The sequence below is a fragment of the Pelodiscus sinensis genome, chromosome 19 (assembly GCF_049634645.1).
Source record: "Pelodiscus sinensis isolate JC-2024 chromosome 19, ASM4963464v1, whole genome shotgun sequence".
Classification (NCBI taxonomy): Eukaryota; Metazoa; Chordata; order Testudines; family Trionychidae; genus Pelodiscus; species Pelodiscus sinensis.
The window spans coordinates 30,945,073-31,406,300 of record NC_134729.1 but is presented as its reverse complement, the minus strand read 5'-3'; the positions used below and the strand labels follow the sequence as shown (position 1 = coordinate 31,406,300).

The following is a 461,228-nucleotide window of genomic DNA, read 5'->3' as shown; positions in this document are numbered from 1 at the left end:
TTTGCATGCTTTGTATTATTTTGGTTGTAACCTGCTGTGTTCTGTTTGCTTTTTCTTTAACCACTTAAATACACCTTTGGAGCTAACAAACTTATTTCTGGTGTGCGATATAACCCCATTTATATAATTTCTAACTGGAAAGAGGGGGCAGGAAGTTGGCATACTTTCCTCCACACACAGAGGCAAATTTCATATAATGTTAGGTTTGCACACCCAAGGCAGGTGAACACCTGGGGCTGGGGCAAGTCCCTTAAGATGAGTCTTCCTAGAGCTGATCTCAGTGTCTATACAAGGGGTGGGCAATAATTTTTGATAGGGGACGGGGGGGGCAACTCCAAGGTTTTGGAAAGTGGTCAAGAGCTGCACTCTTCCATGATATTAATGGAGGAAATGCAGAGTCTGTGAAGGAGGTTGGGTGCAAAAGAGAGACTGGGGTGCAGGAGGGAGACTGGAGTCTGGGAGGGAGTTTGAGTGAAGGAGGCAGTTGTGACTAGGGCAAGGGACTGGAGTGCAGGGGTTTGGGATGTAACCTAAGGTAGGAGGGTATTGTGATTGAGAGGGGGTATGGGTGTCAGAGAGGGACAGAGGGTGTGGGTATGTTGAGGGGGGGTGGGAAAGGGCTGGGGTGCCAGAAGTAGGCTGTGGCCAAGAGACTTACCTGCCAGCTGCCAAACTTAGCCTGTAGAGCTAAGGCTTGCAGAGTTTAAAACCTTTCCCAGACAGACTGCTTGCTTACCTGGCCATGTGCTTCATTGAATAACTAGAGAAGGGGCGTGGTTCTTTTTGGCTGTCTGTTATTCCAACAAGCAGCTCCCATTGGCTGGTTTCTGGCCAGAAACTGACCAGTGGGATTGTGTTGGGTGCAGAGCAGCTCCTGAAACTTCCCCCTCCCCTCCAGTTTTAAAACAGAAATGGAGCCCTGCAGACATGTGTCTGCACAGCACACAGGGCTGCGGGGCAAGTAGGGGAGCCTGCCTGGGGCTCCCTGCTGCCTCTGTAGGCCAGATCTGGTGGTTTCGTAAGCCGCATCCAGCCTGCGAGCTGCATCCAGCCTGTGGGCCGTATTTAGGGTTACCAGATGGTTTAACCAAAAATACCGAACGCCCCTCTTCCCCCCCAAAAAAAACACCAGGGAAAAAATTCTGTTGAGGGGGAAAAAAAAGGGGGAGAGAGGGAACCAAAGTTGTTGAGGAAAAAAAACCAAGGACCCCGAGAGTTACTAAGCAAAAAACAAAACGAAAAAAAAAAATATATATATATATATATATATAATATATATTTTTTAAAATAGCATGGCCCCTTTAACAAATGCTTTTGAGGCTTTTTAGCCCTAACAGGCTGCTGGTGGCCACTGGCCGCCCTCCACCATCTCGTCTTCCTGCTCCAGCCCAGACAGCTCCCCTGCGGAACCAGGTAAGCACCCGTTATTTTCGCCTTCTGGCCAGGAAAAAAATCAGAAAATACCAGACATTTTAGGTGTCCGGTATTTTCTGAATTTTTTTACCAGACAGGCGGCAAAAATACTGGATTGTCCGAACCTTAGCTGTACTTTGCCCAGACCTGGTCTATACATTTCTGCAGTTGGGTGTGGCCATGCCAGGGTGCTTGGCTGCTCCTTGAGAGTTTCTGTCCAGAGGCTCTTGGAGATAGTTTATTGCTCATCCTCCCTGGCAGTCACTTCTCCCCAGTTGGTCCCAATAGGCTTTCTCCACTGCATTTTCTATCAGGTTCTTACTGGTCATTATCTCCACCGTACCTCGGTGCAGCCATCTGTTCAAACATCTTTTCAGTCCTAAAACAGTCTTGGCACCATCCCTCAGTTGTGCAATCCTTTTAAAAATGTATCCCCCTAACACACTGGTGTCTGAAACCCGACCACTTCATGGGAGGGTGTGGAAGTGACAGCCAATTCAGCTCCAGCCATGGCATCCAGGTGGGCTAGAGGGGATACAGCCATATTGTTCCCATCCTGCCTATCAGCTGCTTATAGGGATGAGGGGCCCGGGGGCTGCGCGGAGCCTGGAGTGCAGGATGAGGGGGCCGTGGGCAGGAGGGGAGAGGGCTGCGCAGAGCCTGGTGTGCGGGATGAGGGGGCCGGGGGCAGGAGGGGAGAGGGCTGCGCAGAGCCTGGAGTGCGGGATGAGGAGGCCGGGGGCAGCAGGGGAGAGGGCTGCGCAGAGCCTGGAGTGCGGGATGAGGGGGCCGGGGGCAGCAGGGGAGAGGGCTGCGCAGAGCCTGGAGTGCGGGATGAGGGGGCAGCAGGGGAGAGGGCTGCGCGGAGCCTGGAGTGCGGGATGAGGGGGCCGGGGGCAGCAGGGGAGAGGGCTGCGCAGAGCCTGGAGTGCGGGATGAGGGGGCTGTGGGCAGGAGGGGAGAGGGCTGCGCAGAGCCTGGAATGCGGGATGAGGGGGCCGTGGGCAGGAGGGGAGAGGGCTGCGCAGAGCCTGGAGTGCGGGATGAGGGGGCCGTGGGCAGGAGGGGAGAGGGCTGCGCAGAGCCTGGAGTGCGGGATGAGGGGGCCGGGGGCAGGAGGGGAGAGGGCTGCACAGAGCCTGGAGTGCGGGATGAGGGGGCCGTGGGCAGCAGGGGAGAGGGCTGCGCGGAGCCTGGAGTGCGGGATGATTGGGCCGGGGGCAGGAGGGGAGAGGGCTGCGCGGAGCCTGGTGTGCGGGATGACGGGGCCGGGGGCAGGAGGGGAGAGGGCTGCGCGGAGCCTGGAGTGCGGGATGAGGGGGCCGGGGGCAGGAGGGGAGAGGGCTGCGCAGAGCCTGGAGTGCGGGATGAGGGGGCCGGGGGCAGGAGGGGAGAGGGCTGCGCGGAGCCTGGAGTGCGGGATGAGGGAGCCGTGGGCAGGAGGGGAGGGGGCTGCGCGGAGCCTTGTGTGCGGGATGAGGGGGCCGGGGGCAGGAGGGAAGAGGGCTGCGCGGAGCCTGGTGTGCGGGATGAGGGAGCCGGGGGCAGGAGGGGAGAGGGCTGCACGGAGCCTGGAGTGCGGGATGAGGGGGCAGGGGGCAGGAGGGGAGAGGGCTGCGCGGAGCCTGGAGTGCGGGATGAGGGGGCAGGAGGGGAGAGGGCTGCACAGAGCCTGGAGTGCGGGATGAGGGGGCCGTGGGCAGGAGGGGAGAGGGCTGCGCGGAGCCTGGTGTGCGGGATGAGGGGATCTGGGGCTGGTCTAGGTGACAGTGAGGGGCGGGGAGGGGATGCAGCGATTTCCAAGAAGGATATAGGCACGTGTGAGCAAGGGAAAAGAACATTGATGGGGGGGCTAAGGGGCCCCACAGCAAGCTGCTGTCCCCACGCGTGGCCTTCTGTCTGGTTAAAAAAAACCAGAGAATACCGGACATGTAAAATGTCTGATATTTTCTGTTTTCCTCGGACGGACGGACGGACGGTGGCTTCTTTATGAGGGCAGGGGGAGCGAGGTAATTTAAGGAGCAGCAACCTCTTTTCTCTTTCTCTTTTTTTTTTGCTCAACCAATTTTTCCCTGCCTGTTCAGGATTTTTTGTGAAGGTATCTGGCAGCCCTGCCTCTCAGAGTTGCAGGCTTCCACAGCTACAGCCCAGCTGGGAGTCAGGACAGGAGAACACGCCATAAGCAAACTCCTCACCTCCACCTCACCAACAACAGCACCCATACACACCCTCTTTCCCCAGCGACCTATGCCAACCATACGTCCTGAATTTTCTGGGAAAGTCTCGAATTTAAATACTGCGTCCCAGTGTCCCCATCAAGTAGCAAAATGTCCCAGAAAGCCCTGTTGGACAGATCACTACTTGAAGGGGACACCAGCTTGCAGGGGAGAAGTGACCAACAAATGGCTCCATGCCATTGCTCCTCGCACAGCACAGCAGCCTCCTCCCCACAACTCAGCCAGCAGAGCGTGTAGGGAGCTCCACTGGAACTTTGATGGTGGGCAGCTGGGCCAGCTTCCAGTGGCACGCGATTTCTGGCCACCACGCCACCCACACACACTGCCCCCATGGTACTGCCACTGCCTCACATGACCCCCAGCCTGGCTGCGTCGCCTCCTCCTCCAGACTGCTCATCCTGTGTTACAACATCCGCCACTGCGGGAGGGGTGGGGGGGAAGGAACGGGACGGGCGGGTCCAAGGCAAAACCTGGTAGAATCGCTCCCCGACCTCAAAAGAACATAAGAACGGCCATACTGGGTCAGACCAAAGGTCCATCTAGCCCAGTAGCCTGTCTACCGATAGTGGCCAGCACCAGGTGCCCCAGAGAGGGTGGACCGAAGACAATGATCAAGTGATTTGTTTCCTGCCATTCTTCTCCAGCCTCTGACAAACAGAGGCCAAGGACACTATTTTATCCCCTGGTTAATAGCCTTTTATGGACCTAACCTCCATGAAATTATCTAGCTTCTCTTTAAACTCTATTATAGTCCTAGCCTTCACAGCCTCCTCTGGCAAGGAGTTCCACAGGCTGACTACATGCTGCGTGAAGAAGAACTTTCTTTTATTCGTTTTAAACCTGCTACCCATTAATATATCATTTGGTGTCCTCTAGTTCTTCTATTTAGGGAACTAATAAATAACTTTTATTTATAGGCCCTCTCCACACCACTCATGATTTTATAGACCTCTATCGTATCCCCCACCCCCCCGTCTCCTCTTTTCTAAACTGAAAAGTCCCAGACCCTTTAACCTCTCCTCATATGGGACCCGTTCCAAACCCCTAATCATTTTAGTTGCCCTTTTCTGAACCCTTTCCAAGGACAAAATATCTTTTTTGAGGTGAGGAGACCACATCTGTACACAGTATTCAAGATGTGGGCGTACCATAGTTTTATACAGGGGCAGTAAGATATTCTGGGTCTTATTTTCTATCCCTTTCTTAATAATTCCTAGCATCCTATTTGCCTTTTTGACCGCCGCTGCACTCTGTGTGGAAGTTTTCAGAGACCTGTCCACGATAACTCCAAGATCTCTTTCCTGATTTGTCGTAGCTAAATTAGCCCCCATCATACTGTACGTATAGTTGGGGTTATTTTTCCCGATGTGCATTACTTTACACTTATCCACATTAAATTTCATTTGCCATTTTGTTGCCCAATCACTGAGTTTGGTGAGATCTTCTTGGAGTCCCTCACAGTCTGCTTCTGTCTTGACTGTCCTAAACAGTTTGGTATCATCTGCAAACTTTACTTCCTCACTGCTTACCCCTTTCTCCAGATCATTTATGAATAAGTTGAAAAGGATTGGTCCCAGGACTGACCCTTGGGGGACACCACTAGTTACCCCTCTCCAATCTGAACATTTACCATTTATTTCTACCCTTTGTTTCCTGTCTTTTAACCAGTTCTCAGTCCAAGAAAGGACCTTCCCTCTTATCCCATGGCCATGTAATTTACACAAGAGTCTTTGGTGAGGGACCTTGTCAAAAGGTTTCTGAAAATCCAAGTATACTATATCTACTGGATCCCCCTTGTCCGCATGTTTGTTAACCCCTTCAAAGAACTCAAGGGGTATGTCTACACTACCCCGCTAGTTTGAACTAGCGGGGTAATGTATGCATACCGAACGTGCAAATGAAGCCCGGGATTTGAATTTCCCGGGCTTCATTTGCATAAGCCAGCCGGCGCCATTTTTAAATGCCGGCTTGTTCGAACCCCGTGCCGCGTGTAGCCGCGCAGCACGGGGTTCGAACAAGCCGGCATTTAAAAATGGCGCCGGCCAGCTTATGCAAATGAAGCCCGGGAAATTCAAATCCCGGGCTTCATTTGCACGTTCGGTATGCATACATTACCCCGCTAGTTCGAACTAGCGGGGTAGTGTAGACATACCCTCACAGATTAGTAAGACAGGATTTCCCTTAACAGAAACCATGTTGACTTTAGTCCAATAAATTATGTTCTTCTACATGCTTCACAATTTTATTCTTTACTATTGTTTCGACTAATTTGCCCGGTACTGAAGTTAGACTTACCGGTCTGTAATTGCCAGGATCGCCTCTAGAGCCCTTTTTAAATATTGGTGTCACGTTGGCTACCTTCCAGTCATTAGGTACGGAAGCCGATTTAAAGGATAGGTTACAAACCACAGATAATAGCTCAGCAATTTCCCATTTTAGTTCTTTTAGAACCCTTGGATGAATGCCATCTGGTCCCGGAGATTTGTTAACATTAAATTTTTCTATTTGTTCCAAAACCTCCTCTAATGACACTTCAATCAGGGACAGTTCCTCAGATTCATCACTCACAAAGGACGGTGCAGATTCAGGAATCTCCCCAACGTCCTCAGCCGTGAAGACCGAAGCAAAGAAATCATTTAGTTTCTCCGCAATGGCTTTATCGTCCTTGATTGCTCCTTTTATAGCTCGATCATCTAGGGGACCCACAGGTTTTTTAGCAGGTTTCCTGCTTCTAATGTACTTAAAAAAACATTTTGTTATTTCTTTTTGAGTTTTTGGCTAGCTGTTCCTCAAAATCGTTTTTTGCTTTTCTTATTACATTTTTACACTTGATTTGACAGTGTTTATGTTCCTTTCTATTTATCTCACTAGGATTGGACTTCCACTTCTTAAAAGATATCTTTTTGTCACTCACTGCTTCTTTTACATGGTGGTTAAGCCACGGTGACTCTTTTTTAGGTCTCTTGCTATGTTTTTTAATTTGGGGTATACATTTAAGTTGGGCCTCTATTATGGTGTCTTTAAAAAGTTTCCATGCAGCTTTCAGGGATTTGGCTCTAGTCACTGTGCCTTTTAATTTCTGTTTAACTAACCTCCTCATTTTTGTGTAATTCCCCTTTTTTAAATTAAATGCCAGGATGTTGGACTGCTGAGGTGTTTTTCCCACCACAGGAATGTTGAATGTCATTATATTATGGTCACTATTCCCAAGCGGTCCGGTAACGGTTATATCCTGGACCTGATCCTGCGCTCCACTCAGGAGTAAATCGAGAATTGCCTCCCCCCTTGTGGGTTCCTGCACTAGCTGCTCCAAGAAGCAGTCATTTAAGCCGTTGAGAAATTTTATCTCTGCTTCTCTTCCTGAGGTGACATGTATCCAGTCAATATGGGGGTAATTAAAATCCCCCATTATTACAGAGTTCTCTATTGTGGTAGCCTCTCTAATCTCCCTCAGCATTTCAATGTTTTGGAGCTGTTGCCTGAGCCCTGGTAGGGGCCGTGCAGAGCTCCATGCACTGCTGCTCTCTCCCCCGCCACCCCACTAGCAACAAGCCTGGTCTGGTGGGGAAGGTCAGGGTTTCTTCACCCCACTCCATGCCCTCCAAGTGTGGAGCTGGTACTCCAGGCTTGTGCCTCCTGCCACCAGGATCTCTGCTGCATGGCGGGGCTGAGATCCCTCCCCTTTCCCACCCCACTGGGGGAGCAGCAGCACATTGTCCTGAGGCTTTCCCCACTGCAAGGGGGCATGAAACCACTTAAGCATCCCCGCCTCCATGTCCAGACCCATACACTCCAATCCCACTTACTCTCCTCCCCCCACCAAGACCCTGCACCCCTGCTTGATCCAACATCCTTCCTTGTGCCTGCACCCTCTCTCCTGGCCAGACATCCTGCCCCCAGCCTGCTTTTGCACCCTACCTCCCACCCAGAACCCACAACCTCTTCCCCTTGTGCACCCCATCTCCCACCCAGCTCCTAAGAACATAAGAACAGCCATACTGGGTCAGACCAAAAGTCCATCTAGCCCAGTATCCTGTCTGCCAACAGTGGCCAATAGCAAAAGCCACAGCGGGAGGGATCACAACAGGTAATCCTCACGTGATCCCTCCCCCGTCACTCACCTCCAGACAAACAGAGGCTAGGGACACCATTCTTATCCATCCTGGCTAATAGCCATTGATGGACCTTACCTCCATGAATCTATCTAGCTCTTTTTTGAACCCTGTTGAAGTTCTAGCCTTCACTGCCTCCTCTGGCAGGGAGTTCCACAGGTTGACTGCACTGAGTGAAGAAAAACTTCCTTGTGTTTGTTTTAAACCTACTGCCTATTAATTTCAACAATTTATTTATAAATGATCTACACAAAGGGGTAAACAGTGAGATGGCAAAATTTGCAGATGATACCAAACTGCTCAAGATAGTTAAGACCAAAGCAGACTGTAAAGAGCTTCATAAAGATCTAACCAAACCAAGTGACCGGGCAACAAAATGGAAAATAAAATTTAATGTTGATAAATGTAAAGTAATGCACATTGGAAAAATAATCCCAACTATTTTTTTTATTTATTTAAATATTTTTACCCCGCCTTTCTATTTAAAATATTCAAGGCGGCTTACAAGAACAAACAAACAAAAATACAAATATATATAAAAATTTAAAATATGAGACCTCAGAGGGACATAACCAGCTAAAAACGTATAGAGAGGAGGAACACACACATACAGATTCATACATTAATAAAAGCACGAGTAAAAAGGGTGGCTTTAGCCTGATGCCAAAACAACACTAGCGTTGGCGCCATGTGACTATCCCAAGGAAGAGAATTCCACAGCCTGGGAGCAAAGGCTGAGAAGGCCCTGCTCCGCGTAGATGTTAATCTTATCTCCTCAAGTGGGGGGACACGAAGCAAAGCCTCCTCCGCTGACCTCAATCCCCAGGCTGGTTCATATGGGAGAAGAGGGTCCTTCAGATGCCCGGGACCCAACTCATTTAAGGCTTTATGGGTCATAACTAAAACCTTAAATTGTGCCCGGAAACATACCATGTGATTCAGCAGGAACACACTGTTGCTCTTAGAAGTAATTAGAATATTGGTTGTATTGCAAAGAAAATATGATGAATGATTATAAATATATACTCATAGAATCTTTGCGCTGAAATAGATTGATACCTTTTGTATGGACAACTGTAAACCTTTTCCCATGTGTGAAATAACTGTAGTTCCTGGGGAGGGGGAGTGAATGAGTTTGGAATGGGACTGTTTGAAGAGAACACAGCTCAGTAATTGTTACATTGGGTAACAATGTCTGATCACAGCAGCATCACACACACACATGCAAAAGCCACACTCCACGCCAAATGCTCACACACAGGAATGCACACATACTCCCGTGCACACAGCCTTGCAGACATGCACAAACATAAATTAACAAATGTGTGTGCACACTTGCACACAGACACACAAGTAGACACATTTACAAATGTACATATGTATGTATGCGCACAGCCACATGTGCATGCAAATGCCTGCATGCCTGCACGAGCATGTATGTGAACACACACACAGATTCACATACGTTCGCGCACACACACACACACAGGCATGCACAAATGCACGCACACATATGCACAATGTGCATGCACACAGCTATGCACATGAGTGAATGGACACTTGCACACGTGCACCCACATACACACACACACACACACGGTGACATGCACTCATACATATGAACACACACATGCACACAAAGTAACAGTAGCATAGAAGGAAATAGCAACAATATCAAATTCAAAAGCCAAATATTAGATCAATTAGAAGAGAACTATTACAATGAGGTCCTAATCCATTATTGTGGCTCCCATGTGCTGCTGCACGACAAAGTATTTATTTCAATCCCAGTTTTGCAAACTCTCAGCATGCGTAACTTTATATATAGGGTTGCCAAATGGTTTAACAAAAATACCACCCCCCTCCCTTTAAAAAAAAGAGGGGGGGGGGGTTTCGGTTTTCTTAATTTTTTTACCGGATAGAAGGCGCAAATACGGGCTGTCCAGTTCAATACCAGACACCTGGCAACCCTATTTATATATGTTAGCAGCCTACTAACCTTGTGGGTCTATGCACATATGGAAAATTAAGTATTGCCAACTAGGAGATTTAAAAAAAACGGGGGGGGGGGGGGGAGGAATGACCTTTTTGAAAATAGAAAATTAAGTCATCAGTTTAAGGAACTTTTGTAGTTCATATTTTCAAGTTTCTCACTAACGCCAGAGGGTCTTTTCTCAGGAACCCATCCCATGCTCACAAGAGTCTGCAGCCCTCCCTCAATACTTACCTTGAGCCAATTGCTATTTGCTCTTACTCCATAGATCTCGGTCTCGTTTCTGTCTTCCTGGATGGTCTCAGTGTGGCTGCTCCTTTTGGTCTCTGCCACAGGCTGGCCATCCTCTCCTCTACCTCAGGTCTATAGGAATCAAAAAGAGAAAGCGAACACTTATAAGATCACAGGCGTGCAAAATGGACAGACACACACATCACCTGGATGCTGCGCCCTGGAGTCCAATGTTCCCTCTAAAATTTCCCATCCAGGAGCAGAGTGAGTTTTGCCTCGTGTGCAAAGATTGAGATCACGTGTGCTTGTTCGGATGCACCATGGCACCCAAGTGAACAAATATCTTGCTTATATTTTTTAAAACGTTCTGAAAGAAAGAATACTAAAACAAGCCATAATTAACAAGGGCCATGACTTTGACTTCATATAAAAACATTTAAATAGAAAGATAATTAATACTGCAATATTTTCCTCTATTTATAGCCCTCTCTCAGACCCTCCCATTGCTGGATCAGATGATCTCTCAGGATCCCTTATGGTAAAACTTGCCTCAGACCCTGTGCTGAGTTATTTATAAGAGACAAAAACAAAAGGAAAAACTATGTAGCTCTTTAAAGACTAACAAGATGGTTTAATAGGTGATGAGCTTTCGTGGGCCCAACCCACTTCCTCAGATCATATTCTGGAAGAGAATTGGCATGGCCATATATACCAAAGGAATACAATGAAAAAAGTGAACACATTATTAAACTGACAAATCAGATTTAGTACAAAAGGTGGGGTGAGGGAGAGAGAGGGACGGAATAGCTATTTATGAGTCAATGAATCAGGGGTGATAAGTGGGGAAGCTATCTTTTGTAATGGTTAAGGTAATTAGCATTTTTGTTAAGGGCCATTCGTAAAGTATCAAATTTAAGCATGAAAGAAAGTTCTGAAGTTTCCCTCTGTAATCTGGTGTTATAGTCTCTTTGAAGTAAGATGCATGTAGTACAGTCGTTAAGATAATGTCCAGATAGGTTGAAATGAAAAGCAACTGGTTTTTCCTTGTGAAGATGTCTGATGTGTGAGGATTAATTCTTTGGCAAAGTGTCTGAGAAGTCTGCCCAATATACACAGCGGAAGGACACTTTTGGCACATGATGGCATAAATTATATTTCTGGATGAACAGGAATATGTGTTCTTGATCATATAATTGACATGGTTAGGTCCAGTGATGGTGTCACCAGAGTAAATATGTGGACAAAGTTGGCACCGGGGTTTGTTGCAAGGGAAGGTACCAGGGTTGGTATTAGTGTAGTATGTCCTGTGGTGGTTGTTAAGAATCCTCCTAAGGTTAGGTGGTTGTCTATAGGATACTAAACAAAGATGCTAATTACCTTAACCATTACAAAGATAGCTTCCCCACTTATCACCCCTGATTCATTGACTCCCCCCGACCAGCCCCGCTCTCCCTGACCCCCTCCCAGCTGGCCAATTCTCCCCTGCTTCTCCTCCTGATCTCCCCTGGCCAGCCTCCCCCCTCTCCCGGCACGCCAGCCCTGCTTCCGCTGGACGGTTCCCCACCCTCATCTCACCCAACCAGCCCCACTCCCCCCAACCTCCTCCCAGCCAGCCGCTTCTCCCCCCATCCAGCCCTGCTTCCGGAGGCTGGTTCTCCCATCTTCCTCCTCCCCATCTCTCCCAGCCAGCTCTCCGCCCCCCATCCCCGGGGCCAGTCCTGCTTCCGTCATCCCCCCCCCGATCTCCTCCAGACAGCCCCGCTGCCCGCAACCCTGCTTCCCGGCGGCCGGTTTCTCCCACACACACCCCTCCTCCCAGTCCTCCCCGCTCCCTTCCCGGCAGCCACACTGAGGCCCGGTACCAGGCCGCGGCCCATAGTTTGGGAAACGCTGGACTAACAGATTTATTGGAACATAAGCTTTTCGTGACGCTGATGCAGCAAGTACACAGTTTTCAGCCTCAGCTATCTGGCTCTGAGGAACAAATCCAGCAGTTTCCCAGCTCTGTTCCTCCACCTATCGCCTCCTGGTGGTATCTCACATCACTGCAGGCATCAAGCAGGAACTTCATTTCTGGTTTCAGTCTCTGCCTCTTGTCCCATGACTCTAGCTCTCACCCTCACTGTTTGTGCTGAGCGATATTGATCACTGTCATTGTTCAAACCACACAAAACATCTCGGACAACGGGTTAGATGAAGAGTAAAATAAAGTGTAAAAAAGGACTATTCTGGCAAATGAGCATTTGTCTTATGAAATCTTCAGTACATCTGAGCTACATCCTAAACTGACATCAAAGTATGTGACCAAATAGCCTTCATGCAGAGAGAAAAAACCACAGTCCAGCCTGGGCTATAAAAGGTTTTCCCATTCATAAAGAGAAATCTCAGGGAGTCCTTTCAGACTCTAAAAAACAGGAAAATAAATGTGCCCAGTTTCTTCTGAAGTGGCTAAACTGGCTTCACTTCTTGCCTCATTATTCAATTGTATTGGATGCAAAGTTTTAATACCATGAAAAGAAAGAGGAGAGGAAAAAAGAGAAATATCTTCTCATCTATAAATGGCCTGGACTGAGCCCAGAAAAAGCTGGGAAGCAATTTTACCCAGAAATAGAAACAGGGCTGTAAGATTTGTAAAGTCACACTCTGCTTTGAGGTTCATTGGACACCCCGTTCCAGCTCAGTGACACTTTCTTCTCCAACCCCACAGAGTCTGACTTAGGATCACAGGCATCAGAACTGTGATTCCTAAGTATAGAGTGCCAGGGAGAGCCTTGGGAGGCAGAGAAGTAGAAAGGGTCAAGATAAAATTCTCCATTACTTGGATAGAGGCTGCTGTGTTGAGCGTGAAGGTGATGGGGGAAGGAGGAAATGCCTCAGATTCACCACAGTTGCCATGAAATAGCACTGAAACTAAAACACCACATTTTGCTCTCTCTGTTCCCCATTTATTTTAGCATCTAGATAATTCAGGCCATGGGGGTCACCCAGATGCCATGGATAGTCTCCGGGAGTTCTGGGTCATCACACATAGCTGCCTCTCCCCCAGCTCTAGGCTGCCAAGGGCAGTGGGAGATCCTCAGAGCTCCGAGCCACAGGTGGTGGGGGGCAGTATTCCCTCTAACATTTTCCATCCTTGGGTGGTTTTAAATTTCTTATGTGCACCACCTATATTGAGATTCTGTGTGGATGTGCAGCATGTCCCAGTACAAACAAAAAACCTAGGTATAAATATGTATTTTAAACAGTCCATAGGTACGGAAGAATATATTAAAACAAGAGACAATTAACAAGGCACAATGCTTAAGATGTTTAATATGAAATCAAATAAAGAAAATTAACACTACCCTTGGAGTACATGTATTATTGTCCTAACAACTCGAGCTAGTAAACACACCAACATGGGACAGACTGCAAATAACTATATAAATAAATCAAAGACATGGCCATTAAGCATAAAAAATATTCACAACTTTCAGATGCTAAACAAATATATGAGTCAACTAGAAATAGTCACGCTCTCCTGGAAAATATTAATACAATATTTACTGATATTGGAAAGAATAGTAAAAGGCGTTCTTCACTCAGGCTTATGCACTTTCACTAGGGAAAGTTTAGGATCCATACTACACAAATGAAATAGAAACCTATAAAAACTGATGAAAGTTCTTGTTTGAAACCTTCATTTTGTGTGTATCACTAACTCAAAGAGTAGAAGACCCAGAGCATTTGTCCAGAATCCAACTAACTGAAAGGCCAAACACATTAAACAGGAGCCATGGTAAAGTTCTTCCAGTTTTAACAATGTAACATGTAATAACTCCTAACACAGGGTTTTTAAAAAAAATCATTAAGATCAGAGTTTGCATTAATTTACAACACTACAAAAAATATGTTAAAAGAATCCTTTCTTTTCTGATGGTAATCCATTAACACCTATGTAAACTTTGTTTGAAATGTAATCATGCAAATGTCATGAGCTAGGCCTTTTGTTCCAGTATTCAAAAGCAGCCTAAAAGCTTTTAACACACCTGAAATTTTGGCACCACCCCATACAGCCTGTCCCAGGCCAGGAGAGTCCTGTCTGCAGCCCAGCTAGGGCTGTTGGGCTGAGACAGACAAGGTTTGACTCTTGCTATCTGCAGCCCAGATGGGAGTAAGTTAAGATACCCCAAACAAACTCCCCTATTTCCCCCATGCAATCTACCCCCACCCTCCATCAGCCCAGGAAGCTAGAGGAGATTGCTGAGTTTCCTCACAGGAAGCTGCAGGAAAACCCAGCTGCTATAATCAAACCTCTCAGCTGGGAGACTGCACCTGCAAACTCTCCTCCTGTCTCAGCCATGTACTTAGTCTTGCCCTTCTCCTTACATTTCCTTTCCTACCTGCAAGCTCATTGTCTGGAGCAGGGAGCGTCTGCTGTTGAGGGCATGTCCCTTCCCAGTCAGGAAGCTCTTAGGGCTGCCAGGTGTCGGTTTTGAACCAGACAGTCCGGTATTTGGGGGTTCTGTCCAGGAAACAAATTGAGAAAATACCGGACACATAAAATGTCGGGTATTTTCTAACTAGGTAAGTTTTAGTATTATTAGGAATATCAGTACGTAGCTGCGTACGGCCTGGCTGGTAGACGTGCTCATGTTGTGTGAGCATGTCTACCAGCCAGGCAGTCTGCAACTATGCGAGAGGGGGGGGGCAGGGCAGGAGAGAATCTCCAGAGCCGGACTCGCTCGTGCTTTGCCGGGACAGTGTGAGAGACGGGCAGAGCCCTGGGATCTGCGTGCGCCGGGGTCAGTCCCGCTCTCCGCCGGCCAATTCTGTCCCCCCGCTCCATCCCCCGGCCAGCCCCACTCCCCCCAACCCCCTCCCGGCCAGCCCTGCTTCCCGCCAACCAGTTCTCCCCCCCCCCACCCAATCTCCCCCAGCCAGCCCCGCTGCTCCTGACCCCCCCGCCAGCCCTGCTTCCCACCGTCCGGTTTCACACCCCCCCTCCCAGCCAGCCCAACTCCCCCACCAGCACTGCTTCCCGCCGGCTGGTTCCCGCACCACCTCCTCCCAGCCAGCCCCACTGCCCCCGACCTTCCCCCTCCTCCTCCCCCATCTGAGATCAAGTGTGTCCGGTATTTTTTGAAGCCACCTGGTAACCCTAGAAGCTCTCTGTGCCACAGCCCTAAGCCTCTGGGTGGGGCTCATTAAGCAGCTGCAAGCTCTCATGAAAACTTTCCCCAAATGTAAGGCATTTAAAGCAGGGGTCTCCAACTCACATCTAACTTAGGGCCAGTAGCAGTCCTCAAATCCTTCCCGAGACACGGACTCCACCCCCCCCACCCCGCATGCAATCCTAATCCTAAGTAGGCACCCTCCTCTGGCAGGGCTCTGAGAGCATCTCCACTCGCTCCCCAGCAGGTCCCCTGGCCCTACCTGCTCCATTTGGGTGATTTAAAATCCTCCAGGGACTGGTGCCACCACCACCAGCAGTGCAGCACGGCTAGAGGGGCTTCTGATGGCTAGCTCTGTGCTGTTACTGGCACATCCCTGTAGCCCAGGGGAGGGGTGTGCAAAGCCATCTCGGCCATAGAATGGTTTAGAGCAGCTGTCCCAGGCTGTGCTTTGGGGAGCCTGCCGTGGCCACCCCAACCATCCTATGTACAGAACATACTCAGGTTAGCCCGTGGGGTCCTGGGCAGGCTGGGACTGGTAGCAGGGGTTGGGGTCCAGCCCCCCCACATTTACTGTGGCAGACTTTTCTCTGCTTGGCCACCAACTTCCAGGCCAGCCCAGTTGCTCCACTTTATCACGGCTCTTGTCAACAAATTGAACATGGGGAGGCCCAACCTCTGCTGTTGCCTTGCTCCATGCCCCCTGGTAATCCACAAGGCCTTGTCCCTTAGGACAAGGGGAGAGGGTGTAGCAGTGGCAAGAAGAGGAGTGGGGGCAGAGCAGGGGCTGAGGCGGAGGGAAGGGTACAGACACAAACCCTCCAAGGTTGCAGGGGCTCACGTGCTGGCAGCCATGCAGGGGTTGGACTGTGGAACTGCTTGGGCTGTTGATGGCCCACAGGCCGTGAGTCTGAGACCTCTGATTTAAAGGGTCTCTCTCCTGCGTGCACTCTCTGATGACTAGTAAGGTGTGACTTCTGAATGAAGTTTTTCCCATAGTCCAAGCATTTATGGGGTCTCTCCCCCGTGTGGATTCTCTGATGATTAGTAAAATTTGTTCTGTCAATGAAACTTTTCCCACAATCGAGGCATTTATAGAGGTTATCATCTTTGTGGATTTTCTGATGCTTAATAAGGTGTGAGCGATGAATGAAATCTTTCCCACACTCAAAACATTTATAAGGTCTTTCTCCTGTATGAATTCTCTCATGTTTAGTAAGGGATGAATGTTCCAGAAAGCTTTTCCCACACTCCAGGCATTTATAGGGTATGTCTCCTGTGTGGATTCTCCCATGTTTAGTAAGGGATGAATGTTCCATAAAACTTTTCCCACACTCAAGGCATTTATAGGATTTTTCTCTCGTGTGGATTCTCCTATGTTTAGTAAGGGTGGAACGTTCCATAAAGGTTTTCCCACATTCAAGGCATTTATAGGGTCTTTCTCCTGTGTGGATTCTCCTGTGTTTAGTGAGGGATGAATGTTCCATAAAACTTTTTTCACATTCAAGGCATTTATAGGGTCTTTCTCCTGTATGGATTCTCCTATGTTGATTAAGAGATAAACTTCACATAAAACTTTTCCCACACTCAAGGCATTTATAGGGTCTCTCTCCTGTGTGGGTTCGCTGATGTGTAACAAGCTGTGATTTTTGAATAAAACTTTTCCCACACTCATGGCATATAAAGGGTCTGTCTCCTGTGTGCACTCGCTGGTGTATAATAAACTGTGACTTCTGAATGAAGCTTTTCCCACAATCCAAACATTTATGGGGTCTCTCCCCTGTGTGGATTCTTTTATGCTGAATAAGAGAGGAACTATCCATAAAACTTTTTCCACACTCAAGGCATTTATATGGTCTCTCTCCTGTGTGGATTCTCCTATGTTTAATAAGGTCTGACTTCTGACTGAATGTTTTCCCACAGTCCAAGCATTTATAGGGTTTCTCCCCAGTGTGAGTTCTCTCATGTCTAATAAGAGCTGATTGTGCACTGAAGACTTTTGCACACTCGAGGCATTTATGGCGTCGCTTTCCCATGTGCAGCCTCTGGTGTATAAGACGACATGGCTTCCTACTGAAGCTTTTTCCACAGTCAAGGCATTTGTAGGGTTTCTCTTGATTGGGACTTGTCTGCTGGATTGTAGCTTCCTTGGGTTCCTTGCATGCTCTGCCACGGTGAACAGATTCATCCAGTTCCTTTCTGGGATAATTTCCCTGCTGCATCTCTGATTTGTGCCGATCTACCCAGGCATTTCCCTGTTCCAAGCCTGGGGAAGAATCCACTTCAGCTCTTCTCAAAAATATCCCCTGTAGTTCCAATTTCCTAAGACCTTCCTGCCATTGATTCTCCTTCTTGTTCTCACTCACTGTCCTGTCACCTGCTGGGAGACAGAATCCAGGCAGAAGTCATTAAGTGTGCTAGCAGCAAAGAACAGAATGGGGAATCACAAAGGGTATGTCTACACTACCCCGCTAGTTCGAACTAGCGGGGTAATGTATGCATACCGAACTTGCTAATGAAGCCCGGGATTTGAATTTCCCGGGCTTCATTAGCATAAAGCCGGCGCCGCCATTTTTAAAAGCCGGCTAGTGCGAATCCCGTGCCGCGCGGCTACACGCGGCACAGGCTAGATAGTTCGAACTAGCTAGCCATTCCGAACTATCTGTACGCCTCGTGAAACGCCAGGGTAGATCGTGAAACGAGGCGTACAGATAGTTCGGAATGGCTAGCTAGCTCGAACTATCTAGCCTGTGCCGCGTGTAGCCGCGCGGCACGGGATTCGCACTAGCCGGCTTTTAAAAATGGCGGCACCGGCTTTATGCTAATGAAGCCCGGGAAATTCAAATCCCGGGCTTCATTAGCAAGTTCGGTATGCATACATTACCCCGCTAGTTCGAACTAGCGGGGTAGTGTAGACATACCCAAAGTTAGCTGTTTGCTGAAGATGGTACAGTGTAAGAATGCACTGTTGACTTTCAACAAGTTCTGGGACAGGTCCCAAGGCCAGCCGCCTGGTATGGGAGTGAAGGAGTGCTTGGGAAGATCACATAGCTATCTTTGCTGAATGTTTCCCTCCTGATAATGCTAATTATTTGGCCTGGGAAAATATGCAAAGTATTGGTCCTGGGATTGGTCCTGCCTTTGGCAGGGAGCTGGACTTGATGGCCTTCTGAGGTCTCTTCCAGCTCTATGGTTCTATGATTCTATGTATCAACAAGCTCATTACTGGATCTGGGAAAATATGCAATGTATCAACAATCTTCTTAGGTTCTCAAAACAACAGGTGTGATTACTGTAGATCCAACAGTATATAAAGTCCAGGAATATTCCTAACATTGGAACCACGATGTAGACCAAAGCCGCAGAAGGTGCTATGCACTGGCAACTGGGGTCCATCTTCTGTCCTTCTTCAGGGGGTTCCCAGCAGCAGAAGGGACGTAGGCATTGCATTTTATTCTGAGATCCGCTTAGGCTTAATAAGTATTGTATTTTATTCTAAGATTTGCTTCATTGTATTTTATTCTAATACTAAGCATTGTATTTTACCCTTATATTTGCTTAGTAATCTTTTTAAGCCTTCACCCAATTTGTGTGCTTATTGCCTCCGAATCCCTCAAAGGAAGAACCATTGCCTCTTGGCAATACATAGATGCACTGATGGCTATCCGAGTGTGCATACAGGCTGAACCAGTAGCTCTAAGGGGGGCGTGAACTGCCGCATTCATCTTAACAATGTTGACCAAAACCCAACAATTATAATTTATCAATTCTGAAAAATATATAATGGCCACATTAACAGAAACACGCAGCAAAGGTGCTTATCCCAAAGCCCTAAGCAACCTTTCACAGTTCCCCAGCTGTCCCTATCCAGCTCCCAAAACTTCACTCTGACAACTTCTGTGATACAATTAACCATTTTCAGCACACAATTTTGCAGCACATCAAAAATTACCCTGTCCTTGCATTTTTAAATTAGCTAAATTGAATACTAAATTAAATAACAAAAGGAAAGTTGTTCCAATTAAATTACTCATTTTTCCATATAATTCAGTAAAAGTAATCTCCAATTTTTCATATTTCTGAAGCCAAAACCAAGCATTCAGTCTGCTCCACTAGAACACCACAGATTCCAAGCCCAGACTCCTTGATATATATAATATATACTGCATGTCCCAGAGCACGCAGGGTCCTGCTCATAGCCTAACTCACCGCTGTCTTTTCAGAAAAATGATTTAAATACTGATTATGAAAAATTGTTTTCTCTCAGTTATTTTAAATAATGGCATGAGTTGTGCAGATCTCTTAATGGCTTTGCTCCTGGAGAATCTTACTGGAAATCAGCAGCTGCATTTCAGTGTACGTGCTAGCACTGAAAACTATTCTGGGAAATGGATCAACAATGCGACCTGATATTCTAGCAGATCAGAAAGCTCCCACACTCCCACCCCAGGTGAGTGGTACCCAAATGATTCTTCAACCTTCATCCTAAAGAACCGTCAGCATAAACTGATTGATTGCCCTAGCTGCAGGTTGAATGGAATTTATGCTTCGATTTACAGAAGAAATGAGGTCTGAGTGAAATCAATGTAGTAAGTAAGGGTATGTCTACACTAGCCCCCTAGTTCGATCTAGGGAGGCTAATGAGGGTGACCAAAATTGCAAATGAAGCGCGGGATTTAAATATTCCATGCTTCATTAGAAAGTTCCTGGCCGGTCGCCATTTTAGAAATTGACTAGCCCAAAGTAACTGCCCGCGTCTACACGCGGCAGTGAAACGGGATTCCTGCAAGGAGGTTTACCAGCTAATTTGATTTAGGGCTTTAATTTGGAATCCCGTTTCACTGCCGCGTGTAGACGCGGGCAGTTACTTTGGGCTAGTCAATTTCTAAAATGGCGACCGGCCGGGAACATGCTAATGAAGTGCAGGATATTTAAATCCCGCACTTCATTTGCAATTTCGGTCACCCTCATTAGCCTCCCTAGATTGAACTAGGAGGCTAGTGTAGACATACCCTAAGATAGTCTAGTTACAGATATTAAATCTATCAAATTTCAAGTTCTAGTATAAAACTTTATATTTACAACGTGCAAACAAAACAAACTATTGATAGCTCAACTCAAATTATTCTATCAATGAAGAAAACATCTAAGGTGATGGAAACCAATCTTCAAAACGGAAGACTCTATCATGGATAAGAAAGAATACACTAGGATATTTAAGGAGGGCTGTGGATTAAGATTGAATTTACTTTCAGATACTGTAAAAGATTCAAATTCTTGTCCAATGTATTTTTGTTTGTAATATCTTAAAGGGGTAACCTTAGAGGCAACTCCTAAGCAATTCCACTCAGGGTACATATCTACACTGCACAGCTATTTCGAAATAAACTATTCTGGAATAGTTATTCCGAAAAAGCTCATTTCAAAATAGCACGTCTGTACTGCAAGGAAGCCTCAAAATTAGTCCGAGGCAAGCTCCCCTAATGTAGACATGCTATCTTGATTTAGAGCATGAGGAGGGACTGGCGAGGAATAATTTAGAATGGCCCTGGTGAGGGGCTATTTTGAAATAGCAGCAGTGGAGCGTTTACATGCACCTTATTTCAAAATAGCTATTTCGGAATAGGCGTTATTCCTCATAGAATGGTTACAGATTTCAGAATAAGCCATCTATTATTCAAAATTATTTTGAAATAACAGAATGGCTGTGTAGACGCTCACATTGTTATTTTTGAAATAACATTAGTTATGTCAAAATAACAGTGCAGTGTAGACACACCTCACTCTTGAAAGATTTCTCTATCACTAGAAAAAGCTAAAGGATTGCTTTTAAAGTGAAGTGGTCAGATAAAGACTTCTATGTTAGCGTGCCAGATAGGATACTGTACTTAGCTTCTCAAGAATGTTAGACAGCAATCTCTTATTTGTAAGTTCCTTTAGGCCTGGCTCTCTCTTACCTACAGAAAATAGTTTACTCCAAAACTGACAGCATGTTGTTCTACATGTATTATCCATTACAGCTCAGAGCAGCTTAGGATGTAAATCAAAACAAGACTTTTAAAAAATATTTTATTGGCAAAAAAACCCCCCATTTCTGTTAAATTACAGAGGGAAACCCCGATGAGCTGTATCCTCTAAAGATTTAATTGCGATATATCAAGACTTTTCCAACTTGTAGTCCAGTGTCTTAAAATCTTTGTTTGGTCTTCTTTATTTCTCTCTTTCAGTCATGGACAGTAACTCCAAGCAAAATAATTCTGAAAGCAGATGGTAGTGACATACTGCAGACTCAAGATGCAGTTCTCATTTCTCTCTCTTTCACCAGGTTCAAATTCGAATGTGAAAAGTACTATTTACCAATAAATAAATAAATACATTAAATAAAAATCACTCGTGAGGCTTTTCATTTGTAGATCTAAAAACACTTCACTAAGGCTGAATAAACTAACAGCTGGAAGCCAAATGCAAAGACTATGAAACAATCACCGACTTCCAACACAGACACATTTTTGATAACTGGTCTTTTAAGAATTAATAGACACAAATCAGATATCTGAAAAGACAACACACAAAAACCCGTTGGGGAACACTTTAACCTCCCTGGACACTCATTAAGGGATCTACAAGTTGCTGTTTTGTTTCAGACCAATTCCACAAACCAAATACACAGGGAAGGATGGAACTCCACTTCATTCTCAAGTTTAACTCTCATGCAAATGGGATATTATGATATCAGATGGCTCTCACATTATCAACCAACCACACAAGTAAGAACCAATGGTTCTTGATGTCTGTGTAGAATCTGGTATTAGTACTCTTCCTTTCCAAGTGCAAACTAATGGTTCTTATCAGCCTCTTTTAACTATTTAGTCTTTAAGGTGCCAATAGACTATTTGTTGTTTTTAAGTTTTTCCTGTTACAGACTGGATTGTCTTTCCCTTTGAAACTTATCTACCCAATGAAATACAGGACTATGTAGCACTGTAAAGACTAACAAGATGGTTTATTAGATGATGAGCTTTCGTGGGCCAGACCCACTTCCTCAGATCAAATAGTGGAAGAAAATAGTCACAACCATATATACCAAAGGATACAATTTAAAAAAAATGAACACATATGAAAAGGACAAATCACATTTCAGAACAGAAGGGGGATGCAGGGAGGGGGGGGAAGGAAGGTAAATGTCTGTGAGTTAATGATATTAGAGGTGGGGAAAGGTAGATGTCTGTGAGCTAATGGTATTAGAGGTGATAATTGGGGAAGCTATCTTTGTAATGGGTAAGGTAGTTGGTGTCTTTGTTCAGCCCCCCCGCGGAGAGTGTCAAATTTTAGCATGAATGACAGTTCAGAGGATTCCCTTTCAAGTGCAGATTTGAAAGTCTTCTGGAGTAGGATGCATGTAATTAGGTCGTTGAGACAGTGTCCTTTCTGGTTGTTGCCATTTCATCATCTAATAAACCATCTTGTTAGTCTTTAAAGTGCTACATAGTCCTGTATTTTGTTTCTGCTACACCAGACTAACACGGCTACATTTCTATCACCCACTTCTTCAGATGAATGAAGTTAAGACACTGGAGTTAAGTGGGTTGTGCCCAGGAAATCTCATGATACCATTAACATTTTTTGTTATTCTCTAAGGTGCTGCAAGACTATTTGTTATTTTTTAAGTCTCTAGATTCTGTTTGTCAGGACTGGAAATGGGTGAGAGCAGTGAATCACTTGATAATTACCATTCTGTTCATTCCCTCTTGGACACCAGTTAGAAGATAGGAAACTGAGCTAGATGGACCCAGAATGGCTGTTCTCATGTTCTTAATACAAGATCGTTCTTATCCCAAAACCAGAAAATTAAATAGGTCCAGGCTAAGGATGACTGGATCTCTGTCACACCTACATTGAATTACCTTTCATAAATATTATTACTACTCAACATGCACTTCTAACATTCAACTATTTATGAAGTATCAATTATACATTTATCTCCAGATTAAGTTTCTGCCTTATCGTAATATGTGTTTCAAATTGTGCAGTTACTCAAAAAGACCAAAAAAACCTTAAAAAACAACCAATAGTCTGGTAGCACTTTAAAGACTAAGGGTATGTCTACACTACAGCGCTAATTCAAACTAACTTAGCTAATTCGAATTAGTGCAGCTAGACTTAAAAACTAGTTCGAATTAGCGTTTTGCTAATTCGAACTAGCATGTCCACACAGAGTGGACCCTGAACAGAGGTTAAGGATGGCCGGAAGCAGTGCCGGAAGGGCATCAGATGAGGACTTAGAGCGTGGAGCTGCTGCCCCAGGCTAGCTGAGGGCTGTGCTTAAAGGAACCTGACCCCCACCCCGGACAGACAGTACTCAGGGTTCCCCGCTTGCAAAGCAGTCCTGGCTTGGAGTGCCCTGAGTGCCCACACTCGGCACATCACAGCACTCGGCCATCAGCCCGGCTGCATTTGCCACAGGCTGCCATCCGGGGGGAAGGGGCAATCGGGGGGCTGCAGGAGAGCTTCCACCCCCAGAAGCCCGCAGAGCCAGCCCAGTCCTCCTCATCGGGGGCTCGTACCCCATTCCTCCCTCACCTCCTTCCACTTACCCTTCCCTAGCCCCCCTTCCTGATGTACAAAATAAAGAAAATGTGTGTTCAAAAATAGAATCTCTCTTTATTGAACAAAACTGGGGGAGACTGGGAAAAGGAGGTAGGAGAGGGGAAGAGAGAGGCTGGGAGAGGGGAGGGCAACTAACATGATCAGGGGTTGGGAACAGGTCCCAGATGAAGAGAGGCTACAGAGACTGGGACTGTTCAGCTTAGAAAAGAGGAGACGGAGGGGGGACAGGATAGAGGTCTCTAAAATCAGGAGTTGGGTGGAGAGGGTGCATTCAGAAAAGTTCTTCATGAGTTCCCATAAAGAAGGACTAGAGGACACCAAAGGAAAGGAATGGGTAGCAGGCTTGAAACTAGTAAGAGAAAGTTGTTCTTCACAAAGCAAATAGTTAACCTGCAGAACTCCTTGCTGCAGGAGGCTGTGAAGGCTACAACTAGAACAGAGTTGAAAGGGAAGTGAGATCAAGTCATGGAGGTTGGGTCCATGGAGTAGTCTTAGCCAGGGGGTAGGAATGGTGTCCCTGCCCAAAGTTTGTGGAAGGCTGGAGAGGGATGGCACGAGACAAATGGCTTGGTCACTGTCTTCGGTCCATCCCCTCCAGGGTTCCTAGGGTTGGCCGCTGTCAGCAGACAGGCTACTGGGCTAGATGGACCTTTGGTCTGACCCAGGACGGCCATTGTAAGCTCAGGGCTCAGGGTCGGGGGTCTCAGTGGACCCCCTTGATTTTCATGCACACCTGCTCCTGGGTGGCCAGGCTGGCAGCTCTCCTGCCCTAGACGGCCACTTTCCTGTGCCTAGTGCGGAGATCGTGGACGAGGTTCACGATGTCCGCACTAGCCCAGGAAGGTGCCCGCCTCTTGCGGTCCAGGGCAAGCTCCCGGGAGCCGCCAGCCTGGTCCCGGGAAGAGGGGGTGGGCTGGGGGACATCGGGTGGGTGGCTCTGTGCCGTGCCAGGTGCAGGGTCTGCTGGCTGGGTGCTGGCAGGCTTGCACCTGGCACAGACACCGTAGCCAGCCCGTGCCCCTTTAAGGGGTCCGGGGCCGGGCGGGGGGCATAGAGTTTCCCTGGTGTTGGCCAGAGTGGCCACCAGGGAAACCTGGGGAGGGCTAGCCTCCCACTAGTTCGAATTAAGGGTCTACACAGCCCTTAATTCGAACTAGCTAGTTCGAACTAGGCTTAATCCTCGTAAAATGAGGTTTACCTAGTTCGAACTAAGCGCTCCGTTAGTTCGAATTAAGTTTGAACTAATGGAGCGCTAGTGTAGCGCCTAGGAAAGTTAGTTCGAACTAACTTTGTAGTGTAGACATACCCTAACATGTCTATGATATCATGAGCTTTCGTAGACATAGCCCACTTCTTCAGATGACCGGAGTGTTGGAAGTCCAGAACCAAGAATAAATAAGGGGAGAGAGGGGGAAAGGACATTTTCCAAAGCCAAGATCTATCTATCTATCTATCTATCTATCTATCTATCTATCTATCTATCTATCTATCTATCTATCTATCTATCTATCTATCTAAAATTTTAGATGAGACAACCACATCTGCACACAGTATTCAAGATGTGGGTGTACCATGGATTTATATAGCAGGGTATGTCTTAGGGTATGTCTACACTACAAAGTTAGTTCGAACTAACGGACGTTAGTTCGAACTAACTTTCCTAGGTGCTACACTAGCGCTCCGTTAGTTCGAACTTAATTCGAACTAACGGAGCGCTTAGTTCGAACTAGGTAAACCTCATTTTACGAGGATTAAGCCTAGTTCGAACTAGCTAGTTCGAACTAAGGGCTGTGTAGCCCTTTAGTTCGAACTAGTGGGAGGCTAGCCCTTCCCAGGTTCCCCCTGGTGGCCTCTCTGGGCACAACCAGGAAAATTCTTCTCTCCCCCAGCCCCGGGCCCTTAAAGGGGTAGACTCTGGCCAGACGGCACTAGAGTCAGCCAGCCCTGCCAGGAGTCTCTGCCCCGAACCAGTGGCCCCACCATGAGCCAGGCAGCCAGTGCCAGTGACACGTCCCCTGCCCAGTCCCCCAGCACCCAGGGGCCAGCCAGGGGCCGTAGACGGCGCGCGGCCTCCTGGACTAGTGCGGAGGTCATGGACCTCATTGAGGTTTGGGGGCAGGCCCCCAATGTCCATGATCTCCGCACTAGGAGGAGGAACGCGGCCGTCTATGGGCGCATAGCAGCCGCCATGGCCAGCAGGGGACACAGGCGCACCCAGGAGCAGGTGCGCATTAAAATTAAAAAGCTGCGCCAGGCGTACGCCAGGGCAGGGGCTGCCACCTGCCCCTACTTCACTGCCCTCCACCAACTATTGGGGGGCAGGGCGGTCCGTGCCAGCCCGGGGGACATCGAGCCGGGACCAGAGGGCCCTGACCTGGGCACACCAGAAGGGTCACCGCCAGCAGTGTCGTCCAGGGAGACCGTACCAGGTAAGTAGTTTGAATTAAGTAGTTTGGGGGGGAAGTGGGAGGGAGACCAGGGACCGCGCGCGTGGGCCATGCCTTCCACGGATCACGCAGACACCTGTGCACGTGCGAGCACGTGCCATGCCACCCTTGGGCAGGTGGCTCCAGCTGCGTGACACCCAGGGGCCATTGCCCAATAGGCACATGCTTGTGCAAAGAGATGTGACATGCTCCCGACCCCGGGGCAGGACCCAGCAGGATGATTTCCCTTCACATGTCCCCTCTACACGGAGGCAGGGGACATCTCCCCTTCCCCCCCCCCCCGCCGCCCCGGCCACACTATACATGGCACAGGGACATGGGTGCGGTCTTGGGGCAGCTCCCAGTCCCGGGGAGAGCCAGACATCCTGACCATGGCCTCTGTACAAGCACAGCGGCTGTGACGGTACAGGACATGGTCACCCTCACGTTGCAGAGTTGGGGAGGGGGCTGGGCATCATCCCCTGCGTCCCCAGGGAGAACTGACCACTTCTCTTCTGTCTCTACAGCTGCACCAGCTGCTCGTGCCGGGCGCACCACCCCGCCCGGGACATGCTCCCGCACCCGCGGCCTGCTCCGGACTGCCAGCACGGAGCAGGAATACTGGGACCAGCACCTTGGGGCCCTGCAAGCCGTGCACCACACACTACGGTCATGGATGCGGGAAGACCTGCAGGTCCGCCACGAGCTGCTGGCTGAGCTCCGAGGGCTGAGCACCAACCTGCAGCTCCTTCTGCAGAGCATGGTGCCCCGTGCTGATCCTGCACCAGCTGTCCCCCCAACTGCTGTCCCTCCTCCCACTCCTGCTCCCCCTCCCACCTCTCCCTCCTCAACTCCCACAACCTCTTCCTCAATGTCCACACCCCCCACCTCAACCTCCGCACCCTCCACCCCATCCCCCCGGGGATGCCGAGGCCCCCTCCCTCGCCGTACTGGGAGGCGGTTGGCCCGGCGAAACCCCCACCCCTGATCCTTGAGTTTCCCCACCCCCTCCTTTCCCTTGCTTCCCCCTTTCAGCTCCCTCCTCCCAGTTTTCCCCCTCCCCTCTCTCAGCCTCTCTCTTCCCCTCTCCCACCTCCTTTTCCCAGTTTCCCCGAGTTTTGTTAAATAAACAGAGTTTCTATTTTTGAACACACGTGTCCTTTATTTTGTACATCAATAAGAAGGGGGGCTAGGGAAGGGTAAGTGGAAGGAGGTGAGGGAGGAATGGGGCATGAGCCACCGATGGGGAGGACTGGGCTGGCTCTGCAGGCTTCTGGGGGTGGAAGCTCTCCTGCAGCCCCCCAATTGCCCCCTCTCCTCAGATGGCAGCCTGCGGCAAGTGCAGCCAGTCTGATGGCCGAGTGCTGTGATGTGCCCAGTGTGGGTACTCTGGGCACTCCAAGCCAGGACTGGTTTGTAAGCGGGGCACCCCTTAGAACTGTCTGTCCAGGGTGGGGGTCGGGACCCTTTAAGCGCAGCCCTCAGCTAGCCTGAGACAGCATCTCCACGCTCTACGTCCTCCTCTGATGCCCTGCCGGCACTGCTTCCGGCCAGCCTTAAGCCCTGTTCAGAGTCCACTCAATGTGGACATGCTAGTTCGAATTAGCAAAACACTAATGGACCTAGTTTTTAGTTCTAGACGCGTTAGTTCGAATTAGCTTAGTTCGAATTAACTAATTCGAACTAAGTTAGTTCGAACTAGCGCTGTAGTGTAGACGTACCCTTAGGGTACGTCTACACTACAGTGTTATTTCAAAATAGCTTATTTCGAAATAACACATCTACACACAAGATGCATTTCGAAATAGCTTATTTTGAAATAGCGCATCCACACTGAGTGGACTCTGAATTGCATTTAAAGCTGGCCAGAACCAGTTCCAGCCATGCTTCAGGTCAGGACTTACTGTGTGAGGCTGCTACCTGAGGCTATCTGAGGTCTGTGCTTAAAGGGACCCGCTGCCCCCCCCCCTTTCCCGGACAGCCAGTTCTCAGGTTTCCCTGCTTGCTTGTCTACCTTGATGAGGGACAGCAAAACAGTTTGTCTCTGTGTGCTCTGGTTGCCCTCACTTGGGACACCACAGCACTCTGCAACATGGAGCCGGAGCTGCCCCTGGGCACTCTGGTACTTCTCATAGACGTGTTGCTACAAGCCTGGCTTCACTTTCTGCAGGCTGCCATCCAGGAGGTCCATCAGGGGGCTGTCAGTATCTAGGAGGCCCCGCAGGAGAGCTTCCAACCCTGAGGAGCACTTAGAGCCTCCCTGGTCTGCCCCACTGGGGGCTTGTGCCTTATTCCTCCCTCACATCCTTCCACTTACCCCTCCTAGCCCCCCTTCCTGATGTCAAATAAAATACACGTATTTTCATGAACACAAACTCTCTTTATTTAACAAAACTGGGGGGGAGGGAATGAAACTCTGGTGAGACTGGGGAAAAGAGGTGGGAGAGGAGAGAAGAGAGGGTGGGAGAGAGGAAGGAGAAACCTGGGAGGAAGGATATGGAAGGGGGAAGCAAGGGGAAGAAGAGAGAGGCTCAGGGCTCACGGTTGGGAGGTCTTGCCAGACCAACTTAATTTTTATGCAAACCTGCTCCTGGATTCACATGTGGCCTTTGGTGGCCAGGCTGGCAGCTATCCTGCCCTAGACAGCTGCATTCCTCCATCTAGTGCAGAGATCATGGATGTTGGAGGCATCCCCCCAAACCTGAATAAGATCCATGATCTCTACCCTGGACCAGGAAGGCACCCACCTTCTCTGGGCCCTGGCAGGCTCCTGGGAGCTGGCAGACTGCTCCTGGGGAGCGGTGGAGGGCTGGCTGCCAGTGGCTTGCTGGCTCATGTTTTGGGGCCACTGGGTCAGGGGCAGTGACTGCTGGCTCTGGGCTGGCAGGCTTGGAGCTGGCACAGGCACTGTGGCCAGAGTCAACCCCTTTAAGGACTACAAGGAGGGAGAGAAGTGTTCTTGGTTGAGGCTGGAGTGGGGCACCCTGGGAAGGCTGGAGGCCCCCTATTTTGAAATAAGTGTCTACACAGCACCTATTTGGTGTTATTCCTCATGGAATGAGGTTTACCAAATTCAAAATAAGAGCTCCACTATTTCAAATTTATTTCGAAATAGCGGTTTGGCTGTGTAGACGCTAGGAAAGTTATTTCGAAATAAGAGCTGTTATTTCAAAATAACTTTGCTGTGTAGACATACCCTTATTCTCTATCCCTTTCTTAATTATTCCTAACATTCTGTTTGCATTTTTGACAGCTGCTGTACATTGAGTAGATAATTTCAGAGTATTAGTCACAATGATGCCACTATCTCGCTAATCTGGTCCCCATCATATTATGCATATAGTTTGGATTATGTTTTTCAGTATGCATTTCTTTGCATTTATTAATATTAAAATTAATCTGTTTCAAAATTCTGTAATTTTAAAAGACTATTTCAATTGCAGTGTAGCCAACTCTTCCAATTCTATCATGAGTCTGTCACTATTTTGTAAATCCCATCTCCTAGAGTTATGAGATTATGTGAGATTGGTATGTGTATTTTAAAGCAAGTTTCTAGCACTCACAGGTGTGGAGCACAGTTGGAAAAGAACTCAAACCATTTTTTAAATCTTGTTAGTTGAGGGAGAGGAAAGTTGACTCTAGGTTTTTGAATGGTTAGGGTTTGAGATCATTCCCCTGACTGTCAGGCTGGAAAGTTTGGAATCTGCAGGTGCTTGTTAACGATGTGCTTGGAACGGGCCTCTGATAGCAAGGAAGGGGGATTTCCTGATGTTTAACAAGGCTGTTGTTACCTGAGGAAATCAGGTGCTCGTATTATCATGTGCTGAAAATCTTCCACAGAGAGTTTGCCATCATTGTCTTGATCAGCTTCATCAATCACCTTGTCACATACAAGACAAACCTCCTCGGGGGTAAGTTCATTTCGGGTCAGTTTGTTAACGGTTTTCTCCAAGTCTGATTTGCATATGTAATCATCGTTGTTAAAATCTGTCCAAGGAAACAGAGTTAAATTCAAAATTACAAAGCGCTGTCCTCCACATATCTCCCAGGCTTTTCATGGAGAAAAGCTGCGTGTGCCTCAATATCAAATCCCAATACTTCTGAATAATTGCCAAATAGAATTTTAGACTTTTAGGATACATCTAGATTACACGCTTTTGTCGACATGTTTTGTCAACAGATACTGTCAACAAAGCTTCTGTCGACAAAGAGCATCTAGACTACATCCAGTTCTGTCGACAAAGGAAGCCGCTTTGTCGACATGACAGTGTAGACGCAAAGGACAGTGTAGATGCAATAACACCTTCTGTCAACAGAACTCTGCCGACAAAAGGTGTTATTCCTCGTAGAATGAGGTTTACAGACATTGACAAAACTGCTAAGTTCTGTTGACGTGTTGACAGAACTCAGCGGCAGTGTAGTTTTGTTGACAAAAAGTAGGTATAGTTTTGCTGACAAAAGTCCACTTTTGTTGACAAGCCCTGTAGTCTAGACACACCCTTACACTCCTTGTAATTTTTAATTTGTATTTATAAAATTACTTAAAAGGCACCCACCCACAAGCTCTGCATACTCAATCATATAGATCCCAGATAGCAAATCAATATTAACGAACTGAAGGCATTATAACACAGTCAAAAGAACTGTTTGATTTTCTCCTCTCCCCCATGCTGAGTCACTTCCACTTCAGAGTGGAAGAGAATTTAAGAGAACTTTCTGTCCTGTTTGTGTTGCACAATAAGTTGTTCGGCTTTTGTTGTAAAGAAAAATCAACTGAAAACAATATTAAAAGAGAGACTAAATTATTTCTAATAACAGAGAGGTAACCGTGTTAGTCTGATCTTGGAGAAACAAAAAAAGCAGTCATGTAGCACTTTAAAGGCTAACAAGATAGTTTATTTGGTGATGAGCTTTCATGGGGCAGACCCGCTGATCTGAGGAAGTGGGTCTGCCCCACGAAAGCTCATCACCTAATAAACTATCTTGTTAGTCTTTAAAGAGCGACATGACTGCTTTTTTTGTTTTAAACTATTTCTGTTCTTAAACTTGCCCTCTGAGAAACTCTGCTATAAAACAAGGCTTTTCAAAGACCCCATTGGAGTTGAGGTACCTAATTTCACGAAGGCTGAGCATTTCAAAGCACCTAATAGCTTTTTTCTTAAATGCTGCTTCCTCTAATCATGAGGATGGGAGATGAAACAACTAATCTGATGGAAGCACTGTGAATTCTCCAGCAGATGTCACACTCTAATCAGCTGTATCTTTCAGTCCCAGTAAGGCCAGATCTGAGCAACTCAAGTGCTTAATTAAATACATTTTTAAAGGGGAAGGATATTCCAGGGCACAAAAGAATTGAATGGCAAGACAAAAATGGATATGTGGCAAAGGCTGTAGGACCTGTAAATTTACTATGGTAAGAAAAATGGAAGTCACATCTAGATATCTCTGCATCTGCTGAGATGGAAACACAGTATATGCACCAGGAGAATGAGAGCCAGCTACTTTAGACAGGAATCATGGAACAAATCAAAGTTGATCACCTTACTGAAGAGAGACGTCCCTGAGGTATTTGGCATAACAGCATTGGAAATGTTCTTGGTGGGTGTGAACTCCCAGAAGTAAGTAGGAAATAAGAGTAATGTGGTCTTCCACTCTGCCCCCTAACTCCAGACCCCCACAATGAGATATCTGGTCAAAGACATCATTGTTAAATGTTAATCAAACCTTACATTGATAGGTTAATGTGCTCTACTATGTGAGATGCATGGATGACCAGAAAGAGCATGTCTGAACATGCCAGGTAAGCCAGTCAGGGACCCAAACACCTGTTCGGTATGTAGCAAAGTAGTTGGCACTGGATAGCGAGTGCTAATGGTGGGTTTACCACAGAGTCGTCCCAGGATAGAATTTTTTTCATAAGAAAAAAGAAAAAGCTATAACTGCTCAGGCAAGGTACAGCTGGCTGAAGAATTTATAGAACCTATGTGTCCTCCTTAGCCTTGAGCTACAGTTAAATTTTTACCAGTATAACTATTTCAGTTAGAGCTGTGGAAACAAAACACACACACACTTATATATTAAATAGTACAAGTCTTAGGTTACGGATACGCTGCCCTGCAGTTCAGCCTATGGGGATATGAACAGCCATATACACCAAAGTTGTCCCCTGTAACTCTCCTGTGTGGAGGCTGTGGGCACAAATAACTAAGGGTATGTCTACATTACCCCTCTAGTTCGAACTAGGGAGGTAGTGTAGACATACCCAAGGTTCCTAGTAGCCCTGTTTGAAGAGGATTATGCTAGTGTGAACTAACAATATGCTAGTTCATGCCTGCAGCAGCCACACAAGGGAATTACAGAATAGCACTTTGATGCATATTGTTGCTATTCACAAGCATGTAGTCCAAACAGCTAGACAGAGTACACAAGTAACTAGCAGGGACAGACTTATACTGGTGACTTATACCATTATGGCAATTCCCCTTTATGGGAAAAAGCTATGCTGCTATAAGCACTTTTGTTTTGCTGTAACTGTGTCTCTGGAGAGACCAGGGGCTCGGGGAAGGGAATACATTTTAACTACACTGGTGTAGGTTGTTTAAAAGGGCCTGCATGGGAAAAGTGCTTTCAAACAGATTCTTGAAATGGAGGCTGTGCGTTACCATCATGGTCAGTATGTTTAAGAATATGTGGCAAAGGATATGTGGCAAAGTCTCTGGGTTTGGTTTTGAATCCTCCATCAACTGGGGACAGCTCGACAGATGTTTGAGGCTTGGTCTACATTAGGAAGGTATGTCAGTGTAACTACACTATGTTGCTCAATGGTATAGAAAATCCACACCCCCAATGACGTAGTTGTACCAACACCACCAGCATCACCCTGCTGTCGGCAGCACTACGCCGATAGGAAGTCTTCTCCTGTTGACATAGCTACCGCCTCCTGAGGAGGTGGAGCACTTATGTCAACAGGATATGCTCACTCATTAGTGTACATAGCATCCTCACTGAAGTGCCACAGCAGCGCGGTTGCATCACTGCAGAGCTGTAAGTGTAGATCTGTCCTAAGAGAGGCTGCGTTGATGAGGGCCATATACGTACCAAAGTACGTACACAGACCATGTATAGATGGCAGTTGGCAGTGCAAATCTTAAGTGCTTTTGCATCAAGAAACCTTGAGTCATGTACAGCACCAGGATTTCCTCCAAACTTTACTATGTAGGCCTATCTCACTCACCATAGATTTTAAAGGCATAATAAGCTTTGAGGTCTCTGGGAGCCATTTCACTCAGAACTGAAAACATGTCCAAAAAGTCATCTAAAGTCATGTTGCCATCTCCATCCTCTGAGAAAACCTCGGCAATCCGCTGACGGAATGGATTGTCCTGTGGAACAGGGATGCAGGATATAACAGGTCTGTCTTCACTATCATTTAGGTCAAAGCGCCTGATGGGCTCCATCATAGCCCAGCTATGTCCGGTTCTGCCCCCCTCTTCATTTTAACCCAGGTGTAGCAGACAAACACCCCTTTGCTCTATTACTCTTTTATGTACTACGGCTGACGTGGAGACCAGGAGGGCCAGCGTCAGCTTTCTCTGTCCTACATGGTGCTTCAAAATGTTTTCAAAGGCAACTACTGGACCTTTCCAGAAGGATGTTGGAATTGGAGAGCTATTCCCCAGGGAGCCAGGATTCAGATAGCTTTCAGCCTCCCGGTAATTAGTACAGGATGAATTATTTAGCAGAAATGGATGAAAGTGAAATGTGGCTCCCTATCTACCATCTGTGTTCCTTGGACTGTACCTTCAGCTCTGGCATGCTGCCAATGAGTTCATAGGGGAGCTTCACATCTGGTTTATCTATGTAGCTGAGTGGGACCAGCTGTGGGGCCAGGTCTCGGTATCGGTAAAACAGTCTGGAAAGGGAAAGAAAGGCTCATTTAGGGCTCTGTGTACGCTAATAAAATGTGTTTCTTTTCCATATTGCAATATGCTTCATGAAAGGAAGAAATGTAGTATTTAGTATACTTCTTGTGTAATATATTAACCAGACAACGTATTTTCAGTGTTACATAAAAAGGAGGGGGGACGTCTCTTTGAGAACAAGACAACAGTACTGTCGGAAACCGAATGACACAAGCCGTTTTCCAACTTTATTTAGTAGTTTCCCACAGCCTCAGTGATTCTTCCATTTCACTCCGCTAGCCTGACACTACTCTGACACTGCTCATTTTTACATGATTGAAGGCTGTTCCTTTCAGTAACACAGTTCTCAAAGGCTAACCCATCCACAACTCCATTCTAGAGAAAGTAAAACAATATAAAAGGGTATATCTAACTATATGAATTATTCGCACTCAGCCCCCATCTCTTTCCCACCTCCCCCGCCCAATATTTACTGACACCTTAGTGCTTTATTTACACTCACTGAAGATTTTAGTCTTAAGAGGCCAGAGTGTGCTTCCTCATACTCTCAAGGACATTCCACGGTCAGCCTAATTTTACCTTTTGACTCTGCTAGTCCTTTGACACTCTGAACCAGGTTCTCTTTTTTGGCTCCAGCCCTTTGGCTCCTGCCTGATTATGTATTATTTGTATTACCATAGCACCTGCACACCTCAGTCATGGACAAACAGGCACACTCTGTCCTCCAAACAATTTACAGTCTAAGTTGGCTGCCACCTCTCATGCAGCTGACTCATAAATGTTTTAGAGGCTTGTTAAGAAGTTGGTCAGAATAGCAAGAATCACATTGCCTGTCTAAGAATTGAAAATAGTCCGATGTTGCAGCTAACTGCCCTGTGAGACAGTGATCTACAAACATATTTGCAACACACTGAAATTTCAACTGTCTCTTCAGGAGTCTCATGTAGTGTGGTAACAGGATACTAAATTCAGCAAATTTATGGTATCTCTGTGGCTCTTATTCAACTGCCTTGCATGAGGACAGGTTTCACAGAGGGAGTTGTGTTAGTCTGTTTCAGCAAAAACAAGGAGTCCAATGACACTTTAAAGACTAACAATTTTATTATCTGACAAAATGAGTTGTAACTCAGAAAAGCTTATGCCATAATAAAATGAGCTCGGCTTACACTCTGCTTTCCTTAAGTGGATTCTAATGGGAAAGGAAGCTAGAAGTGTTCTGCACTGTTTTTCCCTGTACCTGCAGTGGCATCTCATTCTGGGTTCGTCTACACTGGCCCCTTTTCCGGAAGGGGCATGTTAATTTCACAGGTCGTAATAGGGAAATCCGCGGGGGATTTAAATATCCCCCGCGGCATTTAAATAAAAATGTTCGCCGCTTTTTTCCTGCTTTTAGAAAAGCCAGAAAAGAGCGTCTACGCTGGCCCCGATCCTCCGGAAAAAAAGCCCTTTTCCGGAGGATCTTATTCCTACTTCAAAGTTCCGGAATAAGGACTTATGCCCGAGCGGGAGCAGAATAGTTTTTCTGGAATAGCGGCTGATTTTGTACAGTAGAGTGTCGTTGCTTTTCCGGAAATTCAAGGGCCAGTGTAGACAGCTCGCAGCTTATTCCAGAAAAGTGGCTGATTTTCCGGAATAAGTGGCCCAGTGTAGACACAGCCAGCCATAGATTTGTAAGGACAGAAGGGACCAATGTGATGAAAATAAGTGATCTTCAAAAGATCTCAGGGGAATTAAGAATGGGGGGTTCAATAATGAAAGTATTTTAAGCCTACCTTACCTTTGAAATGAGCGTACCTCTTTCCCCTGCAAAAACATGCAGGCAAACCCACAGGAGCTAGAAATAGAGAGAACCTCCTGGACCATCTAGTCCACCCATTGGGGGGATTGTCCTCAACCCTGTTTCCTTAGATACCTTTTTTTCTCATCTTTAAGCTTTTAAAAAATGGGTTTGTTTTACCCTTCAAATATGGGGCTCCATCCTGCCTTTTGTTGCCCACCCAAACCTCCCACTGATTTTGTAGGGACTCAGAACGAAGAGAAGGGAAGAGCTATAAACTGACCCCTAAATATGTTTCTTTTCTTCTCAATGCAATTTACTTCCAGTGTCGCATTAGACTGAGGAGCTCATTCATACTGTCACCCATGAAAATGGTATCAAACAAGAAGACAGAATTTTCTAAAGGTTTCCTATCAATTATAAATGCCTTATTTGTGATATAATTATGGTCTTGGCCTCTATTAAATACATGAAAACACAACCAGGCTTAGTTTAATTTATTAATTTCATTTGCATTTTGTACTGTGGAGCACTGATAAACAGAGACCAAGATGGGCAGAGTAGGAGATCAGGGTCTGGTGGAGAAGGGCAGTCGTCTTATGAAATTGTCTCTGCACTCTACTCAGCAAAAGATTTGGCACACTGATGTTGTGCAAGATCAGCCTTAGAAAGGGGAAGGAAATGGAAATGTTTCTGCTGATTAATTTGCTACATGACAAATAGGAAACAAAAGCTGACTTCTACAATCAAGTCCGGTGGAACAGACTCTTATGGGCTGTGTCTAAACTACAAAACGAAAAAGGGATGTAAATTAGACACTTCAAAATCGCAAATGAAGCTAGGATTTAAATTTGCATAATGGTGGTTGCAGTTTTTTTCTAAATGGGGCTTTTCGAAAGAAAAACGGCTGTTTAGACGGGGATCTATCGAAAATAAAACCCTCAGAGGAATACAGGATCTTCTGAAAAAGGGTTTTATTTTCGATAGATGCCTGTCTAAACAGCTGTTTTTCTTTCGAAAAGCCCCATTTCGAAAAAAACCCATGGCCACCCTTATGCAAATGAAGCACGGGAAATTTAAATCCTGGCTTCATTTGCAATTTTGAAGTGTCTAATTTACATCCCTTTTTTGAGAAAAGGGATGTAGTTTAGACACAGGAGTGCCAACGCCTGCCAAAGTTCACTCGGTGATGCACTGGGAGACCAGGTTCCAGTTGCCAGTTAGGACTCTTGATCCCTCAGCCAGTGTGTTACAAATCTCTAAGCCAGGGGTGGGGAACCTTTTTTGGTCAGTGGCCACTGACCCACAGAAAAATCAGTTGTGAATCACACTCAAGTGAGAAGCAAAAAAAAAAAAAAACTTCCCACACACTCAACTCTGGATGCCGGGGCTTCGCTCATGCTTCAGCCTTGCAGGGGGGCACCAAAGCTTGGAGATTTGCCATGGGGCTGGAGCATGAGCACTGGCTTGCCTTGCTGGGGGGGAAGCCCCAAGCCTCACCATGGGCTGGATCAAAGCAATGCAGGACCCAGATCTGCCTCACAGTCTGTAGGTTCCCCACCTCTGCACTAAGCCTTTCCTCTTCAGCCTCTTGTGGCTAGATGACTAATGGTCAATGGCTTGGCCTAGATGTACTATTTACTTGGAAGAGGTTCCAAAATTTCTGGAAATGAGTGATTCAGGCTAACTTAGGCCTTGTGCTCTAATGAGGCACCAGGCTTCAAAATATCACCACAGCTTTTTACACATAAAGCTAGTGGGCAGCATCATGTTGTCTCAGCTAAAGTTTTTAGGCTACTTTGATCCGGCCATGTTTACTGTGGAATCATTTTTGTGAAATAATTTAATCTCTAATCTTGTTTCATGGGATTTGGGGCTTGTAAAAATGTCTCCGGAAAATATCATAAATGCAGATGCAAAAAGTGACACAAAACAATAGCTGCTCTGTGGACAGCACTGGATTGTCAAGGCAAAGGTAAAAAGTTTTTACTTTAGCTTTAGCTCTGTTTTCATGGGCAAACAAAATGAAGCCAACGTAAATCATGGAAAACAGCATGCTGCAGGGTCAAAGCATAATCATTTAAAAGCTAGAACAATCCTGCTTTGTAAAGAGAGTAAATAGAGGCATGAATAACATTTTTATATCTCAAATTTATATACATCTAAGAAATTATAGTTACCTTTAAGAAATTAAATTTTCATGGCACATAAATATTTCTGAACTTATAATATAAAGACAATAGAACAAGATAATACACTAGTCAGAAAGCATTTAATCAAATAGATGGTAGCAATAGTCTGTGTAGCACTTGTTATAAACCAGGTAGAGGGGAATGGGGCCTCCTAGCAGAGTATTAGATGTAACTTGTTATAGTGTTTTACATGGGAGTAGCTGGCATGTTAATAGAATTATAGATTTTTGGCTTAACTAACGACATTGAACATGATTTTTGTGCGTGTGTGTGTCTACTTCACTTATCGCAATAATGCCATATTAAATCCTATTTAAAACTTAATAAAAAGATTACTAAGATTACTAGATGAGTGGCCTTACTTTTTAATAATCTCCTTATAGTTTTACAGACAAAAAATATAGACGCACCTCAGAATTTCTTTCCTTGTAAAGAATGTGCAATCCTGTAAAATATGGAAAGATAGAAGATGTGATGGTGAGTTATTTTTGCTTTTTTATTTTAAACACTAGCCCAAATTCTTTTCTGTACAAGTGCACTAATTTCACTTGACTCATATTATGGATAAAGCTGGCCCAACCTTTATAAACTTTCTGTTCAACTATAGAGTCATGTTTGACAGTTTTTTCTCTCTTAAAAGAAGATAAAGGAATATTAAACAGCCATAAACCATTTACTCTAAAGACTTCAGATAGTATTTCATATTCCTGTTTAGCACCATGAAACTAAGTGCTGGAGACTGCTTTAAAACAACCTGCCATTTCCTGGCATTGTGTCTAACTTGTCTTTTATTTGTTCTTACCTGATACGCATCCAGCTGCTCTGGAGTGAAAATGGTTTGCTTATTGCCCATTTCTGTCTCTAAATCCTGATTCTTGTCCCATAACTCTTTCCCGTTACGTTACCTTTACAGGAAGGCTGAATATTGAGATATGAAAAGCTGCAACAATGAGGTTCAGACAGAGGAGGATCAGGTAACCAACCACCTTCCCTGCTCCATAGATTTCAGAATCATAATAGGAGCATTTCATCAAATCTTTAGTCTGAATACACAAGACTCTCATACAGCATCATTCATTTGCTTCCTGTGTGCTCTGCAGAGACTCATATTACAGCATTTCACAAACAACTAACACAATTTCTATCCCTTGTCTCTGTGCTACATAGGGGACAGTATGGATTTTAGTTTTATGCTTCCATCAATTAAATTCACATATACAAAAAGTCTTTCTTCCTTCAACATTCAGCAATTCACCTTAAAAAAGAATCACAGTAGGTATGGTCCTGAGTCCTTTTCTTAATGTTCATTGTAATACACATTCTACATCATATGTTAATACTGTGCTGTATTTTTCACTGTGTATAGCAATACTATATTTAAGCTCTTCCTCATTTTTTAACATCCATCCCATGCCAGCGTTGGCACTTAATGGAGAAATCATTCCTCTCTGTCGTGTGCTGCTGCTTCCAGAGCTATCCATATGATGGTTCAGGACAATCACCCAGGGCCCACACTTCGGGATGTCCCGCACTTCAGGGGACATACATACAGGTCTTGGGTGACGCCAGGGCTGATGGCAGCATGACTGTCCCTGCTCCACTCCACTTGCTCCTGGCATCACTCGAGAAGAGGCAGAATGGGGGCAGGGCAAGGGTGAGAAGAGGCAGAACAGAGGTGGAGAAGGGGTGGAAGTTTGGGGAAGGAGTCAAATGGGGCAGGGACAGAAAAGGGCAGGAAGAGGTGGATGCGGGCAAGGTCTGGGGTGGAGGATGGGGGGGGGGGGGTTGTCCTGAGCCCCATGCCCTGTTAGGGATGGCCTGGGCTGCTCCATAGTTTGGGGATTGACTATTCAGCCCTCCCTGCTAAGGTTTCTCTGATGCATGCTCATTTCTCATACCGGTTGGTTTCCACTTGACACCTTCACGTGTGAGTCTGTGTCAGCGTTTGCAGTACATGATCCAAAAATCACAGACTCACAGAACTGGACGGGACCATCTATCCCTGTCCACTGTACTCACAGCTGGACTAAGTATTAGCTAGACCAGCCCTGACAGATGTTTATCTAACCTGCTCTTGAAAATCCCCTGTGATGAAGAATTCATAACCTCCCTAGGCAATCTATTCCAGTGCTTAACCACTCTCAGTTAGGAAGTTTTTCTTAATGTCTAGCCTAAACCTCCCTTGCTGCCACAATTCTGAGTTTCCCCCTGGGTGAGGTGGCTGCAAACTTCACAGCCATAGGGGTACATGGCTATTGTTCCTCCACCTTAAGTAATTCCTCATCGCCAGGGCAGCGTAATGGTTCTCCATCACCATAGTAGGCAGGTTGGAAGTAGGCGTACAGCACTGTCTGCTGCTGGAAGTAACCAGCAGCCAGTGTCCTCCCTGTGATGGGCTAGGTCTACACTGCAGGTATTTGCCAGCAGAGAGTATGCTAATTAAGTGCACATTAGCATTTGTCCCACTGTCATTTGCATATCTCTGCCAATGCTTTTTGTGCAAGAGGTTTTTGAGACGTCTTCGCCAAAGGATCAATGCCCACAAAACAGATATTAGACAGGATCACAAAGAAAAAACAGTTTCTTGCCATTTCAACCAGAAAGGACACTGTCTCAACGACTTAATTACCTGCATCCTGCTTCAGAAGCCTTTTAAATATGCACTTGAAAGGGAATCCTCTGAACTGTCATTCATGCTAAAATTCGACACTCTACGTGGGGGGCTCAACAAAGACTCTAGCTATCTTACCCATTACAAAGATAGCCTCTCCAATTATCACCTCTAATACCATTAGCTCACAGACATTTACCTTCCCCTCCCCCTTCCACATCCCCCTTCTGTTCTGAAATTTGATTTGTCCTTTTCATATGTGTTCATTTTTTTTAATTGTATCCTTTGGTATGTATGGTTGTGACTATTTTCTTCCACTATTTGATCTGAGGAAGTGGGTCTGGCCCACGAAAGCTCATCATCTAATAAACCATCTTGTTAGTCTTTAAAGTGCTTATTTTCAAAGGCATCTATTTTTCTGTCTAATGTATGAGAAGATCTCCAGCTCTCACGGCCGTCTGTTAGCTCTGAGATTACATTTGAATTGAAATTTATTGGGTTTTTTTCTGGGACCCTATATCTTTGATTTCTATATGTTCCTGAATCTTCTGCAGTGTGACACTACACAGGATGAAAGAAGCCATGGATGCAAAGCTTCGAGAAGAACAGGTGGTATTCAGGCCCAAAAATAGATTGTATGCAGATTAGGGATGTAAATACCTGCTTTAAAAAGTTAAGAGGTTAAATAATATAATTTTAATGGTTTAACCGGTTAACCAGGGTCCAAACAGCAGGCGGGGGCTGCTCTGGCCAGCTGGGGTCCTGCGGCGTGGTGCTATGGGGCTGCTCCGGCCAACCAGGGTCCCACCATCTTTATATTATTAGTGCCTTTCAAAGTATTGTCAAACTTATGCATTCCACAGTCATGAGTCAGGCCACAAAAATCATGAGATTTCGAAAAAAATATACTCAGTTTGGGGTAGTTATTTTTTTCTTATTTGCCTTTGGTTTCTGACCTATTAGAGTCTGTTATATTTTTCCAGGCAACCATCAGGGCTAGAAACTTACTTAAAATGTTACTTCCTGACTCCAGCATCTGGAGCTTTAAGAAACACCAAAGGATTGTGAGATTTGCAACACGAGTGAGACGTGACAACTGTCCAGACCAAATGGAAGGATGGCGCTTGAGAAATATCTGCCTGGCCCTAAGGGACAAGCATAATGAGGCTAAGGATAGCCAGAGCTGCTAAACAATTTTGATGCTGGGACAGCACTGCATTGGCCAGGAGAAGACAAGTGATTCTGAACCAGAAGGAACGGGCCCTGCTCTTGTACATGCAAGAGTACATAGGGGAGGGCTGGGGGCAGTGGACTAGCCCGGTGCCATGGTTGTTGGTCAGTATCTGAGATTATGCTTGTAGCTCACCATGACTCAAAATCGTTTGTCAGGACTCGCATTAATTTCAATTGAAAGTACTGTTGCAAAAAATTTCGATTTTACACAATTATTGAAAGGCTACGGAGTGGCGGCCCGTCAATACTGGCGACCTAGGCGGTCACCTAGGGCACCAAGATAAATGGCCATTGAGGGCTTTGGAGGTGTGGGTGCCAATCACACGGTGATCGCGCGTTTCGCCTAGGACGCCTGTTGCTGGCAGCTCGTCTAGGGCCGCTCCTGAGGCTACAGAAGTATAAAAACCAGAAAAATTCAATTCATATAAATTCTTTTAATTCATGAGAAACTGGGCACACCGGAAGACACTAATGTTGTTCATTACAATGTATAGTTGCACCCAAATTGTTTATTAGTCTTTAAAGTGCTACATAGTCCTGTATTTTGTTTCAGTTACACCAGACTCACACGGCTACATTTCTATCCAAATTGTTGGTAATTGTGATTTGTTAAAATTAAATAAGTACACGAGTAGGGAATTGTTTTATTCACGAACTACACATTTTCTGTTTTCATTTTTTTTTTCAATTTTAAACAAAACAAAACCAAACCACTGCAAAGTGCAAACGTGTAAAAGCCAACAAAAAAAGCGGCCAAAAATGTTTTGCTTGGGGCGGCAAAAACCCTAGAGCCGGCTGGCGCTGGCTGTAGCAACCCCCCTCCACACACAGCCCTAGTTCCAGTCCTATGGGGCGGAGGGGGAGCCCCGGGGGAAGGAAGCGCAGCCCCTGCACCGCACGGCACCGGGACCGGCACCACCGGGGAGCAACACAACCCCCCCCCCCCCCGGCTCATCGCATGGGGGCGGGGCCAGGATCCCCACAACGCTGCCCGCGCTCTGTAGGGGGCGCCCGAGGCCGGCTCCCTGAAGCGGGGGCAGAGGGGGGGCTGCGCACCGTGCGCTGCGCACGAGGCTTAGAGCCCCGCCCCCACCCGCGCCTGTGGCCCCGCCCCGCCTCAGGAGGCCCCGCCCACGCGACCTGACCCAGAAGCGCTGTGAGCGCGGCCGGCGCGCGATGGCGGAGTACGAGAGCGTCCAGCGCGGGCAGCTGCGGCTGAAGGGTAGCGGGGCGGCCCCGGTGCTGGGGAAGCGGTGAGCGGTCCGGGGGCGGCGGTCCGGGGGTGGGGGCCCGGGAGGGCGGGGGCGGCGGCGGTCCGGGGGCGGCGGGGGCGGCCCCTGGCCCCTGGCGCCTCACGCCTCACGCCTCACCCCGCCCGCTCTGTGTTGCTCCAGGAAGAAGAAGGCGAAGGACAAAAGCAAGATCCGCGAGCAGATCGTGAGCAGCAAGAAGCAGGAGGAGGAGAAGAAGCGGGCGCTGGACAAGCGGACCCCGGCGCAGCTGGCCTATGAGAAGACGCAGGAGAAAAGAGTAGGAGGGGGGCAGCTCCTCGCGGGGGCGGGGCGGGGGGTCGCCGAGATGCGCTTTCCTAGGGTGCCCCAAGGCAAAGCCCCCCCCCCCCCCCGCGGAGGGTGGGCTGCGCGTGGTATGTTCCCGGCTGCCAAAGGAAGGTCTCACTGTGTCTGTTCCATTTTCAGCAAATGGAGAGGATCCTGAAGAAAGCCTCCAAAACTCATAAACAGAGAGTGGAGGTAAGGGGCTGTGTGTGTTGGCTTATTCCCTCCCGTCGCCATATGTCGCTTCCCTGAGTCTGAGTTCTGGATTCTTGCCCCTTTCTCTCAAGCAATTTGTTCGTTCCCTCTGAAGCACTTGAAATTGGCCATTGCTGAAGCACAATGCTGGGCGAAATTGACCATTGGGCTGACCCAGTCAGGCCATTTTTATCTGGTATTGGCAGACCAGATACGGTACCAATTGTATACAGGACTATCCTGTATTTTGTTTCAGCTACACCAGACTAACACGGCTACATTTCTATCACTGTACCAGTTGTACTACTGGTTTGATCTGGAATTGCAAAGTATAAACATAGTGAAAGAAATAGCAAGGTCAGGTATGTCCGTATTATAGCCTACTTTTTTTTTCCTCTTAGGATTTCAACAGACACTTGGATGCTCTGACTGAACATTATGACATTCCCAAAGTTAGCTGGACTAAATGAATGTTTTCTCTTCCCCAGTTCTGGATTCTGAGTAGGCTTTTTATTTAAAGGAAATAATTGTACAAATCTCTGCTCTCCAAGTTGGATATTTTATTAATGCTATATAAACATTTCTTTCTGGTACTTTTTCATCATTCATTGTTTGTTTAAAACTTATGTACACAGCTTAGCCTTCTTCTTGAACTATTAGTAAAGGCCCTGAGCCTCCACTCAGGTGCAAGGATCCATCTTTGCAGAGCTCTCTGCAGGATCAGGGCCAAAGATATTTCAGGTTTATTGGAGAAATGTATCTAGTGTATTGTTCTAATGTTAGCTGATAGCTACCCCTTCTCTTTTTTCCTTTGAAAAGGGGAGATCTTTGACACTGTCCTACATAATAAACTTCATTTATAAATTCAAAGGATTATGTTGGTGATTACTTCTAGCATTATTCTTAAATATTCCTTGTTGAATCCTAAAACTCTTCTTACACTGCTTTTAACTTGTCAAAATAATCATGGATCTGCTATTTCTGTGGTTGGATTACATAAACAAGGGGGGATGGTGGCACTTTGTGCAGTGGCAGTTATCAGCCTCACCCTGTTGAATTGATTTATATTTACAATTCTTTATGCCCTTATTGGAAGAACACTAAGTGCCATTCTTGATTAAAACAATAATTAATTATGACAATATTGGGAGCAATAGTTTAATTGTTAACATTAATCTTGGGAGTTAATAAATAGAATCATAGAGGTCCCTTCCAGTCCTACATTTCGTAGTCCACAACTTCAGTCTCCTGTGCTGTGGCAGGCAAGTAAACTTAGCCTATACCTGATAGATATTTGGCCTCACTGTTTTCAAAAACTTGCAATGGAGGGAATGCTTAACCTCCCTTGGAAGCCTGTCCCAGAATTTAACTACATGGTTAGATTTAATTAATAGCTAATCTAAATCTTTATTACTGCAGATTAAGTCCATTGCTCCTTATCCTACATTTAGTGGACACAGAGCAACTAATCATGATCCTTAAATTTGGACAGCCCTTAACAAATTTGAAGTGTGTTGTCCGGTCCCCTCTCAGTTTTTTCAAGATAAAATATGGTCATATTATTTTAACCTTTCCTCATAGGTTTGTATTCCTAAATCTTTTATCATTTGTGTTGTTATCCTCTGAACGTCCTCTTGTTTGTCCACATCTTTCCTAAATTGGAGGACACAATTGGACACAATACTCCAGCTGAGGCCTCACCATTACTGCACAGGGCTGCCAACAGGGGAGGGCAAAGGGGGAAGCTGCCCCAGTGCCCTTCAATTTAAAAGGGCCTAGGACTTAAAGCCACTACCACTGCTTCCGTGGCAGTGGCTGGAGCCCCAAACTCTTTAAGGCTATGTCTACACTGCCATTTTTGCTGGCAGTGAGTATGCAAATGAGGCATGAATTAGTATATTGTTGCACCTCATTTGCATAATTTATTCAAGGTGTTTTTGCACAAAGGGTTTTTGTGGGGAAAAAAAGTAGTGTGGATGTATTCTTTTTGCACAAAAACACCTTTTCCCACCATATCCTTATGCCCCAAAAAAATGAGGTTTACTTATCTGGCGGGAAAATGGGTTTTTGTGCGAAAAGAAAATGTCCATACTACTTTTTTTTCCCTCACAAAAACCCTTTGTGCAAAAACGCCTTGCATAAATTCTGCAAATGAGACACTGGAATGTGCTCATTTGCATACTCACTGCTGGCATAACCGGCAGTGTAGATGTTGCCTAAGTTGCTGACAGGAACTGCAGCTCCAGCAGCATGATGCCATTTGCAAATTTTATACTCCTACTCTCCACTCCATTCTCCAAGTCATTGATGAAAATATTGAATAGTACTGGATGCAGGACTGGCTCCTGTAAGGACCCCGCTAGGTATATTCTTCCACTTTGACAGCAAACCTTTGATAATTGTGCTTTGAGTGTGTTTTTTTCTCTCTCTCATAAACACTCCGTATACTATTTCCATTTAGCCTGTGTTTTCCTGGCTTGCTTATGACAATGTTATGTGGGGCCTGCCAGAGGCCTTTGTAAAACCAAGAGCTATCACATTTCCTGCTACCTCACATCTAATTGGCTATCAAATACTAGAATTGGAAGCAACCTTGAGAGGTCATTGAGTCCAGTCAAGTCCCCTGCACTTGTGGCAGGATCAAATACCTGCCTCTATACTGTTCCTGACAGTTTGTTTTACCTGCTCCTTTGGTACAGGTTTCATTTGTTAGCAGGTTGACACTAATGGATACAGTCCAGACCAAAGGGGGACAGAAATGCTCCATTGCAATATTTATTGGCCAAACTGGACAGTCTCTATGGAAAAGAATTAATAGACACAAATCAGATATCCAAAAAGGCAATACACAGAAACTTGTTGGAGAACACTTTAATCTTCCTGGACACTCATTAATGGATCTCCAAGTTGCCATTTTGTTTCAAATCAGTTCCACAAGCCAAATACACAGAGAAGGGTTGGAACTTAACTTCATTTACAAGTTTAATTCTTATGCCAAGAGTATGATCCAGGGATGTCAGATGGCTTGAACATTATCTTCCGCATCTTAATGACTTAACTAACCAACCAATGAAGAAGCTTCAGGGGATAGCCAAGTTAGTCTGTACAGGATAAACTTAAAAAACAACAAATGGTCTTAGCACTTTAGAGACTAACAAAACATGTAGACGGTATCATGAGCTTTCAGGGGCACAGCCCACTTCTTCAGATGGTCATTGTAGTAAGTTGAGGGGCAGTAACATGGAGTCAGCAGGCCTAAGGTCTGTAACATGAAAACAGCAACAGGCCTGCAATCTAGTGAGCAAGACTTTAGTTCAGTAACTTAGATACTGATAACTGTGTAATTGTGTAAGTTAGGTCACAGGGCTGCACCAAGAACAGACTGTAAACCAAAAGGGAGTAACGGAACATCTTAAGGAATGTCCTGGTACAAAAACTCCCTAAAAACTAATGCACATATCGACCTAGGTTCAGGACCAGGTCAGAATTGACAGCATGAAGGATAGTAAGTAAGCCCCCCTTCCGTAAGGTGAGGGGTGGTATCTAGGCAACAGAGTGGTAACCAGTACGTAAAGAAATGATGTAAGTTGTTTATACCTGTCTATAAAAGGACACCGCAGAGGGTGCTCTCCGGCTGAACTTGGGGGGAGGGGGCGCACTAGGCACCTGAACAGCAGGTGTCATTGCCTAAACTTACAGAGTGCACAGTAGCTTAACTTTGAATAACTGCGGTTAATATCTGATATATGGCAATAGGCCTGCCTGGTGTTGGTACCTTGTCAACGAGGGCCATAGTGCCCAGTGGTGTAACATTGTACTGATCTCTGTTACCAACTGGTAGGCTGCATCTAGACTGGCAATTTTTTCCGCAAAAGCAGCTGCTTTTGTGGAAAAACTTGCCAGCTGTCTACACTGGCTGCTTGAATTTGTGCAAGAACACTGACGATCTAATGTAAGATTGTCAGTGTTCTTGCGCGAATACTATGCTTCTCCCGTTAGGGAAAAATGTATTTGCACAAGAGGGCCAGTGTAGACAGCTAAAAAGTGTTTTGCGCAAAAAAACCCTGATGGCGAAAATGGCGATCGGGGCTTTCTTGCGCAAAACCGCGTCTAGATTGGCACGGACGCTTTTCTGCAAAAAGTGCTTTTGCGCAAAAGCGTCCGTGCCAATCTACACGCTCTTTTCTGCAAATGCTTTTAACAGAAAAACTTTTCCGTTAAAAGCATTTGCGGAAAATCGTGCCAGTCTAGACGTAGCCGTAGAGCTTTGCATTTGACAAATAAACCTGCTCGATTGATTTTAAACCTTGCCTGCATCTGTCGTTCCCTGGGCCTCTCAGAGATCTGTGTTGACCCAAGTGCACGGGGTCTAACGCTCTAGATAAAGGGAGTACCAATTGTTACGCACGCAGCCGAAAGTTTATCATCACCAACGCAGAAGAGGTCCTGTCAGGAGCGCGCCAGGACGACCCTGACCAGACGACCCTGACACTGACAGTCCAGACCACTGAAGGTACTGAGGTACGAAGACACAGAGGTACCACAGTCATCTGAAGAAGTGGGCTGTGCCTATGCAAGCTCATGATACCATCTACATGTTTTGTTAGCACTTTATAGACTAAGACTATTTGTTGTTTTTAAGTTCAACCAATGAAGGTGATGATGGTTTTTTATGTCTGTAGAATCTGGTGTTAGTCATCTTCCTTTCCAAGTACTGTACAAACTAATGGGTCTTATCAGCCTCTTGTAACTATTTAGTCTTTTAAGGTGCTATTACACTATTTGTTGTTTTTTTAGTTTTTCCTGTTACAGACTTAACTCCGCTATTCCTCTGAAGCTTATCTACTCACTGTCTCTTTTTTTCTTCCCTCTCATTTTTTTCCTTCTCTCCCTTCTTCCTTTATTTATTCTTGTATCTGGACTTCCAATACTCCTGTCATTGGAAGAAGTGGGTTGTGCCCTTGAAAGCTCATGATACCATCTACATGTTTTGTTAGTCTTTAAGATGCTATTAGACCGTTTGTTTATTTTTTTCAAAGGGGGACAGTTAGTGGCATCCAAAAGGCCAAATAAGGAGCAGAAGTGACCAAAAGCAGAGATGTGTGTGTGGGGGCAGAGATGTGTGTGTGTGTGTGTGTGTGTGTGTGTGTGTGTGTGTGTGTGTGTGTGTGTGTGTGGAGGCTTTATTGGGGCCACCCTTAAGATTTATGGGATCCTTCACACTACCATTAAAGTGAGGCTCCTATACCCGATGGCAGCTGGGTGTATGATTTTTTAGAGAGGTCATTTTCTAATCTTCAGTAACACTAATGAAAGCTAATAATAGGTCTGGCCGGCTTTTTCCGTGTTAATTAGATGCTCTCTGGAGGAAGCAGAGCCCCAGGACGGGGAGAAGAAGAGGCAGGTGGGTGGACATGAAGGGCCATGGGGTGACCCCATTTTTGGGGTGTCTTATGCAACTGCATATTCTGCACAGGGGTGAGGTCAGTGCATGCCACAAGAGGATGGGGGGAAGGGGCAGAAAAACCTGCTTCTGCCCCTAGCCTCTAAGACTCCCACAGGCCTAGGAACCAGGCCCAGGTCTGCAGGGCCATGTCCCTCCTGGGAAGAAGCCAGGCGCCAGCCTGTTCCTCCAGCTCTCTATGGGCCGCTCAGGCTAGCGCGCCGCTTTGCGTCCCCCCGGCGACGGGGACCATAGAGAGCGCGGGCCAGAAGGGCGGGGGTGCATCCGCTCCCTCAGTCGCTTCCGCCGCAGGGCGTGTTTCCGCGGGAAGGCCCCGCCCCCTTCGCTGGTGTCCCTCCGCCCTGCCAGAGGCCTCTTCCGCCCCTGCAGCTGGCCTAGCCGGTGGAGAGCGGCAGCCGGAGCGGCCGCGTTTCCGGCCAGGAGCGGGGCCGCAGCGGCGCCGAGCAGCCGGGGCGCGATGTCCGCCAGCGCCGTGTACGTGCTGGACCTGAAGGGCAAGGTGCGGAGCCGGGGCGGCCTGGCCTGGGGTTCCCGCGCTGGGCTCGGGCCCCTCCGCATCCCTAGGGGCCCGGCGGGAGGGCTCAGGCTCTGACACCCCCATGCTCCCTCCCCACCTCGCTCGGTGCGTCCCCCTCCCCCGCCTGGGGTGGGGACCCCGGTTCCTCCAGCCTGCCCTGGGGCCTCAGGCGTGCCGGGAGCCTGCCGAGAATGCTGCCTTGCTTCAGCCGGAAGCTTTGGGCTAGACTTTGTGCTGCTGATCAGCTGCAGTGGTGCAGGAAGTGCTGGTTTTGGTAGCTGGCTCCCTTCCTCCTCCCGCTCTCCCTTCTGGGGCCTTTTATCCTCTTCCTTCGTGAATAAAAACTCATGCAAGTGAAGTGGGTTTGATTTTGGGGTAAGTGAAATGGAGATCACCACTGCTTGTGGAAACTGAAGCTACAGAGACACTTTAGCTAACTTTCCATATTTCATCGTATTCCATTTTGGGGTAATTAGATTTGGGGTAATTTCCTCCAGGGTAGATTGTCAGAGACCCTGGAGGTTTTTCGCCTTCCTGTGTAGCATGGAGCACAGATCAGAGCTGGAGGATTCTCTGCATCTTGGGGTCTTCAAAGTATTTGAAGGCTTCAATATCTGAGACATAGGTGAAAGGATTATTCTAAGAGGTGTGGGTGAGATTCTGTGGCCTGCACTGTGCAGGGGGTCAGACTAGATGATCATAATGGTCCCTTCTGACCTTAAAGTCTATGAGATTCTGCATATTTAAGTACATTCTGAGGTTTTGTTCTATCATCTAAGTATATTCTGTTCCCAACATTGATATTAGGGATGTGAACGGGTAACTGGTTACCAGGTAAGCATCACACTTAGGCTACGTCTAGACTACACCTCTCTGTCGACAGAGAGATGTAGATTACGCATGTCAAAATTGCTAATGAAGCAGGCATTTAAATCTCCCGTGCTTCATTAGCATAAATATGGCTGCTGCTTTTTTTTTTTTAAAACTGAGCTTTTTCCAAAAAAAGGCAGTCTAGACGTGGATCTGTTGAAAATAAACCCGTTTTCGACAGATCCTGTAAACCTCATTTTTTGAGGAATACAGGATCTGTTGAAAAAGGGTTTATTTTCGACAGACCCTCATCTAGACGGAGCTTTTTTGAAAAAACGGCAATTTCGAGGGGGGGGGGGCGGGAGCGGTGGCCATATTTATACTAATCAAGCGCGTGTGATATTTAAATCCCTGCTTCATTAGCAGTTTCGATGTGCGTAATCTACATCTCTCTGTCAACAGAGAGGTGTAGTCTAGGCGTAGCCTTAATGGGTGATACTCTACTGGGTAATGGTTAACCATTACCTGGAAGAGGTCCGCTGGCTATTCCAACTCTGTGGGGCTGAAAGGGGGACTGTTGGCTCCCAGCCCTTGTGGGATTGTGGAGTGTGAGTTAGACTGTGTGCCCCCATTTAATCATTTACTTGTTAACTTAATGTTTAACTGGTTAACTAATTAAACATGATGTTCCATCCCTAATTGATACATGCTATTTAATAGCTGCTGAATGGATTCTAAAAGCTATGCTTAAGTTGCGAATGAAAGATTTCAATGTACAGTTTGTCATTCAGTTAGTGAAGAATTTTGGGGTTCCACTGCCTAAAAGTACTTCCCATGTGTCAGATGATAACTTCAGCATTTGTTTTTAAAACCTATTCAGATTTCTGTTGCATGTCTATTGCAGGTCCTCATCTGCCGGAATTACCGTGGAGATGTGGATATGTCTGAGGTGGAGCACTTCATGCCAATTCTTATGGAAAAAGAGGAGGAGGGAACACTTTCTCCCATTCTAGCTCATGGAGGAGTACGTTTTATGTGGATTAAACACAACAATTTATATCGTATCCTTTAAAGTGTCAAACTGTTAGTATGGTGAAACTGATGAACATGGTGGATTTTCAGAATTTGTACTTGAATGGAAGTAATAGGATAACAGGCTTACTGCTAAGAATTTTATTGATCAAGATTTACAAAGATGCAAAAAATATATAAATAGGAGTTTTTTCATGACATACCTTATTCCAGTAACGTGTATAAAAGTGTTAAAGTGCCAATTTAATATAAGTATTTCCTGAATTTTTAGTCCTCTGCCCCCAGGAGTTAAACCATCAAAAATAACATAAACCCCAGAATTTTCAATATCAAATGACTCTGGAAAGAGGAATGTCATTGCTGCTTCCTTAATATTTGGGCCAGCTGTAATAATATAGTAAATGCGTTTTGAAAATGTATTTAATTATAAGCATTTTTTAAAAAGTGTAACTTTAAACTCCAATTCCTGAACATACTTTTTCAGTTGTTGCTACTTCTAAGAAGAATGCTTGTGTCTCTCTGGTGTTTTCATTTCTTTACAAGGTGGTTCAGGTGAGTATGGAAGTGATATTTGTTCATATAACTAAACATATGTTTTATGTAGATATGGAAATCTTTTAATTATGTAGTGCTGTGCAGAAATGGCATATTTGGATTATAGGTGGTTATATAAAGATCTTTCAGTGTTCGTTTCTGATGTTTATTTTGTGCTGTACAGGACAAGGATACTGACAATCTTATAATAAACAGGCACAGAAAATGATACAACATGAAAGCTAGATTCAAATATTGTGAGCTTTGTGAGCATTGTTGAGGAAGCAGATTTTTAGGATGTATTTCATTAATACATGACTTGCTGAGCTGGACTAGGGAGCCTATATTGCAGTTTTGTGGCAGCATAGAGTTGAGAAAAGAAACTAACAACCTTTGTATTTTGGAGTGAAGGGAATCAAAGTTCTTTAAACAAGACTGTGTCTTAAATGTTGCATGTAAGTAGCTGTGTGCAGAGCCTTGAGAGTAGGGATGAGAATTTTAAACTCAGTGCTGTATGAAGATAAAAGTCTGGAGAGATTCTAGGGGGATATTGTGCTCAGGCTATTCTCCAAAGCACTAATTCTCAACCAGAGGTATGTATGCTCCTAGGGCCATGTCTACACTACACTGAAGATGGATGGGGTTCAATTTAGTGGATCTAGTGAAGAACCTGTAAATTGAACTCAGAGGGTGCCCCCATCAGCATCGGTACTCCTGCTCCTCATGAGGAGTAAGGGAAGCCAACAGGAGTATTTGCTCCTGTCAGCCTGCGACTGTGTGGACGGCACAGAAACTCAGTTTAAGATATGTCAACTCCAACTACATGAGTAATGTAATAGGAGTTGCGTATCTTAATTTGACCTTCTGCTGTAGTGTAGATCAGGCCTGGAGGTGCACAGAGCTCTTCTGGGAGGGTGGGATACACCAACTCCTCTAGATACTTGCCTAATTTTACAACAAGCTAAGTCAGTACAAACTAAAATTTCATACAATTAGTAGCTTCAGAGGGGCAGCCAAGTTAGTCTGTAACAGGAAAAACTTTAAAATGCTACTAGACTTTTTTTTAAGACTAATAAAACATTGCAGTACTACACACTGACATGTAAAAACAATATTTATATTTCAGTTAATTTTATAATTAATGGCTATTAGCCAGCATGGGTAAGGAATGGTGTCAGAAGGTGGAGATGGATGGTAGGAGAGAAATCGCTTGATCATTATCTGTTCGGTTTACTTCCTCTGGGACACCTGGCATTGGCCACTGTTGGCAGACAGGGTACTGGGCTGGTTGGACCTTTGGTCTGACCCAGTATAGCCATTATGTTCTTATAATTCTATGAGACAGTAAGCAATTTTTTAGTAAGTGTGTGCTGTTACACTTGTATTTTTATGTCTGATTTTGTAAACAAGTAGTTTTAAAGTGAGGTGAAACTTGGGGATGTGTGAGAAAAATCAGACTCCTGGAAGGGGTACATTAATCTGTACAAGTTGAAAGCCAGTGCCCTGAAGCATCTATTTCGGAAGAAAACTATTTCCTTTTCTTTGGTGACTTCTTTGCTGTGTGGCTTCTGGAAGGGGCTACTCTTCTAGGATAAGGCAAAGCTTGGCTGTACTTCATGGATGTTGTGTGGTACATTACAAACTCTGGGGTTAGCATGGGTTTTTTTTGTTTTTGTTTTCCTGGAAGGAATTTTTGTAGGCAGGCATATTCCACATACATCGTGGTTTCTTTTAATTTTTAGAGGTCACAACCCTAATTTGTCAAATAAAATAGTGGCTATGTTCATGTGTTTTTGTTGGTAGCCCCTGCAAGTTTAAAAAAAAAAAAAAAAGACGGGGGCGAGGGGGGGGGAGAAGGTGAGAAGTGTGGTGTCTGTTAAATGGACATTGGAGGAATGCACTACTGCTTGAGGGGGCAGGCTTTAAAAATGGGCATTTGACATCCAGTCTGGTCTGAGATGGGGCAGTGTGTTTTAGCCAGCGATTACGGATGTGTGTAAATATAAAGAACTACTTGAAAGAAGAGAAACCGAGACAAGGATTGTTAGATTTCCAATGCACAGGTTTTGAGGCTCGGCCCAGTGTTTATTTCAATAACTTGTGTTCTCTATAGAAATATCCCCAAACAAAAAATTGTTAAAGTAGTACTGGGGAGCAGGGAGTACATGTATGTGTGTGTTACACTCTTCGTGGCTTTTGTAGGCTGAGAATATTGCACGCATGGGGGCTCCTTGTAATCTTCCATTTTCTCCCACAAATCTCTGGGTGCCACCCTCCCATTCCCCTCTTTTTTTCAGAGGATCCCTGCAATTCCAGCCAGTCTCCTCCCCAAAAGGGTCTCCATGTGTCCCCTTCCATGTCCCCTTCCATACCAGGGTTCCCTCTTTCTCCCCCATACAATCAGCTTTGTGCATACCCCCATTTGCGTTTTCCTCATTTCCCTCTATAGGATGGACTCTGGCAGATCCTGGTATGGAGCACACAGTCTCCCCTCACACACGAATACATATAAACTCCAGGCATACTATGTGCCCCCACTCCTCCCTCCATGCATTTTAACATCCCCCATTTTCCCCTGTTGCAGGGGTTCCATGCTCCCTCCCTGTAGTAAGAACCCCCATTCTCTCCCCATGTTCTGTGTGAATACTCATTGCTACCTCCCTCCCCTATGCAAGGGGCTTTGTCTGCCTGCCTTTATCCTCCCCACTTCATACCAGGCAGGGTCCCCGCAATCTCCTCCCATCCACACTGGGGGTTCTGCCTGCCACATTCCCCCTTCACATAGTAGAGCTCCCCTCTTCTCTTCACATTCCAGTGGCAGTGTGCAATCTCCTCATACCTCGCATATCACTGTGTGTGGGGGGGGCGGAGAGGGGGAGTGTGGCCCATCAGCATGTTAAACTAGTGTAGTATAGAGTTTTGTAGCTGTGTTAGTCCTAGGGATGTTAGAGAAACCAGACTTTTATTGGAAAAATTTTGGTGACACACCAGCTTTTGAGCTTACATAGAGTTTTTCTTCTTACCAGCAGAAGCAGGTCCAATTTAAAAAAAATACTTCATCCACCTTGACTCTCCTAGGAGTATACACAGGAGTAGTATTGTGTGTGAAAGTATGAACGGTGCCATCAGTGAGTTCTTTGAGCTACAGACAAATGCGGAAGTGCTAAAGATCATTTTGAAATTGATTCGATGGGGTGATAAAACATTATTGTTACATTCAGTTCAATGGCATTTCTGTTTCCAATTATGGCTCTAAAATAAAGAAACTTGTTCTATTTGTGTAGTGGGAAGAAAATGAAATACTTGAAAGTCAGGAAACTTGGATTTTAAAGTTCAACAAGTTACCTTAATTCACTACTATAGGTCATCACATTTTTAATTTTCAGAAATGGAGGATTACAAGTTATGTGAATTAAACTTCACTGTTTTCTAATATTAACATTTCAGGTATTTTCTGAATATTTCAAAGAGTTGGAAGAAGAGAGCATTCGAGATAACTTTGTTATAATTTATGAATTGCTTGATGAGCTCATGGATTTTGGCTATCCTCAAACCACTGACAGTAAAATTTTACAAGAGTAAGTATCCGTGTACTTGCACTTAGATACCAGGTGACAGATGTTTTGAACACTTATGAGCATAAAGAAGTTAGTTTACATGACTTTAGAAACCGTCCTCTCTCCAGGTTATTACAACATGGGATCAATTTGTAGGTTTCCTTTTGTTTACCAGCCTGGATTAAAATCAATAGGATACTAATAACAGGTGTCCCAAAAGAGTCAGCTGAGGTCTGTCCATTAGGGAGAACTGCAAAGAATGGGACAGCCAGTCCCCCAGAGCTGGTGGTTTTCCTAGTACTTCAGTTTACTAAACTAGCACAAAACAGCCTCTCTGGTTATCCAGTGGAAACAACACATTCCCTTTATCCAGACTCAGGCTCCCACCTGGACACCCAAGTCAAATAAAGTTCTACCAATCCCAAAGGATCAGATGCATTATCTCTCAGCTCATTGAATGTTTCAGACCTTATCCCAAATACACGCTTATAGCCAAGTCTTAACTAAACTAAAATGTAATAAAAATAAGAGAATATTGGTTAAAAATCATACAGACATGAGTACAATTCTAAGAGTGGATTCCTAGCAAAGGTAAGCTTTGTGATTGCAAAGAGTTCTTGCGGAATTTAGTTCATAGGTTATAGTCCATTGCTCATCATCATATTCTGTGTGTGTACGAGTTTAGGACTGGGCTCTAAATCCTTATGGTTTAGGCTTTCCCTGCATGAAGTCTTAAACAGATATGAGAGAAAAAGGATCAGGACCCAAAGGGTTTTATATAGATTTCAAGAAGCCTCTTGACATTTCAGTTCTGAGTTAACAATAGGCTTTTGAGATAAACTTCTGTTTCCCAAAACATTAAGGTAAGTAAGATAAGGCAGTTTATCCTTTAAAGAGACATATAGACAATAAAATGAATCTTGGGTGAAATAATTTCCCCTTTGATCTCCTAATCAACAGGACCTGTCTGTTTACATGGTTACTTTTACCATCTTACAAGATACAAGCAAATATATACAATTAGTATCACTTCTAATTTCTAACAATACATGTCAGAATTCTAGCCTTAACTCTTTCTGGCCATATGTGATACTTGGCATAACATTTGTTGCAATTTTTATAACAGTTATATCAACAATGGTTTTTATGGTCGTATTATAGTTAGATGTCATCAAAAAGCTGTCAACCTTTTCCTGTCCTTGTTGATGGAATGGTACAATTTCCTATAAATACATGATCTGTCTTGACCTGGCAAAGAAATAGTATTTTCTAGGATTTAATTTGAATTAATATCAGACTTCTTTTGTTTGCTGATGACCTGTGACCTTAAGTGAATTACTAAAGGGTACAAAATGTAACTTTTGTATTTAAATAAGAAACTTATGTGATTCTGAAGGTACATCACTCAAGAAGGCCACAAACTGGAAACTGGAGCTCCACGCCCACCTGCCACTGTTACCAATGCTGTTTCCTGGCGGTCAGAAGGGATAAAGTATAGGAAAAATGAAGTGTTTCTGGATGTTATAGAATCTGTTAATCTCTTGGTGGGTTTGTATTTTACTTGTAGTTTATTTTGTTTTTTAATGAGAGTTGTAGTAATCAGTAAATATGCAAACACAAAATGGAAACAGAAATCAGTGTGAATAGCTTGATCTATAACGTTTTAGTATTTCATTTGAAACAATTTACATGTCTCCAAATGGAGTGATCAACAGTGATAGTACCTTATGTTGCTGTACACGCAGGTACATGAGTATGACTTATATAATAGACTTCAATAGATTTTTTCAGCCATCAGGGAGCTTCTTTTCCATTCTAAACTTGAAAAACATAGGGACTCTTTATATTCCTGCCTACCCCTCACTCTCTGAATAAAACAAACTCTCTTCTACTCTCATGGAATGACTCCAGTGTTATTTGTAGTCCTGTTGGTCCCAGGATATTAGAGACATGGTGTATTATCTTTTATTGGGCCAACCTTGGTTGGTGAATGAAACAAGCTTTTGAGCTACATAAAGTGTCTTTTCAGACTTGAAAAAGCTCTGTGTGTCACAGCTTGTCTTTTGAAAGTGCTATGCAGGTTTCCTTTTGAGTATCATGACTGACAGAGTGACTGCTTTATGAACAGTGTACACCCACAAGTGATAGGGTGTATTTGTCCTTTATCGTTTTACTGTGGGAGTTCATTTGAGAGGTGGTATGGTTTTTACCCAGATTGTTTGTTACTGGAGTACTTAGTGCATTGGATGAAGTATACCACATGTGCTAGGCATGTGTAGGATCCACGAACCTTGAAAGGTTCATTGTAGAAGGTGTTTGTTGTATCTCCACTGCTACAATGATCTGTAGGTTTTGCACCTGTTGTCCTGGCAGGATCTGGTGCCCCTTTAAGTAAGTGTGTTCTGGTCTTTGGCGACTTTACCTCTGACAGTGATCTTGGAGAGGTTAAAGGGTAGTTTGTTTCGGAATCCCTCCTTTCTGGCTTTCAGTCTGTTTCAAGATAAGGTCCCCATTGGGTATTGGTTGTATTGTTTCATGATCTCTCTTCCCCCTGCCCCACCCCCATATGGCTTCTGGTGAAGGATGGTAGATAACAACTAGGGGTGAGGTCCAAGGGGATTTTATTTCTGTATTGAGGCAGGTTTTCTCATGGTATTTGAGTGGCCCGTTCCATGATGTGATTTATTTCTCTGAAGGGGATTGTTATTATTTGGTGAATGCAGTTTTGTGTGTGTTAAGGTGGCGATTCAAGCGTCTATCTTTTTAGACCTGTGGTGGTATCAGTGTCTGGCTGAAGATAACCATTTTCTTGGGGTGGGTGGGGGTGTGTGTGTGTGAGAGAGAGAGAAACTGTTGGATCTACCACACCTACTTTAGATCCAGCAAGCACTTAAAGAAACAATTTCTCAATTAGTGTCTGTCTTGTAGGGTTGATGATAGGGTGATGATAGGGACACCCACAAGTGATAGGGTGTATTTGTCCTTTATTGTTTTACTGTGGGAGTTCATTTGAGAGGTTGTGTGGCTTTTACCCAGATAGTTGTTACTGGCACACTTAGTGCTATCATTTTAATACATACATGTTATCATTTTCAAATGTATTGTAACAATCTTATTACCTATTTGTTAGCAAACAAAACTTTATATATCCTCGATTAATAAACATGTTCACTAACACACGAGACCTTTCAGTGTAAATGTGCAAATTTATTGAAAATATTGTTTCCCAGGATTGACTGAGTTTTCAATATTGTTTATTTTGAGACCCTAATCTTGTGAAAACAAGGAAGTGTAAAATCATTGTACCTAGTTGTTAAAGATTGTTCCAATAGCTGAGGAGAATGACTTCACCTTTCTTTGCTCTTTAGGTTAGTGCCAACGGAAATGTATTGCGCAGTGAGATAGTTGGATCCATTAAAATGAGGGTCTTTCTCTCAGGAATGCCAGAGCTTCGCCTCGGTTTAAATGATAAAGTACTCTTCGATAATACAGGACGTGAGTATGTATATAGCATTTCTAAAAACATACAGGCATATTTCCTCGTTTCTTTGTCTTTAGGTCACCTTAAGGCAATGCAACACATCAGACAACAAGATTTATTTAGGATGGTGTGTCTTCTCATTTACTAGTTGAGGAGGTTGTATTGCTATATAAGAGTAAAGAGTAATTTTAGTGTTACAAATTAAATGATTTGCTATCAGACGGGAAGCACTCTTCGGGTGGATGTGAAGTGTAAAATATTAATGTATTATTGACCATGAAGACCTGATCTTCATTCAGTTAAGGAACTTTCCATTTCTAGCCTGAGTGGTATGCCAGTGATTTCCACTACATAGGCCTGGGGTGGGTAATAATTTTTGTTGGGGAGGCCACTCCAAGAATTTGGTAAGTGGTCAAGGGCTGCACTATTCCATTATATTAATGGAGGAGGTGCAGGGTCTAGGATAGAGGTTGGATGCAGAAGGGAACTTGAGGTAAGGGATTGGGATCTGGGAGAAAGTTTGGGTGAAGGAAGAAAGTTGTGACATGGGACAGGAGACTGGGATGCAAGAGGGTGTGCAGAATACAGGAGAGGGATATGGGTGCAAGAGAGGATTCTGACCTGGAGGAGAGTGTAGGGTCTGAGAGGGTTGTGACCTGGGGCAGGAGTTCACGGTATGTGTGTGCAGGAATGTGAGTAGTGACTGGGGATAAGGAATTGGGATGCAGCATCTGGGAGTGGGTTGTGACCTGGAGAAGGGATGTAGGAAGGGGAGCAGGACTGGGAAGTGGTTGTGACCAACAGTAGGAGATTGAGGTGTAAGGTCTGTGAGGGAATTGTTACCTGTTGTAAGAGGGAGTGCAGGATCTGGGAGGGGGTATGGGTGCAGGAGCAAGGATGCAAAGGGTTGGGGTTACATGGGGTAGAGGGGCAGAGGATTAGGGAAGGGAAGGACTGGGGTGCTAGAGGCAGGCTGTGGCAGGGAGGTGCTTATCTGGATTTCTCCTGGCCAGTAGCCCTGCCCAGTAGGTTCCTCAGCCAGGTAGGAGCCATATCCGTTGCTCTGAATGCTGCAAGATGAGGGGAGCAGTACATTGCGTGCTGCTGGCCCTCCAAATAGGCAGCTCTCATTGGCCAGAAACTGGCCAGTGGGAACTGCAAGATTGTGTGCAGTCTCTCCTTCACACCCAGCAGGCTTGCAGTGTTCAGAAAACTGCTCTCAGTAGCATGTGGGGTCAGAGCAGGCAGGGAGTTGGGCTCCTGCTATGTCCTTGGGTCATGTTTTGCCTGCCCCAATATAGGCTTATATCGCTGTGAATTTAAAGAATTGTCATTTATTTTAGCTCCAGTTACCCATGTTATATGCAAATTTGATGCCCCCTGTTATTGTTGAAAATTATTTACAATTAAGTTGTAATTTAAAGAAGAATGTTATAGAAGGAGCTATTCCCAGTGCAAAAATTAATCCCGGCCCTTAAGTTTGCAGTATTAATATTTTAGTGTTTTCTTATTTTTAATACAGGAGATTAAATGTGGGAATTGGCAGGTTGAGATATATGGAGATGTATATCCACAGTCTGTGAACTAAAGAGGAGGTCATGGGAGGGGAGTTGAGGAGGAAGTAAAATATTGGACAGCCTCTCTAACCGATTGCACACACATAGCAACTGTGACAGGTGCAGTCACAGAAGACCCCGGGGGATTGTTCCCCAGTGTGCTGATCATGCCACACTGCTTCCTGCCTCCTTGCTTTCTGGGGCTCCCCGCCACCTTGTCCTGCTGGGCCAGATCCTCTGGTCTCCTCCAGACAAGGCAGAGAGTTGAGGTAACTGCCCCCTGCAGAGCAGTGCAGACCCTGAACCACTTCAGCTCTGGGAGGACACAGTTGTAGGGGTCAGCACCCAGGAAACCAATCCCCAAAAGGAATCAACCCCCCAAATTAATCTGTCTTTCTCCGTGCAAGTTTTACACAGTGAAAGCTCATCAGGAAAGCACCCTTTATCAATGAAAGAGAGCTGCACAGTGGTTGCTTCTCCCAGCTAACAATTACTTACATTAGGCCTGATAGTAAACAAAAGTGTTTTATTAAATACAAACAGTAGGATTTAAAGGGTTGCAATTAAAAACAGATACAATTAAGTTGCTAAATTAAAATGAATAGAAAAGACATAGCTCGTTCTAATTCACTAAGAAACTTGTCACATGCAAATTTTTACCCTAAACAGCTGTTCTTAGTTCAGGTGGTATCTTCCAAGACCCAGATGATCTTTTATTCTGAAGTGGGTCTCCAGTTCTCTTTAAGGTTCTTTTTCCAGTTAAGAAGTGCCAGGCATTTTCCAAGGCCAGCAGAAGATAAAGGGCTGATAGATTCCCATTGTTTAAATAGACTTTCTCCCAGGGCAGGAAGTTTTTGTTTGGCATCTCCCCTCCCATGGAAAAACACCAAGTTCAAAATGGGTTCCAGTACCAGGTGCTATGGTCACATGTCTTTGTAGACCAGCGGTCTCCAATATTTTTAACCACAAGATCACTTTTTCCATTTAAGTGCAATGTGAGATCTACCTCAACCCAAATACCCTTGCCCCACTTCCTTCCTGCCCCTTCTTTGAGGCCCTGCCCCTGCTTCACCTCTTCTCTGAGGCTTCACCCTGCTCACTTCCTCCTCTTTCCTCCCCCATCCTCACTCATTTTCACCAGGCTGAGGTAGGGGGTTGGGATACAGGGTCTGGTCTTGGGCCAAGGAGTTTGGGAGGCACTCTAGGCTTAGCCCAGGTTAGAGGATTGGTGTCCAGGAGGGGTTTGGGTGCAGGGGGACTCACATCTGGGACAGTAGGTTGGTGTAGGTGTAGGTTCAGGGCAGAGATAGGGGTTCAGGAAGCAAGCTCTGGCTGGGCACTGAGATGGCTTCTGGTTGGTGGAGCAGTGAGGTTAAGGCAGGCTTACTCCTGCCCTGGCCCTGCACCACTCCTGAAATCAGTTGGCATGCACAGCAATGGCTCCATGGCGCCATTTGCTGCCCCTCATACTCAGGCACTGCTTCTACTGGCCACAGTTCCCCATTATTGATCAATGGGAGCTGCAAGAGCAGTGTCTGCAGGCAAGGACAGCATGTGGAGACTCCCTGCTCTGCCTTTCTCAGGGGCTGCAGGAACATGCCAGCCACTTCCAGGATTAACAATTACCGTAGGGATATTTACTCCAGTTAGGCATTTTAGAACTCGCTACTCAAATAATTACATTTAAGTGTAAGAGAGAAATGAAAATTATGAAATGCACAGACCAGTCAAAAACCAAAACTAACCCACTTTGCAAGCAGTAAAAGTAGTGGTATCCTCCTCCTTACCCCCTGCCCCAATGTATGTGTTGGTTCAGGAGATGGGGTGTGTGTGTGTGTGTGTGTGTGTGTGTGTGAGAGAATCACACACACACGCACACAGAGTATGTGGCAGTGACAGATTTGCATTGCCAGGCTCCCTCCATCCCCTGTGTGGAGATAGGGTTCAAAAGTGGGGGGAGGAGGGACACCCTGACATCAGTGCCTCACCTTCTCCCTCTCACACCTTGCACAGCAATCAGGAGGTGCCCGGGGGGCAGCTCCAAGGCAGAGGCAGGAGCAGCATGAGTGGGTGAAGGGGCAACTGAATTGCCAGCTCTTGACAGCTTCCTGGCCAAAGCAGTCAGGATGACTAGTCAGGGGCTCCAAGATCGACCAGTAGATCCCAATCTACTGGTTGGTGACCACTGTTCTAGCCTAACCACCTTCTGGATTTACAGGATAAACAAGGCTGTTCATAAGTTGTTGGGTTGATCACCAAGCCTTCTGGCACATCAGTAATAGCTCTTATTAGCACATTCAAAAGTATAAACTGGTTCATGCTTCATGTTTCTGACTTCACATAAAAGATTGATGCAAGCACAAAATAAGATATACAAGTCCACCAGATTATAGAAATAAAAAGGTTACTTGAGGTATGTTGTATAAAGCATCTTCGAGTTATGCATATTTATACTCTCAAGCCAATTTTCATAAAGCTGGGCGGGGGGAACCATCACAGCAACATCATCCTGTTTTGTGCACTTGTGAAATGTCAGGGGGAAATACCTCTTAAATTCTTGGGACATGTAAATGCTTTTCTTTCCCTTCAGACCAGAAGTCCAATACTGTATTTCCAGTGACAGTACTGAGCAAAGAGAACAGAATACCTTATTTAAGTTGGTCTGCTTCAATGGGCTACCTCCACTCTCTTTTCACTAAGGGCATGTCTACACAGCAGTGTTATTTCACACTAACCGGCATTATTCCACATTATGAGAAGTTATTTGGTCATATTGTCAAAATAATGGCAAGCTGGAGGACTTCTTACTCCGACTCCTGTAACCCTCATTTTATGAGGAGTAAGGGAAGTCAAAGGAAGAGTGCTTTTTCTCAGCTGTCCTGCTGTGTGGACAGCACCAAAAGCCGAAATAAGTTATTTTGACTTAAGCTGCACAATTGATGTAGCTGAAGTTGCATAACTTAATTCGGCTTTAGCTCTGCTGTGTAGATGTGCCCTAAGATTCCTAAATGTACTATAATGAATTAGATGTAGAATAGAACTATTATGGCGACCATGAGCAGCTGACCGCTCAATTGCTTTATAAAATGCAATGATTGCCTAAGACAGGGTGGGCAGATACCAGCCCACAGGCCAAATCCAGTGTATTGGGGCTAGCTCCCAGCAGGCCCTCATACTGCTCTGTTTACCTGTGCCTCCGCAGGTATGGGGAATCACAGCTCCCATTGGCCATGGATCGCCGTTCCTTTGGAGGTACAGGTTAATATAGCAGCAACAACCCATCAGGGGCTAACCTGGTGAACTGCCACTGTTTTATTGCCCACCCTTGGCCTGAGAGAGAGGTTTTTTGTTTTTTGGCTGTTCAAAAACTCCTCCTAAACAATAATAGCTAGGACCACCAAATTCACTATACAGCTTCCTCTTATCATAACTTAAAGCAACTTAAAGGTTTGGTTGTGCCAGAAAAATTTTATATGCTTAGAATGGGATTGCTTCTCAGAAAACCATACAGAAGAGAGAATCACCAGGCAAGTGAAAGGGGTTGGCTGGGGGAGCTGTCGCACCACCTCTCCCTGGTCCAGGGCTACACAAGCCTCCCACTCTCCGGATACCCTTTAGGAAAGGCGAGGGGTTTGAAGTATCCACCCCCAATTCACATGGGAGCATTGCTGGCTGTACTCCAGGGAGCAAGGGGAAAGTGCACCGTTTGTTGTATTCATCACTCTGGGGAGAGCAGGGGGCAGATGAACGTGGACTTGCCTCTGCCAGGGGACATATACCCCTTACCTGGCTGTACCCACTGGAGCTGCAGCAGCCATGGAGAGGAGTTTTTCACTAGGGATATAAGCGACTAGTCGCTTCCCTCTTCTTGCTGCCACTGTTAGAGGCAGCGAGGGGAGAAGCAGAAGCCAGTGCTGAGGGGAGCCAGCTTAAAAGCTGATTCCTCCCAGCACCTTCTCCAGGGTGCCACCATACCGCTTCTCCTCCACTGCCTCTATCACTAGCCTGTTACAGGGGCTGCTGGACTCAGCATGAGCTGGGACCAAGCAGTCTGGTTCCAGATGCTGCACTTCTGCATTTTGAATATAATAAGAGCCCAGCTTCTGAAGCTACCCCTGCTGCGGTTCTGCAGAGTGGTCCTATCGACTAATCATATTGTATCAACTATACGATTACCTAGGTAACTGCAATTTAACATCCTTACTTCTCACCTGGCTCCGACATGCTGCAGTGAGAGGGGACTGGATAGCCCTCTCTCCCCGGGACAGCCTGCATTCTGAACCTTTGGCATTGGAAAAGTTTCAGAAAAGGGCAACAAAAATGATTAGAAGTTTGCAACAGGTATGAAGAGAGATTAAAAAGACTGGGACTTTTCATCTTAGAAAAGAGGAGACTAAGAGGGGATATGTATGTTAGAGAGAGGTCTGTACAATCATGACTGGTGTGGAAAAAGTGAATAAGGAAAAGTTATATAAGAACTAGAGGTCACCAAATGAAATTAATAGGTAGCAGGTTGAAAACAAACAAAAGGAAGCTTTTCTTCACACAGTGCACAGACAACCTGTGGAACTCTTTGCCAGAGGATGTGGTGAAGACTAGAAGTTCAACAGGGTTCAAAAAAGAGCTAGATAGATTCATGGAGGTTAGGTCCATCAATGGCTATTAGGATGGGTAGGAATGGTATCCCTAGCCTCTGTCTGGAAATGGGTGACAGGAGAGGGATCATGTGAGGATTACCTGTTGTGATCCCTCCCTCTGGGGCATCTGGTATTGGCCACTGTCAGCAGACAGGATACTGGGCTAGATGGACCTATGGCCGTTCTTATGTTCTTAACCCCTCATCCTCATCCCAGAGCAATGATTTAAATGAAGCATGCACATTTTCATTTTAGTTCCAAAAAACAATAATTGAATTAAGGACCTGACCAATGCCGCGTAAATCTTCAAGCGTGCTATACAAATTGTGGTTTGTTTTCCTGATAGGTGGCAAAAGCAAATCAGTGGAACTAGAAGACGTAAAGTTTCACCAGTGTGTTCGTCTCTCTCGTTTTGAAAATGATAGGACAATTTCTTTCATCCCACCTGATGGAGAGTTTGAACTCATGTCATATCGTCTTAATACCCACGTAAGTTTGGCGCATATTTTGACCTAAAGTTAAACAAATTCATGGATGAAAATATCTTAAATTCTGGATAAAACTGTAAAAGCCTCCTGGACTTTTCTTATTTTTTTTGTGCTCTATATGAAAGTGTATAACATTTTTCTGACTAGTCAAAACTTACACGTGTTTGTTCTCCAACAGGTGAAACCACTAATCTGGATTGAGTCTGTGATTGAGAAACATTCCCACAGTCGCATAGAATATATGATCAAGGTCAGAGATCCAAAAATGGCCACTCTTAATTTCAGTCTCCTTCTACAAGGCAAACTACTGTATGTAAATAACAAAATGTGTGAAGTAGGATAGTTTTAAAGTATACATTTGCTTTCTGGAAAGCCACTCCTTTCATAAATATTTATCTAATTTTAAGTAATTCAAAACTTATTCAGCTAGTGCAGAGGATATGTTCTTTCCTGTAAGGCAGTTTGATTTTATATAAGACAAGTTTCTTAATAAAATAAGTCTAAATATGTTAATAGGATTGTAATGGATTATTTTAAATCTTTTGCATACTTCTGTTTGACAATTTATCCAGTTCTGGTTTCTGCATTATACTTTTGTGCATACATGTTCCATAAGACTTCTGACCGAAAGGATGTTTTTACAGTTTGCAGCTCTTTGAACCTGATCAAATAAGATTTTGTTAAAAGCTGCAGATTGCGTTGGTTGTGGAGAAGTGGGAAATTTTTTTTAAATCCTGCATTGCTTGCTTTCTCTAGGCAAAAAGTCAGTTCAAGCGGAGATCAACTGCCAATAATGTGGAGATTCACATCCCAGTGCCAAATGATGCAGATTCACCAAAATTTAAAACCACAGTGGGAAGTGTCAAATGGGTTCCAGAGAACAGTGAAATTGTCTGGTCCATTAAATCATTTCCGGTAAGCTATACTGGTGTGGTGGCATTCCCTATCAATGCTGCTGTTAAACTACTGTGGGTTTCATTATAAGTAAATCTTCTGTTTTAAGAATTGAGTCTAGAGTGAATTTTAGTATAAAATCTAGAATTTGACTGAAATTCACTCTACACTTGATTTAGTTCTTACTGTTGGATTACTAGTACCATTTGCCCACCCTCTCCCCTCATTGTAGGGTGGGCACTTGAGTCACCAAGTACTTAAGGTGGGGGTGGGCAATAACTTTTAATGATGGGTCACTCCAAGATTTTGGCAAGTGCTCAAGGGCCACATTTCTACTGAGGGGGTCTGGGACAGGTTGGGTGTAGAAGGGAGCTTGGGGTAGGAGACTGGCATGTTGGAGTGTGTGTGGAGTCTGAGAGGGAGTTTGGGTGAAGGAGGGGGTTGTGATATGGGGCAAAGGCTTGGGGTGCAGAGTCTAGGAGAGAGTATGGGTGTAGGAGAGGATTTTGGCCTGAGGGAGGGGCTCTAGGAGGGGGTGCAGGGTCTGGGAGGGAGTTGTGACCTGGGTGCAGAGGGTTTGGGTGATGGCTTGGGGATGGGGGTATGGATGCCAGAGGGGATTCTGGCCTTGGGGAAGGGTGTAGGTGAGGGTGCAGGGCCTGAAAGGGAGCTCTGAGCTGGGGGAAAAGGGTATAGAGAGTTTGGGTGGTGGGCTGAGGCAGGTAGTTGAGGAGGAGAAGAAAGAAAGCAGGGGTGCCAGAGGCAGGCTCTGGCTGGGAGGTGCTTACCTAGGCAGCTTCCAGTCAGCAGCCCTGCAGGAACCTGAAGACTGCAGTCAAAAGCTGCTCCATGGGTAGGGTGAAGGGAGGGAGGAGGCTTCATTGGCTGCCTCTGCCACCAGCAAAATCTCTCAGCTGCTATTGGCCAGAAACTGGACAGTGGGAGCTGAGAGATTTTGCTGAGGGGTGGGGCAGAGCACAAAGCCTCCCTCCTCGCTCCCAGAATAGAACAGCTGTATTTCAAGTGGCTGCCATTGCGCTGTACTTAGAGTCCCAGCGAGGGAGCTGCAGGCTGGATCTGGTGGCTTGGCAGGCCAGATGTGGCCCACTGGCAGCCTCTTGCCCACCCCGATGTAAGATAATCATATGAAACTGGAAAAGCAAACAGGAAATCTTACTGTTTTTTCTCATTAAGATATTAGTAACTTAGTGCTCAGTTTTAGCCTTTCAGAAAAGAGCTATGTGACTGTATCTTCATGTCTGAAGCACTTTGGTTTTTAAAGGATATTTTCTTGTACAATGATTTATTTTGCCTCTCTTTGGATAGGGTGGAAAAGAGTATCTGATGCGCGCTCACTTTGGTCTTCCAAGTGTTGAAGCTGAAGATAAAGAAGGCAAACCTCCTATCAGTGTCAAGTTTGAAATTCCATATTTCACCACTTCAGGAATACAGGTTAATAAGAGTAAAAATGTTAATTTTTGTGAAATGGAATCTTCGTTCATTTAGCTCTTTGAGTGTAACTGTGGTTTTATAAGTAGAGTCCTACGCAGATTTTGTATCTGTATCCACAAAAATGAGCCACAGATATGTGAATCCATATCTACAGATGCGGATATGAAGTGGATATCCATGAATTTGCAGGGCTTTATTTATAAGGTACAAAATGCAGCTTCGTCAGATGCATGTAGTGGAAATTTCCAGAGGCAGGTATAAATATGCAGGCTAGAGATGATGAGGTGGAGCCAATCAGGGAGGATGAGGCCCACTTCAAGAAGTGGGTCTCATCCTCCCTGATTGGCTCCACCTCGTCATCTCTAGCCTGATTCTGGCCTGCTTATTTATACCTGCCTCTGGAAATTTCCACTACATGCATCTGACGAAGTGGGTCTTTGCCCACGAAAGCTTATGCTCCAACACTTCGGTTAGTCTACAGGACTTCTCGCCGCTTTTGCAGATTCAGACTAACATGGCTATCCCTCTGCTAGAATGCAGCTTATCACTTTAAATTCAGCTATAGAGAAATATAGATCTGTTTGAACAATGTGTATGATCTTTTCAGTCGAAGTTTTTTTAAAAAAAAAACCCTTACAATAACTGTTTGAAGCCAGTCACAATTAACTTTCTCCTGTCTAATGGAGTGTACTCCATTTTTCTACTTCTAAGCCAAAATAGGTCTAAAATAGATACAGAAGGCAGCAACTAAAAGAGATCGAGTAATTTCTGAATCTAGCTCAGTTTTGGTTTTTTAATTATTTTCAGAAGTTTTACTGTTTATATTTAAACTGTAGGATTAGTATTTGTCCTGTTGGTGCTTTAAATATATTGAACTTCCAGAAACTGTACTTAAGTTGAGGATTCAGTGAACCTGTTCATCTTAAGATTTTATGCAAAACTTTTGTTATCTTTTGTAAAAACAGTAGAAATTATATTAGGAATATGGGAATGTTATTGCAAGATCAATCTAATGACCCATCCAGTCCCAATACCTTGTTTCAGACAATGGCTAGTTCTACATGCTTTAGGCAATGTGAAAGAAAATCCTCTATAATGGATAATTATGGAATAACCTATACTCAAGGGAAGTTTCTTCCCAACCATTTCTGAAACTGAATCATCTGGATTTGTTAACTTTAAAAATCTGTCTAACATAACTGGTTGCTTTTATTATCTTTAATCTTCTTACCTATCTTTTGTATATATTGAATAAAAATTGCTTTTCCAGTTAACTAATTTAAAGTCATTTTTTAAATTTAGTTTTATGTCCCCCTTGCTTTTGAGAGGGTAAAAAAGTTCTCTTACCCTCTCTGTTACTCCTTATTTTGTGTATCTCATTATTTTGTCTACACTCTGAATACTCTCTCTAAGTTTTTCATGCAAGCATTCCATTCTTTTAATTTTGTCCTCTGACTCCGAATACCTCCTATTTCTGCTGTATCGTTTTGAGATGTGACCAGAACTGTGCACATTAGTCCAGCTGAGCTACCAGTTATTTACAGGATGGCATGATACTTCTTCTTTTGTAACCCGTCACAACATTCTACTCTCTCTTTTGGTTCCTGCTGCTCATGGGACTGTTCATAATGGTTTTCAAGACTTTTTGTCTAAAACGCATGTGTATGCTGAAGTAGAAAAGTAATTTAATCTTTTCTTTTCAGGTCCGCTACTTAAAGATCATTGAGAAGAGTGGCTATCAGGCGCTGCCATGGGTTCGCTATATTACCCAGAATGGAGGTAAATTTCAGAGCTATGGACTGTGTACACTAAAGTTCCCCATGTAGTTTTTCCACTAATGCACTTTTTAAAAAATGTGCAGTTTTACTAGAAATTATATTAATAAAGGTATTTCTTCTTCACCTACCCTGCTGTTGCTGTTATGGAAATTCCACAATCATATTTTTACAGTTAAGTTTGGGTTTAGTATTTTGCACCAGAAGCAGAGATTTAACCCCTTTGGTATATACAATTTAAGAAAATACACAGTGTGGAGAAAAGACTGGCAATGTGACCTTTAGTCATGGAAGCTGTTAAGCATGTGGAAAGGTCCATTTGGGTGAACAGAAATTCCTATTAGCTGGAATGTTTAATTCTAATGTGGCAAAGTTTCCTTTAAATGGTTTTTGAGCATGTAAACAGATAGTATTCTTCTAGCATGGTCTTTTTACAAATCTCATTTTTACTTGAGTAATCTTTGCTTTAATTTGGTATTATTCTATATATTTCTGATCTGATATCGCTACTCTTATTTAATAAAAGGTGAATGAAGTTGACTGACTTTTCTGGATTTCTTTTTCTCTTGCAGATTATCAGCTCCGAACACAATAATACTTTTCCAATCAGAACAGATGACAAATCTTCAGGTCTAGAATATGTAGAAAACGTCATGGTAGTCAAGGCTGTGAACATTGTCTGCGGGGGTATTGTATCAGCAAAGTTGAAATGAGGAGGAGAAAGAATCTGGGTTTTTTTTGTATTATGTTCAACACTAAGTGTTTGGACCATTAGTGCAGGTTGTATGAATGTATGTCTTAGAGCACGTTATTTCCGGCTAAATACTGATCATATTAGGAGTAGCAGTTATTTTGAGAAGCCAGGATTGCCTTGCCAGTCTTACTTCAAAGTTTCAAGAGTCCATATTTTAAGAGTGTATATATCCTCTTTAAAATCATTGGAAGCTTATTTAAAAGCTAGGGAGGTTGTGTTGCAACTGAAGTGGCTATTAAGCATTCTTAGTTGTAAATAACACTGAGCCATTATTTTACATTGAAAACACCTGACACTTTTGAGGATTATTTCTTAGTTAAAACTGTTAGCTTGCAAAAGAATTCTTAAAGGCAGTGAGGAGTCAAGAATGGTTAGGTCCTATGTTCAAAAATAATTGTTTTTGTTGGCATAGTTAAGCTCATTTGATATCTGTCAAAACTTGAGATTTTTGGGGGGGGGGGGTTGTGTTTAAACATAAATTTGATTAAAAATACAGGTGCATTAACTACTGTATTAGCTTGAGGAGGAAGAGATGTCAAGAATAAATATGGTCTCTATGCAGTATCATGGTCAATGCTTGTTTGAATTATGGAGCCAAGAAGTAAAGCTGAGGAATCCAAACAAATTAAGAAAACTCAGTATCAACTATCCTATAACATTTGATTGACTTAGATATTTCTGCAAAATACATTTAAAAAGTAAACCTGAAACTTCCGATTAAACATTTAAAAGCCAAAATGGCTAAAACAAAGTTCAGCAAATGGAACATGTTTGTAAGTAGTACTTCAGGCACTTCCTGATGATCAATGGCTGTCATTAGAGGGGCTGGGCAACAGAAGATAATAAGAAATTACATATCTGCCATCCAGTTTAAATTTAGATATGGAAAAATTTAAATTTCAAGAATTTACATTTTCTTCAGATTCTACTTTTTTTGCCAACTTTCTGGCAGAATCTTACAGTTTCATACTTTAGAACTATGAAGATGCTGCAAAACTGAATAGCTATTATATAGTTTTTTCAATTTCAGAAAATGTTAAAGTGGTTATTTCAGTGTTTTCTTTAAAAAGGACTAAACACTTTTGTTCTAGTGTAAATTTATTTGCTTCTGCCAGATTTTAGCTTAACAGCCTTGAAGAGGGACTATCACTGTTCACAGCTGATGCAGTGAACGGAGTGGGTGTGCAAGTTTTCCCACCCCTATTCTGCCATTCTAAAGTGCTTCAACCCTGCCCCAGAGGGGAGAGAGGGTAGGTCACTGTGCCCATTTGTGATGTGTAGATATGTGGACTGTGTGTCTACACACATTATATACAAAATCCCCCTGAGCAGTTTAGCATTGATATTAGGAAGATTTGTTTCAGAAAAGACCAATTTGCCTAAAGATCATCACAGCATTGATATTAAAGCATCTAGAAGCACATCATGGTAGCTTGAGAATTGGAATGTTAAATGTAGGTGCAGGTATTTTTATAGAGTAGGGTTATTAGATTTTATTACTCACCAAAACGTTACAACAAGTTAAAGCCTCTTATTCAAGATTTTTATGTTACTACTTCCATTTTCGGTTGAAATTTTAATCTTGGAGACCAAACTGACCATTTTGCAAGTTTAATGTGAAGTGTTTAGCTAACCTGTTACAGAACCTGTCAGATACTGTCTTCAGTCTACATTGTTTATGCAGTCCTTTTATTTACGTGCTTGTTAAATGTGGCAGTTATAATTGCAGTTTTCCATGTTGAAGCTTGTACCTTACAAACCACAACAGTATTTTACGGACTCTTTGCAGCTGCTGAAGTTTGATTATGTTGCAGAGTGGCCAAAGGCAGCAAAGAATCTTTCTTGCAGCATTAACCTCCACTGTCATTCTTCCGTAGCTAAAGGGTCTGAAACTGCCTGTGGATCAAAAGTACCTCCAGGGAAGAGGATTGACTCTGAACTTGTGGAGCATGTTTTATAAATGCTGAAAGTATTAATTTTTAATATGCCTGATTTAATTATCATCCTGTGTGAGAGAATTGTCGACATTTTAAATGTTTGCAGTAGGCAAGTCAGTTAATTAAATGTGCATATTTATCAAACTGGACAATTACAATAGAAAGACCTTCACAGTTTTGTCATTACCAGATACTTCAAAAAAGACCAATTTAGTCCAACGGTTGCCCAAATGTTCTGTATTTACATACAGACAGAAATAAGAGCTAATAATACATTAGTTTCGTGTTGGTCTTTGTTTAGAGAGTATTTATCTATTCCTCTTCCTTTGGCTATTAAATTTGTTCTTTTATAATTTGCAGTGCTGTCTTCATTTTACATTGGTAACATATCGCCCCCCGGGCTGGCTTCTGTAACTTTACTTAATACACAGTGGCAGACTGCCAACTAGTTTTGTTCTGGACAGTTATTTTTTAAAAATATTTTGATATATATATATATATATATATATAATATAAGCAATCTAGATTTATATATTAATATTAATCTAGATTTTTAAGTCAGTGTGGTTTCATAAACACTCAAGTTAACCAGAATGTGCCAATTGCCATCACAAATATCTGGAAATTGTGCAGCATAAACTAGGAATTTGAGACAAACTTTCAGTGTTCTGCACTACAAGATTAAGTCAAATTCATTAAAAGGGTCAATTTTTTTAGCGCCTGATTTTGTAAAGTCCCAGGTGCGTGTGATCAGCGTGTGCATGAGATCAATGCAGTCCCTAGTCATGTGGCTGCCTTTGATTTTGACAGCAATGCACTGTAGGTAGCTACCCCACAGATCCTACTGCCCCTTTGCATTCTGAGTTAGGTTCCCAGTGCCTAATGGAACAAAAACATTGCTGTGGATGGTTCTGGGTACATGTTGTCAGCCTCCCATAACGTACTCTTCTCCCTTTCCCCTGCTTGAAAGCAATGGCTAACAATTTTTGTGCCCTTTTTCCCCTGGTTGTCTGTGCAGATGCCATAGCACAACAAGCATGGAGCCTGCTCAGTTTCAAACTGCTGTGGCAAGCATTGCAAACACCTTGTGCATTTATGCTGTGGTTAGCCTGGAGCTTAGCCAGGAGCTCCTGGCGTGAGGAAGAACGTGAGGAAGTCACGAACACATACATGTATGAAACACTTGAGTAGAGCAATTGGCGAATGCTGGCAGCAGTTGACCATGCTGACACAGTGGAATGCTGGTTCTGGTCCTGAGAGACAAGCACAGAGGGGTGGGACTGCAACGTTATGCAGCTATCAGATAATGAACAATGGCTGCAAATCTTGCATGCATAAGGCTAAATTTTGTAAATTGCTTGCTGCACTACAGGGAGGGGCAATACCAGAATGAGATCTGCTCTGATAGTTGAAAAGCAAGTGCCAATAGCCTTGTGGAAACTTGAAACGCCAGACTGCTATGGATCAGCTGAGAATCAGTTCGGAGTGGGTAACTCAATCCTAGGAAGCATAGTGATGCTGGGAAAAGTGCAGGACATAGTGGGTATCGTTGCCACAATGGAATTTCCTAATTGTGCTGGGGCGATAGAGGGACTGCAATGTGGCACCAGGCCACCTTGCCAAAAAGTACATGAACTATAAGGGGTACGTCTCAATGGTGTTGCAGGTGCTGGTGGATCACAAGAGCTGCCTCACCTACATAAACATGGAATGGTCGAGAAAGGTGCATGAGGCACACATCTTTAGGAACGCTAGTCCCTTCAGAAAGCTGCAAGATGGAACTTTCTTCCCAGACTGGATGTAGCCAGAGACAGACCCCTTCTCTCTCTCTTCTCCCCCCCCCCCCCCCCCAATCACATTCATCTTGCTTGCCCCTCTGAGGTGCTTGGAGCACACAGGACATAGAGAGCAATAAAATCAGCATAGTCTTTGATGCCTTGACAGAGGCCTCGATATGCTGGCTCATCTGACCCTGATAAGAGAGGGTGGCCAAGACAATAGATGGCCTAGAGGCTGTGAAAACTGCCCAGGCTGGCACCTATGTTGATACGATCAGACAACCGTCCCTGGGAGAGGAATCTCCTGCAGAGCAAAGAATGTCCAGTACTCCCAATTTAGTTATCTCTCTTACATGTGTAAATTAAGTTCACATCTCCCTTGTAAGAACTGGCATCACAAAGACGAACCAGCACCATTTGGCACCATAGATAAGAAAGAGAATACGTGACCCCACGGGTATAAAGATGGGTCCAGCAGCACATTTACTCTGAGCATCTATCTGCCATCTACCTGCTGGTCAGGTTAGGTAATTGCCTCCCGAGGTCCACATGGGGGTGCCCAGCCTCATATTTGTCTTGCCTGGGGAATTGAGTGACCGATCCTGGCCTGACACACTGAAATTGAGAGACACAAAAGGGGGGTAAAAATTGTACCTGTATGTGTCCTTTTGTTTTAGTGCATGCATAGACTAGAGCTCTTTAAAGATTAAGCTGTCACATGGTACCCTTACTTTCTATCTTTCTTTTTCCTTTGTAACCATTTTAAGACCTGTACTTGCTAGCAGTTAAGAAGTAGAACAATAGCCACTCTAACCATATGCTTTATAAGTTTTCCTTTAATAAACATATAACTGTTTAAGCTTTAACCTGGCGCCTCCTGTTGCTGTAACAGAACCAGACACAATTAAAAGAACTCTAGCCTGTCAAAGGGGTAGACACAGTGAGAGCTGGGTGTTTGGGCTCTGCCGCCTCCACAGGGAAGACCCTTGGGGCACCCCTCAGTCTCCCTAGGCTGCCCGCTGCGAAGGGACCTTGCATCCTAGCTCTCCCTGCAGACTCTTGGGACACCCGTCAGCCTTTCATAGGCTGCCTGCTGCAAAGGGACCCTGTCCTAGCAGTTGAAGACTAGGGTGTTTAATAGGGCTCATAGACCACACACTACCCCAGCCATCGGCTGACACTGGAAAATTACCATTGGAAATCTTAAAACACCAATAGTGCTCCTTGGAGACCCCTTACTCATGAAGTCGCATAGTCAGCCTGGAGCATAGTAAGGAGCAGTTCAACTACAGGTTGAGCAAGTGCAGAATGATGGTAGAATGTGCTTTTGGACATTTAAAGAGAAGATTTGACTAGGGAAAGCAACATTCCTATTGTGACTGCTTCTTGTGTGCTCCACAATATCTGTGAAAGGGGTGGGAGGGTCGAAGCAGATTGCCTAGCAGCTAATTATGAACAGCCAGATACCAGGGCAATAAAGCAAGCACATGGAAGGGCACGTCTATCAGTCACTTAAGGAGTTCTGATTGATTGCTCCCCAACAAGCCTCAAGATCTCATCCTGGATCTTGTGTTCATGGTACCTGAATGCTCTCCTCTCCTCCTCATGTGCCATTTGTATAATCTGCAATATCATGCTCTGTATATTTAATTGCTTCCTGTTGGTGTGGCAGATTGCATTTGCTCATTAAACATGTCTTCCTAAGTACATTTATTTTTGCCTTCTGTATTGTGATAGCAAAGTGTCGATGGATCGGGGTAGAGGACAAAAGACTCAGGCTAGGGCTACACTGTAGCCTTCTTCTGGAAAAGCTTATGCAAATGAAGCATGGAATGGAACAGTGCTGTGCTTCATCTGCATAATTAATTAGCAGCTGCTTTTGTGCAAGAGGCTTTTGCGCAAAAGGAGCTGTGTAGATGACTCCTCTTTGCGATTAAACCCCCTCTTGTGCAAGAGCTGTTCTTCCTCTTCCGCAAAAGCAGCTGTAATTAATGATGCAAATGAAGCATGGCGATATTCTATGCCACGCTTCATTTGCATAAGCTTTTCTGGAAGAAGGCTACAGTGTAGCTGTAGCCTCACTGTTGTACATGCTATAATGGAAAAAAAATGAAGGGTAGACTTTTAGAGATAACTGTAGAACACAGAAGCTAATCTGTTACTATGAAAGACAGTTGGTGTTACACAATAGACATGCTAAGTACAAGCAAAGTTGTGTGTTTAAGTCCCTGAACAGCAGCTATGAGACGGAGATCGCCATGGTGGAGCTGGATTCTGGTGGCAGGCATAAACAACAGGTTGAGGCTCTGTCTTTAGCTTTGAAACCATGTGCAACAGAGCGCCATACACCTATCTTGTAGGGCTGGAAGGGACCTTGAGAGGCCATTGAGTCCAGTCCTCTGCCCTCAGGACAGGACCAAGTACCATCCCTGACAGATACACCCCAGATCCCTAAATGGCCCCCCTCAAGGATTGAGCTCACAACCCTCTGCAAGGGGGGTGGAGCAAGCACGTGGGATTGCAGGGACTTGCTTCCCACTTACCGGGAGAGTGCAACTTTCTCTTCACACAGGGGCCTGCAGGAGGGATGGGGGAAGTGTGAGCTTGCAGGGGCTCATACAGCCAGCAAACCTGGGGTCGTGCTTTGTTAGGGATGAGCAGTTACAGACCTTTCTCTTCTTCATTCAGGCTGCCATGCACAGTATTTGTTTTCTTTGGTGAGGGAGTGGGGAGGGCTCAGCCGGGTGGCTCTCTGTCTCCCCACAACTAACACCCTTGGGCACACGCACCCAGCCCAGGAGCAGCCGCAGTACCAGCTCCTGGGGAAGAGCTGGGCCGGGGCCATGTAGGGACTGTCCAGCTGCTCCCGGGACAGGCTGTGTAGCAGGCCACTGCCAGAGCTGGAGCCAGGCTGTGGTGCGGCTGCTCCTGGGTTGGGTGCAGGCAGTCGGGGGTGTCAGGGTGAAGGAGTCACATTCTCACCCCCTGGGTGGAGAGTATCAGGCAGCACAAGGACAATGGAGGTGGGGGGGAGCACTGGCTGGTTTATCGGGTGTGGCCCGTGGCACTGAGCGGGGAGAATGAGGCTGAGCGCAGGCAGGGCCTCGCCGAGCGGAGCGAGGAGGCAGCCCAGCTCGACATGTTGGACACCGGCGTGTGCAGACAGCATGGCCAGAGCCGTGGCCCAAACTGCTGCCCTGCCTGCCCTCGTTCTGCCTGCTGCCACCCAACTGCTACCTCATACTGCCCCCGGCTGCCCCATGCCCCTGCCCAAGCACCCGCAAGGAGCTGCAGCCTCTGGCATCCCCCCCTTCGTCCATCTCTTTTCCGATCTCACCCCACACTGCACACCGGGTCAGTGCCCTCCCTGTTCCCACATGTTCCAGTCCGGCTCCTGGCTCAGGGCGCTAACAGCACTGAAGAGCGAGGAACTCGTGACTGAAACCTGAGCGCTCTTGCACTCGCTCTGTCAGGGACTGTGGTGGCCCCTTTTGGAGAAAGGCAAGGCAGGTGCTTGCGTGGGCTGGCCTCTACTGGCAGGCACAGCAATAAACAAGAGAAGCCCAAAAAATCAGGGTTTTGGGGGCCTGAATGAGTCTGAGTGGGAAAAGGCCTTTTATTGAATAATGTCCAACGAGGGGACCTGAATTTTCAAATCATTTGTACACACTTCATCTGTAACATGTTGCAGATTCTAAACAGAAAGTGAGAAAACGTAACAGTGCCGTGAAGGTTAGTTAACATGGGTGTGTTGGTGGTTTTGCTGCTTCTTACACTTCACTTTTGCATGCTGAAGAGATTTGATTAGCTCTATACTGCAAGAGAGAGCTGAGGTGGTGGGGAGAAAAGAGAAGTAAGGCAGCGTAAAGGAGCTGTCATTTGGCAATGAGAGGAGTTGTTTCTGTGCTCTGTGGTTAAACTATTTTAATTATTTTGAGGGGATTTTTTTTATACCTTTTATAGGTGTGAGTTAGTTTGTACCACACCTAGCACTTTAACTTCAGGTAGTTGAAGGCTTCTGTCAAATCCCCACACTCATCTGTAACTAACTAAGCCCGAATCCCTCAGCCCCTCCTCATAATCATATTTGTTGCCCTCCACTGGACTTTCTCCAGTGTGTCCACATCCTTTCTGTAATGGAGGGCCCAGAATTGGATGCAGTACAGCCAGTCCCCAAGTTGCGAACGGTCGACTTATGACTATTCACATTTACATCCAAAGCTGTCGTAAATGGCGGACCCCTGAGTTACGAAAGTGAGCCGCACTTATGAACAGCGTGGTCGCGTGTAATTCTATGGGGGGGCCGACTTACAAACAAACTGACTTATGGACCAATTGCTTGGTCCATAACTGGTTCGTAAGTTGGGGAGAGGCTGTATTCCAGATGTGGGCTCACCAGAGCCGAATAAAGGAGAATGAACACTTCTCTAGATCTGCTGGCAATGCTCCTCTTAATGCACCCCAACATGCTGTTAGCCTTTTTGGCTACAAGGGCGAACACTGTTGACTCATAGAATCATAGAGCTGGAAGAGACCTTAGAAGGCCATCAAGTCCAGCCCCCTGCTCTAGGCAGGACCAATCCCAATTAAATCAACCCAGCCAGGGCTTTGTCAAGCCTAGATTTAAACACCTCTAGGGCTGGAGACTCCACTACTTCCCTAGGTAACCCATTCCAGTGCTTCACTACCCTCCTAGGCTGCGTCTAGATTGGCAAGATTTTCCGGAAATGCTTTTAACAGAAAAGTTTTCCATTAAAACCATTTGCGGAAAAGCGTGTCTAGATTGGCACGGACGCTTTTCCGCAAAAAAGCCCCGATCGCCATTTTCGCGATCGGGGCTTATTTGCGGAAAACAAATCTGAGCTGCCTATACTGGCCCTTTTGCACAAAAGCTTTGCTCAAAAGGGACTTTTGCCTAAACGGGAGCAGAATAGTATTTCCTCAAGAAGCACTGATTTCTTAGAGTAGGAAGTCAGTGCTTTTGTGGAAATTCAAGCAGCCAGTGTAGACAGCTGGCAAGTTTTTCCAGAAAAGCGGCTGATTTTCCGGAAAAACTGGCCAGTCTAGACACAGCCCAAGTGAAATAGTTTTTCCTAATATCCAACCTGGACCCCTCCCACCGCAACTTGAGACAGTTGCTCCTTGTTCTGCCATCCATCACTACTGTGAACAGCCTCTCTCCATCCTCTTTGGAACCTCCCTTCAGATAGATGAAGGCTGCTATCAAATCCCCCCTCACTCTTCTCTTCTGCAGACTAAACAGACCCAACTCCCTCAGCCTCTCCTCATAGGTCATATGCTCCAGCCCCCTAATCATTTTGGTTGCCCTTTGCTGGACCCTCTCCAATGCATGCACATCCTTCCAGTAATTGGTGGCCCAGAACTGGACACAATACTCCAGATGTGGGCTCACTAGAGCCGAGTAAAGAGGAATAATCACATCTCTGGATCGGCTGGCAATGCTCCTCCTAATGCACCCTAATATGCCATTAGCCTTCTTGGCTACAAGGGCACACTGTTGACTCATGTCAAGTTTCTCTCATCCACTGTAACCCCCAGGTCCTTTTCTACAGAACTGCTACTTAGCCAGTTGGTCCCCAGCCTGTAACAATGCTTGGGATTCTTCTGTCCCAAGTGAAGGACTCTCTTAGGCTATGTCTAGACTGCAGGCTTCTTTCGAAAGAGGCTCTTTCGAAAGCATCTTTCGAAAGAGCCTCTTTCGAAAGATCGCGTCTAGACTGCAGGCGGATCTTTCGAAAGAGAAATCTGCTTTTTCGAAAGAGAGCACCCAGCGAGTCTGGATGCTCTCTTTCGAAGACGGCCTCTTTACATTGAAGAACGCCTTCTTTCGAAAGAGGAGCTTTCGAAAGAAGGCGTTCTTCCTCGTGAAATGAGGTTTACCGCCATCGAAAGAAAAGCCGCGTTCTTTCGAAATAATTTTGAAAGAGCGCGGCTTGAGTCTGGACGCAGGGGAAGTTTTTTCGGGAAAAGGCTACTTTTCCCGAAAAAACCCCTGAGTCTGGACACGGCCTATGTGTCATCTGCAAATTTGCTGAGGGTCCATCCCCTGATCTAGCTCTGCAATTCAGCTCTGGCAGGGCTAACGTGGCAAGTCCATCCCATCACAGATGCCTCCATTCCATGGGCAGTGCATCGCCTGCAACATTAGTTTCCAAAGATTTGTAATGGCTGATCTGTCTGCTACTTTATTTGATTAGTAACTGGGTCATTGTTGCTCAGGATGCTACTTCTTTGCCGTACTAAGGGTGTAATAAAGTAGTACTATATTCTTTGGCTACAGCTTGCTTTTTCTGGTGTGTCCATTAATCCACTGGCTTAGGCTGGGATAGAATTACTAGTAGCTTGCACATGACCAGTTATACCTGTGTGGTTCTGTACATGTGCCATTCACATGAGATCCTTGCATGTTCCAATGCCCTCTGTTCTCAGGGGCCTAAATTATTTAATTAAAAAAAAATCCTAACTGTTGATCTGGGAAGCATGGTGAGCTGGACCACCAATAGAGAATGCCATCTTGTGGCTTAGAAGAGTAGATCTATGTGTAGTTGAGGTAATTAAGGCCAGATGATTTTTCTGGTCAGCTTCATGACTGTTCAGAGCTGGAGAGTTCTGTACAATTTATAGGCAAGTTGTGTGTTAGTCTGTCAGCCTGACTTCTTGACTGTTCATTACTCACCCCAGCCTGTGCAATCTCTTTTATCAGATCATCTAACTCTACTAATTTTCTTCTATATTCAGCTCAAGCCTGGGACTCTGAACAGATCATTGCTTCATACTAGCTAGAATAATCATCAGGCTTTCTTGAATGTGTACTGCTTTGTGCCCACTTAGAAGCATTAACATTTAATAGATATGTGAATATGGCATGGTATTAATGAATAAACTTCTTCCATTCCATAGATCAGGATTTAAGATTTGAAGAACTATATATTTTAGAATTTGTCTGTTTGCTCAAGAACTCTTCTTAAGTTGAGTAAACTCTAGGACCACCAAATTCAGTACAAAGCTTTCTTTGTTCATAACTTAAAGTGAGGTCAGGGTTTGTTTGTGCCAGGAAAACAGGATGTGCATGGAATGGGATTGCTCCTCATGAAAGCAAACCAAAAAGAGACCAATCACCAAATCAAGTTCAGTCCTCAAAATTGACATAACGGAGTGAATGCTCAAAGAGACTGAACCAAGGTGAGCCAGAAAAATAGGATGAACAGGATTGCTTCTTAGTAAATCTTACAGAAAAGAAATTAAATGGAGAAATTTAGAATAGTGCCCTGTTTTGACACAACTGAATCAATGCTTAAGGTTTAAAAACTATTAAAAAATGCAATTGGAAACCAAATTGATTGTAACCCTTTTTTGGTAAAAACATAAAGAATGATGAGAGTTTATAGGGATGAAGAAAAAAGTACATTTGAGGGAATGCCCATTTTTAAAAAATTACTAAAAAAAATCCAGTGGAAAAATTGTAATCCCTTTTTTAACGAATTCTGAAAAAAATTAACTTCATAAAAAACACTGCATGTTTGAAAAATACAGTCATTGAAATAAAGCATGTGCATTTTTCTTTTATTTTAAAAATAAAACCCACTTAATTGACTTACAGACCTCAGCAATGCCAGTTAAACCTATTAGTTAAAAATATTTTTAAAAGCTTGCTCTGTACTTTTTGGAAACCGCTGAAGCCACATTTCACAATCCATGTGGTGAAGCTAATTGGTTTTCTAATCTATTTGAACAATCTTGAGACTTCCATTTTACAGAAATTATTACAAACTATGCTGAGCTCATTCTTCAACCTGGTTTCTAGACTCTTAGTTTAAAGTTCAAGATCCAGAAGCCTGGGGTGAGTTAAGAAAGAACTACAGAGTTGACTTCAAGTGAGTAGTAAACAGTGCTAACCATCCTATTTGATAGAGAGGCCTCATTGCTGTTAAGCTGGCAGTGTTCAGGGCTAAACTTACAGCCTTTGTACATGATATCTAAATTGTGTGTATCACTCACCCATCTGATATAACTATACTTTCTATACCTTTACCATTCACGGATGCACCTTACCATTGTCACTCTGGCTTTTCTTATACCTGACAATGGTAAAAACAATGAGCAGGACTGTGGTATCTCGGACACTAACAAATTTATTTGGTCATGAGCTTTGGTAGATAAAACCCACTTTATCAGATGAGTTGGAGCGGAAATTACAGAATCCAGGGTATATATAGCAGCAAAAGAAGTTACCTGTGAATTGTAGGACCAGTAACAAAGGGACAGCTGTGTTAGGCTAAATCTGCATAAACAACAGGAAGTCCTGTGGCACCTTATAGACTAACAGATTTATTGGAGCATAAGCTTTCATAGGACCAGTGTCAATGAAGTAGTCAGCATGGATGTGTCTCATTCACAGTATTTGATGTGGAGATGCAAATAACAAAAGTGGGGACATTGCCTTTATAATGCATCAAACAGTTGAGATCTTTATTTAAGCTAAGGATGTTAAGTATTGACTGACTAATCGACTATTCGATGCATTTTGCATTGACTATTCAATTAGTCCATAGATCAGCTCTGCCTCTGAAGTGTAGTAGCAGCCCTCCCAGGCTCCGTGCGGCACTGCTGCTTTCAAAAGGCGTAAGGAGCTTGATGCCGGGCTCTGATAGAGGCAGCAAGGGGGGGAAGCTGCTAGTCAATAGCCCATAAGAATTTGCTTATCAGTCGACTAGTCAACTACTCTTTCACATTCCTAATGTAAGCCAAAGTTGATGGTATTGACCTTGTAAATGAACTCCGGTTCAGCTGTCTCCCTTTGTAAGTGGGTGATAGAATTCTTTTGTAGAAGGATGGCTACTTTAAGTCCATTATTAAATGTCCAGGAAAGTTAACTATCCTCCTACATTTAAATGGACAGAAAGCAGCTGTAACCTGTGAGTGGGCTAGATTGCACTGCCCTTCTCCAGTGTCTAAAACAAAGAAAACCCCTCAACTCCCATAGAAAGTAACTGGAACAGTCTAAGGAATTTCAGCAAGGATTGCACCGTGTCAGCCTCCCTAACTTTAAGTACCAAAAGAAACTCAAAAAATCAATGTCATTAAATAATTTTATAAACTCTTATGAAGTCCTGTAGCTTTTTTTAAGAAAACCAAAAATAAGATTTGAATGGTTCAGTCCACACAAAACACAACAAGAAGAAACTGGGAAAGCCCAAAAGCTTCGATTTAGTTCACCGAAGTCCAGTTTGTGCCTCTGATCATCAAATCTGCACCATATGCTTAGTCTGATCCATCTCTCAACTTGTAGGTATCCTCAGTTAGGGTGTGTCTAAACTACATGCCTTCGTCGACGGAGGCCTGTAGATTAGTTTATTCGAAAAAGGGAAATGAAGCCGCGATTTAAATAATCGCGGCTTCATTTAAATTTACATGGCTGCCGCGCTGAGTGGACAAACAGCTGATCAGCTGTTTGTCGGCTCAGCGAGCTAGTTTGGACGCTCCCCTGCCGACATAAAAGCCCTTTATCGACCTCCCCGGTAAACCTCATCCTATGAGGCATAACGGGGAGGTCGATAAAGGGCTTTCAGGTTGGTGCGGGAGCGTCCAGACTAGCGCACTGAGCCGACAAACAGCTTATCAGCTGTTTGTCCGCTCAGCACGGCAGCCATGTACATTTAAATGAATCCGCAATTATTTAAATCGCAGCTTCATTTCCCTTTTTCGAATAAACTAATCTACAGGCCTCCGTCGACGGAGGCATGTAATTTAGACACACCCTTAGAGTCCAGGCAGCCTCTTCCTCTGCTGTGGATCGCTCCTAAACAGCCAGCTCACCGATTAACCAGTTAGTTAACTCACAAGTGAACAGACTTAAAGAAAACCCTGTTACAAGAAAATACACAAACTGAGAATAACACAATAGAAATTACTCTTTCCCCGTTACTACGTGTAAAGAGGAGCTGAAGAATCCCACTGGGAAAGTGAACTAAAAGTTTGGCTAAAATCAAAACAGCATTCGAAGCAGACAATCAGCACAGAAGTTAGTTGCCCCTCCCAGTTTCCCCTTGCTATAACTAACATTGCCCATGTGCTCTGGTAGAGGGTTAACATCATTACTACCTGCTGCAAAGTGCTTCAGAGTGAGGAACAACCATAGGCATGCACACGAGGTATGCCGAGTGTGCCCAGGCACAACCTAATGTCTCAAAGGGCCAGCTGGCGACTGCTGGAAGAGGAGGGGGATTTGTGACGGGGTGCCGCAGCCCCGCACTTTAAATTCCCCAGCGCCGTGCGCTGGCCATCTACACAACACTGTGGGGCTAAGGGAGTGCATGTGCAGCGTGCTCAAACGCCACATAACAGGTGACAGTGGAGATGCCTGGGCGTGGTGTGATGTCATGGCCCGGGACTTTAAAACTGCCCAGCGTTGCACCACACAGCCCAGCTCCAGGCCCGGCACGTGGTCTGGAACCCCGGAAGCAGCTGGGGCCAGGGCTGCGGGGACTTCTGGGGCCCGATCTCAGACTCCAGCCCTGCAAACTGGAAAGCAGAAGCCAAAGATAGGGGAGGGGAGGGGAGGGAAAGGGGGGAAATAGGAGGAAAGGGTGGGAGAGGAAGGGGCTTGTGCTGAGGGGAGGGGGGGAAGGAGGCAGATCAGAAGAAGAAAGGGGAAGGCACCAAGGGATAGGGTGGAGGAGAGAGACAAATGCCAGGGGGCCAAGTGGAAAAAATGTGGAAAAGGGCAGGAGGGGAGGTGTCGGGGGGGGGGGGGGGGGACAGGGTGATGCTGCTAGAGGGGGGAGGGGAAGGTGTTGGGAGAAGGCTTGAAAGAAGGGATGGGTATGAGGAAGACGGGGATGGAGAAAGGCATGTGTGAGGGCACAGGGGCATGAGGAGAATGGGGGCAGAGGGTGGTGAGGGGGTGGGCATCAGGGAAAAAGAGGGCAAAGGGGGCAGGGCAGTGAGAAGGGGGAGGCACCAGGAGGGTGCAGGTGCCAGGGGATTCTGGGAGTGAAGCAGAAGTTTGTATTTTTAAGTAATGTTTAGCTGTTAATTTAAAAAAAAAACAAGTTTAGTTAAGTTTTAATTTCTTTAGTTTGTTTGATTAATAAAAATAATGTCCTTTATGATGGAGTATTCAATAAATGTTCGCCTTTAAAAAAAATAAAAAATAAAATTCCCTGGGTGCACACCCTAATGAAATGTGCTGCGCACGCCTATGGGAACAACAGCCTGCTCTGCTCCAGGCTCAGCTTCTCCCAGCTCATACAGGGCACAAGGCCTTTGGAAAAAGCAGTAGCTGCCCCACCTGTTTGTTCATGGAGACTGAACCCCAAACTACCACATCCAGCTCCAGAAGCTTCTGGGTATGGAGTGTTAAGTCTGCCCAGCAACAGTAACACTCAACTCACTCCTGCTTCCCTCACAGCAGTCTCGTAAAGAGATAGCTCCCTATTAGGTGCATTGGTCACACAGACATCAGGTTACACACATGGGCTGTGTCTACACTGGGCCACTTATTCCGGAAAATCAGCCGCTTTTCCGGAATAAGCTGCGAGCTGTCTACACTGGCCCTTGAATTTCCGGAAAAGCAACGATGCTCTACTGTACAAAATCAGCCGCTATTCCGGAAAAACTATTCTGCTCCCACTCGGGCATAAGTCCTTATTCCGGAACACTGTTCCGGAAAAGGGCCAGTGTAGACAGCCCAGTAGTCTTTTCCGGAAAAAAGCCCTGATCGCAAAAATGGCGATCGGGGCTCTTTTCCGGAAAAGCGCGTCTACATTGGCCACAGACGCTTTTCCGGAAAAAGGGCTTTTCCGGAAAAGCAGCCTGCCAATGTAGACGCTCCTTTTCTGGAAAAACTGAAAACGGAATAGTATAGACACAGCCCTAGGGAAATGCTTCTGTAGGGTAGGGGTCTGCAACCTATGGCTCTCGAGCCAAATTCGGCTCAGAATGGAACCAAATATGATTCTTTTGTCATTCCCCAAAACAGGCACCTTTTTAAAGTAAAATGAAAAATTAATTCAAAATTTAAAAAATGCATAATTACGCATGTAGCTTGAATGCCTGCATGAACCTGAATTTGACCACTTATGATGTCAACGTCAAAGAACTGCAAAAAGCTGCAGCAGCAAAAGTCCCATTAAAGTCTGTGAGTACGTTTCATTTATGCTATTATTAATCATAATATTATTAACAATATTAAGTTGTATATTTTCAGTTATGCAAATGGGCTTTCATATACTAGCTCTTTGTTGACCACTTGTTCTGAATTTTGATGTAGTTTGGTTCATTGGTTTGAAAAGGTTGCTGACCTCACTGTAGGGGGAACATTTAAACCTCCCTGGACATTCAATAATGGATTTAAAAGTAGCCATTCTTCTACAAAAGAATTCTATCACCCACTTACAGAGAGCTGAACTGGAGCTCAGATATAAGTTCAATTCTATCAGCTTTGGCCTGAATAAAGCTCTTAATTGACTGGTGCTCTACAAAGGCAATTTCCCCACTTTCGATATTTACACCTCCACATCAAATGTGAATGAGACACATCCATGTTGACTGCTTCATTAACACTGGTCCTATAACTGACATGTAACTTCTTTAGCTGTTATGTATATACCCTGGATTCTGTAATTTCCGCTCCAACCCATCTGATGATGTTTTATCCACCAGCATTCTAAAAAAATGTGTTAGTCTCTAAGGTGCCACAAGCTTATTGCTTTTAGAGTTACAGACTAACACGGTTACCTCTCTTGAGACTGACAATGGGCGTATATCTCGTTGAATACTAGAGGGCAGCAAGAGCAAAGGAATAAATTTACCAATGTAAAATTATACAAAACCACATTGCCCACTAGGGGACTGTGCACACAGGGTATTAGATGGACGTAGTTACATACTTCCTCAAATATTATGCTCATGCAGTCGCAGGGGCTCTCTGAGAGCGTGGCCAAATGGAACTGATTGCAAGATCTGTATCTTTAGCTGGTGCCGCTGCAGTTTTCCATTAGTAATATAAAGTTTGCCTACACTTCAATGAAAAACCCCTCGGCTGGCACATGACAGCTCACTTGAGCTTGCCAAGGCTTAGTCTGGAGCCTGGGTGCAAGGAACCTGCATGCTCTGAGCAGCAGGGCGGGAAAGAACCCGTTGGCTTTTTATTAGACTGAAAATGTGGGCATTCATCTGGTAATAGTCTTCAGTCGGACAGCCTCTGTGGTGTAGTAATATGGGGAAATGTCCAGCTCCCCCTGATTTCTAAAAATTCAACCTTACTGTATTTTTAAAAGACTAATTGTTTACTCTGCAAATAGGCATTTCACATCTAGGTTAAAGCCACCCTCCCCCTCTACCCTCCTTCCCCTGTTAAACCATTCAGCAAAGCCCAACCCAGAAAATTGAGACCAATGGGAGTTTTGCTATTGACTAAAGATGATGCTTTCTTAGGAGCCTAGCTCTATGGGGACTGTTACCCCTCTTCCTTTGCAAAAGAGACATACTGAAGCTAAACTGGGGCTATGTCTACATTACAGAGTTTTGTCAGAAAAAAACAGCCGTTTTTCCAACAAAACTTGAGTTATGTCCACACTGCAATCACGTTCTTTTGAAAGAACAAAGGGGTTTTCCCAGCAGCGGTACTCCTCTTTCTATGTGGAAGAACACCTTTTCCGAAAGCTCTTTCAGAAAAAGGCCTGTGTGGATGGGGAGAAGGGTTTTCTTTCGAAAGAAGAGGCCTCCAGGAAATAAGACAGGTGCACTGATGGACACTCCGTCCAAAGTAATCACAACTCTATAGGTCCTGTCTCCTGGCATGTCCCAAAGTTGCAGGCACTCTGGACAAGCCTTGTGGCAGGAAGCTGGCCTGACCACAATGGCTCTCCCTGCCACAGGCCTGCTCACCCATGGTCCTCGCCCAGAACAATCCCAGGGGGACCCAAGAGGCAAGCACCCTCCTGGTCCAGAGCAAAGATCCTGTCCCTCCTCAAGCCATGGGGCGAGGAGGAGACATTGCAGGATCTCCACTCCAATCGGCGTAACGCCGATATCTTTGATCACATGGCTGAGTCCCTGGCGGAGCGCAGACACCCACCCCGTACCTTGGGACAGATCCGGAGTACGGTGAAAGAGCTCCTCAGGGATACATCAGGGCCAGAGAGCGCAGCTCGTGCTCAGGGGCAGGACCCCCACACCTGCCCCTACTACTAAGAGTCCACCAACTCTTGGGAGGTGGTGGACTCCGGCCTCGAAACCCCCATTGCCACCCGGCCGGAGGAGGAGGAGGCCCAGAGACAGCAGGAGGAGGTGGACAAGACGGACACCGTCACCCTGTCCCTGGAGCCGGTTCCTGTCAGCGAGGACATCTCCCAGGCCTCGTCTGACTCTGGGAAGGGATCTTCAGATAAGTGCTTTGAGTTTGTCTCACACACAGGGTGGGGAAGGCGGGCGTAGAGGGGGTGGGATGTGAGCATCACTCAGGCTGGATATCATGCTGCAGTCCGTGCACGTAAAGCCACATGCACGTGCAGGCAGCCCTTGAGCATGGGTGGGATCCCGCTGCCAGGCTCAGGAGAGGCCACACATGTCTGGCCCTGGGGGACAGGGGGCCCTCCCAGCACCTGCCACAGCTGGAAGCAGGCGAGCCACAAGGGTGCAGGCATGACCCCAGACACCCCGAGGAGTGCCGCATACAGCACACGGGCGAGGCTCCACCCGCTCTCGCAGGCAGCGCTGTAAGCCACAGTTGTGCGTGGACTCCAGGGAGGGCCAGGCTGCTCCTAGCTCCTCTGCCGCCCATGGGATCCCACTATGACTGGACACTTCCCTTGCCTGTTTTTCGGGGGTGGGGGAGGCAGAAAGCAGGCAGCATGGTCTTCTGGGCACCTCGGGGTCCCATGAGGCAGGGCCTGCTGTGCAGCCCACACAAGCCTTGCTCCTGGGACATTCCCCTCCTCTGGCCCGAGGATTGTTGGTCACTGCTCACAGAGGAGGTCACTGCCTCAGGGACAGTGTCAGTATGGATGATTGACCACCTCTCCCGCTTTGTGTTCTCCACAGTTGGACCAGTCGGGACTGAGGGGTGAGCCACAACACCCGAGCCAGCCACCAGAGCCCAGGGTACCCGAAAGCGCGCCAGGGTGCAGGAAGACCTCATGCGCCAGCACATCAGTGTGACATGCAGCAGACCCTGGCGTAGACGATCCGGGAGGACACAGAGTGGCGGAACCGTGCCTGGGACCAGCTCATGCAGCAGTGCGATAGCATGTGTGCCATCATGCGTGACATGATGGCACACCTGCCTCCTGTTGCTGCTCTTGCCCCCCCTGCTATGCCCATTCCCCCTCCACCAGCCCTCTAAGCAATGCCTCTGCTCCCTCCTCAAGCAATGCCCATGCTTCCTCCCCAAGTGAAGCCCCCCCAACCCTCCTTTCCCAAGGGTCCCCTTTTTCCAGGACTCCTTCCCCCCTCTCCTGTGCAGAGACTGCAGCCCAAAAGTGTCTGTCCTCCATGAGGAGGACCCCGACGGTGCACTTCCCTACGCCGAACTGGTTGCCCACCGCTGTTGGGGGTAGCCAACTTCCAGAGGGCAATGGCGACCCAATTCTCCAGGGGATGGCAGGTTGCAGGTGGGTGTTGTGTCTCCAGAGGGCAGGGGCGAGCCAGGCACACAGCTCTGAAAAGCTGGCCTTCTGCATGTGGAAGTTTTGAAGCCCTGCTGGTTATCCCACCACTCCGTGACCAGTTGGTCCCACCAGTCAAACCTGGTGTCAAGTCTCCAAAAATGCCTCTCCACTGTGGGGTGCGGTTGAAAGAGTGTAGCTCCTGCAACCATGGAGAGGGTCCCAAGAATGAACTCAGAGTCGAGCTCGTGAAGGACCAGGAAGGCAGCTGGCCCAAAGTGCTGCAGAAACTGATAAACAATGTGAAATCACCAGACGTACCCTCCCCAGGATCAGTGCCCGTCTGTGATGTGTTCTGGGAGGAGGGGATTGTCTCCAAGGTTATAAAAACGTATTGGTTCTCAACACATGCACATGCCTGCTGACCATTATCCTCCTTCTGCTCCTCCACCACACTGTCCTCCACTGCTGCCCTGATGAGTGTCTTGGGAGGATTCCACAGTCTGGCTTGGGAAGCTGTCAGGATTGAGTACAGCTGCTCATAGAAACAGCATGTTTTTGGCAATGCTACAGACCATCCATTTGTCTCCTTGATAGGTCTTTTGGTAGGACTGCCTCAGCTCCTTTATTTTTCACTTGGCATCACTGGGTGCCCCTGGCATATCCTGTCTCCTCCATGCCCGTTGCGATCTTCATAGACATCCGCATTTCATTTGCTGGTTCAGAGCTTGGAGAGGATCCTCTCCCCATGCGTCAATGAGTTCTCGGATCTCCTTCACACTCCATGCTGGTGCTCATCTGCACCCCTGGGAACTCTGAAGTGTGCTTACCATGCTATCCACATAGCAAATGAAATTCAAAGTTCCTGGGGCTTTTCCTGTTCACCTGGAGAACACAAGAGTCACAAGTCCGGGCCAGAGTGGTCACAGTAGGGCACTGTGAGATGCCTCCTGGAGGCCAAGAACATCAACTTTTGCAATGCTGAGTCCACACTACCATAAAGTCACCCATGCAATTTAGCATTATTCCTCATAAAAAGCAGGATTATCGAAATCAACTTTAGCAGCCCTTAAAGTTGACAGAATGGGCTTGATAATGTGGACAAGTTTAAAAAATTGACCTTATTGGCTAAATTCAACCCAAGCTCCCAGTGTGGACCGGTCTTAATAATTCCCAACGTTGTTTTCTTTTTTGACTGTCACTGCACATTGAGTTGATATTTTCAGAACACTACTCACTATTACTCCAAGATCTTTCTCTTGAGCGGTATCAGCTGATTTAGACCCCCATCATTGTATATGTAGAGCTGGGATTCTGTTTTCCAATATTCATTATTTTGCCTTTATCAATGTTGAATTTCATCTGCCATTTTGTAGCCCAGTCATGCTGTTTTATGAAGTCCTTTTGAAGCTCTTCACAGTCTGCTCTTGCCTTAACTATCTTGAGCATTTTTGTATAATCCACAAATTTCGCCCCTTTCTCCAGATCATTCATGACTATGCTGAATAGGATCAGTCCTAGTATAAATCCCTGAAATAGTGCCTTTGTGTTTGGGCCTGATTTTCCAACTCCTAAAGATCATACAGAAATGGGTATGGCCAAAGTGACACAACAAAATTGGTTAGCACAATGGAAATTAGTCTAAGGAGAGTTGGAAATGTTGGCCCTATACCATTTAGAGAGATGATAAGGGAGGATATGACAAGTATATAAAATAATGATTGGGGTAAAGGAAAATCAGCTGCTCCTGATTAACTTGTTTCAAAACATGAGCAATTGGGAGCATTCAATTAAATTGAAAGGCAGATAGTTTAAACCTGGTAAAAGGAAATACTTTATTTTATGCAAAGCATCATCTTTCTTCATTATTCAATTTAAGTAGTACTAGGATATGCCAGGGATGTTTCTGCCTTATTTGAAAGCTGCTCTGATGGTCCTTTTATTATTTGAGCAAAGTTCCTGTACATTCTGGCCGTTTCTGATTAGGCTGACCAATAGCAAGTGACTAGCTGCAGAGCAAGTGTTTATTTTCTTACTTGCTTAGTTATTAAAGCAAAAGCACCAAGACAGACGTGCTTCTAAATGTTGTGAACTTTACAATTGTTAAGGTTTCTGAGAGGTCGCAAGGGTCCCAGATAACATTAGCAACTAAATGCTCTGTGGTCCTTTGGTGCTATCAACAGGAAACATCTTTAACTGCACAGGAACTACAGCTTCGTAATTGGCCTGGTGCAAGAACATGACGGCATTTTCTCATCCTATCAGGAGTCAGATATTTTGGGAGCTGATATATAAAGCGCACAGCACACAGTGTCTTTTGAATATTGGGATGAGCTTAATGTGAGAAATTCAATGATGCCATGCTAGTTTATTAGTCACCGTGTGGGTTATTTTCTCATACACATTGTTTAGGCTGCTCTTTCCTCACAACTCAGACATATTTATGATATTTTTGTGGCTATGTATGTACGATTAGAGAGTCTGAACATTAAGAGGGAGCTTTTAGCAAATAATTCAAATACAGAAGTCCTTATCAAAATGCCCACTGACTTTAAAGGTCCAGAACTGAGCTTTCTACATACAAACCTCAGTAACTTTCTAGAATAGATTATAGAACTTTGTATGTTGGCGATGGACTCAGACACTGACACTGAAGAGAGTTACACTGTGATCTGTGCCTTCAAAGAAGCAGAGCCTGTGTTATGTGCAATTAGTGAAGAAAAAAGCTCAGTGCAAATACAACTCACTTTAAACCAAAGCAAATGTCTTTAGCTGGGGGGCTTCAGTGAACACAAGTTATAGTTTTAATGCTCTGCACAGATCCAAACCTTTTTCTGGCTATTGCATGCTTCCCTTTCACTATTTGCTAACATGTAATTGCCAAGGCTTCCTTTGCGGATTGGCTCAGTAGCAACTTCAGATACTAAATAAGAAAAAGAATTCAAACTAGCACTTAACTGGCTAAACCAACCTTAGCCCATCAGTCACTTCTGTCCATTCAAACAGGACCTTTCTTTGATGTACTCTAATCTCATAGTGAAGTTAAGTCATGTGGAAGGCCAGATCCAACCCAAAATGCTGGCAATGGATCCTGAAAGATGTGATATCCTTTCTTCTCTGAAGTAAACATCTGACAGCACTGAGATGTTAAAGTCATGGTTGCATAAAGACCAGAGAAAAATAGAACAAAATTAGAATAGCTGTCCTATAAAATGATGGAGCTAGTCTTACCAGCCCTTACTCAGGTGATTAAGCTGCTATTTATCTGTTTTTATACCATACCCAAAATTGTGAATCTGACCCTGAACTTTCATGTACGTAAGGATTGCTCTAGTCTGAATGGCTTCTCAGGCTCAATCCATGTTAAAGTGTTTGGATTCCTATGGCATTTATTACAGTGTATGAAATGAAGTGACAGATGTTTAGGAAATAAATGTACCAGATATGTTTTGAACTGCTGATGCTGTGTTTGGCTAGCAGCGTTGGTTGTGGTCTGTAAGACTAAGTGGCACGCCACCAGGCAGGCAAGAGCCTTGGTCTGATTTTTAAGCAAAACCACCATGTGAGCTCTTCACACAGTTTTTCTTTACTCAAAGATGAGGCCATCTGAATCCACCCTGAATGCAGGGTGCAAGAGCCCATGCTAATGGAAAGGCAAGTTGTCTGCCTAGCCAGCTTTGGCCCCAAAAGTTGTGGTCTTGATTTGGTGGGGACATAGCCAGGGTTCTACTGCTAGATCCTATGAGCTGTGTAAACGAACTGATTCTACCTTAAATTTTACAAGCTAAATTCAATCCAAACAAATTGAATTAGTGCATTGTATCAAGCACCCAAAAGTCAGACACAGCCAAGACCTGTGGTTATTTGCATCCATGTCAATCTGTAAATATGGACCATGGATATAAAGCAGATATCCTCAGATTTACAGGGCTTTCATTCTATTTCGTTCTTTTCAGTGGGTTAAGATGGTCACATTTTCCAGATGGAGTATTTTCAGGGTGCAAATCTGTTTTGCTTAAATATACTTCTGTGATTAAATCTCAGTTTCTCTCTGTCTCTCTCTCTCAACCCTAGATGCTGTTCAGTATAGCTGAGTTAAAGTTTTGAGAACAACATTAACATTTTGATCTTCTTGACTTAAGTGCTTGATTTCACAAATGAAATGGGGCATCAGTGTTAGAAATCTGTGTGCTGGCACATGCATGAAGGATGCCACGTAAAGATAAATTTGTTGTGTTTGTTGCAAAGAATAACTGTGTCTTGTCACATTTCACAACCCAAAGGGTTCACTCACTTCACTTTTTCCTTCTTGTTCTTGATTTCTGCCCCCTCCCCCTTTGTACTCACTTCTACAATTGACTTCCTGGGTAAATGGTTTAAAAATATTTTTGTAAAAACAACAATGCAAATTTTGAAAAGAAGGATTAAGCAAAACCCACAAAGTTCCCTCTTGGTAGTATCCCTGTAGTTGATATCCAAGGGTATGTATACACTACCACCCTAGTTTGAACTAGGGTGGTTAATTTAGACAACCAGAGTTGCAAATGAAGCCCAGGATTTAAATATTCCGGGTTTCATTTGCATCTTGCCGGGTGCCACCATTTTTAAATCTCCGGTAGTTCGGATTCCGTGCCTGCGGCTACACGCGGCACGGAGCAGGTAGTTGGAATTAGGCTTTCTATGGGGCGGGCACGGAGTCTGAACTACTGGGGATTTAAAAATGGCGGCGCCCGGCAAGATGCAAATGAAGCCCAGGATATTTAAATCCTGGGCTTCATTTGCAACTTCGATTGACTACATTAACCACCCTAGTTCGAACTAGGGTGGTAGTGTAGAAATACCCCTAAGGACTTGGGTTCACTGAGAAGCCCTCCACCTGCTTCATCCTCTCCCACCCACAAAAGGCACTAGATACTTTTCCTTCCTGCTTCCAACCTTTTGGAACCCACACCAGAGGTCTGGATCCCTTAGGATGAAAGTAAGTGAATCGGGTGAAGGAATAAAGTCTCAGAGGGGTAGCTGTGTTAGTCTGTTTCTGCAAAAACAAGAAGTCCTGTGGCACCTTAGGGGTACGTCTACACTACAGAAGAGCGAAGGTGCTGCTATCAATCGTCCAAGGGTTCAAATTAGTGGTCTAGTGAAGACAGCTAATTCAAAGTGAAAGGGGCACTCTGATCAACGCTGGTAACCCTACTTTCATGAGGAATAAGGGATGTCGAAGGAAGAATTTTCTTCCTTCAACTTCCTGCAGCGTAGACAGCACCAAAAGCCAAGTTAAGCTACTCTGACTTTAGCTACACAGTTAACATAGCTGAAGTTTCGTATCTTAATTCAACTTTGTCCCATAGTATAGACATACCCTTAAGGCTGCGTCTAGACTGGCAAGTTTTTCCGCAAAATCATCTGCTTTTGCGGAAAAACTTGCCAGCTGTCTACACTGGCTGCTTGAATTTCTGGAAAAGCACTGATGATCTCATGTAAAATCATCAGTGCTTTTCCGGAAATACTATGCTGTTCCCGTTCGGGCAAAAGTCTTTTTCCAAAAGACTTTTGCGCAAAAAGGCCAGTGTAGACAGCACAGTACTGTTTTCCACAAAAAAGCCCCGACCGTGAAAATGGCGATCGAGGCTTTTTTGTGGAAAACCGCGTCTAGATTGGCCACAGACGCTTTTCCGCAAACAGTGCTTTTGCGGAAAAGCATCCTGCCAATCTAGACGTGCTTTTCCGAAAATGCTTTTAATGGAAAAGTTTTCCATTAAAAGCATTTTCGGAAAATCATGCCAGTGTAGACATAGCCTTAGGCTATGGCTATACAGGCAGTCCCCGGGTTACATACAAGATAGGGACTGTAGGTTTGTTCTTAAGTTGAATTTGTATGTAAGTCGGAACTGGTACATATTGTAGGGGAAACTCTAGCCAAACATTTCTCCAGAGCTCAGTTTTATTCTCCCACACCTCACTTCCCTCAGTCCTTTATTCTCAAGCTGAGGTGTCTGCTGAGAAAAGCTGCTCCGCGTCTCCCTGATCTGCTGGGGGGGGGGGAGGGGCGCTAGCTTTGCGTCTCCCTGGTCTGCTGGGGGGAAGCAGCTAGTGCGGGGTTGCCTCACCCCGTTTGTAAGTAGGGATTCGATGTAAGTCGGATCCATGTAATCCGGGGACTGCCTGTACTGCTGTTTTTTGCAGAAGAGGATATACAAATTGCTCTCGCATTTGCATATCTTTTTCCGATTCTTTTTGCGAAAGAGGTTTTCCCAATAAAAAGCCCCATGTATATGGGGCCATTTGTTGGGAAAAAAACCCTCTTTCGCAAGAGTCCTTATTCCTGAAAAATCAAGGCTTACAGGATGTTGCAAAAGGGGGAGGGGGGGCCGACAAATGGCCCCATCTACCTGTTTTTTTTTTTTATCGGAAAAACCTCTTCCGCAAAAAGAATTGGAAGAAGATATGTAAATGCGAGTGTGATTTGCATATCCTCTTCCGCAAAAAAACGGCAGTGTAGCTGTAGCCTTAGTGACTAATAGACTTATCAGAGCATAAGCTTTTGTGGGTAAAACCCACTTTATCAGATGAATTGGAGTGGAGTTTATAGAGGTATGGTTATAGAACTATATAAGGACAACAAAAGAAAAAGGGCACTTGGGTAAATGAGGCTAACCAAGTCAGGGTGGAAATGACTTATTCACAGAGCTGATGTGGATATCAGGAGAGGGGAATGTGTTTGTTAACCAGTTAAGATCCTTATTGGTTCATTAACCAGTTAAGATCCTTATTCAATCCTAAATTAATAGTACTGATTTTGCAAATGAATTCCAATTCAGCTTCTCTCCCTTTGTAATTGGGTTTTGAAATTCTTTTGCAGAAGAATGGCTATAGGTCAGCAACACTTTTTAGATTTCAAAAGGGCTGACTTTGAGAAACTAGTGGAACTAGTTAGTTAATTCAACTGGACTCAAGAGCTAGGCATTTAAAACTTGCATCCCAAGCAAGGAGGAAAAGACTTGTAGGGAAGAGATCCAGTGGATAAATAACCAGGTTTTATGTCCCTCTGGGCTCTTGTATTTAAAATCTTTATATATATTTGTATTGTCTTTAAACATTTTTTGTAAGCCGCCTCGAATATTTTAAATAGAGAGGCAGGGTAAAATATTTAAATAAAATAAATAATAAATTTCAAAACAGATATTAGAAATAATGGATATCAGAACTGAGTCTACAAAGAATGGAAGAACGCATTTATCAGCAAAGAAAGCTATGCCTTGGAGGTAAAAATGTGTGGGGCTCAAAGGAGAATTGCCAAAAATCAAACTAAGTTAGACAAATAGAGACCAAGAAGAGCATTTAAATAAAAAGAGACAAAGAAGAGCATTACATAAAAATTAAGAAACTAGTTAAAAGGGTGAAATGCTTGCAAACTGCATGACAACTATTTAAAAGCACCATAATATAAGTTCAAATTAAATACTACAAGTTAAAAAAAGAACAGCAAGAAGGCAAAAAAAAAAAAATGCTACAGAGGCCAAAGAGGAGAATAAAAGTGGAAGTGTAAGGCAAAAAGGCATTCTTTTAAAAAGTGGAAGTTCAAATCACAAGACAGAAAGGAGCATAAATGCTGGCATGTCATGTGTAAAAGTATTGTAAGGCAGGCCAAGAAAGAATTTGAAGAGCAACTAGCTAAAGACACATAAACTAAGAGCAAAAAAACTATAAAGTACATAGACTCAGGAAGCCTGCCAAACCTCCAATAGAGTCACTGAGCTGATGACTGAGCTGCAAAAGCAGCACTCCAGGAAAACAATGTTGCAAAGCAACTAAATTAATTATTTGCATCAGTCTTCACTCAAGAGGATGTGAGGATGATTCCCACATTTGAGCTCTTTATAGGTAATAAATCCGAGGCACTGTCCTAGGTTGAGGTGTCAGTACAGGAGTGTACAGGTGCTCTTGGGGACTAAAACTAATGTCTGTGGCCATGTCTACACTAGTAGATTATTTTGAATTTACTAAGTTTGACTTCTGGGCACCCGATTTTACAAATTCAAAGTTCCGTGTCCTCGGCACAGGGAAGAATCAAAGGTGGTCCAAGGCAGGCTCCATTAATGTGGATGCGCTACCTCACACTCAGAGCTCCAGGAAGCAGTCTGGAGAGCTGCAGGAGGCCTCCCAGAGGCCAATTAGTTCGAATTAGTGGCACTGGAGTATCCACACATGTTATTTTAACTTACAAGTTTGAGAAGAGCATTACTCCTCGTGAAAAGCAGGACTACAGATTTTGAATTCTGTGGCCCCTTATTCTAGAATAATGGGCTTGGTAACATCGCTTACAAAATCAATCTGGGGGCTAATTTCATACTAAGGTCCTAGTGTTGGCCCGGCCTGTGTGTGTTTTGATCGATCACAGAATAACTCTGAACCCCCACCCTGCTGAAACCATAAAAAAGGCAAATGCAAGCCTCTTAGGCAATGTATTTGCTGTAGAGAGGGGAAAGTATTCATACCATTGTACAGGGAACAGTAAGACCTTTGCTTTGTACAACTCTCTTCACCCCATGCCCAAGAAAGACAAAGTCAAATGGAGCAGGGACACAGAAAGGCTAGTAGGAGACTAAAAGAGCTGGACTTTTTTTATTAAAAACAAGGCCCAGTGGAGCGCTGATCGCGCTCGAGCCATATTCCACGAAATGGAAGCACCACGGCTATTTAAACCAAAGGACAATGTTGGCATCAGAACAAATGGGAATAAACTGGCCATGAAAACATTTTGAAGGCTTCCAAGCACCAGAAGAGTGAGGGTTTAGAACAGCATTCTAAGTAGGAATCCTGGGGGCAAGTAACCTCACCCGGTTTAAAATGGAGCTTGATAAATTTGCAAACAAGATTATTTGATGAGGTTGCGGATGGTAGCAGAGCACTGGGCTCAGTGATGAAGGAGATCCCTTCCAGTCCCACGGTCTATATTCCTGGTAGGCGGGTGTCAGACTAGATGATCATACTGAGGCAATTCTCGTAACAATCTGTTCTCAGTGTTTCTTTTTCCTTCAGTGACCACTAGATTACATTATCTCCCCGAGATACAAGCAAACCGCCTAGAGATGCATCTGAAGCTTCCTGCTGGTGTCCTGGGGCAGTCACAGCCAGTGAAAGCAGAGCCGAGTTGAAAACTAGAAGTGAGCAAGCAATTCACAAAGAAGGATAGCGCCAGCTTTACTTCTCTCACCAAATCCTGGCCTACACTAAAGACTTATTCCAAAACAATCCCCAAGGCTGAATTCATAAGCAGCGCCTCCATGCTACCAAGCTGGTTATTTTGAAATAATGTTTAAAAATATTTACTTCTGAAGACTGAACGAGAATCAGAGAAGAAGAGGAATAATTGAGTATGACGCAGTTAAATAAGCTAAATCCTATTACTAAGCACTGGTTGGATCTGCTTGGCTCCACCCCACAAATGATAGAGCAAGGTGTGACTTATAGGCACTGAGGGGCGTCACTCACCTTTTGATGGTATCTCTAAAACTGGGGTGCTATTTTTACTTGGCTCAGAGAAACACGAGAGACCGAAGTCAGTAATTTAGTAAGGCTGCTTTGAGTCCATGAAAGAAGGGCAGAGACTTATTATTACCGTCATTGCTGTGTGGTTGAAAGTGAAGAGCTTGAGGGATCTTTTGTCCCATATGGGGAGGAGGCCACCTTGTTTTTTCCCCTAGTGCTCTTAACAAGAAACAAACAGCTGCTGTTGATTTTACATGTTAACCGATTCAGCCCTATATTGTGGCTAGAGCTAGGCTTGGTGGTGGGGCGCTCGCTGCACCCAAGACAATGCTGCACAAAGCAGAGCACAGGGAGCTCTGAACACTTACAGCAGCTTCTGGGTCTTGCTAGAGTCACATCTCAGAAACACCCAGAGCAGCGGTGCTATGGTGCCACTGTGGGCCAAGGCGAAGAGGGGCTCTGGAAAGCTTCGGCACTGAAAGGTGGAATTGCAGTAAAGCTCCACTTCCTATACACATGTAATGCAGTGTTAGAGCAGCAAGCCAGAGTCAATCCAAGGGAATTCACATTCATTCCCATACAGAGCCCTTAGGACACATTTCACCTTCGGAGTCGACGGGAACTAGTAAAGAGCTAATACCAACTACACTGGTGAGGCAGGACAAACCCAACATTTTTTTTTAGCAGTTTGCCATAAAAATACTTTGGGGCCAAAGAGATTATTTTTATTTTGGACACCATCATTCAAGAACGCTGCGCCACAAGTTTGGTCTGAAAAAAACCACACACGTTTTGACTCTTTTTATCTTGTATCAGCGGCGGAGAGCTATGTGTGGTTACAGTTTTTTCGGCTCCTCATTTCTGAGAAGAGAGGATCATATTTAATCATTGTGTCAGTTGGCACAAACACCATGTTTGTAGTGAAATGCTAAAAAAACAGCCCATTTATCTTTCCCTCAATCAAGATTCATTTGATACGGGCTCCTAACGTTAGAGTCTATCAGTAATGAAACCTGCGAAGCCTTCATCTACATAGCTTGTTTACTGTAATTTATTGTAAAGAATGAGGAGACGTATCATGCCTAATACAACAAGCACAACCGCTGTATTCTGAACACAAGTGGTGGTATTGGCCAAAGGGACAGCTGCTTCAGCTTTGGATTATTATTCATTGTCATATGAAGGAGGAGTAGCTGGAATGTGGAACATCAGACCTGCACAGTTGGCATGACAGCATGACTTCTATCATTTGTAGCAGTAGAGATGAGCTAGGTGTGGCAGTAAAACAAGACAGATAAGGCCAGAGGGACCACAAGTCTGGCCCACATAACACTGCTAGATCATGTCACCTAGTTTTTCCTGCATCTAGCTCCTAACTTCTAGTCAAGCTGCAGCATATCTTTTGTGTATGTGTGGTATTACAGGACATGTTCTTCAAAGAATCCTGGCTTACATGTGAATAAGGCTGTGTTGTATAACTGCCCTCTTGGTATTATTTTGTTTTTATTGTTTTTATTGTTTCATCATCATGATCTGGTGCCCCATCCTGCTAGGTGCTGCACAAACACATATATTGCTCGAGAATGCAGGGGAGTAATCAGGAAGGTGAAAGCACAATTGGAATTTCAGCTGGCAAGGGATGTGAAGGGTAGCGGGAAAGGTTTCTATAGACATGTTAGCCATGAGAGGGTGATCAGAGAGGGTGTGGGGCCCTTACTGGATGAGGGAGGTAACCTAGTGACAGATCATGTGGGAAAAGCTGAAGTACTCAATGCTTTTTTTGCCTCTGTCTTCACAGACACGGTCAGCTCCCAGACTAATGCACTAGGCAACAGTATGGGAAGAAGGTGGGCAGCTGTTGGTGGAGAAAGAACAGGTTAAGAACTATTTAGAAAAGCCGAACATACACAAATCCATGGGGCTGGATTTACTGCATCCAAGGGTACTAAGGGAGTTGGCAAATGTCATTGCAGAGCCTTTGGCCGTTATCTTCGAAAACTAGTGGAGATCGGGAGAGATCCTGGATGACTGGAAAAAGGCAAATGTAGTGCCCATTTTTAAAAAAGAGAAGAAGGACAATCCAGGGAACAACAGACTAGTCAGCCTTACCTCGGTCCCCAGAAAAATCATGGAGGGGATCATCAAGAAATCCATTTTGAAACATTTGGAAGAGGGGAATGTGATCAGGAATAGTCAACATGGATTCACCAAGGGCAAGTCATGCCAGACCAATCTCATTAGCTTCTATGATGAGGTAACTGGCTCTGTGGACATGGGGAAATTGGTGGATGTGATGTACCTTGACTTTAGCAAGGCTTTTGATACGGTCTCCCACAATATTCTTGCCATCAAGTTAAGGGAATATGGATTGGATAAATAGACTGTAAGCTGGATAGAAAGCTGGCAGATTGTCGGGCCAATGGCTCGACGTCAGGTTGGCAGTCGGTTTCTACCAGAGTGCCCCAAAGATCGGTTCTAGGACAGGTTTTGTTCAACATCTGTATTAATGACCTGGATGAGGGGATGAATTGCACTCTCAGCAAATTTGCGGATGACACTAAGCTAGGGGGAGATGTAGATACAATGGAGGGTAAGGATCCAGAGTAAACTGGAGGATTGGGCCAAAAGAAATTTCATGAGGTTCAACAAGGACTAGTACAGAGTCCTGCACTTGGGACAGAAGAATCCCAAGCGTTGTTACAGACTGGGGACCAACTGGTTAAGCAGCAGTTCAGCAGAAAAGGACCTGGGGATTACAGTACATGAGAAGCTGGATATGAGTCAACAGTGTGCCCTTGTAGCCAAGATGATGCAAGAGGATGCATTAGGAGAAGCACTGCCAGCAGATCTAGAGAAGCGATTATTCTCCTTTATTTGGCAAGTGAGACCACATCTGGAGTATTGTGTCCAGTTCTGGGGCCCCCACTACAGAAAGGATGTGGGTGCATTGGAGAAGGTCCAGCGGAGGGCAACCAAAATGATTAGGAGGCTGGAGCATATGACCTATGAGGAGAGGCTGAGGGATTTGGGCTTATTTAGTCTACAGAAGAGAAGAGTGAGGGGGGATTTGATAGCAGCCTGCAACTTCCTGAAGGGAGGTTCCAAAGAGGATGGAGAGAGATTGTTCTCTGGAATGACGGATGGCAGAACAAGGAGCAATGGTCTCTAGTTACAGTGTGGGAGGTCTAGGTTGGATATTAAGAAAAACTATTTCACTAGGAGGGGGGTGAAGCACTGGAATGGGTTAGCAGGGAGGTGGTGGAATCTCCATCCCTAGAGGTTTTGACAAATCCCTGGCTGGGATGATTGAGTTGGGATTGGTCCTGCTTTGGGCAGGGGACTGGACTCGATGACTCCTGAGGTCTCTTCCAGCCCTGGGGTTCTATGATTCTATGAAACACAGAACAAAAAGATGGCCCATAGCCCCAGTGAACACAATGTCCGTTTTTTGCTGCCTGCAAATGTTAGCAGCACCGCTTTTATATTTTCTTCCAGAACAATAATAAAGCTGTTGAACAGCACCCTTGGACTTCACTAGAAACATCCCCAATAGGTGAGGAGTCTTCATTTACAATTATTTTTCTGAGAGTTGCCCGTTAGCAGTGTTGTTTCCACAAGGGACACTTCTGAAAGCAGTTGAAACTGTCAGCTGCAGTACAGGCAGAAGGTTCTGAGTCAAGGAGAGCAAGGACACAGAGAAGCCGTGAGGCACAAATAGCCAGGTGTGTTGACTTAGATGACACTTTGAAACCACAAAATAACTTGCATTTGACATAAGTTTAATTTTTTCCACAGACAGGTATAGTTTGACGACTCTGCTCTCAGAATGTCAATGGGCGGTGGGGGTGGGGAGAGAAGATTAGCCTTGGGGACTAGCAACTTGGCACAGAAGCAAACTGTTGTGCAACCAAGAGGGAAGCTAGGAGATTAAGGGGATGGTTTTGTGAGAATGTTGCTGGTATCTCTATTGACTAGCGTAATAGATAGTAGCTGTTGATGTAGCCAAATGTCCACAATGCCAGATGTCAGTTCACAAAGCAAATAGCTATGGTTAGGCATAATTATTATTAATATTAGTTAGTTAATTACAGCCCCAAAGAGCTCTCACACACCTGCCAGTCTCTTTTTTCTCAATGTTTTCCACTGACGAATGAAATTGCAACTGATAATAAATTGAGAGGTGATGCAAATCCAATTAGGCTGAGACCAGAAAGGGGATATCACATCTGGAGAGCTAAGGCACGTGACAGAAAATAACATTGTATTCATCGTGGAACAATTAAGGTAAAACATTTTGGGAGCAATAATAGCAGCAAAACCAATAGATATTCAGTGGGATTGGAAAACCTGGAACACGGTAATTCTGGAATACCTATGTGTTGTAGCAGATAGCACATTAGATATGAATTTGTAATATAGTCTTCAGCTTCATACACAAACGTTTCATGTTATAGTGCAAAGTGATGGTCATTCTTCTCTAAAGATCTGTAGTGTAATCATACTGGAATAGTACATGCACTTCTGTTACTATATTACTGGAAAAATATTGACTAATCATAAGGATATCAGAGAAGAGCAACAGAAGTGATCGGGGCTGGAGAGATTGATTTATCGATGCAAGATAAATAACTAAATATCGATAAATGCATCTGACGAAGTGGGTCTTTGCCCACGAAAGCTTATGCTCCGACACTTTGGTTAGTCTATAAGGTGCCACAGGACTTCTCACTGCTTTTGCAGATTCAGACTAACACGGCTACCTCTCTAATACTAAATATCTATAGCTTGGCTAAGTGCTAGCGAATGTGATAGGACAATTATAACAATCTACAAATATATGAAGGGTGCAAACCCCAAGAAGAGCATGGTACTTGGTGGTCACTGGAAGCTGCTGGATGACATTTTCAAAGGGAACATAGCTGACTAGCAGAATACATATCCTGCGTATGAGATATTCTAATCTGAGCTCTAAAATCATCATCTGTGGAAAGTAGTGGACACTCCATCTTAGAGACTTTAACAAATAGACTGCACAAAATATTATCAACTGCAAAGTAGGGAACAATGCCGAATATACCGGAACATGGCTTGGGTGATTTACTAAAGGGATTTCAAACCGATTCTGATAAAAGAGACAAATTAAATTTTAGTTTTGGGGTACGGAGTATGTTTACAAAATTAGGGTCCTGTACTCCACTACTGTGTAAAACCAGAGGAGATTTGCACAAAGGATGTAAGCCTTATGTTGTAACCAATCTTTTACATTGTAACATTACTGTTACATGCAATAAAACACTTTTATTGTTTATCCTTGGACACTTTTAGGCTGTGTCCAGACTCACGGGTTTTTTCGAAAAAAGTAGCCTTTTTTTGAAAAAACTTCACCTGTGTCTAGACTGCAGCTGCGTTCTTTCGAAATTAGATCGAAAGAACGCGGCTTTTCTTTCGACGGCGGTAAACCTCATTTCACGAGGAAGAACGCCTTTTATCGAAAGTGCTCTTTTGAAAAAAGGCGTTCTTGAATGCCAACAGGGCTTTTTAGAAAGAGAGCATCCAGACTCACTCGCTGCTTTCTTTCGAAAAAGCGGCTTGCTTTTTCGAAAGTTCCGCTTGCAGTGTAGACGCTCTTTTACGAAAGAGGCTTTTTCGAAAGTATCTTTCGAAAAAGCCTCTTTTGAAAGAGGCTTGCAGTCTAGACATAGCCTTAGGATCAGCACTTCTTCTATCCTGGGAGTTACCAAATTTGTACATACAGCTGATGTAGTTGTGCAAATAATGAACATAAACACTCACACACATTGTTTTAAAATTTATCTCTTAGGCTACATCTAGACTGCAGGCTTCTTGCACAGGAAGCTTTTTGTGGATCCACACAGCAAGAGTACATCGGAAAAAGTGATGCACTTTTGCGTAAGAGAGTGTCCAGACTGCATGGACGCTCTCTTGCAAGAAAGCCCTGATTAACTGAATGGCCACCAGGGCACCTGTGCGTCTTTTGATAGGCTGCTTTTGCACAAAAAAACCCTGTTTCCTGTCCACAGACACCTAAAAGGAGTTATTCCTCATAGAAAGTGGAATACCTATACCACAAAAAAAAACCTCTGTTCTGTCGAGTCACTGTAAATTTTCTTGTGCAAAAACGTGCTTGAGGTATGGATGCTCTGCGAGTTTTTGCGCAAAAGCAGCTGTTTTTTCACAAAAACTCTGCAGTATAGACGTAGCCTTTAAGTACCATCATTAGTGTTAAGAATCAACATCCTAATAATGCTACCGTGAGATTCAGGCAGCAGCACGTAATATACAAACTTGGAAAGACAATCCTTGAATCAGTTGCTCCCAATATATGTTTTGAAAGTTACAGTTTAAAAAGTGAAGGTTTGCACTTTGCACACACTATTGTGATGGGGCCCAGATAAATACTTGTAAACAGCTGGATCCAGTTTTGGTGAGGTGCTTTAAACCACTGCTATAGATGGATGTTTGTGTCTCTAACTAATGGAAGGCCATGATACAATGGCTTTCTTTTGGAGTTGTTGAAGGTCTTTTGTGATTTTTAAGCACTTCCAGACCACATGCCACCTGAGCCAAACCCACTGTGACTTGGTACCTGTCTACCTGCAAAACCACTTCCTCTCTCTCTCTCTCTCTCGTGCCAGTGAAAGCAGCTGGCTTTATCTTTCTGAACTGGTTTGATACAAGGCAGTCTCATAGGAACCACATTACTTTCTTTATACAGAATTTATGAAGCCAATTAATTCTATATAACACAGGCTCCTTCCCTTCTCATAGACCTCTCCATCCTTAAAATTAAGAGATTTGTAGTCTACTGGAGAGAGAGCTCATGGTGACATTTGAATCCATGTCTTCTTCTTGCCTCTTACAGTAATCACATTTCATTTCTACAATATTTTTACAAATATGTAAACTTAGTTCATTTGTGGAATGCTCTGATGATCAAAGGAAGGCTAGAAATGCTAAGTGTTTCTATCAAGAATATTCAAGTGATATTTTTATTCTATACTGTCAGAATGAAACATGTATTGTGACCTCTGCATATGTTAAAATGGACGATAAATATAAAAACCTGAATATTCTGATGAGCATCCACCAGGAAACTGCAAAATTTAGAGCTTTATTAATATTAAACATACTGGCATTTCAGACACACTTTCAATTACATTGTTTTAATTGAATACCAGGATGTAGACGTGGAAAAGACTCACTTGTGCATTTAGTCCACAATGTGAAATACAGACATGTTTTTTTTCCTCTTCAAAATCTAAAAGTAGCAACCCCTTAATTTAACTGGCAGAGGTTGCATGACAGGTGCCCATAAAGTGAGCAGCCTAACTGGAACTTGCTCTGGTGCTTTGGCTTTCAGAGAAATGAAAACCCAAATATATATACAGATCTTGATGTTACTTAAGGTAGGCTTTGTCTGCGCTGCGGGCTTTTGCCGGCACAGAATATGCAAATGAAGTGCTGATTAGCATTTTATCATGCTTTATTTGCATAATCTATTCAAACTGTTTTTATGCAAAGGGTTTTTGCACAAAAACAAGCAGGGTGGACGTTTCCTTTTTGCACAAAAACCCTTTTTCGTGCAACATCCTTTATGCCTCTCCAGTTCAGATCTGGACTGTGAAAAGAATGTCTAGGAACCAGTACAATTATAACTCTTGCTGCATAAATCGAGCCAACATGAAAGTCATTTCTGCATCACAGACTTAAAGCTCAGAGCTCAGGAAAGGGCAGCAGGGTTTTCTTATAAAGAAAAATAAGATTTTTTAACGCACTCCTTGAAGTTTTTTCTGCAGGTGGCCTCAGTTTCAAAAACCACTTGAGTCCCTGACTACTGCGTGTGTGGCTTTCCACAGGCCCTTGAGGTTTACTGATCTACTGTTAAGCTACTGACAGTAATAACAACACTTTACAAGGAGCAAACACTGAGCATACTGACGTTTCAGAGGCATGCACAATGTACCTGATACCTTAAAACAGAGCTACTCAACTTTGGAAGCCCCAGGGGCCACAACTTAAGTGTGGTTGCATCTATATGTGCATCTATATGTAAATATATGCAAATAGCTTCTTTCACACTGATGGGCATGAATACAAAGATTAGGGCAAGGCTACACAACACGTAGGCCCCATTTAAGTCAGTTCTGCTGATATTAATACAATGCAATATTTACCTGATTTCCACCCATATGACAGCACTTTTAATGAGCAATGACAGTCCAGGAATTTAACTACTAAAATGCATCTCAACAGAAGACCATTATATTAACTACTTTTTTGCTTTGGCTCCCACCCACGGGCTGTGTTGAGCCCCGCGTAAACCCAAACCACACTGTGGGCCACAAACAAACGGGCGGCAGGCTGCATGCGGCCCGTTGGCTGCGTGTTGAGTAGCCCTCCCTTAAAATAGTGATTAAGGATTAAATAGTTAAACAGCAACGAACTGTAAGGGCATTTAGTTTCAGGCTTTGAGCCACTAGTTATTGGATCATAAATTAAATGCAGACTGCAATAGAAAGAATGTTATGAGAGCCAGAAAACAAACAAAAAAAGCTAAACAACCTGGTAAAAGAAGTGGTTAAGGCAAAAAGGCATCCTTTAAAAACTGGAAGTCAAATACTGTTGAGAGAAATAGAAAGGTGCATGAAACTCTGGCAACTTAAATACAAGTAGGCAGGCCAAAAAAGAATCTGAAGAGCAACTAGCATATGACTCAAAAAATAACAGAAAAAAAAAGTAGCTGGAAGCCTGCCAAACAGGCAGTGGGGCCATGGGTTAATGGAGGTGCTAAAGGAGCACGCGGAAAAGAAAAAGCAATTGAAGAGAAGCTAAACAAATTATTTGTGTTGCTCTTCACTGCAAGCGGATGCGAGGGAGATGCCCACACCTGAGCCATTCCTTTTAAGTGACAAATCTGAGGTGCTGTCCCAGCCTGAGGTGCCAATAGGGGAGGTTTTTGGAACCAATTGATCAATTACATATCAATAAGTCACCAAGACCAGTAGGGATTCACCTCAACATTCTGAAGGAACTTCAAATATGAAATCGCAGAACTACTGTGTTCTGTACCTATCACTTACATCAGATAACTGGAGGACAGCTAGCCCTGGTCTTCACTAGGGAGCTTTTTCTAAATAACCCCCCTTGTTTCAAAATACCAAGCGGAGCATCCACACCGCCAAGCGCGTTATTTTGAAACAACAGGCCGGTTATTATGAAATCTGTACTCCTGCTTTCCTCGGGGAATAACGCTTATTTCGAAAGAACGTTCCTGTGGATGCGCCGGTGCTGCTGTGGCCACACCTTCCAGCTCCACTGCTCCCCTTCTCCTGTGGAGCTTAAAACTCCAGGCTGCAGGAGAAGGGCTTGTGGCACGTGGTCGATGGAGCCAGGGCACACCCCAGTGCTCCCACGGATACCAACACCCTCGGCTGCCACTGGCCAGGGACACAGGAGAGCTCCGACCTGGACTGGTGCAGAGATCCTGGCTCTCATCAAGATCTGTGTGGGGGGACCAACCTCCAGGATCTCCACACTAGGAAGAGAAATGCCAGCATGTATGGTTGGAAGGCCACTAGCCTGGCCAACAAAGGCCACACCTGGACCCTTGACCAGGTCCAGATGAAAATAAAAGAGCTCCGGCAGGCCTACAATAAAGCCAGGGAGCAGAGCAGACGCTCCAGGGCAGCACCACACATGTGCCGCTACTACAGACAGCTCGATGCTATCCTAGAAGGGGAGGCCAGTCACTTTCCCTGTGGCCCCCATCATCATCAAGTCCAGCCAGGACACGCCTGGTGTCAGCCTCCATGAGGGCGGGGTTGCAGATGAGGAGGAGGAAGAGGAGAAGGAGGCCAGCCAGGTGACCATGCTGGCCAGCCAGGACCTGCTCCTCACCCTGGAGCTGGCCCCCCTCCCAGGATGTCTCCCAGGCTTTGGAAGAATCCGGGGAAGGCACTTTAGGAGAGTTCTCTAACTTTTCCTATCTACATGTGGGGCAGCAACGGGCTGCAAGGGGCTGCACGCTCCTCTCTGGGCCTGCTCAGCCTGGAGTGGCACAACAGCCTGTGCACACGGGTGCACCCAGAGCACCAGCCCCGAGCACTCAACCCCATGATGCTCTCACACAGGAACCTTCGGTCCTTCTCACAAGGTTCCTGTAGAGGCCTGTCTTCCTCTGGTGCCACTGCTGGTCGTCCCATTCCTGCAGGGTGATGCGGTCCCCCAGCCCGAGCTTGTCTCCCTCTGCCAGAAGCGGCGTTCCTCAGTGTCCAGGAGATTGAGGGGCATTTGCAGCAGCAGCAGCAGCAGCAGCAGCAGCGCCAGGACCTGGGTGATGAGGGCCTCAGGTCAGGGCTGGTCTTCGTCCTGCTGGAGCAGCATGTGGACCGTCTGAACGAACTATGCCACGAGGCGCAGCACGAGGCCTGTGAGCCTGGCACTGCTTTGCAGCAGCTCTGGCTCCATGTTGTAAGAGTGGTGGCACCTGCAAGGGCAACCAGAGCACCCGGCGTCCATTTTATTTCCCACGAGGGGGGAGACAGGAGAGGAGTGGCCCATGAGACACAGCCGTAGAGAGGAGCCCCTGACTGCATGCATCACAGATTGCCTGACCAAGCAGTCACAGGAAGTCTCCACCCTCCTGGTGCCCTCGAAGGTCTCTAAGGCAGGCTCCAGTCAGTGTGGACGTGCTATTTCAGTTTTGTTATTTCTGGAGTTCCTCAGGAGGTCACTGAGTCCAACCCCCCTGCTCAGAGCAGGACCAACCCCAATAAATCATCCCATCTTGGCCTTGAAAAAGCTCTAGGGATGGAGATTCCACCATCTCTCTAGGCAGCCCGTCCCAGAGCTTCCCCACCCTCCTGGGGAAATAGTTTTTCTTAATACCCAACCTAGACCTCCCCCACTGCAATTTGGGACCATTTCTCCTCGTTCTGTTCTCTGCCACATCGAGGGCCATCCCAAGCGGGGCACAGGGCCTGAGGGTCCCCCCTACAGGGGCCCAGGCACAGAATGCAACTCCCTGCACCGCAGGCCCTGTCCCAGCCTTCCCTATGTCCCATCCCTGCTCTGCCTCATCCTGCCCCCACCCCCAAGTAACACGGCTTGGGGGATCACCCCGCCCCAGATAATCCTGCAGGTCTTATCCATAGGACAGTTGGGGAAGCTGCTGTGGAGCCCCCAGAAAAGCGAGGCCTGGGGTGGCCACCCCGAATCATCCTATGGGTGGGACAGCTCTGGCCACCACTGAATAGCCTGGATCCTTTCTCTTTGGAACCTCCCTTCAGGCAGTTGAAGGCTGCTCTCAAACCCCCCTCTCTCTTCTCTTCTGCAGACTCAGTAAGCCCCAATCCCTCAGCAGGCCCATGGTGTCCAACACACTAGCTACATGGGGCTATTTGGCCAATTGAGTATGGCAAGTTAGCTTCAGAACTAGTTGGACGCCACAGCCTCAGCCTCTCCTCCTGTCATGTTCTCCAACCCCCTAGTCATTTTTGTTGCCCTCCACTGGCCTCTCTCTGATTAGTCCACATCCTTTCTGTAGTGGGAGCCCCAAAACTGGTGGCCGTACTCCAGATGTGTCCTCACCAGTGCCTAATAGAGGGGACTAATTACTTCTCTTGACCTGCTGGCAAGGTTCAATATGCTGTTAGCCTTCTTGGCAACAAGGGCACACTGTTGACTCAGGTTCTTGTCCACTATAATCCCAGGCCCTTTTTTGCAGAACTGCCACTTAGCCAGTCAGTCCCCAGCCTGTTGCCGTCCATGGGAGTCTTTTGTCCTAATTTCAGGCCTCTGCGCTTGTCCTTGTTGACCTTCATCAGATTTCTTTTGGTCCAATCCTCCAATGTGTCTAGATCACTCTGGACCCTATCCCTGCCCAACAACGTAGCTACCTCTCTCTCCGGCTTAGTGTCTTCTGCAACATTGCTGAGGGTGCAATCCATCCCATCTACAGATCATTAACGAAGATGTTAAACAAAAATAGCTCCAGCACTAACCCCTGGGGCACTCCACTTGGGGCTGCCAACTAGACATTGAGCCATTGATTAGTCCCCACCAAGCCTGACAAGTTAGCCAGCTTCCTCTCCACCTTGCAGTCCATTCATCCAATCCATACGTCTTTACTTGCTGGTGCAAATACTGTGGGAGACCATAGTGAAAGTTTTACGAAAGTCAAGGTATATCACATCCACCACCTCCCCCATAGCCACAGAGCCAATTACCTCTTCATTGAAGGTAATCAGGTTGCTCAGGCATGACTCAAACTGGTTTGAACAGAAGGCATGGTATGAGAGTCATACTTGGAAATGCTACTCTGTCATTGGCTTGCTGGGAACCTTCTGTCTTTTTGCAAAACACCACTGTATCTGCACAAAGGAACCCAGAGTAATGGTGAAGCCCTTGAAAATGTGAAAAAGTGTACATGCTGGGGACAGGTGCAAAAGAGTGTCAGGAACATACAGCTTCTAAGCTAATACCTGAAACTAGGCTCTGAACTGGGGATAGCAGCAAAGGCATAACAAACCTACATGGCTGGGTGGAAGGGGAAACTGAGGCACACTACCTCCTGACACTAGTGGCTAAATGCCAAGACACCTGCACTTTAAAAGGCATTGCTAGTGGCATTCTGGGAGCACTGCTTTACCCCAGAATAGTTTCAGACACCTGGGGGACAGGAACCCAGGACTTTGGCAAAACACTTGCAGATGACACTGGGTGGATGTGTAACCGAAGCCAAACAAAGATTTTAAGCATGCTGCCACTGTACGGGATAGTGTCCAATGCTCTAGCAGTGATCTCAGGAGGCAGGTGTCACAGGGTCCCCCCATGCTTTATGAAAATTGGCTTATGAATATGAATAACTTAAAGACACTTTAGGCAAAATGCGTCAATTGACATAATTTGTAAAAGTTAACATCTGCTGAATGTGTATATTCTATTTTTGTGCATGTATCATTCTTGTATATGAAATCAAAAATATAAAGTGTGGAGCTGTTTATAAAGCTAACTTGCTCACGAGGGCCATACTTGGAAACATAATGGCCTGGTACTCAAATCAATGACCTGTGAATAGTCTAGCTTTTCCTGTAAGCCTGGATTGTGGTTGGTCCTGCCAGGACATGTGGCCAGGCCATCTGATAGCCGGAATCAATTTTGTATCTTGTACTTTTCCACTCAAGGTGAGAAAAGTTTGAACTGAACACAAAGGGTGTGTCTACACTGGGCCACTTATTCCGGAGAATCAGCCGCTTTTCCGGAATAAGCCGCGAGCTGTCTACACTGGCCCTTGAATTTCCGGAAAAGCAACGATGCTGTACTGTACAAAATCAGCCGCTATTCCGGAAACCGTACGATGCTCCCGCTCGGGCATAAGTCCTTTTTCCGGAAAAGCTTTTCCGGAAAAGGGCCAGTGTAGACAGCTTTTCCGGAAAAGCAGAAGAAACGTAAAAAAGCGGTTTGGACGGCGGGAGACCCCGTAGAAGCCACGGACTTCCGCATTACCCGAGGGCTTAAAGAGCATGCACACTACTGGCCGCACGTGGCAGGAGGCCCCCAGAGACCTCCCTTCCCAGCTCTGCGACGTGGCAAGTGTGCTGCCCAGCCACCTCAGCGGAGGCATGGCAGCTCGAGGTGGTCAGCCACCGTCACCCAGGGCAGAGGAGGAAGCCCCCAGGGGCCGGAAGCGCAGGGCCCCATCCTGGACCCCCAGGGAGCTGGAGGCCCTCCTGGACCTGTGGGAGGAGGAGGAGGGTCTCCATGACCTCCAGTCCCGCCGCCAGAATGCTGAGCTGTACACCCGGATGGCCCGGAACCTTGCCCAGCAAGGGCACCCCAGCCGCAACTGCGAGCAGGTCCGCTCGAAGGTTAAGGAGTTGCGGCTGGGGTACGTGCGGGCCACGGAGGGGAGGGGAGCAGGGCCTGATGCCTGCCCCTATTTTGAGCGGCTGAACTCATTTTTGGGCAAGCCAGCCCCGCAAGGCCCAGCTGTCCCCGTTGACACCTGCCAGCACCCCCCGATCATTCGTCCCACCGAACCGGAGGAGGAAGATGAGAGCGGCGGCGCTTCGGGAGAGGAGGCCAGCGTTGCCACCCAGCAGGCCCCCTCCAGCAGCTCCTCTGTGGCCGGGGAGGAACCCACTGGTGAGTCTTTGAAGGTTACACTCCCAAAGGGCAGGGGGCTGAGGGCGGGGGGGAGCGAGACCCAAGTGTCCGGAGGGGGGAAGGGGAGAGCATGTCACTCAGGCCACGTGAGCTGCACGCTGCATAGCATGCGGCAGTTAGCAGCACGTGCAACCACGTGCAGCCTGGTGACTGAGCGGCAGGTGGCCGTGGCAGGCAGCTGCGGGCACGGCTGGGACCGTGCTTCTCACACACATTTCAGCGGGATCAGGGGGAAGGGTGGATGCCGGCTGGAACCGGCCAGGGCCCGAGGGACTCAGCCCAGAGCCTGCTGCTCCACCAAGGGGTGCAGCACAGGGAATGGCACACTGTCCCAGGCCTGGCTGTGAGGCACAGCCAGCTGCTCCTGGGATAAGTGCAGCGTCACAGTCCTGTGACCGTGGACCGCCACCGAGCCGCTCACCTGCTCCCAGTGCCTTGGCAGGTTCCCCGAGGGAAGTCCCCACTGCGGCCACGCCTGTCCCTGGGCTACCAGGCTTGCGGGAGGGATAGTGGGAGGGAGATGGGCCCCTGAGTTTTGCTGCAAGGATGGGACATCCCCCCACCCAGTCACCCTTTCTGGTTCTGACCAGGAGATATCGCACGCAATGGGATCTGAGAGCCCAGACCGCCACTGACAGGTGTGCTCCCAGGCACTGCGTGGGGATGCATCTCGCTCCCTGTCAAACACCAGTGATTAGCCCTAAGCTTTTCACAGTGTCCACCGGCAGGGAGTTCCACAGGTGAACGCAGCACAAGCACCCTCCTGCCCTGCACGGAGCCAGGATACAGACCGGTGCTTACAATACTGCAGGGAGGACCCTACTCCCAGGGGTGGTCCTTCTTGCCAACATACAACACCCCCCGGGAGCAGGAGGGGAACTGAGTGGGCCCAAGCCACAACTGTGCGGTCACCTGGGGCTCTGGGGTGGAGGGCATGGAGGTGTGGGGACAGTGGATGGCCTGCCTGACTGACCCGTCCTTTCTTCTCTTCCCTGCAGCGGGACCCAGCACCAGACCAGTGACTCCAGCAGCAGCGGCACCCCCAGCTGCCCAAGCCCGGAGGACCAGGCTCCGACACCGGGACCAGCTGCTTCGGCGTCATGTCACCGCGGTGGAGGGGATCCAGACCTCCATTGCGGAGCGTGTGCAGGGGGACCAGGAGTGGCGGCAGGAGGGATGGGCTGCGTTCCTGGAGGAATGCCGCGAGATGCGTGCCACAATGGGCACCCTGACGGCACATTTAATACATGCCATCCACTATGGCATGGCCGGACCGCATGCCCCCGCCATCCCTCCGGGAGCACAGCCCATGCCCCCTCCTATCCCTGCTCCTCTCCCTGCTCCTGCTCATGCTCATGCTCCTGACCCTGACCCTGACCGTGCTCATGCTCCTGACCCTGACCCTGCTCATGCTCCTGACCCTGACCCTGCTCATGCTCCTGCTCCTGACCCTGAAGACCGTGCTCCTACTCGTGCTCCTACTCGTGCTCCTACTCGTGGGCACCTCAGCGTGCAGGCTGCCCCAACGCGGTCTGCCCAGCGTGGGCAGGTCCGCCCCCAGAGGGGCGCTCGCAGGGGCCACCCGTCCCAGTAATTGCCCCCCCCTCCTTCTCGCAGTTAAAGGTCCCCCCCCTCCTTCTCGCAGTTAAAGCTCCCCCCCCTCCTTCTCGCAGTTAAAGCTCCCCCCCCCTCCTTTGTAAATAAAAAGTTCTGTTTTCATTTCAATCTTGTGTGGTTATTGTGTTCCTCTAGTAACTGTACAGAAATTATGTGAGATGCCAATTAGCCACTTCAATTTAAAGAGGGTTACAACTGTGGACAACAAATTCATGACTCTATCACCGGGGGGGGGGGGGGGGCTTTTTCAGTGGTCATTGGTTCGCGGCGCATAAAGAAATACTGAGACTTTTCAGTAAAGATGTAAACCAGAAACTATATTTACATAGCAACAAACAAGCAGAAAAAAATGGTTACAATATGCAGTACAGTACAGATTCAAAAACATAAGTTAGGCGCAGGGAGGACGATTGTGGTGTTGCTGGCCACCTCGATCCTTTGGTCCTTCCGGGCCTCAGGAGAGGAACAGCCAGGAGATCCCTCGACGGATGACCTTGGTGTTGCTGGCCACCTCGATCCTTTGGTCCTTCCGGGCCTCAGGAGAGGAACAGCCAGGAGATCCCTCGACGGATGACTGTGGTGTTGCTGGCCACCTCGATCCTTTGGTCCTTCCGGGCCTCAGGAGAGGAACAGCCAGGAGATCCCTCGACGGATGACTGTGGTGTTGCTGGCCACCTCGATCCTTTGGTCCTTCCGGGCCTCAGGAGAGGAACAGCCAGGAGATCCCTCGACGGATGACTGTGGTGTTGCTGGCCACCTCGATCCTTTGGTCCTTCCGGGCCTCAGGAGAGGAACAGCCAGGAGATCCCTCGACGGACGATGACGGTGTTGCTGGCCACCTCGATCCTTTGGTCCTTCTGGGCCTCAGGAGAGGAACAGCCAGGTGATCCCTCGACGGATGACTGTGGTGTTGCTGGCCATATCAGTCCTTTGGGCCTTCCGGGCCTCAGGAGAGGAACAGCCAGGAGATCCATTGAAGATGGCACTGATGTAAGCCTTCCACACAAGTCCCAAATCCTGTTGGCTGTTCCTCAGGACGGCGATGGTGGCCTAAACCCTAGCCTAACTTAAAAGAAAAACCCTAACTACACCCGACGCACCCGACGAACAGACTCGATGACGGCCGCGATGTGCTGTGACCCGACGCTTTACTATACTATGGGGGGGGGGAGGTAAGGGGAGGAGGTGGGGAAGGGGAGGAGCTGGGACGGAGTACTCTGGGGTGACCCAAGCGACCCTGCTACGGGGCTTGGGCAAACATGTCCACCAGGGCCTCTCTAATGCGCACCGCCTCCTGGCGCGCCTGGCAGATGGCAGCTGTGTCGGGCTGGTCCAAGGTCTGTGCCTCAGCTGCCACCCATGCAGGGAGGAAGGCCTCCCCACTGCGCTCCACAATATTGTGGAGCACGCAGCACGCGGCCAGCACTTCCGTTGCATTCTGCTCACCCATGTCGAGACGGGTGAGCAAACAACGGAAGCGGGCTTTTAACCGTCCAAACGCCAGCTCCACTGGGTTTCGGGCCCGGTTGAGGCGGTCGTTGAACCGGGCCCGGTTCTGGTCCAGCTGCCCCGTGTAGGGCCGCATGAGCCAGGGCATCAGGGGGTAGGCCGCATCCCCGACGATGCAGATGGGCATCGGCACATTCCCGACAGTCAAGTCCCGCCGGGGGAAGTAGGTGCCCGCCTCCAACCTCTGAAACAGTCCTGAGTTCCGGAGGATGCGGGCGTCGTGTGCCCGGCCGGACCAGCCGCCGTAGATGTCCAGGAAGCGACCCCGGTGATCCACGAGGGCTTGCAGGACGATGGAGCAGTACCCCTTTCTGTTCATAAAGTGGGCTGCTCGATGCTCCGGGGCCCGGATGGCGATGTGGGTGGCGTCCAGGGCTCCCCCGCAGTTGGGGAACCCGAGGGCAGCGAAGCCAGCCATGGTCTCATCGACGTCGCGCAGGCGGATGATTCTTGGCAGCAGGACGTCGTTGATGGCGTGGACGACCTGCAGAAGGGTGCAGAGAAACACAAGGGAACACATTACATACAGCCAGGGGTGAGTGTGCGCTCCCTTGGGTCCCCCCCTTGATTCCCTCTGTACACACACACACACACACACACACACACACCCAGGGCCCCCCTCGCCCCACGCCCCCCCCCCACCAGTGGGCAAGCGAGGGACGGTCGAAACCCCTGAGCGACCCAGCCTGGAGTCTTGGGTGTCCCTGGGCCTGGAGTGGAGCACCCTCCCCCCATCTCACTCCCCCTGGGACTTACCTGGATGATGATAACACCAACGGTGGATCTTCCCACCCCGAACTGGTGTGCCACCGAGCGGTAGCTGTCCGGTGTGGCCAGCTTCCACAGCGCGATGGCAACCCTCTTGTTGACGGGGATGGGTGCCCGCAGCTGGGTGGCGGTTCTCTGCAGCGCGGGGGTCAGCCAGGTGCACAGCATCAAAAAGGTCCGCTTTCTCATTCGGAAATTCCGGATCCACTGGTAGTCGTCCCATCGTCCAAGGACCACACGGTCCCATCAGTCGGTGCTCGTTTCCAAAGTCCAAATGGGCCGGTCTATCGTCGGGTGCTGATGCCACGCGGTTGCCAGGACCTCCCTGGTGAGGGAGTCCAAGGCAATCTCTGCCTCCTGGTACATGAACACCAGGGCACCAGCCTGCAGCATGAGCTCCAGGCACCTGTACAGGTCTAACAGGGGCCCGAGCAGGTACATGGCCACCCACGGCTCCATAGCAGACAGTGCAGAGCAGAAAAAATAAAATGCCAGGAAAAGCTGGTGGGGGGCCAAAGGGTGGTGTCCCCAAAACTCACAGGGCAACCACCGACCCTGTGAAGGGTGCCAGTCTCTGGCAGAGGTCACAAGGCACGGGAGCACGAGACAAACGGCTGCCCGGCGAGACCCCTTTAACCACGCGTCTGGACGGAGCTCCGGCCCCGCCCCCGGAAAGGTCTGGTGGCCTTTGCCCTTTTCAAAATGGTTCCGGGCTTTTTGCTTTTCCGGAAAAGTGCGCCGCCAATGTAGACGCGCTTTTCCGGAAAAGCGCATCGTTATCGCGGAATCTCCGTGGCCAATGTAGACGCTCCTTTTCCGGAAAAGCTGAAAACGGAATGTATTCCGTTTTAAGCATTTCCGGAAATTCATGCCAGTGTAGACGTAGCCAAAGAATTCCTGCCTTTGGCAAAGGGGTATAAAGGTGGGAAACAAAGCAATAGAGGCAGTTGCTAGATGACAGGAGACTCCCCTGTTACCATCCAAGCTGCCTGCTGGAAACATCTAACACTGAACAGGGTGAAGGGTTTGGCCCAAACTAGGAAAAAATTATTAGGGTAAAAATGTGCATATACTACACTAAATTAGTGTTTGTTTATTTTGGCTTAGTAACTCACTTTGCAAGTGAAACCAGACAGCTCAATCACATAAATCCTCCTTTTTATACTTAAAACACTTTTGTTTATTATCAAACCCAGTGTAAATAATTGTTACGGGGGGGGGGGGGGAGGGAGTAACCACTCTCTCATTGATAAAGAGGGCAAACTTATGAACTTTCTTGGTATAGAACTTCTGTCCAGAGTAAGATGGAGTTATTTGAGATTTTGGTCCCTTTTGAGGGTTCTGGATGATGTCAAGGACCTATAGCTGAGCCCTCTCAGAGCTGAGCTGGTTCAGTGTCTGTGTTGCTCTGCTGGGGGCTGTTACCCCAACTCTGGGCCTTGGCTGGGGGAGACCAGAGCTTCTGGCTCAGCAGGCCCAGGTGATGAGAAGCCCTAGAGGGCAGGTACACAGGCTCAATGGCATGATCAGCACACCGTGCGTCAGCTCCAAGGGGGACCTCTGTGATCCCACCTGTCACAACAAAACTCCCAGAAGATTTGAATGGGGATTTTTCACGGGCATAACTCAAAGCAACAGTTGGCACTTTTGCTGACCAGCTAATTATGCCAGGAAATGGTTCTGAAAAAGCAGGTGCACATTATGCTACATGCGAAGATTGAGCAGAAAAAATCAAAAAACGGCAAAAGCAAAAAGACATTTGCGTTACAATAGTAAACTCCAAGACATTAGCAAACTTTATGTCCATTAACAGTGGACAAAACAAACCCGACTTCTTTTTCCTTTTAACACAGCAGAGGGACGCCGTTTGCATTGGTAGGTTTGCAGTTTGTTTAAAGGCATATAGATTTAAAATGATACTGCATGTAGAAATAGCACAATAAACCTTGAAAAGCTAAAATAAAAAAGAATCTGTGTTTTAACTTAGTGTTGAGTATTTATACAGCTGGCACCATTTAGTCCGGCATGTATGAGTGAGTGCAAGTTTGTGGTTGCAGTTGTATATAAAAATATTGTAGCCTGCTCCTGCTTTAGGAACTAACCTTCAGCTCCCAATAGCTCTCTCTGTAATTCTTTTTCCAAATAAAAGGAAGAACTATTCCTGGCTCGTAATGGTGTATTTGTGTGGCTTCTTGAACTATCATGAAGGGAGTCTGGAATGTTAAAAATTACACATTCAATGCCAGTTCTTAACCCAGTGTAATTTGAGCTTTAAATGTTTTTTAAGTTTACATTTTGACTCTGTTATTGTACAACTTTTTAATTAAAATGTCACTGTGCCTCAGACCAGTAACAACGCTTGCTCAAAGACCCATTACCAACCAGGCTAGAACTCCGATAAATATAGTCGCGAGGGCTAAGCCCATCTGCTAAGAATATTATTTGGTTTTATTTGGCTGATTGCTATCGGTAGAAATGTAGACACACTATTTGATGTTGACTGGATTTCTACAGTGGAAGCACCATTTGTACTAACCACTGTTTGTCCATAACGTGGACTAAACTTGAATGGGATTTGACATAATCATCCCTGTCATGTTTGCCAGCACTTGAAATATCTGCTAATCTGTAGCGACACTGTATCCCAGATGGATATGGTACCATACCACTGTATGGTACCATATTGAAGACTGTTTCTAACTACGTGTTTTTACATTGTCACGCTCACCAGATCTCAGCTGACACATGTGGGTGCTATCAATAGAGGGGCGCGCACTTAGCAGTATTGCAGGCCAAGTTGACTGCACTCACCAATCCCTCTGTTCCTCTCTAAATCACTCCATAGGCCACACTCCCCTTCCTCCTCTGAGTCACAAATTCCCTTTAACCTCCCCAACTGGTGCCCAGCCAGATGTTCTGTGTTGCACCCCCATTCTCTGTGCTGCTCATACCAGGCTCTTCCATTCCCCAGGCCCTGCCACGGGTTCTTTGTGCCTCCATTCCTGTGTCTCCTTTCTGCCTGCCCTAGCAAGGGCTTTGCCCCCCATTCCCACCTGCCCCAGGGTCCCCAGTTCTCTCCCCTCCACCAGGCTCTGTGCCTGCCGTTTGCCCACTTTCCCTCCATGAAAGAGGCTCTGTCTGCTCACCATTCCCCCCTCAGTCAGGTCTATGGCCCAGGAAGCACCCCCCCCCCCCAGACACACACTTTTGTGCTGCTGGCTCTTCACCTCACTTGGGGAGCAGGGTTGCTCTCGGTCTTGTGCCTGACCAGGGAATTTTCAGGCTGCGCAGGCTCCTGCCTACAATGTGTTATTCTCAGCAAGCCAGGCTACCTGAACAGACAGCAGCTGCACTTTGCTGAAGAGCTGCAATGACCAGCAGAGGCATGTTCCCAAACGAGCATAAAGGCTTATGTGAGCCACCATAACAAAACAGTGCATGTTCTTCTACACATGCCTGCGCGCCCTGTCAGTCTTATGTGGCTTAAGGAGCCCAATGTCCTGCCACCCCTCTCCCGGAAAGGCCTGTCTGGTTGCTGCATCAGAAAGCAAGCCCTGTGTTATTGGAAACTCAAGCTATGTAGGCAGAAGTCCTTGCATTGACTGTTGGCTCTACCGACTTCAGTTTGAACCAATAGATGCAAATCTCAGCAGGAGGGGTGCGAGTGTCTGCGGAGGTTTTACAGCCTGAGTCAATTTGCCTAAACACCCACCTACCCACACAGGGTTTTTAGTTCCTGGAGGAGCTGTGGTCATGCCCCACTCTCCCCACCCCCCACCTTACAGACAGTCCTTGGCCCATAGTGACAATGTAGCTCTCTCAAAGCAGCAGCAGCAAATCCCCATATCTATTGCATCCCCATTTTCCAGTCTAGGGGCTTTATGTGTTCTCTCTTTCCTCATACTTGGGTCCCCCAATTCCCCCTGAGGTGTCTGTGTGTCCCGTCCAGTGTTCCCCCAGATCACAGCAGGCGCTCTGTGAACACACACACACACACACACACACACACTATTTCCCACCCTAATCCCTCTTGTTTTTGACTGGGAGATGACTCATTCAGGGCGTGAGGGGGTCTATATATTAAATGTGCTTGGCAGCTGAGCAGGGAGAGTGCTTTGTTAGATGTGAATAGGTGGTATCAACAGTTGCAGAGACCTGTGCTAATCAGATGGTGGGGCAGATTTCTTTAAATCCCCCCTGCCCATTGATCAGAGGCCTGGGCATGGCAAGAATAAAGGCCTGTGAGTCTTTTCAGCCTCATGCATTATTTAATCAGCTCCTCAAACTGATCAGTTACTTAGTGGTCTGATAGGTCTGATTTTGTTATAATTGCCTATTTATTTCTTCATTAGTTAATAGCCCTCACTTCATGTCTCCACAGCATTATTGCCTTCTCTCTTCTTTTTTCCTAACCCTTTTAAACTCTTTTCTCCCCTTCAAGCTACCCCACAGCTCCCACCAATTCCCCCTAGCGATGTTCTGCAAAGATGCTCTTTGGGCCACTGTTATATTGTTTGGAGTTCCACAGTTTAGAAGGAAATCGCTGGAAACACAGAGAGCTTAAGCAGTTGCAAGTGTCCATTTATTTCATAACACAGAACTAACTAGAACCAACCAAAACGGGCTGGGCTGACCCCCTAGTGAACTAACTCACAACAAGATCTATATCTACAACAACCCAGTACACAACAGCCACCATTGGTAGGGTTTGTACAGACACTTGACCTCTGTGAGCCTGGAGTAGGGTGACCAGATGTTCTGATTGTATAGAGTGCTGATATGCGGGGCTTTTTCTTGTTCAGGTGCCTTCTACCCCCTATCCCATTCCTGATTTTTCTTGCTATCTGGTCACCTTAACCTGGAGGAGCAGTAACCATGTCCACACCAGAGCAGATACAAGATGTTAAAATATGCCTTTCTTCCCAGTCTCAGACTGTGGTACCTGCCCCAGATTCTGAGGATTTGGAGTCTTAACAGGAAGATTTTTGGAAGATTGATGTAACATGCTGCAGAATAACAAGCTTCAAACTTGTGTAATGTAGTTATTAGAAAGTGCTCTGACTTTGTGGTGACTTGATGTGTTTAATCCACTATGAATCTCTTGATATGCCATGGGGTTCTTACCCATTTCACACCACAATTTATTTTTAGATACAAATTCTGTTTTGCAGTAAAAGTAAGTCAATTTTAAGTAAAATTAAGTCTGATTAGTTCCACATAATCAAGGCACAAACAGTTTCACTTTCTTTGAAGCTTTTTATCTCCCTGCAACTGGATTTGAATCTCTATTTCAACACCACAACCCTGTAGCCATAACCACAAGGCCACATAGTTCCAGGGCTGTTTTTGGAGGTGGTAGTGATGTGAGCTATTTTAGCAGCGGCACAGTATAATTCCAGTTTTATTTGAAGGAGGGTTACTTAGCTTTGGATGTTCTAAGGGAGCCCTGCCTCCAGGGTGTAGGGGGCAAACACTGACGCCATCAGCAAAATGCTTGAAGTGGCAGGCTACCCTCAAGGTCTAACATGAACCACTATGTGCAAATAACAGGCACTAACTATAGAGAACCTCTTGTCCTTTCTGCTGTTACCTAGCACCTGTCTACAGCAGAAGATGGGCCATGACACAGAAAGCCCTGGGGTAGGGAGTCACTTTCTCATTACACTGAACACCAAATAGCAGAAAACCAAGTTGCTTTTGCTCTGCTCTTCTTCCGTGAGATAAATGCAATTCAATTAATTTTTTTAAACTCCTCAACATGGCCTGCAATTTCTGATGATGTTTTGTATCCCCATTTGAAATTGAAAGACCAGATGCTACCATTACACACCCAACTCTCAGCTTTATACTTGCCAGCTTCCATCTGTGCCCACAACTAATGGCAAAATTTCACTTGCGATATTAGAGGCCATTTGTCAAAAACTAAGCCCTTCATTTACAAATTCTGCTGCTCACTCCTTTGTCTCTGGACGTGTCAAGTGAAAAGATGCCATATCTCTGATGTTGCCATGGCTCAAATGTCAGATCCAGTGTGGCAAAGGCCCAAAACAAGTGACACACACAAACATTATTATTCATGCTGGAAATATAAACATGGGATTTGTCTAGGAACTAACTCCTGTAATTTCAATGACACTTTAGTGACACCAGAGCTTTGCAACAATAAAAGTGAAGGAACATGAAATCTGTGAGGGTATGTCTACACTACAATGTTAGTTCGAACTAACGGACGTTAGTTCGAACTAACATTCATAGGCGCTACACTAGCGCTCCGCTAGTTCGAATTTGAATCGAACTAGCGGAGCGCTTAGTTCGAACTAGGAAAACCGCATTTTACGAGGATTAAGCCCAGTTCGAACTAGCTAGTTCGAATTAAGGGGTGTGTAGCCCCTTAATTAGAACTAGTGGGAGGCTAGCCCTCCCCAGGTTTCCCTGGTGGCCACTCTGGCCAACACCAGGGAAACTCTATGCCCCCCGCCCGGCCCCGAACCCCTTAAAGGGGCACGGGATGGCTATGGTTCCCGTGCCAGGTGCAAGCCTGCCAGCACCCAGCCAGCAGACCCTGCACCTGGCATGGTACAGAGCCACCCACCCGATGTCCCCCAGCCCAGCGCCTCTTCCCAGGACCAGGCTGGCAGCTCCTGGGAGCTTGCCCTGGACTGCAAGAGGCGGGCACCTTCCTGGGCTAGTGCGGACATCGTGGACCTCGTCCACGATCTCTGCACTAGGCACAGGAAAGTGGCCGGCTAGGGCAGGAGAGCTGCCAGCCTGGCCACCCAGGAGCAGGTGTGCATGAAAATCAAGGGGGTCCACTGAGACCCCCGACCCTGAGCCCTGAGCTTACAATGGCCGTCCTGGGTCAGACCAAAGGTCCATCTAGCCCAGTAGCCTGTCTGCCGACAGCGGCCAACCCTAGGGACCCTGGAGGGGATGGACCGAAGACAGTGACTCTTGGGCCATTTGTCTTGTGCCATCCCTCTCCAGCCTTCCACAAACTTTGGGCAGGGACACCACTCCTACCCCCTGGCTAAGACTACTCCATGGACCCAACCTCCATGGCTTGATCTCACTTCTCTTTAAACTCTGTTCTAGTTGTAGCCTTCACAGCCTCCTGCAGCAAGGAGTTCCACAGGTTAACTATTTGCTTTGAGAAGAACAACTTTCTCTTACTAGTTTCAAGCCTGCTACCCATTCCTTTCCTTTGGTGTCCTCTAGTCCTTCTTTATGGGAACTCATGAAGAACTTTTCTGAATGCACCCTCTCCACCCAACCCCTGCTTTTAGAGACCTCTATCCTGTTCCCCCCTCCGTCTCCTCTTTTCTAAGCTGACCAGTCTCAGTCTCTGTAGCCTCTCTTCATCTGGGACCTGTTCCCAACCCCTGATCATGTTAGTTGCCCTCCCCTCTCCCAGCCTTTCTCTTCCCCTCTTCCACCTCCTTTTCCCAGTCTCCCCCAGTTTTGTTCAATAAAGACAGAGTCAATGTTGGAAGAAACGTTATCTTTATTTTGTACATCAATAAGAACGGGGGCTAGGGAAGGGTAAGTGGAAGGAGGTGAGGGAGGAATGGGGTACGAGCCCCCGATGGGGAGGACTGGGCTGGCTCTGCGGGCTTCTGTGGGTGGAAGCTCTCCTGCAGCCCCCCGATTGCCCCCTCTCCCCAGATGGCAGCCTGCGGCAAGTGCAGCCGGGCTGATGGCCGAGTGGTGTGATGTGCCCAGTGTGGGTACTCCGGGCAATCCAAGCCAGGACTGGTTTTCAAGCGGGGCACCCCTGAGAACTGTCTGTCCGGGGTGGGGGTCGGGACCCTTTAAGCGCAGCCCTCGGCTAGCCTGAGACAGCATCTCCACGCTCTAAGTCCTCCTCTGATGCCCTGCCAGCACTGCTTCCAGCCATCCTTAAGCCCTGTTCAGAGTCCACTCAATGTGGACTTGCTAGTTCGAATTAGCAAAACGCTAATTCGAACTAGTTTTTAGTTCTAGACGCGTTAGTTCGAACTAGCGCTGTAGTGTAGACATACCCTGAGGGACATAGGTAATTCTAGGACTAAAATGAGCTATGTCCCCCAAAATCAGGATAATCCGAGAGATATTGTTACTCGGATCTCTGCCCAGAGTCCCTCTTCACCCCCTGAACTCCTGCACCTCCTCCCACCTCAGTCCCTGGTCTGAGCCCTTTTAAGGACCCAAGCAACAACTCGTCTACTATATATTTTATAGAGTGTGTCTGTTTTTCTGTTTGATCAAGAACTCCTCCTGAATGGTAAGAGCTTGGATCACCAAATTCAGCATACAGCTTCCTCTGATTGTACCTTAAAGCAAGGTCAGGCTTTGGTTGTGCCAGGAAAACTGGATGTGCCTGGAATGGAATTACTTCTCATAAAACCATACAGAACAGAGACAGAATCATCAAAGCAAGTGCAATCCTCAGAGTGGACACAATGGAGCAAATGTTGAAAAAGACTGAACCAAGATGAGCTAGAAAAATGGGCTGGACCTGGAATAGGATTGCTTTCCAATCATCCTTACAGAAAACAAATAAAGAGAGAAATTTGGAGTAGTGTTCTGTTTTTGTACTACTAGACAATGCCTTGTAAATCTGCTAGTATATTATAAGTGGAGTTTATTCACCATGGCTACGTCTAGACTGGCATGATTTTCCGGAAAAGCTTTTAACAGAAAAGTTTTCCATTAAAAGCATTTTCGGAAAAGAGCGTCTAGATTGGTATGGATGCTTTTCCGCAAAAGCACTTTTTGCGGAAAAGCATCCGTGGCCAATCTAGACACGCTTTTGCACAAAAAGTCCCCAAACGCCATTTTCACGATCGGGGCTTTTTTGCGCAAAACAAATCTCAGCTGTCTACACTGGCCCTTTTGCGCAAAAGTTTTGTGCTAAAGGGACTTTTGCCTGAATGGGAGCAGCATAGTATTTCCGCAAGAAGCACTGATTTCAGACAGTAGGAAGTCAGTGCTTTTGCGGAAATTCAAGCAGCCAATGTAGACAGCTGGCAAGTTTTTCCAGAAAAGCAGCTGATGATTAGACACAGCCCATGATAAATACTTATGGGAAATATTTCCCTATGTAGCACAATGATGAGGAGTTTAGAAATGCATCCGAAGCAATGAAAGTGGTGCTAGCATTTGATCTTTCCTCTTCATCTATTACTATTAAAACACATTTTTAAGAAGCTCCTCATGCATAATATTTGGGCATCTTTTTACATAATTTTGATTCAATGCAAAAAAGAATTAATCAACTGAGGAACCATACACTCAACAATAGTCTCCTTTTCCCATACCTGCCGCACCAAACCAACTCTCCTACAGACACCAGAGATGAGGAAATACCAACAGATTCCCAAACATGCAGCTAGCTGCCATTCTAACACAGAGCTATAGCTTCCATCCAAGATAAGTGGCCAAGCTCTGACTCAGAGATGTCTTAGGAGCACACTTCATCTGCAGATGTCCTGTTCCCAGAGTGTGCAAACCCTACCCTTGGGAATGGCAACTGAAACATTCCTGCCAGAAAGGCCAGGTGGTGAGAGCTGACAACCTCCAGCAGGAGCTGTTCTAGTTAGGGCTCTAACCAGAACCCAGGATAAGCTGGTAGTCAGTGCAGAGCAGAGAACACAGGCTTTCGCTGACCTGGCCTGCTCACTAGGAAAGCGGACACTTTTCTGCAGCAGGGCTGGCCTTACCATGAGGCAAATTGAGGTGGCTGCCTCAGGTGCCAGACTGTGGGGGTCACCACTAGGACCCAGAGTGTAGAAAATCGTGTCTGCTGCTGGTGCAGATGTATTCTCGCTGCTCTAGATGCACAGAGATGGTGGCGTGCTGTGCTGAAGGAAGGAGGGCAGAATTGAGACCTTTCAAAGTTTTGACCCAAGTGAGGTGGCATGGGGCAACCTCAGGTGCCAAAATGTTGTGGGCCAGCCCTGTTCTGCAGCGATGGAAGCAGCCGTGTAACATACGGGGACAAGAACAGAACTAGAGAAGGGCAAAGAGCATCAAAAATATTTTTAATAAATGAAAAACGTCTCAGCTCAAATGTTTTGGGTGATCATCAAAAAATTCCAACAAATTATCATCATATTATCTCACTCATAGAGCAGGCTTCATTTTACTGTTGAATTAACAATATCCGGCAAACGACTCATTAGGACAAAGTAGTATTTGCATATTCTTTAAGGTCATGCCTAGTCTGGGTCTTTAATTCATTTGATTATTATTTTTTTAGAAACACAATTCTCATTTGGATGCAAGTACAAACATGTCAATGAGAAAAGAGTTACCGTTGGGTATAAAATGGGTGGACATAGCCATTTAATACAGCCACCCCATCTCTGACTTGACATAACTTAGGGCATCAGAAGCTCTAAGTCCAGTTGTGGTCATTATTGCTGCTATTTATTAGTTATATTATGGTAGTGCCCAGAGACTAGCTCGGCATAGGCACTTCACTTCTTTACTGACGAAGTCCCAACGGTCCTCAGTTCTGACCATCAGTAAAGACTAAAGTTGCTGTTGTATTTTAAGAAGAATGTGAGAAGAAAAAAAACTCACACATTTCCCTGACACCCGTCTTTGTAAAATATCAAAATATTTTTCCATACTGTGAAATTGCTATAAATAATGTTTTAAATGATTAAAAAGGTAAAGGCAGAAAAAGGGGCTATTTATATAGGAGCACATTGTGTTGTTTCAGTTTAATTTGTGTCTGAGCTAGGAGCCTCATACGTTAGCTGGAGGGAATCCAGAGCTTTCAAAGGTTTTCTGTCAGGACTTGAAAAGTTGCCAGTTTTTTTTAATGGAGCCGAGCAGTCTCAGGCCTGTTGTTTTCAGCGATTTTGTGAGCCAGGGCCGCATGTTAGCAGGAAACAGAGCCAAATGGGCTTCCTGAACGTCTGAGAGAGGAAACACTGTAATAAGCATGGAGGCTGTGGTTAAAAATAACTCTGGTATATAAAGGCTGAAGAGAATCCCCTCTCTCAGTCATACTCACAGCGGCCTCTTGGCTGGCTGCTTCAAGCTGATTTCATGCGAGTGAGATATTTGGACATCTAACTGGAGCAGGTGGTTTTTAAGCAAACGGAGACAGAAAACAGTTCTATGGAGAACTGAAGCCCAAGAATTCGGAGTATCGGGCATTTAATAGTTTACATGTTGCCAGAAAGCTTTGGTTTCAAAACCTTTGCATGTAAACATAGGAGAACGCTGTGTGTAGAACTCTTAAACCCCAACGTTTGCATAGAACTAAAACCTGGGAAAGTGACACTATTGTTTTTCTGTCACCTGAAATTTAAAAAAGAGAAGAGCAGCCTGAATCACACCCTCTGTCCCCTCTGAAAGTGGACCCAAAGCCTGTAAGTGCTAGATCATCACAACTAACCTTACAGTTGTTGCTTTGGTTTGAATTAGAGCTTTTGCCTTCTCTTTCACTTTGAGGAACCTACTGGGATATACAACCCTATGTGCAATGGATATGCATATTCTGCTGCATAGCATTAGTGCATTAACACACAGAGCACTTATGCGTTTTTCAATGCATTTATTTCGTGTACAACTCCATCCTCCTTTTCTTTTTTGGCGGGGATGATTTTTCTGCATTCTGGGTAGCAAATGAAAGTAGGGGTTGCTCTACTGTAACAAGATACAAGCCTGTTGCCTTCCAGTGGGCTCCAGTCTGAAAACCTCTTTTGTAACCCCCCATGATGCCATAACTGGCAAAAACAGTCATCCCAGACTCATAACATTAATTCTTATTATTGCAAGCATTTATTTGGCATGGTAGTACATTTCAAAAGTTATTCAAATGATCTTAAAAGCTGCTTTATATCAGACTGCCTCTTTAAAATGGATGTAATCCTTTCAGAGATTTCAACAGAATTGTCTAGAAGACCTGGCATTTATTTACACTTAGGCTGTGTCTAGACTGGCAAGTTTTTCCATGAAATCAGCTGCTTTTGCGGAAAAACTTGCCAGCTGTCTACACTGGCCGCTTGAATTTCCACAAGAACACTGACTTCCTACTCTCTGAAATCAGTGCTTCTTGCGGAAATACTATGCTGCTCCCGTTCGGCCACAAGTCCCTTTTGCGCAAAGCTTTTGCGCAAAAGGGCCAGTGTAGACAGCTGAGATTTGTTTTGCGCAAAAAAGCTCTGATCGCGAAAATGGTATTTGGGGACTTTTTGCGCAAAAGCGCGTCTAGATTGGCACGGACACTTTTCCGCAAAAAGTGCTTTTGCAGAAAAGCGTCTGTGCCAATCTAGACACTCTTTTCCACAAATGCTTTTAACGGAAAACGTTTCTATTAAAAGCATTTGTGGAAAATCATGCCAGTCTAGATGTAGCCTTATTGCACAGAAAATTGGCCTCATCCACTGAAGTAGATGCTTTGCTTCTTGTGATTATCTGACCAGAGCACTTTGGAGTATATTTTCAAGGCTATCTAAAGAAGGGAAGAAGATGGTTCTGCTCCTGAACAGAGAGTGCGTTCTACAAATTTCTAAGTGGTATTTTTCATCCCAAGCTTAACCAGGAATGTATTTGCTCTAAAAGAGAGGCAAAAATAATTTGAACAAAATGACACACACAAAAATGGAGACCAGTGATCTGAAAGAAGCCTGTCCCTAAATATGCCATTGCATTTCCAAAAGTTTGTGTAATACTGTAATTATTTGTGTTAATGGAGAAATCTGTACAGTTTTGGATGTTTTAATTATCTAAGTCTGAACAGAACTTCAGGTTCCCGGAAGACAAATGAGATCAGCTACTCTGCATGCAAAGTATAATCTACAGTGCAAAGATCCCTGTCTTCCTCTCCCTGGTTAACTCACCAGACTCTGATTCATACTTCCATGTATTCAAATGGAGAAAGTCATTCCAGTCAGCAACAGGTTATTCCAAATCACAGTGTCAGTTAGTGAAACTCTTTCTTCAAGATTTCCCATTACTCAGCTCCAGATACACAGGCCATATGACTAATAAATACTACAGGTGCCATACAAAGATGATATTTTCTAAACGAAAACTAAACATACACTCATAGCTATATATAAGAACATAAGAATGGCCACACTGGGTAGACCAAAGGTCCATCTAGCCCAATGTCCTGTCTTCTGACAGTCACCAATGCTAGGCACCCACAGAGGGAGTGAACAGAACAGGGAATCATGAAATGATCCTGCCCCTGTCATCCATTCCCAGCCTCTGACAAACAGAGGCTAGGGACATCATTCCTACCCATCCTAACTATTGACTATTGAAGGACCTAGCCTCCATGACCTGGCCTCCACTGGCAAGGAGTTCCGCAGATGGACTATGCACTGGGCTTGTTTAGTTTGGAAAAAAGAAGATTAAGGGGGGACATGATAGCGGGTTTCAAATATCTAAAAGGGTGTCACAAGGAGGAAGGAGAAAATTTGTTCCTCTTGGTTTCTGAGGACAGGACAAGGAGTAATGGGCTTAAAGTGCAGCAAGGGAGGTTTAGATTGGACATTAGGAAAAAATTCCTAACTGTCAGGGTGGTCAAATATTGGAATAAATTGCCAAGGGAGGTGGTGGAATCTCCCTCTCTGGAGATATTTAAGAACAGGTTAGATAGACATCTGTCAGGGATGGTGTAGATGGAGCTTGGTCCTGCCTTGAGGGCGGGGGGCTGGACTCGATGACCTCTCGAGGTCCCTTCCAGTCCTGTGATTCTATGATATGTGTACTTCCTTTTCTTTGTTTTAACTCTCTGCCTATTAATTTCATTTAGTGACCCCTAGTTCTTACGTTATGGGAACAAGTAAATAACTTTTCCTTATTCACTGTCTTCACACCCGTCATGATTTTATTGACCTCTATCATAACCCACCTTGGTCTCCTCTTTTCTAAGCTAAAAAGTCCCAGTCTTTTTTATTTCTGTTCATATGGCAGCTGTTCCAAACCCTTATATATTTTCCCTTATGAACTCCATCTCTGTATTACTGATTAATACACTTGCAGCTATCTATTTAACTAAACATGTAAAACTGCAAAGACTTCTGGACCATAATGAAAAGCATCTTCACCTCCAAGCATATTTCCAGCAGTGGCTAAGTCTCTGCCCCCCATAAGTTTGAAATGTTAAACTTCATGCTGACAAAATGGTCTACTAAAATAATTAGCCATGCTTCTATGAGGGCTTTGTCTGTATCAGATCTCACAAGCTAAGCAGTCTTGAGCCTACACTGGGGCTGTAGAGATTATTTTATTTGTAATTTTTGTTTATGTGCTATATTAGTCGGGGTTATCCTTTCCAGTGCTCAATACACCCAGCTTACACTTATTCTTTGGGTTGCACAGCTGATATCAGGGAAAATGAACATTAGCTTTGATACCTGTTCATCATTATTTATTGCCCCAAATGGCCAACAAAAGACACTGTTGTTTTCCTTCTCACATTGTCTCCCCACAGGTATTCTGTAGCTGTTCTCACAATTCAGATAAGCAGAATCAGTGACCACAAAAGTTTGGGCAGCAGTTGTTTTGTTAAGGTAACAGGATTAGTTGGGTTCATTTCCGGTGAAGATTTGAATGATTCTGACATTTGTGAATCTGATATCTTTCCCTCAAAGTTTCTAGCATCTCTCCAGAGTAATGGAACTGCTTACCTCAGAGCTCAGCTTGGGAATCACAGCTTTCCAACTGAGTTCACCATGCCACACAGATATGTTCAGTCACATCCTCCCTGGTGGCTCTGGTGGGTGTCCTGTTCCCACATCTCAAGATGTGACCCATCCTCTTGTCATTCTGATCTGATTCCTCCCAGGTCCACTTTGATTCCATCCCTCAAGCTGCGTGCCATGCATGCTTCCAAAGACAGCAGTTTGGGAGGGATGTCTTTTTAAAAATCAGATTAATTCAGACACAACATCTGGGCCAGTATTTGTGCAGAACCCAGCATAATGTAGCCCCAGTCTGACGTATATTAACTGTAACATTCATCTTTATAAAGAATAATACCTTTGTGAATTAAATGACAAGTACTTTCTTCCTCACTTTACTATCGATCCCATAGGTGCCTCTAGCCATCACATCACTGTACTTCTGAATGTTTAACAAATTGCAGATCTCAAAAAGAAGCACTTGGCAGTGTTTAAAAGTCACTCATTGGAATCTGTTCTGTGTTATTTCAAAGACACAAGTCCCTGCTTTGTGGTATTTGAGTGGAAGGTGCTCTGCAGACTTTTTGAAGCTAGGTCCCCTCCCTTTGTCTGTAAGTTCAATAAAATTAAATAATTGTCAGAAGTGGGTTATTAATCCTTAGTTGACAGCTAAAAGGAAAACATGAAATGCAGGCTAAGCATTATGCTAAAATATATGCTAGCAAATGATGACAGGAACCAAACTGCATATCTAAGCAAAACAGGTAACTAATAAACAGGCATTAAGTATTTTGGGGCTGAAATCTTCCTCAATGGCTCTATGAACAGATTGGTCAGAAATACATTAAAGACTGCAGCCACAGCTGCCTGCTTTCCCAAACCAAAATCATAAGAACTCAAGTCACTTGAAAAAATATTAGTTCTGAATATATCAAATGCAGATTATTCAGAATACAAACTAATTTCCTTTCATGCAAACTTCCATAATAAAGGATTTGATTCTCTCATCATTAGTCAGATTCATAAACTACTTGAACAGTCAAATCACATTTTTCATACATATTTCTGGGCAACTTATGACTTTTTTACACTTAGAACTATTTTGGAAATGTAGCCTCTAGATTTGCCCTCTAGAATCATAGAATACCAGAACTGGAAGGGACCTCAAGAAGTCATCAAGTCCAGTCCCCTGCCCTCATGACAGGACCAAGCACCACCTAGACCATCCCTGAGAGATGTCTGTCTAACCTGCTCTTAAATTTATCTCCAGCAATGGAGATTACACAACCTCCCTAGGAAATTTATTCCAGTGTTTAACCACCCTAACAGGAAGTTTTCCCTAATGTCCAACCTAAACTTCCCTTGTTGCAGTTTAAGCCCATTGCTTCTTGTCCTATCCTCAGAGGCCAAGGAGAACAATTTTTCTTCCTCCTCCTTGTGTCACCCTTTTAGATACCTAAAAAATGCTATCATGTTTTTTTATGATCAGTCATAAAGAGATCAGTCATCTCGGCTATGTCTAGACTGCAAGCCTCTTTTGAAAGAGGCTTTTTCGAAAGATACTTTCGAAAAAGCTTCTTTCGAAAAAAAGAGCATCTGGACTGCAATCTCTTCTTTCGAAAAAGTGAGCCGCTTTTTCGAAAGAGAGCACCCAGGCAGTCTGAAATGAGGAGTACCGCCATCGAAAGAAAAGCCGTGTTCTTTCGATTAATTTTGAAAGAACGTCGCTGTAGTCTAGACGCAGGTGAAGTTTTTTCGAAAAAAGCCTACTTTTTTCTAAAAAACCCTGCAGTCTAGACACAGCCCTCCTTACCAAACCAAACAAGCCCAATTCTTTCAGTCTTCCTTCATAGGTCATGTTCCCTAGACCTTTAATCATTCTTGTTGCTCTTCTCTGGACCTTCTCCAATTTCTCAACATCTTTCTTGAAATGCAGTGCCCAGAACTGGACACAATACTCCAACTGAGGCCTACCCAGTGCAGAGTAGAGCAGAAGAACAACTTCTCATGTTTTGTTCACAACACTCTTATTAATAAATCCCAGTATCATATTTGCTTTTTTGCAACAGCATTAGACTGTTGACTCATATTTAGCTTGTGGTCCACTATGACCCCTAGATCCTTTTCTGCAGTACTCCTTCCTATCTGTCGGACTGGGGCTACATTATGCTGGGTTCTGCACAAATACTGGTCCAGATGTTGTGTCTGAATTAATGTGATTTTTAAAAAGACAGTAACTTCCCATTCTGTATGTGTGAAATGGATTGTTCCTTTCTCAGTAGAGCACTTTGCATTTGTCCTTATTAAACTTCATCCTATTGACCTCAGACCATTTCCCCAGTTTGTCCAGATCATTTTGAATTATGACCCGTCCTCCAGAGCAGTTGCAACCCCTCCCAGCTTTGTATCATCTGCAAACTTAATAAGCGTCCTCTCAGTGATCCTAATGGGTCTATAATGACTGTCACTAGTGGCTGTCTGACGGATGTTTGTGGGACTTTGTGAAATGAGTTAGTAGGAGCTCAGAGGAGCCGACAGACACGCCGGGCCCCTGGTGAGTTGGAGGGTGGGAGGGCTGGCTCTGTACTCCCGGAAGGTACGGGGCCAAGGACAGCTGGCCGAAGCACTGCCGGGAGCACACTGCGCAGCACCCCTGCTTCCCAGGCATCTCTAAGGGCCTCCTGGAGTGCACCACATGGTTCTCCAGCATCAGCGATTTAAAGGGATTGGGGCTTCGGGCCTCTTTGAATCATTGGGCCTCAAGGCAGTTGCCTGCCCTCCCCTGTCATCGGCCCTGCGGGTGTCTCAGTGGATGGCACAGAAAAATACCATCAGAAATGACGAAAAAAGTAGCACTTTTAATAATACATTTGAACTTCCTAATACGGGAATGCCCATAGTACAGAGAAGGAAGCTGGGGGAATGGCAGCACAGAGATGCCCTTCTCCGGAGGCTTTTCCCTGCTGCTTCCACAGCAGTGAGGAGCAGTGCCTGGGAGCAGCCTGTGGCACAGAGCCAGGGCAACCCATCCCCCTCACACCTCACATCCAGACCCCACGATGCCCTCCCTGGTCCAGCAAAATCTTAAATCCGGAATACCCAGTTTCCCAGGGCTGGCAGAGTAAACACGTTCAAGTGTGCTGCAGAAAAGGCAACATTTTCAATACTTGTTTCTGTTCTGTATTTGGGGATGCCAGATGATGTATTCAGACTGTACAGTTCAGATGCTATAATTTAAGAGGATGTTAAACAGCAGCAGTTAAAATTGGACATTTTTAAATCAGTTGGTCTAGACAATTTGCATTCAAGAGTTTTAAACAACTTTGTCGAAGAACTCTCTGGACCATTAATGCTGATTTTTGGTAAGTCTTGAAACATTGGGGAAGAGTTCCAGAGGTGTGGAAGAAAGTATGTGTTTAAAGAGATAAACAGGATGAGCCAGGTAATTATAAGTCAGTCAGCTGACCATCAATCCTGGGTAAAACAATGGAATAGCTGACACAGGACTCAGTAAAGACCAGACCATTTGTTGTTTTTTAAAGAATTAAAGAGAGTAATATGATTAATGCCAACCAACATGGATTTAAGGAAAATAGATTTTGTGAAATTAAACTTGATTTTTAAAATAAAATTACAGATCTGGTTGATAAAAAAAATCACGTTGATGCAATTTACTCAGACTTCTGTAAGGCATTCAACTCAGTACCACATATATTTAAGAAACAAGAATGATACAAAATCAACATGGCACATAAATGAATTCAAAACTGGCTAGCTCAGGGGTGGGCAAGAGGCGGCTGAGATTGAGACCGCGGTTAAGGAGGAACTGGTAAATTGGCACAAACAAAGAAGAGGGGTTTCGAGTTGGGCCATGCACCTAGGAACAGAGAATCTAGGCCACACATACAAAATAGGGGACTCCATCCTGGGAATTAGTGACACGGAAACAGATTTGGAGTCATGATGGATAACCAGCAGAACATGAGCTCCCAATGCCATGCTGTAGCTAAAAGGGCCAATGCATTCCTTGTATACACAAAATGGGAATATCAGGTAGCAATAAGGAGATTATCTTACCTTTGTATTTGGCATTGATCCAATTGCTACTGAAATGTTGTGTCCAGTGTGCACATTTCAAGAAAGATGTTGAAAAACTGAAAAGAGTTCAGAGAAAACTTACAAGACTGATTAAAGATTTTGAAACATGCCTTATAGAGAATGACTCGCAGAGCTCAATCAATTTAGTTTGTCAAAGAAAAGCTTAAGGAGTGATTTGATCATAGTGTGTAAGTACCGACACCTGGAACAAAGATCTGATAAGAGAGGACACGTTAATCTAAAAGACAAATGTATGACAAGATCCAGCGGTTGGAAGCTGAAGCAAGAAAAATTCTGATTAGAAATAAGGTGCAAATTTTCAATAGTGAGGGTAATTAACCATGGCGACAGCTTACAGAGGGATGTGGTGGTCTCTTCATCACTGTAAATCTTTTACTCAAGATTGAAAGTTTTTTAAAAGATATGCTTAGTTGAGTGGCAACTATTAGACTTCAAGAAGCAATTAATTAATCGAAGATTTATGGACTGTGTTGTGCATGCGGTCGTGCTGGGTGAGCACAGCAGTCCAAAACCCTGCCCAAAGCAGGGCCAACCCCAACTAAATCATCCCAGAAAGGCTTTGTCAAGCCGAAACTTAAAAACCTCTAAGGATGGAGATTCCACCACCTCTCTAGGGAACCCATTCCAGTTCTTCGCCACCCTCCTAGTAAAATCGTTTTTTTCCCTAATATCCAACCTTGACCTTCCCCACTGCAACTTGAGACCATTGCTCCTTGTTCTGCCGTCTGCCACCACTGAGAACAGCCTCTCTCCAGCCTCTTTAGAACCCCCTTCAGGAAGTTGTAGGGTCCTAGCAAATCCCCCCTCACTCTTCTCTTCTGTAGACTAAATTAGCCCAAATCTTTCAGCATTTCCTCATAGGTCATATACTCCAGCCCCTTATAAGTAATTTGGTCCAGGGAGCTATTCATAGAACCATAGAATCCTAGGGCTGGAAGAGACCTCAGAAGGTCATCAAGTCCAGCCCCCTGCCCAAAGCAGGACCAACCCCAACTAAATCAACCCAGCCTGGGCTTTGTCAAGCCAAGACTTAAAAACCTCTAGAGATGGAGACTCCACTACTTCCCTAGGGAACCCATTCCAGTGCTTCACCACTCTCCTAGTGAAATAGTTTTTCCTAATATCCAACCTAGACCTCCCCCACTGTAACTTGAGACCATTGCTCCTTGTTCTGCCATCTGTCACCACTGAGAACAGCCTCTCTCCATCCTCTTTTGCACCTCCCGTCAGGTAGTTGAAGGCTGCTACCAAATCCCCCTTCACTCTTCTCTTCTGTAGACTAAATAAGCCCAGATCCCTCAGCCTCTCCTCATAGGTCATGTGCTCCAGCCCCCTAATCATTTTGGTTGCCCTCCACTGGACCTTCTAAAATAGGTCCACATCCTTTCTATAGTGGGGGGCCCAGAACTGGATGCAATACTCCAGATGTGGCCTCACCAGAGCTAAATAAAGGGGAATAATAACTTATTTGGATCTGCTGGCAGTGCTCCTCCTAATGCACCCTAATATGCCATTAGCCTTCTTGGCTACAAGGGCACACTGTTGACTCAGATCCAGCTTCTCATCCACTGTAACCCCCAGGTCCTTTTCTGCAGAATTGCTACTTAGCCATTCAGTCCCCAGCCTGTAATGATGCTTGGGATTCTTCCATCCCAAGTGCAGGACTTGTCCTTGTTGAACCTTATCAGATTTCTTTTGGCCTGATCCTCTAATCTGTCTAGGTCACTCTAGACCCTATCCCTGCCCTCTAACGTATCTACCTCTCCCCCAAGCTTAGTGTTGCCCTGCACTGGACTCTCTCCAATGTGTGCACATCCTTTCTGTAATGAGGGGCCCAGAATTGGATGCAATACTCCAGAGGCAATCTCATCAGTGCTGAATAAAGGGAAATAATCTCTTCCCTAGGCCTGCTGTCAGTGTTCCCACTCATGCAACCCAGTATGCCGTTAGCTTTCTTGGTTACAAGGGCATGCTGTTGACTCATAACCAGCTTCCCATGTTTTTGCATATTTTAAAAAAATTATATACCTAGCTAGCAACCTAAGTTCTAGTCAGAGTTGGTAGAAAAAGATAATGAAAGAAAGAAACCACCAAACCCATAAGAGAGAATGGCTTGATTAAAAAAAGCTAGAGAAACTGAGGAAGCATTAGTGAGGTGTGTAAGTAATTGTCAGCATGGTTTCAGATTCACAGTGGTATCTTAAAGGGAAAAGGTATAAGATTGTAACAGTGGAAACGGAACAAAAGGAAAGATGGGAGTATATGTTAATTTAGTACTCAGCCAATCAGAGCCAACAATCCCAACCAATGGATCTGAAGAGGGTGAATCATTTCACTCTTAAAAATTTCAGAAGCAGAAATAGAAAAAGCTATTAAGCAGCTAAAAATGGCAAAGTGCCCTGTCAAGATAAACTTTTTGCTGATATGCTTGAAAGGTGGGAGGATGTGGTTGTACATGAAATACATACACTTTGCAATATCGTTTGGGAGAAAGAACTCTGCCCAAAGGATTGGAAAAAAGGTGTGATTTGTAAACTACCAAGAAAAGCAACCGACTGAGCTCACTGTCGAGGAACATTACTTTCAGTATCTGGAAGTGTTCTGCACTGTACTTTTGAACAGAATCAAATTGGTCACTGACAAAAAAAATCACATAATGAGCAAGCACGTTTAGACTAAAAGATCATGTTTAGATCACACCATTACAAATGATTGAGAAAGGGTTTGCCTACCTGACAAAATTAGTCTGGAATGTCAATAGAGCTCACCAAAGCTTTTGACTGCATTCACAGAGTGGTGCTATGAAAGATCTTGAGGCAAAATGGGCTTCCTAGAAAGATAGTGTCACGAGTCAATAGGTTGTATGAAGGTTCAAAAGAGAAAAAATGGAGAGACCAATTGGCTTGATAGCATCACTTGAGTGTAGCAGAGTAACTTCTTATCGCTCCTTTTTCTGCATTGTGATAGATTGCATTATGCAAAAAGCAACATCAAATGAAGATACAGGTGTAATGTGAAATAAAGGAAATTTTCAAGATCTTAACTTCTCAGATTACATTGAACACAAATTATGATACCATGAAAAAGACCACTATCAATGTCAAACACGAGGCTGCCAAAGTAGGATTAACAATCAGTCAAAACTAAAGTTATGAAGATTGAGAGGAGTCAGCAATGATGGTTATATATCTAGGAAATACAATCAGTGTTGATGGACAACTCCATAAGTAGCAAAAGAAAGAATTGGGAAGGCAAATGGAGGGGTTTTGTTTAAGACTACCAAATATTTGAAAAAGTCAGGAGATTCACACAAGAACTAGGGATGTAACCAGTTATCACCAGTAAGGGTGATGCATACCAGTAACTGGTTAACTGGTGGCCCAGAAGGGCTGGAGTAACCCCCCACCCATGGGATCTTGGTTAAGCAGTTAACTGGTTAAACAACATTTAACTGATTAACTAGTTAATCAGGATTTTACATCCCTAACAAGAGCCAAGACCTTACACGTTTTACTGTGATGCCCACATTAGAATATTCTTCTGAAACTTGGCAAATGTTATAAGCTAACAACAGGAACCTAATCACACATTCTTGGAGAGAATATGCTGTGTTGACTGGTGGGATAAAGTAACTAATGCCTATGTGTTAAAAGAACTGGTCAACAGATGGCAGAGAAAGTGATTTGAGAAAGAAGGCTGAAATAGTATGAGCATGTTGTACAAATGTCAGAAAGTTCCCTTGTGCAAGCCCTTGAGTTGATACCGTTTGGTGGAAGACGGAAAAGGGAAGACCAACTCTCATGGAAGCAAACTACAATGAAGTAAGAAACATGGGATCTGACAGACAAAAGGAGAAAAACTGGGTTGCATCATATCACAAGGCATGACAGTTTCTCATAATACCACCTACCAATTTGTACTGCATAGCTAATGTAGTCTCTGCACATCTTTCACAATAGCATCTCAGCACCATGTTAACTTACCTACATAATATGTATCAAATATATGATGCCCAATAGACCCCAAAAAATCTACTCTGTTGGCTGTTTTAGCAAGGTCTGATTACACATGGAAGATCAAATTCATTTGATGTTATTTCACTGAAATCAGTGGAATTACACTAGAGATTAATTTGGCTGAAAGACAAGAGGTGTCCCTCTGGGTCTGGGAAGGAAGTTTACGGTCATTTCCTTGATAGAGAAAAGAATTTAGTCTTAGCATGGCTGGTCTCACACCTTCCATGAGCACTAATTCAAGTATGCAATTCAAAGCTACATTTTCTAACAGATTATGAACACAAAGGAATTACTCTGCAATTGTTTGGTATGTAGCTGAAGTAGAGCTATGTTAATACGGTACCTACCTTTCCTGCTTACACAATATGTAACATTCAAGATATATTGCTGGTGCCATAGTTGTGAGCAGAATAATGGTTAATAAGTTAACAGGCCTGATCCCGATCTCAGCCCAAATCATTCCATGGAATGCCAAGCTGAGGCCTTTCATGAACTGTCCAGTGAGAAAGGAGCACTCAATAGAATTCAGTGCTGACTTAAAAGGTTGGATAGACAAGGCTTGTCCTGCTGCAGACTCAGGTGCAATCGCCAACAGATGCAGTTGCAGCCTTTCTGTGGTGCTGTATTCCTTTTACACAGCAGTAGGTTTGACCCGTTCATTAAAGTTTAGGGTCTTAATTACAATCTGTTAAAAAGCTGGTAACAGGTTCCCTTCGACATAAGAAAGCCAACATAAACCAGCAATTAGTAATATAAAAATCAAGTTTGCCAACATAATACGCAATTTTTTGAAACTGGAGTATCTTGTGTCCTGTTCTAGCTGAAGGCTTCCCAAATCTCATCCATTAGTATGTTGTTCACAGCAGATTAAAGAATACATTTTGTAATAATTTCCTTCTAATCTCAGAGACACTGCTTTTACAAATTACTGTAACCTCAGTGGCATTATTCGAAAATTACTTGGGTGTAAATTAAATCAGTGTAATCTGTTTTGGGATATTTATTAAAAAGACTTGTACAGGTGAAAAATCAAACAGTATTAGCACAATGATAATGAAGAAGAGGAAGATTGTGGCAAATTATTGCAAGGGTTGCAAGTAACTAGTAACTCACAAAATAAATAAACTCTTCACATTCAGCGCATGGAGTTTACTGATTTCTTTACTGAACAGCTCTATAGAGGACAAAGAGAAACTGGAGGCAGAGAACCTATTATTTCATGTATTTGGCTTTCATCTTCAATATTCACTCAATGTTTCCTTTATTCAAAGAAGTAAACACAATATACTTTAGGTGACACAGAGTGACTATGGGGTTACATACTCATGTGTGTCCAGCACATAATGGAAAACAGAATCTAACTAGACCTTTACAGTTCAATTTACACTTACAGTTGTGTACCCTAGAAACAAAATATTTTTGTAGCAGTTGCTGAAATCACAAGAATATAAACTGCCACAGACACTAAGCATGTTAGCCAGGGAACATACACATTCATTCAGAATTCAACTCAGGACATTTTCTTGGCTGACTCATATCACCATACATACATTGTGTGCACTTACAAATAGTTTATGAGAGGAAAAGAGTTTACATTGAAAGATTACACAAGTGTGACATTTCATTGCAGTGAGTCACACATCTTTGTGTACTTGGTTACCATGCTAAGTGCATTGATTCTAGTGCATTCACAGCAGATCGACTGCTCCTCCCAGCCATTTTGTAAACTTGTAAATTCAGATGTGAGGCTATAAATTATTCAACTGAGAATACAGTCAGGGTAAATCACCACTCTTCTTTTTTGAGAATTGCCCCTGTGGTTCCCTGTTCTTGGACCACTGACAAGCAGCAGTGACCCTCAGCGTGAGGGTGTTGGTTAAAGATGACTGTGAGGTGCCAAGGTGAAGACCAAACCGTATGTGATGCTGTCAAACTACAGAAGTTAGTGGAATTATTTGATTTCATTTCGTCACTAGGGAATGTTGACTTTGGCAACCTTGCTAGTCAGGTTAAAAAAGACTCCTCAATGCTACGCATTCATCTGGGTGAGAGGCGGCACGGGCGATCTTCCAGCAACAGCCAGTCCAACCTGGGTGCCCAGCAAACAATTGAATACAAGACAGGCCGATGCGCTGCTGGGAGCCCGCTGTGCCCCAGTGGGAATGAACGTGCGGTTAGTGGCTTGAAGCTCAGGGAATTCATGGGGCCGGCGGCTACATTCCCAACCCTGGGGACGAGCCCCCCAGCGGGAGACACTGCTAGCTGGGGACGGGTCACGCCTGGTGCCCTTCGCCTCCTTGTCCCTGTCACGGGGCCTGACTAAGAAACTCAGAAACCAGGGACAAGTGCGTCCAGGGCAGGGTGAGCAAAGGGCACAGCTGAGTAGAGTGTCCCAGGGGAACCTGTAACTACCCCTGCACGCACGAAACACCCCCCTGCGCCTGGCCCACGGGGACCCCTGCTCCCCTCCCCCCCACTGCCCCTCCCCCGTCGGAAGCCCTGACCCACGGGGAGCCCTAAACCACCATCACCCCACTGCTCCCATGGAAAACCAGGACTCTCCCCAACCCGGCCACCCAGGAATACCTGAACTCCCCCCCCCCCACGCTCCTGTCCCCCGGCAGCCTTGGACCCCCCCACTCCTGCCCGGGGTGTCCCCGGCCGGCGGCTCCCCTTGCTCCGGCGCCCCCGGGGGGACGGGACTGAACTGGGGCCCCTCGGAGCCGGGACACGGGCGCGCTCGGGTGCCCGGCCGGGAAGGGCCCCGGGGCGCTCGGCGGCGGCCCCGGCGGGGGGAGCCAGGGCCCGGGAGCCCCGCGCTCCGCCCCGCGCAGGCTGGAGCCGCCGCTGCCGCTGCCTCCTTTTATAGCGCGGCTAAATTTAGGCTGCGCCCGGCTCGCTCCCTCCCGCCCCGTCCGGGACGCGTTTCCTCCGCTCCTGCAATTGGCTTGCGGGCTCGGCCGGCCCGGGCTATAAGGCAGGGCGGGCCCGGAGCCGCCAGCCTACAGCCCCGGAGCAGCGCAGCGAGCCGAGCATGGCGCTGAGCGACACTGCCCTGCCCTCCTTCGCCACCTTCGCCAGCCCCTGCCGGGAGAAAACTTTCCACGGTGTGAGTGTCGCCGCGCGCCGGCCAGCTGGGCACGTTCCCGGGGGGGGACCCGGGGGCGCCCCCTACTCCTGCCAAGGGACAGGGGGTGTTCGCAGGGGGCTGTGCCGGGCTGCCCGTGCCTCGCGGGGCACGCACCCTGGGGTCCCAGCCTTGGCTGAGTGGCGGAGCCAAGCCCAGCCCGGAGCAGGGGGGCTGGCGCTGCCCATTGGGGGGAGACCTGGGCCCTCTTCCCCCGAGCGCTAATCTCTGCTTTGCTTTCTCAGAGGTGGAAGTGTGACCCCGGGGACAAGCCCCCTGCCAGCAGCTGCACCATGCCAGAGCTGAGGCCGGGACTGGGCAGCAAAGAGGATGAAGATCTCAACAACGTTTTGGATTTTATCCTTTCCATGGGCAATGACAACTTTAGCCAGAGCTCACCTAGTGGGGACTATCCCTCGGCACAGACGGAACCCAGCAGCTTCTACCAGACAAATCCATCATCTGGATGCTACAATTCCCTGGAACAGAGCAATCCCCCACCCTACAACTCCAGCCTCATGCCAGAGATGATCAGGTCGGAGATGGACTCAAACTTCTGCCTCCCCAACAGTGTCCAGGGTCGATTCTTTGTGACGTCCAGCTTCGGGAGCCCACACTTTGTGGACCACATTAAGCCAGAACCTGACATGGACAGTTATGGGCCTGTCATGGGCCTCGTCCCTCAGACGTGTCCTAAGATCAAGCAAGAAGGCAGTGCAACCTGCATGATGGGCTATGAGCACCCTAGGATGGCCAGCTCACCCCAGATCCCTGGCACAGAGACACCCCCTCTGAGCCCTGATGACCTAATGGTGACTGACTGCCAAGCACAGATGATTTGCCCCTCATCAATGTCATTCCAGCAGAACTATCACCCTGCCACAGGCTTCCACCATCACCAGACCCACTTCCAGTACCAGAGTGCCTCTCAGTTTGGCTTGTTTGAGAACAGCCTGCCCTTGCAACCCTCAGCTCCAAGAGGCATGCTAACGCCTCCTTCCTCTCCCTTGGAGTTGATAGATTCCAAGCCCAAAAGAGGGCGACGATCCTGGCCCAGGAAGAGGACAGCCACACACACATGCACCTATGCAGGCTGTGGGAAAACCTATACCAAGAGCTCGCATTTGAAGGCCCACCTTAGAACACACACAGGTAAATACAGCACAGTGCTTGGCTATGTGGGGCATCCATGGGGTTTGCCATGTCTGGGTACTAAGAAACCCGCTGCTGCAGAATTAGATCTAGGAGTAGATTATAACCTGAATTGTGTGAGAAGCTCATTAACCGTACAAAGTCTGTAAGATGCATGCCCAGCAACGGTCTGAGAGGTTAATAACCCTGTTGTGTCTGGGAGCTTTCTGCATGTGTTTTTGCTAAAAATTTTCCACCCTTACCAAAGCGATACTTCCAACAATGGCCTGCCAATCACCCCAAAACAAGAGCAAACCCGCACAACCCTCCTCCAAGCAGAGAACTTCCTCTGCGCAGAGAAGGGAGAAGCATTGCTACTGCAATTTCTCCTGAGAGGCACTTTGATGCTACAGGGCTGGGCACCAATAGCAGATACTAAGAGAAATGTTAGGAATTCCCTGAGACCCAGTGAGGCTGCATACAACCCTTCTAGTGTTAGAGAGCTGCCTTTATGTGGGAGGAATTCACTGAGTCATGGTCTGTCTGATTTTTCCAACAGGTGAGAAACCTTATCACTGTAACTGGGAAGGCTGCGGCTGGAAGTTTGCTCGCTCTGATGAACTGACACGTCACTATCGCAAGCACACTGGCCACCGGCCCTTCCAGTGCCATCTCTGTGACAGGGCTTTCTCTAGGTCAGACCACCTGGCTCTGCATATGAAAAGGCACATGTAGCTATAGAGACTGTACTGCACAAGAGACATTATTTAACTGGTCAGGCGCAGAATCATTCAGAAAGCTGTAGCTGGTACTACTTAGAGGAAAGAAAGCTCTAGCCATGGATGCTAAAGAAGAATTTGACTCAAGGAGGTTTAGCCTGTCATCTCCTGAAGAGACTTTAAAGGAACTGTATCAGTGTCACTGGCTGCTCCACTCAGGAGATTGTGGTTTATTTATAGAGCTTCTGTGAAGGGTAAACTCGACAAGACTCCATACAGATTGTATAGAAGCTGTAAATACTGTAGCTCTGATTGTAATTGCCTAAGACATAAGCTTTATAAGACAATGTTTGTATGGAAACTGCCTGAAGTCAACCCTAGATGGGATTAAATGAATGTTACTGTTGATGTTATTTTAGATTTCAGTTCCAGGCATGGCTAAGAGAAACACTCTGTTAGACGATTTGTTTCATTGGTGCAATAATATTCTTGTTTGCCATGATCTACACTAGAAGTACAGGGCTTGATGTCTTGTAAAAAAACCCCAAAACCTCTTTTACTGATTTTTTTTATATATTGTAAATAATTTAATACATTGAAAAATATTGTAATGTATTATGTAAATAAGACAAATAGGCATTTTGCCTATTTCTGTTTTTATACAAAAGTAGCATTTTTTTAATGTTTGAAAACATTTCTCCCTTTTTAATAAAATAAATGTTTAAGTGATGTGATCACACTTTACACCCTCATGTGAGAGCCTGTCATTATCCTTCCCAACAGCTGGATCAACAGCCTCCTGGAAATGTTTTAAACAACAAAATATAGAAGGACATTTAAAAAATAGCAAGTTGCTTCCAAAAACAGGGCAAAATTAGGTGTAAAACTCATGCTCAGTTATATTTGAACTATATAAAATTCAGTGTTATACCACACAGGGAAGTGTTTCACATTCAAAATGTAATTCCTAAAAATGATTGTTAGGTTCAAAAGTAAGCAACACTGTAATTTGTCTCATTTCTAGTTTATGCTGGACTATTTTAATAGTATCCTTAATGTTTTCCAGATGTAGTCACAGTTTTGCCAGCAGTGTGTGGTTTTTACTATAAATTTAAACACTACACTTTTGTAATTATGGGGGCTTATTTTAAGGCATCCTTGTATATAAATTATCCTTGCTTTCAAGAACTTAGTGCAAAAATCTGTAGAACAGTAGGCAAAAGTTTAAACATTTTTCATTTAACATGAAAATGTTTTCATTTTAACACAGTTTGGCTAATGTTTCTTTTTAATACATTGTGAAGATGTGCAATGACTACATTATAAAGACGCACAGATTAAGTCTTCTAAAGACATTTTTGATTGGAGGTAGAAAGTCTAGTCAAAAGACCCAATTTCTGTTAACTAATTTCAAACAGAGTATTTCCGTTGTATCAGTGCAAAGTGGGAGTCAGTCCACTGAAACCATTAGGAGTTAGTTTAGCCCTCAAGTGCTGTTTTAAAAAAAAGAAATCAGATCCTGACCCAAATTTTATGTTTATGCACCACTTAGTGTGAAATCCCAGCTCTAAAAAGTAAAAATGAAGGATATCAACTATAATTTTTGACTATTAGAATAAAATTGTAACATGTATTAATTAGTCTAGTATTAGGGGGGAAAATTCCTAAAATGTATACACACAGAAATTTTAGTATAAACAACAGGGTTGAGGGTTTTTTTCTGACTTTACAAGATATACTGCACATGAATGAAATCAACAGAAATGTATTTAAAGTCATTGCAAACAAATATAGTTATTCTTCTGTGAAAGCAAAGTCTGGATTTATTCATGTAGAACAGATGTATTTTGGGCTTCTGATCAGTGACATGGAAGAATGAGTTCCACATTTCACTTTTACAGCTCTTTCAAAGTGAAATTCGAGTTAAAGTTACTTGTTTGCCAGAAACAATTGCTCAATATAATTCCAGAAAGTGCAGATGACTTAAGGATGTTCTAAAATTATCACACCATCATTGCAATAGTTCTAGGTATTTCCTCCTCTTTCCTCATAGGCTAAGATTTCATATCTGAGAGCGTCTGTTGGCATTTATTACGTCCTGAACATAATTTTACAATCAAATCTTAAACTAATCGTTCCCTATTGAACTGTATACTTAAAGAATTTCCCTTTTTAGAATGTTCTCATATATGTTGCAACATAACTAGTTCCTAAGCTACTCCCTTTGTCTCTACCTACTTACAATTTTTGTGCTTTCTTTTATTTCTCATCTTGAACTTGGGACAGCCTCCCAAACAACATTCATAGGGGGTGAAACCCACCCTTTTACAGAAGTGGTACAAGAAGCCTTGTTCTACACATGTAGATTCTGTGCAGGGCCTGAGAAGCAATATCAGCGGCTCCCTCTGACCAAGTTGCTTGTGTACTATGGCTATGCCTACTGTTACTGTTTATGGAGAGAAGCACTGCTCTCTTCCGGCTGTGGATTTCCCATCTCACTAGCCCTCTTTCAGTTCTACCCACATACCTCGTTGCGAGTCCCTGGAGAGCTCTATGCCATGGCATATGTGGAAAGGGGTTCAATATAGCCACGAAGAAGCCATCTGATATGCTATTTAAAAGTGAAGTGTTCAAAATGTTTTGAGTTTTCGTTTTGCTGTAAGCAAATGTTAAAGTGTACAAAGCCGTCCTGCAGCATACACACGCCTCTGCAAAGTAGGAGCCAACTAAACAGTAACAAAGCCCGGTGGACACTATTTTGAACTGACAGTTGCCATCAGTGTTCCCCGTAAGCTGAGCACTTGGGCAGCCAGGAGAGATTAAAATGCCACTCAGCTGATTAGCAGAGCTGGTGGTGCACAGCTGCACATGCCTTGATGCATAAAAAATGTATTCTGCACAAGGAGGGAAGAAATTAGAGAGAACACTGGTTGCCAACTGTGACAGTTTCTGAGTGTTCTTTACTGAAGGTCCCTGTGTCTCAAGATATTCCCTCAATAGAGAGCAGTGTTACTTTTACTCCCTTCAACTTTATGTTAAGACTAACAGACAATCCTTACATGATAGCAAAGTTTTAAATGGGTGCATCCATGGAGGTGCATTTAGTAGTCGTGTCTACTAAAAGAGAGCACAGCAATTGTGTTCTTTGCCCTATGAGTCATTTGAGCCACCAAGTCTTTCTTCAGTTATTTTAGCACGAATGCACCTTACACCATCCCTATAACAGCATAGTCATGTCCTATTTCTTCAAGTAATGTTCTTGGTCATGAGTACTACTGGATTCCAAGGGTCCTGGCTGGATGGGGGGAGGAGGGGAAGACCCCCTGCTGCTAACAATGCAGGAGAGAGTTAATTCTTCTCCCACAGCCCCACCACATGCCAATGTCGGCATTCACCTACTTTAACATAAGTATAAATACATAAATAAAAATCCGTCTGTGTCAAACCTGCTAAGAGGAAACGAAGTCCGTTGTAAACAAGATTTTCACACGCACTTTTAAAAGATACCACAATGATGAGTGCACTATAAATGCAAGAAAGATCAATAGATTAGATAAAGCATGCTTAGAAACAAACAGATCCAGCACAATGTCCCAAGTCAAAGTTCGTTGTTAGCATTTCTGAATGAGACATTTTCCAGTGCAGTTACTGTTATATAGTTCAGTTTCAGCCCGCAATGTTTTCAACTTGAGTGAAACAGTCTCCTCTCACCTGTTAACAGGCATTTCTGAAGTTAAAACTGCATGCTGTGAGCTCAGAATTGAGCAAATACTGTCCTAGCCTCAAAGTCTGTTGCTGCTGAAACAACAAGAGCAAAACCTGTGTCCTGCCAGCCAGAGAAGCCATTACTGCAGCCCTCCAATCCTTCCAGCACTAAAGTGAAAACAATTATCCCAGAGGGAAAACAATTTAAAATCAAGATTCCAAAGGCTAGAGTAGAAACCTGAAAAGATGCTCTTCCAGCTTGTGCTGAAGGAATCTGGAGAAGTTTTTGCATCCTAAAACAAAGGAGAGTTTCTAACAATCATGAAACTTTGGGGCACTTATTCAGACTTTAGCTAACCCCAATGTAATTAAGGGGTTATTAGTAATTGTATATTCTTCCTTACTTTTAGTAATTTACAAACTGGATGTAAAAATTTGTCCCAGACTGAAATTCGATCTCTAGCCATAATCAGCACCAAAAAAAAGTTTTCAAATTTAAAATAAAATAAGTGGTACATTTTGTGGTTGCCACAACTATTTTGTGCACCAATTACATGCAACAAGGAGGCATTTCTTAAATAATGTTGTCTAAGACAGAGTCCCTGACTTGTAAAATTTACAGCACCATGATAGTAACTTGGAAGGGAGGGGGGCATTTGCCAAGTGTGTCTAATCTAAAGCCTATTAAAGCTAATGAAAATACTCCCTCTGACTTAAGGGAGCTTGGATCAAGCCCTAAATTAGCATCTCAGCTGGGCTTCTGCTGCAGCCCTTCAAGTTCCCAGCTTCCTTTGAGGCAGTGGATCTCTGCCTTTTCTATATCAGGGTCTCCACTTTACATCTACCATTTCCATTTAGCGATATGGGAAGGTAACGGTGGCTGCAGCCCCCTCCATGAAAGTCTCTGCATTAGGAATCATAGAATCCTAGGGCTGAAAGAGACCTCAGGAAGACATTGAGTCCAAAGCCTGCCCAAAGCTGGACCAACCTCAACTAAATCATCCCAGCCAGGGCTTTGTCAAGCCTGGACTAAAAAACCTCCAGGGATGGAGATTCCACCACCTCCATAGGGAACCCATCCCAGTGCTTCCCCACCCTCCTAGGCTACGTCTATACTGGCATTATTTAGCGCAAATACTCTGTAACGCAAGAGTTTTTGTGTTAGAGTATTTGCGCAAGAGAGCGTCTACACTGGCATGTGCCTTTGCGCAAGAGATGTGCTTTTGCGCAAAAGCATCCATGCCAGTGTAGATGCTCTCTTGCGCAAGAAAGCTCCGATGGCCATTTTAGCCATCAGGTTTTCTTGCACAAGAAATTAATGTTGCCTGTCTACACTGGTCTCTTGCGCAAGAGGGCTTATCCCTGAGCAGAAGCGTCAGAGTATTTGCGCAAGAAGCACTGATTTCACACATTAGAATGTCAGTGTTCTTGCCCAAGTACTTGTGGCCATTGTAGACAGGTGGCAAGATTTTGCGCAAATGTGACTGCATTTGCGCAAAATCTTGCCAATGTAGACACAGCCCATGTGAAATAGTTTTTCCTAATATCCAACCTAAAAACCCCACTGCAACTTGAGACCACTCCAGTTGGAGATACCCTTTTTTCATAAGCCCTGAAAAGGAGGATGCAGCTTAGAAATAAATTGGACACAATTTAAAATGTATCTCCATAGGTCTAAAGGCTACTGGCTCAACCTGGCAAGGAGTGGACTTTCCACAAATTCCCATGATCTTCTTATCCAAAACAACCAACTCCCTGACAGGTGCTCCTACCAAAAGTTGTCCCCCTGCGTATGTGTGGGGGAGGGCATCCATATTGCCTTCTTCCTCATCCTGTGGTGTCTTTAGGGAATGGTGGCAGGCCCATTCCCAGCAAATCTTTCCCCCATTTTATTCTTCAGAAGACATGACAGGCTTGTTTGTTTACTTCAATCTATCACCAGGACAGGTCTTAAGAGCTTCTCCCCTTTCTTTCTCTTTTAGATATTCCCCATATGCCCTTGCACATGTGGCTTTCTTGCTCAGAGCTTCAGCATGGGTAACAGTAATCCACATACTCAGGACTAATGACCCCTCCCCCATAACAGGGCACTAACCACTGGAATCTGAATGAAATGAAACGTCTTCACAGCCCTCCCATATCACACGTTGATTGCTGTTTGTAGACCCTTTTGCCATAGCAGTGATGCTAACTTTGGACATGTGGCCCTTCTCACCCACCCTTCTTCCTTGTATCCATGCACTGCTTTATCCCATGGCACCAAGAATCCTTCTGCATATATTTCCCTTGAGCTGTGTCTATATTGGTGTGATCTCACGCCAAAGCGGCCGCTTTTGCGCAAAAACATGCTGCCTATCTACACTGTCGGGAAGTTCTTGCGCAAGAACACTGACGTTCTAATGTATGAAATCAGGGCTTCTTGCACAAGAACTATGATGCTCCCGCTCAGGAATAAACCCTCTTGCACAACTGTTCTTGTGCAAGAGGCCAGTGTAGACAGGCAACATGAATTTCTTGTACAAGAAAGCCCTATGGCTAAAATGGCCATCGGAGCTTTCTTGTGCGAGAGAGCGTCTACACTGGCATGGATGCTCTTGCGCAAAAGCACATCCCTTGCGCAAAGGCACATGCCAGTGTAGACGCTCTCTTGCGCAAACACTTTAATGCAAGAACTCTTGCGTTAAAAGAGTATTTGCGCAAGATCATGCCAATGTAGACATAGCCTTGATGAATAGGTCAGATGAAATGGGCTGGCCCCAACTCACTCGTTACAACATTTTCATAGAAGGGGTTGTATTTCTAGCGACTGTTCCCTGCATGCTCTCATTGCACTGTATCTGCTGTTCTCTGGTCTTCCCAGAGATTCTGGGACAGGGGCGTAGCTGAGGCATGGAGGAAAGGGAGCAGGAGCAGACATCCCTCCCATCTATGCTGAGCAATAACCCTTAATAGCAGGAGGAAAATACATGGGACACTGCCTTGGCCTTCACCAGGCCCGTGAGCACCAAGGACTGGTGTTTCACATCTAACCACCCCCGTGGCCTTCAGCCTGATACAATCCTCGGAGAATTCTGTATTTTTATTCTGTCTCCAACTGTAACAAACGCAGAAGTCCCACAGATTAAGAACAGTACTACAAAGGAGTAAATACACTTCCTGGTTTCTCCACTAGGGCTATGCTATACAAAATTGGGACGGTGGTAAAAAAAAAAAGGGCTTCTGACAGCCTCTCCTGGGTGGTATGCAATAATGTTGGCCAAAGGTGTGTCGCGTGCCTGACGATGGATTTGTCTGCTCACAGCATCCTCAGTTTGAAGTGCAGAGAGGTTGGGGGCGGAGATTTATCCTAAAAAAACATGCAGCAGGAAACAGGTTTGATTTAATCTCTTGTGGTCTGAGTTTCAGCCACAGTAATTTGCTCTAACAGTATTTTATGTTGCGTGTCCAGCTTTGCAGAAAAAAGACGGAGTGTTCATTTACAGCATCTCTCCACCTGCTGTGGCATTGGGGCCAGTTGAGGCTTTAGGCAGTCTACAGATTTGTTTACCATTGATTTTTGGTGCCTATTGCTTATCTTATAAATTAAAAAAGTGCTCAGGAACTCGCACACCCGAAGCCTTTCACTCGTCTGCTCTGGTAACTACCCTCCCAATCCCTCATATTATATTTGACCAAAAGAGACTTTTACACAGAAAGCTAGTGGCACAGACACGTTCTGCAGTTAATTAAAGTTGTGAGCATCCCTTGAATCAGCATCCCCTTCCATTGTGAGAATTTGGAGGTTGCTTATTGGCAGCTCAAAATAAAGTGATTGGATATTAATTTAATAGTGTACTTATCTAACACGGCATAAAAAGTATACAAATATTACAACTTTCTGGTCCGACAATTCCCTTCCCACCTCCCTCAGCAGGCTGCATTGTAAAGGGAAGGAAGAGATGGTGCAGAAAAAGCAAAGTTTTATTTCATTGTGAGGCTTTCACTGCAGCCTAGTTCAGTGACCCACTTCAGAGTCAAGATGACTGCCTAGAGCTTCTTCCTTCAATAGCTAGTTTTTGTCATGGTTCCCCCAGGAAACTAATCCTATAGCTCTGTTGGAAAAACTTTTGGCTGTGTCTCTTCATGCCCTTTCAGACATTTTCCCATTTACTCTCCTTTGCAATCTTTCAGCTGAAGAAGTCCCAGCAGTTGTGCAGTGTGGGGTATTTGGCTTAGTAAGACTAGCTGTAGCTCCCTATGCTCTCTCTCTCTCCCCCTACTTCTAGCCAAGAGGTCACCAACCAGTTGATCGGGATCTACGGGTCGATCTTGGAGCCTCTGACAGGTGACCCTGACTGGTTTGGTCAAGGGGCTATCAAGTGCCAGCACTTCAGCTTCCCCTCCCCCTACTGCTGTGCATCTCCTGCCCTTTGCCTTGGAGCTGCCCCTCCCCCTCGCAGCCTCCTGCTTCCTGTGCAGAGCAGGAGAGGTAGAGGAGGAGCACTGATGTCAAGGTGCCCCCTCCCACTCTGTATCCTTTCTCCACAGAGAAATGCCATCCCAGAACCTGCATCTAGAACCCCCTCTGCTACCCCAACCCCTGCCCCAAGCTCAGCTCAGATTCCCGCTCACACTCCAAATCCCTTACTCCACGACCAGCGCCTGCATCCCAACCCTCAGCTCCAGACTGATGAAAGTGAGGGAGGATGGGCAAGAGAGGGAGGATGGAGTGAGCAGGAGTGGGGCCTTGCAGGAGGGGGAGCAAGGGTATTTATATTTGAGGTAGATATTGGATTGCACTTAAATTCAGTAAGTGATCTTGTGCTCAAAAAGGTTGTAGATCACTGTTCTAGCCTAAGGCCTGGTCTACACTAATATAGGTCAAACTTAGCCACTTTAGGTCAATTTTCTAAACAATGAGTCACACATCACCCAGCCTGTTACATCTAGGGTTACCAGGTAGACCCGCCAAAAAAACGGACACACTTGATCATGGGCGGGGGAGGACTGGCCAGGAGGGGGGCCAGGCTGGCCGGGAGGGGAGCAGGATGGGAAGCAGAGCTGTCGGAGGCGGGGGTAGGGGCTGGGAGCCACTCCCCCCACCTGGCTTCTGCTCACAACCAGAGGCTCCCAACTGGGAGGTGAGGCCACGATTAGCGCAGGGAACCTCTGGTTGTGTGCAGAAGCCGGGCAGAGGGAGTGGCTGGGAGTCCCCCGGCTTTTGCACACGACCAGAGGCTCCTAGCGCCAATTGTAGCCTTGCCTCTTAGTCACTCCTCCACCCCCGCCAGGGTTCTGTCTGGCACCCAGCCGGGAATTCAGAAAATACCAGACATTGCACATGTTTGGTATTTTCTGAATTTTTCTACTGGACAGAAGGAGACTGAGCAATCCATCTGCCGTCCGGACCTGGAATCTTGAGAGGTTTGCTGCTTACCGGGAGCTCACATTCAGGATGTGACTGAGAGGCTTACCAAATTGATCAAACCTTTGGATCGCTACCCCTTCCTGCTTCTCCACATGGGAACTAACAATACAGCCAAGAATGACCTTGAGTGGGTTACTACGGATTATGTAACGCTGGGAAGAAGGATCCAAGAATTCGGAGTGCAAGTGGTGTTCTCGTCCATCCTCCCCATTGAAGGGAAGAGATCGTCGAATTAAGGATGTAAATGCGTGGTAGCGCAGGTGGTGTCGCAGAAAGGGCTTTGGTTTCTTCAACCATGGGACTCTGTTCCGGGCACAAGGATTGTTAGGAAGAGATGGGATCCACCAAACGAAGAGATGAGGGAGCATCTTCGCGGGCAGGCTTGCAAACCTAGTGAGGAGGGCTTTAAACTAGGTTCGTCGGGGGATGGTAACCAAAACCCTGAGAGGAGTGGGGAAGTCGGATACCGGGAAGAAATGCAGAGAGGAACGAGCAAAATAGGAGGACCCCTGATACGAATGGAGAAGATAGGGAGATCAACTGGTTACCTGAGGTGTTTGTACACTAATGCGAGAAGCTTGGGCAACAAACAGGAAGAACTGGAGGCCCTGGCCCAGTCCAAGAAGTATGATTTAATCGGGATAACAAAGACTTGGTGGGATGGCTCGCATGACTGGAGCACTGTCATGGAAGGGTATAGACTGTTCAGGAAGAACAGGGAGGCGAGGAAAGGAGGAGGAGTTGCACTATATGTAAGACAGCACTATGATTGCTCTGAACTCCAATATAAAGAGGGAGAAAAGCCTGTTGAGAGTCTATGGGTTAAGTTTAAAGGAGCAAACAACAGCAGTGATGTTGTGGTTGGTGTCTGCTACAGGCCACTGAATCAGGTGGTTGAGGTAGATGAGGCTTTCTTCGGACAACTGAGAGAAGCTTCCAGATCCCAGGCCCTGGTTCTCGTGGGGGACTTTAATCACCTTGACATCTGTTGGGAAACCAATATGGCAGTACACAGGCAATCCAGGAAGTTTTTGGAGAATGTTGGGGATAACTTCTTGACACAAGTGCTGAAGGATCCGACCAGGGGCTGTACGCAGCTTGACCTTCTGCTCACAAACAGGGAGGAACTGATAGGGGAAGTAGAGGTGGGTGACAACCTGGGAAGCAGTGATCGTGAGATGGTAGATTTCAGGATCCTGACCAAAGGAAGAAAAGAGATTTAGTAAAATACACACCTTGGACTTCAAAAAAGCAGATTTTGACTCCCTCAGAGACCTGATAGGCAGAATCCCCTGGGATGCTAACATGAAGGGGAAAGAGGTCCAGGACACCTGGCAGTATTTTAAAGAAGCCTTATTGAAGGCACAGAAAGAAACCACCCTGACGCGTAGCAAGAGAGGCAAACATGGTAGGAGACCTGATTGGTTTACAGGGGAAATCCTTGGTGAACTTAAGCACAAAAAGGAAGTTTACAAAAAGTGGATACTTGGACAAATGACCAGGGAGGGGTTTAAATGAATAGCTCGAGAATGCCGGGGGGTTATCAGGAAGGTGAAAGCGCAAATGGAATTGCGACTGGCTAAGGATGAGAAGGATAACAAGAAAGGTTTCTACAGGCATGTTAACAAGAAGAAAGTGACCAGAGAGGGTGTGCGGCCCCTACTGGATGAAGGAGGTAACCTAGTGACAGATGATGTGGGGAAAGCTGAAGTACTCAATGCTTTCTTTGCCTCTGTATTCACGGACAAGGTGGGCTCCCGGTCTAATGTGCTAAGTGACACAAGATGGGATGAAGATGGACAGCCCTTGGTGGGTAAAGAACAGGTTAGGAACTATTTAGAAAAGCTAAACATACACAAATCCATGGGTCTGGACGTAATGCATCTGAGGGTACTGAGGGAGTTGGCAAATGTCATTGAGGAGCCTTTGGCCATTATCTTTGAAAAGTCGTGGAGGTCGGGAGAAATCCCGGATGATTGGAAAAGGGCAAATGTAGTGCCCATCTTCAAAAAAGGGAAGAAGGATGGATCCAGGGAACTATAGGCCGGTCAGTCTTACCTTGGTCCCTGAAAAAATCATAGAAGGGATCCTTAAGGAATCCATTTTGAGGCACTTGGAAGAGAGGAAAGTGATTAGGAATAGTCAGCATGGATTCACAAAGGGAAAGTCGTGCCTGACCAATCTGATTAGCTTCTCTGATGAGGTAACTGGCTCTGTGGATATGGGGAAGTCAGTGGATGTGATATACCTTGACTTTAGAAAGGCTTTTGATACGGACTCCCACAATATTCTTGCCAGCAAGATAAGGGAATGTGGAGTGGATAAATGAACGGTAAGATGGATAGAAAGCTGGCTAGAAGGTCGGGCCCAGCGGGTAGTGATCAATGGCTCGATGTCAGGATGGTGGTCAGTTTCTAGCGGAATGCCCCAAGTTTTGGTTCTAGGACCGATTTTGTTCAATATCTTTATTAATGATCTGGATGAGGGGATTGATTGCACCCTCATCAAGTTTGCGGATGATACTAAGCTAGGGGGAGAGGTAGATACACTTGAGGGCAGAGATAAGGTGTAGAGTGACTTAGACAAATTGGAGGATTGGGCCACAAGAAATCTGATGAGGTTTAACAAGGACAAGTGCAGAGTCCTGCACTTGGGACGGAAGAATCCCAAGCATTGTTACAGGCTGGGGACCAACCAACTAAGTAGTAGTTCTGCAGAAAAGGACCTGGGGGTTACAGTGGATGAGAAGCTGGATATGAGTCAACAGTGTGCCCTTGTAGCCAAGAAGGCTAATGGCATATTAGGCTGCATTAGGAAGAGCATTGCCAGAAGATCCAGAGATGTCATTCCCTTTTATTCGGCTCTGGTGAGGCCACATCTGGAGTATTGTGTCCAGTTCTGAGCCCCCACTACAAAAAGGATGTGGATGCACTGGAGAGGGTCCAGTGGAGGGCAACCAAAATGATTAGAGGGCTGGAGCATATGACCTACGAGGAGAGGCTGAGGGAGTTGGGTTTGTTTAGTCTGCAGAAGAGAAGAGTGAGGGGGGATTTGATAGTAGCCTTCAACTTCCTGAAGGGAGGTTCCAAAGAGGATGGAGAGAGGCTGTTCTCAGTAGTGACAGATGGCAGAACAAAGAGCAATGGTGTCAAGTTGTGGTGGGAGGGGTCCAGGTTGGATATTAGGAAAAACTATTTCACTAGGAGGGTAGTGAAGCACTGGAATGGGTTCCCTAGGGAAGTAGTGGAGTATCCATCCCTAGAGGTGTTTAAGTCTCGGCTTGACAAAGCCCTGGCCAGGTTGATTTAGTTGGGATTGGTCCTGCCTAGAGCAGGGGGCTGGACTTGATGGCCTTCTGAGGTCTCTTTCAGCTCTATGGGTACGTCTACACTTCAAGCCTCTGGCGACAGAGGTAAGTAGATTAGGCTACCAGGCATAGGAAAATGAAGCGGTGATTTAAATAATCGCCGCTTCATTTAAATTTACATGGCTGCCGCGCTGAGCCAATCAGCTGTTTGTCGGCTCAGCGCGGTAGTCTGGACGCTCCGTGGTCGACATCAAAGACATTTGTTGACCTCCAGGTATGCCTCCTGGGAGGTCGACAAATGCCTTTGATGTCGACCACGGAGCGTCCAGACTACCGCGCTGAGCTGACAAACAGCTGATTGGCTCAGCGCGGCAGCCATGTAAATTTAAATGAAGCGGTGATTATTTAAATCACCGCTTCATTTTCCTATGCCTGGTAGTCTAGACGTACCCTATGGTTCTTTGATTCTATACCAGACTATCCAGTAGAAAACCAGACACCTGGCAACCCTAGTTACATCAACTTTAAGGGCTGTTACAGTAGATTTCAGTACTCCTGCTTTACACAAGGAGTAACGGTAAATTCAACCTTGCATTATGGACTTTAGGGTAGACGCAGCACTGTGAAAGCTGATGTTCTTGGCGTCTAGGAGATGTCCCACAATGCCCCCATGTGACGGCTCTGGCCAGCACTTTCAACTCTGCTGCTCTCCAGTGTGCAGGAAATGGCCCAGGAAAGGTTGAATTTAATTTCCTGTTTGGCTAGCATGGCAAGCAGACCTCAGAGCAAGCAGCACTCCTCAGCAACACACCTGACCATGAAAAATGCCCAGGGTTACAAAAGAGCTCCAGCATGGAGTGTGCAGGAAATCCTGAACCTGATTGCTATGTGGGGAGAGGGATCTGTTCAGGCAGAACTACAAAGCAGCAAAAGAAAAGCTGATGCCTATGCCAAGATTGGCCAAGGCTTGGAGGAGAAGGATATGCAAGCAATGCTAGCAATGCTGCATGAAAATAAAGGAACGCAGGCACCAGAAGACAAAGGCGGCAAATGGATGGACTGAATCACTGCTGCAAAAATGCTGCGTCTATGAGCAGCTGCATGGGATTCTAGGGGTGCCCCCAGTACTCCCTCACAGTCGGTGGATTCTCCCAAGAGAACCTTCAGCCAGCCCCAGGCAATGGCAGGGAGGACAATGTGGATGAGGAAGAGGAGAGGAGCAGAGTGGTCAGCAGGTGAGTGGAACATCTGATCTTACCAACAGCCAGGACCTTTTTTTTTAAGCTTTGGAGTTAATCCCCTCCTGCCGACATATTGCTGCTGGACTTTGCTGAGGGGAGGGGAAAGGGCACTTCTAGTGAGTTCACATTTTTAATCATTCTACAAGTGGGTTAAGGCAATTTGATGTGATCTGTGGCATCCATTCTGCCTACACAGTGGGGGCTCCCCTAGAACAGTTACCGTGTCTGAAGACAGAGCAGGAATCCTCCCTGCACACATCTCCATAAAGCTCTCATAGAGGTACCGTTGCATGCTTCTCACCAGGTTTCTGGGGAGGCCTGCCTTATTCCGCTCTCCAGAATAGGGCACCTTCCTATGCCACGTCAGCAGTGAGTGATCTGGCATTATTGCATCACAAGGTCCAGGTTTCTGGCCACATTCAGTCAGCATCCACTCCCCCATCATTCTGTGTGGTTCAGAGAAGACTGATATTGCACATGGCAACCTGGAAGCTCTGTAACGGACGCCATTGGGACCGCGCACCTCCGTTTGTTCATCCACAACAAGGCCTGGTTTGCAGAGTGCGTGAGCCCCTGCCCTGCCGCAGCCCCTGCAAGCTCCTCGACGTTTGTATGAACCTCTCCTGCTGCCATACCTGACCCCTCCCTCTCCTGCAGGCTCCTTGGTGTCCATGTGGACCCTTGTCCTACTGCCACACCTGGACCCCTCCTGCTTGCAGGCTCCTGTGGGAAGGGTAAGTTGCATTCTCCCAGAAAATAGGCGGTGCTGAACACACAGTCATGTTAGCCCCGGCCCTGCAACCATGCACCTCTTTTGCAAACAAAGACACTGGCCTAGCTGCAGGAGCTGCTATTTGCAAGCACCATATCACACATGCTTTCAAAGTTGAAACAAAAGAGCAAGCCCCAACCTGTTCCTTATCATGCCTGCCACTAAAATGAGTCCAGATGCTCCCTTAAGACCTCTGACAGTTGAGAAATGAGGGACAATAGCTTTGTGGAAGCTTGCAATGCCTACCATTTAGCTGGCAATCAAATCAGAATGAGTAAAGATACCATGGGGGCTGCTGCGAACCAAATAGCAAGACCTTGGTGTTGCTTGTTTTTCAGAGCACACAAAAGATATCAAACAGAACTTTTAGTATAATTTAACAGAGATTTAGCAATTCATTAATGGCAATGGAAATTTTACCCAATTGCTTCCCTAGCAGGATTTGCTCCACAAAGCCCAAGAGCAACTGCAGAGTCTTGCTAATCAATTGATTTGCCTCCCCGTTCTTCCTGTTGATGGATGAAAATAAGTCTTGTGCTTTGTGCAGGACACCAATATGAAGTATGCAGGAATAAGAGATCACTTCTCTATCCATTGGAAAAAGGCAGTCAGGACTTTCCATGGTATCTCAAAAAGCAGATGTGCCATATTCCCCTCAACTATGCACCTGTACCTTGACAGTGATGGCTGCTGTACTAATGCCTAAGAGCCATGAGAGAGAACATAGTTCGTGTGGAGGCTCTGTATTTAAATATTCCATCATTGATGTCATTCAGGGGATTGAGGTTCATAATATTTACATGTAACTAGAGCATGTTTAATTGATCTACTTTTTACATGGCTTATTTATTTAATAGGATAAGGCAAAATATGCAAAAATATCTCACCTTAACTGAAATCAGTGGGAACCTCAGCCACTTACTTAGGCTCTTAACTTTGGCCTCCTAAAGGAAAAGGTTGGCTGCAACATTGTAGCTCATTATTTGTTTTCATACTAAAGGGTTTACCTTAAGCTAAAATTTATTTTAAAAGTTCATCACAAATAGCAATATCAGGACAACTCCCCTATCTTTTATCTACCTGCTTCAGCTGTCATTTGTTTGCAAATTAAAACAAGGCATTCTTTGGCTTGACCATAAATCCAATATGTGTAGAGATTGCTGCTGAAGACATTTATCTTTCTAGTGGATTTATGCTTTGATACAGTATCCCTTTAAGTGGACTTCACTGAGTGATCTTGTAATGTTCTTACATTTCAAAGTAGTCCTACAGTGCTTGACCCATCAGGAAACATCTGGAAGAGTAGACTGAGCACCCCACCAGACATTACATTTACCAAGAACCTGTTTTGCCTTGGAGGTTTTCCACAAATTATTTTAGCACCTATGCCTAATGCTTGTTTAAATTACAAGTTATTTTTCATAAGACTGTATTTTAACACACAACCCTCAAAACAAAGGAAGAAGAATATTCTTGCTGCTGAATAGCTTCGGAAGGGCAGCAAATCATTGTTTATTGATCTACAATAGAACCTCAGAGTTACGAATGCCTCAGGAATGGAGACTGGTTGTACCTGTACAATGTTTCTAATTCTGAACAAGATAATATGGCTGTTCTTTATAAAGTTTACAACTGAACACAGACTTAATACTGCTTTGAAACTTTACTGTGCAGAAGAAAAATGCATTTAATCACCTGATTTTAAAGGAAGCAAGCATAGAAACAGTCTTCTTACCTTGTCAATTAAAAAAAATCTTTATTATAGTAGTTTACATTTACCCTGATACTGTGCAGCAATTGCTTTTTTGGGGTAAAGGGATTTTCTAGCCTGATTTGTCTGGTCTTTTCATAACGCTGGTTTTGGTATTGTATCTATAAAAAAAAAAGAAAAGAAGTCAAAGCATTCCTAGAATCACCAAGTCTCTTGTTCCCTGAACAGATTAAACTGAAGCAGGGTGCAGAAACCCCTCCTAAGAGTCAAGGGATTATTCCTTGACTTCTGCAAAGCTTTTGATACGGTCTCCCACAATATTCTTGCCAGCAAGTTAAGGAAATATGGATTGGATAAATGGACTGTAAGGTGGATAGAAAGCTGGCTAGATTGTCGGGCCCAACGGGTAGTGATCAATGGCTCGATGTCTGGTTGGCAGTCAATTTCAAGCGGAGTGCCCCAACGATCGGTTCTAGGGCTGGTTTTATTCAACATCTTCATTAATGACCTGGATTAGAGGATTGATTGCACCCTCAGCAAGTTTGCAGATGACTCTAAGCTAGGGGGAGAGGTAGATACGTTGGAGGGCAGGGATAGGGTCCAGAGCAGTGGTTCCCAATTTTTTCCAGATAGGGGCCCATTTTGACAATTCAGGAATACTTGGTGACACAGGGCAATTCAAAAAATGCTTGAATGATTCCTTAAGAGCCACCTGGGAAGACACCTGGTGACCCTTTTGAAATGTAATGGCGACCCATATTTGGGTCCCGACCCATAGTTTGGGATACCCTGGTCCAGAGTGACCTAGACAGTTTAGAGGGCTGGGCCAAAAGAAATCTGATGAGGTTCAACAAGGACAAGTGTAGAGTCCTGCACTTGGGATGGAAGAATCCCAAACATCGTTACAGGATGGGGACCGAATGGCTAGGCAGCAGTTCAGCAGAAAAGGAGCTGGGGATTACAGCGGATGAGAAGCTGGATATGAGTCAACAGTGCGCCCTTGTAGCCAAGAAGGCTAATGGCATATTACGGTGCATTAGATTTCCAGCAGATCTAGCAAAGTGATTATTCCCCTTTATTCAGCACTAGTGAGGCCATATCTGGAATATTGCCACCAATTCTGGGCCCCCCACTATAGAAAGGACGTGGATGCATTGGAGAGGGTCCAGTGGAGGGCAACCAAAAAGATTAGGGGGCTGGAGCACTTGACCTATGAGGAGAGGCTGAGGGATTTGGGCTTATTTAGTCTACAGAAAAGAAGAGAGGGGAGATTTGATAGTTTCCTGAAGGGAGATTCCAAAGAGGATGGAGAGAGGCTGTTCTCAGTAGTGACAGATGGCAGAAGAAGGAAAAATGGTCTCAAGATACAGTGTGGGAGGTCTAGCTTGGATATTAGGAAAAACTATTTTATTAAGAAGATGCTGAAGCACTGAACTGGGTTACCTAGAGAGGTGGTGGAATCTCCATTTTTAAATCCCGGCTTTACAAAGCCTTTCTTGGATGATTTAGCTGGGGTTGGTCCTGCTTTGGACAGGGGTTTGGACTCAATGACCTCCTGAGGTCTCTTCCAGCCCTACGAGTCTATGAAATTGACACAATCCTGGTTTCAATAAAATTAGCAAGTAGTGTCTGGCAGAAATAATGAGGCAGAATCAAACAGATTAATCCTTTTTCAGGCCATTGGTCAAACACACCTCAGTGTAAGAGGCTGTCTGCAATGCTCTGAGAATTCCTTCCTGTGTTAAATCCCTGAAGGTTTAACATTCTGGGACATAGGCTGTTTCTGTAGAAGGTGTGGTAATGAGGTCTTGTGACTTGAGAATACATGCCAACTGTGGTTGGTGGAGAGAGGACAATAGGCTGGACAGGCCAACAATCAGAAAAAATACACAACCTACAAATGTAATTCTAAACAAGAGTCACAAAACTGACACAAAGATAGTGAAATCAGGGACGCAGAACTCAAAAAAAGTAACTTTACATTTATTATATTAAACAATGTTTCTCTTATTGTATTAATAAACACATAGCATAGGTTAAAATTAAAACACCTTTTTCCAATTTGCTATATGATATTTAAAGGATAAATATAACTACAGTAATGTACATATTTGGATGGACTAATGAATTTCTGGTAAACACTGCAGTTTCCACTTTATGTTTTCACCTTTTTAGCCATCAGATTAAACAAAGTCATAGTAAGATGGACATTAAGGAACATAGCACTATCATTATATTAATAGAAAATGGAAGCATTTATACTAAGTTTACCTTTTAAAGTTATTTAGCTTTAAAGGGAAAAGCAAAAGTTGAAAAAATTAAAATTTAATTTTAAATGACAAGCATGTATAACAATTCATCCTTTTATTTATAAATCTTTCAAGTAAAAAGAACCATGAAATAACAATTGCTAAGACAAATGTCAACAATTATTAAAAGTTAACTTGTTTATTCTAAAAAGCCTTAATGTTTCCACCATGTTCAAAGCAGAATTTGTGACAAAATTTTCTTAACTCAGAAAATGTAAATGAATTGAATTGTGACTAGAATGTCTGCAGAAAAAATGTAAATACTAGGTCTTAAATATTTAACTGTTACTATTTGTAATGTAATTGATTGTGGAACAGGTAAATGTATTTATAATTACACAATCTATTAGCAGAGATCAAAACAAAATATCTATTTGACAGAACTTATTTTAGAAGAGTGGAATTAAATAGAATTCATTTTCTGAGAATCAGCAATAAAGTAGAAAATAGGAATGATCATTACACATGGGAAAACAATGATTTCTAATGTTTAAACCAACATTCCATAAGTGCTGAAACTTCAAGACAAATATGAAGAAATATTAAAATAATAAAATGGTGACCTCAAAAAGATTGCAAGAAGAACCTTAGAAAAAATACTGTCTAATTGCAAAGCAGAAGTGATGACAAGGTGATTTATCTGGAGTGCCTAATAGGATTTCACAGACCAGAACAAAAAGTGCCATACCTTAATAGATACAGCTTGGAATTTCCTTATATCTAAGAACCCACTATATAAAATAAAATGTATTACTGAACACTTTCCCCACTTAAATAATTAGGCCAGAGGTTCCATAAGGAAAACTTTGTTGATCATATGAAATCTCATACACCACCACCACTACAGAGGTACCACTACATCTCTTTGTATTATCTGTTCTTGTGGTAGAATGGTTGGCAAGTCCTACAAGAATATTTTGTAAAAGCCTCGTTTCAAATAGATAAAATCTTTTTCCATTTCAGTCTGAAATGCCATTTAGTGGTGTTGTGTGGTAATCAATCAGTGAGTGACTGCAGTTTAGTATGTACCTCTGCATTTATGAATACACATACTAATCTAGAAACTTTTGTGATTGTTTCACAAACCGTAGTCTAATGATTTCTCCCTGTAGAAAACAGAATCATGTTAATTCTTTTATCAAAGACAAAAATGAAATGCACAATCACTTCTCCTAAGACAAAATCTTAGATGAGAGCTCTCAAACAAAAGACAGTTCAGACTCAGAGAAGAGTGACTGTGCAACCAAAACGACAGTCAAGAGAATGAGAAAAAGGCACATTCTACTATATTTCTACTTAATGTCCAAATATGAAGCTATGTGAAAGATTCTTTAATTCATCAATAAAATATTCACCACCACTACCACAACCAGGAGGCAAAGCTTGGTCTAATGCTGAGAGAAGGGAATGAGATGTCTCCAAAACACAGACATTCAGAGACAACAAGTGCAAGTGGACACAGGTGATAATATCCCTGTCAACTGCTACCTTTGGCAGATTGTATTAATCTTTGACAGACAAACCCCTCAGGTTTCTCTGACATCTGGTAAAACTCACACAGCGTCTCATGCCAATCACAGTATTATTTTACTAAATGATTGGAAGAAGTAAGTTAAATTTTTCTTTGCACAGACTTTGTAATTCTAAGCACAATGGTCTAATTTTCCATTTTTATACACAAAATGCACATATCCATATAGACATATATACACATTTTATATATAGAATATATATAATAATATACTATATATTTATTGCATATACATTTTATAGATCACCTATGATAATATACTAAATATAGTTTTTGTGAATGTATACACACTGTCTGTTATATAATTTATTGTATATTTACATACAAATGTATCTTATTTTTGTGTGTGCATGTGCTGATATTCCCAAACTGAAGTGAATAGCTTATGGTTATGATTTCAATGATTGGTGGAAGAAGGAAAGAATAATGGGTTCAGATAAATGTTTGCTTTAGGAGAAAAAGTGGAGTGATTTCAATAAAAAAAAAGTTGCCTCCAGGCTAGGGAAGTAAGACGATGCCTGCTTTCTACAAGGAAAAACTGTTAGATATTACAGAAAGAAATCAAAGGGAATTTTCCTAGATTTCAGCCTTCTAAAATGTATCTCTTCTCTTTCAAAGTTAAAACCATCTCAGAACAACTTAGGGTTATTGTATGTTTGCAACTGTAAATGGATTAACTACATATTTTCTTGGATTACTGTTTTATTAACTTGCCCGGCCTTTTGCTACTGATCTATCCTCTATATTTGGTGGCACAAGGCTATACCTTACATAAAGTTTATATTTGGGTCTAACACTAAATTTATATATATGATCAATTCACTTTTCTGACCTCAGACTGTGTCCCCTAAACATTAACTATCACAGAACTAAGGGAAACAAAGTGGGTGAGGTAATCTCACTGCATATCTCAAAAGTATCGCAATTCTATTAGAAGATTTCAGATTTGATAAAGTGGCTGAAAATATTTCTATGGAAAATTAATTTTCTGATGAATCTGGCTCTTTAGCTCATCCACAGGTCTCATTTATGCGTGGTGACCCAGAAGCAGAATTCCTTTATAAATTGGTTTAAAGATACTGTTTAATTTGAGCAGAAGAGAACAAATTATGTCACTCCCTTCACCCCAATTTTCCACACAAAGACCCAAGCTTGAACACTATCTTGTAACTTTCACTCCTCAGGCTTGGTGTATTCCAGGAGTGATGCTTTTATTCCCGGGACTGCAGAGGAGGAGAGTGCACCTCCTAATGATAGGTAATGGAACAGCACTGCCAATTTGCAGAAGGTGGCTTGACCTTGCAGTCAGAGGTGAGTGCAGTTGATACCATATATTGAAGGAGAGATGAAAGAGGAAATTACTATAAAGCAGCATTCACAATACAAATTAAATCTATTAATTATAAAGGGAGCTAATGCAGCTGCAAATCAAAGGAATGACACCCCTCCCCCAATCTGTGTTCACACTATACTTCACAAGGGGACTTAGATATTGCAGTTACTTAGAAACAGTATGTGAGATTTTTCAGCTGCATGAGGAATGAAAAATCCTATAAAATAGAAACAGTTACTGAATATGAAAAAAATCTAAAAGCTTTATATGCACAGATACAGGTTATTTAATTTCATCCTGCATCCCAGTAGATTTTTTTTTCAATTTGGAAGAGAGTGATATATATGAGTGGCACCAAGATAAATGCAAGATATCCATGTACACAAGACAGAAAAAACAGAAGAGTAAATAAAACAACCAAACTGCAACAACAGCTCCATGAAAGAACAAGAGTCAACTATCTCTCTGAAGCAACGTGACTGTAGTATAAGGTGGACAGAGAAAAGGCACAGAGCTGTTTCTCATTTCATCTGTTTGTATAGTTAGGATGGCATGTATAGCACTGCCATGTACAGTATATTCTACATTTATCCCACTTTAATGGTAAAATCTTTGTATTAATGTTAGCTACAAGTAGATCTAATTTGCTTTCATGAGTTTGGCATGTTGTAAACTAAAGGAAAAGAGCGTGCTTTGAAATTTTAGAAATCAGACTTTATAAGTTACATCTTGCCCGCAGTTAGGTAATGCACTCTAGTGTGCTTTAGAAATCACACCTCCGTAATGTGAGGCATAATAATTGGTCCATGTAAATCTGGCTAGTACAGCACTGGTTCAAAGAGCACTACATCAATGCTCTAATACACTGCTCTAACACAGTACCTTTTGAATCAGTACTGTGTTAATTCACACTAGGGTTCTATGTAGATCAACTAATGCATAACACATTAGCGTGATTTAGAAATCACACCCATACAGAGTGCATTATACTACCATGTATACAAGCCCATAGTCTCTCTCTCTAATATATTTTACAGAAAAACAGTTATGTTTGGAAGGGACCACATAAGTCATCAAGTACTCCAAATACGGCAGGATTATTTCCTACAGTGTTCATGACAGCCTATTACATCAAATACAGAACAAGACATATGCTTCCGTGTTGTTCAGATTTAGGGGTATCTTCTTTCATGATATGAATTTAAAAGTCCATTTGTAACAACATTAAATAGGAGTTACACACACATTCAGGATCAGCTCCTCCACAGAATGTCTTCTTGAGATGATAGGCGTCAGTTTAGTCAAATATATTCGGTCTGAAGACCTTAAAATGGATGTTCTCAATATGGAATCAGTTTTCAATGCAAATGCAATATTGTCCTGAGACATCCTATGTTTAATTGCAATTTCAGGTCTGAAAACTAGTCATCAGAAAAAAATAAAATCCTTACTCCGATTCTTATTTCTGTGTAAGGAAAGCATCTAGAACGAGGCAATTATATTGTAGGGATTGTTTTGTCTGGAAAAATAAGCACTAACATCATTGTAAAAGGAAAAATAAAAACAGAACACACACATACAAAAGTGTAAAACACACATTGCAGAAGATGAAGGAATACCATGCTACCCAGAGAATGTTTTACAAGCTGAGGGGCACACTTTCAGGAATTCAGAATATTAACATGGCAATATGCACATGTAGAGAATTGGCAGTGCAAATACAGGTATCACAAAAACATTTTGAAAATTTGGCCCTAGATGCCTATTCTATTTACAAACAAAACCAGAGCACAATACAAAGACAAATGAAGTGCTGAGATCCCTGTAACTTACCAAAAAAGGCAGTTTTTATAAATGAATAATTCACAGCAAAAATACTCTAAGTACTCATTTTATATCTGTGATGAGTAAAGTACATGTTTCATTACCTCTATAAATACATGTCACATCCCCGCTGAATTCTGGAAGTCTGTAAAGAAGCTGGACATACTGGCCTAATGAGTGCTATCAGTAGATAGGCTGAAAAAATCTGCTCTACAAATATTGCTGTAACTTTTGCATGAATATCCTATTATTCTATCTAACTTGCAAATGAAATCCATGTGAATTTAGTCTAGACTACAATGGTATAACTTTAAATAAAGGGCAGTGAGATTAATCATAATATTTAAAAATAAAACCACACACTTAAGTACTTCCGAGGTAGAGATTGTACCATAGTCAACTGAATAATACAAATAATAGCCCTATATTCTGCCTGTTGGAGCAAATAAAGGGAAAATATTGTTGCAGGGAAGATTACAATATGTAAAAAAAAGCCTCAAACACTATCATTCCTGTCTTCATGCTTGTTCATGGAATTAATCTATTTTCATCTCAAGATTTAGAACTGAGTCATCATTTGTCTAATTTACTATATCAAGATTACTCCTTTAATACCATGTACAAATATTAAAATTTTTATGCAAATAATCATGTTTAAATAAGAAAAAGCTATTAATTCCCATAAGCTCTGAATTCAAAATATCATTGACTCTACTTGAATTGTATCTGTAAGCGTCTAATAGATAAATAATCAGAGTTCATTCATAGCATACGCTACATCTCACAGAAGAAAAGGAAACATCTAAGAAAGAATTTGTCCTCAAATCTTTGAGCTAGGCAGTTTTATGGTCATTGGCCTACTATGAGTAATTAAACAAATGTAACAAAAAGAACTGAAAGCTAACTGATAAATTTATAAACATTTTAAAAGTGTCATTTTCTATAATTTTATTATTCATACTGCAGCCTCAAAGCAATGACATTGGAATTTAGGCAATAAAGCCAGATTCACACATTGCAGCTTATTGTATGCAACATGGTCTGCATTATAAAGAAACTTTGCTTTCAGTATGTTAGGGTCATACATTAAATTTCTTACAAGCAGTTAACATTTTTCAAGGAAGTATAATACAATTTTTACAGTATGTTTCCTGTGCATTATGTACTTGAAAAGCCATGGAGAATCCAGTTTTTATATAACCAGCCAGTCGTCTTATACTTTGACTACAATTACTTCACAACAAAAACAAGAATTTTACAAAACCTTCTTTAAAGGGTTTGACTTTAATTGGGTGGAGCCCAAAGACTTATATTTAAGAGTTTGGCATATCAGCCTTACTGAGTGCAATAGCCAATTCAAGGTCTTCCTGTTCTTGTCTTCGCAACCGAGCCAGCCTTTCCTGCTCTGCTTTCTCACTCTCTCGCTTTGCCCATGCCAGTTGCTGCTCCTCATTTCCAAACTAAAAATAAAAAAGGAAACTTGATTAATAAACAAGAGAAATATACACAGAGACAGCAGAAATACTAAGCAACATGCAGTAGATCTAAATCATTAAGAAATGAGCATCAAGTAACAAGACATATAAGTCTATCACCTTATTGGTTGAAACCAGAAATAAACCAACTGGTTTCCCTACTCCATTCACTGATCTTTTTACTTAACACCTTCTTCTTCCCACCCTTGGCATAAACTTTTCAGGTTGATGATGTCCTGCCTTCATCCAGGTCCCAAGTGCATACAAGTGGCCTGAAGATGTGGGGATAGAAAGGAACTCTACATTAATGGGCAAAATTACTTGGAAGAGTTTGGGGGTTTAGCAACCTACATCCATACTAAAGATGCATAATGATGTTAGCCTCAAGCTGTCCAAAACTGGAAGCTATTTACTGATGTGCCACTGCAATGTGAAGTGTTTTCTGTAATCGTTTCTGTAAATGGTGTTACATGCTAATAATGAACCTGGAGACTGAAGATTTGTGGGAGGTTTCACCATCCGATCAAAAGTAAAATTCTGCTTTTGCAATTGTCTATAAAATAAATGCACAGTTTTTCAGGCAGTACAGTAGTAAACAATATAACAGAATCCAAATGAATTTAGCAACAAACACTAAAGATATAAAATACATTTTATTCATATATTTTAATCTTATCAAGTAATTTCAGTACATGGAAGCAATGTGCAAAATTATTCCAATAATAATCATTGCTTAATATTACACAAAGTTTCACATAATTAGTAAGTGGACATTAAACTGCATTGGATTTTGTAGAAAATGTGAGAAACATGTTTGCTGGATTGTAAATATCTTCAATACTAATTCTTAGTTTTGGACTATTTCTACTATTTAAAAATTGCTCGGATAAAATTTAAATCCTCAGAAAAATGTATTAATTTTATTTTTTAGGATGGAAAACCAGTGCACAGAACTCTAAATTTCAACTTTGACTGAATCAAATTTGTATAAACTGAATGCTACCTCCTGGTCCATGATGGGATATAATCTTTACAGCACAATACACAGCTGCATTGACTTATTTTGGACAGCATCCAGCACATATCCATATAGGGCTCAATTCACAAAAGCATATACTGAACATTAAATAAAATAAAAGAATTGATAGATATGCATTTATCTAGTTTATTATATACTCTTATGTGTACATTTTCCCAAGAATTTACCTTTCCATTACACACTGTATCCATGCTTCATATTATTTTTAAACAAATTTATAAGATAACATTTCTTGCTGGTCCAAATGAATAAAGCTAATCTATGTCCAATTATCTGATCTTTTTAGTTATACAGTATTTTATTTTTATGTTAGTCTGGATGTTTGCAGTTCCCCCTGCTATTACTGCTAAAAAACTAATGTCATGAATGCAAAGTGCATAATAGAAGTGCATTGCATCTTAGCAACTTTGATGTTTTAAACAAAGAAAGTGTGCAGTCCATTACTACAACAACTTATTTCAGTGAACAGCTGATAAGTAAGGCTTAAAAGATCACTAAACTGTAAATATATAATTTTCAAGACAATGAAAGATATACCCTGGCCCCAATTAAGTCAGGCAATGTGGGGCCAGAATTTCACCAAAGTTTCCTAACTTCCAAAAGAAAATCCTTGGGATGAGAATTAGGGTGAAATTACTGTTACTATAAAAGTTTTAGATATATGAACTTCAGCTAATCATTTTTAATCTCAGATATTTTTTCAAAAAGTTGAGAAAATAGGTTTACCAGTGGTGTTCATTCCTTAGGACAAGATGCATGTTTCTAACTTTTATAAAAGAAAGCATATGTATTTCATACATATCTGAAATTATAGTGTGTAGTTAGAAAAGCCAACTAAAAGAGTAAAGTTGATTTAACGCAAAGAAAATGTGGATTTCTGACTAGTGTGGAATGCTTGATATTTGACTGGCATTTTTACATTATCTCAAAGTGCTAGTATGATCAACCATGGCATTTCAAAAGCATAAGTACAAATTATAATCACCACCAGATTAAAAACAGTATTTTGACTGAATTTACTAAATTCTCAATTCACATGGGTTTTGAAAGTTCAGATCTGTCTAAATGAACCTTAAATGTTCAGTGGTGGAATATACAACCAATAATTCAATATCATCACTGTTCAACATGCAGGTTGCCAATAAAAGTCATCTTACTGAGCTAAAAGTATATCAGTATAACATGATTATTGTTGCTATCTAGTTTTCAACAAAAGCTAGTGCTTCAAAACAAAATTCTCTCACAAAGATTTAGTATTCATCATCACTGATAGTCTTATTTGGTACAAGGGATCTGAAAACAACACTCAATAAATATGGATATATTTTTCAAAATATTAGAACAAGTACATTAATGGCCCAGTATAAATGGAGGAAAGACAAACAAAATCCATATGCATTGAATAACGAGCATTCTTTGAGCTTAGTTCTGAATGCTCTCTTCCTTGAAAAAGAAAATGTGCTTTCTATCATTTGCAGTGCAGTTGTAGCTATGTTGGTATGAGACAAAGTCAGTGGAGGTAATATCTTTTATTAGACCAACTTTTTTGTTGGAAGGGACAGGCTGTCCCTTTGACCAACTTCTTCCAGCTTTCCCTTCCACCAAAAGAAGCTGTCACTTGACTTGTCTTTTTCTACTGATTTTAAGATTACTGGAATTTTGCAATTTTTCCTACAAGTTGAAATAAGAAGTTAGAAATATCTAAAAAATTAACAAAACATTTTGTCTGTTCCTAGCACCCATATTTTATGTCAATACCCAAGTCAAGAATGCAATAGAATCATGTTATTAAATCCAATGGATAAGAACAACCCAGTAATTCAAATAAAACCCCCTAGAATAACAAATAAAAAACTAAAGGAAATCTTTAAACTTCTCTTTGCTTGTAATCATGAAGAATTCCACCTAATCAACATGCTAATTTCAAATAGTACAGTAACACACTTCATGTCAGAAAACACACTGTAAATTGAGTTGTTAGGAACTTTCATAATCAAGAACAGGATCCAAATAACAGACAAGCACAATTCTTTTCTTGGTTTATGAGATATCTGGTTTAGTTATGATTTAAAAAAGCAAGAGATGAAGCATTACTAAACATGGCAACATGATCCTGGTTATAAACAACTAAAAAGAAAATAATATTGAATAAAATAGACAAAACAAATAAACCACTCTCTTTTAAAAGAAGCACCAAATGAAGTGTTTTCTCAGAGTAATAGATGACATTTACAAATGCAAGTTTAAATCTGTTTAATCAGACTCAATACTGCCCGATGACAAGTTAACTTAAGCTATGACTGGCTAAATGATAAAAGATTATTCAGATCCTATATTTTTCTTTCCAAGGTTGATCCTCGCTCTTACAACCCTGATGGTACAAGGGTAAACACAAACTTAAATGGAAGAAATGACACTGGTTATCAGTTGGTAATAACCACTCATGACCTATTTGAGCCTACCAGCTAATAAATATTTGTGTTCTGTCAAAACAAACTTCCCTACTGGGTAACAGTCATTCCATTTTTATGCTTAGACATTACATTTTTGCTCCCAAAGAAAAAAAATTAGGTACCATTCAAAAAAAATTCAGATAAAACAAATTTTGTGTCTGAATTTTATTATATCACCATTTTATGTACAGGCACAGAATTTAACTATGTACCAACTTTCGACAGACTTTTGCTAATTATGGTAAAGTTTACATAATATTTTGAGTGTTGATATTTTCAGATAAAGAATTGAGGGCAACTAAAAATATGCACAGAGGATCTCAATTAGACATATCAGGTAGGAAAATGATATACATTTACTCTGAACTGAAATACTGGGGGAAACTGTTTAAAATTAACACCACTTGAGATTAAACTTTTAAAATAAAAACCTACAGCTGCTTAACAGTAAAATATGTCCTCTAGATTTAGAAGAATAGAGTTGGCTATTTTATTTGTGTCAATATAATCCAGAACAAAACTTAAATACATGAAAGAAGGAAGAAGCCAGAGGCTTTGTATGAAACATTTTCTATTCACCAGCGGTAGCATTTAAAACTGCTTTCTAATATTACATTTGAAACCATTATACAATATATCTGCCAACATCAGAAACAAAAAGTCAGGCTTTTTGAAACTCTGTACTTAATCCTGGAAAGGCACTTAGCTTTGCTGTAAGACCTTTTGACCTTTTTTAACGGGGTGCAATATGGATGTTAATATACTGGTTCTACAAAAAAAGACCTTAGTTTGCTTTGTCTAAGAAGGACTTCTACATTATCAGCAACTGAAACAAAATTCAACAGCTAATAATTTTCAATCTCTCTCTTGTGTCTATGATTCATATTCCAGAGTATATAGAAATCATTGTGACTGGACTGTCAGAACTTTTTCATGAACTGTTACAAATACTATAAGGAACCCTTTGTTTTAAGTATTACTTTTCAGGATATGGTAAAACTACTATACAAATGTCTTCAACAATTATTTCTGAGGAATTTTTACATCCTGGCATTCAAAAATCAATTACAGAACAGCCTCCATGCAACAAAAACAGCACACAGATTCTGCTACAAATATCTTGAGAGAAAAGAAACACCATACTAAAATAATTTAAAAGAGAACCCTTTTAAAATTTAGTATCAAACTCAAATCTCCTTTATTATTGAGAGAAAAATGCCTTTTTACACAGAAATATTAATACAGAACTACAGTGGGGACGGAATGAAGGTACTCAAGAGAAAGAAGCCAGTGGACAGCAGGTCTGTAGTTAAAACAAAAAAAAAACCCTAAGAGTTTGTGGCAAGCAGAGCAGAAAGTGGTTTGCTCAGAGACAATGAACTTAACTTACAGAGCTGAAGTCTGCAAACCCCAAGGAAGAGTCTTTAGAAGTTTTACTTGAAGAGGAGGGAGCAAATGGATCTTTTCCACTAAATGGGTCCCCAAACCCCTTTTTACTTTGAAACGGGTCACTGCTGTCAGCCCCAAATGGCTGGAATGGATCATGGGGCTTGGTAAAATCTGCAGACCCGAGCTGGTTTACAGGAGTACTTTTACCTGGAAAGTTCAGGAGAAAAAAAAAGGGAGAAAAAGAGAGGTTACTTACCATGGAAAATGCAAATTCCTAAGAAGTAGATTGTCCTTTATGAACTTTTACTGTAATATCATCCTTTCTGCTTGGAATAAGCTACAATTTAACCTGGTATCATAGCATCCATCATCCTGGCAATAGGTCTCAACAGTTGTTTCTCTCTTCATGGATTTTCATAAATGTTATTTATAAAAACACTGGCAATATGTTTATTTAAATTTAAGAAAATACTATTGACAAAGTTTGAAAAAATAAAAGATCTATATACGTAGGCATATGAGAGCATATTTGTCAATTATTATTTAACTTTGCTTGAAAAAGGTAGAAACATTTGAGTTTCATTTTGGGCCTTTCACTAAATGAGAGCAGATTTTTAAAGGTATTTAGACACATAATGCCTGACATCTTTAAAAATCTGGGCTTTGATGCTTTACATATCCAAACACTGAACTATTATGTTAAACAATCAGATGTTCATGAACAATGTCTATTACCTGTGTGGATATATTTCCAGAACAGGTTTATCCTTCCACATTTGCAGTGTTCAGTATATGTATATATGTTGGACAGTTGGTGAGAAAACAAGGAATTATTTAAATCTGTTTGATTGTGTAACTCATTTATTCTTATAAGCATTGTCACTGTCTTTAATGAAGTCAATGGGATTATTTCTATAAGTGCTGACATGTCTGAATAAAGGTTCCATATTCTAACCTTTATATTAAATATGCATTAACAATATTTTTGCTAATTTCTTTAGCTAAATAATAAACCCCGTAAGAACAAAAACCAAAAAGGTCTCCTACGCGAGCACTCTTGACAGATGTACAAACCACCCCTAACTCAGCTTCCCTAGAAACAAATACCCGACTTGACCCTCCTTAGTATAAAGTCAGTTACAATGTGCATGAAGAAATGTAAAAAGAACTCTGAGAAGAGGTTCCAAAGGATAAAAACAGTACAACTCATGGCTCATCAATAAAAACACTTATTTCACAGCAAGCCGAGTTATAAATCTACCCACCCAGCACTTGCCTGCTGTGCACTGTATTCATGTGGAATCGGCTCCTAGGACATTTTCTGCTGTGCACTAAAAGTTCTATACTGTGTTCTGATCTATCTTGTTTTCAAACAGAAATAGACTACCAGGGCCATAACAAGGGCGAAGAGAGTGAGGCACTTGCGTCGGGCGCATAACTGAGGGGGCTCAGAAAAATAATATAGAAAACTAATTATTTTAAGATAGCGCCGCTTCCCTCCCCCACCCATTAGTATCGGCCAGCCCACAGTTTACATGTCAGGCGGCATGTTACCTCTCCGCGATCCAACAGTCACCATCCCTAGCGGCTGCCCAGTGCATCAGCTGCTTCTGAGCGGCGTGGGAGGCCGGGCACCAGTTCAGCTGCACCAACTGCCACCTTAAGATGCCTGAGCACAGTTCCCAGGTGCTGGGCTGTGAGAGATGAGGCTCAAATTGCCCTGCACAGGGGCAGAGGTGCTGGGGGTGAGGTGGGGGTGTCAGGCTGGGAGCCAGGACTCCTGGGTCTTGTCTCACCTCTGCCAGGGGAGTGGCTCTAAGTCTTAGGGGTATGCGATTAGAGCTGGGGGTCTGGGAGCTATGATCCCTGTGTTCTATGGGTGAGGGTCCAGGCCCTTAGCCTGTTGGACTCAGTTTCCCCTCCAAAAACTGGAGCCCATGCTGCTGAGCACCTATGCCAACTGCTTTGAATGTGCTGCACAAACCAAGGGGACAGGACAGTGACTGTGGCTTCTTGCGAAAGAAGTTTTAGTAAACTAAAATCAATTAAGAACTACCTTTGAGCATCCACAGGTCAAGAGAGATTATCAAATACCTCCATCTTATCAATAGAACATGAGGTAGTGAATAATATTAATTTCAATGCAATTCTTGATGAGTTTGCCTCATTAAAAGCGCACAAAGCACAATTATAAACAAATACCTAATAGTACCTGACATGGTGATATTTTATAATTATCTGTATGTAATTGATTGTTTATGAAGATCTCATAACTATAATAAGTAAACATTGTGTTATTATTTATGTATTTTCCTTTTTTCTACGAACTAACTACTATGAATATATACATGAGGGGGCGCAATTTTTTATTCTTGCCTCAGGCGCAAAATTAGCTAGTTATGGCACTGTAGACTACAATCTTGTCTATATAAGGAAAAAAGCCTGCACCATAGTGCAGGGTCCACACAGATACTTAGGGTTCACCCACACACTGAAGTTAATATGAATGAATGAGAAGTGTGAATTTAACATGAATGAGAGCATCCACATAGGGGTTTAATGAGGCATTTATTACTGTAATACCAACTAGGAAGCTTTAAGTTTGCATCTGCAGCATAAACACAGTGTAGAACTTTAGACAGAATTGTAAGGTAGAGTAGACAAGTTCCAAGTGTTTGTATAGACCTTTTTTTGCCCTTGGCACATATAAATAAAACTACAAATTCCACATCTTCCATATTTTTTAAAGCTCCCAGCACCACACAGACCAAATTTTGCTAAATGTATTAAATCTGATAGGAACAAAGATTTACAATCAGCTACTGCTAATAAAGATGAAGAAGACTAGAATACCCGGTATTCTCGTATGGGTGCCCATTTAAACTAGATTAGGTCTATTTTGACTTTTGAAATCATTTGTTTGGAATCATCCAGTCCTTTGAATTGTAACTTAATGTGAGTTCTGTAATACATTCACTCCAGGATGACCATATATAAAAATAAGATTTGTGTTCAAGTTCCAAGAATTTTAGAGGATATTTAAACATGCTTTATGAGCTCTACGTGAGTCTGACAGGCAGTCTTGCATCCTCTCAAAATGCACAGTGAATCAGTAGGAAGTGCTGATGGCTATTACTCAGTGCACATAACATACTGGGAAAATTAATGCTGATTATAATAATAGGGGCGGTCCCAACTAAAACAAATTAATTCCACAACAATGTCGTATTAATCTTATTTTCTTTCCATTATTGACAATGTAGTAAAAATATATAATCAAAGCTTTTGAATTAACATATTTCAATACTGACTTGCATCAAAATTAAGTATTTTCTAACATGTCACAATCATTTATCCTTATTAGTAATAAAAAAAATTCAAACTTTAAAAAGGCGAGTTTGAGTTCCGTACAGGCAAAAAAGAGGATCACAGCAATTTTATGCAACCTCCATTCAACAGCAAAGGGTTGCAAAAAACAAAGACCACACACCCTAGGCATACATACACTATGTCCTTGAAACTTTCCAAACAAATTAATATTAGAATAAGTATGAGAAATTTGATCCAAAATGAAATTTATAAATGCTGAAAAACATAGGTTAGGATTAGGGATGTGAGCGACTAGTCGAGTAGCTGACTACCCAATAAGCCTAGGTTTATCAGGTAGTCAAGTCACTATTCGACTACTCATCCCTCCCCTCACCCTGCTGCTGAGTCCCGACTCATGCCGCTCCCAGGAGCTAACCCTGATGCGTCTCTGCAGTTTAAATGCAGTAAGAGCCGGGCTGCCTGCACTCCCGGCTCCTACTACATTTAAACTGCAGACCCGCAGCAGGGATAGCGAGCACTTCCTCTTATCTACTAATCGAGCAGTTATGGATTATGGATGGAAATTCCATTGACTACTTGATTAGCTAATTAAACACTACTTAACAACCTAATTGGGAGTAATAGCTTTTATACACTTAACTAGAGTTGCTACAGTAACAGTACCATTTTACAATGATTCTATATAAAGACAACTCTTTGGGTTATGTCATTTGAATTTCAGAAAATTATAGCATCAAAAACTACTTCCAATAATTCCCACTGGAATTATGTTAATATTTTACATCTGCATTTCCTAGTAAATAGGATGGAAAAATTATCTTGACAAAAGTACTTATTCTGAGTTGTTTATAAAGATACAGAAAGATATTCCTGTTTCACTTACACATGAAAAAAACATATTTTTTAATCTCTCTTACACATACAGGCAGTCCCCGACTTACGCGGATCCGACTTATGTCGGATCCGCACTTACGAACGGGGCTTTTCTCGCCCCGGAGCTCGCGGGCGGCGAGACCGCCCAGAGCACAGCGGTCCCACCACCGCATCCTCCGGGGCGAGAAAAGCTGCTCCGGGTCTCCCAGCACAGCAGGGAGACCCGAGCAAAGCCGCACAGGCGGAGGGACCCCGCTGCCCATGCGGCTTTGCTCCTTTGCCCCAGAGCAAAGCCGCATAGGCGGCGGGGTCCCCCACCTGTGCGGCTTTGCTCGGGTCTCCCTGCTGTGCTCGGCTTTGCACAGCAGGGAGACAGGAGCAAAGCCACAGAGGCAGCGGGACCTCTGCGCCTCCGCGGCTTTGCTCGGGTCTCCCTGGTATGCTGCGGGGGGAGGGGGCGCAGCTAGTGAGCTCCCCCCCCCCCAGCAGACCAGGCTTTTGTTGCAGGACGCCTGGGGTAGAGCAGCTGGGGTGCTGCCAGGTTGGTCCTGCGGGGACCTACCCAGCAGTGCCCCAGCTCTTCTGTCCCAGAAGTCCAGATTCAGCCGCTGTTGAAACTGATCAGCGGCTGATTCCAGGAAGCCGGGGGCAGAGCAACTCTGCCTAGGGCTTCCTGTAGTCAGCCGCTGATCAGTTTCAGCAGCGGCTGAATCTGGAGCCAGTTCCGACTTACATACAAATTCAACTTAAGAACAAACCTATAGTCCCTATCTTGTACGTAACCCGGGGACTGCCTGTACACATATGCTAGGGAAAATCCTAATAATTGGCATTCTGAGACCACCAAAAAACCTGAACTGACAAGTGATAGCTAGTACTTAGTGGCTGTCAAAGCAGTTCAGCTTCTCTGTACTTAGAAAGCCTGGGTACAATCACTGTTCACATCTCCTACCCTCCGATTCTTTATGAATGCCAAGGTATGGCAGGAAAAAATGGAGTTGCATGCAATTTTGTTATGTTCCTCCTCCAATCCTGCTCAGCCAGTTGGACCACATGCTGTACTTCAGGAAGAGTGCTCTGGCAAGCTCTATGTTGCACTTCTAGCTAATACAACAGATAAATGCCAGCTTCAGGTTTCAGACTCATTTTAGATATACTGGTCAGCCAGTAGTATATTTTTAAAAACAAGGCAGATCAAATCAGCAGATTGTCCTCAAGGTAAAATATATGCAAAATACACAGGCCTTAGCAGCAGTACGAGCTTTCCCCACTTTCAACATGGACCTTCTTTCATGCTCTTTGCCACAATTTCAGATTATGCACTCTCCCAACCCCCATCATTATATTCATAACATCCCACTCTTGGCCACATCTGACAGGAGATATCTTTCTCACATACACCCATGCAAAATTATTCATTAAGAATACAGAACTCTGCATTTGGAGTATTACTGGTAAGCGATAAAAACGGTCATTTATTGAGTTCTTCAGCAGCCCGGGCTCTCCAGACAAAGAGGTTCTTACATGCAAACAAAACTGGAGTATTTAGGTTTTCTTGCCTGAAAACCTAATTTGAGATTCAATCTGTACTTGAACAAGTATCCTTAAAAGTGTTGTTTCAGTTTACACTCTAACCCCAACTACTGGATACCATCAGTAAAATTCTCCTTAGTTGCACTTATGCATTTCTATTTAAATCCAGGGGCTGGTAAACATACACGTGAAAGCAGAATTTGGCTGTATAGTTTCTAATACCAAACCTCTCTGGCAGATTTGTAAAGAGGAAGCCCGTTCCATTTTAAGTGGTCTTTTCTGAGCTGTTCGATTTTCTGTTGCTGAAATCACTGTTTGGATTCAATAACTGGAATTGTGGTCCCAGTGAGCAACTTATTTGCTCACTAAAACTGCTGTTTCTAAACTGTCTGTTTTAATGTTTTGCATAAAGCCCCATGGTGGTTTCGGAGCACACGTGAGGAGCACTGGGGTTTCTTGTGCTTCGTATTTAAAGCTCAGATCACAAAAGAATGAATCTGCTGCAAAAGGAAGTGTCACTATGAATACTATGGAGTTAATGTTAATTTAGAAGTCTTCAATTTCACTTCATGCATGCTGTTTTCTTCAGTTTTTTTATTAAACTAATCTCAAAACAGTGTTAATCTGGTAATTTATTTTGAAGCAACACATGACAAAGATGGAATAAGTGTGCTTCTAACCTGCACACTTTACAGGCAGTGCTTACATTGGATAAACCAATCCAGTAACCACTTACAGGTGATGGATGCCCTCCAGCAAAGGCCCTCAATCTGGTACAAATGCTCTGGTTACGAAAGCTGGAAAATGTTTGGTTTGTTAAATTACATCTTCCAGTGTAACTGGTTTCCTTCTTACCACTGCCCTCTAATTAATAATCCTATTTATAATCTTACCATTGGCACTCAAATGCTTCCCTTTGTTTTGCAGCATGTGCTAAATTCTATATTGGTTTTTACTTAGCGCAACTCTTTACTTAAGTAAATGTACACGGCATATATGGCATATCTTTGACCCTACATGTGTGCAGCTACATGAATCTAGGCTGGCAGGAGAAACAAGTTACAATTTCTTTTTTATACCAATACAAACATAAAAAAGCTCAAATCAAACCAATCAAACCCCAAATCCCCAACAAATTAACAGAACAAACAAATGATGACAACAGAAATATTCGTAAAGAGGACAGTTTCAAGTATCACTCTTTGAAAATTAAAAAAAAAGTGCAGTTTTACAATGAAATGCATAAAGTAAAACTTCTTTTTAGGTTTGGACACAGGAAAATGCAAATAAACATGTGCATTTCTTTCTTATTATGTTAGTATTTTAGCTAACAGTTTCAGGGAAAAAAGCTTTACAAAAAGCAAAACAGGTCCTATTCTGAAACCACAGCAGTTTCAGCAGTTACCCAAGTGGTGCACCCAAACCACACAGAGGACTCACTTCAGCAAAAAGATGATGAGCAAAATGGTTTACCACAGTAAATGCTGTTAACTTAGTAATGAACTCCACCCATAGTAAGGGCTTTATCTTAATTTCATACCCAAAGACCAGCTTTAAGGTTAGTGATGTTAGTAGCTGTTTAGAAGCAGCACTGAAATTCAGGGTGAATATTTTATTCTTAGTATTCTACTGAGGCAGCATTGGTGTAGTGTGCTATTATGGAATTTGACTTAGTTGAAAAGTGGGATGGAATGCAGAAGTGAAGATCTTTTCTGTTACATTTAGGTCTGAGTCTAATATTTCTCTCAAAATAAAGATATTTTGCTGTATTACATGATAAAGAGTCTGTGATCTTGTAATTATGATACACACACAGGGTAGAGAATTATGGGTACACATATCACATTAGCTTTAGCAAAGGCAGGTTTAAGTGCTTATATGTGCAACTTTATATACCCCCCAAGTAGCTTTTTGAATGGAACTTTCTAAGGTGGAAAAAATAATAGAGAGTAGAGGGTTCACTATCCAAGATTTCAGACTTCTGCTACTTTGTAGAAAAACTGGCAGTAATAAGTATGTAAAATTCATAATCTGCACAATGCTTGCGACAGTCTTGAATCATGCAACCCAGACATGCAAGAGGAAAACCCCACTCTTGCAAGCCTTGGGGTCTGTAGCATAGATAAAGTGCATCAGTGCATGGCTCCTTCTTAGCATCTTACCAACAGCAGTCTGTCCTAACCCCTTTAGTTAACTTGTTTCTAAACAACTCAGTTATCCACCCATTCCATAGATGTGAAATGCACATTTTCCTAGTTGTCCACTTTATAAGTTTACAGAAAGAGTATAAATGATTTACACAGTTTCAGTATGGGATTGTAACTCAGTAAAACCAAAACTAATTTTCTTCAGAGCACAAACATTTCTCCTAAGCAAGGGCTGTTTCCTTGCTATGTTTCTGACTCTCAGCTATTTTGGTTGTAGAGCTATTCATAAAACAAAAAATATATATATACACATTTCCCTCCCTCACCTTGTACTCAAAAATTTACAAAAGATATGAACCTTTGAAAAGAGGAGGTTAGAATAGAAATCATTATGAAATCTTCACTATAAGCTGCTCCTGTTGTATCATTCTGTTACGAGGTAAATTCTCTTCTGAACAACTTGCTTCATCAATTAGTATCATCTTCAGTGCAAGAGATCATCATAAACAACAGAATCAGAATGTGAATGGAATTTTTAGTTTGTGCCTGGGCCAGCTGCTTCGCCCATGAGTCATTTATCCTACACAACAAGGGATGCCTGAATTGCAACCTGTCAGGTCTTCTGGAAGTCATGAAAAAAAATACGTCTTCCTGTCAGACACTAATTCTAAAGCAGAGGTTCTTGCTCATAGCCACAAAGGAGGAGAAACTGAGATGATTGGGGATTGCGTCGCCTTTCTATAACCATGGCACCAACTCTCAAAGTCACAAACAGGTATGGGCATGCATCCAGAAGGGTCCAAAGCTCTTCAAAATCAGAGGTGCCTTAGCCATGAGTGGGAATAAGGTCAAAACTTTTTTTGGTTGAGGACCTTATTAAATAAAGCCATTTTATATTCTTCCTGACTTCTAAAAAAACCCATCCATCCATTTGGTTTGAATAAACACAAGTAAATTAAGTGGTGCTCCAGCCCCCACCAATTAACCGGAACCAGGAAGCATCTCCTGTTAAGGGTGATGCTTACCAGTTAACCAATTAACCTTCCACATCCCTACACAGAACTCCTCATTGTTTTTGCAGATACAGACTAATATGGCTACTCCTCAGACTTGTCACTATTCAGCCCTCTCACCGGGGGGAGGGGCAATTGCCGTAGGCCTCTTTGAATCACTGCCGGAGCACTGCATCACGCACTCAGTGCTGTTCTGAGGGCCAGGAAGGAGGGGATACTGTGGCCAGTGCAACGCTCTGGGCAACACTGAGGGCTGTTTGTTCTACCCAGCACCTTCCAGCCAAAGTCTGGGTGCTGGAGGGGGTGAAGCGCAGCTCCCCAATGCCTTGCCTGGGGACCACGGAATCTATTGTCCCCCCGTCACTGCTAGAAGTGTTTTTGTGAAAATTAAAAGGCAATGCTGACCTAAGGTCCTTACCCCTTTGTACACAGTATTAAATCCTGAAGATGTCAACTATTCAAATACAATACTTTAGCAAAAGGACATTGAAAAATAGCTATATTTACCATTTACATAAGGGGGAGAAAGATGCAAATATAGAAGTGAGCAACTAATGGCAGAATGGTCTAGAAAAACCTGGTATGTCTATTTCTATATAATAAATCTCTATCTATTCATTTGTTTACTGTAGGGTCAGAGTTAGCCTGTCTTCACATTTTTTCTCTGTATGAATTCGCACTTGGGAGGTCAAAAATAGGACATTGCTGCCTAAACAGCCCAAAGAGTCATGTGGCATATGAACTGAATAATGGACACAGTTGATCCTAAAGACTGACTCCTTCTCATACCTCTAGCTCTAGGGAACTCTTTACTACGGTTGAAACAGCCTGGTCCAACTAACGTGCAGAAGTTATGGCAAAGCCCCTTCCTTCAGGGTTAGACAAGTATCTTTTCTGCAGATGATGGAACAGAATAGTCTGATAAAATGTAATTAAAATTGAATTTAAAAGATTCTTGGTGCATTGTTTATACAGTGCAAGATTCAGATACCATCTGCTTTCATCTGCCAGCTCATAAGGTGAGGAAAAGGTCACATAGGACCTGATCCAGCTCCTACTGAAGTCAATGGGAGACTTTACTGGCTTTACTGGTAGTAGGCTACAGTGTTATGTTTAATTAGTCTGCTTTGCAAAAAATAAAAATAAAATCAAAATAAATTGGCTAGGTCAATTATATATTTTATTGTTCACATAATAATTAATGTAAGTTCTGGTCCTGAAAAAGGAGACACTTATACAGGACATAATTTTGACACTGAATCCTGATGAAGTCAATAGAGCGCCAACAAGTTGATCCCTTTGAGAGATCAGGGTCATACTTAATTGAAGCAAGCTCAGCAGGAGGTTCACAGTTTTGTCTTAGGATTTCTTGTGACATTCTGACAGCTCAGAAATAATACCAATTATAAGAACAACGTGGGAACGGAATTGAAGTCCTTCACTCAAAGGCAGAGGTGCTAACCACTAACCTCTGAAATGCCAGTTTGTAAATTCAGTTTCCATAATAAACAAGATTCACAGATACAGAATAAAAAAAACTAAAGTCTTGGCTAATATCTCTGGATATGGTGTGAGTTTATAGTTTTAAATGTTACCAAGCATATATATAAGTGAATATAAAATGTACTGCATCAACTAGTCCAGAAGAACGGGAAGCCATACTAGATTTTTTTTTTAAAATAATAGCCAAGAAGTATCTATTTAACACTGAGTTTAATATTTACTCCCTTGAATTCTAAAGTGTGATTATTTTCCAGATACTTTGTTAATATTCCATTAAAGCATGGAACCGTGGCATACTAATGGCACATATATTATTGCTCTAGAAGTCAAAGTCAGTACACACAAAAATTAGATTAGTTATTGAGACAATTCAAATTTCAAATTTACAAAGGAGAGAAAACTAGAGAGATCAGAGGTTATTTTTAAAAATTACTATTACAAGCATTAATTTATACTGCATGCTATTTCAACAGCCATTTGCAAGTAGAAGGCACATGTATAAGTATATTATATTTGTAGTTCAAAATGTTATGATTTTTATATTTTTTCAAGGTTAAAAAGGTCACAACCACTATAAGCAAGCAATAAAAATGTAGAAGAGGTTGAAGGTTACACACTGGTTAGTGGTGAGGTTCTTCCACTAATATCACTGGTTAGCAGTACTGTTAAAACCACAATGTGGAATGCATGGTGCTGCATTTAAAGGAAGTGGGTAAGGGTGGGGTAAATGCAGCAGGTCCCACGATCAAAGCACTAGAGTATTGAATTTTACTTATAACCCAATCACTGACACCCACACAGGAACTTCCTGTACTTTAAAAAAATCTGTTTCTCTCTTTTTTGCAATCAACAACTTTTACCTAGAAACTAGTTAGCGGTGAACTCTGACTGATTTCAATCTGCAGTTCATTGCAGAAAACATGTAATTGTTAATCTGTGAGAACCTGCAGACAGCACATTTTAACTGACAGGTTTCAGTGGATCAGCTTTTTATTTCCTCCTTTTTTAATTACAGATAAGTTCTACAGGACACAATAACTAGTATAATACACACAATTCCTTCATGTTCAGTAACAGTGAGTGCTACAATTCACAACAGGAAAATAAAATATAAAATTAAGTGTATTTGTAAATCTATAAATGATATCAAGATATTACAGGGATTTTCTAAAAGTATTTCAAATTGCTCACATATGGAACCTTTCATCCAAAATATCAATATAATTTACTATTAAGCAACAAAGAACACAACCCTAATTTGCATTGAACAAGCAAAAACTAAGAGTGATAGCCTCTTAAAGGAGGCTGAGGGACAAGTTTGTAGGATAAAAATGATTGTAGGATAAAAATAAGGCTAATAGAGGGAAGTCTGAGGAACAATTTGGGGAAACAATTTCAAGAGTTTCTTTTTAAAAGTTGAAAAGGATGAAATTACATGGATTTTGTGGAGGTACATGGCCTGCACTGCCAAGCCCACAATGGTATGTGTTTGCCTGTCCTTTTCACATACAATAGCAATGACCCTGAATAGTGGGCTATGTACGAGCAGAAATATCTGCCAGTACAGTTCAATGCGAAGCAGTGAATCTGAAAAAGGTTTGGAGGTCATGGTGAATAATCAGCTGAACATGAACAACCAGTATGACACTGTGGCCAAAAAAGCTAATATGATCCTGGGATACATAAACTGAAATCTCAAGGAGGAGAGAGGATATTTGACACAGGCACCACTGCCACTGGAATACCATGTCCAGTTCTGGTGCTCACTTTTCCAGAAGAATGTTAAAATTGAGAGGGTTCAGAAGAGCTGCAGAATGATTAAACGAGTAGAAAACATGTCTAAGTGAAAGACTCAAAGAGCTCAATCTATGTAAGAAAGAGAAGGTTAAATGGTGACTTGATTACAGTCTATAAGCAGAGCCCTGCAAATTTGAGGGCATCCGGTTTATATCTGTGGGAATCCTCATTAGTCGATATGGATGCAGATATCCGCAGCTCATTTTTGCAGATACGGATTCATACACAAATTTTGTATCCATGGAGGGCTCTATCAATAAGTATCTATATGGGGAACAAATATTTTAAAATCGGCTCTTTAATATAGCAGATAAAGATATCACATGGTTCAATGGCTGGATGCTGAACTTAGACAAATTCAGATTTAAAATAAGGCATAAAATTTTATTCTGTAATAAATATGGCTTGTGTTATACAGCATGCCATACTAGATGATCACAACAGTCCCTTCTGGTCTTGAAATCCATGAATCTAATTGTCCATTTTCATGTACAAATATGTCTTTTTATAAGTGCATTTCTGGAGACCCCTTTGAAATCGTTTACCAAAGAAGATCAATGATTGACAATACTCACATCTGACAGTGACAAAGAGAATTTCAGAGTCAAAGCAATGTGATTAGTGAGAAATAATGCAAAAGTTTAATAGAAGAGGCGTGACTACATAAAACGGAGTGAACACAGGCTATGGACTCCTAACAGCAGAAAGTTCACCAGAGCAAGATAGAGTCTGAGGAACATGTTTCTCTACTCCGTGAGGCAAGTCTGAGCCAGCCAGCCCAGATCCAAATGTGGATTATCAGATCAGGATAGATAATAATCCATGTGCTGATTCTAGGGCAGCCTCCACAAGATGGACGCCCACACTTCTCAGACAGAAACAGTGATGGGGAAGGCATTGCTGCTGGCCTCTGCTGGGATTGAACACCTTCCTAGTACAGCTGCCTCTGCAGGAACAGAGACAAGTCAATGCATTTTTCCCCCCGTGCCTGTAGAGATGAATCAGGCACAACTCCATTAATTTTGCATAAATCAGTTCAGATCAAGTAAAAATCATAGGGTTTGTGTCCTCTAGCTAGAAACCTTTTAATGGTCCTTGATTTTTTTCTGAATAATGAAGGGATAAGATAGATACACCCACATAAGTACTTTTCAATATTACAATGCTTGTGTATGTTTCTTATCAACTACCTGATAAAGGAGGAGTATAAACTGACAGAAAAAAGACCAAGTGTTAGATCAGTCTGATCTGAACTGATATTTGTTCACCTCTTGAAAGATCTTTACCACATACTTGTTTTTGAATTAAAAAGACTAACGAGCAAGGTAAGAAACAACGGAAGTTCCTCTTCTGTTACTTGTTTTGTGAACAGGATTTCCATCATAACACTCATTTGTATCTCTTGCAAGCATCACAGAACATTACTATGTAATTTTTCATGTTTTAAGAAACCACTGATAATTGCTAGTAAGAAAGGAAGGGAGGAGTTTAACTGTGCATTAGTACATGAGTCCCGTTTGTTTTCCAAAAGAATAACTTTGTTTTCTTTACAGTCTATTTTAACAGAAGAACATTGCTCCTGGTAAATTTTCTGTTTCCACATAACAGGAGAAATGCAGATATTTAAGAAACTACTTTTTCAAACCCTATATAAAAACAATGCCCTCTCTAAATCAAAAAATAAATTCAAATTAATGAACTAATAATAAACATTGCCTATTACAGCTGAAAATTCTGGAAAAATAGGGCAGTATTCTAAGTCAACCACCTTTTAAGATAGTCCGCAAAACATATTTTTGGGGAAGTAGGAAAAGATACAAATCAAGGTAACATCCATTTTTGATTGCCATTTCCTGTATTTGTTGTTAGAATCATGTTTAGGCAAGAAAGATGCAGAAAAAAGCCATATTAAAAAAAAAAAACCCAAAACCAAACCCCAAAAACACCAACCACTAAATACACCTTATCTGTATTATCAGTACAGGTTGGATTCCTGTTCCAAGACTCTCCGTATCTGACTGGAGGGGATTTGCCAGACCAGGGGAGATGCCTCCCATCATGGCTTGTACTACCCTGGGCTAGGGCTCCAGCCTGATTCCACAGCCCCCAGATGGGCGAGAGTTCCCCGCTGCTCCGCCCCTGCCTTCTGACATGGGGCTCCCAGATGAGTTGCCAGCTCCGCCTGCCATTCTCCTGCTCCACTATCAAACCTCCCTATCTTTGGGCTCTGTGATCCAGGGAGAAGACATTACTCACCTTATGCAATAACAATGTTTTTTTGTGATGTATCCCCCTGTGGGCGCTCCACTCGGGTCTCAGTGCGTCCTCATGCCAGTGATCACAGATTTTTGCCTAGCAGTGATGTCCCGCATCACACATGCGCACTTGCCATCTCGTGGTGTTTTTGTCCATTGGCTGTTCCTGTGGCGCAGGTCTCCCTCCATTCCTTTTCTACTGGAAATCCTATAGTGTACTCCAAGTAGAGAGGAGGAAGGGAGGGTAGTGGCGCACCAACAAGGACACACTTCTTTAAGAGCCATTGTTACTATACAAGGTGAGTAATTTCTTTTCTTTCAAGTGGGGTTCCTGTAAGTGCTCCACTCAAGTGATTAATGAGCAGTACCTGTAGCTTGAGGTGGTGAGCACTTGGGTAAATTTTAAGAAGAGGAAAGGACTGCATTGGCTAAGGAGGTAGTAGGTATGGGCCCTTACTGCAGAACATAATGTTATGCAAAGGTGTAATGTGAAGACCATGGCACTGATCTACAGATGTCAACAAGGGGTATATTATGCAGAAAAGCAATAAATGTGGCTATCACATGAGTGGAACGTGTGATTATCTGAGGTGGGTCCTTCTTCTGAAGGCAGTAGGAATTGTGTATGCAGTTGGCAATCCACTTGGATATATTCTGTGCAGAAAGAAGAAGTTACTCACCCTGTGAAGTAACGATTGTTCTTCGAGATGTGCCCTGTGGGTGCTCCACTCTTGGTGTCGAGTTGAGCCCCACCCCGGTGCCGCGGCTCAGAGAATTCTCATAGCCGTGCTTCGCTGGACCGCGCATGTGCGGCTTCTCTGTAGCGCTGTTCGCGCCATTGATCAGCTACGTGTCGTCCAGGAACCGTCAGTTCCTCTCACCCGCTCATCTGAAAGAGAAGAGAGACAATTTCCGGAGCAGGGAGGAAAAGCGGGTCGCGGAGCACCCACGGGGTACATCTCGAAGAACACTCGTTACTTCACAGGGTGAGTAACTTCTTCTTCGAGTGGCTCCATGGGTGCTCCATTCTTGGTGACTTCGGAGCAGTATCCAAATTGCTGAAGGGCTCCGGAATTAAAGTTTATGATCATGATTGAGTACTGCCGTAGCCACCAAGGAGTCTGAAGCAAAATGCTCAACTATAACATAGTGTTTCATAAAGGTAACATTAGAGGACCATGTTGCTGCCCTGCAAATGTCACGAAACGGGACTCCTCTTAGAAAGGCCATAGTAGTAGACACCGCTCTGGTGAAATGGGCCTTAGGAGGACACAGCAGAGGTTTTCCATGTATATAATGACACATAGATATGCATGAAACTATCAGTCTTGAGGTGCGCTGAGAAGTCAGTAGTTACCCTTTTGAATGGTCCGCTGTTGTTGTTGTTGGCCTCCGTCGGTCATGTTGACCATGGATGACGTATCCTAGTTCTCGTCTTGGTTCGTGTCGGATTGTCTGGGACAGCGTCGGGGACAGCGTCGTTGGTGACTGAAAAGGCCAATCCGGGACAGGCATTCTTTGCCGCAGAAGTCGCAGCTGTAGGTGGTTCCCTGGCTGTTGTTGTTGCGTATCTTCCTGCGGGCTCGCTTTTCTTCTGATGCACGCATCATGTTCGTTTCGCCTGACTTGAGCTGTGTGGTCAGGGTGCCCCTCCACTTCGGGCGGTCTGCTGCGAGGTCTTCCCAGGACTGCGTGTTTATGTCGATGGCTTTCATGTCCCTCTTCACGACATCTTTAAATCGCAGGTTCGGGCGCCCTGTGGTTCTCTTCCCAGATGCCAGTTCCCCGTAGAGGATGTCCTTTGGGATCCTCCCGTCCTCCATGCGGCGTACATGGCCAAGCCAACGCAGGCGACGTTGTCGGAGCATGGTGTACATGCTGGGGAGGCCGGCTCGAGTCAGAACTTCGAGGTTGGAGACTTTGTCTTGCCAGGTAATGCCCAGGATGCGGCGCAGACCTCGTAGATGGAAGGCGTTCAGTCTCCGCTCTTGTCTCGCGTATGTGGTCCACGTCTCGCTCCCGTACAGCAGGGTGCTGATGACGCAGGCGTTGTACACTGCCATCTTTGTTGCAGTTGTCAGCCTGGGGTTGGTCCACACTCGGGTTGTCAGGCGGGCTAAAGTAGAGGCTGCCTTCCCGATCCTCTTGTCAAGCTCAGCGTCAAGGGAGAGATTATCGGTGATGGTGGAGCCCAAGTACGTGAACTGGTGGACGACGTCAAGCTGGTAGTCATCTATTGTGATGGCTGGTGGAGTGACAGTGTCCTGGCTTAGGACGTTTGTTTTTTTCAAACTGATAGTCAAGCCAAAGTCTTTGCAGGCCATGGAAAAACGGCTCATCAGCGACTGTAGTTCTTCCTGGGTATGTGTGACGACTGCTGCGTCGTCGGCAAATATCATGTCCCTGATCAGCGTCTCGCGTATCTTCGTCTTGGCTTTGAGGTGAGAGAGATTGAATAGCTTGCCATCCGATCTGGTGCGGAGGTAGATTCCTTCCGTTGCTGAGCCGAAGGCATGCTTAAGGAGCAGGGCAAAGAAGATCCCAAACAATGTGGGGGCAAGAACGCAGCCTTGCTTGACGCCGCTGCTGATACTGAAAGGCTCGGAGCAACTGCCGTTAAACTGCACTGTTCCCTTCATGTCTGTGTGGAAGGATTCAATCAAACTCTGCAATTTTGGTGGGCAGCCGATCTTGTGGAGGATTTTGAAGAGTCCGTCTCTGCTGACCATGTCAAAGGCTTTGGTGAGATCAATGAAGGAGACGTACAGGGGCATCTGCTGTTCTCTACACTTCTCCTGGAGTTGTCGTAGGGAGAAAATCATGTCTACGGTTGACCGTTCTGCGCGGAAACCACACTGTGACTCCGGGTAGACACGTTCAGCGAGCTTCTGCAGTCGGGTCAAGATGACCTTAGCAAATACTTTGCCTACGATGCTAAGAAGGGAGCTGCCTCTGTAGTTGTTGCAATCACTTCTCTCACCCTTATTCTTGTAAAGGGTGACGATCTTAGCATCCCGCATATCCTGCGGTATGACTCCTTCTTTCCAGCACTGACAGAGCACTTTGTGAAGAGGGTGCAGTAGGGAACACTTGCACTGTTTCAGCAGGTCTGGAGGAATCCCGTCGCTGCCAGGGGCTTTTCTTGAGGCCAGTTTATCAACAGCCTTGCTGAGCTCTTCTGCTGTTGGCTCTGCATCAAGTTCTTCCATGGTTGGCAGGCATTCAATGGCATCTAATGCTGCGGAGGTCACCGTGTTCCGTCTGGAGTAGAGGTCGGAGTAGTGTTCCACCCATCTCCCCAACTGTTGTTGCTTGTCGGAGATTATTTCTCCAGTAGATGACTTGAGGGGTGCTGTTTTGCTCTGGGTAGGGCCCAGCGCTTTCTTGATGCCGTCGTACATGCCTCTTGTGTTCCCTGATATGGCTGCTTTCTGGATGTCGTTGCTGAGCTGCTGCCAATATTCGTTCGCACAGTGTCTGGCAACCTGTTGAGCCTTGCTCCTAGTAGCCCTGAGAATTTGTAGGTTCCTCTGGCTTGGTGACCGCTTGTATTCTGCCAGGGCGGCGCGCTTGGCTTCTATGACTGGAATCATCACAGAGGACTTTGCTTCAAACCAGTCGTGCGTCTTTGTGGTCCTCTTTCCAAAGGTTGCCAGGGCAGTGCGGTGCATTATGTTCCGCAGTGTTTCCCACTTTTCCATGGCAGAGTCTCCTGTCTGTGTGGCGTCAAGTTCCTTCTCAAGCGCTTCTGCGAATTTCTGCGTCAAGTCAGGCTGCGACATCTTGCTGACGTCGATGCGAGGATTTCCTTGTTTCCTTGAACGATGAAACCTCTTCGGGTTCAGCCTGATCTTGCAGCACACTAAGGAGTGGTCTGTGTCGCAGTCAGCGCTGTGATAAGCGCGTACGTGCAGGACGCAATTGATAGCTGAGCGGCGAACTAGTATAAGGTCCCACTGGTGCCAGTGTTTCGAGCGCGGATGTCGCCAGGAGACCTTATGCTGAGGCTTGGTCTGGAAGTATGAGTTGGCGATGCACAGGTTGTAGAAAGCGCAGAGCTCGAGCAGGCGTTGGCCGTTCTCGTTCATTTTGCCGACGCCAAATTTTCCGAGGCACGAAGGCCATGAGTCATTGTCCGCACCTACTCTGGCATTGAAGTCACCCAGAAGGATGAGTTGTTCCTTGTCGGGGATGCTGTTGATGACAGATGTTAAGTTCTCATAGAACCGGTCTTTAGTTTCCAATGTTGCGTTCAGAGTTGGGGCGTATACGCTGACAAGGGTGATAGGGCCTGTGGTGGTGTTGAGACGAAGGGTGAGGAGTCGTTCTGAGCCATTACTGCCTGGTTCTACCATACTCAGTAGGCTGTTTTTCACCGCGAAAGCTACGCCATGCTGTCTGGGCTCGTCTGGGGCCTTTCCCTGCCAGTAGAAGGTGTAGTCTTTTTCTTTCAGAATGCCTGAGTCTGCCAGTCGTGTTTCCTGTAGGGCGGCGATGTCTACGTTCAGCCTCAGAAGTTCGTTGTTGATGACTGCTGTCTTTCGTAAGTCGTCAATGTCCCGTACGTCTTCGGAGAAGCCCGTCAACATTGTACGGACATTCCAACATCCCAGTTTAAGAGGTGGTCTCTTTCTCAATGTTTTGTTGCCTGGTGCGATGGTTGCAGCCTGCCGTTCGGAGTATTCCTAATCCCCATGCACCCAGTGAGGAAAGCAGACTGTGGCGGGGCAGTACCTGACTGTCTGGGGGCTGCCCAGCTTGAGGCGGGCGGTAACTGCCCAGTGAGACCCGAAGATCCCTCCCACCATCGGGAACAACCCCTGGCGCCATGCTCTACGCCAATTGAGCTGTGGCTTATAACCGGTAAACTGTTGCTCCCCGTGTTGTTTCCACGCTAGTAGCGCTAGCGAGGCTGGAGTGTCCTCTCCAGGGTTGCGAGATATGTTGGTAGTCGGATACTAGCCAGGGCGATGTAATATGGAGGAACAGGCTATTGCCCACGTAGCGGGTCCCCCCTCTCCACGTCGTCGATGGATCCAAAGGAACAGCAGGGCTGCTACAGTTTGGCATCGGCGCCGTCGCAGGAGTTGCCAGAGCGAGGCTGCAAGCAGCGTCGAACTGCCTTAGGGACTCCGACTCCGGATTTTTCCTCGAGGTTTACTCCTGAAGCCTTTTCCATGGAAGAATATAGCCACAAGGCAGCGGAGGTTTAAAATCAGGGTTTTCCTTCCCCTAGATGAACTGCCTTCCTAGGCTGACGAGTATCATCTCCCCGAAGCAACTGGTTATAAGGCGCCAGTGACCCGCCTGCGCCCCTTCTCCTGTCAGTTAAAACAGTTCCGCCGGGTTTAAAAGCTAAACCGCACGTGAAGGCCAGGAGCTGGACTTGGTTGTCAGAGGCTATTGGAGACGCACACCGTATAGGGGTACTTTATAGATAGTGGGAGCTTATCCCCACTACCACCCCTGGCTATGACAGCCTTGGTCTGCTAATGATATTATTAAGCGGTCTGTTTTCCTAAGTCCCGCGTTCTGTCAATGTAGAACGCCAAGGCTCTCCTTATATCCAGTGCATGTAGCGTCGCTTCTTGTATTGAGGTATGGGGTTTAGGAAAGAAACATGGTAGGACCACCGGTTCATTGATGTGAAAATAGGAGGAGACCTTTAAAATAAAGGCTGGGTGAGACCTTAATGTCACTGAGTCTTTAGAAAAAACTATATAAGGAGGCGAAGCCATGAAGGCTGCTATTTCACGTACTCTATGAGCTGAGGCAAGGGCTAGGAAAAACAAAAGTTTGACGGTAAGTATGTGTAATGGAATCATGGCTAGAGCCTCAAAGGGAGGGCGAGTCAAAGTTTCCAATACTAGATCCAGATTCCTCGAAGGCGGGGGGAAGGGGTGTCTCTGAGGTGGATCAAGGTTTGAGAGCCCCTTCAGGAACCTCTTTGTGGTGGGATGCGCAAATAGAGAGAAGCACTCGTCTATATGGTGGAAAGCATTAATTGCTGCCAAATGCACCCATAGGGAAGCTATTGCCAGCCCATTGTCATGGAGCTGTAAAATGTACTCTAATATACAAGGTAAGGTTGCAGAGCGAGGATCTAGATTATTGTTCGCACACCATGCCTGGAATCTGGACCATTTAGCTGTATATGTCGCTCATGTAGATTCTTTCCTATTGTGCACTAACACCTGCTTGACCCGTTGGGAACAGAGTTGTTCGGAATCGCTAAACCAAGGAGCATCCATGCCATGAGATGCAGAATCTCAGGCCTCGGATGGCTCAGGGATCCATTGTCCTGGTTCAAGAGATTCGAGAGAAGAGATAGAGTGTACGGTGCCCATATCGACATCTGGTGGAGCATTGAGTACCAAGGTTGGCGAGCCTACGCCGGGGCTATAAGAATCACTCGAGCCCCTTTTCTGTTGATTTTCTTGAGAACCTTGGGTATTAGAGCCACTGGGAGAAAGGCATATGACAGCGACCTTCCCCAATGGAGAAGGAAGGCATCTCCTAGTGAATGATGTCCTATCCCACCTATGGAACAATAGGTGGGACACCTCGTGTTGCTTTCCGTCGCAAACAAGTCTATTGTCGGAAACCCCCACCAAGCAAATATATGACTCAAAACATCCATGTGGACTTCCCACTCATGGTCGTGTGGAAAACACATGCTGAGCGAGTCCGCTATTGAGTTGTCGACACCCAGTAGATAGGATGCTGTTAAAATAGTGTTGTTGTGGATACACCAGTTACATAATCGGATGCTCTCTTTACAGCAAGAACAGGATCTGGCGCCTCCCTGCCTGATGATATAAAACATAGTTGCAATGTTGTCCGTCAGGATTCTGGTAGTTGTATTCCGTATCTGGGACTGAAAATGCTTGCAAGCATGCCGTACCACCCGTAGCTCAAGCACATTGATATGCAACAGCATTTCTTGTGTCAACCAGCGTCCTTGGATTGTCAGATTGTTCATGTGCACTCTCCAGCCCGTAAGTGAAGCATCTGTGGTTAGCTGCCTTGTAGGTTGTCGGCGATGAAATGGGATGCCCGTGAGAAGATTGCTCGGCTTGGTCCACCACTGAAGGGACTCTCGTACATGTTGTGGTACCACTACTGGCCTGTGGACGCTGTGCTTCGCTGGGATGTAAATCGTGGTTAACCAATGCTGGAGGCAACAAAAATGTAACCTTGCGTTCTGCACCATGATGGTGGAGGCAGCCATGTGGCCCATCAGTTGTAAAGAGACGCGCGTGGGAATTGTTGGAGCATGCGTCACGGTATGCACAAGGTCTTGGATCACCACAAATTTTCCATTGGTAGGTAAGCACGTGCCACGGTTGAGTCAAGCCGTGCACCTATGACTGTGCCTGTGACTGAACCAGTGATGATTTTTTTACATTTATGAGAAGGCCCAGTGATGCAAACTTGTTGGACACTGTCTGCCCCATTTGACATGCGTCCAAATTTGTTGTGCCCCTGACGAGACAATCGTCTAAATAGGGGAATAGTGTCACTCCCATCCTGCGTAAATGGGCCGCCAATACTGCTAAGATTTTGGTGAAAACCCTGGGGGCACACGCTAGTCCAAATGGTAGAACCCTGTATTGAAAATGTTCTTCACCCAGCTGGAACTGAAGAAAACGTCTGTGTGCCACGTGAATAGCGACGTGGAAGTAAGCATCCTGCAAGTCGAGGACTGCAAACCAGTCTCCTTTGTTCAATGATGGAATAATAGTTGTTAAGGTCACCATCTTGAATCACTGTTTTTGAAGGTGGCAATTTAATTATCGAAAGTCTAAGATGGGTCTCCATCCTCCCAACTTTTTTGGTGTGAGAAAATATCGGGAGCAAAATCCTTTTCCTCAAAACTGTTTGGGTACTCCCTCTAGTGCCCCGATCACGAGCAAACGCTGAACTTCTTGTCTCAGCAGTTGCTCGTGAGAGGGGTCCCTGAAAAGGGACAGGGTAGGTTGGGTAGTAGGGGGAATGGAGAGAAAGAGAATGGAGAGATCGGACTGTTCAACCTCTAGTACCCATCTGTCTGTGGTGATGCCGGACCAATGATGGTGGTATGATCTCAATCGATGGTGAAAGAGGTGGAGTGTTTTTTTTCCACGTTGACTATGGAAGGCATGCTTGCATCCTCGACAGAAATGTCAAATCTGCTGTTTCGCTGAAGATTGATTGGACGAACGGTTTTGTTGGGGTCGTTTTCATTGAGGACATTGTCTAGGGCGCTGGTTCTCTAAAGTACGCGTTTGTTGTCTCGGAAAATTGAAATCATATCTTCGCTGATAAGGATAATAGCGCCTACATCTAAAGGGAGGAGTGTACATCCCCAGTGTACGTAGGGTGGTGTGAGAATCTTTGCCCGAGTGAAGGACTTCATTGATGTTTGCCGCAAAAAGCTTAAGCTTATCAAAAGGCAGATCCTCAACCTTGCTTTGTAGCTCTCTTGGTGCTCCTGCAGACGAAAGCCATGACAATCTTCTCATTGTGATACCTGTAGCAGTGGCTCGCGCAGCTGTGTCAGCCACATCCATAGCAATCTGCAGTGCAGTGCTACACGATGCGTATCCTTCTTGGACTATTGCTTTTAGTGGTGGTTTCTTGTTGTCTGGGAGATGGTATAGTAACTCCGCTAGTTTCGAATAATTATCAAAACTGTGGTTAGATAAATGGGCCGAATAGTTTGCGTTGTGTAATAGAAGTGTGGCTGAAGAATAGACTTTCCTACCAAATATATCCAATTTTTTATTGTCCTTATCCGGGAGCATGTTTTTGTACTGCAGTGCCTTAGCTCTACGTTGTGCTGTGTCAACTACTAATGAATGAGGCTGGGGGTGATTGAATAAAAATCCAACCCCTTTGCCGGCACAAAGTATTTTCTATCAGCCTTTTTACTCACAGGTGTAGCCAATGTTGGGGTCTGCCATATCTCATCTGCCACTTCCATGATTGCCTCATCAATCAGTAAGGCGATCTTTGCACGCTGTTGTGGGCAGAGATTCTTTAGGAGGCAGTGCTTTTTAACCGGGACATCTACCAACTGTATTTCTTGTGTGCCTGCTACCCATTTAAACAGATCTTGAAACTGTTTTAGGTCATCCGATGGAGATATGTCCCCTGGGAATATCACCTCATCCGGTGATGAAGAGGAACAGTATGCCAGAGAAGTTTCTGGTTTAGGATCTTCTGCTTCAGACAGCTGCCCTTCTTCCAACTAGGACTGGTCTTGGGCTCTTCGATGGAGGAGGTGAGTCTAAGTGCTGTAGTTGGTGAGGTAAGTATTGTGCACTTGGTGATCAGCAGTTGCAGAAAGATCCCCTACATGATGATGGCGTATGATCATGCTGGGGACGATCATTGTATGATCTATGACAGTGTCCATAATACTGCTCAGAACATGACTGAGAGGAGTGACGTGATGAGCGTGCACTATGTGTTGGATGTAATAGACGCAACGTGGAGAGCGTCTGGTGGACCAGTACCTTGATGACTGACCGGGTGAGCGAGATTGTGAGCGGGACTGATGTGCTTCTAAGTACACTGTGAATCTATAATTACGCCGTGCGTATGCGACATGGATGGGAGAGACACTATAGTCACGGTAGCATGCATGCCTTGGCAGAGAGGGGGATGGTCCCAGGGAGAAAACTGGAGAGGCAGACCTGTCTCTTACATACGTTTTTGACAGAGCTTTCCTAGGTACTGAAGCACTGTTAGTTTCCATGGCAACCAGGGAGCGCAGCACCGAGTGAGAGCAGAGCGGTGCTGGGGAGATCACCTGTAGCTGCACTGCTGCCGGTGCTGGCTGAATGCCCAGTGCCGGCGTTGTTAACATTGCCGAGGTTGACATGGCAAGGACGTGTGCTCCTGCATCCGGTGCCGCAGAAGACGGTGCCGCCACAAGTAGTACCGCTGAAGCTGGTGCCGTCACAGCCGGTGCCACTGAAGCCTATACTGACTGACTTGTCAGTTGCGGCACCGGCGCCATTGTCAGTTGCAGCGGTAGTGCTGTTCTATGAGTCAGCGCAGCTGAAGCCAGTGCCGACTCACTTATCAGTTGCAGCACCGGCACCGATGCAATGCCAAATCAGCCCTCACCCTCGGTGGTTGTGACTCCCTGGTACTAGGGCCAGCAGAGTGTCAGGGGTCACTTTGGAGGCTGCTGATGACTTTGAAGCTGCCGGGGGAAGGGAGCGCATTGGGGACGGCTTTGTTCTTTTTGAGATGGCCGGTCCTGGAGAAGCCGCTCTCTGCTTATGATTGGAGGTTTTTGCTGTGGCTGCGGGAGGCATCAGGTCAGGCTACAGTGCCTTGCCAAACATCATCATTCGGATCTTTATCTTCCGCTCCCTCCGGGCCCTCGATGTGAGCTTGTGACAGTGGGTGCACTTCTGAGGGACGTGTGATTCCCCCAGGCACCTAATGCAAGCATCATGGCTTTCAGCCGCCGGCATGACTTCACAGCAAACTGAACATTTTTTAAAACCGGGGGACCCCAGCATTGTCAGGGGCCGGTAAGGGTGGCTGAATGCCGACCCAGCTTGATCCCCGCTTTCACTGTCTTGTCAGTTTCAGTTCTTTAGCACTTAGCTGTAGCGCTTTCAAAAAAAACAGTGATTCTGAAATTTGTGTTTTTTTTTTAACAGAAGAACAGTAGAACAAGAACACGACTAACAATAAAACTTAACTATTTACAAATAAAAAACCAGCTAAGATCATCTCTGAGAGAAGAAAATAGAAGAACACAGGGAGCGCCGACCGCGACATGAGGCGGTTGAGAGGAACTGACAGTTGCCAAACAGCGTGCGGCTGATCAAAGGCATGAACGGCGCTACAGAGAAGCCGCACATGTGCGGTCCGACGGAGCACGGCTATGAGAATTCTCCGAGCTGCGGCGCCGGGACCTGACACCAAGAGTGGAGCATCCACGAAGCCACTCAAAGAAGAACGATTGCTCCCTTGTGGGGACCAGACAGGAAAATCAAAAGTCTATTTGATTTTCTAAATTCTTTGGTCCTATCAGTGTAAAACTCAAGGGCTCATCTAGTGTCCAAAGTGTGTAAAATTGCTTCCCTGGGGGAACTGCGAGGTTTAACATAAATGGGTAAATAAATGAGCTCATTAATATGGAAATTAGATATAACTTTGGGAAGGAACTTTGGATGAGATCTGAGAATGATTTTGTCCTTAGTAAAAATGGTATATGGTGGGTCCACCATCAGAGCTGTAATTTGGCCCACCATCGTGGCAGAGGTGATCGCTACTATAAAGTACACTTTCATGGTCTTTTTGGGAGGAAGGAATTGCTAGTAGTTTGAAAGGTGGTCTTGTCAGTGTGCCAAACACAAGGTTTAAATCCCAAGGTGGTATGGGAGGATGTATGGATTCATAAAGGGCAAATCATGTCCGACCAATCTGATCAGCTCTATGGTTAGGTAACTGGATCTGTGGACATGGGGAAGTGGGTGGATGTGATACAACTTGACTGTAGCAAAGCTTTTGATACAGTCTCCTACAATATTCTTGCCAGCAATTTAAAGAAGTACCAGTTGGATAAATGGACTATAAGGTAGATAGAAAGCTGGCTAGATTGTCAGGCCCAAAGGGTAGCGAGCAACGGCTCAATGTCAGGTTGGCAGTCGCTTTTAAGCGGAGTGCCCCAAGGATCGATTCTAGGGCCGGTTTTATTCAACATTTTTATTAATGACCTGGATGAAGGGATGGATTGCACCCTCAGCAAGTTCGCAGATGATACTAAGATAGGGGGAGAGATAGATACACTGAAGGGTAGAGATAGGGTCCAGAGTGACCTAGATAAATTGGAGGATTAGGCCAAAAGAAATCTGATGAGGTTCAACAAGGACAAGTGCTTGCACTAGGGACAGAAGAATCCCAAGCAGCGTTACAAGCTGAGACCGACTGGCTAAGTAGCAGTTTGGCAGAAAAGGACCAGGAGATTACAGTGGTCAAGAAGCTGGATATGAGTCAACAGTGTGTCCTTGTAGCCAAGAAGGCTAATGGCATATTAGGGTGCATTAGAAGGAACATTTCCAGCAGATCTAGAGAAGTGATTATTCCCTTTTATTCAGCAATGGTGAGGCCACATCTGGAGTACTGTGTCCAGTTCTGGGCCCTCCAGTACAGAAAGAATGTGGATGAATTGGAGAGGGTCTAGCAGAGGGCAACCAAAATGATTAGGGGGCTGGAGCACATGACCTATGAGGAGAGGCTGAGGGATTTGGGTTTATTTAGTCTGCAGAATAGAAGAGGGAGGATTCGATAGCAGCTTTCAACTACCTGAACTGGGGTTTCAAAGAGGATGAAGAGAGGCTGTTCACAGGAGCGAAGGATGGCAGAACAAAGAGCAATGGCCTCAAGTTGCAGTGGGGGAAGGTCTAGGCTGGATATTAGGAAAAACTATTTCACTAGGAGGGTGGTGAAGCACTGGAATGAGTTACCTAGGGAGGTGGTGGAATCTCCATCCGTAGAGGATTTCAAGAATGGGAGGTACTGGGGTAGTAATTTGGCTGTAATTGACATTGGTTGCACTATTCCTGAAAATGCTTCCATTTGTTTTGATAAGGGAACCTCATGGAGAAGTGTCGGCTATTCAAAAGGATCTGTGCTTCACTCTCTCCAAGCAGTTCTTCATTTTGGAACCATGGAGAAGCCACGTGGTGAGCTTGAGAGCCTGCAGGTTTGGGTGATGAGTTTTCCCGTGATGTTGGGTCAGCAAGTGTGGGTTGATGGGGAGGGGGGGCAATCAATAGATGGTGGAGATAGGGAAACCATGGTTCCCTTGGCCAATAGAGTGCTATCAAACTGACCATTGCCTGGTCCATGCAAATCTTGTTGATTACTCTGGAGACCAGGGGAGCTGATGGAAAAGCATGCAAGAGGTAGGTGGTCCAAGGTATGGTGAAGGAATCGCCCTCTGATCGCTTGCCTCAAACCACTCTGGAGCAGAACTGGTTGCACTTGCAGATGGACGCTGTGGCAATTAGGTCTATGACAAGGAATCCCCACTGCTGTAAGATAGGGAGGATGGTGTTGAGACGAAGCTCCCACTTGTGCTGTTCTGAGAAGTGCCTAATCAGCTTGTCTGCTTGCTGTGGGTTCTGCTGACCTGGTATGTACACTGCTGTTGATGTGATGTCATAGTGTGATATCACACGCCAGTTCCAAAACTTTATTGCTTTGGCACATAGTGAGTGTGACTGGACACCCTGCATCAGTTGATCTAAAACATACAAGGTGAGTTGTCCATGAGGACATGTATGGTTCGGCCTCAAATGCGGGGAAGGAAATGTATACATGTTGCAAATGGCCCTGAGTTCCAGTAAGTTGATATGAAGCCTCATTTCCGGACGTGACCATCTGCCCTGAAAACTGTCTGTGTGCGACAGTGGGCACCACAGCCTCTATTGCGATTACCCTTGAGGGGTCTGGGCAATGGAAAGACACGCCGGTGGGGAGGTTATGTGGAGAAGTCCACCATTTCAGAAATTACAGAACTAATGGTGGATGTGTGAGATGTTTCGCAAGGCTGTGTTGATTTGAAACGTAAATGGATGCCAGCCATGTGTGTAGGCAGCGCATATGTAGTTTCGCAAGGGGTACCACAAAGGTGATAGTTGCCATGTGACCCAGGCTACGTCTAGAGGGATGCAAATCAAGCACATCGAAATTGCTAATGAAGCAGGGATTTAAATATCCCGCACCTCATTAGCATAAACATGGCCACCACTTTTTTCGAAACGGAGTTTTTTTTGAAAAAACGGCAGTCTATACACTGATCTGTTGAAAATAAAGCCTTTTTTGACAGATCCTGTATTCCTCAAAAAATGAGGTTTACAGGATCTGTCGAAAACGGCTTTATTTTCGACAGACCTGCATCTAGACTGCTGTGTGTGTGTGGGGGGGGGGGGGGGGGAATTCCCCCCCCCCCCAACTCCATTTTGGAAAAAAAAGGCAGAGGCCATGTTTATGCTAATGAGGCACAGGATATTTAAATCCCTGCTTCATTAGCAATTTCGATATGCCTAATCTGCATCTCTCTGTCGACAGAGAAGTGTAGTCTAGACACACCCCCAGGATCTGAAGGCATGTGCAAGTGGTTTTAAAGGAATCATGATGAAATAGGCTGATGAAATTGCACAGAGTTTGAAAATGATGTGGGGGAAGAAAGGCCCTGGCTGTCACAGCATCCAGCATCCCCAATACACTCTATTTTCTGGGTAGGCTCCAGAGTGGATTTTTGAATGTTTATAAGTGGACCTAAACAAGAGAAAGTTTCCCTGGTCATGTTTGTCATGATTAGTGTTTGTTGATGTGAAATGCCTTTGATTAAACAATCGTTGAGATAGGGGAATATGACCACACTCCTGCCTTCTGAGTTGATTCCTGTAAAACAGGAGGTCTTCCACCTTCATCTGTAGCTCCCTCGGGATGCCAGATGATTCTAGCCATGATGTGTGGCACATGACTATTGCTGTCTTCGTAGGCCTAGCTGCTGTGTCTGCTACATCCATAGACACCTGAAGCATAACAGAATCCTAGGGTTGGAAGAGACCTCAGGAGCTCTTCAAGTCCAGCCCTCTGCCAGGATCAATCCCAACTAAATCAACCCAGCCAGGGCCCTGTCAAGCTGAGACTTAAAAACCTCTAGGGATAGAGATTCCACTAACTCCCTAGGTAACCCATTCCAGTACCTGACCACCCGCCTAGTGAAATAGTTTTTCCTAATGTCCAACCTAGTCCTCTCCCACTGTAACTTGAGACCATTGCTCCTTGTTCTGCTATCCGTCACTACTGTGAACAGCCTCTCTCCATCCTCTTTGGAACCTCCCTTCAGGAAATTGAAGGCTACTATCAAATCCCCCCTCACTCTTCTCTTCTGCAGACTAAACAAACCCAAATCCCTCAGTCTCTCCTCATAGGCCATGCATTCCAGCCCCCTAATCATTTTGGTCGCCCTCCATTGGATCCTCTCCAATGCATCCACATCCTTTCTATAGTAGGGGACCCAGAACTGGACACAATAGTCCAAGTATGGCCTCACCAGAGCCGAATAAAAGGGAATAATCTCTTCTCAAGATCTGCTGGAAATGCTCCTCCTAATGCAACCTAAGATGCCATTAGCCTTCTTGGCTACAAGGGCACACTGTTGACTCATATCCAGCTCATCCACTGTAATCCCCAGGTCCTTTTCTGCAGAACTGCTACTTAGCCATTCGGTCCCCAGCCTGTAACAATGCTTAGGATTCTTCTGTCCCAAGTGCAGGACTCTACACTTGTCTTTGTTGAATCGCATCAGATTTCTTTTGGCCCAATCCTCTAATCTGTCTAGGTTACTCTGGACCCTATCCCGGACTTCCAGGGTATCTATCTCTCCCCCTATCTTAGTGTAATCTGCAAACTTGCTGTGGGTGCAATCCATCCCCTCATCTAGGTCATTAATAAAGATACTGAACAAAATTGGTCCTAGAACTGAACCTTTTAAAAGTTCTTGCAGTCTAGTGTACTTCACATGTAAACCAATCCACATTCCCTTAACTTGCTGGCAAGTATACTGTGGGAGACCATATCAAAAGCCTATAGTTCCCTGGGTCGTCTTTCTTCCCTTTTTTCGAAGATGGGCACTACATTTGCCTTTTTCCAATCATCCGGGATCTCTCCCAATATCCATGAGGTAACAGTTAACTCGAACTAAGGACTTAGTTCGAGTTAACGTTTGATTGCTGCATGTAGCCGCGGGCAGTTAGTTCAGACTAAGGGGATTTAAAAATGGCGCCCGGACGGGAAGATGCAAATAAAGCCTGGGATATTTAAATCCCGGGCTTTATTTGCAACTTCGAATGCCTACGTTAGCCTCCCTAGTTCGAACTAGGGAGTCAAAATATGCTTTTCTGAAGTCCAAGGTGTGTATTTTACTACTCTCTTTTCTTTCTTTGGTCAGGATCCTGAAATCTTCCATCTCATGATCACCTCTCCTTCCCCTATTAGTTCCTCTCTGTTTGTGAGCAGAAGGTCAAGCTGCACACGGCCCCTGGTCAGATCCTTCAGCACTTGTATCAAGAAGTTATCCCCAACATTCTCCAAAAACTTCCTGGATTGCCTGTATACTGCCGTATTGGTCTCCCAACAGATGTCAGGGTGATTAAAGTCCCCCACGAAAACCAGGGCCTGCAATCTGGAAGCTTCTCTCAGTTGTCCAAAGAAAGCCTCATCTACCTCATCCACCTGATTCGGTGGCCCACAGTAGACACCAACCACAACATCACTGCTGTTGTTTGCATCTCTACACTTAACCCATAGACTTTTTCTCCCTTTATATACTGGAGTTCTGAGCAATCATAGTTGCACTGTATGTAAGAGAGCACTCCTCCTCCTTTTCTCCCCTCCCTGTTCTTCCTGAACAGTCTATACCATTCCATGACAGCGCTCCAGTCATGCAAGTCATCCCACCAAGTCTCTGTTATCCCAATTAAATCATATTTCTTGGAGTGGGCCAGAGCCTCCAGTTCTTCCTGTTTGTTGCTCAGGCTTCTCGCATTAGTGTACAGACACCTCAGATAACCAGTTGATCACCCTATCTTCTCCATTTGAATCAGGGGTCCTCCTTTCTTGCTCGTTCCTCTTTTCATTTCTTCCCGGTATCCGACTTCCCCACTCCCCTCAGGGATTTGGTCACCGTCCCCCAACGAACTTAGTTTAAAGCCCTCCTCACTAGGTTTGCAAGCCTGCCCACGAAGATGCTCCTTTCTCTCTTCGTTAGATGCCCAGAACAGAGTCCCATGGTCGAAGAAACCAAAGCCCTCTATGCAACACCACCTGCGCAACCACGCATTTACTTCCTCAATTCGACAATCCCTGCCCAGTCCTTTCCCTTCAACAGGGAGGATGGACGAGAACACCACTTGTGTTCCGAATTCTTTGATCCTTCTTCCCAGCACTACATAATCGGCAGTAACCCGCTCAAGGTCATTCTTGGCTGTATCGTTAGTTCCCACGTTGAGAAGCAGGAAGGTGTTGCAATCTGAAGGTTTGATCAGTTTGGTAAGCCTCTCAGTCACATCCTGAATTAGAGCTCCCGGTAAGCAGCACACCTCTCGAGATTCCAGGTCTGGACGGCAGATGGATGGCTCAGTCCCTTTTAGGAGGGAGGGTGAGAGTGGAGGTGGGATGGGGAAGATTGTGTGGTGCTGGCCAGAAAGCGTGTGGATGTATGTGCTGGGGTTGCCACTGTTAGCTCACCTGAACGATGACGGTGCAAGGAGTGGATACAATATTGATTCCAGGGCACCAAAAGTGGCCATTGGGGTTGGAACTGCTGTGGTAGCTAAGGCCAACGGTGGTTAAACCATGAATACTGTAGAGGACAGTGTGTTGGCCAGTGCCTATTGGAATGCCATGATGCTGAACCTGTTGCGAGGAATGCTGGGAGAAGAATCTCCTCCCCTGACCAGTGCTGTGCCTCATGGCCAGAGACAATTTTGTAGGTAAAAAGGAAATAATCTCTGAAGAGTGCCAGTGCAGACTAGATTGCAGAATTATGGGAGAACGAGGAGGTGAAGCCATGCTCAGCACTGGTGGTGTTGGTGCTGGCAGATGCGACGTTTGGTACCACATATGCGTGGTCTTCTGGGGAACCATCTTGGACTTTCATGCCGAAGTGTGTTTGGGTTCTGGCTGATGAAAGGGACTCGAGTGTTGGGTTGGTGCCAAGGTGTCTACCAGCACCGGTCGTGGCAGCATATCGGCTTTTTTCAGTGCCAATCAAGAAGCAGTACCAATAGGTGCAGAGGAGCTGGACTTCCTCTTCAGCTCCAACTACGCTCTTTTTGTAGGTGCCATTCTCTGCTTTTCTGCAGTGCCAGAGGTGGATGACACTGGTGAATGTGCAGCACAGGACATAGAAGGTAGAGACTGTGCTGGCAAGACCTGGGACTTACAGGAGTCCCTTGTAGAGGATGAGTTAGCCCTCTTGAATGGGGCTGGAGGTTCAGAGAGTTCACTGGGATTGAATTCTGGTGGTTAAAGGGATTTCTCCCACAGGAGACTTTTAAGCCTCATCTACTGGTCCTTTCTCACTCTCGCAGTCATGTTCTGGCAGTATGGGCATTGCTGCGCCACATGGCCCTCATGGAGGCATTTTATGCAGGAGGCGTGCCCATCAGATACGAGCATTGAGTATCTGCAAGAATCATACTTCTTGAAACTAGGAAAGCCTGGCATAATTGGAAGAAAAAACTTTGAGGTCCAGAACTTGGATAAGAAGGAAAAAAACTGGGCCAAACAGGTTTTTGGGTTTTTTTTAAACAAACTGGAACAAGTTAACACTAACTATAAACTTACTAAACTACTAGCAATACTACTTTATCTTTTTATTTTCAGTCAGAAAAGCACTGCTAAGAGACTCCATCTTCTGCTGAGGGTGGCAGAAAAGGAACTGAGGAGGACCCACGCCGTGTGCGTAGCCAACAGACAAAAACCACGAGACAGCGACTGCATGCACGATGTAGGAAGACAATGCTAGGCAAAAATCTCTGATCACCAGTGTGAGGATGCACCAAGATCTGAATGGAGCACCCATAGGGACACCACTCGAAGGAGAACATCTACGGTCCTGCTGGACCTCGGATGTTGCCAGACCACAGAGTTCCAGTTTAGGGAGCTACAACCTGTATTCTTTTACAGTGGCATTACCCTTTTAATTTTGAACTATTTGTTAAGACCCTTTACCAGAAAGATAAAATATTCTTTAGTCAAGAACATACGTCCCATGAAAACTGACAATGAAAAATCAACAACACTTCACCACCCGCAGCATTCTAGATGGCAATGAGATTATCTCTTTCTTCACAGTGTAATCTCCCTCACTGTTCAGCAATGTCCTATTAGTCTGGTTTATTGTATATGTTATTTCTATTTTAAAGTCTTGGAAGACACTTAGATACTATGGTGATAGAGATTTTATAAATAGATAGATGTGGGATTAACTGCTTCAAGGACCTTCCTACAATCACTCAATACTTTTTTTGGTCAGTATTCATCAGTAATCACACATACAATGCTCCAAAATACCGTATTAATTGGAAACCAATTTTTAAAGGCATCTATAAGATCCTTCTAAGGAGTAAAACCAAAATGGCAGCTGAAAACTAGTGTTTGAAAATTTAATGGCTGCTATGATGCAAGATCCCAAGTGGCAAGACTTAGAATCACAGAATCCTAGAACTAGAAGGGACCTTGAGAGGTCATTGAGTCCAGTCTCCTGCCCTCATGACAGAACCAAGCATGGTCTAGATCAGTGTTTCTTAAACTGTGTTCCGTGGCACACTGGTATGCCATGAGGCAGTCGGAGGTGTGCCGCGGAGAATAACAGAATTAAAAATGGCCGCCCTTTTGTTTTGTTTTGGCTCCATAACTTCCCCCTAGCCCTTTTTTCCCACCAACCTCTTTCCCCCCTCCCGACCTTTCCCCCCCCACCCCCCCCAACAAAAAATCCTTGGTATTCCCCATAGAAAAAATTTATTGTTTGGCGTTCCTCAGTCTTAAAAAGTTTAAGAAATGCTGGTCTAGATCATCCCTGACAGGTGCTCTTAAATATCTCCAGTGATGGAGATTCCACAACCCCTCTAGGCAATTTATTCCAGTGTTTAACCACCATGACAGTTTGAAAGTTTTTCCTAATGCCCAACCTAAATCGCCCTTGCTGCAATTTAAGCCCATTGCTTCTTGTCCTATCCTCAGAAGCCAAAGAGAATTTTTCTTCTCCCTCCTCCTTGTAAAACCATTTTAGATACTTGAAAACTGCTATCATGTCTTCCCTCACAGGTCATGTTTTCTAGACTTTTCATCATTTCTGTTGCTCTTCTCTGGACTGTCTCCAATTTCTCCTCATCTTTCTTGAAATGTGGTGCCCAGAACTGGACACAATACAGGCAGTCCCCGACTTACGCGGATCCGACTTATGTCGGATCCGCACTTACGAACGGGGCTTTTCTCGCCCCGGAGCTCACGGGCGGCAGGTCGCCACCTGTGTCCTCCGGGGCAAGAAAAGCTTCTCCCGGTCTCCCTGGTCTGCTGGGGGGGTCCAGCAAAGCCGCTGGACCCCCCAGCAGACCAGGGACACCCGAGCAAAGCCGTCCAGGCGGCGGGAGTCCCGCTGCCTGGGCGGCTTTGCTCCTGTCCCCCTGGTCTGCTGGGGGGGGGTCCAGCAAAGTCGCTGGACCCCCCCAGCAGACCACGGACACCCGAGCAAAGCCGCCGCCTGGGCGGCTTTGCTCCCGGGCAAACGAGCAAAGCCGCCCAGGTGTCCCTGGTCTGCTGGGGGGGTCCAGCGGCTTTGCTGGACCCCCCCAGCAGACCACGGGAACAGGGAGACGGGGAGCAAAGCCTTGGAGCACGCCCGCAGCGGGACAGCCCGGGCGCGCTTGGGCTGTCCCCCTGCGGGCATGCTCAGCGGCTTTGCTCTCCATCTCCCTGGTCTGCAGGGAGATGGGGAGCAAAGCCTTGGAGCACGCCCGCAGCGGGACAGCCCAGGCGCACTTGGGCTGTCCCGCTGCGGGCGTGCTCCAAGGCTTTGCTCCTGTCCCCCTGGTCTGCTGGGGGGGAGGGAGAGGATGCAGCTAGTGCCCCCCCCCAGCAGACCAGGCTTTTCTTGCCTACCCCTGGGGTAGAGCAGCTGGGGGCTGCCGGGTTGGTCCCGCAGCGCCGCTCCGGACCAACCCAGCAGCACCCCAGCTGCTCTGCGCCAGGCGTCCTGATTCAGCCGCTGCTGGTCAGTTTCAGCATCGGCTGAATCAGGACGACTGGGGCAGAGCAGCTGGGGTGCTGCTGGGTTGCTCCAGTAGCGCCGAGGAGCCGCGCTACTGGAGCAACCCAGCAGCACCCCAGCTGCTCTGCCCCAGGCGTCCCCAAGTCAGCCGCTGCTGAAACTGACCAGCGGCTGACTACAGGAAGCCTGAGGCAGAGTTGCTCTGCCCCAGGCTTCCTGGAATCAGCCGCTGATCAGTTTCAGCAGCAGCTGACTTGGGGACGCCTGGGTTTCATAAGTTGAATCTGTATGTAAGTCAGAACTGGCATCCAGATTCAGCCACGGTTAAAACTGATCAGTTTCAGCAGCGGCTGACGCCAGTTCCGACTTACATACAGATTCAACTTAAGAACAAACCTACAGTCCCGATCTTGTACGTAACCCGGGGACTGCCTGTACTCCAATTGATGCCTAATCAGCACAGCGTAGAGAGGAAGAATGACTTCTCCTGTCTTGCTCACAACACTCCTGTTAATGTATCCCAGAATCATGTTTGCATTTTTTGCAACTGTGTCACACTGTTAATTCATGTTTAACTTGTCTTCCACTATGACCTCTAAATCCCTTTCTGCAGTATTCCTTCCCATAAACCTCGTTGCGTGAGGCATAAGGGATCGGTAGGTAAAGGCTTTCCTTGCCGACCCATCTCCGTCTTGACTGACGCTTTGTGCTGACAAACAGCTGAGCCAGCACAATGCGGCGGCCATTTTTATTCTAATGAAGCGGGGGATATTTAAATCCCTGCTTCATTGACTGTGTTGGTATGTCTAATTTACATGCCTCTGGCGACAGAAGCATGTAGTCTAGACATACCCCTGGAGTGCACATGCGGCTCCGGGTACCCCAAGCCCTTACCCAGGCTGGGCAGAGGATGCAGCTGGGTGAAACACTGAAAATTTATTCATTTTTAATTCTTTTTTTATATGCGTTTATATTTTTGGGCTGCAAAAAACAGTACTGAAAAAAACAGGTTCCAACGAAAGTAAAAAGTTTGGGAAACCCTGATCTAGCAGGCTCTCTGTCCATCTTATCCATTTACCCAATCCATATTCCCTTAACTTGCTGGCAAGAATATTGTGGGTGACCGTATCAAAAGCTGTGCTAAAGCTGGCACTGGGGGCTTTGGGAGGACCAGAAACAACTTATCTGAATATTCATCATTTGCTTAATGAATATGCATATATGCAAATGAATGTTACTGGTCCTCCAAAAGCTCACTGGTCCCCGTGTCAAAAAGTTTGGAAAACCCCTGCTTTATGCCTTTTGCTAGATTTAGCTCTTTTTGTGCCTTTGCCTTTCTGATCTTGCCCCTACATACATTTTTTATTTTTAGAGCAAGCTGTACCCTTCTATACCAATATTTCAATCGTGTGTATTATCCCACTAAGTCTCTGTGATTCCAACTGTGTCATATTTGTATTTATTTATTAGCACTTAAAGTTCTTCTTGCTTATTCCCAATACTTCTTGCATTTGTATATCTGACCCACCTCCTAGGTCTCCATGTTTTTCACCCACCTCTGGGCTTTGGTCACCTGCCCCTGTCAAACCTAGTTTAAAGCCCTCCTCACTAGGTTAGCCAGTCTGAATCCAAACACTCTCTTCCCCTTCCTCAAAAGGTGACCCCATCCTTGCTTAACAGTCCTCCTTCTTGTAACAGCATCCCGTGGTCAAGGAAGCCAAAGCCCTCCTGAAGACACCATCTTAGCAACTAGGCATTCAATTCCAGGATGCACCTGTCTCTGCCCAGGCCCCTACCTTTGACAGGAAGGACTGAAGAGAACATCACCCATGCTCCAAACTCCTTCACCTGTACTCCCAGAGCCCTGTAGTCACTCTTGATCCACTCAAGGTCACACCTTGCAGTATCATTTGTACCCAAATGGATGAGTAGCATTCAGAGGGCCTGATAATCCTCAAAAATGCCTTCGCAATGTCTCGGATACGGGCCCCTGGCAGGCAGCATACTTCCCGAGATAATATATCAGGGCAACAGATGGGTGCATCTGTCCCCCTTAGAAGGGAGTCTCCAACCACCACTACCCTACGTTTCTTCCTTGCAATGATGGCTGCAGACCTCCCAGCTTTGGGGGGTACAAGGCTTCTCCTCTTCTGCCTCAACTCTCATATCCAGAACAGCATAACGGTTCCTCAGAACCACGCTGGGAGGGTTGGGAGCAGGGGTAGAACATTGCCTGCTGCGAGAAGTGACCAGCTGCCAGTGTCCCCGCTGAGATCAAGCCATCTCCTCCTCTACCAGTGGTGTGTCAGCCGTCTTTTGTAATGGGGTAGCTTCCTCAGCCTCAGTAGTCTCCACATGAATACTCTCCAGGAATTCCTTGTGGATTCAGATGCTCCTCAGCCTAGCCACCTCTTCCTGTAGCTCTCCCACCTGCTGCCTGAGAGATTCCAACAGCAGGCACCTGTCACATTGGATGGTCTCCCCAACCTGGATATCAGTGAGTGGGAATTGCAAGCCACAGTCCCTGCAAAACCACACCAGGATCTGGGTAGAGGCATCCATGGTCAGGAGGTCTGCCTGGCTACAGACGCAGGCGGAGGAGTCAGAAATAGTTTGGGCATAGGGTCTTCCTAAGCATATTAGGACACCCTCTGTCAAACTCTCTCTCAATCTCCTGTCTGCTTCGCTTCACTTGTCACTCTACTTCTGGCTTTTAAAGCCTGCGCACCTCGGTCAGGCCTACTCCCTTGTTAGCCATACAAGGGGAGGCTGATCCCAAGGCTGAATGAGGCCTTGATAAAAATGGACTTGAACTAACAGCTCTGAAGAGTCTCAATTTAATTTTGGCAGCATCTGACCAGTTTAGAAAATGGCAAATGGTCTGAAGCTGAATACTAAAACAAAATTATATTCTAAGCTCAACCTACATAGCAGATCTATTCATATTTAAGAATCTCTAAAACAGAACTGACCCATATACAGGCAGTCCCCGGGTTACATGGATCCGACTTACATCGGATCCCTACTTACAAACGGGGTGAGGCAACCCCGCTCTAGCTGCTTCCCCTCAGCAGAGTAGGGAGATGCGAAGCTACCGCCCCTCCCCAGTAGACCAGGGAGATGCGGAGCGGCTTTTCTCAGCAGACACCTCAGCTTGAGAATAAAGGACTGAGGGAAGTGAGGTGTGGGAGAATAAAACTGAGCTCTGGAGAAATGTTTGGCTAGAGTTTCCCCTACAATATGTACCAGTTCCGACTTACATACAAATTCAACTTAAGAACAAACCTACAGTCCCTATCTTGTAAGTAACCCAGGGACTGCCTGTACTCAGAAGCAGCTATGAATTGAACTAATGCAAAACTGTATAGACACATTTTGTTGTTTACTGAAAATCAGATAGTTAGTCCTAAGAACTGCATGTCTGAATCAGATGTTGGTCTTGGAATCTGGACTGACTGACATCAACAAGACAGAAAATCATGAATTCCTCTTTATCTTGACAAATTGGGAAAACTGGGGGAACTGGCTACTAGGGAAAAAGAGTACTTACCACTCGGCGGCTTAGGTCGTGGAGGAACGCTTTTCTTCGGTGGGAGAGCTGGAGTGTCTGTCTTACTTTTAAAAGGGTCATCTGAGAATCCTATCCCTCCAAAAGAGGAGGTGAAAGGGTCTGACGCTGTGGGCTATGAGATAAAGGAAAGGTAAACATATGCAGATTGTAAAGATGACTTGTTAACTTTATAGAAAATAACTGAAAATTATCAACTCCTGTTTGAATTAACTCAGAAAAATGATGAGTAAAATTCACAAAAGAACCTTAGTGACTAGAGAGTCTAAGTTCCATTTTCAAAAGCACCTAAGTTTCATAAGAGCCTAAATCACACTAACTGTTATTGATAGACTTCGACTTCTAAGTCACCTAAGCACTTTTTACAATTTTTATCCCTAGAAAATTTTAACGAGAAAGGGCACCTGGGGAATAATAAGGAAAATGAAAGAGGTAAAATGGTATTTTAGACCTATTTATATCTTACCCCTCAGTAACTAATCTGATATCTGAGTACAGGATGTAGTAAAATGTACTCAGTGTGTACACATCTACTGAAAATTTCGTACACAAAAAAAGACTTTCACAACTGTCACATCAGAGCTTTTATAAACCATTTATTTTATATTCATATACATACACATATGTTCCTAAGAGCGTGTGTATACAAAGAGTTAATACATGCAAGTAGGGGTATAAATCTATTGTTCGTTTACTTACTTCACACTTATAGATACTCCTACCAGAACAAGAGATAAGAACATAAGAATGGCCATACTGGGTCAGACCAAAGGTCCAGCTACTATCCCAGTATCCTGTATTTCCAACAGATACCCCCAGAGGGAGTGAACAGAACAGGCAATCATCACGTGATTCCTCTCCTGTCATCCATTTCCAGCCTCAGACAAACAGAGGCTAAGGACACCATTCCTACCCATCCTGGCTAATAGTCATTGAAGGACCTAACCTCCATGAATTTATCTAGTTCTTTTTCTTAAAGTCCTGGCCTTCACAACATCCTCTGTCAAGGAGTTCCATAGGTTGACTAAGTGCTGCATGAAGAAAAACTTCCTTTTGTTTGTTTTAAACCTGCTACTTATTAATTTCATTTGGGGACCCCTAGTTCTTATGTTATGGGAACAAGTAAATAAGTCACAGATATACCTCCATTGCTACAATGATCAACACATCCTACAACACAGCTTCATGATCCATGAACCTATATGAGCCTATCACAAGATATGGTGTACCTCATCCGGTGCACTAAATGCCTCAACAACTATGTGGGAGAAACAAGACAATCAATGTGCTCATGAACAAACTCCCACAGGAAAATGATAAAAGACAAAGGCACCCTATTGTCTGTGGGTGAACACTTTTCATAAATTGATCACTTAATATCTGACCTATCAGTTCGTATCCTGAAAGGAACCATGTATTACAGTTTCAAAAAATGAGTCTGGGAGCAACATTCATTACTCTGATAGATTCTAAAAATCATGGACTAAACAGTGACACCTGATTTATGGCATATTACAAAAACCAGTTATCCACCTTTTCTTAAATGTTCTTTGAGAAGTCCAATCCATTGTAGATGTGCATGTGCCCATGAGCATAGTCACTGGAGATTTTTGTCTTAGCAGTATCTGTAAGGCTGGCTACCATCACCTTGAGTGCCTCACTTGTGCACTTGTATATTAGGCACTGCTGGCCCTAGATCACCCCTCAGTTCCTTCTTGCCGACAACTGACAGAGGGGCAAGAGGATGGGCAATGGAATGGACAGGAATACCACATCTTGAAGAACAACAGTTATGAAGAGGTGGGCCACCATTTTTCTTCTTCAGGAGATTGCTCATGTCAGTTTCATTATAGGTGACTCACAAGCAGAATCTTTGGAGGTGGGCTGGAAGTTCACAGATTCGCAGATTGTAGCACTCCTCTGCTGAAGCCAGCATCTTCTCCAGCTTGCTAGCTCTGTAACTACTAATATGATGCGAACATGTGGATGGATGACCAGGTTATGGCCTGACAGATTTGTTGGATAGGCACCTGTGTCAGGAAGGTTGCCGATGACACCGCTGCTCTAGTTTGAGTGCAATGTTAGATTTGCTGGCGAGGTACCTTCATCAGCTCATAGCAGTAATGGATGCAAACTGTGATCTAGGATGAGATCCTCTGAGCGGACACAGCGTGACCATTCATTCTATTCACAATGGACGGCTACATTGACGTAAGGAATAGCTTTGTTCTGTCTTTCTATACAGAAAGCCAGTGCCTGCCTGATATCAAGGATATGAGCCTCCTGTTCCTCATGTGATGCATGGGGCTTCTGGAAAAGGACAGGTAAAAATACATCCTGGCTAGTATGAAACTGGGAAGCAATCAGGTCACAGATGAACTTTGTCCTTGAAGATGACAGCACAAGGGGTTCCAAAGTGAGTGCACTCATCTCTGACACTCTACAGACTGACTTGGAGTACTGCGTCCAATTCTGGGGCCCCCATTACAGAAAGGATGGAGATGCATTGGAGAGGGTCTAGTGGAGGGCAATGAAAATGATTAGGGAGTTGGAGCACATGACTTACAAGGAGAGGCTGAAGGATTTGATAGCAGCCTCTAAGCCCCTGACGTGGGGTTCCAAAGAGGATGGAGAGAGGCTGTTCTCAGTGATAACAGATGGCAGAACAAGGAGCAATGGTCTCAAGTTGCAATGGAGGAAGATTGGATATTATGAAAAACTATTTCACTAGGCGGGTGGTGAAGCACTGCAATGGGTTACCTAGGGAGGTGGTGGAATCTCCATCCCTAGAGGTTTTAAGTCCTGGCTTGACAAAGCCTTTCTAGGATGATTTAGTTGGGGGTTGGTCCTGCTTTGGACAGGGGTTTGGACTCAATGACCTCCTGAGGTCTCTTCCAACCCTCGGAATCTATGAGCCAGGACAGACCAAGATTTAAGTCCCCGGGGAGAACAGTTCCTGTATGTGTGGCTAGAGGCCCTTTCAAGAAACGTGCTGTCATGGGATAGGTGAAGAGGGACCTAGTATGGACTGGGGGATGTAGCACTGGTGGACCTTGATGAAAGAAAAGGGACAACCCTTGAAACGTCAGATGCAGTGAATAATCCAGGATGTCCTGCAGTGAGACTCAAGGGCCCCAATCCAAGTCCTAATAGTCAAAAGTTTTCCACTTTGCCAGGTGTATTCAAAACTTTTCCACTTTACCTGATCTAGGGTTTCCTGCTGCTGAGCAAAACAAATGCAAGCTGAAATAGCTCCTTCATCCGCACTCAAACACATAGGGGCCAAGCCATCAGGTGCAGCACCGCTAAGTGGGGATGCCGCAGTTTGCTATGGTTGTGTGACAGCAGATCTGGTTGAAGAGGCAGCAGAAGGGGAGTGGCTACTAACAGGACCAACAGAATGTCAAGCCAGTGCTGATGCTGCCACACAAATGACTCTTGCTCTGTCCTACTTGACTTTCACCAGGACCCTGTGAATCAACGGCACCTAAGTTTCTGCTGAGTTGCATGGCAACACTGCTTTCCATTAGACACCGCGCAGAAGCTCAGGGCTGCAGTGGTGAAAATGCCTCCCTTGAAGCCCCATAGTAGCTATGCCAGTGGGGGCAGCGCCCCTCTGCACTGATCCAAAAACAGAGCTGCTGCAGCTGGGGAAGACTGACCCCTTTCTGCTGGTCCTAGGAGCGAATTGTCGCAGGCAGGAGAAAGGAGCCCCTGCTCACCATACCCAGTGTGCTGCCGCTGGTTATGGCCAGCACAGCAGGTCCAGCTCCTAGGCAGGGGACTATGGAGCTCCATGGAGCCTCTACCCTGCTGGCGAGAGCAGCATGTGCAACGCAGCATGGAGCCTTATGCCCCTTTGGAGCAAGACCTTCTGGTCGCTTCTCGGTATAGCACAGTGCCCCAGGACAGGCAGGCCCCAGGCAGCCTTGCCTTAGTGCCACTGCCCAGGAGCCTGAGCCCTAACCCCCTACCTCACCCTAGACCCTGCCAACCTAGAGCCACCTCCTATTATTTCTGGCCTCATCCCAAAGTCCACACCCCAGCCCAGAGCCTGTGCCCCCTCCTGCACCCCAAACACCTCATTCCCAGACCCATCTCAGAGCCTTCACCCCCAGGCAGATCCCTTGCACCCAACCCTCTGTCCCACTCCTCAATCCCAGCCCTCCTTAGAACCCATACCCTTAGCTGGAGCCCTCAACTCCTGAACCCCAACCCTCTGCCCCAGGCCTAAACCCCTTCCAACACTCAGAATCCCTTGGCCCCGATCCCACAACATGAATTTTGTTATGTGCACCAATAGAAAGGTGATGAGTTTCAAATTACTCTACACTGGAGTACATAACAAAAATTCATTTTACTCAGAGATGGGAAAAATTAGAAGGAACACTGCATTGGTAGAAAGACATATGAACGCTGTCCAAGGAATAAGGAAGTTGTCCAAAAGGGAACCTTTGTGCAGATGCTGGTTGAAGCAAAACTCGTGGCACTTCCCAAGTGGACCTGTTTGTATCTAGTCAGATTAGGAAGTCACCTACCTTTGGAAAATTACCTCTACCATCTCCAGCTGGAGGGACCACTTCTGAAGAGATGAGAAAGTTCTGTTGAGATGATCTACAAAAATGTTCTTGGAGCCAGACAGGTGGGCAGTGATCAGATTAATAGCATGCAACACACAGAAATCCCAAAAAGTTGGGCACCTCCTGACGAAAGGGGAGAATACAGCCCCTCCCTATCTGTTGATGTAGTACATCACACCGGTCTTGCGTGTCAGGACCTGCAAACCTTGTGTCTCAGGAGGGGTACGGGCAAGTGAACCATTCGATAGGCCAGGTGAACCACTCTGAGTTCCCTGACATTGATGCAAAGGGCTAGATCATCCTATACCCACCGGTCTTGGATGCTCAGGTTACCCAGGTGGGCTCCCCAGCCAGACTGAAGACGCTGGAGACCAGGGTCAGTGACAAGGACAGAGTTCTGAAGTGAAACCCCTGCAGCACCAACGTGGAGTCCAATCACCAACCCAGGGATGAAAAGATGGGTCTTGACACAGTAATCACTGCCGCTGTCCTAGTGCCACCAATGCTGGCTGGCATGCCCAATCTTGCCTGAATTAGCTCATGATCACTCGAGCCAAGGTTGTCTCCTACAACCATTTCATCTATGAGGTCCTCGCTACTCACCAAAACCAAATCTAAAATAGCATCCCCCCTTGTTGATTCAGCAACTACTTGATGAAGGAATTCATCAGCTATCACATCTAGGAAAATCTGAGCCCTTTTACTATTACTAGCACTTGTTCTCCAGTCTATATCTGGAAAGTTGAAATCTGATTACACAGTTTCCATGAGTATTTACTTCATTAAAAACATTAAAGAGGTCTCTATCCATATCCAAATTGGATCCTGGTGGTCTATAACACACCCCAAGTACTATCCCAGGGGAGGATCTGATAGTTTTCTTCCCCAATGTGATTTTTGCCCAAACAGACTCTGTCTTCTCCATTCCATCACTTTTTATTTCTTTACAATCTACCTCATCTTTGATATACAATGCGACTCCACCACCTTTACCCTTATTTCTGTCTTTCCTAAACAACACATACCCTTCAATACCTGTACTCCAGTCATGCCTAGTATTCCACCATGTTTCTGTTATTCCTATAATATCTGGTTTCACTTCCTGGACCAATAGCTCTAGTTCCTCCTTTTTGTTACCTAGGCTCCTCGCATTGGTGTACAAACATCTTAATTTTTGCTGTTTGGCCTCATTCACATTCTTTACCCAATTTGGCACAGACGTTATACCTCCAATATGACCTATTAGACTAGTATCCACCCCACCGTTCCTCATGTTCATTCTCCTATCCCCAGATATACCCTTTCTTACTTCGTTTTCCTCCCTCTCAGTGTTAAAATCTGGCGTAGAGATTACTTTGGCATCTCCCAACCGTCTCCCCCAAATTCCTAGTTTAAAGCTCTCTTAATAAGTTGAGCCAGCCTCCATCCTAGAAGTCTATTTCCCTCCCTACTTAGGTGAAGTCCATCTCTAGAGAACAGTCCTCTGTCCATAAATGCCTCCCAGTGACCATACATCCCAAAGCCCTCCTTATAGCACCACTGCCTAAGCCATCTATTGATCATCATAATCCTGTCACATCTTTGTTGCCCTTCTCTAGGAACAGGCAGAATCCCACTAAAGATCACCTGAGCCTCAATTTCCTTGAGCCTCCTCCCCAGCCTAGCATAGTCTCCCTTAATTCGTTCCAGCGAGAATCTAGCCGTATCATTTATTCCTACATGAAGGATGATCAATGGATTCCTTCCTGCTCCCTTAATAATTCTCTTCAACCTCAGTTCCACATCTCGTATTTTAGCACCTGGCAGACAGCACACCCTTCTATTCTCTGGATCAGCTCTGGTTACAGGCCTATCTATTCTTCTCAATAAGGAGTCCCCAGTCACATAGACCTGCCTTTTCCTAGTGATAATGAAATTCTCTGGTCTATCTCTAGCTTCCTCTGGCTGCAAGTCCTTACCATTCCTATTTTCCCTTGTAATCCTAATGCTCATTATTGGTGTTGTCTCCATTAAGTCTTCCCCTTTATCTATGGGACTAGCCACTCTTCTCTTCTTCCTTACCCTTCCATCTTCATTATCTACCTGCTGTACCCCTTCTTCATTTTCCAACTGCACATACCTGTTCTTGAGCTCTATTTTTCCTTCACTGACCCATCTTTTCCTCTGCCTGGTCCTCTGAGTCACATGCTTCCACTATCCATTTTCTTCGCCCAGCAGTCCCCCCTCTGAGGCCCTTGATCCTGCTTCCATCTGCATATCTAAGCTTTCCCCTTTAGCCATGTCATGCCTTTGCCCCATCATCTGCTCAAACCCCCTTCTAAACTCGACCAGAGTTTCCACCTGCATCTCCAGTCCTCGGATCTTTTCTTCCATCAGTTCTATCATGCAAACAAAACTCCTTTCAGGTACCCCCTCCAGAATCATGTACGTACCGCAGCTACCACATCCAATCATCCTCCTTGTGTTCTCTACTCCTTGGGCCATGGCCACTAATGCCTTTATGTTTTATCTACTTTCTCACCAAAATCCTATTAGTCCGGTGAACACAAAAACAACACAAAAACAAACCAAAACACCCCCTCCACAGCAAAAACAAACTCCAATCAAGTTCCAATATCCAAACTCCCTTTACAAACTCCCACTCAAACTCCCCTGTTTACAGCTCTGTTTGCTTGGCTCCTGTGCCGCTGCAGCTATCTTTAGTTCCAGAGGAGCCCCTTGTTGAGGCCTGGGTTTGTCTCGAGGCATGCCAAGTGGCCCTGATGCCAGCAGCACACTTCTTACTGATGCCAAGGTTCTGGGCCACTCACGCCAGGATGGCTTGGATGCAAGGCAGAGGGCTGAGCTGGATATCCCTCTCCTTCTGTGTACAAGGCTGAAAGTCCTTACAAATCCAGCGCCTCTCTTTAAAGTGTCCTTCCCTATAGACATTTGAAGCAGCTGCCAGGGGGGTTGCTAAAAGGAATAGGCCTATTATAGGAATCACAGGGCCCAAAACCTGAACACTGGGCCAGGTCCCATTAGGACCCAACACTAACGATTAAATACGGCAATACATATTGAACAGTAAAGATGCCTTTGTAAAAGCCAGGCACAAAGTTCAAGACAAGAAAAATGCAAGTTCTTGATGAACAAGGAAAGACACTCTGAGATACCAGAGATAAGAGTGGCTGGGACATGCCAGCTGAGTTGGGTTTATAGGGCGTGGGCTGTGGGTCCATTTCATTGCATGTAGACTTCTGTACTTGGGCTCCAGGACCCTGCAGGGTGGGAGGGTCCCAGAGCTCAGAAGTCTGAATAACAATAAAACCACCAATGAGCATGAGCTGGCTAGCATGGACCAGCTGCGGGGTTTTCTTTGCTATGTATTCCTACTTTAAGTGGCTCAAAAGCTTGTGTCACTCACCAACAGTCAAATGAAAGTTACTATCCCATGAACACATAACTTAGCATTTAAAAAGAAATCCACAGCATTCTTTGCTCTGTTATGCTGAGAACTAGACCGGGTGGATGTCAAGGTTCTTTTACTACTATTATACAATAACCCCTCCACACTCTTGCTACTTGAGATCTGATTTAGGCTCTGATTCTGCAAACAACTTATACATGTAACTGTGACTAGAGTCATTAATGAATTGGGTTTAATTTTGTGTTAAAGGAGAGAGAGAGAGAAAATATATTTGCAAGATCAGGGCCTTAATTTGTAGAGCAAAGTCTTTTTTCGGGCAGTTACAGAAATAATTATTATTATATAGATTTCTAGAGCAACCTTCACTCAGACCACTTTTGTACATGCAGTATAATAGAGCCATTGCTTACATGCAGTGTAGGAATGTTAAAATCTGATTAATCCATTAATCAAATAGTCAATGGAATTTCCATTGACTATTTGATTAGTCGATAAGGGCGCTTTCACTTTGAAATGTAGCAAGAGCCACCTGGCTGTTGCTACATTTCAAAGGTGGAAGTGCTGCCTGGCATTGTCTTTGAAATGTATAAGAACCTCAGCAAAGGCTTGTGTGCATTTCAAAGATTGAAACACTGCATGGAGCCTGGGGCCATCAGGGGCTTTGAGTTCCCCTGCTGGTCCTGACCTAGAGATGTGAACAACTAGTCGACAAATGCTTATCACATAGTTGATATGCTCAGGGCTTGGCAAACGGCGGCGAAATTTTCTCTCCAGCCCCGCACTGCGCATGTGCAAGACCCGCATTGCGCATGCCGCCGGAGAACGGGGCGACCAGCTGAAATCTACTCGCCAGGGTGAGTAGATTCAATGATCTGTCAAGCCCTGGATATGCTAGTTGCTCCCCCCCACCCTGCTGCCTCTATCAGAAAGAGGTAGCAAGTGGTGGGGGGGAAAAGGAAGGGGTGCTTCAAAGTGGCAAAGCTGCATGGAGCCCTGGGTCTGCCACTTTGAAATGCTGCGTGCAGCCCGGACTCAGCTGGGAATCCGCTTTGAAAGGCCACAGGGAGCATGGATCTAGCAGGGTTCTGCTTGAGTCCCCCACTGGCCCCATGCTCCCAAGAGCTCTTTCGCCATTGAAGTGTAGCAATAGTCTTGGGGCTGCTGCTACATTTCAAAGGCAGAGACACTCTTATTGACTAATTGAAGAGTCCATGCAAATTGCATCGATTAGCCAATTAATCAAAATTTTACATCCCTAACCCAAGCTCCATGTGGCACTTCCACTTTGAAATGCCGCATGGAGCCCAGGGCCAGTGGAGGACTCAAGAGTCCCCTATGGCACCAGGCTCCATGCAGCACTTCCGCTTTGAAATGTACAAGAACCCCAGCAGGGACTCTTTCCCTCCTGCTTTCCCCCCCACTCTTGCTGCCTCTTTCTGATAGAGGCAGCAAGTGGGGCGGAACGACTAGTCAATTAGAGTGTCGACTATCTGATAAGCTTTTGCTTGTGCAGTGAAACATCACATACCGTCTTGAAACACTTGAAACAACTAGCTAACCCTCATGCCTCACCCCCATCCATCTCAATTCACCCTTGCCTATGTTTTACTAAAAGTATCTGGAAAAAGCTCTCAAACATAATTCTGCAACCATGCTTTCTTTTTTATTCTCTACAGCCACCTGTACAGGACCCGTCCAACCATTCAAAAATAAATATATAAAAAGGGATACCACAGATTTTTTTAATTGCTATATAGCAGCTTTATCATTTTTCAAATGTATATAAAACTTTGATCCTGCAACACGAAAAGGAGTTATGTAGGAAAAGCATCTTGCTATTTGTAGCTTGCTATTTCCTGCCACCTAGTGGAGGAAAAAAGCTTTATATGCAAACAAGACAGGAAATATTATTTTGGTCAGAAAGACATTGTGATTTTAATATCTCTTGAAAATGTATCTTTAAAGATTTTATTGTCTTCCCTTATTTAAAAAAACATTAGAAAATCAAATCTATTTCCTATCCAATATTTTCTCTTCAGTGCACACACTTGTCATTGTAGGGCTCACTAAAAAGGTTGGATGACTGACGTTCATTTTAATTCTCCAAAAAGAATCTTCAAAAAAAATGGATTTTGTCATCAGATATAGAAGAGGGGAACAAAATTATGTCTTTTTAAACATGTCCCAGAAAGCAGAGGCAGCAGCAGTACTGTGAACTTGGCACATAGGAACTGAGCTTCTTTTGCACTTCCATACACTTATACAGATTACTTTCCTGGCTCCCCAGCATCAGGGTTGGGGGATGCAGACACAAGGAGCACAGCTGAGAACTCAAGAGAAGAAGGCTGCACAGTGGAGAACATAAGTAACTGGTGGGGCTACATTAAGTTATGAAAAATACGGGAATGACATTTTTTCAAATCACACACATTTTCAAATATCAGAGGAATAGGATGAAGTTTGAATTTGTATTGTCTGTCTTTTTACTACAGGAGCTCCCCCAAAAGTCGGACTTTCCAGACACATTTTTAAAAAATCTTCACTTTTAAATGTTGCCTCTGAAAAAAAGTTAGTAATTTTGACCAAATAAATAACAGAGTTGTCTTAAAATGTGGAGTGTAAAATGAAATACAGAATGTGAAATGAAGGGATTTGAATCCTGTTTTCTATGCAAATTTCAACTATAGAACTAACAGGATAACTCAATAATAATAATTAGGTCATCTAGAAAAACAATGAGGAGTCCCATAACACCTGAGAGACTAACAGATTTATTAGAGCATAAGATTTTGTGGGTAAAATCCACTTAATCAGTTTTACCCATGAAAACTTATGCCCTAATAAATCTGTTAGTCTTTAAGGTGCCACAGGACTCCTTGTTCTCACAGAGACTGACTAACACAGTTACCCCTCTTAGACTTGGTCACCTATGCTACACTAAAACAGACACTCTCTCCCTCCCAAAAAATTTAGAGATTTTGGTGAGACAAACAAGTTATTAAAAGCCTTCTGTTTTCAAGGTAATTATATCATTAGTCCCTTTCAGACAGTTTTTCAAATGTGACTGTAAGATTTTGCTTGTTTCAATATAATAATATTCTCTTCTTCACACTCTTCAAGAATTAAATAAAAATATGAAAAAAACATTACAGAGAAGGACTGATGCTTCCCTTGGTAACATTTACCTTTGACATCTGGCTAAAATCTGCAAAACCCTCATTGCTATTGAAGGCACCACTTCCAAATGGGTCTAACGTTCCAAAAGGATCTGAAACAAGTATAGAACAAAGCTATATACTTTTTATTTTGTTTAAAATAATACCTAGACTGGGGAAAAGTCTACTGTCACTAATGTAGACCACTAGACAAATTTAAAAAGGACACCAACATAAAGAAGCCCTCTCGATACTAGTGCCAATACGCAAAATATTTAATAAATTCACATGAAAGTCATGCTTTTCTCTTTATGATGCTGTTAAAATCACCACAAAGTCTGTTTAAGTCTGAGCTGATACCTACAACATGATTTTATAAAATATTTGCTATAAAATACTATCCAGTCAGCAATCATGACTTCGGTGAACTAGAAGATTGATCAATTTATTTTCCTTGGGTGAAAAATTTGGCAGTAACAAAACATGCACTGTTTCCAAGATGAAAAGACAAAAACTCTGAGTTGAACTTCCATCTGTTTACCTCATACTTAACTCTCTGTAGGTGGTAGTTTATTTCAATGATGTTTACTGAGACTTTGTCTGATGCTTAAGGACTTATTTGCATGGAGATATGCAGGAAAATTGATCTGAATTAACAGCAGGTATGAATTTGAAGTTAATTATTTAAACCACATTAAACCTCTGTACCCTCGTATACAAAAGGCTGTTAAAAGGAGGAGGGAGAAAAATTACTCTCCTTAATGTCTGATAAGACAATTGCAGCAAGGGAGGTTTAGGTCAGACATTAGGAAAAACTGTCAAGGTGGTTAAGCACTGGAATAAACTGTGGAGGGTGGTTATGGAATCTCCATCATTGAAGATTTGTAAGAGCAGGTTAGATGAACGTGGTGCTTAGTTCTGCTAAGCATGGAACTGGACTTGATGACCTCTTTGAGGTTCCTTCCAGTTTTATGATTCTATGATTCAGAAGTAAAGCGGCCTTAATTTGAATTAGTTAAGATAAATCACACTGCTTTAATTCCAAAAGATGGGCTGTGTCTACACTGGGCCACTTATTCCGGAAAATCAGCCGCTTTTCCGGAATAAGCTGCGAGCTGTCTACACTGGCCCTTGAATTTCCGGAAAAGCAACGACGCTCTACTGTACAAAATCAGCCGCTAATCCGGAAAAGCTACGCTGCTCCCGCTCGGGCATAAGTCCTTATTCCGGAACATTATTCCGGAAAAGGGCCAGTGTAGACAGCCCAGTAGTCTTTTTCGGAAAAAAGCCCCGATCGTGAAAATGACAATCGGGGCTCTTTTCCGGAAAAGCGCGTCTACATTGGCCACAGATGCTTTTCCGGAAAAGGGCTTTTCCGGAAAAGCAGCCTGCCAATGTAGACGCTCCTTTTCCGGAAAAACTGAAAACGGAATAGTATTCTGTTTTAAGCATTTCCGGAAATTCATGCCAGTGTAGACACAGCCATGGTGTTTATACAGGAGTTTACTAGATTCAAATAATCCACTTTAAATTCAAACCTTTAATTCGTTTGTATTAGTTTTCATGAATTTCCCTTTGTAGACAAGCCTAAGTCTACTTAGATCACATACATTCCAACTTTCCCAAAAATTCCTCTCAAGCATTGTTTCCAAATATTAGAAGATAGCATCTCTAAATTCCTGTTTATGAATAACTTATCAGCTTCAGCAAACTCTTCCATGATCTTGAAAACTTCTCTAAGTCACCCTGAAGTCTTGTTTACCCATAAGACTCAGTCATGTTCAAATGACACATTCTTAACCTAGGTAGACCCAAACCGTCTTGTCCGGAGAAGGGGAGAAAAAGTAGTGACACATGAAAATTGCCCCCTCATGGAAGATTTCTCTATATTCTTCTACTGGAAGAGATATGTGGTTTTCCTACCTGAGGACGTCCAGGTAATTTGGTTCTCAGAAACTATGGATGTTGAGAGAACACCTAGAAGGACAGAGCCATTGGTATCTAGGCCCTCTGGGGCTCCTCCCACACATACTAATAATTAATTGAGGGCTCCTTTGAGCTGTCAGGGGCCTAAGCAATTGCTTAGTCTGCTTATGCCTAGAGCTAGCGCTAACAAATCTCCAAATTTTAACTGATTACTGAGTCAAAAAGGAAGCAGAAATTATCTGTGCTTTTCTTACCTGGGCCTTTTGAAGAGATACTTGAAGCTGTGAAAGGATCACTGCTTTCAAAGGGATCATGCTAAATGAGGGATAAAGAAGAAAGGCATGTGTTATTCTAGGCCAAAGTAATTAATTAATCTCTAATATAAGTCTATTATAGTCAGTGGAATTTAAATTTGACCAAACATTATGAAATACTCTTTTTGGCTGAAAACACACTATTGGTGCATGTAGATCTTGATATCAATGAAACAATGTAGGATTGCTGACAACAAAGGTACTATCTCGCTGAGCAGTGCAGGGGATGTTACAGTAAAATAAAGCTGGTACTAGTCACCAATGCAAAACCCCAGGCATACTCATAAGCTCTGAAAATGTGGCCACGTATTTAGATGCATAATCTTAGGCAATGAAATTTGAAAACGTTGCCCTATGATTGTAAATAGAAAGGAATTCTCTGAAACACATTTTCACCAAAAGAAACCAATACTCTGATATAAGTAGGGTCCTACCAAATTCATGCCTGGGAAAAACACATTGGTCTCCACCATGAAATCTGTTTTTTTATGTACTTTTATGTACTTTTACTCTATGTCAGGAGTGGGTTGTGAGTTGATCCAGCCTGCAGAAGTCCTGCCATTATCCCCCTCCCTCCAGGCCAATTAGGATCTGGGGAAGCACACAAAATCTCCTCCTGCCCTGCAAGGAGTGCATGGCACTCAGAAGCACCACATGCTCTCTCACCCCAAGGCCAATCAGGGTCTGTAGGTGGGGAAACCAAGAAGTGCCCTGGCCCTGCCATAATGGCTCATGATTTTTTAAATCCTATGACTCTGAAATTGACCAAAATGGACTATGTTGTTAAGGTCTTAGTTATAAGACAAGTATGAAATCTTGACTCTGAACTACTGTTTGAATAAAATTCACTATAACTATCCTAGTTATACCAACACAACTTTACCAAATACCTCAATTATTATCAGCCAAAAATACTCATATAAAATTGGTATTTTATGACTTATGTATAAATTACTTTGTGCCACTGAATAAGTCAGTCACTTACATGGATGTTTGGCAATACAAACGATGGATGTTTGGCAATACATATTATTTTATATTGATGGGAGTGTGGTACAGGACAAAAGCTCCATAAAAAGGACACAAAGCACGGGGGAGGAAAGAAGGGGGGTAATTAAATAGCAAGTATAAGAACTCAGCTGCTTTAACAGTTGTAGGCCATCAGTTCCACAAGAAATGAACACAACTGCTCATGGATGCAATTAGTCACATGTCACTTATATAGCACTTAAAATCTCTGGACATATTTTTCCTGTACTTTTAGGCAAAGTATTTGCATAACAGTAGAAAAAATGATGATAGTACAACATGCAAACATTCAAAAATTACCTACCTTTGAGGGCAGGGTGGGTTTTTTTGTGAATGCATCTGAGATAAATGGATCATTCTTCACCTGTTTCTTAAAAAAATCCTCAGAGACAGAACTACGAAATGGGTCACTTTCTTTAAAAGGATCTGCTCCAAATGGATCTAGCAAAAGAGTTAAGGGATGTAAACAAAATGAATTGCTTTACAGGTAAAACACTAAACAATGTGCTATAGGGAGCAATCAAGCCTTAGCAAGGAGAGGGACCAATTATGCCTTTTATCTCAAACTTATTTATCAAATGATAAACTATTATGATTAAATTCCAATTAAGTGGATATTTTTATAACATTTATATTACAGTTATGAACTATATTTAATAAAATTGCATATCTGCTATATATTTTAGAGAGTTTGTGCGTCTGTGTGTCCATCTGTCTGTTCAAGAACTCTTCCTAAACGGTAATTTAGTATGAAGCTTCCTCTTATCATAACTTAAAACAAGATCAGGGTTCGGTTGTGCCAGGACAATCAATTGTGACTGTTTCACATCAAACAGAAAAGGAGGGGTGTAATAGCAAGGACTATTATACTCGTAAATGACCAAAGGGGGGCAGCAAGTAGTGGGGACAGGTATACTCACGAATCACCATAGCAAGCGTTCCAGTCCTGGGGAGCAATTGCTGACTGGCAACAGGGTCCCCCACCACCCTAGCCCGCCCCAGGGAGTAGCTGCCTGCCATGGTGTGGCCCTTGGCTGCCACCAAAGAGCAGCTGTTGACCAGACCATCCCCAGGAAGAAGCCAGCAGGCAGACCGGGCAGGCCCGGCTGCCCTGGGCTGGCCCCGGAACTGGGCAACATGGGTTAAGTCTTCTAGTACATTTAAAAGCTTCTTCCTAAACTCTCACATGCACGCACACATATTTTCCAGGCTCCCCAGTTTAACCTGAAGCCCTGGAAAGCCAGCAGAATACTGGGCATATCTGTATTTGGCTGCAAATTATATCCTACCTTTCTCAAAGGAAAAGCTTTTACCTGTTGAAACAGGAGGTTGTTCTGAAAAAGGGTCATTCTGGAATGGATCATCTAGGTAAAAGAGAAAATATCTTGTTTTGTCAACTACTTACAGAACATCTACACAGGCCTAAAGTTTGGACTAATGGGGTGTGACCAGCAGTGCACACCAAAGTGCTGCACTATGATTTGGGATGTTAGTAGCTAGCCAGTTAAATGATTAACCAATAACCAAGCTACCACATGCAACCTCCCCCCACTTTGCTGCCTCTCTATGAGAGGTAGCAAAAGGGGGGAAGGCGGGAGCTGGTACTCATGGGGAGCCGACTTTTAAGCCAGCTCCCCACGCGTGCCAGTTCCCACAGAGCCACCTGACCCTCCCCCCACTGCCTTTCACACAGGAAGCACCACTAGCAGGAGCTAGTGCTTGGGGGAAATTGGTGCTTATGGGATGTCAGCCCAGCCTTTGTCTATAAGGAGCTCAGGCCCCCTGTGAACCAGGGCTGTTGCCACCCCGCGCTGCTACCTCTGTATCAGAGACAACAGCATGGGGCAACAGGTGGAAACCCATCTGTATGGGGAGCCCATTTTTAAAACCGGTTCCCCTCCTGGACGGACTCTACCTGCCACCCAGTGGAGCTGCCGCTGATACAGAGGCAGCAGCACAGGGCGGCAGGGGGCTCCCTAGAAGTGGGAGCAGAAGCACACTGGCTGCTGGTCCTACCCCCGGGGAGTACTTTAGCAACCGTATAACTACTAAAGGTTGTTGTAGCTACATGATTACTAAAATACACTATAGCTAACATCCCTAACAATAATTGCCTGTATAGATGATGCAGGGGCAAATTAAAAGTGCAAACTCTGGACCTTTTAAGTTTAACCAAGAGCATCCACGCAGGGAAATTAGAGTGGGGTACTTCAGTGGGAACTGCTCTTCACACCCGTTAGTCCGAACTGCAGGGCACATTCAGTTAATAAGATTAGCATAGCTTGTAAAAAAATACATGTTTGAAGGACAACTGGTTTTCTGGTTCTTAAATTAGCCATCAGTTACTTACTGCCTTTGAAAGGGTCTGCTCCTTTAAAGGGGTCAGATCTGAATGGATCTTCTGCCTGGAATGGGTCCGTATGCAATTCTTGTGTATTATTACTAAACAATAAAGCTTTATTCTTGAAAGGATCATCCTAGAATTAAGAAAAGAAACATTACAAAAATTTTATCAATATCAAAATGATTAATCATCCAGTTTGCAGAATTCTGACACATCTTATTCCTGTTCAATGTTATTTTAAATTCAAGAAGCTCCTTACTGACATCAGAAGTGCCCTTTCAGCTGAAGTATATACAGTAGACTTCCGATAATCCAGAACTTTTGGGATCTAGGTGGTGCCGGATTATCAAATATGCCAGACTATCAGGAGGTACTATAAGCTGGTTTTACACACACACACACACACACACACACACACACACACACACACACACAGACAGACAGACAGACAGAGTAAAACTCCAATTGTCCAGCATCCAGTGGTCCGGAAGTGCTCCGGCCAGCCGGACAATTGGAGCTGTTCCGTACCGCTTCCCCACGTCCGCAGCTGGGGCTGCTGAAACTGACGAGTGGCGGACTTGGGGAAGAAGCGCGAAGCAGAGCAGCTGGGGTGCTGCCGGGTTGGTCCTGCAGCACCGCCCCTCACCCTGCTGCTCAGCGCCAGGCAGCACCTCAGCTGCTCTGATCCGCGCCGCTTCCCTTAGTCCACCGCTGCTGCAACTGATGAGTGGCAGACTTAGGGAAGCTCAGGTGAGGGGCAGTGATGCGGGACCAACTCAGCAGCACCCCAGCTGCTTTGCCCCACCACTTCCCCAAGTTGTCGCTGTCGCTTGCAGCCCCAGCTGGCCTGTCACCAGCGGCTGCGCGGGGCTTCCCCCGCCTCCCTGCAAAATGGCAGAGGATTCGCCCCACGCCACGCCATTCCCCGCCAATCCCCACCCCAGACCCGTCACAGCCTCCCTGCCGGAGTACTTCCTGATACTCCGGCATATCCGATAATCTGGCACCCCCTGGGTCCCAAAGGTGCCGGATTATCGGAAGTCTACTGTGTGTGTGTGTACACACACACACACACACACACTGTATATAGAGTGTTTTTAACCATTTTTATTGTAGCACAAGCACTGTCCAGCGTGTCACAATACCAGTGGCAGACTGACTCGGTCCCATCCAGTTTCACGCGGTTCAGCTGCTGCCACTGCTGCCTTGTGACTCGTTTTTTGCCGAAGCTCACTCACTAGGCTCTTGCCATTTTGATGCCAGACTATGGGGAGTGCCATGTAATTGGATGCTGGACTACTGGAGTTTTACTGTATTACAAAATACAGTGTTTGAGGCTACACAGATCAAATGTATACGGAACACAAAATGGGTTTCTAATTTTTGTGTATTAATTTCTAATATGCCTTCACAAACTTCCTAAAATTTTGCTCCTCTAGTTTTTACAAAGCCTCAGCTCCATGTAATACATCTTAATTTCCAAGGTAAATACATCTTTCCACAAATATTTGAATACTGATCTCCACCTACATCAGGGGTGTCAAACTCCCAGCCCATGGGCCATCTACAGCCTGAAGCAGATTTGCAATCTGGCATGGGGGCATCCAAACCTGTTCCCCAAGCCCTGTCCCTTCCTGCCACTGCCTCACTCATCCCTCCCCTAGCACCCTATCTCCCAAGGGAGCCACAAGGAAAAAAGAGAACACTGCTGCAGCTGGGAGCGAGGGGGGCTTGACTCCTGCTGCTGCCCTGCACCGGTCTCCCAGTAATTAGGGATGTAAAATCCTGGTTAATCAGTTAACTGGTTAAATCTTAGGGTTAACCAGTTAATGGATTAAGCAGGATCCTGGTCCCAGCCCTCCCCCACCCCTCTATGTTTGGGGCTACCAGCTGCTAGCCCCTCCATGCTTTGGGGGGCTCCTCTGTACTTGGGGCTACCTGGGACCTGCAGCACAAGCAAGGAGACTCTAGCGCTGGTGGGTCAGCTTCTATTCCCAGCCCCCCTGTGCACAGAGCAGCCAGCTTCTGCTCCTGGTCCCCATGAGCCTGCAGCAGTCCTCCGCCTGCAGCGGGCCATGGTTCGGTGATTGCTCCTGGGTACCAGTTAACTAGTAACCAGTAAGGGTGAAGCTTGCCAGGTAACCATTTACCCATTCATATTCCTACCAGAATAGTGATAGAAACGTAGCCAGGTTAGTCTGGTGTAGGTGAAACAAAAAACAGGACTATGTAGCAGTTTAAACACTAACAAGATGGTTTATTAGATGATGAGCTTTCGTGGGCTAGACCCACTTCCTCAGATCAAGTAGTGGAAGAAAATAGTCACAACCATATATACCAAAGGATACAATTTTAAAAAATGAACACATATGAAAAGGACAAATCAAATTTCAGAACGTAAGGGGGATGGGGGGGGAAGGTAAAGGTCTGCTCACAGACATTTAAATGTTAGCTCACAGACATTTACCTTCCCCCCCCATCCCACTTCTGTTCTAAAATTTGATTTGTCCTTTTCATATGTGTTCATTTTTTTAAATTGTATCCTTTAGTATATATGGTTGTGACAATTTTCTTCCACTATTTGATTCGAGGAAGTGGGTCTGGCCCACGAAAGCTCATCACCTAATAAACCATCTTGTTAGTCTTTAAAGTGATACATAGTCCTGTTTTTTGATATTCCTACCAGTAATCCTCAAGGATGGATCCCTCAGGGAATGGAGTGCTATCGAGGAGAAGATCGGATTTGGGGGGATGGTTTCGGACATGCCCCCATTGGGCCACCAGGTCATGTGCTTTGGACCACAGATGGCTCATGGGTCAGAATTTTGAGACTCCTGAACTAAACTATTTAGAAAAGCTGAACATACCCAAATCCATGGGACTAGGTCTAATGCATCCAAGGGTGCTAAGGGAGTTGACTGATGTGACTGCAGAGCCATTGGCCATAAATTCTGAAAACTCGTGGTGATCCAAGATGACTGGAAAAAGGCAAATGTAGTGCCCGTATTCAAAAAAGGGAAGAAGGAAAATCTGGGGAACTACAGACCAGTTAGCCTCACCTCAGTGCCTGAAAAAACCATGGCAGGGATCCTCAAGGAATCCATTTTGAAGGACTTGAAAGAGAGGAAAGTGATCAGGAATAGTCAACATAGATTCACCAAGAGCAAGTCATGTCTGACCAACCTGATTGACTTCTATGACGAGGTATGAATATAGAGAAGGTGGTGGACATGATATACCTTGACTTGAGCAAAGCTTTAACAAATTAAAGAAGTCTGGATTGGATAAATAGACTGTAAGGCGAATGCAAACATCGGGCTCAACGGGTAGTGATCAACAGCTTGGTGTCTGGTTGGCAGTTGGTATCAAGCAGAGTATCTCTAGGGTAACTTCTGGGGCCAGTTTTGTTCTAAATCTTTTTTAATGACCTGGATGAGAGGGTAAACTGTACCCTCAGCAAGTTCGCGGATGACACTAAGCTAGGGGCAGAGGTAGATACACCGGAGGGTAGGCATAGGGTCCAGAGTGACCTAGACAAATCGGAGGATTAGGCCAAAAGAAATCTGATGGGGTTCAACAAGGACAAGCGCTTGCACTAGGGACAGAAGAATCCCAAGCATTGTTACCCGCTGGGACCGACTGGCTAAGTAGCAGTTTGGCAGAAAAGGACCTGGGGATTACAGTGGGTGAGAAGCTAGATATGAGTCGACAGTGTGCCCTTGTAGCCAAGAAAGCTAATGGCATATTAGGGTGCATTAGGAGGAGCATTTCCAGCAGATCTAGAGAATTGATTATTCCCCTTTATTTGGTACTGGTGAGGCCTGGTGAGGCACTGGAGTGCTGGATCCATCCTTACAGAAAGGATGTGGATGCACTGGAAAAAGTCCAGTGGAAGGCAACACAAATAATTAGGGAGCTGGCACATGACTTATGAGGAGAGGCCGAGAGACTTGGGCTTATTTAGTCTACAGAAGACAAGGGGGCTTCAACTATCTGAAGTGGAGTTCTAAAGAGGATGGAGACAGGCTGTTCTCGGTGACAGAACGAGGAGCAAGGGTCTCAAATTGGAGTGGGGGAGGTCTACGTTGCATATTAGGAAACACTATTTCCCTCGGAAGGTGGTGAAGCACTGGGATGGGTTACCTAGGGAGGTGATGGAATCTCCATCCCTAGAGGTTTTTAAGTCCCGACTTGAGAAGGCCTTGGCTGGGATGATTTAGTTGGGATTGGTCCAGCTTTGGGCAGGGGGTTGGACTCAGTGACCTCCTTGGGGTCTCTTCCAGCCCTATTATTCTATGCTATAACAAAGCAGGAACAATTATAACAAAACTGTTTTGTATGGATCCAACCCAACGCACTTGACATGCAAGCGTAGGCATGAGAAGCTGCGTTTCAGGACTGCAGCAGCCCTGGGTTTTCCATCCAGCTTCCTTGTGGCTATGGACCAGGCCCACTGCCGACTCCACCAGCTCCGTGTCCTGGCCTTCAGGTGGCCCCTCCAGGATCCCCCTGGCTCCACCAGCCACAGCACCCCTCGGGGTCCTGCCACCCATTGTACCCAGGGGGTCTGCACCCAGTCATCAGTGGAAACTGAAGCCACCTGCTCTAGAGGCTGCACTGCCACTCTGGGTCCTGTCACTAGCCTGGTGCTCAGCAGCCACTTCCAGCTGTGGATGGGTTGCCAACTCTTCCAGACCAGATGCTGAAACCGGGAAAGTTGGCAAATACAGGTGTGACCCCAGCCTGGGGCAGTGAGGGGTGCAAAAAGGTTGGGGGGGTGCAAATCAGCACCCCATACTAAAAATAGTTGCAGCGCCACTGCATGCAAGAATGGGGATGGATTTCCTTCTAAAAACATGCTACCTTAACTAGCTCTCCTTCACAGATGTCATCCGTAGCACAGTTTACAGTTTAACTGTGTTTTTTGTTAGCACAGGTCAAGCCAATTTTGATTGAATTAAAAAAACAAGCCACAACACATGTAACTAACAAAGTTGTGTCAATTCTCCATCATCTGCATTTGTTTAGATGAGATATACTTGTACCCATGTCTTTGCCTGTTTTGAATGTTTTAGACAGTAAACTCTATGGAATAAGGACTGTTTCTTATCCATGTTTGTACAACACTTTGCACAATAGCGCTCCAATTTTGATAGTAAATATTTATTATGGTTGAAAAGCATCTAACAGCAAGAACTACAGACAAAGCCTTAGAACTTACAAAGTTAAAGTTCCTCAGTAGAGAAAACTCAAATGAATAAGTCTAAAATTATATTTTTCAACAGCAAAATAAATAAATACAAAAGAGGCAGGAAGAATTAAGAAACAGGAAAGAAACAAATACTTTATAATTTTTTTTCTGAACATATATTGGAGTTTTCTTCCAATAAGCAGTTCTCAGTCTTTACAAATAAAAGCAACATTCCAGAGACTTCCACTTGAAATTATTTAACAATAAATAACCATTCACGCACAAAGACTGTGCAGCAAAGTGATGTGTTAAAAAAACAAGTCCATGAAAACATCACTATTCTAAGATAATCTCTTTCGTTCTCAAGTCTTTTCCCCTTTATTGCTTGAGCAGAGACAAAGTACTTCAAGGCAGAAAAGTACAGGCAGTCCCCGGGTTATGTACAAGATAGGGACTGTAGGTTTGTTCTTAAGTTGAATCCGTATGTAAGTCGGAACTGGCGTCCAGATTCAGCCGCTGCTGAAACTGACCGCCAGTTCCGACTTACATACAGAATCAACTTAAGAACCCCAGGCGTCCCCAAGTCAGCTGCTGCTGAAACTGATCAGCAGCTGATTCCAGGAAGCCCAGGGCAGAGTACTAGCTGCACCCCCCCCCCCACCCCAGCAGACCAGGAAGACGCGGGCGGAAGACCGAGACGCACCGCGGTCCCGCCGCCTGGGTCCTCCGCGGCTTTGCTCCCCGTCTCCCTGGTCTGCTGGAAACCAGCAGACCAGGGAGACGGGGAGCAAAGCCTCTGAGGACGCCAGCAGCGGGACAGCCGCGGGGCATCTGGGCTGTCCCGCTGCCGGCTTCCCCCGAGGCTTTGCAAAGCCGCGGAGGGGCTCGGGCAGCGGGGCAGCCCAGGCGCGTCTGGGCTGTCCCGCTGCCGGCTTCCCCGAGGCTTTGCAAAGCCGCGGGGGGGCTCGGGCAGTGGGGCAACCCAGGCGCGTCTGGGCTGTCCCGCTGCCGGCTTCCCCGAGGCTTTGCAAAGCTGCGGGGGGGCTCGGGCAGCGGGGCAACCCAGGCGCGTCTGGGCTGTCCCGCTGCCGGCTTCCCTGAGGCTTTGCAAAGCTGCGGGGGGGCTTGGGCAGCGGGGCAGCCCAGGCGTGCCTGGGCTGCCCCGCTGCCCAAGCCCCTCCGCCGCTTTGCTCCAAGTCTTCCTGGTCTGCAGACCAGGGAGACGTGGAGAAAGCCCCGGAGTACACGGGCGGCAGGACCGCAAGGTCCCGCAGTCCGTGTCCTCTGGGGCGAGCCCCATTCGTAACTGCGGATCCGACGTAAGTCGGATCCGCGTAAGTCGGGGACTGCCTGTATAGTACTTTCTGAATGCTTACTAGGCCAGTGTACTAAATATACAATGCACAATATAGCGGTATTCTATAACTATTAAATATTTATTTTGAAATAGATCAAAGTGCTTTGGATACTTAAAGATAGAAACATTATCTAAGAAAGCTATTACACTTTTACTGTTATATAATCAAAAAGTAAAATAACAAAATAAAATTATCTGATTTTGGTAAAAAATAAACACTAATACATATAGAAAAATAAAATTTTATTGAAACTACCTTCAAACTGAGTATTTTGTAGACGGTTTTCACTACTTTGCAATTTTACCAAAGATTTTACGTGACAGGTGTTTTTAAAGATAAAAAAAATCTCAGCATTCCTCTTATGCAGGGATAAATTGTGGTCAAGTCAGATATAAAAGCAAATGTTGAACAATGAGCTATGTTCAAACAAGATTCCATCTATCAGCACATCTCTTTGACTTGACTTTTTTCCTTATATAGGCCTCCAAATTATGAATAGGAGCTCATGGTACACTCAGGCTAACCCTATAGTAAGCATCTTATTTCCAGAAGGGTTTGCAAGATGGCTTCTCCTGGTGAGGACACACAGAGAGAAGATGGATGCCATATAATGATAAAGTTGGAGAAATGAACATACAAAATTATGTGTGTTTTATAACAAAATATTGGTTGTTATGTAATTTACTTAGGATTAGTATTAGAAATAGCTTCCTAAAGGAAATCCAGTAAAAAAGCTCTTAAGTTTTTAAAGGAATATATGGAGGCAACATACACATCTAAAATAAATATACCGGATGAGAGAATACTGATGGTTGGGAGTATTTTAGAGGAAGAAAAAGAAACCAATATGTTATTTTTTGGATATACTCTGGTTTAGATTTTATTGCTAAGTGTATAAGTGTAAAACTCACATCTTACAGAAAAACAGAAGCCTGTATACCTTTTTTTAGAAAAAAGGGAAAAACATATGTAAAGTGCAATAGGAATGGGAGCAGCTGGGAAGGTAGTTGAATTTAAAAGAAAATTGTCCCATTTTGTTCAGCCCAAAAGTCAGATGGACAACATATTTAAAACTTATAGCTGCAACGATGTCACACAGAAATATGAAAAAAAAAATCAATAACCTAACCAATAGCTATGCCAGGAAAAGTTCTTGTGTTAATGCAGTTACACTGGCAACAATTCCTTTAGGCAGTATATAGCTTATTCAGTCTGAAAAACTGGTATAAGCTATACCAACAAAAAGAGTTATTTTACTGGTATAAATTACATCTCCAGTAGGATGGTTTGATGGTTTAGCTATACCAGAAAACTATTTCTAGCATAGTTAGGACCTAAGAATTAATTGTCATGAGAACTATGTTTTAAGCCTATGGCTGGAGAGTGCCGTCTTGCAGAGGTTACAGCCACATAACTAACTAAATACAAATCTTTTTACAATTTGAGTTTAGCTGTAAGTTATAAAACTAATTATTGTAAAATGTGTTTTACACTCTGCATTGAAACATAAATCCATTTGTTACTTTTATTCAGTCTTACCATAACGCCAAAATTGCCTCTTTCTTTCTGTGCAGTTCCTTCACTTATGTCTGCTAAATTCGTCATACTACCACCATGAATTCCGTTCAGAGCTTCATTATTTTGTTCAATACTTTTACTGATTTCCTGGTGACTCTCTTGAAGTTGAGAAAGCTTACTTCTTGCCTAAATAATTAAAAATACTTCAGTATCATGCAGGATCAGACACAAACTTGAATGAGCAAGCAACTAGCTACTCTTTGAGAATGAAAACTAGTGCTCATTGAAAAATCTGAGTATTTCAGTTATAGGAGATTCTTGCCATTCATCGAATCTCTATTCACAGTTCTGCATATTTGCGAGTTTCCTCTCATATCAGCCTGGGAAGGTGGGGAGAGCTGGGAGTCCTGGCAAGTTCCCTGCAGCTTCCAGTTCTGCAGTGAGTTCGGGAGCTGCAGGGAGCTCATCACGCGGGCTGGGAGCCGCTGGGAAGCTTACCACAGCTTCTGGCAGCTGCCGTGAGTTCCCTACACCTGCTGAGAGCCAGTGAATTTGGGAGCCACAGGGAACTAACCATGGCTCCCGGCAGCTTAGCCCCAGTGGTGAGTTCAGGAACCACAGGAAGCTCAACTTGGGGGCCAGGAACCACAGACCCCAGTATTTGTGAATGTCACCATTCGTGGTGGTGTCAGGAACACCTCTACTGTGAATGACAAGGGTTTCCAGTACTCTGGAATTTGGTTATCACAGGATTACAGAGGTATGGAGTAAATCTGCATGAGGCTAAATACATCTGTCAAATTGTCACAATACTTTCCCAACTAATTTTTTATATGAACTTGTAGTCCACTGCTAGTCCACAGTCACAAAAGCCTATACAATCATATTTATTTTACTTCTACAGGATTTGCGTTGTAGATGCAGTTCATCCCTTCCTAAAATACTGTGTTTTAATGGAAGATGAAAGATATGTACAAGGCTACAGAGAATACCTGATTAATTTCTTCTTGTGTTGATTTTAAAGATTTAATTATTGTTTCAAGTTGCACCTTTCCTGCTTGAATACTCTGTTCTAGTTGAGTCTCTTCTTGCTGGAGACGATTCAGCTCTGCTTTTGCTCTATTGAGATCATCTTCCTGTGATTTTAAATCTGATTCCTGAGACAGAATCTCCATTTTCAATGATGAAATCTGAAAAACAAATGGTCATGCAATGCCTAATTCAGAATGCAAATTAAACGTATAGTAACATTATTATGAATTATTTATGATTAATTCATATTTCATTATGTTAAATGTTACATCATCTGATCTATCAACTAGCTAAGGAAAGAAAATCAACTCTCAAACTCATCTGGAGTTAGGATTTTTTTATATAAGAACATAAGAATGGCCATAGTGGGTCAGACCAAAGGTCCATCTCACCCAGTATCCTGTCTTCCGACAGTGGCCAATACCAGATGCCCCAGAGGGAGTGAACAGAACAGGTAATCTTCAAACAATCCCTCTCCTGTCACCCATTCCCAACCTCTGACAGAGTAGTTACAGATAAATTAGTCCCCATCATATTGCATGTAAAGTTGGGATTATTTTTTCCAATGTCCATTAAAAAATACCTCTCTCATAGAGCTGGAAGGGACCTTGAAAGGTCATTGCATCCAGTCCCCTACCCTCACAGCAGGACCAACTACCATCCCTGACAGATTTGCCCCAGATTCCTAAATGGACCCCTCTAGGATTGAACTCACAACCATGGGTTTACCAGACCAATGCTCAAACCACTGAGCTATCCCTCCATTTTGTTGTTCAATCACTTAGTTTTTTGAGATCTTTATGAAGCTCTTCAGTCTGATTTGGTCTTAACTATTTTGAGCAGTTTAGTATCATCTGCAAATTTTGCAACCTCGCTGTTAACCTCTTTCTCCAGGTCATTTATAAATAGATTGAACAAAACTGGTCCCAGTACAGACCCTTGGGGGACACCACTGGTTAGTTACCTCTCTCCATTCTGAAAACATATAATTTATTCCTACCTCTTGTTTCCTGTCTTTTAATGAGTTATCAATCCATGAGAGGACCTTCCCTCTTATTTCATGACAACTTACTTTACTTAAGAGCCTTTGGTGAGGGACCTTGTCAAAGGCTATCTAGAAATCTGAATATACTTTAGCTACTAGATCCCCCTTATCCACACGTTTGCTGACCCCTTGAAAGAGCTCTATTTAAGAGCTACTGATATGCATAAAACCCAGGGAATGCAACTGATAACTATTACATATTAGAAATAAGACACACATTAAGACCTTATTAAAAGCTCCTTTAGTGCAGTGTTTCTCAACCAGTGGTATGAGTACCCTTTGGGGTATTCGAAAGAAGTCTGGGAGGTACATCAACACAACTGAAATTTGGAGAAAACTGAATTTTGGTTTTAATTTTTACAGTGCTTTATTATTTTGTACTTTTTACACCCAAAAATTTCATCGCCCACCTGGCTACGATTAAGTTGTTTAAACAAATGGGTTGCAATGGTAAAAAAAAAAAAAAAAATTGTGTGTCTGAAAACTGTAAGTACTGGGGGTACTTATAATTTTTTAAAGGGGTACTTTATAAAAAAAACAGGACTATGTAGCACTTTAAAGACTAACAAGATGGTTTATTAGGTAATAAGCTTTCGTGGGCCAGACCCACTTCCTCAGATCAAATAGTGGAAGAAAATTGTCACAACCATATATGCCAAAGGATACAATTAAAAAAATGAACACATATGAAAAGGATAAATCAAATTTCAGAACAGAAGGGGGATTGGGGAGGGGAGGTAAATGTCTGTAAGCTAATGATATTAGAGGTGATAACTGGGGAAGCTATCTTTGTAATGGGTACGATAATTAGAGACTTTATTCAAACTTAGGTGTAAAGTGTCGAATTTAAGTATGAATGACAGTTCAGAGGATTCTCTTTCAAGTGTAGTCTTAAAAGGCCTTTGAAGCAGGATGCAGGTAATCAAGTCGTTGAGACAATGTCCTTTCTGGTTGAAATGGCAAGAAACTGTTTTTTCTTTGTGATCCTGTCTAATATCTGTTTTGTGGGCATTGATCCTTTGCCGAAGTGTTTGAGACATTTGTCCAATGTACATAGCAGATGGACACTTTCGGCACATGATAGCATATATTTTATTTCTGGATGCGCAGGAATATGTGTTCTTGATCTTATAATTCACTTGGTTAGGTCCAATAATGGTATCAGCAGAGTGAATATGTGGACAAAGCTGGCAACGGGGTTTGTTGCAAGGGAAGGTGCCAGGGTTTGTGTTAGTGTAGTATGTCCTGTGGTTGTTGGTAAGAATCATCTTGAGGTTAGGTGGTTGTCTATAGAAGACTCTGGGTCTGTCTCCCAGAGCCTCTTGGAGTTTAGTATCCTGTTCCAGTATAGGCTGTAGTTTATTGATAATGTGTTGGACAGGTTTAAGTTGGGGGCTTAACTTAAACCTGTCCAACACATTATCAATTAACATCCCCCTTCTGTTCTGAAATTTGATTTGTCCTTTTCATATGTGTTCATGTTTTTAATTGTATCCTTTGGTATATATGGTTGTGACAATTTTCTTCCACTATTTGATCTGAGGAAGTGGGTCTGGCCCACGAAAGCTCATTACCTAATAAACCATCTTGTTAGTGTTTAAACTGCTACATAGTCCTGTTTTTTGTTTCACCTACACCAGACTAACATGGCTACGTTTCTATCACTATTCTGGTAGGAATATGAATGGGTAAATGGTTACCTGGCAAGCTTCACCCTTACTATTTGATCTGAGGAAGTGGGTCTGGCCCACGAAAGCTCATTACCTAATAAACCATCTTGTTAGTCTTTAAAGTGCTACATAGCCCTGTTTTTTGTTTCAGCTACACCAGACTAACACAGCTACATTTCTATCGCTATTCTTTATAAAAAAATGTTTGAGAAACACTGCTTTAGTGCTTTTCCTGCAGATTCCAAATTTCAGCTAAAGGAGAGAATTACTCCTTTGCCTATAACTTTTTCTTTTAAATACACTGTGTATTAAAGTGGTCAGCTTTCTGCAGCACTAAATTTACAAGTGTTATACCAATTTCCTGTTTCCTATATACCCAAATGATCAGCCATTCTGAGTTTCTTTCTCTAAAAACACAACATATTGACTATATTGAAATCATGTTATAAATGAACAAGCAAACTTAAAATGTTGGTCATTACAATAATGTAACTTACTATATTGAAACAAACAAAAAACAAAACAAAACAAAAAGACTCAGAACCAAACTTCCCGGCTTTGAGCCTGGTTCCTCTAAAATTGCATTTTTACCTCTAACTTGAATAATATCTAGTTGGATAACTTGAAAATGTTGACAGAGTCCACAAGGCAAGAGGAATATTATTGCTTAACTCACTTCTCACTTTTGATTAACTTTTTCCTATTCATTGGGATATTAAGGAAATTCATTTATCTGTATTTTCATCAGTGCATTATAAGCCTGCGGCTTTAAGCAGCAATACAGAACAGAAACACAAATCTTGATGTATGAAACTACTGACTGAATCAAATAAATACTTCCTGAAATTTTAAGATACCAGTAAAACAAAGTTACCTAAATGAACACGAGGTCCAGAACATTATTCAATTAGTTATCTTGGGGTATTTCTTTTCTTTTCCATTTATTTATCCATCACAAATAAAAGAACAAGGAAATCTTCTATCTATATATTTCTGAAATGTTCATCTGTCCATTTGTTCTGTCCATCTGAATCCATTTGTTCAAGAATTCCTCCTAAACGGTAAGAGCTAGAACCATCAAATTTGGTACATAGCTTCCTCTTACCCCCACTTAAACCAAGGTCCAGGGGTAGTTGTGCCAAGAAAACGGGAAGTGCTGGGAATGGGACTGTTTTCCATAACATGGAAAGGGAGGGGACTGAGAAAGGGAGGAACAGAGAGAGGAGGGACTCAATACTGAGAGAGGCCACTGAGGGCAGTTAGTGCAGAGGAGAGCTATATGAAGAGTGACCACTGGAGACAACTGTTACACCAAGAGTAGCCAGAAGGGCTGAGGCTCTGCCATCTTGCCTGCCACCAGACCAAGTAAGTAGCAACTCCTGCCCCAAACCTTTTCTCTACCCCACCCCCAGCCCTTGGCTGTAGTGCCAGAGGGGTGGAGAAGGCCCCTGGTGGCTGAAGGGGCTGAGGGAAGACAGAAAGCCCCTCAAAAATGAGGGCAGATGGGGGGCAAGAGAAAGCCCTGCTGGAGTGACCCCATGCCCTGAACCCCTCACCCCTCAATCATTCTCGCACACACACACCCACATGCCTAGCCTCCTGCCCAGCCTCCCGACGGCCCCAAGATCCTGACTCCTTCACTCTCCACACTACCAGCCCCCTGTCCTAAAGAATCCTAGGTAAGTCTTCTAGTACTATATATTTTAGTACTATATATTTTAGAAATGTGCATGTCTGTCTGGCCGGCCAACTGTAAATCCATCTGATCAAGAACTCCTCCTAAACAATAAGAGCTAGGACCACTACATTTGGTATGCAGCTTCCTTTTATCATAACTTACAGTAAGGTCTGTGTTTGGTTGTGTCAGGACAATTGGACGTACATGGAATTCAATTGTTTCTCATCAAATTGAAAGGAGGGGCTGATTGGAGGCACAGTTATACTGTAGAAGGACTACAAGAGGGCAGCAAGAGGCCAGAGATGGGGATCGAGACAGCTATAACTCTACTGGGACTCTGGGGTGTGTGTATGGAAAAAAGGAACACCTATCTACTGTATGTCAGAGAGTTCATGTGTGTGTGTCTCTGTCCCTCAGGTGGGGGACATGCACTCCTTTCCCTGGCCTTGACAGCTGCAGCAACTATGGACAGATGCTTCTCACCTGACCCTAAGCTGCTGTGGTGAGAGAGGGCCGGGGCAGCCTACATACTGAACCTCTCATCCCCCTTTATACAAAACTATTTGAGTTAAGGACCCAAGCAACACTGGATAAATCTTATAGGAGATCTATAGGCATTAAAACCTTCCACCAGCCCTTAAGAATAATACAAATGAGTAGGCTAAGAATTAAATAAGCTATTAAGATGGAAATAAAGGTCGCAAATCACCAACAAAAACTGATGGGAAAGTGATAGGGAGGAGTGTACTTATGCACCAGTATATCTTTAGGAATTTGTTTTCCTTTGAAAACTGTATCATTAAAAGTTGAGCATGTTCACAAGCTTACCTAAGGACTCTAAAATTTTAGACATTAATGAGAGCTAATATTCTTTTGGATGGGTCTCTTCTTCATCATTATGAAAAAAGAGTATGATGGACTCCTCAAATACTAGATTCAGATTTCTTTTAAAATTGAATGCAAGTTTATCAGCCAGAATAAAAAAAATACAAAAAAGCTTTTTACAAAGACAATCTTTCTAACAGCTCACCAAAAGACTACAAATAATAAAAAAAGTGCACAAAAAGTCAAAAATAAAGTGTTAAGCTAGCAATTTAGGAGAAAGATTGGATGGCTAACTATGAGTAAAGCTAATTGCTAACTGTTAGCCATACAATCTTTCTGATGTTCTGGGCTTCCCATAGGCCAGATTTACTTTTCTGGGATTCCAGAGTTAGTGGATTTTGTAGATCCCCTTAGGTTCTGGGGTGGGGACAAAAATTAGGGGTACAGTGTGCAGGACAGGGTTGCCAATGAGTGGGATAGGGATGGGGTGCAGGATCTGAGAGGGAGGTGGTGTGCAAAAAGGAAGAGGTTGTGAGGTGCAGAAGGCTGGGAGTAGGGTGTCTGGCCAGGGGGGAGGGAGATGGGGGCAGGGAGTGCCTGGAGCTAAAGCTGGGGGCAGAGTGGCTGAGGGGGTTCAGGGAAATGGGGGCAGGATGCCCCTGGGAACAGGGCTGGGGTCAAGGTGGCTGGGAGGGTGCAGGGAAACGGAGAGGCAGGGAGGCTGGGTGCAGTGCAGCAAGGTGGGGGTGGGTGAGTAGGTGACCCTGGGGTTTCTAACCCTGCAGAGTATGGGATCCTGCAGGGGTCCAATCCATGGCACCGTGGGGGCTGAGCCGCTGATTGGCCCCTCCCTGCAGACTGCCATGGACTTCCTGGGAGGCGGCTGCAGTCCATTAGAGGTCCACAGACCACACTTTGAGAACCACTGAAATATACCTTTCTAACATTTCCTCTTGCAGGTGGCCTGCTACATATTAAGCTCAATGTGGCAAAAACGATGTTCTCAACTTGTCTGATAGTCTTTGTCTATATCTTGGGCACTTCCTCTCTCTCGCCTCTTCTCTGGGTTTCTAGCACCTTGTCTCAGCCTCTCAACCTTCAGACTGTCCAAAATGCTTCTGCCAAAATATTCATCCTCACAGACCACTCCTCATTTTCAGTCTCTTGCAGCAAGCTGAGATATGAATCTGCCCTGCTAGCGTGCCATGCTTTTACTGTCTATGGAAGCCCAGAGGCAGGCGAACACTGAGAAAGCGAATGGGGATGGAGTTCCCAGGAGAGAGCACATGAGCCTGGGCCGCACAGAGGAAAGCTGCACAGTAGGCGTGTGGCCAGGGCCCAGAGGCAGGCAGCTGCTGCTCCAAGGGGCACACAGAGATGGAGCTCCCGGAAGAGCGCGCCTGAGCCAGGGGCCTAGCCCAGGTTACCGGCACACACCAGAGCTGCTTGCTCGGGAGGAGATCTGCAGCACATCCCCCAAGCTCTCAGAGCAAAGCCACATGGCAGGCACATGGGCCAGGCAGGCTGGAGGCGGGGCCCAGATGCAGGTGGACACTGGTCCAGGGGACACACGGGGCTGGAGCTGCCACCACTGTCCCTCCCCCGCATTTCACAGAGCAGTCATGTAGTCAGGGCTCCTGGGGATGTAGAATGTCATATGAAGTCACCCAATCATTCCGCAGGAAAAGGACTTTTACATATACATAGAGAGACTGATATTTTCTGTCTTTTTGTCTATTCCCTGCCCAGGCTTACCAACCAGGTGGAGCAGCAAAGGGGGCAGTTGCTTCAGGCTCTTTAAATCGCTGGTAGAACCCCAGGCAGCATTGAAGGGCTGGTGGGAGAGGCTAGCCTCTAGCCCTACCTGTTCTGCCCCAGGCCTCCCATCCTTTCCGGAAGCATGGAACTGGCCCCAGCCCCGCCTTGCCCAGGGACCCAGCAATTCTGTCAGCTGCCCTTCCCCTGTCTAATGGCTCCCAACATTCCATTATCTTCTTAGTCTGTTGCTGCGCATTGAGTGGATATTTTCTTTCTTGAGTGATAAGAGCTAATTTAGAGCCCATAATTTGGAATGAAAAACATAATCCCAACTCTACAGTGTACATTTTGTTGCATTTATGAAAGTTGACTTTCCTCTACCATTTTCTTGCCCAGTCACCCAGTGAGATCCCTTTGTCATTCCCTGCAGTCATCTTTGGGTATAACTATCTTGAGTAATTTTGATCATCTGTAACTCACCATCTGTGTTTCCTCCTGGCATTTCTGTCTCACATCATTTAGCATATCTTTCAGTTTGGCTTTCTGCTGGTCCATTTCATCTAAGCGATCTTGAGCATCTTGTTTCTGAGCTTCCAGCTCTTGCAAGTTACTTGTTTCTCTGTCTAAGTCATTTTGCAGTTCCTGAAAAAAGTTCCATGTTATAGACTATACTTAACTGATGTACTGTAACAAGTGGTTAACCTTAAAAATATTGTATATTATTCATTATATATTTGAAACAGTTTGTGCATCTGTCTGTCTGGGAGTCTGTTTGTTCAAGAACTCTTCCTAAATGGTAAAACGTAGGACAACCAAATTTGCTATGCAGCTTCCTTTTATTAACTCAGGGTTTGGTTGTGCCAAGAAAACAGGATGCACCTGGATATAAAATTGTTTCTCAGAAAAAGCTAAAGAAGGGGTCTGCTAGCATGCATAGTTTTACTGCAGAATAGCGACAAGGGTGGCGGCCATTCCTGTACGACAGTGGTCACCTTTCACAGGTAAGGTCCCTGTTCTAGTGACAGGCATTGTTGCTCCCCCCTTCCCATGCTGGTCCCCATACTCCACAACTGCAGCACAATCCACTCCTCCCAGCCCTTGGCCCTGTGCCGGACACAGGGTAGGAGGGTGCTGGGTGGGCAATGCAGCCCCTGCCACCCTTCTGGCCCTGGCCTAGTTCAGCTCCCACGGCTGTGAGACCCTGGGGAGCTGGCACCAGCCAGGTAACAAGGCACCTGCTGCTGCAGAGCAACCCCCATTGCTATTGGCAGCCCCTACGCAGCCGTGCTCATGCCACCCCGGCTGGCCTCAGGAAGCTGCTGAGCAACCCCTGGGGAGCAGCTGCCAGCTGGGTCAGGCAGCTCAGACGCTGCCCCGCCCTCCGCCCGGGGAGCAGCTGCTGGCTGGGTAGGTCAGCCCTGGCTGGACTCGGGGCATCCCTGAGCCCCCCACTCCTCCCAACCTCCCTGCTCTCACATCTGCAACCAGCCCTGACTCCTGCAACCTGCCTGCCCTGGCTACTCTGACTCTGGCATCCTCAACCCCTGACCCTCCGCATACCTTCCAAACGCCCTGCCCACACGCCTTCCCCCCACCTTCTGCCTGAGCCCCTACAAGGACCCGAATAGTATTAAATCCTCTAGTATTCTAAACTATTTGAATTTTACACTAACCAGCCTCAAAACAAGTTTTCAACAGAGCACAAAAATTAAATCATTGCTACAGGATATTCACTCCATGCCAGAATAAATATACCCAGATGAATTCATAAAAGTAGTAATGTGAAAGAAAATCAAAACCTGTTTAAAACATGGACGGTGCATTCTGTAGAATTTCAAAGAAATGTCATTAGTAATAATCCAGAGTTTTTACCTGAACTTCATTGGTTTTCTGTCTAATTGATTCCTCCTTTTCTCTAATGTCCTGCTCTAATGAATATTTTTCTCTGCAGGGAAAACAACTGAAGTAAGAAAATATTTTATAAAAACCAATTAAATGTTCCTTAGTAAACAATGCACAGATGAAAAAGTAATCCCACATTTATGTCATTCTTTTAACAAGTAATTAAGAAATATGCTCTTGCACTTTGAGAGACAAATCTATCCCACCAACCACACTTTTCATTTCATGCTCTAGAATCATAGAACTGGAAGAGACCTTGAGAGGTCATCGAGACTAGTCTCCTGCCCTCACAGCAAGACTAGACCAGCACCATCTAGATCATCTCTAATAGACGTCTATCCAACCAGCTCTTAAATATCTCCAGTGATGGAGATTCCACAATCCCCCTAGACAATGTATTCCATTGTTTAACCACCCTGACAGTTAGGAAGTTTTTCCTAATGTCCAACCTAAATCTACCTTGCTTCAATTTAAGCCCATTGCTTCTTGTTCTAGATTACAAGTGAACCTTCTAGGAACTGCTCAGTGCAATTAGTGGGAGTAACCATTAACTTCAATGATACACAGATAAGGCTCTTGACTTGTAGCATTCAAAAGACAATGTAGGACGGATAGAAGTAATAATTACCAGTAACAAACAGGAAGTAATATTGAAACTCTTCTACTAATCAGGCATTCAACTGTCCCATTTTAATGAAAAGGAAGATTTTAGTTTATGCAAAATGTGCTCGACTTACCTTGCAGTGACATTTCACAATGAATTACTATGGCTATAAATAAAAAAATATAGTGAACAATTGGGTTCAGCTATATAAAAGGTGATGGGGCCCTATTTTTGATTTAACCACACACACTTAAAAAACCCAAAAATCTATGGAACTGATAAATGCATCACTCCCCAATGAACTAAACTAAGAAAGCGGCAAGGAGTCCTGTGGCACCTTATAGACTAACTGAAGTGTAGGAGCATAAGCTTTCGTGGGCAAAGACCCACTTCGTCAGATGTATGTCACAGGACTCCTCGCCACTTTTGCAGATTCAGACTAACACGGCTACCCCTCTGATACTAAACTAAGAAAGGTTTCGTCTTTTTGGGAAAGCACAGATATTACAAATGCTTATGCAATTTAAGGACATCATAAGTAAGGAAAATCCTCCTTTTCCCAGATTCAGAACAGTCCACTAGATTTACCTCTGCAGCAGTGCAATTTCTTGACTAATATCATCGAGTTCTTTCACACCTGTAAATTCTCCTGATCCAACAGAACTTGAACTATCCTGTAAGAAAACAAAATATTCCACTATCAAGCAAGCCAAATTAGAAACAGAAACACATTCTCAGCAAAGACTGAAGACACAGAATCCACCCCTCACTTTGCTCTTCCCTAGCACCTTCCCTCAGAGAGCACAAAGTATTTTGTACAGCAAATGAGCAAGTTTCACAATGCTTTGTGGTGTAAGAGTGTAAAATTTATCCATTTTAACAGATGAGTTGCCTGAAGCACAGAGAAGTTAAGGGACCTGCCCAAGGTCAAGCCTTGAGCAAAAACTCTGGGATGAAATCATGGCCACACTGAAGTCAATAGGAGTTCTGGTATTGATTTCAACGTGGCCACGAGTCCTCGGTCAGTTTACTGTTCTTAGTACACAACATTCTGATTCCTGCATTCATCCATTTCCTTCAAAGCTGTAATTTAGTATAGTGACAGAAATTCATCATCAAACACAGAATATACTGGAAGTTAAAAGGGACTGATTCAAAGGTTCTCTCTCACTTCTTACGCAGGAAAATGCTCATTAAAGTCACTGAGGAAAGACCTCAAGATTAAAAACAGCATGTCTATTTCTCTGAAAAAGGGACAGTATTTGAGAGAGAAACTTCACTACACCGCATCCCCCTGCTGACAAAAAAATTACTCCATAACCCCAAGAGGAGGAAGGGAAGCCTGAGATCATCCAAGCTCTGCTGCTCCAGGTAGGAGGGAACCAAAGCTTGAGCTCCACTGCCCCAGAGTAGGATGCAAGGGACACAGCACAAGTTCAAGGCCGTTACCCCTAGCCAGGGGGTCTGCAACCTGAGCCCTTGCATCCAGTGCTGAAATCTAAATATTTCAGCTTCAACCCTGGGCAACAGGGCTTGGGCTTTGGCTTCAGCCCTGGGCCCCATCAAGTCCAAGCCACCCTTGGTGACCCCATTAAAACGGGATCACGATCCAATTTGAGAATCCCCGATTTACAAGTATTTAACTATATTTTATACAATACATTGCAAAAGATTTCTTACTATGTTAATTACTGTGATGAGAAAAATGGGCTCCCCCATACACTTGCACTATTCATTGTGAATCACCAGAAACAGAAGATACCTTCCAACTTGCTTGCCAAAATAGTTAAAGATGCGAGCTGCCATGTTAGTCTCTTACACACAAACAAGCCACTAATCAACATGAACAAAAAGCTAGTATACTGCACGCACAGATAGGTACCTATTTTTATGCTACCTTTAACTAAAAACATAGCAAATCACAAACATGAAACAATGAATTAAAGAACGGTTAAGGTTTTTGCACCAGGATATACTTATTGGCAATTTAATATAAGTTACAAGCATAGTAAATTATTATGCCAATATTGAGCTTCCTATCAAAATAAATGCTTGAAAAAATAATGGCTTTCAGATTGCTGAAGGAGCTCATACTGCTGGGCAAACAGCAAGAAGTGATAGGCTCACATTGTAACAACACTGTTAGATATTAGAGGGCACTAGTGCTGAAGAAATGGGGAAAGATGCAAACATCAAGAACTCAAAGTTACAATTGACTACACAAACAAATTTGAATTCTTTGGGATTTTCCAATTACTCACACGACGCATTTCTGTTAGCGCGGAGATCTCAGTTCCTACAGGGGTCAAGTAACCTGACAGACTCTACAGAAAAAGGATATAGAAGAAATAGAAGAGCTTCAGAGAATAGTAACGAAAATAGTCACAAGCCTGGAAAGATTTCCATTTGAGTATAGAATGAAAAGATTAAGCCTAGTGTGTTTACATATAAAATTATAAGAAGTGACATGACACTGTATGCATCAGATGAGGGCAAACTGAGTATTAAGGAGGACATAGATGAAGGATGAGATACATTTGAAACAGATAAAAGGAAATTCTCCCCGTATAATCCCAGAAACACAAAATGCTTCAACCACCTGTAGAATTCACTGCTATAAACTATTGAGGTAAAAAGCACAGACAGATTTAGAAAAGAATCAGACATTTTTGTGACTAACTAGAGTATTAATAATTCAGCTAATTTTACTAATATTAAAAAGGTAAAAAGTTTATCGCATGCTTTAGGAATAAGCCATTAATGCCTTTAGTGTCTGCATCTCTGATCTCTCCTCATACACTAAGAAAGATCCAGAGAAGCAGGAGGAAAATCTCTTTAAGGGTCCTTCTCTTACTTCCCATTTTCTGTGGGGCTTCCAAAAGCAATGTTCCTTCTACTTAAAAAAAAAAAAAAAAAAAAACGGAACAAGCTGCCAACTCCACTGAGCATTATGTTTTTGGCCCTGGTTAAAGTGAGTGGGGAGTAGGGGTGTGGGTGAATGAGAGAAAGCATGTGCAGGGGGAGTAAAGGGTGTGCAGAGGGGGCTGCTCCCCGGTGGCTCCTTCCCAACAGCACACATTAGTAATCCCTATTCCTAGGATTTCCTCTGAAACAGCTTTAGGAGCCTGGCCAGATGTGTGGGGTGGGCAGGAGGTGGTGGTGTCAAATGCACTCCCCTGAGTTGGGGGTTTCAGAACCCACCCTCCCCCAGTCTCTCTGCCTCCATTCCCTAGAGGCACTCACATTACAGAGCCAAGTCTGCAGCTCCCTCCTCTCTTGCCTCACGGCAATGACTGCATTCCTGGAAACCAACTGCCAGGCAGGCACACAAGGTATGTGTATGTGTCAGTGCTTTGGCCACATCAGGCTACAGCTCCAGAATTTCCACTGAGCTGTGCTGGCACCGCAGAGCCTGGCCAAGCCTCTCCCCTGAGAGCATCCTCAATGGGAGTCCTGGAGTGTGCCCCTAACACGTGGTCACCAACCCGTTGATCGTGATCGACTGTGGGGGTACGATCAGTTGATCACAAGGTGTTCCAGGTGCGCCCATTCTTCCCACCCCCCAAGGAGTAGGCAGCGCTGACACTACCTCTTGGGAAAATGGAAGTAGTGCCGACTTCCTGCAGCATGGGGAGGGAAGACCCGCAGCTGTGCGCCAGATCCAGGTATCAGGAAGCACGTGGGCTGCTCCTCCCCTCCCCAAACAGCTGGCATGCTTCCTGAAAAGCCAGGTCTGGTGTGCAGCCAGGGACTTCCTTCCCCATGTTTCCTGCCTTCCTTCCTTCCTGCACAGGAGGGGAGGGGTAGGAGTAGGAGTCCCAGGACTGCATGCCAGCTTCAACTTCAAGGAAGTGCGCCGGTTGTCGTGCGGAGGGGAGGAGCAGTGCGCGTGCTTGCTGAAATGCTGGACCTGGGGCACAGTCCTGGGACTCCTATTACCTACCTCCCCCTCCCCCCACACACACGCAGGAAGGCAGGCAGGAAGCACAGGGAAGGAAGTCACCAGCTGTGAACCAGATCCAACTTCTCAGGAAGTGCACCAGCTGTTTGAGGAGTGGAGGAACAGTGTGCATGCCTGCTGAAATGCCAGACCTGGCATGCAGCCGCGGGACCCCCCAGATACTGGCCAAGCTGTCCCTATCCTCTCCGCAGGCCAGACCCACAACAGCACCTCACCCAGACCTCTACGAGTACCCTGCCCCCTGTCCAGGCTTCCATCAGCAACCTGTCATCTCCCCAGGCCCCCACCAGCACCTTGCCCTGGTCCCGATTAGCACCCTGCTCCTGGCCAGACTCCCACCTACACCCTGCCCAAGCCCCCATCAGCACCCTGCTCCCTGGCGAGACCCCATCCAGCACCCTGTCCCTGCCTCGTGGACAGATACGCACCAGCACCCTGCTCCTGCCCCCTCCCTCCTGGTCAGACACCTACCCCCAATTTACTCCTGTACCCTATTTTCTACACAGATTCTGCACCCCCATCCTATCCCACTTACTGGCAGCCTTGCCCCGCACACTGGATCCCTCATTTTTGGCCCCACCTCAGAGTGTTGAGAGGCCAAATTCCACTAACTGTTGAACCCCAGAAGAGTTAATCTGGCCTTAGGCATTGAACCTCAGTCCTACATACCCTCCTCCTCCTCTCCTGGGGCTGGAGCACCAGGGGAGTGAGATGTCTCAGTTGGGCCCACATCAGTGAGGCTTGGAAAGATTTGGAGGGTGTTTTTTATTTTATTTTTTTGTTTCTCACTTGTGTGGTCCCCCACTGATTTTTCTATGGGTCAGTTACCCCTGACCCAAAACAGGTTCCCCACCCCTCCCATAAATAAAGACAATTGTGAAACATTTAGTGTTGGACATAATATTTTATTTAAAAATGAAGCCTGGCCAACTCGCCCCCAATTGGGGCCAAGCTCCCATCTGGCTGCAGCATCATAACCAGGGTTTGACAAGCAGAGGTGAGCCCCGCTTGCCAGCCGTGCAGTTTGTCACGCTGCACATGTGCTGATCGCGCTGCGGCACCATGCCGGGCTAAAATCTACTCACCACAGGCGAATAGACTGCCCTAATTGTCGAACCCTGATGGTAACACTCCTGCACTCCCACAGGCTCCAACCCAAAACCCATCACACACCTGATTCCCCCTGTCCTAAGTCCCTCACATTCCGGCACCTCTCATCCCCAGTCTTCTGTCACAACTCTCCTACATCATTCACACACTGCAAATCTGTGTCCTGAGCCCTTCATACTCCCAACCCCCCTGCCCTGAACCCCTCATACACTCCTGCACCCCCACAACCACAAGCATGTGACTTGCTCAGCACCCCAACCCTCCACCTGACCCCAACACTCTCCAGCCTGAAGCCCCCTCCATGAACCAGCATCCCCTTCTCTTTCTCCTGCACCCAGATTTCCCCCACCCCCAGAGATTGCATCGCTCACCCCTTCCCACACCCAAATCCCACACCTACTCTCTGTGAGTGTGAGTAAGGGCTGGGGACAGCAAGTGATGGAGAGGAGGGGAGCAGAGAGGGTGGGGCCTCAAGGAAGGGGTGGGGTAGATCTTGGCTTGTTCTGACATTTAAAAACTGATCTTGGGTGTAAAAAGGTTGGAGACCTTAAGACTGGAAGGGTTTGCACTCCCCCTGCAGGAAAGAATGCACGCACCCTGCCACTAAACTGGGGGGAAAATGAGCAGAGGCCACACCACATCCTTACTGACACTTCACAGAGGAGACATGAGCAGCATGGCTACGTAGCCTACACAAAGAACACTGCCCCAAGGTTCTGTTCTTGGCTTGCTAGTCCTCACCCTATATTCCTTTTATTCTGGGTGATGTCATCTTCGCACTGGGATTTCATAGACATCCATTTCAATTACAGTACAACCCCTATTTACAAACTAATTAGGGACTGAGGCGTTCATAAAATTGAAAAATTCATAAAACTAAAAGCTGCAGTAGATATGATGCATAAGTACACTATGATACACTGCATTGCCTCCTTTTTGTCTTTCAAGCCACAGCAAAGAGATTTCCAATGCATGGAAGACATTGGGATGCAACTTATTCTTCACTGACATTCATTTACTTTACAGGCAGTCCCCGAGTTACGCGGATCCGACTTATGTCGGATCCGCAGTTACGAACGGGGCCGCCTCCCTGATCTCCAGCACACCAGGGAGAGGAAGCAAAGCCGCGGAGCCCGAGGGCAGCAGGACAGCCACGGCACGTCTGGGCTGTCCGCTGCCCCCGTGCTCCGCGGCTTTGTTCCGGACGCCTGTGGTACAGCAGCTGGGGTGCTGCTGGTTGGTCCTGTAGCACCGCTCTGGGCGCTACTGGACCAACCCAGCAGCACCCCAGCTGCTCTGCTCCAGGCGTGCTGATTCAGCCACTGCTGGTCAGTTTCAGCAGCGGCTGAATCAGGACGCCTGGGGCAAAGCAGCTTGGGTGCTGTGGGTTGGTCCAGTAGCGCCGAGGAGCGGCGGCGCTACTGGACCAACCCAGCAACACCCCAGCTGCTCTGTCCCAGGCGTCCCCAAGTCAGCCGCTGCTGAAACTGACCAGTGGCTGACTATAGGAAGCCCCTGCCCCGGGCTTCCTGGAATCAGCCGCTGATCAGTTTCAGCAGCAGCTGACCTGGGGATGCCTGGGGTTCTTAAGTTGAATCTGTATGTAAGTCAGAACTGGTGTCCAGATTCAGCCACTGTTGAAACTGATCAGTTTCAGCAGCGGCTGAATCTGGACGCCAGTTCCGACTTACATACAGATTCAACTTAAGAACAAACCTACAGTCCCTATCTTGTACGTAACCCGGGGACTGCCTGTACATAGGATTCCCTCCCCAGAGAAAAATGGTTTGTATCACTGGTGCTGGTACAATTACTAAACTGAGGTTCTACAGAACCAACTTTTTAACAATCATTCCCCCGCGCCCCAAATGTTTATTTTTTATTTTTTCCATTTACAGTCCCTCGTTGTATGTTAAGATTGTAAGCTCTTTTGGAGAAGGGACTATCTTTATTCTATCTACTACCTAAGATCCACAAACCTGGAAATCCTGGACGCCCTATCATCTCAGGCATTGGCACTCTCACTGAAGGAATGTCTGGATATGAGCACTCTCTGCTCAGACCCTACGCCACCAGCACTCCCAGCTATCTCCATGATACCACTGATTTCCTGAGAAAACTTCCAGAAAACACCATCCTAGCCCCCTTGGATGTAGAGGCTCTCTACACAAACATCCCACACATAGATGGACTACAAGCTGTCAGGAACAGTATCCCTGATGATGCCACAGCACAGCTGGTGGCTGAGCTCTGTGACTTTATCCTCTCACACAATTATTTCATATTTGTGATAATATATACCTCCAGACCAGTGGCACCACTATGGGCACCCACATGACCCCACAATATGCCAACATTTTTATGGCTGACCCAGAACAACACTTCCTCAGCTCTCATCTACTCATGCCCCTTCTCTACCTACACTACACTGATGACATCTTCATCATCTGGACCCATGGGAAAGAAACTCTGGAAGAATTCCACCACGATTTCAACAGCTTCCACACCACCATCAACCTCAGCCTGGACCAGTCTACATGGGAGGTCCACTTCCTGGACACCATAGTGCAAATAACTGACGGTCACATAAACACCACCCTATATGAAAACCTATCAACCATGATGCCTACCTTCATGCCTCCAGCTTCCATCCCGGACACACCACACGATCCATTGTCTACAGCCAAGCCCTGAGGTACAACCGCATTTGCTCCAACCCCTCAGACAGAGACCAACACCTACAAGATCTTCACCAAGCATTCTTGAAACTACGATACCCAGATGAGGAAGTAAGGAAACAGATTAACAGAGCCAGACGTGTACCCAGTAGCCTCCTGCTGCAGGACAAGCCCAGGAAAGAAACCAACAGAACACCACTGGCCATCACCTACAGTCCTCAGCTAAAACCTCTCCAACACATCATCAGTGATCTACAACACATACTGGACAATGATCCCTCACTTTCACAAGCCTTGGGAAGCAGGCCAGTTCTCACCCACAGACAACCTGCCAACCTGAAGCATATTCTCACCAGCAACTATACACCGCACCATAGTAACTCTAACTCAGGAACCAATCCATGCAACAAACCTTGGTGCCAATTCTGCCCACATATCTACACCAGCAACACTATCACAGGACCTAACCAGATCAGCCACACCAACACTGGTTCATTCACCTGCACATCTACCAATGTAATATACGCCATCATGTGCCAACAATGCCCCTCTGCTATATACATCGGCCAAACTTGACAGTCCCTTCGTAAAAGAATAAATGGACACAAATCAGATAATAGGAATGGCAATATACAAAAACCTGTAGGGGAACACTTCAGCCTCCCTGGATATACAATAGCAGATCTAAAGGTAGCCATCCTGCAGCAAAAAAACTTCAAGACCAGACTTCAAAGAGAAACTGCTGAGCTACAGTTCATCTGCAAGTTTGGCACCATCAGCTTAGGATTAAGCAAAGATGGAGAATGGCTAGCTAATTACAAAAGCAGCTTCTCCTCTCTTGGTATTCACACCTCCAGATCAGCTGCTAGAAGTGGGCCTCATCCTCCCTGACTGAATTAACCTCATTATCTTTAGCCTGCATATTTATACCTGCCTCTGGATATTTCCAGTACATACATCTGATAAAGTGGGTCTTTGCCCACGAAAGCTTATGCTCCAATACATCGTTAGTCTATAAGGTGCTACAGGACTCCTTACCGCTTTTGCAGATCCACACTAACACAGCTACCCCTCTGATATTATCTTTATACTGTGTGTGTGTGTATAGTACCTATCAAAATTGGGTCAAGGTCTCTATCGCTTGAAGGTGCTACTGAAATACCCACCTTCCTCCAATCCCATCTCTTGATCTGTTTCTAATGACATCTGCCAGATGTCTCTCTGTTAAATGTTATGGGGACAAATCTAACTGTTGTTACTACAAAGCACTTCCACCAATCATCTGTTCTCTCTCACTGTTTTCTATGCCACTATCTTTTTTTATGCTCAGTCTTGCAACCTGGTATATATCTTCAACTTCTCCTCTTCCTCTGATTTTGCAAAAACTACACTGTGTCCTAATTATGCCACTTCTTCCTCTACAATGCCTACAAGCTATATTCTTTCCCTCTCAGTCCTGACAGCAAAACTTTTGCCCTTGATTACTTGCTTAACTTGTCTTTTCATTTTGCTCCTACTTTCTCTCCCCTTCCTCCTTCTTATCAGTCTTCCTTCAGTCTCCAAAGTTTGGAAATGATCCAAATATTTTCTCTATTAGTATAACTTTTCATATTGTATTGATTTACAAAGAAAGGCCAGCAATCCTAAAACATTTTATGAAGTTAAAAAATATTGTCCTGTTCACAAAGGTCAGAAATCTTAATTTTTTTTCTGAAGTTCAAAAAAATTAAAATATTTAGATCTCAAGTTTCAATGACATTTAAACACCTAAGTCACTTGTGAAAATGTTACTCATTGGGCTGGTCTGCACTATCAATGATATTGAGCTAAGTTATACAATTTCAGTTCTGTGAATAACGTAGCTGAATTTGATGTACTTCAGCTACTTTAGATCTACTTACTGCAGTGTGTCGACTGAAGGCACTCTCCTGTTAACTTCCCTTGCACTTCTCATTAAGGCAGAGTACCAGAGTAAGCAGTGGTCAATTTATCATGTCTATAGTAAACATGATAAATTGACCCCCACTGGATCACTGCCCTGTGAATCCATCCAGTAGTGAAGACATGCCCTTTATGTATCTAATAGCACAAGGATCAATGGCAACAAGAGTGAATGAAAAATTAAAATGTTGGATAAAAGGTTAAGAGTAAAAGGAAGAGATATACTTTATGAAGAGCAACTCCCATATACTTAAGCTTGCTAAGTATGGCAGAGTTCTGCTATCATCATGCATACCTTCATGACAATGATTGATAAAAAAGTCAAAATGTCACCACCACTTTTGTGGTGAAAGATACATGTTTTAACAAAACATTTAAACTGGAATAATTCCAGGCGCAAGTAAAGATTTCCTCTGGTAATTGTGAAACTGGTCTCATATTTATGAATGCTACCTGTGCAATGGACAACTTCTTTAATATGAATGTTTGCAATTTATAACCAATTCATGAAGCATTTTCTGAAATCTGAAAATCAGTTCTAAATAGTAGACAAACTTCTTGTAAGTTAAAGCAATAGAATATTACAAACTATAAATAAATAACAGCTCTCAAAACTAGTTACTTTCAAAGCAGCTATTGATCTAGTAGAACAATATATTTATTAATAACCAATTACTTACTTGTATGGGAGTATTTCTCTCTGCAGGAGGGATCATATCTGGGGACAACACCTGTGGAGGATCAATCCCTTTACTGACCTTCTGCTGAATGAAATACATGGCTAGTGCAAACTGATCTTTGCTTAGCTTTCCCATCTGTCTTGTATCTGCCAATGCCCTGTTAGAAATTGGTTATTCTTATCATAAGTCGAAATTGTTATAAACCAAACAACTATTATTATTATTATAATGAAATCTGAGATACAAATACATAGAATTTTATTGTTGTTTTGGCCTCAGAGCCCATTTCCCAAGTGGAAAAGTTTTACATGCTGAACTATGAATGTTTTATTAGATGCACTTAACTGAATTAAACATTGTTTTGTTCTTATGTTTTCCTGGAAAAAATGCCTTTGACCTTTTAGCCAGCTGAGTTATAGAACTGTTAAAAGTTTTCCCCATTCATGGAATAGTTTACATAATAGGAATACTGACTGCGTTATGCTATCAATACAGAGATACGATAAGCAGAGGTATGTTTTCAGTTTCATGGATTTCTCCAGTGCTTCGCAAGTAGAATCATAGTATCATAGAAATATAGACCAGGAAGGGACCGTTATAGGCCGTTTAATGCTGGCAGGACTAAGTATCATCTAGATCATCCCTCATAAGTGTTTGTCTAACCAGTTCTTAAAAACTTCCAACAACAGAGAGTACATAACTCCCCTGAATAACCTGTTCCAGCATTTAACTACTCCTTATAGTTAGGAAGTTTTTCCTAATGTCTAACGTAAATCTCCTTTTAGGAATGTTAAAAAGGTTAACCATTTTAATTTAGGGTCCCGTCAGGTGGCCCACTGTCCAGCCCTTCCTTGGCCCTGGTCATGGGGTTCCGCCAGCACCTCCATGGCCGTGACTGCTCTGGCCTGACGTGGCTGGCTGCTGCCAGAGTTCACTGGCAAGGGCTGGTTAACTGGTAAGTATATTGGTAAGCCACATGCTTACTGGAATGCTTTCCAGTTAACATCTCCTTTGCTACAATTTAAGTCCATTACTTCTTGTCATGTCCACAGTTAAGAACAATTTATCCCACTTTTATAACAACCAAGAGGACTGTTATGTCTCTCCTCAGTCTTCTCTTTTCCAGTCTAAGCAAACCCAATTTTTTCAATCTTTTCTCCTACAACATATTTTCTAGACATTTAATAATTTTTGTTGTTCTCCTCTGGACTTCCTCCAGTCTGTTCACATCCTTCCCAAAGTATGGTTTTTAGAACTAGACACAATACTTCATCTGAAGCCCAATCAATGCGAAGTAGACTAGAATAATTACTTCTCATATCTTGCTCTCAACACCCCTTCTAACACATCTGAGAGCGACTTTTCCTTTTTCTGCAACAGTATTTCATTGTTGACTCATATTTAGTTTGTGATCCACTACAACTCCCAGATCCTTTTCAGCAGTACTCCTGTCTAGCTGGTCATATTTCCCATTTTGTATTTGTGCAGTTCATTATTTCTTTGAAAGTACAGTAGTTTGCACTTGTCCTTACTAAATTTGATCGTATTTAATTCAGATCATTACTCCAGTTTGTTAAGATAATTTTTAATTCTAATTCTGTCCTCCAAAGCATTTACAACCTCTCCCAGATTGATACTGTCCACAAACTTAGTAGATATGCTCTCTTTGCCATTATTCAAATCCTTTATGAAAACACTGAACAGGACTGGACACAGATCTCTTCAGCCCCCTCAATATGCACTTCTGGCTTGAGTGTAAACAACTGATAACCACTCTGAGTATGGTTTTCCAGCCACTCACGCACCCATCTTATAATAAGTTCATTCAAGCTACATTTCTCTAATTTATTTATGAGATGGTTATGTGAGATAGTATCAAAAGCCTTACTAAAATCAAGATATCTCACATCTGATTCACCTTCATCCATAGGGCTCCTTACCCCATCAAATAAACAGCTTTAATCTGAATATTAGAGGAAAGGAAGAAAATGTATTTTGCTGCTCTCCTTGAGAGAATTTATGAATTTCTCCTTACTTACAAATGCATACAATTGTGTTGGGATATTATAGTAAAAGCAGCAGCACTACATATATGAAAAAGAATAGCAGTGGCAGCTAACAAGAGCATTGTTAGCAACACATTTCTGGATGAGAAATGCTATTTCCTAGAGTCAACTAGCAGAAAAACAATCAAACTGAAGCAAAATCAAAACAACCAATGATGAATCCTTACCATATGTGTGCTAGAAGATTCTGAGACAGGCCTGAGTGTATAAAAATATCCTTCACTTCTTGGCCACTTACATAGCCATCCATGTCCATATCGGTTTTTAAGAAAATTTCATCGTATCGCGACTTATCAGACATTGGTACCACCCAATTCACAGATGGCTGAAAAACAAAATCAATTACAACCTTAATTAATACCCTGAGGACTCACATTGACAGTACTCAGCGTTATGTATATGTCCACAGAAATTGAAGGGTGCATAATATATTATAGGATCAACCCACTAACATTTCCCTTCCCTTCAGTAACATATAACAAAAACTGAGAAACAGAATGTTCATAATATGAGTACGTGCTTTCTACTCACATAGAGACTTACTAGAAGATTTACTTGGCATTGCTCACATCCTTAACTCAAACAATTGTTGTTTTTGTTAATTTAAATCATTGCTCTGGGGTGAGGTTGGGGATGAGAGGTTCAGTGTCCAGGCTGCCCCAGGAAAAGAGGACTACCACAGTCCTCTCATCACATCAGCTTGGGGCCAGGTGAGAAGTGCCTGTCCATGGCCAATGCAGCAGGTACAGCCAGGTGAGGGGTGTATTAGGGATGTAAGCGAGTAGCTGACTACCCAATAAGCCTAGATATTTAAACTGCAGAGGTGCAGCAGGGGTAGCTCCCGGACCCAGTGTGAGCTGGGACTGAGGAAGCTTTTCTTTATCAACTAATCATGTAGTCAATAAAAATGTTATCAACTACATGATTAGTGGATTACCCATCTCTTAACATACTTAGGGTGCATATCCCTAGCTTGGGGGGGGGGGGGGAGAGACGGACAGATACTCTCAAATACATAGTAGATAGCTGTCCCTTTTGCTACCTCTTGTTCCCTGCTGGCCCAATGGAGTTAGAGCTGTCCTGGTTCCCATCTCTGGCTCCTTTCTGCCCCCCTGTGGGCATTATACAGTATAACTGTCCCTGCTAACAGAGCCCTCCCTTTCCATTTTATGAGAAAAATCTCACTCCAGGCACATTCCATTGTCCTGGCACAGTCAAACCCTTACCCTAGCTTCAAGTTATAAAAGGAAGCTGCATATCAAATTTGATCATCCTGGCTCTTACCACTTAGGAGGAGTTCCTGAGCAGGCATACAGACTCTCTCAAATATATACTAGACTAATACCCCAGACTGGTATGCTTATTGACAGTGCTCAGAAGATACATACAGGAGTCCTGGGTGCAGATTCATCTCTATACTGCTGCTAGGGCTATGGTAGGGACAAACTCCCTCTTATGAGCCCAAGCAACTGTTCATGCTAGTAAGATTCATTCTAAAAGAGAATTCACCTTTTAACATTCAGCTCTCCTCACATCCCATGAAACACATTTATTTTCAAAACAAAAAAGTGCTCTCCTACGTAAGAAAAGTGATCCTCTATAGTGATAGAAATGTAGCCGTGTTAGTCTGGGGTAGTTGAAGCAAAATGCAGGACAATGTAGCACTTTAAAGACTAACAAGATGGTTTATTAGATGATGAGCTTTCGTGGGCCAGACCCACTTCCTCAGATCAAATAGTGGAAGAAAGTAGTCACAGGTATATATGGTTGTGACTACTTTCTTCCACTATTTGATCTGAGGAAGTGGGTCTGGCCCACGAAAGCTCATCATCTAATAAACCATCTTGTTAGTCTTTAAAGTGCTACATTGTCCTGCATTCTGATCCTCTATATAAATCCATGGTACACCCACATCTTGAATACTGCATACAGATGTGATCACCTCATCTCAAAAAAAGATAGATTGGCATTAGAAAAGGTTCAGAAAAGGGCAACAAAAATGACAGGGGTTTGGAATGGGTTTCATATGAAGAGAGATTAAAAACACTGGGACTTTTCAGCTTACAAAAGAGGAGACTAAGGGGGGATAAGACAGAAGTCTATAAAATCATGACTGGTGTGGAAAAAATGAATAAGAAAAATTTATTTACTTGTTCCCATAACATAAGAACTAGGGGTCACCAAATGAAATTAATAGGTAAAAGGTTTAAAACAAAAGGAAGTTTTTCTTCATGCAGCACTTAGTCAACCTATGGAACTCCTTGCTAGAGGATGTTGCGAAGACCAGGACTTTAACAGCATTCAGAAAAGAACTAGATAAGTTCATGGAGGTTAGGTCCATCAACACTTATTAGCAAAGATGGATAGAAATGGTGTCCCTAACCTCTCTTTGTCAGAGGCTGGAAATGGATGACAGGAGAGGTATCATTTGATGATTATCTATTCTGTTAAAGCCCTCTGGGGCACCTGGCATTGACCACTGTTGGAAGACAAGATATTGGCTAAATTGACCTTTGGTCCGGTATGGCTGTTCTTATGTTTGATCCAGCAAAAAAATAATTTAATTTTTTTGCAGTTCACTATAAAGGATATAAAAATTGCCATGAGACTTGTACCTGTGTTTGCTTTATGCTGTGTTTGGGTGACAAGCTTCCTGTGCTATTCAGGCTGTTTACACTACCATGGGATGGGGTAGAACGAAGGCTATCTTTAGGTGGAGGACTTGCAGGAAGAACAGGAACAGCACCAGGAAAAACTGGCGTCTTCTTTCTTTTGGAAGGTGGTATAAGTGTGGGAGGTAATGCTGAGGGAACTGGCTCCTTCTCAAGAGCTCTATATACCAAGTGCATTGCCTGCAAAAGCAAAAGGTAAAATACACCAATTAACAGAGGAACACATAACAAAAAGTTTCCAAAATACAAGGGAGATGAAAGTAAACATGGTGTGGCATTATTGGATTGTAATAAGAACATACAAAACATTGTTGCAACCAGTTACATGTTTTCATCGAATCTTGTACAAAGTAGGGATATGAAAGGCTAAGCCAGGGGTGGGCAATAATTTTAGTTTGGAGGCAACTTCAGAGATTTTTGAAGTGGCCCTGGGCTGCCTCAGAGGGAAGGGGCAGGGCCAATGCACTTCCATGCTTCCCCACCCACAGACCCTGATTGGCCTGGGGGTGGGGAGCGTGTGGTGCTTCTAAGTGCTGCGCACTCCTTGCAGGGCAGGGGTAGGGTGGGAGGAGATTTCGCTCACTTCCCCCTGCCCGCAGGCCCTGATTGGCCTGGGGGCGGAGGGAGCAGCAAGGCCTCCGCAGGCCGGATCAACTCGCTTGGCAGGCCGGATCCAGCCAGAAGAGGCTCTTTTGCCCACCCCTGGGTTAACCGTAACCCGTGGGGGCTGAAGCAGCTCCCTGCCTGATGCAAACATTCAAAGTAGTCCCTGTCCCCGGAAGGTCCAGGCACCCCAGAGGCAGGAGCTGCTCTGGCATCTGGAGCAGCCTCTGTCTGCAGGGAACCCAGCCTTCCAGACAGGGGCTGCTCTGTTGAGGGCTCGAAGCCAAGTTGAAGCAGTCACCCCTGCCACCCCATTTAGTCGGTTAACTGAATAAATGTTAGGTTAACCTATCATTTAGCTGGTTAACTGATTTTAACGATGATTTTACATCGCTAATACAAAGTGAACCAAGTAAGGTGTCTATCGAAAGCCTGTGATTCACTGATAGTGTTTATACTATTAATATGCATGCATCGTTTTTGTATTTGAAGTTATGAGTATTGGCTATGTGAGATATCAGCAGAAGGGTTGGCAAACCTATTGTGAAAGGGTTGCTAGTCAAATAAATAGGAGTACTTGATGGACAATGCACCTCAGATGGTGCCAAACCACTTCTGATCCACTTGTTCACAGCAAAGATGAGCTTTGCTGTGAACCTTCTGACCAGCATGTAAGCAACGGCTGCTGCCCAAAAAGGACTAGACAGGTGACTTGCTCATGTGACAAACTCCATGTTGGGACATACTTTCTTACAAAGTGAACAATGGAATTCCTTCCACAAGGGCTAGAGAGTATAGAGCGGGTCCTGGGGGTTCCTCAATTTTTGTTTTGTATCCTGTCTTCAATCTGACTAATTTCCTCTGAAGGATCTCTGCTATGACTGGGAAGGACTGACGATCCATCCTAACAGAGGATGTATTCCAGAGACTTGTTTTAAGACAGCAGTTTATTCCATCTCTGCTACAGTCCTGCACCAAGAACCTTGCCATTGATGTAAGTAAGTTGATTCCTTTAACAATTTTATTCTCAACCTTTTCTTTCTTTCTTCTATTAATAACCCTTTTGATTCTAAAGAATTGGCACAGCGTGCTCTTTTGGGTAAGATCTGAGGTTTAAATTAACCTTGGAATGAGGCTGTTCATTTGGAATCGGAAGAACCTGTTTGGATCTGGTGATACTGGTTTTCATAACCTTGCCTCTGTATAAGGAGGTTATTGGCAGTTGCAACAGGAGAAATGGAGTGTTTAAGGGGATTGCTTGTGTGACTTCTTGCTAGCCATTGTGGCAAACACAAGTGCTCTCTGTGACTGGTTTTGTGCACCTTATAGTAGAGGACCCCCATTCTTGGGCTGTAAATAGCTCTGTCTCGAAGCTATTTGCTCAGATTTGACCCTCTCAGCAGCGCCCCAGAAACCTCCTGTATTTCACATGGTAAGACATGAAACCAGAGATACAGGTCACAGTAGAGCTGTACAGGACTCTGAATGCTGCACAAGATGATTAAACCCGATACCCTGGACAAGGGGGAGCCAGATGAGGGGTTCAATGAAGAAGACCATTTTAGTGGCTGTAATTTGAATGATCTGGAGTAGGGTGCAGTGTGGATAAAGAGCAGCCAGAGAAGACGCTGCAATTCTCATAATTAAGTTCAAGGAAACAATAATACCTACACACTGCTTTCTTAAACTTTCAATTAAAAAAACCTACCACAGCAAATTCATCCTTGTCCAGGTGTCCATCTTTGTCAATATCACTGAGATCCCAGACCTACAGTATTTAGACAAAAATGTTACAACAAATTCTATTAGTAATACATAGGTTAAAAACATCAATTACACTAAAAATGTTAATACTCTCTAGAAATCTGAGGTCCATTTTCTGAAAGTCATATTACTTATGATAATATACATGGAAGCATATGTTTGGGGCTGACAAGAGGCTTAAAGGGATACAAAGTTTCATCTGTTCTGGTACTTCAGCCTATGTTATCATAACTTTTCATTCACATCAAGCCAAAGAAGAAAGTGGCCTTTCATGGTCAGGGTGAAAGCAGGTGAGCAAGGGCTCATGCTGCACTAGCTGGAACCCAAACTTGGCCCTGATACAGAACACTTAACTTAATACACTGGCACCTCAGATAAGAATGCAAAAATGTAATTAATAAATAAAAAAAGAAAAAACGTTAAAGGGTATGTATTGCATGTATTACATATTTGTAAGGGGAGTCCCCAAAGTTCAAAGCTATTGCTCACAAAATACAGAATGTGTAACAAAAGTATAATGCAATTGTTTAAAAACCATGATTTACTGAAGTTTTCACAGAATAACCTGATTCCTGAGTACACTCATGATAGTTGGAGTTCACATTTACGGTTGGTTTAATAGCTCCTAGTATGAAAAAAGCTAGCAGGATATAAGGCCTTATAAGCCATTTTGAGGACAGCTTTTCAAACCAGAAGCATTCACTTTTCTTTTAAATTGACTTGCTTCTCTGCTCAGTAATTTTTAAAGCAACGTTCTTGCTCTTAAAAGACTACAAGACAAATTAAGCAGATCCAGCCTAGGGCCAAGTTGGTTGTATGTGTGTGCATGTGAGGGTGTTTTGCTTTTAAATGAACTACGTAAGTGCCTAAATATTGGTTTAGAGACCGTAATTTTAGGCAGCCATTTTTTTAAACGTTGGCCTAGATCTGAACTATTGCTTTCATTGAAAATAATGCTATCAGTTACATTGCATATTTACTTTCACTAGAAAGAGAAATTACATTAAAGCATGGTTAGGAAAACCTACAGCACACTTACCCTTCCGAGGATATCAAGAGGTAGCTTTGAGTTCATCAATACTGGTTTTACTTTGTCTCCTGAAAGTACACCATTTACAGGCAAAAGGCTTTCAAAAATACCATCAAACTTCGCTTTTTCTTCCACCTAGTTGGTAAGAAATAGCCTGAATAAGTAAAAAAGTGTGCCTGTGTGAGTGTCAAAAATTAAATCTTTCAAGAAGCTAAGTGACTGGTTAGTAATTTATTATTTTAACTTCCTAGCATGAACCTGTATGCTATATCCTAAACACTGTACTGTATTTAGATGTAAAATTCACAGTACAAGCTTTAGGACCTTATTTTTCTCAGTATGAAAATAAGATTTCTGGAGACTGAAGAACTGTGGCCATAATATGCATTTCTCTAATGTTCCAGAAAGACAACACATTTTGATTCACTAACTGGTGCCCAGATTTCAAATTATGAAACTTTCACAGATCATTTACAATACAAAGAACTTTAAAAACAAAGAGTAGTCCTGTGGCACCTTAGAGACTAAGAATTGTTACTTTCAAAGATTTTGCTTTCTATATTATAATATAGTCAACGAGATACCTTTATTTAAATGATTTGACAATTTAAATTTTTCACAAACAGAAACTGTATTTTACATTTCTATCACACAATTAGAAAATTAAGTTATAAATACAAAACATATGCAAAAATTACTGTTTTCATTAGACCATACAGCAGGCACCAAAAAAAAATCATAATCCTAGAAAGTTGTACATTCAAGTTCCCTACTAATACTTGAGGATGGGATTGGTGAAGTGCTTCACTGTTCTTTAGATCAAATATTAACTCCCAGTGCCTTCTGCTCTGACTCTGGCAGCTAGGCAGAAGATTAAATTTTATAGCATAACCTTCACGTCCTGGACAACGCTTCTTACAAATATACCAAACACTGACAGAGGTTTGTTACAATATTTATATTAAATATAGAAATATATAAACACCTATATTTAGTACTGTATAATGTTGATGTGTCTGTTTCTTTAAAGGAAGGTGTCTCAAAATGGGAAGTATTTTTTCTTTCTTGGTAAAATGAATCTATCAAACACAGCCGCCAGGAACAGCATTTACATTTAAAAACTGGATTAAAAAATATTTATCTTGTACACTTACCCTAACAGCCCAGTGAGCCTCTGTTGAAGGTGGTGTGACCAATAAGGGACTGCTAGTGTCATGCTAAAATGAAACAAGCAAATATATTTATGCACATGTAGCTTTCTCTTTAATATTCCAATGTTTTACAGAGGACTAGAGATTTAATTTGTTCTACTGAAAAGAAACACAAACTCTTGCATATGTTATCCAAGCGAGAAAAAAATGTTAAATATCATATTATTATTTGTATTACTGTAGCACCTAAAGGCCTAGTCACCAACTAAAATGCCATTGTGCTAAGTACTGTACAAACATAGAACAAAAAAACAAACCCAAAGAGCTTACAATCTATGTCCTGTAATTACTAGGAGAGTAATTTGTAAAGGAGAAAAGATTTCCCAAGGTTTCATTTTAAGCTTGAGTTCTAAACTTAAAATATCACTTACAAACTTAGGAGGTGGCATAGTCAAGTTTAGATTGCTCAAGTTAACATCATGGCCATTCTGTGCACATGCCACAAGTCGCAATGCAACATAGAAACCCTACAAATTGAAACACAACAACAAGTAAATACAGGACATTCTGTTAATAAAAACAAGCAATCTAGCTCACTGTTCTTAAGCAGAATAATCTATATTTTCAAGATCCTATGCAGATACCATTGCTTAAATGGTTAAACCACATTTGGGGAAGATGTTAAATTGCATTCACATTCCCACCCCTCTGTTTATTTCTACCTTTATACATTTCTACAGACAACTTTTACAGGAAAGGAGATTTTGCAGCAACTTGGGGAAAAACCTTTGGAACATAAGGAAAGAAACCTAATTAACTGAATACATTCTTTAAAAAAAAAGCTTCTCCACAATTAAGTCATGGTTGCCAAACTTCTTTCTTAAAAATGATCAATGTTTTTGTTTAACAAATCCAAATCCCTCCACCTCTAAATGCTGTTTAATATCCCAAATCATTAACAATATATGGGTAGACTTAGCTGTTGAATTATAAAAGGAAATTTGAATGAAGAATAGCTTTTCATTTATTTGCCAAATTCTGAGTTCAGGTTTTGGTAACTCTCTTTCAAAACCTGATGTCATCACAAATATCTACAGGAGTTGCCAGCATACAGCTGCATTCCCTAGTCTGCCTTTGCAACAGAAACACACAATCTTGGAAGTGTGGCATAAGTGAAAGAAATTGCTCATACATATTTTAATGTATGTATTTGTAATTTAAGATTAAATAATACAATGGGGAATTGTGATATTAAATAATCTTTAAAATGTTTTCTTAATACGTTAAAAAAATTAAAGTAAAAATTAATGAAGTAAAACATTAATGAATTTCAATTTCTTGAACTTTAATTATGTTATAATATTGTCAAATGCCCATACTTGCTGCAGTATTTGGTTTATTTTAATAATTTTTGTTAATCACAAATATCTAGAGTATTTTTAACAAGTAATAACAGAGTGTCGAGAACCAGAAGCAGAATCAACACTCTAATCACTAAATTCAGTGTTTTCCTCTCAATGAAAGGCCTGACTGAAGGAAGCTGAGGCTAATTACTGTAGCAAGCTAAGGATCTAGTTATTCACAAAATGGAAGAGCAGAAAGGCACAGGAAAGAAGTGCAAGGGGGAAATGAGAGAAAGAGGGTGGGAGAAGATAGGCATGGCCAAGATAAAAGAAGATCTCTGCACGGAGACATCTCTTTGATCTGGCAACAGTTTTATCTCTTTGATCAGGCAACAGTTTGTATGTCACTGTAAACAGAGTTGCTGCACCAGAGGGAAAATGGGTAGTTGTTGAGATAAACACAAGTAAACTGCATATTGGTGTTTACAAACCAAAGTATTAGAGCCATTTGTAACTGTGTCGTATCATACATATGTGTAGTAAGATAAGGGCCTGAAACATAAACACGTGTATCACATGCCTGGTGTGAGGCCTAGTTAACAATGGTCAAGGCTTTGCTAATATGAAGCAAAGCTAAGCTGTGTGCAAGAAGCAGGCACCTGCTCATGGAACTTGGCATGAACAGGGTTAAGTGTGTAAAACGCTAACTGGCAATAGGCACAGGGGTAGAACAGTAAATGGTACTAGATACTGGCTGTAAAATAGTAATTGGCACTGGGCATAGGTTAAAAGCATTATTCTGCAGAAGACAAGAGTGAGGAGGGATTTGACAGCAGCCTTCAACTTCCTGAAGGGAGGTTCCAAAGAGGATGGAGAAAGGCTGTTCACAGTAGTGACAGATGGCAGAACAAGGAGCAATGGTCTCAAGTTACAGTGGGGTAATTAGGTTGGATATTAGGAAAAACTATTTCACTAGAAAGGTGGTGAAACACTGGAATGGGTCACCTAGAGAGGTGGTGGAATCTTCATCCCTAGAGGTTTTAAAGTCTTGGCTTGACAAAGCCCTGGCTGGGTTGATTTAGTTGGGATTGGTCCTGCGTTGGGCAGAGGGCTGGACTTGATGACCTCCTGAGGTCTCTTCCAGCTCTATGATTCTATGATTCTGAAGGATGGTAACCTCATTAAAAAGGATCTTGGTACCCACACACTCCCCACAGACACCAAGGACATACTGACCCAGTTTTAGGAAAAGGTTTAAAATGAGAGCATGATAGATAGAGATGTTCGGTGGCAATGGGTAGTATTTAAGCAATGTCATAGGGTAGCAACCTGACACATCAGAAGTGATGTGTAACTTGTTTGTACCTATACATAAAGTTGTGTTTTGGAAGGGCAGTAGGACCTCCCACTGACTGAGCTGGTCCATTGTGAGGGGTTACATATGTATAATGGTTTAGTAGATTCTACAGTCAACTATAACTGCACTACGTTTGAAAATAAACCTTCCATCCTTACTTGATTTTGTGGTCTTTGGGTGCTCTCTCTGAGAGTCTGCTGTGTTGACTACTTGCACAAAGTCAACATAGCACACAAGTGTGGTAGAGCCTAGACTACCTGCCTTGGCAATAACTGGTGATGTTTGCCTTGTCCAAAAAAGCAGTCTCGCTTGTTTCAAGTGTGGTGTAACAAAACACACAGGCAAGGCCCGAAAGTCAAGAATTGTTTTGCATAACAATGCAGATTAAGCATGGTACATGAAACGACATCAAGAACACAGGACAAGCAGACTTGTATTGATACTTTTGTTGTAATAAGCAAAAAGTACAGATGCAGCCATAGGACTGTCAACTGCGCACATAGCAGTAACATCCTGAGTAGCAGGATGAGCCCCAAATAGGGGCATTGGGCATTTTATGTATCCTACACAATGTGTAATCAATTGATTATTAGAATGACCAAGTCTCTCTTTGCTATAAATTCGGCTTAGTAAGAAAAATCAATGGGAGGGAAAGGGCAGGATTGACTCACACGTCCTGCTCGATGTTACTAGAAGTGATGAGGCCCTTCACACTGGCTACGTCAGTGGTGGCGTTCCTATGCATGAGAAAAGATGGAACCACGACCTCCTGCCTAGCACTGCAGGTAGCACATGGGTAAAGTGTACGTGAATTAGGGTTTATTATTGTATATAGTAGATCTTTTAGTAATTGCTTTTGCATTGCTTTGTGCTGTATTAATTACTTTAGAATTTATAGTATTTAAAGTTTAAATTGTATAGTAATTGTTCTTAAGGCTTGTAAACTTAAACTTAACTGTATTAACTGCTTAAAGCTTGCAATAAATAAGAAAGTGGTTAAGTAGCCCTGAAGTGTATTGGCTTCCCTTGGATCTAAAATAAATTGAACCACACAACAACAAGAAGAGCACACACGCACGTAGCTGAATGATTATCATCACTGACAGACCTTGGAAACCCATCAGGACACCACAAGAGTGGCTCCTTACTATTACAATATGAATTTTTTTTAAATAAGAAAAGATAGAAAATTATAATAACCAGATTATCCATATTATTTTATTTTGATTAAATTAGTTTAGAACATTAGTTATATATTGGGGGTGAGCACTGAAAAAGGCTCTTAGGCAGTAAAGTGTGTAAGCATATGCATCATGTTAATGGAACGTAAGTATTATCCTGCCTCAGAATCAAAACGTGTAGGCCTATATAATAGATTTATCTTCATGTTCACTGCACATTTTATATACCTGTTTATCCAGGTACCCTTTTCCCTCTGGATCAGCCAAATCCCATATCTGTGGAAATAAAAATCATTGTTACATGTATTTTTGTAGGCAATTTATCTCGGAAAGCTCAAATAGAAAATATCAGTACTTAAATTATTTGCTTTCTATTTCAAAATTTGAACCATAAAATCTGCTTTAAAATTTAAACTTCAAATTGTTAAAGTATATGTAAAAAAAGTTATTTATTTTAAAATTGTATCCTTCCTCACACAACGCCAGATGCAAACTCCAGTGAAATCAATGGAAGTATGTCCATTACCTTTAAAAACCTTTCTTTCAAGCTCTTACATTCTAAAGTCTGAATTTCTCTTGCACTAAAGATTACATCACAACCAACATATACAGAACAGTAATCTAGCATTTTCTTGCACTCTCTAGCTTGCAGTTGTAGAGAAGCAACTCCCACTACTCTTCAGTAGTCCTGGACTCATGATTCAACAGGTAAGTGCAGGACGAACAGATTTTTCTAACATTTTATTTTAAAATTAGTTTTAAAATCACCTTAGTGTTTTAATTAGCCACTATCATCTTTAGCTCTTTCCTCATCACAACTAGTCTTTCTTTCTTTCTTTCTCAATGTGTTCTTATACTACCCTTATCACCATAGTATCTAAGCGCCTTCCAATAGTCCAATAAATTGTGTTGTTAACACTGGGTACTTCTCTTTTACACATCTTCCGAATCCACATCGCCTCCCCCATTAAAACTTTTATCCAAATCCTGAACATCACCATCCTTGTTTATTGTAACAATCTCTGGTCTGGACTCCCAGAACCACCTCTCCCAGTCCCTCAGTCTTTCTATATTTTCCTCCTCCACTGCTTCCTACACAGCTCCTTCTCTGTGAATCACTCCATTGGTGGATTCTTGTATCTTCCCCCTTTTTTTTTTCCAGTTTCCTCTTTCTCATTGGTTTCTCTCAGTATTTGCCACAGTTCCATAACTGCTACCTACAATACTGCTTACTCCCTCTGTCTCCTCCTCCAACTTTCACCTTTGTGCCTTCTAAGATGCTGTCTCACTGGCAAGTTGCTCCCTCATCAAGCAATTCCTTATATGATAATATTTACTATTACCTCAGCTTCCCTATACAGATTTATTGTATCTTGTGCGTTATAAACTTTTGGGGGGGCTCTTAAAATATTCATAGGCGCAAATCTTTAGTCAATGCAATCAAGGGAGTAACAAGCAATCCACAGGTAACTAAGAGTTCATAAAATCAGAGGGGCACTGTTTTGCATCCTCTCTCTAGATAACCATATCCACAATGACTCAATAACAGCTGTGATCATAATGCACAGACAAAATAATGTATATGTATCCCTATATACACATACGTTCAACTTACTTTTCCAAGGATAATGTCTGGAAGACCTGATTTTTTAAGGAACAGTGCAGCTTCACTAGCCCCAACTCTCCCTGTGTATGCTGGATCTACCTGGAAAACAAAAATTAACTGACTTATGTCAGTTACAAAAGCACAAGTACAGAATGAAGAATCTCCTGTCCCTTAGCCACCCAATAACAGAGCAGTACTTGTAAGCAGTTACTATACAGCAGAGGGAACTTTATAAGTAAGTAGATATAGAGAGGAGGGAAAAATAGAATGTTAAACAAATATAAGTATTAAAAATATACCTGTTTGTAATAACTCTCATACGATGGATTCCCTGTGGAAAGCTAAAACACAAAAAAAGTGGGAAGAAACGGGAAAAAAATTAGAAAGGCAAGACTGGACCATGATCAAATATATTCCACTTTCAGGGAAAGTCAAAAGGCACATCCTAATATGAAACAAATTCATTCAAATAATTTTTGTATCTCTAATATTATATATTTAAATTAGAAAACATATCACAAATTTACCAACTTAAAGTTTGGACTCTAAAGTTTCATCCAATGAAAAAGCTTATTTCACAGCCTCAAACACAAAAGAGATGGAACATTTTATTTGGGCAGAATTTTATAGAAGGTTACAATGTCAATATTCACTGCAGAGATGTGAACAGGTAACCAATTACCCTGTAAGCATCTTCCTTAATGGGTGATGCTTACTGGGTAAAAGTTAAGTATTACCTGGGAGAGGCCCCATGTGGGCTGGGAGTCAGCAGCCTCGCAGAGAGCTGAAAGGTGACGCATGGGGGTGGGGCGGAGTGTTACTGGCAGGGCCATAAGCAGCCACAGAGGCAACTCCAGCCAGCCTGCCTGCCCCCATTTAATCAGTTAACCAGTAGAAATGGATCTGGAGCAAAACAGCCCAGCCATGAACAGATTAACCATTTAGAAACGAACACAACAGACTGAATGCAAAATTTTAAAATATCAATATATACACAGAAATCCCCACACATTTAAATTATGCAACGTTTAAAACGCTATCATTCAAATCAGATTTATGGCATGTTTTACCTTTTCTCTCTATATCTGCTGTCTCCAAACACCCTCTCTAGTGACAATTATAGACAAGTTTTCTCCACAATACTAACATCTCACCAGAGCAAAATGTAATAGCGCACGCTGACAAGTTCAGTTATTAAACTCATAGCTGCGTATTTCTTGACTATGCAATCCATATTTCACTTGTATGTTGTACATATACATATTACACACAAAAAATAACATTAAAAGAACATTAAAAATAATAAAGTCAAATACTTAAAAATTAAGAAATGCCAGAATTAAAATTGCCTCTGCAATCTTAATTCAACCCCTCTCTCGGTGTGTATTTGTAATCACATAGGCAGGGCTCAACAAATCAGTGAATTGACTCGCCTGTGGCGAGCAGATTTCAGCCGGTCGCCCTGATCACCGGAGGTACGCGCATGCGCAGTGTGGGGCTGGCGAGTAGATTTCGCCGTGGTTTGTCAAGCCCTGCACATGGGTGTTTTTAAAAAGCAAGAGGAAAAAAACAGAAATGCCATCATGTGGATTCATAACCAAGGTTCCCTGTAAGCTGCATACCCACGCAGGTGCACAGCCCTTTTCTGACCACTACACAGAGGTACAGAGCGCCCCATGCAGGCAGGAAGCTCAACTGATCACTTGGGGAAGCACTCACCCTCTTGGAGGAACAGAAGCAGCAGCAGCTGCTGCCTGCTACAAATGGAGAAGCTGGCTCCAGCCTCTACTCCAGGGTTGGGCAAAAGATGATCTGGGAGCCGTAGCCAGCTCCCTGCCTGCACTGAACCCACTTGGCACTCAGAAACGCTAGGTACAGGGCCACATGTGTGTTTCTGAACACTGAGACCCTAGAGGGAGGGGAGACAGGCTTCTCATGCTGCCCCCCGCCCCTCCTTAGTAGTTCCCATTGGTCATTTTTGGCCAATAGCAGCTGCCTGTTTACAAGACAAGCAGCATGTGAAGTGCCCCTCCTTACTCATCCCCCAGGCTCACATCATGCAGTTTAGAACAATAAACATGGCTCCTGCGACTCCCCTGAGCACATACAGGTACTGGAAGGCAGAGACCCTAGCTAAGGTACCTGCTGGGCTGTTTGCTTGGAACCAGGTAAGGTCCCCCAGCCACAGTCTCTTTCTGGGGGTACATCTAGACTACATGGTTCCGTCGACGGAGCCATGTAAAGTAGTTTACTTGGCATAGTCAAAGAAGCGGGGATTTAAATAATCCCCGCTTCATTAAAATAAAAATGGCTGCCGCACTGTACCGACGATCAGCTGATCCGGCACAGCGCGGCAGTCTAGACACAGCGCGGTCGACAAGGGAAGCCTTTGTCGACCACTCCGGTAAACCTCGTTTCACAAGGCATACCGGAGCGGTCGACAAAGGCTTCTCTTGTCAACCGTGCCGCGTCTACACTGCCGCACTGTGCAGGATCAGCTGATCATCGGCACAGCGTGGCAGCCATTTTTATTTTAATGAAGCGGGGATTATTTTAATCCCAGCTTCTTTGACTATGCCGAGTAAACTACTTTATATGGCTCCGTCGACGGAGCCATGTAGTCTAGACGTAACCTGGCACTCCAGCCCCGACCTTCCTCCTCCAACCCTCTGCCCCCCTCTGCTCTCCTACCCCACGTAACCCAACCTTCTGCACCCCTGCTCTAGCCCCCATACACCTTCCTAAACACTGCCTCCTCTCCTATACCCCTCCTCAAGTCACAACCCTCTCTCACATCTTGCACCCCAATCTGCTATCCCTGGTCACAGTCCAAATCCCTGCACCCCCACCTGCACTCCTGCCCCAAGTCACAACTTCATCCCAGGCCATGCACCCCCACCACACCACCCCAGGTCACAATTCTCTGCTTCACCCAAACTCCCTCCCAAATCCCACACCCCAAATTCCCTTGTGCACCCAACCTCCAACCCAGACCCCCACACCTCCTCCATTAATATAATGGAAAAGTGTGGCCCTCTACCACTTACATTCTTGGAATGGCCCCTCCATCAAAAATTATTGCCCACTGCTGTGATAATGGCTTACAGTAAGAAAGAAAAAGATTCTTTTAACAGAATTTTTTGAGTGTTGCAGATATCTAAAACTCTGATCTTAATGATTTATTAAAATTTTGTGTTACTAATTAATACATGGTAAGCTGTATTGCATTAAGGCCAGATCTTTGCTATCTGGCAGAGTTCTGGCTCTTATGAGTCAGAAGCAGCAAGGACTAGGTGTGACACTAGGGCTACGTCTACACTGGCCCCTTTTCCGGAAGGGGCATGTAAATTTCACCAGTCGTCGTAGGGAAATCCGCGGGGGATTTAAATATCCCCCGAGGCATTTAAATAAAAATGTCCGCCGCTTTTTTCCGGCTTTTAAAAAAGCCGGAAAAGAGCGTCTACACTGGCCCTGATCCTCCGGAAAAAGTGCCCTTTTCCGGAGGGTCTTATTCTTTGAAGTAGGAATAAGACCCTCCGGAAAAGGGCACTTTTTCCGGAGGATCGGGGCCAGTGTAGACGCTCTTTTCCGGCTTTTTTAAAAGCCGGAAAAAAGCGGCGGACATTTTTATTTAAATGCCGCGGGGGATATTTAAATCCCCCGCGGATTTCCCTACGACGACTGGTGAAATTTACATGCCCCTTCCGGAAAAGGGGCCAGTGTAGACGTAGCCTAGGTGTTTTGTAGGATGAAACCTTATTTGCAAGATCTTTGAAAGGTGTATCTGGCTGTTAGAAAGGAAGATGATTCATATTCTCCAAAGTCTCAGAGAAGTAGCCGTGTTAGTCTGTAGCACCTTAGAAACTACTAAGAATATATAAATAGTATCATGAGCTTTCGTGGGCACAATCCACTTCTTCAACCAAGGGTAGTGTTAATTTTTTTATTTTATTTCATATTAAATAATCATAAGCATTGCACCTAGTTAGTTAATTACCCCTTGTTTTAATATATTTTCTTCCACACCTATGGACTATTTAAAATATATATTTATATCTCCAGTTTTTGTTTGTACTGGTGGGTACACATCCATACACCACCTCAATACTGGTGTTGCACCTAAGAAATTTCAACCTGACCAAGGATTGCAAATCTTAGGGTACGTCTAGACTACAGGGTTTTGTCGACAGAAGTTTTGTCGACAGATACTGTCGACAAAGCTTCTGTCGATAAAGAGCATCTAGACTACATTCAGTTCTGTCGACAAAGCAAGGTGCTTTGTCGACAAAACCCTGTAGTCTAGACACAACCCTACATGCAATAACACCATCTGTCGACAGAACTCTGTCGACAGAAGGCGTTATGCCTCGTAAAATGAGGTTTACCAGCGTCTACAAAACTGCTGAGTTCTGTCGACATTATGTTGACAGAACTCAGCGGTAGTGTAGACGCAGGTATAGTTTTGTCGACAAAAGTCCACTTTTGTCGACAAAACTCTGTAGTCTAGACACACCCTTAGAGGGAACACTACTCATAACTAGCATCCTCATTGGTCACCAATAGGGACTTGAGATACATAGCCCAGACCTCTTCCATTTAAGCTAACAGAGTAAGTGATACAATTAATAAATAATTATCCTTTTTGTGGATTTGTCATTAATAGAGGCTGAGGCATGTTTGCAAGGAGATTTCCACAAAAATCTGTGACAGCGGAGGAACAACGAGACTCGGGATCTTAGGCTACATGGACACCACTGCCAGAACCAATGGCCTGAGACAGATACACCCAGGGGCAGATGACCGTTTTGCGGGGCCCCAGGCAGCATAATTCCGCAGGGCCCCCCCTTTGCCACGGCGCATGCGCGGGGCTTTCTGAAGCACAGGGCCTGGGGCGGCCGCCCCGTTCGCCCTGCCCTATATCCGCCCCTGGATACACCAACAGATGATTTAGCGGGTCTAGTGAAGACCTCCCAAATCCAAAGAAGATTATTTTCAAGTCGAACTACATAATCTACCCCCATGAGAAGGGAGAAGTAAATTGACAGGAGAGTTTCTCCCTTTGCTCCCTACAGTGTAGACGCTGCAGTATCTTGACTGAAGGAACATTTATTTCCTATTTGATCTGAGGAAGTGGGTCTGGCCCACGAAAGCTCATCATCTAATAAACCATCTTGTTAGTCTTTAAAGTGCTACATTGTCCTGCATTTTGCTTCATTTATTTCAGTGACTTTATTCACATAGCTGGAGTTGTGTATCTTACTTGACTTACTGCAGTAGTGTAGATCAGCAGTGCTGTTCCACTGGGAGGGGGCGGGGGATTCGCAGCGCTTTTATCCGGGCCAGCTGATATTTTCTTTTCCTACCTCGACGTACATGCGGCAGGGGTGGGGGGAGTGGCAGGGGAGTGAACCAGCACTTTAAATTAAAGGGTACGGCTTTTTTTGTTTTGCTCAACAAAAATTTTCCCATCTCCAGGGGTTGCGAATGAAAGAACGTTGAGCACCACTGATGTAGACCTATCTTTAGGTTAATTCCAGATTCTAGAGGGGAAAATGCTCTGATGATCACCTTTTGCTTCTCTTCCTCCAAGACTAACTCATTCTGTCCCACCTCCTACACCAGTGGTCCCCAACCTTTCGTGGCTGGCGGGCATCTGGGGATGGGGCCACTCACATACTGGGTGTCCAGGGGTGGGGCCATGCATGTGCTGTGCGCCTGGGGGTGGGGTCCGTCCACGTGCCCTGAGTCCAGGGCCAGCAACGCGCATGTGCCATGCGCCTGGGGTAGGGGCAGTCCATGCGCCGCGTGCCCAGGGCCGGCACCACGCATGTGCCGCGCGCCGGGGGCGGGGTCAGCCCAGATGTTTCGGCAGGCGTACATAAATGCCCCGGTGGGCGCCATGGCGCCCACGGGCACCGCGTTGTGGACCACTGTCCTACACAGTGCTCCTGTACTATTTGTCCCATTAGCTCTTGTCCCACTCTCCTCACTCAGTCTCCACCTCTCAGGAGCTTCATCTTAGTATCAGTCTCCTCTGCTGGGCTGCTCTAGTGAGTCTTCCTTCCCCATGCTCTTTTCTCCAGATAGTTCCAGTCTCTCTCCTAACTGGCACTTAATCCCAGTCTCTTTGCCCACCCAGTCCCGGTCCACCTTAGCCCCCACTGCTCCCTTTAGGTCACAATTCCAAATCTTCCTCTTGCCAGGCTCTTTGTCTTCCTCAACTCTTAGGGTTGCCAACTTTCCCAGACCAGACACCACGTGGCAATGGTCTCCAGTCTGTGTAGTCAGGAAAGTTGGCAACCCTATCCTACGTATGGCTCTTATTTTCTCTATATTCTAATCAAACAGCTGCTTCTTCTATGCTGCTTGGGTATCTGTTCCCAAGAGGGAACACTGAAAGAACAAGAGCTAGTCTGCATATTCATAGTTCTGGTGGTCAGTGATACAGAGGCCTACAGCACGAGTGAGCAACAATTGGAGGGAAAGTATTATTCAGCCCATGCAGTCCTGCGCCGGAGCACTTTCAATATGGACAGAATCTTTGGAGAAGCTAGAGACCAAACTCTATTGACCATACGCAAACTGAGATTTTTAAAAGGCTTATAAAATGTCCAAACTTGAGCTTTTATTTTCTAGCATGGGAACAGCAAAAGGTTCATCACTAACACAAACGCAACCTTCTGCCACAATCTCAAGTTCCTGATCCAAAGCATGGACGCATACTAACTCTACAGCTCCTTAAGAACAGTTACAAGATTGGGTTTTTTAAATCATGGGCAAAGTGACATCCCCCATCCCCAATATTTTCCCCAGAAATGGCTGAATCATTTTTGTCGAAACTTTCTTAAAACATGCAGGTTGAGGTAGATATGTGGCATGGGAAATTTTAAGTCAAACAGTTAAAAAATTGGCAAATTTATAAAACCAGGGTCTTAGAAGGGGAAGTGTCAGGCAACCTGGAGCATGGGCGGAACTAGAAGTACTACTTATGTTTATATACATGCCCATGCATGCATGAGCACATATTTTTTTGCCAGGGGCCACACCAGAAGGGGCAGGGCCAGGATACTTCCCTGCTTGGTCTGGGGGTTGGGAAGCACCTTTGCCCCTTCCCCCAGAGGTTCCCCCTAGGCACCCATGCCCCTGGCAGTGGGAGGGACTTTGCGCATGCCCGCTTCTGCCCCTAGGCCAATCAGGACTTGGGGGCGGGGGAGCATGCAAAGTCTCCTTCCGCCCTTCCAGGAGCCGTGCGCTCCTGACAAGGCGGAGGAAACATCATGTGCTTCCCTGAACTCCCAAGCCCTAACTGGCCTAGGGGCAGGGGAGTGGCAGGGCCTCTGCAGGCCGGATAAACCCGCTTGCCAGGCTGGATTTGGCCTGTGGAAGCCCTTTTGCCCACCCCTGATGTAACCGCTGAAATTTTCAGAGGTTACATGGCTATTTAAACAAATGCATTTTAAAATCACTAATGACTAGTCTTAGTCTGGATGCCTTTGTGTAAAGATACTTAATTATAATCCATCTGGTCCCCTCCCCCATTTATCTGTATTCCATTTTGGTGGGTCTACACAGACACACACACACAAACACTTACGCTGTTTTCAAGTACATATAAAAATTCAAGGAAGTTCTTTCATTTGCTCTAAAATTCTACTACTTTATATAAAATTATCACACACTGATGGGTTTTTTTTTTGTCTGCACAGAACTTTTTCTAAGGAAACAGCAAAACACTGCTAATTTTTTTTTAAGTATCAATACTGAAAGAAAATCTACATCCTGTCCACAGCAAGACCACCTATTTTTCTCAGTAACCCCCTTAAACATATTTAACTGGTTAACAGATTAAACCAGTTAAACAATTAAATGGAATTTTACATCTCTACTTAGGGAAGGAGTTGGGGATGTGGGTTCTGGGCAGGAATTAGGGTGCAGGAGATAGCTCACAACTGGAGCAGAGGGTTGGGGACTGGCTCTTATCTGGGGTAGCCTCCCTTTGGGGGTGCAAGCCTAGGGGAAGGGAGGAGAAGGGGCAGATGGTTCTGTGTGCTCCCCTGCACTCACTTGTGGTTACAACCCTCCACAGCTCCCACAGTCCCTGATTCCCAGCCAATGGGAGCTGCAGAGGCTGAACCTGCAGGTAAAGAAAGTGGGGGTGGTTCCTGGTGCTTGCAGCTCCAGCTCTAGGGAGAAGGGAAATGGCAGCACACAGAACCACTGCCTCTCCACACCAAAAAAGGCTGGAATGCAGGGGCAGTAGTAGCTGCAGCCCTGGGCTTAGGGGACCCTGCATAAAGATCTGCAGGTTTGGTAGCCCAGAGATCTTATTGTGGGGCCTGGGCAGCAGCCCCTAAAGCCCTTTTCTTAATCTGGCCCAACTCTGCCTGGATGCTCTCTCCCTCCTGTGGGCTCTGCACTAGCTCCGCTGACAAGCCATATTACCCCAGCTGTCCCCATCCTCCTGTGGGCTCAGAACCAGCTCCAGCCTTCTCTAGCCCCAGGCTGTTCTGCATCCCCCGCTCATGCTGCTCACCAACTCTTGGTGAGTGGAAAGTGGGCACTGAACACGCAGGCAAGAGGGCAGCCAGAGGGATGGGACTGAGGGTGGCCAGAGCTAGTGCTGAACCCAAGGGTGGGGGCTACCCGAAGCCAGTGCTAAGTCTGCCAGAAAGGGCAGTGGAGGAGGCTGCTGCTGCACTGTCTGGGGCATGGGAAGGGGGGTTGCCAGAGCCTGTGCTGAGCCCACGGGCATAGGGAAAGAGGCTGGAGGATGGGGCTGGCTACAGTGTTCTGGCCAGCACTCATGGTGCTCACCACCACCAGCGCCCTCCTGCCTGCTCCACTGAGGCTGCAAGTGAGTGTTCATATGTGTGGATGTTCGTAAATCAAACATTCACAATTCAGGAAGTGACTGTATGTGCAACTACCCAGATAAAAGCAGGATTTTTAGTACAGGCAGTCCCCGAGTTACGCGGATCCGACTTATGTCGGATCCGCAGTTACGAACGGGGCACTTCCTCTCCCTGGTCTCGAGCAGACCAGGGAGAGGAAGCAAAGCGGCGGCGGAACGCGCGGCCAGCTGACAGCCCAGACGCGTCTGGGCTGTCAGCTGGCCGCGCGCTCCGCTCTGCTCCCCCCCCCCCTCTGCAGACCAGGGGGAGGGGGAGCAGAGCGGAGCAGAGCAGAGCGGCGGAACGCGCGGCCAGCTGACAGCCCAGAGTCTGGGCTGTCAGCTGGCCGCGCGTTCCGCCGCTCTGCTGTGCTCCGCTCTGCTCCCCCTCCCCCTGATCTGCAGGGGGGGGGGGAGCAGAGCGGAGCACGCGGCCAGCTGACAGCCCAGATGCGTCTGGGCTGTCAGCTGGCCGCGCGTTCTGCCGCTCTGCTCTGCTCCCCCTCCCCCTGGTCTGCAAACCATGGGGGGGGGGGGGGGAAGCAGAGCGGAGCACGCGGCCAGCTGACAGCCCAGACGCGTCTGGGCTGTCAGCTGGCCGCGCGTTCCGCCGCTCTGCTCTACTCTGCTCCCCCTCCCCCTGGTCTGCAGACCTGGGGGACGGGGAGCAGAGCAGAGCAAAGCCGCGGAGCCCGAGGGCAGCAGGATAGCCACGGCGCGTCTGGGCTGTCCCGCTGCCCGCGTGTTCCGCCGCTTTGCTCCCCGTCCCCCTGGTCTGCAGACCTGGGGGACGGGGAGCAAAGCAGAGCAAAGCCACGGAGCCCGAGGGCAGCAGGATAGCCACGGCGTGTCTGGGCTGTCCCGCTGCCCCCGTGCTCCGCGGCTTTGCTCCGGACGCCTGTGGTACAGCAGCTGGGGCGCTGCCGGTTGGTCCCGTAGCGCCGCTCTGGGTGCCACTGGACCAACCCAGCAGCACCCCAGCTGCTCTGCCCCAGGTGTCCCCTAGTCAGCAGCTGCTGAAAATGACCAGTGGCTGACTACAGGAAGCCCCTGCCCCGGGCTTCCTGGAATCAGCCGCTGATCAGTTTCAGCAGCAGCTGACTTGGGGATGCCTGGGGTTCTTAAGTTGAATCTGTATGTAAGTCAGAACTGGCGTCCAGATTCAGCCACTGTTGAAACTGATCAGTTTCAGCAGCGGCTGAATCTGGACGCCAGTTCCGACTTACATACAGATTCAACTTAAGAACAAACCTACAGTCCCTATCTTGTACGTAACCCGGGGACTGCCTGTATGTTAAATATCTGAGACTTGCCATACAGGATGCATTTTTTCAATCCACTGAAAAACTGTTACCTATTTTATCAACTTTTCCTCTTAGAGATGAATCTTTAACAAGTACTGTAACTATCAAGTTCTATGAAAGAGAAAAGAATGTTTACCTCTGAAGTCTTTAAGATATCATGAAATCCCTGGGAGGCCAGTGTCTAAACACAGATTTAAATTGTAAACACCACCACATATCTTGAAAATATCTAGTTCTTTATTTATATGCTAGTGAATTTTCTTTTAGATATTTATCAGCCATATTGTTTATCACATCAGAAATGCTTTCTATCGCAAAATTAGGGTGGAAATTATTGAAAAAATTCTACCCTAAATTTTTACAGTAATAATCATGAAAGCAAAGTGCATCAACCACAAGGACGGTCCTCTGCTTCCTTTTGTATATTTTGTTTAGAATTAATTAATAAATTAAAGACTTAGAATATATGCCATCTTCTTGCACTTCAAAACATTCTATTTTGTCCACCTAGGGTTTATGTGACTACAGTCTTGTTGCAACCACAGCCAATTTTGGATTTTTATTTATTTATTTAGCTAGAAATTTAGCAAGATTACAAATTAGCAACAATGACAAATGTATATTGGGGTCTGTCAGGGCTGTGATCTGTGTCCAAAGAAAGGTCTGGAAAGCAACACTCTGCTATAATGAGGCATTTGGCAAAATTGTGTGTGTCATACAACCAATTATATCAAACACTGTGGAAGTATAACTCCTCAGAGCAAAACATAAAACTTTTTTTTTTTAAAGACAATATTTCATCAGAGACCTAACATGTCCTGAGCCAGGAGCTAACCCTATTGTAGAACTCCAGTTCTCCCTCCCCCCCATCAATTAATCGATGGAAATTCCATTTACTATTCTATTAGCTGATTACCTGCAATTTAATATCACTAATTTGGTCATGTTAAATTTGAAAATGAATTGAAGTTCTGCTGTTTCTCTATTCACAGCTTTGGTTGGCCGGAAATCACCATTTGCAGGCAACACGAATGCGGGGAAGTGGTGTCCCAGTCTGTGGCGCTTCCTGCCACTCACATTGGCTGCGAATGGCGATTCACGGCCAACCAGAGCTGCGTCCTCCAATACCTGCTGAGGCACAGGTAAACATAGTGGCAGTGGCCTGCAAGGACTAACCCTGTTGGCTGCGTTTTTTTGTATTGCCCACCTTGGGCTAGAATGAGCTGGAGTACTACATCCAGTTCTAGGAACCACACCTTAGAAGAGAGGTGGACAAAGTAACAAGTCCAGAGGAGAAAGCAACAACAGTTACAAAAGGCTGAGCCAACCAGACCCTATGAGGAAAGATTAAAAATAAAACTTGGCATGGTTAGTCTAGAAAAAAACTAGTAGTCCTGTAGCACTTTAGAAACTAATATATAGTATCATGAGCTTTAGTGGGCAAAACCCACTTCTTCAGATGAGCTAGACAAACTAGAAAAACAGTCTGAGGTAAAGAGGATGAAATTCAATAAGGACAAATACAAAGTATTCCACTTAGGAAGGAACAATCAGTTGCCTACATTTACATAAACAGTAAATGACTGCCTAGGAAGCAGTACTGTGGAAAGAGATCTGGGGATCATGGTGGACCACAAGCTAAATATGAGTGAACAGTGTGACACTGTTGCAAAAAAAAAAAAAAAAAAAAAAAAAAAAAGGTAAACATAAGTCTAGGATGTGCAGGAGTGTTGTAAGCAAGAGATGAGACGTAATTCTGCTCTACTCCTTGCTGATAAGGCCTCAACTCAAGTATCGTGACCAGTTCCGAGTACCACATTTCAAGAAAAACGTGGACAAACTGGAGAAGGTCCGGAGAAGAGCAATAAAAATGATTAAAAGTCTAGAAAACATGACCTATGAGGGAAGACTGAAAGAACTGGGTTTGTTTAGTCTGTAAAAGAGAGGAGGACTGAGAAAGGATGTGCTAAAAGCTTTCAAGTACCTAAAAGATTGTTACAAGGAAGAGGGAGAAAAAAAATATATTATCTTAATCCTCTGAAAGGAGGACAAGAAGCAATGGGTTTAAATTGTAGCAAGGACAGTTACACACTGGAATAAACTGCCTAGGAAGGTTGTGGAATCTTCATCATTGGTGATTTCTAAGAACAGGTTAGACAAATGTCAGACAGGTGGTCTAGACAGTGGTTGGTCCTGCAGGGGACTGGACTTGACTTCTCAAGTTTCCTTCCAGTTATTATTCCATAAGTTCTAATATAGCCTTCCGTGGGAGTTTGTGGAATCCTATCATTGGAAGTTTAAAAAAAAAAAAAAGATTGGACAAACACTCATAAGGGATTGCCCACCCCTGGGCTAGAATGAGCTGGAGTACTACATAGCCCTGCTACAGCACAGGGGGCTGGACTTGATGACTTCTAGAGGTCCTTCCCACTCTACTTTTCTGTAGTGTATTTGCATCTACCCCTTCTACCAAAAGGCCTTAACCCCTCCAGGAGAATGAAGCCATTGCCCCCCCAAACAAACAAATACACACACACCACACACCACACACACCCCCCCCCCCCCAGGGCCTGGCAATACTGCTAGCCCTCCTATGTCTGGGGCTTTTATTTTGTTTGTTTCTTCTGATGCCTGATTGTGGACTTCTAGATTCAGATAAGGTTTTTGGATGACTGGTCAGTTCATAATTCTTGAGGATCTACTGTACTTACAACCCCCACTCTTCCACCAAAACCACATCCAGGCACTTTCTAAGATTGAAAATAAACTTCACTCCCTGCTAAGGTTGTTAAATTGTGGCTAGCTGTCTAATCGTGCAGTCAACACAAATTGATATGGACCGCTCTGCAAAGCCGCAGCAGATAGCTCCAGAAGCTTGTGCCAGTTCTGAGACCCACTCACACAACAGCTCTGCATTTTAAATGCTATAAGAGCCGCCGGATGCTTACTACATTTAAAATGCAAAGGTGCAGCGTCCTGAACCAGCATGAGCAGGTATGCTCAGTCCCAGTTCGCAGAGTCCAGCAGCCCCTGTTCGCGGCGGACAGCCCTGTCTGCCAGGAACAGGAGCCACTGCTGGAGTAGCTTCTGTTCACCGTGGCCATGGGCAGGGGCTGCTCCTGTGACCAGCCAGCCTGGAGCCACCGAGAACAGGGACTGCTTGGCTCCCAGCTGAGACAACTGGGGACAGTGGCTGTTTTGCTGCAGCCTCCCTTATCTCTCCACACTGCCTCTAGCAGAGGTGGGGGAAGGGGAGGATGGCACCTCAGAATGGGCTGGAGTACTACATGGCCCTGCCACAGCACAGGGGCTGGACTTGATGACTTCTAGAGGCCCTTCCCACTACGTGTCTGTAGTGTATTTGCATCTACCCCTTCTGCCAAGAGGCCCCAGCCCCTCCCGCAGCATGAAGCCGTTGTGCTCGTTAGGTGGTGGACTGGTCCCTGCCCATTAGGCAGCATGAGATGGGGAGACCCCGGCCTGGAGAAATGAACCAGCTGAAGTGACGGTTAGACAAGGAGCCTAGAGCCCCCCTGAGCACTCAGTCCGGGTCTCCCGAGGCCCGGCCCAGGGCCTCCCGCGACCACAGCGCCCTGCGCGCCAGTGGCTCAACGTCGGGCCCTGCAGCCTGCCTGCCTCGAGGGACATTACAGCGCTTCGTGCCAGCCAGGAAGCCAGCGTCCGAGCCGCCCCCGCGGGGCTCAGCCCCCAACCCCCGCGGGCGGCGCAGGCCGGCTCCCACCCCACAGCCTCAACCCTGGCCCGGCTGCGGCGGGGAGGGCGCTGAGGGCCTGCCCCCTCCGAGCTGACCCGCCCGCGCCGGATGGGGCCCAGCTCCCCCCCGCCACAAGGGGATGGGCCCGGAGCCCCGTCCCCTGGCGCGCTCCAGCTGCCGGCTGCACTGGGAGGCCGCCGGGCCGGGCCGGTTACCTGCTGGCTGTGGGGAATGAGCGCCGCCATCTTGCTCCCACCGAGTGACTCCGGCAGGGCGGGCACCGGGGGCGGAGCGATCGCCGCCGACGGGCGCGAGGAGGCGCCAGACGCGGCGGGGCACGCTCAGGGCTCGGCGCAGCCCGGTCCGGATGCCGAGGCCGCAGAGCGCGGCTCGCTCCCCGCGCCCCGCCCTTGAGGCGACAGGCAGGCGCCCGATTTCCCGGCTCCGGGCGCGCTCACCTACCGCCGAGTCCCACGCGTGTCCAGCGCGACACTGACACGCAGGCTCCGCGAGGCGGTTGGGCGCGGGGTGAGTCGGCCACGTCCACGTTTCATCCCACTGGGCACGTGGAGGGGGGTTAGTCACTGTTCAGTGGAGGTGACCTGAGGAGGGAGCTGTAATTCCAGAGTTCTGGTGCAGGAGGGATTCTTGGCAGCCCCCCCCCCCCCCCCACATCTTGAACCTTTTAAAAAGGAACAGCTTTAAAAAACTATGAGCCTGGCTCAGCCCTACGGGACCCCCCACTACAGAAGGGACGTGGACGCACTGGAGAGGGTCCAGCGGAGGCAGCCAAAATGATTAGGGGGCTGGAGCACATGACCTGTGAGGAGAGGCTGAGGGAGTTGGGTCTGTTTAGTCTGCAGAAGCGAAGAGTGAGGGGGGATTTGAGAGCAGCCTTCAACTTCCTGAAGGGGGGTTCCAAAGAGGATGGAGAGAGGCTGTTCTCAGTGGTGACAGATGCAGAACGAGGAGCAATGGTCTCAAGTTGTGGTGGGAGAGGTCCAGGTTGGATATTAGGAAAAACTATTTCACTAGGAGGGTGGGGAAACACTGGGATGGGTTCCCTAGGGAAGTAGTGGAGTCTCCATCCCTAGATGTGTTTAAGTCTCGGCTTGACAAAGCCCTGGCCGGGTTGATTTAGTTGGAATTGGTCCTGCCTAGAGCAGGGAGAGGACTTGACGACCTTCTGAGGTCTCTTCCAGTTCTATGATTCTACCACCACTCAGGAGCCACCTGAGGTAATCAGGGCCCAGTCAGAGCCCATGTCCTAAGCAGGCTCAGTGCCCTGGCTTACCACTCCCAAAAGCAGCCAGCAAACTCCATCCCAAGTCCTGTTATGCCCCCTGCCCTGCTCTGTGGATATAGGATACAGGGTGGGAGAGTGCTTGACATCAGTGCTCCTCTTCTTCCTCCCCTGCCCTGAACAGCAGGAGGCTCCCAGGGCTGGGGAGAGGCAGCTCCAAGGCAAAGAGCAGGAGTTGCGCAGCAGCAGGAGGGAGATGCAGCTGAAGTGCTGGTACTCAATAGCCTCTTAGCCAAACCAGTCAGGATCGCCTGTCAGAGGCTCCAAGATCTACCAGTAGAACCCGATCCACTGGTTGGTGACCACTGCATTAGAGGATGTGCAGTTGTATGAGCCTCTGATGTTGTATGTGCATGATATGTATGATGACCATATTTTCTGAACCAAAAATGGGGACTTGTTAGCCACACACCCTGGCCTCATTAGCCATGCCCCCTGATTCCTTATGCCCCACCTACCTGCCACATGAAGTCCCACTCCTGTAGGTAGTACTTCCAGGGTCAAAATGGACACATGACCAGAAGTAAAGGGTGTCATGTGACTCCTCTAAGAATTCCTCCCATTGTCCTCTACCAATAGGGATGGTTTTGGACCCCATAGGTAGGGTTGCCAGATGGCTGAAACAAAAATACTGACCCCCCCCTAAAGGGGGGGGGAATTTTGTTGAAGGAAAAAAAGGGGGGGGGGGACCATCAAAGTTGTTGAGTCAAAAAAAAAAAAAAAAAAAAAAAAGACTGCACAAACCTGGATCACTGCTAGGGGTTACCAGGTAGTCATTAAAAAAAAAAACAACAACCCACAGTAACACTTAATGGGGCAGGGGGGAGAAAGACCGGCCAGGAAGGGTGCGGTGCTGGCCGGGAAGGAGGGGGCCTGGAAACAGCTAGCGGGGGGGGGGGGGGGGAGGGCGCAACAGAGCTGGCCGGGGGAGATGGGGAGGGCCAATGGGAAGCAGGACTGGTTGTCGGGGTGTTGTCAGGCAGAAAGGGGCTGGCTGTGGGATATCGGGGGGAGGGAGCACCGGCCGGGATGGGGTGGTGCTGGCCGGGAGTAAGGGGGGGCAGGAAGCAGAGCTGGCAAGGCGGGAGCAGCGGTGCTGGCCAGGGAGATCAGGAAGAGGAATGGGCCAGCAGGAAGCAGAGCTGGTGGGGGGGAGGGGAGTCGTGGGCTGCGGTGCTGGCCGGGAGAAAGGGGGAGTGGAAGGGAGAGCTGTCTGGCGTGCAGCCAGAAAAATCAGAAAATGCCGGACATTGCACATGTCCAGTATTTTCTGATTTTTTTTTACTGGGCAGAGCGCGCAAATACTGGACTGTCTGGTACAATACCGGACACCTGGCAACCCTACCCATAGGACCCAGGCTACTAAATGCAATGCAAGTTGGATTAATGCAATTGCAGTAAACTGGGGGCAAAGGTTGGGAGGTGCCTCTATTTCAGTTGTTCTCAAACTTTTTGGCCTGTGAACCATCTGCCTCAGTGTAAACCTTTCTGCAGACCACTAATGGAAATTCATAGTTAATTACATAATTATGCCAGAGCCATTTTGCTAGTGCTGCAGCTAGGGAGAATGGTTTAATTTAAATAATTAAACTGATTAAGCATTTTAACTTTCTCATGTTCGTTTATCAAACTTCCTTTTAGATAAAGTAAAATATTTATGTCCCACCCAAAAAGTTTCAATGTTTTCTTTATTTATGGGAGGGGCAGGGAACCTTTTTTGGGTTGGGGGCCACTGACCCACAGAAAAATCAGTTGGGGACCACACAGATGAGAAACGAAAAAGCTACTCCAAAATCCCCCAGTCCTCACTGATCTGATCCCCAGCTGAGATACATCACTCCTCTGGCGCTCCAGCCTCACAGGGTGAGGGAAAGAAACAGGGAGGTCTGAGGTTCAAGGTAAGGATGTTAAATTGTGGTTATCAAGCTAATCGTATATTCAATACAAATTGTATTGACTGCACAATTAGTCGATAAGCGCCACTGCAGAGCTTCAGCGAGGCTCCAGGAGCCAGCTTGAACCCAGGCCGCTGTGAACAGGGGCTGCTTGGCAACAGCTGCCCCTGTATGTCATGGACCCAGCTCCCTGCTGAGCTCCCCATGGACAGGGGCTGCAGCCCAAGCAGCCTCTGCGGATGGTGAGCCTCGGCCCTCTGGAAGCTGTCTTTCTGTGAGCTGGCTAAGTGCCCCTGGGTCTGTGTTATGTCCAAACAGAGCATCACTGTGCACAAAGACCAATATCAGTGGAATCTTGTTGGGAGAGGGTGCCATAGATTTGCCTGATGTACTTATCAACTTTCTCATGGAGATTCCATGGCATTTCTCCTCCACCTTGGTACGACATTCTCCCAACCACTCCTCATACTGTGCTGCTGGAATCAAGGCAGCACAGAGTTTGGCTACATAAGGAGCAGGGTGTCCAGAGGTGAAAGAAAGTGCCTGAGTGCAGCGCTCTGATAAGAAGCTGGCTGGCCAGCTGAGACACTTGTCTGCAGTGGGAGGGACTCAGCAGCAGGAAACCAGGCAGGTTAGAGGGTTGACTGGGGGTGCTCTTCCCCCCACCTCCAGGACTGCCCCAGCCCTGAGGTTCCTACCTCGCTGCAATTTCAGGGAACATACCAGGTCCCTTTTGCTTTTCCTGCTTCCTCTGACTAGAGAGTATGGGGAAGTGCAGAGCCTGCTGTGTTCCTCTTCTGCCTCTCTCCTGTGCAGCTGGGAGTGAAGGGAATGCAGCAGACTCTGCACTTTCCTTCACTCCCTAATCAGAGGAAGCAGGAAAAGCAACACAACCCAGTATGTGAGGCTGCAGCTCCCCCGCCCCCTGAAATGGCACCCTTGGCCACTTTCACTCACCTCTACACACACTCAGCCCACTGCTCTGAATCCTGCACCCCCATATTTCCCCAGTTCCTGAAGATGCGCATCATGCACCTTTCCAGACCACCCCACATTATGTCTGTGAAAAGCCCATGGTGATCCACAGGCATCTGAAACACCATGAAGAACTACTCCTTATAATTGGCATACTCTAGAGCATGGTGGGGTAGCACTACAATGGGAATGTGTGTGCCATCGATTGTCCCACCATATTTGGAAAGCCCATATTAGCGAAGCCAGCTACTATGTCATCCACATTTCCCAGAGTCACAGTCCTATGCAATTTATTTCTCTGCACACTTGCATAAGCACTGCCCGAATGGTAGAATTCCCCACTCCAAACTGCTTTGTAACTGAACAGTAGCAATTGTGAGTCACCAGCTTCCACATAGCAATGGCAACATGCTTCTCTATGGAGAGAGCAGCTTTCATTTGGGTGTCTTTGTGCCATAGTTCAGGGGCCAGCTCATTACACAGTTCGAGAAAGGTTGCTTTCTGCATCCAGAAGTTCTGTAGCCACTGTTCTTCATCCCACACCTGCATGACAATGCGATCCCACCACTCAGTGCGGGTTTTCTTAGGTCAAAAGCAACAGACTGTGGTGCACAAGTGATCTGTGATAGTCCAATGCACTACTAATTCATTAATGTCATTCTCATCCTAATGTGAGTCATTGTTAAACATCAAATCCATAATTAGCTGTGCTGCAAGGTGCTGTGTCTTAAACCTATTGATCACACTACAGGAGAGAATTGTAAGATCCAGGATTTCTCATGGCAGATGCTTGAGTTTGCAGCAAGGACTGTCATTCAAGTGGTATGTAAGTAAACTGGAAGCCCAGGGAGTGCTAGGAAGCGAAGAGGTGGTTGATGGGACATTTTCTCATGTTCCCAAAATACATAACGCTTTGTTTCCATTCCCACAGTGCTTAGTAGCTGAGTGTGACAGCGGGCACTGTGGGATGCATACTCACATTGCTTTGCTCTTGCTGTCGATAGAGTGCTAGCAATGTGGCCATGAAATGCTGACAGTTGGAGGCCGAAAAAAAGCCTTGTTTGTTCTTTGACTTAGTATAATGTTTTGTAGCAATATACTTCACATATGAGAGACTGTATCTTTGAAAAAATATTTTTGAAAAAGCTTTTGTGATGAAGAGACGGGGGCTACGTCTACACTGCAGGCTTCTTGCGCAAGAACTTTTTGCAGAAGAGATCTTCCACAAAAAGTTAATGCGCAAGAACGCGTCCACATTGCCATGTGCTTTTGCGCAAGAGAGCGTCCACACTGCCATGGATGCTCTTGCACAAGAAAGCTCTGCCATTCACAGCATGGCCATCAGAGCTCCTGTGCTATTTCCGATAAGGGTTTCTTACACAAGAAACCCCTGTTGTCCGTCACATGCCTTTTTGCACAAGAGCTCTTGCACCAAAAGGCTTATTCCTCATAGAAAGAGGAATAACTCTTGTGCAAAAAGCCCTGTCTTCTGACGATCTACTGTACTTGCGCAAAAACTACTATTGTACTTTTTCTTGTGCTTGTAGTGTGGATGCTCTGCGAGTTTTTGCGCAAAAACTCTGCATGTAGACATAGTCTAGGTGAGGTAAGATTTTTGACTCTCATCAACTGAAGTTGGCCGAATCAAAAATATTGCCTCTTCCTCTTTGACTATCTAATATCCTGGAACTGATATGATTACAACACTGGATACAAATTTTGTGATGAAGGGAGAACTTCACAACATAATTTTGCATGTATTTTATATAAATATTCATTGAATCATAGGGTTAGAAGAGACCTCAGCAGATCGAGTCTAACCCCCTGTTAAAAATAGGACCAATCGCAAATAAATCGTCCCAGCCAGAGCTTTGTCAAACCAGGACTTAAAAACCTCTAGGGATGGAGATCCCACCACCTCCCTAGGTAAATCATTCCAGTGCTTCACCACCCTCCTAGTGAAATAGTTTTTCCTACTATCCAACCTAGATCTTCCTCACTGCAACTTGAGACCATCGCACCTTGTTCTGCCATCCGTCACTACTGAGAACAACCTCTCTCCATCCTCTTTGGAACCCCTCCTCAGGTACTTGAAGGCTGCTATCAAATCCCCCTTCAGTAGACTACATAAACCCAAATCCTGCAGCCTCATTAATGATGAAAAAATAAAACTATTGGCTCCAAAGATGTTGGTTACAAGACTTCTCATAGCTGTATGCAAACAGCGTCAAGAGATATATAGAGGCTATTTTAGAGGTAATTTACCAAACCCTAACTCAAATACAAAATATGTAATTTAATATATATTTTTATTGAATTCTTTCAATTCCAAATTTTAATTACCGGTACAGGAAATATATTTTCTTAATATCTTCTGTGCTAAAATATACATGTACATCTCATAAAAATGAATAGTTCTCTCAAAGTTTTATTACAAGAAGTTTAAAAATATTATTGTCAATTAGTTATTAAGAAAATATCTGTACTTCTATGTAACAAATTAGAGAAAAAACAAAAACTTTAGATATTTCTATACAACTAATTAGAGAAAAAACAAAAACTTTAGATATTTCTATACAACTAATTAGAGAAAAAACAAAAACTTTAGATATTTCTTTGAAGTATTTTTAAAAAAGAATTAAAGTTCCTCCTTCTTCACAGTTATCCCTTTTGATTTATCCTTTTCAGGTTCTTTTTGCTTTTCTACCTTCCTGTTAGATCTTTCCCTAAAACGCTTTTCTTCTTTTGCCCTTTCCCTTTCCTTTTCTTCTTCAGTCTGTTTTATGTTCATTTTCTCTTCAGGATCCTGAAGAAATAATGAAAAGATCAGTCCACAATAATGTTATTTTGAGTTCAATTCTGTCAGTCTTCTGTGTACTGAATTTACATTGAATTCAGTAGGACGGAGTTTGCCAATAGAAGAATTGCAAGGGCCTTTTCTTTTAATGGACATCTAAACTTTCTTACTTCTGTAAGACACTACAGTAACTTCTTACTGTCTTTCCAAACTACACACATAGAACATATTTTAGCAGCAAATGGTTGAACTGTTGGCTGTTTTACTAAAATGGAATATCTGTGACAAGAATATAAGAGATCAGATTCTGTCCCTGGGTCCCATACAGCCCTCTGAGCTTCAGGGGCTTTAATACCCAGAGGAAAACTGCTCCCAGGACAGCAGTTGCATAAGGCTGACAAAATGTTGCTCTATGCTGCCTTGCTGTCTCCACCATAGTGGACAAGCTTGAAGCAGGAATAAATCTGTCAAGGAGGTAGAGTAGCTAGAGTGTTCAGCATTATGGCTCCCCTGGGCTGCAGAGCAACACATTTGCAGTCCTCGAGTCTGTCATTAATGCTGTGGTGGCCAGGGGACGCAGCAGAACCTGGACGTTTATTCCAGAAAGAAAAACCCTTGAATTATTAATAACTTAAGGCTAAAGTCTGACCTCAGTGTAACACTCTTAGGGCATATCTACACTGGGGAGCGTTCACACTACGAAGCCCATTACAGGCAGTCCCCGGGTTACGTACAAGATAGGGACTGTAGGTTTGTTCTTAAGTTGAATCTGTATGTAAGTCGGAACTGGCGTCCAGATTCAGCCGCTGCTGAAACTGATCAGTTTCAACAGTGGCTGAATCTGGATGCCAGTTCTGACTTACATACAAATTCAACTTAAGAACCCCAGGCATCCCCAAGTCAGCTGCTGCTGAAACTGATCAGCGGCTGATTCCAGGAAGCCCGGGGCAGGGGCTTCCTGTAGTCAGCCACTGGTCATTTTCAGCAGCTGCTGACTAGGGGACACCTGGGGCAGAGCAGCTGGGGTGCTGCTGGGTTGGTCCAGTGGCACCCAGAGCGGCGCTACGGGACCAACCGGCAGCGCCCCAGCTGCTGTACCACAGGCGTCCGGAGCAAAGCTGCGGAGCACGGGGGCAGCGGGACAGCCCAGACGCGCCGTGGCTATCCTGCTGCCCTCGGGCTCCGCGGCTTTGCTCTGCTCTGCTCCCCGTCCCCCAGGTCTGCAGACCAGGGGGAGGGGGAGCAGAGTAGAGCAGAGCGGCGGAACGCGCGGCCAGCTGACAGCCCAGACGCGTCTGGGCTGTCAGCTGGCCGCGTGATCCGCTCTGCTTCCCCCCCCCCCCCCCCATGGTTTGCAGACCAGGGGGAGGGGGAGCAGAGCGGAGCAGAGCAGAGCGGCAGAACGCGCGGCCAGCTGACAGCCCAGACGCATCTGGGCTGTCAGCTGGCCGCGTGCTCCGCTCTGCTCCCCGCCCCTGCAGATCAGGGGGAGGGGGAGCAGAGCGGAGCACAGCAGAGCGGCGGAACGCGCGGCCAGCTGACAGCCCAGACGCGTCTGGGCTGTCAGCTGGCCGCGCGTTCTGCCGCTCTGCTCTGCTCCGCTCTGCTCCCCCTCCCCCTGGTCTGCAGAGGGGGAGGGGGGGAGCAGAGCGGAGCGCGCGGCCAGCTGACAGCCCAGACGCGTCTGGGCTGTCAGCTGGCCGTGCGTTCCGCCGCCGCTTTGCTTCCTCTCCCTGGTCTGCTCGAGACCAGGGAGAGGAAGTGCCCCGTTCGTAACTGCGGATCCGACATAAGTCGGATCCGCGTAACTCGGGGACTGCCTGTACTTTGAAATAACGGCCTTGTTATTTTGAAATAACAACTCCTGCTTGCGAAGAGGAATAATGCTTATTTCAAAACTGTTGTTTCTATATAGCATTAGTGTGGATGCTCAGCTGCTGTTATTTCAAAATAATTGGCCTTCAGAAGCCTCTCACAGCTGCCCTTGTGACCACTCTAGCCACATACCTGACAACTCCACTGCTCCCCTTCTCCTGCAAAGTTTAAAGCTGGGAGGCAGCTGCTACCACAGCTGCGTGGCGGGTGGCAGCTGCCACTGGGAATTGGGGCTGCATAACTAGCTGGCGCCTCCAGGGATTTTTTTTTTTTGCCTGGCCTGGGGTGGTTTATTGGCCTGGCCTCTGGCCAGAAAGACCCACTCAGCAGAAGGGTGGAGGGTATGCAGCAATTCTGTAGTGTCTGGAGGAGGTTGTGGGCAAGGAAGGGTGTTCAAACTCACTGATCCATATTAGTACAGTCAATATTTCAGTGCAGGGGGCTGCACCCTTGCGCATCTTCCCCAGGCAGCACCCCCACAGCTCTGGCCAGCGGCTGTCACCCCTTCCCCACTATGTGGAAAACTAAAGAACTGTCCCATGCTGCAGTACAACTCCTCGCTCCCACCCCCCCCCACTCCCAAATACCCAGGCCATTCGGCTCCAAGCTGCTGCTCAAGCTGTAATGTGAGTGACCAAAAGGGGCTGAAAGGCACTTCGCCACAGCCCATTGCATTAGACTGGGCAGGAATTCTCCCTGGGCTCTGACCCCATCCATCAGAGAAGAGACACGGGCCCAGTGCTGCTGAGATGCTTGTTCCCAGGGTCCAGCCCAAAGCCTGTCCAAGCTTCTTGGGTCCTGGCTGCAGGGCGGGAAGTAGCTGTAATGGAATCTAAGGGAGCCAGAGCTGCTGCTGTCCCTACTGGCATGAGAGCCTGGTAGGGACTGCTCAGTGTTCAGAGGACAGCTGGGGGCAGCTGAAGGAAGGGGCGAGCAGTGGAGGGGAGGAGGAAGAGACAAGGGGGCTAGCTATGTAACATGGCAGAAGATGAGGTAGGAGGTACTGCATCTGCACAGTAAGTGTGGCTTTCTTCCATTTTTTTGTTAGTAACTGGTGGGTGCCATGGTGGCCCGTATCCAGACAAGCACACATGACATCAATATTGGTACAGCAGATAAAACTCACTCCTCTCACAGATGGAAAATCTTAGAGGGAACACTGGCTGGCAGTGCGAGGAATGCAGGAATTAAGGCAGGAGACTAGGTATGGAGACTCAGGGCAAAGGGTATGTGTGCAGGAGTCAGGGCAGGATGTGGGGGACTCAGGCCCAGGGGCTCAGAGGTTTGTGAAGGCTCACCAGGGCCACCCATAGTGGTGAGGATGGCACTGCAGCTGCTCCCCTCCTCCCGACTGGCTCCTCTTGGAGGGGAGGGGGACTTGCAATGCCCGGCCCCGGTTCCTCCAGGAGAGGTGTGGGTATGGCCCAGGAGACAGGGCTTTATAACCTATGTACATAGATTATTGAATCATAGATTACATGCCTGGCACTATTCTAGGAAAAAAATATCAAAGTAAGTTCCTTGGGGTTTTAAGCAACATTTGTGGTCTTTTGACCCTGGGCTGCTCCAAGTGTTCGAGAGGCTCCTTGCAACAACCTGCTGAAGCTACTTTAATGTCACGGTGCTATCTTGAATATCAGCAGCATTATGTGCTCAGTGGCCATTTCCTCAGCATACTCACTTCACCATGGCCCATGAGGGTGTCCAAGGAAGTCTGTCTTCCACCATATCTGCAGCAGGGGATTCCTTGCTTTGACTGGATACATAGATTTTTGGACCTCTTTGCACTATTCCAGCCTTTTTACTGCAAAAAGGGGCCACACTGGAAGGGTGAAGAGCTCATCCATTACCTTTGTTTCACCCCAGGTTTGATCTCCAAAGTCTTCAGCAAATTCTTCATTGTCTGTGATCAAGAAGTTATCAAAAATTGTTCCAGCTCTCACCTGCAATTAAAATAAAATGTGATTTTTCTTTTCATGTATGGTCCCAGTTAATAGTATTAATCTCATTCCTTTCACTTGGCTGTAAATTAATCAGGATTACATTACTGATTTCTTTCCTATACTCATTGGCAAGATTTTGAGCAAAAGTGACTGCTTTTGCACAAAAACTTGCTGCCTGTCTACGCTGGCCGTGAGTTCTTGCGCAAGAACACTGACATTCTAATGTAAGAAATCAGTGCTTCTTACGCAAGAACTATGACGCTCCCGCTCAGGAATAAGCCCTCTTGCGCAAGAATTCTTGCACAAGAGACCAGTGTAGACAGGCAACATGAATTTCTTGCGCAAGAAAGCCCGATGGTTAAAATGGCCATCGGAGCTTTCTTGTGCAAGAGAGCATCTACACTGGTACGGATGCTTTTGCGCAAAAGCACATGCCAGTTTAGACACTCTCTTGCGCAAATACTCTAATGCAAAAACTCTTGCATTAAAGAGTATTTGCACAAAATCTTGCCAATGTAGACATAGCCTGAGTCCAATGTATTCCACAAAGTAGCTGCAGAATTTTCTGATAAATTTACTCTTGTTGCAGAACTATGCTCCTGAATCCAAAGCCTTGTCTTCACTTGTTTAAAACAATATTTGTTGGTATAAACAGGAATTCTATTACTTGACTTGTTCATGCTAGCTTTAGTCACGTTTGAACATAGTTAATCTCTAAATATATTTTAGAGAGTTTGTGTGTCTGTCTGTGGGTTTGTTCATGAACTCTTCCTAAACAGTAAGAGCTAGGACCACCAAATTTGATATACAATTTTTTGTTATCCAAACAAAGCATGGTTAGGGTTTGTTCGAGCCAAGAAAATGGGATGTGCCTGGAATCTGATTATTTTCCATAACATGGAAAAGGAGGGAGCTGAGAGCAGGGACAGTTATGTTCTGCAATGCCCACTGGGAGGGAGCAGCAAGTACAAGAGATAGTTATACTGCAGAGTGACCACAAGGAGGCAGCTGTACCAGGAGGTGACCAGCTGGGGCCAGAGCTCTCCATATTGTCAGCCATCTGCCATAGGTAGGTGCCCCGTTCCCAAATCTCTCCCCTGGCCCTAGTGTTGGATGGGGGGGGGGTGTAGTGGGGGTGCTGTCTGCTCTGTAACCTGGTGTCCCCCTGCAGGTAAGTGACTCTGGTGGATGGCGTCCTGCTATGAAGGAGAATGGTTATCACTTGTTCCAAGCACAGGGATTCAGTGCCATGGAACTAGATAGGCGCCATACGTGAAGGTGAAGGGTATGAGGTTGATGATGGAGTAATTTGCCTTGATTCTGGGAAAGGAAGCTATGGTGGTGTGGAAGCGGATATGGCCATTTGATGGACATATGTTGGAGGTATGGGAATCAGGTCTGCATGGACCACGAAGGAGCTATCAAGATGATCTGAGCCTCGTTGGACTGAATCTTGCACAGTAATCTCAGGATAAGTGGAATTGGTGGGAAAGCTTAATGTAGTGGTTTGTTCCAGCGAATTAGAAGGGCATCGCCCAACGATCCTTCACACAGTCCTGCATGGGAGCAGAAATGAGGGCACTTGGCATTGCACTGGGCTGCAAAAAAGGTCTATTGACAGATGGTCCCATTGGTGAAACACAGAGGCAAGCACTGTTGGATGCAACTCCCACTTGTGGTTAGTGGAAAATTGCTGTTCAAAGCATCTGCCATGGCATTGTTCATACTAGGTAAGTATGATGCCCTTAAGGTGACCCTATGATGAATGCACCAGTTCCAAAGGTGGATTGCTTCCGCACATTGGGATCAGGAAAGGGAACAGCTCTGGATGTTTATATAAAACATGGTCATCATGTCTGTGAGTATGCGAATGATGCAATTGGTAATGGTGGGAGTGAAGTGCCTACACGCGTACCTCACGGCTCCATGTTCAAAAAGATTGATATGTAACATGTCTTCATGTGGTTATCACCTGCCCTGAGCAGTGTACTGGTGCAGGCGTGCACCCCAACCTAATAGGGAAGTATTTGGAATAAATTCCCCTTGCCTGATAGAGGTCGGGAACCCCTCCTCTATAGCTCCTAGATGAAGAAGACAATTGATTTCATGTCTCAAAGGAGTCCTGTGGGAGGGGTCCCTGAAGAGGGAAGGAGCAGGGGGGAAGGTAGAGGGAAGTGAAATGAAATAAATGGTGTATCCTGTACAAATAATTTCTAGCACCCACTAGTTCAATGTTATGGCGTTCCAGTGGTGGAAAAAGGAATGTAATCTGTGGGCAAAAATATGGTACCGGCTTGTTGGCACTGGATGCATGGGGAGGTCGGGCAGACCCTCGACCAAAGGTTCAAACCTGTTGCTTAGCAGCCTGAGAGTCCAAGGAACAGGACTGAGGTGGGTGCTTCCTCTGAGGCTGTTGTCTGGATCGGTTGTAATCATAAGACCTTTGCTGTGGACAGTTGTAGTAACCGTCCCTGTTATATGGGGTGTAGCGCATCCATTGATACGGTGGTGTATACATGCCAAGCATTCAGAATGCTGTATGAGAGTCCTTACTGCTATGCAGAACATCATCCATCTTAGCCACAAAGAGCTTCTGTTCATTGAAGGGGAGATCCTCCAACTTAGACTGTAGCTCCTATGCACTCCCGCTGCTTGGAGCCATGAAGCCATGAGCATCATGACAGCTGTAGCTGTCTCTCTAGCAGCTGTGTCAGCCAAGTTGAGTGACAACTATAAAGCCGTACAAGCAATGGTATGACCCTCATGACTGACCTGAGTATGGGCGTCTTGGAGATGCTCCATTAATTTGGCTAGTTTTAAGATTTGTTGAAATCATGGTTCACTATGAGGGCTGAATAGTTCACAATTCTGAGCAGTAGTGTGGCAGAAGAATATAATTTCCTGCCAAACAGATCAAGCTTCCTATGCTCCCTGTCAGTGGGTGTAGATTTAAATTGTGGAGTTTTGAACGATGAATAGCTGCCTCCATTACCAACGAGTTGGGTTGTGGGTGAGAAAAAAAGTCCAAGTACTTTGGAGGGACAAAATACTTCCTGTTGGCTCTTTTGCACGTTGGTTGGAAGGAAGCAGGGGTTTGCCATATCCTGTCCAGTACCTCCATAATAGCCTCATCAGTGGTCAGCCTTTCGCTGAGAGGTAGGACAGATATTTTTCAGGAGGCATTGTTTTTCCTTCACCTCCTGAAGCTGAACCTCTTGGCTCATGGCTACCCTTTTGAAGAGATCCTGAAACTGCTTCGAGTCATCTGTGGGATATGCGTCCTCCAGGATCACGGCTTCATCAGGGGATGATGAGAAAAAACGGTTACTTACCTGTAACTGTTGTTCTTCAAGATGTGTTGCTCATATCCATTCAAATAAGGTGTACGCGCACCATGTACACAGTTCCCGGAGCATTTTTTACCCAGCAGTACCCGTCGGGCTGGCAGGTCGCCCCCTGGAGTGGCGTCCAGATAATAGTGCATAAGTACCCCTGCCGGCTCTCCCCCTCCTCAGTTCCCTCTTGCCAGAGACTCTGACGTAGGAGAGGTAGGGGGGAAATTGAATGGACATGAGCAACACACCTCAAAGAACAAAAGTTACAGGTAAGTAACCATTTTTCTTCTTCGAGTGATTGTTCATGTGCATTCAAATGAGGTGACTCCCTAGTCCAAACACAAGGAGGCAGGGTCGGAGATTTGATCGTTAAGTAATTTCATGCTTGTACTTAAATGATTTGGGTGTGTGTGTGTGTGTGTGTGTGTGTGTGTGTATGTATATATATATATATATATATATATATATTCAAAATAATATTATTTTTCTCTTTTACAGGATTGAATTTAGAACTACAGAACCCAGGGCCACATCACTCCTGACTTGCTGTGTAATGGCATAGTGCGATGTAAACGTATGGACTGATGACCAGGTGGCCAACCTGTAAATATCAACTATTGGGACCTGTGCCAGAAACGCCACTGAGGACGCATGTGGTCAAGTGGAATGGGCCATAATGTGGAGTGGTTCCTTATCTGCTAGCACATAACACTCCCTGATATATGCTGAGATCCAGGAAGAGAGCCTTTGGGCTAAAAGCGGTTACCCCTTCATCCTTTTTGTGAAAGAAATAAAGAGCTGAGATGACTTACAAAAGTGTCTTGTTCTATGTAAAAAGCCAACATCCTCTTTGCATCAAGTGAGTGTAGGGCCTGCTCTCTGGGAGATTGATGCAGCTTCAGAAAGAACACAGGTAAGTATATGTCCTGCAACACGTGGAAAGTGGGGACTTCCTTGTGGAGGAAAGCCGGGTGTGGTCGCAACCTTACCCTGTCCACTGAGAAGACTAAGTAAAGTGGATCTACCATTAATGCTCTGAGCTCAGATATTCTCCTTGCTGAGGTGATTGCTACAATAAAGCAACTTTAAAGGAGAGATGTTTAAAGGAGCATGTGGCTAATGGCTCAAATGGGGGGGGACATGAGCTTGGTGAGCACTAGATTAAGGTCCCACTGAGGTACAGGTGCCCTCACGTATGTGAACAGTTTATCCAGCCCTTTAAGGAACCTCTTGACCATATGGTTCATGAATAGGGATCTACTCTTGTCCCTTAGATGAAAAGCTGACATGGCCGCCAGATGTACCCTAATCGAGGAAGTAAAGAGCCTCAATCCCAGGAGATGAACTAGGATCAGCGGGATGAGGGTGATATGAGGGTCCTGCCCATAGTGAGAATCTATTCCACTTAGTTGAGGGTATGGCCCAGGTAGCAGATTTCCTACTTCCCAGCAGGACCGATCTCACGTCTTCAGAACAAGCTAGTTCTGTCCCAGTCAGCCATGGATAAGCCATGCTGTGAGGTGGAGAGACAACCTTCAAATCGCCACAAAGCTGCCACTGATGTTGGTCATAGTTTATGCACCTCAAAAGTTGTTTCATGTTGTCATAGGTTTCCTTCATATGGACTGCATGACCAACTGGAATTGATGGCAAAACATTGCCATTATGCAGCAAAACAGCTTTAATACTCGTCTTCGATGAATCAATGAACAGTCTCCACTCATCTGGATCGTGAACGATGTTGAGGGCTGCCATCACACCATCGATGTTGTTGCAGGCTACAAGATCACCTTCCATGAAGAAGAATGGGACAAGATCCTTCTGACGGTCACAGAACATGGAAACCCTAACATCACCTGCCAGGAGATTCCACTGCTGTAGTCTGGATTCCAACAGCTCTGCCTTACTCTTGGGTAGTTCCAAATCCCTGACAAGGTCATTCGGTTCACCTTGTGTTCTGAGGTGTGGTTCAGAGGAGAAGGCTGGGAGAAAATGTGGGTCCTGTGACATTGATGGTTCAGGACCAGAAGTTTCATCCTCTTCCTCGTCTGACTCAAGTGAGAATGATTCTGGTGCATCAGGAACCGACAGTCCTTCTCCGTGGGGTACTGGGCGTATAGCTGATGGAATGTTTGGATAATGCACAGTCCACTTTTTCTTCTTTGACACACCTTTCCCAACTGGAGGCACCATGCAGAAGTAACAACTTGCTGGTATGATCTGTTGGCTCTCTCCAAATCATTGGCACAGCAAAAGGCATAGATTTCCTTTTCCTGTTCAACCACTGGCGAAGATTTGTTGCACAAGTGTTGCAGCATATGTGTGGGGACCACCTCTTGTCCTGATCTCCAATTTTGCAGCCAAAATAAAGGTGATAGGCTTTCTTAACCATAGTGGTTATACTGCGCTTTTGTGATGCAAAAGTCACTTCACCACAAACATAGCAGAAGTTATCTGCACTGTTCACACAGTGAACAGAAATGTGTCCCTTTGCAAAATCAAACACTGACAAATAAGAGAGCACGACACTGTAAGATTTCTAGAGCAGATATAGGGCAATTTGTTCAGCAGAATGATGTAAGCTTTGTTATGATTGCATCATCCATGACTTCCAGGAATAACATGATGCAATTCATATCATGTATGACGCAATACCAGCTTCAGATTGCATCATTCATTGTTTTGCCTAAAAAGCAAGTACTGTCCAAACCCAGTCATAGATTTATTCATAGATCCAGTCAAAGATGTATTTTAGTCATTTCTGGTTTAAATTGAGATCCCTTCCCTTTATAACTCATTTATCCTCCGCCATTCGCAAGTCAAGGGTTGTATATACTGACCTAATAGCATATCTTGAAAACTAGAGCCAATCAACAATTTTAAGCATCATTTTCGTTCTTAGGGACCCAGAATTAGTTAAGTTTGACTACATTTATTTCAGAAGCATTTTGGCTGTAGAGCAGTGAATAGCATCTATTCAATTTATCATTTTATAAAACAGTTTAGGTCCTTCATTTGTTAGTACATCTGGAGATAATTATGATCAAATGTTCAAAAAAACTACCTGAAATACATTTGGAATATGTTTGGCCTATTTGATAAATTTGGCTGAAAATAGCTATTGAAATGAGGGCCTGTTAAAAACATAGGTGTGATCTAACTTCCAACTCAGTAGATGAAGTGCATATGCGAGGACAGAATACATTGCTGCTTAGTGAAGGACAGGAAGCTCTTTAATTTTCAATTGTCTATAATAATTAAAAACAACTGACCTGCCAGAGGTCTAGTCCAATGATGCTAATGTTCTCATAACTATAGATATTGAAGTCTGGTGAATAGTTTGGGTTTTCAATCTGTGGATAGGGCCAAATGCCTTTATAATTTGGGTTATCAATCTTCCTTGGTTTCCATTCACCCTGCAACAAACCACATGGGCTGAATGCTGTCACCAAAAGAACAGTTAACTTGAACATGTTATGCATAAATAGAATGATTTATACCCTGTATAATGGATTCTTGATCATAGGAGGATACCATTCTCCATTTGTTGCATTATCCCAATCTTCAGGTTTCTCGGCACTAGTATCCAGAATGTATTCAGGTTCATCCCAATCCTTTAAAAATATCCAAAAGATAAAGCAAAATTATCTAGATTTTATATTCCTACTATGAGGCAAGATACCACATTGATTCCCCAACCAATTCAGCTGTGATTTTTTTTAATGTTATAAACAGAGTACAGAGATTATCTCCTTTTCAGAAAAAGGAAACCAATGACATACTGACTAAATCAGTACATATCAAGGAGCTCTTCACATACTCTGGCCAAGAGTCTGTTAATCTTGCACTAATTATACAGGAAAGTGAACAAACAACGCTATATAGAAAAAAATCCTGTTGCTTATGTACTGCATGTTACAGACTGATCTACAGACAGATCTGTTTTGCACTTGGTTCTGGTTGAAGCATAAGTAAGCGAGACACTGCGACTCCACTTTCAAGTAGGTTGATGATGTCATTCAGTCACATAGCAGGAAAAACTTTTTTATTTAGAGAGAGGTTTTTAAAACCTTGATTTGTTAAAGCTTGGGGCACGTCTACACTAGGAAATTATTTTGAAATAACTAAAATCAAAATAACTCCCAATTTAACAAAATCTAAATTAAATGTCTCCACTACGGGGAAGCATTGAAATTAGTCATCACTCTGGGGAACATGGACAGCATCAGGGATGCCGCCATGTGCTTCCCTAATGGGGGGGTGGGAGGCACGGCACCCCTGAATTCCCTGTTTATGCCTTTCATCCCCCATCCCTCCCTTCCCACCTCCCCTGCAAAGTAAATAATAGAGGCATTTGTTATAAAAACAGGACTGTTTATTGGGGGGAGACATAGAATGGGGGAGGGACTGGGTAAAGAACCTGGAATGGGGAAGGGGGCTCAAAGATTGGTCTAGAAATAGCACTTGCCTCCAGGTGTTCGGGATGCTTTGGCTGCCTTAGAGGTCCCATTGCCCAATAGTCTAAGGCCCCTGAGGAGGCTAGTAGAAGCCATGGTGGAGAGTGGCTGGTGGCCCACTCCATGCAGGACACCATGTGCTCCATCACCAAGGTGAGGGAGGAGCACATGGTGTTGTACTGGCTCACCAGCTGGTCCCAGGCAGCCTTCCTTTGCTCTCAGTTGGCTCAGCACTCCTCTTGGTTGGCTCAATGCTCCTGCCAGTTGGCAGCCCGCTCCTGGCACTTGTCCTAAAGTCCCCAGAGGAAAGACTGCAGGCAGCCTATCTGCTCACATATTAGGTCCTCCCAGGTGTGTTTCCTCCTGTGGATCCCATGGAGTTGGGTAGATGGCATGGGACATGGAGGACTCACCAAGCTTGCAGCTGGCCCAGCTGTGAAGAAAAGTTACAAGGGCAGTCATCACAAAAGACACTGTGTATGAAGCCTAGCTCTAATCTCTGAGCCAACACCAAAGGTCTTGGTTCAGTTGATGGCAAAGTGCTTCAGACAGGGCCATGTGTTGCTTAGACAGCAGGCACTTTCCTGCAGGGGCACAGATCTCCCAGGGGAGCACTGCAACACCCACGGCTCTGGGACAAGCCAGCATGGGAAGGTACTTGCCAGGCAAGGAACCTGAGGGCAGGGGGGTAGGATGAGGTGGCTCGGTTTCCTAGGTGTCCCGCACATGCCAAGTCCGGCACTGGTGACGTCCTACTGGAAGAGGAGGAGGGTGTTAGGGGAGGTGAGTGGCAAACTTCACTTGCCAGAGAGAGTGCTAATAGGTTCCCCTCCACTTCCTCCGCACAGCAGGTTCTCGTGCAGAGGATCAGTCTCCTCTGCATCACCATGCTTGACTGAGAGTGAATGCTGCCTGAGTGTGGGTATGACCGTGTTACTATGACCCAGACTTCTTAGTGGTAGCTTGTTGTGGGAAGGTGTCCCACCATGGAGGCTGGAATAAGGCAAGCCTCTCCAGGAACCTTGTGAGGACTGAGGGTTTCCTGTGTGAGAGCATCATAGAGCTGAATGCTCCAGACTGGTGCTCCATGTGTAGCCACATGCAGAGGCTGTTATGCTGCCCCCGCTGAGGGAGGAGCACACAGCCCCTCATAGCCTGTTGCCTGCCCCTGCCTGTAGATAGGGAAAGATATAGAACTCACCTGAAGTGCCTTCCCTGGGTTCCTCTGAAGCCTGGGAGACATCCTCAGAGGTGGGGACTGGCTCAAGAGAGAAGAGCAGGTCCTGGCTGGTGGGCATGGTTGCCTGGTTGACCTCCTCCTCCTTGTTGTGCATCTCCATGCCCTCCTATAGGCTAATGCTGGGCGTGGCCTGGCCAGACTCGACCACAACAGTAGGGGACATGACTGGCCCCCTACCAGGATGACATCCAGCTGATTGTAGTATCAACAGCTGTGTGGTTCCACCATGGAGAATCTCCTCTGCTGCCTGGCCTTGTGGTAGACCTGTTGAAGCTCTTTGATTTTCATCTGGCAGTGGTTAAGTGTGGTGTGCCCTGTTGGCCAGGTTGGATGTGATCCGGCCATAGACTTTGGCATTCCTTTCCCTGGTGCGGAGATCCTGGAGGTTGGTCTCCTCCCCCAGACCTCAATGAGGTCTAGGATCTCCACACCAGTTCAGGCTGGAGCTCTCCTGCGTCCCTGGCTAGTGGCAGCTAAGGGAGCAGCAGGAATGCTGGTAGCCATGGGAGGGTCTGCTGGAGCATTGGTTGCTGCTATGTCACATGGGATTCTCACCTTATGGGACAAGCCCTTCTCCTGCTGCCGGGACTTTTAACCTCCGCAGGAGGATAGGAGTAGTGGAGATGCCAGGTGTGGCCACAGAGGTCAGAGCTGCAGTTATAAGAGGCCGCCTAAGGCCAATTATTTTGAATTATCAGCACCAGAGCATCCACACTAACACTGTTTCAAAATAACTATTTTGAAATTAGCATAATTCCCCGAGGAAAGCAGGCATACAGATTTTGAAATAAGCAGCATTATTTTGAAATAACGGGCTTAATAGTATGGACACCCTGCTTATGAATTCAACCTAAGGGAGGTTATTTTGAAATAACATCCTAGTGTAGACCAGGGCTCAGAGTGGTCTACAGTGTTAGGCACTGTCAAATCAGAGAATTGGGTTCAGTCTCTTGTAATGGTCATTTATGTACTGGATTGTTGGAAATTGGGCTTGCTGGAAGGATCTTCTGATTAACTCCTTATCTCATTATGCATTTTACCTAATATGAATCTTAAGGTCTATTTGATTCTCTCCTCATATAAGCAACCCTCATCACCTTGTCATATAGAATGTCAAGAAAATTTCAGTTACTAACATAGGGTATGTCTACACTACAAAGTTAATTTGAACTAGCAGCCGTTAGTTCGAATTAACTTTAATAGGGGCTACACATACAAACCGCTAGTTCGAACTTAATTCGAACTAGCGGAGCGCTTAATTCGAACTAGGTCAACCTCTTTCTATGAGGAGTAACACCTAGTTCAAATTAAGTAGTTCGAATTAAGGGCTGTGTAGCCACTAGTTGGAGGCTAGCCCTTCCCAGGTTGCCCTGGTGGCCACTCTGGGCCAAACCAGGGAAACTCTTCTGCCCCCCTCCCAGCCCCGGAGCCATTAAAGGGGCACGGTCTGGCTACAGGGCTTGTGCCAGTCGCAAGCCTGCCAGCACCCAGCCAGCAGACCCTGCACCTGGCACGGCACAAGCCAGCCACCCGCTGACACCCAGCCCTCCGCCTCTTCCCAGGACCAGGCTGGTGGCTCCCAGGAGCCTGCCCAGGGCCGCAAGAAGCAGGCGCCCGCCTGGTCTAGTGTGGAGATCGTGGACCTCATCAAGATTTGGGGGGAGGCCTCCAAAGTCCCCAATCTCCACACTAGGCACAGGAAAGCAGCCGTCTAGGGCAGGATAGCTGCCAGCCTGGCCACCAAAGGCCACATGCGAACCCAGGAGCAGGTTTACATGAAAATCAAGTTGGTCCAATGAGATCCCCGACCCTGAGCCTTGAGATTAGAACATAAGAACGGCCGTACCGGGTCAAACCAAAGGTCCATCTAGCCCAGTAGCCTGTCTGCCGACAGCGGCCAACACCAAGTACCCCGGAGGGGATGGACCGAAGACAATGACCAAGCGATTTGTCTCGTGCCATCCATCTCCAGCCTTCCATAAACAGAGGCCAGGGGCACCATTTCTACCCCCTGGCAAATACCACTCCATGGACCCAACCTCCATGAATTTATCTAACTTCTCTTTAAACTCTGTTATAGTTCTAGCCTTCACAGCCTCCTGTGGCAAGGAGTTCCACAGGTTGACTATGCGCTGTGTGAAGAACTTTCTTTTATTAGTTTTAAGCGTGCTACCCATTAATTTCACTTGGTGTCCTCTAGTACTTCTATTATGGGAACTAATGAACTTTTCTTTATTCACCCTCTCCACACCACTCATGATTTTATATACCTCTATCACATCCTCCCTTCATCTCCTTTCTTCTAAGCTGAAAAGTCCCAGTCTCTTCAGCCTCTCTTCATATGGGACCTGTTCCAAAACCCTAATCATTTTAGTTGCCCTTTTCTGAACCCTTTCCAAGGCCAAAATATTTTTTTGAGGTGAGGAGACCACATCTGTACACAGTACTGAAGATATAGTACTGGGCTTAAACTGCAGCAAGGGAGGTTTTGGTTGGACATTAGGAAAATGTTCCTAACGGTCAAGGTGGTCAAACACTGGAATAAATTGCCCAGGGAGGTTGTGGAATCTACATCTCTGGAGATATTTAAGAGTAGGTTAGATAAATGTGTATCAGGGATGGTCTAGACAGTATTTGGTCCTGCCGTGAGGGCAGGGGACTGGACATGACCTCTCGAGGCCCCTTCAAGTCCTAGTATTCTATGATTCTATGATATGGCGTACCATAATTTTGTACTCCCCCCCCCCCCCCTTCCCCTGCTTCCCCCTTCCAGCTCCCTTCTCCCAGGTTTCCCCCTCCCCTCCCCTCTCCCACCTCCTTTTCCCAGTCTCCCCAGAGGTTAATCCCCCTCCCCACTCTAGTTTTGTTAAATAAAAAGAGTTTCTATTTTTTAACACGTGTCCTTTATTTTTTACATCAGGAAGGGGGCCTAGGGAGGGGTAAGTGGAAGGAGGTGAGGGAGGAATGGGGCACGAGTCCCTGATGGGGAGGACTGGAATGGCTCTGCGGGCTCCTTGGGGTGGAAGCTCTCTTGCATGGCCTCCTGGATCCTGACAGCCCCCCGATTGACCCCCCCCCAGATGGCAGCCTGCGGCAAGTGCAGCTGAGCTGATGGCTGAGTGCTGTGATGTGCCGAGTGTGGGCACTCAGGGCACTCCCAAGACAAATGCTTCGCTGTCCCTCATCAAGATAGACAAGCAAGCGGGGAACCCTGAGAACTGTCTGTCCGGAGTGGGGGTCGGGTCCCTTTAAGCACAGCCCTTGGCTAGCCTGAGGCAGCAGCTCCACACTCTAAGTCCTAACCTGATGCCCTGCCAGCACTGGTTCCGGCCAGCCTTAACTTCGGTTCAGGGTCCACTCAATGTGGACATACTATTTTGAATTAGCAAAACGCTAAGTTGAATTAGTTTTTAGGTCTAGATGCACTAATTTGAATTATCTTAGTTAATTCGAAATAATTCGAATTAAGTTAGTTCAAATTAGTGCTGTAGTGTAGACATACCCACAGTGTGTATATCTGTGGAATGGATGGGGCATCTTGGTTCCAGGCCAACTTTGGTACAGTGATGTGAAGCATTGCAGCTGGGTATCTCCCAATTTAGGTTTGCTGTAAAGCACCTGAGTCAAATAATCATATTTTCATGACTTGCAGCTGCTAGACACAAAGAACGCCCTTGCCAAGAGAAGTTTCTCCAGGCTCAATTTGACTATGTATTTGAAGTAGCTCTACGTATTGATATGAAGAGTACCGTATTTTCCGGCGTATAGGGCGACTGGGTGTATAAGACGACCCCCTATCTTTTTAATTAAAAGATAGGGTTTCATCTTATACCCCAGCGCCCCTCCGCCTCCTTTGCTCCCGGTGTCCCTGGTCTGCTGGAGATGGTCCCCAGCAGACCAGAGGCACCGGGAGCAAAGCCGCCAGGAGCGCCTGGGCTGCCCCCCCCCCCGCCGGAGCCCCTCCGCGGCTTTGAAAGCCTCGGGGGAAGCCGGCGGGGGGGCATCCCAGGCGCGCATGGGCTGCCCCCCCGCCGGAGCCCCTCCGCGGCTTTGAAAGCCTCAGGGGAAGCCGGCGGGGGGGCATCCCAGGCGCGCATGGGCTGCCCCCCCGCCGGAGCCCCTCCGCGCCGCCGCGGAGGGGCTCCGGCGGGGGGGCAGCCCATGCGCGCCTGGGATGCCCCCCCGCCGGCTTCCCCCGAGGCTTTCAAAGCCGCGGAGGGGCTCCGGCGGGGGCGCAGCCCAGGCGCGCCTGGGATGCCCCGCCGCCGGCTTCCCCCGAGGCTTTCAAAGCCGCGGAGGGGCTCCGGCGGGGGGGCAGCCCATGCGCGCCTGGGATGCCCCCCCGCCAGCTTCCCCCGAGGCTTTCAAAGCCGCGGAGGGGCTCCGGCGGGGGCGCAGCCCAGGCGCGCCTGGGATGCCCCGCCGCCGGCTTCCCCCGAGGCTTTCAAAGCCGCGGAGGGGCTCCGGCGGGGGCGCAGCCCAGGCGCGCCTGGGATGCCCCGCCGCCGGCTTCCCCCGAGGCTTTCAAAGCCGCGGAGGGGCTCCGGCGGGGGGGCAGCCCATGCGCGCCTGGGATGCCCCCCCGCCGGCTTCCCCCGAGGCTTTCAAAGCCGCGGAGGGGCTCCGGCGGGGGCGCAGCCCAGGCGCGCCTGGGATGCCCCGCCGCCGGCTTCCCCCGAGGCTTTCAAAGCCGCGGAGGGGCTCCGGCGGGGGGGCAGCCCATGCGCGCCTGGGATGCCCCCCCGCCAGCTTCCCCCGAGGCTTTCAAAGCCGCGGAGGGGCTCCGGCGGGGGCGCAGCCCAGGCGCGCCTGGGATGCCCCGCCGCCGGCTTCCCCCGAGGCTTTCAAAGCCGCGGAGGGGCTCCGGCGGGGGGGCAGCCCATGCGCGCCTGGGATGCCCCCCCGCCGGCTTCCCCCGAGGCTTTCAAAGCCGCGGAGGGGCTCCGGCGGGGGCGCAGCCCAGGCGCGCCTGGGATGCCCCGCCGCCGGCTTCCCCCGAGGCTTTCAAAGCCGCGGAGGGGCTCCGGCGGGGGGGCAGCCCATGCGCGCCTGGGATGCCCCCCCGCCAGCTTCCCCCGAGGCTTTCAAAGCCGCGGAGGGGCTCCGGCGGGGGCGCAGCCCAGGCGCGCCTGGGATGCCCCGCCGCCGGCTTCCCCCGAGGCTTTCAAAGCCGCGGAGGGGCTCCGGCGGGGGGGCAGCCCATGCGCGCCTGGGATGCCCCCCCGCCGGCTTCCCCCGAGGCTTTCAAAGCCGCGGAGGGGCTCCGGCGGGGGCGCAGCCCAGGCGCGCCTGGGATGCCCCGCCGCCGGCTTCCCCCGAGGCTTTCAAAGCCGCGGAGGGGCTCCGGCGGGGGGGCAGCCCATGCGCGCCTGGGATGCCCCCCCGCCGGCTTCCCCCGAGGCTTTCAAAGCCGCGGAGGGGCTCCGGCGGGGGCGCAGCCCAGGCGCGCCTGGGATGCCCCGCCGCCGGCTTCCCCTGAGGCTTTCAAAGCCGCGGAGGGGCTCCGGCGGGGGGGGGGGGGGGGGGCAGCCCATGCGCGCCTGGGATGCCCCGCCGCCGGCTTCCCCCGATGCTTTCAAAGCCGTGGAGGGGCTCCGGCGGCGGGGCATCCAGTGTACAAGACGACCCCCGATTTTTGGGGGATGTTTTTTAACATCAGAGGTCGTCTTGTACGCCGGAATATACGGTAGTAACAAATCTGAGTTCAATTATAATAAAATAATCAGATATTTCTGACAAGTATGTACTTCTACAAAAATAACGGACAGAGGAATATTCAGGAAAAAGAAACTACCTCAGGCTTGACATCATTTGGATCATCAATTTGAGGTATATCATCCCAGTCCTTGGGTTTCTTTGCTGAAGGATGATTTATTTTCCTTGGCGGCAAGAAATCCCAATCATCTTCTAAATTGCCCGATTCAACTATTTCATTATCAATTTTCACTTCATAAGTCTGATCTGGTCTTAAAATCAGTGTGTATAAATGAGTGAATCCATCAACCTATAAATGTTAAAGAAAGGAAGTTAAATATTTTCTTCCGCCACTTGGAAGTACCACTAAAACATGTACCACTTTTAGAACCAATTTGCATTAGAATCACTTTAATGCAGAAAATCTTTACTATGTATTTTAGAGATGTGTGTCTGTCCATCTCTGAGTTCATTTGTTCAAGAACTCCTCTTAAATGGTAAAAAGTAGGACCACCAAATTTGGTATGTAGCTTCCTCTTATCATACCTTCAAGCAAGGAATGGGATATGCTTGGAATGCAATTATTTCTCATAAAAAATGAAAGGGGGGGGGGTCTGTAGAAGTGAGTTATACTGTAGAATGACCACAAGAGGGAAGTAAGGGGCCAGAGATGGGGACCAGGACAGCTACAACTCCATTGGGACAGCAGGCAGCAGGAACAGAGAAAGGGACAGCTATCTACTATATATTTTGTAGAGTTTGTTTGTGTGTCTGTATGTCTGTCCCGCATCCAGGGTACAAGCACCCCTCCTCCAGCTGTGCCCCCTGCAGTTGCAATGGCCATGGATAGGTGCTTCTTACTTAGCCCCAAGCTGCTGTGGTGACAGAGGGCTGGGGTTGCCCACTGTCCCCAGGGTAGCCCGCATACTGAATCTCACATCCTCAAAAAATCTCAGAGGGGTAGCTGTGTTAGTCTGTCACTTTAAAAACAATGAGTAGTCCTGTGGCAGGTTAGAGACTAAGAAAAATATATAATATCATGAGCTTTAATGGGCAAAACCCACTTCATCAGATGATGACCCGAAGAGGAATAAACAGAAACCAAGTATTTTATAATAGAAAAAAGGTACCTGTCAATTGTAGGACCTGTGCTAATGAAGCTAATAAAGTGGGCTAGAAGTGTCCCATACTTAACTTTTGATTAAAAAATGAGGTGTTAAAGGTAGGGAAGACTGGCTTTATAATGTGATTAATGTCTCCCTCTCTGTAATTGGCTGGTGAAATTCCTTTGTACAAGAATGACTACTTTTAAATCCATTATTTGAGTGCCCAGGCAGGTTAAAATGTTCCCCTACAGGTTTATGTGTGTTATCATTTCTGTTGTCTTTATCAGGCATTCTTAACACTTAAATGCCCACCTGGGGAAGTGAAAAAATAGATTGGCAGAGCCAAACAAGTTCCCAGGAATTTACTTCTCCAAGACAGGCCCAACAAGGAAAATAACACCACTGGTCATCAGCTAGGCCACATCTACACTAGATCTGTAAGATTGGCTTAAGGCAGTGGTCCCCAACCTTTTGAGGTTGTAGGGCACCAGGGGGCGTGGCCGTTGGCCCGCCAGGGGGCGGGGACACTTGCGCACCCGGGGGCGGGGCCCCCCCTAGCCGCGCGCCCGGGAGCCGGGGCCCCCCCTAGCCGCGCGCCCGGGGGCCGGGGCCCCCTCCAAGGGCCGCGCGCCCGGGGGCCGGGGCCCCCTCCAAGGGCCGCGCGCCCGGGGCCGGCACTCCCCCCCTCCGCCGAGTGCCACGCGCCCGGCGCTCCCCCCCCGCCGCGCGCCCGTGCGCCATGTGCCCGGGGCCAGTGCCCGTGCTGGGGACCACGGGCTTAAGGTATGCAACTCCAGCTACATAAATATGTAGTCAGAACTGGCTTACCCTAAGCCAGGCATGGCAGTGAGGAGTACAGGCACCAGCTGGAGCTGATCTCAGCATTCCATTTACAAGTCTATACTAGAACCGCTAAATCAAATGTCAGAATGTTGATATCTGGCATAGTGAGTGAAGACGTGCCCCATACAGCCCCCCAGCACCACACTGACAATCTGCAACCTATCCTGGAAAACGATCGCTCACTCTCACAAGCCTTGGGAGACAGACCAATCCTCGCCTACAGACAACCCTCCAACTTGAAGCAAATACTTTCCAACAGCCACACTTCACACCTGAGATACACTCACCCAGGAACCTATCCCCGCCAACTCTATTCACATATTTATACAAGTGACACCATCATAGGACCTAATCACATAAGCCACAACATCAGTGCTCATATAACTGCACAACCTCTAATATATGCCATCTAATGTCAGCAATGCCCCTCTGCCATGTATATTGGCCAAACTGGACAGACTCTATGACAAAGGATAAATGGACATAAATTAGACATCAGAAATGGCAACACACATAAACCTGTAGGGGAACATTTTAACCATTTTAAACTTTTCCGTTAAAAGCATTTGCGGAAAATCATGCCAGTCTAGACATAGCCAAGGAGTCCCATGGGACCTTAGAGACTTGTGAATGGCACCTCAAATCTTGCCTTTGAAATGATAATTGTCATAAATTTGGCATTAGGATTCTTTGCAGGATTATGCAAGATAAAGTCTAGTTAAAAATCTTTAAGTCAAGAAATATATCTGACTTTGAAAAAGTAGCAAGAGAAAACAGTAAGCGAGTCTACATTTTAAATGTGAAACATCTGACTATTCCTTCTTTGTGAACGTCTCTGTCTTGAGAAGGGAAAGCTTTGAACTGTTCCTGGCTTACTCTTCTGTATGGCAGTCAGATCAGCACTGATGGGCTACGTCTACATTGGCATCCCTTTCTGGAAAAGGGATGCTAATGAGACGAGTCGCAATTGCAAATCCGCGGGGGATTTAAATATCCCCCGCGGCATTTGCATTTACATGGCTGCCGCTTTTTTCCGGCTTGGGGATAAGCCGGAGAAAAGCGCCAGTCTAGACGCGATTCTCTGGAAAATAAGCCCTTTTCCGGAGGATTTCTTATTCCTACTTGAAAGTGCCTACTTGACTTGAAAGTAGGAATAAGAAATCCTCCGGAAAAGGGCTTATTTTCCGGAGAATCACATCTAGACTGGCGCTTTTCTCCGGCTTATCCCCAAGCCAGAAAAAAGCGGCAGCCATGTAAATGCAAATGCCGCGGGGGATATTTAAATCCCCCGCGGATTTGCAATTGCGACTCGTCTCATTAGCATCCCTTTTCCGGAAAGGGATGCCAATGTAGACGTAGCCACGGAGTCCAGAGTAAGCACTGTCTATCCTGGCTTGCCCATAGGAAGTATTATAATGCAGAGAGCATAACGTTGATAGTCATGGAAAGGACATAAAAATACAAAACCTCCTACCCACAATCCAAAAATACTTTCCTAATTTACATCCCAGACAAAAACAAAGGTAAGTTATGGTATCAGTCACTTATAGGTGAAAATCTTTACAGGGATGTTATAACTATACCAAAAGAAAGCATTACAAATCCAGGAAATTCACAGTTATGATTATACTTAAAAATCCAAACATGTTGATTTGTCTTCTGTACCCCAATTTTCATATAACTTAAAAACTACCGGAGTGGGGGGAAGTGACGCAAAACAAAGATACTTACTTCAGCTGCCATTTGATGCTTGCGCTGAAGCATATAATTTAGTTTCACAGGGCCACTTGGTGGCACTGATCTACTTGTCACCCCCTAAAGCTAGCCCTGCATCAGCAACCCCCCCCAACTCATCCCATGACCACCCTTGGCTGAGACACATTGATTTAAATGAGTTAATGTACCCCCTAAAGGTATGCACACTGGTAATGGTAGTAGAGACCTAGTGATGTAAGCTTGGAGGATATACCGTATTTTGCAGACAAAACAATGAGATTGAATCCGTGCTTTAAAATGCAAAATTGAACTCAGCTTTAATTACTGAGTTGCAATTAGTGCCTTTACAATGTTTTTAGTATGACAGACTTTTAAATTATTAGTTAGTGAAAGAGCCTGTTTAAAGTTACCTAAATGCAGCTATTAGGTGAATTTCAACATAACTATTTTCAGGATCTTCAACAATCTTTAAAACTTTTTATATTCCAGTATTTACCTTGCATCTGATTTGTTTCTTGATTGGATGAGGTTTACTCTTGTAATTTAAAATAACATGGACTTTCTTTGTTTCAGATCCACAGATATCTGGTCCTATAAAAAAAGTCATACTGTCTATTCTTTTTATACACATAGGCTACGTCTAGACTGGCCCCAAATTCCGGAAAAGGGATGCAAAGCAGGTAAGTCAGCATAGGGAAATTTGAAGGAATTATTCAAAGTAGGAATAAGAGCTCCTCCGGAATAGGGCTTTATTCCGGAGGATCGGGCCAGTCTAGACGCTTTTTTCCGGCTTTTCCCCAAGCCGGAAAAAAAGCGGCGGACATGTTTATTTAAATCCGCGGGGGATATTTAAATATCCCGCGGATTTCCCTATGCTGACTTACCTGCTTTGCATCCCTTTTCTGGAATTTGGGGCCAGTCTAGACGTAGCCATACAGCTTATTTCATATCTTTTTTATTCATGTCATCCCTCAATACCATAGGTCACTTGATCAATTCCCATTTCTGTTCCCATTGCTTCTCTTCCAATTTCTAGATTAGCCTCACAGTTATACTCTGATTTTACTAAGATAACAAAGTGTGCTGGGGGGGGGGGGGGGGGGGAGGCACTACCCAGAGTATCAATTCATGACAAAATGCTTAGAGACTGAGTTGCCACAGCTCAAGACTGGGGTTCCTTCACTACCAGGCTACTGCACTAGGCTACACAGCATAGGAAGGAGGTGGGCAGCCCTCAGCGGAGATAGAACAGTTTAAGAACCCTCCCCAATGTAACCCATTCCACTGGCCCTGCTGCTGCAGCCCCCTCGGGGAGCACCCCGGCTACCTTCAAGGAGCAGCCAGTAACAGGGCACTGGAGCCCATACAGCCCCAGCTAGCCTCACAACTGCCCTTATTCCTACACCTCCTCACCACCTGCCCTCTCTCCTGCACTCCCACCCCCCGCCCTGAGCCTTTCACCCCCCCCACCCTGAATCCTGCACTCACTGCCTGCCCTGAGCCCCCGCTGCCAATTCCTGCTCCTTCCACACCCTGCTCTGATTCCTGCACACACCATACTCTCCCCTGAAACCTCCCACATACACATCCCAACCCCCTGCCCTGACTCCTGCACTCCCGGCCTTAAATCCCCAAAAGGACCCAAGCAATGCTGGGTAAATCCTTTAGTATAAATATACTAGAAGATTTATCTGGTGTTGCTTGGGACCTTAATTTTTATTTTTCCTCATTTAAATCATTATTCTGGAGTGGGGCTGGTGATGAGAAGACTTCTCCAGACTTCTTTCACCACAGCAACTTGGGGTCAGGTGAGAAGCACCTTTCCATGGCTGCTACAGCTCCAGCATGCAGTTGGGGGAGAGGTGCATGTCCCCTGGCTGGGGCAAGTCCAAGTGTGCCTACACCCTGTACTCCCCAACCAGAGTGAGGAATGCAGCACACAATGCACTTTGCCCTTGCTTCCTGATAAAGGGGAACAGCCAGAAATATTCCTGTATGAATCTGGGGAACCTAGTCCCCCCCCAACCTCCCTAAAGGGTGCCTTGGGGGTGGGAGGGTCGGGGCTGGGGCAGTCCAGGATCAGGAGAGGGGCTCCTGCAGCTAGACCCTTTCTGCCTGGTGATTCTGTCTCTCTTTTCTGTATTGTTTTATGAGAATATCAAATCATTTATAATTATAATACGTATTTTGACAATTCATGCTTAAAAATATTTGAACCAGATAGATGCTGAATTGCTGATCAGTCACAGCATTTTTTACCTTTTCAGGGAAGTCTTGCATTAAATCTTTTGCTGTATCAGTTCTGGATTTGTCTCTGAATAATTGTGCAGCTATTGTGACAATATTTTAGCAATGCACATGTCCTATATAGGTGCTACAGGACTCCTTGTCACTTTTGCAGATCCAGACTAACACGGCTACCCCTCTGATACATGTAACTAAACTCACCAAACATAATGTAATACTGTGAATCTCCACTCATATTTTTCTGATCCAAGTTTGAGGAAAAGACCTTAACGTATCCACCACCACAATCTATTTTCTGCTCATGTTTTACTGTATATTGAATGACCAGAGATCTTCCTTTATTGTTAAATGGTTTAAATCGTGATGAAATGGCATAAAATTTAGAATTTTCGGTAGTTTGCAGACCTATAAAACATTAATATTTACATATGGTAACATAATACTTACGATTTTATCAATAGCATATAAAAACAAAACAGATTTTAATTACGTTAGAATAGGAATCCAGAACATCTCTGTGAAGGCAAATAGATTTTGAATCAATATTAATTTATGAACTGGATGGATGCAAAATTTGCTGTGGAAATCATGGGTTCAACTGTCTTCATTTAAATTTAAAGTAGGGGACATTCTCATGTAATTTACACTGTTATAAATTCAGAGTAACTCTGTGGCTTACATCTCACGCTTTACATCAGTGTAATGTAAATGTTGACAAAACATCACAAAAAGAATGACATAACAAGAGAGTTTTAAATGAAATCACAAAAAACAGCACTTAATATGTGATAATTTGTATAAAGAGCACACAGCAAGGCATATTTTAATTTGTATCAGAAATGATACAGAAATATGGAAATAATCTATTAAAAGCCTTTGAGGGGGTCAACAAAGAGGGGAAGAAGGGCGATTCAGGGAATATAGATAGTGTACTTGGACTTTCAGAAAGCCTTTGACAAGATACTCATCGAAGTATCTTATTTCATGACTTAAACTAGTCATGAAATAAGAAAGAAGATTCTCTTATGAATCAGTAACTGGTTAAATATACAGTTGGACCTCCCTGGTCTAGCACTCTCGGAACTTGAGTGGTCTGGCCTGACTGTGCTATCCTAGGGAGCTGCCAGCCTCCCAGCCAGGCTCTCCTCCTGGCCGCTAGTCACAGCTCCCAGGTTCCCCTCCGTAGCCAGACAGGAACCCCCTTGTAACATCCATTTTTGCTTGCCTGAAGCATACAGGGCACACAGAGCAGAAGGCCCAGGCTGTGTAACCGTGAATGGCTGTAAACAGAGATACGCCAATTGCTAACCAAGAGGCTGCCAAGGAGTGCCCTTGACTAAAACCCATATTAATACGAACACACATCCATCCGCGGAGGGAGGAATCTCTCGCCCAGTAAAAAATGTCTAGTGCTCACAATTTAGTTATCTCTCTTGCAAGTGTAAATTAACTTGAAACTTGCTTGTAAGAACTGGCGCCACAAAACGAACCAGTACAATTCAGCATCTTAAATAAAAAAAAAGGATACGGGCCCCCCGGGGTATACAGATGGGTCCAGCAGCGCATTTTCTCTGAGTGTCAATCTACCATCTATCTGCTGGTCAGGTTTGGTGTTTGATCTCCCGAGGTTCCAAGGGGACGCCCACCTCGTATTCGTCTTTCCTAGAAATTAAGAGACCGGCCCTGGCCTAACACGCTAAAGTCAAAAGGCACAGAAAGGGGTAAAAATTGTACCTGGATGTGGTCCTTTGTTTAAGTATATATATACATAAACTTAAAGCTCTTTAAAGATTAAGCTGTCACTTGGTATCATTATTTCTATTTTCTATCTTTATTTTCTTTGTAACCATTTTTAAAATCTGTATTTGTTAGCATTTAAAAAATAAAGCAATAGCCATTGTAACCATATGCTTTTATAAGTCTTTTAATAAACCTGTAACTGTTTAAGTTTTAACCTAACTCCTTCAGTTGTTGTAACAAAACCAAGCACAATTTAAAAAAACTTCAGCCGGTCATAAAGGGACAGACATAAGGAAAGCTTGGGCGTTTGGATCTGTGTCACTCCCAGGTAACAAGATCCGTTGGGGCACCTTTCCAGCCTTTCCCAGGCTGCCCGCTGCGAAGGAACTTTGTGTTCTAGCAGTTAAAATCTAAGGTGTAATAAGCTCTTCCTATATAACGGGGCGTCTGTTGGCCTGCTGGCTACCCTCTGTAATGGAACCCCGGTCCTAGCAGTAAAAACACAAACGTTAAACCTTTTCTCAAAAACATACACACACACACTGCCCTAACCGTCGGCTAACACCCTCCTGACTGTTGACCTCATTGTTGATCCCACCTCCTGGGTCCCACTCCTGGCCCCAGCCAGGCTCCCAGCCACTGGCCTGGCTCCACTCCCAGTCCAGCTATGTTACCAGCTGCCACCCCACCCCATCCCCCTTGCCGCAGTCCTGCTCCTGGTGTGGCTTCCTGGAAATGGTGTCTGGACTCCCAGCCATCGGTGTCCACTTCCAGCTGCCAGGGCCCTCTAGTCCAGCAACATCCATGGTCCTGCTGAACCACGGATGTTGCTGGACCAGAGACTCCTGAATCAGAGTGGTTTATATTTTTTTTAAAAGCAGGAAAAGCAGTTTCAGAGTGAAAACAAGTAAATAGCAGTGTCTCCCCAAAGGACATGAACTGGGACCAGTACTGTTCAAGGTATTCATAAGTGATCTGGAGAAATGAGCAGTGAGAAGGCAAAATTTGCAGATGATACAAAATTATTTGAGTTAGGTCCAAAGCTGATTGTGAAGAATATCAGAGGACTCTCACAAAACCAAGTAACTGGGCCCAGGGCCATCCCCTAGGGCAGCAGTGGCCAACCAGTTAGACACTAAGGCTATGTCTACACTGGCATCCTTTTCCGGAAATGCTTAAAACGGAACAGTTTTCCGTTATAAGTATTTCCAGAAAAAGTGCATCTACATTGGCAGGATGCTTTTGCGGAAAAGCACTTTTTCCGGAAAAGCGCCCGTGGCCAATGTAGACGCGCTTTTCCGGAAAAAAGCCCCGATCGTCATTTTCGCGATCGGGGCTTTTTTGCGGAAAAGACTACTGTGCTGTCTACACTGGCCCTTTTCTGGCATAGTTTTTCCGGAAAAGGACTTTTGCCCGAACCGGAGCAGCATAGTTTTTCCAGAAAACACTGACAATTTTACAGTAGATCGTCATTGCTTTTCCGGAAAAGCAAGCGGCCAGTGTAGACAGCTGGCAAGTTATTCCGAAAGAGTGGCTGCTTTTCCGGAATAAGAGGCCCAGTGTAGACACAGCCTAAGGGTACGTCTAAACTACAGGCTTTTGTCAACAGAGGCTTTGTTGACAGATACAGTCGATAAAGCCTCTGTCAAAAAAAAAAGAACATCTAGACTACAGCCAGTTCTGTTGACAAAGCAAGCCACTTTTTCGACAGTCTAGACTCTCTCTTTTGAAAAAGCAGTGTGGATGCAATAGCGCCTTTTTTCGACATAACTCTGTCAAAAAAAGGTGTTATTCCTCTTAGAATGAGGTTTACCGCCGTTGATAAAACTGCCGTGTTCTGTCGACTCACTGTCAACAGAACTCGGCAGAAGTGTAGACGGAGGTATAGTTTTGTCAACAAAAGCCCACTTTTGTTGACAAAACCCTGTAGTCTAGACACACCCTAAGAGCCAAAATAGCCATAGATAGTAGTGCAAAGAGCTACCCACCCCTCTCCCAGAGCCAGGCAACCCCAGATTATTTTATTCTTTTATTAACGTGGGTCTCACCAGATACCAGATGCCGCAGCCACACTCTTCTCCCTCCAGGCGCTGGGGCATGTGCAAAGAGTGGCCATGAACTGTCCTGGCATGCAGCTCCAAAAGGCAATCCAATGTTCCACTGAAGGCAGGTGCTGCCGTCCCCTCCCCAAATCCCGGACATTTTTTATGTTTTAAATAAAGCTGGGAAAGAGACATATTTCTCTGAGCAAAGAGCTGCATGTGGCCAGCCCCGTCCTAAGGGGGCGGGGGACCTGCAGCAACCCTCACCTGTACCTCAGGAGTGAGGCCCAGGGCAGCCACCGTAGGCCAAGCACTGCCTGCACCTTCCCTTTCTCTTCCTCCTTACCCTTCCCTTGAGCAATTCAAGCTGGAGATTACCAGGGAGCCTGGCATGGGGTGGCAGCAGAGGTCTCCCCTGCACTCACTGCAGTGGTGGGAGCCAGAGTGGCCCAGCAGCCTGCTCTGCTCTGCCACACTGCCCTCTCCCACCACCACAGTGAAGCCAAGCACAGAGGGCGGTGGGACAGAGCAGGCTGCCAGGATGCTCTGGCTCCCGCCACCAAGGTGAATCCAGGCTGCTGCCTCATGTCAGGCCCCAGGTAATTCTTTGGGTCACCCTGGGACTCAGTCATAAGACCATTGAGGTGGCCACTGTGGGGCAATTGCCTCAAACTGTCTTAGGGACAGGACAGCTCTGATTGGTCACAAAAATGACATATGAAATTCAGTGCTGATAAATGCAAAGTAATGCACATAGAGAAAAAATAATCCTAGCTATACATACAGAATGGTGGAGTCTAAATTAGCTGTGACCATTAAAGAAAGAGATCATAGGGTCATTGTAAGCAAACAATCCACATCTGCTCAATGCACAGCAGCAGTCAATAAAAAAAATCAAATAAAATGCTAGGAACCTTTAGAGAAGAGAGAGATAAGACAGAAAAAAATATAACCACTATATAAATCCATGGTATGCCCACATCTTGAATATTGTGTGTGCAATTCTGGTCATCTCTTCTCAAAAAAGATATACAGGTTGGACCTCTTTGGATCTCCTAGGGAGATTGCTTCCCTCCTGGGCTCCCCTATCAGCCCTGTTCACTGGCACTGGCTCCAGATAGGGCTGTGCTCCCTGCCACACCAACCCAGCTTATGTTGCACTCTGGATCCTGGCCAGCCCCAGTCCCAGCAGAGCTCTCTGGTCCAGCAAGATGCTGCCAGACCAGAGAGTCCTGGATTTCAGAGGTTCAGCTTGTATTGGAATTTTAAAAGAACAAAGAAAAACAATAAAAATGTTTATGTGTATGGAACAGCTTCCCTATGAGGAGAGGGTAGGCTCTGGACATACTGGTTGCTATAGAACTTGGCTCCTGAATGGATTCCATGATGAGTTCTACGCTTATCCTGCTATGGCATTTGCATGGATAACAAAGGGAAAAAGGGCATAAAAAGATTGTTTACCATCATTTTCAACTGGGGTGGGGTGAAAGAGATGAGTGCATTGTAGTGCAGGGAGTAGGGAGGGAGGAGATGGGTATTGACAACACGTACCAGAACACCCACTGCACTACGTTGGTCCCATCCAGCACTGGGAGCCTAACTGTGCAGCAGGAACTGTGGGATAGCTACCCACAGTGCATTGCTATCAAAGTCAATGATAGCCACGTCAAACTTTTGCACATAGTGAGGACATGCATCATTGATTTTACTAAATCAGATGCTAAATAACATACCTTACTAAATTTGACTTTATCTCTCAGTGTAGACAAGGCCTATATTTTCACCTCCTTATCTCAGTCACATCAAATATAAGTTGTTTTTTTCATTTTTCAGATCCTACAAATTCTGTATCCACTCTATATATTATCTCATTCACTATCAAGCTGATGATATCAAGCTCACTTCTCATTTGCCCATAATACCAACCTCCATCCCCTACTTGTTAAATTTTTAAATACTTGTGTTTAAAGCACTCCCATGCTCCCCATCACCTTGGGTCCTTTCTTGGATTGAGAACTGGTTAAAAGACAGGAAACAAAGGGTAGAAATAAATGGTAAATTTTCAGAATAGAGAGGGGTAACTAGTGGGACTAATCCTTTTCAACTTATTCATAAATGATCTGGAGAAAAGGGGTAAACAGTGAGGTGGTAAAGCTTGCGGATGATACCAAACTGTTTAGGACAGTCAAGACAGAAGCAGACTGTGAGGGACTCCAAAAAGATCTCACCAAACTAGGCGATTGGGCAACAAAACGGCAAATGAAATTTAATGTGGATAAGTGTAAAATAATGCACATTGAGAAAAATAACCCCAACTATACGTACAGTATGATGGGAGCTAATTTGGCTATGACAAATCAGGAAAGCGATCTTGGAATTATCGTGGATAGTTCTCTGAAAACTTCCACACAGTGTGCAGCGGCGGTCAAAAAGGCAAATAGGATGCTAGGAATTATTAAGAAAGGGATAGAAAATAAGACACAGAATATCTTACTGCCCCTGCATAAAACTATGGTTCGCCAACATCTTGAATACTCATAGAATCATAGAACCATAGAGCTGCAAGAGTCCTCAGAAGCTCATCAAGTCCAGCCCCCTGCTCTAGGCAGGACCAATCCCAACTAAATCAACCCAGCCAGGGCTTTGTCAAGCCGAGACTTAAACACCTCTAGGGATGGAGACTCCATTACTTCCCTAGGTAATCCATTACAGTGCTCACCACCCTCCTAGTGAAATAGTTTTTCCTAATATCCAACCTGGACCTCTCCCACCACAACTTGAGACCGTTGCTCCTTGTTCTACCATCTGTCACTACTGAGATCAGCCTCTCTCCATCCTCTTTGGAAGCTCCCCTCAGAAAGTTGAAGGCTGCTATCAAATCCCCCCTCATTCTTCGCTTCTGCAGACTAAACAGACCCAACTCCCTCAGCCTCTCCTCATAGGTCATATGCTCCAGCCCCCTAATCATTTTGGTTGCCCTCCGCTGGACCCTCTCCAATGCGTCCACATTACTTTTTGTAGTGGGGGGCCCAGAACTGAACACAGTACTCCAGATGTGGCCCCACCAGAGCCAAATAAAGGGGAATAATGACAGCCCTGGATCTGCTGGCAATGCTCCTCTTAATGCAACCTAATATGCCATTAGCCTTCTTGGCTACAAGGGCACACTGACTCATATCTGGCTTCTCATCCACTGTAACCCCCAGGTCTTTTTCTGCAGAACTACTACTTAGCTGGTTGGTCCCCAGCCTGTAACAATGCTTGGGATTCTTCCATCCCAAGTGCAGGACTCTGCACTTGTCTTTGTTGAACCTCATCAGATTCCTTGTGGCCCAATCCTCCAATTTGTCTAAAGTGACTCTGGACCCTATCTCTGCCCTCAAGCGTATCTACCTCTCCCCCTAGCTTAGGGTCATCTGCAAACTTACTGAGGGTGCAATCCATCCCCTCATCCAGGTCATTAATAAAGACACTGAACAAAACCGGTCCTAGAACCGAACTTTGGGGCACTCTGCTAGAAACCGCCTGCCATCCTGACATTGAGCCGTTGATCACTACTCGCTGGGCCCGGCCTTTTAGCCAGCTTTCTATCCATCTTACTGTCCATTTATCCAATCCACATTCCCTTAACTTGCTGGCAAGTATATTGTGGGAGACCATATCAAAAAACTTGCTAAAGTAAAGGTGTATCACATCCACTGACTTGCCCATATCCACAGAGCCAGTTACCTCATTATAGAAGCTAATCAGATTGGTCAGGCACGACTTGCCTTTTGTGAATCCATGCTGACTATTCCTAATCACTTTACTCTCTTCCAAGTGCCTCAAAATAGATTCCTTAAGGATCCCTTCCTTGGTTTTTCCAGGAACCGAGGTAAGACTGACCGGCCTATAGTTCCCTGGATCATCCTTCTTCCCTTTTTTGAAGATGGACACTACATTTGCTTTTTTCCAATCATCCAGGATTTCTCCCGATCTCCACAATTTTTCAAAGATAATGGCCAAAGGCTCCTTAATGACATGTGCCAACTCCCTGGGTACGCTCGGATGCATTAAGTCCGGACCCATAGATTTGTGTACGTTTAGCTTTTCTAAATAATTCCTACCCTGTTCTTTACCCACCAAGGGCTGTCCATCTTCATCCCATCTTGCTTCACTTAGCACATTAGTCCGGGAGCTGACCTTGTCCGTGAATACAGAGGCAAAGAAAGCATTGAGTACTTCAGCTTTCCCCACATCATCTGTCACTAGGTTACCTCCTTCATCCAGAAGGGGCCGCACACCCTCCTGATCACCTTATTATTATTATTAATATGCCTGTAGAAACCTTTCTTGTTATCCTTCACATCCTTAGCCAGTCGCAATTCCATTTGCGCTTTCGCCTTCCTGATAACCCCCCAGCATTCTCGAGCTATACATTTAAACCCCTCCCTAGTCATTTGTCCAAGTTTCCACTTTTTGTAAGCTTCCTTTTTGTGCTTAAGTTCACCAAGGATTTCCCCCATAAGCCAATTCAGTCTCCTAACATGTTTACCTCTCTTGCTATGCATCGGGATGGTTTCTTTCTGTGCCTTCAATAAGGCTTCTTTAAAATACTGCCAGCTCTCCTGGACTCCTTTCCCCTGCATGTTAGCATCCCAGGAGATTCTGCCTATCAGGTGTCTGAGGGAGTCAAAATCTGCTTTTCTGAAGTCGAAGGTCTGTATTTTACTACTCTCTTTTCTTCCTTTGGTCAGGATCCTGAAATCTACCATCTCACGATCACTGCTTCCCAGGTTGTCACCCACCTCTGCTTCCCCTATCAGTTCCTCCCTGTTTGTGAGCAGGTCAAGCTGCACACGGCCCCTGGTCGGATCGTTCAGCACTTGTACCAAGAAGTTATCCCCAACATTCTCCAAAAAAAAACCTTCCTCAATTGCCTGTGTACTGCCGTATTGGTTTCCCCAACAGATGTCAGGGTGATTCAAGTCCCCCACAAGAATGAGAGCCTGCAATTTGGAAGCTTCTCTCAGTTGTCCGAAGAAAGCCTCATCTTCCTGATTCGGTGGCCTGTAGTAGACTCCAACCACAACATCACTGCTGTTGTTTTCACCTCTAAACTTAACCCATAGATTCTCAACAGGTTTTTCTCCCTCTATATACTGGAGTTCAGAGCAATCATAGTGCTCTCTTATCTATAGTGCAACTCCTCCTTCTTTTCTCCCCTGCCTGTTCTTCCTGAACAGTCTATACCCTTCCATGGCAGCGCTCCACTCATGCGAGTCATCCCACCAAGTCTTGGTTATCCCAATGAAATCATATTTCTTGGACTGGGCCAGGGCCTCCAGTTCTCCCTGTTTGTTGCCCAGGCTTCTCGCATTAGTGTACAAACACCTCAGATAACCAGTTGATCGCCCTACCTTTTCCATTGGAGTCAGGGGTCCTCCTTTGTTGCTTTTTCCTTCCCAATGAAAATGCCAACTACTTAATTAGCTGATTATCTGCATTTTAACAGCCTTACACCAGACTACTTACTGCCAGCTGGCATGGAAAGGTGTCCTTCCTTGCAAGACAAAATAAGGCAGGCCTCTCCATAAGCCTTGAGAGAAGGATGAAAGAGTACTTCTATGAGAGCTTTATGGAGATGTGCCCAGAGAATTCCTGCTCCATCTCCAAACACATTAACAAACGTTTCTGAGGAGATGCCGCTGGTTAGGCACAGTGGCCGCCACAGATCACACCCAATTGCTTTAATCTACTTGTAGCATGAGAAAAACTGTGAAGTCATCAGAAGTGCCCTCCCCGCCACCACAACCCAGCAGCGAGATGTCCAGGAAGGAGGGGATTAGCTCCAAAGTTATAAAAAGGTCGTGACAGTAGGTGAGATTGAATGCTCCATTCGGCTGCTGGCCAGTCTCCTCCTCATCTGCACTGTCCTCCATGCTGCTGCCAGAGGAGTGTCTTGGGAGGAATCTATGAACTTGTTTGGGAAACTGGTAGGGTTCCCCCCTACCAGAATCCCATGAAGCTGTTTTTAGGTGATGATCCAGACCATTCATTTGCCTCCTTTGTCTTCTGGTATGCCTGTCTGAGCTACTTTATTTTGACACAGCACTGTTGGGCATGGGTGGCAGGTGAAGGCCCAGCTGTGGAAGGCAGCAAAAGCACCATTCCTTCCAGCCAAAGCCACAACCCTTCCCCTGATGCCATGTCCCTTCACAACCTTCCCCCACAGCCAAGCCCCATCCAACCCCAGCTGTGGGCCATGGCTATTGCGTGTAGAGGCGTAGCGAAGGAGGTGCGGGGGGGGGGGGGAGGGTAATTGCCCCCAGTGCCATGCTAGGGGGGCACCAGCCTGGGGTGAGAGCAAGCGCACGCTGCGCAGGCTCACCTGGCATAGGTGGTGAGTTATATGGCCGTCTCCCCCGGCCCATCCCTGCCGTGTGCAGCATTCAGTCAGCTCCCCCTTGCCTGCACACGCTGCCGGCTGCTGCTGCCACCACACACAGCGTTTCCAGGTGACTGGGGAGATGCTCGGGCATAATGTGATGTCACGGCCCGGGACTTTAAAAGTGTGCTGTGCCACATGGTGCCACGCGGCCTAGCTTCCGGTTTGGAGTCCAGGGACTTCTGGGGCCCGAGCGCAGAGTCTGGCCCCACAAAGTGGAAGGCAGAAGGTACAGCAGGGCAGGGGAAAAACTAAGAGGAAGGGGTGGGAGAGGAAGGGGCTTGTGAGGAGGGGGAGGGAAGATAGAAATGCCAGGGGGGGCAAGTGGAGACAATGATGAAAAGGACAGAGGAGAAGGTGCCAGTGGGAGGGGGACAGGGTGATGCTGCGAGAGGAGAGGGTAAGGGCATTAGGGTCTAGAGGGGGAGGGGGAGGTACTGGGAGAAGGCTTGAAAGGAGGGGTGGGCATGAGAAAGATGGGGATGGAGCAAGTCACGTGGGAGGGCACAGAAGCGCATGAGGGCAGAGGGTGGTGAGGGGGTGAAAGAGGGAAAAAGAGGGCAAAGGGGGCAGGGGCAGTGAGGGCAAGGGGAGGCACCAGGAGGATGCAGGGCTAAGGGAAGGTACAGGTGCCATGGGATTCTGGGAGTGAAGCAGAGGGGCAGACACCTCCAGGGGAGGGACCAGCACCAGAGGAGAGAGGCAGGGCAGGTGTGTAGAGGGAGGTGTTAGAAGAGGAGATGAGGAGAGGTAGCTCATCTGATCAGAGTGGGGCTACTGGAGGAGTGGGCACAGGAGGGAGAGAAGGGCTGCTGGAGGGGGGCAGGTCGCAGGAGGGCTGAGGGCAGTGAGAAGGGCAGGAGTCAGGACAGCAGAGGAGGGTGAGGAGTTGGGGGGCAGCAGGCACCAGGGGAGATGATGGAGCAAGGAGAGGAGACATAGCAGCAGAGAGAAAAGGTAAAGGTTTAAAAATATTTATTAATATCTTGGTATGCTGCCCACAGCCAGTTTGTTTGCGCCTCACAGTGCAGTTTGGGTTTATGTGGGGATCAACATGTGGCCGGCAAGTGGGAGCCAAAACAAAAAAGTAGTCAGTGTAATGATCTTCTGTTGATATGGTTTTAGTAGTTAAATTCTTGGACTGTCATTGCTCATGAAAAGTGCTGTTAGATGGGTAGAAATCAGGTAAATATTGCATTTTATTAATATCAGCAGAACTGACTTAAATGGGGCCTGTGTGTTGTGTAGTCTTGTCTTAATCTTTGTATTCATGCCTGTCAGTGTGAGAAGCTATTTGTATGTATTTGCTTGCATATGCATCCACACTTAAGTTGAGGTCCTCAGCATGTTCTGCAAGTATCAGTGTGGCCCCTGAGGCTTCCAAAGTTGAGTTGCCCTAGCTCATCCCTGACAGGTGTCTGTCTAACCTGGTCTTAAATATCTCCAGTGATGGAGAGTCTGCAATCTCCCTAGGCAATTTATTCCAGTGTTTAACCACCCTGACAAGCAGGAAGTTTTTCCTAATGTCCAACCTAAGCCTCCCTTGCTGCAATTTAAGCCCATTACTTCTCATCCTAACCTCAGAGGCCAAGGAGAACAATTTTTCTTCCATGCCCAGCTTTGCAATGGGGCTGTAGACTGGGGGGAGAGGGGTGGAGGCAGGCAGAGGTGTCTCCCTGCAACAGATGTAGACATGTCTTTGCATTAATCATTCTCTCATTGAAGTTTTTAGCTTTCTATTGAGTCCTTTTACATGGCAACTTTGTATTACATCTTGGTAGAACAGTCCCTAGGACAAGTGAGGCAAAGACTGTCCCTGTGGGGTGAATGAGGTGGGAAGGGATAAGGCGGAAGGTGAGCACCTCTGGGCAATTGCAAATGCTGGAAAGGGGATGGAGAGGGGATGGAAGTGGGCCCATTGAAAGGAGACTAGACCTGTAGAGCCCTTGGGGGTCAGCAGCAAGGGCCTGATTTGGGAAGCCCCCTCTTTGGAGGTGAATGTGGCAGCATTGAGACACCATCCAGAAGCAGGCGCCACAGACACTAACTGCAGATTCATGGGACAGCTCTCACAGATCTTGAACATGCATAAGATAGATCTGCAGGAGGTGGGGCAGTGGCATAGCAAGGGAGTCGGAGGGGTCAGTTGCCCCTTGGCACCATGCTAGGGAGGCTCCAATTTAATCCCATTCTGCTCCCCCCCATTATCCCTTCAGATCACATGTTCCTACTCCGCCTGCCACCAACAGCTGGAGCCTCCTCCCTGCCTCGCTGCTCCAAGCCTGACCCTCCTCCATCTCCACTAGCGGGTTAATGCATGTGGGAGCCCAGCCCCAAACTGTAGGGGTGGGGGAAGATGCAGTACAAGTTCCCTTCAGCTGTGCAGCAGGTTCAGGGCCATGCCACATGGTGGTGGTGGTGGGGTGTGTGTGTGGGGGGGGGGGGATTTTTTCCTTTGCCCACAGACGCATAACACCCTCGCTATGCCTCTGGCTGCGTGGCATGGTCCCAGCCTTCCTGGGCACTGGGGAGCTAGGCAGTCGTGTGGTGTAGTCCCAGCCCCTCCTGGGCAGCTAAGGCAATTTTGGAAAAGCAATGCCTTCCCTTGCCTACATCACCTGCCAACCATGCTGCTGGGTGTGCCTGGCATATCTTTTCTTCTCCATGCCCTCTGCATGGATACAGATATCTGCATTTCTTTTGCTGGTTCATAGTTCTGTCTGAATTGCTTCCTTTCCCCACACAATAATGAGGTCTGGGTTTTCTGGAACCCACCATGCTGGTGCTCATTTGCAAACCTGAGCATTCATGGTTAGGTGTGCTGACTGCTCTGAGGTCCTACTCACTACGCTGGCCACATAGGGAATGAAATTCAAATTTTCACAGGGCTTTTCCTATAAACCTGGAGAGTAGCAGAACTGAAAGATCTGGCCAGAGCAGTCCCAAGAGGGCACTGTGGGACACCACCCAGAAGCCAAGAACATCGCCTTTTGCAGCACTGCATCTGTACAACTGTATAGTCAACCTGTCAAGGTAGAATTTAGCATTACTCCTCATCAAAAGCAGTACTGAAATAGACGTTAATGGCCCTTAAAATCGACAGAACGGGTTTGGCAATATGGGTAAAAATTAATCTAATGTGGTTACGTTTGACCTAAACTGGTATAGGTCAGGCCATAAATGACATGGTAAAAACAACGAGGTACAGGCAGTCCCCGGGTTACGTACAAGATAGGGACTGTAGGTTTGTTCTTAAGTTGAATTTGTATGTAAGTCGGAACTGGTACATATTGTAGGGGAAACTCTAGCCAAACATTTTTTTTAGTTTTGGATAGCATAGGGAAAGGTTAACTCCCCTCTAATGTTTGTTTTGCTGTCTGTTCCCCTGTTCAGAAGATTTCACATCTATTTCTGTCCCTGTGACAAACTCAGGACTAAAGGAGTAACTCATCAAATACCAAACAGCTCTGCACCATGCTTTGAGCTAATAACTTTATTTCCACACACCACCCAGGGTTCTAGGAGGAGGGTCCTTTTTTTGCTAACACAATGAGGCCAGCACTTTGTTTGTTTTGGTGGAGTCTTTGTTTGCCCAGGGAGCCCAGCATGTATAGGGGGAGGAGGGGCGGAGAGGCTGCTTTTGTCTGCTGTTCGGCAGCCTGTTGCTCAGGGGAGGGGGCAGCCTGTTGCTGGCAGGGGGGGGAGAGGGGAGGCGTGCAGGATGCGAGGCCGCGGGGGGGGGGGGGGGGAGCACTTTTCCTCTGCCAGGCAGCTCTGCGGGATCCCTGTCCCTGTGGCCAGCTGCTGCAGGCAGAGGCCAGTTGGAGCCGGCCGAAGAGGAGGAGAAGGTGGATTCTAGGACCCAGGTGAGCGAGCCCCGGGGACGCTGCTGCGCTCCGGGAGCCCGGCATGTATAGAGGGGAGGAGGGGCAGAGAGGCTGCTTTTGTCTGTTCGGCAGCCTGTTGCTCAGGGGAGGGGGCAGCCTGTTGCTGGCAGGGGGGTGGGGGGGGCAGCGGGCGTGGGGAGGCACTTTTCCTCTGCCCGGCAGCTCTGCAGGACCCCAGTCGGAGCCGGCCCGAGGAGGAGGAGGATCCTAGGACCCAGGTGAGCGAGCCCCGGGAATGCTGCTGCGCATGTGCGGGAGTTGCCTCACCCCGTTCGTATCTAGGGATCCGACGTAAGTCGGATCCACGTAAGTCGGGGACTGCCTGTAGTAACATTATCTTTACTGCAGCTCTTTGAATGGATGAGAGCAGGGGAAGACGGCATTTGTTAGGGAAGGTATAGTAAACAAACGGAAGATAAGAACTTTGACAAAAGCTTTAGTTGTGTGGATCTATTTTAGCTATATTATGCTGAAAAAAAAAATCAGTAAGATTTAGGTTGGATGTGAGGCTCCATACAAAAGATGACCTCCAGGTAAGGAGCCAATGTGAGCTACAGGCAGGATGCTGCCACAGTCCATAGTGATGAAGAAAGAAGGTAGAAGGAACAGCTTGCCAAAAGATTATTAATAGCTTTGTGTTAGCCGCATTGAGCTCAAGCTGACTTCTAGACATTGATAAGGAGATGTCAGAGAAACAGACAGATTTTAGTTTGGACAGGAAGTAGTAAAGACAGAGCAGAGAGGTAAATCTGAGTCACTGAATGTAGTTGAATGAATGTTTGCAGATAAGTTGACTTAAAGATAAGGTACAGAGTAGGGATGTGAAGGACTAGTTGACTATCCGATAAGCTCCCCCCCTCCCTTGCTGCCTCTATCAGAGAAGGGGGTACTTCAAAGTGGCAGTGCCATGTGGAGCTGGGGGCCAGACCCCAGAGTCCACATGGTGCTGCAGCTTTAAAACACTATAGGGAGTCAGGTGTCAGGCTGTACGCAGTGTTTCAAAGTGGCAGCGCCACGTGGAGCAGCTGATCCTGGGCTCCCCGCAGTGCTGCCACTTTGAAACCCCACGAGGTGCCTGATGCTCAGCTCCTTGTGGCATTTCAAAGCGGCAGTGCCACACAGAGCCTGAGGTCAGTAGAGGAGTCCCCAGCTGACCCCAGGCTCCATGGGGTGCTTTCGCTTTTGAAGTGTACTTCAAAGGCAGAAGTGCTCTATCGAGTAGTTGATGAAAAATGCAACGCCTATTTGATTAGCCAATGAGTCAACATCCCTAGTATAGAGGAAGAAGTGAAGGAAAGCAAGGGGAGAGCCCTGAGAAAACCATGCAGAAAGCAGAGGGTGAATCAGGAGGTTCATCTGAAATGAAGAAAGATTAGAGAGGTAGGAAGAAACAGGAAGACGACAGTCATGGAAACAAATGGAGGACAAAATTTCAAGAAGAGCATGTAAATTATCACCAATGCATGCAGTCCTAATAACAAATTTTAAATGGAATGTACAAACCTTTGTCTCTGACTGCATTTCCATAAAACTTTCCAGCTGTTAGTCTAAACTTCCCATAATCAGATTTATATTGAGAATTTATCCATCTGTTTTTCCACTTAGCTGGAAAATAGTGTTAAGTATTAATGAGGTTATGCCAATAGAAACATTTGGTCACTAAAGAAATTAAAATGAGCCATACAAGGTCTTTTTCAAAATATACAAATCTTTTGAATTGTACTGCTGTATACAAGAACTACTAAGAAGCTTGAAAGTGAAATATTTTCCCTTACTTATTATTAGCCTTTGTTAATATAGGATTAATGAAGAGCAGTGCACTGTCCACATTCACATTCTTTAAAACATTTTTTTAAACAGGAGAGGAAAAGAAAAACTACTTATAAAGAACAGAATGAAAAAGTGGGGGTAAATCTCTACTATCAAGGAGTGAAATTGTCTTCAGCAACTTCTCAAAGGGCTAGCGATGTCAAATTCACTCCTAGTGAAATGGACCTGATCTGAACATAGTAGAGCACTATGAGATGGATTTGTGACAAGAGGCTATGTCACAGGGGATGTGTGGGATACAAATCCACACCAGTAACTAGGGAGGTTAAAAATAGTTTAATACGGTAACTGTGTAAGTGCTAAACATTTTAGCGATTAAACATACTGCAGAGTCTGCAGTATAAAACTTAGCTTTATATTGCAGAGCCTGCAGCAAAGCCCCTGCCAGCCCAGCTCTCGGGAAGGAGACTTCAATGCGGCAACGAAGCCACCTACCAAGGAGCCAAGAAAATGAAGCCTCCTTTCCAGAAGCAGAGCAGGCAGCCCTTAACAGATACCATTAACAAATAAACATCCTAGCAATAACTGCTTCAGACTCGGTGTACTGAGCAGAACTGACCGGAGTTCTCTCCCTCTCCAGAATCTCGTCCAGAGTCCCAGGCTCTTTCCTCAGCCCTAGGAATCACCACGTTCTAAAACAGGGATGCAAGTGGCTAGTCGAGTAGCCATATGCTTATTGGGTACTACTCAACTAGTTGCCCCCCCCCATGCTCCCTCTATCAGAGGCAGCGGGGGGGGGGAGCAGATGCTGGGGGCAGTTAGTTTAACAGCTGGTTCCCCCCCCCAGCACCATCTCTGCAGGAGGGGAGGCTGAGGCACAGCAGGGGACTGGGTGTAAACCGGGACAGCTCATGCCCGGTCCCCCACCGCGCCTCGGCCTTTTAAATGCTTTGAAAGCATCTGGGACCAGGTGTGAGCTCTCACTGCTGGTTCCCAGCTCACATCCGGTTCCCCGCTGTGCCTCTGCCTTTTAAATGTGGTAAGAGCCAAGTGGCTACTACATATAAAAGGCAGAGCTGCAGCAGGTATAGCGCCCACTGCGGCTCTGCAGCTTCCCCCATCCACTACTTGAGTAGTCGATGGGAAGTCCATGGACTACTCCCTTAGCCGACTGAGTGAAATTTAACATCCCTGTGCTAAAATCCGATTCTAAAACCCTCCGTTCCCAACGCACAGCCTTCGACATGCCCCACCCCCACCCGCCCCTTCATCTCACTCCTTGTCCCCTCAGGAACGGGGTTCCCGTCCCACAGGCAATGCCCCACCCAAGTTTACCTCCCCCAGACTCTCTCCGGCCCCTCCCCATCACCTCCATCCAGAAACTGCTCGCGGAAATACACGTCGGCACAGGCGGGGCTCAGCGCGGCCCAGAAGAAGAGGGCGAGGCCCCGAGGCCCCATTTCTAACCCGATCCTACGTTCGCCCGTCAGGGAAGTTGGCCTCCCGCGAGCGTAACGGCCCTCGCACCTCCCGGCGGACTCATATTTGATTGGTCCTTGCCCGCGCGCTTCCTGCCCATGCAGGCGGTGATTGGCCCAAAGCCTCACGCGAAAACGGGCGTTGTTGCGTACGTATTTTCGCGCCTCGTGGAGGAGAGGGCTCTGATTGGCTTAAGCCGTGAGAGAGGCGGTCTATCTGACGCGGACCGGCCCGCCCACTCCAGGACGTCTAGTGCGCTCGATGCCGTGGAGAGAAGGCTTTGTGATTGGTTCTCGCTGGGCGATGACAGGACGTTGCCATGGAGGAGGCGCCAACGGATTGGCTGGCCCCGCTGGGTCACTCAGTGGGCGGGTGGTGCTGGGATGGCCGAGCCCGGAGCCATCTCTCTGTCTGGGCCGCTGACGTGAGGGGCCTGGAGCCCAGCCCCCGGGCAGCAGGTGAGCTCCCAGCTCCAGTCGCGGGCTTCGCTTGGCGGTGGCCGACAGCGGAGCTGGAGGGAGGGAGGGAGGCGGCCGGGTCGCTGTCACCTCAGTCCTGCTTGTGCCTGTTATTTATGGAGGAAGCGCCCATATGGCCCCCCAAAGGCAGAGAGCGGCTCGTCGCACCGGGTGGCGGTTGGTCCACAGTAGGCGTAAGCCCGGCCTTGAAAAGGGGGCTGTTGACATCGAGAAGACAGTCAAATGGCGGAGAAAGGAAATATTGGGGGGGGGGGGGCTCGTTGTACCTACGGAGAATGGGGGCTGAGAGACTAAATGTCTTGTCTAAAATCAGTAGTAGATCTCCAATAGTCTTGTCAACAAAGGATCATCCTTTTGTAATCCTTCCACAGGAACACGTGGAGTCTCCCCATAAAAACATCACCATGTCCAGTGACCTCTCTATAGGCAGCACAGAAATGGGAGAAAAGGAAAAAAACAAAGATCTGAGGAGGGTGACCCTTATGGAAACAAAGCTTAATCACAGCAGATTCCTAAAGAAAAAACAGCATGCACATAGAAGCCAGCTGAACCAGGTGGATACTGGTGCCATGCTGGAGGGAAACAAGAATGTTGCAAAAAAAACACTGGATACAGCCTCGAAGGTAAGGTCAAGTGCCATTCTGAGAAAGCTAGCACAGATAGAAAGCAAGATCATGACTCGAAAGGTGCAGCTGGATTTGGCAGATACTGAGTTAGACCTGAATATTTCGGATGAAAAGGACTCAGCCTCGTCCAGCCTTGAGCAGAGTACAAGAGGTAGCCGATATCTAAAGAAAAATGACAAAGTCAGTGATTATGTGGTATCAACTAAAGTCAAGGGGGAAAACTGGCACCAGACAACAAACAAAGTGCCAGTTAGAAAACAGCTTGGACTAGATAGTGATGAAGAGGAAATGAGACAATTACTGGGGAGCTCTTTGGAGTTTTCCAGTGAAAATGAGAACCAGAAGGATGTCACCAAATACCGGAAGGATGTCACCAAATCAGATGGAAAGGTAACAAAAATTAATCTTACTGGGTTAGATGTTGTTTATATTTTATGAAATTATACATTAAAATGGCAGATAGCTTTACAGAAAATGTACACATTTTAACAACTTATTTTCTAGTATTTGTAATCCACTTTTGTAAAATGAGAGCTAATGTCAGTTGACATGCTTCTTAGTCTATGTAGCATTCTGAATGGTTCATTATTTATTGTTATCAATATAGTGCATTTTTACTTTTGGTGACAGTAAAAGGTTTACTAAAATCTTTTAAATAAAAGTTGAAAATTATGTAAAATTACATATCTTTTTTCAAGTCCTTCACAAAGTCCAAAATGAAGATTCCACCAAGAACATCTTTTCCACCCAAAACCCAGTCGTCTTCAACAAATCTATTTAGTGCAAGTTTTCAGAAAAGAACTTCCAATATAATTAATTCACAAACTCCTCCACCAAGTAGAAATTTGCCAAGACTAACTAGTATGTCTTCTCAATCATTGACTTTAAATAAAGACAGTATTACAGAGAATGCTTCACCTAAAACAAACCACATTAAACAAAGCCAGGTGTCCTTGTCTGAAAGAAGTGAAGTCAAGTCTTTGGATGAGTTGTTTTTGAAAGCAGCAGATACAGAGGATGCAACCAGTGAAAGCTCCAATGGTGAGTTTTTTCTAAGTTCTTTTTACATTTCTACTTATGTTCTAAATAGTCTTGATGTAAGCCATGGATGCTAAAACTAAATTAGAGCTCATCATATTCAACAAACTTATACAGAGCTCTAGATCCCATCAAAGGGATTGAGATTTGCTCTGAGCATTGGTTTTCTAGTGCAATATAAACTCTTTTTCCTTCATTTTTGATGGCTGAAGGAAAAGCAAGGTCCTGCAGTCAGAGTTTTTTTAGGCATCAATGGGCAGAAATCCTATTGATTTTGGTGAAAATTGGAACACCAGAGGTTGAAAATCAGGGGAAAATGTTGTTCCATTCATCCAGTGAGCAGTTTCAGCAGCTTCAATCACCTCTGTAATTGTAGATAAAAGAACCAGTTGATAGCAGCCATTGATACCTTCCAGCATAACAATATTCCCCCATCTCGGCTCTGTCCATCATAAGAACATAATAATGGACATACTGGATCAGATCAGAGATCCATCTAGGTCAGGAAAAAAAACAGAACAGGTGTAATCATCAAGTCACCCATTTTCAGCTTCTACAAAGAGAGGCTAGGGACACCATCCTTGCCCATCCTGGCTATTGATGGACCTATCCTGCATACATTTGTCTAGCTCTTTTTGCACTCTTAAAGACTTGTCCTTCACAACATTCTGTGGTAAGTAGCTTCACATGTTGACTGTGTTGTCTCCTTATGTACCTTTTGTTTGTTTTAAACCTGCTGTTAATTTCATTTGGTAACCCCTAGTTCTTGTTTCAATGGGAAGGAATAAATAACATTTCCCTTATCTACTTTTTCCAGATGAGTCATGATTTTGTATACCTCTTACCATATCTTCCTTAGTCATCTCTTTTCCAAGCTTATTATTCTCTCCTTATATAGCAGCTGTTCCACACCTCTAATAGTTTTATTGCCTTTTTTCTGAACTGTTTCCAATTCCAATATATTGGATGAGGCAACCATCGATGTATATGTTTCAAGGTGGGGTATACCATCAATTTATGTAAAGGCAATGAGATACTTTCTGTGTCATTAGATATCTCTTTTTCTTAATGATTCCCATAATTCTGTTTGCTTTTTTGACTACTGCTGCATATTGGGTGGATGTTTTCAGAGAATGATCCACAATGACTCCAAGATCTTTCTTCAGTGGTAACAGCTAATTTAGTCCTCAACCTTTTTTTATGTAGTTAGGATTATATTTCCCAGTATGCATTACTTTGTATTTATCAACACTGAATTTCATCTCCCATTTTGTTGCCTCGTTACCTATTATACCATGGCGGGTATAATAGGTAAGGGAAAGCATTGCCTTCCCAAACTGCCAGCCTGGCCCCGCCAATACTCTATTCCCAGAATGACTACTGTAAGCATTCTTGGGGCGGAGTGTTGCTGCCCCTAGTGCCCACCCTCCTCCCTCCCTGGTGCTCTGAGCCAGGGATGCTGGAGCCGCATGCTCTTCTCCCTCCTGCTCTGGGGCGGGAAAGCTGGAGCCGCCCACCTGCCCTCCTCCATCTCTACGTTCCAGGGCTGTAGAGGCTCGGGCCATGCACCCTTCTCCCTCCCAGGTGCTCTAGACTGGGGCTACACACCTGCTTGTCTGCCTCCCCTCTCCTTGGTGAGGAGGCCACCTGGCTGCCGTCGGAAGTGGGCCCCAGCAGAAAGGGCTGGGAGTGAAAAGGACTGGTCCCAGAACAGACTCCTGGGAGATACCTCTAGCTACCTCTCTCTCCATTCTGAAAACTGACCAGTTATTCCTACCCTTTGTTTCCTGTCTTTTAACCAGTTACCAATCCATGAAATGACCTTCCTTCTTATCTCATGACAGCTTACTTAAGACCCTTTGTTGAGGGACTCTGTAAAAGACTTTCTGGAAATTTGAGTAAACTATATCCACTGGGTCCCCCTTGTCCACATGCTAGTTTACATCTTCAGAGAATTTGAGTAGATTGGTGAGGCATGATTTCCCTTTACAAAAAACATGTTGACTATTCCGCAATAAATTATGTTTATCTGTGTCTCTGACAATTTGAGTTTTTACTAAGTTTACCTAGTACCGAAGTTAGATCACCAGCCTGTAATCGCCAGGATCACCTCTGGACTCCTCTAGTCATTTGGTACAGAAGTTGATTTAAAGGATATGTTACAAACCACAGTTAGTAGTTCTGCAAATTTCATTTTTGAGTTTTCAGAACTCTTAGGTCAGTATCATCTGGTCCTGATGACTTATTACTAGAAATGTTAAAATGTTTTAATTCAGGTAAATGTGTAACCGCTTAAGAGTCTTTTTAAAGTCTGTTCCCTGTGCACTAGCTCCCATGTAGTCCCTCTCCCCCCTGCACTATTGCCTTGCTGTTGCTTACAGGGAGCTGGCTTAAAAGGCAGCAGTATAGGTAGGAGAGGTGGCTCTGCGGGAGCCGGTACATACAGAGATCCTGTCCCATCCCTCTGCATTGCTGCTTCTGTGCTTCCTGGGAGCACTGACTCCTATATACCCCTCTCCTTTGCGCTGCTGCCGTGAATGTTAACTGATGAGCCCACATTTACACTTTCCCATCTCTACTTTATTACTGTTTCGTTTATCAGTTTGTTCCAAATGACACCTTAGTCTGTGATAGTTCCTCAAATTTGTTCCTCAAATTTGTAACCTAAAATTTGATGGCTCAGGTTTGGGAATCTCCTGGTGCCCTCAGCCATGAAGATAGATGCAAAGAATTCATTTAGTTTTTCCCCATTGGGTGGTTAGCAGACTTCCAATGTACTTGAACAAATTGCTGGGTTTTTTTGAGTTTTTGACTAGCTGTTCTTCAGATTCTTTTTTGGTCTGCCTAATTATATTTTTACTCATTTGTCAGCGTTTATGCTCTTTTCTGTTTTCCTCTAGGATTTAACTTCTGCTTTTTAAATTATGCCTTTTTCCTTTTTATCTCACTGCTTCTTTTACTTGGTTGTTAAGCTGCCATCCTTCCAGTTTTCTTTTAAAAGTTAACATCCTGAATAATTTATTTCTCAAGTTTAAAAAAAAAAAAAGATAGGGAACAGTGGGGTTTCACCCAAAGCCTCTGGCAGTACCAGGAGGAATGGGGATGAATAGAGACCCTGGGAGGAGGGAAAATGGGGGATAGTGTTATGGAAAAGGGAATATGAGAGGCATGCAGTCTCTGGCATATAGTTGGGTGGAATAGAGGACATGAGTAGAAGGGAGAAATGACGGGCACACAGGGACCCTGGCATTTGATGCGGAAAGAATGGGAGACAGGAATGAGGGAATACTGAGCCTCTAGCATGTTAGGAAAGAGTACACAGCGGACCTTGGCATGAGAGAGAATTGCAGAGTGTCCTTGAAACACAGGGTAATAAAAGAGAGGCATAAGAAGTATGTAAAACCTTCTTGATCTATATGAATAAATATTTAAATCAGGAAAACAGTATTGAATGTATGGCCTTTCCTCTTTTAAGGGCATGTGTAAGGTAGCTTTCTTGCTCTGATACAAGGTGACCATTTGCCATTCAATTGCAGACTTCAGATTCAATATTTTGAACATTGATGACTTGGATCTAGATGTTTCTCGTGATAGAGAAGAATTAAAACAAGAAGTAAGTACTGTAGTAAATCATTATGTTACTTACAAGAGTTTGTATTCATGTGTCAAATGAAGATGGATGTTTTGAAGGGAATACCTTCCATTTTATCTTCTAATAGTCTGTATAGACCCATTATAGAAAGTAAATTGACCAGATTTACACTGTCTGTCTTTGTCTACATTACACGTTTTTGCGGCAGAAAATATGCTAATGAAGTTATATTCACTTGGTTTTAAATTTCCTTTAGCGGATTATATGTTAGTTACACTTACCTTTTAGTAATATTTCAAGGGAATGTCTCTCATTTCCTATTAAGAAAAAAAGAGTCGACAAAGGACACAGCAACCAATAAGACCAATATTTTATAAGCAATCTACACTGTAGTACAATGTTGTGCACAGCTCTCTGAAACACTTCTAGCTTGCATTGTTGAGACTTCACTTTTTTTTTTTAACAGGAGACAGACATTCAGATGTCTAAAAAATCAAACAAAGACTCGAAATCAAATGTGTTTCCTATGAATAATGACCAAACCCCTCTTAAAGTAGCGAGTGCCTTAACTAGTACTAATGCTGCTTCTGACAATGATATGGAAGCGGAAATCATGACTGAAGCAGAAATCTCTGAGCTTTTAAGTGGAATTTCTACAGACTACCTCAGTGTTAGACAAGTTTTTAATGGGCCTGAGGAGAGCACTGTTAATTCAGAATATTCAGAAGACTTTGAAAAATCTCTGTCTTTACCGGTATCTGAGACTACAGACCGAAGGTCACTGTCTGAAATGTCAGTGGAGCACTCTAACAGCTCAGTGTATTCCAGAAAGGACCTTACTCCCTCAGTCTCATCACCTCATTCTAACAAAAAATGGCACAAGATAGTAAGCAGAGTAACTGTGAAGGAAATGGCTGTGCAAACAACTGACTCTCCATTCATCTATCACTGGTCAAAGAGTAAGTTCACATTTATTTAAAATGTGGGGGTTTCTAGTTTCAAGTGTTAATCCTAAATAGTTGTCTAAACTCTATTAATAAATTCAACATCAGAAGGGACAATTGTTATTAGAGATGTCAGCATATTGTCATGTGACGATTAACGGATAAGCCTGATCTTATCGGTTCATAAGATAAATAAGCCTCATACTGCAGAATCCACATCAAAGCTTCCTGGGGGGCAGGGCCCTAGCTCCTGCTGCCCCTGCTCCTGGGGAGGCTTTGCTGCAGCAGTGAAGCCTTTCTCTGAGCTGGGTGGGCAGAGGCTGCCAGCTCCACTCCCAGGGAGAATTTTTCTGGCAGAGGGACAGAGTTTAACCGATAGCATCAGCTTATTGGTTAAACTCTAACATCCCTATGTATGTCTTATTTTGTTTACATTTGTCTAAAGGGTAGTTCTTAGTTCATGTACTATATCCTGAATTAATCAAAAATACTTTTTAAATCTTTCACAATATCAGCGGTCTGCACAAAAACTACTACATAATAATAGCATAGTTGGTAGCATAGCTTGTAGCTTCCAACTGTTGTTGTTAAAGGGCAGCAGAGGGATGGGACTGATTTCTTTGAGGGACACTGGAACCTACACAGGCCATAGCAAGACAGTGGGGATTGAAATAATACTCAGTGTCCTAAAACAGGATTTTTAACAATTGAAGTATGAAACAAACATGTTACTAAAGTGACCCTACCAATGTAGGTGTTACATTTATTTACTAGTGAAAAGCCAGGCTCCCAATTTACAGAGGTCAAGCAGCTGATGTTTTACTACTTCTGCAGGTAACTGTTTTCAACCCATGACGGTCGTTTTCTTTAGAAATAAAGGCGCGCGCACCAGTTGCTTTTGCCATTCAGGCTCTTTAACTGTCTAGGTCTGATTCTAATATTCACTGCCTACCTCCTGAAGTTATGCATAAACTAGACTGTCTGGGGAGAGTGTGTTGGTAATTTTTTTAACTATATTTTCCTGTATTTGTATATTTATCATTGGTGTCATCACCTATTGCTCTCCCCTCCACTTCATATCTTTTGTTGTGGAGGGAGGTATTCAGAAAGATCTTAACTGAGAGTACAGATCCATTTAAGGAGTTAAAGAATGAACCCAATAAACCCATAGGCTATGTCTAGACTGTGCCCGTTTTAGGGAAAAAATATGCAAATAAGGCAAAGCATGGGTTTGCTCAAATCCTGAAAAAAATGCAGCAAAATAGCTCTTGTGCAAGAGGGGGTTTTTGTGCAAAAACGAGCTGTGCAGAGAGCTCCTTTTTGTGCAAAAGCAGAGCCTTATTAATTATGCAAATGAGGCATGGTGATATTCCATGCTTTGCCTCATTTGCATATGTTTTTGCACAAGAGGCTATAGTGTAGACATAGACTCACTCTGGCATGAATAAAGATTCTGGGCCAGTTTTGCAACTAGCCCTAACAAAATGTTTTGGTGTGGATGGCCATTAGGAAGTGTTGTGCTAAGTCAGTGGTCCCCAACCTTTTGAGGTTGTCGGGCGCCAGGGGGCGTGGCCGTTCGGGCGCCAGGGGGCGGGGACACTTGCGCCCCAGGGGCGGCCCCCTCCATAGCCGCATGCCCAGGGCCGGCGCTCCCCCCCGCCATGCGCCCGGAGCCAGGCCAGCCCTAAGCACCTGGCGGGCGCATGGAAATGCCCCCGCGGGCGCCATGGGGACCATGGTGCTAGGTGCATGGTAATGCATGTTGCAAAGTCCTATGGTGGGACAAGTTCTACTTTAATTGCCATTTGTTTTTGCCTTGCTGTATATTTCTGATGCCTTCATGAACAAGTAGTCCAGTTGGGGGTCAACGAGGAACCTACCTATGAATGGTCAAGATTAGCTAGGACTCTTCAAGGGAGCATGAGAAAACAGAACAAAAACTAGGCTGATATAATTGAAAACAACTGTTCTGCACTGTAGTGTTTGAGCAATTCCTAGGGTTAGACATCTATAAAATAGTAAGTTTCCCCACGATGGCAAATAATGAGGTGACCTCCTCAAGACAGACAAGCAGCACCACATTAGTGGTCTTCAGTTTCTGTGTTGTCTGGTAGAAATCGGTGGTTAAAGCTGTTCACAAATTCTACAGACTTCTGAAAAGTGGAATACTGCATTATTCCAATTCTAGTTCTGAAATACTTCATCAGAAACAATAATGTTATGATTCTATCCTGTGCATAGGTGATGGCACAGCAATCCTTGGCCCAGCTGTAGGCTGCAGCTATATTGATCCAGTACCTATTGCAAGTCATGTTGTCACCATGGATGCTGTGGAAGGTATTGTAAAAGCAAGAAACTAATAATTTTATTGTCCTTGTACTTAGTTTGTTCAGAATTTACTATTTGCAATTCACGTTACAATATTCAGCATACTTGTTCTTTTCCCTCCTGCTTGTAGCCCTGACTGCATATAGTCCTGCAGTGTTTGCTTTAAATGACATGTTAAAACAGCATTTGCTACTAACTCAGCAGTTTGTGGAGACCATCCACCATCTTCATTTATCACTTGTGGAGTCACTGGAGGATGAGAAGTTTCAATATCACACACTGGCAGAAGCCAAGGAGGTAATTGCAGCAGAGCACAAATTGAATGTTTTCTAGAGCAGCAGTTCTTGAGATGGCAAGGTGTGAGCAGGGCTCAGGGGGTCTACCAAAATAAATCAGAGAACAGAGTTGGCAGAGTTTGCAGTTCTAAAACTGCAAAAATAAAGCCCAAGCAATTTAGTTTTATGGGGGCCTGAGCAATTGCCCTGTGACTCCCTAACTTAACCCTCACTTAATCTGGATATGTAGAAAAACAGTTGTGGCACAGATGGACCATAGAGTTTAAGAACATGTTGGGGGGAGAGCCTTGAAAAAAGGTTGAGAACACCAGGCTAGAGCACAAGACAGTTTATAGTAAATATGAACTGAGTCTAAACATGAGCATAATGTATGTGACTCTCCCCCTTCCTCTGCTAAAGAAATTTATAGCAAAGAAACAGCTCTTTCCAGTACCATTTATTCCCCATTAGAGGGCTATGTCTAGACTGCAGCACTTTTCTGGGATGCCAGAGGTATCCCGCAAAACCAGTTTTTGGAAAAGCAGACAGGCTCTTTTGACATCCCTGTACACCTCATTCTATGAGGAAGAAGGGATGTGTTAAAGAGCAGGTTTTTCTGAAATTTGGCACCCTGTGGACATGCCAAATTTTGGAAAAGCCTCGACAGAAAAGTGGGAACAGATACACAAATTGCATTTTGTCTTTTTCTAAATTACCTTTGTAGTCTAGATGTAGCCAGATTAACAAAGTGTTTGCTTAGCTGCTATTTAGATTAAAACAAGTTTGAAAGATCTTCTATTAGCCAGACACAGATAGTTCTCTGCAGCATCCAAGGGGTTACGGCTGCTTGCTAGATAGGTCTTGGAGGGGTAGCTGTGATGGTTTTGCAGATACACCCTAACATCTTTAAGGTGCCACAGAACTTCTCATTGCTAGTTCAGAATAGCACCATATCTTAAATGGGGGAAGCTAGTTCTTTAGAGATGTATGTTATGGCTACTATAGGACTTTGATAGAGTGGGTTCTGAGTTGCTAGACAAACGTTTAAGCACCATGTGGCTAATTTTTCACTAAATAGTGTAACTATCTAATCTGGTAAAAGACTTATGCTTGCAAAATGAAGTACCCAGGTTAGGAATACAGAATTAAGACCACTGATCTCACTTCTGTTCAGGCCATTTATTCATATGAATTATGCTCAAGTTGCATATTTTCCATAAGACCCTTGCCTCATGCAGTGCATTGAATAGACAGTCCCCACAGAATTTTTTTAAAATTATTGAATGCATGTTCCCAGATATTTTAGTATTCACCATTTTGAACTCTATGACTATGTCTACACTGGCAGTTTCTTGCGCAAGAACTCTTTTGCAGAAGAGTTCTTGTGCAAAAAATCTTCCACAGGCGCATCCACACCACCATGTGCTTTTGTGCATGGCAGTGTGGAGGCTCTCTTGCACAAGAAAGTTCTGATGGCCATTTTAACCATAGGGGCTTCTTGCGCAAGAATCATAGAATAATAGGACTGGAAGGGACCTCGAGAGGTCATCGAGTCCAGCCCCCCGCCCTCAAGGCAGGACCAAGCTCCGTCTACACCATCCCTGACAGATGTCTATCTAACCTGTTCTTAAATATCTCCAGAGAGGGAGATTCCACCACCTCCCTTGGCAATTTATTCCAATATTTGACCACCCTGACAGTTAGGAATTTTTTCCTAATGGCCAATCTAAACCTCCCCTGCTGCACTTTAAGCCCATTACTCCTTGTCCTGTCCTCAGAAACCAAGAGGAACAAATTTTCTCCTTCCTCCTTGTGACACCCTTTTAGATATTTGAAAACTGCTATCATGTCCCCCCTTAATCTTCTTTTTTCCAAACTAAACAAGCCCAGTTCATGAAGCCTGGCTTCATAGGTCATGTTCTCTAAACCTTTAATCATTCTTGTCGCTCTTCTCTGGACCCTTTCCAATTTCTCCACATCTTTCTTGAAATGTGGCGCCCAGAACTGGACACAGTACTCCAGCTGAGGCCTAACTAGTGCAGAGTAGAGCGGCAGAATGACTTCACGAGTTTTGCTTACAACACACCTGTTGATACAACCTAAAATCATATTTGCTTTTTTTGCAACAGCATCACACTGACTCATATTCAACTTGTGGTCCACTATGACCCCTAGATCCCTTTCCGCCACGCTCCTTCCTAGACAGTCGCTTCCCATCTTGTATGCATGGAACTGATTGTTCCTTCCTAAGTGGAGCACTTTGCATTTCTCTTTATTAAACCTCATCCTGTTTACCTCTGACCATTTCTCTAACTTGCTAAGGTCATTTTGAATTATGTCCCTATCCTCCAAAGAAGTTGCAACCCCACCCAGTTTGGTATCATCTGCAAACTTAATAAGCGTACTCTCTATCCCAATATCTACATCATTGATGAAGATATTGAACAGTACGGGTCCCAAAACAGACCCTTGAGGAACTCCACTTGCTATCCCTTTCCAGCAGGATTTAGAACCATTAACAACAACTCTCTGACTACGGTTATCCAGCCAATTATGCACCCACCTTATCGTGGCCCTATCTAAGTTATATTTGCCTAGTTTATCAATAAGAATATCATGCGAGACCGTATCAAATGCCTTACTAAAGTCTAGGTATATGACATCCACCGCTTCTCCCTTATTCACAAGGCTCGTTATCTTATCAAAGAAAGCTATCAGATTAGTTTGGCATGACTTGTTCTTCACAAACCCATGCTGGCTATTCCCTATCACTTTATTACCTTCCAAGTGTTTGCATATGATTTCCTTAATTACCTGCTCCATTATCTTCCCTGGGACAGACGTTAAACTGACCGGTCTGTAGTTTCCTGGGTTGTTCTTATTCCCCTTTTTATAGATGGGTACAATATTTGCCCTTTTCCAGTCTTCTGGAATCTCCCCTGTCTGCCATGATTTTTCAAAGATCATAGCTAAAGGCTCAGATACCTCCTCTATCAGCTCCTTGAGTATCCTGGGATGCATTTCATCAGGACCTGGTGACTTGCTGACATCTAACTTTCCTAAGTGATTTTTAACTTGTTCTTTGTGTATCCTATCTTCTAAACTTACCCTCTCTCTGCTTGTATTCACTACGTTAGGCACTCTTCCAGACTTCTCGGTGAAGACCGAAACAAAGAAGTCATTGAGCATCTCCGCCATTTCCAAGTTTCTTGTTACTGCTTCTCCCTCCTCACTAAGCAGTGAGCCTACCCTGTCCTTGGTCTTCCTCTTGCTTTTAATGTATTTATAAAAGGTCTTCTTGTTTCCCTTTATGCCTGTAGCTAGTTTGATCTCAATTTGTGCCTTTGCCTTTCTAATCTTCCCCCTGCATTCCCATGTTGCTTGCTTATATTCATCCTTTGTTAGTTGTCCTAGTTTCCATTTTTTATATGACTCCTTTTTATTTTGAGATCATGCAAGATCTCCTTGTTAAGCCAAGCTGGTCTTTTGCCATATTTTCTATCTTTCCTACACAGCGGAATTGTTTGCTTTTGGGCCCTTAACAACGTCCCTTTGAAATACTTCCAACTCTCCTCAGTTGTTTTTCCTTCAGTCTTGCTTCCCATGGGACCTTACCTACAAGTTCTCTGAGCTTATCAGAATCTGCCTTCCTGAAATCCATTACCTCAATTGTGCTGGTCTCCCTTCTACCTTTCCTTAAGATCATGAACTCTATTATTTCGTGATCACTGTCCCATATACTGTCTTCCACTTTCAAGTTCTCAGCTAGTTCCTCCCTATTTGTTAAAACCAAATCCAGAACAACTTCTCCTCTGGTAGCTTTTTCAACCTTCTGAAACAGAAAGTTGTCTCCAATGCAGTCCAGAAACTTATTGGATAGCCTATGCCTTGCTGTGTTAGTTTCCCAACATATGTCTGGATAGTTGAAGTCCCCCATCACCACCAAATCTTGGGCTTTGGATAGTTTTGTTAATTGTTTAAAAAAGGCCTCATCCACCTCTTCCACCTGGCTAGGTGGCCTGTAGTAGACTCCTAGCATGATATCACCCTCGTTTTTTACTCCTTTTAAGCTTAACCCAGAGGCTCTCTACACTGCTATCTCCTACGTTCATCTCCACTTCAGTCCAAGTGTGTACATTTTTAATATACAAGGCAACCCCTCCTCCCTTTTTTCCCTGTCTGTCCTTCCTGAGCAAGCCGTACCCTTCCATACCAACATTCCAATCATGTGTCCCATCCCACCAGGTTTCTGTAATACCAATGATATCATAGTTGTATTTATTGGTTAGCAATTCCAGTTCTTCCTGCTTATTACCCATACTTCTCGCATTTGTATATAGGCATCTAAGATACTGATTTGATCTTGCCTCCCTGTTGTGCCCTGACCCTCCTTTCTCCTTACCATGATAGGCCGTAGTCCCCCCCATCTCCCAGTCCCACACATGCAGCACTTACCTGTGGGCTTTGCTCACCTGCCCCTGTCGAACCTAGTTTAAAGCCCTCCTCACAAGGTTAGCCAGTCTGTGTCCAAACAAGGCCTTCCCACTTCTGGAAAGGTGAACTCCATCTTCGCCAAGCAGTCCCTCCTGGAAGAGCATCCCGTGATCAAGGAAGCCGAATCCCTCCTGGCGACACCATCGTCGCAGCCAGGCATTCACCTCCAGGATGCACCTCTCTCTGCCCGGGCCCCTACCTTTGACAGGAAGGATCGAAGAAAATACCACCTGCGCTCCAAACTCCTTCACCCGTACTCCCAAAGCCCTGTAGTCACACTTGATCCGCTCAGTGTCACACCTGGCAGTATCATTTGTGCCCACGTGGATGAGTAGCATGGGGTAGTAGTCAGAGGGCCGGATAATCCTCGACAATGCCTCCGTAACATCTCGGATACGGGCCCCTGGCAGACAGCATACCTCTCGAGATGAGCTGTCAGGGCGACAGATGGGTGCCTCCGTTCCCCTCAGAAGAGAGTCTCCAACCACCACTACCCTACATTTCCTCCTCGCAGTGGTGGCAGGAGACTGCTCAACCTTGGTGGTGCAAGGCCTGGTCTCCTCCACTGTGGGGGGTGACTCCTTGTCTCCTGCAGAAAGTAAAGTGTAACGGTTATGTAACAACACAGTGGGAGGGTTAGGAGCAGGTGTGGAACACTGCCCGCTGCCGGAAGTAACCAGCTGCCAGTGCTCACCCTGCACCACTGCCTCCTCCATAAGTGGCTGGTCAACAATCCTACATCCTAGGACAGTGACATCCGTGGACTCCACAGGAATACTGTCCAGGAATTCCTCATGGCTTCGAATGCTCCTCAGCCTGGCCACCTCCTCCTGTAGCTCTCCCACCTGCTGCCTGAGAGATTCCACCAGCAGGCACCTTTCACAATGGTTGTCTCCCCCAGCCTGGAGATCACTCAGTGGGAATTGCAAGCCACAAATACAGCAAGACCACACCAGGACCTGAGTAGAGGCATCCATGCTCAGGTTCTCTGTCTGGATACAGGCACAGGTGGAGGAGACAGGAGAAGTACTGGCACAAGCGCTTCGGGTCTTCATCACCATCAGTCACTCCCTCTGCCCAACTCCCTCTTCAATTCCCCTGTCTGCAGTCCCCTGTCCGCTTCGCTCCCCTGGTCGCACTGCTCTGGCTTTTTAAAGCCTGCTTGCCTAGGTCAGGCCTGCCCCCTTCTGAGAAATTCATGTGGTCTGTCTACACTGCACTCTTGTGGAAGAGCTCTTGTGCAAGAGGGCTTATTCCTCATGGGGAGAGGAATAACTCTTCTGGAAGAAGCCCTGTTTTACAACGCTATACTGTAAATTTATTTGCGCAAGAACGCTCGTGCAGTGTAGACAGCAAGGCAAGTTTTTGCAAAAGAAGCTGCTAGTGTAGACATAACCCATAGGTAAATATAAATCTTTTGTGCTTTTTTCTGTGCTCATCATCTTGAAAACAATTTTTCAAAACCACTCCGGAAGATGACTTATCTCCATTTTATACAACGGGATGGGAGATCAAAACTGAACTGTCCACTAATTTTGAGTACCCAATTTACAAGAGCCCATTTGAGTATTTTGCATGTTATGTATACTGCACACCTTCCACTGACATCACTTACTGACTGCTCAACATTCCTGTAAAATCATATCCTCTCTATAAAGTTAAACCAAAAATTTCATAGATGGTTTAAATGACTTACCCAGAACCACGCAAGTACTCTGAAAGACAGGCCTCCATTTGGCTGCCTTAAGCATATGACTACCCTTTCTTTTTGCAGTCATCCTCTTTGTTCACTACACACCTTCTGTAATAAATGAGGCATGGGGCCTCAAACAACTACATTCACTACCCTGCTTCAATGTACAGGATAGTGCTCAGGGAATGAAACGGGGGAAGGAGGAAGATGTAGAAGAGTGTGTAATTAAAGATCTTAATGCATATGCACAAGCACTCAATTTCAGCTCTAACTCCAGTTGCAAAGTTTTTCTGTTGAGGCCACGTCTACACTATGTGGAAGATTGATACTGCTGCAACTGATCTTCCTGGGTTTGATTTAGGCTAGTGAAGACCTGCTAATTCGAACTGAGGGGGCTCCCCCATCGGTGCCAGTAATCCTGCTCCTCATGAGTAAGGGAAGCCAGCGGGAGCAGTTGCCCCCATCAACCTCCTGTTGTGTGGATGGCACAAAAACGTGATGTAAGATATGTTGACTTCAGCTATGCAATTAGCTTAGCTGGAGTTGCATATTTTAAGTTAACCTTCCCCTCTAGTGGCCTTAATGTGTTAGGAACTATTTCTCTGTATAGCATCTATTTCAAAGACCTTACATATAAAACTTGTTTATCACTCTCCTTCCTCCCCCCCAACAAACACATGTACAGAGCAAAAGCAAGTACAGCTTCTGTTGCTGGTGTAGAAAGGAACAGATGTTGTGAGGCAAACTAATCTTTTGTGTTAACATAGCATTTGAGTATTAACTAACTTTGTTACTTTGCAGTACATCAAGAGTCACAAATCCCCACCTCTGACAATTGAGCAAGCATTACTGGAAGAAGTTGATTTACCATAATGAATAACCAGCTTTACTTTCACATGTGTAAGTTTCAAACCAATAAAATTTTCATCTGTTTTTAAAAAAGGCAGATACTGTATGCAAAATTAACTTGGCAGTAAGAATTCAGGCACTCTGTACATTTTATTCTCATGTACATGCTCCTTCATTACAGAAAAGTAGCCTCTCACTAGAGCAAGTGTTTGTTTTAATTATCTTGATTGTTTCTTAGCACATTAGCTTACCAAACAGCACATTTAATCTAGCAAGCAAACGAAGGATTATATGTTTGTTGCGTTAAAAAAAAAAAAAAAATCAAAATCTCCAGTGTAGTTCAAGTGAGGAGTCTGAAAGCAAAAGAACCATATTTAGTACATTGCTTCAGTTTTAAACGGTGTATGAATATTTGTCCTCCTTAAGTTTGACAATTTCTGAACACCTACTCCAGGCAAGTTAAGGAGATGCTGCTTTACCTAGGTAAGGGCAAGCCACTTACTTTGAAAAACAAACTGAAGATGGTTTTATAAAAGTGTTTATTTGAAGGCAAAACAGTAAAATTCACAAGTTGGTAACATACATGTCTTTTGCTGATTCACAGACAGATACAGTTTCACAGCTACAGTAAATCTAAACAAGCCGATTACCATATTGGAGTGGATGAATTTGAAGAGGGTTTTTAAACTGTAAAAACAGCTCTAGAAGAGGCTGCCATCTGGCAGACCTCTGCATTGGAGGTGCAGTGTAAGGATATCTAACAACTGTAGCTGGTGGTCTCTGGAAACAATTCAGTTACAAAAAAGGGTATTTTGTAGGTAAGGTGGTGGTTTTCATGAATGCTTCATATTTAGAAATGTGGGGTTAGGAAAATGGAGTCTTGTCTACTGAACTAGTTTTAGCTTTTATTCAAGGGTATATACAAAAATATAAAAAGGCTTAAAGAATGTCTTTCATTACAAAGCTTGAACATCTCAGAGCACTTGAATGGCTAAAACAGTTAACACTGCATTCTGAATAGAGTTGTGACTGCAGCAGGTGGTGCATAGGGGCTTTAAGTTGTGTAGTAGGTAATAATAAGCTCATACAGTGCTCATAGGTCACCTGTATTGGAATTAGGTGCTTCATTCCCCATTTAGACATTAGGATACACTGCTCAGCATCAGTCTGACTTGCTCCCAAGGCAGCACCCCTCCACTTCAAATAGAATTAACCTTTGAGAGAAAAACATACATTATGGAACAAGAGACATAGAATCATAACAAGTAACATTTGTATTCCAGGGGAATGAGTGGATCACAATCCTGGAGCCAGGGACAGAGAGCTTGGCAGGGGTTTAGTTCTAATATAAAACGGGGAACTAATTTTTAAAAGTTTGCAAAATAAATGGGTATTTTTAAACTTGCTAGACATGTAAAATGACTGGCCTTTTAAAAGCACTAAATTGTTGGTGTACATGTCATAGCTTTCCATTTTCCATCAGATTTAAGTGTAATTCATTTAATGTCACTTTCTCCAGACATTAATCCTGATTTATACAAGATTAAGTTTAATCTTTTGTAGGAGATGCAAGACATCTTTCTTCAGATTTCAGGGAGTCTTATTCAGGTGGTGGAGGGTCTTGGGTTTCACGCTTCACTGAAACAATAGGGAGAAAAGTTCTTACACATTCTGAAGTTAGTCTTAGTTCTGTCTGAAGAGTAGTAATGGGTGGGGTTTTTTTTTTTTTTTTTTAAAACAGATTGTTAGTCTTAAGAGCTATGGCCAGAAGTGACTTTGCTGTGACTCCTCACAGGGCAATTGCTCAGGCCCCCATGAAACAAGTGACTTGTTTACTGTTTTTTCCCATTGCTATTTGTTAATCTTTACTCAACAAGGGTATTTATCCCTCAGAATTCCCCCCAAAGCCCATCCTTTCCTCATCTTCAAAATGAGGCTCTTTCTCTTCACCGTGGTACTGCTCACATTGGCCTAATTTACAGTTGTTTGCCAGTGTCATTTTTCCTGAGCCTCTACTGAGGGCCTGTGCTGTGCCTGTCCACTGCTGGTTCTGGTCCTTAAAGGAGCAGAACTCAACAATGAGCATGAGCAGCTCATAGCTGGATAGACAAAGCCATGCAAAAATGCCAGCCTGTCTTTCAGTCCCACAAAGCCATTTTTTCCTCCTGTTCTACAAGCTGCACTCCCCTTGGCTTAATGGCAGCCTCCCCCAGTAGTTTAGAGATTAAATCAGGTTTCCTGAAGGTTAAACACAAACTGCATAGCAATCACTCCACAGCCAAAACATGGCCTGTAGAGGAGGGAAATAAATGGAATTAGAATGGAAGTGACTTGGAAAGGAAGAGGTTAATTAAAAATGCACATGAATTTCTAAATTTCAAATTAAGCTCAATTCAGGTATTTAGAAAATGCATAGCTCTTTCCTGCTGCTATAGCATTTGCCATTTAAATCAAGTATTCTGGAATAAAGAGCAGCCATAGTTAATACTCCTGGGGGAATTCTATGTCACTGACAATGCAGAATTATTCAGAAGTTAGTGTCATGTACACAGAATTCCTCCTGCCCTTAAATGAGCTGCACTGCTGCTGGCTGACCTGGCAGAACCCAGCTTGTACATAGACATTGATGGGGGAGTTAACGAGTCCTTGGCAGGTGCAGTTCCCTGCATTAGACCTGGGACCAAATATGTTTCTACCTCTGAATCCCTTGGATATGGAGGAGGAGGGGTGCAGGTATCTGGACTTGTGAGAATGGGGGACAGAGGTATGGCTATCTGCTGTGGGGTGGGCCTGACTAGGCTTTGAGGAAGGAAAGGGTTGTGAGTGTCTGGCTCCCCAGCTGGGCTCAGAGGGAGGGCTGAGAAACAGGAACTAGGCTGTCACAGGGTTTCTTTAAAATCTCTACTCCTATGAGAATTTTTGGTGCATGTTGTCATCACAGACATACTTGCTAACAGATATTGAAATAAATTCCCAAAAAAATAAAAACAATCATATTAGTTTGTTAACAAATAAAATTTGCAGAATTATTCATGTTAAAATAGTGTGCAGGATTTTTAATTTTTTGGCACACAATGCCCCCAAAAGTAATGCAGTGTGACTACAACTCTTACCAAAGAAATTGGGATCTTCAGAGAGCAGAATTTACTTACCCAGAAATGTACAAGTGAATAATAAAACAATTATATAAAACTGTGTTCTTAATCTTTTGATTCCCTGTGTGACCTCCATTGGATTTTATGGTCTAGGGAAAACCTTGCCAAGTAGGCTGAAGAAGTTATTGTATTAACTACAAAGGATTCACAGGAGCTTTTTAGATTGTCCATCATCATTCACTTACATTCATCTCTGGCCTTCATGCGTGCAATAAACGAGTAACTTTTATTTCTGCGGTAGTTTTCATATGGGTCATCCAGTGCAACTCCTACTCCTTTATACTGATCCCATTTATCTCGGATATCCCCTCCTTTAATTGGGTCTTGAATTCCTTGTTCCTTGGCTCCCAATCCTCCAGATCCACTCCATCCTAAAAAATGAACATGGGACAGTACCTTATTTGCTGTTAAAATTCTTAGTGTGAACTGTACAGGAATACACCCTTCTCACAGCTATTGTTTCAAGCTATATCAAGCGTTGTGTACTCTCTCGTTCATTTCAAGTATTAATTTCAAGACCTGCTGCTCTGCAGAGAATGGGAAATACCACCACCACCTAACAGAAGACGCTGTGTGGGAGGAGCAGCAGTGCAGTAGGTTCCATGCTCCCACTCAACCACACAGATATAGTTTGTCTACTGGAGTAAGCACTTCATATAGGGAGTCCCTTTGCTGCCACCCCCATGGAAACCCCCATGCTTCTCTAGAAGGGAATGAGAGCTCCTTCTACCACCACTCACCATCTTAGTGAGGCTGGGGGTAGGAGGGATACAAGAAGGTACATATGGGCCCCACATTGCCCTAAACTGGCCCTGCAATTAAGATCCATATAGAAAAGTTGGAACAAGTACGAGTGACTGTCTGCTGCAAGACACTTTGGGGTGCAGGAAACTAGTAATGATTAAAAGGAGAGGTCTATTTTGTCAGCTAAAATAATTTACACAGACAAGAGTGGGACTAAGATTTGGCATTACATTAGAAGGAAGGACAGTCAACAGGGCAGTAGTCTGGAATTCAGAAGGACCAAGTTTGATCTTATGCTTTTTGCCTGGCTTCCTCTGTGGCCTTCAAAAAGTCACTTAATGTCTCTGTGCCTCAATCCCCATCTGTAAAATGGGGATGACTAGTACTTTGCTAGAAGAGGTGAGGAAGGATAAATGTTAGTGTGAGTGCCTCTATCAATTATGATTACAGGGATCATTCATATACACACACACGAGCTGCAATAGAACAAGTGATAATACTGTTTCAGACAAGGCTGTACGATGGAAGTTTATCACAGAAGCCTAAAAACAACCCATGCTCTTCTAGTCCTTTTGTTTAAGGCACAAATAAGGTGGACAATTCAATTTGAAATATGGTAAGGGCTGTTATAAAGAGAACAGTAATTAACTGTTTTCCATGACCACTTAAGGTAGGACATTCTACAGCAAGGGAAATTTAAGTTAGATATTTGGAAAAGCTTCCAAACTATAAAGGGTAGTTAAGTGCTGTAATAGGTTACTAAGGGAGGTTGTAAAATCCCCATCGATGAAGGTTTTTAATAACCGGTTAAACAAAACACCATGGAGATTGGTCTAGATACACTTGGTGCTGCCTCAGCATGGTGGGGATGGACTAGAGATGACCGAGGTCCTACATTATTCTATACAGGAATGTATTTAGTCATGTCACTTTAGAGAAATATATATGACAGCAATTCTACTCAAAAAAGGGCATAATCAAAGTAGCTCAATTACAGTAGATCATGCTACAGCACTGATAGTGGCTAGAAGAGTCTCATTCTTGAAGTCTTTTCCACAACAATCAGGCCTAAGACAGGGCTGGAAGATGAAACCAGCACACTACCAGCACCTCAGATCTGGTAGTCTTTGCTCTTCACCCTTTGCTTTCATGTCTCAACCACTTCTTTTCTCCCTCCAATTTCCTGGAGGGCTGTGCTGCACCAAGTGTAGCCAGTTGCTAACAGCTTCCTCTCAGCTTGCAGCTGAAAGTTTTCCAGTCTCTCCTGCAATTGACTTTGAACCTGAGCCTAGGTTGGCCTAGTGGCCAGTGGAATAATATATTCCACTGTTCATATATTAAAAGTGACTAAGCAATGGAAAAGTCTATGTCTGAGACAAGTGATTAGACTTGGTAATTTTACTCTCTCAAGTATTTTAGGTTCAGGAGCTTTGGATTCCCACTTGATATTTAAAATACGGTAAGATAGTGGCTGTGAAAAGTGTTTAGCCTTCTTTGATGCCTGCTGTCAGTGGTCCAGGCCTATCAAAATTCAAACAGTCTGCTCAAAACATACATCTAGTAGACCAGTGTCTTATCGAATAGAGTTGATCCTAGATAACAGAGTATCAGAACAAGTTCCTCCCACATTTTATTAATGCAGCATGGTTTAATTTCTGAACTCTACACTCTTTAGGAGCATGACAAATTATGTTTAGGCAAAAAAGTCCAAGCCAGGGGTCACCATAAAAATTATATCAGCCTCTCACCAAATATGGAAGGCCTTGCTGGAGTAGGTGGTACACACACTATGTTCGTAAGTCATAAGGCTGGGGGTTCCCCCCCCTTTTCGGCTTAGAATCTTTCACAATTTGGATGTGGAATCAGGATGATTGTTTCAATCAAAGACAATAAATCTTACCCATTTTCACTAACATTTGATGCCCCTTATTTTCTTCTCCAAGTCTTGAATCGGGTATAGGAGGTCCTGAGCTAGAGCCTAAACCAGCAGCAGAGCTAAGAGAAAATATAAGTTTTAATTTATCATTAGAATGTTAACATTTCATTGTTAAAAGATATTCAATAAGTGATTTGTTATGCACATATATTGTTTAAACCTCTATAACCCATTTTCACTAACATTTGATGCCCCTTATTTTCTTCTCCGAGTCTTGAATCAGGTATAGGAGGTCCTGAGCTAGAGCCTAAACCAGCAGCAGAGCTAAGAGAAAATACAAGTTTTAATTTATCATTAGAATGTTAACATTTCATTGTTAAAAGATATTCAGTAAGTGATTGTTATGCACATATATTGTTTAAACCTCTATAGCCAATATAACTAGCCAGTTATAAACTTTTGGAAAGGCAAGATACAAGGTGTCTTGTTACAGCATGTTCTGTGCATTTCCACTACCACCTCCCTCCTTCCCCCTGCTCTAACCCAAACAGTAACTGTCCAGGATATCAAACACCATGGTTTTCTCAAGAGTAAACTGCAAACATGCCCAAAGGACTCCTCTTCCTTCCCATGTTCTGAACCTAGGGGTTTTTAATACAAATAATGCAGTCATCACCAGGTACTATAAAATAATTTTAGTCTCTCCATGTAAATACAACATGACTGTGCAGTTTCTTCCAATTATGTTTTGATTAGCTTTGAATCCTGCCCTTTTCTACACAATTCATTATACAGAAACCCACAGAAGAGATGTTAGGCCAGTCTCTGCAGACAGAGTGTACATCACCAACTCAATCCAATGACAAGCCTTACGGAGGAGTAGGACTGCGAGATCGGGACCGGTGCCGCCTTCCCGGGGAGTAAGATTTAGATCTTGATCGTGACCGTGACCGTGACCGACTATGGGAAGAGTGGGACCTGCTCCTGCTTCTGGAAAGAGAGAGTGTATGATGTCAGTTATATTTCTCTGATACACAGGCAATATATAGCTTTTTCATGTGATTGCTTTTGAAATTCATATCTGACATTAAAGAAATAGTATTTTTAAAAAGGTAAGTTTATGGACAGAAATGTTGATATGTCATGCACACAGCCTTCACTGTGGCACATTCTATATATATTTGAGAAACGAAGTAAACATATTAATTTGAAACATCTGAGTCTCTAGCTTCATCGCCCTGAACAAAACCTTGTGATCTTTGGTGCATTGAAATAACTAAGTAAGGTTTCCTGAAGGAAGCAAAAAACAGAGTTAAGTTTCAGAATGTTCCATTTTCTGGAGAAGAGCCCTGCATTGCCAACCCACAAGCGATTTGTTGAATGTGCAAAGGGAGCATGGTTTAAAATAGAGTCAGGAGCAGTGTTCCCTCTAACATTTTCTATTGTTGGGGCGGGTTGAAATTTCTTGTGTGCAACACCAATACAGAGGTAGTGTGTGGATGTGCATCACCAATACAAACAAAAAATCTCACATTATATAGACTATTTCTATGTAGATATCATGTTTTCCTTGCAACTACTAATACAATATTTACTGACACTGGAAAGGAGTGTAAAAGGCATTCACTAAGGTTTATAGTTTCTCTGGGGAATATTTAGGATCCATGTTATACAAGAACAAGTGAAAAAGATACTTGGTTTGAAATGCAATACAATACACCATGTATTAATTACTAACACAGGATTTTAAAAAATAATTAAGCTTAGAGTTTTAGATATCTGCAACACTCCAAAAAATTCCATTGAAAGAATTTCTCTCTTACCATAATCCATTAACACCTATGTAAAACTTGTTTGAAATATAATCATGCAAAATGTCCTGGCACAACCCACTCCTAAGCAGCCTGCTTTCCCCTCCACCTCTCCCTCCAATCCAGCCAGCATGGACTGCAGCAAGTGAATCAGGACACTCCAAATAAACTGCCCCGACTCCACCTCACAGTACAGATGCCAGCACCCACCCACCTACCCTCTTCCCCCTCCACCTTCCATTATGCAATCTGCTCCCCCCAGCCCGGCTGGGATAAAATCCTACTTCTCAAACTTGCAGGCACCAGCAGTCTAACTGAGAGTCAGGACAGAACAAGCAGCACAAACTCCCCCCGCTTCAACCTCACCCCAAAGTCAGCACCCATCTACCCCTACCTATCTCAGGCAGTCAGTCCCTTACTTCCCCCTTCCCAGCCCAGGAGGCTTGAGGAGAGCACTGGGTGTCTGTCTCTGCCCCTCTCTCCTCACGAAAACAGGACTCTCCAAATGCCCCTCCACTTGGACTAACCCCCAGCCGATGACTCCCTCTCTCCTCCCCCCAACCACTTACATCCCTCCTTATCTGCTCTGGGAGTTCCTCTGTTTCAAATCATGTAGCCCCTCCCCCTACCGATCAGATGAGCTCCCTGAGCCTAGGCTTATTGGTTAATCTAGTCAACTAGTCACATTCCCCCCCCCCTCCCCCGACGTCTCTGATATAGAAGCGGCAGCAGGCAGCCTATCTGCGAGTGGAGCTGATTTTTAAACTGGCTCCCGTGTGGCTCAGGTTTCATGTGGTTACTCAACTATTCAATTAACCAATAGCTAACATCCCTGGATCATACTGGCACAAATCCAACATTTTAGATTTATAGCCAACCATCATTCCTAATGGAGCTCTTACTTTCCCTTACCTGGACTGCGATCGTGAATAGGATCGTGATCGGGAACAGGATCGGGATCGGGATCTTGAATAAGAGCCAGATGATTTTGAAGATCTTGAATTGGATCGTGAGGAAGAGCGACCTCTGCTTTTAGACCTACTGCGAGATCGAGATGGCCCACTGCACAAGGATAACAAAATACCAAGAAACGTGAGCAGTATAAAAACAAACATATTTTCACTTAAACCAAATTTCAACATACTGCTGCTGTCTTGCTGACCATCTGGTGAAGCCAAAGCCTTGTCAGGGTGGCAAGTAGGGATGTCAACATGTAGATTTATTGGTTAATTCTGTTGACTAAACGTGCTCCCCCCCCCCCCCCGGCTGCCTCTGTATCAAAAGCAGGAAGGGGGCCAGCTCCCCATGAGCACATGATCCCGCATAGCCGCCCCTCTCACCTCCACGCCCCGCTGCTTCTGACAGAGATGCAACAGCGCAGAGGGGCTGGTGGAAGCCAGTGCACGCAGAAAGCCAGCTTTCAAGTGAGCTGCCTGCGTGCATCTGCTCCCATGGGCCCCCCACTGCAAACAAGTACAGATACAAAGGCAGTAGCGTAGGGTAGCAGGGGGCTTCCTGGAAGTGGGACTGGGAGTACCTGGCTGCCAGCCCAGCCCCCAAGGACTATCAAATAGTCACGTAACTGCTAAAATGTGATGCAGTTACACAACTATTCAGTTACACGCTATCTAACATCTCTAGTGGCAAGTATGCCGTTTTCTGTGTTAACTTTCTGAAGCTTAATTTAAGACATTATTGCCTCAGCACACCATCAAAAAGATTTTCAGTATATGACTGAGGCACCAGTAGCACAGTCTAAATGAATGGCAAGTGTTAGAAGGCAGCACAAGAAACCTCTTACCTATTTCTCTTCTCCTGACCTTTCCTCCGTCTAGCTCTCATTTTAGCTCTGAAGAACTCATACAGCCCATTCTGCTCCCAGCCTTCACTGCAAAATGTAAGCCACAAAGAGCCAATATATAAGAGCAGCTCACTTTTGTCACAGACACATTCAGCGTTTCCCCAGGAAATAGGGGATCTGGGGAAAGTGGTCTCATGCTCAGCTGGAGTGGATGAAGTTCAAATAGTAACTTAAAAGCACTTACTTCGACATTAGCAAAACCAACTGAAAGACCTGAGAGTTTCTCAGTGCAGGGCATTTTCCTTACCATATTCTTACCTATATGCATTCTTACCTGTTTCTTGGCCTGTCATGAGATGGAGGACTATAAAATGCTTCAACTGCAGCCAGCAATCTCTCACTTGGAGGCATTGGAGGTGGAAGACGTATATCTTTAGGATCCAAAGGTTTATATTCGTGATCTTCAAGCTGCCAGAAACAAAACAAGTGGCTTTCAAGTCATGGAGTGACTACCTAAAGAGAGAAATATACCTAAAGAGTCTAACTGCTTTCATTACTGAATTAAAGACACAGTCTAAAAATAAGGCTTTGGCAGATACAAGTATTAGATCTAAATCTAGGAAACAAAACGTAAGTGTCATTTGCAGCATTACACTGCACTCATGATTGCTAAGCGTTTGACACAAACTTGGGAAACAGTCTTGCACTATGAAGAACAGAATTGAGAGACAGACGAGACCTATCAATGAATCTAGAATACTATATACATTTGAATAATTTAACCCATCCCATAGCAGCCAGTATGTTCCCTACAGTCTATTTTCTGGTGTTTTATTCACTTGTATTAAGTTAGAATTAAGTTAGAGAGCACAGGGGCATGAGGGTGATGAGGGGGTAGGCATCAGGGAAAAAGAGGGCAAAGAGGGCAGGTGCTAGGTGATTCTGGGGGTGAAGCAGAAGGGCAGACGGCAGGTGTGTAGAGGGAGGTGTAGCTCACATGATCAGAGTGGGGCTACTGGAGGAGTGGGCACAAGGTGGGAGAGAAGGGCTGGTGGAGGAGCCAGGTCTCAGGAAGGCTGAGGGCAGGAGTCAGGACAGCAGAAGAGGCTGAGGAGTTGGGGGGCAGCAGGCACCAGGGGAGCTGATGGAGCAAGGGGAGGAGACATGGCAGCAGAGGGAAAAGGTCGAGGTTTATAAGATATTTATTAATAACTTGGGCGATATGTATTAATAACTTATTAGTAATTACTGTTCTTATTCTTATTAGGAATTTATGCCATTAAAAAAAACTTTGGGGGAGGGGGGATGGTGAGTCCCTCTTGTCTGGCGAGTACGGTTTTGCTTAATTTGTCATGCCCTGGTAATAAATAACTCAATTTTAAGCTATTCCTAAAATTAATCATGAGAGTTTGATCTTTTAACCCTTCTGTTCAGTTTCCATTTCAGCCACTTACTTTCACAAGCGGAGCCATAAGTCCAGCAGGAAGATCAAAGTAGGGGACATTTGGCACCAGGCTAGGATCATCATGGTTCACGTGAGGGGGTCCTTGTCTCCGCATGTGAGGAGGCTGCCCGTTAAATCCATGTGGAGGAGGTCCAAAATCAGGGTGCTGCGGCCCACCCCAAGGAGGATGTTCACCAATTCCAGGATGAGGCAATCTATGCCCAGGGTGATGATGAGGAGGTCCAATTTCTGAAAAGAGAACAAAAAGCCTTCTTTGGTTTCATAAAAGTGAAGACAGAAAGAAGGGCACCTAATTGAGATGCCCCTAGTCCTCACTACATACATTTATTCTAAGGGGGGAAAGTCTTATTACAAGGAAAGCTCATGAAATACTACAGGGAAGACAAGACACTGGGTACAAGTCTGTGGTCATGAAGCACCTACAGTCTCCCTCCTTCCCTAGCATATCAGCCACCTACATCAATAGGAAATTTCAAAAACCCGTCACTCTGGGTACCTTGAGTTTGGAAAGTGCTAAAATGAAAGTTTCTATACTCAAAACCATGTTAACCCGCATTCAACAAAGACGACGCCCACATGATATACTTCTAAAGACTCAAACACTACTGACGTCCATCTCCAAAATCAGAAGCATAGACAAAACAGATAGGAGTGGTTTCACAGGAGGATATGACATGCAAGTGCATTCATAGAAAGGCATTCTGAAAGGAAGGAGAGAAAGTGTTCTTGTTAAAATAAGGAAATGACTGATCTCAATATGACCCCTAGTGGACAAAAATACTGGCTACGTGTACGAGGGATGTAAAATTTCAATTTGGCTAATCATATAATCCATGCAATTTGCATTGACTATTCAATTAGTCAATAAGGGCGCCTCTGCCTTTGAAGTGTAGCAACAGCCCTTCAAAAGCAAAAGTGCTGTGGGGAGCATGGGGCCAGCGGGAACTCAAGCAGTCCCCCACTGGCCCTGTGTTCCCCATGGCCTTTCAAAGTGGCAGCACCTCATGGAGCATGGGGCCATCGGGGGAGGCCCCAGCTGACCCCAGGCTCCATGCCGCGCTGCCACTTTGAAGAACTCCCTCCCCTTCTCTGCCTCCCTCCCCCGCCTCTCTCTGATAGAGGCAGCAAAAGGGGGGGAAGCGACTAGTCAACAAGAATTTGCTTATCAGATAGCAGTTCACAGCCCTAGTGTGTACCAAGACAGCACACAACTGAGCCACTGTAAAATATTCTAGCAGAGCTGCATAGGAATTCTAGCCTGGAACAGCAAAGGCTGCTATAGGGCAAGAATGAGCGAGCAGGCAGGCAGACACACCCACACTCCGGAGGGAGAAGCCTGCACTAGGACTACCTAACTCTAGATGGTGCTGGTAGTCTCTCAAATTGAGTTCTACTAAACATGAAAAAATTTCTCTGCTATTTTCAGGCTCTCCCCCACCCTTTTACATTTAATGAAGAAAAGTCTCTCCAGTTCCCTACTAGAATTCAGAGGAGGGATCAACTTATCTGGGTTTAACTCTATTCACGCCTATTTCTCAGGCTATTCTCCCTACTCATACTTCTAAAAGACTGAACTAGAGCAGGGGTCTGCAACCTATGGTTCTTAATATGGCTCAGTATGGAACTAAATATGGCTCTTTTGTCGTTCCCATACATGCAACTATTTAAATTAAAATGAAAAATTAATCTGAAATTTTAAAAAAGCATAATTACTCAGGTAGCTTGAATGCCTGCATGAACCTGAGTTTGACCAGTTATGATGCAAACTTCAAAGAAATGTGCGAAAAGATGCAGCAGCACAAGTGTCATTAAATAAAGTCTGAGAACAATGTTTCGTTTATGCTATTAATCATGTCAATTATCAATATTAAGTTGTATATTTTCAGTCATGCAAATGGGCATTCCAATATGACTCTTTGTTGACCACTTGTTCTAAATTTTTATGTAGCATGGTTCTTTGGTTGGAAGAGGTTGCCAACCCCTGAATTAGAGCCCCTAAGAGCTATTTGACATGAAGCCGTTTTCTCTGGAGGTGGGTAGCAGGGGAGGATCATGTGAGGATTACCTGTTGTGATCCCTTCCTTTGGAGCATCTGGCATTGGCCACTGTTGGCAGACAGGATACTGGGCTAGATGGACCTTTGGTCTGACTCAGTATGGCCGTTCTTATATTCTAAGCAAGAGTTAATTCGTGGCAGTCCTGAGTTATGCAGGTGGTCAAACCAGATGATCATTGTGGACCCTTCTAGCTTTGGAAATCTACAACTAAGATGCATAGCTGCAAAAAGAGCACTACATGGTTTGCACTAGCACAAGGGTGGGCAAAGGGCCCTCCATAGGCCGGATCTGGCCCGCCAAGCTGATGGAAAGTCTCCTCACCCCCGCAGTGGCGAGACACACTGGCTGTTTTAAAACAGCTGGCTTCTATCTCTAGCTGCCACACACCTTTGACAATGGGTGGAGCTTTATTCACTCCCTGCCCCCAGGCTTATCAGGGCCTGTGGGTGGGGAGTGCAAAGTCTCTTGTATTCTTTCCATGCCCTGCCAGGGGCGCACAGTGGCTAGAGACAGACACTGGAGGTTTTAAAATAGCCATTATGACTCTAGCCGCCACATACTCTTGCAGGGTGAGGAGACTTCACGCACTGCCATGTCTCCAGACCCTGACTGGCCTGGGGGCAGGGAAAGTGCATGAGGTCTCCTCCCACTAGGAGCCTAGAGGGAACCACCAGCTGTTTTAAAACAGGTGGCATTTCTCTTTAGGGGCGGGGGAGGGAGGAAGACTTCTCACACAAACCCCCCTATTGGCCTGGGGGAGCACAAGAAGTCTCCTGGCCCCACCCCTTCACTAGCATCTGGACACTCTTGCAAGAGGCTTTGGCCAACTGCAGTAATTTATAATGAGTTCCAACTGTCCATTACATCAGAGAAAGGAACAACGAGACGCAGGAGGCATCAAATGCCTTACACAATAACTCTCAGTACAAGCAAATAGCTACTTCCCAGCCCTTGAAGAGACAGAGCTTTCCCCATTCGTTTGACACCAAGCTCTCATCATAAGGAATTTTAAGCTGCAATCAGCATCAGCATCCTCAGCACCCACTTTACCTTGAGGGAAGTCCCCTTGGGGATAGTCAAAACGATGAGGATATGGTGGCCTTTCAAAGGGATGACGCGGTGGGAAGTCGTCCTGCATGAAGCGAGGTGGGAAGCGGTTGAAATTATGTGGATGTGGGGGCTGATTGAACTGGGGATGTTGCTGATGTGGAGGGAATGGGCCTCTGAAGTGGGGTGGACGTTGCATTCGAAATGGAGGTTCCCTTTGGCCCCCACCCCAGGGAGGCTGCTCATGCTGGTTATTCCATGGTGCTTCAAACTGGTTGTTCCAAGAAGGATCTGGCTGGTTATTCCAAGGGGTCTCCCGCTGGTTATTCCATCCTGAGTCTCTTTGTTCATTCCACATTCCTTCGTGGTTGTTATTCCATGGAGGACAGTGTGGTGGGCCCTGGGGGGAGGGTAAGGAGGCTGGTCATAAGGCTATAAATAATGTAATAAAAAAGGCTATTTTTGCTACCTAGCACGTGAGTCCTGCATGTGCACAGAAGAGGGGGAACAAATATTGGTGTACAGTCTGCTTTACATGCAAGTTCGGACAAACAGATGGAGAATTTGAGGAACCGAGTTCTCAGTCCTGTCATTAACGATAAGAAAATACCTGTTATTGAACAGAATATCTACCTAGCAGATATTTTAAATCTGGACTAGAGCATTTCCAGGTTTTCACCAAGCTCCTACCATGTGATTTTTACAATCTAACGATTATTGGGCACCTCAGCATAGTACTTTACCATAGCGATAGTGACATGTTTGGTACCTGTTGTTGACCCCAAGGTGCAACAGGATGAGGCTGGTCAAACCAGGGTGGTTTATTTGGAGGAATCTGATCATGAGGCCCAGGGCCACGTGGTCCAGAAGCTGCAGGATCTTGCACCCCAGTCCCTGTTGTATCATATTCTGAAGAACCAGCTAGAGGAAGCTGTGATTTGCCATCATCTGAAATAAATTGGAGACTCTCGTAAGAAGCACCCTCTGTTGCATGGAATTGCTACCAAACACTGGTTTGATCTACAGACTTAGTCCATTTCAAATTTCACTGGGCTCAATAAGCTGAGGTCAGGAGGTGCCCACCAAATTAAAACCCATCATTTAGTTTTATATTTATATTTATATCAGCTTCTGGAGACAGAAGGAAATCTACTATATATTTGTGTGTGCCTGCCTGTCTGTTCAAGATCTCCAAATTCAGTATGCAGCTTCCTCTTATCATAACTTAAACCAAGGCAAGGGTTTGATTGTGCCCAGAAGACAGGATGTGCCCAGAATGGAATTGCTTCTCATAAAACTATACAGAAGATACAATCACCAAGAAGTGAAAAGAGCTGGCTGAGACGTGTGCCCCACCCATCTGGGACTGCTCCAACCCCAAGCTTCTCAGGCCCCGGGGCCCTTTAGGAAGGATGGCCAAGGAGGGGGATGTTGAAGGTCTTCCCCTATTTCTATGGGAACATTGTTGGTTGCTCCCTTTCATCGAGAGGTGAGGGAAAGTGCACAATTTGCTCCACTCCTCGCTCTTGCTAGGGGATGCAGAGGGCAGATGTATCAGGACATGCCCCTGCTGGGGGACATGCTCCCATCTCCTGGCTGTGCCTGCTGGAGCTGCAGTGGCTATGGAAAGGTGCTTTCAATCTGAACGCAAGCTGCTGCATTGACAGAGGGCTGGGGTACTCCCCTCTCTCGGGGGCAGCCTACATACTGAACTAAGAATGTTAAAACTTTGATTAGTCGATAGGGAGCCTCCGCCTTCAAAGATGAAAGTGCTGCGGGGAGCACAGGGCCAACAGGACAGTCCCCTCCTGGCCCCATGCTCCCCACAGTGATTCAAAGCAGCAGTATCACCTGGAGTCCGGGGTCAGCTGGAGACTCCCCTATGATCCCAGGCTCCATGCAGTGCTGTCGCTTTGAAATGCTGATCATGCCCCACATCATGCCCCACATGGCGTTTTAAAGTGGCAGCACTGCAGGCAGCTTGAGGTCAGCGGGGGAGTCCCCGGCTGATCCCAGGCTCCACACAGTGCTGCTGCTTTGAAGTATTCCCTTTTCTTCCCCCCCCTTGCTGCCTTTTTCTGACAGAGGCAGCAAGGGGAGGAAGCGACTAGCTATTCACATCCCTATACTGAACTCATCCCCAGCCCCACCCCAGAGCAATGATTTAAACAAAGAAAAACCAAACATTATTTGAGTTAAGGACCCAAGCAACACTTTTAATACACCTTCAGTCCCTCAAATGCTCACCCCGCTCAAAACAGCCACCACATTCATAGAATCATTGGGCTGGAAGAGACTCAGACTTTAAGATCAGAAGGGACCATTATGATCATCTAGTCTGACCCCCTGCACAGTGCAGGCCACAGAATCTCTCTCACCCACCCACTCCTGGAATAATCCTCTCACCTATATCTCAGATATTGAAGTCCTCAAATGATGGTTTAAAGACCCCAAGATGCAGAGAATCCTCCAGCAAGTGATCCGTGCCCCATGCTACAGAGGAAGGCGAAAAACCTCCAGGGCCTCAGCCAATCTACCCTGAAGGAAAATTCCTTCTCGATCCCAAATATGGCGATCAGCTGAACCCTGAATATGTGGGCAAGACTCACCAGCCAGACACTCAGGAAAAAATTCTCTATAGTAACTCCTATCATCCCACCATTGGCCTATTTACCACCAATAGTGAAAGGTCAATTAGTTGCCAAGATCATGTTATCCCATCAAACCATCCCCTTCATAAACCCATCTAGCTTAATCTTGAAGCCAGATAGGTCTTTTGCCCCCACTACTTCCCTTGGAAGGCTGTTCCAGAACTTCACTCCTCTAATGGTCAGAAACCTTCATCTAATTTCAATTCTAAACTTCCTGCTAGCCAGTTTATATCCATTTGTTCTTGTGTCCACATTGGTATTGAGCTTACATAATTCCTCTCCTTCCCTGGTATTTATCCCTCTAATATATTTAAAAAGAGTGCAATCATGTCCCCCCCTCAGCCTTCTTTTGGTTAAAGTAAACAAGCCAAGCTCCCTGAGTCTCCTTTCATAAGACAGGTTTTCCATTCCTCAAATCATCCTAGTGGCCCTTCTTTGTACCTGTTCCAGTTTGAATTCATCCTTCTTAAAAATGGGAGACCAGAATTGCACACAGTATTCCAAATGAGGTCTCACCAGTGCCTTGTATAACGGCAGCAACACCTCCTTATCTCTACTGGAAATACCTCGCCTAATGCATCCCAAGACCATATTAGCCTTCTTCATAGCCATGTCACATTGGCGGCTCAGTCATCCTGTGATCAACCAGGACTCCGAGGTCCTTCTCCTCTTCCATCACTTCCAACTGATGTGTCCCCAGCTTATAACTAAAATTCTTGTTATTAATCCCTAAATGCATAACCTTACACTTCTCACTATTAAATTTTATCCTATTGCTATTACTCCAGTTTACAAGGTCATCCAGATCTTCCTGTATGCTATCTCAATCCTTTACTGAATTGGCAATACCTCCCAACTTTGTGCTATCCGCAAACTTTATTAGTACACTCCCACTTTTGATGCTGAGGTCAGTAATAAAAAGATTAAATAAAACTGGTCTCAAAACTGATCCCTAAGGAACTCTGCTAGTAACCTCCCTCCAACCTGACAGTTCACCTTTCTGTATGATCCGATGTAGTCTATCCTTTAACCAGTTGCTTATCCACCTCTCAATTTTCATACTGATCCCCATCTTTTCCAATTTAACCAATAATTTCCCATGAGGGACTGTATCAAACGCCTTACTGAAATCGAGGTAGATTAGATCCACTGCATTTTCTTTGTCTAAAAAAATCTGTTACTTCCTCAAAGAAGGAGATCAGGTTGGTTTGGCACGATCTACCTTTTGTAAAACCATTTTGTAATTTGTCCCAATTGCCATTAACCTTAATGTCCCTAACTACTTTCTTCTTCAAAATTTTTTCCAAGACCTTGCATACTACAGATGTCAAACTAACAGGCCTGTAGTTACCCGGGTCACTTTTTTTTTTCCCTTTCTTAAAAGTAGGAACTATATTAGCAATTCTCCAGTCAAATGGTACAACCCCTGAGTTTAGAGATTCATTAAAAAAATTTTGCTAATGGACTTGCAATTTCATGTACCGGTTCCTTTAATATTCTTGGGTGAAGATTATCTGGGCCCCCCGATTTATTCCCATTAAGCTGTTCGAGTTTGGCTTTTACCTCATATATGGTAATATCTACCTCCACATCTTTATTCCCATTTGTTATGTTGCCATTATCCCTAAGCTCCTCATTAAAGACTGAAGCAAAGTATTTTTTTAAATATTGGGCCATGCCTAGATTATCCTTAACCTCCACTCCATCCTCAGTGATTAGCAGTCCCACTTCATTTTTTTTCCTATCTATATGGCTATAAAACCTTTTACTATTTGTTTTAATTCCCTTTGCAAGGTCCAACTCTACCTGACTTTTAGCCTCTCTCACTTTGTCCCTACACTTTCTAACCTCAATAAGGTAGCTTTCTTTGCTGGTCCCTCCCATCTTCCACTCCTTATATGCTTTCTGCTTTTTCTTAGTCACCTCTCTGACATGCTTGCTCATCCAACTTGGTCTAAAACACCTACCTATAAATTTTTCCCCTTTCTTGGGATACAGGCTTCTGATAGCTTCTGCAACTTTAACTTAAAATAATCCCAGGCCTCCTCCGCCTTTAGATCCATAATTTCTTTAGTCCAATCCACTTCCCTAACTAATTTCCTTAATTTATTAAAGTTAGCCATTTTGAAATAAGAAACCCTAGTCTCAGATTTATTTTTGTTTATCCTTCCATTTAGTTTGAACTGAATTAGCTCATGATCATTGGAGCCAAGGTTGTCCCCTACAACCATTTCTTCTATGAGGACCTCACTACTCACCAAAACCAAATAAACGGCATCCCCCCTTGCTGGTTCAGCAACTACTTGATGAAGGAATTCATCAGCTATCGCTTCTAGGAAAATCTGAGCCCTATTACAGTAAAACTCCAGTGGTCCAGCATCCAGTGGTCCGGCACTCCTGATGGTCCAGCACCATCTGGAACCCGGAAGTGCTCTGGGCAGCCGGACAATTGGAGCTGCTCTGCCCCCGGCTTCCCGGAGTCAGTCGCTGGTCAGTTTAAGCAGCAGCTGACTTGGGGACGCCTGGGGCAGAGCAGCTGGGGTGCTGCTGGGTTGGACCTGCAGTGCTGAGGGGCGCATCCCCCCCACTCCACCTCAGCCCCTCTTAGGCCCCCCCTTCCGATGGTCCAGCATATTTGATAATCCGGCACCCCCTGGGTCCTATAGGTGCCGGATTATCGGAAGTTTATTGTATTATTACTAGCACTTGTTCTCCAGTCTATATGTGGAAAGTTGAAGTCTCCCATGATTACGCAGTTTCCATTAGTATTTACTTTATTAAAAACATTAAAGAGGTCTCTATCCATATCCAAATTAGATCCCAGTAGTCTACAGCACACCCCAAGCACTATCCCAGGAGAGGATCTAATAGTTTTCTTCCCTAATGTGAATTTTGCCCAGACATACTGTCTTCTCCGGCAGAGCCAATCCCAACTATATCAACTCAGCCAGGGCTTTGTCAAGCCAACACTTAAAAACCTGTAGGGATGGAGATTCCACCATGTTCTAGAGCAAGAGCCTAATCAGTCCCCACTCATTAGGATCCTAGTAAAGCAACAGAAAGCAAGAGACTCTGGAATCACCTAGTCCCCAATTCCCTACAGCAAGAATTTAATAATAAAACACATTTAGGCTACGTCTATACTGCACTCTTCTTGTGCAAAAGTCTATGCAAATAAAGTGCAGATTAGCATATTGCCATGCTTCATTTGCATAAATAATTAGGAGCCATTTTTGCGCAAGAGGCTTTTGCACAAAAAGGAGCTGTGTAGACGGTTCCTTTTTGCACAAACCCCCCTTCTTGCACAAGAGCCATTCTTCCTCATTTTGTCAGGAAGAACAGCTCTTGCACAAAAGCCGTCTACACAGCTCCTTTTTGCGCAAAAGCCTCTTGCGCAAAAACGGCCCCTAATTATTTATGCAAATGAAGCACAGCAATATGCTAATCTGCACTTCATTTGCATAGGCTTTTGTGCAAGAAGAGTGCAGTATAGACGCAGCCCTAGTGACTAGTCCAATGTATTTTCCAATGTTCTGGTGTTACCCAAACAGGAAAAAAAAAGTGTCCCCTTGGCCAGGAGCCTACAATTATTGGTTTCTTTATTTCAGGATAGTTGTAAACGCTTACCAACAAGGTTTCCTCTAAGCTGCACAGTGTAGCACGGCCCTGCAGCTGATTAATGAGCCCAGCCCAGCGGCTCAGAGCTGCTAGGCAGTGAACTACCTGGAGCTTGGGAGGGGGGGTTGAGAGAAAGAGGTCTGTATTTCTCCCTCAACTACAGCAGCAGCTCCCTGCTGATGACACGAGTAGCAAAACTCTCTCAGCCGGTCTAAATGGCAGCCAAGCAGCTATGGGACCTTGCTGCAGCACAGTTTAGAGGGAACCTTGTTTTCCAAGTGTGCAACAACCTCAGTATGTCACACAATCTTGAAGTGGCACCAACTTCAAGTCTAGCAATTTTTTTATGAAGGCATAGCAAGTCCTATGTCTTCCCCAAAACCCCTACCAGTTTTTTGGGAGGGTAAAACAGACTTTACAATCACATTTCTCCATTTAATAAATATGGAATCTGTTCTCTCCATACAGGAAGTGCTGTCAAATGCACAAGGGAAAAAACCTTTAAAAACATTTTTGCCAATATCTTTCAGTTTGAGTGACTGCTGAAAACTCATCAAAATATTCAAATAAATTCAACTCAAGTTGATTGCCCTTTTAAAAGGGCCTTATTTGATATGCCAGCATTGCTTTTCTCTGGCAAAATTAAAAACCTGTGTTCCTAGGTATTTAGGTACATACATCAGTATCCAAAGATATTATTTGCAAAGGTCCTGAACAGAATTTAATGGTATTTGTGAATGCCCAGCTCCTTTAAATCAAGCTACCAAAGATAAATAAGAATCACACACTACCAAGAACAGACCCATGAATAGGGCTCGACAAAGTATTGAGTCTACTCGCCATTTCAGCCGGGCGCCTGCGCAATGTGGGGCTGGCGCCGTTCGCCAAGCCCTGCCCATGAACATTTACAGTCATACTGTAAACTCTTAAACACAAGTGGTTCTGGTTAGAGAATGGTACAATACCATAAGGCTAAAGATGGGGACGATCACTTCAAATCAATAAGGTATTCAATCTAATTTAAAAGTTATTCAATTTTTATATTGCAGTAGTTCATGAAAGCTACAACCAGAATTAGCCCTGAGAAGCTAGACACCATAAAAACAAGAAGTATCTGCCCACTGAACTTATAAGCGATGCTAAGTCAGTCTAAATAGCAGCCCACTAGGAGACAAGTGATGAATTCTGAGGAAATTGCCACGGATTGCCTTGTAACACATACAGATGTGAAGGTTTAACCAGTTAATTGAGGTGAGCAGTCATGGATAGGGTTTGCTTTGGACAGGCTGGAGCAGCCCCTGCCTGCAGCGGACCCATGCACCCCTCATGCAGGGGCTGCTCCAGGATTCCAACTGATGCAGCCCCTTTCTGCAGCAGGGTGTGTGCACGGGCGCAGGCAGGGGCTGCTCTGTACGGGCTGAAGCAGCCCTAGCCTGCTGCCAGTGGGGGGGCAAGCCCAACCCTAGAGCAGCCCACCCCCGCTCCTCCTCCCTTTAATTATGTATGTTTAACCAGTTAGCCAATTAAACAGGATTTTACACACTTAGTAACACACAAGGCCCGAGAATGCAATCATACCTGTTTGACTGACTGGAGCAGGTGTTGGAGCCGGAGCAGGTGTGGGAGCTGGAGCTGGGGGTGTTGATTTTACTTCACTCTCAGGTGGTGGTATTTGTATTTGTTGTTGCGGCTGCTGTGGCTGTTGTGTTAAGCTATTGACAAACTCTTCATGTTGTGTTTTTAGGTTCTGTATCTGCTGCTGGAAGGCCACCTGCACAGGCTGTACCACTGATGCATATTCTGTGATCAAAGTTGCCTGACAGGATGACATACAAATTAAGATGAGCATTTCCAAGAAGCTGCTGTTGCCGCCACAACAAATACCAGCCCTGCTCATATAGGCTCCCCCAGATAACATATCCCCTCTTCCAACTGTACTTGTCTTATTTGAAAGTTGGGAGTTAGGACATCTAGAATGAATGCTGCTCACAAGGGGTTAACCACTAATACATATGGTACTATAAACAACTTTAACAACAGTCAGAGAAATAAAAGAATGAAAGACAAGCAAGCAAAAAGTGGAAGTGGGTGTAAAGAGAACACACACATCAAGAGAGAAGGGTCAGAGATGAGGAAGCTGATGGGATAAAGGGATGAAGAAACTAGGCCTAATCAGAACAGTATTATTTTATGCTATATTTTAAGTGGCCCCATTTTATTAACTTTTGTAATTCAGTAGAGTAAAAGTTCATAACAAAGATACCGCTACTATTTATATCTCACAAAAAAAATGAGTTACTGCATTTGACACTTAAAATGTGTCTGTAATCTATTATGTAATTATAAAGAGAGCCCAACTTTCTCTCATGGCTAACCTGGTACTGGCCAAGTCCAAGAGCTGGGCTCTGTAACTGCTGAATAATTGATTCATCAAAGTAGCCATTTTTCTCCCACAGCTGAAGAAGCTGTATAAATCCAGGAAGAAAAAGAAATTCTGTTAAGCACATGACAGGCGTGACAGAATAAAATTAGGGTATAGTAAGCTACACCGCTCCTCCAACACTGAAAACAGAAACCTAAGGCTCAACCTAAAACTACTCACTCTGGCAATTTTCTGTTGCTTATCCTCTTCCACAGCTAAAAAGCTAGTACAATATATAGGTACAACCACCTTCTGTAAAGCAGCCAGAAGATCTCGTGCTTGCTTCCGCTGGCTATAAAAGGGAGAAAAAAGTAGATGAGTCTTTATTATACTGTTAAATGAGCTACAATATCTACATATGTATCTCATCCAAATACAGAAATATATGGTTAGTAACTCATTTGTATATGAATAACTACTTTTCATTTTTAACCAGCTGTAACCTCATTTTTAACTTCAGCTGGCAATGACTTTAAAAGTTAAAGAACTGAATTATTAGCACTTTGCAGCAATTATAAACATAACGCTACACTCACTAAACATGATAGAAACATGTACTTAAAAACATATTTAAAAAACTGTGTCAAATCAGACCAAGTATAAATTGTATACCAGGGTGCTCCCTGACTATCCCTTAAACTAATGAGTGTAACAAACGAGAGTAACAAACTGAAGAATACATTTTAATCCTTACCAGTGATGCAATACATCATTGATTAGGTAGATTAAGTGTAACCGAAGCTCAAAGTGAGCCCCTTCAGCTGTTATGCGATTTCGTAGATGTCCAGCCATCAGTTCACAGTGCTGAGGAGACTTTGCATTACTAAACATCCAGTTTTTTCCAGCCTTTAATATAAAATATTTTAAATTGATTTTCAGTCTGACGTGTTCACATTGATTTATGAAATCTACACAACAGATCACTACTGTGCAAGAAAAGGAATTCCCATGTAACTGCTGTTACTGAGTATACTGTACAACTAAACAAAGAAGCAGCTAACAAACTGTATATGGTACTACTAGAGGTCACAAACTATGTTCAGAGTAGTAATTATATTTAATGGCTTTCAGGGTCAAGAAAATATTTTTCACTGAATTTTGTCTAGCAGACTTAATTACTCTCACTCATCTTTTGGGGCTTTGTGCATCCCATTTTGCTTTTGCTCAATGCCTGATATTCAATGATTTGTTGTTTGGGCTTTCTCTTCCCTCTATGGAGACCTTTACCAGACTTCCAAAGCATCAGAGTTACGAATGAGCTGCCCTAATAGTACTGTAAATTGGAACTGATCTAGTTTCCCTGTGTAGGATGGTTCAGCCCCCATCTCTTGCCCCAACTCCCCAAAGTACCACTTGCTCCTGGCTGTGAACTGCCTTCATGTACAGAACAGCAGTCAAATTCCAAAGAGCTGTTCATAAGCAGAACAGGAAACATGGAATCACTCACAATTAACAGAGAGGATAACATTCACAGCTGAAACAGCACCAGTCCGATCTATTTACATACAAATACACCCTCCTAAAGCAGCACGTCAGGGCATGTGTTACACAAGTATATCACCTGCAAAGGCAGGAACAGAATACATGGATGAACTTAAGACATTTACTTACTGAGATTGCATCTTTTGTACATGTGTCAATTATTGGCTGCAGCAAGTTATCAAATTCATTCATGTCTAGCTGGGTTTCCTCCAGGACTTTCTGCATTTGTTGTTCAACTGCAAGGGCTACTGCTGATGTAACTTGTTCCTTTAAAAAACAGAAACAAACCACTTTTAAGGATTGCCAATATCCTCTTGATACTAAATTCAGCAAATAAATCTGCTGTGCTCCTAGTCACAGGAAGCCCTCTACAGAGACCAAGATTCTTTACTCCCATTGAGACAGTTATAGCTACGTTTCAAGCTGGCTGTCACTAACCCCTTGTCTACCTAATTCCCCATGAGAAATCCTGTCTCTACTGGTATCTTAAAACCCTTGCTCTAGAAGAAGCCAAGCAAGAGCTAAATGCTTAGCATATAATCTAGGTCCATACTCAGAGAACTCTACAGTGTGATGCAACACCTCTTCAGTACTGAGCTGTGTCCCATGAAAACCACTGGGTCCAAAAAGCAACGTTTCACCCTCATAAAAATAGACCACTGCATGCTGAAAGTCTCCGCAAAAATCACAGCACATATCAAAGAGTAGGGCAACTGCCATTTTATGCAAGCTGAGTGCCATTTTCACTCTCCCAATAGGTTGGGTGCCTCTGCTCCAAACAGGTTATCACTTCTTTTCTGCAGGACATACCATACACAAAGTGATGCCAGCTCATGTCTCCTCCCAGGCCACAATTCTAAAATTACCACTAGCTAGAAGCAAGATGTTCAGAATTCCCTTAAATCCATACCCTCGTGGGCACACTACAAACTGCTGCCCCTGGGAACCCAACGTAAGCAAAGCTGATCTTGACCCTACCTGTCGCATAGCAAGTAGATGCTGCTCCTGCTGCTGGAGATTCCATTGGCTCTGCTGGATAAGTTCTTCCACAGAAGGAGCACCCTGAGGAGCTGGGATAGTTGCAGCTGGTGGAACAGAGGGCTGTGACAATGGTGGGATCTGTGCAGTGGCCTCTATGTCTTGAGTCTGTTTGCAGAGCACTACAGCGGGGAAAAAAGTTCACAGTAAGAATCATAAGTGACCCACTTGTTTACATCAATATCCTAAACCACTAGGGCTGTTAATGGTTAACTGGTTAATGGGTGAGGTTTACTGATTACAGTTAACCAATGGGGGCTGGAGTACCTACACATACAGGTGGGGGGCTGCTCCAGCCCAGTGGGGCCTTCTGTGGGCGGGGGTCATTCCAGCCCAGCCAGAGCAACCACAACTGTGGTGGTCCTGGCCCCAGTGTGAGACAGGCAGAGGGTGCTCCAGTTCCCTGCCTCCAGTTAACTGGTTAAACATTAAGTTTAACTGATTAACTAGTTTAACGGGACTTTACACCCCTACTATCCCTGCAGTTAGCTTCAAAGCCAAATCCCACCCACCCCCTACACTTACACAGTTCTATATTATAAAACTAACACTAACTAAACAGAAGCACATTCCTGAATACTTAGTCTGAAGTTTCAGCACATACCATTCAACATGATTTTAACATGTTTTTAACAATGGGACCCTGGACATCCCAAGCTGGATTTGTTGCAGACGTTCTCATTCTAAGGATACTTAAAGGGAGGAGGGATAGCTCAGTGGTTTGAGCATTGGCCTACTAAACGCAGGGTGGTGAGCTGCAGAGGCCATTTGGGGCAAAAATTTGTCAGGGATGGTACTTGGTCCTGCTGTGAAGGCAGGGGACTGGACTCAATGACCTTTCAAGGTCCCTTCCAGTTCTAGGAGATAGGCAATCTCCATTAATCTAAAGTATGTCAGATCAGCTTTTCCATAATGACTCATTTAATTTTTCTACACTTGACCAGAAGAGGATCCTTAAAAGAAGATAAGTGACCACAACCAAAGGACTAGCTATAAAAAAATAGAATAAACTTCTAGCCAAGCTTTTGCCTAGGACAACACACCAGGTCAGAGACTCTAGGTTGAACTAGATCAAATTCACCGTTTCCTCCCCCGCATCACAGGTTTCCTCTGCACTCGGAAGTCAGGACAACACTCCAAGTAACAGAGTGGAGCGATTAAAGCAGGGGGCTAGGGACCAGGCTGCTTTGCCAACCCCCCGGGCAGGGGCGGCGAGTGCTCTGCCGCCCCCGGCACTTACGCTGCTGCTGCTCCAGCGCCAGTTTGTACTTGTAGTAGCCGTAAAACTCGCCCCCGAAGAGGAACGAGAACTTGGGATTCTCCTTCTGCTTCTCCATCGTCATCTTCTCGAACTCGGGCCCGTTCCGCGCCACGAACTGCGCCAGCTTGTCAATGACATTCCGCAGCTCCTGGTCTGGGGGCAGAGGGGACGTGACCGTCCGGCCCCCGCCCCCGCCCGGGCCCCGGCCTCGCCCCCCGCCCCCGAGCTCCCCCCCGCTCAGCTCGCGCCCCCAGCCCGTTACTCCCCCCCTCCGGCCACCCCGCGCCTGCGGGGCCTTGGCCGCTCTCACCTTCGGGCGGCAGCGGCATCTCCATGGCGGCTGCGGCGGAACGAGGCTCGTCTCCTCGCCCAGGCCCAACGCCAGGCCGCCCTAGGCCCCGGAGACCGGAAATGCCGCAAGAGGAGCCTTCGCGGCACTGGCGCGCCCGCGCTTTACGGGTCCGTCGCCATAGCAACAAGCGGGAGGGAGGCGGAGTCGCCTCTCAGCGGCTGCCGCGGCCCCACCGGGGCTCGGCTCGTTCGCGACGCGCAGCGGGACCCTGCTCCGCGGCCGAGGTGAGGGATGGGGCGGCCTCTCCCGCCAGCGCCCCTCGGCTGAGACCCGGCATGGCCCACGCCGGGGACAGACGGGGCAGCGAGTAGCTCCCGCCGCTGCCCCATTCCCTCAGCGCGGGGGGGGGCGCCCTGTATGGCGGGGGGGGGGGCGGGGACAGTGCGTAGGGGGCGGGGGGGCGCTGAGACAGTGCGTAGGGGGCGGGGGGGCGCGCGGGGCCCTGGGACAGTGCGTAGGGGGCGGGGGGGCGCTGAGACTTTGCGTAGGGGGCGGGGGGGCGCGCGGGGCCCTGGGACAGTGCGTAGGGGGCGGGGGGGCGCTGGGACAGTGCGTATCGGGTGGGGGGGGAGGGCTCTGGGACAGTGCGTAGGGGGCGGGGGGGCGCTGGGACAGTGCGTATCGGGTGGGGGGGGGAGGGCTCTGGGACAGTGCGTAGGGGGCGGGGGGGTGCGCGGGGGCGTTGGGACAGTGCGTAGGGGGCGGGGGGGCGCTGGGACAGTGCGTATCGGGTGGGGGGGGAGGGCTCTGGGACAGTGCGTAGGGGGCGGGGGGGCGCTGGGACAGTGCGTATCGGGTGGGGGGGGAGGGCTCTGGGACAGTGCGTAGGGGGCGGGGGGGGGGGGGGCTGGGACAGGGAGTATAGAGGAGGAGGCTGAGAATTCCCAGCCCAGTCTATAAGGGAATCACCTCAGGCATCCCCGTCCTTGCGGCATCCCCAGGCACACCACAGGCACCTGCTAAAGTCTTTCCCCACTCGTGCATTGGCACCACGCAGCCAGATCAGACCTGCGGCAGCCTCTGCAGCAAAAGGGAGGCAAGGATGCTTGAAAACAGGAGAAATGAAAAGGACAGGTGAAGCGCCTAGTTTTAGCTGTATTAAGGGAAACACACCAACATACGCACTTTATAGCAGCACACTAGTTCACACTGTGGATTTGTCCCATTTTAACTATAATTTTGTTTCTGAACAGCTATCTGTAGTGTTACAAATCAGCCAGTTTATATACCCACCCTAACAGTTGAGTTCACTGCCGTTTCCATTTTTATAAATCGGAAGGAACAGTCTTTTACCTCTTAATTCATGAATGATTTTATGAAGTGCTGCTGAGCAAGCATCTGATGGAAGGTGGCACAGGGATATAATAGTGTCAGTAATTTGGTTTTGTTTTATTTAATCAAAGTTCTCAAAACAGTGACATGTTTGAATAAATCAGTTGCATCACTCATTTTGTTTTGCAAAGCCTCCTATTCTGATCACTTCCTAGTGCTACCCCCTTCACCTGCCTTCACGCCAGTTTTCTTAAGGAGAAGCTGAGACAAGTTCACTAACAGGATACATGAGGCAGATAGGTTCCTCTGTCAGTACACATTAAATGGGCCTGCATTTTGATTACTGGAGCAGAGGTGCATGGAGGGACAACACATGGAGATAGATGAGGGAAGTTGTGCCCTGTCCCCTCCTCCCCTACGAGTGGAAGAGGGAGGAAGAGAAGAGACTGGCACCCACAGGAACATTTCACCTCATCAGCAGCAGGCTTCAACATTAGGGTTCCCCCCTTTGCAGTACCAGGATCTAGGGACCCACAATTCCATTGCCATATTCAGCAAATTACAGAACAACATAGGGTTGCTGCTGACTTGCCCTAGTTTACGAGCTTTACAACTCAACCTTTCCAAGTCCTGATAAATGCAAAATAATGCACATTGGAAATCCCACCTCTGCATACAAAATAATGGGGTCTAATTTATCTATTACCGCTCAAGAAAGGGATCTTGGAGTCATTGTAGATAGTTCGCTGAAAACATCCACTCAACGTGCAGCAGCAGTCAGAATGTTAGGCATAATTAAAAAAAGGGATAGCGAATAAGACAGAATCTTATTGCCACTGTATAAATCCATGGTATGCCCATATCTTCAATACTGCATACACAAGTAGTCACCTCATCTCAAAAAAGATATATTGGCATTGGAAAAGGTCTAGAAAATGGCAACAAAATTAGGGATTGGAACAGGTGCCATATGAAAAGAGATTAAAAAGAATGGAATTTTTCAGCTTAGAGAGATGATATAAATCATGATAGGTAAGGAGAAAGTGAATAAGAAAGTTATTTACTCCTTCCCATAACATAAGAACTAGATGATCACTACATGAAATTAATAGGTATCAGGTTTAAAACAAACAGGGTTCCCCCCCCCCACACACACACACAGCACAGAGTCAACCTGTGTAACTCCTTCCCAGAGGATGTTGTGAAGACCAGGACTTTAACATGGTTCAAAAAAGAACTACAGTAAAACTCCATTAGTCCGGCATCCAGTGCTCCGGCACTCCTGATGGTCCAGCAACATCAGGAACCCGGAAGTGCTCGGGGCAGCCAACCAATTGGAGCTGCTCTGTGCCCAGCTTCCCAGATTCAGCCGCTGCTGAAACTGACCAGCAGCTGAATCGGGGAAGCTGGGGACAGAGCAGCCAGGGTGCTGCCGGGTTGGTCCGGCAGTGCCAAGGGGCGGCGCTACAGGACCAACCCGGCAGCACCCCAGCTGCTCTGTCCCAGGCGTCCCCAAGAGCAGCTGGGGTGCTGCTGGGTTGGTCTCGCAGTGCCAAGCGGCAGTGCTACCGGACCAACTTGGCAGCACCCCAGCTGCTCTGCCGCAGGCATCCCCAATTCAGCCACTGCTGAAACTGACCAGCAGCGGCTGAATTGGGGACGCCTGGGGCAGAGCTGGACTATCGGAAGGGGGGGCTATGAGAGGTCTGGGGTGGCATCCCCCACTTCACCCCAGACCCCTCATAGCCCCCCCCTTCTGATAGTCTGGCATATCTGATAATCCGGCACCCCCTGGGTCCTAAAGGTGCCAGATTATCAGAAGTTTACTGTAGATAAATTCATGGAGGATAAATGGCTATTGGCCAGAATGGGTAGGAATGGTGTCTCTAACCTCTGTTTGTCAGGGGCTGGAAATAGATCACAGGAGAGAGATAATTTGATGATTCCCTGTTTTGTTCACTCCTTCTGGGGCAAGTGGCATTGGCCACTGTCAGAAGATAAGATACCGGGCTAGATGGAGCTTTGGTCTGACCCAGTATGGCCTTTCTTTTGTGCTCTAAAATCTGAATGGTTACTCTGATTGCTTGGCAGTCTGTGTCCTGGGAATGAGAGTTGCACTCATGATCCAAATTTGATGTCATTTGACCAAGGCTGAATTTCAGGCTACTGCCCAAACAGGTTTCTTTTTTTTAATTATTATTAGGCTATGTCTACACTGGGGGCGGAGGAGAGGAGGGATTTCCGGGATATCCCAGAAAAACTCTGTCACATCCAAGGAACATGTTTGCTCTTCCACTTTTTTTGCAGAAGACCAAACATGCTCTTTCAGGGAGCCCTTTATTCCTCATTCTACAATGGATAAGGGCTCTTCCAAAAGGAGGTGGCTTTTCTGCCATTTGGCCCTGTCTAGACTGGGTCAAATGGCAGAAAAGCCTTTCTGGAAAAGTGATCGGAAAAAGCTATGCAAATTTGAAGAGCTCTTTCCAACAAAGGATTGTAATGTAGACTTAGCCTTAGAGAGCAAGTACTAAGTATATCTAGCTGAATCTGAGACAGATGAGAACTCACCCCACTGTCCATTATCCTTAGTTAAGTCAATCATAGACTTATTAGACAAAAGGAGCTTGGGAATAGATGCCTGTAGGATGCTATAATTCGAGTGTCCTGGATGACACTTTGATTTTAATAAGAATTGGTTTTGGTGGTTGTGGGGACAAATAAGGCACGTAAATGTTGCCTCCCAGAGGGAGAGGGGATTGTGGGAAGGGAGGGGAGGTAAGTGGGGATAGGTGGTAGGGAAAGAAATATTGGAGGTTGAGGTGAGGCAGGATTAGGACCAGTCTTCCAGTACACCCCAACACTCCAACCTGCACTCTGCTACTCCTCCAGGCTCCAGCACACCCCAGTCCTGCATTACAACACACCTACATCCCCAGCTAACACTACCAGGCAGAGACAAATGGAGAAAATGTAACTCAGGTGTGGAAAAAAGCAGAAAAGAAAGAAGGAATAGTTAAGGGACTGAAAGGTTCACTGGAAAAGTGTAGTTTCTAAAAGTGTTTTGACTAGCAAGGAAAATGCTGCATTTATGAAGTCCCGCAATTGTACTACGGCTGAGGAAGATGCACAGGCTGATGAAGAGTGACAATGAATGCTTTTCAGAAACACACTGAGTTTGCTAAATGGGAAAAGGGTTGAAAAATTGGCTGGTGTACTCAAAGCTTATATCACAAAATGGCAATGTGTCTAGTGCAAAGTTATGTTGACATGACTTTTGAAGACAAAGGGAAAATGTTACTTTCTTCCAATTCAAGAAAAAAAAAGCAGACAAGGACTGTCATTCTCAGTGGCTGGACTTGGCCTCCATACTAGTGATTGTAGGGGTCAATGGTACAATTATATCCAGGCAGGCAGATATAAGAATGTAAGAGGCATGCCACTGATCATGGTCAATGAGATTTAATTATGAACATAATTATAAAAAACACTAAAATTGCACAACTGGGTGTCAACATTTAATCTGTAAGCAGATTTCACCTGTATAAAACTTTTTTTGGGGGGGAGAGGGGGACCATAGAATCATAAGGTTAGAATCATAGAACACTAGAACTGGAAGGGACCTCAAGAGCTCAGAGTCCAGTCCCCTGCCCTCATGGCAGGACCCAGTACCATCTAGACCCGTGGTCACCAACTCATCGATCGCAAGGCGTGCCAGGCTCCCCATATCTCCCCACCCCCAAGAAGCCCCACTACCTACCTCCAGCAACAATGGAGGTAGTGGCAGCTTTCCAGTGGGAGGACGGAAGTCCTAAGTCATGTGTCACTCCTGGGGGTTCCAGAAATGTGCTGGCTGCTTCCTTGCCCCGGTCTGTGGTATGCTGGGAGCTTACCGGGGAGTCCCCAGAGGCATGCGCTGGGACTCCCCTCACCCCCCCACAGAGAAGGGGAGTCAGCCCAGGAGGATGTGCATGCATGGGCTTCCCTGCTCCGTGCAGGGAGGGGGTCAGCCCCAGAGGGGGCACACAGGGGCTTCCCTGCTCTGAAGTAGGCTCACACCAGCCCCAGAGGAGGCACGCAACAGGGCTTCCCTCCTCTGCCCAGGAGGAGGGGGAGAGGAGAGGAGTCCTGGGAGGAGGCAGGTACAGGGGAGACTCTGCCCCCACTGGCACCGTCTCCTGCCACAGAACTCTGTCCCCAATGGCACCTTGTCCCCTGCTGCAGAACCCGTCCCCCCAACGCTGTCCCCTTTCCCCCTCTGGCACCATCTCCTGCTGCAGAACCCCGTCCCCTGCCCTCCTGGCACCCCGTCCCCTCTGCCCTGTCGCAGAATTCTGCCTCCACTGGCACCTGTCCCCTGCCCCAACACCCACTAGCACCCTTTCCCAGTACCATGTCCCCTGCTCCCACTAGCACAGTTGGGGCCACGTTAGTGAGGCTTGGGCAGTTTTAGAGGAGTACTTTTTTGCATCTCACTTGTGTGGCCCCAACTGACTTTTCTGTGGGTCATGATCTCGGACTCAAAACAGGTTCTCGGTCCTTCTCATAAAGAAAGACAATACAGAAATTGTTTGACATAGTATTTTATTTAAAAATGAAGCCTGGCCAATAAACCCCCAATTGGGGCCAAGCCCCCATCTGGCCACAGCATCATAACACTCCTGCACCCCCCTTTCTCCCAGACCCTAGATCTGAGCCTATCATACACTGGAACCCCTTTCCCTGAGCCCCTCACATACCCTAACCCAAATTCCTGCACCCTCACATCCACAAGCCTGTGGCTTTGCTTAGTACCCCAACCCTCCATCTGACCCCAACACTGCCTAGCATGGAGCCCCTGCCCCAAGCCAGCATCCCCTTCTCCACCTTTTCCTGCATCTGGATTTCCTCCCAGAGCTTGCACTTCTCACCCCTTCCCCCACCCAAATCCCTCACTCCCACCCCAGAGCCTACACATCCTCTGTCAACCCAGCCAGGGTACAACTAGACTGCAGGAGTTTTTCGGGATTCCAGAGATGCGCCAGAAACACTCTTCTGCATCCAGGGATGTGTTTGTTCTTCCGCTTTTTTTAGTGGAAGAGCAAACACGCTCTTTCGGTAATCCCTGTATTCCTCTTTCCACGAGGAATAAGGGGGCTTCCGAAAGAAGGGGTTTTTCTGACATTTGGTCCAGTCTAGATAGGCCAAATGTTCCTACAGAAGAATTGGGAGGAAAAAGCAGCAGTATAAGGATTGGGGATAGCAAGTGATGGAAAGGAGGAGAATAGAGGGTGGGGCGGGGCTTCAAGGAAGCAATGGGGTCTTGGGGGAAGGGTGGGGCAGTAGATCTTGGCTTGTTCTGTCATTTAAAAAGTGGTCTTGGGTGTAAAAAGATTGGAGACCACTGATCTAGACCATCCCCGATATTTATCTAACCTTCTCTTAAATATCTCCAGAGATGGAGATTCCACAACTTGCCTAGGCAACTTATTCCAGTATTTAGCCACCCTGACAGGAAGTTTTTCCTAATGTCCAACCTAAACTGCCCTTGCTGCAGTTTAAGCCCATTGCTTCTTGTCCTAGCTTCAAAGGCCAAGAACAATTTTTCTCCCTCCTGCCAAGACAAGTCCCGCACCTACAGTGAAACACCCACAGGGACATCATTCGAAGAACTGATAATAGTTACTTGACTATTCAATTAACTGATATTTAACATCCCTATTGGAGACTGAATGTGCATCTACTTGCTAATAATTTAGTATAGGCTATCTAGATGAAAACCATGGGATAATGTAGAACAAATTACAGGAACCAATCAAAATGCTATTAGAAGGGGGTTTAGATTGCCTGCATTGTATCCCTGGTGTGATGGACAGGAGGAGTGCCCAGCTTCCTAGTTCTCTCCAGTTCAGTTTCTAACTGCTTTATCTCCACTTCTGCCTCTAAACACTTTTGCTTCTCCCTTGTCTCGGTTTCTAATTGCTTCATTTGTAGTAAGAACTCATCTCGGCCTGAGTTAGAGATCTGCCTGCCTTAAGGGTACTCTTCCACCCTGAAGAAGTGGTGAGGGAGGGTATGGTTACCACCCCCTGCTCCCAGAAGATGACTTTCCCCGGGCCTCACAGGGACATCCTCCTGTCCCACCTCCTCAGAGTACAAGTCTTTCCTGGTGGTAGATATTTTGCCCTGAGCTGAGGCCGTTTTCACCTCACTGTGTCACTTAGGGAGCGTTAGTTGCGCTAGGGCTACCCTGCCCGATCACAAATGCATGGACCAGGCTGCTTCCCTGCCCTACTCTAGCCTAGCTATCCAATTGCCCCAAAAGCTAGGAAAAAAACCACCACACTATTTGGTTTGGATTCTTTGGCTGTGCAGATTTAATCTTCTGTGCGCCTTCCTCCCCGCCCCCAGGCAGCAAAAGAGGAAACCAAAACAAGTCCCAAAATTTCCAAACAGCAACACAGGAAAAAAAAAGTGTCCTTTTAAAATCCTGAGGCCTGTGATTCCTGGTTCAAAATGATCCCTCCGCTCTGCCAACATGTGAGGGCTGTTCCCCACTCCGGCACTCCACGTACAGAAGATGGGGGCCCGCAGGTGACCTTAAATATCTTGTCTCTATTGGTTCTGCTTACTGAAACTCCCCAGTCACAGATTCACTGATTTTGGTGGGTAGCTGCCACCACCAAGTGAAACAACCTTTCTTCTTGAACCCAGGAAGAAAGCACTTGGACTTCCTTCCCAAGCAAGAGTTCCCTAAGCTCCTCTGCCACAAGAGAGCTTGAAAAAACAAACAAAAGAAAACAAGCTGTCTTTGATAGCTGACCTCTCAGACTTGACACACACACAGATCTCCTGTTTCTTTCCAGAACACAAGAATCAAATCACCACCTTAAAAAAGGTGATTTTATTAACAAAACAAAAAGATATACTTGATAAAGTATACTTGGTTGCTAGGTGTTACAGAGCAACTGAGTAAAACAAATTAAAACAACTCTGGGTACATTTTTAGATAGGGAGAGGGAAAGGATAGATTCACAGAAGTTTAACCAAACAACCAAAACAAAGAAAAACGCCCTGATCATGACTAAATACACATTTTCTGTTTATTTACTCATGATCCCTTCCCTGTTTAGTCCACTTCCATGCCCTGCATTCCTTGGAGGCATGGTAGTCCTGCCTGGATTTAAATCATGCTGTTTTCCAACACCACCTGGTTTAACTAACTCCTACAAAGAAAGGAGGCAAGGTATCTTATACAATTCAGATTTTAGCACCGTATGCCATTGGTTCGTCTGGCTCTGCCAACCCCCCCGCTAGATACATGAATTTAACCCTTTAGTCACTGGGTGCTGGACAGCACTCCTATCCATCATACCTGGTCTTAGACAAAACTACAAAAACTAACAGGATCTTTAGACTAAAAATACTCACTAGTCACATGCCACCTGTCCACCCTCATCACTGTGCTATCAGAATATGTCGAATATCCATAAGTAGAAGAGTAAGAAAAAAAACATATCCATGATTAAACAGGTAATGTTATAGAAGCCACTTATTGCAACTTGTTACAGATTTAACAAATTGAGTCTTTTGGTTATTAAATAAGTTGTGCCATTGCCCAACTGCAGTTTAGCTAAACTTGTTGAAACCCAAAGGAGTCAAAAACTAGCCAGCGCCTCCACAATTCTAGCTGTAAATAACACCAGTAAGCAGGATCTGACATTGCAGAATTCATCTTTATTTACATTTTCAATATTTAAAAAGTATATTAACAAAACTTTTCCACTTTAAAGTTCATAAGCTAAAAAATTCATAATTACTGTACATTAAAAATAAAACTTGAAATAAATTCACTTTAGAATTAAACATACATATCAATTAAATATCTCTTTCCTGGAAATAATTCTGTTTGCACTCAAAGAGGAGAATTATTCATAAAACAGGAGTGGGAATACACCTTTCCTTATTAACATAAATGAACCAGTTATCTTGCATGAACACTAAAAAGTTTACATTTAATGAAGTAACTTAAATAATTAAGATCCCTGCCACAGGATTTTAGATACTAAGTTTAACCATTTAGAGAGTGTCACGAACTTGTCTTTCCAAGTTGAGGTCTTCTCCAGAGATCAGAAAAACTTTATACACCTCTCAGAACAAGCAGTTTTAATAGTTATCTGTTTCCTCTTCCCCTCTGTCTAAAAAAGTTTGCAAATCTTTACAAAGCAGTAGTGTGGGGTGGTAGCAGCCCCTCTCCAGGGGGAGGTCTAAGCTCCCAGACTCAGCACAAGCTGGAACTGAGCCAGGCTGCTGGCCAGCCTGCTAAAAATTTACCAGTGGGAATGGAAATTCATGTAGTCTATAGCATTAAAAGCGTATTGGTTTATCAGTTAATGGACAATACTATTACCGCCCTAGTGTACATATTAGGATACAACATCTGAAACTTGTCTTAGCTCTTACAGAAATGCTATAATTGGAAGTCGACGGGGGAGGGAGGGAGAGTTTTTATGACATAACAGTCCATGCCAAAATCACATTACACTACACAGGAATTTTATTACACAGAATGTGAGGATATCAAGAAGCTGGGCATACATGAAACCTTGTACAATTAAACTTAAGTACATGCATAATTGTTAAAGAAAAAAGCAAATTCTTTAAAGGGACACCATCATGCCATATTTAAGAAGGCTTGTGTTTTAATTTTTTTTAAATATAGCTTTTCACCATTTACACTGTTCGGTATTTGCATTTCAGTTTGTATAGTGAAACTAGAGACTTTCATTTTATGGTGCTTATGTTAAGATAATCCTTTTGCACTTGAGTTTCCAAGTGTAGAAGTTAATATTTTACTCTTCCAAAACTGAAGTTAAAAATCAAACATTTATATTCAAGTTGGGGGTTTGAAAAATTAAAAGAAAACTATCACTTTTTAAAGGAAAACATTTTGCTTTGCATTTCAGTTGAGCAACTTTTCCCCTTTGTTTTTAATTCTTCTCTCCGCACTCTACTTCATTAGGTAATTCTCAAAACCATTTTGGGATACAATTTGAGAACCAGAAACCATAAAATGTGAATGTGGGGCCTAAGATACTAGAAAAGAAAAATTCAACTTACAAATAAAAGTGATTAATCTAGAGTTTTAGAAGACTTAACAAGGACTTGCGCCTACTTCCATCTGGATATACAGTTGCAGACACCTCCCACACATTAAAAAATAAACAGCAACAAATTTCCAGTTACAAATACCAATTCATAGACACTCCCACAGAAAAACAAACAGTGCACTCCCTTAACACAACTATTACAAGATTTGTGTCCCCTCTACCATCACCTTAAAAGCTCACAAGAAAATGAGCTTTTGCAGTATGGTGCACTACTGAAACTGACTTTATTCTTCCTATTGTTTTGTATAATGTCACCATTTTCCATCATTTTGCATTCCTGGGCATTACACATAACACTATTAGGGGAATTCTGTGTCTGCACATAAGCAGAATTTATGTCCCCTGAAGGTTTCTTTGCTTCCCCACAGAAAAGTGGGAAACTAAAGGGAAGCCACAAGAGCAGCTGTTCAGACTAACAAGGCTACCTCTCCGTTTCAACAAAAACAAGAAGTCCAGTGGCACTTTAAATGACTAACAAATATATGTGTTACCTTTTAAAGTGTCCCCCCTGTCCCCAATCCTTTGTTTTTGTAAGAGCAGTCACAAACACCTCCCCAGTAGCTCAGTTAAGGCACCTAGAGTAGCTGGCAGAGACAAATTGCTATGTGGAGGGAGGGGGAAGTTTGTTGTATGTGTGTGAGAGTGAGATTCTGTCACTTTTGTTTGCTATTGGGATTTTTCTGAGTGTACGTCTACATTGTAGTGTTATTTTGGGATATCAGAGTATCCCGAATTAGCTATCCCACATCTTCACAGCATGCCCATTATTTTGGGTTCGCTATTTCAACATCCCTGTAAACCTCATTCTACGAGGAGTAAGGGACCTTTCAGAATAGTGCTTTATTTTGAAATTTGGTGCTGTGTAGACAGTTGTCTATGATGTAACACCGAGTATATGCATGCATATACTTGTTGACTAATAACTAGAAATAAATGGTGAAACCTAGCCACGTTACTATTAGACAAAGTGGATTTGGGAATTTCCTCTAACAATCCCCACTCCCATTCTCCATCTAGTGTGTTGTAGTTTAAATAAATTGCAAAAAATAACTGAAACCAGCATTATTAAATTGATTTATTTTGACAAAATATGCAGAATTTTAGAATATTGTTCATAGAACTTTTAATTTTTGGTGCAGAATTCCCCCAGGTAATTGCAGGGTCATATTAAGAATTCTGGTTGTGGCTGTACCTAGCCAGAAACTTCTCAATCAAGATGACCACCACCACACACCTCCACTTGTCAGTCACTACAAGATTCTAGTTCTCCAAGCCTTTGCAGTCATTGTTCACTCTACTATATCCTCAGCATACAGCTACACTATTCAGCTTCTTGTAACCACAAAGTGCCCAGAAGGCTGTGGCCACCACCTCTGGGTATTCAAGTAAGAACCTCCAGGGCAGGCCTCAAAATCCATCTAACCTACCCAACTAGGTAACAGATCAATCCCCACAGATTCTCTGACACTCAAAAACCACCAGTGCAATTTCTCCCTCCGGTCTCCCACCAGATATGGAGCACCAGCACACCACCAATGATGTGAAGAGTAGCATACGGGAAGCCTCCATTAAGCACAGACAAAACAGTCATACTAAGTTATGTACTGAGCTGTAAAGAATAGTGCAGTAGAAATAAGAACTTCAAACATTCTAGAGCAATTCACACCCTAAGGTTTTAAGTGCCAAATTTCCTATGCATCACATTTTATCCTGTGATAGGTAAAAACACTAAGCACACAAATTCATCTACAAAGTATTAACATGTGGAAAGCACAGAATGGGAAGGTTTGTGCTACCCATAGAGCTGCTCTTAAATATTTACATATATAAATATTTGTATGTAAATAGATCAGAATGAAACATTTATCTTAAGAACTCTTCTTACCAGCACTGAGCTAGCTGGCTACCATGTTTCAACAAACAACAATTTTCAGCTTATATCATGGTTAAAAACTGGAAGCCCTGGAAAATTAATGACTCTACTTGTAAATAAAGGGCTATATAGTTTTATGGCAGAAATTTCTATTGTTACACTGAGGAAACAGAAGGGTGTATTAGGACATTACTGTTTTCTGATTTTTATCAGACCATTCTGACTAGCAACTCTTCTAGCAATGACCTGATGTTACGAGTCATTTTCACAAGTCTTAACTCCTAGTGCATTGAAATTTCATTCATCCATGTTTAGTTGTTTCAGATAAATGCATAGAACACCTGAATGTTTCATTGACCAAAATAGGGATTCTGCTAGTCATTATTTGGTCCATAAGGGAAAAGCTTCACTCAAGATCTTCTAGCAGCACCAAGTTATTAGTTGAACTATCTCAATGCAAAAACCATGTAAAGGAATAGCTGAAAGTAGTGTTCAGTTTCTTTGCATATGTAGGACTACCAAATTTGAAATTTCAAAATAGAGGACACTCCTGAGAGGGAGTGTATCTATATCTGTATCTGCCAACTTATGTTGTATTCATGTGTTATATACCACCGGAGTTGGTAGATACTGACACATACTCTCTCTCAGGAGTGTCCTCTTTTTTGAAAGTTCAAATATGGTAACCCTATCATGTGCTCGTTTTTAGTAATACCAGTATTTTGGGGGGATAAGATTCCTCAGTTGTTATCAATGTAATGTACATGACAGACTGTGGAACTCAGACAATTTTTAAAAAGTTGCAGTAACTAATGTCTGAATCTCAGACACTAGTCATAGAGCCCCAGCTTTCTTCTTATTGCAAAAATAATCTGGTCCTCCAAATGGCTGCTGATATGGCATTCCCTTAAATTGTACTGTAAGCAAAAAGTATTTTCTTCACTTTGATTTAATAGCAGGATCATTATACATGATTGTCTAGATATGTCCTTTTTATTCCTGTGTTTTCCTATTTTCTACAGATTTATGTACAGTTAAAAATGCCATTAATTTACAATGTTAAAATTAGACAAATGTTTCACCTCAGACAAAACCTCATAACGTCTAATAAGATTACAAGTTCCAACAGTATCAGAAACTTCCTTTACCTGGATGCAGGCAGTAACTACTTTGGAACTTAGATTCAGGTATTCAAAGAAATAATTTACCATAGCATGATTCATGTAAATATTCTGTTGTACAAAATAATTCCCAATGACTATATTATGTGAACTAGCAAAGCATGACCACAGGCCATGTAAACTCTAGGATGGGGTGGGGAACTTTTTTGGGTGGGAGGGAGGGGAGGCAATGACAGAAAAATCAGTCTGAAACCACACACAGGTGGGAAGAAAAAACCCTCACTGAGGTGGCCCCTGACAGAGGGAGAAAGACAGTCCCCACATTCCCCTCTCACACCAAAGCCCCGGGGGCGGGGGTGAAGGTAGTATATTTTGTATGCTCCAGGAGGATGCTGAAGCACCAATGCAGGCTCCCTAATGTTGGGGGGAGCACTGAGCCTTGGTGGCTGGATCCAGTCAAGGCAGGAGCCGCATCTGGACCCCGGGCCTGAGGTTCCCCACACCTGCTCTAGAAGAAAAGCCTAAAATTTATCTTCAGAGCCCTAAGTGGACTATGGCCTAGTGCTCAGTGAGCCCCCCATTGCTTTGCACTGCATTATAGCAATTGTGTCTCTGCGAACACTGAGGATGCCAGAGCCCAGATTAGAACACGAGAGAAAGAAAATGAGAATTCTCAGCAGTGGACCCTCACTTGTGATTACAGTCCTTCCAAATCACAGGCTACATCTAGACTGCAAGCCTCTTTTGAAAAAGAGCATCTAGACTACAACCAGTACTTTCTTTCGAAAAAGCAGTCTGAATGCTCTCTTTCTAAAAGCAGTTTGCATTATAGAACGCCTTTTTTTTGAAAGAGCACTTCCGAAAAAAGGCGTTCTTCCTCTTAAAATGAGGTTTACCGCAGTCAAAAAAAACTGCCGCGTTCTTTCGATTTATTTTCAAAAGAACACAGCAGCAGTCTAGACGCAGGTAAAGTTTTTTCAAAAAAAGGCCACATTTCTCGAAAAAACCTTGTAGTCTAGACACACCCACAATGAGCCTAACTCCTCCTAGTTTATGACGGTGCAATGCAAGCCTTCTAGGGAAAGAGTTAACAGACCTAGCTGCAATCTTTAGGAAACAAGCCACTTATTTACTTAATTGTATGTATCTACTTGGGAGAACAGAAGGGAGCTGTATTCCTCTTCCTTGAAGGGATGACTTAAATACTACCAAGATATTATGGTGGTAGGCACACTAGGATGAGAGATATTTCTATACATTTTTATGGCCCTCAATACCGTTGTATCCCAAAACAGCACTTCTATGGAGTATGGAAGAATTAGTCCCATTTTACAGAGAGGAAATCGAGGCACAGATATCATGTTTGAGATTTTCAGACGGGTTTATGGAAGTTAAGAACAGTGTTCCCTGTAAGATGAGTGCTTGGGCAGCAACCCAGGAGAGATTCAAATGCCACCAGCTGATTAAGAGTACTGACACCCAGCAGCAGGTTTTTCTACTGGTGGTGCACAACCACACATGCCTCGGTGCACATTAAATTTATTCTGCACATGGATAGTTAGGAACTCCACTCCCATTGAAAGTAACTGAATTGGGCATCTAACTCCCTTAGCCTGAAATTTTCAGAGGAGGTAAGTGAGTTGTTCAAGTTCCCGGTGGCAATCTATGGCAGAACCAGGAACTGAATCACAGTCCCAGTTCAGAGCCTTCAGCTACAAGATCACCCTTCCTTCTGCATTTATGCAATGGCACACATTAAAAAAGGGTGTCTTAGAAATTCATTATGTCATTCCACTAGCTGGATTTTTTTCCTTTTATATGTTAATATGAAGTTTCAGTTGTAAAGAAATGAAGCCCAGAGCCTGTGAAAGCAATTCTAGGTTAACAGTTGTATGGGAAGGATCTCCAGAACGATTTCTGAATTGTGAGTTTTTCAAACTAAACATCTACATCAGTGTTCCCCCTTAGCTGTGGGGCAGCTCAGCTTCAGAGGTGATTGATCAGCCCCACCCAGTCAGAGGCTCATGGCTCCTTCCATGGAGCTGACTGAGCAGGGGGGCCTGATTTATCAGCTGTGAAGCTGTGCTACTGCACAGTTTAGAGGGAACACTGAACCACATCCAAATTTCCTATTAGCATTAACACATTCGCCTCCACTGATAGTGGAGTTCTGCTCATAAAACACCATGACTGAATTTGGCCCAGCCTCCAGGTGCAGCATTCTCCCCTTTGGAATACATCAAAGAAACTATTAACAATGGCAATTTCTACAAGCAGACTGAGAATAGATTTAGCTTTGCACTTACAGGAAAAAAGCTATATAAATAAATCAAGAACGGAGTCACAAATTTATCTTACTGCTGAAAGGCAATCATCTTTCATGAAAAGGGATAAAGGGATTTTATAAAATCATTGAGTACTAGAACTGGAAGGGACCTTAAGAAGTCATCCATCCAGTCACCTGCCCTTATACCAAGCACCACTGATTATTCCTGACAGATGTTTATATAACTTGCTCTAAAATATCTCCAATGATGGAGATTCCACAACTTGCCTAGGTAATTTTTTTGCAGTTCTTAACCACCCCAACAGTTAATAAGTTTTTCCTAACGTCCATCTACCCACTACTAAAGTGTGTCATTGATGTTTGTCCAGTGACCAAGAATGCACCAAGCACTTCTCCTGCAGAATCTTAGCCCATTATATGATGAGTTCCTCTCCAGGAGAGGAGGCCTGAAGATAATCATCTTTGCCAAAATAGTTTCTATTTATCAAAGCTCAGATGGCTTCTTTTATCACAGACACTCAGTATCTGTCATAAGTCATCAACAAAACTTCATGTTTTGTCAAAGCACTTTCATTTATGCTAAAAGTGCAAAATAAAATCCAACACATTTTCTGGCAATTTTACATACTCAGTCAACTCAAGAACAATTCTCTCATGATAATTCATTATTCAAGTGAAAGGTGCTACAGGAGGAAAAATGGATATAAACAAATATTAGTGTCCATAAATATGAACATACAAGTCAGGCAGAACATACACAATTACTCTAGTAGCACTAAGTAGGGGAAACACAGAATGTAATTGGGGTCCAAGAAATAGATTTTGTAGACAATCAAATCCACATTCATAAAACTTAAGTCATATGATAGCATATAATTCTTACAATTAAAAAAAGGGAGAAAACACACAATCCTGAAGCATCTCCCAACTCAACATGATAACAAGCTAGCTTTACAAAAAACAAGTGCAGAGCAGTCACAGGAAAACAGCCTTGTTCCAAATATTAAGGTGTTTTCTCTTCTCAGATAAAGAGTAACTACTGAAAAAGTTACACAACTTCATTAGTCAAAGAATGAAAACTATCAAGTTGCTATTGATAACTAATGTCAGATTATTTTAGAGCCAAATTAGTTCTCTATGCCTAAACAAAAGTTGTACTTCAAGATTATTGCAGAGAACAAGAATGTAGTACCAATTTAAAAGCCTGGCTCTGTGGTGATCATTGCAAACTCAAGTTAGAAGTACACATTTAATATCAACATGAAGTTTTAAACCTGTGGAACTTGAAATTCAGATCTACCCCTCTGCTTTTTTTAAAGACACAATTCAATTCCCCTCCAACTGACAAGCCCTATCTCCAAAAAGTATCATAGCTTGCATTTGGACAGTAATGAGCCGCATACCATTAAAATAAAATAAAAACACAGGTTAAAGATTGAATTGCTATCACAGAAAGGAAATACTGGCCACACTTTAACTGCCAAAATGGCGGTCAGTTGACAGGCTCTGAAAGCAAATACAACAGCAAGTATTTATGCTGGAGTTTTACACTTGCATTTCACCAGAATCTCTGTACAAGAACTATATTGTACACTACTTTCCAGTGTCTGATCTAATTGTTTCGTGTTTACAGACCTGCTTCACTGAAGATGAAAGTCTGTACCACTTTTGATACACATGCATCTTCCCCTCTGCAGAACCCATACAATCTACAGCTTTACGTTCAAAGGCATGCCAGAAGTCTCTGATAATGCTAGGGAAACTCCATGTTACAGTCTATACCTGCTTATCAGAATCCTATATATCATACCGATTTAAGCTGTATGTGGTTGGATAGTTTTGCCTGTTATACTGAAAGTGATCTGTTAAGACACTGGTTCGGCCATACTGGTAGTCTCCATGTTGTGCAAATGTCATAAGTCCATTCTGAGACTTTTCAGGAGTGTTCCGGTGGCGTTCCAGAGTCACAAGGTCTCCAGTAGTAACTGGAAGTAGCTGCTTCTTTGCTTCCTGATTCGCATCATATTTTGTCTATGGAACAAAAAAAATTAATTAATTAAACTACTTCTCTCAGACAACAGTGAATGTGTCTGGAAAAAACAGACACCTATTTCACACAGAAACCAGTCATATTAGAGACTATTTTCTCTAATACTAATCTTTAAATCTACAGTCACTCCTAAAGCAAATCCTTCCTTTAGTATTCCTAGTTAACAAGATTCCTGGTTTTGCACAGAAGTGTTGAGTCACTACTGAAACAGTCAATCAATCCAGATTAGAACAGTGATCAGAAGAAATCTTTTGTTATGTTCACCAGAACCACCACCACAGGCAAGTTAGTGGCACACATTTGTGTGCTTGTAGAAGCTTCAGAGGATCAGGAACAGCACTATATTATATATTTGTAAGAATGAATTCTAAGAGTGGTGAAAGATGCTACATTTACACTTCTGGAGACAAGTCTACTGACCCCACAACTGTAATAGTAAGGCAGCAGCAAAGCAAGCTTCTCCTAATAGACTGCTCCACTCTTCCAATTTCAAAGTTTCAATCCCACCTAAGGCCCATTCATTTCTTGTTCTCCCAGAGCCTAACAACTTCGACCATTTGTGGGGGTTTTTTGGTTACACTATTAACTTTTTTGATCTGCTAATAGACAACTCGTTTTACAAAGGCTATTTTATAGTCAATAGATATTAACAGTTTTTGGTCACTACTGACTGGTGTACGTTTCATAATAGAGACTTACCTTATTATACAAGAATACCCCTAAGATTGCAGTCAACATCCCAAGGACATTGGTGCTGGTGACTGGATTTCGAAGCATTATAAGGGAAACTGTAATAACCATGATCCTTTTTGTGGCATTTGCAACAGAGTAACTTAATGGGCTGATTAAGTTAAGAATACTGAAGGCAATGACATTCTGGGCAAAGTTACAAAATCCACTTATTATGAGCAGCATTAAGGTCCAGGACCAGTGGGACACAGTACTCTATGGAAAAAAAATAAAAAATGTTCATCTTCAGTTTCAGATAAGAAAGAATTTCATAAGGAGAAGAGGATGCAGTTCACAATAATTTCTGAAAGAAGTCAATTACTAGCATTACTAGGGAGGGCTGAGTAAAATGGCACGCTACCACATTATCTCCCCAGTCAAATTAATTGTCTATTTCTAGAGGCAATCTCAACCTGTATTTTAGGCTCATTCCAATCTCCTCTTTAGGGCTCTTGCCTCAAGGTAAGACAAATTACTGGCTTTGCCTGGTGACCCTGTAATGAGCCTTTCCCATAACCTCATAGCCTGCTTTTTCTCCACTATTTTGTGGTACTTAGTGGCAATTACAATGCCTCTTATCTGAGAAATGGATACATCTTTAAAAAGCAGGAGAGATGTCCAAGCAAGTGCCCTATTTTGAAGCTTGCCAAAGACTTACCAAGTCATTTTCTACTAGAAAGGAAGAAAGATCCACTAAAACCCATGTTGGGATCATGAAGAACACAGCATGACATCCAAGTATGTTCAGCAGCCGAAGATGATGTATTCGGGAATCTCTCAACACCTGATAAAGACATCAAAAATCACCTTTTCTCCAAATACTGATCATCTTCATTCAAAGGATGAGGAATTAATTCAGAAAGCACAAACATGACTTATTGGTGTAATATTTGATCAAATTACAATAGTTCTTTTTCACAGAACCTACAGCTCACTTTCTACCATGATTAAAGATAATCAGAAACCTATCTAAGGGCTGTGATATACTGCCTAGTTGGTTTGAATGCTGGAAGGGTCAACAGCCAATTGTTTATATTCTAGATAATGGCATCAGTCGCATACTAAAAGTGCTAAATATTCTATTTGGTCTTAAGTCTGATTTTTTTTCAGAAATTTGATTGACATGTTGTAAAGTTGGATTGCAGTTACACAGAAGGACGTGGAGTAATGTAGTTCAGTCTGGAGGGAGAGGCTGACAATGTTAAAGTTGCCACCCTACAAATATGTTATTAGACATGAGGCCTCCGCAGTCATTGCTGATGGAAACTGAAGATTCTTGGCATGAAACAAAGGCAAGGATAAACTCTGGGTCATGGCCAGCTTTCCTTCACTCAACATAACTACCTTCCACCAAATCAGAATATACAAACCCAGTTCTATACTGGGAAATACATTCCTGCCCTCTGCAATGCGATGCCCCTTATTTAAGAGTTCTATCCAGCAGGATGAACAGAAGTGTTACCTTTTTGGAGAAGATGTTCTGAAGCGAAAAACAGAGTGTAGCAGCAAGAGCACTGATGAGACCCCACATATCAAATGAGAGTTCAGTGATTGTGGCCAGAAGAACACCACTGATTATAGGTATCAGCGATAAATACACCTGGAAGAGAAAACAGACAGCCGCATGCACCTTTTAAGGAAATTAAGTCAACATTCATGGGCACTTTTAGAAGGACACAAAGATACTTGGGTTCAGCTTTCACCTTGAGCAAACTAAGCCATGCCTCGTACAGAGGAGCAATCTGCCTACAGCTAGCATATAATCAACTTATCAAACTTGGAAGGGTTTCTTTACAATCATAAGCCCTAGCATCCTAAACAGAGGTGAAAATAATCTGATGCAGTGCTCCAGCAAGAAGCTGGCCAGTTGAGGCACTCAGTGAGAGCACTCCCTGCCTGGCTCCCAGGGTTTCCTGCAGGCAGCCAGGCAGGTTACAGGGGCTGGCTGGGGGGCACCACTGCCTGGAACTGCCTCAGCCCTGAGGCCCATCCCTTTGCTGCCATTTCATCATATACTAAGTCTCTCTGTGAAGCTTTTCCCCTCCCTCCCTTTGACTCTCAGGGAGCAAGGAATCATAGAATCATAGGACTGGAAGGGACCTCAAGAAGTCATCGAGTCCAGCCCCCCGCCCTCAAGGCAGGACCAAGCTCCACCTACACCATCCCTGACAGATGTCTATCTAACCTGTTCTTAAATATCTCCAGAGAGGGAGATTCCACCACCTCACTTGGCAATTTATTCCAATATTTGACCACCCTCACAGTTAGGAATTTTTTCCTAATGTCCAATCTAAACCTCCCCTGCTGCACTTTAAGCCCATTACTCCTTGTCCTGTCCTCAGAAACCAAGAGGAACAAATTTTCTCCTTCCTCCTTGTGACACCCTTTTAGATATTTGAAAACCGCTATCATGTCCCCCCTTAATCTTCTTTTTTCCAAACTAAACAAGACCAGTTCACGAAGCCTGGCTTCATAGGTCATGTTCTCTAAACCTTTAATCATTCTTGTCGCTCTTCTCTGTACCCTTTCCAATTTCTCCACATCTTTCTTGAAATGTGGCGCCCAGAACTGGACACAGTACTCCAGCTGAGGCCTAACTAGTGCAGAGTAGAGCGGCAGAATGACTTCACGAGTTTTGCTTACAACACACCTGTTGATACAACCTAGAATCATATTTGCTTTTTTTACAACAGCATCACACTGTTGACTCATATTCAACTTGTGGTCCACTATGACCCCTAGATCCCTTTCTGCCATGCTCCTTCCTAGACAGTCGCTTCCCATCTTGTATGTATGGAACTGATTGTTCCTTCCTAAGTGGAGCACTTTGCATTTCTCTTTATTAAACCTCATCCTGTTTACCTCTGACCATTTCTCTAACTTGCTAAGGTCATTTTGAATTATGTCCCTATCCTCCAAAGAAGTTGCAACCCCACCCAGTTTGGTATCATCTGCAAACTTAATAAGCGTACTCTCTATCCCAATATCTACATCATTGATGAAGATGTTGAACAGTACGGGTCCCAAAACAGACCCTTGAGGAACTCCACTTGTTATCCCTTTCCAGCAGGATTTAGAACCGTTAACAACAACTCTGACTATGGTTATCCAGCCAATTATGCACCCACCTTATCGTGGCCCTATCTAAGTTATATTTGCCTAGTTTATCAATAAGAATATCATGCGAGACCGTATCAAATGCCTTACTAAAGTCTAGGTATATGACATCCACCGCTTCTCCCTTATCCACAAGCCTTGTTATCTTATCAAAGAAAGCTATCAGATTAGTTTGGCATGACTTGTTCTTCACAAACCCATGCTGGCTATTCCCTATCACTTTATTACCTTCCAAGTGTTTGCATATGATTTCCTTAATTACCTGCTCCATTATCTTCCCTGGGACAGACGTTAAACTGACCAGTCTATAGTTTCCTGGGTTGTTCTTATTCCCCTTTTTATAGATGGGCACAATATTTGCCCTTTTCCAGTCTTCTGGAATCTCCCGTCTGCCATGATTTTTCAAAGATCATAGCTAAAGGCTCAGATACCTCCTCTATCAGCTCCTTGAGTATCCTGGGATGCATTACTAACTATTGCATTCCTCCTCTTCCCCTCCTCTGAGCAGCCATCATTTTCCCTCCCTCATTGAGAGTAATAAGGAGAATAAAGCAACACTCAGGGACCCAGCATGTGCTGCTGCACACTCACCCCTGCGCACACCCAGCCTCCTGCACCCCAAAATGCCTGCTGCTCTGAGCCCCCCCACACCGCAGCTCCCTATGCAGATTCCTGAACCCACACATCCTCAACCCTGACTTCTACATACCCCCCCCAAAAACCCAGCTCCCTGCCCATAGTCCATCTTCATACCCGTCAACCTTGATTCCTACTACCCCTCTACGTCCCCAGCCCTGACCCTCCCACACTTAAATTTCTTAGACATTGTATTGCACCTCTCCCCAAACTGAGCTCCTATTCCAGGCAAATGCTTTAAGAAACTTAAGTTACTTTAACTTCTGAACTTAAATATGCAAAATGAATGGTTACACTTGGCAATCTTACACTACGCAGGAAAGGTTTCCACTTGCCCCACGTGCATGAATTTTTAATCCCTGTCAGTTCAGCATGGATTAGTAACGAAGAGAAAGATGAGGAATCATCAGTAACTGCCTTACCTTTGTAGTCTGTTTTTCTTTCATTATAATTCTTGAAAGCAGAACTACCCATATTGGCATTGTTGCCTTTACTGAAAACAGAAGAAAAGTTTAAATAAGGGTAGTAAAATCAAACTCATCCCAATAGAAAAACAAGAATGGGGAAGTGTGCAGAAGTGTGGAAAACCACATATTCAAAGCCTAACACTGAAGAGTTGATCAATACCACAGCTGAGCTTACAAAAATAAAACAAAAATTAAGCTCATCAAGATATGTGAAGTGGAATAAATGTCACAAAAAATGTTAGAAATTGAAAGCAGTTTTTCCTTTCAAACTTTGTTTATTTAGACTGACAGCCTAATTTGGACAGGAAGGAAGCCTTTTCCTTCCCTTGTGCCCCCCCACCTACCTCCTTCCCTTACTTATTCTTGGTTCAGGACGTCCAACACTCTGGTCATCTAAAGAAGTGGTCTGTGCTGACAAAAGCTCATGATACCACTATTGTTAGTCTTTAAAGTGCTACAAGACTATTTGTTGTTTTTAAGGTTTTCCTGTTAGAGACAAACTCGGCTACCCCTCTGAAACTTTTGAGCCTACAGTGTTTAAGGGAATACTCCAAACTCAGAACAAGATAGCGCCCTCCCAGTTGTATTGGGCATTAAAATCCTTTGTTACCCCTCTAGGAGCCCCGCACCTGCCTGGAACACGGAGCTCGATGCAGTTCTATACCACTGGCCGGGCAGTCTGCCTCGGCCGGCACGCAGAGCCGAAGGAAGAGTCTCCAATAGGCAGCGCACAGCAGGGCGGGAAGGGAGGCGGCCGGGCCCACGGGGCTTTCGGGGGCTCGGGAAGCGGGGCGGGCGGCCGCTCACCTGTGTGCGCGTAGGAGACCGGCACCCGCCAGAGCGAGACGTGCGCCGAGACGGAGGCGAAGTACTTGCCGAAGGCGAGCGGCAGGATGTAGCGCGGGTAGGCGCGGGGCGGCAGCTGCGCGGGCCCGGCCGGGGGCACGCGCCAGGCGCGCAGCAGCGGCGGCAGGAGGCCGCAGAGCCCCAGGATGTGGAAGAGCGAGACGGTGACGGGCCGCGGGAAGCCGCCCAGCAGCAGCTTGTTCACCACGTTCCCGCCCGCGCTCAGCCCGTACCAGGCCAGGCACAGCGCGGACACGCGGGCGCCCTCCCGCAGCGCCGGCCCGCGAGCCGCGCCCGCCGCCGAGCTGGAGCCGCCGCCCGGAGCCGCCAGCGCGGCCGCCATCGCTCCCTACGGCTCCCGGCTGGCCGCGACGCAACGTCAGCGCCGCCGGCACGTCGCTTCCGGGGGCGGGCCCCTCGTCGCCGTCCTGGCGTCACTTCCGCTCGGCCGCGGGCCCCGCCTCGTGCGGCGCCAAGGTGCCGGTGACTGCGCTCCCTGGGGTGGGGGCGGGGCAAGTCCTCCCCCCCCGCGCTGGCCCGGGGGGCGGGGGGCGCGGAGCGGGTTCCAGCCTGGCCCCGGGGGGCGGGGGGGCTCGGAGCGGGTTCCAGCCTGGCCCGGGTTTGCAGCGGCCGCTGCCACTTAAGCACCCGGCGGGAGCGGCCCCGTAGCCGATCGGCCCGCTCGTCCCCAGCGCAGCCGGGGGGCCGCCCCGGGCCGGTGAGCGGCCGGGCCGCCTTGCAGGCCGCTGTCTCGTGCCTGCAATTACTGAACAGCCGGCCCCTCAGACAAGCCTGTATCCAAGAGCCCAGACCCCGGTGCTGTGAACTGCCCCACAGCTACCCCCGCAACCGTGCCCCCCTCCCGCCCAAGGGCCTAAAGTCCGGATTGCTACATCGCCTGCTCCTGCAAGCGGGCTCACCTTGACAGCGGCAGCGAACAGCCCCTGGAGCCTCAGGCCAGCAGACTACCTGAAGCTGTCCTAACCCCGCGTGGCATAGGAGAGGGAGAGGTATCTATTGTGCTACTTGACAGCAGGGCGGAGGTGCTGTTGTCTACAGCTGCTAGTGGTTCTTTAGTCTTTCTTCCCCTCTACCACCAGCCACTACTATTGCAAAACATGGTTTCATTGTAGGTTGCCCGTAGACCTAATTTATAACTAGAGCTCTTGGATAATATCACCAATAAATAAAACTAACAGTACATAGATAAGAGTACAAGAACCACCTCTGGAATTAGCATATTTACAAAGAAAATTCTTCATTAGGCAAAAACATAAGTCATTTACAGAATAAAAGGTGACTAGTTTTTCTGTTTCATAAAGTTTTGTCTCAGATTAGACAGAAGTCTTAGGATCTCCTCTGTAACTGAAGTGTAAATTGGAGGACTGAAGGCCTGAGGCCAGCGATTCCCTCAGCCTCACTTTCTTGATGACAATTTTTCCACTTCCAATCAGTGGTAACCAAATGATGTATCCCTCACCTTCAGGCTCCAGCTGCTCAGAGGTAAGGGCAGCTCTCTGTGTACCCAAGTGTTTCCTTCCCTGCAAAGGGAAAAAAATCAAGACCTCATTTCATATCTTGCCATTTCTTATCAGATGCCTAGATTTCCAAAGTAGCTTTTTTTTTTAAACTTAGACACACTCCATTACCCCTCTCACTAATTTTATTATACATGGGGAAATTGCTTTCTCTGCCTACCCTACACTTAAATAAGCACTGGATTTAGTACTACTGCAAGAAATTGCATCCCACTGAAGTCCCAAAAACAGCCAAGGATGCAGTTTCCTCAGTTATACAATTAATTCATGAACTGGAAGGGTCACCTGCAAGACTATACAGTTAACTTAGACACTTACTAATTCACATAATTGGCCTTCTCTTATGACATCAACTGGGACACTTGCTTCAACTGATTTCATAGTTAGCATCACTCAAAATGCACACCAGATTTGGACAAGAAGAGCATAAAGAAACCTATCAGTCTATGCTAGTCACTCTTGATCACTAATTTTAACAGTAATTGCTTACAGTAACGCTTAAACTTCTAGACAGGAATGATTAGAGATTTAATTGCTTAAGGACAAGTCAATTACTTTCACGAGGTGCTCACATCACAAGCAAAAGCAGAAATTGTTTTTTAAAAATTATATTTGCATTGACATGGGTAGTCAGAGGCAGGATTAACACCTACTCAGGAGGAATGACATTCTTGAAAAGTCTGAGGTAGAAGTGTTAGTAAAACATTGTCTAGCAAGAGTGTTATGTCTGGCTCTTTCCCTAAGTGCATTGAGCACAAAAAGAAAATACTATTACTAGCAGCCTGTAGAGAACCTCCTCTCTAATATTTCACATAACTGTCAATGGAAACAGCATATAGCTCCTCCTCCTACAGATAGGCACTCCTAATCTATGTTACCACCAATACTGAAAGCTCCTCTTTGTGCTTGTTAAAAATCTACAATAATTTAAAAGGAAAAGATTGTTCAGCACCTGAGCAGCAACATGAAGTGTCTATAGCAAATTAAAAATTTAACTGAGGCTAACTAAAGAAGTATAGAATGATTCTTGGATAGGCCAGTATCAATTGTTTGGACAGCTTATTTCTTCTATGCATTCTTTGAAAAAAAGGCATTTATGTAATACAAGCTGCCAGCGGGACAAATCCAGCTCACCAAGCCAACAGATCCAGCCTGTGGAACCCTTAGGCAGAGAACAGCTCACACTTTAAAAAGCCAGCTCTGGAAGGCTGGGGAGGGAGGAGGGAAACTTCTCACGCTGTTCTCCCCCCTCTCGCCCCAGCAAAATCTCTTAGCGCCTACTGGCCAATCTCTCAGTTTCCAGCCAATAGGAGCTAAGAATTTTTGCTGGGAGTAGGGGCAGTGTAGGAAGCCTTCTCCATCCTACCCCTCCCACCCCTCCCCACTCATGCCCAGAGCGCAGCAGCCTGCAGCAGACAGTCTGCCTTAGGTTTCTACTGGAAAGTGCACCCCAGCACCTCCCTTCTCCAATCCTCTGCCCCCTCCTGCCCCCATATCCCCTCCTAGATCTGGCACTCCAATCCCCTGCCCCAGATCACAATCCCCTCCTACCCTAGGTCATATCCCAAAATCCTGCATCCCAGTCCCGCGCCCTAGGTCATAACTGCCTCCTTCACACAAACTCTTTCCCAGAACTCTTTCTCCCTCCTGCACCCCAGTCCCTTACACCCCAGGCTCCCTTCTGCACCAAATCTCCATCCCAGACCCTGGAATTCCTCCATTAATATGCTGGAAGAGTGCAGCCTTTGACCACTTTCCAAAATATTGGAGTGCCACCTCCCCATCAAAAAATCATTGCCCACCCCTGATGTAATAGTGTCTGCACACACCTAAAAAACCAGGCCACCCATACAAAAATGGGACCATACCAGAATCTAGAGTCACACATGGGAGCCTTTCCATGCCAGAGTGGAAGGAGATGTCTGTTCTGTACTTGTAAGACTGTAAGCTTTAGGAGAAGGACAGTGCATTTTGGAAAGCACCGAGTACAAGCAACTGGCCAAGAAACAGTCCATGCAAAAATATGTAAATACAACAAGTAATTATGTATAAAGTAAACTTCATTTAACTGGCTTACAAAATAGACAAGACCACCTTGTAAACATCTTCAACATTTGCCGGAGCTGATAGAACATCACTGTTTACACTAATAGAACATGCTGAAATATAAAGGTCTTTGAACCGATTTCTGACCCTGAATTACTTCCAACTTGGTTGATCCCCTAATCCAGAACTGTGAAGCAAGTCACACACAGATTTAAAGCACACAGTAATCAATGGACTGTATTGTCACACACTAATCAATGGACTGTATTGTCAATTTGTGCTGCAGTAGGCAAGAGCTGGGTCTGATGCCTTAAGACTTCTCCACAACAATGTGGATGAAATTAAGACCATCATAGCGGTTAGCCAGCCACTGGGCATTGTGGAGGATGCTTGTAAATGTCAGTGAGTTTAGAATATCACAATCCTCTAGAGCCAGAATTTCATAAGAAATGGAATAAGCAGAGGAAAAAAATGCCCAAAAATTATGTGGTGGATCACTGCCTCACCACTCCCTTCTGAGAATAGCCCTAAATTCAGAGGCCCCCAAGATGGGCACGTTACTGATCTAGGTTCAAGGAAAGGGAAAACAACAGAAATATTTGTTTGTTTGGTGTAAGGGCAGGAGAGGAGAACTGGATATATTTTAGTTTGTGCTAAGTCTTCTAAACAAAGATCAAGCATTTTTCAGGATCATCTTGACCTCTCATTCCATTCTTCCAAGACCCTCCCCAGTCCTAAACAGCTTGGGTAGTCTATCATTGCGGAAGAGTAAAAACTGAAGTAAACTGAAAATATACTTGGACACATTTTTATGGTGGTTATTTTTTCCAACTGACAAGACTCTCATGTTGCAATTAACATTGCTGCACTGGCAGTAATCCCACTAAAGTTTTGTTTATTTTAAGCCTCAGCAGGACAGAAACCCAACACCAGGTGCTGTAAAAGTAAATTGTTCCAGTTGTTAATATGTTAACAAGAGCTGGAAATGTTTTGCCTATGCTGCATATAAAAATACTATTGAATCAGGTTGTGATCAGAGGTGAAATAGACATTTTACAATTATTAATTACTACATACAAAAGTAGAACAAATTAGCTCAACTTTGAAGTATAGTAACAGTAACTTGGAGGACACTCTCCAAGCAAAGCATATTCTCCCTGGATTTAACCACAGTTAAAATTATCCAATATATATTAGTAAATATTTCCAGCACATTTGGAAGACTAAAAAAAGCTAGATAGTACATCTTATAAGACTAACCATCTTTAATTGGATTAGAATTAAATTAACAGGATGCAGCTTTACCCATAGGGCTGCTATATGTAGTTAGCTTCAACTTGACTTTTCTGAAGTGACCAAACCTTGAAAGTAACCAGTTTAAATATAAATAATTCACAAACTTTTTTGTGCAAATTTTTTTATTTCCACATTTATATCACAATGTGTCCACTTAAAGGACCAAATAGCAAAGTTGCTCCCTTCTGCATCCCAAGAACACAGAAGTCTAGTTACTGTACATTCACTAAGGCTCTTTGTTTTTGCAAATTGCGTTTATGATGGATATCCATAAGGCAAACAATATCTAAAGGAATGGTAACAAGTATATTTCCAGCATACAAACAGGCTTCTTTTTTCCCTCACAGTACAGTTACAAACTTGTAGCACCCTCATTACTTTTGGATTCTAGAAAAGGTTAATTTTTCTAGAAGTCTGCAGGAAGGGAAAAGGAGAAAAGTGATTTGGCTGGTGATTAGAAAATAATGTGTAGTTTTTTTAACCTAGTTTTTGCAGCATTTCTCAGATTGGATTTAACTGAAACCAGACTAAAATATGTAAATGCCTATGGAATGTTGAGCTGAAGCCAGATCGCCATCCTGCAGTGTAACACCTGATATTTAAACCCAATCTTTGCACCATGTGACTTAAAAGAACACAATTTCCAGAGATCTGATGCAAATAAAAACTACATTTTTTGCGCATTGTCTCAGACGTCTTACTGTCAAATGAACCCAAATCAAGTCAAATAAATAGATGCATATTTTGTTAAGGTAATTTCTACAATTTTATCTGTACCTGCCTGTAATAAGATTCCGGCATTCACAAAGTGCTGGAAACCATCTTCACTTCTCGGGGACTAACACTTTTTTATAGCTGGGTTGCTATAGAGTTTTGAACTCAATTTAATCAACCTTCGTATGCCTTCCTTTGCAATTTTGTTAGTAAACTGGTAGCAGCATTTCACAAAAGGAGAATTTAAAGGAAAGAGCTGTAAACAATCAGCTCCTTCATACCCTCTGTTTGATGGCCCTGCTTGTCCAGGACAGGAGGCTCTCTCCATGTTAAGTGTCTGCTATACTTGCTAACTGCCAATGTGAGAGCATTTTAGCAAAACTGTACTCAGTCTAGGCAGACGTAAGGCAGGATGTTCAATCTACCATCATCCCCATGTGGATCTAAAGATATGCACTGCGTCCAATTATACCAGTTACCCTGTGTATCATAACAGCCATTCACGCCTGGCCAGTGATGTTCACGTATTCTGTTAAGGTCATCACTTGTGACCTCTCTTGTGACCCCAGGCAAGTCTGTGGGTTTGCTGTTGGGAGCTAGAACATGAGTCTTTCTAGCTTCTCTTCTAGTGCTTTCCTCCTGCTTTAAATACTCAGACATGAAGTAGTGAGCTCCTGGGGTTTGTACACCTGATGAAGACAGCAAGCTACTTTGTCTGTTTAAATACGATTGAATTATTTCATTTCTGGATAACTCTTTCCAGTTCGTTTGTTCAAAAGGACTTTGCAGGTTGGGTTTTTGCTCCTGCTTGTCTGTTTCTGTCCTGTGCTGTTCAGTAGCTGCAGGTATTTCTACCTGCAAAGAATCTTTCTGTGTTAAAGGTTTTATCTGTCCTGTCATGGGATCAAATGTGAGTTTTCTTTCTTTTAATCGCACTGGTTTCACACCCCCTTCTATTAGCTGCCCATCCAAATTTACTGTATGGTCTCTGGGTCTGTACCTTTTCTTCTTCTTACTATCTGAACCTGAAGCAGCATCATCACTGTCCATTTTTGACGCGTCGGGTGAAAAGCCAACATATGGAGTCAGAGATTCTGCAGGGTGCAAGTTGGTTTTGCAGCTAGGAGATGTGTGCTGAAGTGTCCCTGCTGTGTGCCTGTGCTGGCTTTCCAAAGGTGCCTGCTCCTGCCAGTGCGGAGATATCTCAGTTCCTGATTGCTGAGAAACCTCCAGTCTTTTTGCTGGCATTGGAGGTGTTGATGGTTGCATCAAAGAAGGGGGTTGTGGTGATGGCACCTGTGCAGAATCTAAGAACTGGGACCTTTGAGATGGACTAGGTACTGAACCCTTTGGTGAGTATGTGATATGCTGTCGAGCAAAAGTATCATGTCTAATATTACCAGGACTGAATGAGGAACAGCGGGGACTTTTAGGTTGGTGCTGTCCTGTAGTTTCTTCCAATTTATCATGCTGTTGAAGCACTGCAGTCTTTAATAATGAGGAAGTGCTTGACGGTTTTACAAGCCCTGGAGGGCTGGTGTGAGGTTTTACAGCATTTATTGGGATCTTACTGTGTTTGTCATTTTCACTATGTTCTGTCCTGCTACTTTCAGGCCCTGCATAAGGATTAACATCTATAGGACTTGGAAAATTTTCAGGGCTCCCAGCAATTCCATTAGTTGGTGGAGGAGAAGAGTTTTGTAGTACTTCATGGCTAGCTTTGGAAACTTTAGGAGGGGGGCCCTGATGCCCATCTCTATGTTCACCTTTCCTTTTCCGATTTCCTGGTTTTTCTGTTTTTGGGGAGTTTAACTTTTGGATATCATTCCTGCTTTTCAATTCATTGATGGGTTTTGATCCAGTTACTACAGCTGATGGCACTTCTGGTTTACAGTTGTGTGCACCACCGTTGGCTGACCCAGGGGGATTCGGCAATCCTCTTGGAACAGATTCATTCTGGGTTACAGGTTCTATCAGTTTTTGCCAATTGCGTAGCAATTTCTTGGCACGTTTGGCAAGCTCCTCATTTGATGTCTTCTTTCTTACATCATTGATGAGTTTCCCTAATCTTGTTTCCTATAAAAAGGGAAAAAAGTGGTTTTACAAAAATGTAATTGTGAACAGATAGAAATTAGGCCAGATGGGACATTTTTCTCTTGTCAGTACATACCAGGCTACCAAATATCACACCAAAACGTTACAAAGAATGGAGATGCTAATATATTAATCCATTTGTCTTTCTGAATTGGATTGATTCAGTTGACCCCATGCTCTAAAATAAATTTATAAATTAATGGAGATTGCCTATCTCTTAGAACTGGAAGGGACCTTGAAGGTTGAGTCCAGTTCTCTGCCTTCACAGCAGGACCAAGAACCATCCCTGACAAATTTTTGCCCCAGATGGCCTCTGCAAGGATTGAACTCACAACCCTGGGTTTAGCAGGCCAATGCTCAAACCACTGAGCTATCCCTCCCCCCTCTATCATGCAAGGAACCTACTGTACGTCTGATTATTCACCACTTCTCTGCTGGCTAAAGAGTTATGGGAGCCATTTGGGGAAGGATTCCCCCTCTCAATGGGAACCTCTTGTAAATGACCAAGGAGCATGCTCAAGTTCTGAGGAAAGCTGTGCACAGATCCCAAGCAGACAGCTGTGGGAAAGAGCTGCGGGGCCAACATACATAAAATTCTGAAAAAGAAAATTTCTAGGTCCTTCTTTGTTTTGTGGTTACACCATTTGGAAACATTAGGCATCTCCCCTACAAATCAGATTAAAGGAAAGGAATACTGGCATATAGTTATACCAAAGAAAGTGTAGACCAGAGTTTCCCAATTGGTGCTCCACGGAACCCTGGGGTTCCGCGGAGCACAACGAGGGGTTCCGCGAGGAGCTGGCTCCCCTGCCATCCCTGAAAAAGAGAGAGAGAGCCAGCTAGCCAGCATGGAGCTGGTCCCGACCGCGCACGCGCACGTCCTCCCAGCCTGGCCCCAGAGCATCTCTCCCCCGGACCCATCCCTGCCGTGCGTGACCTTCCCTGAAGGTGAGCACCGGCCCTGGGAGCGCTGCAGATTGGCCGCCCGCGCTCGGGGGGGGCTGCCGGCCCCGGGCACACGGCACTTGGGGGGGGCTGCCACCGGGCGCGCAAGTGTCCCCACCCTCTGGCGCCCGGCGGGCGAACGGCCACACCCCCTGGCGCCCGGCAACCTCCAGTGGTTGGGGACCACTGCACCAAACTGACAGGGATGAAGAGAGAATTGCCAGGGGGCCAAGCACAGACAATGAGGAAAAGGGCAGGAGGGAAGGTGTCAGTGGGAGGGGGACAGGGTGATGCCGGGAGGGGAGAGGGTAAGAGCATTGGGGGCTAGAAGGGTGAGGGGAAGTGCTGGGAGAAGGCTTGAAAGAAGGGGTAGGCATGAGGAAGGCTGGGTTGGAGCAAGTCATGTGTCAGGGCAGAGGGGCATGAGGGGAATGGGGGCAGAGGGTGGTGAGGGGTGAGTATCAGGGAAAAATGGAGCAAAGGGGGCAGGGGAAGTGAGGGAAGGGGGAGGCACCAGGAGGGTGCAGGGGTAAGAGAAGGTGCAGGTGCCAGGGGATTCTAGGCAGACACCTGCCCAGTGGAGGGACCACCATCAGAGGAGACACACAGGGCAGGTTTGTAGAGGGAGGTGTTAGAAGAGGGGATGAGGAGGGGTAGCTCACATGATCAGAGTGGGGCTACTGGAGAAGTGGGCACAGGGAGGAGAGAAGGGCTGGTGGAGGGGGGCAGGTTGCAGGAGGGCTGAGGACAGTGAGAAGAGCAGGAGTCAGGACAGCAGAGGAGGGTGAGGAGTCGGGGGGCAGCAGACACCAGGGCAGCTGACATGGCAGCAGAGGGAAAAGGCAGAGGTTTAAAAATAATTATATTTATTAATAACTTGGGTGGCACAATGACACATCCAAACAAGCCACATGAACTCAGGACTGGTGCACGACACAAAATTCATTTTGCTCATGAGAGGAAACTCTTAGGCTGTGTCTACACTGGTTGTTTCTTGTGCGAGAACACATCCACTCTTCCATGTGCGAGCTGTGCTTTCGCACAAGAGCATCTATGGCAGTGTGGACACTCTCTTGCCCAAGAAAGTGCCGATGGCCATTTTAGCCATAGGGCTTTCTTGCTCAAGAAATTCATGTTGCCTATCAACACTGGCCTCTTGCGCAAGAATAGTTGCTCAAAAGGGTTTATTCCTGAGCGGGAGCATCGTAGTTCTTGTGGAAGAAGCCCTGATTTCATACATGAGAACGTCAGTGTACTTGCGCAAGAACACACGGCCAGTGTAGACAGGCAGCAAATTTTTGCGCAAGAGCGGCCGCTTTGGTGCAAGATCGTGCCGTGTAGACACAGCCAAAGGGAGGGAGGAAGGCAGGGGCAGGGAATCAGCACTGGCTCAGCATGTCTACATGGTTTGGGGGAAGGTGCAGGGAAATTGAGCTCAGTTGGGTTGCAGAGTGGGAAGGTCTGGGGAGCTGGGCTGGGCGGTGGGGTGGGGTGGGGTGGTGTGTGTGTGTGGAGCTCGGAGCTCAGTTTGACTGCAGGAGGAGGGAGGTGCCGGGAACCGGGGCTAGACAAGGGGAGGGAGAGACAGGGAATCGGCTCTTGGCTCAGCAGTTTTGTGGGGCTTGGAGGAGGTGAGGGGCTGCAGGGAACTGGTGCTGCACTCCCTTGGATTGTGAGGGATGGTTTTGGGGGAAGTGCAGGGAACCAGCAGGGGTGGGCAGCTTAGTTCGGTTGCAGGGGATAGAGGTGCAAAGAAGCCTAGTGGGGAAGGCGGGGGGGAGGGGGGGGGACCAGAAGCCCTGAAATGACCTCCCCTGGTCCAAAAATTCCTCATCTGGGACCAGTCAGGTCTAGAGGGTGCCAGATCAGGGAGGTCCAACTCCTACCCAAGTCCCCTCCTTGCACCCTCCCTCGTAGCCAGACACCCTACATCCAGCCTGCTTCTGCACCCTACCTATCTGGTCTGCACCCTACCCAGACCTTGTCCCCTTCCGCCCCCCAGATCCTGCACCCCATCCCTATCCCGCTCCTTGGCAGCCCTGCCATCCACCCTAGCACCGCCCTGGCCCCAGCACCTTGCCTCACACCCCAGGACTCAGCACCACCCTGGCCCTGGTCCCAGCCCCAGCACCCTGCCATCCACGCTAGCACCCAGCAGCACCCTGTTCCTTGTCCCAGCACCCTGCCAGTCACCCTAGTGCCCAGCAGGACCATGTCCCTGACCCCAGCACCCTGCCACCTGCCTGTCCCAGCACCCTGCCCCAGCACCCTGCCACCTGAGCCAGCATCCTTCCACCCAGCAGCACCCTCTCCCCAGCACCCACTAGCACTCTGTCCCCTACCCCCGCCAGCACATTTGGGACCACATTAGTGAGGCTTGGGGGTTTTTGGAGGATTTTTTGTTTTTGTTTTTTTGCATCTCACTTGTGTGGCCCCAACTGACTTTTCTGTGGGTCAGTGACCTTTGACTCAAAACAGGTTCCTCACCCCTCTCACATATAAAGACAATGCTAAACCTTTTGAGTTTGACATAATATTTTATTTAAAAATGAAGCCAGGCCAACAAGCCCCCAATTGGGACCAAACCCCCATTTCACTGCAACATCATAACACTCCTGCACCACCTGACCCCAAATCCGGGCCTATCATACACTGGAACCCCCGTCCTGAGCCTCTTACATCCCCACACTCCTGCATCCCCACATCCTCAGTCTTCTGCCACAACGTTCCTCCACCATCCACACATCACAGATCTGTGTCCTGAGCCCATCATACTCACAACCTTATTGCCCTGAGTCCCTCACATGTCCAGCCCAAACTCCTGCACCCTCACATCCACAAGCCCTGGCTTGCTCAGCACCCCAACCTTCCACCTGAGCCCAACACTCCCCAGCCTAGAGCCCCCTCCCTGAGCCAACAGCCCCTTCTCCTGCATCCAAATTCCCTCCCAGAGCTTGTACTTCTCACCCCTTCCCACCCCCAAATCCCTCATTCCCACCCCACATCTCACTCACTAGGTTGAGACAAGTATAACGGCTGGGTATAGCAAGTGATGGAGAGGAGGGGAACAGAGCGGATGAGACCTCACAGAAAGGAGATGGGGGGGGTCTTGGGTCATGAATTGGTGGGTCCCTCTCCCCCCCCCCTTTTTTTTTTGCTTGACAAACCTAGGGGTTCCTTGAAATTTTGAAAAGCTGAAAAGGGTTCCTAGGCCAAATAAAATTGGGAAACATTGGTGTAGACTGAAATGAAGCACACTCCTTTTGTACATTAGAGGAATGGGATGGGTTTGAAACATTTCAATACATTTGGATACATTTCAGTCTGAGCCAACTGGAAATTAATCATGGCTGTGGCTGGAGTTGGCAGAATAGTGCTGTGGTCCCAGAAGAGAAAAGATTCCCAATGAGGAACATAACTGGATCCCTCCTGTATACAAGTCATTTGTGTTATTAGAGACTTACACTGCCCATTTAAGTGCACTCTAGAACAGCAATTAGTGATCTGAAGAAAGCTCTACTTAACTCAAAAGTTGGTCTTTTCACCAACAGAAATTTGAATTTCAATACTTTAAATTTAAATTAAATATTTTAGACATCTAGGTGCGAAAAGATTCTCTTGGGGTTTATGGATCTAAGAGGATCCAAATAGGCTGACAAGGAATGGTCTGTGCAGTTGCTGTCCCACCGGCAGAAGTACTGGGATTAGTAATCTGGTTGTCCCCTTCGTACTGTACTGAATTACCCAATATTTGAGCCAGTGTTCTCTAGCTTTACAGTATTCTCACAGGGGAGCTAACCTCACAGCCAATCAGGGACTGGCACTGAATTGGAGCTATTTCAAACTAATTTTGAGCCTATAAAGAGATGCTATTGCAGGTTACCAAAGAGAATTAATAAATGAGCAAGAGAATAAAAACTTGACAGTCATAAGATATGGAAGCAATGCTGACTGACTCAGACGAGGAGTTAATCAGTGGAAACATTGCTCTGGTGCCTCATGAACAGAAACTGGATTGCACCGTGTACCAATAGAGATCGCACCGCGTACCCTTTGATATTATAGGATTCCAGAAAGACAATTAATTCCATCGTGTACTGGGGTGCCAGCGGAAGTGGTGGAGGACGGATTATATATCTCTGCCTTAAATATGTACTCTTTCACAAAAAAACAAAGATAAATCACAAGAGTTGAAATATATTAAAGGGCATTCAAAAGTTATTGTATGGGGTGGATTATTTTCATATGTAAGCATGTGTTGAATTTCACATGTAAGATGACATACCTCAAGTGCCTCTTTGGTTATGGGATACTTCTCCAAGCTGGAGATCACTTCCAGCACTGCCACCATGTTATGGATCTGTAACAAGGAAGAAAAAGTCATTTAAAGTTTTCATGCACCCATTTTAGTTCTCAAATAATGCACATTTAAAACATGTTGTATAATTACAAGAATGATGCACAAAACTGTCACCACATATCCTGGCTTTAAGGAGCCATGTCTCCGCAGTAAGATTGAAAGGGACACCTTCGGCCTACCTGGAAGGTGAAGGCACTATTATAGTCTTGCTGTTGCGTAAAATGAAATTCAGCACATTGTCAGAGCAGGTTGCCAGCTGCAGAGCCTGATTTCAAGGGAATAGCCATGATAGTACATTTCTGTTTTCATTTATAAAATGGACCAGTGTAGTCTCCAGATAAATTCACTATACATTAAAAAAAGTGAGTTTGTCTTTATTCTTTCCAAGACCTAGTTTCCACTCCTCCAGGTTAAATCTGAATCAGATTTGTGCTGTCCCCCAAGTGTCAGACTACAAAGGAAAGCCAATTCCAGAGTGCAAGACAGAGAATGTCCATCATCAGTGCCCAGAGTTCAACTCCAGGGTCTGGTACTTAGGGTGTCCACACTGGCCAATCGCCAGCATAGTGCTATAGGAAAGAACCCAGGATCCGAACCACAGACAGCTTGACATTTGGGTTTGATAATGTCACTGTATATTCAATGGTGGTGGTATAGACTAAACGTTAAATTAAAATATTTAGTCTTGTTCAGTGAACTGTAATGCACTGTACATTTGAGTGTCACTCAAATTGCTCACATGGTGGCATGCAACAAATGTTCACACGCTGGACTGGCCCAGTATTTTATAGCACTCTTGAAAATCCCTGCTCCAAAGAGCTTGCAACAAACTGAAAAAACAAGGCAAATGCAGGAGATGATCCCTGCCCTAGGCTAGCAGCCTATGGGTCAGTAGGGAGCCAGGTACGGCTCTTCTGAAGCTTGAACTCAGCTCCTCCCCCCCCCCCCCCCCCCCATTCCCCCTGCAGCAGGGAGCCTGCGCTGGTGCTCCAGCCTCACAGCCTCCCTCCCCCCCCAGCAAGATTGAAGTGCCAGTACAGTCTTCCTGCGGGGAAAGGAGGGAAGTGGGGGGCCCTCTCCAGCCTCCATGCCAGATCTAGCTTGCAGGGAAGAAGCTGAAGCTAGAAGCGGCTGTGCACACTGCCACTTCCCTTTCCCCAGCTGAAGGAATAGCAGCACATGGATGAGCTTCCTGGAAGCTTTCCCTGCTGCTCCCATTGGCTGGAATCCAGCCAATGGGAGCAACGGGAGGCCAAGCCTAGGACAGGCACAGGGCATGAAAGCAAGTGCCCTCCCACTTCCCCTCATGCTCAGGCTTCCAGCACCCCAAGCTCCTCACTTTACCCCCTCCACCGAGACCCCAACACCCACAGCCTACTTCTACATCCTGCTCTTGGCCAGACACCCACCCTCCTGGCCAGATATCCTACTCCCAGCCTGCTCCTAACATCCTACCTCCCACCCAGACCTTGTACCCTCACCCCTCCTGCAACCACCTCTTCTTGCCCATATCCTGCACCCCCATCCCTATACCACTTACTGGCAACCCTGTCCCACACATAGAACCCCCCATTTTGCCCCCACTCGAGAGCCATGGGGTGCCCCACAAAATCAGAGTCACAGAACCTTAAGGCTTGAAGACCTCAGGAGGTCATCAAGTCCAACCCCCTGCCCAAAGCAGGACCAACCCCAACTAAATCATCCCAGTCAGGGTTTTGTCAAGCCAGGACTTTAAAAGCTCTAGGGATGGAGATTCCATACACGCCCCCCCCCCCCCCCCGTGACCCCTTCCAGTGCTTCACCACCCTTCTAGTGAAATAGTTTTTCCTACTATCCAACCTAGACCTCCCCCATTGTAACTTGAGACCATTGCTCCTTGTTCTGCCATCCGTCACTACTGAGAACAGCCTCTCTCCATCCTCTTTGGAGCCTCCCTTCAAGAGGAATCCCCTCTCCCTCTTCTCTTCTGCAGACTAAATAAACCCAAAATCCACTAACCCTGGAACCCCAGAAGAGTTAATCTGGCCTCAGGCCTTGAACCTCAGTCCTCCCTAACCCTCTCCCCACCATCAGGCTGGAGCACCAGGGGAATAAGGTATTTCAGTTGAGGGGCTACATCAGTGAGGGTTGCAGGAGTTTGGAGGGATTTTTTTGTGCTCCTCACTTGTGTGGTCCCCTACTGATTTTTTGGTGGGTCAGTGGTCCCCCACTCCAAAAAATGTCCCCACTCCTGCTATAAATAAAAACCATGTTAAAACCTTTGTTGTTGGACATCATATTTTACTTTATTTAAAATGAAGCCTGGCCAACATGGCCCCGATAGGGGGCCAGCCCAAATCAGACTGTAGTGTCCTGGATCCCATCTAGCCACAGGAAGGACTAGTGGCAGCTCACCTCTTGCTGTGGCACGGGTAGGAGGGAAGGTCCTAGCCCAGCTCCTCATCCAGCCACTGCTGCCCAGGTGCAGCAGCCCAGCCCCGTAAGGCAATCTGGCCCCAGGGCCCCACCTCCCTATATTCTACTCCCCCCATACTTCCAGTGCCCTGCCCCCTGCACCTCCCACATGCCCCAACTCCCTGCCCTGAGCCCCTCACACATTCCAACCCTGACTCCTGCATCCCCATATCCACATACTGCACCCCCAGTAGCAGCAGAAGTCCCATTAAATAAAGTCTGAGCAAAGGGTTTCATTTATGCTATTATTAATTACCATGTCAATCATCAATAATATTAAGTTGTACATTTTCAGTAATGGTGGTGGGAGGAGGGCACTGAGGAGTCTGCTTGCTGCTAGCATCCTTACAGCATCCCTGACTGAACAGAAGATGAAGGGAACTCTGCCTCATTTCCTCCCCTGCCTGAAAAGTAGAACTCCAAGTATTGGAACGCTGGCCCTGTGTCACCGATAGAAGTTTCAGAGCAAGCCAGTCAAGAGACTGCCAAAGCACAGCCCACTGCGCACAGGCTGCCTCTCCTTGTTTCCAGCTGAGCAAGTCTTAGCAGCTGAAAGGAGAAGTAAAATCAACCTGATTAACTCTTTCCAAAAAGAATACTTCTAGCAAGTAAAAATAAATCCTATAACTTTTCCTGTAAGGAATTAATGTTGCTGCCATAAGGATAAATATGAAATTAAGCGAGTTAAGCTGGTACCCAAAAAATCTGAGTAAAAACGAGTCATGTGGCACCTTAAAGATTTATTTGGGCATAAGCTTTTGTGGGTAAAACACCAGTCTGAGGTATTTACACTATGAAAGATCTTGGGAACCCCTAGTTTAGACAGACTATAAAACAGTAAAGACATAATTTCAGAGTAATTTTAGGGGCCAGTTCACTGACTGTATTGGTTACACCAGATGTCTACCTTTGTGCTTCCTGAATAAATTTTCATCAAATAATGTTTAAAGAAAAAAAATCTATGACAGTGACTCATTTCCACAGAGGGGTAGATCCCAAGCAAAATCCAAAAACCCTCAACATAAACCATAGTTTAAAATCAGAAAGAAGAGAAGCAAGAAACACTATGCCCACTAGAGGTCCTCTGGCTGTCTCCGTGAGTAACAAATCTCTGCCTTATTAGCTCTATACACTCAGTCTCAAAGCACCTGCTATTCTAAGCACCGATTCCAAAGCTATGCTACCTTACATATATTCCACAAATGTGTGTCACATTAACATAGTTGGTGCCATGTTTTCAATGGGTCTCAATGCAACCTTCATCTGTGCATATGCAGCTTTATACATACACATCTTGGGTGCACAAAATAATTTGTGGACCTACTTATAAGTGAGATGGAAATACTTAGGTGAAAGTGTTCACAAACAAATGCACCACAACAACAGTATACTTGAAATACATCAGTAATATTTTCATCCTATGGACAGACTATAAAACTTCCTCAGATTTCTACCACAACTTCAACAACTACCCATCCACGGAATTCAGCCTCCCTAGAATACTCCCACATGTACATCCACTTCCAGTACACCATTAGCTTCAACAAAGGAGCCATACACCAGAAACCTACAGATCACCACACCATCTTCACCAACCACCTCTCAAACAATTCCATCAAACCCCCCTTTTGTTGGGCCCAGTAGGAGAAACATTTCCATTTAGCTTGGTAACAGTGTTTAGCTGATTTCTTCCTGCTGCTGAAGAGGATGTTTTTCAGTGCAAGACAGGTCCATTCTAAAGCCAAAGCCCATCCAAATGCCAGAGGTGAAGCACTAGTGAATTGGGATGTCTGGTCTAACTGTTGAACTGTGTCACCAGTTCAGGGAAGGCGGGGTTAAGAAAAAACCTGTTACTTATCTCGAACAACAGTTACGAGGTGTGTTGCACACCTAAGTGGAATGGACATAAGCATGCGCCACCTGCACAAGTTCCGGAAGCTTCTTACCCTTAGCAGTACCCATTGGGCCGGCCAGGGGAGCCCCCTGAGTAGCGCCAGCATATCAGCACATATATAACCCCACTGGCCCTCCATCTCTTCAGTTCCTTCTTGCTGGATGTTCCGAAGGGGAGGTGGGTGGAATTGCAATGGACATAAGCAACACATCTGGAAGAACAGTTAGTTACGAGGTAAGTAACCATTTTTTCTTCGAGTGCTTGCTTATGTCCATTCCACTTAGGTGATTCCCAAGCTATACCTATGGAGGTAGGGCCAGAACCTAAGAGGAAACCGATTGCAACACCGCGTGGGTATATATGCACCAATGTGTCACTTCAGGGGGCTCCCTGGCTGGCCCAACAGGTACTGCGCTAAGGGTAAAAAGCTTCCAGAACTCATGCACATGGAGCATGCACACCTAAGTATAATGGACATAAGCAAGCACTCGAAGAAGAACGGATGCACAGGTTGACACATGAAAGACTGGGAACCCAGAATTGTCTGGGCCATGACCACTTTATCTCAAACTCTTGAGAAGTATTCAAGGTAGGAGCAATAGAGGGGAGGAAGGAGAGTTGATTAGTCAGGCCCTGAGGGAGGTGGCAGAGATCTTCCTGGAGCAGTACATGGTGCATTTGAGGATTATACTGAAGACAAAGAAGTGTGGTTGGAAACACCATCAGTTGAAGAGGTCTTGAACTACCGAGCTGTGCAATGCCCATTTCTGATCAGTCATAAAATGTCTGCTAAGTGAGTTCATAAGCACACTCCATGTCCCTGGTAGGCAGGCTGCAGACAGGAGGCTCTGGTGAGTGATGCATCAATTCCAGAGATTGCTTCTGCACAGAGCAGTCGATCTCATGCCCCCATTTGCTAATGTAGAAAATATCACTGGTGTGGTCTGACATAAGGAAACAGGATGGGAAGGGATGAATGGAAGAAAGGGCTGACATGCTTGCACTAAACCTCAGTTAGTTCCACAATATTGATGTGCATCCTGGACTCTCAAGGACAGCAATATTCCCTGTGCCCCGTAATCATCCTTCTGCTCATCCATCCTTCTGCTCAGCCAGGGATGTCTCAATGATTACCATCTTGTCTGAGGAGGAGCAGCAGCAGCAGGGAAGAAGGGAGGGAACCCCAAAACATACGTGATGTGGATCTGTCCACCACTCAAGGGTGGACAGTACCCTGGCAAGGACTGTTAGCATGAATCCATGGTGTGACATTTAGGTGAGAAAACCATCTGGAGCCCATCTTGAGGCAGCGAAGGTGGAGTGGAGCAAGGGCAGTCACATATGTACACTAAGCCATGTAGTAAAAGCAGGATAGGCTGCTACTGGTAGGTACATGAGTGCTCCCTTCTGATGTCAAGGTTTCTAGTGTTAGGCTTCATGAGTAAAGGGTACACAGTCTCCCCCAGAATCACAATGGGCATTTCCACATCCCCTATTGGAATTTCTTGGTCTGGAAAGAAAGTCCCCACTTGCTTCTTTCTATCCAGGTCAGTGTTCCTGAAGATGCATGTATCATGAATCTTCCCAGACCACCCCATGTCGATAACCATGAAATGACCCCAATGAACCACCAGCAGTAGCCCTTTCTGATGTACTCTAGCCAAAACTGGAACATGACTGCCAGTGCCTTGATGCAGTTAGGGAATCCCATTGCCACAAAGCCATCCAATATTTCGGGCACATTGCCCAGAGTCAGACTTTCAAAGCAAGAGGCGATTAATGGTCCTGCATGCTCACATCACCCCAACAAATTCCCAGTTCCAAACTGATTGGTGACTGGTCAGAAGCAGTCTGAAGTTGCCAGCTGCCACATAATTGTCACGCGCTTTTCCACCATGACAGCTCTCTTTTTATGTCCTTACTCTTAGTACACGTTCCAGAAAAGTGACCTTGCACATCCAAACATTCTGCAGCCACTACCTATCATACATGCATCATGATGCGATCCCACCACTCAGTGCTTCCTTTCCAAACCCAGTACTGACAGTCCACCACCAGCAGATGCTCCCTCAATGCAAACATCAATCCTGAATAGGGATATAAAATTCCATTAATTGGTTAACTGGTGGGGGGAGGGCACAGGGGCTGCTCCAGCTGGGATGGAGTGCCCCCAACCCACGGCATGCCCTATAGGTGAGGTGGGGGTGCTGCTCCAGCCCCCACTAGTTATCCATAACCGGTAAACCTTACCCACTAAGGGCAAGACATTCTGGTTAACCATTCATATTCCTAATCCTAACAGCTTCTTTCCACTGCACACAACTCTGCAGGTGTAACAGATTCATTACCAGATTTACAGCTCATGATATATCGCAGGATCAGCCATGTTGTATTCATAATCCTCCTCACTAAACTGGGGAGCAGTGTGGGATCCATGCCCACACAGTTTACAGTGGCTGCTGAAAAATGGCACAAAACGTAATTAGAAGCCTATGCAATGATGGAACAGAGAAAACTGCATCAGAGGACAGTGATTCCAAGCAGCAGGCGGCAAGTTGCACTGCCTTCACTGCTCTGTTGACACAAGGAGCATTGTGTGAACATGCACAAACATAATTACACAGGTTGACTTAACTCTGCCATGTAGACACAGCCCAAGCACCATTAATCACTGTTCCAGCTCTTTGTTACATCTCAGCTATGCCTTAGCAGACATCTTGTGTACAGTTAGCTCTGCTTTCCAATCAGATCAGGTGCAACTGCAAAATTTTGAGTCTGCAGCTAGACACTTTGGTACCCAACTTCCTGTCAGAGCTCCAGCGCCTGGTCTCCACACACAGACTCGGCAGTAGTTTCTTGATGCTCTGAAACCTGGACTGCTCAGTACCCTTGTGTCTGATATTCAGCAGTTCAGTACCACACAATTTTTTTAGGTAGCCTTAAAGGTACTGATACATTGGAACCTGCTCCATTACTTCAGTACCACTTTTGTCAAGGTTCTTATAAAATAAGATTGATGCACTATCTATTCCAAATCCACAATTCCGGATCCCTGATGACAGAATTTTTCTGGATATGAAAATACACAAAGCATCTTTAGGCTTTGGAAAACTAGATACCTTCCCACCTAGTAAGCTTCATATCTGAAGCAAGTCAAGCTAATAATTATGCTCAAACCAAGAATCTGAGTGACTATTCTTACAGTTACTGGTAATCCCCAAACATTACAAGATTTAATTGACTGTCAAAATGATGGAGAGAGGGGCTATATATCTGTCAAAAAGTAAACACAAGTCCATCAGATAATGCATGTGTGCACATCAAGCCTGGCAGAAGAGGACACTTTGACAGGGAATATCCAGTAGCAATGTAATTAAATAACAAACAAACAGTCCACTTTGGGGATTCCATAGTTTCACTTCTCCCGTTCTAAGTAAAAGAAACCCTATTATATAAAGCTCCTAGAACTATTAAAATAGGCAGAAAAAGCACTCTTGGATAGAAAGAGTGATTGCTACCAGCTGTATTCCTGCCTTCCATATATTAAAAGCAGCAGGATTTCTTTCCTCTGCTTTGACCCAATTCTCATTTTGTATGTGTGAAACTGATTGTTCCTCCATAACTGGAGTACTTTGCATTGTCCTTATTGAACTTCATCCTATTTACTTCTCCAGTTGGTCCAGATTATTTTGAATGCTGTCCTTATCCTCCAAAGCACTTGCAATCACTCCTAGTTTGATATAATCCACAAACTTTAAGCACATTCTCTATGCCAGTGGTCACCAGCCAGTCGATCTCAACGCAGTCAATGTTCCCAGTCCCTCCCCCACTTCCCCCCCACCTGCAACCAGGAGCCCATGCCCACACTACAACCTCCCGTGGCTGGGGCAGTGGAGAGAGGGGGAGGAAGATACTCATCCCTGGAGACGCCCAGGTACCGGCCGAGCTGCTTCTGCTCCCTCTTCCCTGGCCAGACACCCACCAGAACCCTTCCCCGGCCCTAGCCAGACACCTAGCCCCAGCTTGCTCCTGCACCTTACCTGCCACCCAGATTCTGCACCCCCATCTCTCCCACTCACTGGCAGCTCTGTCCCACACACTGGACCCCTCATTTTTGGCCCCAACCAAGAGCTATGGGGGGCCCCACAAAATCCACTAAGCCTGGAACTCCAGAAGAGTTCTGGCCTGAGGCCTTGAACCTCAGTCTTTCCTGCCCTTCTCTCCGCATGGGGCTAGAGTGCCAGGGGAGTGAGGGGGTCTCAGTTAGGGGACACATCACACAGGGTAGAGGAGGTGGGTTTTTTTCTTCTTACTGGTGTGGTTCCCCGACTGATTTTTCTGAGTGTCAGTGCTCCCTGACCCAAAAAAGATTCCCTGCCCCCTCCCATAAATAAAGACAAATGCTGAAACACTGTGTTAGACATAATATTTTATTTAAAATGAAGCCTGGCCAACAAGCCCCCCCCATCTGGCTGCAGCATCATAACACTCTTGCATCCCCGCAGACCCCAATCCTGAGCCCCTCATACCTGAACCCACTGCCCTGAACCCCTCATACCACATCCCCAGTCTTTTCCCATAACACTCCTGCATCACCCACACACCGCAAACCTGTATCCAGAACCCCATATACACCCTAACCCAAACTACCACACCCCCACAAGCCTGTGGCTTGCTCAGCATCCCAACCCTCCACCTGACCCCAACACTCCCCAGCCTGTAGCCCCCTCCCCAAGCCACAATCCTCTTCTCCACCACCTCCTGTACCCAAATTCCCTCCCAGAGCTTGCACCTTTCACCCTTTCCCACACCCAAATCCCTCATTCCCACCCCAGAGCTCATACTCACTCTTACTGGGTTGAGAAAGGTAAGGGCTGGGGACAACAAGTGATGGAGAGGAGGGGAATGGAGAGGGCGGGGCCTCAAGGATGGGGTCTCAGGGAAGGGATGGGGTAGATCTTGGTTTGCCCTGATATTTAAAAAGCAACCTTGGGTGTAAAAAGGTTGGAGACCACTGCTCTATGCCATCATTGATGAAAATATTGAACAGAACCTGTCCTCAAACTGATCCCTGTGGAACCCCACTTGTTATGACTTCCCAGCATGAGTGTGAACCATTGATAACTGGTTGGATAACCATTGTCAGACTAATTATGCATCCACCTTATAGTAGTCCCATCTACATTGTATCTCTCTAGTTTACTGATAAGGTCATGCGAGACTGTATCAAATGCTGTATTAAAGTCTAGGTATACCACATCTGCTGCTTCCCCTTTATCCACAAGGCTTGTCATCTTATCAAAGAAAGCTATGAGATTGATTTGACATGCTGACTGTTACTTATCACCTTATCTTCTAGATGTTTGAGGATAGATTCCTCAATTATTTGCTCCATTATCTTTCCTGGCACAGAAGTTAAGATGACTGGTTTGTCGGTTCCTGGGTCGTCCTTATTTCCCTTTTTATAGATGGGCACTAGTATTTGCCCTTTTCCAGTCTTCTGGAATCTCTCATCTTCCATGACTTTTCAAAGATGATAGCTAATGGCTCAGATAACTCCTCAGTCAGCTCCCTGAATATTCTAAGATGCATTTCATCAGACCCTGGTGACTTGAAGACATCTGTCTTTTCTAAGTAATCTTTAACTTGATCTTTTCCTATTTTAATATTACGTTCAACCCTTTAACTGATTAAACAGGACCACTCCAGTCCGGCTGCTTCCAACCCCAAGCTGGGGAGTCTTCAGCCTTGCATGGGGCCAGAAGCAGCACTGGACAGGGGGAATTGTGCTGCCAGCTCCCAGCCTATGCAGTCTCACAGGCTAGGAGCTGGCAGCCTTGCACAGGGTGGAAGGGAACTGGCAGGAAGCCATAGGCTGTTTCCAGATAACCAGTTAACAGGTTACTTGTTCACATCCTTAATTTGTACACGGTCAACTAAAATACTGTTTCGATTTTGTCCCCCAGTTCTGCCTTCTCTCCTTTATACCTATTATATACTATACTCCCCTCAATCTGACCCGTTTTTCCCCTTATCTGTGGGCTTTGGTCACCTGCCCCTGTCTAACAGTGCTATCCAAACACTAGTTAAACCACCCACAAACTCAGGCTGACTCAACAGCAGAAATTGCACAGGGTAAATTTCACATACTCCAAATGTAATTAACTGAAGAATCTCAGAATAAGGACATATATTTAAAACAATAAGCATGATAGTTAGAATTCTGATATATCAAGACTAATCAAACATTAACAATTAACACTGATAGGTCCAATCTTCCATTAAACCTCTAAATGAGGTTTATTCTTGGATAAATTATTAAATTCACAGGGACAAAACAATTCAATTTCACCAATATGAAAATATGTTCAAAATTAGATGTTATTAAAAGCCCAAGTGATCAACAGAAATGCATGTGTCAAGCACAGCTCTCTCTTTTCCTCCCAAATTAATTCCTTTCAATTTGCTCTGGTCTTTACAGTACTTGCTTTGTGTGTGTCCATCAGAAGTTTACAGTCGAGTCTCATTATGGGAATCACTACCATGAGTAACTGCAATCTGTTCTGAATCCCATCTCCAGCTCCAAGAGTTGATACGCATCTGACAAGCACAGTTTACTGTGTTGAGAGCAAACTATCTGGAAGCAACAACTTTCCATTTCATCACACCAGCAAAGAAATCACTGATACTTCAGTCATTTGCTGCCTCCACTACTGCAAAAGCAAAGCCAGACGCTGTCAGCCAGACTGTGTATGAGAACGGCAGTTAGAAACACCAACCAGAGAGAATCATTTGGGATTTTTTTTCCTTAATCCTAACAAACCCTAGAGAGTTACCAGAGATTTAAAATTATGCAGAAATTTAAGGATCTGATGGCTCCTGCAGTTCTCCAAAATTCTCTCAAGAATCTAATACAATGACCTGCATAAAATGAACTGAATTTCTACTGAGGTCTGTGCATTTGAACTACTGGAGTTCTCTCTCTGCACTAGTATCAGAGAGTTCCAATGTCACCTAGATTAGGAATATAAATATTGTTTTTAAAAGTACCCAAATTATTAAAATTCTATTAATCATCTAAATCATTGACAAGTTCACAATTTACCCCTGGCCTGGGGACACCCTGCTGTGTATCTGCAGAGGTGGAATACAGTGGTCTGGGAGATCATTTGCATGTGCATAACTGTGTTGCTCTGATCTCACCCCTCTCCCCCAGTTACTAGGCTCTGCTTAGTGCAGCTAACTTGATGGCTCGCTGCCAGGAGAGCAGCACTGCCCACAGCTGATCCAGTGGTTCCTAAGCAGGCCCACTGTTTCCACCAGCTTCAAGAGAAGTAGAGTTGCGATAGGAGCACGGTTGAGGGAGTTTCTGGGCTGCCCCAGTGTTGCCCTCTCCGTCAGGCACAGGCTGATCCAGCAGTGCCCCCAGCTGCAAGAGTGCGGCAAGCTCCAGCAAATGTCACAAAATTGTTTTACCAACCTGTATGAATTAATACTTATTGATTAACCATTTAGTAGTATCCATCCCTAACCTAGCTGTAGTAGAGGTCTTATTCTCCAATGGTACTGAGTGCAAGCAGCTACTTGGAAAGCCTACTTGTCCCAGTACAAGCTGGGATACTTCAGACTGTCCTTTTTCTCCACTGCTCAAGTGCATCCCTCACTGGAGCCACAATGACAGAGCCTGTGACCCTGGCACAGCTAGTTACCCATTAGATCTGTCTGCTTTGGATAATTTATTTTCAAATTAAGCCTTTAAGAAGAGCAAGACTAGGAATATTTCAAATTTCAAGAGTTAGTAATCCAGTGAGGCTACGTGACTGACCCCAATACCTATGACTGCAGCAGACAGACTGAAAATATGAAGCATGTCCTGCAATGTCAGCTGTAGGAATGTGAATGCCATGCCAGTGCCCCGGTAGACTGTAATGATCACAACCAATCACATGTGCACAAGTGTCATGTTCACCTTGTAATTTCTATGAAGGTAGCATCAGAATAACAGGAAAGAAGTTTACTGTATACTACTGCTGAAGCCCTATCATCTCAAAGAGTGATCAGGCACTAACATGCTGTGGCCTGTTACCCTGGCTCTTCCGAGAGAATCACCCTCTTACCTGAAGGGAGGAAAGAGGTTTCTGTAGGTCTGGCTAGGTGTACACTGCAAAGAAAACTGATGCAAGATGCCACAACTCCAGCAAAGTGGATTGCATGCCTGGAATCAACATACCTTCTTATAAAGGTATCCTGCTTTGAGAACAAGAGCAGCAAACAGGGAGTTTTGAGAGGGAGTTCTTCAGATAAAGGAGGAGCAAATACAGGACCCTTGAGATAAGTGGCTGTCTGTAGTGTGTGTTTGTGGGTTATGTGCTGTGTGCTGAGCTTGTGTTTGTCTGTTTTGTTTGTTTGAAGGAGAGTGTGCTGTGGCCAGCAGCTGGAAGCTGTGAGCTTCTAAAGATTTGAAATCTAGAAGCCTCTGTTAATTGGCTGAGCCTTAGTCAGGGGGCGAGGCTAATCAGGCAGGCCAGGGCTTTATAAAACAGTGAGTCAGCGACCAGGGAGCTTTGCAAACAGGATCAGCAAACAGAATTTTGAGAGGGAGTTTGAGAAGGGGCCAAGGTACACTTGCCATTCTTTATAGTTTAGTTTAAAGGTTTTAAATCAGGAAGTTCTGATTAACTCGAAACCCTATCAATAACCTAGGTAACTGTAGGAGAGAATGCAGGCAGAAGCCCAGCAGCAGAGTGGGGGCTATCCTGTTTATTGCACTCAGTGTAGCATGTATGAATACTTGCCCTGTGGCGTATGTGTGCATTCGGTGCAAGGAGCTCCTGGCCCTCAGAGACCGCATACGGGCTGAACTGGAGGAGCTGAGGGAGGCAGAGAGGCACGTAGATGAAGCTTTACAGGACACTGTAGAATTGTCCCACCTCCAATCAGACAGCCCCTGTGTTGTTAAGGAGGATGAAAGGCTCAGGGAAGGATAGCAGTCAACGGGAGCAGAGGGAAACCTTCCCATAGTCGGGACCCTCCTTTCAGATGTTGGGGTATCCTCTCACACTGAGGTTACCTCTCCAGGGGAAGGAACTCCAGTCATTAGGAAAATGCAGTTGTTATTAATGGGAGATTAGATCATTAAAAATGTAGATAGCTGGGTTTGCGATGACCGGGAGAACCATATGGTGACTTGCCTGCCTGAGGCAAAGGTTGCGGATCTCTCGAGGCATCTTGATAGACTTATGTGTAGTGCTGGGGAGGAGCCGGGGATCATGGTACATGTAGGTACCAATGACATAGGGAAGGTTAGCAGAGACATTCTGGAGGCCAAATTTAGGCTACTAGGAAAGAGACTGAAATCCAGGACCTCTATGGTGGCACTCTCAGAAATGCTTCCAGTTCCAGATAAAGGGCCAGATAGGCAGGCAGAGCTTCAGAGTCTCAATTCGTGGATGAGACAATGGTGTAGGAAGGAGGGGGTTAGCTTTATAAGGAACTGGGGAAACTTTTGGGATAGGGGGAGCCTATATAGGAAGGATGGGCTCCACCTCAACCACAGTGGATCCAGACTGCTGGCACTTAACATTAGAAAGGTCGCAGAGCAGTTTTTAAACTAAGAGATGGGGGAAAGCAGATTGGTACGGAGGAGCACATGGATCAGAAGACGTCTCTTAGAGGAGAATCTATTGATAAAGTTTCTCTAGGTTTTAGTCAGGAGGAGAAGATGAAAGAGGATAAAGTATGGGCCAGATCAGATGAAAAACATTCACACAAAAAAATCTGACATATCAGAAAAGGGCAGACAACTAAACAGTGACAAGTTTTTAAAGTGTGTGTATAAAGATGCTAGAAGTCTAAAAAAATAAGATGAGTGAACTAGAGTGCCTCGTGTTAAAGGAAGAGATTGACATAAGAGGCAACACAGAAACCTGGTGGAGTGAGACAATCAATGGGACAATCATTTTGGGCTACAAAATATATCAGAAGGACAGAACTGGTCGTGCAGGTGGGGGAGTGGCACTATATGTGAAAGAAAATTTAGAATCAAATTAAGTAAAAATCTTAAATTAATCAACATGTTCCATAGAATCGCTATGGATAGTAATTCCCTGCTCTAATAAAAATATAATAGTAGGGATCTATTATCGACCACCTGACCAGTGGGGCTTCTGGATGATCGATACACAAAAGGAGCACTTAGAGACGATAAAGTCATTGCGGAGAAACTAAATGAATTCTTTGCTTCAGTCTTCACGGCTGAGGATGTTAGGGAGATTCCCAAATTGGACCCATCCTTTGTAGGTGACAAATCTAAGGACTTGTCACTGATTGAAGTGTCATTAGAGGAGGTTTCAGAATTAATTGATGAACTTAACAGTAACAAGTCACTGGGACCTGATGGCATTCACCCAAGAGTTCTGAAAGAACTCAAATGTGAAATTGTGGAACTATTAACTATGGTTTGTAAACTATCCTTTAAATCAGCTTCTGTACCCAGCAACTGGAAGATAGCTAATTTAAGACCAATATTTAAAAAGGGCTCTAGAGGCCATCCCAGCAATTACAGACCAGTAAGTCTAATTGGCAAATTAGCTGAAACAACAGTAAAGAATAAAACAGTCAGACATATAGAAGAACATAATTTGTTGGGCAAAAGTCAACATGGTTTCTATAAAGGAAAATCATGTTGTACTAAGCTATTAGAGTTCTCTGAAGGGGTCAAACAAACATGTGGACAAGGGGGAATCCAGTAGATATAGTGTACTTAGATTTCCAGAAAGCCTTTGACAAGGTCCCTCACCAAAGACTCTTACGTAAATTAAGTTGTCATGGGATAAAAGGGAAGATCATTTAATGGACTGAACTGATTAAAAGACAGGAAACAAAGGCTAGGAATAAATGGTAAATCTTCAGAATGGAGAGGGATAACCAGTGGTGTTCCCCAAGGGTCAATCCTAGGACCGATCCTATTCAACATATTCATAAATAATCTGAAAAAAAGGGTAAACAGTGAGGTGGCAAAGTCTGCAGATGATACTAAACTGTTCAAGGTAGTTAAGACCAAAGCAGACTGAAGAACTTCAAAAAGATCTCACCAAACTAAGTGAATGGGCAACAAAATGGCAAATGACATTTTTATTTTATATATGAATAAATGTAAAGTAATGTACATTGGAAAAAATAACCCCAACTATACATATAATATGATGGGGGTTAATTTAGCTACAACTAATCAGGAAAGATCTTGGAGTCATCATGGATAGTTCTCTGAAGACGTCCACAGAATGTGCAGTGGCAGTCAAAAAAGCAAACAGGATGTTAGGAATCATTAAAAAAAAGGGATAGAAAATGAGAGAATATCTTATTGCCCTTATATAAATCCATGGTATGCCCACATCTGGAATACTGCATACAGATGTGGTCTCCTCATCTCAAAAAAGATATACTGGCATTAGAAAAGGTTCAGAGAAGGGCAACTAAAATGATTAGGGGTTTGGAACGGGTCCCATATGAGGAAAGATTAAAGAGACTGGGACTTTTCAGCTTGGAAAAGAGGAAACAAAGGGGGGGGTATGATAAGATATATATAAAATCATGAGTGGTGTGGAGAAAGTGATAAGGAAAAGTTATTTACTTGTTTCCATAATATAAGACCCAAATTCAATTCCCCAATCCAGACTTCCTGTGTGTCCCTTTGCAAGTCATGGAGAACAACAGCAGGGATGTTAACTAACATGTAAATGTGTAATCCCTCTACATGCAGGAACGGGCAGGCGGAAGCTGGTTTAAAAGTCGTCTCCCCACATGCACCAGGCTCCTGCCTGCCTCCCACTGCACAAGGAGAGCCAGCTTTAAAGGACTCCCTTGGGAGTGGGGGGGATGAGCAGGAGCCGATACACAAAAGGAGCCAGCTTGAAAGCCAGCTTCCCAAGAGTACCGTCTCCTGCCAGCCCCACCTCCACCCCTCTGCGCTGCTGCCTGATACAGAGGAAGCGGGGATTGCGTCTATTAGTTAAGAATAACCAATAAGCCCAGATTGTTAATTGTGTAAAAGACAACATGTAAATATCTACAGATAACAGTCTTGCCTCACGGGGGTATTGAGAGGACAAATACATCAAAGATTGAGACTCTCCAATACTGTGGTGATAGAGCCATATACAAGAACCTAAAATAGATTAGCCAGACATTACAAGAAAGGCCACATGAAAACCAGGATTACAGAAGACATTCCAAGCAAATGGGATACCTGAAAGAAGGAAACAAAGAGGGTAAAAAAAACCTGGTAAGTTACAGCAGAGGTTCCCAACCTTTTTGATACTGGGTTTGCCGGTCCCCATTCACAAACTTTTGATGGACTGGAAACATTGTATTTCCATATTCATTATGCAAGTAAGCAAACAAAATGTTACTGGTCTGCCCAACGCCCAGCCCCCAGAGCCAGCACTAACCCCTAGAGCACCCCCACCCCTCAGCACCAGCCACTAACCCCAGAATCCCCTACACCCAACCCCCCCAGTGGCAGTTCCCCATCCCAAATGCCTGTGTCAGTCCCCCACCCTTTAGAGCCCCCCACCAGTCCCCCAGTACCAGCCTCCTGTTTCCAGAACCCCACTGCACCCCAACCCCCCCCCAGAACCTCCCTCAGTGCCAGCCCCCAATATTATTCCTGTCTCTAGAGCCCTGTTTTGCAGTGCAGCCCTACCCCCATAGAGGCCCAGGAGCTCAGTCTCCAGAGCCCCCAGCACTAACCCTGCCTCTGCAGCCCCCAATGCCTGCCCCACCCCTCTCACCTAGCCCTGTCCCTGCAGCTCTCGAGACAGGAGCTAGAGTACACCTCCCAGCTGTTGGGAGAAGGGTGTCCTGACCCGCCTCTCAGCCAAGCAGCAGCAGACAGGGGCGGGGTCTCTTCCGGTCACAAAAGAGCACTTCCCTACGCTGCAGGAGGGCCACACAGGGAAGCACTGGGCTACAGGATTTCATAGACTCAGACTCATAGACTTTAAGGTCAGATCATCTAGTCTGACCCCCTGCACAGTGCAGGCCACAGAATCTCACCCACCCCTCCCAGAATAATCCTCTCACCTATATCTCAGATACTGACGCCTTCAAAGATGCAGAAAATCCTCCAGCTGTGATCTGTACCCCATGCTACAGAGGAAGGCGAAAAACCTCCAGGGCTTCCGCCAATCTACCGTGAAGGAAAATTCCTTCCCGACCCCAAATAAGGCGATCAGCTAAACCCTGAGCATGTGGGCAAGACTCATCAGCCAGACACCCAGAAAGTTCTCTATAGTAACTTCTATCATCCCTCCATTTCAAAACTGTCAGGAAACGAGAGGAGTCTTGCAGGCAAGGACAAGTCTTCGAATGAAATGGTACTCAAGTTATACCTCATTTGCTAAGAAATTAAGACTGAACAAGGCCACAAACAAACTTCAGTCCACATTATCTAACTGCATCCAGGTCAGCTAATCTAGCCACTCTGCGCGGCAGGTTCGCTTGACAGATACTGACTGAATAACAATCACATTCAGTAGGGGACAGCTACAAAATTAGAGCGTCAAGACACACACCAGAGCATTGCCGAAACAATGAATTCCATTGCTCTTAATGGGCATGTCAAATATATTCCTTCACTGTTCTTTTAACATCCATCAGTGCATTTATCCTGAGATGCCAAATCGCTAAAGGAAGATCTTGAAGAGTTATGGGAGGCAGAGGGAAATAGGTAATTGTATCCAGCCACTCCAACTTGCTCCATTCCCCTAACCCAGTGGTTCTCAAACTTTTGGTCTGTGGACTACCTGGGGCATTGCAAACCTTTCCAGGACAGTTGCTAATGGACACTCACCATTAATTACATAATTACACCCGAGCCATTTTACTAGTGCTGCAGCTAGAGAGGATGGTTTAATTTAAATTATTAGTCAGATTAAGCATTTTAACTCTCGCTTATTTAAAATGAAGTTTGATAAACTAAGGAAAACAAATTCATGTCCAACAAAAGATTTGAATGTTTTCTTTATTTATGACAGGAGTCAGGAACCTTTTTTGGGGTCAGGGACCACTAACCTACAGAAAAAGCAGTTGGGGACCACACAAATGAGAAGCAAAAACACTCCTCCAAACCCCCCAACCCATACTGATGTGGCCCCCAACTGAGACACCTCACTTCTCTGGCACTCCAGCCCCACCGAGTGAAGGGACGGGTCAGGGGGGACTGAGGTTCAGGACTTCCCATAGGCCAGATTTACTTAGGGTGGGGTTCTGGAGTAGCTTTTTGTGGACCCCCTTAGAGTCTGGAGTGGGGACAAAAATGAGGGGTTCAGTGTGCAGGACACAGCTGCCAGCAAGTGGGATAGGGATAGGAGAGCAGGATGCAAGGTCGGGTGTAGAATCAGGATGGGAGAAGAGTGACTGGGGGAACAAGACCAAGGGAAGGTACAAGAGCAATGCAGTTGCTGGAGCAGGGTTGGGGATAGGTGTTTGGCATGAGGGGAGGCGCAGGAGCAGGAGGGTGCAGGAGTAGGGTGTCTGGCCAGGGAGGAGGATGCAGAGCAGGGGTGGGCAACAATTCTTGATGGGGAGGCCGGTCCAAGAATTTGCTAAGGGATTGAGGGCCGCACTCTTCCATTATTAATGGAGGAGATGCAGGGGTCTGAGATGGAGGTTGGGTGCAGAAGGGACCTTGGAGTAAGGGATTGGGGTGTGGGACCTGGGAGTTTGAGTGAAGGACAGGATTGTGCCCTGGGGCAATGGAGTGGGGTGAGGAGAGGGTCCAGAGTCTGGAGGGAGTGATGCCTGTGGTAGAGGTTCATGAGTTTGGACTGAACAGGGACAGTTTTCTCTCCCCCCCCCCCCCCCCCCCGCTTTTTTTCCAAAGTATTCAATGCAGTTGACTCCTGATTTATTTTAAACTCTGTGGCCTGATTGTGAACAGTGCTCTGCAAGTATTCCATGAGCTGAGCTGTGATTGGTTCTTTCTTTGCCTGGGGGAGCACACAAGACCATGTCATGCTCATGCGTATGTGCGAATTTAAAATTTGTGAACTCCTGGGCATGAACATTTGAAACTGCCTGTCTGTGAACCTTCACACCCCTTTAGCCCAACTGCAAGAATATCCGTGGAAAGTGAACAACAAAGAGGTGTCACGGTTCCATGAAATTGTCGGTGGAACCCTTTATCTTTCCATATTGCTCAGTTCTAGAGTGTTGCTACACAGCTGGAGAGCCCCCTCCTTTTGGGAAGAAAAACTTCATTATGCTGCTGTTCTCCCAGCGAGCTGGGCAGGAGGGAGCAGAGAAACACAGCGTGGAGCTGCTTGTGCTGCTCACTTTGAACTGGTCTAGTGGGTCGCGGCTTTTTTCACACTTCCTCCCACAGGGAAAGTCCTTTACATACATACACACACACTCCCCCAACCCGCAGGCAAAGCCCTTTACACACACACACACACACACACAGCGCGCCACAGGGAAAGCCTCTCACTTCGCCCCTTCCCCCCCATAAGACACACACACAGCCCATCACACTCCCTTTTCCCCACTCAGCAGGGACAGTCTGGCAGGGTTGGGACTTTCTTCATGGCTGTTTGGTGGACGTGAGACTAGAATGTCAGTGTGGGCTTCCTACTGTGAGGGAAAGGTGTGGGGGGGAATTAGCTGGAGCCACGGACCACCGGGGAGGCAGCCACAGACCACTAGTGATCTGTGGACTGCATTTTGAGAACCACTGCTGGAACCTCAATTAATCTCCACTAGACCAAGCTTCTCCCTAAACGCCTCCTGGCCATGCGGCAGGTAACGGGTCTCTCCTCCTACCAATCCCCTGCAACCGGGAGCCAGCACTAGAAGCGCTATGGCTACCCCCAAGACTGGAACACCAGCACCAGATTCGGGATGTTAGACTAGTCGATTCCCGACGCCCTCACCCCTTGCTACCTCTATCAGAACCAAGGCCGTGTTCAAAGGGGCACTGCTGCACAGCTGATCCCTGGCTCAACTGTGTGGCGCTGCATGCGTGGAGCCCGGGGTCAGCTGCGGACTCCCCCACTGCACGGAACCTGCAGTTAGCATTTCCCCAGAACCCAGAGTCAGGTGAGAACTCCCCAGCTGATCCCAGGTTTTGCAGAAATGCCACACTGGAGCCTGGGATCAGCTGTGGAGCCCCCAGCTGACCCCGGGCTCCAGGAGCACACGGGGACTCTAATCCTGGCTCTGCATGGCATTTCAAAGTGGTAGCACAGCATGGACTATGGGGGACTAAGAGTTCCCCGCTGACCCCAGGCTCCATGCTGCGCTGCCACTTTGAAATGCACAAGAGCCCCCGCTGGGACTTCCTGCTGGCCCCAAGCTGCATGCGGAATTCCGCATTCCTCCTTTGAAATGTACAAAAGAGGAATACGGAAGTGCCAGTCGAGTAGTCGATGGAAATTCCATCGACTACTTGACTAGTCAATTAATTGCTAGTTAACAGCCTTATGCCAGATTCCTGGGGCAGGAGAAAGACCTGAGCCTCTCCCACCAGATTCAGCATGTGGGGAACAATTAGAGCAAAAAATGGTGCAGTGCACTGCCCTTTTCTTTCCCCGGCATGCGAGGCCAAGTGGAACTAAAAATGGCTCTGTGTGTGCTGCCCTTCTCCTTCCACCAGGACACATTTCCTGCAGGCTTCCCCTGCAAATCCTTCCTGGAAGCTTCCTTCCAGTGAATGGGAGCAACGGGAGGCCGTGTTACCCGGTGCCTGCAACGTGAAAACAAGTGCTCCCCCTAACTCCTTCATGCCCAGATGCTGCACCTCTTCCTCCTCACTCACGCCACCCCAACAGCCTGCCCCCATCCACTCCTGCCCCCTGTCCAGTCTGCTACCTGGCCAAACAGCCTGCCCCTGCACCCTCACCCCCTGCCCAGATCCTGCACCCCATCTCTATCCCATTTACTGGCAACCCTGTCCTGTACACTTAACCCCTCATTTTTGGCCCCACCTCTGAATCTGGGGGGTGACCACAAAATCCACTAACCCTGGAACCCCAAAAAGAGTAAATCTGGCCTGAGGCTTTGAACCTCAGCCGTCCCCCCACCACAGGACTGGACCACCAGGGGGAATAAGGTGTTTCAGTTGGGGGCCGCATCAGTGAGGTTTGGAGGGATGTAGTTTTTTTTTTTTGCTTCTCACTTGTGTGGGTCCCCAACTGATTTTTCTGTGGGTCAGCAGCCCCCGACCCAAAAAAGGTTCCCCACTCCTCACATAAATAAGGACAATGCTGAAACCTTTTGTGTTGGACATAATATTTTATTTAAAAATGAAGCCTAGCCAACAAGCCCCCAATTGGGGCCCAGCCCCTATGCCACAGCATCATAATACTCCTGCACCCCGCCACAACAACCCATAGCCCATCTTACACCTGAACCCCCTGCCCTGAGCCCCACATAATCCCACATCACCAAACTCCTGCACCCCCCATATCCTCAGTCCCCTGCAACACTCCTACACCCCAACCTTGTGTCCCTGAGTCTATCGTACACCCAACCTCCCCAGCCCTGAGCCCTCTCACACCTCAGCCCAGACTCCTGCACCCTCATATCATCAGCCCCCTTCCATAAGATTGACAAGACTGCCTGAATGCGTGCATGAAGCTGGATTTTACCAGTTATGATGTAAACTTCAAAGAAATGTGCAAAAAGATGCAGCAGCAGAAGTCTATGAATACAATGTTTCTTTTATACTATTATTAATCATTATGTCATTAATAATATTAAGTTGTATATTTTCAGTCATACAGATAAGTGTTCTTATACGGCTCTGTGTTGGTCACTTGTTCTGAATTTTTATGTACTTCGGCTCTATGATTTGAAAAGGTTTTTGAACCCTGTGATAGTCCATGCTTTTGTCAAGGCCATTCAGGAGCATAGCCATTAACTGGTTTTTGAGGACAGAATGAGATCTCTCCCCAACCTCTTGCTAGGAAAAAAAAAAAGTCGTCCCTGGGAGAGTTGTAAACCTAGCCCTTCTCAGCAGTAGACAGCCACCAGACTGGTTTTCTTTATTGACCTGTAAATTTCACTACACCAAAGCTGTCATCCAATGCAATTACAAGATGACAGAATGACACAAAGGAGCTCTAGATATTAGACTGCTTTATGCAAGATTAAAACACACACCCCAAAGCTGGAGTTTGGGGGGTATCAGGTTAAAAAAAAATCTGTTACCTGTTCTCTGTAATCGAAAATGCCAAACACAATGCAACAACTCCCACTTTGGAAAGTCCCTGGTGTAAAAGCTAATCAAGAGATGAACGCCACCTAACCCTCATATAGCAATTTTCATCAACAGATCTCAAAGTGTTTTACAAATAACATCATCCCCATTTCGAGCTAGGGAAACCAAGGTGCAGGGAGGTCAAGTGACTTGCCCAAATTCACTCACTGAGGTCAGTGGCGGAACTGGGAACAGCTTCCAATGTCTTCTGCAAGTGTGTGTCTCACTAGACTACATCAATTCAAAAAACAATTACTTCAGAATTTGAAAGACTAAATGTCTCCCACTAGCATTAATGTAAGAATAGTCTTATTTACATGAATTATCCCCAATGCAGAGACAGACATACAACCTGAAAGTATTTTTTCAAAATAATGTTCCTACCCACCCCAATTTCACTAAAAGAACAGGACACCTCTCCCTCCCCAGTTTTCTATTCTCCACCAATCTCTCCACACATTGTGTGCCAAATTGCAGTTTCCAAGCCTAAGGAAAGATTTTGGGACAAGATATAAATAGAAAGCCAAATGTGACAAAATCCCTAACAACGAATGTATTTTTACATACAAATTCCCACCTGACCTGGAATTACCTACCAGCACACAAAATCTTATATTCCACTATGCCAGGCACCTTTCTACCATTCGCCTTGTACAAGATCTTTGGTATAGAGTAGATAAAAATCGTTGATTTTTTTGATAAAATGTTAAGGCGGTGGGGGAAATCTATGCAATGGGACTCAGTAAGATACCATCCGAGATTTGTGTATCTAGAGACAACATGCTTATTAACAGCAACAATGTTTTTACATAGAGAGGGGTGAGAAATAACATACCTCAAAGCTATTGTCCCTCTGCAAATCTCTGTACAGAGTCAATCTCTTGCCTCTAAAATTTCAATGAACAGAAGCCAATATTTTAATTTACTCATGTTGACTTGGCTGACCATTCATTTAATTTTTGTTTTTAAAACATTTCACTTAAATATTTTAGTTGTTAATGTTAACAAAAATCAGATTTTAAAAATCTTGTGTTTAAATTTTTAAAAAAAATCTATATGCTTGTTTTGTTAAAATATTATGCTTGCTATTTAAGAAAAAATCCAGAATGCATATAATTGCTGTTTTAGTTAAATAAAACAAATTTAAATGTCTGTCTGGTGATGTTCTCCTAATACAGCATGGCAAGAAAATCCTCCAAATATTAATGATTTGCCTGTTGAATTGGCAATAGCTCACCTCCCAACAACTTAATAAATATGTGTCAATTATCTTTGATAAATGAAATAACCGAACTGTAATTCATTTTCTGATATAAGTTTTATAGTTATCTGAAAAGTTTTCAAAATAAATCCATTCAAAATAAATGCATAGTGTGTATCTTCTAAAAATGAAACCTACATCTCTGAATTGTGAAAAATGTGCTACGGTTATGACAACAAACAAGAATGCACTTTGATTTAATCATAATTTTCTACATCAAGTATTCCTGACTAGTGATTTAAATCAATTTGATTTAAATCAAATCCACCTGCTCTAGTCAAACAAGTGCTCAGTTAGAGATTATTTATGGTGGGTTGAAACTCCATGTAGAGCATTTGCTCCCTGCAGACAGTAAAATGAATATGATGTGTGTTACCTACAGCAAATGACACAAAACTAAACAAAGTTGAGAGTGAGATCAGGAGGATTTAAGATACATCACCACTTTAGGAGCAATCTTAAATTTCCCCATTTTACACATTTCATTCACTAATGCAATGAAGTTAGCCCTATGATGTTCTGCTAGTTTCAATTCTAGATGGATTTCATAATATGAAAAACGAGTTCCACTAAAGCATTAGCCACATCTCACACAGAGCAAGAGATTTTATTCACTAGAACCTTCAAAAACAAAACCTCAAAACAAGAGACACCAAATGCAACTGCTGATGTATAGATGGGAATTATACAAGCCCAGTATTACTGTTCTCATACAAGTCTCTTCTAAATTGAATATAAAGAGAAGAAAATAAATCTGCTTGATAAGATACACGTACAACTTATTGGAAGATCTCAATTCTAAAGGAATACATTATTTTGTTTTGCTGTTATTTCATAGGAATGTATAAGATACATGCAAAGTGACACTATTTAACCATGACTAGTGAAAATGGCAAAAAAATTGATGCATCTGGTACACTTAGAGAAGAAACTTCACACTCAAACTCTTTTCAGGGTGCAGATAAAGCGTTAACCGTACTTCGCAAAAGAATTCATTTGTATTGTAGTAAAGTCTAGGGTAGGGATGTTAAGGACTAGTCAACTAAGCATTTGCTTATCGAATTGTCAACTAGTCGCTTCCCAGTATTACTTGCTACAATATGCTTGAGCTACCCATAATTTTCAAATTCCAAGTCTGAGATTCTGGAATCATGATGCCCTAAAGAAAATGTTTCTGAATTAAGGTTAACAGTAGCAAATAGTATAGAGAGATTACATTTAAAAAATATATTTAAAAAATAATGTTAAGGTTGCAAAGGAAAGCATTCTTAAGCTAGAAAATGCCAGGATCATGGTTGCCCTCAACTCAGCCCTGTTGTCCATATACACTGAAAGAGACCCAATCTCTACAGTTCAGAATGCTCTGAAGACCCCATCACTATGACATTTAGCCAATCTTAAAAATAATTTAAATGCAGGTTTGGGTACAGTTTTAGGAAGGTGGGGTTGCATAGTATAGATTCAAAACATCTTCCTCTCAACAACCATTGCAGACCTTGTTACTGAAAATAGCTTCCAGGTCTTGACAATATCCTGATAAAGACAGCCTGGGAGTGCAGAGATGCCTCATGGAAAACCTCGTGGGTAAAAATGAAAGAGCTGCTGGTCATACCTTAGCCCATGGAGGAAGGCATGTACTGACACACTCCAATCCAGATTATAAACCCTAACAGAGCCTCTGCAAGGGCCTGAAAGTGGAACTAAGTAACTGGCTGTGAATGGGTAGTGTTTATAGAATGTGTCACTGCAGTCTCCCTCTCCTCCCCACTTGGTTTTCCCCCTGTATTGGCTCTTTCTAGGAAAGAGAATTTTTTTTTTTATTATTTTGATAACATGTGTTTGGTCCCTTACATCATCACATTCATATAAATGATACTATACATTTTAGTTTCTGCTTGTTGCTTTGTAAGAATGTTTTACCTAACAATCCTCATTATTTTCCTGTTTATAGAGTACTTCAAGTTGTTTTTGTAGGGAACCTGTTGGTGATACAGTGTCTGAGTATCACCTTTCAGGGCACTTCAATAGAAATTTCCTTCTGTATGCTTTCCTTGCCTTGGGATTCTCAAGAGCAGCCAGGGACTTTGTTATGGAGAGTGCCGATAATTTATTCATTGCTCAATTTTGCTGTTAACCACGTTTCCCAATGGGTGAGAGAGGAGCCATTTAGATAAGGGAATCCTTTAAAAAAAAAAAAAAAAAAAGGAAAAATCCCCACAAAGACAACTCAGTTCAACTCTGCCCTAATCTGAATCCCACAGACACACATAACACTAAACTCAACGGGGTGGTGCTTTTAACTTAAACTGGCTGACCCATCAGTGAGCAGAAGCTAAGGCTACAATTAGCATACATTTTGCATTGTGGACACAGGCCAGCTCCACTTGCCTGCCACTAGTTCATTATTTGTATGACCACAGTGCAGTCGCAGGCAATAATTTTTCATGTGGAGGCCACTCCCAAGATTTTGGAAAGTGGTTGAAGGACACACTCTTCCATTACATTAATGTTATGGGATCTAGGATATTAATGTCACGGGGTGCAGAAGGGAGCCTGGGGTAAGGGACTGTGGTCCAGGAGGGGGTCTGGGAGGGAGTTTGGGTGAAGGAGACAGTTGTGACCTGGGGTACTGGACTGGGGTGCAGAGGGTTTGGATTGTGACCTAGAGCAAGGGACTGGGATACACGAAGGGATGCAGGGGTTTGAGTTGTGACTTTGGGCAGGAGATTGTGGTGCAGAGACTGGGAGGGGGTATGGGTTCAGAACGGGGACAAAGGGTTTGGCTTATGTGGGATGAGGTGGCAGAGGGTTGTGGGGAGAAAGGCGGTGGGGTGCCAGAGGCAGGCTCTTACCAGGAGACTTGCCTGGGCAACTCTTGGCCAACAGCCTAGCGGGGTTCTCAGACAGCTTCCCTACCTTCTCCGCTGCCTGCACAGGCTACAGGTAGGGTTGCCAGGTGCAGGTATTCACCCAGACAGTCCGGTATTTTCGCCTCCTGTCCAGTAAAAAAAATTCAGAGAATACCAGACACCTGAGATGTCCGGTATTCTCTGAATTTTTCCCCAGCCAGGAGGCGAAAATGCAGGGCACCTGGCAACCCTACACTCAGCACCCAGCCTCTCCCCATCCCCAGCCCCCAACACCTCCAGCCCCCATGCTTATCTGGTTTCCCAAGCCTGCTGGCAAAAAATGGCTGCCGGCCAAAATACCTAGGTGCTCAACGTCTCCCCTGTTCCTATCCCTGCATTCACTCCTAAAGGGGACATGCTGTTTTATTTTAAGTTGGGGGGAGAGGAAGAGGGGGAGCTTAAGTCGTTGGAGTCCTTCCCCCCCCCCCCCCAACAACTTTGTTCTCTCCCCCCCCCCCCCCCTTTTTCCCTCTCCCTTCAACAGATTTTTTCCCTTTTTTGGGGGGGGGATTTTGTTTCAACCATCTGGCAACCCTAGCTACAGGGGCCATTTGCATTCATGACTAAGAGCCTGAAGGGAAGGGGGCAGGGTGCTTTCAACACTGCCTGTTCTTTAAACAAGCAGCTCTCATTGGCCAGAAATCGGCCAATGGAATTCTGCAGAGGGCAGGAGCAGCCCATGAAGCTTCACTCCCCCCTCCCCAGGTTCACAGCTGAGAAAGAGAAAGGGCTGGGGAAGCCGCTTTTTTTTTTGGGGGGGGGGGGGGGCGATGAGGCAAGCAGTGAGTCTGCCTGAGGCTCCCCACTGCATCCGCAGGCCAGGTCTAGTGGCTTGGCAGGCTGGATCCAGCCCCCGGGCCATATTTTGCCCAGCCCTGCCATAGTGCCTAGAAGGCCATAGTGATAGACCAGGACTTCCCTGTGACAGGCAATGTATAAACATTAGAAAAACAAAGGTCCTGCTCCCACAGAATGTAAAACCAGTTTTGGCATCAAAACCCAGAGAGCATGTCCACATTTCAACATGAGGCAGCAGTGCAGGGAGGGGTCCAGGGGGGAGCCAGCACTCATAGCGAGCCAGCTGTTAAGCAGGCTACCCATGAGCACTGGCTCCAGGGGAGCCACATGCCTGTACCCACCCCAAGGCAGCTCTTCAGGAGCTAAAAGCCAACTCCCCTTGCATACCGGCTTCCTGTCCCCACGTTCTGTTGCCTCTGAAGCAGTTCCCTGGGAGCCAGTACGCATAAGGAGCAATCTTAAAAGCCAGCTCCCCACGGGCGTGTAGATGCGTATCTGCTGAAAATTTCAGCGGGTACAAGTTTAACAAAATAAACAAATGTTAAGATCCCTAGTAAACAGGAAAACGTATGTACCCTCTCCCACTTATAAACCTTGGGAACTTTAAAAATCCCATTTCCTGGTGTCTGGCTCATTGCGTAGTGGTCATCCTGGTGTCTTCTCAGGGAACCAGGGGTGTGTATCACTCAAAATACTCTCCTGAAGAACTTTTTCATTTTATAATTGTGGGGGGGGCACGGTTGGGGGGTGTAGAATCTGCAATCACAGCTGCACACAATCCTGAATGGTGACCCCAACTGTGCAACCAAAGACTGTGGATTTTTCCTATAGCACAGAACGAAACACTTGTCCCCGAGATAGACATTATTGGTGAAAAGGTAGAAGTGGATGAAGGGCTTAGGGTCAATTTAGTGTGCCAGGCAGCAAGGAATTATTCTGAAATCCAGATGTTTGTGAGGACTCTCAGCTGCTATACAGGGTGCATGAAGGAAGGTAAGAGTCGCAGGGCCATGAAACAAGGAAAGAGATGCAGGGTACTTTGCTCTGCAGGCGGTGGAGGAGGCCCGTTGGCCTGGAGCACAAAGTTGTTCTAGTGCACCCTCGGGAGGGGAGGGGAGGCCACAGCAGTCCAGGGCTCTAAGATGTTCTAACGTAGCTTGGGTGGGGGAAGTGCTGCAGCCATGCACGGTGGTTAGTTACTGTGGGGTGGGGTAGGGTGGGTGGCAGCTTGGGAAGTTGCTCTTGCAGCGGTTAGGGGTGGGTGCAGGAGGAACAGAAGCTGTTTCTGTGAGCTGGCTAAGCCTTGTCTGGGTCAGCATTATGTCCAAACAGAGCATCGACGTACACACAGATATCAATATAATCTTGCAGGGAGCATGTTGAAGCTTTGCCTGATGTAGATGTACTTCTGCTTACATGCAAAAGCTGAGCTCTGAGTTTGCCTGTTTACCTTCAGCAGGGATGTATCAGCCAGAGTACTCTCAGCCTGTGGACAAGTGTAGGATTATTAGAAATTGTTTTCACGTGTAGCTGCTGCACAAGCCTAGACTGTACTTTCTTGGGGACCCACACCAAACACTCATTCACACACACACCCCTTACCTATACGTACATCTCACCATGATCAGAGGGTCTGGAGAGATTTGTGTTTGCCTCTTGGGCAACAAGAAAAGTGGCAAGTTTTATTCAGAACTGTGCATGGTAGTGAAATTTTACAATCTTTATCATAAGTAGTACAGTCAATCTATTGTTAATGGTTACTTTTCCAGACCAGACTCTGAGAAGTCAGGCATGTTCACCAGACAGACTCCACCAAGGAAAAATCCATGGAAGACAAGGGAGAATCTGGCCTAGGATGTGTTGCATCACTCAACAGATCAAACATAGGGAAAAAAAGAGCAAAGAAGAGCTATGCAGACTCAAGTGAGAACACAAACCATTGAGCACATGCTAAAGCTCACGGAAAACCAAAAAGAGATGCTGAAGTGTCTCATCAAGATGCAGAGCAAACACAACTAAAAGCCTCACTGTCAATACGTGCAGAACTCTTTCACAGCAACCATCCCTCCACATCCACACATCAGCCTCCATGCTGCACTTGCAAAAAATTTTATCCAGCAACCTTCCCTCTATGCCTACATACTCATTTTCACATTCAAGTAATGGCTTCTTTCCATCATACTTTCAATCACCCTTACCACTGAACATCCTGATAGAAAAACATCAATAAAAACAAATGTTTAAAAACCATGAATTTATTCTGAGACACAACCCACACAATCACGCTGCCCCCCATGGAAGCCTGAAATATCCCTTGGGTTTCATAGAAATGCCTCCTCAAAACAAGCAATGGGATGAGACAAAGCAGCATCACAGAAACATCAGCGCCCCTCATTGTCAAAGACGTTCCTCGGCACCTCCTGATATTGATGACCACCCTATAGGCTCTTCTGAGAGCACAAGTGTCTGACCGTTCACACTGTGCATCCAGGCACAGTGCCCCCTCGTTTCTCCCACAGCCAAACTCTTCACCCTTACTCTCACGACAACATACAGTCACCATCTTGGGCATATGATCCTCGAAAAGGTCCAGCCTGCCAAAGACGCCTACAGCTAGGTTTCAATCTACCACAGGGGTGGCCAACCCACAGCTCACGAGCTGCATGCGGCTCTTTGATTACAAAAATGCGGCTCCTGCAAGAATCACTCGGCCCAGCCACTCTGTGCAAGACACCACGGAGCCTACTCACGGCTGGGCCACTCTGCTGCATTCCAGCACATGCTCAAGGCTGGGCCGCTTTGCTCGCATGCCCAGAGGGAGACATGCATGGTGGGGTAGCAGTGGCAGCAGCGGCTCTGGGTCCCGGGCATAAGGTTGTGGGGAGGGGGAAGGGGAGATGCCTGGCTCTGGGGAAGAAGTGGGGGGAGAGGGGGTTTGGCGCATGGCATCCCAGCCAACACATGCTCAAGGCCAACTACTCAGTGTACGCACCCCAGCACCTGGAGGGAGACATGCGTTGTGGTAGCAGCGACGGCAGTGGCTCAGGCTCCAGGACCCGGGCATAAGTTTAGGGCAGAAGAGGACTGGGTTGGCGGGGGAAATAGGAATCCCAGGACTACATGCCAGCTCCAACTTCTCAGGAAGCACGTGGCTGTCAGGGAGCAGAGGAAGAGCAAACGCTTCCTGAGAAGTTGGAGCTGGCATGCAGTACTGGGACTCTTACACCCACACTCTGCACAGGCAGCCAGCAGGGGGAAGGAAGTTTCCAGCCGAGCAACAGACCTGACGTTTCAGGAAGCGTGCCAACTGTTTAGTGGAGGGGAGGAAAAGGAAAGAGCAGCCCACATGCTCCCTGAGACCCAGGATCCCCAGGTACCGGCTGAGCTGTCCTTCTCCCCTCCCCCCTGGCCAGACCCTCCCCCCACAAGCACCCTGCCCCTTACCTTAGTACCCACCAGCAAGCACCATGTCCTCTGCCCCAGCACCCACCACTACCTGGTCCCCACCAGCACAGTTGGGACCACATTTGTGAGGCTTGGGGAGCTTTGGAGAGGTTGTTTTTTTGTATCTCACTTGTGTGGCCCCAACTAACTTTTCTGTGGATCAACTCAAAACAGGTTCCAATGCTGAAACATTTTGTGTTTGACATATTTTATTTAAAAATGAAGCCTGGTCAACAAGCCCCCATCTGGTCGCAGCATCGTAACACTCCTGCACCCCCTCGACCTGCGCCTATCATATACTGGAATCTGCGCCTATCATATACTGGAACCACCTGTTCTGAGTCTCTCATCCCCAAAATCCTGCACCCCCACATCCTCAGTCTTGTGCCACAATATTCCTGCACCATCCACATACCGCAAATCTGTGTCCTGAGCCCATCATACTCCCTGCCGAGCCCCTCACACACCCCAACCTAAACTCCTGCACCCTCACATCGACAAGCCTGTGGCTTGCTCAGCACCCCAACCCTCCACCTGACCCCAACACTCCACAGCCTGGAGCCCCCTCCCTGAGCCAGCATCCCCTTCTCTACATTCTCCTGCACCCAAATTCCCTCCCAGACCTTGCACCTTTCACCCCTTCCCACTCTCAAATCCTTCATTCCCACCCCAGAGCCTGGTCTTCATCACACACCTGCATGAAAATGCGATCCCACCACTCAGTGCTGGTTTCCATAGCCCAAAAGCAATGGTCTACAGTGCATGACTGATCTGTGGCAGCCCAATTCCATGTCAATTCTGTGGTCCCCCCCAACAATGGTGTCTGCATCCAATTCTTAGTCTTCTGCTATTAACTGTATAAGTAGCTCTGCTGCAACAACACAATGTCCTAAGTACACTGAACACAACATGGGAGAGAACTTTGGGATCCACGATTTCTCACAGCAGATGCTGGAGTTTGCAGTAAGACTGTCAGTCAAGTGGTGCAAAAGCAAGCCAGAAGCCCTGGGAGGGCCGGGAAGCAAAGAGGTGACTGACAGGCCATTTATCACGTTTCCAAAATGCATAGCAACTACTTTGTGCATTCCCACAGTGCTTAGCGACTGGAGGTAATGCCAGGCATTGTGGGATGCTTACTCAAATCGCTTTGCTCTGTCAACAGGGTGCTAACAACATGGCCATGGAATAACGACAATGGGTGGCAGAAACACAGGTTTGACCAGTTTTCACTTTTGGTAACTTTTGCATGTCGACAGCACTTTTGTCACCAAACCTTCCCAGTGTAGATATAGCCTAAGTCACGTCCCTTTCCCACTAAATACTAAGGGAGTCTGAGGTGGCTACGAGCAAGTGATAGCACCACCACCACCACCTTCTCTGGGGCCCAGGAAAAGAAGCTGAAGGGGCAGTTGGACCACACCGGTGCTTTGACATTTTCCAACACAGATCTCGCTTTCTGACAGCACCCAGACTTCCTTTGGCAGCCTCAGCCCCAACCTAAGTCAAAGATAGCTACTAACCTCTTCCCTGTGAGAGTATGTCCTGCCACAAGCGATGTGGTCTCTCCACCAATGGCATACCATAGTAAAATGGAAGGAGCTCTATTTTTTCCCAGCAAAGAACTATAAACATGGGCAAATAGAGATGTTAGATGTAATTTAATCTAATAATCAGGTAATCGTACCAAATCTTAGCGATTACACAATTATTCTATAGTCCCCTGGGGTGGGGCCGGCAGCCAGTGTGCTTTCAGCCCAACTTCTAGGCAGCCCTGCCACCCTGTGCTGCTGCCTCTATCAGGGGAGCAGACAGTCTGGTGCTCATGGGAACCAGCTTTTAAACCAGCTCCCTGTCAAGCACTGGCTCCTGCCCACCTCCACCCCAGTTTAGCTGGGGGAGGGGTGGGGGGTTGTGTCTCCGCAGAGCTGGCACATGCAGAGAGCCAGCTTAAAAGCCAACTTTCCACATGTACTGGCTCCAGCCCCCCCCCCCCATAAATCTAGGCTCATCAGTTAATCGTGTAGGCAACTGCACATTGACATCCCTAGGATACATGCTTAACTGATGAACCTGGGCTCACTGTTTAACATGCATAGTTACACATGTCCCCACCTCCACACTGCTGCCTTTGCATTAGACACAACAGCATCAGGTAGCAGGCAGGAGCCGATGCACTGGCTCCTAGGGAGCTGCCTTCATCTCTCTTTCCACCCCCACATGTACACATTTACTTGAACCAACGCACATTAACATCCCTAGTACCAACCACAGGCACTTCTTATAGAGATAATGGGTGTGTCTAGACTACAGAGTTTTGTCGACAAAAGTGGACTTTTGTCGACAAAACTATACCTGCGTCTACACTACTGCTGAGTTCTGTCGACGCTGGTAAACCTCATTTTACGAGGCATAACACCTTTTGTCGACAGAGTTCTGTCGACAGAAGGTGTTATTGCATCTAGAGTTGTGTCTAGACTACAGGGTTTTGTCGCTGCTTTGTCGACAGAACTGAATGTAGTCTAGACGCTCTTTGTCGACAGAAGCTTTGTCGACAGTATCTGTCGACAAAAGCCTGTAGTCTAAACGTACCCAATGTAAGGATGACAACAGCTACACAAAACTCATCAGGCTAATTCAAAGAGGTGAAGAATACTGTGGGCTGAAACCAAATAGCACGCTACACCCTTTCCCAGGCAAGAACACAGTCAACTCGCTATGTTAATGCTCTCACTTGACTCAGATGACTTAAGAAAGTAAAACCTTGTGGAGACAAGGTAAGTGACAGGTAAAACCTTATCAGCTGCTTTTTAGTCAAAGTATAATTTAAAATTCCAAGTTACCTGAAACAGAAAACTAAACTATATAGTTTAAATTTAATTCTTTATAGTAAGAAGTGAAATACACACACAGTGCCATATAAGGGGTGGGCAATTTTTGACAAGGGCCACTTCCAAAATGTTTGAATTGGCCCTGGGCTGTCCCGGAAGGGGCAGGGCCTCAGATGGAAGGGGTGGGACCAGGACACTTCCATGCTTCCCCACCCACAGACCCTGATTGATCTGGGAACGGGGGAGCACACAAAGTCTTTGTCCCCCTCCCAGAGAGGCCCACCAACTGTTCTGAACAGCTGGTGGTTCTCTAGGTACCCGTGCCCCTTGGCAGTGGGAGCACATGAATTCTCTCGCTCCCTGCCCCCGCCCTGCAAGGGAGCACTGTGCTTACAGTCAACTGCCAGCTGAGCAGCCCTTGTGCGTGGTGGTGGGCTGGACCAGCCCGGCTGCAATAGAGGGGGGCAGAGTGGGACTCCAGCCTAGCTGGGCTGGAGTGGCCCCTTTTAATTGGTTAACCAGTTGAACATGAAGTAAACTTCACATTTAACTGGTTAACCAGTTACATAGGATGTTGCATCCCTAACACTCAGAAAGCATCCTTTGAACTAGATAACTGTCCTAGCTCCTTGAAGGAAAGGATAAGGCCAAAGTTTGTTCCACCTCCATTTGCAGGAGACACACTTACCTGCACCTAAAGCAGTCACTAAGAGAAGCAAAGGGGGAACTATCCTCTTTCCTGCTCTGATTAGGCCTCAGTTGGAGTACTGTATCCAGTTCTGGTCACCACCATTCAGGAGAGATGTGGAGAAATTGGAGAAGGTCCCAAGAAGAGCAACAAGAATGATTAAAGGTCTAGAGAACATGAGCTATGAGAGAAGACTGAAAGAATTGGGCTCGTTTAGTTTAGAAAAGAGAACATTGAGAGGGAACATGATAGCGGTTTTCAAGTATCTAAAAGGGTGTCACAAGGAGGAGTGAGACAAATTGCAGCAAAGTGGTTTAGGTTGCACATTAGGAAATGAATAGACAGCAGGTTTAAAACTAATAAGCAAAAGATCTTCACACAGCGTGTAGTCAACCTGTGGGACTCCATGCCAGAGGAGGCTATGAAGGCTAGGACTATAACAGAGTTTAAAGAGAAGCTAATTTCATGGAGGTTAGGTCCATAAAAGGCTATTAGCTAGGGGATAGAAATGGTGCCCCTGGCCTCCGTTTGTCAGAGGCTGGAGAAGAATGGCAGGAAACAAATCACTTGATCATTGTCTTCGGTCCACCCTCTCTGGGACACCTGGTGCTGGCCACTGTTGGCAAACAGGCTATTGGGCTAGATGGACCTTTGGTCTGACCCAGTACGGCCGTTCTTATGTTCAACTGTGCTGGTAGGGGTAGAGGGCACGGGGCAGGGTGCTGGAGCAGAGGCAGGTGGCAAGGTGCTGGGGCAGGGGACAAGGAGTCCCACAGCACCCAGGACTCTTACATTCCCCCTGCAGGAAGGCAGCAGGAGAAGGGAATCCCTGGCGTGCCACAGACCTGACTTCAGGAAACACACTAGGTGTTTGAGGGAGGAGGGAGCAGCCTGTGCACTTCCTGAAACTCCAGAAGTGGCGCACAGCTGCGAGACTGCTCCCCCCACACTGCAGGAAGCCAGTGCTACCTCCATTGTCACTGGAGGTAGAGACAGTGGGGGGTTTCTTCTTGGGGTGGGGGAATGGAGAAGCCCCGAACACCTTGCGATGACTGGTCGAGCTCTCCCAATCGACAGGTTGGTTACCACAGGTCTAAATGGTGCTTGGTCCTGCCATGAGGGACTCAATGACCTCTCAAGGTCCCTTCCAGTTCTAGTGTTCTATGATTCTAAAAACTAAGGCTATGTCTACACTAGGAAGGTTTGGCAACAGATGTACTGTAGACATGCATAAGTCAGCAAAAGTGAAAACCGGTCAAACTGTTTTTTCTGCTTCCCATTGTCGACATTTTGTGACCACATTTCGTGGCACTGTCGACAGGCAAGCTAGCAATGCTATGGGAAGGCAGAGCTGAGCCCTGCACTTCCTGGGATTCTGAGTTTTCCCCACAGCATTCTCAGCTGCTGGGAGCAGGATCATGAGCTCTTCATGCTGAAGAATGTCAAAGCAGCACAACAGTCTCTACGGCCTTCCCCCTGCAGCAGCAGCCTGCCTGCAGATGTGTTTCTAGCCGGGAAGAATGGGAACATTCCAATAATTTGCTTTTTCTGTTTGCTCCCAAACAGAGCAGCTTACTGCACTGTCAGATACTTCCCAGAGCTTGGAAAGGGGCAGGGCACATGCCTGCAGGGCAGGAGAGATCACACAACACTGAGCGCCAGCCGGCAGGGGAGGCATTGTGAGATACTGGCAGAACCCAGTTCTCTGGACAAAGCAAATAGAGTCCACACATCCACGCCAGCTCTTTGCGGACAATAAAGGGAGGGGAAAAGTCAAGTTTCCTGAAGAGGTGTAAGTTGTGTCGCCAAAACTGGATGCTCTCCCACCCCAGTTGCATTGTAGCATGTATGCTCTCACTGTTTTGTCAACAAAAAGCAGTTTTTTGGCTACAAAACACGCCACTGTACACAAGGCCTCAGGGAGAAACGTACTCCCATTATGCTTGTGCTACATTTTTTAAAAAAAGCTTTAGAATGAATTCCATACTGGGGAGATTCTGTCTATTACCAGAGCCAGGGAAGATTAGCTGCACGATTCAAACACCAACTGGTGGGAACTCCCCAGCCCAATACAGGTAGCCTTGAATCAGTGTAATTTAGGTCCTTTCCCGGAGTCTAAGCAGAGATGGCAACTATTTCAGTCTCCATAGCAACTTGATTTCACACAGTAAGTAGGGATGTTTAAAATGAGTAATTGGGTAACCATGTAACCACTAAAACGTTCAGTGATTACACGGTTATGTGCATCCACAACATGGGGCAGTAGCTGACTCCCAGCCAGCTCCTAGGGAGCCGGCTGCCGCCCCATGCTGTGTACTCTGATACAGAGCAAAAAGAGCAGGGCAGCAGCCAGCTTTTCGGAAGCCAGTTCCCAGCACACACTGGCTCCTGCCTGTAGTCCCACCCCCAGGGAGCTAGCTACTGTCCCACGCTTGGCTCCTGCCCCACTCCTAGGGAGCTGGCTGCCACCCCACACTACGGGCACTGATAAGAGAACCAGCTGAGCAGGGTGGCAGCCAGCTTCCTGGGAGCGGGACAGGAGCATGTGTGTAACCAGTCACAGTAACCAATAAGCCTAGACTGATCTGTTAACTATGTAAAAGGTTATTCGGTTACCATTAGGGATGTAAGTATCTGGTGGGTGTTTATTCACCATCAATCCAGATCAGATTTGAACCAATAATGGAGATGATAAAGGCAAAAAGACGTGCAATCCTTTCAAGTCAAATCCCCTGTTTTACCAATTCATTTCTAGTGCTTAAACTCAGGGAGGGGATATTATGCATTTACTAGGGATGTAAAATCCCATGTTTAATCAGTTAACCGATTAAACATAAAGTTTACAATTAACTAGACTAACCATGAGCAGGGACTGCTCTAGACACCCAGAGCAGCTTATGTCCATAGTAGGTCCCAGGGGACTGGAGCATCCCTCTATTCAAGGTGGGCAGGGAGCTGCACCAGCCCACACTGGTTAACCAGAAACAGTGAACCTTTCACATCCCCAATATTTACTCATTTTAGGACTAGGAATCCATCATTTCTCTGGGATCTTAACTCTTAAGAGACCAGTGAAGAGGAAATAGCCGTTTAAAAATTAATTTTCTTTGATGGGATTAACAAATCTCATTATTCCTGGGATGGGAGAACATCACTCCTGAAAAGTTTCAAGTGAAAAATTGTTTATTTTTGGCATTTGGAGGAGGGAGGTGTAATCCGGCTTCTTAGTGTACGAACCTACAGCCCACCAAACAACTTCATGCAGCCTTCAGGGGGTCCAGCAGCCATGAAATGCTGCAGAGGGAAGTCTTTGGGGGCCACTTTAAAAACGTCTCCCAGCCTCCCCAGCAGCACAGCCGGATGCTTCCAGTTCCTCTCCTGCACGTGGGAGAGGTACGCCCAGCAGACCTGGCGGAAGGCATGCTGGAGCCCTGCAGTATTTCTGCAAAGCAGCAGCGAAAAAAAGGCTGGAGCAGCTTCCCAGGCTCAGGTGGCTGCAGAGGCTGCCAACAAAACTCCTTTTACTGGTAAGGAGATATGCGGAACCAAGGTGAGGGAGAATCCATCCCAGACTGGGAGGGAAGGGAAGTTCGCCAGCCCCTTCCCTGCATGGGGGGATTTTAGTGAGGAAGGGATGGCCACAGCTGGGCAAGCTCCAGAACTCTTTCCTGCAATAGTGTGGCTGCAGCAGGGAGTAATGTCTGGTAGTCCAAGCCACATACTGCCAGCAATGCCTCCTTAATTAAGGAAGCATGCTGGACCTGAGGAGGGAAGGGGGGAGTGGGAGAGATGGGAAGCCACCCCAACTCCTTCCCTGCACAGGGAGCTGGGAAAAGGGAGGAACTGGCGGCTTTGCACGTGTGTGTGTGTGTCTGTGGGGGGAGGGGGGGTTCCTTCCCACTTTTGTGAAGCCCCCATCTGGTATTTATGAGAGTTAGCAGCCCCTGATCCAAAAAAGTTGCCCCACCCCAGTGTACAGTACTGAGATCAAAAGAAAAATACTATTACTTGAAATACACAGCAGCCTTTGGTAAACTGCATCTCCATAATACTTTATTGTAACAATTGTGTGAAGTGCCAGACATTTCTCTTAGGCCACTGTTTCTATACAATCCGTCTCGTCTCATAGGGACAGGAATTCCTACATCATGTTATCACCTGAAAGAAAAAAAAAAAAAAGCACCGTACCCTACTCCCACTAAGCCCGAGTCTCACACTGCTGGCCTGTTAAAAATCTACAAACATTTCAGGAAAATCAATGTTGAGGGCACGTGTTTGAGTAGCATCACTTACAGACACTGGATGTGAGAGTCAACAACTTTGATTCAGACCATTTCAGAAACGGATTAATTATTATATGCATCCTTTGAAAAACAAAGATATTTATGGAATTCTCTGCACACCTAGTAGCACTTAAAATATCAGTGTATTCCCCTGGGATTGGAGGGAAAGATTTCAGTTTGAGAGAGTAAAAAGAAAAAAAAAAATCTATGCAAATTCAACAGATTCTGCTCCTGAGTCAATGTGATCAAGTGCAGTGATTCTCAAACTTTTAGCAATCTAAAGACCCCCAATTTTGAGTTAAAATTTGTCAGGAACCTCCTACTCTGCCGCTGAGCCCTCCTTGTCACTTGCTCTCTCCCACCCTCATTCACTTTCACCAGCCTGGGGCAAGGGATTGGGATGGGAGGTATGGGAAGGCTCCAGGATGAAACAGGGGTTTGGGAGTGCAAGAGGGGACACTGGGCTGGGGCAGGGAGTTGGGGTGCAAGGAGGATGAGGGCTCCACTGGGGACAGTGTTCCCTCTAATTTTTCCCACACATGTAGAATGAATGTTATGTGCACCTAATACAGAGGTGATTTGTGACCTATCATCTCCATATCAGTGCACATAACAAAATTCATGTGGGGCAGGAGGCTTAGGACTGGGACAAGACGGGATGCATGGGTTTGAGGACTATCTGGTGGGGCAAGCTCTGGGGATGGGGCCAAGGATTAAGGCTTTGGCTGGGGGGTACAGATCGGCCCAGGGCTACAGTAGGGAAAAGGACTTCCACCCCACTTTTGCACCCCATCTTGCAACATCTCCTAGAATAGAGTGAGAGGCACCTCTCCCAAACCACAGCAGCTCAAGGGCTAGGGCCAAGGCCACCCGATAGGCACCCTGCTCCTGCAGGTCCATCTGGGCAGGTAGCCTGAACACCTGTGCAGAGCTGAACAGATTGTTGCACAGCACCATAGGGGACAGGAGGGTCCACGGGTACCAGCTCCCACCTGTCCGTGTCAGAGGCAGTGGAGGCAGGTGGTTTCAGAAGCTGGTATGTGCAGGGAGCCAGTTGGCTTCCCATGTGCACCCCCGGGTATGCTGCCTTCGACAGAGGCAGCATGGAAAGGTGGGCTGCATGTAACCATTATGATTAACCGATGAGCCTAGGCTCACTGTACTAAGTTTACAGTTTAAAAAGAAATTATTTTAAATGGACATCTGCTCAAATACAAGTTAAATAATTCTGAATTCCAAAACACAGACAGAGCTCTACAGCAAAGAAGGTTCAGCAGAGCTAGAATCAAGTAACAATCATACCAAAAAAAGCATTTAGTACATAAATATTTTATTTTCACTGACATTTTTGCCACTAAATGTTTATTTTTGCATCTGTTAAAACTTTGAATTGCTCAGGCCAGGAGAGACATGAGGTCAGCAATCCAGCACTGACCTGAATTTAAAACACATTCTGACAAAAAAAAGTTATTCTGTGCTTCAGTTTCCTTATAAACTAACAGTTCTACACATTTTAGCCACTGTACTAGTCCAAAAATTCTTTATGAAACAAATTGAAGAGCAAATGCAGGACAAGAAATGTATCCATCTTCTGACTGCTTGAAGACCTTTACATGGAAACTGAGATCAGAACTGTACAAGTCCAACCTCATGACCAATTAATATAATGACTGTCAGGAAATACAAGATTCTAACATATGGATTGGCAGCTTGTCCAACAAGCAGTAAGACACCACATTTCACTTCACACGGCTTTTTCATGTGTTTTCTCAACTGCCTGGTATCATTGAGAAACTGCTCCCTGCCAACTGCCCTTTCTGAAACATCCCTTACTCTAAAGCACTTGCAGCATGCTGCAACTTAGCTGTCTCTATTTAAACTCTAACCAATGCTTGTGGATTAATTGACTATGTAAAAATCAATTACATGAAGATTTACAATTTCGGCTAACTATTTCGGGATCATTAACAGAAGACCAGTGTACAGTATATTTTAAGGTTACCACAGGTTATGAAGGATGCATAGGAACAGAAAATTAAAGAAGATAAATTGTTCTAAAATATTATGTGTTGCCCCATGGCCTATTAAACTGAAACATCCCGATTTCATGAGTTCGTAGACAGCATAATAGGCCAGATCTCATTTAAAACAATGTTATAAGTGATCGGGCTGATTATTTTCAGATTACATGCACATCACACTGCAGCACCCTCAGAGTGCTTTCACTTAATTATCAAATTTGTTACTATGATACATAAATCTGCTTCTAATAAATAGAGACCTCTAAGAGATGGGCATGTGAGCTTGGGTTGAACTGAAATATCTAATTCCATTTGGCCTATAGTCTCTAATGCTTGACAAAGCCCTGGTTGGGTTGATTTACTTTGGATTGGTCCTGCCTTTGGCAGGGGTCTGGACTTGATGACCTCCCTGAGGTCTCTTCCAGTTCTATGATTCTGTAGCAAGTGGAATGAATACTTTGACATGCGGCATTTGACTTGATGCACATTTAGGCTTCACCATAGCCAGCCTCAGATGTTATGAGTTGAATTCTACTTTGCAACCCAGACTCTGATGTGTTGGCTGCTGATCCAAATTAACCCTACAACTCTATACACCATTAATTTGAAACAGAAAATTAAGTACAACTCGTAAGCTTAATTATTCACAGTAACAGGTAAAAGGTATACCAGCTTTTCTGGGCTTATACCGTGTCCTCAAACTAGTTGATAAAGTTCATCATATAATAAAAGGTGAGGCCAAAAAAAAAAACACACAACAAACGTCTTACCCCGAGCTGTAAATAATTCAGGAACCCACAGCGTGCTTCTGCCCTAAACCTAGAGATGGCCCCAAAAGTTTCAAGGGTCCCACAATCCTGTTATTTCAATCTAGGATCTTATTTGGGACACTAACCTGCAACAAATGAAGTCCCTGAGCATGGGTGCTTGCGAGTCAGGGAAGAGAAGGAGAAATGAATGAAAAGAGCCCCTTCTAGGGTGTGCTACCTATAGTACAGTGGAGAACAGCGGGATGTACGGGGAATGCCCCCAGCAGGTGACCATGTTAAAGGGAGACAGAGAGAGACTGGAACACTGGATAAGAAAGAGGAGGGAAAGTTCTCTCATAGCAAGGATGCAGAACCCGCTGGAAGCATCCCCAGAGTCTTTTATGGGGTGAAGAAGAAACTGCAGGGACCCCCCCCCTTGGGAGTGCAATCACCGAACAGCATCAGGAGGGACACTGGATGCTCTGCAGCCGCCTCCTAGCAGCTCCTAGCCGGAAAGGTCCGGGTCGCGCCGCTTTCCCAAACGAGCCAGCTCGGAAAGCCCATTACAGACAGGGAGCCCCCTGCAGGCCGCACCACAGCCTCGGTGTCGAGTCCGGAGCTCGGTCCGACACCGCACCGCATGGCCGGCTACCACCTGCCCCCTCCCCCAGCCATGCCCGCGGGAGTGAACTCACGGAGCCAGCCTGGCCCCTGCGCCACAGGGACCGGCCCTCGCGGGAACCCCGGGCCGAGGGGCGCGAGGACACCGGCCCGGCGCACGGGGAGACGCAACACCCGGGACTCCGCAACACCCGAAGAAGCGAGTCTCGAAACCCAGCGCCCCTCGCACCCCCCCCCCCCCCCCGCGGCAGGAGTTTCCGGCGCGGGGCTGCTCCGCGGGGAGGAGGCTCCGGAACACCCGGGACCCGGCACTCCAGCTGCCTGCGGGAGAGGCGCCTCACGCCAGCAGGAGCCCACAGGCATCCCCGGGGGGCAGCCCCCTCCCCGGGGGGCCCGGCCGGGGGGGCAGCCCCCTCCCCGGGGGGCACGGCCGGGGGGGCAGCCCCCTCCCCGGGGGGCACGGCCGGGGGGGCAGCCCCCTCCCCGGGGGGCAGCCCCCTCCCCGGGGGGCACGGCCCGTACTCACATTACTCTGCGGGTCGATGGCCTGCAGCAGCCGGTCCCTGATCTGCTGCGGGGAGGGGGCCGGAGCCGCTGTCATTGCCTGGGCGAAGCGGGGCGGCTGCGGCCGGGGCGGGCGGGCGGCGGGGCCGGGCCGGGCCGGGGCGGCGGCTCCTCACTCGCCGGCGGCAGCCTCCTCAGGGAGCCGCATGTTCGCTCCCCGCTCGGCGGGGGAGCGGCGCTCGGGGCCAGGCGCGACCGCGAGGGGAGGCTCGAGGCGGCGGGACTAGGCCGGACCCGTCTGCTCCACTGAGGGCCGAACTCAACTGTGGGCAGGATTCAGAGAGCCAGCCCCGCGCAAGGCACCATGGGACACGCCCGACGCCGTCACGCACGGCGCGTCTGTGACGTATGCGCGCACAGGCCCCTGGAAGGAGAGCTCGCGCCTGGGGACTCGTTCGCAATACGCATGCGCAAGGCGGGGCCGCGGCGCTCCGCACACCCTGTGTCGTGCGCTGCACCGTGCCGGGGAGGCGGCTGTCGGGCTGCCCTGGAAACCCGGCCTGGGCCGGAGCCCTGCAGCATTGCGGCCGGGCGGCAGCAGGACGGGCATGGCAAAGGTGCCCAGGAAGCCCGAGACTGCGGGCTCAGGCGCTGACTCGGGAGGGGGGAGTGTCCTGCAAATCCGGAGCGAGACAGCGAGTCTCGCTACCGGCTCGGGCTATCAGCCCTCGTGCTGCTGAGATACACCGAGCAACTCCCGTCGGGCCACATGCACGGGCTTGGGGACCCGCGGACACGCCCCTTGGCTCCTGCTCTCTTTGCATCATGAAAGCTCTATAACACGAGGGTGTTTAAGTGTCTGACAAGTCCCAGATTCCACAACAGATTGCCACTAGACAGATGCCAGGTGTTTTTTTTAAATGACGTGTGATCAAATGAAATGTTTCGTTTTCACAATAAAAAGAGCACATGGATTTTATTTTAAAAAATGACGCACATGGGGATTTCCATTCATTTTTACTGAAGTGATTAAAATGATTAAAGAAGCTACTGCCTGCATAATGTAAGCCCTCCTGGAGAGGACTGAGTTTACAAAATCTGAAGAAAACTGTTTTCTAAAGATATTAAATTGATAAGAACAGATCTCCAGCCTCCCCACCTTTTGATATTTGTAGTGACCCCAGATTAGCCACTTGATTCTTACAGTAAGAAATTTCCTACTTTCTTGTTACCTCCTCTCCCACCTCCACCTCATTCCCACCTTTTGTTCTACATAGCTGATTTGTCATTTTGTAATTTTTTACTTTTTTCATTGTATCCTTCTGTTATATAATGGTCATGCCAGTTCGCTTTCAGAATATGATCTGAAGAAGTGGGTCTGCCCCATGAAAGCTCGTCACCTAATAAACTATCTTGTTAGTTTTTAAAGTACTACAAGACTACTTTTTTTTCCAAGACCAAATTAACACGGCTACCTCTCTGTTACTATCCATTGTGGCTGTGTCTACACTGGCATGAATTTCCGGAACTGCTTAAAACTGCCAGTTTTTCCGGAAAAGGAGTGTCTACATTGGCAGGCTGCTTTTCCGGAAAAGCCCTTTTTCCGGAAAAGCGTCTGTGGCCAATGTAGACGCGCTTTTCCAGAAAAGAGCCCTGATCGCCATTTTCGCGATTGGGGCTTTTTTCCGGGAAAGACTACTGGGCTGTCTACACTGGCCCTTTTCCGGAACAGTGTTCCGGAATAAGGACTTATGCCTGAGCAGGAGCAGAATAGTTTTTTCCAGAATAGCAGTTGACTTTATACAGTAGAGCATCGTTGCTTTTCCGGAAATTCAAGGGCCAGTGTAGACAGCTCGCAGCTTATTCCGGAAAAGCGGCTGATTTTCCAGAATAAGTGGCCCAGTGTAGACACAGCCCGTGTGTTACTGTAATACACAGAGGCTGTGTCTAGACTGGCAAGTTTTTCCGCAAAAGCAGCTGCTTTTGCAGAAAAACTTGCCAGCTGTCTACACTGGCCGCTTGAATTTCTGCAAGAACATTGACTTCCTACTGTCTGAAATCAGTGCTTCTTGCGGAAATACTATGCAGCTCCCGTTCGGGCAAAAGTCCTTTTGCGCAAAGCTTTTGCGCAAAAGGGCC

General features: G+C 45.3%; 10 protein-coding genes, 1 long non-coding RNA gene and 1 pseudogene across 35 annotated transcripts; 5 read left to right on the top strand and 7 right to left on the bottom strand.

Annotated features, from left to right (window-relative positions):
- Positions 1 to 15,867: 15,867 nt before the first annotated feature.
- LOC142819062 (uncharacterized) lies at positions 15,868 to 17,531 on the bottom strand (annotated as a pseudogene).
- Positions 17,532 to 21,466: 3,935 nt separating this feature from the next.
- Positions 21,467 to 38,916, bottom strand: CIB3 (calcium and integrin binding family member 3). Of its 3 annotated transcripts, XM_075901590.1 has the most exons (8): positions 38,866 to 38,916; positions 38,474 to 38,508; positions 36,151 to 36,156; positions 35,867 to 35,890; positions 33,973 to 34,084; positions 33,407 to 33,554; positions 29,964 to 30,159; positions 21,467 to 21,488 (listed from the first exon to the last, which is right to left on the bottom strand). In XM_075901590.1, exons 1-8 carry the CDS (start codon positions 38,914 to 38,916, stop codon positions 21,467 to 21,469), a joined length of 594 nt encoding a protein of 197 aa, XP_075757705.1. The 3 variants fall into 3 exon arrangements, with proteins under 3 accessions (XP_075757705.1, XP_006122515.1, XP_006122516.1); XM_006122453.1 differs by lacking the exons at positions 35,867 to 35,890; positions 36,151 to 36,156; XM_006122454.1 differs by lacking the exons at positions 33,973 to 34,084; positions 35,867 to 35,890; positions 36,151 to 36,156; positions 38,474 to 38,508.
- Positions 38,917 to 43,003: 4,087 nt separating this feature from the next.
- On the top strand, positions 43,004 to 44,528 carry LOC102448647 (protein FAM32A-like). Its single transcript, XM_075903379.1, has 4 exons — positions 43,004 to 43,160; positions 43,302 to 43,437; positions 43,605 to 43,658; positions 44,060 to 44,528. The coding sequence occupies exons 1-4, from the start codon at positions 43,084 to 43,086 to the stop codon at positions 44,126 to 44,128; spliced, it is 336 nt and encodes a 111-aa protein (XP_075759494.1). The 5' UTR covers positions 43,004 to 43,083; the 3' UTR covers positions 44,129 to 44,528.
- A 4,907-nt stretch (positions 44,529 to 49,435) lies between these two features.
- On the top strand, positions 49,436 to 72,899 carry AP1M1 (adaptor related protein complex 1 subunit mu 1). 2 transcript variants are annotated; one of them, XM_075903376.1, is made up of 12 exons: positions 49,436 to 49,621; positions 51,354 to 51,510; positions 51,966 to 52,033; positions 55,463 to 55,593; positions 56,969 to 57,116; positions 58,941 to 59,067; positions 65,593 to 65,735; positions 65,913 to 65,984; positions 66,491 to 66,649; positions 67,955 to 68,080; positions 69,784 to 69,859; positions 70,428 to 72,899. In XM_075903376.1, the coding sequence occupies exons 1-12, from the start codon at positions 49,580 to 49,582 to the stop codon at positions 70,448 to 70,450; spliced, it is 1,272 nt and encodes a 423-aa protein (XP_075759491.1). In that variant the 5' UTR covers positions 49,436 to 49,579; the 3' UTR covers positions 70,451 to 72,899. The 2 variants fall into 2 exon arrangements, with proteins under 2 accessions (XP_075759491.1, XP_075759493.1); XM_075903378.1 differs by lacking the exon at positions 49,436 to 49,621 and adding an exon at positions 49,992 to 50,014.
- A 70,348-nt stretch (positions 72,900 to 143,247) lies between these two features.
- On the top strand, positions 143,248 to 146,009 carry KLF2 (KLF transcription factor 2). Its single transcript, XM_006122452.4, has 3 exons — positions 143,248 to 143,397; positions 143,661 to 144,567; positions 145,106 to 146,009. Exons 1-3 carry the CDS (start codon positions 143,323 to 143,325, stop codon positions 145,279 to 145,281), a joined length of 1,158 nt encoding a protein of 385 aa, XP_006122514.1. The 5' UTR covers positions 143,248 to 143,322; the 3' UTR covers positions 145,282 to 146,009.
- A 23,329-nt stretch (positions 146,010 to 169,338) lies between these two features.
- Positions 169,339 to 288,267, bottom strand: EPS15L1 (epidermal growth factor receptor pathway substrate 15 like 1). Of its 9 annotated transcripts, none has more exons than XM_075903356.1 (25): positions 288,186 to 288,267; positions 274,361 to 274,402; positions 274,071 to 274,160; positions 272,684 to 272,731; positions 269,006 to 269,101; positions 268,578 to 268,640; positions 267,433 to 267,558; positions 266,338 to 266,397; positions 263,970 to 264,206; positions 261,522 to 261,679; positions 259,289 to 259,445; positions 251,180 to 251,242; positions 249,507 to 249,592; positions 248,285 to 248,372; positions 246,893 to 247,054; positions 239,397 to 239,594; positions 238,426 to 238,590; positions 230,344 to 230,470; positions 229,307 to 229,357; positions 228,298 to 228,434; positions 226,905 to 226,965; positions 224,755 to 224,837; positions 213,563 to 213,695; positions 174,763 to 174,968; positions 169,339 to 169,865 (listed from the first exon to the last, which is right to left on the bottom strand). In XM_075903356.1, exons 1-25 carry the CDS (start codon positions 288,213 to 288,215, stop codon positions 169,719 to 169,721), a joined length of 2,814 nt encoding a protein of 937 aa, XP_075759471.1. In that variant the 5' UTR covers positions 288,216 to 288,267; the 3' UTR covers positions 169,339 to 169,718. The 9 variants fall into 9 exon arrangements, with proteins under 9 accessions (XP_075759471.1, XP_075759472.1, XP_075759473.1 ...); XM_075903357.1 differs by having other exon boundaries at positions 248,285 to 248,357; XM_075903358.1 differs by lacking the exon at positions 251,180 to 251,242.
- A 93-nt stretch (positions 288,268 to 288,360) lies between these two features.
- LOC112545686 (uncharacterized) lies at positions 288,361 to 304,481 on the top strand. Its single transcript, XR_012896761.1, has 3 exons — positions 288,361 to 288,498; positions 302,592 to 303,006; positions 303,703 to 304,481. It is a non-coding gene; the product is annotated as an uncharacterized LOC112545686 (long non-coding RNA).
- On the bottom strand, positions 291,267 to 336,850 carry CALR3 (calreticulin 3). Of its 5 annotated transcripts, none has more exons than XM_075903372.1 (9): positions 336,632 to 336,840; positions 334,996 to 335,097; positions 319,598 to 319,801; positions 317,646 to 317,740; positions 313,585 to 313,794; positions 305,594 to 305,707; positions 305,366 to 305,509; positions 298,666 to 298,758; positions 294,157 to 294,949 (listed from the first exon to the last, which is right to left on the bottom strand). In XM_075903372.1, exons 1-9 carry the CDS (start codon positions 336,720 to 336,722, stop codon positions 294,782 to 294,784), a joined length of 1,221 nt encoding a protein of 406 aa, XP_075759487.1. In that variant the 5' UTR covers positions 336,723 to 336,840; the 3' UTR covers positions 294,157 to 294,781. The 5 variants fall into 5 exon arrangements, 4 of the variants coding, with proteins under 4 accessions (XP_075759489.1, XP_075759490.1, XP_075759488.1 ...); XR_012896760.1 differs by having other exon boundaries at positions 294,813 to 294,949; positions 298,497 to 298,758; positions 336,632 to 336,842; XM_075903374.1 differs by lacking the exon at positions 305,366 to 305,509 and having other exon boundaries at positions 291,267 to 294,949; positions 336,632 to 336,850.
- Positions 336,851 to 337,041: 191 nt separating this feature from the next.
- Positions 337,042 to 359,768, top strand: C19H19orf44 (chromosome 19 C19orf44 homolog). Of its 6 annotated transcripts, none has more exons than XM_006122448.4 (9): positions 337,042 to 337,199; positions 337,592 to 338,236; positions 338,545 to 338,887; positions 342,421 to 342,497; positions 342,943 to 343,435; positions 345,662 to 345,757; positions 345,879 to 346,045; positions 353,012 to 353,110; positions 359,630 to 359,768. In XM_006122448.4, exons 2-8 carry the CDS (start codon positions 337,625 to 337,627, stop codon positions 353,081 to 353,083), a joined length of 1,860 nt encoding a protein of 619 aa, XP_006122510.1. In that variant the 5' UTR covers positions 337,042 to 337,199; positions 337,592 to 337,624; the 3' UTR covers positions 353,084 to 353,110; positions 359,630 to 359,768. The 6 variants fall into 6 exon arrangements, 4 of the variants coding, with proteins under 4 accessions (XP_006122510.1, XP_014428802.1, XP_006122511.1 ...); XM_014573316.3 differs by having other exon boundaries at positions 359,591 to 359,730; XR_012896757.1 differs by lacking the exon at positions 345,879 to 346,045.
- On the bottom strand, positions 353,582 to 379,931 carry CHERP (calcium homeostasis endoplasmic reticulum protein). 4 transcript variants are annotated; one of them, XM_075903366.1, is made up of 19 exons: positions 379,798 to 379,931; positions 379,467 to 379,640; positions 378,167 to 378,348; positions 377,318 to 377,455; positions 376,401 to 376,552; positions 375,887 to 375,998; positions 375,660 to 375,749; positions 374,863 to 375,100; positions 367,785 to 367,963; positions 367,019 to 367,415; positions 363,901 to 364,139; positions 362,781 to 362,914; positions 362,447 to 362,533; positions 361,558 to 361,707; positions 359,708 to 359,824; positions 359,078 to 359,158; positions 358,859 to 358,953; positions 356,400 to 356,585; positions 353,582 to 354,273 (listed from the first exon to the last, which is right to left on the bottom strand). In XM_075903366.1, the coding sequence occupies exons 1-19, from the start codon at positions 379,820 to 379,822 to the stop codon at positions 354,269 to 354,271; spliced, it is 2,781 nt and encodes a 926-aa protein (XP_075759481.1). In that variant the 5' UTR covers positions 379,823 to 379,931; the 3' UTR covers positions 353,582 to 354,268. The 4 variants fall into 4 exon arrangements, with proteins under 4 accessions (XP_075759481.1, XP_075759480.1, XP_075759482.1 ...); XM_075903365.1 differs by lacking the exon at positions 353,582 to 354,273 and having other exon boundaries at positions 356,392 to 356,585; XM_075903367.1 differs by lacking the exons at positions 353,582 to 354,273; positions 359,078 to 359,158 and having other exon boundaries at positions 356,392 to 356,585.
- An 8,873-nt stretch (positions 379,932 to 388,804) lies between these two features.
- On the bottom strand, positions 388,805 to 403,773 carry SLC35E1 (solute carrier family 35 member E1). The gene is made up of 6 exons (XM_006122461.3): positions 403,345 to 403,773; positions 402,493 to 402,563; positions 399,780 to 399,917; positions 398,976 to 399,101; positions 398,288 to 398,533; positions 388,805 to 397,569 (listed from the first exon to the last, which is right to left on the bottom strand). The coding sequence occupies exons 1-6, from the start codon at positions 403,724 to 403,726 to the stop codon at positions 397,336 to 397,338; spliced, it is 1,197 nt and encodes a 398-aa protein (XP_006122523.3). The 5' UTR covers positions 403,727 to 403,773; the 3' UTR covers positions 388,805 to 397,335.
- Positions 403,774 to 406,431: 2,658 nt separating this feature from the next.
- MED26 (mediator complex subunit 26) lies at positions 406,432 to 459,529 on the bottom strand. 2 transcript variants are annotated; one of them, XM_075903371.1, is made up of 4 exons: positions 459,112 to 459,529; positions 448,916 to 449,017; positions 416,302 to 416,376; positions 406,432 to 411,053 (listed from the first exon to the last, which is right to left on the bottom strand). In XM_075903371.1, the coding sequence occupies exons 2-4, from the start codon at positions 448,976 to 448,978 to the stop codon at positions 409,365 to 409,367; spliced, it is 1,827 nt and encodes a 608-aa protein (XP_075759486.1). In that variant the 5' UTR covers positions 448,979 to 449,017; positions 459,112 to 459,529; the 3' UTR covers positions 406,432 to 409,364. The 2 variants fall into 2 exon arrangements, with proteins under 2 accessions (XP_075759486.1, XP_075759485.1); XM_075903370.1 differs by lacking the exon at positions 448,916 to 449,017 and having other exon boundaries at positions 406,433 to 411,053; positions 459,112 to 459,524.
- Between the last annotated feature and the right edge of the window lie 1,699 nt (positions 459,530 to 461,228).

Excerpts from the sequence above, each read along its gene's own strand:
- CIB3 (XM_075901590.1), bottom strand. The coding sequence starts at position 38,916 with ATGGGCAATAAGCAAACCATTTTCACTCCAGAGCAGCTGGATGCGTAT. Across the intron at positions 38,509-38,865 it reads AGCAGCTGGATGCGTATCAG|GATTGCACATTCTTTACAAG; the intron begins GTAAGAACAAAT and ends CATATTTTACAG. Across the intron at positions 21,489-29,963 it reads CGAGCACCTGATTTCCTCAG|TACTTTTCACATTCGAATTT; the intron begins GTAACAACAGCC and ends ATTGGTAAATAG.
- LOC102448647 (XM_075903379.1), top strand. The coding sequence starts at position 43,084 with ATGGCGGAGTACGAGAGCGTCCAGCGCGGGCAGCTGCGGCTGAAGGGT. Across the intron at positions 43,161-43,301 it reads GCCCCGGTGCTGGGGAAGCG|GAAGAAGAAGGCGAAGGACA; the intron begins GTGAGCGGTCCG and ends GTGTTGCTCCAG. Across the intron at positions 43,659-44,059 it reads CTCATAAACAGAGAGTGGAG|GATTTCAACAGACACTTGGA; the intron begins GTAAGGGGCTGT and ends TTTTCCTCTTAG.
- AP1M1 (XM_075903376.1), top strand. The coding sequence starts at position 49,580 with ATGTCCGCCAGCGCCGTGTACGTGCTGGACCTGAAGGGCAAG. Across the intron at positions 52,034-55,462 it reads TTCTTTACAAGGTGGTTCAG|GTATTTTCTGAATATTTCAA; the intron begins GTGAGTATGGAA and ends TTAACATTTCAG. Across the intron at positions 69,860-70,427 it reads CTATATTACCCAGAATGGAG|ATTATCAGCTCCGAACACAA; the intron begins GTAAATTTCAGA and ends TTTCTCTTGCAG.
- KLF2 (XM_006122452.4), top strand. The coding sequence starts at position 143,323 with ATGGCGCTGAGCGACACTGCCCTGCCCTCCTTCGCCACCTTCGCCAGC. Across the intron at positions 143,398-143,660 it reads GGGAGAAAACTTTCCACGGT|AGGTGGAAGTGTGACCCCGG; the intron begins GTGAGTGTCGCC and ends TTGCTTTCTCAG. Across the intron at positions 144,568-145,105 it reads CCACCTTAGAACACACACAG|GTGAGAAACCTTATCACTGT; the intron begins GTAAATACAGCA and ends TTTTTCCAACAG.
- EPS15L1 (XM_075903356.1), bottom strand. The coding sequence starts at position 288,215 with ATGGCGGCGCTCATTCCCCACAGCCAGCAG. Across the intron at positions 269,102-272,683 it reads AAGGGTACCTGGATAAACAG|GGTTTCTATGTTGCATTGCG; the intron begins GTATATAAAATG and ends TTCAATTTGTAG. Across the intron at positions 230,471-238,425 it reads GAGGCAATTTTGGCGTTATG|GATGATCCTTTCAAGAATAA; the intron begins GTAAGACTGAAT and ends TCTTAATTCTAG.
- CALR3 (XM_075903372.1), bottom strand. The coding sequence starts at position 336,722 with ATGGGGCCTCGGGGCCTCGCCCTCTTCTTCTGGGCCGCGCTGAGCCCC. Across the intron at positions 335,098-336,631 it reads CGAGCAGTTTCTGGATGGAG|CTAAGTGGAAAAACAGATGG; the intron begins GTGATGGGGAGG and ends ACTATTTTCCAG. Across the intron at positions 294,950-298,665 it reads AAACCTGGGGTGAAACAAAG|GATCCTGAAGAGAAAATGAA; the intron begins GTAATGGATGAG and ends TTATTTCTTCAG.
- C19H19orf44 (XM_006122448.4), top strand. The coding sequence starts at position 337,625 with ATGTCCAGTGACCTCTCTATAGGCAGCACAGAAATGGGAGAAAAGGAA. Across the intron at positions 342,498-342,942 it reads GAGAAGAATTAAAACAAGAA|GAGACAGACATTCAGATGTC; the intron begins GTAAGTACTGTA and ends TTTTTTTAACAG. Across the intron at positions 346,046-353,011 it reads CACTGGCAGAAGCCAAGGAG|TACATCAAGAGTCACAAATC; the intron begins GTAATTGCAGCA and ends GTTACTTTGCAG.
- CHERP (XM_075903365.1), bottom strand. The coding sequence starts at position 379,822 with ATGGAGATGCCGCTGCCGCCCGAAG. Across the intron at positions 376,553-377,317 it reads GTACAAAAGATGCAATCTCA|GCTGGAAAAAACTGGATGTT; the intron begins GTAAGTAAATGT and ends TTTATATTAAAG. Across the intron at positions 358,954-359,077 it reads GAAAATAAGGGGCATCAAAT|CTCTGCTGCTGGTTTAGGCT; the intron begins GTTAGTGAAAAT and ends ATTTTCTCTTAG.
- SLC35E1 (XM_006122461.3), bottom strand. The coding sequence starts at position 403,726 with ATGGCGGCCGCGCTGGCGGCTCCGGGCGGCGGCTCCAGCTCGGCGGCG. Across the intron at positions 402,564-403,344 it reads GGTCTCCTACGCGCACACAG|TAAAGGCAACAATGCCAATA; the intron begins GTGAGCGGCCGC and ends TTCTGTTTTCAG. Across the intron at positions 398,534-398,975 it reads TTCTAGTAGAAAATGACTTG|AGTACTGTGTCCCACTGGTC; the intron begins GTAAGTCTTTGG and ends TTTTTTCCATAG.
- MED26 (XM_075903370.1), bottom strand. The coding sequence starts at position 459,186 with ATGACAGCGGCTCCGGCCCCCTCCCCGCAGCAGATCAGGGACCGGCTG. Across the intron at positions 416,377-459,111 it reads CCATCGACCCGCAGAGTAAT|ATCCATAACATGGTGGCAGT; the intron begins GTGAGTACGGGC and ends TCCTTGTTACAG. Across the intron at positions 411,054-416,301 it reads TAACCAAAGAGGCACTTGAG|GAAACAAGATTAGGGAAACT; the intron begins GTATGTCATCTT and ends CCCTTTTTATAG.